This window comes from Arvicola amphibius, chromosome 7 (assembly GCF_903992535.2).
Source record: "Arvicola amphibius chromosome 7, mArvAmp1.2, whole genome shotgun sequence".
NCBI classification, from domain to species: Eukaryota; Metazoa; Chordata; class Mammalia; order Rodentia; family Cricetidae; genus Arvicola; species Arvicola amphibius.
The window spans coordinates 47,867,005-48,426,276 of NC_052053.1; the positions used below are offsets into that span (position 1 = coordinate 47,867,005).

Genomic DNA, 559,272 nt, shown 5'->3' on the forward strand with positions numbered 1-559,272 from the left:
CCAGCAATTAACCTTTTGAACCAGGGGCCCTGGAAAGCTTAGAATTCGCTTGGATTCACTGCTTGTAAGAAGGCAGAGAGGTGTGACTGAGAACATGGTGCTAATCCAAGCTGTCGCTGTGCTGTGCCTGCTTTATTTCTCCCTCTGAAGTTCTCTTATAAAACAAGGTTATTATCTGGAATATCCTCTCCCTCTCCCCACGCCTAATAAAATATGAGGCATGTGCTGAGATTGGCAGGAGGAAGGGAAGCAACAATAGCAGCCATGAAGAACGGCTTTTGGATGGCTCATTTCTAGTTCCAAATGGGAAAAGGTGAGTGGGCGAGTAGAGGCCCGAGGCACTGTTATTCTGGTCATTCTTCTGCTCAGAGAAAGGATCAACAAACACGATTTTACATTCCAAATTCGAAGAGAGCTCTCTATAGGTTTCCGATCTGTTTGGCATTTGGTAGAAGCAGTAGAGCACCTATTTCAGTTGGAGGCCAGGGTGACCCTCAGCCCTGATCCCATCTTTTACCATCGAAGCATAAGGTCTTGGGAATTTGGGGGAATTTACACCAGTATTAGTCATTTTGTACCCAAAGCTGAATATCTGATTTTAAAATTTGCTACTACTAGCTGAAATGGTGGCTTACTATGGATGCCATCAGCTGCCTTCAGAAAAGTGCAGTTCAGAACCTGCTGTGGTGAGACACACCTTTAATCTCAGCATTTAGGAGAAAGAGGCAGGGGGATGTCTGAGTTTGAGGCCAGCCTGGTCTACAGAGTGAGTTCCAGGACAGCCAGAGCTACAAAGGGAAACTCAGTCTGGAAGAAAAAAAAAAGTTCAGGAAGCAGCTCCCCAAACTGTTTTCTCTGTAAAGATTTCAGGAAATGCCTTGTTTCCTCAAGATTTGTAAAGCTGAGGGCTGGAGAGATGGCTCAGTGGTTAAGAGCATTGCCTGCTCTTCCAAAGGTCCTGAGTTCAGTAACCACATGGTGGCTCACAGCCATCTGTAATGAGGTCTAGTGCCCTCTTTTGGCCTGCAGGCATACACACAGACAGAATATTGTATATATAATAAATAAAAATACATTACAGATGGTTGTGAGCCAGCATGTGGTTGCTGGGAATTGAACTCAGGACCTTTGGAAGAGCAGGCAATGCTCTTAACCTCTGAGCCATCTCTCCATCCCATAAATAAATTTAAAAAAAAAAAAAGATTTGTAAAGCTACTTCTGGGGTGTGGCCACTCCTTTTCTGTCTCTCCACTCCAAGGAAGAGGACTAGGAATCTTTCTTCACTATCATGCCTACAGCCAGGGCAGCTTAGATATCACCATGCAGATCCTAGGCTCAGGAGAAGCCAAACTGCAGAGGAACAGGAAGCTCAGGACTGGGCCTCACCCAAGTTCTGGAGCAATGCCCAGTGTCTTTGTAATTATTTAATGAAGAGGGCGGCTTGGTAACCAGGAGGCTTGTGCCTGGGGGAGCTGCAGAACTCCCAGTCGGCCTGACTACACAGGAATGAGCTGGGTGCTACTCCAATGGTTGCCACAGAGCTGCCACCCAAATGGAGGAAGGGAAAGAGCTTTTACAGGAGGGGAGCCTGCCTACAGTTTAGAGCCAGGCCCTGAAAAGGGGCTGTACAAAACAGAAATTACAGAAATCTTGTTTTTTCTCTTCTCAAAAGTCCAGCATCTCCTCCCCCCATCCCCCGTCCTGCACAATTCCTTGTGTTTAAACCTTAGCTGTTCTGATTGCTTCCTGCCTGACCTGGGAAAAGGGCCAGCCTCTATGTCATCAAGGGTGCTCATTTGAAACACGGGGAAGGCAGTATCTACCTTGTGATATTAGTGCAAAGATTAAAAGCCCAAAGAGGTAGCACACACAGTGCTACCATCTACACAGCAAAGTTTGATTGTGGGATAAAGAAACCCTAGTATCTTTTTTTTTAATCAACTAGAACGAATGCACCCTATCCTACTGACAACAGGAAGAAAAACTGCTGACGAATTCTCCAAATCCTGAAATAAAAGCCTTTTGCCACAAACCAGTCTTTTTATTTTTCCTAATCAGGAATTTCTTTTTCCTACCACCTCCTCAAACACGGAGCCCCAAATCATCTGATTTTCTTGGCCCCAGCCCCCAACAAAACAGGCAGACTCGGGTCTCCCAGCGCCAAGCCTCCTCCTGAGAAACTGGAGAGGCAGAGCCAACATTCCGGAGAGATCACCCGAAACGGACAGGGCGTTTTTTCCGGCCAGGGCAGCGGCATCCCTATCCTGACTGCAGCGCTGGGTCCCGCCCCGCCCTTCGCCGCAGTCCCGGAAGGGCTCCCAGGGGCGGAGGGGCGCGGCGCAGATTCTCTGCAGGGCGGACTGGGCGGGGCAGGATTGCAGGACCCACGCCGCGGCGGGCGGAGGCGGCGACTCCTCTGCGCCGCGCCCCGCACCCCTCGCGCGCGCGCCCCCGAGCTCCCCTAGCTCCGCCGCCCTCTGGTTTTTTTATCCCCACCCCCACTACCCCGCACCGCTGCCATGGCTTCTTCCGGATGCGCCCGGCCCTTTCCACTCGGCAGCCGAGCGGAGAGTCCCGCCCCTCGCGTCGCCAACTCTGGAGCCTCCCTCGAGCTCGCGCTCGGCCGCCGCGAGGGCGCGCGCGGTCGCCTATAAAAGCCCCAGCGCGCGCGCGTCACCGCCACTATCCGCTGCGGAGCGAACGGCGTGAGGCAGAGGCCGCGGCGGCGCATCTTTTTCCTCAGCAGCCCTCAGCGCGGCGACCCACGCCCCTCACCCCCTGGAGCCGGTGAGAAAGGGCGGCGGGAGGGAAGGGAAGGGTCGAGGTCAGCCGAGCACCAGAGCGGTGCGGACAGGTGAGCCTTGTGGCCTCACGGGCGGCTCCGTGGGCCGCCGCCTTTGTGGCGCGTGGGTTGCGGGGCGCGGCGGGGCCGGGCGGCGACCTGGAATGTCACGGGCTGGGGCAGGCGCGAGGGCCCCTCCCTGTGCCCGCGGCCCCACCCGTCGCGGCAGGTGGTGGGGGGTGGTCCTCCGCAGCACACACCCGCGAGCGCCCCCCGCGCCACCCTGCGCCCGCACCATCGATGCCCGCACCCCTTGGAGGAGGACGAGCTAGCGTATGCGGTGAAGGGCTCTCTGACCTTAATTTCATCCTGTGCGGCGGTCCCGGGCCCTCCAGCAGCCGGAAGATCTCCTTTTTCTTTCCTGGTAATAAATGTCTTTTCTCTCCAGTGCTGACCTGCTCCTGTACAGTTGTTAGGTGCGGCGCGGCTTGGTAGGAGATCCAAATCCAATAAATAACTTAATAGCTCACAGCTTTTTTATTTTTTTATTGTGAGACTGTATTTTGTTTTGCTTTTAAGTCTAAGTTAATATTTTTTTGTCAGATTTTACCACCGTGCCAGTGTGGAGTGATAATCTTTTGTTTGAAGCTGTCCTTGCAAATTTGATGAAATGCTTCTCAATGAAAAATCTTATTTTAAAAGTCTCTTAGGTGCTGAAATTACATATGTATATAAAACAAGTGGACCTCGGTGTAAGTCAGGTTCGATGTGTTTTAAATAAATAGTCTTTACAGCTGGGGTGACAGAATTTTTAGCTGTTACAGTTTACAGAGCCCTTTTGACTCCCCCTCCAAAAAAAATCTCTCCAAGCTCTTACTATGTAGCCCAGGCTGGCTTGGAATTCCCTGCCTAGCCCAGGCTGGTCTCAAAGTCAGGCTTTTCCTGCCTCAATTTCCCAAATAATCATATTTTTCATATAGACCCCAAATATCTTAATTTGTTTGTTCTTTCCTTTGGTATTTTCGAAAAGCTAATTATCACGGCTGTCAAGAAATACAAAGCATTTTGGTAATATGTTAAGAAATTGCGTTGTCATAGCAATTGGACTTCAGTGAAACAGAATGTATCAAAGATGGCAGGGTGGGGGTGTCTTGCAGCCAGGAAACAGGGTTTAAGAATAGCAGCAGCAGCAGTGAGTTGCATGAGCTATTGAGCCAAGGATCCCACTCATACTAAATGGCTTAGATTTTAAAGGTCAAATTGAAGTCAAAGTTGCCCCCCCCCCCCCCCCATGAAAATGTGCTCCACTAAGGTTCCCTGCAGGAAATTAACAGTAAACCTTTTTTAGTAACTGGGCCATTAATTTCTCAAAGGGACCCTCAAAGTGTGTTGACTGTTATCCAGGGACCTAGATAAAAAGGATGGAATGCAAGGCTTGCCCAATACCAGACAAGTGTGGAACGGTTCTTAGGGTTAACCCAGGGTTTAGGGACTTTTAGATATGCATTCCTACTCCCTACTTTTTGAGGCAAGGCCTTGATATGTAGCTCTTTCTGGAACTGTGTAATTGGTTGTAGCTGGTCTTGAACTTAATATACTTCTGCCAACAAGCTTGGCTGCCACCAACCTTGGCTTTTATGGCCTTCTTAAAGAGGAGGCCTTTGCTCTGTTGTCTCAAACTCCGGGGCTCAGGCTTAAAGCTTCACCCTCAGCTTCCTAAGTAGCAGGGCCTGTGGCAGGCAGCAGCCAGCTATTTTCTGACAGTGCATTTGTATGTTTTGTAATAATCTAATAATCAGAAAAATCTGATGTCAAGTAATCTACTGAACAGGTTTAAGTGGGGAGAGCATTATTAAGTGTAGGTTTTAGTTCCCTGGATTAGAATTTTGTATTATTTTCCTTGTCTCCTTTCACCTCAAAGGGTGGGGCCTCTGCGGATATTGAGAAATGGCTCTTAGGATAGCTCCCCCATCCTCTCTGGAACATGTGAAGGACAGGGTCTGAGGGCAGCCTAACTCTATGCATCTAGGTCTGCTGCAGCTCATCAGCTGTGGCCTCACAGAGGAATGCCATGTCTGATGGCAAAGGCTGACTCCAGGAATGTGGAGATCCGCATGGCTGATCTCAGAGCCAGCTGAGTGGAACAGCTGTGCAGTGAGCCAGCACCTTGCCCATCTCTCTTGCACATGCTGCTTATTCTTGTTTTGAGGAGGAAATAATAGTGTTTTGTAAAGGACCTGCACCAACAAATGACTTAATGCTTTTACTTAATTTTACTATGCAAATTCCTAAAATCTGCAAGATTCCTATTTCATCAGAATGTGGATGGAAAGAGGCCATATTTACAGAAAAAAAAGAGGCCATATTTATTTCTAAAAGAGCACTCAGTATTAAAAATCAGGTGTTTAAAAATTGGGTGCTTGGCAATGGTGGCACACACCTTTATTCCCAGCACTCGGGAGGCAGAGACAGGTGAATCTCTGAGTTCGAAGCCAGCTTGGACTAAATAGTGAGTTCCAGGACAGCCAGAGCTTCACAAGGAAACCTTGTCCTGAAAAACCAAAATATAAAATAAAATTTAAAAAGTCAGGCATACATCAAGGCAGAATGTTGTATACAGAATAAATAAATAAATCTTTTAAAAAAAGTCAATACTTGGGCAGACTGAGGCCTGAAAGAGCGTGTGACTCGGCCAAGGCAGCACATTAGGTCATGGTAATTGTTCAGACGTCGGAGCCTTGATTCTCTTGCTACCTTTCAGACTCCTGGTGGGGTTCGGATACTGGGGAAATGTTTGCTATTAAATGTTGACCTGTTTTCACAGACCTGTTCCCTTTACTTTGAAGTGACTGTGTCCCACTTGCCCTTAGAAGTGTTATCTTGCTCTTCCCCTCCCTCTTTAGACTCCACATTCCTCCGTCATGTTGTCATCGTTTCGTAAACGCAGAGTTCAGGTATTTGTCTAGCATGCAGATAATGTGTTGCCTTTCGGGTTTTTTGCCTGGCTTGCAGTGAAGACATACTGATGTCTAAGGTTGAATGATCCAAAAAGGAGAAGCCCTTGCCCGCATGACCTTTCTGTTAGGCAGAAAGGTTAGTGACAGTCTGGTTGGGATTTCTGGTTTCGTGATTGGAAGTGTCAGTATGTTTACTCTAAAATTTCCAAAGCCTGCTGTTCTCTACCTTTCTGATATCTTTTAAGGCATGAATATATTCGTTTCTTATTGCCATCCTTGTGTTTGCATGTGATGTTTGCTGATCTTAAATGATGGCTGCTTGGTTCCTAAGAACCAAGGGAATAATTTACTTTACATATTTAAAAAATTACCTGAAAACATAAATACTGTTTTTAGTTTGACAAGTGCTGTAACCTGAGTTTGTCTCCTTGTCCATTGACTTAGCTCTGTCATAATCCCTGGAGATAACAATTTTCTTCCTTTAAAACCAACACTCTGGCCAGGTGTGGTGGCGCACACCTTTAATCCCAGCACTTGGGAGGCAGAGGCAGGCATCTGGGTTAGAGGACAGCCAGGGCTTCAGAAAAACCCTGTCTTAAAACCAGAAGACACAAAAACAACACTCTATTATGATTTATGTGTAATGTTTCAGTGTTTGCTAAAATTGAGCCCTTTTCAAAAAAGAAAAAAAACTGCTTAAAATGATCTTGATATCCTAAAATGAGAGTTAAAATTCAGACTTTTCTAGTGATTATAGCTTCTGAATCTAAGGCAGGCCCTTTTATAAATGAAACTGTTAATTAAGGCTTACAGCCTTTTCCTGTCTTGAATCTTAATATATTGCACTTAAACCCTTTTCATCTGAATTTTACAGGTTGAAAGGTAAGTAGCAGCAAGATAGTATGTGGGGAGCATCAGAAGTAAGTTGCCCAGCACTGCTCTGCATTTCTGGGTTTTGATGCAATGCAGTATGAATCTCTTGCTTTCTTGAAGCTAAGACCTGCTCACCTCTGCATAATTGTGCTAACAAGCTGAATTAATCAATTTGAAGGCTGACATGCAGAGCCACAATCTTGACTGGAATGTGGTTGGAACAAACAAATTGCCAAAAATCATGTTTATGTACTATTTACTGCTCTGCTTACCATTCTGTCCGTTACTAAAACCTGTAGCTAAGCTGGTTGTGAGTTGGTTTGTTTGATCTGAGAATCATCTAGTACACAGTTTTTTTGTGGGTGCTAACGAATTCTTTGGTAGTTTGCTCTCAGGCAAGCCATTTCACATCTGTGGATGTATTCCTCTTGCTTTGCAAATCTGAGATTCACTATGTGCTGGCTTCATAAGCCACAGAGAGAAGGTATTGTCAAGTTCTGCACATTTGAGCTCTGACTAAGCAACAAAACCCAAACTGATAAATTGTTCTGTGACCTTTGCCTTTGGTGATGTTTACGAATTTTTCCATAGAGCCAACTGATCGTTTTTTTCTGTGAGTCCCTAAAATTCCTTTCTTGCAAAAGAGAACATCTGGTGTCCGGCCTGAAAATCAACCTTCATTTTATAGCGTTCCAAGTCCTCTGGCCTTCAGGACATTCAGTGTGCAGTGGATTTAAATGCAAGCAAAAGCCAAGATTCCTTTCATACTACTTTTCTTTTTCTTTTCTTTTGAAGTACCATAGAAAGACAAGTAATTGAATTGTTTGACCCTATGAAAATGTGGTTATGGCTATCCTAAACCACTCACTTAAGGTGCCAGGTTTGCGGAATCTAAAACATTTGACCTTTGGTTTGAAAATACTTCCATCCATAGTCTTGTTACTTAACCCACTGTCTCTCCATGCTCCCAGTATAGATATATAGTGGCGTGTAGCTGCTTATAAATTAACTGAAGGCATTTTAAAATTCCCCAAGTACCAAGAAGGGTCTCAAACAGCTGTTTCGTGGCATTTGGCTGTCCTGACAAACAAAATACTTGCGTAAGTTTGTTTAGGAATGCAGTTCAGTATAGAATGTGTACAAGTTTATATTATGCATGAGGAAACATTCTTTGACTTCCTGTATCTTTGGAAATTTCATTTAGAAAATTTTAGTTAGAAATTTCTAGTTAGACTTCATGCCTTTAGATCTGGACCTGGATATAAACCTCAGCAGTTAAGAGCATTGGCTGCTGTTCAGAGCACCCAGACAGCTCACATTTGTCTGTAACTCCAGTTCCAGAGTTTCTGACAGCCTCACACAGACAAACATGCAGGCACACCCAATGAACATAGAATAAAAATAAAATTTGTAAAAGGAAAGAAACAACTAGATCTGGCAGTATTGCAAGAATGCTGACAAGTGCTTTTGTTTATTACAGTAGAGGCCATGGCTGTAATTCTTGTTTGATCCCAAATCAGCTTGCTGAAGGATGCAGCTATTGTTTTGACTGCTGCCCTTATGAAGAGTCCACATCTCCTTCTTCTCTAACATTTGTAAAAATATGAACTTTTACACAGAGAAACTCTGTCTCGAAAAACAAAACAAACTTTTCTTAAAGTTACCTTAAATGTAACAGTTGTTGTTGTTGTTTTAAATTTTGGAATTTAATTCTGGAATTAAAGGTGTCATCATCCCTCGCTAAATATAACACTATCCTTAAACCCACAGAGAATACATTTAACCCTGATTTCCCCTTGTTTATTCTTTGTGTACGAGGACCTGATTAACAAAAATCAGAGTTGATTGGCAGCATGGAGATAAGCTGCCGGTTGTTGACTCTGAGGCAGTCCCCCATTGTGGTTTTAGGCGGTTAGTATGGCAGACAGATAGGCTGGTAGGTTTGGAGATTGTTTTTTAATGGCATATTTCCCAGATTCTTCCTGCCCAGTGATTTAAAGGTGTTAATCTCATTAGGTTAAGTGAAGCCTGGAACATTCTCTGGAGTATGCCTTATCAGGCTGCTGCATATTGCCAGGGCAGGGGTGGGGCTCTTTCAGAATGCACCTTCAGTCATGGATGGAATGTAGTACACACAGGCAGGGTCCCAGAAACTCCAGTAACTTTGGCATAATATTGGGTGAGAGGTTATATATCTTTGAGTAACAGTTTTTGGTTGTATTTATGAAAATTTATTTTCTTCATGTTGTCTGAAAATGTTCCTTTTAGGAATGAAAAGAAAATGGAGTTCTTGCAGCTAAATAACATCTAATAGATTAAGAGAATAATAATCTCCTGTAATTATACAAATCTGCAGTGGGAGCGAGGTGGTGTCCAACTCTGCAGAGAGAGCCGGTTGTGCTTGGCAGAGGTCCCACCTTCTGACGTCAGCTGATGTACTGCAGGAAAGAAAAGACTATTATTGCCTGACCAAAGTACTTGGTATAGAATTGACTCTTTCTACTTCACTGGGTCCACAAAGAGAGCCTTTTAGGTTGGGTAACTTCAGTGGGTCCTGACTGGATGGTCTCACTGCTTTGGTAGGGGCAGTTTGCTAATAGCAGGCTGAGCCCATGCACAGAGACTGAAGTGGAATCTTGAGTATTGTGATGGAAATTGTCCATCAGACAGGGTTGCTTCCTGATGTGCCCCCACTCCACCTCTGTACTAGAGCTTGAATATAGGACCTTGCACATGACAGGCAAGTACTCTACCAGTAAGAGCTGCCTCTTCTAGAAGACCCTCCACCATATTTTTGAGACAGGATTTTTTTTTTTTTTTTTTTTTTTTTGATTTTTCAAGACAGGGTTTCCCTGTAGTTTCTACAACCTGTCCTGGAACTAGCTCTTGTAGACCAGGCTGGCCTCGAACTCAGAGATCCGAACTCAGAGATCCGCCTGCCTCTGCCTCCTGAGTGCTGGGATTAAAGGCGTGCGCCACCACTGCCCAGTGAGACAGGATTTTAACAAGTTGTTTCAGACTAGCCTTGAACTTACTCTGAGATACTTTGGCCTCATCCTCTGGAGTAGCTGGATCTGTATGTAGTTCTGAGCTACAAGGCTCGACTCCTATTGTGGTTGCTTAGAGATTTTCCTGCAGCTAAAGGAGTTTTAAAACATGGTGGGTCCTGTAATAGGAAACAGGACAGGCACCATAAGTATGGTTACCGTTTCAGGTTATAGCTCTACCTTTCTCCCCTGGGGGGAAAATGCATATAAGAAAATTTTGTAAGCAAGCAAATTAAATACAGCATTTCTGATGGTTTTCCTTCTTTTCGTTGTTGTTTTTGATACAGCTGTCTGTCCTGGAACTCAGTCTGTAGACCAAGCTGGCCTTGGACTGCCTGATTCTGCTTCCTGAAGGCAGGGATTAAAGTGTGTACCTTTCCTACCTGGCTTTTTCTTTTTCTTTTTTTCCTTTACAGTTTCCTGTGGATGAGAACAAGGACAATGCATAAATAAATCATCCTTTTGTTTTTGTTTTGTTTATTTGATGGGGGTCTCACTGGGTAGCCCAGGCTGGCCTCCAACTGGAAACATCCTATCTTAGTCTTCCTGGTGTTAGATCACAGACATGTGCCAACAGTTCAGCTAGCTATTAATTTTAAGGTTTTTTTTTTTGTTTGTTTTTTGAGACAGGGTTTCTCTGCAGCTTTAGAGCCTGTCCTTGTAGACCAGGCTGGCTTCAAACTCACAAAAGATTCTCCTGCCTCTGCCTCCTAAGTGCTGGGATTAAAGGCGTGCGCCACCACCGCCCGGCACAATTTTAAGGATTTTTGAAGTTCATCTTAAGAATTGATGTGCCTTGCTGAGTTGTTTCCTGACGTCAGCCTGTGTTGGTGAAGAGAACAGCTGCCTCCTCAGTGAACGTTTGGTGCCGCCCATCTGAGACAGTGATCTGGACCTCCTAGGGTGATACCTGGTTGGATGTCTTTAGTCAGTGTACTATTTGTCATTCTTGTCACCAGTCTAGCATTCACCAGAGGAGACTCCCAGACTCAGAATATAGAGAAAGCTGGGCGGTGGTGGCTCATACCTTTGATCCCAGCACTTAGGAGGCAGAGGCAGGCGGAATGAGTCCTCTGAGTTCAGGCTAGCCTGGTCTACAGAGAAAGTTCTAGGACAGCCAGAACTATTACACAGAAAAACCCTGTCTCGAAACCTCCCCCCCAAAAAAAAAGAATATAGAGAAAGAGAGAGCCATTATCTTACCCTTCCCACTCCTTGCAAATGAATTTGTGTATTTTCTTGGTCATTTAGTCAACAATCATATTTATTTCTATATATATCTATTTGTTTTGAGACCTGGTCTTACTGTGTAGTCATGGCTGGCCTAGAACTTGCTGTATATTGACCATTCTGGCCTTAAGTTTCAAGATCCTTCTGCCGTATTGGGATCAAAGTCATAATCCACCACACCTAGCTTAAAAGTTTTTTCTTTTTAAAAAAAATATTTATTATATATTTATATTCTGCTAAAATATATAATAAATAAAAATATTCATTATATATATATTCTGCTTGCATGTGTGCCTGCATGCCAGAAGAGGGCACCAGATCTCATTACAGATGATTGTGAGCTGCCATGTGTTTGTTGGAATTGAACTCAGGACCTTTGAAAGAACAGTCAGTGTTCTTAACTGCTGAGCCATCTATCAAGCCCCCAAGTTTTATTTTTTAAAATTACCTTTCTTGCTGGGGAATGGTGGCACACACCTTTAATCCCAGCACTAGGGAGGCAGAGGCAGGAGAATCTTTGTGAGTTTGAAGCCAGCCTGGTCTACAAGAGCAAGTTCTAGGACAGGCTCCAAAGCTGCAGAGAAGCCCTGTTTCAAAAAACCAAAAAAAATGCCTTTCTTACCATTTTAAATGTTTTGAAAAGCCCCTTGTTACCATACCAAGAATGTCACTAAACATGTACAGAAGAGCACACTGATTTTACGAAGAACATAAAAAAGGTAAGGATAATGTCCACGGGCATTTGTCCAGCTTCTAAGAGGTGGTGTCAAACTTAGGGAGTTATATGGTAGCTTACCACCCACATTTATAGCTTGCTTCCTCAATTTAGGAATTGAAAAGAAAAGTTAGTCCAGCAAAGGGAAACCATTCCCAACTGACATTTCAGGTTGGATCCCCAAATTGCCCACTGAAGATGAGCTTTTCTTTCCTAGTGGTCTCTGGGTTTCTGTCTGCCGTGAATTGCTATCATTTCTACCCTCTTCTTGCAGAGAGGAGCCTAATCTTTCTTTTAGCAGAGTACAATGTTGGGACCCAGCAAGAATGCTCTATGTATGTAAATATTTCCTGTTACAAGCAGTCAGGCTAAAGGAAATCAGGTAGAACTGTGCTGAAAGAGCAGCCTGTTCCTAAATGCGTCTCACAGCTTGGCCTGCAGCTTATCTACCTAAGGTGTTTTTCTACTTTTGATACAGAGCAGTGTATAGACAAATCATCCAGACCAGGATTCCACACACAAAAACATGAGGAGCCCTCTCAGCATTGACAGTTCTTAGCTGCTGCACTTCACAGACCAGAGGAAAGCAAGACAGGCTGAACAAACGTTCTTAATGCCCTTTACACCAGAGTAAGGCTTTCAGGCATTAGGTGTCTCTGGCTAATCAGGAAGAGGTAGGTAGAAATCTTTTGTGCATCTGCAGGTGTGGCTGCAACAGAGGACAGGGAGCAGGACTTAGAGTTTACTCATTTCAGTGTGTCTTGGGATATGTGTAGGACATACCAGGGAAAGAAAGGATGGAACATTGTAGGCAGAAGAACCATGTACGGGCCAGGCATGTCTAATTCCAGGGAGGAGGATTAAATGTTAAGCATCATTTTCGGCCACATAGGGAGTTCAAAGATAAAAGTGTATAAGGCTTAGCGTTTCATAGAGAATCATGTTTTAGAAAGGGACTTATTTATGATTGAGGAGATAGCTCAGAAGGTAAAAGGTCTTGTAATGAAATCCAGGCATAGCAGTGCGCTTCTATGACTCAGATGGTGAAGAGGGAGGGCCAAATCAGTAAGCTCCAAGTTCAGTGGGGAAGACTCTTGCAGAAAGTAAGTAAGGTAAGAGGGGACTCTCGGAGTGATGTTAAGAACTGTGGTATGGCACTTTACCTCCCTCCCTCCTTCCACCACCATCCCACAATAATAATAATACATATTTAAAAATTATTATTACATGTATATATTTGTGTGCCTAGGGGTGCTCATGTGCTACCATGTATGTGAAGGTCAGCAGACAACTTGTGAAAGTGGGTTTTCTCCTTCCAACATGAATCCTGAGAACCAACCCTGATTATCAGGCTTGACCGCAAGTGCCTTTACCAGCTGAGCCATCTCACATGCTGGATTTCTTAAAAAGGTAGAGGACGGTGTCTGACAGATTTGTGTACCTGCAGGCACATGTAACACACAGAGAGCTGGAGAAGCGACTCCGGTGGGGTGTTTTCTTAGTATTCAAGAAGTCCTGAGTTAGATGTCCAGAACCACTGAAAATAGGGGGGAAAGCTTGGGAAATCAATCAAAATAACTACTTCCATAGACTATAATTTGAAAGACAAGGTGCTCGAGTTAAAATCACCCCAGGTTGCAGGGTAGCAGTAGCATGTGTCTTCAATCACAGCACTTGGGAGGCAGAGGCAGGCCAGTTTCTCAGTTCTAGCCTTGTTGACTGAGGTTTTTGTCATGCCTGGTTTTTAAGTCCCAAAGAAATCACACAGAGGTCTACATTAATTATAAACTGATTGGCCTATTAGCTTAGGCTTTTTATTAACTCTTACAACTTCTATTAACCTATGATTTTTGTTTGTGTTAGCCATGTGGCTTGGTACTTTTTTTTGGTGAGGCAGTCACATCTTGCTTGCTCTGTGTCTGGGTGATTACTGCAGACTGAACCTTTCCTCTTCCCAGAATTCTCCTGTTCTTGCCCTACCATACTTCCTGCCTGGCTACTAGCCAGTCAACATTTTATTAAAATACAATTGACAGGGTACAGACCATTGTCCCACAGCACCCCCCCCTTTTTAAAAAAAAAAAACAAGAACTCTGAGTTGAATCTCCTTTGTTTAGCTTTTCTCCTGATATCCATAACAACTTGTAACCAACATTATAAGCAAAGACAAATATCCATAATACATTTTGGGGGGAATGTGGGCATAGTTTTTTAGGCTACTTCCTGCTGATTGGGGGCACAGATAATCTTATGGGGACCTAAAGAAAAATTTTGAATTATGGTCAAGTCTTGACTGGAATATTCTGTGAGGCTTGATCATCTAAAAATGTTGGCTCTTCTGGGCCATCTGCTCCGATTAGAGATTTTTAAAGGGGGGAGGTCTTCCTTGATCAAACATGATTTTTTTCTTAGCCCAGAATGAATCCATAGCCTCTCATTTCCTGTGGAAACAAAAACAAAATCTCTTCTCCAAAGTAACATACCGTCTGACTTAAATTTTGAAGTTAAGGCATTTTGAAAATATATATGTTGGAATAATTCGTGTCCCACAGTACAGCCTGGTCTACAAAGTGAGTTTCAGGACAGCCAGAGCTGTTACACAGAGAAACCCTGTCTCAAAAAAAAAAAAAAAAACCCAAAATCCAATAACAGCAAAATTACGTTCCCTGGGAAGATACTATTTTAATTAGAATGTTGTCTTTGACGCTGATCAGCTGCATCCAGTGCCTGCTGAACTCTTGTGTGGCTTGTGGGCAGTACCCTCGCAGGTTTTCATCACAGTCCTCAGCCTACTCGACATTCCCTTGTCTACTAGCTGCAGGAGGCAACAAGATAAGGGGCAAAGCTCCCATATATTTTTAGTAGTTTGGGTTTTTTTTAAGGATTTATTTATTTAAGTTATATATATATATATATATGGGTGTTTTGTCTGTGTGTACATTTGCACACCAGAAAAGGGCATTGGATCCCATGGGACTACAAATAAGGAAGGTTTGAGCCTCCATGTGAGTGCTGGGAACTGAACTCAGGTCCTCTGAAAGAGAAGCTAATGCTCTTAACCACTGAGCCATCTCTCCAACCACATAGTTTTTATACCTTCTACATGGTTCATAGAACAGTAACTGGAAGGGACCTTAGTACTCTTTTATCCTGCTTACTAGACTCAGACTCTCCTCTCTACACTGGACTTTGTTTGGTGTTTGTTTTGAAAGTCTTATTCTAGCCTAGGTTTGGGCCTAGTATCTGATAATAGACCAGACTAACGCTGAATTTGTGTCAGTCCTTCTGCAGCTGCCTCTTGAGTACTTGCATTTCAAGCATGAGCCTCTATTCTGGTCACAAACTGTGATTTTATTTTTATTTTTTATTGCATTTGTGAGTGTTGGTGTGTAGAGGTCAGAGGACAACTTTGTGGAATTGATTCTCTTTTTTTTTTTTTTTTTTTTTTTTTTTTTTTTTTGAGACAGGGTTTCCCTGTATAACAGTCCTACCTCTCTTGGAACTAGCTCTTGTAAATCAGGCCAGCCTCGAACTCACAGGAATTCACCTGCCTCTGCCTCCCGAGTGCTGGATTAAAGGCATGCGCCACCACCGCCCGGCCTTGATTCTCTTCTATATCTACATGAATTCTAGTCATCACACTTAGATTGCCAGTGGATACACTGAACCATCTCATGAGTCCTTGTTTTTTATTACACATTTTGTGTACACATTTTAAATATGTGTACCACGTTTGTACCTGATGCCCATGAAGTCAGAGGAAGTTATTGTATATCCTGGAACTGGAGTGACAGGCAATTGTGAGCTGCCATATGGGTGCTAGGAACCGAACTTTTATCCCCTGGAAGAGCAATACTCTTAACCTCTGAGCCGTCTCTGCAAATCAAGAATTTTTGTTTGCATTTTCAAACACCTTTCTGTATAACTCAGGCTGCCCTTGAAGTCTCCATTCTCTTGCCTCAGCCTACTGAGAGAGATTCTGTTGGTGGTGTTAGGAATCAGTTGATTGATGGGTATATGTGCTAAAGACAGTAATTTTAGAGTGGGAAAGGTTGCTTGCCATTCCTTAGCCACTCTAAGCATAGTAGGAAAGGTAGCTTGTAACAGGGTCATGTATTACCTGAATTTAGAATTTTAGAAGCTTTTTGCCATCCATTTACATCTATTTTTCTTTGGTCCTTAAACTGACTAGAGGACAGAATGGTTTCTTCTCTCTGATGCTGGGGAGGAAACTGATGGCCTTGTGCATGCCAGCTGCTGTGCTGTTCTATATTCTACCCTGACTTCTTGATAAGATCTAAGTAGCATAATCTTTGTTTCTCACATAGTAAGTCAAGTTCACTTCTTGATGTAAAATTTGGCAAAACTGCTTATAAAACTACATGTTTACCATTAGGGTTTAATACTACAAGGAAAACCCCACTATCTGTTACATCAACCTTTGTAGTTTATGTAAAACTGCAGAACCTACACAGCCTCCCTACTTTCCAAAGCCACTGATAAAAGTAGGGGCGGTTGAGCCAGGCCTGTTGACCCTGGTTTGTGATTCTCAGCTATGGGTCACTGAGGCAGAAAGATTTCAGGTTCAAGACCAGTCTGGGAAACCTAGTAAGACATGGACCCAGTAAAATGAAAAAGAACTGGAAATATAGCTCTTGGAACATGTATGATGTGCTTGAGTTAAATCCCTGGTGTGCACACTCGTGTATAACCCCCCCGCACTTCTGCACCTGCATAAGCAAATGTTCATACAGCTCCCTCTCCCAATACATCGTGAAATGATTTTCACTCAAATGACAAGACCTGTCCCTGTCTACCCGAAGACTTGCTTAGCTGACATTTCAGAGTAACAGAATTCAGCTACTTTGTCTAGGTAGAGTCATCCTTTTGTTGATCAACATCAGAGTTGGGAAGATAAAGAGGAAAGCTGGTGGGCTGGAGAGATGGCTCAGAGGTTAAGAGCATTGGCTGTTCTTCCAGAGGTCCTGAGTTCAATTCCCAGCAACCACATGGTGGCTCACAACCATCTGTACTGAGATCTGGTGCCCTCCTCTGATGTGCGGGCATACATCGAGGCAGAATGTTGTATACATAATAAATAAATCTTTAAAAAAGGAGGAAAACTGGTTTAAATAAGAGTAAATTGGGGGTGGGAAATGCATCTGACTTGTTTAAGTGCTTGTTTTGCATGCACGAGACTCTGGGTTTGACTCAGCAGCATAAAACCTGGCGTTCGTGGAACATAATTGTAATTCTAGCACCTAGGAGAGAAGGGTTGGTAGCTTAAGGTTATCTGTAACTGTACAACAAGTGGCCAATCTATGATACACGAGACCTTGTTAAAAAAAAAAAATCATTCATACCTCTACATGATACATGCAAAAGCGAGATGAGAGAATTCTTTTAAGGTGAATTTATCAATAATCCTTCAAACACCAGTGTTTGCTTTGAATCTTGAAGCCCCTGTAGAAATACTATAAATGTAATTCTTCCATTTATCACTTTCACTTTTCATTGCCATCAAGACCACCATCCTTGGGCTGGAGAGATGGCTCAGTGGTTAAGAGTACTGGCTGCTCTTCCGGAGGTTCAGAGTTGAGTTCCCACACCCACGTATGGTTCACAGCCGTCCATTATGCTATCTGTTAGCACCTTCTGCTGTGCAGGCGCACGTGTAGATAGAGTGTCATACATCAATAAATAAATAGATCTTGAAAACAACAACGACAAGTGAAGGGGTGTGGTCGATCGGTAGTTAGAATTAACCAGACCAGCTCAATTTAAAAGGTTTAATAATTGGGGAGAAAGGAAACTTAACCAAGGATCCAACGAAAACCAGGGAACAAAAGAGGCCTAGGCGAGCCTACCTGGATCTTTTATCTGTTTTTCTTGGCCTCAGGGGGACACACTCTAAAAAGAATATGATTGGCTGAACTTACCCATCAGACAACAAAAATTGCCATCCTCTGAGGGGCCAGAGTAGGTAGTTGTTGGGAGTAAATAACTTGGTAATTCTCAACCTGTAGATTGCAACCCCTTTGGGGGTTGAATGGTCCTTTCACAGGGGCCACCCAAGACCATCGGGAAACACAGATACTTGCATTACAATTCATAACGGTAACAAAGTTACAGTTGTGAAGTAGCAATGAAAATAACTTTATGGTTGGGGGTTACCACAACATGAAGAACTGTGTTGGGTTGCAGCATTAGGAAGGTTGAGAACCACTGAAATAGCTGTTCATTAAGGCTTCATCCCTAGAAAAGGCTACTCATAATTCATTTGTTGGGATTTTCAGATTCTTTCCGTCAGAGAGCCTAATCCATTTCTTGTCTCGTGGAGCTTATTTCAGGGCATTCTGTCTTTTCAGAAAATGGATCCAAGTGGGGTCAAAGTGCTGGAAACAGCAGAGGACATCCAGGAGAGACGGCAGCAGGTCCTGGATCGGTACCACCGCTTCAAGGAGCTCTCTACCTTGCGGCGGCAGAAGCTGGAGGATTCCTATCGGTTCCAGTTTTTTCAAAGAGATGCTGAGGAACTGGAGAAGTGGATTCAGGAGAAGCTTCAAGTTGCATCTGATGAGAACTACAAAGACCCAACCAACTTGCAGGTATGTCTGAGCTCCTAGAGATTCTTGCATCTCAGAAGTCAGGGGACCAAAAAAAGATAGAGTAGCTGGAAGAATGTAGGTCAGACACAAAGACCAACTCTGCTCTGAGAAGACCCTAGCATATATGGTGGGGGCATAGTTTACAGGCATGATGTTTTCTTTTCTGCATGCGTGAGAACCAGTAGTTCTCAACCTTCCTAATGCTGATACCTTTAATATAGTTCCTCATGTTGTGGTGACTCCCAACCATTAAATTATTTCATTGCTATTTCATAACTATAACTTTGCTGGTATTATGAATTGTAATGTAAACCAGGTGGTGGTGCACTCCTTTAATCCTAGCCCTTGAGAGGCAGAGGCAGGCAGATCTCAATGAATTCAAGGCCAGTCTGGGCTACAAAGTGTGTTCCAAGACAGCCAGGACTGTTATACAGAGATACTCTGTCTTGAAAAACAAAAACACAATAATTTTTAGTGTAAATATCTGTGTTTTCTGATGTTAGGCGACCCCTCTGAAAGGGTTGTTTGAATCCCACAGGTTGAGAACTGCTGCTTTAAGCTTATAGCTCTTAAACTGTCTCAAAGCCGCTGGATTTTTTTTTAAACCAGCCAGATACTGACAACACATTTATTTTATTTTATTAAAGATTTATTTATTTAGTATGTATACAGTGTTCTGCCTGCATGTACGTCTGCAGGCCAGAAGAGGGCACCAGATCTCATTACTAATGTTTGCCAACCACCATGTGGTTCTGGGAATTCAACTCAGAACATTTGGGAGAGCAGTGCTCCAGCCCTGCCACTGGAATTCTTGACATTTCCAAGAAGAGTCTTGGTGGTTATTTTGGATTGTGTTTTGTTTTTGAGACAGGGTCTTTACTCTGTAGTCCTAGGACTAGGCTAGCCTCAACTCACAGAGATCTACCTGACTGGGTCTTGCTCTGCAGCCCTAGCTGACTTAACATGTAGACTAGGCTAGCTTCAGACTCACAGAGATCTGCCTTCCTGCCTCCTGTGTCCTTAAATTAATGCACCACCATGCCTGGCTGGACTGTTCTTAGAAGGCATGCTAACAGTATTGTTGCTACCAAAAATAAGTAGTTATGGGCTAGAGAAATGGCTAAGTGGTTAAGAACATGCACTGCTATTGCGGTGGTTATGGGTTTGGTTCCCAGCATCCACATCAGGTATCTCACAGCCTTCTCTAACTCCAGTTTCAGGGGCTGTCATACCTCTTTTAGCCTCTGAGCACCTGCATATATATGGCATACATCCACACAGACACAAATATATGAATAAATGTTTTTTTGTTTTGTTTTTGGGTTTTTTCCTGTTGTTTGTTTTCTTCTGTTTTTTCAAGACAGGGTTTCTCTGTAGCTTTGGAGCCTGTCCTGGAACTTGATCTGTAGACCAGGCTGGCCTGGAACTTAGAGGTTCGCCTGCCTCTACCTCCCAAACGCTGGGATTAAAGGCGGGAGCCACCACATCCTGGCAATAAATGTTTTTTAAAAAGAAAGAAAAAAATGGAAGGGGTTTTGCAAGATGGTTCAGTGCATAAAGGCACATACTGTTTGTCTGGTGACTTGAGTTCCATCCTAAGACCCATGTGGTAAAAAGAGAGAACATGTGCCATAGCATGTACATGCTTGCACACATACACAGACCTGAAAAATCAATGTAACTTAAAAATTAAAGAGAGCCAGGCGGTGGTGGTGCACACCTTTAATCCAGCACTTGGGAGGCAGAGGCAGGTGGATCTCTGTGAGTTTGAGGCCAGACTGGTCTATAGAGCAAGCTCCAGAACAGTCAGGGCTATACAGAAAAACCCTGTCTTGAGGGAAAGAAGAAAGAAAAAAAGTTAAATAGAATGTAAGCAGGGTTTGGCTGTGGCTTCTAAAACAAGTGGAATGTGCATGATAATGTGTGCATGGTCCTGTTTTTCTAGAAAGGATTACATGTTCTGGATAAAATTTGAAATATAATATTATAATAAAATTTGAAATATTCTGAATTATCTTCTACCTGCAAAGTTGAATGTGCTCACAGGCCAGTATGGTAGAAATGCAGTCTTTGTATTTGAATAGTTGCCTCCCTCACTAGAGGAAATGGGACTGAGGACGGGATCTTTGGGATAGGAACAAGGCGAGTGCCTTGTGGTAATACGTGGGGCTCTCTTGTGTTGTACTACCAGGGAAAGCTTCAAAAGCACCAAGCCTTTGAAGCTGAAGTACAGGCCAACTCAGGAGCCATCGTCAAGCTGGATGAGACAGGAAACCTGATGATCTCAGAAGGACATTTTGCATCTGAAACCATCCGGGTGAGTAGGAACTCTATTTGGTCAGAAAGCCTCACTTGCAGAAGCAGGGTGGAAGGAAGCTCAGCTTGTCCAAGAAATCTCCAAACCAGGTATCGTTATGACTGAGAGCATGACTGAAAGCCAGTGTATGTAGTGAGGAGCAGTATTCTTGGTGTAGAGTGAGTTAGCATTTGTTCACACGTTAAGAAGATTGCTTTCATGTCAACTAACTCTAGTATTTCATAGGATAATTAGTAACTTTGAGACTGGTATCTTCAAACTTTGGGCCCACTTGTTTTGGAGTTGAGAAGATAGTTTTCTATGCTTTGTTAACAGTACTATAGTATTGAGGAAAAATACCCTATTCTTATTGCCCTGTTGATTTTCATAAACAGATACTTTTATCTAGTCTATCTTTGATGTACTTATTTAAATTTTAATTTCTGTGTGTAATCACAAGTGTTTGTGTATGTATGCATACATGAACACTCAGAGGCCAGAAGAAGAGTCTTGGATCCTTGAAGCAGGAGTTAATGGTGGTTGTAAGCTGCCTTATGTGGGCATTGAACTCAGGTCTCTCTAAGAGAGGATGTACACTTAACCACTGAGTCATCTCATCGTTCCTTTGATATACTTCTTGTTTTTCTACATGTTTTGTTAGCTTCTTTTTTATTTCTTTGTGTTAGGCTCTAGGTATATAAAACAAGCTGTACTTGAACTGGATCCTCTTGTCTCAGCCGCCCAAATGTTGTAGTGTGTGTTACCTCATCCAGCCTTTTATTTGGTAGTCTTCAAAGCCACCTTGCATTGAGGGCACAGCCTTTCCTAGGACTTTACTTGTCAAGCATTCTTGAAGATGAAGGCAAAGCAATCAGCCTCAGCCAGGGATACCCCTCCCCACTCCACCTTGCTTCAGTATCTGTTTTGAAGGAGCTAGGAGCCAGGCTGGTGGTTTACAGCATTAAACATTTGTACTGTATTTACTCTGCTGGTGTCTGTCTGCTGTGGGTATTCTAAAATGGACCAGCCTATCTGCCTACTTATTGAATCTAGGCTTTTGTTTGGTGGGTTAGGTTTGGTTTTTGGTTTATTTTTGTTTTTGTTTTTTCCAAGACAAGGTTTCTTTGTGTAGCCCTGACTGTCACTTTATAGGCCATACTGGCCTAGAATTCACAGAGATCTACCTGCCTCTACCTGCCTCCTGAGTGCTGGGGTGAAAGGCATGGGCTGAATCTAGGCTTTTGATTAGGAACTGTTAAAATTGTTATTAGTAGTATTTGTAAGAAAAGTTAGTGCCAGCTGTCCTATAGCCAGCTGTTTAATTTTGAATTCCTTTGACTAATGTAATACATCTCTCAACTAAATACATTGTTTTTAATATAGTCCTGTAGTAAATAAAGTCAGTTGTCTTCTTACTCCCCCATAGAAGTTCCCCTGAAATATATGGAACTATATAGTATAACCCAGCCACAGATAGACCTGAGAGAAACAGACCAAGTGTTTGACTTTGGGGATTCATCTTGGGCGAGGACCCAAAGCTGAGTTCATTTGTGCCCCATTTGGAGAGTTTATCAAAGCAGCTTTATATATACTGCCAACTAGCATTTGGAGTAACCTTCCCAAAGTCCCACAGGTGAGAAGTAGAATTTCACTGTGTATCCCATGCCTGTCTTTTTGTAATGTTTCCTGTATGTGCATCTCTGAAAACTCTCACTGCTGCCTCATGGCCTGAGTCAGAGCCAGACCTCCTTTCCCACCCTGAGTTCTGCAGCTTCCCTATCTACTCTTCTTCCTGGACTGCAGGCAGCCTGAGTAGCTGGACCCTCTCTGACTTTCAGGGCTGGGAAAATTGTGCCAGTACCTGAGTCATGACCTGACTGTGTGAAAAGGAAATTTGTGTGACTGACAGTGGACTTGAGGGTGAGGTCTGGCCAGTCTCTGTAGCCCCATTCTTAAGAAAAGAGTTCTATCATCTTGTATTTGAGCTCACACTTCCCATAGTGACCCTGACCTGCCTTGGCAGTTTAGTTTGACAGGCAGCGTTAGCACAAAGGAAAATGGGTGGAGTAGAAAACTGTGTCTGTGTCCTGTGTAACCTGTCTTGTCACCGGTTTAGACTTTCACACCATACCGGACAGCTTGGCGCCCCATAGTTACGGCCACCCACATTGGGTCTCACATTCGAGTAGGTGGAGTATTGACTTGTTGTGCCTTTCCTTTTAGTCTTGGTGCTATGCAGTGAACTGTGTGAGCTCTCCTTTCCTCAGTTTTCTCTCTGCTGATGAAACCTTCATGCCTGCTTGTAAAAGACTCCACCCATGCTGACTGTTCCCCCTGGGTTTCAAAGTTTTGTTTTGTTTTTTTTCTCTTGATGAGAGTAATAACATCTCAACATGGGTGGATCCCAGATTTCATTTTCATTTGTGTATGAACCTGTGTGGTATACCTTTGCCTGTCATTGTTACCCAGAAGCTCCCAATATCTTGGGGGTGAGCATAATCAAGGCCCTAAGGTAAAGTCAAGTACCAGAGACAGCACAAAGGCTGAAATAGTTTTCTTGACTTCCCTTGTTCTCAGGTCCTTTCTAAGTCTGTGCTATGAACACCCAATGATTCTGGGAAGTGAATACTTCATGCACTATGGCTGCATGAAGTATTTACTTCATGCAGATGTGTAGATGAGGTTTGAACTTGGCTTGAGATGTCATGACATGTTCAACAACTGTCACTGTAAAGCCCTCCAGAGCCTTTTCTCTGAAGTTATTTGAGAGCTGATGGTGTTCTATTACTGTAATCCAAAGATTTCACATTGTAATTCTCTTTAAATGACATTTTATAGTTGTATGAGAGAGTTGCAAGAGAGGAGTGTGTGTACCACAGCACACATGCAGAGGTCTTAGGACAATTTTAGGAATTTATTCTCCTTTAGCTGTGGCTTCTGGGAATTTAGTTAGCTCCTCAGACTTGAGTAGCAAGAGCCTTTACCGACTGAACCATATCATTGGCTTTTTTATTTCTGTTTTTGAGACAGGGTTTCTCTGTGTAGCCCTCGCTGTCCTGGAACTCACTATGGAGAACAGGCTGGCCTCAAACACAGAAATCTGCCTGCCTCTTCCTCCGGGGTACTAGGATTAAAGGCATGTACCACCATTCCTGGCTTAATGTCTGACTTTTAACCTCCAGACACGTTTGATGGAGCTCCACCGCCAGTGGGAGTTGCTTTTGGAAAAGATGCGGGAGAAGGGAATCAAACTGCTGCAGGCACAGAAGCTGGTGCAGTATTTGCGGGAGTGTGAGGATGTAATGGACTGGATCAATGACAAGGTATGCTTTGAGGGCAGGTGTACTAGGCCTCCCCTAAGAGGAAGGAGCCTCCCTGTGATCTGCCTTGAGATGCAGTGTTAATGCAGTTGGAACCCTAGCTTAGATGGAGAGCAGAGTGGGAGACTGTCTCAGTTGCTCTCTCGGAACCTTTGATTTTGTAATGAAGGCTGGGGTCTCTGGGAAGAACATTGTTAGAGGATAGAACTGAAAAACTGCATAGAGAATTGTCCAGTAAAGTGATATGACCTCGTCCCTAATGTATCTTCATGTCAACCTTCGTTAATTGCCTGCTTGCCAGTGTCTCAAGCTGGTTCTCTCCCTGAATAGGAAGCAATTGTGACTTCTGAGGAGCTGGGGCAGGACCTGGAACATGTGGAAGTCCTGCAGAAGAAATTTGAAGAGTTTCAGACTGATCTGGCTGCTCATGAAGAAAGGGTTAATGAAGTAAACCAGTTTGCTGCCAAACTCATCCAGGTGAGAAGCAGATCGATGTGTGCTCCTCACAGTGCATTCAGGAGGATGTCTTTGGCAGACTTAGTTTAATTTTATATGTGAATATTTTGCTTGTATATATTTATGTGCGCTATGCGTGTGCCTGGTGCCTGGAGAGACTAAAAGAGGGTGTCAGATCCCATGGGATTACAGTTAGAGATGTTTGTGAGCTGCCATGTGGGTCTTCTGCAACCTCTGGGCTGGCTGACCCTGCCTGATCCCTAATTACCTAATTATTACTTCTCCTCCTCCTCTTTTTTTGAGATAGATCTCTTTGTTTTTAGTCCTGACTATTCTGGAGCTCTGTGTGTAGACCAGGCTTACCTCCAACTCAGAGATCCTCTTGCCTCCTCCTGAATGCACTACCACACCCAACTGAGATCCCTAATTTCTAATGAGCAGATTTTGTAAGTATCTTAAAAGTTTTGTCTAATGTACATAAAACCTCATTCTGATTGCTTCTAAATGAGAGCATGGTTTTACCTTGTGGCCCTGGGCAGGAAGGATAGAGTTCATTTGATTTTTTTTTTTTTTTTTTTTTTTTTTTTTTTTTTTTTTTACTCCATCCACTTTTGGGCCAGGTTGGATGAACATTTATTGGGCTTCTAAAACTTGTTTCTGGGGTTTCTCAGACTTTGGACCAGAGTGTGGTAGTAAATGCCTACTAATTCTGGCAGTACTGATGGCTCTTCTTTCCTACTTATGTTTTTCTGGGTCGGGGCGGGGGGGCCTGAAGGACTCTCCACTGGTAGCTCTGGAGCTCATTAGAGGGGACAAAGACAGCTATGTGTGGTGACATCTGTTTCTCAGCACTGGAATGCTGAGGCTAGAAGATTGCGGGTTCAAAGCTAGCCACCCTGTCTCAGAACCCAAAAGGGAAAACAAGGTGGGTGGAATGGGCAACACCACCTGTCCTATTGTCTGCATGGGGGCTGTTTTCATCCCCCGTCTTCTACTACACTAGGGTTCAGTATGTTCTGAAGAGATCTAGTGAATGGAAGCAAAACGTTTTGCTTTGGGAGTCTGGAGGGTGTCTTTTGGAGGGGTTCAGATTTTAAATTTCCAGGTATTTAAGGACCAATACATTTTTTTTTCCTTTTTTTTTAAGTCATTGTTTGAGAGGACAGCCAGGACTGCTCAGTAATATCTGTCCTTCTAGAAAGCCAGTGTCATCTTCAAGTCACAAGCCATTTTTCAAAGTTAGGCTGGGTAAGAGCAGTCGAGCCAAGCCCCCGCATACTCGATCTGACCTCTTTTGTTTTGTTTTGTTTTTTTCTCGAGACAGGGTTTCTCTGTGGCTTTGGAGCCTGTCCTGAAACTAGCTCTGTAGACCAGGATGGCCTCAAACTCGTGAAGATCCGCCTGCCTCTGCCTCCTGAGTGCTAGGATTAAAGGCGTGCACCACCACTGCCTGGTGTTCACATTCTTTTTAGCTAAGAGAAAACAATGCATTAGAATGTGATTGGTAGGGAAGAGTCATGCTAACAAGATGTCGCCTGTCTACTTTGAGGAATAAGTTAAATTTTGGCCATTAAGAACCATGTATCTGGGAAACATTACTTAACTGGTTCACAGACACCTGAAATGCTGGGTTTTTAAGTACTGAGGTAGACGGTACATTGCTGAAGTTTCACTAAGTTAGACTCAATGTGTCTTTTTTATTTTATTTTCTAGAATTATTTTGTGTATTTTGCCTGCATGTATGTGTGTTTGCCACATGTATTCCCGATTCCCATGAAGGTTAAAGGAAGGTGTTGGATCCTATGGAATTGGAGTTAAAGATAGTTATGAACCCTACTATGTTGATGCTGATCCTTTGTAAGACTGACAAGGGCTATTAACCACTCAGCAATCTTTACTTCGTCCACAATGTGTTTATCATCTGGTACAGGACAGATATTGTGGCTCACACCTTTAATCTCAACACTTGGGAGGCAGAGGCAGGTGAATCACTGAGTTTATGGCCATCCTGATCTACATAGCAAATTCCAGGCCTGCCAGGGATGTATAATGAGATTCTGTCTCAAGAGAAGACAGCAACAATAAAAAAAAACTTACACCCTCCAAGGGACAGAAAACAGTTTATCCAAAGAAATGGATACTCTCTTGAGCTGTAACTCCCTTCTTTTCACACAGACCCAGGCTTCTTTTACAGTTGTGAAGACTTGCTTGTGTTCTGGATCCAGGCCCAGGATAACTTGCAAGGATCAGAGGTGGAAGGTAAATTAAATCGGTCCATTCTCTTCCTTGTGCAGGAACAGCACCCAGAAGAGGAGCTGATCAAGACCAAGCAGGATGAGGTGAATGCAGCTTGGCAGCGTCTGAAAGGCCTGGCTCTTCAACGGCAGGGCAAGCTGTTTGGTGCTGCTGAGGTTCAGCGCTTTAACAGGTACTAGGGCTGTGAGAGCTGAGCAGAGCTCTTTCTTTGTGATGTTCCCAGTGCACTTGGACAGCTGCATAGCTGGGTTGACTGGTTCCTCTTCTGTAGGGATGTGGATGAGACCATTGGTTGGATTAAGGAAAAGGAGCAGTTAATGGCCTCTGATGACTTTGGCAGAGACCTAGCAAGTGTTCAAGCTCTGCTTCGGAAGCATGAGGGTCTGGAGAGAGATCTTGCTGCTCTAGAGGACAAAGTGAGTTTGTTTGTTTGCTTGCTTGCTTGCTTTTCTGAGACAGAGTTTCTCTGTGAAGTCTTGGGTGTCCTGGAACTCACTATTTAGACCAGGCTGGCCTCAAACTCACAGAGATCCCCCTGCCTCTGTTTCCCAGTGCTGGGATTTAAAGTGTATGCCACCACTGCTCAGCCACAAGGTGAGTTTAAAAGTCAGTTAGCAAGGGCAGGAGAGTAGTGCTGATAAGAGTCTGTTTCTAGGTGAAGGCCCTATGTGCTGAAGCTGACCGTCTGCAACAGTCACACCCTCTGAGTGCCACCCAGATCCAGGTAAAGCGTGAGGAGCTGATTACCAACTGGGAACAGATCCGCACTCTGGCAGCAGAGAGACACGCACGACTCGATGACTCCTACAGGTAGCAGATGATCCTTTGGTATTTAGCACTCAGGAGAGGCAGAGGGTCAATTTTAGATACCAAAAAGGTTTCGGTAGCCTGCCAAAAATCACCAGTAAGAAAATGCAGGGTAGGAGACTGGTAACTTTGTAGAGTGTAGTCTGTATATAGTATTTATAACTTCATAAAATCTTCTGTCAACTCTTACTTCACTTTGCCTGACAGAATGGAAATAACCCATAGTTATCAACATCATTTAGAATAACCCATTAAAACTCAGTAATTGAGCTGGGCAGTGGTGGTGCGCACCTTTAATCCCAACACTCGGGGAGGCAGAGGCAGGTGGATCTCTGTGAGTTCAAGGACATCCTGATCTACAAGAGCTAGTTTCAGGACAGGCTCCAAAACTACAGTGAAACCCTGTCTCAAGAAACAAAAAACAGTAAATGAAGAGCTGGAAAGGTAAAGAACACTTCTTACTCACTTTGAGTTGGCCCTGGGAATAACAAGGAAGTTAACAATGGTGAGTTAGTGGCAGTGACGAACCAGGACTGTATAAGGAGACCCATCTCAAACAGCAAAAAATGTGAGACAAGGTGGGGGCATTACCGTGGATGAGAGAACCTATTTTTCTGCTGTTTTCACTTTAGGTTCAGTGAAGTTTCTTTTCCCAGGACTAGGGTTTGTATGGTTGACTTTTGAGAACAGAATTCAGAGCTTCAGATGGAAAGCCATCTTCTGTCTTGGGACCACGACTGGAAGTGACATACTTTTTATTTTTCCCAAGGCTTCAGCGCTTTCTTGCTGACTTCCGTGACCTCACAAGCTGGGTGACTGAAATGAAAGCCCTCATCAATGCAGATGAACTGGCCAATGATGTGGCTGGTGCTGAAGCTCTGCTGGATAGGCATCAAGAGCACAAGGTATTTCCAGGATCTTCCAGAACTCACAGAGATTCTCCTGCCTCTGCCTCCCAAGTGCTGGGTTCAAAGATGTGCACCTCTACCACCCCATTTCAAGAATATTTTAAAGAACTTGCTAGGTGAGGTGGTGCATTATTTTAATCCCAGCACTGGGGAGGTAGAGGCAGATGGACCTTTGGATTCCAGGCCAGTCGGGGGATACACAGTGAGAACCTGCCTCAAAAAAACATGCACAAGCTGGGCTGTGGTGGTGCACACCTTGAATCCTAGCACTCAGGTGACAGAGACAGGCTGATCTCTAAGTTCAAGCCAGAACGAGTTTCAGTACAGGCTCCAAAGCTACAGAGAAATTTTGTCTGAAAAAACAACAAACAAAACAAAAACCACAAAACTTACTCATAGAAAGACATTGCAAAATAGATTAACCAAGTAAAATGACTTAACCTAATTCGTAGCTGAATGGATGGTCTTTATAAATGTAGACATTCAGTGCAGTGTATGTCAAAACCTCAACAGAACTGTCATTTGCAAGAGTAAGCAAAGTCCACAAAAAAGGTAAGGCAATTTTGAGAAACATGGTAGAGAAGGAAGGGATTCACTTTACCAGGCACTATAAAACTGAAGTAAGCAAGTCCATTTGGCATAAAAAAGAAAAATGGACAGTAAATAGGGCTTTGATTTATGCAGGCATATAGCAGCTTGATTAATGACACATGGCCTTCAGAGCTGGTGGCATGTGCTTCTTAGTTGGCAGATAATTATTTTCAAGTTTGGTTCCTCAAGCTGACACTGGTTAGGAAGCACTTTAATCCTGCCGCTCCGTTTCTTTTCTCAGCTGTGTCACTAATGAGTGTTAGAACACTTGGTGTCACTGCCATCATTCCCGTGCCTCCCCACCCCTGCCACCACCCAAAAGATGCTGTAAATACGCTATCTCTTTTACTCTACAGGGTGAGATCGATGCTCATGAAGATAGCTTTAAGTCTGCAGATGAGTCTGGGCAGGCTCTGCTCGCAGCTGGTCACTATGCCTCAGATGAAGTGAGGGAGAAGGTAAAGTAATGAAAAGGGCCTTTTAAAGAGAAAGCTAGGACCAGAGAATGCTTCTCTGCCCCTATGGCCAGTTTGGGGCCCACCATCAATTGAGAACACATATGAGTCCAAGATTCCTCCACAAAGTGGCAGCTTTTTCCTATAGAGATTTTTTTAAAATGTATGTGATTGGTTGTGGTAGTACTCACCTTTAAATCCCAGTGCTGGGGAGGAAGAGACAGGCAGATTTCTGTGAGTTTGAAGTCAGCATGGTCAATATAGCAAGTCTCAGACCTTGTAGGTCTTGTATAGACCCTGCCTTGGAGGGGGAAAATATGTAAATGGACCAAGAGACTTTTTTTCTTTGAAATTTCAGGTATTTGTGACACATGACTTATTTGAAAAGGAGTTTGTAGAGAGCCAGTTCTGTTTTAGTATTTGGAACGAAAAGGAAACAAATTGTAAAGGGTCTCAGTCATTCATGAACTTACTTATCCGGTTGGGATGCCCATTCAGTTGACAGCTCCCATTTGATAGTCCATCCTCTATTTACATCACTTTCAGAGTTTTTCATCTATCTAATCGCCACCTTGGCATCTTTACCCAGAATGTTTATGATGACAGTAAATTCTAGGTTAGTCAGCATGGGATTCTTGTGGATAGCACACTCATGTGGTATTAGTATATGTCTTATGATACACTTACATACATTAAGTGCTATTACATGAAGAAATATCTAAAGCCTAGCATGAGCTGTCTCCCAGAAGGTGGAAGGTAACTTTGCTTCCTGTTTCCCAAGCTGAGCATCCTCTCAGAGGAGAGAACCACCTTGCTGGAGCTGTGGGAGCTTCGAAGGCAACAGTATGAACAGTGCATGGACTTGCAGCTCTTCTACCGTGACACTGAGCAGGTGGACAACTGGATGAGCAAGCAGGAGGTAATGTTTGTCAGGAGCCCCTATCAGGGAAGGACAGGAGTCATGTCCTACCTCTCCAGCGAGTGCTGATTTGTTTCAGGACGTCAGAGCCATTTCAGTTTTGGATAGCACTAAACTAAGCGGGCTTATTTTGGTCCTGTCTCCCTCTGGTATTGCTGAGACAGGAAGGCACTTAGAAAAGGTTTGTGCAGTACAAAAAGGGTTTCTAAAAATTATAATTTAGCCTATGTGTAATCTGAACATAAGAGAAGCTACACGAAGGGCTGGAGAGATGGCTCAGAGGTTAAGAGCATTGCCTGCTCTTCCAAAGGTCCTGAGTTCAATTCCCAGCAACCACGTGGTGACTCACAACCATCTGTAATGAGATCTGGTGCCCTCTTCTGGCCTGCAGGCATACACACAGATAGAATACTGTATACATAATGAATAAATAAATATTTTTTAAAAAGAGAGAGAAGCTACAAGAGCTGTGTAAGAGCTGGGGTTCATGCCTATTTGTATTCAGACTCAGAAAGCTAAGGCAGGAGGGTCACAAGTTTGAGGACAGCTGAACTACTTAGTTAAAGAGCATCTAGAATGCATAGTGAGACTTTGTCTCAATATCCTCCCTCCCTTAAAAGAAATAATTAGAAAAATGTTTGGGAGAATATATGATAAAGATTGTTTTCTAGTGTTCCTGGTTGATTTTTTTTTTTTAAGAGAATATAAAAAGACTAGACTTTTCTCGTAGTGATCTCAGAAGCTTAATTGCCATAGGATATTTCCTGTCTGTGTTTTGCCAAAATCTGCTTTTGCTTTTGGGCTGTAGATGAATGAGCAGTCCATGATGTTGTAAACTTCCTGTTCTTTCTCCAGGCATTCCTGCTAAATGAAGATTTGGGTGACTCCTTAGACAGTGTGGAAGCTCTTCTGAAGAAGCATGAGGACTTTGAGAAATCCCTCAGTGCCCAGGAAGAAAAAATCACAGTAAGACCCTTCTTGTCATATGGTCCACAGAGTAAACAGTCCTTTCGTGAGAGGGTTGGGATATGTCTGTAGAGTACTCCCAGGAACACGTAAGACCCCATGATGGTATCATTCGAGCTTCTTTTGTATGTAACACAGCTTTATGGAACAGAATCACATGCTTGATGGAAACCTCCCAATTGAAATGTACCTTTGACTGACACTGTATCAGAGTAAGGCAACATGAGCTCTTCCCATAAAGAGAACAGCTTATTAGGATCAGAAGTCTGTTGTCCTGCATCTGACACATATTAGGTGCTCATGCAGCAGTTGCTGTCTGCACACTGGAGGGGAATGAGCAGTCTGGAACTCTATCATAGCATCAGTAGAATCCTTCAGGCTTGTCCACTTGCAAACACTGTCATGTCTGCGTTTGTAGAGCTCACTTTGGAGAACCAGATACTTAACCAAAAATAAGTATCTCATAACATTTTATATTTAGGATTTGTGTTAGACTGAATTTCTAGCTATTCTAGGGTAATGCAGCTTGTGAGCCACAGGTTGGACATGCCTGCAGGTGAGCATAATCATCGCTGGGCCCAGTGGTGGGCACATGTCTCAGTGCAAACCTTGACTGTAAAGATTAGAATGTTTTCTCTATAGCACAGTTAGGGCACAGTGCTCAGTGACAACTCTTGCCTTCCTTTCCAGGCACTGGATGAGTTTGCAACCAAACTAATCCAAAATAACCATTACGCAATGGAAGATGTGGCCACTCGCCGAGATGCTGTGAGTTCCCTGGGCTTAGCGTGCTCCTTTCCTGTAGTGTACACAGTCTCTTTCTGAGATACTTGTCACAGTTCAGATGACCTGGCCACATTTTGGGGAATATGAACTGTAAAATCACGTCATCCCTGCCTTTCAGCTCCTGAGCCGCCGAAATGCCCTCCATGAGCGAGCGATGCACCGCCGGGCACAGCTGGCCGATTCCTTCCATCTGCAGCAGTTCTTCCGTGATTCTGATGAGCTCAAAAGCTGGGTCAACGAGAAGATGAAAACTGCCACCGATGAAGCTTATAAAGTAATGTACAGTCAATTTTGTCACATGATACTCGTAGAAGCTAAAGAACCTTTCCAAAAACTAGTTGTAACTACAAAACAAAACAAAAAGAATTAAACAAAATGGGTCCTACAAATCACACTAGTTAACGTATGCTGACTGTTTTATGGGCATGAAATTACTCTCCATACTCAGGTTCAAGACATGACCCTCTTTTTTTTTTTTTTTTTTAAAAAAATGACAGGATCCATCCAACCTGCAAGGCAAAGTCCAGAAACATCAGGCTTTTGAGGCTGAGCTTTCAGCAAACCAGAGCCGTATTGATGCCCTAGAGAAAGCTGGGCAAAAGCTAATAGATGTCGACCACTATGCCAAGGAAGAAGTAGCAGCTCGTATGAATGAGGTCATCAGTTTGTGGAAGAAACTCCTAGAGGCCACAGAACTGAAAGGTATGAAAAATAGATAGAAAAGCATTTGGTGATAGGAGCGTTTGGGAAACTAAACACTACTGTCTGTCTCAGCATTCTAGAACCAGACACCAGCTAGGAAGGTGGAGTGGTAGTTGGTTGTCAAGGGTTGTTTGCTATATAGGGATTACTTGACCTGAGTTCTCAATAATCTGGTCATTTCGTAAGTGTAATTGATGGTTTGTTGGAGAGACCTAAAATCACAGATTAGCTGTGTGCCAGGAGTTGTATCTCATGTAATTAAAGACGCTTTCCAGACAACCTCTAGTTGAGCCTGTAGAATGTAGAGCAGAGGTCATACTAGAGATTTTTCATTCTCGTACTCGGTAAAGCTGGATAATGAATAAGAATCTCACCATAATACTCCTCCAAGATACCATAACTTGTGATCAGTATTAATGGATCACATTATTAAGAAAACTAAGCCCACTTCCTTGAACAGGAATAAAGCTCCGTGAAGCCAACCAGCAGCAGCAATTTAATCGCAATGTTGAGGACATTGAATTGTGGCTGTATGAAGTCGAAGGTCACTTGGCTTCAGATGACTATGGCAAAGACCTCACCAATGTCCAGAACCTCCAGAAGAAGCATGCCCTGCTAGAGGCAGATGTGGCTGCTCACCAGGTAGGATGGGAATGGGACCTGTGGTGTAGGGCAAGGCAGTGCTGAATGGGAGAATGATAAATGTTGAATGTTTCAAGATGAGACTCTTAGGGGGGAAATAAAGTGTATGACTCTTAGAGAACTCCACATGCTTCTACTCCAAGTGTTTTCCCTCAGTGCTCTCTAGGAGCACTCTAGGGAAGGCCATGGCAGAACAAATATTCTCAGAGTAGAACAAGCACCATGTTAACTTTCCTTGGTGTCTGATGAATCCTCACCCCAAGTACAAGGCTGGAGATGTGCAGAACAGAGTCTCTGGGAATTGTTTCCAGTTTTCATACCTTAGCCTCCTGTTCCCAGGATCGAATTGATGGCATCACAATTCAGGCCCGCCAATTCCAAGATGCTGGCCATTTCGATGCTGAAAACATTAAGAAGAAGCAAGAGGCCCTTGTGGCTCGCTATGAGGCTCTCAAAGAACCCATGGTGGCCCGGAAGCAGAAGCTGGCAGATTCTCTTCGTCTGCAGCAGCTCTTCCGAGATGTGGAGGATGAGGAAACCTGGATTCGAGAAAAGGAGCCTATTGCTGCATCCACTAATAGAGGTTAGTCTTTCTGCCCCAGGCAAAACCATGCCACTGCAGCATCCCATAGCATACAGGAGAAATATCAGAGGGAGTGAGATGAAGTTTAAATCCCTGTACTGCCACACTGGTGGGAGCCCATAGTGTCAGTCAATTCAATGCCAGTTGATGAGAGAATGTGTTTTGCTTTTAGGCAAAGATCTAATTGGAGTCCAGAATCTGCTAAAGAAACATCAAGCCTTACAAGCAGAAATTGCTGGGCATGAGCCCCGCATCAAAGCGGTGACACAGAAGGGAAACGCTATGGTGGAAGAAGGTGAGTGAGTGTACTCAGTGCCTGGACCTGGACCCAGCCAGCAAGGCCAAGGCTGAGTCCCCTTCTCATTCTGTTATGTGAGTTTGCCGTCATGTCAGGTGTACTTCTCACCATCATTCCTCCAGGCCATTTTGCTGCAGAAGATGTGAAGGCCAAACTGAGTGAGCTCAACCAGAAATGGGAGGCACTGAAAGCCAAAGCCTCCCAGCGGAGACAAGATCTAGAGGACTCACTGCAGGCCCAGCAGTACTTTGCCGATGCCAATGAGGCTGAGTCTTGGATGCGGGAGAAGGAGCCTATTGTGGGCAGTACCGACTACGGGAAGGATGAGGACTCTGCTGAGGTAGCTCAAACCTGGGCATCACATGTAATGTGATGGGCCCAGCCTTAGAGTAGAAAGCAAGATAGCGGAAAAGGGAAAGTATCCTGCAGCTGCTTTTTAAGGTGTTTAGGAATGCTTTTTATTTTGGAAGTTCAGAATCTCAAAGAAAAGACTGCCTGTCACCCAGCTTCAACTGTTGCGTCTCATTTATTCTCCATCATGTGCTTGCAGACATGTAGCATGCCAGGACTGGCGCCTATGTGAACTTAGCAGTACATGCATATGAAACACTTAATACATACACCAACACACATTTACTCTTTTTGCCAGTCATCTGTTGTTTTACTGTAACTCTCATGTTTGATCCACGCAGGTCAGACAGTTGTCTCCAGCCCTACCTACCTCTTGACAGTCTTGTCACAAACAGAGTGAGAGCTGGGGCTGGTGCTCAGTGGTGGATACCAGTGTAGCGTGTGCGCAAGTCTAGGTTCCATGTCCAGTACCAAACCTCCCCAGGGAAGCTGAGCCTTCACACAGACAGTGTTTTCCTCAAGAATAGAACCAAAATTGCTGGAAATGGTGTTAGTGGGAAGCGACAAAGTAGCCTTGTAAAGAGGAATTCTCAGATGTGTGAAATAACTGTTTTGTGTCTGTGTATTTCAGATACTTTGTAACTAGGTAAAGGGGGGGAGGAAGAGATTGTAACTCAGCAGTATCTCTTCTCTGAAATTAAGAGGAGAAAGAGATAGACTGGCAAGATGGCTAAGTGGGTAAAGGAATTTGTGCCAAGTGTTGGCCTGTGTTCAGTACTCATCCTCATGTAGTGGAATCAGAGAACTAACTTATGCAAGTCCTCTGACCTCCATGCATGTGCCATGGTGTATGCACACACACAAAGAATAAGTATAAGCCATCGTGAATGGGGAAAACTCCACAAGGTCCTGTCCTACATGCAAAGCTATCAATGGTCAGTGGCTGAGAGGAAAATCAGTTTCCTCCTGAGAGAAGCTCCCAGGTCTGTTGTCCAGTCACAAGTGGTCAGCCCTGGACACAAATACATGTGTGCAACAATGAATGTACTCAGTAGGGTGTAATTGAGAGAGACACACACACAATAGTAATTGTAAAAAAGGAGGTCATGAAATCAGAGGGGAGTCTGGAAGTAGTTGAAGCGGAGAGAGGGAGGAGAGCTATAGATGAACTACTTGTATATGATGTTCTCGAAATTTAAAATTAAAAAGTAAATATACAAAATTTTAAAAAAGTAGGAGTGTAAATAACAACTAGCAGTCATGTTTTCTTACGGCACGGGGCCTTTGGATAAGGTTCCATGTATATGGTTTCAGGCTCTTCTCAAGAAGCATGAAGCTTTGATGTCCGATCTCAGCGCCTATGGCAGCAGCATCCAGGCTTTGCGCGAACAGGCCCAGTCATGCCGGGTAAGTAGTGCTGAGGAACTAGGATGGGGCAAGGGAAGTTGACAGACATTTAAGGCCGTGGTCATTATTCTTTGGTTTGGGTTTGTTTGTTTGTGGCAGGGTCTCACTATGTAGACTGGCTCTAAACTTGAGTAAATCACATGCATCTCCTTCAATTGCTCGCGTGCTGTTTTTTAAGGCCATACCACCATACCTATGGGAAACATTCTTCTCACACAAAGGTTTACAGTTAGGCACATTTAATTGAGGAGAGTTTTTGTTTGATTAATTTGTTTTAATGCTCAGCAGCTTGAACAAATCTTTTGGTTTTTCGAGACAGGGTTTCTCTGTGGCTTTGGAGCCTGTCCTGGAACTAGCTCTTGTAGACCAGGCTGGTCTCGAACTCACAGAGATCCGCCTGCTTCTGCCTCCCGAGTGCTGGGATTAAAGGCGTGCGCCACCACCGCCCGGCTTGAACAAATCTTTTTTGGTAACTTCAGTAAAGAACTATCAAGGGGCTGGGTGTTAAACCATTAATCCCAGCACTGGGGGCAGACAGATCTCCAGTTCAAGAGATCTTGAATGAGTTCAAGGCCAGTCTGGCCTATATAGTTCCAAGTACTAAAAACAGGATTGGCTCTTTACAACGTTCTTTTTAAATTTCAGGTCCACACACAATAAAAAAAAAAAAAGGCAAAAAGAGAACTCTCATAAGTGTGTATTTAGTGTCCCTGTTGAAATTGGACTGCTGTGTGATTGGTGATACGTTATGAGTGGCATTTAATCATTTTGCCTTTCCTTTGGCTTGTTAGCAACAAGTGGCCCCCATGGATGATGAGACTGGGAAGGAGCTGGTCTTGGCTCTCTATGACTATCAGGAGAAGAGCCCTCGTGAGGTCACCATGAAGAAAGGGGACATCCTCACTTTGCTCAACAGCACCAACAAGGCAAGGCACAGGGTGGCTAGGGTTGGGTATATCAGCATCATGGAGTATGTCCTTGGGTAGAATGGAAAGAGAAAAGAGGGTTACTTTATCAAACAGTCACTCTTCATTTATCCAGAGCCATATGACTAGGGAAGTCCTAGATTAGTCCTCTTGAGTCTGTCATGTGCAGATAGTGCAAGAGTCACCTATAGGATGGATCTTCACAATCACAGTCAGGTGTCCCTGGGTGAACACTCTCCCTTCTGAACCGTGGTGTGTTTGCTTCATAACTTGCACTGTTGGTGGTGGTTGTTTATGGTGCTAGCTGTGGAAGCTAGGGCCTCATAGAGGCTGACCAGGCACTGTGTACCACTGAGCCTTTGTCTGTTGGTTACTCATCTAGATTGTATACGGTTATAGCTCAAGATTAGCAAATAGTTGAAGACAGCTGTATGCACTTCATCTTCCTCAAGTTAAATGTTGCTCAGTACATCAGCCTTCCTTCCTTAGCACATGCAGGTATGACACTGTCCGTATAGGGAGGGATGTGTTCACTTGCATAATACTTGACTGGTCATGAGGCATCCTGCCTCCCATCTTAGATACGGTCAAAGAACTGTTCTGCCCCTTACTAGGGAACTGTAACCCCACCCTGAATGAGTAAGGAAACTCATGAGCTTTTTTTGTTTTTGTTTTAATATTTATTTATTATGTATACAATATTCTCTCTGTGTGTATGCCTGAAGGCCAGAAGAGAGCACCAGACCCTATTACAGATGGTTGTGAGCCACCATGTGGTTGCTGGGAATTGAACTCAGGACCTCTGGAAGAACAATTAATGCTCTTAACCTCTCAGCCATCTCTCCAGCCTGAAACTCATGAGTTTTATCTGTTATTGTTACTCTCTTTTTTTAAATGTGTAGCCCAGGCTAGCCTCGAACTTGTGATCCTCCTGCCTCTGCCTCCTTCAGCAAATCCTATCAGCGTGCGCCACCACAACCGGCTGTTACTGTCTTTTGACTGAAATCTAACTCTCTGGTCCACCTAGTTTGTACAAGAGCTGTGTCACCCTACCATGTATTTTAAGGTGAGGTTGAAAATATGTCTGCTGTACCCAGCATACCTTCTAAGCACATATGGCAGATAACTGAATTACAGTTAGTGTAACTGCAGTTCTTGATGAGTTTGGTTCCAACGTGCTAAAGCTAAATAGGTCTGTGTTGCTAGTGGCTGTAGTGTTGGACATAAGGGAAGACTGGCCTCCATAGTTAACGTCATCTTTAACCTGTACCCTTCCATGTGTGGCAGTACAGAGACTTTAATTTGTCACAGGCTTGAAGTAATAAAGCTCCTCTGGATGACTACTACACACGTATGGAAATAGGCCGGTGTATTAGGGGTGGAAATCTGACACGCTCTCCTGGCCTCCTTGAGCATACATGCGAGCACACATAGAGGCATAAAATTAAAAAATGAAAAAGAAGACCAGTGTGAGCTGTCTTTGATGGGAAAAGAATGTGCTTTCAGTCCTCTTTTTTTCTCTTAGGACTGGTGGAAAGTGGAAGTGAATGATCGTCAGGGTTTTGTGCCCGCTGCGTATGTGAAGAAGCTGGACCCCGCCCAGTCAGCCTCGAGGGAGAACCTCCTGGAAGAACAGGGCAGCATTGCGCTGCGGCAGGGGCAGATCGACAACCAGTAAGGGCTTGCACACACAGCACAGGCTAGACAGCACTCAGGGCTTAATCCAATCCTCAAGTCAGTTACAGCCAGTGCTTGGGGTTTCTGGGGCCCTCTGTACTCTTTCTTTTTCCCTCAAGTCTCCTAACCCATGAACTTCCCTGTTAGGCCCAAATTCCTGACTAATACAATCTCACTTATTTTTTCCTGTGCTTCTGAGGTGCTTTTTCTAAACCACATTTTACTACTTTATATAATGTTCGCCTTTGTCTTGTAGTCAAGATTCTTTTTGGGTTGGATTTTCGGATATCTTACCCCCCTTGGCTCTGCCTTGCTTTGGACAGCTGCCTAGAGAGCTGCTCTCTCTTCCATAGCTTTGTGTTCAGAGATTACAATTTATTTTTTAAGCTTGTTTTCTCCTCATCATATAGATGAGCCCCATATTGTATACTACATGTCTGTCCTGTAGTGCATACCTTACTCTACTAATGAAATCAACAGCTTTGGGCACCTGGGAAGTACCCAGGAAGTATATTTCTAAGTCCAGTAGGGCTTAGAGTAAGAGCTTTTCTGACCTTAATGATCTTGAAATGACAAGAACCATTTGTACACTTACAAATTCTTTCACTGTTACTGCACAGACAAGAAGACCCTTGGGCTTGTGTTTTTGTCACGGTCACAGACCTGGGTCAAAAAAGAGCACAAATGTTGGTGGAGATAGTGTTCTGAACTGGCTATTAGAATCAGCACTGTCCTTCAAGTCTGTTTTGTCCCCTGGCCTTGCTCTCTGCAGCTAAGTGTTTGCAGTACAGGGAACGTTGCCTTAAGTGTAGCAGACTTGTGAGGAACATGAAGGTAAACTAACCCTCTCATTTAATTTTTCTACTGTTTCTCCACTGATTTATTCATGGCCTGGGCTGCTTCTAAGTGCTTTTGAATGATTCCTAAGTTTTTCCCACTTCAAGCATCCGCCATCATGGCACCAGTCGGAGCTGCTGCTTTTCATTCCCGTGGATTAATCCCACTAATGTGTGCATGCTTTTGCTGTACCCCCTCTGTGCAGGACACGCATAACTAAGGAGGCCGGCAGTGTATCTCTGCGTATGAAACAGGTGGAAGAACTGTGAGTAGGCTGAGAGCCTCGCTGAGCTCCCCATGTCCACTGCTGCACCTGTCCATTCTCCCTCTGCCGCTTTCCTACAGAGCACTGTCTGTTCAGAAGAAGGTGGTGCAGGGGACCTGCCACATCTGTAGCACGGCTCTGCTGGCTGTTAGAAAGCTGTCAGTGGAATTGCTCTCCTCGGTTGCTTCCGCCTGCTTGTGTTTGGAATGGTGTTGGCTTTAGTTTTGTGATAGAGCAGGAGCCATCTCTGTCCTCTGTGAACCTGCAGCCGGTTTGTCATATTCTTCAGTAGGGAGGAAATGAAGTGCTGCTTAGAGGTTGAGGGCTCTGACTTGTGTTGATATAGTACTTTTATTTATTTGGGAAGCTTAGATTTCATGATGATTTTCAGATTTTTCCTTAACTTTGAATTTCATTTCTTACTCAGATCTGTTGCTTTTATGTCTCTAAAGTTAGTGGCAGCTCAGCTTTTTTGTATCTTAGTTCTCATGGGCTAGAAAATTCTTTGATTCTTCTTAGGTCTTGCAGCTGGTGCTACGCACCTGAAATTCTTTCAGTAACTTGCTCAGAAATACACAGCTCACCATGGAAATGTCCTGTTGACAGAGATGGAGCATCCTGTATTAGACTGTGTTAAAAACTCATTATCTTTCCCCCACTTAGGGGCTGCTCAGAGAATTATAAAAATCAAAAAAATCCCTTTTATACATTATGTAGTTTCATCTTTATATAGCTTCATCTCATCTCTCCGATGTAGTCGATGAACCTTTTATTTCTGTGCTAAGTGCTTGGTTTGGTTTCAGGCTTCTGTGGTCATAATTGGAAAATTGGCCCAGAGATAAGTGTGCCCAGCCAGGTATGACCAGTGCACTGTGCGCTTATCCATGAAGCTGTACTGTGGGGGCTTAGTTAGTATCCTCATCTTTGTGTGCTCTGATCCTCTGTTAAGCCTTTGTTGCTAGGCATCATCATTACAAACTCATGCCTTGGATCACACCTTAGATGACTTGTGGTTGTCCTGTGTTGGCATCTTTGGTTTCTTGCCCATTTTGTCACCCTCTTGACTTCTGTCAGATATCAGTCTCTGCTGGAACTGGGTGAGAAGCGGAAAGGCATGTTGGAGAAGAGTTGTAAGAAGTTCATGTTGTTTCGGGAAGCAAACGAGCTGCAGCAGTGGATCAATGAGAAAGAAGCCGCTCTAGCGAGTGAAGAGGTTGGCGCAGACTTGGAGCAGGTTGAGGTGCTGCAGAAGAAGTTTGATGACTTCCAGAAGGTATGAGAATCTTGCAGCATGGCTGCAAAGTTGTGTAAATACGTAGTTCTTGGGTCTGGAGGCGTGGCTCAACAGTTAAGGGCACCCAGAGGAGCCAAGTTCCATTCCCAGCATCCACCTAGTGGCTCACAACCATCTATACCTCCAGTTTACTTCCTCCACAGGTACCAGGCACAAACTTGGTACATGAACACATGAAGGCAAAACAATATACACGTGAAATTAATAATTTGAAATCTTTTTAAGGAGCTGTAGTAATGACTTAGAGGTTAAGAGCACCGACTACTCTTGCAGAGGGGGGATTTGATTCCCTCACCCACATGTTTGCTTACAACTGTCTATAACTCATACAGTACACAGACATATGTTCACATATAATAAGTGAATCAAGTTTAAAAAACAGCTTAGCATTTAAATTTTTTGTTTTGTTTTGTTTTTTTGAGACAGTGGTCCTCTGTGTGGCTCTTAGCTGTCCTGGAACTCAATTTATAGATTGGGCTGACCTCAAACTCACAGAGATCTGCCTGTTTCTGCCTCCTGAGTGCTCAGATTAAAGGTGTGAGCCACCATTGCCTGGCTTTAAGTATATATATGTATATATTTAATATATTTATTTATTCATTATGTATTTATATATTTAAATACATTTATTCGTTATGTATTTGTGTGTACAGTGCTCTGTTTCCATGCATGCCTGTAGACTAGAAGAGGATATCAGATATCATTATGGATGTTGTGAACTGTCATGTGGTTGCTGGAAATTGAACTCAGGACCTCTGGAAGAACAGTCGATATGCTTAACCTCTAAATACCTCTCCAGCTGTGTGTGTGTGTGTGTGTATGTGTGTGTGTAAAAGTGTTGGTTCTCTCTGGGGCAGTGGTGGTGCACGTCTTTAATCCCATCACGTCTTTAATCCCATCACTGGGAGGCAGAGACAGGTGAATCTCTGTGAGTTCAGGCCATCTTGGTCTAAGAGTGAGTTCCAGGACAGCCAGGGCTCTTACACAGAGAGACCCTATCTCCAAAAACGGGATGGGTTGGGAGGGCAGGTTAGTTCTTAGGATGTGAGAGGGCTCCTTGGGCTAAGGCATTTTCCACCAAGCCTGAGTTTATTCTGTGTTCAATCTCTAGGACCCGCTTGGTGACCGGAGAGAACCAGCTTGCCCAAATTGTCGTCTTAATCTCATGCATATACTGTGGCACACTTACCCTCACTGCACACAGGAAAAAAAATAGAAAAACAAAACAAAAATAGTTTTAAATAGTTGGTTCTCTTGGGTCTGACCACAGATTACTGAAGTGAAGATAACATGGATTGTGCAGTCTGTGTGATTTAGAGTTTGCTCTCTGTACCTTCCGTGTTTGTCCAGTGCTGGGGACTTAAAGTGTCCCCCCCTCCCCTGACTTGCTATTGTGTATTTAATTATTGTGATTTTACCTTAAAGGATCTGAAAGCAAATGAGTCTCGACTGAAGGACATTAACAAGGTAGCTGAAGACCTGGAGTCTGAAGGTCTGATGGCGGAGGAGGTACAAGCTGTGCAGCAGCAGGTGAGTGTTTTAACCTTAGCCTCAGAGGTCACTTTCTTTTTTTTCCCCTTGTTGTTGTTGTTCAGATTAAAGGTGCGTGCTACCACTGCCTGGCAGAGGCCACACCTCGTTATGGAACACAGATTTGAGGCCAGTGTAGTTCACACTTCATCCTATGCTCTCCCAAGCCCAAGAAGAACTGTGGAAGTTAAATGTCTTTGCCATTAACTTCACATTCTTTTTGTTGGCTTTTTTGTTTGTTGGCTAGTGCCCTTAACCACTGAGCTATTGCTCCAGCCCCATTTTTGTTGGTTTTTTGAGACAGGTTTTGTCTGTATAGCCCTAGCTGTCCTGGAACTAGTTTTGTAGACCAGGCTGGCCATGAACTCACAGAGATCGGACTGCCTCTGCCTCCCAAGAGCTAGGATTAAAGGTGTGCACCACCATCGCCCACTTGGCTTGAAGTTCTTAAGTTCCTTAAATAGAGAAGTTTTTTGCATGTAAGCATTTGATTTGGAGTTCTGCTTGCCATTGAGCTAGATTTCTAGTCTGTTTTCTGTGGCTCTTCTTTTCACCTACATTTACTGTATGGCATTCCGACATGTTTCCTCTGTACTAACACTGATTTCCTTCTCACCTTGTAGGAGGTATATGGCATGATGCCCAGGGTAAGTCACAGGGTTCCATGTAGACCTCAAACTGGGTAAGGATTTAGATCTTGGGAAGAAGTAAAGGCAAGAGACCTTTTGTTGTGTAAGAATGAAAAAGAAGGGGGGGGGGGGCTGGAGAGATGGCTCAGTGGTTAAGAGCATTGCCTGCTCTTCCAGAGGGCCTGAGTTCAATTCCCAGCAACCACATGGTGGCTCACAACCATCTGTAATGATGTCTGGTGCCCTCTTCTGGCCTGCAGGCACACACACAGACAGAATATTGTATACACAACAAATAAATAAATATTTTTAAAAAAAAGAATGAAAAAGAAGGCATCTATATTGCCTGCCATTCTCCAAACAAAAGTGGGGGTTTGCTATTAGAGTGTTGCGTGGCCCAAGCTGGCATGGAACTCACTGTACAGCTCAGACTGGCTACAAAATCACAATCCTCCTGCCTCAGCCTCCCTAATGCTGTGGTTACAGGAGCTAACTACCTATCTGGCCAAAACATCTTTGATCTTTATCTTTCTAAAATGTTTTCCCTAATATTATTTACTTAACTGTTTTTTAAACAATTCTATGAGTGTGGCATAAAGAAAAGATGGCCATTATATTGAATTCCTTCCTTCCACTCTTTTACTGGATTTGGGGGGTGGGAGACACAGTAGGGAGCTACAGAGTTGGCCTAGCAGTCACAAGCACTTTTTGCTCTTGCAAAGAATCTGAATTCAATTCCAGCACCGACATCATGGGTGGCTCAAACTGTCCTTAACTTTGATGCCCTCTTCTGAACACCCTGGGCACCTGGCGTGCAGTGGTGCATGTACATACATGCAGATAAAACACTCATACACACAAAATAGATCTTAAAAGGGGAAGGGATTCTTATTTTATTTATGTGTTTGGTGATTCCTTCCAGCAACCTTAGGTTGGTTGCTGAATAGTCAGCTCTGAGTTCCATAGTAGTGAAGATAAACTATTGGGATTCCTCTGGGATCACAGTCGCTGGCTGGGAAGGTTCTGTGCTATGACACGCTGAATAACTTTTTTTTTTCTTTGACTAGGATGAAGCAGATTCCAAGACAGCCTCCCCATGGAAAGTAAGAACTCTTTTGCACTTTACTGGTTCTAAGTTTTTTGCAATATCTTGTGTTCTTTCCTGTGTGCCTTTTTCTTCATTTCCAGCTTGTTGTAAACTTTCACTTGGTTGGTGTGGCCTCCTTCTAACCTTAGTGGCTATATTCTGTTGTTTGTGGAACTGGAAAGACTAATACACAGAAGCAAAATGCCAAGTAAGGTTGTGCAGACTTCATCCTAGAGTACACCTCACCTGGGGACTCACCCATTTTCAGATACAGCCCCACAGGATGGCAGAGGACAGTAGGACTGAGAATGAGAGTGACAGTCCTTCTGTCTGTTATCTGAGTGACCAGATCTGTAGCTCAAGGAAGCCTGTGTCTAGAAGGTCCCACCTCCAAAGCAGGAAGGGGAGGAGCAAGTTACCCCCACAGCTGACGTCACTGACACCAGAACAGCAAAGGTCTGCCAGGGAATGTGGAAGGAGGCTTGATGTGCTGTGCTTCCAGCTAAGATTGCACCACCAGCAATTTCAGTTTTATTGGATCTTCTCTTCTTGTTCAGCTCTCATATCATTTAAGCTACAAACTAGTTACAGGTAGACTTCTTCGTTACAGAAAAGTATGTTCTCGGGGCATAGAAGATAGCTCAGAAATCTAGCAGAAAGGCCTTCCTTCACCAGCCTCCCATGCTCACCCTTGTGCTGTCATCTTGTCTAACCTGTCTCAACCCAGCCTCTGTCCCTCATAGTTCTGTTACTAACTTGGTTTTAAAAACAGATATGAGACTTTTTTTTCTCATTCGATTCAATTCTTCATGTCCTGCTGTTACTTTTTCTAACTGCAAAATTTAATGAACTTCCTATCTGAATGTTCTGCCAAGCTTTTCCTGCAATATATATTCTTCTGAAAATAAATTTAAAAAGGGGTTGGGTCTCATTTTGTAGTTCTGGCTAGCCTAGAATTCACTACATAGACCAGGCAGATCTGGAAGTCACTGTAAACTAGGCTAGTCTTGAACTCATGGAGACCCACCTACCTTTGCCTCCCAAGTGTTGAAATTAAAGGCATACACCACCATGCCTAGCTGACAAGAACAGATTTTAGAATTACAGTTGTTTGTGGTGTGTGTTTGTGTGTAGAAGCACACATCACCACGTGCTTGGGAAGGTTAAAGGACAGCTTGCAGGGGTTGGGTCTCCCTTTTGTATAAGTTGAAAGGTCATTAAGTTGGCAACAACTGCCTTTGCTTGCTGAACCATCTCACTGGCACAGATTAAGAGATCATTGTGAATTGTTTCTTATTTCTAAGAAGGATTGGGAGATGATGGTCCTGCCTTCTGGACCTATATAACACCCACATATCATCTGTGGTTCATGAGAACATTTGATGGCTTCCCACCCCTGCATCAAAGCTGAGCCCTGCCTCCTTTTGTCACACTTGAAAGGTTTTGAGCCAAGAGGAGTTTAGTTTTTGTTTTTAAGCCAGGTGGGATAGGACATTTTGATGCTCCTCAGGTGTTTACAAGTGTCTGCATTGTGAAGAAGAAAGCTAATTCACTGGCTTGCTTCTGTTGTCCCCTTTTCTTCAGCACACTGTTAGAAACCACAGCCTAGTAACCGCATCAGCCATGGAATGAGTGATTTGGGGGCCTCACTAATAATGAAACAGTCACAGCAGCCAGTGTATGTGGAACTGTTTTCTGGAGGGTTCTTTGGTACGGACAGTAAAGGGCACCATTCATGAATCTTGAGCTGCCCTTCCTTCAGCAGCTATCCTCAAGGCTTTCCTCTCCACGTGGGTGTGCTTCATTCTGCAGCCAACTCCGCTTATGTACTTGGTGTTTTCTTTCACCTTTCTAGTAGTTGGAGTTTTTATCAATGCCCCTGCTTCAAATGTTGCCAGTGTAGAGTAACACGGTTTGAGTTTTGGGACCAACTCAGTGGCCCCAGCAGATCTGTCTTTGAAAAGTCTCTTGACTGGTTTCCCTGTGCTCTTCTCACAGTCTGCTCGCATGATGGTCCACACAGTGGCCACCTTCAACTCCATCAAGGTAAGAAGTGATAACCAGGTACCCTGCTTACCCTTGCTTTTTTCTTCACTGTTTTCTTTCTCTTTACTACAGTAGAGGACGTGCCATGACCTGGGCCACTTCCATAGGTCTCAGAAACTGCTTAAGATCCTCATCAAATGTCAAGTCATGAAATAGCTCGATTGGGATTCTTTCCTTGTTGTTGTTTTGGTTTTGGTTTTCAAGACAGGGTTTCTCTGTACAGACTTGGCTGTCCTGGAACTCGCTCTGTAGAGTAGGTTGGCCTCACAGAGATCTGCTGCCTCTGCCTCCTGAGTGCTGCGATTAAAGGCCACAACCATCCAGTTTATTCAGGTTTCTTGACTCAGACTTTAGTATGAGCATCTTGGTTATTGTTCTATTGCTGTGACAAAACACCATGACCAACACAGTTTACAAAAGTCACTGTTTAACTAGGCTTTTGATTTCAGGTTAGTGTCCATGATGGGATGGCAGCAGGAACAACTGAGAATCTCATCTTATTCTACAAACAGGAGACAGAGAGTATAGACTTGGAATGGCTAATCCTTTAAAACCTCAAAGCCTGCCCCAAATCCTAGTGACACACCTCCCCCAACAAAGCAAGACAGTTCCTTCCCAAACGGTTCAGTCAATGGGGACCAAGTAATTCAAACGTTAGTCTATGGAGACCATTCTTATCCAGACCAGCACAGAGCAGTAATGAAAATCTTCACTGGGATTTCCAGTGAAGCAGGAACCTTAAAGACTCAGCTTTTTGCTGTCTGCATTGGCGTTTCTCACATCTGCTCTGGCCCAAGACTTGATTGGTTGAGAAGACTCCTAGGAGTCTCACTTGTAACATAGGTGTCATGTGCCAGTCACCAGTGTATTGGAAAGAAGCACAAAGTGAGTTTTTCCCAGTGTTACAAAGAGTGTTCCTAGATTAGGCATTTGGCGGATTTTCAGGCTATTAGATATGACTGGTTTTGATCTTTGCAAGATTACTGTTGGGGTACACTGCTGGTGTATTTGCAAGGAAGGTTGAAATGGAAAATTACAGGTGTCCTATCACTTCCAATTGAATCATTTTCCTAAGGCCTGGTTGTGGGTGTACCAGAACAGGCTGATGTTATTATTCTTCTGCAGGAGCTGAATGAGCGTTGGCGATCCTTGCAACAGCTGGCTGAGGAACGTAGCCAGCTCTTGGGCAGTGCACATGAAGTACAGAGGTTCCACAGGTGAGGGTTGCTTGGGGTAGGAAGAAATGAGGATTTTGCCCCTCATAGATGGGGCTTGCTGAGTGGAATATCAGCATAAGTAGCTATGTCTTGTTGATGTTTGGGCTCTTAACACAGTGGATGCTCAGTTAGTACTGCTGAGAGTGAATATGTGTACCAGACACACAACTGCCAGCCCAAGAGGTTTTCAAAGGCAGTGGTGCTTGGCACTCACCGTGTGTCTTGCCTACAGAGATGCTGATGAAACCAAAGAATGGATTGAAGAGAAGAATCAGGCCCTGAACACAGACAATTATGGCCATGATCTAGCCAGTGTCCAGGCCCTGCAGCGCAAACATGAAGGCTTTGAGAGGGACCTTGCAGCTCTGGGCGACAAGGTGAGAGATGCTTGGGGAAGCTAAGGCCTAAACTCTGCTGAGCACAGCTGTTTCTCTGGGAGTTCTTACCACTCTTTCCCTGTAGGTGAATTCTCTTGGGGAGACAGCCCAGCGCTTGATCCAATCCCACCCTGAATCTGCAGAGGATTTGAAGGAAAAGTGCACAGAGTTAAACGAGGCCTGGACCAGCCTAGGGAAGCGTGCAGACCAGCGCAAGGCTAAATTGGGTGACTCCCATGACCTGCAGCGCTTCCTTAGTGATTTCCGGTAAGAACCAAGTATCTTAGTTATGTTTCTGTTTCTGTGATTGACGAGAATGATCAAGCCAACTTATATTTAAAAAAAAAAAAGAAAAAGAAAACCTGTTTATTTGGGGCTCACAATTTCAGAGACTGAAGAGTCCATGACCATCATGGTGGGGGGGATCATGACAGCAGGTATGGACATTGAAGCAGTAGCTGAGAGCTCACATCCTCAGAGACCTAACTGGGAATGGAGAGGGCTCGGGGAGCCAGCCCTAGTGTTGGTTACATCTCCAGGAAGCCCACACTCCCTAATTCTTCCCAAACAGTTCACCAACCAGAAAATAAGCATTCTGATGTATGAGCCATTCTCATGCATATGCATACCAAGTGTCATTCGGAGATTTTTGCTTCATAGGTCCTCCTTTTAATAGTAAATTGTAATATAAAAATTACCACTTAATATAAAATATTCAAACTACCAAATACCAAAATTCATTGGTCTCTGCACTTGGGCCTATATCATAAAACATTGCCAACTATGTTTTCTTCTTAATATTTGACTTTATATAGATACAAGTAATCTTTTCCATCAACTGGTTTGATTTAAAATAATGTCACAGAGTAGTGACAAAAGTGACAAAATCGGGGCTGCAGAGATGGCTCAGTGGTTGGGAGCACCACCTGCTCTTCCAGAGGGCCTGAGTTCAGTTCCCAGCAACCACATGGTGGCTCACAACCATCTGTAATGGGGTCTGGTGCCCTCTTCTGGCCTGCAGGCATACACACAGACAGAATGTTGTATACATAATAAATAAATAAATAAATCTTTAAAAAAAAAGAGTGGCAAAATCAACTGTGGTATTGTTACCTGTAGTTACCAGTTAATTTTGTGACCCTCATTAATTACAGGTTCTTTTGTATTCTGAGCAACAATACATTATTGGTTCCAGCATTCTCCTTATCCACACCTATCATGAATTCATTAATACCTAAACCCACTGGGCTGTGGTGATGCAAGCCTTTAATCCCAAGGAAGCAGAGGCAGGTGGATCTCAAGAGTTTGGGGCCAGCCTGTCTAGTTCCAGAACAGCCAGGACTGTTAGACAGTGAAAGCCTGTCTTGAAAAGCTATATATATATCTCATGCCCTCATCTGGCCTGCAGGCACACATGCAGACAGAACACAGTATACATAATAAATAAATATTTTTTTAATAAATATGTTTCATAGCTAGGGTCCCTCAATCTGGAACAGGATCTCCACGCTGTCATTTTTTAGGAGTATAAGCTAGGTGTCTTAGCAGATTTCCCATAATTATGCCTTTGTCTTTTCATGTCTGTGTGGTACTTCACTGAGTTTGTGATGGTTTGTGATGCCTAGCATCTGATGGTCTCAGATACTCCCTCTTCTAGGATGGGAGCCCCAGATGGTACCACTCTACTTTCCAGACTTGGGTCCTCTAGAAAAGCAGGAAGTACACTTAACCATTGAGACATCTCTCCAGTTCACAGCTGTTGGTTTTTCTTCTGAATTCTGGATTTTGTTTGGGATTATTTGTTTGTTTGTTTTTGGCTTTTTATAAAATACTTTGGTTTTGGTGGCATGTGGGCACCGGGGATATATGCTCATGAATGCAAGTACCTGAGGAGGTCAGAAGAGGAAGTGGAACTCTATGAAGCTGAAATTGTAGGTGATTGTGAGCTAGTTACCTGGTATGAATACTAGAAAAGAAACTTGGGTCCGTTACAAGAGCATTATTCGGGGGTTGGGATGGCTCAGCAGTTAAGAGCACCTTAGACCCAGGTCAATTCCCATCACCCCCTTGGTGCCTCACAAACATCTGTAATTCCGGATCCAAAGGATCCCACACTCTCTTCTGGCTTGTGCCTGAACAACTCATACACTCAAAATTAAAATAAGCAAATCTTCTTTATTAAAAAAGAAAGAGCAATAAGCACTCCTTTTTTCCCCCACATATGTATGGGTATTTTACTTGTGTGTATGTCTGTGCCACTTGTGTGCCTGGTGTCTGAGGGCTCAGAAGAGGATATCAAATCCCCTGGAATTGGAGTTAGAGACAGTTGTGAGCCACCATGAGGATGCTGAGAACTGAACCTATATGTCCTCTCTGCCACTAAGTATCCCAGTGTGGTTCTTTGTTTTATGAATTTTTTTTCTTCCTAATTTTTTTTCAAGACAGGGTTTCTCTGTAGCTTTGGAGCCTGTCCTGGAACTAGCTCTGTAGACCAGGCTGGACTTGAACTTACAGAGATCCTCCTGCCTCTCTGCCTCTAGAGTGCTGGGATTAAAGGCGTGCGCCACCACCGCCCGGTCCACAATCTTTTATTATTACACTGTTATTGCAGTGATGTGTGTATGTGCATGCTTGTGTCCCACAGCTAGTGTGAATGCTAGAGGACAGCTTGGAGAAGTCGTTCTCCCCATTGTGTATTCAGAAGGTTACTCGCTGAGCCATCTTACTGCCCCCACTCTCAGACCCCTCTCTTTATCTTTTATATACTAAGTTTTTCTAGTCCTGGTTTTGGAACTTGCTCTGTAGATTAGGTCAGCCTAGAACTCAGAGACCACTTACCGCTGCCTCTGAGTGCTGGGATAGAAGATGTGCACCACCATGCCCAGCTCTCCTTCTTTAATAAAAGAAAAATATTTTTTTTACTTTTTAACATTATAATACAAATTACATCATTTCCACCTTTCTATTTTTATGTCATTTCTGGAACTGGCTTTGTAGGCTAAGCTGCCCTTGAACTCCGAGATTTGCCTTCCTCTGCTTCCTGAGTGCTGGGATTAAAGGCAGGCGCCACCACTGTGCTGCCCGTGGTTCTTTATGTAGTGTTGAAGCCCTGAAAGCTTTTCCCTTTCCACATTAGCATGTCTGTTGGTATGGACTCTTCAGGGTATGTAGGTGGCCACTTTGCTGAGATTTTATTGGTGTAACTTCTGACACTCAACGATCCCTGAGCCTTAGGTGTAGGAGTTGTGTTGTAGATGTATCAGTTGGGACTGGGCTTCAAGACTGCATTTTGATTAGTTGTGGTTTTCTTTAATGATCTCTATCTATTGCAAAGAGAAGTTTGCTCGGTGATTGGAGAGAACTACTCATACCCAGCTAGATCCAGGAGAAGAATCCCCTTCCTTTTTTTTTTTGTAACATAAACAAAAGGCTATAAGATTCAGCCCTGTTTGATATATGACTAGGTTTAACCTAAAATAACCTCCTGAGGGCTGGAGAGATGACTCAGTTGTTAAGTGCACTGGCTGCTCTTCCAGAGGGCCCAGGTGCAATTCCCAGCACCAATGTGGCAGCTCACAACTGTCTGTGACTCTAGTACCAGGGGACCTGACACCCACGCCAAAACACCAATGCTCATAAAATAAAAAAAAAAAATAAAGTAGCTTTGACGGTTTAAAGTAATAATTATAAAATAACTGCTTGAGGCAGAAGTGATGCAGCCATTTCCTGGGCAGGCATGTTTGTTGCTGGGTAGTATGATGGGTGTTCCTCTGTTCATCTGGTTCTAGTGACCTCATGTCTTGGATCAATGGTATACGAGGGTTGGTATCTTCAGATGAGCTAGCCAAGGATGTCACTGGAGCTGAGGCTTTGCTGGAACGACACCAGGTAGGTCGTTAGGGGCCTTAGGGGCCTTACCCCTACACCCTCTTGGGAACCAGTGGTTGATAGCTAGTGTGAGCATCTTCTGCATGTTACCTAATCACTTCTCTCCTCTTGGCAGGAACACCGGACAGAAATTGATGCCAGGGCTGGCACTTTCCAGGCATTTGAGCAGTTTGGGCAGCAGCTGTTAGCTCATGGGCACTATGCCAGCCCAGAGATCAAGGAGAAACTTGATATTCTTGACCAGGAGCGCACAGACCTGGAGAAGGCCTGGGTTCAGCGCAGAATGATGCTGGACCACTGCTTGGAGTTGCAGGTGTGTGTGTGCTTGAGTTTTCATCAGTTATTTCTTGCCAGCAGCCCCTATCTTTCTTCACACCTACCTGTCCACTCTCTAGCTATTCCATCGGGACTGTGAGCAAGCAGAGAACTGGATGGCTGCCCGGGAGGCCTTCCTAAACACAGAAGACAAAGGAGACTCGCTGGACAGTGTGGAAGCTCTAATCAAAAAACATGAAGACTTTGATAAAGCTATCAATGTCCAGGTGGGTCCTGGACATGAGGTCCTTGACTAGGTTTGCCTGAGTCACATCGTAATTTGATGGCAGTTCTATCTTAATGACTAGACTAAAAAGGAAGTTACCGATTAGGTTGTATTAGTTAGAACTATTATTAATGACCTTCATAATATTCTTGTTATTCAAGAGTCAGATGCAGGTGGAGCTTTAAAGTTCAAGAGCTCCCAGCCTGGACTACATAGAACATTCCAGGTTAGCCAGGACTATATAGTGAGACACTGTCTCCAAAATAAAACAAAAAATGCTATTCAGGTGGCAGGGATAGCTATGTGTTAAAGAGTACTGCCTAGTATGCTATATGGTTCAGTCCCCGGTACTTCAAAGAAATATTAATACAGCTACAGTTTTCATACCTACTTCAAAAAATACGCATTCTGTTGGTCTAGATGCATAGCTCCGTGGTTAAGAGCATTTAGGTAGTGCTCTTGGAAAGCACTTGATTTCGGCTCCCAGCACCTTCATAGGTGTTTCCCAAGTGTGTGTAACTTCAGCTCCAGAGATCTAATGCCTCTCTCTCTGAAGACACCCACACTCAGTGTTTACATGTATCTACTCACATAGGCATGAACACATCCCCATAATTAAAAACAAAAGTATAGTCCGTCACATATCCAACAAGTACTTCTTTAGTTGAAAAAATAAGAATTTAAACTGGGCCAGATATGAAAACGTACCTTTATTACTACCAGCACTGAGAAGCAGAAGCAAATAGATGTATAAATTTGTGGCTAACCTGGCTTACATGGCCAGCTTCAGGATAGCCAAGGCTATATAGTGAGACCCTGTCTCAAAATACCAGCAAGAAACCTTGAGATACCAGCTTGGTGGGTACTCCTGTAATCGCAGTGTGTGAGAAACTGAGGCAGAAAGATGAAGTTCAAGGCCAGGCTGGGCTACATAACAAAACTGTCTCCAGCCGGGCAATGGTGCACACCTTTAATTCCAGCACTCTAGAGGCAGAGGCAGGTGGTTCTCTGTGAGTTGGAGGCCAGCCTGGTCTACAGAGTGAGTTCCAGAACTGACTCCATAGCTACTGAGAAGCCCTGTCTTCAAAAACAAAAACAAAAAAAAAAAAAACTGAAGGAAAAAAAACTTACCTCCAAAAAAGAGAGGAAAGGTTGGGGAGGGGGGGGCTCAGTGGTTAAGAGACTGTTCTTCAGAGGACCTGAGTTCAGTTCCCATCACCCACATTGCAGCTCACAACTGTTTGTAATTCCAGTTCCAGGAGATCCAGCACCCTCACACAGACATGTAAGCAGGCAAAACACCAATTTATTTATCTTAAATAAAAAATAGATAAATAATTAAAATTAAAAAGAAAGGAAGGGTTGCTACCCAGGGCTAGAGTACTGCTTAGTGTACAACAAACCCTCAGGGTTTAGCACACAGCCCCAAGACGGTGTTTAAAACCTCAGGTGACTCATGAAGCCCATAGGATCAAGTACATGAGGACCTGGATTTGATCCCTAGAACCCAAAAGCCATGTATAGTGTGTTTATAATCACAGTGCGGGGCTTTCTGGAAGCTGGCCAGTCAGCCTAATCGGTGAGAGACTCTGTCAGAAGAGCAGTGGCACCCAAGCCCAATGTCTGGTGTTTATAAATATGCATACACATACACACTTATTGCACATACATATACATATAGAAAAGTACTCAAATGAGTTCTGTATTATTGTATGATAACAGAACTGTAACTCCCTAGAAGAATGCTTCCTGACATATATGAAACTTTGGTTCAGACCATAGCACTGCAAAAAACAATGATGGTATTGGAAAAAATTAAGTTTTCTAAATTTATAAGTATTTATATGCTTGTCTCCTAAGTATAGCATGAATGTGCAGTGCCCTTAGAAGCCAGGTGTCAGATCCTCTGCAGGTAGAGTATAGCAAGCTTGTTGTTAATAGCCACATGGTTCCTGGGAACAAAACTCAAATCATGTGCAAGAACAGCACATGCTCTTAATGACTAAGCCATCTCTCCAGCCCCCAGATTTGTTCTGTTTTGTATTTTGAGACAGGGTCTTTCTGTTTAGTCCTGGCTACCCTGGAAATGGGTATGTGTGGTACAGGCTGAACTTAAAGATACCAGCCTGCTCTGCTGAGATTAAAGGTGTCTGCTACCATACCCAGCCCCCCCCCCCCAAATTATCTTTTGAAGGGTGAAAATTTATGTTTGATAAGGTAACACATTAAAACAAATAGTAAAACAGATAAACAACTGACTTGAAAACCATTTTGTTGCAAACAGAAGAGTGGTCATTTTATGAGCCTAGTTTGTTGCTGTGGCATCTGCTGGTGTCCCAGCACCTGCACAGCTCAGTATGACCTGAAGTCCTCTTGAACTAAACCCCACTCTAGTAATGTTGATAATCAAGCTGGCTTCTAAAGTATCGGTGTGTTCCGATCCTGCCACCAGTTGGTTCCAAAGTGTAACCATCTCCTCTGAAAGTTAGCAGGCTGACAGGCCTTATCCAGCCCACCCCGACCTCTTTACCTGTTTGTCCTCAGGAGGAAAAGATAGCTGCCCTGCAGGCCTTTGCCGACCAGCTCATTGCTGTTGACCACTATGCCAAAGGAGACATTGCAAATCGTCGCAATGAAGTCCTTGACAGGTAGGTGTCCTGTGGTGATTACTCTACCAGTTGAGATGAAAGCCCACATGTGAGAAGCCACGCCTACTCAAGCTTCTTCTTATCTGGTAAAGAACACTCAACATTTGATCTTCATTCATAGGTGGCGCCGCCTAAAAGCCCAGATGATTGAGAAAAGGTCAAAACTTGGAGAATCTCAAACACTTCAGCAGTTCAGCCGGGATGTGGATGAAATTGAGGCCTGGATCAGTGAGAAGTTACAGACAGCGAGTGATGAGTCCTATAAGGACCCCACCAACATCCAGGTGAGTGGACTCAGTGGTGCTGGCTCTGAAGTGCCCGTGTTAAATGAAACTTAAAGGAGTTTGCCTACAAAACCATTCGCACCACTGTGAAGCTTACTTAGGAAGAGTCCCTGGGCCAGTGGGCAAACACTGCCGCGTTGGTGGAGCCATTTGAAAGCTGCTCCCTTGCTAGTTTCTGTAGAAATTTGTCTGCTATAATGTGTCTAAGGGTCCTACTCCTGTGCTGTTCCCAAGTGCTGAATTTCCTGGGGAAGTATGATGGCAATTAAGTCTTTAATAGCTGAGACAAGTTCACATCAGTGTACTGAACTCTTCTTTCAATCTGTTTTTGTAGCTTTCCAAGCTGCTGGTAAGTTCTCTATGCTTTTAAGAGTTGTAGACTTGTGAGCTCTGGGGTCTGTGTTCTACTCTGTGGAGTACTGTGACTGTGGTCACGTAATGTCCACTGCTGTCTGTTCATCCATCACCATTCTAATCCCCAGTCACCCTCCATCCAAGTGTCCCTGTGAGATGTGGCTTTATCTGTTGTAATTAGCCGGCAGTCCTTACCTCTTCTTCCCCATTCCATCATCCATGCAAGTTCTGTACAGTGTTTGGTTTGGGGGCAGTAGTGACCACTTTTTTTCAAGGGGTGCTTTTGAAAACAAAATATCAGCTTCTATATGTGAGAGACTGAGTTTGTTTTCCTGGGTTTGAGGTGTCTAGTGGCCTGGGCAGGGCAGGGCAGGGCAGGCTAGCTTGGGATGAATCCAATACATACCTCGGCTGGTATCAAGAGGTGCTGGCCTAGAGAACTGGAATAGCAATACATGCTTCCAAATCTAAGTAGACATTGCTCAGGAGGTCACGAAAAGATTATCTGTCATCACATGGCTCCAAGTCCCAGAACTGGGAAGAGGAAATAGAGCTGTAGAAGAGAGTAAATAAGCCGGGCGATGGTGGCGCACGCCTTTAATCAAGCACTCGGGAGGCAGAGGCAGGCGGATCTCTGTGAGTTCGAGACTAGCCTGGTCTACAGAGCTAGTTCCAGGACAGGCTCCAAAGCCACAGAGAAACCCTGTCTCGGAAAACCAAAAAAGAAGAAAAGAAAAGAGTAAATAGGTTTGTATCAGCAGTGATGAGAGCAAAGCACAGAATGACTGTTGTCAAGACCTGTGCGCAAGACCTGTTGGTCTTGGTGCTGCTTTAGCAGCCAGGATCTCCTCCCTGCAATGGTTACTGCCTCTGAAATGAAACATTGAGTGCAGAATTCTTAGCCAAATAAACTATTTTGTTGGCTTTTTTTTGTGGGTGTTTTTCTTATTGATCTTTACGTTTGTCTGTTCTCTCCTAATTTTCTTTCTCAGTAACATTCTCCCCTGAGACTATTTCTCTTGCTCTGTATTTTTCCCAGAACTGTTACAGCTACTGTTATCCTCATAATCATAGATCTTAAGTGTTTCAGCATCTTTAGTTTCTTAACAAATTCTTAGGAACCATACCAGGCCCCCAACTCTCTTATTCCTTGCAAAAATAAAATTCAGCCTGCCTTTAGACTGGGTTTTCAACAGCCTCGTGTTGATTAATGACAGGTAGCAAATATAATCCTACAAAGCCAAATCTTCATCAACAGAACCACTGCAGCCACCAGATGTTCCTGCTCTAGGGGTGGGGATAGCCCATCCACGTTACCAGTCAGAACTTCTGTCCAGGACGCATAAAGACATGGGTTGACAATGGACGTGTGGTTAGATTCAGAACTAAAATTGACCTCAGTCTCCTACAGATTTTGAGGCTTTTTTCCCAGCCTGCTGGTGAGCTGTTCAGAACTGGCATTAACCCCACTGCCCTTGAACTAATGTTGTCTCCTTTCTGGCCTAAACCTACCTCTGCTGAGCTCCCATAGACCCCAAACCATAGCACCACACAACCTGTGGTGGCTTTCTGTCAACACTAATGCTTGCCTTGTTCCTTACCTTCCTAGCACTCACTCCTTCCTGAGCATCTCTTTTGCCTTAATGACAAGGCTGGCAAGAACTGCCTCTTAATGGTGATTTGGTATTTTCAGAGCAAGCACCAGAAGCACCAAGCCTTTGAGGCAGAACTGCACGCCAATGCTGACCGAATCCGTGGCGTCATCGACATGGGAAACTCACTCATCGAGCGTGGAGCCTGTGCTGGCAGTGAGGACGCTGTTAAGGTATGGTCCAAGGACCCATACTGTCTCCAGAAAGAGTGGCAGCATGCTACTGTCCACTCCACTACAGCTGAAATACAGTGTAAGACCCACAGTCTGTAGAATCTGAGAACTCAGTTCCTGTGATTGTTTCCACTTCCTTTCTCTAATTTGAGTCTTAGGGGTGGGTCCTTCAGAGATTTCCCCATCCCAAGTGACCCCCGTCTCTTCCCAAGGCCCGCCTGGCTGCCCTTGCAGACCAGTGGCAGTTCCTGGTGCAGAAATCAGCTGAGAAGAGCCAGAAGCTAAAAGAGGCCAATAAGCAGCAGAACTTCAACACTGGAATCAAAGACTTTGACTTCTGGCTCTCTGAGGTAATGTGAGATGGTTCTTATGCCTGCATTTGGGTAATGAATGGGTCCGTCAGCCAGCCCCAGATTGTAAAAGGGGATCCTCTTGAGAGCACCTTGAGCAGAAGTCCTCGTTGTGTGAGATAGGTTCAGATTGCTATTACAGAGTGAATAGAGGCTTAGAACATAAAAGTGATTTCAGAAGACCCTGGCTGTCAGACCTCTACCCAAGGGAGTGTATAGAGGAGGAGATGGGTGGCTCGTAGTGATTTCTACCAATCTGCACCAAGAGGAAGAGAGTTGGAATCTAGGCACACGTAGGAAACCTGGACAGCAGAGGCTCTAAAGAGGGTGATTTTAGAAACCACCACTGTGAACACTTCAGAGTCCTTTACCAGTCTGTTGTATTTGCGTGAATTGTTGCAGAGGTGTATTTTATCTGAGTTCATGGTGTCATCTTTCCTTGGTATCTGTGGCAGAGTATTATCCCATATCACTAAATTCTCCCTAAACATTTGCATATGGGAGAGTCCAAAGATTCTTACTGTGATTTATGAATTTCCTTTGGGAATGGGCTCCAAAAAGCCAGTTCATGCACTAATAAATACTGGTTTCATGGCCAGTGGCCCCACAAACTGCCCAAGCCACACATTGGGGGGTTGAGGGGAGGGCAGAAGGAGAGTGGGGAGAACATGAGGGATTGGGTAGGTCAAGTTGGGGGAAGGGCAGAGAGGGAGAGCAAGGAAAGATATCTTGATAGAAGGAGCCATTATGGGGTTAGCAAGAAACCTGGCACCAAGGAAATTCCCAGGAATCCACAAGAATGACCCGAGCTAAGAATCTCAGCAATAGTGGAAAGGGTGCCTAAACTGGCCTTCCCCTGTAAGCAGATTGGTAACAACCCTAATTGTCATCATAGAGCCTTCATCCAGTAGAGAGATACCTTGCTCAGCGTGATACAGGAAAGGAGGGCTTTGGTCCTTCCTCAAGTGATATGACAGACTTTGTTGATGTTGACTCCCCATGGGAGATCTCACCCTCTCTGAGGAGTGGATGGGGAATGGGGATGGGGGAGTAGGAGGAGAGGAGGGAGAAAGAACTGGAATTGGTGTGTTTAAAAAAATTGGTGTGTTTTAAAAAAAAATTCTGTCGGGCTGCCATTCAGGGGTCCCTAGAGTGGAGACTGCAGGGATAACACTTATCTCACGGTGATCACACTGCTTCGGTCTCTGTGCTCTTTGCCCTTGTATCCAGAGAAGACTTGGGACTAAGCCTCTATCCCTACTCTGAGCAGGCTCCTTACTCATACTGGACCCAGCCTAGTGGGCAGAATTGTGATTCCTTGGTGCTAGTGGGCAGAATTGTGATTCCTTGGTGCACACACTTAATCCCAGCACTCAGGAGGCAGAGGCAGAAGAAGGATCTATGTAAGTTCAGAGTAAGCCAGGTATACATAGAGAGATCTTGTCTCAAAAACAAACAGAAACAATTACAAGAACAGACAGTAACTCATGATTGAAAAGGACCTGGAGCAGCTCCTGGCCACCCTTGGTTTCCAGAACGCTGTGACGCTGTGCATGTGTTCTATAACAAGCATTCCTTTTTGTGTTGCCAACTGCAGGTAGAAGCTCTCCTGGCATCTGAAGATTATGGCAAAGACCTGGCCTCTGTGAACAACTTGCTGAAAAAGCATCAGCTGCTGGAGGCAGACATATCAGCCCACGAGGTCAGCAGGGTAACAGCTGGGAAGGTGGGGTGATTAGAGAGAACCTCAAGAGTGTCCCAGTGTGTTGAAAGGGGCTGGCCTTGGTCAAGGAATGCCTGATACCCAAGGCAGCAGTTTATGGACTGGTTTGATTTTTCTCAGCCTAGGATATGCAGATCTTATCTGTAAGTACTAATTGTTTTGAAAAATCAGGTGTGTTCTTAGCTGGAAATGGAGCTCAGTGGTCTAGCAGTTGCCTGTCACATCCAAGAGTCTGTCTTCCGTCCATGCTGCTACAAAATTAAAGGGGTTTTGTTTTGTTCGTTTGTTCATTTGTTGGCATATTTTCACCTTTGTTGTTTGCTTTTTTGGTTGTTTTGTTCCATTAATTTTTCTGAGACAGGGTTTCTCTGTGTAGTGCTGGGTGTTACATAGACCAGGCTGGCCTTGAACTCACATAGATCCACCTGCCTCTTAAAACATATGCCGCCAGTGCCCAGCAGTTGCTTGGTTTTTGTTTTGTTTTGTTTTGTTTTTGAGATGAGGTTTTGCTGTGTAGCCTTGGCCAGTCTCAAACAAGATCCGCCTGCTCCACCTTGGAGTGCTAGGATTGAGGTGTGCGAATCACACCTGGCCCTTTATTATTTTTCAATGGGACTTTCAATATTTAGTCCTATCTGGCCTCAAACTTGCAGTAATTTTCCTGTGTCTGCCTCCCAGCATTTGTGGTTACAGCATTTACACCACACCAGAGGCTTTAGATAATTCCAATAGTAGTTGTATACTGTGAGTATGGTGGTACTTTTTATAAAGGGGATAAGTGAAAAGGATAGCATTGGTGACAGTTTTGTGGTTCTCTATTGGTCCATCCCACGGAGGACATCTGGGACTTAAGGTTCCGAGTTGATTGGCTGTGTGTGGTGTGTATGATGGGTGCACAGAATAGAGTGAGGCTGGAGGAAGAGGATTTGATTCAGAGCGTGGAGGATGGTTTTTCTCTGCTTCTGCACTAGCAGATTGGTCACAGTTTTGTAGCTGTTCATTGCAGAGTGGAATTAGTTTTTCAAAATGAATTGTGCCAAAAGTGTTGCTTTTATCCTGTATCCTTGGTCCATCCTGGGCTTAGAATGGATTGTATCCACTTGTGATTCTGTCATATGTCTGGCTCAGTTAGGAAATGCTGGTCCTCTGAGTTACACATGTTAGTTCTAAATAGTTTGACACATTTCCTGTGTAATACCAAAACCTCATGCCTTGTTATGTTAGTCTCATCAGAAAAACCATGGGGTGCCAGATAAGAATTGTCCAAAATTCCAATTTACATCAAAAAGTTTGAATTTGGGGCTAGAGAGAAGGCTCAGTGGTTAAGAGCACTGACTGACTGCTCTTCCAGAGGACCAGGGTTCAATTCCCAGCACCCACATGACAGTTCACAACTGTCTGTAATTACAGTTCTAAGGGACCTGACACCCTTGGCAAAACACCTATACACATTTAAAAATAATAAAATAAAAAAGTTTGAATTTTACCATTAAAAATTGAATTCTGTTCCTGTCAAGTGGTAAACTCACTTATGTCTTTTTGAGGAGCAGGGTAGGTAGAGTTTTCTATTGAATACTCAAGACTGAATGGCCATAGCTTTCCTTTGAGTTCTTCTTTAATATCAAACTTGGACTTTTTTAAAATTACGTTTATTATTTGTTGAAGGGAGGTAAACACAGTCAGAGGATAACTTGTAGGAGTCAGTTCCCTCCTACCATGGATGAACTTAAGTCATCCTCTGAGCCATCTTTTTATTTTGGTTTCTTGACACAGGGTTTCTCTTTCTAACAACTCTGGCTGTCCTAGAACTGGCTCTGTAGACCAGGCTGGCCTCTGCCTCCCAAGTGCTGGGATTAAAGGCGTGTGCCACTACCGCTCAGCCGTCTTGTAGGCCCAAGATGTTTGATTAAATTAAGTTTTCTATGAGTACACACCTTTAATCCTAGCACTCAGGAGATAGAGGCAAATGCGTCTCTTAGTGCCAGGCCTACATGATGAGACCCTATCTGAAACAAAACAAAAATTCACTTTTGCTGTTTTTCAAAAAAAGTAAAACTGGTGATGTAACTTAGTGGTAAAGTGTGCTTATCCCACACAAGAGTCAGTTCAATTTCTAACATCAAAATATTAAAAGATAAAGAAATGAAGGCCACTACTAAGCAAAATAGGTGGCAGTAAAAAGTGGGTTTTCGCTGCAGCTGTGGCACTGTGTTCTGTATCCGTACCTGCTCACCATCAGTGTGCGTGTCCAAGTCTCTGTCAAGAGAGCTGATTTTACAGAACTGCAAGGGCTCACATGGCATTGATTTATGAGGCTGCACAACCTAGTACAGAATTAATGAGTGCTGTTTTCAGGGAAGTTTTTGGGACCAGGTTTCTGAGCCCTCTCTTGTGTCCCTGCCCCAGGATCGTCTGAAGGACCTGAACAGCCAGGCCGACAGTCTGATGACCAGCAGTGCCTTCGACACCTCCCAAGTGAAAGAGAAGCGGGACACCATCAATGGACGCTTCCAGAAGATCAAGAACATGGCAGCCTCCCGAAGAGCAAAACTGAGCGAATCCCACCGCCTGCACCAGTTCTTCCGAGACATGGATGATGAGGAGTCCTGGATCAAGTGTGTGCCCAGCAGTTGTGTGTTCAGTGTCAGGGGCTTCCTAGAGAGCAGAAGTTTCAGGCTTCCTTGGTCTGTTGGGGAGGTAGGGAAGTATGACGTAAGGGCATAGTTTAGGGACCTGCACAGTAGTGAGTGAGACCCGTTACCCTGTGGTGATGGTAACCATGATATCACAGTAGACCCTGCTTTTTGGGTCCTAAGAAAGTTGTGTTTTGGTTGTTTTTTCCTGATCGTTTTTGGTTTTGGTTTGGTTTTGTTTGTTTTTTGTTTTTTGAAACAGGGTCTCTCTGTTTCCTTATATGACACATGAGTAAATGGAGTGAATAGCACACACCAGTGGTGTCCCTCTCCTCAGGACAGCACAGCCCTCTGTGTGCTCGTGACACTTAGAGGAGCCACGTCCATTGACATGTGCATGGTCAGAGACAGTTCTGGGTGCATGGCTTTGGGAAACAGTGACTCCTATTCCTTAAAAACGGAAAGAGATTTTTATGAAGAAAGTGGTTGAGGTTGAGGACGCTCTAGTTAGTGGCTGAACTAACACATCCATGGACTGAGCAGGTGCAGGCTGACCATATTGCCTCTGCTCCTCAGAGAGAAGAAGCTACTGGTGAGCTCTGAAGACTATGGCCGAGACCTCACAGGTGTTCAGAACCTGAGGAAGAAACACAAACGGCTAGAAGCCGAGCTGGCTGCCCACGAACCAGCCATTCAGGTGAGTGGTTGCCCTCTGCTAAGAGCACAGGGCCAAGAGGAGAAGCAGCACCATGTTTGTTTTTTTGAGTCAGGGTTTCTCTGTGTAACCTTGTCTGGTGTGGAACTCTCATGCAGACCAAGCTAACCCCAAACTCAGAGATCACCCACTTCTGCCTCACCTCCCGAGTGCTGGGATTAATAAAGCTGTGCCCAGCACATGTATCCTGAAGAGCTAATTGTGAATGTGATGTTGAGGTGTCCTGAGCTCCGGCCACAGACACCTGGAACTGGGCCCTCGGCATCTGCTGGTGTTGACTCTTGCTCTCGCTTGTCAGGGCGTCCTGGACACTGGGAAGAAGCTGTCTGATGACAACACCATTGGGCAGGAGGAGATCCAGCAGCGTCTTGCACAGTTCGTGGAGCACTGGAAGGAACTGAAGCAGCTAGCAGCTGCACGGTGAGCACATAGCAGGGAGCTCTTAAGACAGAAGGCCCAGCCCTTCCTGCCAGCTCCCAGGACCTGGGTGTCAGGTATTACCTGGCTCCAGAGGCATTCTGAGCTGTTCCTATCCAGTGATTCTCCAGAGTGTCCTGTCTGAGGAGCACTGTCTGCCTTGTGTCCCTCAGGAGACTAAACCATGTTTACACATAGACACATCCCTTCATGAATATTTTATCCAAATTTATTTGTTTATTACTTGTTGGTGCTGGTAACTGAACCCAAGATCGTAGACACAGTAGTCAAGCACCAATACCACCAAGCTACAACTCCAGCCCCTCTTCATGGATATTTTAAGTACATACTAATGATTTCCCCTTCCCCATACTTTAATAAGGGGCCAGCGGCTGGAGGAGTCCTTGGAGTATCAACAGTTTGTAGCCAATGTAGAAGAGGAAGAGGCTTGGATCAACGAGAAAATGACTCTGGTGGCCAGTGAAGATTACGGAGACACTCTTGCTGCCATCCAGGTCAGGAACGCTAAGCACATGCATAAACAGTGAAGTTCCACCAGCTCACAGTCTGGGGGTACTGCAGGCAGGTGGGCCAGGTCCACCACACCTCATAGAGGAGCCCTCACAGCTTCCGGGCCACACTTCATTCCAAGCTTTGTTTCCACATAACATCTCCTTCTGTTCACTCTTTTCTCTGGCATTCTGTTCCATATGCCTGTCTATCCAAATTGACCTCTCTTTTGTAAGGATACAATCTTACGGTAAGAGAGACTGAAAATATCCCTTAATGTCCTTTTTTCCCCGTGTTCATGGCCCCATAGCCACTTCTAGTTGGTTGACAAGCCCCTCGTTCTGGTATAGGCTAGATTAGCTTTATCCACAGTTTGCATTGCCTTGATCTACTCTCCTCACAGTGGGCAGTCCATGTGTAGTTGAGGTCACTAGAAATAGGAAGGGGAGGAAGATTATCCTTCGGTCATTGGGGAACTAGACCTGGGTCCTCATGGGATATGTGTTGTTGCTTTGTTGGGTGCTTACTTCCAGCTTTCTGTCCATTTTTTACAACCTAAACTTGGTGGTTCATCTTCTCCTGCAGCCTGGTCTTACTCCTGACTCCCTGGTCCTCCCCGTGGAGCAGAGAGTAAGAAAACCAGGCTCATAGCTGTGCCACCCTCTATCCCGAGACCTAGCTACTCACATCACAGGCTCAGTGGTGAACCTCACTGCTTCTCTCTAGGGCTTGCTGAAGAAACACGAAGCTTTTGAGACAGACTTCACTGTCCACAAGGATCGGGTGAATGACGTCTGTACTAATGGACAAGACCTCATTAAGAAGGTGAGCCTGGATTCCAGGAAGACCCTTGTTCTCAACTCAAAGTACACCGAGCTCAGTTCTTACAGAGACTCAGCAGGCCTGTGCCATATTTCACACAGCAGGAAAGAGTTGCTTTTGAATTGGCACACTCCTTGGCCAGCTTTTGGCCTTTATATGGGGAAGTTGGTTCTTTTCTGACAGTAGAACTTCTAGAGTCCTATTCTCTCAATTCTTTTTTTATTGTTTTATGTGCATGGTTTTGCCGTCACCACACTTAGGTATTGCTCAAAGATATCAGAAGAGTGTATTGAATATGTTAGAACTGGAGTTATTGATGGCTGGGAGTCACCGTGTAAATGCTGGGAATTGAACCTTGGGCCTGTAGAAAAACAGTCAATGCTCTTAAACCACAGAACCATCTCTCTGCCTTTTTTTTTTTTTTTAAGATTTTTATTTTTATTTTATTTTTATTTTTTTGGTTTTTTGAGACTGGGTTTCCCTGTGTTGCTTTGAAGCCTGTCTTGGAACTAGCTCTTGTAGACCAGGCTGACCTCGAACTCTCAGAGATCTGTCTGCCTCTGCCTCCCGATTGCTGAGATTTTTGGTTTTTCGAGACAGGGTTTCTCTGCGGCTTTTTTTTAGAGCCTGTCCTGGAACTAGCTCTTGTAGACCAGGCTGGCCTCGAACTCACAGAGATCCGCCTGCCTCTGCCTCCCGAGTGCTGGGATTAAAGGCGTGCGCCACCACCGCCCGGCTCCGATTGCTGAGATTTTAAAGGCATGTGCCACCACCACCTGGCAGATTTTTATTTTTTTATGTGTGTGTCTGCACTATATGTGTGTAGTGCCCACAGAGACCACAAGAGGGCATATTAGATTCCCCCTGGAAGTGTTAATACAAGCAGTTGTGAGCTACGGTGGGTTCTGGGAACCCCAGTCCCCTGTTCCTTGTTTCTTAGTGATAAAGGTCGCTATAGCGATATTAGAAAGTATAATAATAAGTAAGTAGGAAGCACATGACACAGCAGTGTGTTTCTACAGGGAATTCCAGCCTAACTTGGGCTACGTGGTAACCCTGTCTCAGAAACATCACTAGAAATCACCCAGAAAGCCATCACTCAAAAATGTCTATTCTAGACTTTATTTTATCTTGAGACAGGGTCTCATGTAGTCCAGGCTGGCTTCCAACTTGTTCTGTAGCCAAAGATGACCTTGAACTCCTGATCCTCTACCTCACAGGCGCTTGAATTGCAGCTATGTACCACCACACCTGGCTCATTGGGATTTTAATGTTTGGCTTTCCAGACTTTCCCTCTGAACTGTGTAGAGCTAAGCATGAAATGTCCACTTCGTAGGATTGTATAACTCCGTGGGTTGTGCGAAACCTATTGCAGTAGGGACAGTTCACATTTACTGGTGACTCTTTTCTGGAGAGAGGAAAACGTCTCAGTACTTTGAAAGCAGTGGAACTCCAGACCCAGGCTGTGCAGCGTCCGTCCCAGGTGGCCGTCAGCCACGCAGGCCCTCGGGACGCAGTACAAGTACGATGAGTGCTTGGAGCTCCTGTCACGGTGCTACTCAGTAACTGCCATGTGGAGAACTGGGATTTGGGACTGGGCTGGTGCCCCAACTGGTAAAGCCTTTGCCTAGCATCTGTGTGGCAAAAATACTTAGGTGTCTAGGTTTGTTCCAGGGAGAGCTTTTCTCCTGGCCGTGATCAGCAGGCAGCATGAGACTGGAGTCCAGACTCCAGAGCTCTTGGGCTAGGAGAGTGAGAAGCCTCACGCCTTGCTGAGTCCGACCCTTAGCATATGCTGTCTGCTCTAAAGAATTTCTTTAGTGCTTTGTTCTGGGCAAACTTTACCTCTTTAACAAAACATTTCTTTTTCTTCTGCGGTCTTGTACATGTTTCCAAATGCAGCTCTGGCTGGCGTTAGAGCTGGTGTTCAGGCTTCACTATCTCTTGTGTCCATGGCATCCAAACACTTCCCAGAATTACTGTCTTCCTTACACAAGGTTGGAGCCATTCTTTGTCTGTGTTCTGTTTAATATTTAAGTGGTGATTCTTCCCTTTTGGAAACTCTGGTACTCACTGCATCACTGCCCGAGTGCACACTGCACTCACACCGTCCTCTCCTTCTCCTGCTCCTGTGGCACTGATTAATGGAATTGCTAGTCACGGGCCTTGTGGTTTTATTTTTGGTTTTTGTTTTTTTGAAACAATTTCTCTGTGTGGCCCTAGCTGTCCTAGAACTCACTCTGTAGACCAGGCAGGCCTTGAACTCACAGAGATCCTCCTGCCTCAGCCTCCCGAGTGCTGGACCCGGCCTAGTCCCAGGTCTTCGTCACTCTTAGACTTTTACTCAGTGCCACCCTTTGGAAGCCTCACTAGCTCTGGTAAGGGAGCAGAGAGCCCATGTGACAGAAGTTGGACAGTTTGGTGCTGGGAACCTGCCACAGATGGGTGACCGCGACTGCTGAGCAAACTGGTGTGTGCTTCTGTCCCGGCCAGAACAATCACCACGAGGAGAACATCTCTTCAAAGATGAAGGGTCTCAATGGGAAGGTGTCTGATCTTGAGAGAGCCGCAGCCCAGAGAAAAGCAAAGCTGGATGAGAACTCAGCCTTCCTACAGTTCAACTGGAAGGCTGATGTGGTGGAGTCCTGGATTGGTGAGTAGGTGCAAGACCCAAAGCAGCCACAGGGTGTGTTGCCGCACAGTGGGATTTCTGCTAGAGAGAAGAAACTTTTAGGACATGGGCTCAGATTCTGCTGCAGGACAGACCTGGTTGCCCAGTAGGAAGCAACATCCCGAAGTCAGAGTTGCCACAGCAGTGCCTACACCAGGCTGGCGTGAGGGTTCACCAGACAGTGGCCTGCAGACCTCAACACAAGCGATACAGAGACCCAGCACTAGTCGGATCACCAAAGGGTCAGGCCATGTCAGAATTGCCCACTAGCTGCCTGGCCAGAGTGCCATCTAGCTAGCCCCTGGATAAAGGGAACTGGTTTCTGGTGTCAGCCCATGTGACACAAAAAGATTTCCACACTCAGTTGAGGCAGGGTGGTGGTCACAGGGAGCAGGCAGCCACTGTGCGCTCAGGAAGAGTGCAGGTGACTTTGGAATTGGAGTGTGAACACCCTCTGTCCTGTGGCTGGCTTTTCTAAGCCCATCTGGATTCTGGGAGGGCTAGGACAGTCCCATGCTTTGTTTTACAGGTGAGAAGGAGAACAGCTTGAAAACTGATGACTATGGCCGAGATCTGTCTTCAGTCCAAACCCTGCTCACCAAGCAGGTCAGTTAGCCACCTGAATGGTGGGCTGGATTTACTCAGTAGCACTTCTAGGAGAAGGCCAGTAGGTGTTCTGCCCTTAGGTCTTGGCCTCCTGGCAAGGACAGTCAATAGTAAACACTTCCAGTCTAGGGCCTCAGAGTTTCCAGAGGGGTAGCACAGATGCAGAACCAGACATAGGTGCAACAGCTTGATGGACTGGCCAGGCTCAGACATAAAGTGCCTGTCCGTCTTCAGCAGGCTAGGGTCTGTGGGACAGGTTTTCCTGGACTCGGTGTTACACAAAGTCAACTGAAAGTAGTCACAAGTGAATGGTCTGCTCTGTGTGAGGAGCCAAGGCCATACATAGCCATGCCCGGAACTTGAATGCTAGAACGGAAGGGTTTATTTATGGCCAGGAACTTAAGAGGAGAACAGTGCCATGATCTGTGGTCTAAGGCAAATAGGGACATAGTCAGGTCTGACTACATGTCAGCAGGAGGAGGAGCTCTAGGCCCACTACCATCTGCTTCTGCCATCTGAGCTGAGGCACATTAGGCTCCTTGCAGTACATACAATTGACTTGTGACTTCTCTTTGCAGGAGACTTTTGATGCTGGCTTGCAGGCCTTCCAGCAGGAGGGCATTGCCAATATCACTGCACTCAAAGACCAGCTGCTAGCTGCCAAACACATTCAGTCTAAGGCCATCGAGGTCCGACATGCCTCCCTCATGAAGAGATGGACCCAGCTGTTGGCCAACTCAGCTACCCGGAAAAAGAAACTGCTGGAGGCCCAGAGTCATTTCCGAAAGGTAAGGGTAGTTATATTCAGTTGGACCAGTGGACGGGACGGTAGAGCCCATTTTTTTTTCTTCCATGCTATGCCATCCTGTGAGGAAGGAGTGCCCTCAGCCCAGAGGAGCTGAACATGAGCCTGGAGGCAGTGGAAACTGAAGCATGTGGAGCTTGTACCAAAGGGCACCAGGCAGGGAAGTGGGGAAGACTCTGAGATGGGGCAGAGAGCCAGAGTCCCAGGAACTGCCTTACCCACATAATACCCACATTGACACCCTGCCCCTCTACTTCTAGGTAGAGGACCTCTTCCTGACTTTTGCCAAAAAGGCATCGGCCTTCAACAGCTGGTTTGAAAATGCAGAAGAGGACCTGACAGATCCAGTGCGCTGCAACTCTCTGGAAGAAATCAAAGCCCTTCGAGAGGCTCATGATGCCTTCCGCTCATCCCTCAGCTCCGCACAGGCCGACTTCAACCAACTAGCTGAGCTGGATCGCCAGATCAAGAGTTTCCGCGTGGCCTCTAACCCCTACACCTGGTTCACCATGGAGGCCCTGGAGGAGACCTGGAGGAACCTGCAGAAGATCATTAAGGTGCACCTGAATGGGCAAGCCACTTAACAGCCCTGTTCCCTGCCCTGGGCTGTTTGTTGTTTGGGTCCGCCTCAGTAGAACTTCTGCCCCTCTCCACTTTTAAGTCCCACTGACATTTCCCCAGGGTAGAACCATGTTTATGGTGAGCCCACAGGTGTGAGGCCAGAGGTCAAGAACTAACTGAAGGTAGTAGCATCTGCTTTCCTTTTGTCTCAGGAGCGGGAACTGGAGCTGCAGAAGGAGCAACGGCGGCAGGAGGAGAATGACAAACTGCGCCAGGAGTTTGCTCAGCATGCCAATGCCTTCCACCAGTGGATCCAGGAGACCAGGTGCCTGCCCTGTGGGGCCAGCCCAAGAACGTGCTGCTCCTGCAGCTCTGGGACACAGGGAGCTTGTGCCTGGGCCTGTGGCAGTAGTTGCACTTAATTAATTAATTGAAGTTGCCTTTAATCCTAATACTCGGGAAGCAGAGGCAGTTCAATCTCTGTGAGTTCAAGGCCAGCCTGGTCTACAGAGTTAAGTTCCAAAACAGCCAGGGCTACACAGAGAAACCTTGTCTCAGGGGAAGAAGAAAAAAAAAAAAAAAAAACCTGGTGCCTAAGCCAAGTACAGTTGGCATCAGTTATCCCAGTGCACAGGAAGATGGCTATGAGCTTGAGTCCAAAAGATGGGGTGGTGGGGAGGACTCATTTCAACAGAGATGATGTTGGCACCTGTCCCCAGTAAGGTAGAACTGCTGTCCCTGGTGACTGAGGGCACTGATGTTCTGCTCATTTTTTTTCTCTCCTCCATCCCGCCCTGATTGCTGCTGTATGTGGACACTACCGTGGCTCCTGGCTGCTTGGATCTCCACAGAACATATCTCCTCGACGGGTTAATATTGCCTTCTTTCTCCGGGCTCATGGTGTGGTGGTGTCTTGTGTGCTTGTCCCTGTGTCCCTTGTTCCCAGTGGCCTGGCTTACAAAGGTTCCAAGGATGGGCCTCCTGCCCATCTTGCCCATGCCCTTTGTCCCTGCTAGAAGAATGCATGGTCTTTTGCGGGAGTCACTTCCCCTCTTTCAAGGCAAGGAATGTCACCGTGAGAGGAAGCCAGAGTCTTAATGCCTAGAACCCCTGTCCATGCCTATTCACCAGGATTGGATTAGCAACTTCCTTTTGGCCTGTTTTTCCATGGTGACCAGAAGGCTGTGCGTTAAGCCTCAGTGGTCAGTGGACATAGAAGCTGGATGGCTGTGCTAGGAGCTTGGGCTGAGTACAGTATCCAGTTGAGGGAAGTTCTACAGCCCCCTTAGGACTGAGGTGGCCCTATCTTCCCCCTGGGGAGGGTAACCAGAATTGTTCACCCTAGCTAAAGGCAGAATGTCCTGTGTTATGATGTGGTGTGTAGATAGGGCTTGGAGGAGTCCCCGGGAGGAGCAGGGCTATCTCCCAGTCCCACCAGGAGCCTGTACCCAGGCCATCCCCCTGGCCATTCTTGCCAGGCCAAGCCAGACTGAGGATTAACTAGTGTCCGGGAGGTTCTGCAGAGGGCAAGTCAGGCATGTAAGGGTGATGACCACAGAAACCTGCCCCAATCAGTCAGGTTGTAAGAGGCTTTGCAAGGCGGGAAGGATTGCAGCAATGGCCTGAGCACCCCAGGCTTCCCCATCCTATGCTGTCTGCTGCTCTTGGTCTTGTTTCTGTGCAGTGCCATGCTTCCTCACCAGTGGCTCCTCCCAAGCTTTGTCCCACCTGGCCCAATGCCCCTTGAGCTACCTACCCATGGTTCCCACCTGATGCCAGGCTGCCAGCTTGTGGCACATGTCTGTCTCGATATGCTCTTGCCTCGCCTTCCTTTGGTATATTCATTTGGTTTCTTTTCTTTGAATAGCATAGCATATCGTCGGGTCATTCGTGTCTATCAGTATGAAGTTGGGGATGATCTGTCTGGAAGGTTCTTCTCCTCTTATTTCTCTTCTTCCCTCACTGTGGTTTTACCAATGCACTCTGGACTCCCAGGCGGCTCTGCTTTCTAACCCACACCCTAGCCACTTGGGAGGAGGTTCCGTCCCCCTCCAATGCACTGGCCCTGCGTCCTGCCCCAGTCCCTGGGCCTCCCTTTTCCCGGGGGATGGGGCGTGCCTGTGAGTCTCAGCTGCTGGGGTAGGAGGAAGCCTGGTGCCTTGCCTTGCTAAAGCATTGTGAGCTTGGGGAGACTGTGGAGTTCTTCCTGGCTCACTCAAGTCACAAGGGTAGATTGGGGTAGACATGGGTACAGAGGAGATGGGGCTGTGTGCACTGTGTGAACTTGTCCCTGCACGTGATCCTGCTTGTTTGATGTCTTTGTTCACTGGGAACCTTCTTTGTACTCACACATCTTGGAGAGAAGCAGGCTTTTCAGAAAATGGTCTTCGAAAGGAGACCTAGCCTGGCTGTGTCTAGATTCTGGAACCCAAATCCAGAGTTCTGTCACAGCTGTCCTCAGCAGGAACCAGTTGGCCAGCACACCCACTTAGCTATCTTACTGGCCATGCTGTCTCTTAGAATGTGGCTTTTCCCCTCAGTAGCCTAAGGGGGATTAGAATTGGGCTAAGGGGACTGTCAGTGTCTTGACTGTCCTTACAGCCCCAAGGACTCCTGTCTGTTGGGTTCTTGGCCTCCTGTCAGTGCAGAAAGGGGACTATCATGCTATCAGGCCTGAAACTGCTCTGTTCCTATGGGGAACAAATTTAATTCCCTAGTGACCTTTCAAGAGCTGAGAGGCCTCTGGCCTATGTGTCTCTGAAAAGGAAATGGTGCCTGCCCTTTCTCAGGCCTGTTAGAAGGGAGGTCAACACCATATAGGTTGTTCTCTGTGAACAGCACTGCAGGCTCTGGCACTTTGTACCAGGAGGAAGAGTTAAATGTGGACACTGATCCACTGCGATGGATCCCTGCTCACTGTGCTTCTGTGTTTAGGTCCTGCATGGTGGAAGAGTCAGGAACTCTAGAGTCTCAACTCGAAGCTACCAAAGTGAGTGCCCAAAGTGCTCTGGCCACCCCAGAGGTCCCCAGCCAGGCAGCCACTCAACCTAGTCTCTGCTAGCTGCTGTAACGGAACCCTATTTGAAGAGGCCAAGAGGTCCTTGTGTGCACATTGAATTCTTATTGGCACCTCTGCCGGTTGCTTTATGAAGACTTTCCCCTCCACATCCTACCCCTCCTACTCTTTCCTGACTCTTTCCAGCCCTGGGAGATCTCAGCTGGGTTCTGGGGCTTGAGGCATCTCACACTGGTTTGTCCCCCGCAGCGCAAGCACCAGGAGATTCGAGCCATGAGAAGTCAGCTGAAGAAAATTGAGGACCTGGGGGCTGCCATGGAGGAAGCCCTCATCCTGGACAACAAGTACACTGAGCACAGCACTGTGGGCCTGGCCCAGCAGTGGGACCAGCTGGACCAGCTGGGCATGCGCATGCAGCACAACCTGGAGCAGCAGATCCAGGCCAGGTACCAGGGTCTGGGCCAGGGTGGGGGACCACCCAGAGTACAGCTGTCAACAAGGGACTGGCACAGGAGGGCAGAAGATGTCACCTCTGCACGGAAGGCCCGCTCCCTACTTCTGTTCTTCTTCTAGGAACACAACAGGCGTGACCGAGGAGGCCCTCAAGGAATTCAGCATGATGTTCAAGTGAGTATGGCCCAGGTACCTTGGCTGAGGGTGGATGGGAGGCAGGGACCATATGCTGAGCCCTGGGCTCTGTACTACAGACACTTTGACAAGGACAAGTCCGGCCGGCTGAACCATCAGGAATTCAAGTCCTGTCTTCGTTCCCTGGGCTACGACCTGCCAATGGTAGAGGAAGGAGAGCCTGACCCCGAGTTTGAAGCAATCCTGGACACTGTTGACCCCAACAGGTAAGCTGAAGGGAAAGGGGACAGTCTTCGCCTCCCTGTGAGCACCCTGCTCACTGTACCTGCCTCCTGTAGGGATGGTCATGTCTCTCTGCAAGAATACATGGCTTTCATGATCAGCCGTGAAACAGAGAATGTCAAGTCCAGTGAAGAGATTGAGAGCGCTTTCCGGGCCCTCAGCTCTGAGGGCAAGCCATACGTGACTAAGGAGGAGCTCTACCAGGTAGGACCTTGGGAAGGGGCCAGAGCTCCTGGGCACCCCACACATACAGTCAGGAAGCCTGTGTCTGCTGGCCGATCTGGCCTGGCCCAGCAACTCCTACCTATGGGCACTTGTCATGGTTGAGCTAAGCATACCACCTCTCCTCCAGAACCTGACCCGGGAACAAGCCGACTACTGCGTCTCCCACATGAAGCCCTATGTGGATGGCAAAGGCCGTGAACTGCCCACTGCCTTCGACTACGTCGAGTTCACCCGCTCACTCTTCGTGAATTGACCCTTGGCTCGTAGGTGAGCCTGACCCACATTGCCTGCCCTGCTGTCACCTTGCTGCATGTCACTTCCTCTGTGCTTTCAAGGAAAATATTCCAGACAATGTTACTTTCCAGTGTAACCGTAGGCCTGCTTAGCTTGGGGTAAGACTTGGTAGAAAATGGTGCTTCAGTAAACCGCTTACAGTCCAATCACAATTGCCATGTTGCTGTGGGACCCAAACCGCTGCACAGCCAGCTGTCTTCATTCCCACTTAAAATCAAAGCAGCTGGTTCATCTTCCTTATTCTCTCTCCTCCCTCCCCAGATTCTGTTTTCATGTAAAAGACAAATAAAGGACTCAGTTCTCCCCCTAGAAACTTTTGTTCCTCTTTATTCAACTTAGCACACCACCTTCCTGAAGGGACACCACATCCCTGCTGCTCCTTGTGGCCCTCAGGTAGCTACTTCCGCTTCCAGTTGATCCAAGTCCTCTGTCTCCCTGGGCCTTTGTTCCGTGAAGGCTGTGCTCAGCCGCCACACCTTCACCGTGCCCTTGGCATCACCAGCAGCTAAGAGCTGAGTCTGCTGGCTGTTAAACTCAAGACAGTAGACAGGACTGCCATCTTGGGTTTGTGTTATGGAAACTGTGGGTTTCTGTGAGCTTTTCTGGAGGTCAAACAGTTGTACATCACCTGCAGGGAGAAAAGTTCAGAAAATAGAAACGACCGCTGGGAGAGGCTATGGCACGTACTTTTCCTGTGTGCTTTGTGGTGGGTGCCAGTGGCCGGGATAAAAACCATCCTCAGCACATGACCCCTCCACTTAAGACAGGCCTTGTGGCTCTTGCGTACCTTCCCCAGAAGCAGCAGCAAAAACCAAAGGGCGCACAGGGGACCAGCGCACGGCAAACAGGTACTTGTGAGAGAGCTGCAATGAGGTCAGGGGCTGGGCCTGCAGCATGGAGTACAGGTGGACATGGCCATCGGTCCCAGCACTCAGGAAGAGATTCCTAGACAGTGCAGAAAAGGGCATCTGCATGGTGCTGCCACCACCACCTCCCGGCCGTCTACCTATGGAAAATTCCCTTGGCCTCCACAGCTATTAAAAATGGGGCAGGTCCTGGAACCAACTACCAAAGTGCAAAGAATCAGAATGCTGGTGTTGAAAAGCCTGCGGCAGGGCCGCTTTCCCTGTGCCTGAGTGGCAAGCACAGGCTGATGCCCCTACCTGTGGAAGGGAGAACAGCTCACAGAGTACACAGGGCCACCATGGGGAGAGAAGGTGAACTGCACCGGGGCCCTGAGAGGCACAGAGCTGGGTATCCGAGTGAGGGCAGCTGTCTCTGCTGCCAGGGAACACTTGAGGGGAAAGCCACCTTCTGTGCCCAGAACAAAAAGGCTGGAGTCGAAGCTGGAGAAGGCCACTGATGTCACCCCCACCTCGGTCTCTCCACGGGGCGGCTGTGGAAAAGTGGCAGTGACAGTAAGTCCTGACAGCCAGCGGGCAAAGGGAGGAACACAGACGGGCTCCCGTGTGCTTACCTTCTTCAGTTTGGTGCTCCGAGGCAGCTGCTGCACAGCCAGAGCAAAGCCCTTTGAGAGCCGCAGCTGGCCAGTGCCACTGCCCCTCCAGAGCAGCACCCGTCCGTCAGTGGCTGCACTCAGCACCTGGAAGCGGTGGCTGTGCCGGGGTTCAGGCAGCCACAGCACCTGAGGTGACGACAGAGCACAGGCAGAATAAAGGGCACATCCCCAGTGTCAGCCTCACCTGCAGCTGTGTCCCTTCCTTCTTCAGACCACCTGTGTGGGAGGCTGAGAAGAGCCTGTGCCCTAAAGGGCACCCAGTGGGGGAGCTGACTCAGATGGCGCTCCAAGAATGCCCAGGCAGCTGTCTAACCGCCAACTCCTTGAAGCAGCTGATGCTAGCACCCCCCACAGGGTGTGGGAGTGGCTCCTGACCTGATAGACAGGGTCTGTGTGGGTGTCATCAGTCAGACCTGTGCGCCAAAGCAGTGGGTCCTCGGGGCGGCCTGCGTCCCACACCAGCACCTCACCGCTGTACAGCCCCCCTATGGGGACAGGATCACATCAGCCACACCCAGCAACCCCTGCACGTTCGTGCCATGCAGTCAGAACAAAGGCCTCTTGAGAGGATTTCCTGAGGGGAAATCCTAGTTCCGGGACCCAAACTCAGTCTCTCCTTGCTGTGGCTCAGGGACCATACCCAGTAACCTACTCCTCCAGCAGGGGCATCCGCTGTCAGCACTGAGGGGAGCCCACCTCTTTATCCCCCTTTTTTCATCCTGCCTCTTGCACAGCCAGACTCAGCCCCTTCCAAATGACTCCTTCATCCAAGCAGGCAGATTATCCCCAGCTACAGACAAGCCAGAGGGGTCCTGCCCTGACCAGAAGCTGAAAGGCCAGCCAAAAGCATCCTGGCTGCCTATAGCTGGGTGGGAAGCAGAATGTTGGGAAGAGAGGAGGCTGGGGAGGGCTCAGCACGTACCTGCAATGTGTGAGGGCTGTGTGGGATGAAAGGCCAGGCACATGACGGCACTGGGCACCTCCACCACTACTGATGGCTGCTGGGGGTTCAGGCCTTGGCGGTCCAGGTTCCAGGTACACACATAGGACTTGAGCGTGCTCCAGTCCCCATCATCTAGCCTGCACGAGGACATGCCTGAGTGTCCTCCAGGCTCCCATCATCACCTCCACCTCTGCTCTGCTAACCCCCATAAAAACGAGCCTGTGTCCCCTTCACGCCCAGACTCTGTACTATGGGTATATTCACAAGTTCCTCTGTGGCACTGAAAAGCGCAGGTGTGAAGTCACTTCAGATCCCTGTCTGTATCCCCGGGTGTTACATGTGTAACATGTAGACAACACTACTCACATGCAGACTGCCCTGGAGCTGGGCAATAGCCCACTGTGAGCAGAGGGCACTTGTAATTCCAGCACTTGGAAAGCTGAGACAAGATAAAGAGACCAATGCCATCCTGAGCTACATAGTGAGACCTACGGTAGGGAGAAGGGTCCTCAGACCCCAAGTGTGTAACTATGCATTAGTGGATGGGAACCACAAAGCATCCAGCAACAGATACCTGAGTAAAGGCTGGTGGCCAACATGAGCCCAGGGCTGGCTGCCAGGTAGGTAGACTTAAGGCATGGGCTCTCAGCCCCTCCCTCTGCTCTCTACCGAACCCTTTATCCTGAAGCTAATGAAACAGAGGCCCAAACAAGTCTTGGTACCTCCATTATTTCCCACCCACCCCAGCTGCTACTCACCGGCCATAGGCACAGGCCAGCACAGAGCCTGTGGCGTTCCAGGAAATGCTGGTCACGTGCAGACCTTGCCCTTGGGCTGGGGGGTAGACCAGGGTATGCAGACAGGACACCTGCAGAGACAGACCATTCCTAGCCCTAGATGCTAAGTCCATCTAGTAAGTGGTTCTCAACCTGTGGGTCACGACCCCCAAAGGGGTCAAATAACCCTTTCACAGGGGTTGCCTAAGACCACAGGAAAACACAGATATTTACATTATGATTCATATCTAGCAAAATTGCAGTTATGAAGTAGCAATAAAACTAATGTATGGTTGGGGTCAGCACAACATGAAGAGCTGTGATGACCAGCCACACAGATCAGGAAGGGTGAGAAGCACTGCTCTAACAGGGAGCCTCCAGGCAGCAGAGGAAAATCACAGCCATGCCCAGGCAGCCCAAGGCCTACAAGCTGCTAACAGACAGAGGAAAATGCAGACTAAATTCTGGGCATGAGGGCATCACTATAATCCCAGCACTTGGGAGGCTGAGGCAGGAGGATAGCATGAGATATAGCCAAGCTTGAGCCATATGGTGCCAACCAGGTTGGATTCTTTTTTTTCTTTCTCATTTTTTTTTTTATTAAAAATTTCCATCTCCTCCCCTACAGTACCCTGTCTCAACACACACACACCCTCCCCCAAAGACAGAACAGACAGCCTTCACCTGCCATCCGTGCAGGTGCTTTCAGAGCCTTGGAAGGCGCCTGAGAAACAGATGATGCAGCCACAAGCCAGAGTCTCAGAGCTCAGCACATGGAGCAAAAGCTGCAAGCAAAAGAATGGTAACTGCTGCACACAGAGAAATGCATTAAACCCCACCAGCCTCTCAGGCAGTCTCAATATATACCCCAGTCTAGCCTCAAACTCACGGCAATCCTGCTTCAGCCTTGTGCTGGGATTGCAGATGTGGGCCAACATGGCTGGCTTCACTCCCTATCTCCCCAATCAAGGCTTTTTTGGAATCTTGATTTGGAGTCTTTCCCAGCAGGTGGGAGCAGCAAAGGAGATGGTCCAGTCCCAATGGATATTGGGGGGAGGCCGGTTGCCTAGCAGCAGGGTATCAAAACTCTGGTGTAAAACTCCACACCTCCTGATCCCACGACTGGACCAAAGCAAAAGCCTAGCCCTGCAAAAAGCCTTCAGGAACACACGCCCACTGCCACTGACATGCAGGGGTGTAGAAATGCTGAAGGCCCCCAAAGGCCACGTAGCAAGAGGTCCCAGTCATACAGAGACCACAGGAGCAGAGACCTACCAGTGTGGTGATGCACGCCTGCTATCCCAATATTCAGGAGGCTGAGCCAGGTGGAGTACCAAGACTCTGAAGTTAGCCTGGGCTACAGAAGTAGGTCAGTCTCTGAATTCAAGGCCAGCCTGGTCTGCATAGTGAGTTCCAGACTAGCCGGAGTTACCAGAGCGATATAGTGAGATCCTATTGTTCTTTTTCTTCTTCTGGAAGAAAAAAGCGGGGGGCACTCTGCCTTGGGGCAGCCTACTCCAATCTGTCTTTGGAACATTTGCTTTGCTAAATAAACTTCTGCTTCAACTGTCAGAAATAAGTAAGTAAACCAAATATATAAAGTGAAGCGACAGCCAGGCAGCCTCCTCAGAGCCAAGGGTGCCTGCAGACCAGGCTCTCCTGTGGCCCGAATGAGCCACCCAAGTCCACTCTCCACCAGAGTGAGCCACCGCATAGATACCCTCAAGAAAATGGTCGGGAGGGCTCAGGATTTAGCTCAGAGGTAGAGTGCTTGCCTAGCAGGTGCAAGGCCCTGGGTTCAATCCTCAGCTGCAGAAAAAAAGAAAGGGTTAGGGACAAGGCCAAGGAAGGAAGCTCCTGAGGAAGGCATGGGTCTGTCACATGCAGCTCCTTGGCCTGGGATGGGCTTCCCCAAACTCCTGAGCTTGTGGAAAACTGAGATCCTACATGCATTGTCACCTGGGCACATCAGTTACAACGTTCACACTAAAGCAAATTGTAACTGGTCATGGTGATACACATTTCAGGGGTCTCTGCAAGTTCGAGACCAACATGGTCCACAAGCTACATGGTGCAACCCTATCTCAAAAAAAAAAAAAAAAAAAAAGAAAAGAAAAAGTAAAGCATGCCCATGGCTAGAGGTTAACTCATGCACTGGCCTTCCACTTGTCCAGAGGTCCTGAGTTCAGTTCCCAGCACCCATATCAGGCAACCTACAACAGTCTGAAACTCCAATTACAAGTAGTGACACCCTTGCTGACCTCCATGGGCACCAAACCTACAAGCACATACCCACAGGCAGAGACACAGACACAGATAGACACACACGTGCACACACATACAATTAAATAATTCTGGGCTGGAGAGATGATTAAGAGCACTGGCTGCTCTTCCAGAGGTCCTGAGTTCAATTCCCAGCAACCACATGGTGGCTCACAACCATCTATAATGAGATCTGGTGCCCTTTTCTGGCATGCAGGCATACATGCCGGCAGAACACTGTATACATAATAAATAATAAATAAATAAATCAAGCTGGAGAGATGGCTCAGCAGTTAAGAGTCCTGAGTTCAATTCCTAGCAACCACATGGAGGCTGACAACCATCCTGCAGTAGGATCTGATGCCCTCTGCTGGCAAGCAGAGCACAAACATAAAAAAAAATATTAATAAACTGGGTGGTGGTAGCTCATGCCTTTAATCCCAGCACTCGGGAGGCAGAGGCAGGTGGATCTCTGTGAGTTTGAGGCCAGCCTGGTCTACAGAGTGAGTTCCAGGACAGGCTCCAAAGCTACAAAGAAACCCTGTCTCGAAAAACCACAATATATATTTAAATAAATTTTAAATAACTAAATCTTTAAAAAAGAAAAAAAAGCCAGAAGATAGTAGTGCACACATGCCTTTAACCCCAGCACTTGGGAGGCAGAGGCAGGCAGATCTCTGATATCAAGGCCAGTCTGGTCTGCAAAGCAAGTTCCAGGACAGCCAGGACTGTTACACAAAGAAACGCTGTCTTGAAAAAACAAAATCACTAAGTTGTCTGACAACACACCTGAGAGAGAGGGAGGAGGTCTGGGGCCCACTATAAAACAAGGAGACCCAACCCCATGGTTTAGTCGCACGTGACACTTCAGCTGTCAATCCAGCTTCACACACAGGTCCACAGGGGACTGCGAGGAACTGCCAAGACATGCTGGCGCCTTTAGAAGGGAGGCCGGGGTTCAGGTTCCAGCTCAGACAGCTCAGTGCTGTGCAGCCCTAGGCAAAGCACTCAACCCACCCAGGCCCATCTCTGAAAAGATAACAGGAACAGAGTTGGCCGAGGAAAGAGACTACAGCAGGTCACTCCCGAGGGTGGTACCAGGCTAAGGGCAGGCTGCCCTTGAAGCCCACACCTCTTCTGCCACTTGCATTCATCATGGTCACAGACTTCCCCTGAAGGGTCACCTCCTCCCAGGGTGAGTCAGTCCCACCCCTCTGTCCCTGGCACACTGGCTGCTGGCACTGCAGGCACTGCAGTAGAACAAAGCAAAGCTCTAAACAGACCATGGGGCCGCAGGGAGGGGCACCAGCCCAGGCCAGCCGTCGGGATCCTACCGTCTGCTGTGGCTCCGTCCAGTTCACCTCGTAGCCATCGAAGGCATGGCTCTGCCAGTTGTTGTTCAGCTCCCGGATGACCACGGCCTCCACCCTCCGGAGAAAGGCAGCAAGTCTGAGGGAGTCCTGCTGCGAAGCGGGCAGCACGGCCACTGGCTCAGGAGCCTCCGTCTGAACCTGGGCGTCCACATGTGTCCGGGCCTGAGCACAGGCCTCTGCTGTGGCAATGCCGGCTGTCTGGCAACTCTTCTGGAAGGAGATTAAAACCAGGGTCATGGACCACTGAAAAGACACGATGGGAAAGGTGCTTGCGGCCCAGTCTACGACTTGGGTTCAATTCCCAGAACAACCCATATGGTAGAAAGAGAGAACAGACACCAGGTAGTGGTGGCGCACACCTTTAATCCCAGCACTCGGGAGGCAGAGGTAAGCGGAGCTCTGAGTTCGAGGCCAGCCTGGGCTACTGTCCTAGCTTATTCTCTGTTGCAATAATGACCAAAACCAACTGGGGTAAAGGGTTTATCTGGCTTACAGATAGATTCCCTCACTGTCTCAGTCGTAGCTTTTATTTTTATTTTTTTATTTATTTATTTTGGTTTTTCTTTTTCTTTTTTTTAAGATTGATTGATTGATTGTTATGTATACAACATTCCTTCCCTGTATGCCTGCAGGCCAGAAGAGGGCACCAGATCTCACTACAGATGGTTGTGAGCCACCATGTGGTTGCTGGGAATTGAACTCAGGACCTCTGGAGGAGCAGTCAGTGCTCTTAACCTCTGAGCCATCTCCCCAGCCCCTGGTTTTGGTTTTTCAAGACAGGGTTTCTCTGTGTGTAGTTCTGGCTGTCCTGGAACTCACTCTGTAGACCAGGCTGTCCTCGAACTCACAGAGATCCACCTGCCTCTCCCAAGTGCTGGGATTAAAGGCGTGCGCCACCACCACTAGGTTTCAGCCAGGGGTTATTGTTATGAAGAGACACCATGACCACGGCACCTCTTATAAAGGAAACATTTTACTGAGGTGGCTTACAGTCTCAGAGGTTCAGTCCATTACCATGGCAGGGAGCACAGTGGTGCACAGACAGCTGTCGTGCAGGAGCCGAGAGTGCTGCATCGTGCAGGCAACAGGAAGTCAACTGATTCACACTGAGGGAAGCTTGAGCAAAAGAGACCTCAAAGCCCACCCCCACAGTGACACACTTTCTGCAACAAGGCCATACCTTCCAATAGTGCCACTCCCTATGAGATTCTGGGAATAAGGCATTATGGGGGCCAATTGCAATCATCAAAGGAAATTGGAGCAGGAAGTAAAGCGGAGGCCACAGAAGAGGCTGCTTCCTGGCTTGCTCAACTATCTTCCACAACCCAGGTCTGCCTGTGACAGTGGCATCACCCACAGGGGCTAGGCCCTCCCAAAACAATGGGAGGTGGTGGCGCACGCCTTTAATCCCAGCACTCTGGAGGCAGAGGTAGGCGGATCTCCAGAAGTTCAAGGCCAGCCTGGTCTACAAACCTAGCTTGTACAGAGAAAACCTAGTTTTACACAGAAAAACCCTGTCTCAAAAAACCCAAAAAAAAAAGAAAAAAGAAAAGCCCTATAGACATGCCTGCAGAGCAGTGTGGCATAGGAACTTCAGCAACTGGCCTTCCCTCTTTGCAGATGACGGCAGTTTATGTCAAGTTAACAAAAGTTAACAATGACAAGAAACTAAGCAGGACAGGTGCCTATCTTTCAGACAGGCTTCCATGACAAGTCAGTGGAGAGAAGGGCAGCCTCCGTCAGCCCGCCCATAGGCAACGCAAGCAATGTTAGCCCTACAACAAGGCAGGGAAGGCAATGACATCAGCACGGGTGCACAAAGCCAAAGCCTCTAGTGGAAACCGTGTGGTCAGCCTGGCATGCTGATGTAAGCCTTTAATTCCAGGACTCGGGAGACAGAAGCAGAGGCAGAGGCTTCTGAGTTCCAGGCCAGCCTGGTCTGCATAGCAAGTTCCAAGCCATCCAGGGTTACCATGTCTAAAAAAGAAAAATAAATAAATAAAAGACAAGGAAAGGCACAATCTAAACTTGAGACAGTGACGGTGATGATCTCAAACAATGGCACCCACGGGGGGGGGGCGGGGGGGAGAGTGGGGGTGCACTATCAGGAGGTGTGGCCTTCTTTGAGGAAGTGGGTCACTGTGGAGGCAGTCCACACCTGTGAGACAGCTCACTTCCTGCTGCCTTTGTATCAGCTGCAGAATTCTGTAGCACCAGGCCTGGCTGCATGACGCCACGCTCCAGCCACCATGCTCCCTACTATGAGGATAATGGACTGAACCTGTCAGCTGCCACCTCATTTAATGTTTTCCCAACAGCTGCCATGGCCATGGTGTCTCCTCACAGCAACAGAGACGTAAGACAGTGACTCACACCTGCAATCCTACCACATGGAATGCGGAGGCAGGGGGATCACAAGTCCATCCTTGTTTACAGTGACAAGTATAAAACCAGCCTGGCCAGGGCGGCAGTGGTGCACATCTTTAACCCCAGTAGTACTCAGGAGTTCGAGGCCAGCCTGGTCTACAGAGAGAGTTCCAGGACAGGCTCTAAAGTTACAGAGAAACCCTGTCTTAAAAAAACAAACAAATAAATAAGCAAAAATAAACCCCCCCTGTGAAGCATGAGACTTTAAAAACTTTTTGTCTGTGAGTTCAAGGCCAGTCTGATCTACAAGAGTTAGTTCCATTGACACTTAGGTCTGTTACACAGAGAAACCTATCTCGAAAAATCAAAAAAGTATTTTTTTTGTTTATGCTCAGTGGTGGTGATGCACATCTTTATTTTTGTATTTTCTTATTTTTTTTTAAAGATTTAGTTATTTATTATGGGTACAGTATTCTAAGTATTGTCTGCGTGTATGCCTACAGGCCAGAAGAGGGCACCAGACCTCATTACAGATGGTTGTGAGCCACCATGTGGTTGCTGGGAATTGAACTCAGGACCCTTGGAAGAGCAGGTAATGTTCTTACCCTCTGAGCCATCTCTCCAGTCCTGGCGCACATCTTTAATCCCAGCACTTGGGAGGCAGAGGCAGAGGGATCTCTGTAAGTTCAAGGCCAGCCTGGTCTAGAGAGCCAGTTCCAGGATAGCAAGGTTACATAGAGAAACTTTGCACAAAAAAACAAAATAAAACAAAATTTGCTTGGCTTTTCTTTCCTGTTTGTTTTGTTCTATTCTTGTTTATTTATTTTTCAATTGCCTGTTTGTGTTCAGAGAAAATGGAAGTGTGTGGATTTGGATGGGCTGAGTGGATCTGGGTTGGGGAGGAGAAAGATGATCAGAATGCACTGTATGGAAACAACTATTTTAACTAAAACAGCAGTAACACACGCGTGTGCCCACTTATTTTTGTGGTCCTGGGATAGGATGGAGCCTAGGGCCACACACCCAGCCCCTTCACCCTCCTTTCTGATCACAGCTACTCACTTGGTCTTGACAGTTGTAAGAAGAGACCACCAAAGAGCCCCTGGGTTTCTCCATGGTCTCAACGCACCCCGCCCATGACTGTTCTCTTCCAAGGCCTGTGGGAACACTTGGGAGACACTCTACATGACAGCAGTAGAGCAAGCACCCTCCTATTTGATCCAGTGAAGAACACACAGAACCTTTAAGGGCACTGAGTAGCTAAACCGGCAGCCAGATCTAGCCTCCCTCCTGTGCATGGAACGCAGTGTGTGTCGAATGTGCGCCTCCCCGCCTTCCAGGGGCTCAAATACCCCAGGATGACTTCAAACTCACCCTGTAACTGAAGATGACCTTGAACTTGTAAGCCTCCTGTTTTTCCTGGGGTTACAGTTATGCTCCCATATCCAGCTTCCTCAGGGTTGGGAATTAAACCCTCAGCTCCAGGCATGCAAGACAAACACTCTACCAGCTGGCCCACACCCAGGCTGAAACTCCCCTGTGAGCGCTTCTGCAGCAAATGGCTACTCAAAAAACTCGACCCAAGAAAGCATCCCTTCTTGACCAGGCTGGGAGCAAATCTCTGTACTGCTGATACTTTTGGTTAGTCTGTGTCTCTTCACACTGCTGTAAAGAGGGCCTAGAAACAAAAGTGTTGTCTCATACCTGTCATCCCAGTAATACCCCCTATTCCCCGCCCCCAGGAGGTGGAGGCAGGAAGATTGTCATGAGTTTGAGACCGGCTTAAACAACGATGTCTCAAAGCAGGGACAGGGCTCTAGCATGCCTGTCATCCCAGCTCTAAGGCAGCGGCAGCAAGATGATGGGCCACAGATTTATTTAAGGGCACAGGCTCCAGCAGAGGGCGCCATGTGCCCTGAAACACAAGCAAAGCCTCAGATGGCCAGTGGAGGAGTTCCCAGAAGCTCTCAGGTGCAGCAGAAGTCCACCCCACAGTCCGTGGGATGGGAAGAAGACAGTCCAAACTTCCTGGGTTTCTGCAGAAGTAGAAAAGCACACAGGGCCCCTCACTCCCCCACAGAGCTGTTCACTGAGGAACCAGTCCTGGAACAGCTAGCCTGCAACTGAATGCCATTCATTTGCACACGATAAGAGAGCAAGGTGGGGCAGGGCGGCAGTGAGCACCTCTGCTACTAGCACTCGAGAGGAGAGGCAGCGGGTGCCAGCAAAATGGCTCAACAGGTAAAGGTGCTGGCCACTGGGCCTACATAATGAAAGTAGAGAACTGACTCCCACATAGTCCATTCACCTCCACATGTGCACTGAGGCATTTACACTAGTCTCTCTCTCTCTCTCTCTCTCTCTCTCTCTCTCTCTCTCTCTCACACACACACACACACACACACACACACACAAACACACAATGTAACAATTAATTTAAAAATAAAAACACAAAATAAAAATCAAAGATCATGCCGGGTGGTGGTGGTGCACACCTTTAAACCCAGCACTAGGGAGGCAGAGGCAGGAGGATCTCTGTGAGTTCAAGGCCAGCCTGGTTTACAAGAGCTAGTTCCAGAACAGGCTCCAAAGCCACAAAGAAACCATGTCTCAAAAAACAAAACAAAAATCAAAGATCATAATAGAGTAGCCAGCTGTGCTGAAGCAGGAGGACCATGGGAACCCAAGACTCTGGGACAGCCTAGGCAGCTATCAAGATCCGGTCTCAAAAACACGCGTTATGGGCTGGAGCTGGAGAGACGGCTCAGAAGTTAGGAGCCTTGGCTGCTCTTTCAGATGTAAGGAATTCAATTCCCAGCAACCACATGGTGGCTCACAACCATCTATAATGAGATCTTGTGCCCTTTTCTGGCCTGCAGGCATACATGCAGACAGAACACTATACACTGTACACATAATAAATAAATAAATCTTTAAAAATGTGTTAAATGTGTTTTGTAAAGATTTATTTATGTGCTGGTGGCACACATCTTTAATCCCAGCACTGGGAAGGCAGAGACAGACATATCTCTGTGAGTATGAGGCCAGCCTGGTCTACACAGCAAGTTCCAGGCTCCAAAGCTACAGAGAAACCCTATCTCAAAAAAACCATTATTTATGTATATGTGTTTTGCTCGCACGTATGGATGCACGTAGCATCCAGAGACAGAGGAACTAGAGTCGAGTCTACTGTGAAGTGCCAGGTGGACGCCGAGTCCTGTCAAGAGCGAAGGTGCTCCTAACCACTGGGCCGCAGTCTCTCCACTCAACTTGTTGTATGTTTGGTTTTCTGTTGTTGTTGCTCTTTGGTTTTGCTTGACTTCATTTGGTTTTTCAAGACAGGGTCTTTCTGTGCAGCCCTGGCTGTCCTGGAATTTACTCTGTAGACCAGACTGGCCTGAACTCAGAGATCCAAGTGTTGGATTAAAAGCGTGTGCCCCACACCTGACTCACAAGTATATATATATTTTTTAAAATATTTATTTATTTATTTATTATGTATACAATATTCTGTCTGTGTGTATGCCTGCGGCCAGAAGAGGGCACCAGACCCCACTACAGATGGTTGTGAGCCACCATGTGGTTGCTGGGAATTGAACTCAGGACCTTTGGAAGAGCAGGCAATGCTCTTAACCTCTGAGCCATCTCTCCAGCCCCCTCACATGTATATTTTACCACTAGTCTTTTTCCACAGTTTTTTGAGATAGGGCTTGTGTAGTCCAGGCTGACCTAAAACTTATTAGGTAGCCAAGGTTGGCCCCGAATCCCTGATTCTACTCCCCCCAATGGACTCAGACACCAGTTATCACACATGGCTACCAACCCACACTCTGATGAACACAGACCTCTGGTGCCCAACAGCAGGCTGAGCTAACAGTCGTTAACTACGAATGGCTCAGCACCGCAGTTCACAAAACAGATTCCCAGGCCACACCACACACCTGCTGTCCAGGTCACACCACACACCTGCTGTCCAGGTCACACCACACACCTGCTGTCCAAGTCACACCACACACCTGCTGTCCAGGTCACACCACACACCTGCTGTCCAGGTCACACCACACACCTGCTGTCCAGGTCACACCACACACCTGCTGTCCAGGTCACACCACACACCTGTGTTCAGGATCACAGCACACACCTGCTGTCCAGGATCACAGCAGGCAACACGCAACGTGTCAAACTCTCCAGGGCATCCCAGTGGCTCCAAGTGCACAGGGACCCCAACTCTAAAGGCCGCCCAGGGGAACAGCCTTGTGCTTTGATATTAGCAATGGCACCTTCTGCAAGACCCACTGGGGAACAATGACAAGGCCCAGCCTTAGGGCTGCACTCCCAAACCCAAACTCAAGCCAATGTCCGGAACTTGTCCTTCCATGACAGGCTAGCTGAGGCTGAGAAAAAAGCCCATCACTGCAGCAGGCATCTTTAGTAGCAGCAGGTGCCTCTCTGTGATGCCAAAGCCAGTCAGGGTTAAAAAGTGAGTTCCAGAGCCAGGCGTCGGTGCAGGCCTTCAATCCTAGCACTAGGGAGGTATAGGCCGGAGGTTCTCTATGAATTCAAGGCCAGTCTGATCTACAAGAGCCAGGACTGTTACATAGAGAAACCCTGTCTTGGGGGGGGAGGGGGAGGGGGAGGAGTGAGTTCCAGGTCAGACAGGGGTATATAGTATATGGGAAACCCTGTCTCAAAAAAAAAGGGGGATTTACAACACTGATTGCTCTTCTAGAGGACCCAGGTTAAATTCTCAGAACTAACTTGAAGGCTTTGCAAATCCAGGCCCCGAGGTACCTGATGCCCTCTTCTGGCCTCCAGGAGTACTACAGTCTCATGTAGTATACAAACAGAATGCTCATATATGTGAAATTAAAAATTAAGCTGGGCGGTGGTGGCGCACACCTTTAATCCCAGCACTGGGGAGTCAGAGGCAGGCGGCTCTCTGAGTTCGAGGCCAGCTTGGTCTACAAGAGCTAGATCCAGGACAGGCTCTAGAAACTACAGGGAAACCCTGTCTTGAAAAACAAAAACAAAAAAAATTAAATTAAACTGACCGGTAGTGGCACACACCTTTAATCCCAGCACTCGGGAGGCAGAAGCAGGTGGATCTCTGTGAATTCAAGGCCAGCCTGATCTACAGTGCCAGGACAGAGAAACCCTGTCTTAAAAAATAAAAACAAACAAAAGATTAAATATTAAAATCATTATTACACTTATTTATATATTATATATTTATATTCAATTTATTTATTATTTAAATAAATTAATTTATTTAATTAAAAATATAAAGAAAAAAATGGAGAAAAGACACTAATGCTTTTTTAGTCCACAGCTAAGATACAGCACATATTAGCATGTGCCAGTGTTCAACTTCTCCAGAGGAACTGCCAGAGATTGAAAAGATACTTACAGTACTGACACGGGCTTCCTGACAGCAGGGAAAGAAACAGCTTTGGGTTTGTTTGAGATGGGGTTTCTTTGTGTAGCCCTGGCTGTCCTAAGACTTACTCTGTAGAGCAGGTTGGCTTCAACTCAGAGATCCACCTGCTAAAGGCTTGTGCCACCATCACCCAGCTGACTAGGTTTAATCAACATCTGAACAGCTGATTACAAAGAAATGCTGAGGCGGAGCTTTGTGAGTTCGAGGCCAGCCTGGTCTACAAGAGCTAGTTCCAGGACACACACACACACACACACACACACACACACACACACACACACACAGTAAATGCTGAAATAAATTAAGTTTTCAAAGGTTCTTTAATCTTGGTACTGCAGAGAGCACTGGAGTTGAATGGTTGGGACAGCCGTGTGGAGGGTGGAAACTGTACCTGGGTCCTCTGCTAGAGCAGCGGATGCTCTTGACTGCTGAGTCATCTTTCCAGCCCACAAAAGTAAGTTTCTAAATTATACACACACGCGCGCACGAGACAGGGCACACGGTGTATCAGTGGACACATGCACACGTATGTTACAGGTTCCCACCGAGTTCAGAAAAGGGTTAGAGCCCCTGGAGATGGAGTCACAGATGCTTGTGAACTACCTGACTACCTGACGTGGGTGGGTCTTCTTGAAGAGCAGGGAGCCCCAGCCAGCTCCAAGCTAGTTTTTCTAGGCTGAGGACAAAGCCAGGGCTGGAGCGCTTGCCCGACCTGACAGGCAATGGTTTGATCCCAAGAACCTCGTCGTTATGCTACAGTGCTTCTGCATGCCGGGCAAATGCTGTACCGGGGAGCGAGGCGAAACACCCCACCACACTCCAATTATTCTTTTGTGGATGTGCAGCTGTTGTTCAAGATTCCATTTGCATTTATGTATCCATCTTGGTGTCTCCAGATGTGTGTTAGTGTCTTCAGAAGATGGTATCTGATCTTCTGGTGAGGTGGAATAATATTTTTAAAATAATTTTTTTTGGTTTTTTTGAGACAGGGTTTCTTTGTAGCTTTGGAGCCTGTCCTGGAACTAGCTCTTGTAGACCAGGCTGGCCTCGAACTCACAGAGATCCACCTGCCTCTGCTTCCAGAGTGCTGGGATTAAAGGCGTGCACTACCACCACCCGGCCTAAAATAATTTATTTAACTTTGTTTTATGTGCATTGATGTGAAGGTGTTGGATCTCCAAGAACTGGAATCACAAACAGTTGTCAGCTGCCTTTTGGGTACTGAAGACTGAACCCTGGTCCTCTGGAAGAATAGCCAGGGCTCTTAAGCACTGAGCCATCGCTCTATCCCCAATGAAATACTACTTTAACCAAGATGTAAACATTGTTTATACTGCATTAGTTTAATGATGTAAAGATACGCTGCTTTGCCCTCCTAAGGCACCTGATTGGTTTAGTAAAAAACTGAGGACTGGAGAGATGGCTCAGCAGTTAGGAGCATTGTCTGCTCTTCCAAAGGTCCTGAGTTCAAGTCCCAGCAACCACATGTTGGCTCACAACCATCTGTAATAAGGTCTGGTACCCTCTTCTGGCCTGCAGGCATACACATAGACAGAATATTGTATACATAATAAATAAATAAATAAATATTTTAAAAAAACTGAACAGCCAGTAGTTAGGCAGTAGAGCAACAGGAGAGGCTAGTGGGCAGAGAAAAGAAGTAGGAGAAGAAAAGAGAGAATGAGAGAGAGTCAGACACCTGGGGCCAGTCACCCTTAACCCCAGCACTCAGGGAGGTAGAAGCGGGCAGATCTCTGAGTCTGAGGCCAGCCTGATCTACAGAGAAAGCTTTAGACAGCCAGAGCTACACAGAAAAACCTATATCAGGGGCTGGAGAGATGGCTCAGAGGTTGAGAGCACTGACTGCTCTTCCAGAGGTCCTGAATTCAATTCCCAGCAACCACATGGTGGCTCACAGCCATCTATAATGAGATCTGGTGCCCTCTTCTGGCATGCAAGCATACATGGAAGGAATGTTGTATACATAATAAATAAAAAAGCTTTGGAAAAAATAAATAAAAATTAAAAAAAAAAACCTGTATCAGTGTCTTGGAGAGGGGGGAGTAGAGGGGAGGAGCTAATGTGCCAAGCATAAGGTTGAGCATTCATCACTAATATTAATTATCCGTATGTTTATTGGGAAGTGTTTTGTGATGTGGTGGTGCGGGAGAATTGTCTGTATTCTGTCAATCATGTTTTAAATAAACGCTGAATGGCCAGGAAGGAAGTATAGGTGGGTCAACCAGACAGGAAGTAGAGGTGGGGCGATGAGAACAGGAGAACGCTAGGATCACTGATCCTGCCCAGATCACTGAAGCAGCAGGATGTAATCTGCCCCACTGAGAAAGGTACTGAGCCACATGGCTAACACAGATAAGAATAATGGGTTAATATACGTGATAAGAGCTAATAAGCAGCCTGAGGTAATGGGCTAATCTGTTTTTTTTTTAATTTTATTTATTATGTATACAATATTCTGTCTACATGTATGCCTGCAGGCCAGAAGAGAGCACCAGACCTCATTACAGATGGTTGTGAGCTACCATGTGGTTGCTGGGAATTGAACTCAGGACCTCTGGAAGAGCGGGCAGTGCTCTTAACCGCTGAGCCATCTCTCCAGCCCCATGGGCCAATCAGTTTTATAACTTATGAACATCTTTGTGTGATTTTCTTTGGGGCTTGTCAGCTGTGGGGTACCAGGCGAGATGGAAACCCCAACAAGCCGGCCCTCATGTTACAATGTGGGATTCCCCTCTGTATGCTATGAATATCTTTTATTACCATAAGTTAATAAAGAACAGCTTTGGCCTATAGCAGGGCAGAATATAGCCAGGCTGGAAGAGATATAGAGAGAGTAGGGAGTCAGAGAGACGCCATGTAGCTGCCAAAGGATCAAGACGCTGGAACACTGAACCCTTACTGGTAGGTTAAGACGATACACAGATTAATAATAAAAATGTGTTAATTTAAGATGTAAGAGCTAACTAGGAATATGCTAGAGTCATTGGCCAAACAGTGTTGTAATTAATATAGTTTCTGTGTGATTATTCAGGTCTGGGCAGCCAGGAAACGAATGAGCAGTCTCCTTCTACAGGTTGATGGCCCCAAAGAAAATCTGCTACACCCTGAAGCTGTATTACAGGCTGTTTTGAGTGGCTCAGCCCAGGTGCTGGAAGCCAAAGTCAGGTCTTCTGGAAGAGAAAAAAATCATTTTTTTTTGTTGTGGCTGTTTATTTTTCTGTATGTGGATGTTTTTTCCTGGCATGTATGTTTGGTTTTTTTTTAATATTATTTATTTATTATGTATAAATATTCTGTCTGCGTGTATGCCTGCAGGCCAGAAGATGGCACCAGAGCTCATTATGGATGGTTGTGAGCCACCATGTGGTTGCTGGGAATTGAACTCAGGATGTTTAATGCTTTTAAGCGCTGAGCCATACATCTCTCCAGCCCTGGCATGTATGTTTGTGCACCACTTGTGTTCCTGGCGCCTCCAGACACCAGAAGATGGAATCAGATCCCTGGAACTGGAGTTAGGTGACTGTGGGCTGGGAAACAAATCCAGGTTTTCTGGAAAAAAAGTGTCTTAACTGCTGGGTCATGTCCCCAGCCTGTTTGTTCTGGCCTCAAGCTTCTGATTCTCCTGCTCCCGCTCTCCAAGCACTAGATTTACAAGTGTGTGCCACGCTGTGCACAGCTTTACCCTTGTCTGCCAGTTCAAATGTCTCTAAATCTGCGACATAAACCACCAATACCTAGGGGAAGAAACTGCCACCTCCTCCTGTCTCCTCCAACACTCTCTCAGTTATTAAGCAGGTAGGGGTGCTTGCAGTCCCGCCTAGACACCTGAGTGTCATCCACGGGAACCTTGTGGCACTGTCTTCTGTCTTTCCACAAGCACACACCCTCAGTCAAAGAATCAGTAAATAAAATACAATAAAAAGTTCAAGTAATCTCCTGAAGGAGTCAGGAGATGTACCCTCCAGGGGGCAGGCTTTTATACTCCATATATCAGGATCGTTTCTTAGAACCCTAAAGATCAGTCGAGGCAGTGGTGGTGCACATATTTAATCCCAGCACTAGGGAGGCAGAGGCAGGCAGATCTCTGTGAGTTCGAGGCCAGCCTGGTCTGCACACTGAGTTCCAGGACAGTCAGGACTGTTACACAGAGAAACCCTGTCTCGAAAAACAAAGAACTAGAAAACTGTTTTAGCCAACCCTCAAGATGCAGTCTGACTTTTCGAAAAACCAATGTCAGTTTGACATTCCTAAAAATGAACATTCACGAAAAATCCTTCCAAATGCGGTGCTGGCTGACGTGAAGGCTCAACTGGTAATGGCATTTTGCCAAGCCTGACAACGTGAACTGGATTTCCAGGACCCACGCGTGGAAGGAAACAACTAACTTGTGTAACCAAGCCCCACCAGTGCCATCATGGCCCATGCATGCTCCCACGCGTTAAATTAAAAATGTCATTTAACAACAACATGAAATCCTAAGAGTTTTGTTCTCCTTGTTTTTGTTTTGCTTTTTTTTCTCTTCAGACACTGGGGAAAGTCTAACGTGAAAGCATCCCCGAGTGAGATTTTCCACTAAACTATGAAAACCCTACGCTGCGCCCCCGCCCTCCCGTCCGCGCAGCCCAGCGCGGGAGCCGCGCCCTCACCGTCTCCCCGCGGATGCCCTGGACGCCCCTCCACTGCGAGGGCACGGACGCCACGCCCAGGGTCTCGTCCTGCAGCGGCGCGGGCCTCCCGGGCAGCTCCGTGCCGCCGGCCCCGCCAGCAGCCAGTGTTGCAGTTCAGGCGCTTCTAGTCTGCTGAGAAGGTCCGGGCTACGCGCGCATTGCCATGGCGACAGCCCCGTCCACTCGCGCCGGCGCCCTGAGACCTGACCGTCTCCGGTTAGCGGAAGTCAGACAAGAGGAAGTGAGGCTAACGGCGCCATTTTTGAACTGGTTACAGCATCTTCCTTAAGGACCCGAAGAAAAATATGAAGACTCTTATCAGTCAATACAGCAAAAATTCAGTGGTTTGGGATTGTCCTATTACCAGAAGCCATGTTTGCGTCGGAAACAGCTTTTCAAGGTATTAAAAAGAAGGGAAGAAGTGAGGCGTGGGCTCCAGGTTCAAAGATGGCGCTGAGCGGCCCGCGTAGAGGAGTGGGGGACTTGCTGCAGCCTACTGGGCCGAGCTGGTATGGACACCAGGCTACACGGGAAGCCTCCGAGTATTCCAAAAGCACACATTGCGCTGCTTGAGTCGGGAGCATTTTCAGTTTCTCCCTTAATGGAAAATATTAATACACAGAACGAAAGTGGGGCCCAATGGGTAGAAGGCCCAAATGAGAAAGTTCAAACAAAAATAAATAAATAAATAAAATTCTTGTTAAACTGAAATTAAAGACACAACCACTGGGGATGAAGTTGAGCTCAATGATTGCCCCGTCAGTCCTCAACACACGCACACGCACACGGGCACAATTACCAGATAATGAGTACCTTCAACGTGTCAAGCAAAGTGCCGAAAGTCATATGAATGTTATTAATTCTTATTAAATCCTCAACCTACAGAAGCAACTGCTTGCTTGCTTGTTGGTTGGTTTATTTTTTGAAGTACTGGGCCTTGAACCCAGGGCTTCCTGTATTCCAACCCCTATTCTCTACCAATGAACTACATCTATAGCTCAATTGTTATTAATGCTTGTGCCTCTTGATTGCACTAACAGATCTGTAACTGTCCCAAACCACCCATCCTAGAGGTGGCTTGCCTATTATCCAAAACCAAGCCCTGAGTCTCTAGGCTGTAATCTGTTGGTTAGTTCACTGGGCCCATTTCCTCTTTTCTCAGGCTGGGAAGCCTGCCCCGGGCTTGTTCTCAGTGCACCACTCTGAGACAGGATCCTCCTCCACAGCCAAGGCCAGGAGGGCCGATTAGATTAGCACAGCAGCACTGAGAAGGGAGGAAAATTCAATAGAGAAGTCTTCCTCAAACGTCCCTTCCTAAGAGCCTCTTTGTGAGGCCAGTTTAACTCTAGAAAAATGTTCAAACATCAAGGATTCCAAAATATCACACTCAAGGCTCACTGGCCGCTTGTTCCTACAGAAAACCCTGGTTCAATTCCCAGCACCTACACAGCAGCTAACAACTGTCTGTAATTCTGGTTCCAAGGAGATCTGACACCATCTCTGACACCATCTGTGTTTGGCCCTCAACTTGCTAACACCCTCTTTTACAAAAAGTCTGGCTTCACCCCGAGCTCCTGGCCCTCTCCTGGGAGTTTCCTTGGTCCAAACTCCACCTCCAAGAAAGTCCACCACACAGTGACCCCTCCGCAGGGAGGGTCAAGAAAGCCCACTACACAGTGACCCCTCCCCAGGGAGGGTCAAGAAAGCCCACTACACAGTGACCCCTCCCCAGGGAGGGTCTAGAAAGCCCACCACACAGTGACCCCTCCCCAGGGAAGGGCGCTACCACTCCCACAGGTTGTTTAAACAGTCCCCTAGAGCTGGGCGGTGGTGGTCCGTGCCTTTAATCCCAGCACTCAGGAGGCAGAGACAGGCAGATCTCTGAGTTCAGGGCCAGACTGCTCTACAAAGTGAGTTCCAGAACAGCCAGGGCTATACAAAGAAACCCTGTCTGGAGGGTAGGGGGAGCCACACTCCAAAGAAACCCTGGGAGAGGTATTTATTTTGGTTTTTTGAAACACCTTGTGCTACAAAGAGATAGGATTCAAGGCATGCACCACTGTATTGGGTCACTAACAAATTCCTGAAAAGGGTTAGAAAGACACCTCCGTGCTTCAGGCACCTGTTGCTCTTTTTGTTGTTGTTGTTGTTTTTTGTGTGTGTGTTTTTTTGTTTTTTGAGACAGGGTTTCTCTGCAGCTTTAGAGCCTGTCCTGGAGCTAGCTCTTGTAGACCAGGCTGGTCTCGAACTCACAGAGATCTGCCTGCCTCTGCCTCCTGCCTCCTGAGTGCTGGGATTAAAGGCGTGCACCAGCACCGCCTGGCGACCTGTTGCTCTTGCAGAGGATCTAGATTTGAGTGCCAATGGGGCTGGAGAGATGGCTCAGAGGTTAAGAGCATTGCCTGCTCTTCCAAAGGTCCTGAGTTCAATTCCCAGCAACCACATGGTGGCTCACAACCATCTGTAATGGGGTCTGGTGCCCTCTTCTGGCCTGTGGCATACACACAGACAGAATACTGTATACATAATAAATAAATAAATAAATAAATAAATAAATAAATATTTAGATTTGAGTGCCAACATGGTGATTCACAAAAGTCTGTAAATCTAGTTCCGGGGAATCCAATGCCCTCTTCTGACCTCCTTGAACTTAGCTATATATGGTCACAGACATACATACATACAGGTAAAACATTCACATATAAAAATAAATAAGTCTAATTATAAAATATAATAAAGTGTTTTTTAAATAAAAAGCATAGCTACAAGATATGTAAGATAGTGGCTAAAACCTGACCCCTTGAGTTGGGTCCCTGGGACATACATGGGAGGGAGAACCAATTCCTCTGAGCTGTCCTCTAAATAACACACCCATGTTGTGCCCACACATGCGCGCGCGCGCGCACACACACACACACACACACACACACACTTTTTTTGAAGGGCACAGAAGCCTAACTATACTGCCACAGTTTACCCTCTACAGCATCTGAGCTTCTGAGCCCTTCTTCCATCACCAACGCCTGCAAACCCCTGAGCGCCTGTCCGTTTTCTGGGACGTGCTCTTGCATCAAGGCTCAGCCCTTTCTGTTTTCCTGTCAAGGCAAGGCTTCCTATCTCCTTCCCTGAGGTCTCTGTCCAAATCTCAGATGGATTCTTTTGTGTGTATTTTGTTCACAGCCTTGAACATGATGCCTACAGCCTGGTTTGAACTGGACATTGGGTACACATCAATTGAGAGTGAACATGCAAATGTTCTGGAGATACATCCTTTTCTGGAATTTCATTTGCCATCACTAGATCTGTTGAAAATCTGCTACATACACAGTTGTGTGGATTAAATTAAGCCTTCTGAACTTCGTCCCCAGAGTCATCTGAGAACCTGCCTGTAAATAAAACAAAAAAGGCTGCCTAGTGGTGACGCACGCCTTTATTTTATTTTATTTATTTGTTTGTTTATTTATTTATTTATTTTTACATTGGAAAACCAAAGAAGACGCATGCTTTAATCCCAGCAATCTGTGAGTTCGAGGCCAGCCTGGTTTAAAAAGTAAGCTCCAGGACAGGACAGGACAGGCCCCAAAGCTACACAGAGAAGCCCTGTCTCGAAAAAAAAAAAGTAGCTGGGCAGTTGTGATGCATGCTTTAATCCCAATACTCTGGAGGCAGAGGCAAGCAGATCTCTGTGAGTTCAAGGCCAGCCTGGTCTACAAGAGCTAGTTCCAGGACAACCGGGGCTACACAGAGAAACCTTGTCTCAAAAAACAAAGCAAAAGTATGCATATGCAGCATAATAGGAAAAGTAAAAATCGTTTGAGAAGAAAAATATCTGCTGGGCATGGTGCACAAATGTAATGCCAGCAAAAACTACAGGGAAGCTTTATCCATGATAACTCAATAGTATGACTGCCTAAACAAAACCTGGAGATATACAACATCAACAAATACGCTAAGATGGAAGGCTTATAGCTCTCGAGGTGCCTCACTCACAAACAGAGAACTGCAGAGGGCAGGAGACATCGCCTTCTCCAGGGACAAATTCCCTAATTGGTTCTCCAACACCAAGTGGTCAGTCCTGAAATCATATACACGCAAGTCCTTTCATATACTTGAAAGGACAGAACAAGTTGCTTTTATTTATTGATTTAGGCTATCCGAGACAGAGTTTCTCTGTGTAGCCCTGACTGTTTTCTGGAACATGATCTGTAGATCTGCCTGTTTCTGCCTCTTGGGTGCTGGCATTAAAGGTGTGCACTACCACTGCCTGGCTGCAAGTTGTACTTGCATATCAAAAGAATTAAAATTGTCAGAGCAAATTCACTATGTGCAAATAAACATTTTCCTGGGCCTCCTCAATTAAAAATCACAAGGAGGCCGGGCAGTGGTGGTGCATGCCCTTACTCTGATGCTCAGGAGGCAGAGGCAGGCAGATCTCTGTGAGTTCGAGGCCAGCCTAGTCTACAAAGGGAGACATCCAGGACATCCAGGGCTGTTACACAGGGAAATCCTGTTTTGAAAAAAAAGAAAAGATGAGAAAAGAAAAGCATTAAATAGCAACCTAGATAAAATATTTTTACAATATATGAGAAAATGTTTATCCACTTAGTATGTAAAATGTATTTATACATTTTTAAAATATTTATTTATTATGTATACAATATTCTGTATATGTGTGTATGCCTGCAGGCCAGAAGAGGGCACCAGACCTAATTACAGATGGTTGTGAGCCACCATGTGGTTGCTGGGAATTGAACTCAGGACCTTTGGAAGAACAGGCAATGCTCTTAACCTCTGAGCCATCTCTCCAGCCCCTATTTATACATTTTGTTTTGTCCTGTTTTGTTTTTCTATTTGAGAAAGGGTTTCTCTGTGTATCCTGGCTGTCTAAGAACTCACTTTGTAGATCACCCTGTATTCAAACTCACAGAGATCCACCTGCCTCTGCCTCTTGAGTGCTGAGATTAAAGGCATGTGCCACTATCATCCAGTTCTGTTCTTTTTTAAGTTGTTTTCTTTTTGTTTTTTTTGTGGATTTTTTTTGGTTTTGTTTGTTTGTTTGGTTTGGTTTGGTTTGGTTTTTTGAGACAAGGTTTCTCTGTAGCTTTTGGAGCCTGTCCTGGAACTAGCTCTTGTTGGCCAGGCTGGCCTTGAACTCACAGAGATCTGCCTGCCTCTGCCTCCCGAGTGCAGAGATTAAAGGCTCGTGCCATCATTACCTGGTGCCCATCTCTGTTCTCTGAGACAAGGCTTCACTGGGCCTAGCACTCACAGGTCCACTTGCCTCCACGACTAAAGGTGTGTTCCAGCACACCCAGCCTATCTTGTTTTGTTTTTGAAGATTGATTTTTAAGGCTGGACGTCTGTCTTTGTGACTTAGAGGCCAGCCTGGTCTACACAGTGAGTTCAGTTCTGGACCGGCAAAATGTATTTCTTAATAAGTACATTAATTTAAAAATAACATTTTTGCTTATATGTTTTGAATTATGTGTTTGTGGAAGGATTATGTACTCATGAGTATAGACAGATGCCCAAGGAGCTCAAAAGCACTAGATCCCCTGGCGCCGCGGTTACAGTTAGCAATTGCATTTGGTTCCCATGGAAGAGCAGTGGATGCTCTTAACCACTGAGCATTGTTTTTGTTTTTGAGACAGATTATCATACAGGCTGTCCTTGAACTTGCAGACTCTTCTGCCTGGCCTCACCCTTGGCTCAGAGAATCCATGCAGGAGCTATTGCAGCAAGCTGAGTTAGGTTTTTCCTCAGGGAATGAGGCCAGGTTCGGTGAGATACACTTAGGTTCTACAAGAGGCAACAGGACAGCTGAACAACATGCTAAACCTTTAGATACCTAGTTGCTTTGTTTTTATTCTTTTTTCCTCCCAGAAAGGGTTTCTCTGTGCAGCCCTGGCTGTTCTGGAACTCACTCTGTAGACCAGGCTGGCCTCTAACTCACAGAGATTCACCTGCCTCTGCCTCCTGAGTGCTGGGATTAAAGCTGTGTGCCACCACCTCCAGGCCCTATTTTCTTTCTTAACTTTTTACTTTTTCTTGCTGTATTATGCTCATGCCCATGTGTGCCAGATGACACAGCTGTGGAAATTGTCCCTCTCCTTCTACCATGTCAGGTCACTGAATTCACCTCACCTGCTTGGAGACCCAAGCGCAGGGACACAGGACAGCTGACCCTCTCAGAGCCATTCCTCTTAGATCTGTTAGGAGAGGCCATTTATTCTGTACCTGACCAACTCCCGCTAACCCGACCGCTTCGGAGTAGAGTCCAGTTGTCTCTGTTGCCTAGTAACAACCTCTGGAAATCCAGGAAGGGAAGATTTGGGTGCTGCAGAGGAAAGAAACGGTAACAACTGAATGCATGAATTTGGCCATTTGTTTTTTCCACTTCATGCATTTCTGGTTCCAGGCTTTAGTATTATCTTTGTTGTTGTTGCTATTATTCTGGGGGGGGGGCATGGGCTCCCCTGTGGAAGACAGAGACAATGTTTGGAGTTAGATCTCACAAAGTTTCAAGGACCTAACTCAGGTTATTGTGCAGCTTCTTCACCAGCTGCACCAACTAGCAAACCTCTCTTTTTAAAATTGCATTTTTAAAAATATCTCCTTATGGTTATTTTAAACATTTGTTTACTCTGTGTGCATGTCTCTGCATGTGTGTGTGCCATGGTATTGTGCGGGAGAATTATCTATATGCTGTCAATCGTGTATGTTACTAAAACACTGATTGGCCAGGCAGGAAGTAGAGGCGGGTCAACCAGACAGGAAGTAGAGGCGGGGCGATAAGAACAGGAGAATGCTGGAAAGGAGGAAGCCCATTCCTCTCACCCCTGCACAGACCACCAAAGAAGCAGGATGTAATCTACCCGACTAAAAAAAGCTACTGAGCCATGTGGCTAACATAGATAAGAACAATGAGTTAATATAAGTTACAAGAGCTAATAAGTAGCCTGAGCTAAATGGCCAATCAGTTTTATAACTTATGGAGATCTCTGTGTGATTTTCTTTGGGACTTGCCGGCTGTGGGGTACCGGGCGGGACAGAAACCCCAACCAGCCGGCCCTCGTGTTACAATGGTATGCATGTAGAGAGCAGAGGACAACTTCTGGGAACCAGTCCTCCCTTACACCGTGTGGGCTCCCATGATCCAGCTCAGGCTTGCTGGCTGCAAGCCCTTGTACCAACTAAGCTTTCTTAACAGTCTCTGTTTTGTTCTTTCTATTTTATTAAATTTTTTTTTTTGACTGAACAAGAGTCTTTATTGGCCACAGCTACTTGAGGGGGATGAAGCGGGAGGAGTGGGTGGCACCGATGCCAGGCCGGCCGTGCTTCACTGGCTTGTAGGTGATGGAGAACTCGCCCACGTAGTGGCCGGCTTGAATTCCACCTGGTTGAAGGTCTTGCCGTTGTACACGCCCACCATGCTGCCCACCATCTCGGGCAGGATGATCATGTCCCGCAGGTGCGTCTTCACCACCTCGGTCTTCTCCATGGGTGGCGCCTCCTTCTTGGCCTTAGGCGCTTGAGTAGCGAGTGCTGCTTCCGCCGCAGGCCGCGGTTGAGGCGTCGCCTCTGGCGGGCGCTGTAGAGCTGCATTAGCTGCTCATAGGACATGTCCAGCAGCTGGTCCAGGTCCACGCCGCGGTAGGTGAACTTGCGGAAGGTCCGCTTCTTCTTCTGCTCCACCTTGGCCATCTTGGCGGCGACTCGGAAAAACAAATTATTTTTTCGAGACAGGGTTTTTTTGTTTTTTTTTTTTTTCTTTTTTCTTTTTTTTGGTTTTTCGAGACAGGGTTTCTCTGTAGCTTTTGGAGTCTGTCCTGGAACTAGCTCTTGTAGACCAGTTTGACCTCGAACTCACAGAGATCTGCCTGTCTCTGCCTCCTGAGTGCTGGGATTAAAGGCGTGCGCCACCACCGCCCTGCTACTTTTGTGTTTTGAGACAGGATCTCGCTATGAAGCCCTCACTGTCCTAGAACTCACTATGTAGACCAGGATGGCCTCAAACTATCCCTTAGAGTGCTGGGATTCAGACAATCGCTGCCTGCCACACCAGGCTATTTATGTATTTTTCATCTGTTTTCCTCGTCTGCTCTTATTTTTCCTTTCTTCTTTCACTAGGCATTCAACCTCAGCTCACCCCCACCTGGGTACTACTGGAGCTGGAACCTGGAGCCTAACTCACCCTAGGGAGGTACCACTGAACCTGGCAACTATTTACCCCTGTGTGCATTGCTGTAGTATGCGCCTATACAAACAAACAAAAGCAAAAGAACTTAAAACATACTGAAAGCCCCATCCTTAGTCAGTCTAAAGGATGCTACGTGTTTTATTTATCTGAAACAAATTTAATATGTGTCTGGAGAGAAGACTGAGTACTTAAAGCACTTATTGCTCTTGAAGAGGGTAGGGTTCAGTTCCCCGCACCCACACGGTCACTCACAAGCATCCATAATGCCACTTGTAAGAGATCCGATGGTTCTTCTGGCCTCTGAGGGCTTCAGCATATATGTGGCACACATACATACACTTAGGTGCACAAATACACATAAGATAAATGCTAGAAAATATTTTCAGGCCGGTCGTCGGTGGCTCATGCCTTTAATCTCAGCACTTTGGAGGTAGAGACAGGTGAATCTCTGTGAGTTCAAGCCAGCCTAGTCTATAGTTGAGTTCCAAGACAGCTAGGGCTGTTACACAGAGAAACACAGAGAAAACCTGTCTCGAAAAATCAATGTATAAACACACACACACACACACACACACATTTATTTTTTCTGCTCTTCCAGAGATCCTGAGTTCAATTCCCAGAAACCACATGGAGGCTCACAGCCATCTGTAATGAGATCTGATGCCCTCTTCTGACCTGCAGGCACACATGCACACAGAGTACACACAGTACTAAAAGTAAATAAATAAATAAATTTATTTATTTTAAAATAATTTCAATTATTTTTATTTTATATGTGTATTGTGCTTTGACTTCATGTATGTTTGTGTGCCAACCATGTGCCTGGTGCCCCTGGAGGCCACAAGAGGACGCCCTGTGCCTGGAGTTTGTGCATCAACATGTGGGTGGTAGAGAGTGAGCCTGGCTATCCTGGAGGAGCAAGCAGTGCTCTTAGCCACAGAGCCACCTCTCCAGTTCTAAAAGTTTTAAATTACATGTACTGTGTTTTGTTTTATACTTATTTATTACGTATATGTGAATGTGCACATGAGCCACATCTTGCATCTTTAATGTGGTTCCCTCCACCACGTAGGTCCTGTGGATCAAATCCGCCTAGCCATCCTGCTGTCCCCCACCCCCTTTTTTGAGACAAGGTCTCACTCTGTAAACCAGTTGTCCTCTATGCAGTATCAATCCTGTTTCAGCCTCCTGGGCAGGTGGATTACAAATGCGGTCCACCAAGTCTAGCCGGATTCTGTATATTATGCAAACGAGACCCCACTGTTGGCTCTTTGTGTCTCTTGTCCTCCATCCAACATTGTTTCTAAGTTTCTTTTTTTTTTTTAATTTTTTTTCTTTTTTTTAAAATTTTTTTATGATTTATTTATCTTTATTTTATGTGCATTGGTGTGAAGGTGTCAGATTCCCTGGAACTGGATTTTCGGACAGTTGTGAGCTGTCATGTGGGTGCTGGGAACTGAACCCAGGTCCTCTGGAAGAGCAGTCAGTGCTCTTAACCGCTGAGCCATTTCTCCAGCCCCTGTTTCTAAGTTTCATTCCTGTCTTTTGGCAAAAGCTTTCCTTACAGGTTGGTTGAGCAATTATGAATCCTAGTGCGTGAGCCTTCCCAAGCATTTGGGCATCTCTGCAGGTACTTCTGTTGGAGGCAAAGCGGGAGTGGTTGCTAGGACTGCGTTCTGTGTTTCATCTCCAGCCTCTGTGACCCAGCACAGTTTCCCAGAGTGGTTCCACCAACCTCCCATTGGCTGAGAACTCCTTGCCTGCCCTTCAGCTGAGAACCTTCAGGATTGCTGCTAGTTTTTTCCTCTCTCTCTCTCTCTCTCTCTCTCTCTCTCTCTCTCTCTCTCTCTGTGTGTGTGTGTGTGTGTGTGTGTGTGTGTGTGTGTAAGAAAGCTTTCTGTAGCCCCGGCTGCTGGCCTCAAATTTGTGACACACGTTTTCAAGGATGACCTTGAACTCATGTTCCTCCTGCCTCAGTCCCAAGTGCTGAGATTACTGGCCTTGGCTACTACTTTTTTTTTTGAAAGTATTTATTTTTATTTTATATGTATGGGTGTCCTGTTTGTATGAATGTCTGAGTACCACTTGTGTGTCTACTGCCCTGGGAGGCCAGAAAAGGCAGTCAGGTTCCCTAAAAGTGGAGTTAAGGACAGTTGTGGGTGCTGGGAAAGAAATCTGCCATCTCTGCAAGAGCAAGGAATGCTTTTAATCTCTGAGCCACCTTCAGCCTCTTCTCTTCCTCCTCTTCTTTTGAGACTGGATCTCACTGTGTTCCCTTGGCTAGCCTGGAACTCAGAAATCCACCTGCCTGTGCCTTTGAGGGCTTGGGTTAAAGGTCTGTGCCATCATGCCTAGCTTGAACTATATTTTAAAGATTTATTTTGAGCCGGGGTTTGGTGGCACAGGAATTTAATCTCAGTACTCCAGAGGCAGCTAGATATTTTGAGTTCGAGGCCAGCCTGGTCTACGGAGTAAGCTCCAGGCCAGGCTATATCGTGAAACACTGTCTCAGAAAAATTAAAATACGAACTGTGTGATTGTGTGTGTGGTGTGTGTGCACAATCGGTGTGTGATGGGGGTAATACGACTACTTGTGGGAACAGAATTCAGTTCCTCAGGCTTGACAGAAAGCACATGGAACCGTTGCCCAACTTTCTTGCTTCTTGTTGTTGTTTTATTGTGCTTTTCAACTGGTAGACACAAACTCTACTGCTGAGCCACACGCTCCTCATTTGTTTGCTTGTTTCTTTTTTTTTTAAATATTTATTTATGTATACAATATTCTGTCGGTATGTATGTCTGCAGGCCAGAAGAGGGCACCAGATCTCATTACAGATGGTTGTGAGCCACCATGTGGTTGCTGGGAATTGAACTCAGGACCTTTGGAAGAGCAGGCAATGCTCTTAACCGCTGAGCCATCTCTCCAGCCCTGCTTGTTTCTTTTTTACTTACTTTTTGCTTTTTTAGGATAGGGTTTCTCTGTAACAGCCCTGGCTGTCCTGGAACTCACTCTGTAGACCCGACTGGCCTTGAACTCAGAAATCTTCCTGCCTCTGCCTCCTGAGTGTTAAAGGCCTGTGCCACCACGGCTGGCCACGTTTGTTTTTTATTACCTGAGTATGTGGCACCCAAGGTAGATGCTCTGGAATCCTTCCTGCAGGAGCAAAGTGTAGCTGAGTGGCCTTGGTTCCATCCCCAGTACCACACACACACACACACACACACACTTTTTGTTTTTTGGGGCAGGGTTTTGCACTCTAGTTCAGGCTGGTCTGAAATCTGTGAACCTCCTCAACTTCTGAGTGCCAATATTACAGCCTAAAAGGCTGTGGTAGTGCACGTCTTTAAATGAGCACTCGGAGGCAAAGGCAAGCGGGTCTCTAGTTTGAGGACAGACTGGTCTAAAAAAAAAAAAATGAGTTCCAGGACAGCCAGGGCTACATAGAGAAACTCTGTCTTGAAAAATCAAAAATCAAAAACAGAAAAAGACGACAGGCTGAGCCAACTCATTTGACTTCTCTGATTCAATCCCTTTTGGGTAGATGGAATGGGTGCGCCAAGTCTTTCCTCCCCTCCCCCGCCGCGATTTTTGTAATTCTCGCCCGGGAATCCCTTTTCTTCCAACACTCATCTGTCCCTCCAAGCGGCGATCTGCAGGCTCGGAAGGAGTCTAGCCAGACGCACGAGTAGGGGGTTGGGAAGCGTGAAGAATGTTCCAGGCCGAGGTGAGGCAACAGAACTCATCTAAGTCTGCCGAAGACCAAACTGGGGTGTGAAGGGAAAGAGGAAGAACTCTCGATGGGGGCCGGGCGCGTAGCACAAGGGCTCTGGGGGGCAGGCAGGGCCACCGGCCGCGGGCTTCCCAGTGCAATCCGGGGTTCAAAGGCGGCGGGGCGCAGCTCTTGCTGAGGCCGCCCCCCCTCCTCCAACGCCGGGAAGCCCCCGCCGAGAGCAACTCAAAGAAGTTCCTGCTGATTGGAGGGAGGGCGAGGAGGCTGGGAGAAGGGGCGTAGGGGTGTGTGTCCCACTGTCATGTAAATATCCCCCGCGGGCAGGGCGGCTGCGAGGCCGACTTAAATCTCCCGCACCTGAAACCGCCTTAGTTCCTGCGAGTTTCTTCCTGCTGTGTACATCTGTCCTCTGGCCTCTGGCTTCTAGCCACTTCCCTCGTGCTATGGCCCCGAAACGGCAATCTGCGCTCCTGCCTCAGTCCAAGAAACCGAAATCGGCTCCTTCCCCGAAACTGGAGGACAAGTCGGCCTCTCCCGCTCTGCCGAAGGGAGGTAAGTTCCTCCATCGCGTTTCCTTGCTGATCGACTCTGTGATTGGCTTTTCTCTCCCCTGATCCTTCTGGAGATGGGACCCCCACACTCTCCCGAAAGGCTCTCAGTTCGGGGCGGCTGGGAATGAGGCCGATGTGAGAGAAGGAGCAGAAAGCGCGGGACTGGGGAACCCGTGCACAGGGGACTTCCTCTGGCCCGCGACACCACGTGGGACCCAGCTTGCCCTTCCCAACCCCCAAACTCTCTCATTTGGAGCTTCTGCGCGGGTCGATGAACCACCAACCATTCTGAGGCTTCCCCATCCCTCCAGCTCCGAGGCTTGGAGGTTCAAGCCCTCTTAGCTTGGTCTCCCTGTTGCTGCAGCCGCCACCCACAACTCTGGCCTGAATAACTGCCACCTCGTGTGGCTCCCAGCTTCCTTCTCCCTTCCTGCCCGAGCAAAGCTCGTCACGTGACTGGCTCCTAGACTTGTGAGACAGCCTCTCGGTTGCCCTCCAGGTACAAACTAAGACTTCCGGTACCGAGGACCCTGCCCACTTGTCCCCACCCACTTCTCCGGGTTCTCCACGTGGTGGTCTTCCTCTAGCACTTAGAATGCTAACCACCTAAACGCTTGGGTGTTGCATTCTCTCATCCCCCGTCCCTTGATACCGACTTGCCCTCTTTCGGGAAACCCGTGTCTCCTCCACCCTGCGGTGGGGGGAGTAGATCGTTCTCCAGCTTCTCCCCCTCAGCCTAAGCTCCTATCAGAAGCTACTGTTGGCCGCGTCCAGTGTCACCCCTCATTTTTCTCATTCAGATTGTCTTTTTTTGTGTTCGTCTTCCTCTGTTGACCGTGAGGGCAGCGTTTCTTAGAAGCGACTCCGAGTCGTGCTGTGGTGAAGTTTTCCCGCGCGGTTTGGGTCTGGTATAGGGCGGGGAAGCAGAGGGAAAGTGTTTGGCTGAAGTTTCGTGCTACGGGTGGAAGGAACACTAGGCACCGAGTGAAGCGGACATCTCAGTACTTCTGTGGTCCTGTTTTGTGGTTCAGTCCCTCGCCTTTCAAATGGTAGACAGAACTGCCCTATGTCCCAGGAGTGATAAAGACGGGAGGGGGGGTGTCTCCGTGTGCAGCCCTCCTTGGTCTGGCACTCAGCCTGTCTTCGCCTCTGTCATGCTGAGATTAAAGGCAGCACCAGACCTGGCGTTTTCCCCTTTTTTTTTTTTTTTTTTTTTTTTTTAAAAAAAAAAAAAAGGAAATCCCAAGTTGGCCTCAAATTTGTGAGGGTGACCTTGAACTTTCTGATCCAGAGGGGTTACTTACAGGCGAGCACCTTAATGCCCAGGTCCTGGTGGGTATGGAGCCCCAAACTTGCTGCATGGTCTTCCATTGAGTTTACTGGCAAGGGATGGGAGGGTGCAGCCCCAGTCCTCCGGAGTGTGCTCAGTGGACACTAGTGGCCTGCCAGGCCCTGTACCCAGCGTCAGATCACAACAGCTCTTGAGTGCTTGGTGACTTCCTGATGGCATCCTTGCCAGGCCTCTCCCATATTTATCTCTCACCGTTCTGTGTTGTTTTCCATTTCCTAGTGAACAAGCATTCATCTTGAAGGCCAGCAGTGCCTGATAAGGCCCCTAGAGCCCCTTCTGTAGATCAGGTACTTCATTGACACCTGCTGTGTAGGGAACGGTATTCCCACCGGCTAGGCTTTGTGGTTAAAAACATTGGTTTTTCAGACCAAAGTTCTTCCTACCAGTGGCTTATTAAGTCTGTGTAATGAGGTATATATAGCTTGTAGTTTAAAAAGGAACGATTGGGCACAGCTTTAATCCCAGCACTCGGGAGGCAGAGGAAGGTAGATCTCAGTGAGTTCGAGGTCTACAAGAGCTAGTTCCAGGACAGGCTCCAAAGCTACAGAGGAACCCTGTCTCAAAAACAAACAAAAAGAACAATTGGAGACGCGGCCCGGTGCTCAGGAGCACTTGCCTGGCTGAAGGACTTGGATTTAGTTTCCTAGCACCCACTGGGCAGCTCGGGAAGAAGCAAGCATTCTCCAATACAAAGGGAAAGAAACTGATCCATCGTTCTTAGTAGGGTTGTATTTTGTGTGTGCGCCAAGTATTGCGGCCACTTGTGTCTCTTAGGCCACGTTTAAAACATTGATGGTTTGGGGTGGGAAGACCTCAAGGGCAAGACCTTGCAGGTCTACATAGCTAGTTCCATTCCCCCCTCAGAAAAATTTTGATCCTGTTTCTTGTAAACTTCAATTAGGAGTGAGGCTTTGTGGATGGGAGGCAGAAGAAAGCTCAGCAGGCACCAGGCCTGGGGTTCCAGTCTCATTCATTACCTTGAGTTTGAGTTTATTTTTGTCTGTAAAATGTACTTCGTATCTTGTATGAGTTCAGTTTGAGGCTGGGGTGTGTTTTGGTGATAGGTGCTGGTCTAGTAGGCACCAGGACCTAGGTTTAACTCCCAGCACTCTATCTATAAAACCTACTTTATATTGAGTGAGGGTTGCATGAAAATATAGCTAACTAATCCCAGCCATGACCCATAAAAATGCCCTAGTGAGGTGACTGTCAACATTTTTCCTTTTTTTTTTTTTAAGATTTATTTATTTATTATGTATACAACATTCTGCCTCCATGTATGCCCACACGCCAGAGGAGGGCGCCAGATCTCAGTACAGATGGTTGTGAGCCACCATGTGGTTGCTGGGAATTGAACTCAGGACCTCCGGAAGAACAGCCAGTGCTCTTAACCTCTGAGCCATCTCTCCAGCCCCCAACATTTTTCCTTTTGAGACGCTGTTGTACACTATCCCAGGCTGACACTAAATCCTGCCAAGGTCTCCTAAGTCTCCCTACTTGCCTGGTTTTGTTTGTGGAATTCCCCCCTCCCCCCAGTCAGGGCTTTTCTGCAACAAACCCTAGCTGTCCTGGAACTTGCTCTGTAGACAAGGCTGGCCTCGAAACTGGCTTGCCTCTGCCTCCCGAGTGCTGAGTGGGATTTAGACGTGTCACCACCACCCGGCTATGTGGAATTTCTTGCAACTATGCCAGGACCTCACAGGACTATCTTGAAATTACCCATGCATGGTAAAAGTGTTACCAGAGTTTTAGCAAATGTCACAGGTCACAAATCTTATCCCTCTGCTTTTTATTTCGTTGTTAGATATTTCCCTCTTTAAGGAACCTGTCCATAGTTGTATGTGCTGGAGGCCCCTGTGCTTGGGAGCTGTGGGAGTCTTTAGTGGAGTTCCTTAGTAGATGTTGACAGGTTTTTGGTTTGGTTTGGTTTTTTCAGACACTGTTTCTCTGTTGCTTTGATGCCTGTCCTGGAACCAGCGCTGTAGACCAGGATGGCCTCAGACTCACAGAGGGCCCCCTGCCTCTGTCTTCCCAGTGCTGGAATTAAAGGCATGCTCCACCATGGCCAAGCTTCCTTAGTGGCTGTTGACAGGTTTAAGTTTACCAGTTGCAATAGATGAATGGAATTCATTGAGCATAAGGTGCGCCAGAAGGCTTAGATGAATCTCCTGGAGTTTGTGAAGACTGTATATGGTGTATTATATTTTTTTACATTTATTGACCACTCACCATGAATGTCTTGACTATTAAAGCAACACTGCCTTATCTTTAAGAGCTGATAATAAGACGGGGATGCTGGAAGGTGTGTGAAAAACCCAAGTTGCAGAGCACCCGGGTAAAAAGAGCGCTTTTCTAAAACCACGTGTTGAAGTACAGGTAGAAAGAAGAGAGCTTGCTGTCTTCAAGTCCTGGAAAATGGTTTAAGCAGAAAAACCTCCCGACTTAGTACTTGAGGGCTTTTAAATCTAAAATTGGTTTTTGCTGTTTTACCCTTTAAGAGCCTATGAACATTTCTCCGTTTGTCGCCTCCAAAACTCATGCCCGCTGAGATGGGCTAAGTTGAGTCGAAGGACCTGTGGCAGAATGCCGCTTCCTACATTCAGAGGACTCAAACTTCATGTGGGAACCTATTTAAGTATGACGGGTGACAGCTTTTAAAATTTGAGAGCCGAGTGCAGAGACGCTTGACTTGGCCCAAGGGTACAGCAGGGCCCTGGGAGTAGACTGGATAGATGAGAGTTTGAGTTAGGTCCGCAGCTTCTCCATCTAAAAAAAAGGATGGAGGTGTCTCTCCCACTAAGAGGAATGTCCGATCGTGCCCGGGGCGCAGGAGTCAGTCGGGTGTGTGTAGTCTGTGAATTCCCAAGGCCTGCACTTCCGAGGGGCTGCGCGCGCCCCCTCTTCGGCGCCCCCAGGCCGCCCCGCGAAGGGAAGCCGCTTAGCCACCACGTGATGCGCGGGTATTGGGGAGAGGAGGCCCCGCCTCTCAAGGCACCGCGCGCCCGCCGCCGCGCGCAAACGTCCCGGGTCGGCTGGCGAAGGGGAAAGCGGGGGAGGGGAGCGCCGCGCGGAGGACGGACCATGAGTCGCGGAGCCGCTTCCTCCCGCCTCTCGTCCAGGCCCCAGTGTCCCCACCACGGCCACCACCACCCGCCACGGCCCCGCCCCCTGGCCCGCGGCCCCAGCCAATAGCTGCGCGGCGCGAGCGTCTCCGGCCGGGGGCGGGACTTGCGCAGGCCTGGCGCGCCTGCGCTTTGCCGACTGCCCCTCGCCGCGAAGAGGAGGAGGAGGAGGTGGAGGAGGAGGAGGCGGCTCGGGGCAATCGAGAAGCGAGCCGGAGCGCGGGGCGCGAGTCGGAGTCCAGCCGAGCCGCCGCCGCCTCCCCGCCTTCAGCGAGAGCCCCGGCCGGGGGCCCGCCACAACGCGCCCGGGCCTGCCTCGGCGTCAGGCCCCGCGGGCAGCGCCAGGCAGCCAGGGGGAGGGCGAGCAAGTGAGCGCCGGGAGGAGGCGGCCGGAGCGAGCGGGCGCCGCGCGTGTGGCGTGAGGGGAAGCCGCTGGCCGCCCCCTTGGCCGTCCCTTCGCTCCCCCTCCCCGCTCCCTGCCCCGACCGCGGAGGGCACCATGTCGGCGCCGACGGCCAAAGCCAGTAAAAAGGAGCTCAACTCCAACCACGACGGGGCCGACGAGACCTCAGGTGAGGACCGGGCGCGGCGGGGGCCCGGCCGCGCCGCCATCTTTCGGCCCGGGCCGCGGGACTGCGGGGGGCCCGCGGAGCCGGCGCCCTTTTTGTGCGCCGCGGGACCGGGGGGCCGGGGTGGCGCCGTGGCGGCGGACGAGGCGGGGGCGCTGCGGCCTGCGCGGCGGGCGGGAGACCCCCCCCTTCCCCCCGCCCGCGCTCTCCTCCCCCTCCCTCCCTCCCGAGAAGCCTCTCTTTATTGTGCTCCGCCATGATGCCTCGCTCCCATCAGCCGCCGCCGCCGCCACATGGTGCGGCCGGACGCAGCCCTGCGGCCCGGCCTCTCCCGCCGTCCTGCTTCCCGCCCGGAGCCGGCGCCGCGGCGGGACCGGGAGCCTGGATCTGGGGCGGGGTAGCGACGCGGAGCCGGCGCGAGGATGCTCCGGGCTGCGCGGCTCGCACGCCCCACGTGGGGCACCCACACTCGGCCGCGCCGGGCGCGCGAGGGATCTGGCCCGGAGGCCGAGGCACGCAGGGCCTTCCACGGGCCCTCAGGGCGCCCAGCCTTCGCCGGGAGGCTCGTTCTTAGCAAAGGGCAGCGGCGGAGCCCGGGGCTGGTTACCGGAAATGGACCGCGCGAGCGGGGCCCCTCACGCCCACTTGGCTTTTGTAAAGGCCCTCGCAGTCCTCACCGGACAAAAGGGCACAAATCTGGAGCACACCCCCTTTCCTCCCGTTGCTTGCTAGTTTGGGGGAAGGCCTTTTCCCAGTGAGTGCGTTCAGAAATCGCGCACGGCCGCGTGTGATGACCAGTCTCCTCGGGATTGGGTTGAAGGAGTTGGAATCGGGTCCCCGAGCTACCACTGCAGAGGCGGCTCTGGTGGACTGGTGGCTGGCTAGTCTTTGTTGGTATATGTTGATAACCGGAATAGGCGGTGGTATTCTGTTTTAAAGCCGTTGTACCAGTTGGTAGTATCCGAATTTGTCATGGATTAGTTTCCACATTCAGTTAGCAGCTGGCACATTCTACTGCAAGTGTATAATGTGATTAGTAATAAACACGAAGAATTTTTGAATGAGGCTTAGCCCTCCCTCACTTTTCATAATGAAGGCCGATGATTGAAGCCTTAAACTCTTAAAAAAAAGTGATCCAGTAATGAAGCATTTTCCTGAGTAGGCTAGCGATACTTTAATTTAGGGTCAAGTAACGAGAAAGTAATTTGTCAACTGCATGCTTGAACACGTGGGGAGCATGCTTTGCAGTAAGCACATTTCTAGCACATATCTGGAAGTGGAGCTTGTAATTTGTATTGAGTCTCGTTCTTTTTTGTTTTGCAGAAAAAGAACAGCAAGAAGCAATTGAACATATTGACGAAGTACAAAATGAAATAGACAGGTAAATTTGTTTGGTTCACTTTATGGAAGTTTTCTTGAGTATCTGATTGGCCTGCAGTCTGTCAAGGAAGGTCTTGGTGAATGTGTCCTGTTTTTTGGTCTAATGCTAATTCCTGGTTAAACATACCTCAACCTCCCAAGATGCAGGGAGACTGTAGGTTGGGTTTGCTTTTGGAGGCTACAAAATTACCTGGCTACCTGGATTTTCGTGGATAGTATGGCACCTTCACTTAATACTTCTGTTACTGGGAAACTCAGTCACAATAGCCTGGAAATGGACCGTGCTGAAATACAATGTTGCCAGGGCTGGAGATGCCCAGTTAGTTGTGTGGATTTGGTTCTCAGAGAGGCCTGGGGCTGTCATGCCACATACTGGGCTCCTAAGGGAGAATAAAGTTCCTAAGATGTGTCAGTTTGGATATTTAGCTTTACTGTCTTTAGGGATAAACTGGGTAGTCTGCTTCTATAAATTTTTTTTTGCAGTTCTGAAGACAGTAAGAAATTTTGTGGTTATAAACAGTTCTATCTGTCAGCCATCACAGTCAATATGCCTTCGTTGTTTCAGACTTAATGAACAAGCAAGTGAGGAAATACTAAAAGTAGAACAAAAATATAACAAACTCCGCCAACCGTTTTTTCAGAAGAGGTCAGAATTGATCGCTAAAATCCCAAATTTTTGGGTAACCACATTTGTCAACCATCCACAAGGTATGTGAGGGGGTAGCAGTAATGAAGGTTATTGGGGGGCATTTGTCCTGGAATTGGGGCATTCTGGGAGCACTTGATCTCACAAGGGCTACAGTTAGGACAAAGTCCTGGAGTCAGTGGGTTTGTCAGAGAGCAAAGCTGTTACTGAACTTGTAAACACTATAAAGTGGTCATTAAGTGAATTGCTTCTCTAGTGTCTGCACTGCTTGGGGAGGAAGACGAAGAGGCTCTGCATTATTTAACCAGAGTTGAAGTAACAGAATTTGAAGACATTAAATCAGGTTACAGAATAGATTTTGTAAGTATCGAACATCCTGTTTGCCACTGAGAATGACTGTATGCTTTGGTTATGAGAGTTGTTTATTGATTGCTAATCTTTTGATTTATTACAGTATTTTGATGAAAATCCCTACTTCGAAAATAAAGTTCTCTCCAAAGAATTTCATCTGAATGAGAGTGGTGACCCATCCTCAAAGTCCACTGAAATCAAATGGAAATCTGGAAAGGTATTTGGTTGTGGCTTAGCTGAATCTGCTAATGCTCAGTGCCTTAGAGCACTGGGTGAAAAGTGCAGAAGTTCTGGTGTGGAGAGGTCAGGTACGATACTAGTTGTACAAAGTTTTCATAGTGCACTGTATCTTCCTCACAGAGATTTGTTTTTCAGTTTTCTTTTGGAGACACAGGTCTGACTTCTAGGTCTGCAGTGGAAGTGATTTTTATGAAATCAGATAGGCACATACTTCTGTGAAAGCACTTGGCACGCACATTTTATAATTGTTGTTAGTAATTGCTCTATAGTGATCTTTAGTGCTTTGGGGGATTTGGGTGTAGTAGAAAGCTAATAAATAGGACATATTGATGTTTTCACTTAGGATTTGACAAAACGCTCGAGTCAAACACAGAATAAGGCCAGCAGGAAGAGACAACACGAAGAGCCAGAGAGCTTCTTTACCTGGTTTACTGACCACTCTGATGCAGGAGCAGATGAGCTAGGAGAGGTCATCAAAGATGACATTTGGCCAAACCCCTTGCAGTACTATTTGGTGAGTTGGTTGATGTTCATTCACTTGAAGGTGTTAATGTGTCCTACAAAATGAGTTCAGTTCATAAAGGAACATCACCTGTTTGTTTGTTTGTTTGTTTTTTTAAGGTTCCTGATATGGATGATGAAGAGGGAGAAGCAGAAGATGATGACGATGATGATGAAGAAGAAGAAGGCTTGGAAGATATTGATGAAGAAGGAGATGAAGGTGAAGAAGATGATGATGAAGATGATGATGAAGGGGAAGAAGGAGAGGTAAGGAAACTTGCTAAACCCCTAGTGACTTTGGAAATTAAAGAATACAATAATGAATAATAAAACTGTAGAATATAATTAGAATGTGGGAGCTCAGGGGAGAAGAAGTATTAACATGTGGGACTTGTTCTCTGTTTAAAGTTTTGCCTACATGTCTTCTGCAAAGATCAAAAGAGGGCATAGGATCCCCCAGTGCTGAAGTTATGGGTGATTGTGAGCTGCTGTGTGGGTGCTGGGGTCCTAAAGTGCTCTTAACCCATACTCTTCCTGCAAGTGTTTGCTTAATGAAGATTCATATTTCACCTAGAAGAACTGGGTTCTCCACAGAGTGTTCTGTGATAAGGTTCATTGTGTGTTCAAAAGTAGTGAAAAGTCTTAGAATTTGCCCCATGGTTGACTGGTCCATTATTCTTTCAGGAGGATGAAGGCGAGGATGACTAGCACAGAAGACTGATGGATTCCGACCCTCTTTTTTATTTTCTTTTTTTTTTTAATTTTCTCCAGTCCCTGGGAGCAAGTTGCAGTCATTTCCCTCCCGTCCCCAATCCCTCTTGTGCTCAGTCGCCCTGTTTTTGAGGTCTCGCTTCTCAACACCATGGTTCTCAATTTATTTTGGGGGAAATGTCTTGAGCAGAATACAATGGGAAAAGAATCTCTACTACTCTGTTCTACATTCATTTTTATCTTGTCTTGAACTGTGGATTCAACACCACCACCACCGTGCTCTGTGGGAAAAAAGAAAAGCCCTCCAGCCCCTTTGGCTCTCTTTGCTGGAGGCTGGGGGGTGCTAGGCCCCTGTGTAGTAGTGCATAGAATTCTAGCTTTTTTCCTTTCTCTGTATATTGGGCTCAGAGATTACACTGTGTCTATGTGAATACAGACAGTTAGCATTTACCAACATGTATCTGTCTACTTTCTCTTGTTTAATAAAAAGAAAAAAAAGAAAAAAAGGGGGGGTATAGAAGGTCAGCAAGGGTGGGTTTGAGGTGTCTGGGGGGGTAAGTGGGCATTGTGACAACATGGCTTCTCCTTTGGCATGTTTAATTGTGATGTTTAACAGACATCCTTGCAGTTTAAGATGACACTTTTAAAATAAAATTCTCTCCTAACGATGACTCGAGCCCTACCACTCAATGGGAGAATCAGCAGAACCTGTAGGGGTTTATTTGGAGTTCACATTCTCTGTTGTAACTTTATTTTTAATTTTTTTATTTTTAGTTTTTTGGTTTTCACTGGAAGGAAAAGATGCTCATTTTAAATGTTGAAGTGTACAAGTTGCTTTGTTACAATAAAACCAATGTGTACACAAAGGACCGGATGCTTTTCTATCAGAACAGATGTTCAACATGACCTTCCCAGTTTGACCTGCATAATGACATCATGTCAAACTTTGTCTCCCGAACTTCATATTTTTTGATACGCACTTTGCAGGATGACCTCAGGGCTATGCAGATTGAGTTAAAGGGATGTGAATCATGTCTTAATGTTTCCGTAACTGGGTGATGTGGGTACAGTTTGCTGCAATGGACTTGTACCCATGATTTTTATCTCAATTTGGCATTTTTTTAACGGGCCTTTAGTTACCTGGATATTATGACAGCACCTGCTCCCACCATGTCACAGAGCTGTTGCTCTAATGCCATCTATACGAAGGACAGCTGCTGGTGGGTCTTCATTGGCAATTTGAACTGACCAAGGAAATGGGCTTTCAGAGTCAGCAGTCTTTGGGGTGGTTGGGAGTGCACTGTCCCAGGTATGTAGTAGCAAAGCCCTCAGACTCTGTGAATCTGGGTGGATAAAGAACTTTTGTCTGCTCAACGCCATTGTGCAGAGAATAATGTTTTGGAAAGCTACCTGATACATAAGCTTTTTAATGCTGTAAAATAGAGCTAAAATTAAATGCCACTTTTTCAGAGATGATTAATGGACAGCCTGGTCAAATTCAAAGCTTTTTGATGTATAAAACTTTATAAATGGAACTACTCCATCAGTAGGCAAAGTGTAACCAAATCTGTCTAGATGGATAGTGTGTAATTTCTGCACAGGACTCTGTTTAGTAAATACATCACTGTATACGTCAGGAATCTTGCTCCAATAAAGGAACATAAAGATTTTTTTTGGACTGGGGTCATTCTCCTTGTTTTGTAGAGATTTAGAAGATGTACTAGTGGTGGGGTACTGGGGCTCTTTATTTGGTGGTGATTATGGACCAGGTACAAGTAAAATGAGGTGTCTACCAGATCCATATACACTATGTTGTGACACTGGGCAGTCTGGTGATTGAGGGAGGGTGGTGGCCTGGAATTGAGTGAATCTGACTTCAGGAATCAAAGTGCTGGGGCATGGTTGGGATTGTAGGGAGGTCCCTTACGTTACCCCTTTTTATTTTGTTTTACTTTTTTCACTTTTCGAGACAGGGTTTCTCTGTAGCATTGGAGCCTGTCCTGGAATTTGCTCTGAACCAGGCTGGCCTCGAACGAACTCTTCCTACTTCTGCTTCCCAGGTGTTGGAACTAAAGATGTGAGCCACCACTGCCCTGCCTATTTTTTTTTTATTATTATTGATATTGAGCTCTACATTTTTCTCTGCTCCCCCCCCCCCCCGCCTCTCCCCCCGCCATCCTTCCCCAAGGTTCCCATGCTCCCAATTTACTCAGGAGATCTTGTCTTTTTCTACTTTCTACTTCCCATGTAGATTAGATCCATGTATGTCTCTCTTAGTGTCCTCATTGTTATCTAAGTTCTCTGGGATTGTGGTTTGTAGGCTGGCTTTCTTTGCTTTATGTTTAAAAACCACCTATGAGTGAGTACATGTGATAATCGTCTTTCTGTGTCTGGGTTACCTCACTCAATGTTTTCTAGCTCCATCCATTTGCCTCCAAAATTCAAACTGTCATTTCTTTTTCTGCTGTGTAGTACTCCATTGTGTAAATGTACCACATTTTCCTTATCCATTCTTTGGTCGAGGGGCATTTAGGTTGTTTTCAGGTTCTGGCTATGACAAAGTTGCTATAAACATAGTTGAGCACATGTCCTTGTGGCACGATTGAGCATCCTTTGGACTGTACTCCCATTTTTTTTATTGGATTATGTGATCTTTTGGTGTCAAATTTCTTGAGTTCTTTGTATATTTTGGAGATCAGACCTCTGTCTGATGTCCCACCTACTTTTTAAAATTCGTTTAGTATATTATATCTTACTTTTGCATTTGTACCATGTGACTTTTTTGTAAAAAGTCACTTTTCAATAGCTAGCTCTGCGTGTTAACTTTTTGCAAAGTATCGCCAAGTTGCCCTGGAACTCTAGTTTAGTCCTAGAATTTTCGCATACTCCAGTCTGAGCTTCCCCAGTGTCTAGGATTATTGGACTTTGTGAGGGGATAGAGAGTCCTATATATAGAGAAGAGTTATGGCAAGATACCACGCCTGTGACTCCAGCATTCAGGAAGACTGGGTGCTAAGTGAGACTTTGTAACACCTTTTGCTTGCTTTTATGTCTGCAGCAGGAGTAGTTCTCTGGAAGACCGGCAGGGGGCGCTGGGGTTCCCTGGACCTCCGGAAAGGCAGCCAGTTTTTTACCTTTCCAGCCCTTTTATTTTGTTGAAGTGTGTTAAACTTGGCCAGTGATTCTGCCTTCTAGGTGGGACTACAGGTATCAGTTACAATGTCTAGTTAGTTCTTTAAACTAACTGGGGGCTGCTCTCAAGTTGGGGATCTTTGAAGATAATCTGACATTGTTATTTTTGTCACTGCACTCTTTGAACATAGGACTCTTGGACTGGGATGAGAAGCCTAACAGCTTCCGGGGCTTGCTAGCTGGGCTTCACATCTAGTTGCTAGAGGGTATCTGGCTGGCCTGATGGGGATGAGGCACAAGTGGGCCATATCATTTTGTTTCACAAGGAGTCACTAATATGACTACTGAGGCCTGGACTGGGCTGGAAAACCATTAGGAACCTCAATAGATCATCCTGCGGTTAGGGTTTTCTTAATTATCTAAAATAAAATACTGGGTGTGGAGACCCATGGCTTTAATTCCAACATTCTGAAGATGGGCTTTTGAATTTGAGGTAGGTTTAGCACACAAAATGAGTTCCAGGAGGGTGTTCCTGTCTCAAAAAAAACATAAGGGGTTGTGGGTCAGTGGTAGGGTGCTTGCTTAGCATGTGTTATGCCCACTGTGCCAGTACAGAGACAGATACCTTCTGTCGGCAGGGTCTAATAGACCTGGCTGACTGTTCCTAGAATTTGGTACATAGACCAGGCTGGTATGGAACTTAGAGATCTGTCTTCTGAGTGCTGGGATTAAAGGCATGTCCCCGACTCCAATTTAAAATTCGTTCTAATGGATTGTTCTTAGTTCAAGTGAGAACTAGTGATTGCAAGATGTTCACCAGCTAGTGGGGAGATGTCCTGTGAGGAAGCTGGGGTACCTCCAGGTTGCCTTAAGGGTTAAGTCCTGAAGTTAACTGTGGAGCTGCAAGTTGGAAGTTGGACATGCAGTGTCTGCCTAAGGATTTGAGCAAAGATTCATCAGTAGGTGCAGCTGGGCTTTCTCCTTCCAGATGCCTTAGTGGATAAGGCAGCTTCGGCTTCTTTCCCTCCATGTGAGGTACTGATTGGCTCATTCAGCTTCCTGGTGCAGGGAGTAGACCAAAGGTTCTGAAGCAGCATTACATGCTGAGGCTGGGGATTTGCGTCATTGGTGGAGGGCTTGCTGAACACATGCAAAATCCAGCTTTTGGCCACAAGGTGGTGGCACATCCCTGTCTTTAATCCCAGCACGGCTCTCTGAGTTTGAGGCCAGCCTGGTCTACAGAGCGAGTCCCAGGACAGGCTCTATAGCTATTGAGAAATCCTGTCTCAAAAACAAAACAAAAAACTAGAAAAAGCAGCATTTGGCTCGAAACACCACAGAAGAAAGCAAAGAGCACCTAGGTACTGAAGCCACCTGTTGCTTGGGTCCAGTCAGTGCCTTGGAGTGGGAATGGGGAGACTGCAGCCACATGTACAAACACTTCGTTGATTATTTTCCAAGACACAGGGTTACCCTCTGGCCTTGGCTACTCTAGACTAGGCTCTAAACATTATCTTAGGGACCCACCTGTTTGTCCCCCAAGTACTGGGATTAAGGGAATGTGCTGCCATGCCTGGCTCTTGAGATGGTGTTTTACAATGCATCTCTGGTTAGCGAAGGACTCCCATTAGATCAGCCAGTGCAGGATGTCCCATCTCCAGACCACACTTTTATTTTTCTTTCTTTTTTTATTTTTCTCAGTTTTGTGATAGAGTCTCCTATCCTTGGCTATCTTGGAACTCTGTGACCAGACTGGCCACAAGCTCAGAGATCCACCTGCCTCTGCCTCCCCAGTACTGGGGCTAAAGGCTTGTGTATTACAATTTTCAAGAATGTGGAAGAAAGCCGGGCAGTGGTAGCACGCACCTGTGAGCCCAGCCCTCAGGAGGCAGAGGCAGGTCTTCACTCTTACATGTAAGAGCTGAAGAGGGGATTTGGACGTTGTACAGTGGTTACAAAAGGATGTGAAGGAAGGGTGTATAAAAGAAAAAATTGGATTTGATTATTACATGTTGTGCATATGTTTTGAGCTATCACAATGAACTACGTTAATATGAAGCCAGCCTGGACTACAGAGCAAGTTCCGGGACAGCCAGCACTATGTAAAAAAGCAAACACAAAGTGAATAAAAAGTTTGTGCAGGCATGAGGGTCAGTGGGCTGCTGTGTGGGTTGGTTCTCCATCTGTCTTCATTACCAGCAGCAGAACTTTACACATGGCGCCACTGGTCCAAAGGAGAGTTCTAGGGGCAGCAGTAGTACTGATTTTTTCTTCCTTTTTTTTAAGATGGGAGCCCAAGAGCTACCTGAATGCTGGAATTACAGGCATGTGCCACCACACCCTCTTAACCGGTGAACTGTAACACTGGGTAACTTGAAGGGAAAAATTTACTAGTCTGATTCATGGTTTTTTTAAATTATTACATATACAGTGTTCTGCCAGTGCTCTTAACCACTGAGCCATCTCTCCAGCCCCATATATATATATTTGTAACCTGAGGTTGAAATGGAAGATGATGTATGGTAATTTTAATCCCAGGGCTGTGTATTAAGACCTTGGCTGAGCCTGGCAATGATGGCGCACACCTTCAATCCCAGCATTTGGGAGGCAGAGGCAGGCGGATCTCAGTGTGTTTGAGGCCAGCCTGGTCTACAAAGTGAGTTCTAGGACAGCCAGGACTGTTACACAGAGAAAACCTGTCTCAAAAAACAAAACAAAACAGACAAACAAAAAAAAACCTTGGCCAAGATGGGATGAACCCTCAAAACACATAGAAGAAACCCCAACTAAACAGTGGTGAGCATCTGTAATCCAGCACAGGATGATGGAGTGGTCAGGGCCTCATCAACCTGAGGCCATCCTGGGCTGCAGGTGATCCTGTCTGAAAAGTAATGAAGTGGGGGTTGCAGAGATGGGTCAGAAGTTTCGAGCACTTGATGCTTCTGAAAAGGACGAAGGGTTTGATTCCCAGCGCCCCGTAATGGTTCATGACTGTAGTTCCAGGAGAGCTAACGCTTTCTGATCTCCAAGTATACCAGGCATGCACATAAAGAAATCCTATGGCGCACGCCTTTAATCCCAGCACTCGGGAGGCAGAGGCAGGCGGATCTCTGTGAGTTCGAGACCAGCCTGGCCTACAAGAGCTAGTTCCGGGACAGGCTCCAAAGCCACAGAGAAACCCTGTCTCGAAAAACCAAAAAAAAAAAAAAAAAAAAAAAAAAGAAATCCTAGCCGGGAGCCAGGCTGGTCTACAGAGCTAGTTCTAGGACAGCCACAGCTGTTACACAGAAAAACCTGTCTTGAAAAACCAGAAAAAAAGAAATCCTAGCCGGGTGGTGTCGCACACCTTTAATCCCAGCACTCAGAAAATAGAGGCAGCCGGGTCTCTTGAGTTTGAGGCCAGCCTGGTCTACATAGTGAGTTCTAGAATAGCAAGGGTTACACAGAGAAACAACGTCTCAAAAATAAACAAAAAACCAAATGACAACAAAATTCTAATAAAAAAAATAAAAGTAGCCCCCTACCTGGGTGTGTTGTGCCACACACTTTTTTGTTAGATTTGTTTTTGTTTTTTCAGGACAGGGTTTCCCTGTGTAGCCCTGGCTGTCCTGGAACTCGTAGACTAGGCTGGCCTCATACTCAGAGATCTGCCTGCCTCTGCCTTCTGAGAGCCGGAATTGAACGCATGGGTATGGTAAGCGCTGACAATGCCAACCAGTTCAGTCTGGCCCTCTCTACCAGGCTTACAAGGTCTTCACAGACCCCCACCTCCTCATTTCTTGGGCAAACACCGAATCGCTATGTTTCGGGCAAAACCCATCCTCCTGAGAGGTCAACGTCTCCTGGCCCCTTTAAAAAAAAAAAAAAAAGGAAAATTATGGGAATTTATTGAATCCTTGAGCTTGCCTTGCAGCATTTTATTGAACTCCTTCCCCAGCCCCTCCGGACTTCCTCATGGTAAAGTCAGAACCTTGGCTCCGGTTGAGTCAGCAAACTCATTTCGTAACGAGCCTGAGTTGGTTCAGACTTTATTTGTATCTGACCATCATTTGGATCAAGATTTATTTACTCCGCACCCGGCCCAGGCCCGCGGCGCACGCCGCGGGCAAAGCTGAAGCAGAAAGGGACCCAGCTTTCCTATCTCCAGGAAGATCAGCTGTGGTTCAGAGGTGGAGCCGCAAAGGCAGGAAAGGAGACCCGGCAGCCGCCTAGTTGAACTCGGAGTCGGTCCGGGGCACTGCTCCGCGCGGCCGGGAGGGGGCGCTGCTCCCCAGCACCTACCAGGTTCGCGGGTCTCGGGAGGGGGCGCCCGATCCCGCGTGTCCCGCGTCGCTTCCCGGGAAGTTTCAAGTTTGAAAGTCCTGCGCAGAGGCCCGGGCTTCCGGAACCGTAGCGAAGGAGAGAACTGGCCGGCGCGGCGCCATGGAGCTGAATGGGGCGGCGCTCCAGGTGAACGGAGCGCGCGCAGCGGCCGCGTTTGCAGCTCAGGGCACCCCACGCTCGGGTCTCCACCCTACTCCGGCCTCTCTGCTGGTGACCCCTGCGCGGGGCGAGACCTGAGCCCTGGGTTAAGACTTCTGGTCCCCGGAGTGACGAAAATCCAGCCAGGCAACATGCCTGAAAACCGTGGAATGTACCTTCAGGCTGGGTCTCGAGTTCCTTAAAAATCAGTCTTCTAGAGACTTTCAGGCGGGTGGGAATTTGCCGGGAGCGCAGAGGTTGGAGGAGTGCCGGCTAAGAGGAGTCTGGGGGTGGAGGGGGGGGGTGCGGAGAGTTGGGAGGGAGGGACTGAGCTCTTGGTGGGCGTTGTCCACACCGCACCACACCACACCCACGGGCAGGAACACTTTGGCCACTAGAGGCACCTGGCCCAGAAATGCGCCGGGAATCCTCCGGCCCACCGAAAGGTCCACGATGTTGAGGGATTCGGGTTAGATGTGTAACTTAAGAGCGGAGAGAGGTAGTCTACCTCAGGGCAGTTAGAGGTGGGGCAGGACATTTATGTAGAAGATAGCATCCAGTGCCAAGTCAAAACACGAGGTGTGGGTGAAGCGCAGTACATATGGGCATCTCAATGGCTCAGGCAGCCTGCAAGGCTGGATCTCACTCCTCCCAGTACCCTTCCTCCAGAGATCCCTCTTGGCCTGTCTAGCAGTGGCTTGTACACATTTTCCGATTTCCTGTGAGCCTCCGCCCTGTGGCAGCAGCGGGGTGACTCAGGACCCTGGTGGCCAGCAGGCCCCCAGCTCTGGGAGAGCTTTGTTTTCTCAGGCCTTTGGCTCTGGCCTTCTTGCCTGGGGCGGTCAAAGGATTTCCTGAACCTCGCCCTCACCCTCACCCTCTGACAGCTAAGGCAGAGCCAGCCAGCCTAGCTGAGGCCTGGAGTTGGGGGGGTTAGGGTCCCCTAAACTGAGTAGCCATTCTTTTATGGGGCTCAGGAGATGGAACACAGAGAGGTAAGAGGGATAAGATAGGGTGGTTGCCACGATCCTTGGGATGGGAGGCGTGTCAGCAGGGGTTCCCCGGGGCTAAGGTCAGCCTCTGAGAGGGAAGTTTCCTCTCCCTGTCTATAAACTGGTAAGCAGTTTGGGGGTCTCCTACTTCCTGCCAGAGCTGAGCTGTCAGAGCTCCTCAGCTCCTTGGTTGCCTCTGCTTCTCACCTGTCTGCCACACTGTGTAAGGCAGAAGAAACAAGTTTTAGTGGCTTGGGCCACTGGCTGCCTCCTGCATGTGACCTTGAGTAAATTCTTTGCTGTTTTACCTCCCAGATTGCACTTGGTTCTCACACCTAGAGAAGGCAGTGTAGCAGTCTGGGAGACAATGGGGTCGCTGTCCCTCAATACATGGTGGTCACTCCTCTGTGTTGCCTCTGTGAGCAAGCCGCCTAACCTCTCTTTGTCTTTGCTCCTATATAAAATGGGAATGAGAAGTAAGCGTGCGGCTCTGTGTTCTAGCTTAGCATGTTCTGGGCCGGGGGTTCTTTCCCCAGTACCGCAAAAAAGCAATTGCATCACAGGTGAAGGGAATTTATTGTGTTGTTAGAACTCAGTACCCAGCAAGCACCATGGGAACCTGATCTGTTACCTCTCTCCCTTCTGGGCAAGGAAGATGCGAGCCAGCAACTGCAGAGTCCCGAGACACCCCAGTTCCCGCCTGTTGTGTCTGTTCCCCGTTGGAGGGGGATGGGCTATGACTTCTCTGTCCTTTGCAGCCTGGGACGGGCCAGAGGCCCCCTGAGGATGAGAAAGAGATGATCCGTCGAGCTATCCAGAAGGAACTGAAGATCAAGGAGGGTGTGGAGAACATGCGGCGCGCAGCCACAGACCGCCGCCACCTGGGCCATGTGCAGCAGCTGCTGAGGGCCTCCAACCGCCGCCTGGAGCAGCTGCATGGCGAGCTTCGGGAGCTGCATGCCCGAGTCCTGCTGCCAACCTCAGCTGGTGAGTGAGGAGTCTGAGGAGACCCCCAGGCAATAAGAGATTCATGGACACCCTGATCCTGGCCTTGGCTCTGACCACTGGGCAAGACCACCTGCCCTTCCTGTATTCACCATGTTGCTGCTATGGCCAGGAAGGAAGGGAAGAGAGAGCCCCTTTACAGAGGCCTGGACTCTGGTGGCAGGCTCATGCATCCCCTGCCTTCTTTCTGCAGAACCAGTGGCCTCAGGACCCATGCCGCGGGCTGAGCAGTCGAGGGTTCGGCACTTGGAGGTTTTACAGAGGCAGCTGCAGGTCGAGCTGAAGGTAAAGCAGGGAGCTGAGAACATGATTCACACGTGTGCCAGTGGGACCCCCAAGGTGAGTGTTCGTGCGGGAGGGACTGGAGGCATAGGCCTGGCGTCTGGTGTGGTGGGAGAGAGCGAGTTCTGCGGTGTCAGGAGTGCAGCGCCAGACCCCGCGCCGAGAGGGGGATGCTACCCAGCCCCAGCCCTTCGTCTAATGATGGAAGTAGAGCCCGGAATTCGAGTTGGGGAGCTCAATTCCCGGTCCTGTGGTCAGCCATAGCCCTGATCTGACGGGGCAAGTGTCACGTCCCTACAGGAGAGGAAGCTCCTAGCGGCTGCCCAGCAGATGTTGAAGGACAGTCAGCTGAAGGTTGCCCTGCTCCGGATGAAGATAAGCAGCCTGGAGGCCAGTGGGTCTCCAGAGCCAGGTGAGTCCTCTCAAGGCAGGGAGGGTGGCACCCCGTGGCCAGGACTAAGGCTCTACCCCCTCCCTGCAGGCCCTGATTTGCTGGCAGAGGAGCTGCAGCACCGACTGCGAATTGAGGCCGCTGTGGCTGCAGGGGCCAAGAATGTGGTGAAGCTGCTTGGTGGCCAGAGAATACAGGACCGCAAGGCGCTGGCCGAGGTCAGGCTGTGTCCGCCGGCCCATGGCTCTTCTTATAGCTCTGCTTGTCTCTGTCCACCCTGCAGTGGTGCCCGGCACTAATGGCTTGCTGCCTGTGTGGGGTGGCAGTGAAGAAGCCTACGGCATAACCTGTGCCTTCCACCCGAACCTCATGGCTGTCCCTGCCTGCATCTCCTCTGTAGGCCCAGGCCCAGCTCCAGGAATCCTCCCAGAAGCTGGACCTCCTCCGCCTAGCCCTGGAATCGCTGCTGGAGAGGCTGCCACCCAGCCATGCCCTGCGCAGCAGGGTGACCCAAGAGCTGCGGATGGCCATGCTCGGGAACCCCCAGCCTTCGGCGACACTTGTGAAACCCATTGCCCTGACAGGTATGTAGAAATGATTCCCTCTTGCTTCAGAGGGCCCCTTACCCTTCCGAGAGTTCCTGAAGAACTCTGGGAAAGTCCTGATCTTGGGTAGCTGACATTCCCATTCTGATTCTCAGTTTATCTATCTGTAACATAGGAATGATAGTAGCTGGTCATGGTGGTCATGGCTTTAACTCCAGAACTCAGGAGGCAGAGGCAGGAGGATCTCTGTGCGTTCTAGGTTAGCCTGATCTACAGAGTGAGTTCCAGGCCAGCCTGATCTACACAGTGAAGCCCTGTCTCGAAGTAAATAAACAAATGAAGGATAGAAACACTAGACTCAGGGATTGCTTTGTAAATCCAATAACTCGTGCTCCACCAGCACTGAGCACAGCCAGGGTTTGGCCAATGTGATGTAGTTTTAACAAGTAACTGGCCGTTCTGCCCTGCCAGCCTTGGAGCCAGCCCTGGGCAGCATGGGCTGCCATGAAGTTTTCTTTCTTTCTTTCTGTTTTTTGTTTGTTTGTTTTCCAGCCAGGGTTTCTCCATGTAGCTTTGGCTCTCCTGTCACTCACTTTGTAGACCAGGTTGGCCTCAAACTCAGAGACCTGCTTGCCTCTGCCTGCCTCCTGAGTGCTGGGATTAAAGTTGTGCACCATCATCACCTGGCCAGAAAAGTCTTTCCTATCCTGAGCTGCAAGCCAGAGCCCACCTGGTGGCTGCTGCAGAGCAGTGGACAGGGCTGGAGCTGCAGAGCAGTGGATGGGGCTGTATAGGGCTCTGCTTCCTGGGAGCCTCCATCTCCTCATATATCATCAGGGTTCTCAGGAAGAGATGGAGTCTGAGCCTAGAGGTCTCTTGAGAGTGCTGAAGATTGAGTCAGCGGGTTGGGGAAGGCAGAGGGAACTTCTTGCTTAAAGGCAAAGAATTTGAGATTAAGGATGTAGCTGTGGAAGGCAGCTGGTAGAGTTCTTGACTAGCATGCACAAAGCCCTGGGTTCGATCCCCAGCACCTTATAAACTGGGTATGGTAACACAGGCCTATAATTCAAGCCCTTGGGAAGTGAGGAAGATCAGGAGTTCAAGGGCATCTTTAGCTATGTGCTGAGTTTGAGGCCAACTTGGGCTAATGTGATCTTATCTAAAACCAAAATCAAAACCACCATATCCTAAAATGAGTACCCTGCTGGATGCCACCCTTGGGATCTCTGTAAGATCTCCACGTATTACCTGCAGACCCAGCCTAGCAAGAAAGTCTTCCAAGGTGCTGGCAAGATGGCTCAGAGGATAAGAGCACTGGCTGCTTTTCCAGAGGTCCTGAGTTCAATTCCCAGCAACCACATGGTGGCTCATAACCATCTGTAATGAGGTCTGGTGCCCTCTTCTGGCCCACAGGGATACACGCAGACAGAATAGTGTATATATAATAAATAAATCTTAAAAAAAAAAAGAAAAGAAAGTCTTCCAAGACTCATATCCTCAGGGGCTCTAGTATCCCTGCTTCCTCTACCCTTTGAGACAAAACACCCAGTGGTCTCAAACAAAGCATGTATTTTTTTCCTATTCAGGACTCACCTTCACTGTTCAGATATGAACAAGAAACAAAATGTGCAGGCAACTGTGGGCTGCTTGCAGCCCAGGTCCCGTGCCTGCTCATGTGCCCTTGAGGCCATGGTGCCCTCCAAGCCTTGTGCTCAGAGCAGCAGCCTACCCTATCCTCTGGTTTCATGCGGCTCCGGGGGAGGTCCTGCTCCACAGCACTGCTGTGTCTGCCACTGCCCAGGCACCCAGGAGGGAGAGCTGGTAGGGCTGCTGAGGATGAAGGGTGGCTTCCAAGGCCTAGCGTGGGCAGGGTCTGGTCAGCTGATCCTAACTCTGACCCTCCTAGAGCAAGTGACATCCCTCAGGGATCCCACGGCCATATGGCAGTGGCTTCTGACTAAGTGCCCTCCCAACTCCCGACCAGGGACTCTGCAGGTTCGCCTCCTAGGCTGTGAACAGCTGCTGATGGCCGTGCCTGGGCGTTCTCCCATGGCTGTCCTGGCAGGTAGCCCCTCTGAGGGCTGGCTGCGAACCAGGTCCAGGCAGCAGCGTGGTGGCGGAGAGCTGGCCAGTGAGTAAGGAGGATCTGTGGGAGGGGGTGGGGTCCCTGCTCTGGACATACTCTGAGTCCCAACCTTGGCACTACAGGTGAGGTGCTAGCTGTACTGAAGGTTGACAACCGTGTTGTGGGCCAGACAGCATGGGGACAGGTGGCTGAGAAATCCTGGGACCAGGCTTTTACCATCTCCTTGGATCGAGTAAGCCCGACCTTTGTATGGTTAGGGTTAGCTGCGGGCTACGGGGGGACGCCACTCGGGTGGAGGCTGATGCCAAACCCCATTGGTCAGCCTGGTTTTCCCCTTACAGGCCCGTGAGCTGGAGATTGGGATTCACTGGCGGGACTGGCGGCAGTTGTGTGGTGTGGCCTTCCTGAAGCTCGAAGACTTCCTGGACAATGCTTGTCACCAGCTTTCTCTCAGCCTGGTGCCGCAAGGAAGGCTCTTTGCCCAGGTTCCCACTGACACTTTGGCTGGGGAGATCAGTGGATAAAGTGTGCTTGCTCTGCACAATCCCTAGCATCCATGTGAAAACTAGGTGTGGAGGTGCTCGTCGTGACTTCACTGCCGGTGTATAGAGACAGTTGGATCCCCGAGACATGCTGGCCATTGTTTCTAGCTGAAACAGAGATCCTGTCCCAAAAACTAAGGTGGAAAGGCGGACACCCCGTGTCAACCTCCGCCTGCAGATATATGTGCATTCGTAAAGACTGGCACCTTACCTAAGTGTGGGAGCTGAGTGCGAGATAGTTCCACAAACGGCCAGAGAGAAGCTCACATCTCTACCTCATCTCATGTCACTTTGAATAAGTGCCTCTTCTCTGGGCCTCAGTTTCCCCACTGGTGCCAGTGAGGATGTATAATCATCTCTGGATTCTTTTAGGGTTTTTTTGTTGTTTGTTTGTTTGTTTGTTTGTTTGTTTTTTGTATTGGATTGGTTTGGTTTGGTTTGGTTTTTTGAATCACAGTTTCTCTGTGTAACTGCCCTGTCCTAGAACTAGCTCTTGTAGACCAGGCTGGCCTTGAACTCACAGAGATCCACCTGCTTCTGCTGGGATTGAAGGCGTACACCACCACCACTGACAACCCGCCTATCTTAATTAACAATCAAGACAACCCCTCAGACATGCCCACAAGCCATGTTTTCTAGGCAGTTCTCAGATGATTCTGGCTGTGTTGTGTTGACCCTCGAAGCTCATCAGGATGCCTGCACTAAGTTGAGATTGAGAGCTGGCACTTGGGGCGTAGCCGGTAGGACGGAAGGTGGCCAGTCCAGGTCTTCAGCCCTGTTCATGTTCCTTCAGGTAACCTTCTGTGACCCTGTCATTGAAAGGAGGCCTCGGCTGCAGAGGCAGAGACGCATTTTCTCTAAGCGTAGAGGTAAGCGGGGAAGGGACTGTGTGAGGAGGGGGCCTGGCTGACCATTGGGATGCTGGAACTGAGCCCCATCTGCCTCCTCTAGGCCAGGACTTCCTGAGGGCTTCCCAGATGAACCTCAGCATGGCAGCCTGGGGACGCCTGGTCATGAGCCTGCTGCCCCCCTGCAGCTCCCCAAGCACAGTCAGTCCTCCTAAAGGGTGCCCCCCAACTGCAGCCTGTGGGACCTCTAGGTCTGCTTCCCCAAGGTGAGCCGCCTGGCCCGGGCTGTACTTCTCTGCTATTTCTGTCTGGTCCAGGCTCTGTGCATGTTTTGTGTTCTTCCCTGGCTCACCTCTGATCCTCCCTGTCCATAGCTGTGCTTCTCCCACCGCCATCTGTGCGGGCTCAGACATAATCTTCTTCTTACAGTAATTTCCTGCCCACGAAGACCCTCTCCGGAGAAGACATGAAGCCTCCACCCAAGCCCCCTCGTCTCTATCTGCCTCAAGAACCAGCCCCGGACACTCCTGTGAGGGATTCGGGGATGGGGGCAGGCGGGAAGGAAGGCTAACATGTTGGCTCTGTCCTGAACCCCTCTGTCCTCACAGTGTACCAAACGCCCCCACATGGACCCTAGAACTGGAGTGGCACCCACCCTGGCGGCCTCACCCACCAGGTACTCACTGACTTGCATTGATTTAGAAACTTTTATTTGTATTTTATAGATTTGTGCCTGTGTGTGCCTGCACGTGCATAGGGACCCAGGCAGAAGGCGGAGCACAACCTTTTGGGAGGCAGCTTTCCCCGTCCACTCCATTCTTTTGTTGTTGTTTGTTTTGGTTTTGGTTTTTTTGTGTAGCCCTGGCTGTCCTGGAGGTCACTCTGTAGACCAGGCTGGCCTCAAACTCACAGAGATCCGCCTGCCCCTGCCTCCTGAGAGCTGGGATTAAAGGCGTGCGCCACCACCGCCCGGCTCCCACTTCCCTCTCGAGGCAGTGTCTCACTGTTTCCGCTACTGTGCTTGCTGCTCATATACTTGAACTTCTCTCCCCCTCCCGGCTCATCTTAGGGGTGCTGGGTGCTGGGGCTGGAGCTTTAGACCTGAGCCAGCCACTGTGTCTGGCATTTTTAAAGTGGGTACTAGACATGGAACTTAACCTGCTTGAGACTTACTCTTTTTTATTTATTTTTTAATTTATTTATTTATTTATTTATTTATTTGGGGGGGGGGGTTTCGAGACAGGGTTTCTCTGTGGCTTTAGAGCCTGTCTTGGAACTAGCTCTTGTAGACCAGGCTGGTCTCAAACTCACAGAGATCCGCCTGCCTCTGCCTCCTGAGTGCTGGGATTAAAGGCGTGTGCCACCATCGCCCGGCACTTACTCTTTTTTAAATAAGGCTTTACTGTATAGCCCAGGCTGGCCTTGAACTTGTGATTCTCCTGCCTCTGGTCTGAGTGCTGGGATTACAAGTGTGTACCGCCACTCCCTCATTGTACATATTGATTGCTACCTCGTTCCCTGGCTCCTTGAGGACACAACTGGCTTGCTCAGTGCCTTCCTTATGTGCTGAATGCAGTTTTTAAATTTCAGCCTTGGGGACTGCCTACGCTGCAACAGAAGGCCGGCCCTTGGTTCTTTTCAGCCCTTTGTGCCCTTTCTGTCTTGCAGGAAATCCCCCCGACTGCAGGATTTCCGATGCTTGGCTGTGCTGGGCAGGGGACACTTCGGGAAGGTAGTGGGTTGAGGATAGTGCAGTGGAGTTAGTGGGTGGGTGAGCCTCGGCACATTAGCTGGGAGATGCTGGGTGGGGAGATGCTGGGATGTGGGAGATGCTGGGATGCGGGAGATGCTGGGATGTGGGAGATGCTGGGATGTGGAAGAGGCTGGGATGTGGGAGATGCTGGGATGCAGGAGATGCTGGGTGGGGAGATGCTGGGATGTGGGAGATGCTGGGATGTGGAAGAGGCTGGGATGTGGGAGATGCTAGGATGTGGGAGATGCTGGGGGGGGAGGTGAAGAAGTCATCCCCATCTGGTCCCCAGGTTCTTCTGGTTCAGTACAAAGGAACAGGAAAATACTATGCTATCAAGGCACTGAAGAAGCAGGAAGTGCTGGGCCGGGACGAGATTGACAGGTATGTATGATTGAGAATTATCTGACCCCAGAGGAACCTCTGGGTGGCTAGCCTGGACTCTAGAAGGCAACTCAAGAGCCCAGAAGCCAGATTCAGGTTCTCTTTTTGGCACTGGGAAAGCTCCCGTCTTTTAGACCCTCAGGTTGCTCTCCTATAAATAGGACCGTGGTAGTTTTGCAGGTTTTGTTGTTAGTTTTGTTTTGTTTTCATGAGACAGGGTTTTCCTGTGTTACAGTTCTAGCTGTCCTGGAACTCGCTCTGTAAACCTGACTGCCCTCAAACTCATAGGGTCCCCCTTGCCTGTCCCTCCCAAATGCTGGGATTAAAGGTGTGCACCACCACCACCCGGCTTTGTTTTGTTTCTTGAAGACAGCTCTGGATGTCTGAAACTAGCTCTGTAGACCAGGTTGGTTTAGAACTCAACTCAAGAGATCCGCCTGCCTCCGCCTCCTCAGTGGTGGGATTAAAGGCGTGCGCCACCACATGTCTAGTTTGCAGGTTTAATCCTTCCCTGCGTGCAAACCACCAGCCTGACTCTTTAGCTCTTTGAGCACCCATCCAGCCAGAGGTGCAGTGTGGGTGGGTGTCAGGGCACAGCCCATGGAGGTTCCATCCCGTCCATCCCATTCTCCCTTGCAGCCTATACTGTGAGAAGCGGATCCTGGAGGCTGTGGGTCGCACAGGGCACCCCTTCTTGCTATCCCTCCTTGCCTGCTTCCAGACCGCTAGCCACGCCTGCTTTGTTACTGAGTTTGTGCCTGGAGGAGACCTCATGATGCAGATCCACGAGGATGTCTTTCCTGAGCCCCAGGCCTGGTGGGTTCCGTGGTTACTCAGCACTTGCTCCCTTCGGGTAGGGGGTACCGGGCAGACAAATAGCACAGGGTTCAGGAGCCTTGGTGGAGCTCTTCCAGCATATGGGGATTCCGTCTGCATAGCTGCGGGTGGGTGGGATTCGCCATCACAGTTTTGTAAGATGTTGCAAGGATGAGAGCCCAGCACAGGGTGGCAGCTGGAGTGTCAAGTCTCAGATCCTCATTTGATTGTGTGTGTGGCTGTGCTTGGCCATGTGCACGTGAGTGCAGGAGCCCTCAGAGGCCAAAAGAGGGCACTAGAGCTCCTGGAGCTGGAGGGACAGGCAGTTGTGAACCTTATTCTAGGAACCAAATTCAGGTCATCTTCAAGAGTAAGGCTCTCTTAAATGCTGGGCCAGCTCTTCATCCTCTCAGGTGCTGATTTGAGTAAAAGTCATGGTGGTTATCCCCACAGGCTGCTGGGGAGATAGCCATACAGAGCACTGACCCCAGGGCTCTACCATAGCTGCATCACCAGCCCTCTGGTTTTTTGTTTGTTTGTTTGTTTTTCGAGACAGGGTTTCTCTGTAGGTTTTTTTTTTGAGCCTGTCCTGGAACTAGGTCTCATAGACCAGGCTGGCCTCAAACTCACAGGGATCTACCTACCTCTGCCTTCTGAGTGCTAGAATTTTTTTTTAATGTTTTCTTTATTTATTATGTGTACGGTGTTCTGCCAGCATGTACACCTGCAGGCCAGAAGAGGGCACCAGATCTCATTACAGATGGTTGTGAGCCACCATGTGGTTGCTGGGAATTGAACTCAAGACCTTTGGAAGAGCAGTCAGTGATCTTAATCTCTGAGCCATCTCTCCAGCCCATCCTGAGTGCTGGAACTGAAGGCATGCACCACCACCGCCCAGCTGGGGTTTTTTTTTTTTGTTGTTGTTGTTGTTTTGTTTGTTTTTTGAAAGAAGGTTCTAGTGGTATAGACCAGGCTGGCCTCAGCCTCCCAAGGGCTTACAGGTCTATACCACTAGACCTCGTGGTCCTACCATAGTTGCACGCAGGAAGGTCATTCACATGACACTGGGATGGCTTCCAGCCCAGCACCGTATTCATTTGTCCGGTATCATCCATGCCTGACTCTGGCCAGGACCTTCTGGCGCCTCCTAGTGCCTGGCCTGACTTCTCCCTGTACCACCCCTCAGCTTCTACCTGGCCTGCGTGGTCCTGGGGCTGCAGTTTCTGCATGAGAAGAGGATCATTTACAGGTAGGCTGCCTGAGAGAAGTGGGGTGTGCCTTAGTAGGCCTTGCCCTCTCCCTATGCTGTTGCTGCACCCTGGGCCTGAGCCCCTTTCAACCCCTTTGACCTGTACCCCTCTGCCATCAGGGATCTGAAGCTGGATAATCTCCTGCTGGATGCCCAGGGTTTCCTGAAGATTGCGGACTTTGGACTATGCAAGGAAGGTAGGGCCCCTCTCTCCTGGTATCACATCCTCTTGCCTTGCCCAGGGCAGTAAGAAATCAACCCACTCATGGGTACCCGGGCTCCCCAACCACTGGCCTTAATTCCTGACCAGGACCCTTGTTTTGGAGGACAGCTGAGAATACTGGCTCTTCCTAAGTTGGTCAGAGGATCTATAGTTAGGACTGCAGAGGACATTTGTTCTGCACGTGAGTTCAGCAGATTTAGCTTTCTTATACAGCCTTGGCCAAGAGTCTACACGACCCTGCAGACCTTGCTAATGGGTACCGTAAAGGCTGGCACAGTTGGGCGATGGTGGCACACGCACTCAAGAGGCAGAGGAACTCTGTGAGTTCCAGGCCAGCCTGGTCCACAAGAGCTAGTTTCAGGACAGGCTCCAAAGCTACAGAGGAACCCTGTCTCGAAAAACCAAAAAATAAAATAAAAAATAAAGGCACAGATTAATAAATGTGAATCCACGTATGTGTGATGTGCATGTATGGACGCATGGATTGCTGGGTTCTGACCCATGGGGCGGTCCATCAGTCTCCATCACTGGCCCAGAGCTCTGACTGGCCTTGAACTCACAAGAGATCTGCCTGCCTCTGCCTCCTGAGCGTCCCAGCCCAGGATTAAAGATGCGTGCCACCACCACCTGGTGATTTTTTAGTTTTTTAAAAAATATTTATTATGTATACAATATTCTGTCTCGTGTGTCTGCCTGCTGGCCAGAAGAGGGCACCAGATCTCATTTCAGATGGCTGTGAGCCACCATGTGGTTGCTGGGAATTGAACTCGGGACCTTTGGAAGAGCAGGCAATGCTCTTAACTACTGAACCATCTCTCCAGCCCCTTAATTTTTTTATATTTAAAATTTTTGTGTGGCCGGGCGGTGGTGGCGCACGCCTTTAATCCCAGCACTTGGGAGGCAGAGGCAGGCAGATCTCTGTGAGTTCGAGACCAGCCTGGTCTACAAGAGCTAGTTCCAGGACAGGCTCCAAAGCCACAGAGAAACCCTGTCTCGAAAAACCAAAAAAAAAAAAAAAAAAAAAAAATTTTTTTGTGTGTTCCTCCCCCTATCTCCACCCCCCGTCCAGAACAGTGCAGGCCTTCCCTGATATCAGCCAGCCAGGGATAGTAGGGGAACTGTGATCATGCTAGAAAAAAAAAAAAAAAATTCAAAAACCATTTGTGACATGGGTATTTTGCATGCATGTGTGCCTGTTCACCAGATGTGTGTCTAGTGCCTACGGAGGCCGTAAGAGGGCTTCAGGTCCCTGGAACTGGACTTGACAGCTGCAAGCCACCAGGGTGCTGGGAATCAAATCTTAGCCACTGAGCCATCTCTCCAGGCCCTTCCCTCACTGATTGTTACAACCACAGAGGCTAAGTGAGTGAGCCATACCCAAGCAGGCATTGGTGTGGATGTTGGTTTGCAGGGATTGGCTTTGGGGACCGGACAAGCACCTTCTGTGGAACCCCAGAGTTCCTGGCCCCTGAAGTTTTAACTCAGGAGGCTTACACTCGGGCTGTGGACTGGTGGGGGCTTGGAGTGCTGCTTTATGAGATGCTAGTGGGTGAGGTAAGTACGAGGGGGCCTCTAGGTTTTCGGGGTGGGGACGGTGGGATGACACACACAGCCGCTGAGCCCCCATCTTCACAGTGCCCATTCCCGGGGGACACAGAAGAGGAGGTGTTTGATTGCATCGTTAATGCAGATGCCCCGTTTCCTCACTTTCTGTCGGCTCAGGGGCTTGAGCTCATTCAGAAGGTGAGTCCAAGGTCCAGGGCTTGGCCGAAGCTGCTTGTGTGCTCCCTGACACCATCTTGTAGGGTACCTGTGGGTCGGCCAGCACCTGGAGTGGCCACCCTGAGTTCCCACCTGCCCTGCTTTCTGCCAGCTCCTCCAGAAGTGTCCAGAGAAGCGTCTGGGGGCAGGAGAGCAGGACGCAGAGGAGATCAAGGTCCAGCCATTTTTCAGGGTAAGGGACCCAGCAGTCTCTCCCCCATTGCCTGTGAGGCGGGAGGGCTGAGTGACCCCTGGGGTCTGTTGTCCCACCTTCTCAGACTCTCCATCCTTGTCCTCAGACCACCAACTGGCAGGCCTTGCTTGCTCGCACCGTCCGGCCTCCCTTTGTGCCCACTCTCTGTGGCCCTGCAGATCTTCGCTACTTTGAGGGGGAGTTCACCAGCCTGCCTCCAACCCTGACCCCACCGGCACCCCAAAGTTCCCTCACTGCTCGCCAACAGGCTGCCTTCCGGGACTTTGACTTTGTGTCTCAGCAGTTCCTGGAGTCCTGAGGGTCTCTTGGCCCCTCTGCCAGACTGTGAGAACTGCTTGTCCATGTGCCCAGGGCCGAGGTATTTAATGAGTGTGTGGGTTCCAGGGAGTGGCCATAGGGCTGCTGCTGGAAGCTTTCCTCAGGGTTACTGGGTGAGCTGTGTCTCTAGCCCTTCTGCTTCCTGGCAGTGCCCAGATTAGGAAAGGCCCCACGGCAGGACGGTTTGTCTTTTTAATACTTGCCTTTATAGAGTATTAAATTAATAAAACTGTACATTTGAGGTAGCCTGGCCAGGGGTCGTGGAGTCTGGGTTCTCTTGGTGTCTAGCACCCTCCCCCCTCACTCATGTCCTCTTCCTTGTGTGGGGGTTATATATGCTGAGGGTGGGAGCCCCGGGACGGAGTAAAGAGCTCAGGCTAACTGGGCTGACCCCCTAGTGGCACAGCCTCTGGTTTTTAGGCACCAATGGCAGCCTTCTCTCCAGCAGCCCTAGACAGCCTGGCTGCTGCCTTCCTCCTCTTCTTCAGCCCAGAGGGTCTCCCAGGGTCCAGAGGGCCACCCACAGAAAAAGTGGGCCAGGTTTCGAGTCAGACCTCGGTCAAAGGGGTTGCTGGTGCGCTGACGGAGGTAGGCGATTCGGTGAGAGGATATGAACTCCCAGGTAGTAGTATTGCTGGCCACCAGGTAGAGGTGTGAGGCCAGCAGCAGGCTGACCACCAATGAGAAGAAAGCAAGCAGCAGGAAGGTGGTAAACAGGAGCCCGGTAGACCGTAGCCACAGTCCCCAGGGCCTGAAGAATCGGAGGCCGGACCTAGAGGGACAGGGATGGAGGAGCTGGGAGGATGCCGGGAGTCCCACAGAGTCCTCTTTGTAAGCGCCTATGCGGTGTGCATGCTGCCCACACCCCCCATGCACCTACCATGCCAGGCACAGGCCCCAGAGGAGAACCACTAGCTGCAGCGCCAGGTAAGCCACAAAGAGGGGGTGGTTGCGTTCACCTACGCAGTTCTCCATCCAGGGACAGTGGTGGTCATAGCGGCGAACACAGCGGCGGCAGTCCCGACAGTGGCGGGCTCGCAGGGGTTGCTGTGGGCACAGAAGGGAGTCCGGGCTCAGTGCAGGTTCCCCCAGTAGGTGGAGAGGGCCGAAGGCCACAGTCCGGTCCCGAATTTGGGAGACCTTCCTGGAGGAGAGGCAAGGAGTCTTAATTTGGTCCCAATTCCTCCTACAAGAGGATGTATGTGTGTGTATATATCACCTACCAGCACTAGGCAGTATCTGCACCGCCGGAGTGGGATAGCCTGAGGAACCATGGCTGTCTGTTCCTCCTTGAGCTCCTCCTGAAAATGAAACAAGGGGTATAAGATGGGGGGGAGGGGTCCTCTTGGGAGGCAGATGACACTGGGGGCATTTCTCTTAGGAGCCACCTGGTTCTGGCTTTGCAGGATTTGGGGCCCCTCCCATGTAGAGGGGAGGTAAGTACATGGTAGAGCACTGGATACTGTGCCTTTGCAAGGCGCTTGTCCTCTCTTGGGTCTTGGTGATTTCCTCAATGTGGGAGCGAAAACATAGGGTAGGAAAGAGGCCTCACCAAGACGCCCCGCAATGTAAGCGGCTCACAGCTTCACATGGACAGTTCTGAGGGCTCATTTCCCTGTTGGCGCAAGGAGGGGTTTGAATCCCAGGGTCCCTGGTTACCTGAGGTTGAGTAGCCACATATCCCGGGTCCATGAGTGATACAGCCAGGTAGAGCAGCAGGGAGCCCAGAACCAGGAGCAGGAAGGTGAGGGGCAGGAACAGCTCCCCTTGCTCTTCCCACTGGCGGAGCTCTGGAGAGGCCAGAGGACAGTGAGGCCCATGGCAAGAGGGTGGGGCGAAGAGGCTAACCGGCTGAACGCTGGCCGGGCGGGGAAAGGCTCCCTATGGAAGGAAGGGTCAGCCCTCAAAGAGGGAGGCCCAGGAGGCCTGGGAGCCCAGGCCAGGAAGGGCCCAGCATATTGAAGCCCACGGTGGTGAAGATCTGGAGAGGTGGGGGAGCTGAGAAGTGAGAGAATGCGGAGACACAGGCCAAGCTGAGTGAAGACAGCTCTAGTACCCTTGGTTGGAAGAGTAGCGAAGGTTTGGAAGAGAGCTGCTGATGGCTGGTGGGGAGCCCTGAAGATAAGGACAGTGGAGGAGGTTGAGGTGGGCCTCGGTGGGGGCTGTGTCTTTGGGCGGGGAAACCTGGGAAGGGGATCACTGAGTTGTCTCAGGATTTGGGGAGCTGAGCAGAAAGCCAGTTTTTCAATCTAGTCAATTTCTTAATCTAATTCAGGGAGTGGTGGGAAGCAATTTCTGGAAGGATGCGGTGGAGCCCAGGATCAGAGGACTTGGGGCCTCTAATCGGTCCTCGGATTTGGATGAATTTCCTGTCGGCGACAGGAAAATCCCGGGATTAATTAGGGACCAACTTGGGTATCAGAGAGAGTGGATGGCTCCAGAACCAGCAGATGAGAAGGACGCTTGAGGAACTGGCGGAGATGGGGGTGAATCTCAATGTAACTGAGGATTAGGGGGACCGGGTGAGACCCACTCGAAGGGAATCATGAGGGATCGGGTGGGTTCGGGGTTGCGCGGTGTCCGGCTCACCGGTGTCGTGCAGGAAGAGCACCAGCGTGATTCCCCAGGTCAGCACGGTGTGCCCAGTCCGAACCAGAACCCCAGGGCTGAGCAGCGCCCAGAGAGCCATGGCCTTGGCCCCTGTTCCAACCCACCCGGAAGAAGCGCGCGGAAGGAGGGGCCGTGGAGCGGAGGGGCTGCGGCAACGCGGGGATTGGTGGCTCCGCATTGAGGGCGGGGCCCAGGCGGCTCAGGGAGGCTGTCTATTGGGTGACAGGCGCGGCCCCTCAGGCCAACAGGTGCGCCAGAGGAGGCCAGGGGCGGGGCCGGCGAGCTCACAGACCATAACTCTCTAACTCCGCCCTCCCCCTCCTACCCCCCCCCCCCACGGCCCCGTGGGCCAGGTAACTTTGCAAAGGCCGGGAGGCGGAAACCTCGGACCCCCCCCCCCGCCCCTCCTTTCCCCCCTTTCCGCATGCGCGCACGCGTGCCTGTTTTTGTTCCCCACCCCACCTCCCACAAAGAGATGTGGTCTGTGATGCCTGGAGGCCACGCAGTGCTTGCTGCCAGGGGGTGATTGGCAGGACTTGCTCGAGGGTGCGCCTTGATGACACACTTGTCTCCTATTCGTTTTCTGATATTGCAAACGAATGATGGGAAAGAGGAGGGCTCTGGTGCGGATTCTGGACGCGCTTGGCACTGCTTGCTTGGCACTGCTTGGAGTCAGAGACATCCCTGAAGGCAAGTCGCTGAACTCTGATCTCCTCTCTGTCTCTCAGTGGGGTTGGCGACAGTACCCGTCTCTAATACAGGTGCCTGTCACTTGGGCTACCACCACTGCCCAGCTAGACTTTCTTTCCGTGTGTCCTAGGACGCTCCCCATTCAGCTGACCTTCCTCTGATTGCCCGCTTCCAGCTCCATGCTGTTGGTGATTTGGTCAACTAGATATTTTCTTTTTCTGTAGAACTGACTTTCCAAGGCCAGCATGGTTTGTATGTGTATGTGTGTGCGCGCGCGCTAATCAGAACCATTTCATGGTATTACTAAATAGGGCCTGGGGATTAGCACGATTGGCAGAGTGCTTGCTGGATTCAGGTCCCAGCATGGTATAATAGAAGTATGGTGGTACATGCCTGCAGTCTCAACATACAGGAGAGGTACAGGCAGGAAAGTCAGAAGTTCAAGGCCATCCTCTGCTATATATATGAGGAGAGGATTCAAAGCCAACTTCTGTGGTATTTAAGTTTGTCTCAAAAACAAAACAAAACACCCAAAACGGTTTGGAAGCCAGGCAGTGGTGGCCCACTCCTTTAATCCCAGCACTCAGGAGGCAGAGGCAGAGGCAGGACTGCCAAGGCTACACAGAGAACCCGTGTCTTAAAAAAATAAAAGAAGATGGTGGTGATGGTGGTTGGGTCGCCCACATCTTTAATCCCAGCACTGGGACAGAGGCACACCTTTAATTCCAGTGTTTGGAACACATAGTCAGGCTGACGGCTAGCCTGGTCTACAGGGCTGCATCTGCATAGTGAAGCTCTGTCTCAGGGGGGAAAAAAGACAAAAACAAACAACATACAAACACCCCATTTGTGAGTCTGTGTGTTCACGCACACACTCGTGTGCACACATGATGTCCATGAAAAAAAGGATAATCCTACCTGTTGGTTCTCTCCTTCTGCCATGTGGGTTACAGGGACTGAAATCAGGTTATCAGGCTTAGAGCCTGCTGACTATTTTTTATGTGTGTGAAATGTTTTGCCTGGATGCATGTCTGTGTACCATGTGTGTGCCTGGTGTCTGCAGAGGTCATAGGAGGATAGCAGGATAGCAGATCCTCTGGAACTGGAGTTACAGATGGCTATAAGCACCATCTGCGTGCTGAAAACCAAACTGTAGCCCTATGCAAGAACCACACTGCAACTGGGCGTGGTGGCCACGCCTTTAGTCCCAGCATTAAGCGGGTGCAACCTAGTCTTCACAATTTCAGGCAGGTCAGAAACTACACAGGGAGAAAAAAGGTAGTTGGGGCTGGAGAGATGGCTTAGAGGTTAAGAGTATTGCCTGTTCTTCCAAAGGTCCTGAGTTCAATTCCCAGCAACCACATGGTGGCTCACAACCATCTGTAATGGGGTCTGGTCTACAGGCATACACACAGAAAGAATATTGTATACATAATAAATAAACAAATATTTAAAAGAAAGAAATAAAAAAGGTAGCCCAGTGGTGGTGGTCACGCCTTTAATCCCAACACTCCTGAGTGAGAGACAGGCAGAGGGAGACCAGCCTGGTCTACAGAGAGAGAGTTCCAGGACAGCCAGGGCTACACAAAGAAACCCTGTCTCGAAAAACAACAACAAAAATTAAGGGCATTTATTTGCTTTTGGGTGGGAGAGGTTGGGGTTGCAGACATCTGATATCATCTTTCACTGTGTGGGTCCTGAGAATGGAACTCTGGTAGTCAGCCAGGGAAGCAAGCTCCCTTTCCCGCTAAGCCACATGTCTGGCTCAGCCAGTAAGTTTTTAGAAAGAGCCCTGGATGGGCAGGCTGGAGAGATGGCTGAGGGGCCAATGCTCACTACTCTTCAAGTTTGGCTCTTAGCACCCATGCCACACAGCTATGAGCTGTTGCCATCTCTGGCCACCATGGGCACCACACACATGGAGTGTACATTCATATGAAGTAACTAAAGTGAATCTAAAAAGAGCCCTGGACGTTGGGTGCTGTGTGTGGAGCCTCGGCACAACCCTGATGTGCTGTTTATACTCCCACAGGAATGGAGCCAGGCACCATGACGGGATGAGCAGGAGGCAGTGTTCCAGACACAGGGAGTAGCAGGCACCCGGGCTAAGAGCATGTAGTGTATTGGAGAGCCTGCGCCCCTCCTTTGCTGTGGTAACTTGGGGTATAAGAAGGCACCTCACCTTTTGAGTCTAGGTGCTGTGGGTTGTTCTAAGGACTGTGAGAACACGGGGTGCACACAGGCAAACCCAACACAGGGTGTGCAGAGATGGAGGCTTCAGCAGACCCTGACAGTCACGCCTAATCCCTCCAGGACTTGGCTGACACACTTGGCTGATCCTCTCCTCTCGGAGTTCAGAGTTCAAGGGCAAACCACCGTGCGTGATGCTCTTTCTGTGGGCTGTGTGATAGAGGGCACTCACCCAGGGAAGAGCCTGGTATGGGCTCCGCTGAAGAGGAAGAGGGGACCTTTGCTCCACTTGGAAGGGTGCAGACAGCAGGCCGGCTCCCAGACTGTTTAATGTGATCCTGGCACTCCTGCCTACACCCTCTGCATGGTCTGGGGAGCATCAACTACTCCGTCACACCAGCACCCAGCTGTCCCGGCAAAGCCACAGGCTGGTCATTTCAGTCGTTTCAGCTGTTTATCTCTGTCATGCTCCTTTATAGGATTGCTCCCCTGGAGCTCCCCCAGTCCGTCATGGCGAGGCCTGTTGTCAGAGCCGCTGGCCCTAGCAGGCTCCAGTTTCCCACTGGTTCAGCTTAGCCTTATGCGGAGGACCCTTTGCTCGGGCAGTCATGTAACGCTGCCTAGCAACCACCAGGCTTTCCGAGCCACTTCCACCATTCCCAGCAGGGGCAGGAGACTCCTTTCCTATCTTTACTGCAGAGTGATGAGGCTATGTTTACCGTGTGTCCCTCCCAGCAGGCTATGCTCCCGGCGGAGTTCCTACCAGTCTAGTGACCAGCCATGACCTCAGTGTCTAGGCACAGATGTGGAGAGAATGTCTACAGCCTGCAGGCACATAAACCTACAGCAAAACCACTTGCCCTCCAGGGTCTTCCTGGGAGACCCCTACCACCCTTCCTGATCGCCCATCCCAGACCAGTATCCCCCAATCTCCTCTGAAAAAAAAGAGACCACTCTTCTGCACTTTGCACAAAAATGTATTTCTGTGACACCCCAAAGTACAGACATTTACCCAGACCCCAGGTGGTAAGCAATGGGCTATGAACTCTGCTCATGGTCTGGCTACTGCCAGAAGAGCTGGGGATGGAAAGGAGGGGCTGGGGTTGCCCAAGTGCTGCGTGGGAGAAACACGTGGTTAAGCCCTCTAGCCTGGCTGGGGAGACAGTCTCCTCAGGAGAGGTCAGTTACCTCTCTCTGAGTTTTGGGAACAACTGGGCCACTTCTGCCTGGAGGCAGACATGCCAGGCTAGAAGAATCAAAGAACAGGCCCAGAGAAGCAAAGAGGGCAGAAAAAGTCACAGCAAAAGCTGCCTCCCGGGTGAGCTTTGCTCCCTGTGAGCACAGGCCTCCTCAGCGGTCCTGTGTCAATGAGAAGCAATGCTGAGATACAGGGGAGGGTGCAGGAGAGAGACATCTAGAGCGCGGCCTGTCACACAACACAGCAGCTTCTCAGGGATAGCCTGAGTGGGCTGGAGGGACAGAGAATGGCCCAGTGCTGGTCTGTAGGTGGCTGTCCGCTGCCACTGTGAAGGGCTGCCTCCTGCCTTCTACCTTCTGGGCAGGGGGTGGGCTCAGCTCTGCTGGTGGGAATACCTGGGCACTGGGGTGCTGTGGGCAGATGAGGGCTACAGAAAAAGAAGCAAGACCCTGGTCCTGGAAAGTGCCAGCTACCAGAGCTGGGCTGGGCTGGGGCATGTTTGGCAGAAGGGGCAGTGGAATTGCCCCTGAGTTGTGAGCATCTTGGGGCTGGGACCTGAGGGAGACATGAGACAGTCTCCATAGCAGCATGGCCACAGGCAGGCCTGGCCAGAGAGCAGGGGGCCAACACAGCCTGCTTCTCCAGAGTTCTCTGGTCAGGAGCTGCTTAGCCTGAGGCCTGGGAACAGCTTCCTCTCTGACCCTGATGGCTCACAGCCTGGAGTACCAAGGCTTCTGTGAGACTCAGCAGAGCTGGTCTTAATCCCCAAACCCCATCCACTTCACCTGGGAGCCCAGACAGGCACTCAGGCAGACACCAGGGATGCTGAGCAGCCTGGTAAGGGCCAGCTCCTCCCACAACAGACAGAAGCCAGGCCAGGGTCTGAGCTCACTGGGAAGGGACTGGACACTCACAGCATTTGAGGCAAGCCTGGCTGGGGCAGGAGTGAACATGGCAGCAATGAAAGCTTGGAGGCGGGCTGAGGGTGGCAAGGAGCTGCGGAGACTTAGGAGAAGTCATACACACAAAACTTCACACTTCCTAACCCAAAAAAAAAAAAATAATATATATAATATATATCTCACTAACATTAAGGAAAAGCGTCAGCTGTGCAAAAGTCCTCACTGTCTCTTCATCCAGTGGGAGGCTCTGCCCACTGGACTCCAGCGCTTCCTCCGGTCCTGTGGTCCAGGCTGTGCGGCCATGGGTAGAGGCCTCTATCTGGACGTGTCCATGTTCTCCTCTCTAAAGTTACTGCAGTGGTCGATCACCTTGCTGGACACAACAGGGGAAAGCATTGGGCAGTGACTAAGAGAGCGGCTCCTCAGTGGCTGGCAGAGCAGCTGGGAAATAGCGCCTGTGGCCATGCACACCGCCACTGTCCTCTAAACAGCCAGGTCTGAACTTCCAAACCTGCTGCTCTCTCTGCCATTTTCCCTGCACCCCAGCCTACTCTCTCGGCACAAGTCCACTAGGGGGTCCCAAACAAGCACCGGACTGGAGATCTGCACAGGCAGCCACGCTGGCTCCAGGCCTTAGTGTCCCAGTCACTGAGAAAACTGCCACCCATTCCTGGTGTTGTTGCCTTTGACCCTGCACTGTTTGCCTGCAGGTTTCGGGGTTCACTGCAGCCTGAATTTGCTAAGAGGGTGCATCAAGGCCTTTTGAGATGGAAATGCCCAAGGCCATTCTTTCCTTGATGCCAGAAGGCCCTGCTGGCTCAGACACATCTCAGGTCCCAGGGTGCCTAGAGGACTGATAAGCCCCACCTAGTGACTGGCAAGTCCTAGATCCTTGTTTAACATGGTCAGCCCCAGGCCCACTGGTAAAAAATCTGCAGGTGAGGCCCATTCCATTCTAACACTTTCCAGGAGACTCCCGAAGACTGAGCTGGAGGACTACTAGTCCACCAGTTAATACTGAAACAGTGCCTTCACCAAAAATAATGAACGGCAGAGCCAGCTGGTGCCCCCGTCCAGAAGGGCATATTCTGAGGGTGGAGGTTGGGGGTTGTCTGATCCTCAGGCTACACTGTGCTCAGAATTACGATAAAGGACTACCCTCCCAACTAAAACGAATCGGGAAGAGGAAGCCAATCCAACTGATACTAATATGTTACGTGTGCATTCTTGTGTCCACATCAGAGCTTACGCTTGACACTCAACAAAGAATCCCACGGCCACAGAAGTTCAGTGAGGACTCTGGCATACCCCAACCCTCTCACTGATAATTTATGTGTGTGTGTGTAGGTACGGATGGATGTGCGTGCATGCGCACACATGTATATGTGCTATGGACGCTAGGCACGTGCTGTACCACTGAGCTTCATTCTAGCCCATCAAAGGGCACTTTTCCCCCTGGAGGCCTTCGCCTTCATACTTGTATTCCGAGAAACTAGCACTGTGCATGCGGGGCCTCTAGAATATGCCTCACCACCCCGAGTCCTTTCCCATTGGAATAACTGTGGTCAAAATAACGCAGAGCTCTTGCTGGTGCTGAGCAGCAAGGAGCTCCCGGTGGGAGTCACATGACGCCAAGGGAGCAGCTAAGAGCCAATGAGCTCTGCTGATGGTCAGGCTCTTGTCCGCTCCACATTCAACCCTGAGTGGCTCCTGGGAACTCTGGCCATTCCCACTGTGCCCCTTGCCATCCAAATCAAGGTACCCAGCCAGGAATACATAATTTGTTTCTTACCGGGCCATCTCCTTGGTTTCCTGTCGGGCAGTGGACATCTTCATCAAGCCCCTCAGCAGGGGCATCCCACCTTCTTTGATCAGCAGGGGGCAGTATTTGTCAGCTACAAAGCAGGAGCAGGTAGCTGAGGATGGGAGGCCTTCTACAGGTCTGTGCCCCAGATACCCCACCCTGCTTCCAGAACTGCTCTACAAAGGACACCGCTGGGCAGGGACAAGCCATGTCTGCCCGGCCTCCTGGGCCCACCTGGATGGGAAAATGGGGCAAGCCCTTGGGAAAGGCACTTCCCTATTGTGGTCCAAAAGTTGTTAGTTTCCCTAGAGTTTGTCCTAACAAATAAATTAAGAAAATACCATCCCAAGCAGAGGCCTCAGAGGGGCATCACAAGGATGATACTCCCTGAGAGGTTTGTAGGTTGACACAGGTTCCCAGGGAGTTCTGGAACGAACCCCCTAGGCAGCAGCTTGCATTTATGATATTGTTAGTAAGATACCCCAGGTACTGTGGTAACAGCCCAGGCTGGAAAGACAGGTGACAAAGACTGGAAAGCTCACTCACAGCTGGGTAGGAAGTGTGAGAAGAGGCACTGGTAAAGGCTGGGACGCTTCTGATGGTACAGTGGGATTAGCATCACGCCAGCACGCCACTAATGCCAAAGTGCCCAGGACTGCTCTGAGATACAAGGCCAACAGTAACTCTATGTCCCCTCCTGCATGCCAGCTCCCTGTGGACATGCTGTGCTCTGCTGAGTGTCTGAACTAAGGGAGGGGAGGCACTCACGGTAGACAGACACAAGATTGTATAGGGCCCAGGTGGCCCAGTGCTGGCTGACTGGAGAGATGCCCTGAGGAAGGAGGCGGAGAATGGGCTCAAAGGACCTGGAGAGAAAGAGAGATTGCTGTTACCCCCCACCCCCAGACCTGGACCGAGACCAAGACCACCAAGACAAGAAGGATGTGAACCGAGACAGGGAGGATGTGAGCCTTTTCTCCTCCCTGAGTTCTTCTCCCTGCAGGGTCCCACATGGGCAAGCCTGTGGGATGCCAGGGGCCCTGCTCGGGCTCCGCCCAGGAGCTAACTCTGGAGAAGGTCAGAGTAGAGGAAAAGGGCATAAAGCTGAGGGTCTCAGCAACCCCCGAGAGGGAGGCAAGGGGAATCACTTACAATGACCCTAGGCCAGGCTGGAGTTCCAGCCCCCAAACCAAAAAAATCAGATCAGCAAAACCTTAGGGGGCCCCGAGACTTACTTACCTGGAGGACCTCTCCACCTTCCAGCAGAGCGATGGCCTGCTGACACCCACTCTTTGTGTGCAGGGAAAAGGGCGCAACGTGGGAGCAGGCCTATGGCCTGGGGTCAACGGGAACTTGGGCGGGGAGGGAGACGACACACAAGGACACGGGACAGGGAGGGCTAGCATCCTGTCTCCCAGGGACTGGGGCATGAGAAAAGCCCCACAGCTTCACACCCTTTCAAAGGGTATTCAATGAATGACCAGCTGCACACACAGCACAGCAGGAAGACGAGGATTGACTGGGGACAGCAATCCACTCAGTACAGTAAGAACTGAGTCAGGCTGATGGGGACAGGATGACAGGTGACTTGTGTTTTGGTGTGGGTTTAGTTCTGTATCAAGCATGCACAGACCACAGGCCTTGGATACACACAGGTGTTAGTAAGTGGGAAATGTGCCCATCACAAACTGGACGCTTTTGGAGGACAGGAGCAGGGCGGAAAGCTCTGATCACAGCATGCTGGGACAAGCAGCTTCTGACTCTTCATGGTGTGTACCTTCCCATCTCAAACCTGTAGTTGATATTCCTCCGGGAGTTGATGTCCCAGCTCTGGATGGCTGCCCACATACGCTCTTCCACCTCGGCCCTCTGGGGCTCACAGACACCCCAGGCCTCAGGCCCATCGAACATGATGTGGGACAGGACACCACAAGCATTGTAAGAAACCTCAATGCCATCAGCCTTGCTTTCCAGCAGGTTGCTACCAGGAGGAAAAAGGAAAATCCATCATGTAAATCAAGGATGATAACCGAGATACCATGACTGCTGGCTGAGCCTCCTGAGCCCTAGGATTGCAGGAGTGTACTACTGGGGCTCAGCTGTAAAGACGAGTCTTCTGATTGTTTCTGAGTCAGGATCTTACGCAGTTCAGGCTGGCCTGGAACTTGCTATGTCTTCAAGATTCCTGCTTCGACACCATGTGCTGGGACTATAAGCTTGTGAAACCACATCTAGCCACTTGGAATTCACAGAGTCCTTCCAAACTGGTTATGACTGATTACTGCTCTGTGGCAGGTTGAAAAAGTAAGAAAGCACATAGGGGCTTGAGAAATGGCTCCGTGGCTCAAAGTACAAACTGTTTTTCCAGAGACTGGAGTTAGGTTCCCAGCACACATGGAGGCTTGTATCTGCCGTACCCTGCAACTCCAGGAAAACCCAAAGCCTCTGGCCTCATGGGCACATACCCATCCCTTCACACACATAATTAAAACAAAATCAATTGGAAACAAAAACCACATACTAGACAGAAAGCAGTACCAACAACAAACCTGGAACACACACTACTGTATTCTGAGTGTCCTGGCGGCTGAGGCAGCACCCACCTGAAGACGCTGATGAACTGAGAGGTCATCAGCTGAGGCCGCAGCTCCTTCACCTCCGCCACATTCCCCAAGAGTCCCAGCATGTTCCGGTGCAGCTCCTGCTTCTCTGGGAACTCCTGGGCAACGAGAGCCAGCAAGGCCTTGCTACTCAATCATTTAATGTCTGCTACTGTTACCCTGAAGGCTTTGTGGGCACCTGTCTGATCGGCCCTTCTAGACACAGGAGAGGTACAGTAGGCTGACCCCAACTTCCTAGTGATCCCAAGACCTGTGGGACAAGTGGGGTTCCATTTTCCACAGCTTGGAAGAGTCCTTTGAGGAGCCCCTTGGATGCTAAAGCAGAAAAGAGAGACCTACTACCCTCTGGGCAGAACTGTATCCAGTGGGAAGGGAATGGTCTGTGGGTAGTCAGAGCAGACTGCTGTGAACAAAGGCTGGATTCCCTGGCAGAAGGGATCTCAGAAGGCCCAGCTTGGTGGCATGGCTGGGGTGGGGGGGGGGGTCCCTGACACTTCTCTTAGAGGCAAACACTGTGTGTATGTGTGGCCCTGAGATTCTCATGCCACGTGTGTCCATGGGAAGCTTGCATGGGATGGAGCTGGTGGAGGGGCAGCCTGTGGGGTGGTGGCAGCCTGGCTCCTACCTTGAGGCAGTCGAGAAAGAGCTTCATGCCATTGAAGCTGAGGAACATCTCGCAGTTGTCGGGTGTCTCGTCTGTGATGTTCCACAGGGCACTCCAGGAGAACTCCATGACCTGGTCACACTGTGGGGGGGGGGGGAGGTTTGCAGCTCAGCTGTGTCCTCCCAAGGACACATGGCCAGCCCTGGCACAGATGCCTCTGGGATGAGGCAAAGTATGTGAAGCTCTCCTTACCGTCTTGTCCAGCAGCTTCTTCTGGATCAGCTTTAACATGGTCTGTGGGCAGAGGAGACAGGCTGCCTGAGGCCAGGGCTCCCACAGCCCAGGAGCTCAGCAGAGGGAGTCACTGGCTGCTCCAGGTGACACAGCCTGACAGTGCCCAATGCTTCAGACTTTTATGGAGGCTGTTTGAAGGTAGTCAAGTATATACCCTTGGGACTTGGCCCAGCCCTCCCCTGCTATGGTCTGCACGTCCCCAGGGATAAGTGAGGGTGGCAATGGATCCATCTAGTTCCTGCCTTTTCCTTTCCTTCCATATTTATCCTGTTCTGTGCTAGGCTAAAAATTTCTTCAGACTAGGCCGGGAAGGCACAGTGATGGAAGGGCCAACCCTGGTCTTTTCCACAGGAATTACTGCATGGAACTAGAAGAAGCAGTTTAAAGACAGAGGCCACACAATCATAAGCAACAGTCACATTAAGAAATTCTTCTGGGGGCTGGAGAGATGATGGCTCAGAGGTTAAGAGCACTGCCTGTTTTTCCAAAGGTCCTGAATTCAATTCCCAGCAACCACATGGTGGCTCACAACCATCTGTAATGAGGTCTGGTGCCCTCTTCTGGCCTGCAGGCATACACACAGACAGAATATTGTATATATAATAAATAAATTAAAAAAAAGAAAAAAGAAATTCTTCTGGGGGGCTGGAGAGATGGTTCAGCAGCTAAAAGCACTATCTGGTCTTCCAGAGGACCCAGGTTCAATTCCCAGTGCCCATATGGCAGCTCACAACTGTCTGCTAACTCCAGTTCCAGGGGATCTGACATCCTCACGTAAACATACACTCAGGCAAAACACCAATGCACATTAAATAAAGTTTAAAAAAACTGTTTAGAATAAACACACACACACACACACAAAGTTCTTCTGATTGCTGGGAATGGTGGTACAGGCCTTTAATCCCAGTCCCAGCATTTGGAAGGCAAAGGCAGGCAGATCTCTGTGAGTTCGAAGCCAGCCTCGTCTACAGAGCAAGTTCTAGGACACAGGGCTACACAGAGATACCCTGTCTTGAAAAATAAAACAAAACAAAATTTGTCTGATGTGGTCATGGTGGTGCATGCCTTTAGTACCAGCACTTAGGGGGAGGTAGGTGGATCTTTCTGAGTTTGAGACCAGCTTGGTCTACAAGTTCCAGGCCAGCCAGGACTACACAGAAAGACCTTGTCTCAAAATAAAACAAACAACTCTTCTGCAGAGATGGCTCTGTGGTCAGGAGAGCACACTATTCTTGTAGAGGCCCCTTGTGAGACTGCTATGTCCACCTACTGCTGTGGGATAATGCTTTTGTACACTATAAAGATCTGTAACTCATACAGTTTAACAAAATGCTATGGGCCAGTAGTCAGGCAGGAAGTATAGGTGGGACAACCAGACTAGGAGAAATCTGGAAAGAGGAAAGGCAGAAATTCAGTTACCAGCCAGATGCAGAGCAAGTAAGATGAGAATGCCTTGCTAAGAAAAGGTACCAAGCTATGTGGCTAAACAGGGACAAGAATTATGGGCTAAGTTGTAAGATCTAATTAATAACAAGCCTGAGCTAATAGGCCAAACAGTTCATAATTAATATAAGCCTCAGTGTGTTTATTTAGGACTGAATGGCTGTGGGACCGGGTGGGACAGAAACAACTCCAGCTCCAGATGGGTCAAACAATTCTGGCCTCTACTAGCACCCACTGACACACATGACTAAAAATAAGCAAAGGGGAAGAAAGTCTTTAAAGGGCTGGGCACCTGCCTAGCACATGCCAGACCCTGCACTCAATCCTTAGCAATCATCTCCTTCACCCCACCCAGGGTCTCCCCTACCCCTCCTACCCCCAGTCCAGGTCTCCTGAGGCTTTGCTCACAGAGGACAGTCTGACAAGGGCAGAAAAGCACACGTACCACGACGAAGCCCATCTTGCCCACGGCTTCCTTATGGTCATTGTCCACCTGACAGACCAGGGCATTACACAGGTGCACAGCAATGCGCTGGATGGACTCGTCCTGCCGGGTGGGGCTGAGGATGCTAAGCAGAAGCTCGTTTACCCGGCGGTACTGGAACTCCAGTTCCTCGGGGATGCTGAAGTTGCAAAGGGTCAGACAGCAGTTCCGCTGCACCTGGCCGGGTTGGGAGACAAGCGGAGTACGTGTTTAGGCACAGATTTAGAATAAGGCTCCAGGCCAAGGCCACCCAGAGTTGGGGAGGCCCTCCAGAGGAACAGGCTACCAGGCTTTCTTGTTTGGAGTTTTTTGAGATGGAGATGGGGGTCTCACATGACTCAGGCTGAATTCAAACTCACTAGCTTCGGCTCCTACCCTCCCTGTCTCAGTCTCCCAAGACCTTAGAATTACAAGTGCGTACCACTAGGCTCAGCTAAGGCTTGTTGTCTTGCTTTTCGTTTTTATTTTTTATTTAGTTATTTACTTATTTATTTATTTAGGTTTTTTTGAGATAGGGTTTCTCTGTGTAACAGCCCTAGCTGTCCTGGAACTCACACTGTAGACTAGGCTGGCCTCGGACTCACATAGATCCACCTGCCTCTCTTCATTTTTATTAAGGTTATTCTAAAAAAGCTTTTAAAAAACATGAGATTTTAGTATAGCATATAATTATAACAAAATAGCCCGGTGGTGGTGGTGCACACCTTTAATCCCAGCACGTGGGAGGCAGAGGCAGGCAGATCTCTGTGAGTTTGAGGCCAGCCTGGGCTACAAGAGCTAGTTCCAGGACAGGCTCCAAAGCTACAGAGAAAACCAGTCTCAAAAAAAAAGAAGAAAAAAAAGTATTAGAAACAACCTCCCCATCAGTGATAGGGACAAGGCAGAGGAGGTGGCCCATCTGGATGGAAGTCAGAGGGCAGAGGGGGCAGAGGTGGGGTGGCCATGGCAGTGGGTTTCTGTTGAGGCTAGCTTCTGGGGCCCTTAGATGCCAGGGACGGGATTCTGGGACAGTGGATATGCCAAGGGAAATGGAAAAGGTCACCTAAGTTCAGGTAAGCCTGGGCGACATGCGTGTCTGGTACCCTGGGAAGCAAGAAGGGTTACTGGGCCAAAACATACAGGCCACAGTAGGCAGGGACTCACCGTCACCTCCTGGTAGGACTCCATGCCATTCAGCACCACCTGGATGACCTGTCGGCGCAGTTTGATACTCTGCTCTGAGCGGTACTCAGAATTGGTCAGGTAGAAGAGGGCAGCACTGCCGGTCACTTGAATGTTCTTGTCGTACTTGTGGCACTTGAGGGCTGTGATGACCAGCTGTGTGAAGACAGGGTGGGGGCTGGGGCTCAAAGTCCTGCCTGAGGCAGGCAGGGACAGCCTGGGTTCTTAGTCACCATGGCTCCTCTGGGGAAAGGCCAATCCTAGCCCTGCACTCCTGGGTAGACGTGGGGACAGCAGGAACTAAGGCAGGGCCTGAACGAGTTGGCAGGGAAGCCAGGCACTGCCAAAGGGGTGGAAGCATGCAAGGCTATCTCCTGGGATCAGGGGTGGGTGCAGAGGGACAGAGGAGGGCAGGGCTGTCTGGGAGCCTGAGGGCTCGGGATCTGAGCTGACCTTCAGGGCCCGCAGAAGCTGGTTGCAGCGCTCAATGCGTGCAATGTCAAAGAGCAGGTTGATGGCCCTGGAAGTGATCTCAGGCCGGTGTTCTGTGTAGGCCTCGATGGCGTTTAGCACTTGTTCTTCATTTTTGTCTCCACTTACCTAAGATGGAACATGTTAAGGACAATCCAGAAGAGGCCAGGTAATGGGATCCCCAGGCTCAGCTGTGCTCCAGTGCCTGGCCACTTCCTTTCTTCCCCATTTCCCCTTCACTCTCCTGCTCCCCTCCCCCACCTCTCCCAACCCCCCACCTCTTACTTTGTAGGCTGGAATGTGTGTGAGGCGGCACAAGGAGGTCTCAAAGAGCCCAAGGAACTGCAGTGGCCTCTTCAGAGCCCGGAAAGGCATGATGCTGCTCTTGGAAGGCTCAGTGCTGGGGAGAGCACGCCAGAGTTAGCAACCTGGGCAGACCTAGCCAGGGCTCCCCCACAGACTAGGTATTTCCTTGATGAAGAAACAAGGGCTTCTAGCCTCATCCTGCCCTACCCAACTCACTAAGCAGCTAAGACTGGCCTTGAACTCCTGATCCTCCTATCCCCACCTCCCAAGTGCTGGGATTACAGGTACATGCTACCATGCCTGTTCTACGTTGTGTTGGGGATGCAGCCCAAGACTTTGTACATGGTTGGCAAGCACTCCAACACTGAGCTACATTCCCAGCCCCCACTTCTTGATGGAGGGGTAGGAATGGGATGGGAGCTGCTACCATTGCCACCATTGAGAGGTATCCTTCTAACAGGGACATGTTTCACATGCCACTAAATATGGCTGAAGGAGGGCATGAGGCCAATTATAGTGGCTGGACTGGAATTAGATCTCACCACAAGCCCAGAGGCACACACTGGCCATGTGCACACCTGAGGAACAGCAGTCCAATGGTCTGGGCTTCCCACCATCCCATCGTGCCTGTGCTGTCTGTTTCCCAGACACACTACCTGTGGCCTCCAAGACTTGTGCATGCTGACCCTATGCTGCAATATGATCTGCTCAACAGACCCAGAATTGCTTAGGGCAGCCCCAAGTGTGCATTTCCCAGGCCAGTGCCCACCAGCTCACAGCGGGCAGGGCCTGACTTGCTTCTTTCTATAATTTATTCAGTGTGTGCGTGTATGTGTGTGCTTGTGCATGCTCACACATGAGCACTCATGTGGAAATCAGCAGGCAGTTTGTAGGACTGGGTCCAGGGACTGAACCTGAACTCAGGTTGTCAGGTTTAGTGTCAAGCACCTTTACCATCTTGCTGGCCTTGACTTTTTTTTTTTTTTTTTAATTAATTTTATGGGTATGGGTGTTTTGCTTGCATATATGTTGTACCCTATGTGTGCCTGATGCATGCAGAGGCCAGAGGAAGATGTTAGGCCCTTAGAAACAGACTTACAAACAGGCTGTGAGCCATCATGCGGATATTGGGACTCACACCCAGGTCCTCTAGAAAAGCAACAAATACTTTAAACTGGTCATCCATCTCTCTAGTCATCCCAGCCCCTTTCTGAAGCTATGTAGCCCAGGCTGGCCTTAAACTCAGAGATGAGCCTGCCCTGTCTCTGTGTGCTGGGACTAAAGGCATACATTAGCATGCCGGCCTCACGAACCTGCTTCTTATTTCCAGCACCAGCATGGTCCTTGGCACAGGGTGCTTAGCTGGGGCTTAGTGAATAACAGCCTGTCAGCAGTCATAGCAAGGCACTCACCTGGTCTGCCCTGCCTCCTCCTCCATCTTGGAGATGCTGCAGTTCTCAAGGATCATGTGGCCAGAGATGTCTAGGGACATCAGGTTCCCCAGCTTCTGCACCAAGAGGCTGAGAACCTTCCGCGTCAGCTTGAACTTGTAGTAGCTGGAGAGGCGGTCTCGGGAGATGTCCAGGTGGCTGGAGGTCAGATAGGGGCCAGAGGTCAGGATCTGACTCTTTCAGGTCACAGCAGGGGAGGACCCATGCCTGCCACAACTTCTCAGGGGAATTCTGGCGAAAAGCCCTGCTGGGACTTAGATCCCTTAAATTGCTCTAATCCAGCAAGAAATGTGGTCTAGGGAGTGGGCTCTCTCTCTCTCTCTCTCTTTGTTCCATGCAAGGGTTCCCTCTCTCTCCCACCCTCTGCCCTCCCCTCCTGCCGAAGGCAGAGCGAGCAGCTCACCGCAGCTTGTGCAGCTGGACGATCACACGGATGTGCTCATCTGAAAGGTCCATGTTGTAGAGCACAAGGGACATCAGACTGTCCTTCCACTGTGTTAGGAAGGTGGCATCGCTTGTCTGGATGCCTGAGAGGTCCAAGGCAGCCAGTGAGTTGAGTGGCCGAAGCAGTGACTCCACGGGGACACCATCAATCATGCGGCCCAGGTTGAGGAAACGCAGGCGGCTGAAGCCTTCAAAGGTGAAGTCCTTGACCAGCACCTGGCAGGTGGGGTTGACGAGACACTCGTCCTCGCAGCCGCCTGGGTTGTCCTCCTCATAGAAGATGTTGGAGCAGCCGAAGAGGCTCAGAGACACCAGACTGTGGCTGAAGCTCCGCAGCGTCTGCAGGCTCTTGGCAGACAGCTTCTCGCAGTTGGTCAGGTACAGCTCCACCAGGTCCTGGAGTAGCACAGCAGCCTCAGCTCCTCTGCCCACCCTGTGCCACCCCAGGCCTGGCTTCTGGGAACGAATGGGTGGGGGCTGCACAGTAGGGAGCGCGGCCTCACCTGCTTGCGAATGGCCTCTAGGTCCTGGTCCTGCACCAGGTCCTCACGGAGGTGGATCCGGGTGAGGCGGGTGCTGCGGGGGTCTGAGAAGAGGCTGAAGAAAGTCTCGTGGGGCTCAAAGGTGCAGGCAGCACTGACCAGCTCCACGTACCTGGGAGAGAAGCGAGCCTAGCTTAGGGAGTGCCTAGGAGCCTGACATGCCTTCTGTGCCCACATCAGGTGCCTGAGGGCTGATATCACCCAACAGCCAGCACCTGCTTAGATTGTGACCACACTGCAAGCTTCAGGAGACAGGAATCAAAAGATGGTCCTCAGGGTGGTAAAAGGAGCCTCCCATCATCAATAGCACGCCTCAAGCACATCCCCTCATCAGCCTAAACACAGCACGGACACCTCTCTTCATGGGCACAGCCCACCTGCAGATCTCCACTACCTCAGCCACAGCACCACCATGGTCCAATCACATCTTTGCTTCCTTCCTTCCTTCCTTCCTTTCTTTTTTTGTTTTTGTTGACAGGGTTTCTCTGTAGCTTTGGAGCCTGTCCTGGAACTAGCTCTTGTAGACCAGGTTGGCCTTGAATTCACAGAGATCCACCTGCCTCTGCCTCCTGATTGCTGGATTAAATGCATGCGCCATCACTGCCCAGCTCAGTCTTGTCTTAGTAGCCTTCTGGCATCTTATCAGCCCCTTCCAGGGCAGGCAAATTAGGTAAAATGGTTTTGAGCTGGGTGCTAGGCAGAGGTTGACCCGTCAGTGTAACCCTACCTAGCTAGGACACCAGTTTGTGCATGAATCCTGGGCTAGGGGTTTGGAGAGACGGCTCAGCTGTTAAGAGCACTTGTTTTTAGGGACTGAGAGGAGTGGAGGGAGGGAAAACTGAGATCAGGATCTAATGTATGAGAGAAGAATAAAAGTACATTTTTTTAAAAAAAAGTACTTGTCCTTGCAGAGGACAGGTATTAAGTTCCCAGCACCTACATGGTGGCCCTTTTAAAAAAGAAAAGAACCAGACATGGTATGGCACGCCTTTATTCCCAGCACTTGGGAGGCAGACGCAGGCGGCTCTCCAAGTTTGAGGCTAGCTCGGTCCACAGAGTGAGTTCCAGGTCAGAAGAGGCTACACAGAGAAACCGTGTTTGGCTCAAGTGCTCGCAGCTGGGAAGCTCACATGTAACTGACTCTCCCTAGATGTCAGTGTCTTCACCTGGGAAATGCACTTAGCTCTGGTGCTGAGCTGACAGTGTTCAGCATCCTGCCTGGCCCACGTCAAATGCTGAGAGCATCATTCTGAGCTCAGTCCTTGGTTCCCATCTGGCTATGAAACTCTCTGATCTAACGGTTTCCCTTTGGGATAACTGGAATATACCTCAGTGTTCAGGGAGTGTAGACACATTGTGCTGTAGGCACCCAAAGCAGTGGTAGAGGGGGGCACCAGAAGGCTGCATAAAGATCATCTGGGTGATTCAGTCTCTGATCAGGTCTGTTGTTCTGGTCTTAGCACACATGTAAACACACATGTCCATGTGTACTTAGTTCAGAAGTGCAGGCACAGGTGTGAGCACATACACGGAGCAGCACACAATGTCCTGACTTAGATGTGGGATTTTATACTAACTCATCCCTAAAAACACATGCTGCTCCACACACGTTCTGTGCTTCATAATCCTGTAATACCTATTCTTTCAAGTGTCCCACCTGTGAACACACACCAGCGCCTACAACCGTAACTCTATGGTAACATACCATCACTCTTGTCCCTCACTGTCACACTCACAGGCGTTTCCCTTTGTGGGGTCTGAACGTAGTCTGGATCGTCAGATCACACTTCATTCCCCCACACTTGACTCCAACCCTGCCCCCGTCCTGGGTCCCTTGCTCACTCATTGACCAGCTGGTCACAGATTTCGCTGGGCAAGAAGATGTCCGGATGCAGCCGCAGGGTCTCCTTGTCCAGCAGGTAGCCCAGGGTGCCATCAAGATTCCGGAGACAGAAGTCAGTACAGAGGGCCATCAGGGACTCAGGCGTGTCGGACGCCATGCTGGGAGAAGGCAGGTGGCTACTCTAGGGTGGACCCACAAGGGCAACTATAAATGCTCAACACTCACAAGATCATTGGCAGAGCCACAGCCTGGGAAGAAGAGAAGGAGAAAAGAGCCAAATGAGCTGCAGAGAAGCGTGTACTCTCTGTGTGGGGAAAGGGAAGCCCCATCCATCGCACTCAAATGACCACCTTAAAAGGTAGCATGAAGCCAGGGGTGGTGGCACACGCCTTTAACCCCAGCACTCAGGAGAGAGGTAGGCAGATCTCTGTGAGTTCAAGGCCAGCCTGGTCTACAGAGTGAGTTCAGTGCAAACCTGTAATCCCAGCACCCGGGAGGGAGGCAGAAGCAAAGGATCCAGACCAGCCTGAACTACAGCGAGTCCGTGACTCACACAGAAGTGGCATGTTATCCAGTCACAGAAGTTCTTATATAACACGGGGCCACACTAACCGAAGAAATCAATTATGAAGGTTACAGCACAGTCTGTGGAAGGTGCAGCCACAAAAGGTGATTCTACACAGACAGATGGGAATGGGAGCAATTGCTTCTGGAGCTGGGGTTTCCTTTGAGGGATGACACACTACAAACCACAGACATGGATACTTAAGGGGTTGGAACACACGGCCTGTGAACTACACTCAAATTGTTACTTTACAAAGGGCTGGAGAGATGGCTTAGCGGTTAGGAACATTTACTTCTCTTGCAAAGGCCGTGGATTCAGTTCCCAGAACCTCCATGGTAGTTCACAGCTAACCAGAATTCCAGCTCCGGGGCATGTAGTGCCCATAGAGCTCAGGAAAGAAATCACATCTTCTAGAACTAGGATTACAGATGGCTGTGAGCTGCCATGTGGGTGCTGGGAACCAAACCCAGGTCCTCTGCAAGAGCAAGTGCTCCTAATCACTGAGCCAGTTCTTTAGCCACTCTCCTAAGATTTCATAACAGGCCTTACAAATGCAAACCATAATGCAGGGTGTGGTGGTGCACACCGTTAACCTGAGCACTCCAGAGGCAGATACAGGAGGATCTCTGTTAGTTCGAGGCCAGCCTGGTCTACAAAGTAAGTTCCAGGATAGCCACGGCTGTAACACAGAGAAATCCTGTCTCGAAAATCCCAAAAAATCCCAAACAAAGCAAAAATGCCAATCATAAGAGAAAAATTTTAAACTGATATGCACTGGAGTGAAGACATTTCTGTCACACATACACAGAAGTTAATTCCACTCCAGGTCTAAAGGAAAGCAAAGGGTGGGGGAACACTAAGGGAGAGGATGACGAAGCTCCATTCAAGTCTAGACAACTAATGGAGATTCAGGGGGGAGGAAGGAGGAGGAAGAGAAGGCGAACACAGACTACAATGCATATCTGATCCTTCCTCTGAGGGGACCCACAGGTGTCTTCACTGTGAACATTCCCATGTATGCTGCAATTCAGTAAAGATTAAAAATGGTGCTGGGTGGTGGTGGCGCACGCCTTTAATCCCAGCACTCGGGAGGCAGAGGTAGGCGGATCTCTGTGAGTTCAAGACCAGCCTGGTCTACAAGAGCTAGTTCCAGGACAGGCTCTAAAGCTACAGAGAAACCCTGTCTCGAAAAACCAAAAAAAAAAAAAAAAAAGATTAAAAATGGTTGGCACCAGTCAGGTATGGTGGTACACGCCTTTAGTTTCAGCACTTAGAAGGCACAGTTAGGAGGATCTCTGTGAGTTCAAGGCCAGCTGGTCTACATAGCAAGTTCCAGGTCAGCAAACAAAAACATGATTGGCAGCTGGGCAGTGGTGGCACACACCTTTAATCCCAGCAACCGCACTCAGGAGGCAGTGGTGGGTAGATCTTTGTGAGTTTGAGGGCAGCCTGGTCGAGGCCAGCCTGGTCTACCAAGTGAGTTCCAGGACCGGCTCCAAAGCTACAGAGAAGCCCTGTCTCGATAAAAACAAAAAAACAAAAACAAACAAGCAAACAAAAATCCACGATTGGCACCAAGGAAAGAGGCCCACACTTGCAGGAAATCTGGATACATCCTGGTGACAAGCCAGTTCACAGAGACTCAACACTGGCTGCAACGACTACAAACTGAACCTTCATATTATACTTAAGTGAACAAGAAACAGTTCCTGGGTTTAGAGCGCTTTTGTAGAGAACCTGCATTTGCTTCACTGTGTAGATGTGTGGGCTCTGTACAAGTACTACTACACTGGGCATACAGACAACCTGAGCATTCATGGATTTTGATACCCAACCCAGGAATCAATCCCCTGTGGATACTGAACTTCAGAAAAGTCTCAGTGTTCTGGAGATGCAGTGCGGTGGTAGAGCCCATGCTTACTATGCATGAGACTTTGGGCTCAATCCCTGACATCTCCCCAAAAGCACAGGTGCTGTGGCCAGACAGATAGATCTCTGCTTTGACTTCATTCTGTAAGTCACTGGGAAATAATGTCACCTCTCCAGACCACAGTGTCTTCATCGGAAAAGATGAGGATGACAATTCTCCTGCAGGGCTGAGGGAGATAGTGCTGGGAAATGCTTCCCAGGGCACACAACAAACAAGGCTGGGGTTATGCCTGACAGACAAGGAAACTCAAGCTCAAGGCTGCCTTGTACAAACTGGTCTCTTTGGCTCTGTCACATATCTGTGAGAGCAGTGGATCTTAACCTATAGGTCACGACCCTTTCACAGGGGTCACCTAAGACCATCTGTAAACACAGATATTTACATTAACAGTAGCAAAATTATAGTTATGAAGTAGAAATGAAAATAATTTTCTGGTTTGGGGGTCACTGTAACATAAGTAGCTATATTAAAGGGCCATCGCATTATGAAGATTGAGAACCACGAGGAAGGTTCCAAATGAGTGTGGGCTCAGCACTGCCCAGTTTTTGGGCATCCTGTGTCCACTCCTAAATCTTCTAAGTTATTCAGGACATGCAGCAAGAGGCAACACTGCCTGCACTAGGGAGGCTGAGGTAGGAGGATCACAGGTTCAGGACCAGCCTGAGCAACTTAGCAAAATCCTGTGTTAATAAAATAAAAACATGGGGTAGCTCAGTGGTGGAGCACTTGCCTAGCATGTATGAGACACTGGGTTTCATCTTTGGGAGGAAAAAAATTTTAAATCAGCTATTCTTTTGCTGATGAAGTTTTTTGTTTTTGTTTTTAAGATTTCAAAGATTTCTTTCTAACTTTGGGGCCTGTCCTGGAACTAGCTCTTGTAGACCAGGCTGGCCTCGAACTCACAGAGATCTGCCTGTCCACCTGCCTCTGCCTCCAGAATGCTGGGATTAAAGGTGTGCACTACCACAACCTGGCTTCGTTTTTATTTTATTTTTAAAAATATTTATTTATTATGTATACAATATTCTGTCTGTGTGTATGCCTGCAGGCCAGAAGAGGGCACCAGACCTTATTACAGATGGTTGTGAGCCACCATGTAGTTGCCGGGAATTGAACTCAGGACCTTTGGAAGAGCAGGCAATGCTCTTAACCACTGAGCCATCTCTCCAGCCCCTCGTTTTATTTTATAGATAGAATCTCACTACATAGACCTGACTGGCCTGGAACTCTCTAGGTAAACCAAGATAGCCTTGAGCTCACAGAGCTCTTCCTGTCTCTGCTGGAATTAAAGGCATGCGCCACTATGCCCACCTCTAATATTAACTTATATAAATGTGTGTGGAGGGAGGGCATGTGCATAAGTCCAGGTACACATGGAGCCAAAAGAGAATGACAGAGTCCCTGTGAGCTGCTTGATACAGGTGCTAGGAATTGAATTCAGGTCTCTAAGAATAGCATGCACGTGCTAGAGAGATGGCTCAGAGGTTAAGAGCACTGGTTGCTCTTCCAAAGGTCCTCAGTTCAATTCCCAGCAACCACATGTGGGTGCTGGGACTCAAACAAAGGCTCCTAACTGCAGAGCCACCTCTGCGGCCTTTCTTTGATTTCAGTTGCCATGATTCTCACCGCTACCTTCTGCCAAGCTGCCCTCACTTCTCTGTCAAGCAGGCTCCCCACAAGGCCCATGTTTCAGCAGTCCTAGTGACAATGGCACAAATGGTGGGGCTGCCTGGACCTCGGCACGACCTTCTTCACTTACAGGCCTGCCAGACTCAGGAAGGAGCTTGGCCTTCTCCCTCCTGGGGACCAGTTTTCTGGTCTCTTAAGTTCTGTCTGACCCCTCTAGCCTAGCTCATCCACTGGATGGCAGGAAGCCGCAGGCCTAGTTACCTGTAGCCCTTCTGTGTCTACTAGAGCTGTCCCATTTCAGACAATGATGTCTTTACCCGAAGAGTGCCCCCGTACTACCCAGCCACATTTGTGTCCTGCCCCCACAAGGCAGCTGCTGGCCATCACTGCACTCTACCATCCCAGCGTCCAGGAGGCATCACTGCCCCGTTAGGATATTCCTGCTGAGGGTCCCCTGGGTTCAATCCAGATTCCAGTTCATCCCTCCTGCTTCCATGGAAGACAGAGGGCAGATGCCAGGCTGGCTTCTTCTTCTTTTTGTTTTTGTTTTTTTTGGTCTTTCAAGACAGGGTTTCTCTGTATAACAGTCCTAGTTGTAATGGAACTAGCTCTTGCAGACCAGGCTGACCTCAAACTCACAGAGATCCACCTGCCTCTGCCTCCCAAGTGCTGGGATTTAAAGGCATGTGCCACCACCACTACCTAGTTCTTCTCTCTCTCTCTCTCTCTCTCTCTCTCTCTCTCTCTCTCTCTCTCTTTTAAAGATTTATTTATTATTTATACAACATTCCTTCCATGTATGCTTGCATGCCAGAAGAGGGCATCAGATCTCATTATAGATGGCTGTGAGCCACCATGTGGTTGCTGAGAATTGAACTCAGGACCTCTGGAAGAGCAGTCAGTGCTCTTAACCTGTGAGCCATTTCTCCAGCCCCATTTTCTCTCTCTTTTTAATTTTTTTTTTCTGAGACAAGAGTTTCTCTGTGTAGCCCTGGCTGTCCTGGAACTTGCAGACCAGACAGGCCTCAAACTCAGAGATCTGCCTGCCTCTGCTGCCTGAGTGCTGGGACTAAAGAGTGTGCCCCCACCACCTACAGGCTGTTTCTGCAGTGCTGCCCTGTAACTATGAACCTAGCCCTGGACTCCTGAGGACATGCCAGACTTGCAACAGAACTCCCAGAACGTACCCAAGTCCTGCCTGTATGAAACATTCTGGAGACAGCCACGTAAGAACACAGATACAGTCACATGGCTGGGACAGTCCTCTGGAGGACAGGGAAGGGCCTGTGCCCACTCTGAGCTGCAGTGTCAGGGCAGGTTCGATATGTAGCTAGGACCCCGAGAGGAGCCCTAGCTAGCCCTGGAGGTGGGAGGAAGGCAAGGATGTAAAGTGGCTGAAAGGATGGAGTGAAGGGCCCAGACCCATGGCTACAAGTAACGAGCCGAGGTGGGTACAGAATACCAAGTGCAGGGCCTGAGGGAAGGGAAGTCTCAACAAATGCCATGGCAGGAGCCACAGAGGACTTGCAGGGTGTGAGTCGCATGAGGCTGAGCGTGCGTTCACTGTCCCCAGAACACTACTGAATCCCTATGGGCCACAGCAGACCCTTGTGGCTGGCTGAGAGAGAGAGCCACCTTTTCTGCAGGGCTGAGCAGACCCCAGAGCTACCCTGTTCTAGCTGGGCTGCATACATGGAAAGGACACCGCAATATCTGTTGCCCAGGTCACCCTGTTTGTCCTCTTTGAGGAGCTGACCCTGCAGTGTGGGGGATGGGATGTCCTGGGTGAACTGGGGAGGGAGGAGCCGCCCTCACCTGGCACAAAGCAGCACAAAGCCTGGAGGGCTCAGAACACCCTACCTCTCCACTTCTTGGAACCTTAAGGATCTCCACTCTCGTGACAGGTTCCAGCCGTCTGGAATTCTGGCAACTGGAGACTCTGATGCTGATAGACTACCAGAGGAGAACCCTGCGTCTCTTCTCTCACAGGCTCTTTAGGAGGTGCAGGGGGAAGGGCGGTGGGAGAAAAACAACAGCAGCCCAGGCAGCCGCCCCCTCCACACCAGCTCCATGTTGGGTGCTTCCAGACAGATACCCAGCTCCTTCCATAATTTATTTCCTACAGTTTCTTATTTAACGAGCCAAACATCACAGCGCAGTACCCTGCACCAACAGAGCTATTCATTTGCATAACAATTTGTCTATGACCCTCCCCACAGCTGCCAGCTCTAGAGGACCGACTGGCGGCTTGCACCCACGCCCACATCCTTGGTGCCTACTAGTGCCTGGCATTTAGGCGGAACAAAGGTTTGCTGTTGCCAGGATTACCTCACGATGGTACTCTGAGGTAGAGACTGCCAATCATTTGCGGATGAAAACACCGAGGTCCACAACTAAGACAAAAGTAGCCTGAGATAGCAACTGACTGGGAAAGGGGGTAAAAGCTAAACTCACCAATCATACTCTTCCATTCATCCAGTCAACCAGCTAGAGAAAGAGTGACCAATGTCCCCAGGAAGGAGCAAGGGACCCCGCAACATCCTGACACCTAGTGGACAGAGAGTCTGGGGAGCAATGCCCATCCTGTGACATGTCAACCCATGAGCTCCCCAAACAAATGCCCTTTCCAGGAAGGGGTGGCTCCTCGGCTGGAGTTTAGGGACAGAAGGCTTCTGTGAAGAGAGTCCAGACATGAGCCGGGAGACTCCAGCGGGCAGAGGTGCAGGTAAGGACTGGGATAGGAGTCTACAGAGACTAAGTCTGCGGGTCATTATCCTGGGAACAGAGGACAAGGGAGGAATGCACATCCCCACTGGGCTGCTGGTATCTCTCTTGATAAAGAAACAATGAACAAATCCTGAGGTGGAGGCAGGGGTGTGGGGGCATTGGAGCAAGCTGAGGACCACACTGCTTGGGTTGTGTTTGTGCAATCAAATCTACTAATGCCCACACTGCTCAGGACTAGATATGCACCAGCTCCCTTCATCCTCACAGGAGGTGGGGATCCTATCTACAGCCTGCAGGTGCGGCAGCTGAGGCTGGGTGCCAAGCCTTCAGCCGCTCTGTAGATAGATAGCTCTCCACTCATTGGGTCAAGACCAAGCGTTTCAAGCTTCCCAGCTATGTTCTCAGTGGTGCCGCCCACGATGTCTTATGCAAGCCTCACCTTCCCTTCTGTGCTATCGCTACCTCCTGACAACTCCATGCATCCTTGCACACTGACCACAGATGATCTGCTTGTGTGAGTGATTGCATGGTCACCATGGACCAGAGCTAGAAGCTTCAAGTAGGGACCCTATATGCATCTCAGGACCTTCATCACAAGTGAACCTCAGGCTAGCTGGACCTCCTGTCTCTGCATCTCTGCAAGTAGGGACTCTATGCATCTCAGGACCTTCATCACAAGTGAACCTCAGGCTAGCTGGACCTCCTGTCTCTGCATCTCTGCAAGTAGGGACTCTATGCATCTCAGGACCTTCATCACAAGTGAACCTCAGGCTAGCTGGACCTCCTGTCTCTACATCTCTGCAAGTAGGGACTCTATGCATCTCAGGACCTTCATCACAAGTGAACCACAGGCTAGCTGGACCTCCTGTCTCTGTCTCTCCATCTCTGGGTTTACAAGTGCATGTTACAATACTGCTTCTTTTTTTCTTTTCCTTTGGTTTTTCAAGACAGGATTTCTGTGTAACAGCCCTGGTTGTCCTGGAACTCGCTCTGAAGACCAGGCTGGCCTCAAACTCTCAGAGATCCACCTGCCTCTGCCTCCTGAATACTGGCGTGCACCACCATCGTTCAGCTACCATATGGTTTCTTATGTGAGTGCTGGGGACAGAACTCAGGTCCTCATGCTTGCAAGGTAAGCATTTTTACTGTTTGAGTCATATCCCCATCCCCAGCTTTTTGTTCACTTCTGAAGCCAGAACACAACTGCAGTGAGTGGTTTGATATTAATCCCGAATAGCTGACTCTACAGGGGTCTCCGAACTCCATTTCTGGGGTCAAGAACAGCAAAAGCAGCTAGGCTAAACAAGAAAACAGTGAAAGCAGAGGCCATCGAGATAGCTCAGTGGTTAAGTGGTGTCAGCTACCAAGGTTGAAAGCCTGAGCTTGAACCCCAGGTTCTTCATGAGGGAAAGAAAGAGCTGGCTCTCCTACGTTGTTCTCTGACCTCCATACGTGTGCTGTGGTACTTCAATAAGTAAATGTTAGAAACAAGCACACACCTGGAGGCGAAGAGCAGCCCTCTGCCTAGTGGGCCCTAGCTGCCCCTGGACTCTGACAGGAAGTGTTCTTCACTGCGAGTCCAGCCTTTGTCTCAGTTTATCCTCCCACTCTCCAGAGTCAGCAGGGCAAGAGGACACCTTTCTCAGAGGAAGATGGGAAAAATCGAGGTCCACGGGGAACAAAGGACTCACAAAAGTATATATAGTGAGCAGCTGGCAGGACAGTGATAGACCCTGGTTTACCAGCTTGCTGGTTTGGGGCTCTGGTCGTAGACACCTTCTGTCATCCAGGCTCTAGTCTTCTGAGTGTTCAAACTTTACACATTTACATTTTATTTTGTAGAGCACAGGATGGACTTGATGGCAGGCAAGGATTCTATCACTGAGTCACACCCCGTCCCTTACCCTTGCATTTTCAAATCCTCGGCCCTGCTCAGCCTATGACCCAGGCCTGATGATGGAGTCAGGCTCGCCTGAAACCTGACCACACACTCGATGCCACAGCAGGCCCAACACACAGTGCCCTTCCCAGACTAGCTGTAGGTCGGCAGACAGCACTCGCACCTTACGTTATGAGACGGATGGGAATCTTACAGCTTGACTTCAAAAGTCCTCACTGGGCCAGGCAGTGATGGCACACACCTTTAATCCCAGCACTCTGGAGGCAGTGGCAAGTAGATCTCTGTGAGTTCAAGACCAGGCTGATCTACATAATGAGTTTGAGGCCAGCCTTGTCTACATGCAACTGCCTCAAAATAAACAAACAAATAGAAAGGTAAGGGGCACCAGCTGGAGTTGGTGGCCCACGTCTGCAGGCCCAGCATTTGGGAGGCTGAGGAGGACTGCTGTGAGTTCAAGGTCAGCCTGGGCTACACAGTGAGTCAGTCTAGCTACAGAATGAGACCTTGTTAAAAAAAAAAAAAAAAAAAGCCAAGCTCTCAGACACCCCGGAGGACACACCATTACTTTTACCAGTGAGGGGTGTCATAAGATTCTATGTAGCCTCCTCCAGTATTCCTACAAATTCTATGAGCTGGGGAGCCAGGCAGAGAGGGTGATACACCAGTTGGTAGTAGAAAGCAGGGCTGTGGGGTGGACGGACCTTACTGTCATATACCCCACCACACTGCCACACTGCCACACACACACACACACACACACGCTACCTTAGAAGTCCTACTCCACAGATGGAAAGACTGAGGCACAAGGCCACTTGCTCACATTCTAACAAGCAGGAAACAGTAGTGTGACATGACTTGCCTGCAGAGCTGTCCTTCGAAAGATTTTGGTCACTGATGGTCAGCACAGATGGCAAAAGAGCACTCAGAACACAAGGCCAAAGTACAACGGCCATTTGTCACCTCAGATAAGTCTGCATTTTCTCCAACATTTTAACGATTACATGTCAACCCTGCATCACAGGCAGCCCCTGACACGCTCCCTGTGTTTTCTGTTCCCAGTTGACTCCCTTGCCGCCCACTCTGCCTCCTCCTCTCTAGTCCATGTAGGTTCTCCTTAGGACCTTTGCACCTGCTCCTGAATGCTGTGCCCTAGATAGCTGTAATGGTTTCCTACCTCCCTCATCTCTGCTCAGACTGCAACCCTATTAAATACCTTCTCTGACCATTCCCAGTCTCTGTTCTCCATGATCCTCCCTGCTTTCCCTTTCTCCATGACAGCTATTACTATTTTACACGTTGCGCGTTCTGCGTTCATTTGCTGAATAAGTCCAAGTGCATCGACAAAGCATCTGACACCCCCTCTGGGTCTAAGCATAGTTTCCTGTGACCCCTTTCAATGCTAGCTCCCATGGTCACTCTAACTCGGAACCTAAAAGAGAAGCATTCTGTTAGAAACATCATCGGGTCAGCTTTCCCCAGGCATTAGGTGCCTCCCACCCCAATATTCTCTCACAAGGCACAAACAAACACGGGAAATCTCTGACTCTGGTTAAAGAGCAGCCAAATCAAGTTCCACCCAGAGCTGGGCTCGCCAGAACAGTCAGCTTCACTTTCACCTCAACCATGGCGCCCGTGGTCTTCAGCTTGCGAGCCCACCCGCCCTTTTTCTCCCCTGTTGAACCCTCTCGCATCTTGCCATCCCATTTTGGGAGCTGGTCCAGAAGCCAAGCCATCCCTAAGCTTTTAAGTAGCACAGCTTGGATTTTGGAAGGAGACCTAAGCTCATCCAACAGGTAGGAGGGGCAGAGGCCGGCCTTGTAAACGCTACACAGATTCCCCCATCTTGCACAAACGAGCGTCGTTCTCCTTGTGGAGAGAGCTCAATTTTCAAGGCAGGTTTCTCAGACCAGGGCGGGAGGCGACGAGAGCCCTCCCAACCCTGGCCGAGGTGGTCCTGCAGGGGGTCGCCGAGGCACTGCTAAGATCCTGAGGCGGGGGAGGAGGAGGATGCAGGTCCGTCTGTTGGCTCGGCAGCTCGGACATACCCTGGGAGGGGGCGGCCCTCAGCGGGGAGACGGGATGCTTCGCAGGCTTACAAGCAGAGGCCGCGGCCCTGGGGAATCCGCTGCCAGAGCGATGCAGGAGGTCGGATCCGGTCCGGGTCCGGTCGGCGGGGCGGGGCAGGGCGGGAATGCTGCGGCCTGAGTCCCGGACGGAGGCCGTTCTCTTGCCCTCGGGCCGCTGAGGGCCGCCGGCTGCTGGCTCCGGGCCCAGCCCCTCCCCCCGGTCCTGCTTCGACCGCTTCGAGAGCCTGTGGCTGCCGGTGTGCTGTCAACAAAGCGTCACTTCCGGGCCGCCCCTTAGCAACAGAGGAGGGGTTCCCCTGTCGTGTCCCGCCGCGAATGTGGGCGGCAGCGGCCTAAGGTTCCGGGCCCTGTGGGCTGCTCCTGCCCGTGCTGAGGCCTGCGTCCCCCAAGTTAGCTCTCAGGGTCCCTTCCAGAGAAGGGCTGTCTCTCAGGAGCGGGGTTCAGGACGGGACTGACTCCACCTTCCCTCGTCAGCGCTGACTCACGCGGCGTCCAATCCGACGCCTTTTGGGCTGTCTCCATGCAGCCACCACACTGCCCCTCAAGTCTGCTCCTCCCTCTCCTTCATGACAAGGGCCACTCACCCAGGAGCTGTCAGACAGCAAGCTAAGCTTGAGGCCTTCCTTGGCCCCTGCATTTCCTTCTAGTCACCAAGAATCTCTTAACAGTTGCTTCTCTTCCTTCAATAGTGCCCAACTTCTGTCCATCATTTTATTTTTCAAAAATGTTTATTATTGGCCGGGCGGTGGCGCACGCCTTTAATCCCAGCACTCGGGAGGCAGAGGCAGGCTGATCTCTGTGAGTTCGAGACCAGCCTGGTCTACAAGAGCTAGTTCTAGGACAGGCTCTAAAGCTGCAGAGAAACCCTGTCTCGAAAAAAAAACAACAAACAAAAATGTTTATTATTTTTAATAATGTGTATATGTGTGAGTGGGGGTGTATGCACGGGACTGCAGGTGCCTGTGGAGATGAAGTTATAGGTGGCCTTACGTTCTCCAGTGTGCTGGGAACCAGACTATCTCTCCTGCTTATCCTTTTCATTCTTTCTAAGATAATGTTTTTTCCATTTATTTACATTTGTGCACACGTGTGTGCATATGTAGGGGGTCAGAGGACTGTTTACTAGAGATGGTTCTCTTTTAAGTCCACCATGTGGGTTCCAGGAATCGAACCCTAGTCGTCTAGCTTGGTGCCAAGCACCCCTATCTGCTGAGTCATCTCACCGGCTCCCATCACCATTTCTCCTAACTTCTGCCATGGCCTCCTACCACAAATCTCCTCATTCCCTCTGCAGTCCCACAATCCAAGAGTGGGTTTCCCAAAACCATAAATCTCATCAGGGCATCCAGACTTTCCTGACCTACCCTCTCTCCTTACCCAGTCTCTCGGTCAGTTTCTTCCTTCATCTCTCCCGTTCAGATAGTGCACAGCTTAAATCAGTTTTTGTTGTTTGTTGTTCTTTACTCTTTGGCTCTTAGGGGGCCCGCCACCCAGCTCCCAACTAAATCATACACGGAGGCCTATTCTTACAAACGCCCGGCCTTAGCTTGGCTTGTTTCTAGCTTTTCTCATCTTACCCTACTTCTGTGCATCTCACTCTCACTCCCTCTGTGGCTAGACGGGTGACTGGGCAGCTGGCCCCTAGCTGCCTCCTCTCTTCCTTTTCTTTCTCCTTCTCTCCTCCCAGAGTTCTCCTCATATTTATTCTCTCTCCCTGCCAGCCCCACCTATCCTTTCTCCTGCCTCGTCATCGGCTGTTTAGCTCTTTATTAGACCATCAGGTATTTTAGACACAGCTTCATGGAGTTATAGAAATGTAACATAGCCAGCCGGGCGGTGGTGGCGCACGCCTTTAATCACAGCACTCGGGAGGCAGAGGCAGGCGGATCTCTGTGAGTTCGAGACCAGCCTGGTCTACAAGAGCTAGTTCCAGGTCAGGCTCCAAAGCTACAGAGAAACCCTGTCTTGAAAAAACAAACAAAATGCATCATAAAAATGCAACACATCTTTGCATCATTAAACGTTCCACAGCATAAACAAATGTAACACATCTTAAAATAATATTCTACAACAAGTGGGCTCAAACAATAAGTTGGTAAAATTAAACTTTTTTTAAAAAAATTGTTTTTTGAGACAGGGTTTCCCTGTGTGTAGTCCTGACTGTCCTGGAACTCTCTCTGTATACCAGGCCGGTCTTGAACTCAGAGATCCATTTGCTTCTTCTATCTTCCGAGTGCTGGGATTAAAAGCATGCGCCACCACCACCTGGCTGAACTCAAACAGTTTTCTCACTGCTATCCATATCTGATGTACAATACTTTTTTCTTGAGGAACTCTGGGGGATGGGCGTGGGGAAGAAGGAGGGAGGTGATGCTAGGTCTCAAATCCAAGTCCCAAGGCATACAAGAATTCTACCACTAAGCTATAAGATTTCTTGTCAAAATACAAAAAGGATGCATATGCCTGGCAGTAGTGGTGCACACCTTTGATCCTAGAACTCAGGAGGCAGAGGCAGGCAGATCTCTGTCAGTTCGAGGCCAGCCTGGTCTACAGACTGAGTTCCAGGACAGCACAGACTACACAAAGAAACCCTGTCTAGATACCTTAAGCAGGACAGTAAACAACTCATGGTTTCAGGAAGCCCCTGAAACTAACCAGCTTCACTAAGCCCCTCCCTGCCAGAGTAAACAATAAAAAGCTGAGAATTCCTCTCTGAACTGCAAAGGTTCTCAGAGAATAAAACAAGACTCAGACCAGACCAGCTGCCTGGAAGAGGTTTGGAGCAACTGAAACACTTGGACACCTGCCTGTTGAGGGCGTGCAAACTATGCAGTGTGTTCCAGGTTCCCAGCTTTGTCAGCTGTCACCCATGCAGGGGTGGGCCTTGGTGATGCAGCTGTCTCTTGAGTCATTTCTGTTCCTGTGAGTAACCCCTCACCCATATTCCTTTAACCCCAATAAAACTCAACACTTCAGGTTGGACCGTGGTGGTGTCTGCACTTTGGTTTGGCACGAATTCCCTATCTCGGGTGGGTAGATGTGTGTGTCGTAGCTCTCCAGAAAAATTTTGTCACACAACACCCTTACCTATGGCAAACCTAACACAACAGCATATTGAAACAATTCTACATCCATGACTGTCTTAGTTATGGTTACGATTGCTGTGCTGAAACACCATGACCAAAAGCAAGCTGGAGAGGAAAGGGTTTACTGGGCTGATACTTCCACATCACTGTCCATCCCTGGAGGAAGTCAGGACAGGAACCCAAACAGGGCAGGAGCCTGGAGGCGGGAGCTGATGCAGAGGCCATGAAGGGTGCACCTCATGGCTTGCTTAGCTTTCTTCTTTTGTTATTTGATTTTTGTATTTTGAGACAGGGTTTTCCTGTGTAGAGTTAGCTGTTCTGGAACTGACTCTGTAGACCAGGCTGGCCTCAAACTCAGAGATCTGCCTGCTTCTGCTGGGATTAAAGGTATCTGGATTTGCTGGGCAGTGATGGCGCACGCCTTTAATCCCAGCACTCGGGAGTCAGAGGCAGGTGGAGCTCTGTGAGTTTGAGGCCAGCCTGGTCTACAAGAGCGAGTTCCAGGACAGCTAGGACTACACAGAGAAAACCTGTCTCAAAAAACAAAAACAAACAAACAAACAAACAAGATTTCTCTGTGTATCTCTGTTTGTCCTGGACCTCACTCTGTAGCCCAGGCTGGTCTTGAACTCACTGAGATCCGCCTGCCTCTGCTTCCTGAGTGCTGGAATTAAAGGTGTGCACCACCACTGCCCGGCTCAACACCCCTCTTTGGTGATGAACCGATTCAGGCTGTAGTGCTCACCCTGTAAATGCCTCTGATTCCAGCGCTTGGCTAAATCAGAGGTTGATCTAGGCGCCCTGAGATCCTGTTCCCACAAACAAACACTGAATTTGATGCCTGCCTGGCCTACCCGGAGAGCTCCAGGCCATGGTTACGTGGTGAGACAGTGTTTCAAAAAACCAAGCTGAGCAAGCAAAAACTTCTCCAGTAAGTTAGGACAGAAGAAAACTTTTCAGTACCAGGAAGGCCAAATGAAAACTCGAGTTGACATCATACTTGTGAAAAACTGAAAGATTTTACTCCAAGACTAGGAAAAAGGCAAAGATGCTCACTTCTTTCTACTCAGCACAGGACCAGACATCTTCACCAGAGATTTAAAAAAAAAAAAAAAAGCGTGGCTGGAGAGATGGCTCCGAGGTTAAGAGCACTGGCTGCTCTTCCAGAGGTCCTGAGTTCAATTCCCAGCACCCACATGGTGAAAGGCCCCCGGAGTGGGGAGACTCTCACTCAAGTCTCGGGATAACACGACCCCCTAGGAACTCAGGAGAGACTGTCCTTGCTGCAATCACACAAGGTTTATTGACAGGTCAGGAACAAGTACGCTGGGGCCGAAACTCATTTCCCACGCCGGGGTAGAGGAGTTTGACCCCAAGTAGCTGGGAGAGGGGGTATTTAGGGGAAGAAACCACAGCCCAAAGGGGGTAGAAAGGGTGTCATTGGAAAATTCCGAAAGTACCAGTGATAATCACAAGGGGGTAACTCCCTGTTTCTCAAGATTATTCTCAAGATTATAATCTTTTTTTTTTGTTGGTTTTTTTTTGTTTTTTTCTTTCAAGATTATAATCTAACTTTATGGTCAGCTAGTTCCTGGAACAGAGTCACTGAACCGGCTAACCTAGATTTTTGATTCTTCTCTCCCTGCTAGATTTTTGGCTCTATTCTTTCTGCTAGAGGGGTCTGGATTTATCCGGGTCTTTCAATGGCAGCTCACAACTGTCTGTAACATATATGCAGGCAGAACACCAATACACATAAAATATAAACTTTTTTAAAAAGTACAATATAAAACACAAAATCTGTTGATTGTTCCATACACTTGAACAACCTGAAAATATTGAAAAGTATGATAGGCTTATTGGTACATGCTTTTCACCCAAGAGGCAGAAGCAGGAGGATCTTTGTGAGTTTGAGACCATCCTGACATACATAACCAGTTCCAGTCCAGCCAGGGCTACATAGTGAGATTCTGTCTAAATAAACAAATACATTTTGTAAAATGAATTGTTGTGGGCCAGGCATAGTGCCACGTGCCTTTAATTCCTGCACTCCTAAAGCAGAAGCAGACAGATCTCTGTAGGTGCAAGGCCAGCCTGGTTTCCATAAGTTCTAGGACGGGAGAGAAAGAGACAGACAGAGAGACAGAGAGAGCGCTAAGTGTCTGCTCAGATGCCAGAGGCTGACGCTGAGTATCTTTATCAATCACTCTACTTTTGGAGACATATCTCTCACTGGAAGTTCATCAGTTTGCCACAACTCCAGACTTTTCCATAGGTGCTAAGGATTTAACTGCAGTCTTCAGTTTGTGCGGCAGGCACTTCTCTCAGTGAGCTACCTCTCTAGCTGACCACACCAAACATGGTCCTGGAAACCTAACCGGGGGCAGCAAACCAGGGGGCAAGGGAATGAAGAAAGGGCAGAAACACATTCAGAAAAGCTAGGATTGTTTGGGATGTACTCAGTCTGATGGAGCAGCAGCTGGGCACAAACCTGGAACCTCAGCTGTTATGTATGTCACACGGGAAGGGGGTAACCTCAGCTCTTCTGTTATGTACAACACACGGGAAGGGGGTAACCTCAGCTCTTCTGTTATGTACGGCACATGAGAAGGGGGAACCTCAGCTCTTCTGTTATGTATGGCACACGGGAAGGGGCTAGCTAGTCTGGTAAGAGGTCTCTGTAGTCCAACAAAGTCAAGTTTCTCTGTGTCCTGGTAGCTACTCCTAAATAACCACTCAGATATTAATTAATTATAAATGCTCAGCTGATTGCTCAGGCTGGTTACTAGCTAACTCTTATATTTTAAATTAACCCATATTTGGGGGCTGGAGAGATGGCTCAGTGGTTAAGAGCACTGACTCTTCTTCCAGAGGTCCTGAGTTCAATTGTGGCTCACAACCATCTGTAATGAGATCTGGTGCCCTCTTCTGGGGTGCAGGTACACATGCAGGCAGAATACTGTATACATAATAAATAAATCTCTTAAAAAATTAACCCATATTTTATTCTTTCTCTCCCTTTTTAAGATAGGATTTCCCTGTGTAGCAGCCCTAGCTGTCCTGGAACTAGCTCTTGTGGACCAGGCTGGCCTCGAACTCAGAGATCCGCCTGCCTCTGCCTCCCCAGTGCTGGGATTAAAGGAGTGCACCACCACCACCAGGCCCCAAATTTCTTACCCTCTCCCACCTGGCCGCACAACACATTTATCTTGCTTTTCTCGGCAGCTGCTGAGACTCCTAAAACTCTGCCCTCCTTCTTCCCAGTATCCTCTCAGTTTTACTCTCCTGCCTAACCTCTACCTGTCCGGCGATTGGCCAGTCAGCTTTTTTATTAACCAATGAGAGTACTATCTATTTCCAGAGTTCAGAGTTTGTTCCACAGCAGTCCAGTTTTTGCACACACTGCCAGCATTCCCCCATGGACAGGAGGAAGAGCAATTCTGAGCCTGACGTGCTGGGAAGGCTTTCCTCCTCCCATGGTCTGAAGCATTGGGTCCTTGATGTGACTCATGTGCATGTCAACAACATGCAGCCACTCAGGGCTTCCGCAGCATTCCACAACAGTCCAGAAAGAAAAAAAAAAAAAAACACAACGTAGTTTTAAATTTTACTTTGTGTGTATGTGAGTGGGTGGGTGCCATAGTTCACTTTGGAGATCAGAGGACAGCTCTCAGGGGTGAATTCTCTCCTCCCACTGTGGGATTCATAGACGGAAGCCAGGTTGTCAGGCTTGGGTGGTAACAGGTTTTACCTACCTAGTCACCTCACCAGTTTCCCAAGGAGAAAAAATTCACGCACACTAGCATTGGAAAGAACGAAACATTTAAGAATAAAGTTAGGATCTGGAGAGATGGTTCAACAATTGAAAGTGCCTGTTGTTCTTACTGTGGGCCAGGGTTAGCTCAGTTCCCAGTGCCCACATGGCAGCTCACAACCATACATAATCCAGTTCCAAGAGATGCAGTGCCCTCCTCTGACTTCCTTGGGCACCAGGCAATGTATGCGATGCAAATACACACACGAAGGCAAAACACTCATACAAATTAAATAAATAAATAAAAACTAGCCAAAGAAGTGAAAAAAATCATATATTGAAAACTATAGCCAGGCGGTGGTGGCACATGCCTTTAATCCCAGTATCTGGGAGGCAGAGACAGGAGGATCTCTGTGAGTTTGAGTTTGAGGCCAGCCTGGTCTACAGAGCAAGTTCCAGGACAGCTAGGACTGTTACACAGAGAAACACTTTCTCTCGGAAAAAAAAAAAAAAAAAAAAAAAAAAACCTCAACCCCCCAAAACTACAAAAGAATGCTCATTAAAGAAAAATAAATAGAAATGTACCCCATGTTCATTGGCAGGAAGTATAGTACCGTTAGGATTGCAGTATTACCCAGATTGATCCACAAAGTAATTATAAACTCTTTCAAACTCCTAATAGCAGTTTTAAAAAATTGCAAAACTCATCAGGCATTGTGAGGTGTGTTTGTAATACCAGAACATGGGAGGCAGAGACACAGTATCCAGAATGCAAGCTATCCTTGGCTGTATAGTGAGTTTGAAGTCTCCTGAGCTACAAGAGATCCTGTCTCAAAATAACCAAGAAAAGAAGGGAGGAAGAGGGAGGGAGCAAAGGAAAGATTCACCTTAAGGTGGTGGCACACGCTTTTAATATCAGCACTCGGGAGGCAGAGGCAGGCAAATCTCTGAGTTCGAGGCCAGCCTGGTCTACAGAGTGAGTTCCAGGACAGCCAGGGCTACACAGAGAAACCAGTTTTGGGGGGGGGGGCATTCATAGAAAAAACAAACAAACAAACAAACTTGAAAAGATGAACCAAGCTGGTGGATACACATGCAAATAAAATCACAATGCAAGCAGGAGAATGAGGAGAGGCAGCTCAGCACTTACATGGCAGCTCCAAGCAGTCTGTGACTTCAGATCCAGCACTGTCCTCTGGTCTTTTTCAGCACTGCACACATGAGGTGCACAAACATAAATGTAGGCAAAACACCCATACACATAAACAAGCTCATAATGAGATACCATTTTCTCCTGTAAGAATGAATATGATTTCTTTTTAACACGAGCCAGCCATTCTACTTCTGGAAGTCGGGACAAATAACTGTATGTTGCTGTCTATTACCAGAGCCAGAAGGCAGAAACGGTTGTCTTTCCTGGTGTGGTTGTCTTTGCTAAACATGCTGGATGTCCCTAATGACTCCTACAGTGTCAGCAGCCAGGATCTAACACCTACATCAGTCCCCCGATGAACAAATAGCAGCCATCCCTCGGCCACAAAATAATGACGTTCTTTTACATGCTCTAACAAGTGTGAGCTCCCAAGTCATTATACTATGCAACATGAGCCAGTAACACATGCAGAAGCTCACAGCTTGATTTCACTTGAACAATGATGTAATAGCACAGCTTCAGGAGGGGGAGAGGTGGCTCAGTGGTTAAGACCATGTATTACTCTTCCAGAACACTCAAGTTCCATTCCCAGAACCCACACTGGTTGGCTCACAGCATTACCTCTAGCTCAAGCTCCAGGGTCCAGTACCTCTGTTCTCTACTGGTCCCTGCAGTCATATGCACACCCCCCACACATAATTAAAATAATAATAAAAACTTAAAAAGAAGATTGAGTTAATTATTACCAGGAAAACATTTTACCCATTTAACTCAGGCTAATAGAATATGAAAATGGCATACATGTTACTAGAGTCTGTGGGAGACAGGGGATGGGACTTTTGTCCAGGGGACTATGAGCCTCAGTCTAAGGTGAGGACGAGGCTGGAAACAGTGCTGGTGGCTGCATGGCATTAGAAAGTCACCAACGCTGCTGAAACAACCAGAAATCATTCAGATGGAAAGTTTAGGTTACACGAATTTGGCTACAGTTTGAATACAATCTACCCTGCAGGGGTCTCTGACACCATGGCCAGCCAAGTAACCATCCAAGGGAGACAAGAAGGCAGTTTGCTTCAACAGGACTCAGTAGCCAGTGCTTGTTCAGACTTCAAGCGTCTGACCTCGAGTAGTTTATCTTAGGCATATTTAGTCACAGCACAATTTGGTAAAATGTTTCCTGGCAATAATTAACTCAATGCCATGTGTACAAGCTTAAGACATGACTACACCCAAACTCTTAGTAAAGTAGAAGGCACATCTTCCATAAAGTTAAGTTCTGTAGATGACAGAGAAAACAAGCTCAGAGTAAGGGGCTGGGGGAGGAGCCTGTGTGGTTTCAGCCACACAGACAGTGCAAAGGTCACCAGACTATTAGAGTACGTCTGCTCCCAGCTTTCTGAGATTTTTGTTTTGTGTTTTAATTAATTTTTTTCTTCAGCTTTTCAAGATAGCGTTTCTCTCTAGCTTTGGAGCCTGTCCTGGAACTAGCTCTTATAGACCAAGCTAGCCTCAAACTCACCGAGTTCTGCCCTGCCTCTACCTCCCCAGTGCTGGGATTAAAGGCCCGTGCTACCACTACCACCCAGCCCCTTCCCAGCTTTCTGAGTGAAAAACAGCTTATACATCCCTCTTCCCTTTGAAGAGACAACCCTGTGTGTTTAATATTCCTGGTTCCTTTACTTATCTATGAGTACAGGACCCCCATGCCTACTACACTACCCAAATAATTTTTAGTACAATTGAAAAATTTATTTTTCTTTTTTTATTTGTGTGTGTGTGTGTGTGTGTGTGTGTATCTATGTGCCCTTGCCCTCCAGTACCAGAACAGGGCACCAGATCCCCTAGTTACAAGCAATTGTGAACTGCCCAATTGGGTGATGGGAGCCATCCAAACTCAGGTCCTCTAGAGGAACAGAAAGTATTCTTAACTCCTGAGCCATCTCTGCAGCCCTAGATTCATACAAATCTTTTTATTTTCTTTTTGATTTTTCGATACAGGATTTCTCTGCAAAGCCCTGGCTGTTCTGAAACTCACTCAAGACCAGGCTGGCCTCGAACTCACAGAGATCTGGCTGCCTCTGCCTCCCGAGTGCTGGGATTAAAGGCATATGCTAACACTGTCCAGCTGGAGTCATACAGTTTAAAGGAGGGAATTCTTTTTTTTCTTTTTTTATGTATATAATATTCTGTCTGTGTGTCTGCCTGCAGGCAAGAAGAGGGCATCAGATACCATTTCAGATGGTTGTGAGCCACCATGTGGTTGCTGGGAATTGAACTCACAACCTTTAGAAGAGCAGGCAATGCTCTTAACCACTGAGCCATCTCTCCAGCCCCCGAGGAGGGAATTCTTATAGTATATGAATTTATATCAATGAAACTCTTTAAATATAGTCAAAGATTGGCAAAATTAATTATCAGTTACATGCCTCTAAGAGTCAACTTTACTAGCCATTCATTCTCAGAACATAAATCTTTATGGGAGTGGGAGTGGGGAGAAGCTCAGAGGATAAAAGCTCTGGTTGCTCTTACAGAGAGAGGATGGGCATTCAGTTCCCAGCACCCACACGACTCAGACCATCTCTAATTCCAGTTCCAGGGATCTGATGTCCTCTTCTGGCCTCTGCAGGTACTGCATGTGGTGCACATACACAGGCAAAACACTCAAATTTATAAAATTTAAAAGCCTTAAGAAAAAGTTTGCATCCTTTAAATATTTGTTTCTGCATGTTACAGAAATGATTTGAAGTGTTCTGTTTGGGGGTTGGAGGGATGGCTCAGTAGTTACGAGCACTGGCTACTCTTAGTGAGAGCTAGGGTCTAGTTCTCAGCTCCTACAGCGGCTTACAACCACCTGTAACTCCAGCTGCAGGGGCCCAGTGTCCGCTTCTGCCTTCTGCAAGCACTAGCTATGTACATGATATACAGATATATATATATATATATGGAGGCTATAATAAAAAATAATAAAATAAACAATAAAGGTGATATGTTTGGGTGTCAAATTAACAAAGAGTGGTCTTGGGTTGATTAACTTTGATGATCTAATTTATTAGCTTAAGCAACTCCAAGGGGGTGTAGAAAGATGGTTCAGTGGTTAAAAGCACTTGCTGTAGCAGAGGTTCCCATTGTGATTCTCAGAACCCCATGTTGGGCAGCTCACAACATCTGAAACTCCAGGTCCAGGGGATCCCACACCATCTTCTGGCCTCTGCATGAACCTGCAAACCTGTGGTACACATTTACACAGGCACACACACACAGACACACACTCCTAAGTAAGCAGCTCATAGGCATTTATAAGGCATATTTCTGAGTGTGTCTGTGAAGATGCTTCCAGAGTTGGCTGAATGACAAGAGGAATACCTACTCTGCCTTTGGGCAGCAGCATCCCATGAACTGTAGTCTCAGAACAAAAGGGGAACAGAGGAAGCTACCTGAGCCCCATCATTCCACCTGCTTCCTGGTTGGCCACGAGCTAACTCCCTGCTCTGAGCTCCTTGCCATGCTGGACCGAACCCTCTGACTCCCTGAGCTGAAATAAACAAAGGTTGTCTGTGTCAGGTATTTTATCTCAGTGACAAAAAGAAATGAATGCAGGTCTGGAGATGTGGCTCAGTCAGGAAGGACGCCTGCTGAATGGGCATGACAACTGGTGTTCAAACACCCAACACCCACCCACAAAGCTATGCATAGCTGCATGGGCCTGCAACTCCAGCACTGCAGAGACAGGTGGACCCTGAGAGCTCGTTGTCTGCCTGAGTGAAACAGCAGAGTTCTTGTTAAGGGAGACACCGCCTCAAAGCAGTGAGACACATAGTGATGGTGGTACTTTAAAAGAGAATATCTCCCAAAGGCTCGTGGATTTGAAAACTTGGTTTCAGTCCATGGTGCTATTTGGGGAGGCTTAGGAGGTGTGGCATTGCTGGTGGAAGCAAGTCACGAGGGGCAGGCTCTGAGAATTTAAAGATTTCAGGCACCTTTAGTTTGTATTCTTTCTAGCCCTTAATTTTCTCTTTCTTTCTTTGTTTTTTGAGGCAGGGTTTCTTTGTGTAGTCCTGGCTGTCCTAGAACTAGCTCTGTCGACCAGGCTGCCTTTATCTCCTGAGTGCAGGGATTAAAGACATGTGTCATCACAACAACCCAGTTCCTTTGTGTTTTTTTGTAGAATTATTCTAGTGTTTTATGTGTATGAATGCCTGTATGTGCACTGTATGCTCTGGTGTCCTTGAATATGGTACCAGAAGAGGATTTCAGATCCCCGGAACTGGAGTTACAGATGGTTGAAGCTGCTGTGTGGGTGCCGAGAACTGAACTCAGGTCCTCTGCAAGAGCAACAAGTACTATGATTATGATTATTGGTTTTTCGAGTCAGGGTTTCTCTGTGTAACAGCTCTGGCCATCCTGGAACTCGCTTTATAGACCAGGCTGACCTGGAACTCACAGAGGTCCTCCTGCCTCTGCCTCCTGAGTGCTAGCAACAAGCACTCTTAACTGCTGAGCCAACTCTCCAGCCCTAATCTCTTTTGCCTGTGGTTCAAGATATGAGCTCCCAGCTTGCTGCTCCTTCTGCCAGTGACTACCTGCTGCTACACCTCCCTGCCATGATGCTGATGGACTATTATCCCTTTGGAACTATGATCCCAAATAGCCCCCCCTTTTTTCTCTATAACTTGTCTTGGTCATGATGTTTTGTCACAGCAAAAGAACAGTAACTAAGACAGAAGTTGGTATAAGGATTGGGGTGTTGCTGTGACAAACCTGACCATATTGTTTTTTGGAGGCATTTGGGAAACTTCGGGACTTTGGACTAGAAAACCGTGAGCCTGCTCTATGGGTCAGTGAAGTCCTAGTGGCCAGGGCCACGTAAATAAGAGGAGCTGACAAGTGATGTTGGGAAAAATTAGGAAGTATAATTATAAATGTAGATTTATGTATGTTTAGGAAAACTTGAGAAGGATTTCTGACATCTTGATTTTTCCTCCCCCTCTTTACTTTTCAATTTCTAAAAATTTATTTGCTTGCTTGCTCTCTCTTTCTTTCTTTCTTTCTTTCTTTCTTTCTTTCTTTCTCTCTGTCTCTGGCTTTTCAAGGCAGGGTTTCTCTGTGTAACAGCCCTGGGGGTCCTGGCTTTGTAGACCAGGCTGGCTTTGAACTCACAGAGATCCACCTGCCTCTGCCTCTGAAGTGCTGGGATTAAAGGTATGTATCACCATCCCTTGCCTTGCCCTCTTTACTAAAAAATATTGTATGTGGACTGGAGAGATAGCTCAGCAGTTAAGAGCACTGGCTGACCTTACAGGGGGTCTAGTTCAGTTCCCAACAGCCACATGATGGTTCACAACTGTCTACAGCTCTGGGTCCTGGGGATCCAGCACCCACTTCAGCCCTCCAGGTAGGTAGAGCTACACAGACATAAATGTAGGCAAAGCACCCATCCACATTCTTAAAAAAAATTGTGTGCATGTTTGTGCAAATATGTGTGGGAGCATGTATGTGTGTGTGCTGGGGAGCCCTGATCTAAAGGTCACTTGTCTTCCTTGATTGTCTATTTTATTCTTAGTGGGCAGTCTAGGGAGCCAGTTGCCTATCGCCATCCCCGCCCTTCCTGTCAACTCTTAGGTGAGTTCTGTGAATCCAAACTCCAGTGCTCACACCTGCGTACATCGCATACAAGCGCGTTATCCCCTGAAATATCAACAGCGATTTCACTTTAGCAGAGGATGACCTTGAACGTCTGATCTTCCTGTCTCTACCTCTCAAAAGCTGGGCCAAAGCATGCATCCCCCGCCCCCATATCCAACTAGAAGTGCTGCTGGATCAGAAACCCAGGCACGCTAGGCAAGCGCTCTACCAACTGAACAACACCCTCAGCTCTTGTTTTTCCTTTTCTATTGCTTTGAAATTGTGAAATTACAGAAATTCTACAGTTTATAAACTCCAAAGGCAAGGAAACACCGAGCTGTACTCCAAGCGGTACTTACTGAGCCACACGGTCATTTCCATAAGGACTCAGTATTGAACAAGACCACACCCGGGGACTGGATCCAGTTCACCAAACATCTGGGCCGCGGTAATGGCGGGGAGCGAGAGAGATTGACAAGAGTATCGGGTAGCTGAGGCCGAGGGACTCGCAGCAATGAGCTCACGGGCTGCCCTGGCGCTCGGCGCAGGGGTTTGCCTGGCCTAAAAGAAGTCCCGCGTCACGTGATCCCGGGGCGGAACCAGCGCGGTCCGGCTCCTACGGAACGTGCACGCTCTTGGTTTTGCTTCCCGCCGGAGGCTTTTGCGGAGCTCCCCGGGTCCCCGGAGGGGGAGGGGTGCCATTGGCGGCAGCTGGGGCTGCAGAAGCAGCCCGGGGGTCCGGAAGTCAACATCATGTCGAGTCTGCACAAGAGCCGGTAAGGAGACCCGAGGGCAGGACTGTGTCTAGACCGCTCCGGCCGGGCCGCGCCTTCTCCCCGACCGAGCTGCTCAGCGCATGTGCGGCCAAGAATAGCCCCCACCCCCGGCGGAGGGTCCTCTGTGCCCACTTCTCAGCATCATTGCCTGTGTGGCGGTGAGGAGAAGCAGAGATGCTTCTCTAACGTTGGTGTCACCTTTTTTTCTCTCTCACTCCGGACCCCATTCCCTAGTGTCTTCCTCATCCAGACCTATATATCCCTCCCCACTTCCTGGCTCCAGGATCCTCTTCCCCCAAATACTCCTGTCCCTGTACTCCTTGCTTATGGGAAACACTAGAGAGAACCCGGGGTCCCTAGTCTGGCCTCTTAATCGTGTCCCCCTCCCCGCCCCCCGCAGGGCTACATCTTGCAGCGTCGGCTAAATTTTGCTCACTCCAGGACTAATTTTTAGTCTTTTGTCCTTGCCTGAGGACAGGCCCAAGAAGTCTGTGCCCTCTCCTCTTTCCCCCTTCCCCCTTCCCCAGCCTAGAGAGCTGTGGGAATGGTGGAGAAACTGTTCAGGGCCCTTATCTGTAGATCAAATTACTCCTGGTTGCGAATCTTGGTTGTGTGAATTCAGGTAGTGGTGTGGTGTGGGCTAGGCTTGGCCACAGCAAGTGACTAGGAAATGCCAGCTCACCAACAGTAGAAAGTGTTTAATGTTAAGGTTTCATACCTTTTGACTAGAACACCTTTTGCTCTTTGTTGACTTTGCAGATGTTAGAGGATTGCCCACCTCCCTAGGCTTGGGGTTGGAGACTGTTGGGGTAAGGGATCTGTGGGCTGGCTGGCTGTTACCTTGGGGTTTCCTTTTCTGCCCTTGAAGGATTGCCGATTTCCAGGATGTCCTGAAGGAGCCTTCCATTGTGCTGGAGAAGCTTCGAGAACTCAGCTTTAGTGGTAAGGCACAATTTTCCTCGGGGTTTCCTTGAAATAGCGTTATGGCCAAGATGAAGGGGAGAGCATCAAGACGATACCCAGGGAGAGCAGACCAATTTCGTAGAGCTGCCTGGATGTCGTAGGAGTGGTAACCACCCTTTGGCCTTAGATAGGACGCATCTGATTCCCCAGATTCCCTGAAGTAGCCTGCAGATTGAAATAGGGGTGACCTTTTGAGCCTAGGCGAAGCGCTTGTCATTTCTCAACTAGTTTCCTGAGTTTCAGAAGTTGCAGGGTGGTTCCTGGTTCCTCTACCTGGCTTTGAAGCAGAGCTGAGAGTGACCTTTGGTTAATGCTAAAACTCAGCCTTAGAACACCAACTCTGAGGAGCTGAACATCAGCCCCGTTTGACTTTGCCCTTCCTCACATGGTCAATGTTCCAGCCCAGAGATAACTGGGTCTTTACCCTGTCTGTAAAAACACCCCAGGGTGTTTGTATAGCTCTTTGTGGCACTGCTCTGCCGATAACTTTGCCAGGAAGGAATTGAAGTTGCCTGAGGTCACGGTGCCAGGGAAACCCTCGTCAGAACTGTTCCTGGGAGACTTGGGGCAGCACTGCAGAAGTTGCCTTTTCTCTTCTGGAGCAGTCTGCGGTGCTTATGCTGAGCTGGGGCCACTCTGTCTACAGATGAGTTTCTCTATCTGTGAGCGAGGCTGCGAGAGCTAATCTTCCTGCTGACTGGAACTAAAATGGGAACTAAGTGAAGTCATGGCTCTCTGGCACAGGGCTCGTAACCTGACAGCTTGGTTTGCATTTCACAAACGTGGATGCCGTTTGAGACCCGTGTCCTGTGCTAGGCATAGGTGTGTCAACAGACAAACGTGCTTCCTGTCTGTCTGTGCCGCTCCATTCGTAGATGCTATACACATTGCATTCATACCCAAGGTTTCGTATGTTTCCAGTTGTGATGGTTGTCATAGAGAGCCGCAGAGACACCAATGCCCAGCATAGTGGTTCACAATTTTAATGCCAGAACAGGAGGCAGAGACAGGCGGATCTCTGAGTTCGAGGCCAGCCTGGTCTACAGAGCGAGTTCCAGGACAAGATCCAAAGCTACAGAGAAACCCTGTCTTGAAAAAAACAAAACAAAAAAAAAACAAAAACAAACAAACAAAAAAAACTCTAGCCTTCTTCATAGTGAGTTCCCACACAGCCAGAGCTATGTGAGACCTGTATGTAGTGAGACCCTGTCTGAGGCTGGGCATATTGTCTGGTTCACAGAGTATCTGCCTAGCATGAACAGAGCCTCGCTTTTGATCCTCAGCACCCATAAACTAGACATGGTGGCCAAACACACCTGTAATTCTGCTCCTCAGAGGATGGAGACAAAGAACAGAAGCTCCTCCATGGCTCCATAGTAAATTGGAGGCCAGCCTGGGCTACATGAAACTCTGCTCCCTCTCCCTGAGTAAGAGCTGGGCTTTGACTAAGAGTTGGTGGTTGATGATGCCTCCTTGAAGAAGAAGAATCAAAGATGAGAAGGTTCAAAGAACATCCAGACAGATGAGGTTCTGGGCTGTGGGACAGAACTGTAGACAGAAATTAGTTAGCATCCTGCTAACTAATTTCTTTGGTGAAGAGTGGTCCCCGAAGTACTTCCTGCTCACTCCACTTCCTGCCAACTGGCTCAAGGTGTAGGGCTGGGGGGGTTCTGGAACTCTGGCTTGGGGTGACCTTTGCCTGCTGTGTCCACAGGCATTCCCTGTGAGGGCGGACTGCGGTGCCTCTGCTGGAAGGTGGGTGTGCCTGGGGTGGGGCTTCTTGGTTCTGGGGTCTCCTGGGTCTTGCATGGTCCTCCCCTGCCCTTCTTCTCTGCTCCTTTCCTTGCTTATCTGAGGAAGGGTTTCTGGAAGTTGAGGGGGGGTTGTGTTCTCTTGGCATCCTTTCCAGAATTCATTTGGGGATGGACCAATTCATAATGCCAGTAAAGATTTCCACTTCCTGGTGCATATGTGCATTGGAAGGGATGCTGATTGGGACAAAACTAGTTTCCCTGAAGCCACTGCCTGAGGTGGTGGCAGCCTCTGTTCCTGGTTACCAGGCCTTCAATGCCACCACTTTCTCTTCTCATTTAGAAGAGTCTATGTGGAAAACAGAGGGAGGGACCAGCTAGGGCTAGGAAGAAGGGGGCCACTCTTCAGACCCCAGCTCCTGGGTCACAGCCACCTCGCCTGTTGAGGGTTTCCTGAAGCCTTTCTTCTGAGGCCTGCATGCCTCCACTGCTGTCCGGGATGGGCGCAGGGATGTCGCCAGAGCTGTGCTGTTCTCTGTGCAGATCCTCCTGAACTACCTCCCTTTGGAGAGAGCCTCATGGACTTCCATCCTGGCCAAGCAGAGGTAAGACCTGTGAGCTCTCACAACCTGTCTGCTTCCTGGGGGTGCTTCTCTGGACTCACTATTCTCCTCTCTGCTCTCCTCTCCGGCAGAGGGCTCTATTCTCAGTTCCTGCGAGAAATGATCATCCAGCCTGGCATAGCCAAGGCCAACATGGGTGTATCCAGGGAGGACGTGACCTTTGAAGATCATGTAAGTAAGGTTGGCATCAGGGGCTGAGGGTGCACAGAGAGAGGGCAGAGGCTTGGGCCCAGGCGAGGACCCCTTGCTGGAGGACAGGTGGTCCTGGCCCGCATTCCTGTCAGGTCTTCCCGCTTCATTGGGTTGCCCACTCCTTGGACACAGTGGTGTCTCCCCACTTATTTTAGGCACACGGTAACCACAGCAGCCCTAGGCCTAGTTGGGAACATAAGTGATGGCCGTTGTCCTGAGGGCGCTGTGGGAGTCACCCTGCTCCAGGAGCTCTTTGGTCATGGTCTCTGGAACCCTCACCCCAGTGCTTTATTATTGTTAATCTGGGCGCTAGTGGCACACATCTTTAATCCCAGCAGAGGCAGGCAAATCTCTTGAGTTTGAGGCCAGCCTGGTCTACAAAGTGAGTTCCAGGACAGCCAGGACTACACAGAGAAACCCTGTCTTGAAAAAAAAGACAGTCTTGTGTATTTCAGGCTGGCCTAGAACTCAATTTATAGCCAAGAGTGACCCTGAACTTAACATTTTTAAAATTCATTCTTAGTATGTCTTATTGGTATGTGTATGGATGCCAGCGAGGGTGATGTCATGGCACAGAGGGAAGAGGATAGTTTATAGAGTCAGTTTCTGCCGTTACCGTGTATTTTGGGGACTGAATTTAGGTCTTCATGCTTGTGCAGCAAGCACCTGTACACACTAAGCCAGTTTGTAGACCCGGAATAGATTTTTTTTGGTGTATTTATTTATTTTTTGAGGCAGGATCTTGCTATATAGCTGAAGCTTGCCTCAGACTTGGACTCCTGCTTCAGCTCTTCCAAAATCTGGGCTTTATCCCTGGCTAAATGTTCATTTGTTTGCCTTCTTATGGGCTTGGAGGTTGAGCAGAGGGTCTCAACTGTGGTAAGCAATCACTCTGCCACTAAACTACATGCCTCTCCTCACCCTGGGTCCTTGAGGAAGGTACCAGGATTGTATAGTTGAGGAAAGCTGGGCAGAAATTAGGTTGAAATAAGTGCCTGTCTGAGACCTGGAGAAAAATCCCATTTTTCTCTTCTATCCTGAGCTTCTTCATGTTTACTGGACAGGGCAGGAAGTGTAGCTAATGAAATGACATTCTTTGTCCGCCCTTTCCACGCGGCGCTCAGTGAGCGGCTGCTGTGCGCACACTCTGTCTGGGGCACTGCCGAGAACACTGCCACACAGGATGTGCTCAGAGCAGACTGTAGGGCTCGCTCCTGGCCATGTGGTGTGGAGTGCCTCTGCAGAGCTGGGGAAGCCGGGGAAGCCTGTGCTTGCTGGGTGGACTGAGCCTGTCTGTAGGCCAGAGCTAGGTCTGTGGGCATTGGATGTGAGGCCGCTGAGCTGCAGCCCTGGCTGGTCCTTGCACATAGCATCTGCTTCTCTCTTCACAGCCCCTCAACCCGAACCCTGATAGCCGGTGGAACACGTATTTTAAGGACAACGAGGTGCTACTGCAGATTGACAAAGATGTCCGGTAAGAGGCCCACAGGGGCTTTTTGCTACCGGGGTCCTCACCAGGGTTTATACCTACAGTTGGGTACCAGAGGGCACTGGAGCCTGGCTGGCTTCAGTGACAGCTTCGCCACTTGGCTGTTTGAGCACGGGCAGGCGACTCAGGCTCTCTGAACACGACTTCTGTGGAAATGGAAGTGAGATGGCTCAGGTTGAGGGCGTGTGCAGCGTGGGTCTTCACATGGAATCCGGATCATTGTGCTGGCTTCAGCCTACTACAGAGGCCTTTGAAATGATCAGTTGCCCTTAGAGAAGGACCCTGGGAGCTGAACCCCCTCACTTGGAGCAGCCTGACTGTGTCCTCTCTGGCACCCACTCCTCATTTAGACAGGAAACTCATGCAGAGCTATTCAGTGGCATTCCCAAGGAATCCTGGGGCCAGTTCTGCCGGCAACAGCACAGGCCAGTTGCACCCATGTGAGGAGGGCTGGAGGTTTCCCTGAGGAGACAGATACAGATGCTCAGCCTGTCAAAATGTATGCGATTGCAGAAGTTATGAGCGCTGTGAGGGAGGAAAAGCTGGTGCTGAGGGAAGAGGGGCCTTAGGGGAGGTGACTCAGCATGAGCTGCCAGGCTAGGAGAGGATGGGAGGCATGGGGCTGTGTGGAAGAGCTTCCTAGCCTCAGAAACCAGTGCAGGAATGCCCTGAGGCTTGGGCCAAAGTCTGTTGGTAGACCCTCTTCCTCCCCAAGTGCTGTGGCTCTGCCCAGATCCCTCTCTAGACATCCTCTGGATGCCTGAATGGGGTGGTACACCAGGCTCTTGGTGCCTTTCTTCTCAGACTGGCATTGGAACAGCACTACCCATGAGATGCTGTCCTGACCAGGTTTAGGTCAAGAGTGTCATCCTGTAGTAGTTTTGGGGAGGGATTAGGGGCTCAGGCTCTCTTTCCCACTGGTGTTGGCAGTAGGGTGTCAGTGTTTGCCGAGGGCCAGTATGCAGTGTGCTGTGTCTAGGCGGTCTGAGATGTATATATGATTGCGATGCCCTGTCCTGCGCCAGATGCCCCTGCTCACCGTTTCTTGCACATCCCTTCATGTCAGCAAAGGGTATTCTTTCCTGTGGTAAATGACCATGGTTAATCCTTGTGCACATCCACGCATCTACAGACAGATGCATGTAAATATATATAATGTTTTGCTGGGGAGTGAACTCAGGACTTGACTCCTTATGAATATCAGACGTACTTATATACATGTATACATATTGCTTACTAGGAAAATATTCTATCACTAAGCTAGATCCTTAGCTCCTAGACAAGTAGACAAGTGCTTTTGTCATGGAAACGTGTTTGTGGTTTATGAGAATTAGTGTTTTTGTTTTTTGGGGTTTTTTGGGGGTTTTTTGTTTGTTTGTTTTTGTTTTTCGAGACAGGTTTTCTCCTGAAACCATTCTGGCTGTCCTGGATTTCACTCTATAGACCAGGCTGGCCTTGAACTTACTCTGTAAGTTCTCTATCCACCTGGCTCTGTCGAGTGTGACCTTAAAGACACTTTAAAAATGCACATGTGAGCTGGGCGGTGGTGGCGCAGCACTTGGGAGGCAGAGGCAGGGGCAGGCAGATCTCTGAGTCTACAAAAGCTAGTTCCAGGACAGGCTCCAAAGCTACAGAGAAACCCTGTCTTGAAAAAACAAAAATAAATAAATAAATAAATGTACACATGTACGTCTTCATAAACACTTATGAAATGAGCATATATTTGTAATTTCTAATGCCTTTATAAAAACTGTATTTTGGGGGTTAAATATTTTAGGTTTTTGATACAAAGTTTTGCACTAGTCAAGGCTGCTCAGGTGCTCACTTTGTAGCTGAAGCTGGCCTTGAACTCCAAGTAGTTGATTACAGGTTGAGCCACCATCCCCAGCTGAAATGTTATGATTACAAACAAGCAAACAATTGAAGAGTAGCTCGGGAGTAGGGCACTTGTCTAGCGTGGACCTAGACAAGTCCCCAGCACTGTAAGATAAATAAAATCAACCACTTATGAGGATACCCGGGGCTGTCACCCTGAGTGACAGTGTTCTTTCCATTCCAACAGGAGGCTGTGCCCAGATATATCCTTCTTCCAGAGAGCCACCGAATACCCCTGCCTCCTCATCCTGGACCCGCAGAATGAGTTCGAGACCCTTAGGAAACGGGTGGAGCAGACAACACTGAAATCTCAGACAGTGGCCAGGAACCGGAGCGGGGTCACAAATGTAAGAGCCAGCCTGGGATCTTTTTCTTTTTAAGATTCATTTTATTTTGAGTGCTTGCCTGCCTGTGTGTATGTGTTCCACGTGTGTGTTTGGTGCCTGTGGATGTCAGAAAAAGGCACTGGATCCCCTGGAACTGGAGTCAGGTATAGTTGTGAGTGCTGGGAATTCCTGTCCTTAACCGCTGTTTGTTTGTTTGTTTGTTTGTTTGTTTGTTTGTTTATATGAGTGCTCTGTTTGCATGTGTGCCTGTATGACAGAAGAGGGCACCAGATCCCATCATAGATGGTTGTGAGCCATTATGTGGTTGCTGGGAATTAAAGTCAGGCCCTCTGGAAGAGTGACCAGTTCTCTTAATCTCTGAGTCATCTTTCGAGCCTCTGGGGTCTTCTTTAAACAGCCTGTCCATGTCTCCTTTGGTCCGCTGGCCACAGTGCACTGGGTACTTTCTGAAGATTAGTGTCAGAGCGCCTTTTTGTTGTTCCTACAGGGTTTATGAGCTGCAGGGTGGGGGAGGTGCTGTCCTCCTGCTCAGGCTCTGATGGGGGAAATGGAGATGTTCTGAGAGAGCAGTCCTGGCAGTGATGAGAGCAGTCCTGGGGTGGCTAGCAGCCCGTCCAGGTCCAGATGTCCAGGTCCGGATGTCAGCCTCAACTGCCCTATAAGGTGGGGGGGAGGGGAGCGGAGAAGGATGGAGGAGAAATAGCATTCCAAGTGTTGTGGGGAACATGTGCCAAAGTCCTCATATGTGAGATAATGCCAGTGTTCAAGAAATGGGGGCCAGGCCAGTATTTCTGCTACATAAGAGAAAAACCTTTCTGAATGAGGCCCCACCCAATGGCCACTGTGTCCCCTCCTCCCACAGGCCATCTAGTGTATGTCCCTGTTATCCACTGCATGGATCATTGAAGCCACTGGCCACTGCCATGTGTGTCAGGATCCTAGCTCATTCTGTAGAGCATGAGACTCTTAATCTCAGGGGTATGGGTTCGTGCCCCATGTTGGGCGCCACTATGTCGAGGTCCAGCCCCGCCCTGACATAAATTATTTCTCAGACCAGTGTGGAGGCGTGGGAATAATCAAGGCGCAATTCACACAGCAGTATCAGAAGGGAATCTCAGGGTTCATTCAAATCCTGAAGATCACTCACATTTATTATCCAAACAGCTCTTATATCAAAAGGTAAACTGAGGGGGAAGTTCATTAGCATTCTGTTTCTGGGGTAGGGGGTCTTAGGTCAACTCCACAACTATGGCTGCTCTGTCACATAGACTGAATTAACACCTCTTCCTCAGGCGATCTCCCAAATTACAAAGAAGGAGCAGAGTGGCATTAGCATATCCTGACCCTGTTTAGGATGAGGCATATCCTGTTTAGGATGGCCTCAGTTTGTCTGGAAAGGCTAGGTGACCACCTTCTGTGTGGCAGGTGCAAATTGTGCCCTGAATTCTGCCCACCATACAATGTAGAAATATGGTCCTAAATAATACGGCCCTACACATATGAGTTGCCATGCCCTTCCTGAATACTAGGGGAAATCACCCAGCTGTTTCCCAGTCCCTGTACTGGTGGTCAGTTTTAGATTTGTGTTGACTGTTAGTACTTATTTACCATATAAATGTAATTTATCTTTTTTAAGAAAAAAGCTTTATTTTTGCACAGGGGTTGAAATGGATGGGGAAGTATAGATGTAGCAGGTAAACACTGCCCTCATTAGCATCTTGTGCCCATTCCAATGGCCTTGAATGTGCCAAGGGTGCTGCCACTCTGCATCATGGTTTTCCCAATGTCACCCATCAGCTCCTGACCCCACATTCCAATCCTGAGACAGGAGAAGGTGCCAAACAACGCCCCAACCACCATGCCCATGTGCATCAAAGCCCATCTTCAGCTGGTCAAAGCAGCTGGCTGGGGCTGCCTGTAAGGTACCCATGGCTACTGACATCTCATCTGCCACCGCACAGTCGCTCAGCTCTAGGCCTCACACTGAAAGCTCGATTTGCCATTTGTATCATGGAGAAAAAAATGAGGGTCCCTATGGCTAGGAGCAGTAAGACTGCAGAGGGGAGGTGCCGGAGGGTCCTGTAAGAGCTGGTGGGGGAGGTCCAACCCGGCCCGTGTGCAGACTGCTAGTGGGCTCTTGGAGGAGTCTGAGCATGCAGCAACTTTTGGTTCAGGTGTCCTTGGGCATAGAAGGGCTATCAAAACAGATGGCTGCATTTGCCAAGGTCAGAATTTGCTGTTTGGTTAGATCTGAAACACACAGAAGAGGGTAAGCTCTAAGGGTTTTCGAGCTCCAGAAAAAATAGCAGACCTCGCCACTGTGGCAGCTGCTATGCCCCCTAAAAGGTGTATGGCCTTATAGCTCCATTTAGGCCCACTGCTTTGGAAATTGTGGTGGTGACTTGTTCCCACTTGTCATGGGCTTTCACCAGCAGGGGAGCCCTCCTTTGCAGCCTCCCAGCAGGGAGTGGAGAATCACACAACTCTTCTCCCTGAGTGGTTGATGAGCAGTCAGGCATATGCAGTCACTCCTGGTCCCATGTACCTGCCACGAGGGTAGGGTCCACCAAAGTTGTGCATAGGCCAGGCGTGGTGAGGGAACCGTAGCTTGGTTTTGTGCACCCCTCTTGGCATGGATGCTGATAGCCTGATGAAGGTCCATGGTGCTAACCCTTTCACTGTAGTATTGCACGTGAGGGTCAAGTCTACCCATTTTACCTTTGGCTCTGGTCCTGACAGCCCAGGATCCAACTGAAGCTTCATCCCCAGGATTCTGGACCTGTGGTAGGGTGGCTCAGTCAAGTCAATTTCTGTCTTCTGTGTGACTCTGGGCAAGGGATACGGAGCTGCTGTTTCTGGGCTTTTCCTCTTCCATATCTGGGCATGATCACTCCTGCCCTGCCTGGCTGTGAAACAGCTGGAAGGAATGAGGTCATGGAAGGCAGGTTCTTGGAAAGCTAGAGGCACTGGGCTATCATGGAAGAAAGCCTGCTGCAGCCACTTGGCACACAGCCTCTGGGCTAGTCAGTCCAGGTTCAAGTCTACGTGAGCCTATTTCCTCATCTTGAACTGTTCAAAGGTGGTGCTGTGGCTCAAAGCCTGTAATATGAGGCAGGAGGATCAACTCAGGGCCATCCTCAGCTATCTGGTGAGGACCAGCTCAGGGCCATCCTCAGCTGTCTGATGAGGACCAGCTCAGGGCCATCCTCAGCTGTCTGATGAGGATCAGCTCAGGGCCATCCTCAGCTGTCTGATGAGGACCAGCTCAGGGCCATCCTCAGCTATCTGATGAGGATCAGCTCAGGGCCATCCTCAGCTATCTGATGAGGACGAGCTCAGGGCCATCCTCAGCTGTCTGATGAGGACCAGCTCAGGGCCATCCTCAGCTGTCTGGCAAGAACAAGCTCAAGACCATCCTCAGCTATCTGATGAGGACCAGCTCAGGGCCATCCTCAGCTATCTGATGAGGACCAGCTCAGGGCCATCCTCAGCTGTCTGATGAGGACCAGCTCAGGGCCATCCTGAGCTGTATGATATGTTTGAAGTTCAGTCTGAATACATGGAGCTCTGTTGAAAAGAAAATGGCTTTGAGAGCAGATTGGAGGAGTATGGTCTGCTCCTGGGGTGCATGTGTTTCTGTCATGCACATGTATGAAAGGTGTGTGGAAATAGCCTGGGCTACCTGGACTCCTAAGTAAAGAAAGTCTTGTGTAGTCCATTGGGGTCTCTTCTACAAGTCCCCCAGCTCTGCAGCCACTGCTGGAGCAGGCTGAGGGCAGGGCCCAGGCACCCAAATCCCCTAAATTTCCTGAGGTTCTGCAGAGCAGCTGATATTGTGGACACCTTTTCTTGTTTTGATCTGGTTTTATGTAGTCCAGGTCGGTCTAGAACTCTATATGTAGCTGAGGCTGGTATTGAACTCCTGATCCTCCCAACTCTACCTCTAAGTGCTGGGATTTACAGGCCTGCATCATTGCCTGCAGCCAAGTCTTTATTTTCAGTTGAAGTACGTGTACTTAGAAATGCACACCTTTTTATGCATGTAGCTAGTTCTGTTCCTCCCGTGAGTACCCCCGGGAGGCTGACTGGCACCATCAGGTCTTCTCACTGTGCAGGAGGCCCTTCCTCCCTTTCCCCTCAGGTCCTTACCACAGAATTTACCTCTGTTTTGTTGTTGGGTTTGATTGGTTTTGATTTGTTTGTTTGTTTTGTTGTTGTTTATTTTTCAAGACAGGGTTTCTCTGTAGCTTTAGAGCCTGAACTGGAACTCGCTCTGTAGATCAGGCTGGTCTTGAACTCACAGAGATCTGCCTGTCTCTGCCTCCCAAGTGCTGGGATTAAAGGCATGTGCCACCACCACCTGGCTTCTTTCTTTCTTTTTTTTTTTTTTTTTTTTTTAAGACAGGGTCTCACTATATAGCTTTGGCTGGCCTCAACCTCACAGAGATCTGCCTGCCTCTGCCTTTCAGGTGCTAGGACTAAAGGAAGTGTGACCTCTTTTTTAACCTGGTTGTCACTCAGTGTCTTCCTACAGCATCCACCTCCTCTTCCTTGTGTGACATGTTCCTCCATATCATGTCTTGGTCATAAACTAGGATGTTAAGGCACGTTGGGCTTCATGGGAACATTTGACCTGCTAACAGGTTCTCCTCTTCTCCCCAGATGAGCTCCCCACACAAGAACAACGCACCGCCAGCCCTGAATGAGTATGAGGTTCTGCCCAATGGCTGTGAAGCCCACTGGGAGGTGGTGGAGCGGATCCTGTTCATCTATGCCAAGCTCAACCCTGGCATCGCTTACGTGCAGGGCATGAATGAGATCGTGGGTCCCCTGTACTACACTTTTGCCACTGACCCGAACAGCGAGTGGAAAGGTAGACAGGCTCTTCGCTGCCTGAGCCTCCCATTGCTGGCTCCCTAGAGAAAGAGAATGGGGCTAGGCAGGCTGATGGGCCACTTGGGGCTCCAGAGCCTCATCTATTTCAGACGTCTGTGGCCATGTCAGAGCAAGTGTTGTCTAGCTCTGCCTCGCAGAATACTGCTGTTCACTGATCTATTGACCCTTGGAACTCTCTGTGGATAGATGCTCATGACCAGCTGAGAGATGAGACCCATTAGCATAGTGCACGAAAGCTGCTGAGTGGGCTGTGTGTCTAGAAGATGGGCTAGAAGTGTCCTTAGGGGTAGGTGGGGCCAAGGTGAGGGACCCATTCCAGCCTCTGCAGGGGTATTGGGTGACACGTTGAAGTGGGGCATATGTCTTGTGGGTGAGGTGGGACTCAAGAACACCTCACTCCCTGCGTCTACCCACACCTCACTGTCTGTCCCAGAGCACGCTGAAGCTGACACCTTTTTCTGCTTCACCAACCTCATGGCTGAGATCCGGGACAACTTCATCAAGAGCCTGGATGACTCCCAGTGCGGCATTACCTACAAGATGGAAAAGGTGTACTCCACCTTGAAGGATAAGGATGCAGAACTCTACCTGAAACTGGTGAGGACAGGCACACAGCTACTGCCCGAGTCTGGGGGCTGAAAGTGGCTGCAGTTGAGCAACTCAGGATGCTGGCCCACCAGCACTTGGGAAGCAAAGGCAGAAGGCTCTCTGAGTTTGAGGCTAGCCTGGCAGCCTGGTCTGTCTCAAAATACAGAGAGAGAGAGACAGAGAATAATGTTGCCAGCAAATGGCAGATGAAAGTGTTTAACACCAAGCCCAGCCACTCTACCCGACCCACATGGTAGAGAAGAGAACTGACTCTCACAAGCTGTTCTTTAACTCTACATACTTCCCTCCAACAGATACATTAAAAATGCAATTTCAGTTTATTGTAAAGCCATCACTGTGTATTTCATAAAATAGTTCAGTTTAAGCTAAACAAGGAAGCGCATCCTAGGAGGATATTCAAGCCAGTCTGGCCTACATAGTGAGTTTGAGGGCAGTTTACATGAAAACCTATTTTAAGAATAAATTAAGGGGCTGGGCGATGGTGGTGCACACCTTTAATCCCAGCACTTGAGAAGCAGAGGCAGGTGGATCTCTGTGAGTTCAAGTCCAGCCTGGTCTACAAAGCTAGTTCCAGCACAGCCAGAGCTGTTACACAGAGAAACCCAGCCTCAAAAATAAGATGATAGATATGATAGATAGATAGATAGATAGATAGATAGATAGATAGATAGATAGATGATAGATAGATAGATAGATAGATAGATAGATAGATAGATAGATAGATAGGATACATTTTTCTGTATAAATTGCGAGTGCTGTGTATGGGGTCGTGGCTCGGTTGACAGAACGCTTGCCTAGCACGTGTGAAGGCCTGGACTCCATCTGGGCTCCATTCTCTGTGTCGTAGCCACTGCAACCTCAGCTCTTAGGAGGTGAAGGCCAGGGTATGAGGGTTTAAAGTTATACTTGGCTTCATGGTGACTTTGACTCCAACCTGGACTATTTAAAAAAAATGAAACTGTGTGATGGTGGCACACGCCTTTATTCCCAGCACTCAGGAGGTAGAGGCAGACAGAGTTCTGTGAGTTTGAAGCTATCCTAATGTAATAGTTCAAGACCAGTCAGGGAGCCGGGTGGTGGTGGCTCACGCCTTTAATCCCAGCACTCGGGAGGCAGAGGTAGGCGGATCTTTGTGAGTTCGAGGCCAGCCTGGTCTACAAGAGCTAGTTCTAGGACAGGCTCCAAAGCTACAGAGAAACCCTGTCTCGAAAAAACAAAAAACAAAAATAACCAAAACAAAACAAAAAAAAGACCAGTCAGGGTTATATGGTGAGACTCTGTCTCAGAAACAAGTTTCTAAAATGTTTTGTGGGGGGGGGGGGAAATATATATATATATATGGACATATATATATATATATATATATATATATATATGTGGACATATATTCTTATGTTTACCGACATGTATATTCTTACTTTATTTTAATTTTTTTTTTTTGTTGGTTTTTTTTTTTTTTTGGTTTGTTTGTTTTAGACCTGTTTTTCCTGGCTGTCCTGGAAGTTACTCTGTAGACCAGGCTGGCCTTGAACTCAAGAGATCTGCCTGCCTCTGCCTTCCCAGTGTGGGATTAAAGGTGTGTGCCATCATTCCTGGCATAAAGCATCCAATTTTAAATGAATACAGTATGCTGTTTTTACTTAGTGATGCATGTTCTTTCTGTTAATACCCTCTGTGACTCCCCAAAGTGTTCATTTCCTGGGGATTCCTGCCCTGTGGGGTTGTTCATGGGTTCCTAAGCTGAGCACAGGTGCCGTGCCGGGGGCTGGTCCTTGTGCACGTCTCCAGACGGGGACGTTCAAGTGCTGAGCCGTCTGAAGGGCTGAAGTAAAATCCAGGGCTTCTAGTGTGTCTTGAAGGAATCAAAAGCAACATTGACTGGGCTGCAGCAGCGGCTGCCCTCTTAGTAGCCCCTTTGGGGCCTGAGCAGGGCTTGCTCCTAGGCTGCATTTTCTGTCTGCTGCTAACACCCAAACCCTGCTGTCTCCCCAGCAAGAGCAGAATATCAAGCCCCAGTTCTTTGCCTTCCGTTGGCTGACACTCCTGCTGTCGCAGGAGTTCCTGCTGCCTGATGTCATCCGGATCTGGGACTCACTCTTTGCCGATGACAACCGCTTTGACTTCCTCCTCCTGGTCTGCTGTGCCATGCTCATGTAAATGGGGCCGTGATTTGCCCTGTCCTTAAGGAAAGCTGGGGTGGGAGGGGGCAGTCCTGGAAGGCAGCCAGAGCAAGCCTCTGGAACTGACCTCCAAGCGGGCCTTGCTGAGGGTGGAGGAATCAGCAGAGAGCCTGTCTGCAGGCCTGCTCTTGGGACATCTAGGGTCCAGCGCTGAAGCTGCTTGTTTCCCTGCAGACTGATCCGGGAGCAGTTGCTGGAGGGGGATTTCACCGTCAACATGCGGCTTCTGCAGGTAATGGGCACTGGGCACTGGAGGGAAGGCCAGTCGGTCTCAGCAACAGGGCAGACACTTCACCCTGCACCAGCCACTGTTGCAGGCTGGCACCAGCCACTGTTGCAGGCTGGCACCAGAAACAGGAGCACATGTTGTGGGTTCAGGGTGCAGACTCCTGGTTTGAATCTGAGTTGAATCCTGGTCTTCACAGACCTTGAGAGGTATACAGCCTTGGCCCTCCAGGACTCCAGGCCACAAGATCAAGGCAGTGAATGTTGCTGATTTTGCCCTGGTGGGGAGTTGTGTGTCAGGTGGGTCTGTCAGCCGGCCTGAGGTTCATGTATGTTCTGTTCTTTTTCTCATGTGACTTGAGCCAAGTGACATTCTCCAGGCCTCAGTGTCTACCAACACCTGGCTTTGGGTTTGTTTTCATTAACCTCACTAGCCAGGTCTGTGAGGTGGATGTAATCACAGCACCCCTTCTTAGGGTTCCTCGGGGGACTGGAAGACTAAGGGCTATACCGGCAGAGCTAGTTCCAGGTTCTTCATGGGTGTGCCTCCAGGTTCCACGGTCGGAGCTGGGAGGGCTGAGGCCTCAGGCACTATGGTCCTAAGACAGGCTGTGAGATCCTTTGGACCTTAGTGACATACAGTGTTTGGGGCCAGATACTTGGAGTGTCTGGCATACCAGGTCCCTGCTGCTGGTGCCATGCCATGGTGATAGATCTGTGTGGAAAGGCAGTGGGGGCTGTTCCAAGAGCACATTGTGGTTTCCTTGGTGTCCAGGATTACCCCAGCACAGACGTCTGCCTGATCCTACAGAAAGCCAAGGAGCTCCAAGACTCGAAGTAACCTGGTGGCAAGAGGCCCAGAGTTTGGAAGAGCAGCCACCTGCACTCTACATCTGGTTTGTGGGACACAGAGGAGTCAGTGCGAAAGCAGTGAGGACAAGCCACAGACCTGTCCAGCCCCAGGCTTCCCAACCTGGCTCCTGCGGTCCAGGCTACTCCTGGAGCACACCGTGCTGTGCTCCTTCCCAGTGCTTGGCCCTGCGCCCTCCCTACACTTCAGTCCTGAGGCCTCCACCCAGGCTGCTGAGCAGTGCTGGAGCTCCTGAACTGGGCTCCTGGGACTGGGGCCATGTGAGGCACAGGAGGCTGGCGAGGGTCCTGCCATGCCTCTGCCCAGTAGCTCCTTACCCTTTGTGCTTTCACCTTCCCCTGGGTCCTGGTCAGGGGAGGTAATTGGCGAATGGGCCAGAAACCATTTCTGAGCATTGGTGCTCAAGCTACTTGGGGAAAGGACCCCAGAAGAGCTGAGAGACTGCCAGTTCTAGGTTCACCTTTTGTCTCCCCTGTCTGCTGTATTTACTCATAGTAGGGGTGTCCCCAAGATGTCTCTGCTCCAGTGTGTGTATGTACATGTGTGTTCACACATGCCCTGGAAGTGGAGTGGGCATGTTGGAATCCCTCTGAGGTCCTGCTTCCTCTCTTCTGTGTCTCTACCTCTGCTGTCTCCCTCTTCCTTTGCCAGAGGTGTGTGTGACTCCTGCCGTTCCTTCCTCTCCATTTCTCTCTACCCTTCGTCTGGATCACCTTACCCCAAACCTCTTCCTCTCTCCTCTCTGTTTCCTGAAGCCTGCAGTCAGCATGAGGAGTGTGGCTTAGTAAGACACCTGCAGGCCAACCTTGGCTTGGGCACCCTGTTCCCATCCCCAACCCAAGGTTCAAGGTCCCCTCATCAGAGAAGGAATCCACAGTGGCTCATCAGAGGGCCTGCTCTGCTTGAGGAAGCCAAGTGCTGCTGACATGGTGGCCTGCGACAGTTGGGGCCTCTTGCCCGTTGTTTGCCCAACTGTGGAGAAAGGAGGGAGGAGGAGCCTTGTAAGGGCCTCCCTGAAGACTCATCATCTCATAGACCAAGGACGTCCCACTGGGCTGTACCTGGGAGCTGGAGTCTGAGCATCTCAGCAGAGCTGGCATCCCTTGGCTTCCATGTTCCTGCCCAGGGTGTGTAAGTCTCATCAAAGGCAAAGGACCAAAGGATGCCTCTCTGTGGCCAGCATTGGCTAAACTTGAAGGCCTGGAGCTTCTCAGTGCCAGGAAGGCTGCATCTGTAGCTGTGTTCCTGTAGGGGCTGCAGAGGTGCTTGGGCTGTCTCTGGCTTTGGGGACACAGTGCCTGAGCTGCACCCTGTTCAGCAAGTAGACTTTTCCTGACCTTGCCCCTCCCTCCTTTTCTGTGGATGCTAGGTGGTTTGAGTCCTGAAGGCAGGTCGACAGCAGGGTAGGGGGTTCCTCACCCTCTCAGACTGGCCAGCAGGAACTAGGCTCCAGCAGCTGCCACCCAAAGCCTTCCTGAGACCAGTGGGCAGGGTTCCCTGCCTTCCCAAGCCGCTGCTTTAGTAAACTTCCTTGGGTGCTGCTGGACTCTGTCTTTTTGCTACCTTCTCCCCCAACATACAATATTTGGGTAATTTTTTTAAACTATTTATTTAGACATGGGCTATTTATTGCAGATTGGCAAGTGAGTTGGGCTGTGGGCGGGTGGTAGTGCCTGGGGTGATAGAATTGGAGGCATGGATTGTCTTAATTTCCCAAGGTTAACCCTGGCATCCTCTCCCGTTCCTGGCTGGGAACTCTACTAGAACTGAGTACAAGGGAGGCCAGAGCTGGTGCATTTGCTGTACTCAGAGATACAGGACATACACTCCCACCATCCTGGCCTCCCCTTAATGTAGGACTTGTCAGCGGGTAGTTCAGCCCCAGCATTGACCTCTTCATTGCCTGGAAGCCAGCAGACACTGCCTGGGACACCTACTGCATTCATTCCCTCTTGCCATCCTCCCTCCCTTGCTCTCTCCCTCCCTCTCTTCCTGGGACCATGCTACTGGAATCACTGCATCCGATTTGTTTCTGTGGGAGACCTGCATCCTGTGCCCACTCCTTGACCCTGGAGATGAAGGCCAAGGGCATGGAGACTATATGCAGTAGAGTGGCTCCCCAGTTGGGTGCTGCCTGAGGAAAGGACTTGCCTGCGGTGATTCTTAAGGGAGAACCAGAGTCTGAATACAGCAGCTTCCACGTGGGGGTGGCCCCAGGAGCTTGACAGGTCACCCCCGGGTACCGCACAGCAGTGGCTTCTGTGTTCTCATCCGTTCTCTGGGTCAGTGCTGTTAATGAGTTGTCTTTAATAAACCGTGTGCTCTTTACTATGTGTGTGTATTGCTGCTTCCATTGCTGGACAAGAGACTTTGGAGCAAGGACAAAGTCAAAGTCCCTCCTCCTGGTCTAAGGAAGACCAAGAACTGCTTGCCAGGAAAGCCTGACTCCTCCAGTTCAGCTGCCACGCCCGGTAGGAGACAGGTGGGCTAACCCAGTACCCACCATTTTGTTACGCTTTAAGTTGTATTTATCTGTGTGCTTCCTGCAGGTTGAAAGGTCTTGCAGGAGAGTCAGTTCTCTCCTATGATGTCAGGTGGCGAGCACCTCCACCCACTGAGCTGCCTCACCTGCAGCTACTTTAGTTAGTACTTAGTTTAGAGGTAAGAGTTTGCTATATAGTCCAGGCTAGCCTCAATCTCTGTTCGTACTCTTAGCCTCTGAGGCAGGAGCTTCTGCCTCCTGAGTGTTGGGATTAAAGATGTGCGAGCACACCTGGCTAAAAGCCAGGTCTTTTTTTTTGTCTTTCTTTCTTCCTCCCTCCCTCCCTCTTTCCCTTCCTTCCTCCCTCCTTCTTTCCTTCCTTCCTTAAGACAGGGTTTCTCTGTCTCAGAGTGAGTCCTGGAACTCACTCTGTAGACCAGGCTGACCTCAAACTCAACACAGATCCCCCTGCCTCTGCTTCCTGAATGCTGGGATTAAAGTGTGCACCACCACGCTCGGCTTCGGGAGTGTTTCTATATGCTAACTGTGAATTCTGAAAATAATAAAATGTTGCTTGCAAAACCTAGGAGAAATTAAAGTACTTAGGAATTTTGTGCTGGTCATTGAGCCCAGGTCATCACACACATCAAGCAACTGAACCCCTGAGCCAGAACCATAGCCCCAAGAACACTGAACATTGTGAAGCCTTGGGAAAGTTGAAGGAGGTGCAAAGAAACAAGGCTCTGCAGTTCCAGGTTGGAAGAATTTACCTCCATTCCCAGTATCTAGAACACACCATAGGTTCTAGTGTGTATAGCTGAGTGGATGAACCTTCTCCAGCTGGTGAGAAAATTAAAATTCCCCTCCGGCTTAAGCAGCTCGCAGCTAAACAAGTCCAGCACCAGGAGTGTAGGAGGAAGGTGGCGTGGTTTCCTCCTCGGGGATTATGGGATGGCGGGAGAAAGGGTTCCAGCTCACTGCAATTTAATAGTAAATGAACTGGGGGTGCATGAATAAATGTAGTCCCTATCAAAATTCCGGGATGGCCAAGTGTGGTGGCACATGCCTGTGATCTCAGCACTCACAAAGAGCATCCTGGCAAATTTGAGACCAGCCTGATCTGTGTAGTGGGTTCCAGTCTCCCTGGGGCTACGTACTGAGGCCCTGCCTGAAACAAAATTGCTTTGACATGGAGATGTATCTGAAAATGTGTTAGGGAACCATAAAAGATCCCAGGTGCCTAACATAACTGAATAAAAAGGACAAAGCTGGAGGCCTCACTTTAAAACACAGCTAGTGGTGATCCCAGCAGCATGGTGCTGGCAGAAATACATCACATCTGCATTTATTCCCAGCTCTCAGGAGAGAGGCAGGCAGATCTCTGTGAGCTCAAGGCCAGCCTGGTCTACAGAGTGAGCTCCAGGACAGCCTGAGCTGCTACACAGAGAAACCCTGTCTTGAAAGAAAAAAAAAAAAAAAAAAAGATCTATATGACATCAACCAATAGAGTCAGACAAAAACCCAGAAACAGGCAGAAATCTTACAGTCAATTGATTTTAAAAAAAAAAAGATTTTTTATGGTTGTCGTTTTTTGAGACAGGAATTCTCAAAAACTTGTGTGTAACCTTGGTTGTTATGGAATTTGCTTTGTAGACCAGGCTGGCCTCAAACTCACAGAGATCACCTTCCTCTGCCTCCAGAGTACTGGAATTAAAGGCCTATGCCACCACCACCTGGCAAAAAAAAACAAAAAATAAAAACAAACATTTTTCTTAACTTATTTTATGTGCATGAGTGCTTGCCTGCTATATGAGTGCCTGGACCCAATGGAGGCCAGAGGAAGGCACCAGATCCCCTGGGACTGGAGTTACTGATGCTTGTGAACCACCTTGTGGATGCCGGGAACTGAACCTAGGTCTTCTGTAGGAGCAGCCAGTGCTCCTAAATGCTGAGCCATCTCTCCAACCCCTGGAATCAATTGCCTGTGACAAAGGAGGCAAGAACACACTGGAGAAAGGACAGTCTTCAGTAAATGGTGCCGAGAGAACTGATTCCACACACAGAAAAGTTAAATGAGACTCTTACACCACACCACATCGAGAAATCAGCTGTCACATGGATTGCAGGCTTAGTCCTGAAGCCTGGAACTGTAGCTATCAGAAGACAGGGGTGCCTTTTAGACCTGGCGCCCAAGGCACTCTCACAGTTACGACAGTCACAGTCACAGGAGCCAAAAAGTCTAATGTCCATTAATGGATGAAGGGACAGAAGACGTGGTATAGACATGGAAGGCGAGGGCTGTGTGTGTGTAAGGCAGTCACAGCAGCTGGCCTCAGGCTCCCTAGTGCCGAGATGACAGTCACTATGCTCAATTATCATCCACTAGCCTTTATTTGATGGTGTGTGTGTGGGGGCGCACACATGCATAAGCTCATGCCATCTCATACACAGGTACATACATGTTGAGGTACGGGCTCATGAGGCAGCTCCCTCCTTCTACTCTGTTTCAAGACAAGGTCTCTTATTTTGTCCACTGTGCAGTGCAGTGCAGGCTCCTGCCTCAGCCTCAAATCTCAGTTTGGGGATGCCAGGATTACAGATGTGAGCTGTTGTCTCTGGCTCGTATATGAGTTCTAAGGATGGAAACCATGTCATCAGGCATTGCTTTTACCACCACCAAAAATGTTCTTCCCTCCTTTTTAACATTGATTTATGGGCTGGAAAGATGGCTCAGCCATTAAAGGCTAGACTCACAACCAAAAATATAACATTGATTTAGCTTTGTGTGCGCCATGGCACCTGTGTGGCGGACAGTGGCAACCATAAACCAAATTGCACAAGAGACTGAACTCAGACCATTTTGCTGTCCCCTCGTTTTTTATTTGTATTTTTTATTTTGGGGCAACTCAAACTCAAACAGGCTGGAACTCACTATGAGGTGCATGACCTTGAACTCCTGACCCTCCATCTCCTACCCCTCCAGAGCTAGGGAGTTACCAACACAGACTACAGACATATTCTGCTTTTCTTCTCTCTCTCTTTCTCTTCCTTCCTTTCTCTCCCCCTCTCTTCCTTGTTCCCTCCCCACCTCTTTCTTTCTGTTTTTTTGAGACAGGGTTTCTGTGTGGCCCTAGCAGTCCTGGAACTTGCTCTGTATACCAGGCTGGCCTTGAACTCACAGAGATCCGCCTGCTCTGCTTCCCTACTACTGGGATTAAAGGTTTGCGCTACCACCCATTGCCCAGCTCATCTTTGCTTTTCAAATGAAGGAGATTCATGCCAGGCACAGTGTTAACAGTGGTATGGTAAACATGTCTCCTATACCTGCAATCTACAGAAAAAACACTGATGTCAGATTCTTTTCTCGAGACAGACTTTCGTGTATCCCAGGTTACCTTTGAACTTCCTATGTAGCTGAGGATGACCTAGCAATGCAAGTCTTCCTCCACAGCCCCAGTGCTGCATGCACCGTCACAACTGGCTTGTGTAATGTTGCAGATCAGATCCAGGGCTCTGCATATACCAGGCACACACTTGGTCAGCTGAGCGGAATTCCTCATCATAAACTTAGCTTTATCATTTTTACCTAATATGTGTGTGTGTGTGTGTGTCTGTGTGTGTGTTTCTGTGTTCTGAAATATTATTTCAAGAGTGTTACATTTGGGGGCTGGAGAGATGGCTCAGTGGTTAAGAGCACTGACTGCTCTTCTAGAGGACCCAGGTTCAATTTCCAGCACGCATATGCCAGCTCATAACTGCCTATAACTCCAGTTTCAGAGGATCTGAGCTTCAACAGACATATATAGCCAAAATCCCACTGTATACCAAATAAATAATCTTTTTTTTAAAAAAAGAGTGTTACATTTGTTTATGCTGTATTTGTTTAATGATGCAAAGATATGTTGCACTTGTTTAACTCTGTGAAGTTGTGTTACTTTGCCTGTCTAAAACACCTGATTGGTCTAATAAAGAGATGAATGACTAATAGCAAGGTAGGAGAAAAGATAGGTGGGGCTTGCAGGCAAAGAGAATAAATAAATAGAAGGAGATAAAGAGAGATCTGGGAGGAAGGAAGGAGAAGACACCAGGGGCCAGCAATCCAGCCACACAGGAAGACATGGAGTAAAAAATAAAGAAAGGTATATAGAATAGAGAAAGGAAAAGCCCAGGTGTTTCTTCTGTTTGTGTGTTGCTTTCATAGGACAATAACTAAACTGCCTTGGCCTAGAGGCAAAAGGTAAATGGGATAATAAGTTAAGAAAGCCTGGCTAGGCGGCTGGAGAGATGGCTCAGAGGTTAAGAGCACTGCCTGCTCTTCCAAAGGTCCTGAGTTCAATTCCCAGCAACCACATGATGGCTCACAACCATCTGTAGTGAGATCTGGTGCTCTCTTCTGGCCAGCAGGCATACACACAGACAGAATATTGTATACATTAAAAAAAAAAGGATGACTAGCTGGGTGGTGGAACACTTGGGAGCCAGAGGCAGGCAGATCTCTGTTAGTTAAGGTCAGCCTGGCCTACAAAGCAAGTGTCAGGACAGACTCCAAAGCTACACAGAGAAACCACCTGGAAAAACAAAACAAACAAAAAAAGAAAATGAAAAGATGGCTAGAAATAAGCCAAACTAAGACCAGGCATTCATAAGTAAGAATAAGATTCCATGTATTTATTTGGGAGCTGGATGGTAAGCCCACCAAAGAGCCAGAATAAAACAACAACAGAAAAAACAAACCAACTACATTTCTGTTTGTGGGAACACCCATGTATGAGTGCAGATGGCTGAACAGTCTAGAAAGTATTGGATCCCCTAGAACTGAAGTTATAGGAGGTTGTGAACTGCCTGTAATTGTAGGAATTGAACCTGGGTCTATTAACAAGAGCAACAAATGCTCTCAACTACTGAGCCAGGCCTCCAGGATGTGTTAATCCTGAACCATGTCTCCAGTCCACAACGTTGTCTTTTTCCTTTTTTATCTTTTTTCCTTTTTTAAATAAAATTTCACATGCCAGTGCAGTAGGCAGGTTGCTGTCTTAAAATTGTCATAGGTTAAATACTGTTCCATGTGCAGGAAATATCCTTATCCACCCCCTAGTTTTGAGGACTTTGTGTATTCCAGCTTCTATGGACAGGAAACACTCTTACACAACATACTTCCCAGGCTCATCCCTTTAAAAGCGGGTTGAAATGAGTGGGCAGTGGTGGTGCAAACCCTTAATCCCAGCACTCAGGAGGCAGAGGCAGGTGGGTATCAGTGAGTTCGAGGCCAGCCTGGTCTACAGAGTGAGTTCCAGTACAGCCAGGGCTACACAGAGAAACCCTGTCTTAAGAAAAAAAAGGGGAAAAAAAGTTGGAACGAATGACCCATGACTCTAGCGTAGGCTTTTCAAACCGCTTTCTACAGCCTTACTAGCAAGCTTCAGCCCCGGGCTGCTGTCAGCAGCTACAGCCTGCACTTGCGTCCTTTTGCCAGTCAATCTAGAGGAATCTTTGGCTCATTTGGTGGCTCAATTATGGGTAGACAAGGATGGGTCAGACAGACCTGGGCTTCTGTCCTGTTCAAGCAACTTGATTTTCCAGGCCTGTGTAAAGGTTAAATATGCGGCCCCTAGGGCGGCGCTACAGGCCTTGCAGGAGGCTCACGAGGCGAGGCGGAGCCAGACTTGGCAGCGACCAATGACAAGCGGGTACTGCGGTGTCACGCCCAGGCCGTGTCTCAAAAGGGCAGAGGAAAGGCTTGGAGGACACTCGCACGGGCTGGTCCGAGGCTCCTGCTCCTATCACCTCGACCGCGCTCGCCCTCCTGGAGGCCATGCGTGCGCTGCGGGTTGGCCTGACCCTGGCGCTAGGCGCGGGACTGGGAGCCGCGGCAGAGCACTGGCGACGTCGGGCTGGGGGAGCGCCGGGGCTGCTGAGCCGGGTTCCAGTGTTGCCCGTGGTCGCGGCCGATCTGCCCGCGCTCCCGGGAGGGCCGGCGGGCGGCACCGGGGAGCTGGCCAAGTACGGGCTGCCCGGCGTGGCGCAGCTCCGGAGCCGCGAGTCCTATGTGTTGAGCTACGACCCGCGCACGCGCGGTGCGCTCTGGGTGTTAGAGCAACTGCGGCCCGAGCGGCTCCGCGGCGACGGCGACCGCAGTGCCTGCGACTTCCGAGAGGACGACTCTGTGCATGCGTACCACCGTGCCACCAACGCGGACTACCGCGGTAGCGGCTTTGACCGCGGGCACTTGGCCGCCGCCGCCAACCATCGCTGGAGCCAGCGGGCGATGAACGACACCTTCTACCTGAGCAACGTGGCCCCGCAGGTAGACGTGGTCCCTGGTCACCTCCCTGACTTCAACGCCTAGTTCTGACTTAATGCGTGCACCCTTGCAGGAGGGAAGAGCCCTATAGTCAGACGGGGTTTGAATTTACACGAAGTACTTACTGGGAGCATCCCTCCAGCCTCCTGTGGGAAACTGTCTGCAGCAATGACAGTAAGATACCCGGTGTACTTCCCGAGGGAACCCAGGAGGTTGCCTACTCTGTACCATCTGGCCTGCAGCAGCTGCCAGGAAAACAGCTGGCACGAAGTTGAGCTGTTGGCACCAGTCACATCACTCTGAACATTGTTAACACTGCACCTGCTCCCAGTAGGATCTTGATATGTGAACTAGGTTCTTGGAACATCCATCCAGGATGAACGGGCATGGGGCACAGCTCCCCCCTTCCCCAGCGCTTGTTCTGGGGCCTGGTGGGCTCAAGGGGCCTAGGGGATCTCTAAAGAATTAATCCCTCCTTCCTTGGTTCTTTAGCCTAGGAAAGGATGGTGTGGCTAGCGGTGGTCAGCTCTATGACACTCAACCTCTGAAGTCACAGAGCCTCGAGGAGCGACCCCTTTGAGCCTTTGTCCCCCACTTGCTTGGCCACCTCCTTAGGACCCTGGGCATTCCTAAAGGAAGAAGGTCCCGGGTATGGTCCTGAGCCTTGCTGCTTCCACCAGGTGCCGCACCTCAACCAGAATGCCTGGAACAACCTGGAGAAGTACAGCCGCAGCTTGACTCGCACCTACCAAAATGTCTACGTCTGCACGGGGCCTCTTTTCCTGCCCAGGTAAGCCTGTGGCTGACAGAGCCTCCCACTTACTCTCTGTCCCAGGCTTTGTTTCATGGTAGCCAGAGACCTTTGGGTGGCCTAGAATGGTCCTTTGCCCACAGTTACTAGGCCCCAAATCTGCCTCTGCCACCGTCTTTTGACACACCGTGGCACCTCTCTAACCCACGTTGCTGTACCAGGCTCTCACCTTTGCCTTTCCTGTACTTGAGGCATTCCTTCCCATGGTCAGTCCTGCCGGATGGCCGAGCTAACCTCCTCCCAACAAGAGAAAACCTTGTGATGGGCACCGGCTGGATGGGCAAGGAAGCTGCTGAGTATCAGGCCCTGTGCTGGGACTATCCCACTGTCATGGCCCTCACACCTCGCTTGGTGTCCTGCCTATGGGGACAGGTAGTAGTCACATGTCCGCATGGGTGAATTCAAGATCTAGAGAGCTCATTCCTCTAGCAGCATTTATTGCCACCCATTCTGTCTGAAGCAACAATGGGCAGAAAAGCGTAGGATTAAGCATTGGTCCCCACCTTACGGAGTTCCTAGACCCAAAGAGACAACCAGGCATGGCACATAAATTTCTTGTTGGAAGTCAGGGAGGGCTTCCTGGAAGGGGTGGCCTTGTGTCCAACCACGCCTCCTAGCCACGTTTGCCTGGGTCTTTCCACAGGACGGAGGCTGATGGGAAGTCCTATGTAAAGTACCAGGTTATCGGGAAGAACCACGTGGCAGTGCCCACACACTTCTTCAAGGTGCTCATCCTGGAGGCCACCAGCGGGCAGATTGAGCTGCGTTCCTATGTGATGCCCAATGCCCCTGTGGACGAGACCATCCCTTTGGAGTGTTTCCTGGTGCCCATCGAGAGCATTGAGCGGGCCTCGGGACTGCTCTTCGTGCCCAATATCCTGGCGCGAGCTGGGAACCTTAAGGCCATCACTGCTGGCAGCAAGTGAGGGAGACTGGGCTGGCTCATATTAAAGGTGGTTATTTTTGTAGACACGTCATGACCGTGTTTGTTCCTGGTGACCCTCTATTTTCTGCTGCTTCTCCATCCTGGATCCGCAAGGCTGTCAGGTGGGAACCTGCCTGCGTGAGACCAGGTTGCAGGGCAGCCAGGGAGATGAGTACGGCCTCCTGGGAGGAAAGAAGTTGGCTGTCCAGCTCCTCCTTGTCTTCACAGCCAGCTGCCCAAGACCCAGGAAGGATAAGAGGATGGGCGGGGCCTCAGGAACAGTCAGAAGCTGCAGTCACCACCCCCGAGACTGGTGGAGAAACGGCCGCTGCCCCCCAACCCCCATAGTAACCCATAGGGACAGCAGTCCATGCTGGCCTCAGGGACGGTTGCACAAATCCCATGGATGCTCTGGTCTTGTGGGACATTTTTCCCCAGCACAGAAATGTTGACATCTAGAGGGACCTAAGATACCACCAAGGAAGCAGAGGCCCTGAATGGGCACAGGCAGGTTACCTGGTTCCCTCAAACTGGGAACATAAGACTACTACAGGCCCAGGACTTGCAACCCTATGGCTCTTATATCTTGTCCCTGCCAATAGTTTGCTGTGTAAGGGCCCCATCTTCAGAAAAGATATTTAGGCTGAGGCTGGGGAGATGGCCTCAGTGGTTACGAGCACTGGCTACTTTTCCAGAGGTCCTGAGTTCAATTCCCAGCAACCACATGGTGGCTCACAACTGTCTATACCTGTAGTCTCATGGGCTCTGATGCCCTCTACTGATGTGCAGAAGTACACACAGACAAAACATCCATATATAAAACACATAAATCAATCTTCAGAAGGGTTACCAGGAGAACTGGGTACCTGTGGCTGTGGCTCACCTCAGTGCGGATGGTACGGCTGCCCTGGCTGGGGCATGTGTTGACATAAAAGTCGAAGAGGACACTGGGTTCAGACACTTCCAGGTTGGGGTCAGCATCCACTCCAGCTTCCAGCCCTTGGAGGCCCCCGAACACCACAAGAGCATGCCTGGTACCAGAGAAAGGGAGTCACTGACTTCAAGACTCCACAGGATATAGTCCCCAGAGCTTCAGGTCTCCACCCCATGTACAGTAGGGCCCAGTCCCTGCCCTAAGCAGCACGCACCTGAAGCTGGGCAGCTGGGCAGAGGCCACGTTAGAGCCACGTTCTGATGTCCCAATGGTCAAATCATACCCATCCTGGAAGGGAGCCTCAGCAAACACAGCACCTGGGGGTGGGGCCTGCTCAGTGGGGTCCTGCTCTTGGCTGTGTGTCTAGCACATCGCAAGGGCAGGTGGAGAGAGCTCAGTAAAGGAGGTCCTCTACTGCTCTTGGGAAGCTGAGGGCAGGGAATGGTGGCGTTGAAGCCTGGCTGAGGAGCACAGGGTGGGCAGGAAGAGCTCCCAAACCCTAGACAGCGGCCTCACACTTGCTTCAGAGGGCTTTCTTGGTCTGGTGTTTGAGACAAGGTCTTGCTGTCTCCTGAGCTGGCCTCAGCTTTACACTGAGATTCCTGTGTAGGCCTCCTGGTGCTGGGAACCAATCACATCCTGCTCTCAAGTGTTCTTAGCATTCCAAACATGTTTGGGGAGACCAGAGATGGCACCACCTAAATATACCATCTAGGACAGAGGGACATTCAGGGAAGGAGCTTCTGTCCTTACTGAGACAGGAGGCCAGGCGGACGGTGTAACCCCAGTAGAGACCGGCTTTGGTGCGGGGGTCCTGTGAAGACACGACTGTTCCCTTATATGTCTTGCATTCTGAGGAACAGAACAGGCTATGAACACCAAGGAGACAGGGAGGCAGGAGGAGGCTCTGAGCCAAGCAACTGTAAAGGCTGAGGAAGCTTCCAGATACCCGGGAGCTGCTTTTGGTTCAGTCGCACGGTCACCCGAAGTCCGGGCTCCAGTTTCTTGTCAATCTTCACCTCCTGTGGAGAAGCTAGAGGAAATGAGTGCCACACCTCAAAGGGGCAACGTTCTCAGAGACCCAGTGGAGGAGTCTGGTGCTAGGCTGACCTGCCACCCTGCTTCTGGCACTGAGTGGGGCCTGCTAAGAGGGACTGTTCTTGCAGAATAATTATCACAGGGCACTGGTCAGAAATAGAAATCTGGGGCTTAGGACATGGAATCAGTGTCTACAAAGAGATGAAGTCACAGGCTTCCTCCACGTGGTGGCTTCGCCACTTATGAGCTGTAAGCATCTGAGGTCAGTTAACTCCTCTGAGCCACAGTTTCCTCATCTGTGGAATAGCAGACTATAAACGAGCTACCAGATCTGCAAGACGGCTCACACTCCATCCCAGGCCTGATGACTGGAGGTTACTCCCCCACAGTTCCTCCTTGGCATGTGCACGCTTACCCACACATTCACACCCACATAAAAAGGAAAAATTTTTAAAAATCACCTAACCCCAAAACCAGCAAAGCTGAGAATGTACTTCAATTATAGAGCACAAAAGTAAATAATAAACAAACCGCCCTGACAACACTGAGTTTGGTCCTGGCTTCTCTCTATCATTTTTATTTCATGGGGTATTTTGCCCTGCAATGTTGTCTGTGTATCATGTTCACGCCATGGAGGCCAGAAGAGGGCATCAGAGCCCCTGGCACAGTTGGTTTGTGAGCCACCATGTGGGTGCTGGGACCTGAACTAGGGTCCTCTGCAGGAGTAGCCTGCTCTGAACTGCTGAGCCAGCTCTCCAGCTTCTCTGGGTTCATCTCTTAAGCCCTGCTTTGGGTACTTCTCTGGTCCAGTTAGCAACAACTGGTGTTTCACAGCAGGCTAGAGCCCAGGTCTCCCTATTCTTATGTCCACGCCTGTCCTCCACGGCTAGCGGGTGTCCTCAAGGTGTATGCAGCCCTCCTCCATTCCTACCTTCTTCATCCCACAGTTGACCAGAGAGCCGTGGCCAGCCTTGGTGGGCCGGTCCACCACGACGCCTTCTCGGAACTCCGATTCCTCGTCCTGCCGCATGTGGTGAGGGCTGTCCAAGGGGTTGAGGATCCCTGAGCAGGGAACGGGAGGGGGGTGATGTCAGGTCCAGGCCCCACTCTCAGGCCCGTTCCCCCACTTTAGTAAGCGGGGCTAAAGAATGTCTCAGTGCCCAGGGATGAGCCAGGCACACCAGCCATACCTGCGAACTGCAGATCCTGGTGTTTGGGGAAGAAGGCCTTTCTCAAGTACCTGGGGAAGAATGCAGTTGTCAGGACCTTCCTGGGGAGCTGCTTCCCCGCTACATCCAAGGGGACACCACCCTCACCTCACACCTGTCAGGACCTCCCTGGGGAGCTGCTTCCCCGCTACAACCCATGGGACACTACCCTCACCTCACACTTACTGTGGACACTCCAGGTACTGCAGGATGCGGGCCAGCTGTACACATGCCTGCCCCTTCTTGCCAACTCCCCTGAATTCCCCTTCCACAGTCCTGGAAAGATAAAGACAGGGCTTAGGATGCAAGTGCAGGGCTGGAGAGGCGGCTTATCCAGATGAGGGCTCTTGCTCCCAGCCCTGAAAACTTAAGTTCCATGTCCAGAACCCCCACGAGGAAAGAACTGACGACCTGACTCCACAAGTTGTTTTCCTTATTTGTTTTTTTGAGATAGGGTTTCTCTTGTAGATCAGCCTGTCCTCCAACTCAGAGATCCACCTCTGCCTCCCCAGTGCTGGGATTAAAGGCGTGCGCCACCACCGCCTGGCCTAAATTGTCATTTGATCTCCACAACCACACTAGTGTGTGTATACAAGCACCATAAATAAATATTAAACAGGCACAAAATGAGGTCTTAAAGCCGAATGGTATGCAGCTTCAATGATAGAACATACGCAAATCCCAAGTTCAATCTCCAGCACCACGGGAGAAGAGATACAACTGCAGCTGACTCTGAGAGCTCCTCCCACCCAGTGTGAGCATCCTTGCCTCTGAGAGTTCCTCCCACCCAGTGTGAGCATCCTTGTCTCTGAGAGCTTCTCCCAACCAGTGTGAGCATCCTTGTCTCTGAGAGCTCCTCCCACCCAGTGTGAGCATCCTTGTCTCTGAGAGCTCCTCCCACCCAGTGTGAGAATCCTTGCCTCTAAGAGCTCCTCCCACCCAGTATGACCATCCTTGCCTCTGAAAGCTCCTCCCACCCAGTGTGAGTGTCCCCGCCTCTACAAAATAAGGATTATAATGTGGGTACTTTGAAAGAGTCAGGCAGCCGGGCGGTGGTGGCGCATGCCTTTAATCCCAGCACTCGGGAGGCAGAGGCAGGCGGATCTCTGAGTTCGAGACCAGCCTGGTCTACAAGAGCTAGATCCAGGACAGGCTCTAGAAACTACAGGGAAACCCTGTCTCGAAAAACCAAAGAGTCAGGCAGGCGACAAGGGACAGGACAAAGTCACAGCCAAGCCTGGCAGCCCTCCCCTTCCCTCCCCATGAAGACTCACTTGGTATCTTGGCCCTCTTCATCGAACACCACAATCTCGTCCACACAGAAGATGGTGCAGGCTCTGGCAATCTGGCCAGCCAGATAGGTGCGAAGCTCAGGTGACTGTGCGTTGTCCAGGATGGAGCCTGGCAGGGCTACACTCAGAGTGTAAGGCCGTCCTAGCAGGGGCAAGGGGTGCACCTGGTCAGCCTGACATGGCTCAGAGTAAGAGAACTGTCTAAATGGGAGGAGCTTCAGTCTCTTCAGGAAGAACCGGACCAAAGTCTCCAAGGCTTCCCAGAGAGCAAGGTCAAGCAGTGGTCAGCAGCACTGGCCTACGTCCAGATCCTGGCTCAGCTCTGAGATACCTTATTTACCAGCTATCAGGTGTAGATGAGACCCATTAAAATCAGGCTGTTCTCACACAGGCCCTAAGATGGATTCCCAACACAACTGTCTGTAACTACAGTCCCATGGGATCCGACGCCCTCTTGTTTCCAGAAGTACATGCAGACAAAACACCTATATACGTAAAATGAATAAATCTTTAAAAGACAGCAAAAATATAAAAAGCATCTGATGTAAGCTCCAGGAAGCATCAAGTCTGTCCTCTGCCTGTAGGTTCCACACCTATGGATTCAATCAACCCAGACTGGAAACAAATATATACACATATTTGTGCACACACATACACAACATGTATAAATCGCTGACTTGTTGTAGGCTAATCTTTTTGTACACTGTGAAGATGTGTCTTTGCCAAGGCGCCTTCTGATTGGTTTTAAAAAGAGCTGACTAGCCAATAGGGGCAGGAGAGGCTAGGTGGGATGGGGGGGCGGGTAAGAGGCCATGAGTCTGGACTCTCAGGAGATGCCTGTGAGCACAGACCAAGTCGGAGATCCAGAATGGAGGGTAGATAAAAATGCCACGTGGAAGAACGTAGATTAATAGAAGCAGGTTAATTTAAGTTATAATAGCTAGTTAGGGACAAGTCTAAGCTAAGGCTGAGCTTTCACAATTAAGAAGTCTCGGGGATGAGAGATGGCTCAGGGGTTAAACTTCACCAACTGAAGGGCAGGAGCATCTACAGAAGACCAGTGGAAAGCTCCTGAAATCACTGCCCTTCGGCTAAGTGTTCTGCCTGCAGGGACTAAGTGGTGGGGAGCTGAGATATGAGCTAAGTCGCCTTGCAGTAGAGGAGCATCCATATTCTGTCCCTCCTGGGTTTCTTTATCTGAACGAGGTGACACATAGACATCATTTCCAGAGTCCTTGAACAGAGGATTTATCACCACCACCGAGGCCAGCTGCTGAGCTCTACATGGGTACAATGTTACCTCTCCCACATACCCACCAGTGAAAGAGGATACTTTTGGTTTTGTTTGTTTTAGACACAGCTGCACTACTTTCCCGGGACTAGCCCTTAACTCTCTATCCTCCTGCCTCAGAGTCCCAGGTATTGAGAATGATTGCTATATGTATCACAACAACCAGAAAAAGATAGTCTGTTGGGAGAATATACTAACCCAGGACGCTCAGGGAAGTAACGTGAGAGGAAGAAAGAAAACCAGGTCCGGAAGCATATAAGCAGGACTCCTGGCTGTTACGCTGTACACTCTGTCCGGCAGCACCACTAGTCATAATGTCAGAACAAGCCACAGCCACAGCCTGCTCAGTTTGTCTTTTTTTTAAAAATTTATTTAACTTATTTTATTTGCATTGCCATCAGATGCCCTGGAACTGGACTTACAGACAGTTGTGAGCTGCCAAGTGGGTGCTGGGAAGAGCAGCCAGTGCTCTTAACCACTGAGTCAGCTCTCCAGCCCCCAGTTTTTCTTTTTCATTGTTTTCTGGACCATTTTCAGCATGTATTAGATACAATGGGAAGATAAATATTTTCATTATGAAATTATATTAAAAATGTAACCAAAGCACTCAGAGAGTGCTCAAGAGGTCTGAGCCAAGGGTGGGCTGCTGAGCGAATGCTTGCCTACTATGAATAAAGGCTCTGGCCTTTATTCATAAAGTCCCTCACTTAAAGGGAAAAAAAAAAAGAGAAAGAGAGGGAGGGAGAAAAATGAAGGGAAAGAGAGAAAGAGAAGGAGAAAGCAAAGGAGAGAGGGACAGAGGATAGAGGAGCAAGAGAGGAGTGTGAGGGTCGGCTGGAGGCCACGACCTGTGTCCTCCCCAGGATCCAGCGCTTACCCTGGCCTCTACTTTGGGCAGCAGCCTCCTCCTCCTCCTGGCGCTTAGCCTGTTCCTCCTGGGCTCGCTGCCGCTCCAGTTTTTTCATCATTTTGAGGTCTTTCCACTTCTTTTTCTCCTCCTTCTCTGGAGAAGAATTGGTGGGGGAAGAGGACCCCATAATGAGATTTCCCTCTCACTGAAGCAGTCTGGGCTCAGCCTGCAGGGCATTAGGTGGCCTGGGGAAAGAGAGGGCTCAGCCCTTACTTACTCTGCTGCTTCCATTTTCGCCATTCAACCCTTTGGCCGTGTTCACCCTGGAAGAGCAGGAGGAAGAATGAGAGCCTAAACGGTCACACATCGGCGGGGAGCATCGTTGCCGGACTCCAGCCATCTGAATTCCCCAAACCAGGCAGGAGCACAGGGATTCGCTGTGCTCAGAGCCTGGGATTAGCCTCGGCACAGTAACCAACCGGGAAGTTCAGGAATAAATTCCCATAGGACAAAAGAAGAAACTGAGGCAAGGGAAGAGCGGTCGGGCCACAGCGTTGCCCTAGGAATCAGAAGAAGTCAGGAAAGGGCTCGGCAGCGTGAGCACCGCCGCCCAGCGGAATGTAGCCCGGGCCAGCTCACATCACAAGCTCAGGCCCCGAGAGAGCGGCGAGGAGGGACCTCCCGGACCGACACCGGCGAGATGCCGCGGCGCCCCGGCCTTGCCCGGAGCCCCACCCGCTGCCACTTACTGGACCACACGGTCGCTTCCTCGGGTGCTCCGCCATGTTTCTGGAACACCACGCGCTTCCCAATCAGCCCCGCCTTTTCCGGCCACACCTCCGCGGAGCTGCCCAATCGAAGTCATTGGGAGGTGGAGCGCGGACACTCCCGGTGCAGGGGCGCGGGCCGCGGTGCTGGTGCCTCTCCAGGACAAATGAGTTTCCAGTAGTGTGGTCACTTCGGGCCCTCCCAATCGGTAACAGGACGACATTCAGCTTCCATGTTGTATGTAAGGAGACCCTACTGGAAATTACTTTAGGAGTAGTTTAATCCAATTCTTCAATTAGTTCATTTGCACTTTCCTTGTGTTTATAACATTCATTCATTTTCCTGGGACTCCAACTGAGGGCCTGACTCCTGCTAAAACAAGTGCTCCACCTGTGACCTACATTCTCAACCTTGCCCAGACTTTATTCTTTATGACTTTTAATTTTTTAGTTTGTGTGTGGGGTCTTCAAACTGGAAAAAAAAATTGAGATAGGGTTTTACTATGTAGCCTGGACTGACTTCAAATTCAAGATCACCTTCCATCAACCTCCTGAGTGCTATGACTGATTAATTTTTGGCAGTCTTGGGGTTTGTTCTTAAAAAAATGTTAGCGGCGCAGCTGTCAACCTAGCAGAGACGATTGTGGGTCCCTGCAAGATCCCCGGGCGGTAGCAGGCGGTGGCTCATCCCGGCAGCGGCAGTGAGCGGGCGGACAAGCGGCAACAGGTTCCCGTTGGCGGGTGGGCACATGTGAACAGGCGGCAGCGGCGGCGGGTTAAAGGCACAGACACAAAAAATAGGCATAAAGCTTTATTAAAGGAGAGAGGGAGAGGGAGGGGGGAAGAGACAGAGAGAGACAAGTGTGCACACGCCAAAGGGGACAGTGAGAAGAGAAAGGGAACCAAGATGGTGACCAGAGGTCAGAGGTAGCAGGAGTGGGTGTGGCTTGCAAAGGGGCAGGGACCAAAAGAATAACATTAGGGATCAAATGCAAGGTGTCCAGCATACACAAGCCCTCTACCACTGTGCAACATCCCCTATCCCCTTTAAAGCAGTATCTTAAGTTTAAGGGGAAAAAATTGAAAGATAGTAATGAAAGCAGTTCCCAAAGAAACTTTTCTGCCTGGTAGTTTTGTATTAACCTTTTGTTTTGTTTTTGTTTTTCAAGACAGGGTTTCTCTGTGTAGCCCCTGTTGTCCTGGAACTCACTCTGTAGACCAGGCTGGCTTTTAATCAGAGATCCATCTGTCTCTGCCTCCCAAGGACTGAGAGAGTAAAATCGTATGTCACCATGCAAAGCTTGTCACATGATCTGGTCACAGTCAGAAGATACTGACACATGATCAACCAAACAACTTTCTTGTTTGACTTTTATTTCCTTTTTGTCTGTTTTGCTTGCTTTGGTTTTGTTTGGTGAGATAGTGTCCATCCTCCTGCCTCATCTTCCCAAGTACTGAAATTGAAGGTGTGCAGCACCATGCACTCTGGGATTTGTCAGGATGTATGTCTGTGCACCACAAGCTTACTTGGTGTCTGAGGAGGCCAGAAGAGATCCCTGCATCCCGTGGGACTGAAGTTACAGGAGGTTGTGTGTAGCTTTGTGTCTACTGGGAACTGAACCCAGGTCCTCTGGAAGGACCTCTTAACCTAACCGCTGAGCCATCTCTCCAGCTCCCAGATCTCTTCTTTGAAGTGGGGAGGGGGGCGACTCAGAGGCTCACTGTGTATCTCACACAGGCCACTTGACTCAAGATCCTCCTGCCTCAGCCTCCCTGGAGTGCTGAGATTAAAAACGTGCACCATCACTGCCCCACTAGATATTTTTTTAAGGTTTATTTATTATGTATACAGTGTTCTGCCTGCATGCCAGAAGAGGGCACCAGATCACATTACAGATGGTTGTGAACCACCATGTGGTTGCTGGGAATTGAACTCAGGACCTCTGGAAGAGCAGCCAGTGCTCTTAACTGCTGAGCCATCTCTTCAGGCCTGGATTTTTGTTTTTGAGACAGTCTCGTGTATCAGAGTTGGCCTTGAACTCACAACGTAGCAGAGTCAGACCTTGAACTCCTGATCCTTCCTATCTCACATCTGGAGTAAAATAATGGGGTATACCATCCTGCCTGGCCTTTGTTGTGGTGTTTGAAATGAAGGATTCTGAGTTTACCCTATGCAAGACTTTATCATCCTGCCAGGTGGTGCAGCAGAGCTGCTTCAAGCCTGAGCCCTTGAGGTTGAATTTGGTTCACAATCCTCCCTCTGCATCAGCAGCAGTATTGTGTGGCTTGAAATGGAAAGAAAGGGAGACACCATATGTTGTCTCACACCAAGTATGTTCCAATGACGACTCTTGGCTGGGATGCAGCTTAGAGTTAATAATGCTTGCCTAGCATGTGTGAAAACCCTGGTGTGAGCCCCAGAATCATGTGTATGCAATGCTCACAGAGCCCAGAAGACAGCTCTGGGTCCGTAGGAGCTGGAATTACACGTGGTTGTGATCTGCTATATGTGGGTGCTGGGAACTGACCCCCATGTCATCTGTTAGAGCAGCAAGTGCTCTTAGCCACTGAGATGTCTCTGGCCCATCAAACTCCTCCCCCCTTATATTTGATTCTAGAACTGCAGATAAAAGCCAATTAAACCTTTTAACTAAATGTGTCTTTTGACAGGTTTATTACCCATGCACATCTGATTCAATCACTGGCTATGGCTGGGGATGTAGCTCAGTGGGATAGCATGGACAAAGCCATGAGTTCAAGTCCTTAGCACTGCCAACAAAATAAAACACAAAATCAAGCCGGGACTGACGGCTTAGGTTTATAATCCTAATACTCAGGAGGCAGAAACAGGAGGATTACCATGAGTTTGAAGCCAATCTTGGCTACAGTGTGACACTGACGTCTCCTGGCAACTTCCAAGAAGAAAAATATCATTGGCCTGTGATTGAACTGAAATTCCAGTCCCACCCCATTCCCTGAGGACAGAAGAGGGGAGGGGGCAACCTCGAAGCTCTTACGTTGACCCTAGGTCCAAAGGAGCGCTTTATGATTAGCCAAAACCACCCTATCTGTCACAATACTTCATGTTTTAGGAATTCTGTTTCAGGAGAAAACATTTTTTGAAGGTCTTAAACCTTATGTCCCCATCATTTCTCTAGGTTCAAGAAAGGCTGTGAGTGAAACTCCTGACCAGGCTCCTAGCATGGCCTTCTGTGGGGCTTTAAGACTACAGCAGCTTTAGTGAGACATCCAGCTGGGGATCAAATCCCACTTCTATGCCAGGTGTGGAATGTGCCATCATCTCAGTACTCTGGAAGCAGAGGCAGGAGGTTGACAAGCTTGAAGCAGCTTGCTCTACAAATTGAGTTTCATGCCTGTCTAAAACCCCTGCCCAAAATCAAACCTCACGTCCACTTTTGGCCAAGCACTCACTGGTCATGATGGCTCCCCCACTCTGCCTTCCCCCCACTCTGCTCCTCAGCAGACTGTTGGAATTGCAGGCAAGCCTGGACCAGTGGGGCTGCTCTCAGATGCCCCACCTACCTCTGTGCACACACCAGACAGTTCTTGAATCCCTGTGAAGATGTCCCCAAGGCCCCATCCCCATCCATACACACAAACACCTTAAGCCAGCCTTCAGCGTGCCCCCTCCGAGAGTGAGGAGCACAGCAGACAGCCTGGGTCTGTGAAATCTGTGTTGCCATGAACAAGCCCTGTGACTTCAGATGAGTTCCTGGTTCCCAAGGTTCACATGCAGACACATTCTCGCCTCTCTGTCTCTCTCTTCATAGGGAAGGTGTGGGGTCTGAGGTTCTCTGGGGTCCCTTCCAAACGTTTTAGCAGGCAGTCCAGAGGAAGAGAGAGGCTGCCTTGAGGGCTCTAATAACAACTTTATTAGGAACAAAAACAATCAAGCCAGAAGCAATATCTTGAGGTCACATGAGAAGAGGTGGGGAGCCCCTGGGCAGGGCTAAGTTAAGACTGGAGCGCCAACCTGATATTCCATCCTTTATTGTCCCAGGAATGGAGGCCAGAAATAACCACGACCCTAAAATAACCTACAGAGGAGTAGAATATGGCCCAATCCAAGACAGTCCAGATACTGTGAGAAAAGATTGCTGAAACCCCCAAGTCAGTGGCCTCTTTCCTGGAAGTATGTTCAGTCACAGAGCTGGGCCCTCCAGGGCATCCCTGTGACTGGACCCAGCTGAGGAACCTCAGGGCTGGAGCTCCCTTTTCCACTTCTGCAGCCTCTCGTCCATGGCCTGGAGTGTGGCCTCATCCTGCAAGACACACACGGAGCCTTCTCTCGCCCTACCCGGTGGCTAGCCGGGCCCACCAAGGGTCTCCCAGCCTTTTCTCACCTTCACAAAACAGAAGCGGACGTAGTGGTCAAAGTCCTTCTGGGGAGGCTGACTAAAGAAGATGGAGACGGGGATTGTCACCAGGCCCTGGGAGGAGGAAGCCATGTCTGCATATAGTCTCGAGACCCAAGACCTCAGCTTGGTGGAGACAAGGAGTAAGGGCTCAGTGTGGCCCCTCCACCTGATGTCATGGCCAGGAGAGAGACCCCAGGGCATTAAACTAGGTTCCTCCCAGGGTGGAGGGTGCGGGGAGAGAGAATAGAGGAGAGACTGTGCAGCGTGCCAAGGCAGAGCTGGGGAAGAACTAAGTTTGAGCCACAGTGGTCTGAGCAGGGTGGAAAGAGCAAAACGGGCTGGATTCTCAGGTATAGGAGAGACAGCCAGGCTCAGAGAGGGCAAGAGTCCTGGAACCAGCACGGCTGCCTTGTGCAGGTGAAAAGGAGGCTGTGCAGTGAGCCCTGGAGCAGGAGTAATGTGAAGGTCGGACACCTGCTGGCCCCATAAGAGCCCCAGCCTACCTTGTTTTTGATCATCCATTTGGCAAAGCGTCTGTCGTAGGGCTCATCCTCAGCACCAGGTAGGTCGGGCATCTTGCTCTCTGGGGCAACAGAAGAGGTCCTGCTGAGTCCCAGCCAACTTTGGTGTCTCCCCGGATCCTGGGTGACATGGCCAGTGCCACTCACTGAAGTCCGAGATGTCTGCAATGAGGAAGTAGCTGCCCTGGGGGATCAAGGGCTTGAGGCCCACGGACTGCAGGCTGCGGATCATGTGGTCTCTGTTTAGCTTCATGGCCTGCGGGAGCTGCAAGAAGTAACTACTGGGTTGTCCGAAGTGTTGCTGCTCCCGTTCAAAGCACTGGGCTACTGCAGCCTGGACAGGGCAGATGAAAGACCAGGTCAGCTGCGATCGGTCCCTGTCGCCTTCCCCACCATGGGTTTTCATACCCTTCTCACCTGGGCCTGGGTGGGACAGTGGAAGATAGAGTTCTGATGCACAGTCCGCAGGTGCTTCAGGATCTGATCTGGACCCATGACCCAGCCCACCTGGACAGGACACAGTCAGTGAGGGCCTCAGCCAGAGGAGCCTTTCTTAATCCTCCACAGCTGCCACCTGTCTAGGGACCACACTTACCTTCCAGCCAGTGGCACTGAAGCTTTTGCCTGCGCTGCCGATGGTCAGGGTCCGTTCCCACATGCCAGGGAGGCTGGCTGCCCGAGGCCAAGAAGAGCAAATGCTGAAATGGGGAAGGTATGGGGGGGGGAGCCCAGGGACAAGCACAGCCTCTTAACTGAGGACTGGCATCCTCTAAGCTGCTGATGCAACCATTCCATTGCCTGCTCCCATTGCCTGCTCCTGAGAGCCTCAGGAAGCAGATGCTACTGCATTCCTCAGACCTCAGGGAGGGGACGGCCCTGCCCATGGTCACACCAGTGCACAGGTCCACAGCCCTGGGTCCTAATCACCAGGCCTAGGCTGCTCCCAGTGGGCTAAAGCCCTGCTCGGGTGTCCAGGGGAAGCTGTGGCAGGCCCGGCTCACCGATGCTGACATGCTGGTGCCCATCATAGACCAGCCACTGGTAGACCTCGTCAGAGATGCACAGGACATCGTGCTGCTGGCACAGGTCAGCCACCAGCTCCAGCTCCTCCTTAGAGAACACCTGTGGGGTCCAAGGTCACAGGTGTGCAACTGGGATGTCCCCAGGTGCAGAGCCTGCCCAGAGGTAGAGTGTGAGACCAGACCAGGTCCTGGGGCTTCTCCGGATCGTCCCTTTGACCAACTCGGCAATACTGGTCCTGTGGGATGGGTTATCTCTGGATCCCACTGGACAGGGAGGTAAAGACACCGTTCCAAAGCCACCAGGAAGTGGTGATGCGCTCAGCCCACGCACCTAGGCCTTCACACCTCTGGGAGGGTTGGGTCCTCAGAGTTCAAGGCATACAGCCCTCCCACTTCACACAAGGAGGGAAACTCAGCTTGTGGAGGTCTCTGGATGGACCCCTGGTACCTTTCCCAGAGGGTTGTTGGGTGTGTTGAGGACCAGGGCCTTGGTTTGAGGTGTGAACTTGCTGGCCAGTTCTGTAGGGTCCAGTTGCCAGTCATTGCTGGATTCCAATTGTCCCTTAGCAGCAGGGCTCTGCAAGAGGAGGGGGAGAGGCAGCAGGAGCTGCTTTCCTGATAGTGGCTCATGTCCTGAGTATCTGCCTCCATCTCTCTCCTTTCTGCTCTGGACTATACCCCCACATCCTCTCAGCTCTGAAGAGTCCCTTTCCTTGTCCCATGTCCCAGGATCTAGCCCATCTCCTATTTTCATCCATAACCACCCAGCATTGCTTACCAGCCTTGACCAACCCATAACCAAGAATCCCTTACCGGCTTCAGGGACACAAACACAGGCCGACCTCCAGCCATGAGAGTCATGGGTTCATAACAATCAAAGGCAGGCTCGATGATGATGACCTGGTTCAACGGTCAGATTAGCTGGGGTCAGCACTGCTCTGGGCTAGCGCTCAGCCCTCCCAGATTAGGTTTCACCTCTCACCTCATCGCCTTCGTCCACCAGGGCCTGGAAGGCTGTGAATAAGGCCCCATAGGCACCTACTGTCACCAGCACGTTCTTGAGTGGGTCCAGCTCCTGTCCCAGCAGCTTGCCAAAGAAACTTGCCAGGATCTTTGTCAGTGGTGGGTAACCCTGCCAGGACAGCACCCAGGCACCCAAGATCAGCCTAGACTCCCAGCTCAGCTGCACCCAGGCCATCTAGAACCTTCTAGCAAAATCCACTTTCTTGGGCTGAATGTCTCATTTCCTTCAACAGCCTTGGCTATGGAGTCCTACCGGAGCTGGGATGTAGGGACAAGAGAACAACAGGGCAGCAGGAACTTCACACTTCCCTGTGTGACTATAAGATACATTTGTGCCTACTTGACCCCTCTAGCAGCCCTGGAGCCACAGATTATTTGGGTGCATTACAAAATAGAATCCCCCAAAAACGAGCTGTCTCTTGCCCAAAGTATTAGAAAATGGTATGCAGAAATAGCCTTTTTCTTTTTCTTAAAAAAATTGCCTGGCAGTGGTGGTGCACACCTTCAATCCCAAGGCTTGGAAAACAGAGGCAGTCTGATCTCTGTGATTTCAAGGTCAGCCTGGTTTACAAAGTGAGTTCCAGGACAGTCAAGGCTGTTAACATGAGAAAGCCTGTCTCAAACAAAACAAAACAAAATTTGCCAGATGGTGGTGGCAGCGGTGGTGCACACCTTTAATCCCAGCACTTGGGAGGCAGAGGCAGGCAGATCTCTGTGATTTTGAGGCCAGCCTGGTCTATACAGTGAGTTCCAGAGCAGCCAGGGCTACACAGAGAGACTCTACCTCAAGCAAAAATTATTTTGTGTGTGTATGTGTGTGTGTGTGTCGCGCATGTGCCCATAGGTACCATAGGAGGTCAGAGGACAACATTTAGTTAGCTCTCTCCTGCCATGTGGGATCCAGGGACCATGTTATTAGGCTTGGTGGCAAGTATCTTTACCACAGACATTTTACAGGTCCCTACTTTGTTGTGGAATATTCCTGTACACTGTGTGAAGATGTGTCATCGTGACTGGTTTAATAAAGAGCTGAACGGCCATTAACTAGGCAGAAAGAGGATAGGTGGGACTTCTAGGGACAGAGACATCTGGGAGAGAGAAAGGAGGAATCTCCAGCCAGATGCGGGAGAAGCAGAATGGACAAAATGGAGATGAGGTAACAAGTGTATGGAAAAATTAGATTTAAAAATATGGGTTAATTTAAGTAATAAGAACTAGTTAGGAACAAGCCTAAGCTAAGGCCAAGCTTTTATAATTAATGATAATCCATGTTGTTATTTGTGAGCTGGTAAAAGTCTATCTACACTACTTCTCCCTCTGAGCTCTGATACAGGCCAACTGACTTGGGGCCTACGGTACACAGTTAGGAATAATCATCCTAATTAGACTTGGAGGTAGAAGCATGGGGCAGGCAGGCAGGCAGTCAGAACAGTTAAGTGGGCACACGGTGTCAGCAGTCAGGTGGGCACACGGTCTGAGCAGTCAGGTGGGCACACGGTGTGAGCAGTCAGGTGGGCACACGGTGTGAGCAGTCAGGTGGGCACACGGTGTGAGCAGTAAGGTGGGCACACAGTGTCAACAGTCAGGTGGGCACACTATGTCAGCAATCAGATGGGCACACGGTGTGAGCAGTCAGGTGGGCACACGGTGTGAGCAGTCAGGTGGGCACACGGTGTGAGCAGTCAGGTGGGCACACGGTGTGAGCAGTAAGGTGGGCACACGGTGTGAGCGGTCAGGTGGGCACACGGTGTGAGCGGTCAGGTGGGCACATGGTGTCACTGTGTCGGCAGGCAGGAACCACTGAGAGAGGGTAAAGACATGCACAAAACATTCAAGGCAAAGCCAAGTGGCTAACAGAGAGACTAGAACTTGAGTCAGTAACTTATGTGCCTCCCAGTGTAAGAATGAACAGGCAGGTAAAGCTGAGCGTGGTGCTGCATATGGAAAGAGCACCGTGTCTGTAAAGAATTAACCAGAACAAAACAGCCTAGAGACACTGGAGTGACATCATGGGAGCACAGTGCTAACACCCGCAGATACATGGGGCTCATGGGTCACAAAACAGCCTGTCGATCAGACCCAGGCCTTGCGCATCACACACAAATGCTTAGCCACCAGTGGAACCATCGTCATCTTCATTGTTAGTGGCTTTCTTTTGGTTTATGCAAAGAACCTTCTGGATTTCTTTGAGAGCCTCTTGGTAGGATGTCAATGAGCAACCCTAACTTCTAGGCAGTTTACCAAGACATGTCAACCATGTTTAACTGTACACGGCCTTCATTAATGTTTTTAGAGAGTCTCACTAGGTGGCTCTGGCTGGCCTGGAATTCCTTATGTAGACCAGAGTGGCCTTAAACTCACAGACTCTGCCTCTGCTTCTTGGATGCTGGGATTAAAGGCATGCGCCACCACGTCTGACTTTCAAGTCATTAATTTTACCTGTAAGTTTATCTTAAGAGGCTGGAGAGATGGCTCAGTGGTTAAGAGGTCCTTGTTCTTTCAGAGGACCTGGGTTCAATTCCCAGCACCCACACAAGGCAGATCACAACCACTTGTAACTCCAGCTCCTGGGCAATCTGCCACCTCTGGCCTTTCGGGTACCGGCACTCACGTGCACATACCCATATACAGGCACACACATAATTAAAAGTAACAAAAATAGATAGAAAGAAAATATCTTAGAGAAATACACGCTTTTAAAGATAAAATGGCAACATTTATAAAAGATGTGGAAAGCAGTCCACTAATGTGGACTAAGTAAAACATGGAACATCTGCGCAATGGAATAGAACTAAATAGCCATTAAAAGATGTGAGGGGGACTGGAGCGATGGCTCAGAGGCTAAGAGCACTGGCTGCTCTTCCAGAGGTCCTGAGTTCAATTCCCAGCAACCACATGGTGGCTCACAACAAACTGTAATGAGATCTGGCGTACATGCAGGCAGAACACTGTATACATAATAAATAAATAGGAGCTGGAGGGATGGCTCAGCGGTTAAGAGCATTGTCTGTTCTTCCAAAGGTCCTGAGTTCAATTCCCAGCAACCACATGGTGGCTCACAACCATCTGTAATGAGGTCTGGTGCCCTCTTCTGGCCTGCAGGCACACACACAGACTGAATATTGTATACATAATAAATAAATAAATATTTTTTTAAAAAATGAAAATAAATAAATAAATAAATAAACCTTTAAAAAATAAGTTAAAAGAGCTAATGGGACAAGCCTAAGCTAAGACCAAGCATTCAAAATTAATAATAAGCTTCTGTCTTTATTTAGGAGCTGGTTTGTGGCTCAAAGAAAGATCCAAATACACCAGCCTGGTCTACAGAGTGAGTTCCACCCAGAACAGCCCCACAGAGAAACCTTGTCTCAAAACCCTAGTCCCCGCCAAAGGCACTCTTCCACTCCAATGTTGGCAACTATATATAATGTGTGGCCCTTACAGAGCAGATGGGATTTAGTCTAATGCAACCAGCAGCCCATCTTTCAGGGGTTGGCTGAAACATCGCCTCCTCCTAGAAGCTTCCCCTCTCTGGACCAGATGCTGTGGTCATGAAGGGTTCCCGATCTGCCTTCCACACTGGGATCTGAGGTACAGTACATAGGAAACTCTCAGGAACTGAAGGATGTGGAACTCAACCCACCGGGTTGTGCCCCATGAGCCTTCACACCTATGTGGTGTTAGTGCCTGTTCTCCAGGACCTTCGGAAGATGCGGGAGACTCACAAATGCCATGGTGTACTGGTTGAGCATGAAGTCCCCACTGGTGGCCTGTTGGAAAGCTTGCAGAGCAAAGTCTGGAGGTGAGAAGTCAGGGAAGCCCTGGCCCAAGTTCACGACATCATATTCTTTGGCCAGTCTGCTAAACTCCACCCTGGCAACAAACAGAGAGTCAGCCCCAGGTCACCTCCCAGGAATACTTCTGCCTGTTTGCAGGGCAGGGTGAACATGCACGGGACAGCTCTAGAAAGACAGACAACACACCCTACCCCCACCTGTGCGAGTCCTGTATTTTAAGGCGGTCAGGCCCTGTACCAATTATATGACTCAGCCCAGGAGACTTCAAACTTTGACCATGACCCACGGTAAGAAACATTTATATGCCAAGCCATGTGAATGACAATAGGAGACTCTAGGGTGTCACATGCTCCAGAGTCTCCTATCTGACTCTAACTCTCTGCCATTCCTTCCCCTCTGTGCTGGAGAGCAAGCCAGGCAAAGCTCCACCCCTGAGCCACACCCTAGCTGCCCTTATACTTTAGAGGCATCTGTTGAATGGGATGTGGTGATGTATGACTCAGAGGCCCCAGAGGGATTTCCTAGCCTGTAATGTACCTGTCCCCAGCACAGTGTGAAACACTTGGCTCACATCACCTCCTGGTGGCCTATATGACTCACTGTGCTCTGGGCCACTCCGAGGACACAGAACTGAGTGATAAAAGCAAGCTTCTGCTCTTTGCCTGTTTGCTCTCGCTCTCATTGGCAAATCCATTTCCTCACTACATTACAGCCTCGTGCACTAAAAATCTACTGGATTCTTGGACTTTCAGTTGGTAGGCGGCCATTGTTGGTTAGCTGGACCAGAGCCTATAAGCCGTTCTAATAAAGAGTGTGTGTGTGTGTGTGTGTGTGTGTGTGTGAGAGAGAGAGAGAGAGAGAGAGAGAGAGAGAGAGAGAGAGAGAGAGTTCACTCTACAGTTCTGTTCCTCTAGAGAGCGCTCTCATCCACTTCTGTAACTTTTCAAGTATACAGCTCTGTCCATGCACCTGGCTTAACGGACACAGGGAGAAGAGAAAAAGCTCTTTTGAATAACTTCCCACTTCACTTACTGTAACAGTAATAACAACACACACACACACACACACACAATCCTTCCATATCTAAGTGGATTAGAACACTAGCATGGAGCCCTGGGTCCCATCCCTAGCACTGCAGTGGAAATATTGGCTTGCATCATCCTTCCTTCTCTTTTCCAATTGTCATGTATATGTGCGTGGTATGCATGTGTGTATATGCACGTCTGCATGTATGGATGTATATATGTGAACTCACATGTGTGTGCAAGTGGAGGAATAAGATTGAAGTTGAGCATCAGACTCTGTTGTTCTTCCTCCTGATTCAATGAGACCGGCTCTCTCAGGGAAACCAGAGCTTGCCAATAGGGCTAGTCTTGCTAGCCAGTTTGCTCTGGGATTCCCTTATCTGTCTTTCAAGGCTGGAATTACAGCCAAGGAGCCCTGTTTACCAGGCATTTACATGGGTTCCAGGGATCTGAACCCTGGTCCTCATGCTTGCATGGCAAACACCTAACCACGGAGCCATCATCTCCCAAGCCTCAAGCCTCTGTATCATATGTTCTTAACTTATCTCATTTCAAAGCACCTATGAAATAAAATGAAGGCTGACCCTTATAAATATTTGTGGAGAAATGGGTTTCAGACCCTCCTCCATCCAGGATATCCAAATTGGCCCAATATCAAGTCTTTCTCTCTGTATCTCTGTATTGTCTTTTGAGACAATGTTTCTCTTTATAGCTTTGGAGCCTGTCCTGGAACTTGCTCTGTAGACCAGGCTGGCCTCTGCCTCCTGAGTGCTGGGATTAAAGGTATGCGCCACCATTGCCCAGCTTCAAGTCTCTCACCATAGCACTTACATATGATCTGAGCCTCCTTCCCACATCCTTTTCTTTTTTCCCCCATGCTGGGCATGAAATCCAGAGCCTTGAACACACTACACAGGCACTGGAGTAGTGAGGTCCGTCCCAGTCCTTCCCGTACACCTCATCTCTAGATGACTAGCTTCCAGTCACCGTACATGCCGTGTAAACAGCTGTTACACCACATTGCTCAGTGACCAAGGGTAAGAGGAACCGTCTTTATATGCTCTGTAGTGCTCTGTAGGGGTGTCTTTCCTTTTCTGTGTATGTGTGTGTGTACAACATGTGTGTATGTGTGTATTTTTGTTGAATGTACTCATGGACATGCATGTGGAGCCCAGAGGAGGTGGGCAAGCGTTTTGATCTAGGACTCTTTCCTATTGCCCCGAGATAAGATCTCTTACTTAATCTGAAGTTAGGACACTCAACAGCAAACCCCAACAATCCTCCTGTCTTTGTTCCCCACAGCACTAGGGTTACAGACAGGCATGACCATGCCCAGCTTTTTAGAAATATGAGTGCTAGGATCTGAATCCAGGTTCTCCAGCATTTATCACAGGCCACTCATACCTGCTGTGAACCATTTCGCCAGTCACAAGATGCATTTTTTAAAAAATGTTTTTGATCTCCAATTGGTTGAATCCCCAGGGTGCGGAAGCCATAGGTATGGAACGGGGAACAGTTACCACCGTGGGAGCCATGGCTTTGTGCCCGATTTGGAGCACTGTTCACAAGACCCTTCAAGGAGGTAAAATCACCTCCATTTTGAACCAGTGTGTCTCTTGTTCAGCACCGCAGTTGCGCAGGGGAAGGCTGAGACTTGAGGCTAGCCTGCTACCTTGGGTCTTGCCTCTCCCATGCTGTGGCTGTCACTACCCATCCTAGATACCCAGAACCCTGTCCCATCCCACCAGCTCACCAGGGGTTGTGATCGATTCCATTCAGCCTTCGAGCCGGCAGTTGTTTGGCCATGATGAGCTGGAGAGAGAGAAGGGAAGTCCACTGTGAGAATCTTGTGTGGGAGCAACCCCAGATAGTGGCTTTAAGGTTCCAGCCCCACCCTCTGCTTTTCTGGACTGGGTGGAGTCCCCCCAGGCTCAGGAAGCCAGGCTGACTGAAACCTGCTCTCCCAGCCTTATTATACTTCCATCCACATACACACACACACACACACACACACACACACACACACACACGGGTGGGGTGGGGGAGGGAGGCTGTGGGGGGGCACACCAGTGCTGACTCTGAGTGTCCTGAGTTGCAGCCATGATGGCCAGGTTACAGGTGACTCCCGAAGGGCTGAGGAAGAGGAAGGGAAGGAGGGGAGAACGGTGGTACCAGGAACAATGGTCCCTAGCATTGGCAAAGGTCACCCTAGGCTTGTACATACACTTAGGACGATTGGGCTGGGTTCCTTAAGCAGATGAGAACTTGCAGTGGGCATAGGGTAGTGTGTTCAAGGTCACACAACAAACTGACTGAGACTTCGAGCTCTGGGGAGGGGGTTGCTCACTCAGACCCCGGAGGGAGTGATGCTAGGTCACTCCCACGCGTGGGGGGCCACCCACTGTGACCAGTAGAAAATCATGACTATGGGTCAGGATCTGCTAAGTTCCCACAGCAGCCGCCAGAGGTGACCTGTTCATCTGTACACAGCACATGACGACAAGAGGCACACAGGGGCTCAGAGGAGACGCTAACGTGGATCCTGTCACAGCGGTTGTGGCAATGGAGAAGCCTCAGGCCATGTGTGATGTGTAAAGTTTCCCAGCAGCCTGAGCCTCATGGGGATGGAAATGAGTTGGGGCCTGGCACACAGCATCCCGGCAGCCCTGTGCCCTGCCCTCCACTGATTGCCGGTGTCACTGGGGGTGGTGCTCACAGTGTCGAGCACCGAGCTGACAAGAGCGTGGTCCTGAGGAGACTACCTCAGCACAATCAAATGTCAGGGCTGACTTTCTTTATGTTGGTTAGCAGACATTTGAATTTTTCTTCCTTATAATTATTACTTTTCTATTTATTTATTTATTTATTTATTTATTTATTTATTTATTTGAGGCAAGTTCTCACTATGTAGCCCAGGCTAGTCTAGAACTCTGTACACAGGGCTAGCCTTGAACTCAGAGGTCCACCTGCCCCTGCCTTTCATATTTTTCAATTTTTTTGTTTGTTTTTCGAGACAGGGTTTCTCTGTGTAGTCCTGCCTCTCCTGGAACTCAATCTGTGGATGGACCAGGCTGGCCTTGAACTCACAGAGATCTGCCTGCTTCTGCTGGGATTGAAGGCATGCACCACCACATTTTTTCATATTTTTTCAAATTTTATAAAACAAATTTTCTTTGATTTTTTTTTTTTTTGAGACAGGATTCTTATTTGATAGTCCAGGCTGACTCAGACTTGAGAGCCTCACTCTCCCAAGTACTGGGATTATAGGTATGGACCATCATGTTTGGCTACATATTTTATTATTCTTGTTGCTATTGTGTTCTGAGACAGGGTCTCACTTTGTAGTTCTGGCTGGCCTGGAATTTGTAAAGAAGTTCATGCTGGCCTTGAACTCATAGCAATCCTCTAGCCTCAGCCTCCCGAGAGCTGGAATTACAGATATGAACCACTATGTCCAGCTAAATATTTTATTTTTACGATTGAAAAATGTAGGAGACATCCATAATTTAGAAGAATATTAGTGATACAATATACCAATATCAAAAACCCGAGAGCAGGGGCTGTAGCTCAGTGGGTGGGTGTTTGCCTCCCACACAGGAAGCCCTGGGTGTGTTCTCCAACACTGCATAACCAATCATGGTGGCTGGGACATGTCATCCCAGTACGTCAGAGGGAAAAGTAGGGGCTTGTTTGAGGCCAGCTCGTGCCACAGGACACCATGTCTTTAAAAATAATAAATAACTAAGAATCCCCTAATATGCATGCATCTGTGAATGCATGTTCAGTTCTGCCATCACACGTGGGTAGGGATAAAGCTGTGGGAGGGAGTCACTGAGGGGCTCACAGAGCCTTTCTCGTGGCTCTGTCCCCAGCTCGCTCTTTTTGCTTTTCTACTTCCCAGTTTATATCTGGTTTTCTATTTCATACAGAGATCATATTATTTGATTGACTGGGGTTTAGCTTTTCGTTGTTGTTGTTGTTGTTGTTCTGTTTTTTGTTTTTCGAGACAAGATTTCTCTATGTAACAGCCCTAGCTGTCCTGGAACTAGCTCTTGTAGACCGGGCTGGCCTTGAACTCATGGAGATCTGCCTGCCTCTGCCTCCTGAGTGCTGAGACTAAAGGCGTGCGCCACCACACCCGACTTAGTCTTTTTAAAAATTATCATTTATTTATTTTGTTGGGGGGGGACACACATGTTACAGCATGTGTGTGGAGGTCAGAGGACAACCTGTGGGGGTCAATTCTTAGTTCCTATGATGTGAGCCCCAGGCATCAAATTCCAGTCATCAGGATTGGTGACAGGTACCTTCAGTTGATGCGCCCTCTCTCAGGCCTTGACTGTCTTATTTCAGGCTCCTTTGTTTGTTTGTTTTTGATTGATCCTAACAAGTGCATCCTTCACATTGCATCTCTTCTCGATTTGAGTCTGTCTATAACTTAGAGTTCTGATTTATTGGCGTTTTTCCAAGCCATATATAGGAGTGGAACCTCTCCCTGTTGACAATGGCATAAAGCCAAAGGCATGGAAAGGTATTGGACTGGGATGTAGCAGAGAGCGAGAGAACATGGGTGATGTGAACGACTGAGGAGGCCTGACAGTGGGTGTTGGGGGACAGAGGCTGGCCTGAGGGAAGTTAGGTTGGGGTGGGGAGGTGTGGAAGATGCAGGGGACAAGGGCACAAACTTACAGATGAGCAGAAATGAGTGGAGTTGAATGGGTTTGAGAAGAATTCCACAAACTTGGGGACTTGAGAGGGTGTCTTTGCAAATGGCCGTCAGTACTGAGATCAGAGAGCAGTGCTGTTCTCAAGCTGTGCACAACACAGTCAGCCAACCAAAATGTACTGTGTGCCTACTGTGTGCTATCAGCTAGGCTGGGTGCTGGGATGATGGGGGGCAGGCAGCAGCTGACAAACCGAGTGTCCATGCAAAGCGGAGCTCCAGTGAGAGAAGCAGGGCCAGGAGAGGTGACTAGGACAGCTCGCCACCAGGGAAGGCGCCTGCGCATGCGCGGCTTTACAGGCAGGACCAAGCCAGTTCCCAGGACCCCAGCCATGAACGTGGTGGAGAGCTATGCAGGGCACTTACAGTCTGGTGCAAACACCGGGCGAGGGTGAGCGAGGCTCCGGCCTTCCTTTCCCAGAGCGGCCACACCAGGGGCGCTGCGATGGCTGCTGCGCTCCTGAGCATGCCTCCCAGGTCCACAGGCACTGCAGACTTCCCCTCCAGGGGTAGAGGAGAAGGGCAGACAGCCTAGGCCCGAAAATGGCTCCAAGCCAGGGACTTGTGTCCCACACACAGGTCTAACAACAACAATAAAGTGTCACTGTGCACCAGGCTGCTGCCAGGTGCTTTACTGCCTGGCTCTTCCCCCTTAGTCACCTCAATCCCACACAGTGACCCTTTAAAATTTCCATCACCTCCAAGGGCAAAATGACCCAGGTAAAGGTCACCAACAGGGGACAACACAGATACCAGCAACCCAGACTCCCATTCATTCCAATTCAAGAAACACACATATGTGCACACACACACACACACACACACACACACACACACAAAGCATTCCTGCTACCACAACAAACCTAGCCTGGAACCTCACCCCCTATTGGGTTGCTACGCATGGGACTGAAGAACCTGGTAAATGACGCCACAGAGTTACAGCTCACAAACCCAACCGACAGGAGCTACACAGCCAGCAACTCCATGTCTTCCACAAATCAAATGTAAAGAAAAAGAAAGGCTAGGGGGTAGCTATGTGGTGGTGCATACTCCCAGCACTTGAGAGGAGAGGCAGGAGGATGACCACCACCAAGTTCTAGGCCCGCTTGAGCCATAGAATAAAATCTGTCATGGGGCAGTGGTGGGCGTTGGTGACGCACGCCTTTAATCCCAGCACATGGGAAGCAGAGGCAGGCGGAACTCTGCGAGTTTGAGGCCAGCCTGGTCTACAGAGTGAGCTCCAGGACAGCCAGAGATACACAGAGAAACCCTGCCTCGAAAAACCAAACCAACCAACCAACCAAACAAATAAATATAAAAAAATAAAATAAAAAACCTAAAGCCAAAAATCCACTGGCAAACACAAAGCCTAACAGACAGCTCTGGGAAGGTTGGATGCATCACTCCATACCATTTCAGCACTCACTACAGAGCGGAGCTGAAGGGACCAAATTCCAAAATAATAAGAATAGTAATAATAAGGCGAGAGGGGACTGCTGAAGAATAGGCATGCAGGGCATTGCGTCAGAACAATTCCCAAATCAACTCTCATGTTTATGGGTGATGGCTCCTAGAGAGGCCAAGACCATTCAATGGGCAAAGACAGTCTTCAACTAGATCAGCTGACGTGAACACTGGCCTGAAATGACACCCAAGCTCACCCTCAGGCAAAAGGTGTTGACGCAGTCTGTTGTTGAACTGCAACAGCAGCAGAGGAGGACCCAGGAGGAGCTGGACTGTGTTCTGAGCACTGGAGAAAAGGGCAGGGTTTTAAAAGACAAAAAAAAAAAAAAAAAAAAAAAAAAAAAAAAGCGCCAGAGGGTGGTGGTGCACGCCTTTAATCCCAGAACTCAGAGGCAGAGGCAGGCAGATATCTGTGAGTTCCAGGACAGCCAGGACTACACAGAGAAACCCTGTCTCAAAACACAAAAACAAAACAAAACTGAACCAGGTGGGCTGGCATTACACATAACTGCAGCACATGGGTAAGAAAAGGCAGAGGGATCACTACCAATTTGAGTCTACCTTGTCTACATAGCAAGTTTCAGGCCAGCCAGTATTATAGCGTAGTAAGATCCTGTCACACACACACGCATACACACACACACAGGCACACACACCGTCACACTACAAAATGTTTTGCATAGTTCTGACTGAAGAACTGAGGCTGTAGCCTCAGATCTGCCATGGACTGTGTGAGGCTGCTGCACGGCGAGGCCTGAGAATCTGTAGTCTCTGTGGTTTGGCCCAGGTGGCGAATATTTAATGAAGACCATGCAGGGCTTTTTTTCCCTCAAAAGCTCCCAGGGTCCATGTGAGGGTGCTGAACCAAAGAATAACCATTTCTGAGATCTCTCTTTAGAATAGCTACACAGAAAAGAATGAATTTGGAGTGGCCGTGGTGCTGCAAGCCTGTAATCCCGCCACCTGCGAGACTAAGATAAGAAGATTGAAAGCCTGACGCCAGCCTCGATTGTCAGCTTGGACTACGAGGTGAGACCCAGCCTCAAAGTTAAAAACAAACAAACAAAACCTTACTTCACATCATATATCAAAATGAACTCAGCAACTCATAGGAGCAAATGTATAAGCGGAAGCAGCAAAAATCTGAACCAGGAAGATTGCAAATGTATTTATGTTTTATGTGTATGAGTATTTTTGTCTGCATATAAGCCTGTGCACCACATGCACACCGTGCCCAAGGAGGCCTGAAGAGGGCGTCAGATCCTCATTGTAAACAAAATAAATAAATAAATCTTCAAAAAAGAGAAAAGAAACCTCAAATATTCATCAATGGCTGAACACAGTGAGATCTACTACTATTGCTCTAATTGTATGAACCTATGCTGTGCTGAGTTATTGTGGATGTTTGTTTACACTGGGAAGATGTCTTTGCCAAGGTTCCTTCTGACTGGTTTAATAAAGAGCTGAATGTCCAATAGCTAGGCAGGACTTCCAGGGACAGAGAGGACTTTGGGAAGAAGAAAGGCAGAGGAAGCAGTATAGTCAGTATGGAAAAAAAAGGTAAAAAGCCATATGGTAAAATGTAGATTTAAAAAAGTACGTTAATTTAATTTATAAGAGCTAGTGGGAAAAAAAAAAAGAGCTAGTGGGATGCCAGGCGGTGGTGGCATACGCCTTTAATTTCAGCACTTGGGAGGCAGGCGGATCTCTGTGAGTTCAAGGCCAGCATGGTCTACAAGAGCTAGTTCAGGACAGGCTCCAAAGCTACAGAGAAACCCTGTCTCAAAAAACAAAAACAGGGCTGGAGAGATGGCTCAGTGGTTAAGAGCATTGCCTGCTCTTCCAAAGGTCCTGAGTTCAATTCCCGGCAACCACATGGGGGCTCACAACCATCTGTAATGAGGTCTGGTGCCCTCTTCTGGCCTTCAGGCATACACACAGACAGAACATCGTATACATAATAAAAAATATTTAAAAAAAAACAAAAACAAACAAACAAACAAGAGCTAGTGGAGCAAGCCTAAGCTAAGGCTGAGTTCCACATCATTATCTGTAAGCTGACAGCCCAGAGACAATTGGATTACACTGAGTGAAAGATATCAGTCACACAAGGCCACACGCTGCTTGATCCCTTTTCTATGATGAATCTAGAACCCAACCAATGTAGAGGTGGCTGCTCACCAGATGTGGACAGGAGGACAGGAAGTCATTACATGGTTCAGTGTACGGCCCTTGACTGGCACGGTGCAGGCCCTTCTCTGGGACCGCTCCATCCTGAGAACAGCTTTCTCTCTGCTGTTAGTCATGTCCATTTGGGAAGCTTCCCTCACTGCAGTCGGGAGTTTTCAATAGAGACAGCTACAGTGCTCCTGTAGGGTCACCTCTTTTTCCTTCCTTCATCCACTTGGTACCATGCAAATGTGACTGCCACACCCTGGTCCCTTGCTTGTCCATACTTGTGTCTCTGCTGGCTAACGCTCTTCCGATAACCCACTGTGTGAGACACTACGTGGGCTAGCTGGTTTCATCACTCGGTGACAGCACGCTTCGCTGGCTGTCCCTGAATGAATACAGTGACTAATCGGCACCTGGCACAGGGGCAGGGGCATGACACGACTGGTTGCCATTTAAATGCAACCTGTTATTCCACAACCTGTCATTCCTTCTGAGATCCATGGGGGAGGAACGAACTACAAGGTTCACGGTACACAACGGCCAGTGACTGGCTCATGGCTACGGACGTCTGAACTGGACGTCTGAACTGTGTGGTTGAGAACAGTGCTGTTTAACTGCGTCTGGACACCAGCAACCCGCTCTAGTCAGAGTGCGGCAGTGAGGGCTGCTTATTATGAAGGAATGGCTGTGCTGAAGAACGTCTCAAGAGACTACTGAGTTATAAACACTGGCTTTGGGACTACCAAATTATAAACACTGGCTTTGGGACTACCGAATTATAAACATTGGCTTTGGGACTATCGAATTATAAACACTGGCTTTGGGACTACTGAATTATAAACACTGGCTTTGGGGACTCGTAGACTGGCATATAGTTTGACCTGTGAGTGTGTGTTCAGTGTGTTAGTTCATGTGGGCCCAGGAGCAGCATGTGGCTGTGTGTGTTGGCCAGAAGATACCTTTGGTGTCATTCCCCAGGAGCCCTCTCCCTTGTCTCTAGGAGACACCACAGGTGCGCCGGATTTATTCTTTCACCAGCACTGGGAATCAAACTCAAGTCCTCATGCTCATGCAGCAAGCGCTATACCAACTGAGCTAACTTCTAAGTCTCCTGATTTTTTTTGAAAAAAAATTAGACCATATTGCTGGAGATAGGGGTTGTTGGTAGAACATTTGTGTGGCATGAGCGGATCTGGGGTCTGTCCACAGTAAGGCTTCCAGACACTTGAAGAAGATGAATGGGGGCCTGAGGTTAGAGGTGGGTGGGATAGTGAGGCATGAATGAGGAATGATGGCCACAGGCCTGAGTGACTTTTGGTCACAACTGGATTGTGGTGACAGTGGCAAAAGTGTGAACATTTCCTCAAAATCATGAAGAATCGGGGCTGGAGAGATGGCTCAGAGGTTAAGAGCATTGCCTGCTCTTCCAAAGGTCCTGAGTTCAATTCCCAGCATCCACATGGTGGCTTACAACCATCTGTAATGGGGTCTGGTGCCCTCTTCTGGCCTGCAGCCATACACACAGACAGAATATTGTATACATAATGAATAAATATAAAAAAAAATCACGAAGAATCTGACGGGATGTAAAATCCACAGGGTAGGCGTGGGGTGGGAAGGGTGGGGTGGAGAGGGGTGCGGAGCCTGGAGAGACAGCTCAGAGGTTAAGAGTGCATGATGCTCTTTCAGAGGACCTAAGTTTGGTTTCCAGCACCCAAGCCAGATGACTCACAGATACTTGTAACTCCAGATCCAGGGGATCTGACACCTTCATCTGACCTCTGACCACACACACAAACACACACAGAGAGAGAGAGAGAGAGAGAGAGAGAGAATTGAGAATTAAAAATTTTAAGTGGCCAGGCGTTGGTGGCTTGTGCCTTTAATACCAGTTTGGGGAACAGAGGCAGGCAGAACTCTGTGAATTCGAGACCAGCCTGATCTACAAAGTGAACCTGTCTGAAAAAAAAAAAAGAACAAAACCCCCAAAATAAATAGGAACTAAAATAAGGGCTGGGACATTAAGAGCATTGGCTGTTCTTGTAGAGGACCTGGGGCTGGCTCCTAGCACCCACATGGTGTCTCACCATCTTCTATAACTCTAGTTCCTGGGCACTGAGTCCTCTTCTGTTGTTTGTGGACACTGCATGCACATGGTGTACAGACATTTCTCTGGCTATTTTTATGTCAACTTGACACAAGCTAGAGTCACTGGAGAAGAGGAAGCCTCAATTGAGAAAATACCTCAATTTGATCAGTCTGCAGGCAGGCCTATAGGGTGCTTTTTTTTCTTTATTTCTAGACAAGTTTTCTCCAGGGCTGTCCTGGAACTCACTTTGTGGACCAGGTTGGCCTCTAACTCACAGAGGTCTGCCGTGGGATGGTCTTTTTGTACACTGTAAATATGCATCACTCTCGCTGGTTAACGAAGAGCTTACTAGTTGATAGCTGGGTAGGATTTTTGGGGCAGGGAGAACTCTTGGAAGAAGGAAGATGGATTGGAAAAGGATGCCAGGAGATGCAGAGAGAAGAAAGATGAACATGCCATGCTAAAAGATAAGAGGCTAGATAAGAAATATGGGTTCGCTGGGCGGTGGTGGCGCACGCCTTTAATCCCAGCACTCGGGAGGCAGAGGCAGGTGGATCTCTGTGAGTTCGAGACCAGCCTGGTCTACAAGAGCTAGCTCCAGGACAGGCTCTAAAAGCTGCAGAGAAACCCTGTCTCGAAAAACCAAAAAAAGTAAAAAAATAAAAAAAAGAAATATGGGTTAATTTAAATTGTAAGAGCTGACTGGAGGCAAGTCTAAGTTACTGGCTAAGCATTTATAATTTTTTTTAGATTTATTTGTTTATTTATTATGTATACAACATTCTGCCTGCATATATGCCCGCATGCCAGAAGAGGGCGCCAGATCTTATTACAGATGGCTGTGAGCCACCATATGGTTGCTGGGAATTGAACTCAGGACCTCTGGAAGAGCAGCCAGTTCTCTTAACCACTGAGCCATCTCTCCAGCCCAAGCATTTATAATTAATAAGTCTGTGTGGTTGTCTGGGAGCAGACTGGCGGGACAGAAAACTCTGCCTACAGAAATCCACCTGGGGCTGGAGAGATGGCTCAGTGGTTAAGAGCATTGCCTGCTCTTCCAAAGGTCCTGAGTTCAATTCCCGGCAACCACATGGTGGCTCACAACCACCTGTAATGAGGTCTGGTGCCCTCTTCTGGTCTGCAGACATACACACAGACAGAATATTGTATACATAATAAATAAATATATTTAAAAAAAAAACAAAAACAGAAATCCACCTGCCTGACTCCTGAGAGGGTGTTTGCTTAATTAGTAACTGATGGGGGAAGGGCCCAGCCCATCGTGGGTAATGCCACCCCTTGGCAGGTTGTTCTGGGTTCTATAAGAAAGTGGCCTGAGCAAGGCGTGAGGAGCAGGTCAGTAAGCAGAACCCCTCAAAGGCCTCTGCAACAGCGCTCCTGCCTCCAGGTTCCTATCCTGACTTCCTTCGATAATGAACAGCAATGTAGAAATGTAATCCCAATAAACCCTTTCCTCTCCAACTTGTTTTTCATGGTGTTTCATCACAGCAATAGAAACCCTAAGATAGATATCTGATGTGAATTCCCCTCTGTATGCTGTGAATATGTTTTATTACCATTGGTTATAACAGTTATATTGACTGTTTCAGCCAATGCCTTAGCAGAGCAAAGCCACGTGGAAAATCCAAACAGAGACACAGAAAATAGGCGGAGTTAGAGAGATGCCATGTAGCTGCTGAAAGAGAAAGCTGCCAGTCCCTAGTCAGAACCTTACAGGCAGGCCACAACCTCATGGTGCTTCACAGATTAATAGAAATGGGTTAATTTAATATGTAAGAGTTACCTAGAAATACATTTAAGCTATTGGCCAAACTGTTTTAATTAATATAGTCTCTGTGTGATTATTTGGGTCTAAGTGGCGGGGGGGGGGGGCGGATAAAGAGCATAGATATCCATGCAGACAAAAACACTTAAACACATAAATTAAAAATATGTAAGTAAGGAAGTAAATAAAATAGAGCCAGGTGTAGGGGTGCACAGCTTTTGTTTGTTTGTTTTGTTTTGTTTTGTTTTGAGACTGAGTTTCTCTGTGTAACAGCCCTAGCTGTCCTGGAACTAGCTCTTGTAGAGTTGAGCCTGACCTCAGACTCACAGAGATTTGCCTGCCTGTGCCTCCCAAACTCTGGGATTAAAGGCATGCACTATCACAGCCCAGCACATGGTACACACCTTTAATCCCAGCATTTGGGACGCTAAGCAAGTGGATCTCTGTGATCTTGAAGTCAACCTGGTCTACACAGCAAGTTCCAGGCTAGTCAGGGCTACACGGAGATACTCTGTCTCAAACAAACAATTCGCAGAGAAGTGTTGTGGGGGGGGGCAGCTCAGGTGTTTGGGTACACTAAGGAAACAATTCCACCAGGGCAGGGATCAGAGGGGCACCATGTAACCTTTACAACACCTTCCTACAAACTGTGCCTCCTAAGCATCTACAATGAGACGTCAGTGTCAGGCCAGGTGCTGGCAGCAGGTGTCTTCCCCCTCCACACCTCCCTGGACAGTTAATGGCCAGCAGCCTCACCAGAAAGTGTATGGATGACCCTTGGACACTGGGCATGCTCCAGAAACTTGGTGCTGATGTCAGCTGTGCCCTGACTGCTGACCCCACGGGACATGCTTGGACAGTAGAGTGTGTTGACACTGGAGTGTTGACACAGGTACAGAGCCACCTCAGCCGGCCTCGGGGTGGCTGAGCCCTGGCTCTGGAGCCTCCATGTTCTCCTTTCGTCAGGACATGCAGATTCTTTGCTTTAGGCATGACCTGACCCACAGGGGTGCCAGCTCTGCCCGATGCCTTTCATGCATCCCATGGCATTCACTCCGCTGGACTCTGCCCAGCTCTGTTTCTACTTAAAGTCGCTGCCCAGGCCTCCCTCTGAACTCACATGGGACTAGCTATGCATTGGCACCGGTGTGCACTTGTGCCCTGGTGTGCATGGAAGCCGACTGTGAAGGGGTCTGGCAATCAGCAAGACGGCCTGGAGCAGCCACCCACCTAACATGTCCATTGTGTAACATGCCAGAAACTGCATGTGGGCAACCAGCACAAAAGCAGCCCAGTGGACTAATGAGATTTGTAGAACTAAAGAGTCCCTTGTGACTAAGTGCTTCTTAGGATCATATATGTGCCTCTGGCACTACCCCTTGCGGTGGGACGTGGTCACCAGTCTGAAAACGCATAGCACTCACCTATATGAGCCAACACTAAGTCTGCTCCCTGGTAACACAGACTTCGGACAAGAGCCCCCTCCCATTCTCTGTGGGGTTTTATCTATTTATTTAATTGGCTATTCTGAGACAGTCTCATTCAGCCTGTAGCCCAGGCTGGTCTGGGACTCACTGAATCCCTCAGTTTCCCAAACGTGATTGTGGGCATGAGTTCCCATGCCCAGCTTATAAGGCTGGCTTTGAAAAAATAAAGTCTCGCCGGGCGATGGTGGCGCACACCTTTAATCCCAGCACTCGGGAGGCAGAGGCAGGTGGATCTCTGTGAGTTCGAGACCAGCCTGGTCTACCAGAGCTAGTTCCAGGACAGGCCCCCAAAGCCACAGTGAAACTCTGTCTCGAAAAACAAAAAACAAAGCCGGGCGGTGGTGGCGCACGCCTTTAATCCCAGCACTCGGGAGGCAGAGGCAGGCGGATCTCTGTGAGTTCGAGACCAGCCTGGTCTACAAGAGCTAGTTCCAGGACAGGCTCCAAAGCTACAGAGAAACCCTGTCTCGAAAAACAAAACAAAACAAAACAAAAAAAAAAAACAAAAAACAAAAAAAATAAATAAATAAAGTCTCTTCAAAAACTGAAACAAACAAAATAAAACTCTGCCTTTTGTTGAGTGGTGGTGGTGCACGCCTTTAATCTCAGCACTTGGGAGGCAGAGGCAGGTGGATATCTGTGAGTTTGAGGCCAACCTGGCCTACAGAGCAATTTTCAGGACAGGCTCCAAAGATTAAATGACCCAGCTCCACCATTAAATTAACTACGGCAAATGGGACCCTAGGGCACAGCCTATGGGCTCAGTTTACCCATCTGGAGCATGGTACAGAATCAGCACAGCAAGGACAAAGGCCTGGACTTGATCCCCAGCACTACAGATAGTCTAAACCATAACATGTCAGCTCCTGGTATGCATGCAGTAACCTGTAGTTAGCTAGCAAGAAACCAATTACCTCTGAAACCTACAAATTTTCCTCAGAAACCTATTTCACAGGACTAGGGAGACGGCTCAGTGGTTAAGAGCCATAATGCTTTTGCAGTGGACCTAAATTTGATCCCAGAACCCATACCAGGCGGCTCACAACTGCCTATAACTACAGCTTCCAGGGAGATCTGATGCCTCTGCCTCCACAAGCATCTATACTCATGTACACACACACACACACACACACACACACACAAACACACAGTGAGACAATCACAAACTATTAAAAATAAAAATAAATCTTTTAAAAAATCTATTTCATAACACAAGATCTCTCCCCACTATACCCCCCCAAGACAGGGCATTTCTGTGTAGCTTTGGCTGTCCTGAAACTCGCTCTGTAGACCAGGCTGACCTAGAACTCACAGAGATTCACCTGACTCCTTCTCCAAGTGCTGGGATTAAAGGTGTGCACCACCAATGAATGCCTGGCCCAGCCTCCCCTCTCCCCGCTCCAGCTTTTAAACAGTAAAAAAGAGCTCCCATAATATAGACATTCCCAAGGGAAATGCTGCCCTAAGAACTAAGCAACATAAGGATGGAGACCCAGGCCCTTTGACCCTGGACTGGGCTGAGGAGAAAGCAATGACTTCTGCAGCTCTGACTAAAGGTTCCCAGCCCACAGGGATCGGTGACAAACCCAGGTGTGAGTAAGGAGGTAGGAAACTTTCAGGGTCCCCCTGGGTCCCCCAGGAGTCCTTCAGGACCAGTGTCTGCTGGGATAGGTCTAACAGACCCCTCTCCTGCTAAACTGAGGTGGCTTGGCCTGCTGGTCACAGAGGCTGGAGCAGGCCTTTTTTTTTTTTTTTTTTTGGAAGCTTAGGCGTCCCCCCTATTCCTTGGCAACTTGAGAACTCAGCCAGTAAAAACAACCAGGAAGCCAAGAGCCCCTCCTCCTGAGATGTGACACCTTTATTTGCAGCAGGGACTGCTGCTTTGGGGACAGACTGCAAACACCCTGCAGGTGGGTGAGGTAAAGAACATGTCATTGCTGTGAAGCCTCCTGTGGTTTTCTGTCACCCCTATCCGGACTGGCAGTCAGGAGCCAGGTCCTGAGGTTAGGGAGGTGAAGTGGAGTGGTAGGTGGGCTTGAGGCTTGGCCATAAAGGAAGGTGTGCATTGAAGGCCAGACTGCAAGTCTCCAACCTGTACTTGCTCTGATGATGGGCACTTTACCAGTCACGTGGGACCCTCAGGGAATGCTGGGCAGTCATTCTATACACTTCTCTGTCACAGATGAAAGGTCACTAGAAGTCCCCTCTGACTCCACCCAGTCTGGTTCTTTGTCCTGTGGGTGGGTGGGAAGGGAGTGAGAGCCTGTATAGATCCGCTTTCCAAACTCGGTGTCTACTGCAGTGGTCATATCTGTTAATGGACGATGGCCCAGGTCTACCGACTTCAGGGTGGAAAATGACTTGGACTTTATCATGGGCTCCGCCACTGTTCTTCTGTTCACCCTCTCCCTTGGCTAGTCAAATGGGTCTTCCTGTGAGACCCCTTTGTCTGTGCAGTATGTGCTGGTGGTATGTGGGTTCTGCACATCTGACCAAAGCAGCCTAAAAGCCCCTGTATTCAAATTCCAGTTTCTTCTTCCCATGCTGACTGTAATACCCTAGCTAAATCCTTTAACTTCCCCTAGCCTGTCGCCTCCTTTATTAGAGGGAAACAGCAAGACCGTTAAGAGGAGCCCCGAACCTAGGCATTGTCTCAGCAGATAATTTCACCTTTCTTTCGAAGAATCAAATCGTGCACACAGTAGTTAAATTCCTCGCCTTGTTAAATTAACAACGTGTGCATATTAGTAGAAAGCTGGTGTGCACGCGAACACTCGAACGGCGGCAGGACTGAAGGCTACACTTTCTGTCCCATGAGTTTCTTTATCTATCTTGGAAGTTGTACCACATTAGTACTTTAACCCAATTGCCACGACTACTGTCAGCCTGGGAATCGTCAGAAGAACCCACCGAGACTGTTACTGACGCCAGCTCTGCCGGGAATTCTCTGTAACCGCAGACTTCATCTTCTTGGCCAGGACTATCTTGGACGAGTGGATGCGGGTGCAGAGAGAGCTAGCCAGACTGGTCCCACGGCAGTGCAGAACTGCCAACCGCGCGCATAAGTGTTTCCCGGGGGACCAAGCCTTCTTTCAGCGAAGCTACACATCACACACAAACAGCAGCACATGCATCAAGGCTCACAGCACTCAGAACCCTCTGGAGAACCTGCCAGCTTCAACACACGATCTTGGAAAAACCTCGCACCGCGACCAGGTACTCACCTGCTTCAGCGAAGAACTGCGCTGCTTCGTCAAATCTCCAGCGACCCCAAATGTAGTCCCAAGGTTGCAAACGTCTCTGTTCCTTTAAAGAGGCGGAGCCCTAAATGCGCTACTTCTGCCCAGAAGCAACATGGCGCCAAGAGCACGGTCAGAAGCTGCGCGAAACTCTACGTTCCTTTTAAAAACATGGCGACCCCATGGCGGCCCCCGATTGCGCCCGGTGACATCACTTCCGGGGCAGATACCTAGGAAGCGGTACAGTGACAGGCAAACAAAACAAGGCGCCAACGATCCACGGCGTGAGCGGCTATGAGAAGAGGTAATCAGGACGTGCGGCCGGGAGCTGCGGGTCCAGGCGAGTGGGTCGGGTGGGAAAGCGACGCGCGCTGTCACCTCACGGAACCCATTCACTTGCGCTCGGCCTCCGCACGCGCCTCTCACCCGAGTTTCCGCCGCGCTTCCCACATCACACTTGCTGCGCTGGTCCCCGCAGACCCGCGCCCCTCCGCGCGCGCATCCGCTTCCCTGTGGGTCCCGCTGGGCGTTCTCTGGACATCAGCAGCCCCATCAGCAGCTCTCCCGGTTCTCAGCCTTGGGCTTCCCGGCGCCAGTCTCTTTTCTTGGACCCCTCCCTCTTCCTGATCTGCGGACAGTTCTCTGCCATGGGGGCAGGATCACCGGCTTTAGGGACCTCGGTCTTTGGCCTGGGCTTCCCCGGACGACCGGTTCTTGATGTGAAACTCCAGCGGTTTTGCCCGTCTTGTGCATCCACCGGCGGGAAGGAGTATCAGATCCGAGAAGGTGTGGGTGAGCCGGAGGTCAGCAAAGATGCTCCCAGGTTGAAGGAACACAATGAAATTGGAAGCTAAATTGTGAAAAACGGGATGTAAGACCTGAAAGTTTTAAACGACCTTCCTCCTTGGAATGGGGGCGATGATTCCTTTAATCCCGGTTGACTGTGTTCTGCTCTCTGGAGCACACAGAGTAGCACACAGCACTGGGGAGGAAGGGAAGCAGAATTTGTGTGTTCATAGGTTTGGGACAGTGAAAATGGTCGGGACACACTGTCAGTGAATGTTAAGTTCTCCTGTGGCAGCCCAGGGGAAGGAAGCAAGGACTGTGGAGAAGATACTGGGGTGATGCTGGCTTGACTCCCTGTCTTCCCGGTCCTATAGCTTGTTGGGTTTGAGGGGTGTTGATACTCAGGACCTTCTTGCCTCCTAGGGTCTGTAGGGCGTAGGATAGGAGATCAAGAAACGTTGTGATGGCCCTCCTCCCAGTGTTCCTTTTGTCTGCTGAGGACACAGGCTAGAAGGCAGTTTGTAGAGAGTGGGGGTTTCGAGGGATTGCCCTGTGAGTCAGGAGTCTGGGCAGGTAGTGGGTTTACTTGCTGCTTGAAGGAGCTTCAAGGGAGGAACCAAAAGTGATTCCAGGTTTTCATGTGGGGACACCGAGGCACAGCCTAATAGGCAAAGAGCCCAGAAGGACCCAGGTGGGATCCACATGGGTACCTGGAGTCTCGCTCACCACCTCTCCATCCCTGGGCTCACTCACCTGCTCTGTCATAACCGTCTGCCTTGGACTGGGATTTATGCTAGGAAATGTGTCCCTGGCCTCCTCAGCACTGCAGTCTGAGGGGAGACAGACATCAGGCCATAGACGCTGAGGATTGAGCACTGTTAGGACAGAAAGAGCCCCATGGTAGTCCAGAGGAGAGGTACCCATGGATGTATGGACAGGGTTGCTGAAGGGACACTTTCAGGAAGAGGGGCACTGTAGGAACATGTGAGTCTGGAGCCTCAGTTCTGGTCCCTCTACCATGAGCAAGTGATTGCACAGCCTCAGTCCCAGTCCTGACTGAGGAGGAGGCAGTGCCAGGTGGCCTGGACAGCTTCTGTATCTTTCTGTCTAGGCGCTTTGCCGCTGGCCACTCAGGTCAACTTCTGGGTGCTTGCACTGCCCCCCAGCCACAAACTGGATTCCCCCAGTTATGGCATGTTCTATAATCCCTCTTAGACCCATCCAGGCCCCAGAATGTGTTACCCCCTTTATGGCTTACTCCTGGAAGTACTTTGGCCTTCCCTGTGGCTGAGCCACACTCCCAACTCAGGCTGTTTCTGCTGTCCTCCCCAGGTCTACAGAAGCATCCATACTATACATCGGAGGTGGCACAGCTCAGAAGGAAAGGGATCCTGGCAGTCGGGGGCCAGGGAATAGCAGAGGTCATAGTAAGTGTAGCAGTTTACAGCCCTACTTTAGGGAAGGTTTCCCCACAGTGACAGCTCTGTTCCTGCAGCAGAGGGCTTCCCAGCGAAGTTGCTACAACTTGGCTCTGGTCCACGGAATGTAGCAACTCTGCTCTGCTAGGGGAAGTTTTCCCCAGCAGAAAACTGTTACAGTCCTGCTCCTTTAGACTGTGCTTCTGACTTCCCTGGCAAAGTTGTAACAACTCGGCCTGCTAGGTGAAGGCTTCTCCAGAGAAAATGTTACAGTCCTGCTGTGCTATGCTCCAGAAAAAGAAGGTCTTCACCCAAACCTTCTTAAGAGATTTATTGGGAGGGAAGAATCCATGAGAGTGGCTGCCTCTACCAAGGTGGAAGAAGAGCAGCCAGAACCTGAACAGGCAGAGGGACTTGTATAGGGCTTCTTAGGGGTGGAGTTTTTCCAGGGAGAAGAGGGATTGGTTAGTTTAGTTTTTCTGGGGCAGAAATGGCTGACTTCAGGGCCAAACTGTGTTTCTTTCACTGGCCTTTTAAGGTTTTTGGCTCTAGTTTTGGGACCAGGGCATATTTCTTTCACAGACTCTGATTCTAGGGACAAAGTATTTTTCTTTGGCACTGGTTTCAGAGACAGGGTGCATTTCTTTGGGTCTGGGTTCGGGGCTAAAGCATTTCTTTCACTGGCGTGGGTCTCAGAACCAGGGTGTGTTTCTTTGGCTGGCCCTTTTACCCTACACACACTGCCACCTTGTCTCTGGGCAAAGTGCAGAACAGAGTGCTCCCTGTGCAGTGATCCTGGAGCACCTAATCATTGTGGAGAGTGTGTCCTTGGGTTTCAGTGGAAGTCCTTGTATGGCCTGCCCCACCACTGTTACTCCTCCCTGTCACTTCCCACCTCCAGGGGCAGCATTCTTTGGATGCTCCTCTGCCTCATGCTGAGATCACTCTTACCATTGTTTGTGCCCCAGGGACACTTACTTTTGGGGCACTTACTCTCCAGAAGCCTCCACTAACTCCACTAAGTCCATTAACTGGTCTCGGTCTAAGGTTGGTTCCTAGATCCCCAGCAGGATCTGGCTTCAAGACTGCAAAAGTTGCCTTCTAGTATGGCAGCATCCATGAAGTCAAGGGAGATGTCAACTCTGCACAGATGGTCAGGACAGCCAGCACGCAGGTAGCAGAGCAGAGTCTCAGCCTTGCTCAGCAGCCTTCCCCAAGAGGAGCAAAGGCCAGAACCATATCCTTTGGGCCCTTAACGCAGGGACAGGATATTCTGCAGTGTGTCAGACAGTTGAGTGGCACCTGCTGGCTGTGCTTTTTCAGTCCAAGGCTTTTATTTGGAAACTGTTTATTTTTATCTCAGGTCTTCTTGGTGCCTGCTGCTGACACACTACTAAGCAGTCTCTGGTCGTGTTGGTCAGAAAATTCTGGTCGAATGGTATCTTTGTTTTGGTGGGGTTTTTTTTTTTGTTTGTTTGTTTTGTTCTTTTCAGTTTTGTGAGACATGGTCTCCCTGTAAAGCCCAGGCAGGCCTGGACCTAGTTTCCCACTCAGACCTTTATGTGCTGGGATTGTACACGTGTGCTACCACAGTGTCTTCTTGTGCTGCAGGCCTTCTCAGAGCTTTGGGTGCGCTGACCTGGGTGTGGTGAGTGTGAGAAGCTGGCAAGGCAGGATGCTTCCCAAGCACTGACCAGGTGCACATGTGTAGGCCGAGGTTCTTCACCTGCACTTGGAAAAGGAGAAAGCAGTCAGTAAGTGCACAATTGAAGATCTGAGTCTCAGCCAGGTGGTGGTGACACTCGGGAGGCAGAGGCAGGCAGATCTCTGTGAGTTTAAGGTCAGCCTGGTCTACAGAGCAAGTTCCAGAAGACCCAGGGCTAAATAGTGAAACTCTGGCTTGAAAAACAAAAACAAAACCAAATAAGCAATAATAATAATAATAATAATAATAATAATAAAACAAATGAATAAAGACTTGAGTCTCTATTCAGATCTGGGCTAGGATCATAGCTGCCACATACTCACTTACCAACAGTGAATTTCTCTGAACTTTAAGTTACTCATTTCTTTTTTTTTTTTTTAAGAATTTTTTAGGTTTTCATTATTTGTTTATTTATTGAGAGGATCCCACCACATAGCCCTGGCTGATCTTGGGCTCACAGAGATCCACTTGCTTTAGGCTCCCAAGTGCCGAGATCAAAGACGTGCACCACCAAGCCAGCATTCCTCACTTTTGAGGTTCAGTTTAGTACCCAGCTCCCTGTAGGATGTTTTGAGAACACATTGGTGTGGGGAAGGCACTTAGGCTGCTTGCCCCAGGCTCCAAACCCCAAACTGGCCTGTTTAGAGACCGTCATGTAATTTGCAAAACAAACCCATGACGTTGATCTCATGTCCTGAATCTTGGCAATGGCCTTTGTCCCCTGTTGACGAAGGCTCAGCGTGAGCAGCATGTTGCAACCAGCACCTCAGGAAAGAAGGTGAGGTTGTGGGCTGGAGAGATGGCTCAGAGGTTAAGAGCACTGGCTGCTCTCCCAGAGGTCCTGAGTTCAATTCTCAGCAACCACATGGTGGCTCACAACTACCTGTAATGAGATTTGGCACTCTCTTCTGGCGTGCGGGCATACATGGAGACAAAATATTGTATACATAAAAAGAAATAAATAAATAAACCTTTTAAAAAAAAAGAAGATGAGGTTGTGAACTTGAACATGCACACTGCAGTCCTGGGGCTGGATCCTTTGCTTTCCCTGAGCCTCCTCCTCCTCAGTTCTCCCCAACAGCAGGCAGGAGACTCCAACCCCAACCTTTGAACAAACTTTTATCATGGGGTTCTTTCTTTCTTTCTTCTTTTTCTTTTTCTTTTTCTTTTTTGAGACTGGTTGTCATAGAACTCACTCTGTAGGCTGGCCTCTAACTCACTGCCAGCTGGTGACTTTTTTTCTTTAATACACAAGGTGATGCATGTTTGCTACTGGTTTCATACTATTTGACTATTTGGATTCTGGATATCAAAGTAAAGACTTCCCTGGCCTACTCGTCACATGTGGAATAGGGGATCAATCCTCTGTTGTGGTATGCTATCCTCCAGGCACGACCTGGGGTGACCATCTTGAAATCAGGGCAGCTGTGTCCCCCACAAGACTTACTCTACATTCCCTGATAGAAGTGAGGGGCGATCAGACCTTCATCTGATAGTCCAGTCACTCACTCCCCTCCATCCACACCATGTAGCCCTGCTGTGGCTGTAGGCTACTTTTCTTTCCTACCCACCAGTTCCCAAATAACTGACATGCAGACTTAATATTAATTATGAAGGGTCACCTGATTGCTCAGGCTTATTATTAACTAGCTCTTACAACATAAATCAATCCATTTATATTAATTTGCATTCTGCCACATGACATTACCTCTCTTTCATCTCATACCTCCTGTTTCCTTTCTGTGTCTTGCTGGTGACTCCTCTGACTCCACCCTTCTTACCAGTGTCCTGAGTCTGGTTCTCCCACCTAAACTTATCCTGTCCAGCTATTGGTCAGTCAGCTTATTTAGTAAACCAATCACAGCAACATATGTTCACACAGTGTAAAGGAATATTCCACATGTGGCAATCTTTGATCTCAAGAGGTGCTGCATTTGAAAGGATGTATAAGAGGACACTCCACAGCTTTCAAGCCAGCAGCTATCCTGCGATGCAAGAGCTCGCTCATGAGACTGTAAGCAGTCTCAGTAAACTCACCAGTTCACCATGCTGGACTCAGTGGAAGTTTCTTTGGTCTGTTGTTGCCCTTTTCTATCTGGCTTGAGTAGACACTTTCCCCAAGTGGGGCTGGAAAGAGTATCAGGCTTTCTTGAACCACCAGTGCCAAATCACAACATGGAGACTTATTAGTTATGCTCAGCTTTATCTTATATCTAATGCTTGTCCCACTAGCTCTTTTTTTTTTTTTTGAGGCAGGCTTGGAGCTTGTCCAGGAATTAGTTCTTGTAGTTGGCCTCAAACTCACAGAGATCCGCCTGCCTCTGCCTCCCGAATGCTGGGATTAAAAAAGGCGTGTACCACTGCTTGGCCTCCTTTTGCTCTTATAACTGATATTAACCTGTTTCTCTTCATCTACGTTTTGCCTTGGGGCTTTTTACCTTTTCTTTCATTCTGTAGTCCTACTTTCCTGCTTTCTCCATGTCTGCCTGAACCCCAGCATATCTCTCTTTCTCCCTCCTTCTCTCTTCTCCCTCAAGCCTAGATTCCTCCTGCTACTTACTCTCTGTCTGCCAGGCCCACCTAGCCCTCTATTGCCCAGCTATTGGCCATTCAGCTTTTTATTAGACCAGTCCGGTGCCTTAGGCAGGCAAGGTGAAACAAAAGTAACATCTTTACAAAGTTAAACAAATGCAGCGTAAACAAATGCAACACATCTTTACATAGTTAAAGTAGGATTCTACAACAGGAAAGATTGCTCTCCTGGTACATGAGTTCAGTTCCCAGCTCCCATGTCATGTGGCCTGTAACTTTAGCCCCAGGGCATCTGTCATCCTCTTTTGTTCTCTACAGGCAACTATACATATCACTTATGCATGCTAACACATACACATACATTGACAAGTATAAATCTTAAAGTCTCCCAACCTGAGCATGAACTCGGAAGTCAGAGATAGGTGTACCCTCAAGTTTTAGGCCAGCCTGGTCTACAGAGCCAGTTCCAGCACAGCCAGGGATATACAGAGAAACCTTGTTTCAGAAAACAAAACAAAACAAAAAAGTCTCCCCAGAAGAGTCCCACATCCCCGTCCCCAGTCCCCATCAGTTCCCTCTCTGCCTGTGTGCCTGCCTCACAAAAGTCAGGTGACCTGGGCGCTGCCAAAGGCAAAACAATAGCATCTGGAGCCCCTTCCCAGGCCAGGGCAGATAGAAGGCACATGCCGGCTGCAGCCCCCACCTTACCCCCAGAGTGGGCCTCACCCACTCAGCTGTGTGGAGGAAGTGGGAAAGGCCTGGCTGTGGCGCTGTCCTGTTCTTGTTTATGAGAACGGGGTCAGCAGTGGCGGCCCGCCTGTGGGAATTTCCTGTTGATCTCGTGGAGCTGTTCCTGGGAAGGGGAAGCCCGAGTCTGCCCTGCTGGTGCCGGTGGAGAGCAAGCAGCTGAAGCCTGTGTGTGACAGGACACAGTATACAGTGCCACCAAGTGCTGTCCTGCGGTGCGGCTTGGTGGTGGCTACAGGGACAGAAACCAGTTGGGTGGCCTGTGGGTCACTGCATGTGCCCAAGTGTGAGCCTCCCTGGACCTTCAGTGACATGTTGCCTGACTCAGTGTACTCTTGGCAGTGCCTGAAGGAAGGTTTGGGCCCTATTTTTGTTTTGTTTCATTTTGATTTTTCCAGACTGGGTTTCTCTGTGTAGTGTTAGCTGTCCTGGAACTTGCTCTGTAGACCAGATTGGCCTCAAACTCACAAGAGTTCGTCCTACCTCTGAGTGCTGGGATTAAAGGTGTGTGCCACCACTGCTCAGCTCGCTCGCTCTCTTTTGTGCATTGGGGTTTTGCCTACGTGTATATCTGTGTGAGGCTGTCAGATCCCCTGAAACTGGAGCTATAGACAGTTGTGAGCTGCCATGTGCGTGCTGGGAATTGAACTCTGGTCCTCTGGAAGAGCTGCCAGTACTCTTAATTTGGTCCTTATTGTTTTGGAATATTTGTGCTTTTAATTTTGAAGCTGAACAGGCTAAAAGGGGGAATGTCCTGTGTCTGTCCCCTCCCCTATCCTCCTCACCCCCGTGGCCTGGGTGCACACTTGATCTTGCAGGCTCTACAATGGCATGGCTGTCAGCTGTCCAGAGAAAGGCTCTCTCCCCTGTACCTGCCTGTCTCTGCAGGTAGGCGGGCTGCTTAGAGCAATGGCCAGACATGCACCCTGCACTCAGGTCCAGAAGCTGCCTTTGACTAGTGGAGATGGGTAGAAGCTTCTCTTGGAGCCTCAAGGTGGGGTATGTGTGTGCGGGTTTTTTTTTGTTGTTGTTGTTGTTTGGTTGGTTGGTTGGTTTTTTTTGTTTTGTTTTGTTTTTATGAATTGGGTACACTGAGTATTGATTAGCATTTAAAAAGAAGAAGGGCTGGAGAGATGGCTCAGTGGTTAAGAGCACTAGCTGATCTTCTAGAGATCATGAATTCAAATCCAGCAACCATACATATGGTGACTCTCAACCATCCCTAATGAGATCTGGTGCCTTTTCTAGCCTGTAGGCATACATGCAGGCAGAACACTGTATATATAATAAATAAATAAATCTTTTTTTTTTTAAAAAAAGCCTAACTTCTGAAATACATTACAGATAGGAAACATTTTATATATATTTCACAGTAGCATAAAACCATCTGGGAGTGGGACAAGGGACTGGCTGTAACCAGGATAGAGAGGGTGCGGCATGGGCAAAGCCAATCTTGGGGCCTGAGCTCTGCCTTCACCTGGAGCGTCTCATCTCTGGCCCAGGTATGGATTCATCCTGCACCAAACACACCAGTTCTCCCATCTGCACCTCTCAGCCCATCCTCCCCTTCATAAAACAGACGCCATTGGGCTGGAGAGATGACTCAGTGGTTAAGAGCATTGCCTGCTCTTCCAAAGGTCCTGAGTTCAATTCCCAGAATGGCTCACAACCATCTGTAATGAGATCTGGTGCCCTCTTCTGGCCTGCAGACATACACACAGACAGAATATTGTATACATAATAAATAGGTAAATATTTGGGGGGAACAAAAAAGACGCTGTTCTTTGGATGGTACAGCTGATGAAGGTGGAGTCTGGAATGACCACTAGGCCTAGGGGAGGCAGAAGTTCATTTCGAAAGTTCATGAGGCCCATAGTTTCAGTTTCCCACAGGGTGCAGGTGCGGTGTGTCAGTGCACCATGTGACCAAATCGCCCCAGGAACAGCGACTAGGAGACAAGTCTGACTCTCGGGATCAGGAGTGGTGATCCGGCAAGTGGGGCAGGCTCTGTCAACTGTGGAGCTGCTGGCTGTGGTGGGGCAGCATGGGGAGGAGGCTGTCCACACTATGGCCAATAAAGAAGCAGTGAGCTGGCTCTATGAATTTAGGTCAGCCAGGTCTACATAGCGAGTTCTAGGACAGCCAGGTCTATGTAGAGAGACCCTGTCTGTTTCATAAAGAAAAGCAAAACAAAGACAGAAAAAGCATCAAGCTAGGCTGGAGAGAGATGGCTCAGCAGTTAAGTGTCTTTGCTACTGTTGCAGAGGACAGAGGTTTGGTTCCCAGCACCCAAGTGGCAGCTCATAACCGTCTGCACCATAGTTCTAGGGGCTCTGATGTCCACCTCTGGTGTCACTGCACACATAGCTACACATACATGCATGCAAGCAAGCAAAACATGCATACACACAAAGAAAAATAGATCTTTGGAGTCAGGTAGAGGTGGAGCGTACCTCTAATCCCAGAACTTGGGAGGCAGAGGCAGGTGGATCTCTGTGTTCAAGGCCAGCCTGGTCTACAGAGTGAGTTCCAGGTCAGCCAGGGCTACACAAAGAAACCCTGTCTCAAAAAAATTAAAACAAACAAACAAATAATAAGTAAATCAATCAATCAGTCTTTGGGCTGGACATGGTGGTACATACCTTTATGCCAGCACTCCTTTTCTGCTCAGACTGTACTGTCTTCAAATACCATTTCACTTCACCTTCCAATTCTTACAAACCTGGCTAACGCTGGAACCATCCCCAGCCTGAAGCTCTGCTGTCTCGAACCTTCCTCTTCCAAACAAATTAGTCTATCCTTTCAGTCAACCCAATTTTCAGAACATGGGCAGAATGGAGACAAGTTCTTTGCCAGAGCATAACCAAGGTGCTTCTCAGTGAAGTGACCAACAGTGTTTCTAGAAGCATCCCTAGACTGCACGCTAGGTGGCACTCATGCCATCCCAGAGTGTAGCTCACAGCTTCAACCTTTCCACACTGCTTGCTCCTTCAGACCAGTTCCAAAGGTCAGTTTATCACAGCACCATTCTACAGACAGTACCAGCCCTCTGAGTTGGTTGTTTGTGTTGTTGGGACTAAAATAACACACAGAACAACGGGGGGGAAGGCGGTTATTGTGGGTCAGGGTTTTATAGCAGAAAAGCACAGTGGAGCAGCAGCAGCCCTGATGCAAAGACATTTCCCACTGTGACAGATGAGAAAGCTGGTGTGTGCATGCGTGCGCGGGGGTGTGGGGGTGTGGGATGTAGATGTGGGTGCATGGGACATATGGCAAAGCTACAGAGAAACCCTGTCTCGAAAGACAAAAAAAAAAGCCTTTCCTGTATAGCCGTGATGTCATACCACTTTAACCCCAGCACTTCGGAGGCAGAGGCAGGAGGATCTCTGTGAGTTCCAGGGAGCCTACATAGTGAGACCCCATCTCACAAAACTAACAAATATCTTCTAGAACCTCCCAAATGACCCCAGGAACTGGGAAACCAGCACGACAAGCATGAGTCTGTGAAGGGCACTTCAGACTCAGTGACAGGCCGCGGGAATGCTGGCTATCGTGCCCGGCCCAGCCAGTGTGCACAGAGACAGATAGGAGGAAATGAGAGGGCAGTCTGTATAGCAAGCCAGGGCAGAGCCAAAGGGAAATAAACCACAGAATCCAGGATCTACATGGGGTGACTTAGAGATAATGGGCCAGCTCTTCACTGAATGGGCAGAAATGTAATAAGTCTTTCTGACCCACCAGACAACTCCCAAATAAGGACATGAGGAGACTTATTATTAATTATGAAAGATTGGCATTAACATAGGCTTTTTAAAGCTAGCCTAACTTTTAAATTAACCCATTTTTATTAATGTACATTCCTGCTTCTTCTGTGTCTCCAGGAGTCTCTGGTAAGCCTAGATTCGTCTCCTAATCCCTCCCTCTCTGCCTTGAAGTCCCGCCTTAACATCAGCTCTTTATGACACCAATCACAGCAATGTATCTTCACACAGTGTACCAATATCCCACAACATAAAAAGGCCAGACCTAGAGAGGCTAGAACTCCTGCCAGCAAACATGAGCCAACCCGGCCTCTGTTAGCAAATTAGAAATGGGCTCCTCCCACTCAAAGCCTGGCTGTCTCAAAAAGGAAACAAAATGCAACAGTAATGCTAAAAGTTGGAGAGATGGCAGTTGAACTGTTAAGATCCCTGGCTGTTTTTCTCAAGGGTAATGGTTCAATTCCCAGCACCCACATGGTGGCTCATAGCCATCTGTAGCTCCAGTTCCAGGGGATCCAACACCCTTTGCTGGTCTCCATACGCAACTGGGTACATAGACATAAATTCAGGCAAAATGTCCATACACAAAAAAATAAAACAGTAAAGCTAAGCTGGGCTGTGGCAGCACATGACTTTAATCCCAGCACTTGGAAGGCTGCGGCGGGAAGATCTCTGTGAGTTGGAGGTCAGCCTGATATACAGGACAGCCAGAGCTGTTACATGGAGAAACCCTGTCTTGAAAAACCACAAAAAACAAACAAACAAAAAATAGTAAAGCTAGTGGGGGTGGTGGGGTGGTGGCGCACGCCTTTAATCCCAGTACTCGGAAGGCAGAGGCAGGCGGATTTCTGAGTTCGAGGCCACCCTGGTCTACAAGAGCTAGTTCCAGGACAGGCTCTAGAAACTACAGGGAAACCCTGTCTCGAAAAAAAAAAAAAAAAAAAAAAAAAAAGTAAAGCTAACTGGAATTTACTATATCTACTATAAATTTATTTATTTGTTTATTTATTTATTTATTTGAGACAAGGTGTCTCTGTGTAGTCCTGGCTGGCCTGGAACTCTGTGCAGACCAGGCCTTGAACCCAAAGAACCCACCTGCCTCTGCCTTTCAAGTGCTAGGGGTAACCTACCATATATTTAAGCGTGTACAGCCATGCACTAGCTTCACTTGTAGGAACTTAATGGCATAGAAACACACATGTGTACAAAGATGGCATCACTTGTGATAGGAGACATGGGAAGTTGTCCAGTAGTTAGGACTTCATCAGTAAACCATGGCACACTTAGAATATAAACAGTCATTACGTCAGGCGGTGGTGGTGCACGCCTTTAATGTCAGCACTCAGGAGGCAGAGGCAGGCAGATCTCTGTGAGTTCGAGGTCAGCCTGGTCTACAGACTGAGTTCCAGAACAGGCTCCAAAGCTACAAAGAAACCCTGTCTCGAATCTCGAAAAATAAAAAAATACACACACACACACACACATTAAAAGCTGTGAGGGGCTGCAGCACATGGATGTGTAGGCAGACTTTTCTGTCTCACCCGCCAGATCCCAAATAACCACAAAGAAACTCAGCCAATAGCTTAGGCTTATTATTAACTAGCTCTTTCAACTTACTAACCCATATGTCTTACTATGCTCTACCATGTGGCAGAGCAGGGTGTGTTCATCTCCTGCTTTCTCCTTCCCAATGTTCTCTCGATCCGCCTCTCTTGCTTAACTTCTTTCTGCCTAGCTGTTGGCCAGTTGCCTCTTTATTAAACCAGTGAGATTAAAACATCTTCACAGTGTACACAAGGATTATTCCACAGCAGGTTGTGCTTGGCATGCCCACGGCACTGGGCTGAATCCTTAGCACTGAAAACAGTATCCAGGATACACTGCTTAGCAAAATAAGTCACACATTATGGACTGCATGAATTTGTTTAGGAAGGATAATAATATATATATGTTGCAATGAATGTTGAAAAATTCCCTCTAGGCCATATTTCTGCTCAGCAAGCTTCTAATCCACGCTGGCAACTCTCTACTGTGTGTTCCTTACCAAACAACTCGGTTCAGCGTCTAATGCAGCCTGCAGCCCTCTTTCAGGGCTTGAGGTGTCATCTTCTCTATGAAGCTTCCCTAGTTTACCCCGTCCGTCCAGGTCTTATTTGGGTCTTTTTTGTTTGTTTGTTTGTTTGTTTGTTTGTCTGTTTTGTTTCCTTCTCAAAGGAAAAAGAGTCAATGTCTGGAAAGGAAGAAAAGGCTGAAAGCTTCACTACGTAGTTTTAAAGTTGATTAAAATATCGATGTGACTAGCTGAAGGGTAAGTGCGTAGATTCAGCGAACAATTGACAGCCCAGAAACTCTTATACTGATGGTCAATTGTCACAGCAAAAGGGGGCGGAGATTATTCAGGGAGCGAAGAATAATCTGTACAGTTTGTGTATCTTATCAGTCAGCTGGTGCACAAATCACTGATACCACGTCCACATCTACAGCTACAAAAACGCCCGGTGTTCATTGCTGTCCTCCCTGACTTTTCTTCTTTCAAGTAAGGATGTACTCGAGAACACGGAACACTTCGCTTTAATGGCTAAACAATTTACCAACGTATGGATCACTACAGTTAGCCTGTGAACTTTAAGGACCCAGGAGGACCCACACAGATGAAGAGCTGGAGCGAATGACCAGGAGACGTAGATCCACCGCAGCTCAGCTCAGAATTCACTGTCAGCTCGGCTTCCACTGCTTTTACGGGACGACAGTCGCAGTCGGGATGAGTGTGGAAAAGGAGTGAGCGCCGGTCGGTTAGCAGCAGCCCTCAAGTTACGTGCGCGGGCACCTGCAACTTTTTGGGCAGCTACGCAGCAAACGAACAGGACTAAAGGGTTGAAGACTATGGCACAATGTTTATCGGAACACGAACAACGATAGTGAGCTGCTACTTTCGTCCTCTCAGGTCATTTCGCCGCTCTCGCAGTAGCAGCACACCCCTCAGGTTGCAGGGATCCCTGTCCCTTTAAGAGGGCTGAACTTCGCTCCGTTACTTCCGCCTGAAGTGGCTTGGCGCAGGCGCGTTGGCGAGAGTAGGGCGAAGCCATGGGACGCTTTCCCCTTTACAGACATGGTAACGCCCTGGCGGTCGCGGGCTCTCCCGGCCGTGACGTCACTTCCGGGGCGGAGGAGGGCGAGTGGTGCAGTGAGGGACAAACAAAAGGAGGGCGCCGGAGGAGCGCGGCGTCCGGCGGCGGGACTGTGTGGCGGAGGGCCGGGGCTGCCTGCCGGGTGGCTGTGAGCGGCGAGCTCAGGTGAGTGGGTCGGGTGGGGGATGAGACACGCGCTGTCACTTCACGGAACCCACCCTGACGTGCGCCCCGCCTCCGCAACTCCTGGGCGGCTCTCGCTGCCCGCGGGCGCCGGCCAGCCAGGCCCTGCGCCGCCGCTGCCCTCCGCTTCGCCCGGCCTCCCGCGGGCGCCGCTCCCGACCCCACCCTCCTGGCCATGCCGCTGCGCGCGAGCCCCCTCCCGGGCACCCTGTGCTCCGCGCGCGCCTCTCACCCGAGTTTCCGCCGCGCTTCCCACATCACACTTGCTGCGCTGGTCCCCTCAGACCCGCGCCCCTCCGCGCGCGTGTCCGCTTCCCTGTGGGTCCCGCTGGGCGTTCTCTGGACAGCACCCCCATCAGCAGCTCTCCCGGTTCTCAGCCTTAGGCTTCCCGGCGCCAGTCTCTTTCCTTGGACCCCTCCCTCTTCCTGATCAGCGGACAGTTCTCTGCCATGGGGGCAGGATCACCGGCTTTAGGGACCTCGGCCTTTGGCCTGGGGTTCCCCGGACCACCGGTTCTTGATGTGAAACTCCAGTTGGTTCTGCCGCTGTCTGTGCATCCACTGGCGGGAAGCAGTATCAGATCCGAGAAGGTGTGGGTGAGCCAGAGGTCAGCAAAGATGCTCCCAGGCTGAAGGAACAGCTCAGAGAGCTGTTTTTTGGGCTTCTTCTTGTTGTTGTTATTGCTTGTATTTTGAAACAGGGTCTCATTATGTAGCCTTGGCTGTCCTTTAACTCTGTGTAGACCAGGCTAGCCTCGAACTCACAGATTAGTCTGCCTCTGCTTCCTGAGTGCTGGGTAAAGACGTGGGCCATCCAGCTCTGCTTGAACCCTGGGTTCTTGAACCTGCTTTGGTGAGGATTCCTCCCTTTCTTTAGGACTGGAGTAAACCAAGCTGGGCTGGTTCCCTTCTGATGCACTCACTGCCTTTTCTGGGAAGGACACGCGGATTGAATGAGGGATGGGTGTTAGCCTTTTCCTGATGGGAACCAGGCTGACATAGTGGTAGTTGTAGGGCAGCCGTACTTACACTGCCTCCTCTTCCCCTGTCCACTAGGATACCTTTAAGAATGGGGTGTGTGAGGACAGGGGACCTTGTGCACTGAGTCTTGGAGACAGAAATGAGTAGCCAGAGGCTCCAAGGTCCTTTTCTACTTTGCAAGTGTGTCAGTGGTACCTTTAACCCTGCCATTTGTGTTCTGCCCTCTGGAGCAGGCTCACCAGCAGACAGATACTGCAGAAAGAATAGGTTGCCTGTTGGGGGTAGGAGAGTGGGAGTGTATTCAGAAGCCCAGGGATGGTGCCAGTGGGCTAGGCCATTCACGCTGTTTCCTTGATGAAGGTCATGCTCTCTGTGGCTGTCTGGAGCAGGCAAGGACAGAGGAGTGGCGCTGGAGGACGCTTCCTGGAGCGTGTGTGATGGGGTCCAATGCTCCACGTTGTTTTGAGGATGGTATACAAGAGCAGAGACCAGAGAAGAATTTGACATCCCCCCATCGACCTCCCACAATTTGTTCTCTGTGCCGAAGGCATACTTGCTATGATGAAGTTTCCTTGCAAATTTGAATGGCCTTTGTGGATGGTGTGGGCTCCTGAGAATCATCCTAATGGAGCAGAACCCCAGCTTGCTGCCTGGAAGACTTGGAACCAGCCAGGTCACTCACCTGAGACTGTAAATGGTTCCAGGTTTTTACATAGAGACACCGAGGCACAGGTTGACCAGCATAACTGATAACTCAGGAGGAATAAGTGCAGACATTGACTATAGACAGTAGTGGTCCTGATACAGCCTAGAGGAAGGAGGAGGGAGCCTGTAGTTAGTGAGCAGGCTGCCCAGTGTACATGTCCTTCAAGAAGGGATTAGAAATGTCAGTGAGTCCAGAGTCCTACTTTAGTCGTGACCGTGAAGTGGGCAAGCTACTGTCTAGCATCAGCCGTGTCCCAGCCCTGTCTGAGACAGAGGGTGGGGCACAGGTGGCCTGGGTGGCCTCTGCTCCTTCCTGGCTCTGGGTGCTTTACTGTATGGTCACATGTAGGTTGCTGGGTGCTTGCCTGTCTTGTCTTCCTATGGCTTGGAAGACTGTGTTTGACCTCATGCCTACAAGTTGACAGGTGCTCCCCAACCCCTTAGACCTATCTAGGTCCTGCTGTCTGCTGTTTCCTTCCTGGATAACTCCTACTAATGATTTAACTCCCTCACAGCTGGGCCACACTCCCGTCCTGGGCTGCTTTTGCTGTCTTCTAAGTCTGGAGTGGCACCCACACTCCTCTCTCACACTGCCAACTTGTCTCTGGTAAGCCGTGCAGAGCACGGTGTCCCGTGGGTAGGTGAGCGCTTGCTCATTGTGGAGAGCTAAGTGGCAATCCTTGTCTTGCCTGGCTCACCCCTTGCCACTCCTCTCTCTCTCTCCACTTCCCACCTCCAGGGCTAGTTGTGACCAAAGACTAGCTTGTAGCATCTTGCCCACCTCTTCTCTCCTGCCAGTGAATACATGCTCTGCCTCCAGCCTGGATCATTCTTCTACTCCTCATACCCAGGGGTCACCAGAAACCTGCTCTTCTAGGATTCTGTACCAACCAACCCCTCAGGGCTGGGTTGGGCTGGGCCTGATCTCCAGCAAGGGCCTTGCCTCGAGATTGAAACTGCTGCCTTGGGGGTTCTTTGGAGACCAGGATCTGTGCAGCAGGTGCTCCTGTTGCCCTGGAGCCCTTTATAGGCCCTGGCAGTATCTCCAGGCTCTCTAAAAAACGGTGGCCTGGTGAAAGTATTTCTGAGACCTACAGATGTACCTATTGACTGTAGCTCTTAACTTCCTAGGGCAGCAGCAGCGTCCATGGAGCAAAAGGAATGCCAGGACCCTGTGCATCCAGACAGGGACCAGCCTCAGCACCAGCAGCCAACACGAAGATAGCAGAGCCACCTCAGGGTAAGGACCTCTTCAGACTTTCTGTACTGCCTCTCTCAGGCAGATAGCATGGCCCATGCCTCCATTTTCATAGTCCTTAGTCCTATAGGATCCAGGGCATCTGAGTGATCCTTGCTTGTTCTGCCTTGGTGTTTTTTTTTTTTTTTTAATATATTTATTTATTTATTATGTATACAATATTCTCTCTGCCCGAAGACCAGAACAGGGCACCAGACCTGATTACAGATGGTTGTGAGCCACCATGTGGTTGCTGGGAATTGAACTCAGGACCTTTGGAAGAGCAGGCAATGCTCTTAACCACTGAGCCATTTCTCCAGCCCCTGCCTTGGTGTTTTTATTTTTGTTTCAGTAGTGGGAATTGAATCCAGGGCCTCATATGGGTTAGACAAGTGCTCTATCTTTAAGTGACTTCCTAGACTCAGCGTGTCCGAGGTTGACCTTGAACTCCTGATCTTCTGCCTGTGTCTCCCAGTACTGGATTAGAGGCACATACCACCAGTCTGGGGTAATGCAGTGGTGGGATAGGACCCCAGCTCTTTGTATACAAGGCAAGCACTGCCAGCCCTCGCCCCCAAGCTTTATCCTTAGTCCTTGTTTCACTTTTGTGTTCAGGCAGGGTCTTGCTAAGCTGCCAGGCCAGACCTTGAACTCCCAGTTGTGCTTCAGCTCCTGTGAGAGGCCCAGCTGGTGTATTCTTTGAACCCAGTGCTATTGCACTGAGCCTCTGATTGTCTTCCTCCCCACAGATCTTATTAGTGTGGATAGCTAGTGACACATTTCCCAAGATGTGTTCCTTTGGACACGACCCTTTTGGTCCCAGGAGTTAGATAATTCTGCAGCTGCTGCAGGACTTTGAGAGCCTTGAGCATGATGGGCTGAGCAGTCCTCGTACTGAAGTGGTCACATACCTATCTGTTGGAGGTGGAGGTCCCTTCTAGGTCTTCTTTGTAGACAGTTTTTCTTTTTTCTTTTCTTTTTTTTTTCTTTTTGAGGCAAGGTGTTTATATAGCTCAGACTTGGTAGGTAGCTGAGGATGGTCTCCTACCTCCTGAGTGCCAGGATTACAGACCTGTTTTGCACAATTAATAAAAACTTAGAGATATAAATTGTTCAACCTAAGCCAAGTGGTGGTGGCACACCTCTTTAATCTCAGCACTCGGGAGGCAGAGGCAGGCGGATCTCTGTGAGTTCGAGGCCAGCCTGGTCTACAAGAGCTAGTTCCAGGACAGGCTCCAAAGCTACAGAGAAAAACCAAAAAAAAAAAAAAAAAAAAAAAGTTCAACCTGAAGGTTGTAAGTTCCAGGACAGCCAGGGCTACATAGAGAGACATGGTCTCAAAAATAACAACAAAAGCAACTGGAAAAAGAAAAAAAGAAAAAAAAAAAAACTGGAAAAAGGGTGCAGGGAGCTCATTGATGTTGTTAGCATAAAGATTAGATTCCTAGCAGTCCTCCCAAACAGGTGGTGATGACAGTAACATGTCCCTCCCTTTAGAACCTTTCGAGAACTTAGCAGAGTGTGTCTCAGAAAGTATTCTGTGCTTAGAGCTGGCCTGTGTTGAGACTGCTGTGCAGCCTGCAGAACACTCTGTGTGCAACAGGATCTCGGGATTCCTTGCCACAGCTCAAGCAGTGTTAACCCACAGAGAAACTGAGGCTCAGAGCCAGGAAGCAACCTGCTGAAACTACTCATGAAGGATGGTGATGTGATTTGAACTCAGATCCTGTAACTCTGGGTCTGGTCCTTTTTGCTTGTCTCAGTCTTCCAACTTCTGTCTATGCCTCAGCTTTTCCTGGAGGAATACAAGAGCCCCTTACCCCAGCCCTAGCCTGGACTTTAAGGAAATAGTCATCTTGGGGGGTGGGGGTTGATGCTGCTTTCAACATCTAGTAGCCCAGGCTGGCCTCAAACTTGTCTGCACCATGAAACCCTTGAAGGTCAGAAGAGGGCTTCAGATTTGCTTGAACTGGAGTTAGAGACAGTTGTAAGTTGCCAGTGTGTGTATCGGGGATAGAACCTGGGTCTTCTGCAAGAGAAACAAGTGTACTGTGGCGTACGGCAGCCAGGGCCAGAAGGTGCAGAAAGTGATGGTGCAGCCCATCAACCTCATCTTCAGATACTTGCAAAACAGGTCTTGGATTCAGGTCTGGCTGTATGAGCAAGTGAATACGCGGATAGAAGGTTGTATTATTGGCTTTGATGAGTACATGAACCTCGTATTACATGATGCAGAAGAGATTTACTCTAAAACAAAGTCAAGGAAACAATTGGGTTGGACCGTGCTGAAAGGAGATAATATTACTCTGCTCCAAAGTGTTTCCAACTAGAGACCGTCAGGCGCTTGAGAAGTTGAAGAGGAAGTGCAGTGTTTTTAAAGGTGTCTTCTGTTGGGAGCATAGTCCAAAACATTTATTCATGTTGTTTAGTGGCCCTTGTGTTATTATCAGGTGACAATACATGCTGTGAGATTGTTTTTATTACAAAAAAAAGAGAGAGGGGGGCTGGAGATATGGCTCAGTGGTTAAGAGTACTGACTGCTCTTCCAGAGGATCTGGGTTCAATTCCCAGCACCCACATGGCAGCTCACAACTGTCTGAAGATCCAGTTGTAGGGGATCTGACATCTTCATACCAATGCACATAAAAATAAAGTTAAATAAAAACAAGAAAGAAAAAAGAGAGAGAGAGAAAAACAAGTGATCCTAACTCCTGAGCCATCTCTTCAGCCCCAACTCAATTCTTTTACCTCGGCCTCTACAAGGGCTGGAATTGTAGATGTGCTCCATCATATTTAGATTTTAATGTCACAGAAGGTTAAGTCCTCACCCCATCTTCAGAGACTGGGATAAACGGGAGAGATCCCCACCACGTCTCCTTTCTGGTGCCTACTTCATCAAAGTCAGGTCACTTTGGAGCTGCCTGCTTTAGCTCTCTTGTTTCATGGAAGAGAAGCCAGCATCTAGAGCCCTTTCACAGGACAGATTCAGACAGGCTGCTGAGCCTGGCAGACAGAAAGCACATTCCTGCTGCAGCACCCCTGGGGCCCTGCTCTTGTCCTGCTGGCTGTGTGGCTTCTTGACTTCAGAGAGGAAGGTGGAAAAGGCCTGGTGTGTGGTGCTGTTGTACTCTTTTGTTTATGGGAACAAGGTCAGCAGTGACTGCCCTGCCCTGTGGGAGCTTCCTGTTGGTTGTTGAGGAACTCTGTCCCGGGAGAGGGGAGGCCGTGCTGGGCAGTGGGAAGTGCCTGTGTGAGATGGGAATTCCTTCTCTGCTTGGAAACAGTGTGCAGACGAGCCGACACATGCTGGCCTGAGGTTTGACCTGCCAGTTTCGGCTTCTGTTGTCTGCCTAGCTGGGGCCCATGTGCAGGTTGGGGAGAAGTGTAACATTTGAGTGGAATTGGTTTGCTGGATGTGCCTGTCTCCCCATACAGACGCTTGAGTTATGAGTTAGCCATGACTCTATCCTTACTATCCTCAAGCCACTTTTGTCCTGGTTGCAGAGCCTTCCTTCCAGACATAAATCCCAAGGGTCGGAAGGGAAGGGGTAAGGGTTCACGGTCTGGGTCTGGAGAGCCTCTGTTGGGCACAATTGACTTCAGAATTTTTTTTTCTTTTTTTGAAATGGGATCTCATGTAGCATAGCCCAGGCTGGCCTTGAACTCCTGTTCTTCCTGCGTCTACCTCCCAAGTGCTACGATTACAGGTGTGCACCTCCATACCCAGCATCAGCAGGGATTTTATAGTGGGGTACAGCAAGCCTGGCAGCTGGAGTATGTGGGGTGTTGTTTGGCAGGTTCTGAGTTCCTTGCCGAGCTCCTGATGCCCACTTGACCTGAGGGTTTTCCTAGGTCCTCCCCAGGCTTGCACTCCGTTTCCTCCTCTGCTCTCCCCTTGCAGTTGCCCTGCTTCTCAGAGAGACGTGAGCTGGGCCCTGAGGAGCTGGTGGCTCAGCTTCCCCCACCTTCCCAACCCCTGATCCTCCATGAACATCCTTAGTGCTCGGAAGTCTACCAGGTCGCTGCATTCGCTCCCACCCCAGCCTGTGTGCTAACCAGACCAGGCTCACAGGGACGTGGTCACGTGCCTGAAGTTGTAAGTGGCAGCACAGCACCAAGACTGAAACTGAAGTCAGCGGCTTCTACTCCACCTTGCTGCTGCTTCTCTGCCTCTTTACTTCGAGCACTCTTTCAGTGTGTGACCCTGACCCCAACCTAGAGTCAGTCCTGAGTGTACACGCGGCAGAAGCTTCCTGTGTGCTCAGACTTGGTGAAGCCTGAAGACTATGCTGGGGATCCTGACCAGAAGGGCACCCATAGCTCCAGTTCAGTCTCTATCTTTGGTAAATGAAGCCAGGGGAGTGGAGTAGAGCTCCCTCCAAAACAAAGGTGGATATTTGTGTTTTAGTGTTTCCGTCTGTCAGTCTGTCGAATCTGTCGTGTGTGTGTGTGCGTGTGTGCGTGCGTGCACGTGCGTGTGACAGAGAGAGAGAGGACTTCACCTTCCTTCTCTTGTGAAAATGTCATGGGATGGATGTTTCTGGAAGGGCTGTGACCCCGCTGCAGATGTCTTGGGCTCTCCTGGTGCGTTTCAGCTGCACCTCTGCTTTGCAGGAAGTTCTCTTTTGTCTCTTGAGGGCTTGAAATCTCAAAATTAAATTGTTTGTTGCATTCTAGCCACACGCGTGGTGTGACATTCCTCCAGTGAAAAAGTGGCTGTAAAACTCCATGGTTTCACATGCTACCCCACTGCAGAGCTGCAGCTGCCAAACCTGCGCCCTCTCTGACGGTCAGCATGACAGTTGTGCTGCCCAGCAGCCCAGGTGGTGTGGCAGAATCCTGGCATTGCACGGCACCTTGCATCAACTAGCTGCCTCCCTGGCTTCTGATTTGGGGCAAGACAGCTTGCCTTTGCTGGGTCCCCTTCACAGCCTGGACAAGGCCAGCCCCTTGTTCCCCTGGATCCACAACAGATTGTCTGCAACTGGGGCTTACACCTCCATTTCTTAAGACAGCGAGTGTTCATGGCAGGTCATGACCGGTCTTTAAGGCTGTTTTGCCTCCAGGTATGCATACCCAAAACTGGGCTCCAGTATTTTCTTAGCACCTGAAATAGTAGAGGCTTCTGAGTATGACCTGCTAGGGATGCTTGCAAAAGGAGTCTTTTTCTAAGAGCTGTCTTGAAAGGCCTGCGGATGCAGTGAGACCCAGGAGACCTGTTGTCTTAGGGCGAGTCACATAGGGTCCATCTTCCCACCAGGTCCTATAACATCGAGTCACATCAGCTCTCTGGACCTCGCTCCACGTTATAAAGGGATTTTTCAGGCCTTCTGTTCTGAGAGCAACAGCAATAGTGACATGTACCTGTACTCCAGGAGGCGTTCATGAGTTCACCAGTTCAAAGGCAGCCTGGGCAACATCCCAAGCAACCCCCATAGTAACTCCAGTAAACATTCTTACTGCATAGGCATGACACAGAAGCTTTTTAGGGACCGCTTTATTCAGTTCTCACTACAACCTTCCATGGAAATAGGCATTATAGTCCATTTTACGGATGAGGTGGAATTCTTTTCCCAAGTCACTCACTGGTGAGGTTGGGAGCCACCGAGTAATTTGCCTGGCTGTTGTTGAAAGCTAAGGTGCAAGAAGTGCTGGGCACAGAGAAGGGCAGGCGGTGGGTCTAATCCTCACCTGCTACACTGTATACTGAATTCTGGTGACCAGTGGGGGTAGTCCAGGAGGTGGCCCTTGCCTGTCACCCTTTATCAGAATGCAGGCCACACCCCTAGAGGTTTGCAGAGGACAGACCTGTTTGGGAAGCCCTGCCTTAAAGTGAGAGCAGTTCAGATATTTCTAACCCTATTGTTCCAGCCTGCTGTCTTTCCTAGGCTGTTTCTTAAGAAGTGGGGGAGTGCCCTCCTGTGCAGGGTAAGTCCCACAGTCTTTGACTCATTCCAGTTGGATGTGGGGTCTGGCCAGGATGGGGGGCTGTGTGGCATAGGAGTGGGAGACCTCTTCTTACCTCCTGGCATGCTACATGAGGAAGCATAACCCTGGGGCAGATTCACAGGCCTGAGTCCATGGGCACAGCCAGCCACTCAGTGTCTGACAGGCCCTCTGAGGATCAGCCCTTCCCCCTCCCTGGGAGCATTTTAGAGGGACAGTGGCCCATCTGTGCTGCAGGGAGGGGTGCCAGCCTCCCTCTGCCTACAGGGAAGTTTTCTCTTAGGCTCTGTTTGTGTTCAACAAAAGGCTCTTTGTGCTCTGCACGCTTGCCAGCTCCTGAAAGCCTGCTGCCCAGGTGTAGAAGCTGTGCTTGAATCTCTGCAAGGTCTGGGCATATTTGGGTGGTCTTTTTCAAAATGGAAGGAAGGGGCAGCATATAGTATCTCTGTGTGTGTGTGTGTGTGTGTGTGTGTGTAAGAAGCATCAACAGGAAATTAGGTGCATCATACTGCACTGTTGTAGTTCAGCCACTCAGGTAGCTGAGGCAGGAGGATCGTTCATATGAGGACTTTGGGGCCAGTCTAGGCAACATAGACTCCTTGAGGAAAAGGAAGAGGTATGAGGATGAGAAGTGAGGAACAGAGGAAGAAGGATGGGAAAGGGGGACTCTGAGTGAAGATGGGGCCCGATGCCTGAGGGCTGGCTCTCTGGGCCTTTCCTGGGTCCTAACACCAACAAGGCCCTCCACTCTCACCTAGACCGAAATAGCAGAACTATGGGAGTTCTGTAGGGATGGCAGGTTGGGTTGTGGGCCCATGCTCTCTTACCTGTGCCAGGTTTTAAACAGGTGCAGCGCACTATCTTGTCTTTAGTTCCCACAGTGGTGCTCTGGACAGCCGTGGTCCTCCTCAGTTCCCACAGTGGTGCTCTGGACAGCCGTGGTCCTCCTCAGTTCCCACAGTGGTGCTCTGGACAGCCATGGTCCTCCTCAGTTCCCACAGTGGTGCTCTGGACAGCCATGGTCCTCCTCAGTTCCCACAGTGGTGCTCTGGACAGCCGTGGTCCTCCTCAGTTCCCACAGTGGTGCTCTGGACAGCCATGGTCCTCCTCAGTTCCCACAGTGGTGCTCTGGACAGCCATGGTCCTCCTCAGTTCCCACAGTGGTGCTCTGAATGTGGGTCCACCTTACAGTTGAGACAGCAGAGGAACATGGCTAATGGCTCTCCCCTCTCCAAGTTCTTCCTGCCCTATGTGTTGCTCCTTAGAGTGAGGGCTGCGGGGGCTGTGGTGTGTCACAGGGTGCTGGGGCACAGGACTGACCTTTCCTCACTTGGTAGTATCCTATCCTTGTTAGTTCAGTATTAGTCCCCAGCAGGCACCCAAGGCTAAAGGCAACTTGTTCCCAAGTGTGTTTCCTACTTACAAATACAACATATTTAAATAGTAAGATGTGAAAGAGACAACCTTCCCCACCCTCTGACTTAAACTCATACATGCCATCATGAAGGTTTTTTGTTTTGTTTTAAACTGATGAACAATTTTCAAATAAGAACAGGTATGTGGTAGGTTGCCACACTCATGCAGGCAGCCCTATGCTCTTGAGTGGTTCTCAATCTTCCTAATGCTGTGACCCTTTAATACAGTTTTTCATGTGGTGACCCAACCATAAAATTATTCCATTGCTACTTCATAACTGTAGTTTTGCTACCGTTATGAACTATAATATATAAATACGATATGCAGGGTATCTGATCTGTGACCCCTGGGAAAGGGTTGTTTGACCACCAAAGGGGCTGTGACAGCCTGAGAACCCCTGAACCCCTGCTTTAGTGGATCTTTTGAGTAAGGGTGCCTCTAAGCCTGACACAGGAACTCATTCCTTGGTTGCTGCATGGTGGAAGGAGAAAGCCGACTCCCTTGAGTTGTTCTCTGATCTCCACTGCACTGGGTATGTGCTCTTGCATATGTGTGGCTGCACACACATTCAATAAATGTAATTAGTTAATTACAACAGGAAAGATTGGGCAACTCATTTTTGAGTCATCTTCTATCTGCAGAGCTTTTTTAAAAAAAAAAAATAAACTCTGCACGCTATCTTCCCCAACTCTCTCCTCCCTCTCTCCCCCCTCTCTCTCTTTAAAACTTTAAGACAGGGTTTCTCTGTGTAGCCCTGACTATCCTGGAACTCACTCTGTAGACCAGGCTGGATTTGAACTCACAGAGATCCACTTGCCTCTGCTTCCTTAATGCTGGGATTAAAGATGTCTTCCACCACCATCCTGCTAAATTCAGTCTTTCTCTCTCTTTTTTTCCAAGACAGGATTTCTTTATGTAGCCTGGGCTGTTCTGAAACTCACTCTGTAGACCAGGATGGCCTTGAATGCAGAGCTCTGCCTGCTTCTGCCTTCTAAAGGTGTGTGCCACCACACTTGCCTCTTGCCTTTCTCAAAATAAATAAATAGCCGGGCGGTGGTGGCGCACGCCTTTAATCCCAGCACTCATGAGGCAGAGGCAGGCGGATCTCTGAGTTCGAGGCCAGCCTGTTCTACAAGAGCTAGATCCAGGACAGGCTCTAGAAACTACAGGGAAACCCTGTCTCGAAAAACAAAAAAATAAAAATAAATAAATAAATAAATAAATTTGCTTGCTTGCTTATTTATTTATTTAGGTTTTCGAGACAGGGTTTCTCTGTGTAACAGCCCTGGCTGTCTTGGAACTCGCTCTGTAGACCAGGCTGGCCTCAAACTCAGAGATCTGCCCCTCTCTGCCCTCCTGAGCACTGAAATTAAAAAATTAAAGGCATGCGCCACCACTGCTTGGCATAAACAAAATTTTTTCAAGGCTTAAGAAAAAGGAGAATGAAGGTGAGAAAGTACAAAAATAGAGAAGAGTGGGCTCATACTTTTTCTTTGTTTTTTTCTGTTTTTTTTTTTTTCAAAACAGGTTTTGTGTGCGTGCGAGCATGTGTGTTTATTTGTGTGGTCCTTGGCTGTCCTGAAACTCAGTCTGTAGGCTAAGCTGGCCTCAAACTTAGAGATCTACCTCCTCTTGCCTCCTGAGTGCTGGGATTAGAGACGTGTGCCAACACCGCGGAACTTTTTTTGTTTTTATTGTATGATGCATATAACATAAAAACATAAAATCCTTGTTTTCACTCATTTAGGTATAGGCTGGGGGCTCAGGTCAGGGTGTCAGACAGGCAGGGTGTGGTGGTGGTGGCTCAGGTCAGGATGTTGGACAGGCAGTGGTGTGGGCTGGTGGCTCACATCAGGGTGTTGGACAGGCGGGGTTGAGGTGGTAATGACTCAGGCCGGGTGTTGGACAGGCAGTGGTGTAGGCTGATGGCTCATGTTGGGTGTTGGACAGGCGGGGTGGGTGGTGGTGGCTGCATTCCTTTCTGTACCGTACTCACCACCTCTATCTCAGAAAAATTCATCTTGCAAACTGGAAACTGTCCCCAGTAGACACCCCCACTCCCTGGGAGACTTGTTTCTCTTTGAATCTGACCTCTTGGTACTATTGTTGGCATCACCCGACAGCAATAACCCTGTCCTGACTGGATGCTTTTGGGGCTCACACCTCTCGGGTCCTTGTCAGCAAGTTCTTTTCTAGGCTGGTATCTCTGGGACATCATGTGGGTCATTGCACAGAGCTTGTGAAGAGGGAACATTCCTGTTTCAGAGTTACAACACGTATGTTTGGGCTAAATTATGTGCATGGGGCCACAAGATTGTTTCGTGGTAGAGATAAATTTGAACTCATTTGTCTCCATCTGCTTGCCACCTAGGAGAGAGCAGTGGCTGTCTGGGTGACTTATTGTAACCCTTCTGCTCCCACGTGTAGCTTGTTTAGAATACATTCTGTGACTCTGGGGATGGGGCAGGATCTGGCATGGATGGGGCTGCCCTGAGTTAAGCTCAGGACAGTGTCCTTGGGCAGAGAGAGTCCAGGCTGGAAGGAGGGGCTGTGTTCGTCTCTGTGGTAACCTGCACAGCAGCTGCTGCAGCCTGCTGAACCTTCACAGTGTGTGAATGGGGAGAGGACCAGCCCCTGGGGAGGCACCTTTTATAGAATAAAATAACTTAAGCACATAGGAAAGTGGCAAAAGTCAGTCTTCTTTGCCTTGTGGGTCCTAGAGACTGACAGGACAGATGAGCAGAGCAGAAGAAAGTGCAGACAGTCAGATCTGGGAGCGTCAGCCATGACAGGGTTACCTCTGTAGCTCAAGGGAAAGAATGAGGCCAGAAATTATGTCAGCTTCAAGTTTCCCATGATTAGAGCCTATTTCTTTGAACCACAACAATAAATTCCAGTGAGTTAAAGACCTGAAGCAAGGGGCTGGAGAGATGGCGCAGAGGTTAAGAGCATAGGCTGCTTACTCTTCCAGAAGACCTGAGTTCAGGCCCCAGTAATCACATGGTGGCTCACAGTCAGCTATAACGGGATCTGATTCTCTCTTCTGGTGTGCATGAAGACAGACCACTCATCTACATAAAATATGTGAATAAGTAAATCTTAAAAAAGAAAGAACGACCAAAGCAAAGCTTGGAAATGCTGAGGGAGGCAGCTCAGCGGCAGGCTGCTCACCTAGCCCATGTGAGCACTGGGTCCAACTCCCAGTACTAGAGACACAGTCTCTGTTTTGTTGTTTAGTTCCCAGGTCGTCTCCTCTTCTGCCTTCTTCCTCCTCCTCCTCTCTCTCTGCCCCCATAATAAGAGTATAAGTATAAGAATAAGAGTAGCCCCCATAGGCCTGGTGGTGATAGTGCCTGCCTTAATCCCAGCACCTGGGAGGCAGAAGCAGGTGGATCTCTGAAGTTCTGAGTTCAGTGCCAGTCTGGTCTACAGTGTGAGTTCCAAGACAGTCAGGGCTACACAGAGAAATCCTGTCTCGAAAACAAAATACAGACAGGTTACAACATGGTGAACCCTGAGGAGTTCCAGTTAAAGAAGCAATAGCATTATGCTAAGCAGGGGTGTTGTGTGACCTCCAGAGAGACTCAACACCAAGAACATCAGCTTCATGGAGATGGATAGCCACAGTAGCTGCCAGTGTCTGGGGGACTGGAGGGGTTAGTGACTCATGATCAGAGTTTCTGTTTTGCAAGATGAAGAGGCTGTGCCAGCAGATGGTGGGGACAGCTGAGCCACTGCTCTACTGCATTGTGCCACTGGCCAGACACAGGATGGGACAGTGGCTACAGTTGTGGTAGTTGTATCTTTTCACCTCCCAAAGCCAGCTGAGAAAAGCCATGGGCACCACAGTGGATTCTGGGCTGGGCTCCATCGCCAGCCTCTGCGTGGAGAGCTGCTTCCAGTGTGGGTGCTTACTCATCTGGCTCCCTGGGCTGCTGGAGGGTACTGCACCTCACCACTCCCTATAGCTCCAGTCCCTCCCTGAGGCAGGAAGTAGGAGGGGCCACCCCTTGCTGGCCCTGCCCAAGCCACATCCACCTGAAACTGCTTGCCTACCACACCCAGTTCCACACCCATCCTGGCCCACTCCCACCCTATCTCTTTTTAAGAGTGTTGTGGTATGGACTGCTGTGCATACAGCTGGCCTGGCCCAGAGGTATAGGGCGGTAGCTGATCATGCCGGCTCAAACTGTAGAAGTAATAGGACTGCCTGTAGGAGGTAACCCTCTACTCAGGTCACCGTCACCAGGCCGAGGCCTCCTCCAGGCTCTAGTTCTGTGATTAGCCTACACTCTAACCTAAGGTGGGGGCACTTTGGATGTGTTCTTACCCCCACAGGGCCTACCCAAGGACTGAATTGGATCCAGGATGTGCTTTGAGATGGGGGCAGGGGCAGGTGGATGAGCATGAATTGGATTGGGGTGTCTCCTTCCCCAGGCAGCTTGCTGGTCTGACCTCTCAGGGCCTAGGCTGCCTCACCTGTATCTGGAGCCTTACTGCTACCTTGCTGGGCAACACAGGTGAGCTTGTCTTTCATAAGAAGCCTGGATATTCCCTATGAACTGACAGGACCGACTTTTTATCAGAAATCAAAGGAAGTATTATGGAATGGAAACCACAGCCAGAAGCTGCTCCTACCCCAAATGGCTGGCTCTCTGTCCCTACCAGTCTCCTGGAGGAGTGGCACAGGGTGCATCACTCCCTCAAGCCCTTGGTCTTTGCCCCTCCCCTTCTCCAATCTTCTGCTGCCCTGGATGAGGTTTTGGAGCCAGGAAAGGTACCCTGTGTGGTTCCCAGCTGGAGGTCAGCTGTGTGATTCAGCTGGCCCTCCCCAGCCTACCCCGTGCCCTTCTCTCCCAAGAGTGTGGGTGGTGTACAAAGCCAGCTGGTCATTAGAGGGCTAGGGCCTTCCTGTCGGATAGGCACTCATCCTGGCCCAAGAGTCTAGGCCTCACCAGGAGAACTGTCTCTGGGTGGCTGCCGGTATTGTCTGCTGGCCCTGAGGTGACCTAAACAATGGGAACCCGGTGGGGGGGGATATGACCAGACACCTTTGAAGGTTTCTTCAACACTATGTGTGTCAGGCACTTTCTGTACGTGGGGCCCTAGGCAAGAGGAGAGCAAGTTCCATAGAGCCATGAAGCCTAAGCTCAGCCAGGAGAAATGGCCTATGTTGTGCTTGGTAAAAAAAAAAAAAAAACAAAAAAAAACTCCACTGGGCTGAAGTTTACCTCCTAGAAACTCTACTTTCCCCATCAGTGGAATGGGCTAAAGAGGACCGGGAGGAGAGATCCACCAGAGCCCATGTGGAAGGAATCTTCTTTGTACTGTACCTATTGCTACCTCTACTAAGGGCCCCAATGCCTTCATCGTCAGGTGCCCTCAAAAGATTGGTGGGGAGCACTTGGCATTTGTGGAGAGGATTCAGCAGATTGAAGGATTTGTTATGGCTGTCATGATCAGCATCAGTATGAAAATACAGTAGCTTGGGGCTGGAGAGATGGCTCAGAGCTTAAGAGCATTGCCTGCTCTTCCAAAGGTCCTGAGTTCAATTCCCAGCAACCACATGGTGGCTCACAACCATCTGTAATGGGGTCTGGTGCCCTCTTCTGGCCTGCAGGCATACACACAGACAGAATATTGTATACATAATAAATTAATAAATAAATAAATATTTTAAAAAAAGAAAAGAAAATACAGTAGCTTGGATTCCTCCCTAGGGTGTCTCACTCCTCTTCTGAGAGAATGAGACCGACCTAACAGTATTTAAAATTGGTGTGAGGTCTAGATTCTAAGATCAAGAAAATATGGTGTTAAGCAAAAACACAATTTTTTAAAATAATTTTTATTAGATTTTTTTAAAAAATATCAATCCAAGTTCCCACTCCTTCCCTCTTCCCATTCCCTCAACACACCCTCCCACCCCACCCCCATCCAATCCTCAGAGAGGGTAAGGCACATTGCTTTGTGGAAGGTCCAAGGCCCTCCCTACTATATCTAGGCTGAGCAAGGTATCCATCCAAAGAGAACAGGTTCCTAAAAAGCCAGTACAAACAGTAGGGATAAATCCTGGTGCCACTACCAGTGGCCCCGCAGTCTGCCCCAGATATGCAACCCACACTCAGAGGGACTAGTTTGGTCCTATGCTTGTTCCTTCCCAGTCCAGCTAGAGTTGGTGAGCTCCCGTTAGCTCAGGTAGACTGTTTCAATGGGTGAACCCATCATGGTCTTGACCTCTTTGCTCATGTTCTCACTCCTCCTACTCTTTTTTTTTTTTTAATATTTATTTATTTATTATGTATACAATATTCTGTCTGTGTGTATTCCTTCAGGCCAGAAGAGGGCACCAGACCCCATTACAGATGGTTGTGAGCCACCATGTGGTTGCTGGGAATTGAACTCAGGACCTTTGGAAGAGCAGGCAGTGCTCTTAACCTCTGAGCCATCTCTCCAGCCCCTCCTCCTACTCTTCAAGTGGACTTTGGGAGCTCAGTCCAGTCTCCGACGTGAGTTTCTGCCTCTGTTTCCATCAATTGCTGGAAGGTTCAATGGTGACATTTAAGATATTCATCAGTCTGACTACAGGGCAAGGCCAGTTAGGGCCCCCTGTCCTCTATTGCTTAGGGTCTTAGCTGGGGTCATCCTTGTGGATTCCTGGGAATTTCTCTAGACCCAGGTTTCTGCTAACCCTATAATGGCTTCCTCAAGATACCTCTTTCCTTGCCCTCATCTCTGTCTTTCCTCCATCTCAACTATCCCATTCCCTCAAGCTCTTCTCCACCCTCTTTTTCTCCCCTCCTCTTTCCTTTCCACCCTCCCTTTCTCCCCCCACCCGTATGCTCCCAATTTTGTCAGGCAATCTTGACTGTTTCCAATTCCCAGGTGGATCTAATACGTTTTTCTTTGGGTTCACCTAATTAGCTTCTCTAGCTAGGATCATGAACTATATATAGGCTCAATGTCCTTTGTTTATATGAGTGAGTACATACCATATTCATCTTTTTGGGTCTGGGTTACCTCACTCAGGATAGTGTTTTCTAATTTTATCCATTTGCATGCAAAATTCAAGATGTCATTGTTTTTTACCCCTGAGTAATACTCTAATGTGTAAATGTGCCACATTTTCTTTATCCATTCTTCAGTTGAGGGGCATCTAGGTTGTTTCTAGGTTCTGGATATTACATATGCTATGAACATAGTTGAACAAATGCTTTTGTAGTATGATTGAGCAGTTTTGGGTATATGCCCAAGAATTGTATTGCTGAATCCTGAGGTAGGTTGATTCCCAATTTTCTGAGAAACTGCCATACTGATTTCCAAAGTGGTTGTACAAGTTTGCATCAAACCAGCAATGGATGAGTGTTCCCCTTACTCCACATCCTCTCCAGCATAAGCTATCATTGGTGTTTTTGATTTTAGCCATTCTGACAGGTGTAAGATGGTATCTCAGAGTTGTTTTGATTTGCATTTCCCTGATGGCTATGAATGTTGAACATTTCCTTAAGTATCTTTTGGTCATTTGAGATTCTTCTGTTGAGAATTCTCTGTTTAGTTCTATACCCCATTTTTTAATTGGGTTGTTTAGAATTTTAATATCTAATTTCTTGAGTTCTTCATATATTTTGGAGATCAGTCCTTTGTCTGATGTGGGTTGGTGAAGATCTTTTCCCATTCCGTAGGCTGCCTTATTGTCTTATTTACTGTGTCCTTTGCTTTGCAGAAGCTTCTCAGTTTCAGGAGGTCCCATTTATTTATTATTGCTCTCAGTGTCTGTGCTACTGGGGTTATATTTAGGAAGTGGTCTCCTGTGCCCATGCATTGCAGGCTACTTCCCACTTTCTCTTCTATCAGGTTCAGTGTGGTCAAATTAATATTGAGGTCTTTAATCCATTTGGACTTGAGTTTTGTGTATGGGAATGGATAAGGATCTATCTGCATTCTTCTACATGTTGACATCCAGTTATGCCAGCACCATTTGTTGAAGATGCTTTCTTTTTTTCCATTGTATAATTTTAGCTTCTTTGTCAAAAATCAGGTGTTCATAGGTGTGTGGATTAATATCCGCATCTTCAATTCAATTCCATTGGTCAACATCTCTGTTTTTATGCCAATACCAAGCTGTTTTTATTACTGTAGCTCTGTACTAGAGCTTGATGTCAGGGATGGTGATGCCTCCGGAAGCTCCTTTATTGTACAGGATTGTTTTGGCTATCCTGGGTTTTTTGTTTTTCCATATGAAGTTGATTATTGTTCTTTTGAGGTCTGTAAAGAATTGTATTGGGATTTTGATGGGGATTCATTGAATCTATATATTGTTTTTGGTAGGATTGCCATTTTTACTATGTTGATCTTACCTATCCAAGAGCATGGGAGATCTTTCCATTTTCTGGTATCTTCTTCAGTTTCTTTCTTCAAAGACTTAAAGTTCTTGTCAAATAGGTCTTTCACTTCTTTGGTGAGTGTTACTCTGAGATATTTTATGTTGTTTGTGGCTATGGTGAAAGGTGATGTTTCTCTGATTTCCCTCTCAGCTTCTTTATCATTTGTGTACAGGAGGGCTGCTGACTGTAAAAGCACAATTTTACTTTTTAAAAATGTGGGTGGTGGTATATGTGGGTTTGGTCCTTTACAACTCATACCCTGGGTGTGGTGGCTTAGGGAGTAGACAGGATCAGAAATTCAAGGTCATCATTGGCTATATCCTGGGTGAGCCTGAGGCCAGCATAAGGCTATATAAGACCATGTCTCATAAATCCAAACCAGAAGTCAAGGGAGTTATCAGTCAGTGTGTGCACTGAGTACAGTCTCGGCAGCCGAGTGAGCAAGGCCTTTTCTTCCCATCTCATGCTTTTTATATTTTTTTCTGATGCCCCCTAGTGAACTTCCAGGGGTAGATACTTCCTTTGCCCCGCTCATTACAGTTTTGTAGACCGGAGAAAGCTCAGCCTCCTTGCCAAGGACTTCCCTTCCAGCCATGTTTGTGGCACAGGCTGGGTCTCCCTAAAGCAGCTTCTGGTCCAGCATTTCCTGACAGACAACTGCTTGAGTCAGAGAAACCATTGTTAGAGTCCCAGGCTGCATGAATCTGACCAGATGGAGTTCTCAGGGAGACCTCCCTTCACCTGCTGTTTACAGCTCCCTTCCCCACACCACAGATTATCCACAGGAAGTTACACACAACCTCCCACGTTTATGCCCCCTCCAGAGTCCCTTACTAGACCTACTGTCTGTCCACACAGTCCTGTCTACACCTGCTGTGTACAAACTTGCAGATGTGTCTTGGTTCTTTTGTTTCAAGACTGTCTCACTGTGTAGCCCTGGCTGGCCTAGGACTCACTATGTAGACCAGGCTGACCTCAAACTCACAGAGATCTTCCTGCTTTGGAATTAAGGATATATACCACCACACCTGACGACATTTGTAGAATTTTAGACTTCAAGGTTTGTTTTACAAGACTGAGTTCTTGTGTGTTGGAGAGATGGATCAGTAGTTAAGAATGCTGGCTGCAGTTGGGGAGGTGGTGGTCGTGGCACATGCCTTAAATCACAGCACTGATCCAAGTGGTCTACAGGACAGCCAAGACATTACACAGAGAAACCCTGTCTCGAAAAATGAGAAAACACCCTCCTCCACCGCCTGCCCCACATACACAATGAATGAGTTCTTCTTAGTAAGCTTCCTCTGCCGTCCTCACTGCAGAAATCCCTCCAGGTCACTGCTGCAGCTTCATGGGGCTGGTTTCCAGACTTAGAGAGTTTGGAGTTTGTTCTGTTTTGACAGGATTTCTCTGTGTAGCCCTGGCTGTTCTAGAACTTGCTTTGTAGACCAGGCTGGCCTTGAACTCACAGAGATCCTCCTGCCTCTGCTTCTCAAATGCTGGGATTAAAGGTGTGTGCACCACCACTGAGTTCCAGTGGTGGACTGTTTGTTTATCGTGACTCTGCCTTGTGCTAACTCCTTATGGGTCCCTTTCAGGTTAAACCATGATCCCGGTAACGGAGCTCCGCTACTTTGCGGACACGCAGCCAGCTTACCGGATCCTGAAGCCATGGTGGGATGTGTTCACTGACTACATCTCCATCGTCATGCTGATGATTGCTGTCTTTGGGGGGACACTGCAAGTCACCCAAGATAAAATGATTTGCCTACCTTGTAAGTGGGTCACCAAAGACTCTTGCAACGACTCCTTTCGAGGCTGGGCGGCCTCCAGCCCGGAGCCCACTTACCCCAACTCCACAGTCGCACCGACTCCCGACACAGGCCCCACAGGGATCAAGTATGACTTAGACCGCCACCAGTACAACTACGTGGATGCTGTGTGCTATGAGAACCGCCTACACTGGTTTGCCAAGTACTTCCCCTACCTCGTGCTCCTGCACACCCTCATCTTCCTGGCCTGTAGCAACTTCTGGTTTAAGTTTCCACGCACCAGTTCAAAGTTGGAGCACTTTGTGTCTATCCTGCTAAAGTGCTTTGATTCGCCGTGGACCACAAGGGCCCTGTCAGAGACGGTGGTGGAGGAGAGTGACCCCAAGCCCGCATTCAGCAAGATGAATGGCTCCATGGACAAGAAGTCATCCACAGTCAGTGAGGATGTGGAGGCCACTGTGCCCATGCTGCAGCGGACCAAGTCACGGATTGAGCAGGGCATCGTGGACCGATCAGAGACAGGAGTGCTGGACAAGAAGGAAGGGGAGCAGGCAAAGGCACTGTTTGAGAAGGTGAAGAAGTTTCGGACCCACGTGGAGGAGGGGGACATCGTGTACCGCCTCTATATGCGGCAGACCATCATCAAGGTGATCAAGTTCATCCTCATCATCTGCTACACTGTCTACTATGTGCACAATATCAAGTTCGATGTGGACTGCACCGTGGACATCGAGAGCCTAACCGGTTACCGCACCTACCGGTGTGCCCACCCTCTGGCCACACTCTTCAAGATCTTGGCATCCTTCTACATCAGCCTGGTCATCTTCTACGGTCTCATCTGCATGTACACACTGTGGTGGATGTTGCGGCGCTCCCTCAAGAAGTACTCGTTTGAGTCCATTCGAGAGGAGAGCAGCTACAGCGACATCCCAGATGTCAAGAACGACTTCGCCTTCATGCTGCACCTCATTGACCAATATGACCCGCTCTACTCAAAGCGCTTTGCTGTCTTCCTGTCTGAAGTGAGTGAGAACAAGCTGCGGCAACTTAACCTCAACAATGAATGGACACTGGAGAAGCTGCGCCAGCGGCTCACCAAAAATGCCCAGGACAAGCTGGAGCTGCACCTGTTCATGCTCAGTGGCATCCCTGACACCGTGTTTGACCTGGTTGAGCTAGAGGTCCTGAAGCTGGAACTGATCCCTGATGTGACCATCCCACCCAGCATTGCCCAGCTCACAGGCCTTAAGGAACTGTGGCTGTACCACACTGCAGCCAAGATTGAGGCTCCTGCTCTGGCCTTCCTGCGTGAGAACCTCCGGGCACTGCACATCAAGTTCACCGACATCAAGGAGATCCCACTGTGGATCTACAGCCTGAAGACACTGGAGGAGCTGCACTTGACGGGCAACCTGAGTGCAGAGAACAACCGCTACATTGTCATTGATGGGCTTCGGGAGCTCAAGCGCCTCAAGGTGCTGCGGCTCAAAAGCAACCTGAGCAAGCTACCACAGGTGGTCACGGATGTGGGCGTGCACCTGCAGAAGCTTTCCATCAACAACGAGGGCACCAAGCTCATCGTCCTCAACAGCCTCAAGAAGATGGTGAACCTGACAGAGCTCGAACTGATCCGCTGTGACCTAGAGCGCATCCCTCATTCCATCTTCAGCCTCCACAACCTGCAGGAGATTGACCTAAAGGACAACAACCTCAAGACCATTGAGGAGATCATTAGCTTCCAGCATCTGCACCGCCTCACCTGCCTTAAGCTGTGGTACAACCACATCGCCTACATCCCCATCCAGATCGGCAACCTCACCAACCTCGAGCGCCTCTACCTGAACCGCAACAAGATCGAGAAGATTCCTACCCAGCTCTTCTACTGCCGCAAGCTGCGCTACCTGGACCTCAGCCACAACAACCTGACGTTCCTTCCTGCTGACATTGGCCTCCTGCAGAACCTCCAGAACCTGGCTGTCACGGCCAATAGGGTGAGTGGCCTGCCACAGGGTGACCGGCTAGGTGCTCAGAGAACAAGTGTCTCACGACAGTCGATGCTTCTGGGGTTGAGGTCCTTACTTGTTTCTAGAAACACGGGTGCTTGTTCAGGAGCCAGACTCCCAGGCCTCATTGCAGATCTGCTAAATCAGAATCTCAGGCTAGGACTCTATCCTTGTCATATAAGCTTAGAGTTCTGCCCCGATGGTGGTGTGGTCAGGTAGGGCCTGTGTTTCAGGGGTGTGTACAACATAGGAATCCCAAGACCACGGTTTTCTTGGAGTGGGATGGTGGGGGATAGGTCTTAACCTGGAGTTTGTGGTATCTGTCTCCCTCAGCTTGACTCCAGCAAGATTTTGTGGCTAGGGGCCAGCCTGGGTTCCCTCCGTGGGTGGCTTTGCTGGCTGAGGTGAAGCCAGTGTCTCTAGCTCCAACATTACTCATGTCCTCCTTTCTGCATTGGGGAGGTGGAGGGAAAAGTTGGGCTTAGGTGGAACAGCTTGTCCCCTACCTGCTTTTCTAGAGAAGAAATTGTGCAAACCACTGGGGCCTAGCATTGTGGGAAGCAATGCTCTTGAAACTGTAGGTGGCCCCTGTGTGCCAACTCTTTGTATGTCTGGAAAGCCCCACCAAAAGGTAATGGGCCAGTTAGATTGGGCAGGGCACTTCTGTAGCTTGTGGTCTGACCTCCTAGGGGAAACCAAGCTGTAGCCACTGGATGTTGGGTGAGAGGTTCCTTGTACTCAGGGCCTTCAGGATGTCTTCCTGTAAAAGATGGGGAGCCTGAGGCTAGGGATCAGGAGACTGAGCACCGATTCAGCCACCACCTCAGTGCCTCCATTACAACAGTGGTCCTTTAAGTGAGTTCTGGCTTCAGCGTGGGGTTGTGACCTTGAGCAGGTGTGACACTGCAGCCTTTTGCTCCCAGGAGCTCTGTCTACCAGACATAGAAGACAGTAGATCTAGTCAGGACTCGCCTCTGCACGGCACAGACTGCTGATAGCTTAGGTCCCTAGGCACCTCTAGTGCAGGTCCTCCTGATCCTCCATGTCAGAGGGATTGGGACGATCTTTATTTCTCTACCCCAGCCATGGCTTATGTATATTGGAGAGTCAAGGATGAGGAGTCCACCTCTGGTTGTTTTCACTATAGTGAGACCCATTGAAAAGAGAAATTAGAGATTCATGAAGGGGGGAAAAACGCAAAAACAAAAACTAAACAGGCCAATCCCTTCTTTAACGATGTGGGGGCGGAATACCAAGTGGCTCCCTGTGGCATAATGTTGGACATTGGTGTGGACTCTGCATCTCTCACTCTGAAGTGTCTCCTGGGGCAGACTCCTACAGGAAGATGTGAGCCAGCTTTCAGCCTTGCCTTTTCTCGACCCCTACCCCCAGATTCTCACGCTAGGCTTGCCTGTTAGTGTCGTGCCTATTAGCTGAGGTCACCCCTTAGGAAAGGAGCTGGCGGAGGCATGTTGTCCTGTACTAGAGGAAGGAGACCCTCTGATACCCTGCTTAGCACATTGCTTAATCACATCCTGTCCTCACCCCCGGGAGTACCCAGAGAGAGGCCTTTTATAGGAAAAAAAATGTGCTTGGACCAATTGCAGGCAGGCAGGGTCCTCCTGGACTTGAGACTACAGTAGGGTAGGCAGTGAGGTGAAAGGCTTGGATTGGACAAGGCTGCTAGGGACAGGAGTAAGAATGAGTCCTCCTTTGGGGCAGGGGTGTGAGGGGGTCTCAGGACCTGAGAGGAACGATTAAGTATGAATCCTGTGTTGGCCCCTGAATGAATTGTCCTGCGACTTTCAGAGTCGTCCTTGCTGTGCCCCTGTGAGGTGAGAAGTAAGGTCAGGTCGGAGCGCATGGCTCAATGTCCATGGAAAAGGACAGACAAGAGTCTGGCTTGTGACTGGGCAGCAGGGCAGAGGCTGGCTTACGTGAGCTCAGAGTAGTGCCTTTCCAGGAGCGTAGTCAGGAGGGTTGAGGAGCCGTGCAGGAGGGAGCAGACCAGAAGCTCCTGAGGGCCATCTTGGCTGAAGACCAAGTGGACCTGAGGCCATTTCTACACTAATCAGGGAGCCACTTAGGTCTCTGAAAAGGCAGGATAGATGGGATTCAGGGTGATTGGAAAAAATTTAAGCCTTCAGTGAACTACGGACAGCTCTGAAGGTTAGGTATGGCTATGGCCAAGCTACCAAAAGTACCTGTACTTTTCTCTGAGGCCTACAGAATGCTTGATGGCAGAGTGGTAGTGGAGGGGTTCTGGGAAGGGAACTTTGAAGAAGGGATCTCTGGAAGCACCGACTAACTCTGAGTGTCACTGGCCAGAACCATTTCTACTGCCCTTGACTGTATCATTAGAGCAGGTCACAGGATGTGTGTGGTGGTGGTGGTGATGGGGGCAGGAAGGCACTGTGGCTATTCTGGGAAGGCTCTGGTCCCTGGGTCCTGCAGGGCCCACTTCCCATCTCCCCTTGACTTTTGTATCCCTGCACTTCAGATCCTTACCCCATCCCTGACCCTGGCCATAGCAGAGAAAGGTTTGGATACCCAGGTCAGACGTCTCCTTGAATAAATCACTGTAACCCCCCGTTACAGTGACTCTGAGGCTCATTTTCCTGCCGAGAAAACTGAGTTGTTTATTAGGAACCAAAACCTCAGAGGTTTAACTCCAAAACTGAGAAACGGTGCTAAGTTAGGAATGCTGGAGGTGAGAAGTATTTCTAGTTCAAGCTTTATGTTCAAAAATGGGGAAACAGGGCCAGGTAGTGGTGGCACACACCTTTAATACCAACGCTACTTACCAGTAGAGGTAGGCAGATAGATCTTTGTGAGTTTGAAGTCAGCTTGGTCTACAGAGTGAGTTCCAGGACAGCTGGGGTACACAGAGAAACTCTTCCTCGAAAAACCAAAAATCAGCCAACCAAACAACAAAAAGAATGGGGAAACTGAGGCTCAAGAGAGCAAGAGGCTTCCCTGCTGCTGTGGCATAACAGAGCATTGTATTTGACAAAATGAGAATGTGGTTTCTGTGTGAGTGGTGGCAAAAAGCAAAGCTTGTATCCTCTCACAAAAGTGGCCATGCATGGGCTGGAGAGATGGCTCAGCGGTTAAGAGCATTGCCTGCTCTTCCAAAGGTCCTGAGTTCAATTCCCAGCAACCACATGGTGGCTCACAAACATCTGTAATGAGTTCTGGTGCCCTCTTCTGACCTGCAGGCATCCACACAGACGGAATATCAAATAAATAAATAAATATTAAAAAAAAAAAAAAGTGGCCATGCAGCCTCTGACAGGGTAGGGTGTGTGTCACCTCTCCTTTGCAGGAAAATAGGAACAGTGGCGAAGTCCCTGAGAGTGGGGAGTCCCTGCTTGGGAGTAAGGCCTAACTCCCCACCTGCCCATTCTTCTGAAGGTGGCAATTTCAGTCAGGTGTGGTAAGGACCCTTGTCTCTAGCTGATTGCCTCAGCAGGGCAAGGGAGAGGCTGGCATTCCTTAGGCTCTTCCTGCATGCCCAGGACACCTGGGATGGCTCTAATGTAGCTCTGTGGTTTGCCCCTTGCTCAGCCATTGCTGTGTATAGTCAACAGCTTTGCTATGTTTTTTAAGACTTATTTAGAGCTGAGAGGTGACTCAGTGGCTAAGAGCACTCCCTGCACGTCCAGAGGTCCCGAGTTTGATTCCCGGCTGCGAAACTGCGGCTTTCAGCCATCTGTCCTGAGTTCCTGTGCCCTCTTGTGGCATAATATCGGGGGAAAAAGACATTTATTTAGGGGGCTGGAGAGATGGCTCAGTGTTTAAGAGCACTGGCTGCTCTTCCAAAGGTCCTGAGTTCAATTCCCAACAACCACATGGTGGCTCACAGCCATTTGCAATGAGATCTGGTGCCCTCTTCTGGCGTGCAGGTATACATGGAGGCAGAATGTTGTATACATAATAAATAAATAAATAAATCTTTATGTATACAGTGTTCTACCTGCATAGCCTGCAGGCCAGAAGAGGGCATCAGATCTCATTACAGATGGTTGTGAGCCACCATGTGGGTGCTGGGAATTGAACTCAGGACCTCTGGAAGAACAGCCTGTGTTCTTTACCTCGGAGCCATCTCTCTAGTCCCAGCTATTGTACCAGGTTCAAATCGTGGCACCACCTCTTACCTGCTGAACTTCAGGACAAGTTCTTATCGCCAATCTTCTGTTGTCTGTCTGTAAAATAGGAACCTTCTCAGAGCATTAGCTGGTGGTTTCCAACACTGAGTGGGAAAGCAATGCCTGTGCTGAGAGCTAGAGATGCTCAGAGGTTAGGAGTGTCTGAGAGAACGTGAGTTCAGTTCCCAGCATCCGTACCAGACAACTCAAACCCTCACCCCCACCCCCATAACTACAGTTCTAGGGAACCCAGCACCCTATTCTGATCTTTTCAGGCATCACCCAGTGTAAATAAATCTTTTTGTTTGTTTTTTTGTTTTCCTCCTTTTAATAAATCTTTTTTTTAAAGGTGGTGTGGTGACTGGAGATATAGCTCAGAGGTTAAGAGCACTGACTGCCCTTCCTGAGGTCCTGAGTTCAGTTCCCAGCACCCACATGGTGGCTCACAACCATCTGTAATGAGATCTGGTGCCCTCTTCTGGCCTGCACAGGCACTAGGCATGCACATGGGTGTACATATATGCATACATGCAGGCAAGGACTCAAACACATAAAAATAAGTATATCTTGGAATAGAAAGATGGCTCTGATGTTAAGAGCACTTGATGCTCTTCAGAGGACGCAGGTTCAATTCTCAGCACCTACATGATGGCTAATAACTGTTTATAACTCCTGTTTGTAACTCCAAATCCAGGGGACCTGATGCCCTCTTCTGGTTCCTGTGGTCACTACACTCATGTGGTATACAGACATACATGCTGGCAAAACAGCCACACACATGAAAACAAATTTTAAAAAAAAAGATAGCTCAGTAAGAACAGCATCTTCTATCAAACCTGACAACCTGAACTTGATCCCACAGATCCACACAGTGGGAAAGAGAACTAACTCCCACAAGTGTCTTCACACACACACACACACGCACACACACACACGCACACACCAAACAAAAAGAAGGTAATCTTTAAAAAAAAAAAAAAAAAAAAAAAACAGTATCTGTGCTGAGTGAGCCCATAAGCTGCAATTAGGAGTGCCAAATGCTCACTACTGGGCCCCTGCACTCCTGTTACCCTGGGACCTGACAGGTAAGAAAGGCATGTCCTGGGAGAAGCAGTGGTCTAGCTGGGACTCTAATGGATGTGAAGGTGAGTGGGGTAGGCAGTAGCTGCCTGCTTGATATGCCTGGCTAGACCTACCCTGCACACTTAGAGCCTGCAGTTCAGGAGATGACAGGCAAAAGGATTAGCATTATGAATGTTGTAGCTTCCTGGAGGAAGTCACTGCAAAGGTAATATTTGTGTATGGGTAGCTGTTGACCAGGATTGTATGTGGAAAGCCCAAAGACACTGTCCAGTTATACACCTCACCCTGGCCCTTTGCTCTCTCCTGCAGATCGAGGCGCTCCCCCCAGAACTCTTCCAGTGCCGGAAGCTGCGTGCTCTGCACCTGGGCAACAATGTACTGCAGTCGCTGCCCTCGAGAGTGGGTGAGCTGACCAACCTGACGCAGATTGAGCTTCGGGGCAACCGGCTGGAGTGCCTACCCGTGGAGCTGGGCGAGTGCCCACTGCTCAAACGCAGTGGCCTGGTGGTGGAGGAGGACTTGTTCAGCACGCTGCCACCAGAGGTGAAGGACCGGCTCTGGAGAGCTGATAAGGAGCAGGCCTGAGCAGTGCCAGGAGGAGCAGCAAGGACCCTCAAGGACCCTCAGCGTGCCCTCAGGCCAAGTGGGCAATTCGGTTCTCCCAGGACTGCTGGACAGCCAGCCGGGTCCAGCCAGGTTCAGCCAGGCAGAACCTGGGCCAGGCATAAGCTGGGCCAGGGCAGAAGACAGGAACTGAGGGGCTGGCCCCTTTTCTCCCTCTGGGACTCATCACCCAGGGCAGGCACTTGCTGGAGACCGGAAACTCTGAGACTAGTCTCCGAGTACAGTATTTGGACAATCAGGGTCTTCACCCTGGAGGCCATCTCTGCCTCAGGGGCTGAGCTGGCTCCAGAGGCCCAGGGACAGTAACTTAGATTTGGGTATTTATTTTTGCCACTTCCCATCTCCTCCCTCCAGATAACTTATACATTCCCAAGAAGGTCTGGCTCTGGGAAGTTTTTAAGAGACCTGGCAGTGTTTGCCTTTCTTTTCAGGTGATGCTGACAGAAACAGTGCCCACCCAGACTTGGGCAGAGCCAACCGCAGGACGGTCACCTTATTGGCACTGGGCTAGGATCTGGCAGCAAAGCTTGTGGGAGACCAGGCCTCCAGGTGGAAGGGTCAGGCCTGGGGCTTGCCCCATCAGTTTTTGAAGCAATTTTAGGGTTTTTTGTTGTTGTTTTTTTTTTTTTTTTTTTTTTAAGCTTTGAAAATGATGGTTTGGGTATTAAAAAAAAAAACTAAAAATAAAAAAAAAGACACTAAAGGCCAGTGAGTTGAAGTCTCAGGATGGGTGGTATTTCCCCTTGAGCAAAGCAGCAAGACATTGAAGGAAACTTCCTGTCCCTGTGGTGTGGGCCAGGATGTTTTCCTGTCTGTCCTGACCTTGGTCCAGCGGAGCTGTTTGTTCTTCTCTTCTCCTGGGCAGGCAGGGCTTTTATTTTTGTTTGCTTTTAGGGTTTTTTTTTTTTTTTTTGTGTGTGTGTGTGTGTGTGTGTGTCTTGTTATTTTTCTTCTCCTCCATGGGTCTTGGCAGACACCCTTTTCATGACTGTCAGCCAAAAGGAAGGCTCTGGAACTGCCAAGAAGGGAGGAGACTTGGGCTGGCTGATCCCCAGGGGACCGGTGCTCCATCCCTTCCTCCCCACCCCCATGATGCCACTCATGCACAGTGTTAAAGAGCCTTGAGCAGCTGCTTCCCCCAGACTCTGTCCCCACATCGTGTGTCGTGGGTTTGCTCAGTGCCACCACTCGCCTCTGCTGCTGCTTACATTGGCTGTCACCATCTGGTCCTGATTGGGTGTGGAGAGGTCACCTCTGGGAGGGCAGCTTCCCCGGTTTTGGGTTCTAGGCCAGTTTCCATACCGGGCACCTGGTTTGCACACAGTACAGTTAGCACCTAGTGGCGGTAAGCCACTCAGCTTTAGATCAATCACTAGGGTCCCCACTTTAGAAGGGTCCTTGCCTTAGATCAATCACATGGACACTAAGGCACGTTTTAGCGTCTCTTGTCTTAACGATTACGTCTGTCTCTGTCCCTTTGTGTTTTCTGCGTCATGACATTGGATGTAACCCTTGGAAATACTGCACACTAGCCTCTGACAACCATGAAGCAATCCGTTACACGTGGGTCTGACTTGTGGACTCGGTTCAAATATCAAATAAATCTATAACAAAATTGCCTTTGCAGGTCTCTGTGCATAGGACGCGATTTGTCCCTTTACTTCTGAGGTGTCTTGGTCCTGGCAGACCAGTCTGCTGAGGGACTGTTTATTGGGCACCTACATACAGTGGTGCTCTCTGCTCACCCCTCTGCTCTGAGAAACTTAAGAGTACCTTTGAGGCAGTTGCTGGATGCTCCAGGCGTGGTTCCTGACCAGAGGTCTTGTGACCAATGCATTTTCTGTTGTCCCGGGCACCTGTTTGGGCCCTCATGAGCTTTGATTGTTTGGGACCGGGAGTCATCTGGAACGGGAGCCAGTAGCCAGAAGTTCTTGTTCCATCCAGCCCAGTTGTTCTGTGTATGAAGCTAAGTCCATCTCCCCACTCCGTGGCCTCCATATCCCCATCTGTGACGAGGACGTGTCCATCTTTCAGAAGATTCTTCGGGTCTGCATGGTTCTGCAGAGTAAGGCTGGCAGTGACCAAGGGAAGGCCTGCCTGGATTCCAGCCTGTTTGGGGTCAAGGACAGAGGCTCTGAGAAGTAGAACTGCCTTCACATCTCAACTCTACTGAGACCCTAGTTCCCTTAATTTTTTTTCTCATTTGTAAAATTGGAGTAATATTGGCACGGACAGGCTTGTTTAAAGGAGCCATGGTTATATAAAGTCCACTTCTATTCTCCATGGCTGTAGTACCTAACAATGGTATATGGATTGGGGGAGGACAGGGGAGGCATTGCTGGGAATGGAACCCAAGGCCTTGAACATGCTGAGCAATTGTTCTTTTCATCCACTGAGCTATATTCCTCTCTCCTGGGTGATCTGTAGAGGAGTGCTTACCTGGGTTCACAGTGGCAGAGACTAGACCAGGATCTGATGGCTGTACCCAGTGAGGGGTGCATGCTGATTCCTAACATTGCAGGAGTTGGAAGCTGCAGGGCTAGCCCGTTCCCAAGAGAGGCATTAACCCATTCATGAGGCTGGACCCAGACACTTCCTCCCTGTGGTTGTTGGATGCAGCCATGACCGCAGCCACAGCTGCAATCTCAGAGGTTTGGAAGCTGAATCAGAAAGATTGCAGAGGACGAAGCCAGTGCAGGCTGTAGAGTGGTCAGTCGGACCTATGGAACAAGCAGAGAGGACCATTTGACGCTTTACCAAAACTAAAAGTAAGTGGAGTTAAGTTTCTAATAGATGAATTTAGGGGTTACAAGCTCAAGCTGTAGCATTGCCTGGTGAGCAGTCTCCTACCTTCTGAACCCAGTGCATGTCGGGAGATGACGCCAGGAGTCTTTAGGTGAGGAGGCCTGCGTTGCTTGGCAGTTCTTCTGGAACTGACTAGAGCCTGTCTCCCTTGCTCCACAGGGGACTGACCCCTCAGACCCGAGCCAGAACCCCCTCTACCTCTACCCATGTGGACTCTTAGCAGGCAGTGGGATCCACTCATTGAAATACCCTCTTTCATACCTTCAGGTAGGGAATTTCCCGTCTCTGGTCTGATCTAATCTGGTCCCTGCCCCACCCTGTTTCCACCCTGGGGTAGGGATGGGGGTTGAGAGACATTCAGGCCAGTGCTCCAGACACAGAGAATTCAGTCTGGAACTGGTTAGTTTCTGGGGAAAAATGATGTGGAAATACCACCCACCCTCCCCTCAAGGCAGGCAGAATGAAAAGAGTGTAGCTTCCTTACCCCCTCTACCCATCTCCCGACCCCCGCCTCCACGCTCTACCTAAAACCACAGTGGTGGCCTAACTCCTACTTACAAAATCAACTTAGAAAACTTGGAGAACTGAGAAATAGTTTGAAAAACAAGATCAGCGCCTCACCCCGACTGCCAGCAGAGGGAGAAACTGTTGGGAGCTACTTCCTAGGTGTTAGCCCCAGGCCAGCCTGGCTCCTTATCAGCTATGATTACTACTTGCTATTCACTGGGTCCTGTTATCACCAACCTCAGAAAGTAAGGGCTGGACCCCCACTGCCTGCCTGGCCAGCCCCTGTCCCCAGCCTTTCGTGAGGCCCCCAGGCCACTGCTGGCTCAGCAGTAGGGGCCCTCTCTGCTCCTGGTTCCTGGAACTGGGTGTCTGTTTTTGCTCAGCGATTGCATCAGAAAGGACTAGTTCTGTGTGCCTTGCCCTGTGACTCCCAGTTCTGTCTCCCAGGGCCTTCCCCAGCCTGAATTCCCATCAGCCCTAGGGTCCACTGGGCACAGCACTCTGGCTTTCTTGAGGTCTGTGCAGCCTAGACAACTGTAGCTCCCAGTGTTATGGTCCAGAAAACACTTGATCTGGAGCCAAAGCTCTCTCAGCTGAGCAGTGTCCCCCCTCCTTGTTCCTGAGACACTCTGTCCCTTGGCTGTTGAAAGCACCATTTCTGGGAAGACCAGTGGACCGCTTTTCAGAGCCCAATGTCTCTGTTAACTGCAGAGCCAGCAGGTGGTTTTGACTACCCTGCCAGCCCCTCTGTAGACTAGTCGTCCCTCATTCTGAGGCCCAGTACCCCCTCATCTGCCTTCCCTCAGCACCACTCTGTGCTTCCAGCATCTAGAGGGCTTCAAATCAAAGCTGGAGCGCCCCCCCCCCCAAGTTATTTTCCTAGGATCTCTTAGGCCTTCACAATGCAAAGTCACTCAATCCCTCAAACCCTGCCTCACAGTAAATTTAGATCCTGTGACTAGGGACTTTCCAGCCTTTGCCTTAGCAGACTAGCAGTGTGGTCTTCTACCTGCCCCACACGAAAGAGCAATTCCTCATGCTACCCAGGAGTGAATTATAGACAGAAACCTGAGGGACCAAGGGAGCGGGCACTGTGAGGGGAAATAGGTGAAGGCCTGTCACAAATTAACTGGAGGCTGGTCTGGGGCAAAGACCAGGCCTACTTCCCTGATCAGAAATGGTGGGGGAGGGGTAAAGGGGCGGGACTGGACCTCGAGTGAAAGGCACAGACTGGACTGTGTTTGGGAGGGCGGAGCTGTGGGATGGACTGTTTTTCCGGTAGGTGAGAATTCAGCCCTTGTGAGCTTCCTCACTGGCTCTCTCCCTGAACTTTTCCCTATCCAGCCCTGGAGTCAGCACCCTGGGCCAGCGGTGTCCTGCAGTAGTCCCCATGGCCTGCCTGAGTCCCTCACAGCTCAAAAAGGTAGGGGCCTGGGGCTGGGAGAGTCAGACAAGGGAGGGGGTGCAGACCCCTAATGACCCTCACACCTCACAAAGGAGAGAAGGTTCCCCGTGTATAAACCCTAACTTCTGTGTACATAGCCTGAAGCAGACAGACCATTGACCCCACTCCCCCAGGTGGGATATGGTGGGAGTTGGGGGTAGAGAAACCAGAATTGAGATTAACCAATCCAGCCAGCCCCAGGGGCCTGTTGATGAAGGCAGAGAAACTAGAAGGGGACAGGCCAGTAGATAGGTCAGACCCACTGTGAAAGCCTACCATATAGGGGTTAGGAGTTGGAGTACACACACTTCAGAATATCTACCCATGCGTTCATATGCCAAGACTGTTACTGTTTTCTGTCAAGTCCCGCCTGGAGCTGTGGTTGGAGCTTAGTAGCTGAGTCTGTGCTGATAGCCCTGATAGATTCCAACACACACACACACACACACACACCCCACTAGTCTCATGACAGCTGCCACTGTTGCCCCAGTTCTCAAACTTCTGTGCCTAAATAAGCACCAGAAGTCAGCTCTTTCCTCCTGTCTCACAGAATATCCAGAGACATAGCCCTCCCCAGAGTTTCTCTGTGTCTCCCTGGCTGCCCTGGAACTAGCTCCCTACCTAGCTAGTTCAGGCTAGCCTCAGTCTGCCCCTACTTCCTGAGTGCTGGAATTGAAGGTGTGACGGGTCATCATGCCAGGCCCTACTTATGACTCTGCTTTCTGTTGTTTTGTTTGGTTGGTTTTGGTTTTTTGGAGATAGGGTTTCTCTGTGTAGCTCTGGCTGTCCTGTAACTCTTCTGTGGACCAGGCTGGCCTTGAACTCAGAGATCGCCTGCCTCTGCTGGAATTAAAGGTGTGTGTTACCACAGCCAGCTCACCTTTGCTTTCCGACCCTGAGTTTTGTCTTCTTTTTCAATGCTGGGGATGGAGGCCAGGGCCTTCCTTGTACATGAAGGGCAAGCAGTCAACTTTGAGCAGCACCCCAGCCCTGCAGATGCTCATCCTCACCTTACCTTTCTCAACAGTCCCCAGACAAAAAGACCTGGGCTACATGGGAATAAGCCCTCATGTTCAGTGCTCACCCCCATCGGCTCCACTGCACTCAGGAGAAAAGCCAGCTCCTTGCCTGCCCCAGCCTTGCCTCCTTCCTGCCTGCTCTCCAACCCACCTCTCACCCTGGGTTCTTCCAGTGCCCAGAGGCTTTGCAATCCTATTTTCTGCCCGCAATGATCTTTTCTATCCCTTTACTTCCCAGTATCCTCTGCTTTCCTTTAAATGCAGTTCAGCAGAGCTGCTCTTTGATCCTTCACCTCTTTAAGCTCTATCTTTAATTCTCACAGCCTGCCCCTCTCCACCTGTACTTAACGTAATGTGGGGTGGGGGGGTTTGCCTGACATTAGTGATGTGTTGTCTCTGTCACTGGACTGTAAACCGTGTGAGGGTGGCTTGTTCGTAACCACATGTCTCTCCTAAACCTGTCTGACACGCACGCATGTTTACTTAAGACTTGAATAGTCGAGACATGGTGCACACCTCTAATGCCAGCTTTCAGGAGGCTGAAGCAGGAGGATCTTGAGTTTGAGGCCTTGCTGGACTGCACAGAAAGACTCTGTTTCAAACAAACAAGCATTAAATAAGCAATCAAAAGAATGGGCCAAGCCGGGCGGTGGTGGCGCACGCCTTTAATCCTAGCACTCGGGAGGCAGAGGCAGGCGGATCTCTGTGAGTTCGAGGCCAGCCTGGTCTACAAGAGCTAGTTCCAGGACAGGCTCCAAAGCCACAGAGAAACCCTGTCTCGAAAAATCAAAAAAAAAAAAAAAAAAAAGAAGGGGTCAGAGAGGTGACTGGGTGGCTAAAACCACGTGTGCAATCGTGGGGACCACTGTTTGACTCTCAGTGGAGACAGGGTTGCTAGGGCTTACAGACTAGCAGTCTCATGAAGAAAACATAAGCCCAGGCTCAAGGAGAGCACCTGCCTCAGGAATAGAGAAAATAGTAGGGGAGGACATCCAATGTCCTCTTCTGGTGTCCCTGTGCATGCACAAGTGTGCACACCTTCAAGTACACACACACACACACACACACACATATTGTACTGACATGTTTACACATAAATAAGCAAAAAAATATGTTCTGTTTCCATACGTCCCTAACCCATTGGAGGCCAAGAGCAGAGACAACATCCCCTTTCCTTTCATCGCTAAGATCCAAGCAGCCAATATTTATTAGGAATAATCCTAAGAGGAGCCGCACAAATAATTCCAATCAGACCAGATACCCACGTTTAATTCATGCAGCACTCTGGGGGGGGGGGGACTGGGACAGCATGGAGGGGAGAGAGGAGGGGGAGAGGAGCCCACACAAACCCAGGAGACAACCACGTTGTTCCCTTTCTAGAGCAGCCTAAATAACTTGTTGGAGTGGTCCTGACCCTCCCTGGGGAGGAGTCAGCGCTTGGTGGGTTTCTCTGGAGGTGGAGTCAAGACCAAGGCAACTCCTAGGGGAGGGGACTTAGGATGGATGTCAGGAGCTGGGGTGATGCTTCCAATCATCCCAGACTTCTTGGATATAGGGGTGTCAGAGGGCTGGGTCTCTGTTTGGTTTCAATCAAACAATATTGACTGTTCCTTCACTGAATACCAGACACCCATGTCCCGGACAGGGGACACCCATGTCCAGGACAGGGGACCGAGCAGCAGCAGGACACTGAGCTTGGTTCAGGTTTGAGGTCAGACAGGGGTCATGAGGCATGGGAGAGGGCAGAGGGAATCGTGCGTCTTGTTTCTGCCTGCAGTTCCAGGAGGATGGGTTTCTGCTCTTGGAAGGATTCTTAACAGAAGATGAGTGTGTGGCCATGCAACAGAGGATCGGTGAGATTGTGGCTGAGATGGACGTCCCTCTGCACTGCCGGACAGAGTTTTCCACCCAGGAAGATGAGCAGCTTCGGAATCAGGTACCTACCTGAGTCCGTGAGGATGGGAATCTGGCTTTTGTTTTTGTTTGTTTGTTTTTGTTTTTTTCAAGACAGAGTTTCTCTGTAGCTTTGGAGCCTGTCCTGGAACTAGCTCTTGTAGACCAGGCTGACCTCAAACTCACAGAAATCCTCCTGCCTCTGCCTCCCGAGTACTGGGTTAAAGGCATGCACAACCAATGCCACCCAGATGAGCATCTGGTGTTTGATGGGAGCTCAGTACCCTTCTGAGGCAGGGGTCTGCATGGGAGGACCCCAGGCCAAGGCTTCTTCTGAAAAGGGATCAGGCGTCAGCTGTCTGCATGCCAGGCACCAGGCTAAGGAGCTATGCTGTATCCCTGTTCACTTAGCAAATGGGAAAAGCAGGGCTTTCCCATGGGCAATACTGGGGCAATACTGTGTTGCTCCAGTCACACGGTTTGTAACTGATAGAGCCAGGACTTGAACCCAGTTCTCTGATAGCAAGTGGTGTAGGGCATTGACCTCCTGTGGTTTCTCAAGTTCCCTGGTCACAAAGACCCTTCTGTGACCAGAGTGAGCCCTGAGATTCTTGATGGCCCACTCTGGGGTGAGTCATCCTGCACTAGGAAGGTCAGTTTCTTCCTCAGACTCAACACTCTTTGACCGGATAGGTGGTTCTTCCAGCCAGTTCCTTTAACCCTTCTTAGTATGGATTTCTGAGTGGTCCAGGCAACAGGGTTCACTGATACTGATGCCAGAGTGAGCTTCTGCCATCTGGTGCTTATAAATAGAATTACAGCAGCCAGAAGCTGCCTTCCCCAGAAGAGGGAAGGGTGGAGTCTTCAGAAAACACATCCCGAGTGTTTTTGTTTTTTCCCAAATAGAAGGGCACACACACTCTAAGGAGTGAGGGGGCTGAATCTTGTCCCCTCTCCCAACTATCTTCTGAGAAGACTCCAACAATCAGTAGAGAGCAGAGGTAGGAAGAATGGAAGAAGAAAGGGTGGGCTGGAGAGACAGCTTGGTGGTTGAGAGCACTGACTGCTCTTCCTGGGTTCAATTCCAGCTCCTACATGGCAACTCACAACAACTGCACCTCCACTTCTAGGGGACCCAATATCCTCTGCAGACACACATGTGGGCAAAACACCAATGCACAGAAAACATTTTTTTTAATCTAAGGAATTTTTTTTTTTAATGTTAGAAGCAGGGAGAGTAGCGGGGGGAGAGAGTGCTGGCCAGGATGGCCTGTAGTTCCAGCAATCAGGAGGCAGAAGTAGGTGGATCTCTGAGTTCAAGGCTAGTTTACTCTACAAAATGAGTTCCAGGACAGTCAGGGCTATGTAGAGAAACCCAGTCTTGAAAAAACAACAAAACAAACAAACAAAAAAGGAAGAAAAAGAAGAGTACTGTGGCTGGGCAGTGGTGGCGCACACCTTTAATCCCAGCACTGGGGAGGCGGAGGCAGGCGGATCTCTATGAGTTTGAGGCCAGCCTGTTCTACAGAGTGAGTTCCAGGACAGCTAGGGCTGTTACACAAAGAACACAGAGAAACCTGGTCTAGAAAAAACAAAACAACAAAAAAGGGGGAGGGTACTGTGATCCCTAGATCCTTTTCTTTCCATGTGTGTGCGTTTTGCTTGCATGCATGCATGTACACCATGTGTGCAGTGTGAGAGGAATCCCCTGAGATTGGAATTGCAGAAAGTGAGCTGTTAAAACTGATCCAGAATTGATCCAGGGCTCTTGGGAAGAGCAGCCAGTGCTCTCCATCACTGAGCCACCTTTCTTTTCCCAAGAAGCCTTACAGTTTCAGCAAAACTGTGCATTTTTTTTTCAAAGACAGGGTTTCTCTGTAGCTTTGGAGCCTGCCTTGGGACTCACTCCAGGCTGGCCTTGAACTCACAGAGATCCACCTGCCTCTGCCTCCCAAGTGCTAGGATTAAAGGCGTGCACCACCACTGCCTGGCTGGCTTTTTCAATGTATAAGATTGTCAGCTTATACAGATTTACCTGCCAAAGCTCCATGGTAAATCAAGGAGCATTTGTAATAAGAGGTGACCAGGAAATCTCAATTTGTAGCTGTATCGCGAATCCTAATTGGTCTTAAAAATAAAACCTGCAGTCAGATATTGGGGTAAATTCTGAACGATCAGAGAGACAAAGGAGCAAGCCACAGCCACCTCTTACATCTATGAAATCCTCAGACTAAAGAGCTTGAGCTCCCATCTCCTCCCGCCTTATAACCCTCTCTCCACCCAGCCATATCCCCTCCTGTCTGCCTGTACAGACCTCCAGACCCCTGTGGTTAACTAGTGGCTGGCTCCATCTTCTGATCTTCAGGCAAGCTTTGTTAGGGTACAAACAAGACATCGCCACATTTCCCCTTTTTGTCTAAAATTTAAAAAGATTATAATTAATATAACAAAACTATATATGATAAGTAAAATAACTATACAGTATATACAATAAATACATCAACAATGTCTGCTCCATTAGAAATTGACAAATTGAGAAAAATACTCTATATATCTCTTATCTTAGTAAGTCTAAAAGGTTGTAACTAATTCACTTTCTATTCTAACTTGCATTATCAAAACTATCTTTTAATGTCTTTCAACCTTATATACTTTATACCTTTTTAGTGAACTTCTTTTCTGAATCTGGTAACAAGGAAAACTATAACTATAAAGTCTTCAACTCCATCAGAGCCCAGAGAAGGAAACAATACTACCTGAGTAAGCAGGAAGAGCAAGCAAGCGACTTCCAAAAAAAAAAAATGACAGAAACAGCTGGCTGCCGGGACAGTGACCTCTGCAGCGTTGGGACATCCATCTTCAGCCTACAGGCCTAGCATATCTGACAGACTTTTCTGTGAAGCAGGACATTCTTTTGTGTCCTGCTTGTATTTGGGCAGCATACTGTCAGCAGTTGAAGCAAGGCAGTTTCTTGCCCAGTGGCTTACTTTTGCCACAAAGAAAGTAAACTCCATGTGGAGTTTTTTTGATGCCAAGAACAGACATGTCTCATTTTCATAAAAAAACTAAATGCTGTATCCTGCAGATCTCTGCAGTGTTTGAAGATGACCTGTCTATCTAAAATATATCTCTGTTTGATCTTGAAAACATACCTAATAGGACTACAAGTTTGACTGTAATAATTAACTACTAACTTGCATTTCTTTATATCTGAATTAGTTGGTAATGATACTTTAAAAGACTAGAGATTTGCATTACATTACTAAATGAGATGTAGAGGTACAATACTTTGAACAAGATTAGAAATTAGAACAAGAGGGCTGGAGAATCTCAGTGGTTAAGAGCACTGCCTGCTCTTCCAAAGGTCCTGAGTTCAATTCCCAGCAACCACATGGTGGCTCACAACCATCTGTATGGGGTCTGGTGCCCTCTTCTGGCCTGCAGGCACACACACAGACAGAATATTGTATACATAATAAATAAATAAATATTTTTAAAAAAAGAAATTAGAACAAGATTAGAAGGATTACAGTATGTTCTAACAAAAATCATCTTAAATTTGTACCAATTTACAAAAATCCATATCAATGTAAAATGTTTAAAACTAGTAGTTGCTTTTTTGATTTAAAAGTAGATTCAACCTTTTTATCCTATTTCTGCATCCCCTTTTTCTTTTCACAGTAGACTCAATAGTCTACCTTTATATCCTATCATATCTATATTGCCCTTTTTTCTTTTCAAAACAAGAACCCTGAATCTAATCTCCTTTGTTTAGCTTTTTCCCTGACCATAACCAATAATAATTTGTTACCAACCCCTCTAAGCAATGACAAATATCCAGAACCCATTGAACAACCAAAACCCTCCCACCCCACCTCTTGGGAATGTGGCCATCGTGTTCTCAAAATTACTCCCTTCTGTCTGGGGATGATGGCATCTTTAGGGGATTCTGAAAAGAAAAATTTGGGTTAATTGTCAAGTCCTGGGAGAGGCTGCCATATCATTTGTTGTCCAGTCTCTGCCTCAAGCTAGAATAGTCTGTGAGGCTGGATCACTCAGCTAGCCACCTCAAAATTGTCTTGAGCAGTCTGTAGTCCAAAGTCAATCTTTTTTTTAAATATTTATTTATTTATTATTATGTATACAGTATTCTGTCTGTGTGTATGCCTGCACGCCAGAAGAGGGCACCAGACCCCATTACAGATGGTTGTGAGCCACCATGTGGTTGCTGGGAATCGAACTCAGGACCTTTGGAAGAGCAGGCAATGCTCCTAACCTCTGAGCCATCTCTCCAGCCCCTCCAAAGTCAATCTTTAGGTGGTGTTTTCCAGCTTAGTGGTGTTATCATAGTCCTGGTGGAATCATCATGGTATGGCCCCATAATCCTATTCAAGACTTCAAAGTTCACTGTTAGGCATGGTCTTGATTCACTGCAGAAAACTTAAACATTTTAAATGTCATGTGCAGAAGATCTCAAAGAGTTTATAGGATCAATATTTGTTATGTATATCCAGAGTACAAAAATTTAATTCCTAGTTACCTGATAGAGACTCAGACCTAAAATCATGTATAGGAACCTAGTAAGCCCTTATTCTAGGATTAGTTAGTATTCTATATGACCATTAATATCATGACAAAAAGTTTTAAAAAATATATTATAAGTTTTGAGATAATATTTATACCTTTAGAAAAGCTTTAAAGAGTCAAAATAAGGGACTGGAAAGATGGCTCAGTGGCTAAGAGCATTGGCTGATCTTCTAGTGGTCCTAAGTTCAATTCCCAGCTACCACATGGTGGCTCACAACCACCTACAGGGGGCTCTGATGCCCTCTTCTGGCATAAAGGTGTACATGCAGATAGAGCACTCATACATAAATAAATAAATCTTTTAAAAAAAGTTGCTGACTGGGAGCTAGAAAGGTGGCTCAACAGTTAAGTGCAGTTGTTGCTCTTGTCGGGGACCCTGGTTCCCAGCACTCACATGGTGGCTTACAACCATCAGTAACTCCAGTTCCAGGGAATCCTGTGCCTTTTTCTGGCGTTTGGAAGCAGCAGGAATGCAGCTGGTGCACACATAGACCTGCAGACAAAACACTCATACACATAAAAACAAAAGAGTCAAGATAAAACCAAGGGATTATGAGATTAGTGGCAATATAATAGCCCTTAAATTTTGGTTTTTCTTCTGTCCCATATCAGGTGGCTCTTCTGACATGAAACAGAGATTTTGGATTTTACTTTAATAAGCATGTTTGGGTTTAGAGAAGGATAGAGCCACACTCCCAACTCCAAAGCCAGCTTTAATTTCAATTAGACTGGGACTACAAAAAGAACATTTGCATTGTATGTCTATAGAGAACAGCAGAAACAAATATTTGGGAAGATTTATAAAATTTTATCCTGTTGGAAATATGATACACTAATAGTCCAATTTACTCTTTTTTCTTGTGAATTTTTTCCCGGATGATTTGCCCTTTTTCTTCAGGTATCTCACTTGTCCAGTGGTCTTCAGATTCTTTAGCTGGATGCCTTAATTCTCCTGAAAAGACAAGAACAAAGCCCTTCTCCAACCTTAATTTTGGGGAGGTTCCCTTCTCACGAGTTGTATCTGATCAAATAAAGAGCATTTGTTAGTTTCATAGGATAGTTTAGTTGGAGAGATGGCTCAGCGGTTAAGAGCACTGCCTGCTCTTTCAAGGGTCCTGAGTTCAATTCCCAGCAACCACATGGTGGCTCACAACTATCTATAATAAGATCTAGTGCCCTCTTGAGGAAGAGACCTGGAAAGTCGTCCTCATCAACTTAGACCATGAAACCCAATATAGACAAGTTCAACAGCCATATAACGGGCTGTCCGTGCATGCTTCGGCATTGCCAAGGTATAAATTTCATTCATTTTTCAGGTCATTTAGATTAAACAGCCATGTTGTTTGATGAACCATCAACTCTTCTAATTAAGAGGTCTCTCTTGTCCAAATCTAATCTTTATCAATTTTGATGGTATCCATTGCTTTTCTTCTCCTGTGGAAACAAAAGCAAAACCCCTTCCCCAGTGTAACTCATGCCCTGGTTTCTGAGGTCAGCACATCTTTATATTGACTGATTTAATTCTGTAGCTTTTTTTCTACTATCCAATATCTCTCCACAGCTGTTGTTCCTTTCTCATTAGCATTCAGAAAAATTCAAAGTTAGTAAAGCATTATTTAATCTGTTCCTGAGGTATTTATCATCCCTTTCTGTTTATTTAATATATCCTTTAGAGTTTGATTTGATCTTTCTATAACTTCCTGTCCTATAGGAAGTTGGTATACCTGTAATATTCTTTATATTATAATAAGCAAAAACCAGTCTCATTTTACTAAAGGCATATGCTAGAGCATTGTCTGTCTTTATTTGTACAGATATACCCATTATGTCTATAACTTCTAGAAATGTGTGATTACGGAATCAGCCTTTAGAGAACCACAGAAGTCACCCATTGAAATCCTGAGTAGGTATCAATGGTGTGGTGTACATATTTTAGCTTCCCAAATTCTACAAAAAGGAACACTTATCTACCATATTTCATTCCTTTAAGTATCCTTTGGGTTACTTCCTGCGGGTAGTGGTGTTTATTTGTATGAAGAACACGTAGGACAGTGCCTTATAATTTCTTTGGCTTGTTGCCAAGTGATGGAAAAATCTTTTTTTAAACCTTTGCTATTGACATGATGTTTTTAACGTAATTCTGAGGCCTCCAGCGCATTTTCTATCAATATCATTTTATATCATATTCATCAATATCATCTTCATTGTCTTGTGTAGAGGGCCTAGCAAATCTGTATGGGATTGGATGTGTGTTATGTATATGGGATGATTCCTATTTCTGATTATTTCTTGTAACTGAATAATAATAAAGCCAATTCTGTATCATCTGGTATAAATTCAGCAGTTTTAATATGCAAAACAGCTCTTTCTGCATATTGCAAATCAGTAAAAATGATGAGAGGTTCCGTAAAATCCATTAATATCATGAGAATAGCATATAATTCTGATTTTTGGATAGAGTCATAAGGGCTTTGAGCCACTCTACTTAAATTTTCTTATTTGTGCCAGGCAGTGGTGGCTCACACCTTTAATCCCAAGCACTTGGGAGGCAGAGGCAGGCGGATCTCCGTGAGTTCCAGGCCAGCCTGGTCTATAAGAGCTAGTTCTAGGATAGGCACCAAAAACTACAGAGAAATCCTGTCTCGAAAATAAAAAAAATATGATTTGTAACCTGCTTTTCCTGATTTATTTGCATCAGTTTAAAATGTAGGGACAATATCCTGAGATATTTGGGTTCCCCATACAATGTGAATAAGGATCCAGTTAGTTCTCTTATAAATTGGCTTCTTTTGCTTTTGAGATATTTGTTGTTAATCTCTTCCAAAAAATTAATGCATGCTCTTTGCCAAGGTTCATTTTCTGCCCACAATTTGTCAATTTCATCATTAGTAAAGGGTACTACAATTTCTGCTGTGTCTATTTCTGCTAATGATAAAGTCTCAATTTTTCTTTTAGAATCAATTCAGAGACCTTTTCCACATAAGTTTTAATTCTTTTACTCTGTTTATGTGGTAAAATGATCCATTCTAAGAGAATATCTTTGCTGTACATTATATTCCTGTAGGAGATTCTTAGAGGGTAAAATGCAATCCAACCTAAATGCAACCACATGGGCATTTTGTAAATTTTTTTCCCACCAAAGCCAATTCTCAGTCAGCTTCAGCTCATAATTCTTTTGAACTATTTAAGTCCTTGTCACCATCTAAGGCTTTGAATAAACTACTCATTTCATCAGTTTTTACCCTAGTAGTAGGCTGTAGGTAGGAAATGTCTCCTAGCAATCTCTGAAAGTCATCAAGAGTCTGGAATCCACTGTCTGTACCTCAGTGGCCGTGTTTGAGAAGTCCCTCCACCCCGGGTGGCATCAGTAGTCCCGTGGGGGTGGGCTGTACCTGAATCCACTCCTCTCTTTGTCATGCCCATCTCTGTCTCCAGCCATTGTCTAGTCCTCCTCATGTCCCCTCTATAGGGGAACATAGAGTCCCCCTCCTGTCCCCTCCACAGGGCAGCACAGGGTCCTCCTCATGTCCTCTCCATAGGGGAGCACAGAGTCCTCCTCCTGTCCCCTCCACAGGGCAGCACAGAGTACTTCTTGAGCAGCGGTGACAAGATTCGATTCTTCTTTGAGAAAGGAGTTTTTGACAAGAAAGGTTTGGAGTGGGCTCTAGACACGTGAGGGCTGGTGGGGCTGGATGAGGAGGGCTACCTCTTGGGTCTGGGAGGAAGTCAAGACCAGCTGCCAGGGAAGCTGGACTCCGGGTCTTCACCTTTGTCTGTTTTTTTGTACGACAGGAAATTTCTTGGTCCCTCCAGAGAAATCTATCAACAAAATTGGCCATGGTGAGCAGGAATCTGGGAGTACAGAACAGAAAATAGGCCATCTGAGGTCTACAGAGTTTGAGCCAAGGGCTGGAGAGATGGCGCAGAGGTCAAGAGCAGCCAATGCACTCCAGAAGTCCTGAGTTCAATTCCCAGCAACCGTATGGTAGCTCACAACCATCTGTAATGAGATCTGATGCCCTCTTCTGGCCTGCAGGCATACATAATAAATAAATCTTTATTTAAAAAAAAAAAAGAGTTTAAGACAAGACCAAAGCCCACTATAGATGGTAGTTGACTATAGGGCAGTGGTGGTGCTCACCGTTAATCAGAACTCGGAAGGGAGGCAGAGACAGAGTTTGAGGCCAACCTGGTCTACACAGGACCTGGTCTATCTGGGACAGCCAAGGCTACAGAGAAAAAAAAAACATGAACTTTGATTGTCAGGCTTGGTAGGAGGTACATTTACCCACAGAGCCCTCTTTTTTGGTTTGTTTTGTTTTTTCTTCCTCCCTCCCTCCCTCCCTCCCTCCTTCCCTCCCTCCCTTCCTCCCTCCCTCCTTCCCTCCCTTTCTTTTTTTCTTTTTTTTTTTGACAAGTTTTCCTTGTATACTCCAGGCTGCCCCGGAACTCCTGAACCTCCCGCCTCAGCCTCCAGCGCTGGGTCACAGGTCCCGCACCACCATTCCTTGTTAGTTGTTACCATGTTAAAGTGAACGTTCAGGGTCATTAAGAATGGGCAGCCCTTGCTGCTGCCTATAAAGAGCGATTGTCTCAGGCTAGGATCCGGGCTGCTGTGTGCACCCCTGGGGGACACAGCTCTTCTTCTCACCCCGTGTTGTAGAGGAGGAGCCTTCTGGGAGCGGCCTGTCATCCGAGCTCATACAGAAGGAGTGGCAGTACTGAGACTGCTACCAAGAGAAGCAAAATAAAACAGAAAGGAATAAGGCCCTGGATGGAGTAGGGTCAAGGTGTCTGCAGCCATTTACTAACAAGCATTTATAAATAAGCATAAAGTTTAAAATAGCTGAGAATTTCAGAGCGAGGCCTGTGTCTGGTGTCCAGGGTGTGGGAGGGATACACAGGGCCTGCCTGAGCCTAGCCCACCTGTCCCTCTCTGACCCATAGCTCTGCATGCCCATGACCCTGTCTTCAGAGGCGTGACACACTCTCCCAAGGTGCAGGTGAGTGGGGGCTGGAGGTGAGGATGGGAGAACATGAGGGACAAATGTGTGTGTAAACAGGCTGGCAGTGTGCATGTGTGTGTAAACAGGTCGGCAGTGTGCATGTGTGTATGTGTAAACAGGCCGGCAGTGTGCGTGTATGAACAAGCTGTGTGTGGAGGGGCGCACACGCATGAACAGGCCATGTGTGTGCATGTATAAACAGGCTGTGTGTGTGAACAGGCCAGCAGTGTGTGTGTGTGTGTGTGTGTGTGTGTGTGTGTGTATGAGTGTAAACGGGCTGGCAGTGTGCGTGTATGAACAGGCTGTGTGTGTGTGTGTGTGCATGAACAAGCCATGTGTGTGCATGTATAAATAGGCTGTAGGTATGTGAACAGGCTAGCAGTGTATACGTGTAAACAGGCTGGCGGTGTATGTGTATGCATGCATGCTCATGTGCGAACAGGCCAGCTGTGTGTATGTGTGAACAGGCCTCGGCAGTGTGTGTGAATAGGCCGTGTGTGTGTGTGAACAGGCCCTGGTGGTGTGTGTGAACAAGCTGTGTGTGTGTGAACAGGCCCCGATGATGAGTGTGAACAGGCTGTGTGCATGTGTGTGAACAGGCCCTGCTGGTGAGTGTGAACAGGCTGTATGTGTGTGAACAGGCTGGCAGCATGGCTTTCATCTTCCAGGCTCTGGTCAGAAGTGTGGGCCTCCAGATGCCAGTGGTGGTACAGAGCATGTATATCTTTAAGGTGAGCTCGCTGTCTCTCCACACCTCAGTGTACCCTCTGTAAGATGACAGACCGCACACTCAGCCTGTTACAGACTGTAACATCCCATCATTGGGTTCTGTTTTGTGGCCTTGCATGCTGGGTGCATGCTGACCCCGAGTAGACCTCAAATCCTCTGGGTGGGGTGGTTTCCCTTTGTAGCCCTCCTAGACTAAGCATAGCAGGTGCTCAGTAGAAGGGGCTAATGCGGGCTGCAGCACCTACAAGACTCAGGTCAAGCCCCTCTTTGCTGTCCTCTGTCCTTACCAGCTCCTTGCCCTCTCTTGCAGCAACCTCACTTTGGTGGCGAAGGTGAGCTGAGAGTGGGCTGCTGTGGGGGCCAGCAAAGGCCTCAGGTTGGAGGGGGACATCAGTGGCCACTGGGTATATGAAGGGAGGAAAAGCTCTTTCTGCAGTGTCTGTGGAATAGGCAAGAATTTGGGCCAGGGCAGCCACCTCCCATCCCTGCCTAGAACAGTAGACTGGAAGGGGTCTCTAGAGCCCTTGAGAAGAGAACCCCTGTTCATTCTCCCTGAGATTTTATTTTATTTTATTTGCCAAAGACTAGCTTTGTCAGGGGTTCAGGTCCCAAAGAGGAGGTGTGGCGTTGACGGTGGGAGAGAAGAAGTAGATCCAGCAGTGTTTATTTTAAGAGTACACCTTTTATACTCCAGTAGAACATAGGATTAAATGGGAGAAAGGGGCTTGTGAGCCAGTCTGTGGTTTGAGATCAGAGTTTGAGGATTCCAGCATCGACCTTGACAATAGGCACCAGTTACTAGTTAACCGAAGATCACCAGTTCCTCTTGCCGGAGACTGCTTTAGGGAGTGGGAACTCTCCTCAAGGCCCCAAGGGAATGGAGGACCTTATCCAAGTGCCTGACCTCGGAAAAGGACTTCTGGAGACCAGAGACTATACTTTAAGAGCAATTCTCGGGGCTGGAGAGATGGCTCAGTGGTTAAGAGCATTGCCTGCTCTTCCAGAGGTCCTGAGTTCAATTTCCAGCAACCACATGGTGGCTCACAACCATCTGTAGTGAGGTCTGGTGCCCTCTTCTGGCCTGCAGGCATACACACAGATAGAATACTGTATACATAATGAATAAATAAATATTTTAAAAAAAGAGCAATTCTCATTCCGCAAGGGGATAAGCACTGGACTGTTTTCTAAATGTCTTAGCCTTACTCTGTGGCCTGTTCCCACATACCATTTCCCAAAGGGAAGGTCCTGACGTTTATTATATGCATATTATATATATATGCATATTATATATATGCTATTATATGCATATTAACTGAACTCTTGCCCTTAATGACCTCAGACTCTGGATCTTCAGAATTGTAGGCATTTCATCTTGGGATCAGGCCTGTCTAGTAAATCTCTAACTTTCCTGTTCTCGTTGTGATTAAGAGGGCACAATGGGATTCCTGGTTCTAAGGTGGCAGGGATTTTTTTCCAAAGAATTATTTTATTTATTTATTTCTTAAATGATTCTTAAAGGTTTATTATATATACAGTGTTCTGCCTGCAGGCCGGAAGAGGGCACCAGATCTCATTACAGACGGTTGTGAGCCACCATGTGGTTGCTGGGAATTGAACTCAGGACCTCTGGAAGAGCAGCCAGTGCTCTTAGCCTCTGAGCCATCTCTCCAGCGCCGAATTATTTTATTTAAAGAAGCTGCTGTTTTATACATTTTCATCCTTTACCAAAGCCTGCACAGAATTTCCCAGAGGGAAAGGCATGACAGTGAGAATCATTAAAAATGAAAGTTAAAAGGTGCTGGAGCGGTGTGGTCTGCAGTGTCAAAATGTCGAACTTTGTCAAGCAGCACTGCTCACCATGCAGTCCATGCCAGTTTTCGTTTGTTTTTGTTCGAGTAGCCCTGGCTGTCCTGGAGCTAACTCTGTAGACTCACAGAGATCCCCCTCGTCTGCCTCTGCAGTGCTGGGATTAAAGACGTGTGCCACCACCGCCCGGCCAACATTGGGGTTTTTAAAGGCCCTCTCAAAGTTGGGTGCTTAGAATGCACAGTGACCCAAGAATGAAGGTGAGTCTGGCACCCCATTACTTGACGCTGGATACTAAGCTCCTCTGTCCAGTGGCTTCTCCAACATGGGGATGCAGATGGGCTGGGGTTGTGTCTCCTGACTAGTAAAACAAGAAACTAGGGCTGGGGCAGAGCCCTGTAATCCCGGCTGCTCCGGAGGACTGGGCCTCAGGAATTTACTGAGATCCTGTCTCAGAAACAAAAAGAAAAAGAGGGCTGGGAGCCAGGCAGTGGTGGTGTATACCTTTAATCCCAGTACTTGGGAGGGAGAGGCAGTGTGAGTTTGAGGCCAGACTGATCTACAGAGCTAATTCTAGAACAGCTAGGGCTGTTACACAGAGAACCCTGTCTCAAAAAGCAAAAACAAAAACAAAGAAACAGGGCTGGGACTACAGGTCATTGGGAGAACACTTGCCTAGTATGCAGGTATGGATGCTATCCGGTACTGGGGACAGGAGGATTGAGAGCACCAGGCTACATAGCTAGGCCCTGTCAAAAAATGAACACAACAAAAAACTGTAGTGGCTTGGTCATGCATAGTCAGTGCCTTGCTCGGCTTATATGTCTAGCTTATGCTACTGGTAGGCCACTTGCTGGTCCGAATCTGCTTTCCCCTGGTCAAGAAGGATGGCTTCAATGATGTGGCTGGGATTAAACAACAGCTACTTCTTAGCATTACAAGGTTGGGCCTTGTGAAGCAATGTTTTAAAAGATTTATATGTTTTATGTATATGGTGCTCAGTCTGCATGTATGTCTTCAGGCCAGATGAGGGTATTGGATCCCATTTTAGATGGCTGTGAGCCACCATGTGGTTGCTGGGAATTGAACTACAGGAGGCCTGGAAGAAGTCAATGCTCTTAACCCCAGAGCCATCTCTTTAGCTGTCTCTCCCGTACTAGGCAATTTGAATAGGTTGTCTTACAGAAGCCTTTAGCAGACCTTTGAGGCAGGCTGTGGTTGGAACCACTCTAGAGTTGAAGAGATAGAAACTTTCAGGGGTGTAATCTTTTCCCCAGAGCTTGTAGGCCAGGCAGTAGTGAGACTCTTCACCGGTGATAGATAGGTTGGCCCTGGGAAGATTATGGAAGGAGAACCTGGCCAAGGTGAGGTGGGCCCTGGCCAGGGGCCTTGTACCTCACCCCCAGGTGGGTCTATTACAGTGTCCCCTCACCAAGATGCCACCTTTCTGTACACGGAGCCCCTGGGCCGCGTGCTGGGTGTGTGGATTGCTATGGAAGATGCCTTGCTGGAGAACGGCTGCCTCTGGTTCATCCCTGGCTCCCATACCAGTGAGGATCTATCCCTGCCCAGCCTACCCCCAGGGAGAGGGACATACGAGCATAGACTAAAGGCTCCATGTTGGTTCACAGGAGGGGTGTCAAGAAGAATGATCAGAGCCCCTACGGGCACCAGCTTCCTTGGGTCAGAGCCAGCCTGGGATAACAACCTCTTTGTGCCTTTGCCAGTACGAAGAGGTAGGTGGGTTGCCGAGCAGAGAGCCAGGTGGCCATGCCTAGAGGTTTGTGTTTGTCCCACCCTTGGCATCCAAAAGACTCCTTGGTGCCTGCCACCTGAGGGCCATGAAATTGCATGGGAGGTGGAGTGCTGGTACCTGGCTTGGATGTCAGCAAGCAGTGTGCTTCCAGCAGGCCTTCGAGGTCAGGCTAAAACCCAGACCATTCAGGGGCCATTTCTTAGGGTAGATGATTAAATCTCTGAGCCTCTGTTCTCCTGGGTGGAAGGCAATGCGTGCAGGATATTTACAGGGAATCTGAGGTACACAAACACTCAGTGTGTGCTTCCAGGGACTGTTTGCTTTTCCTGATGGAAAGGGGACACTGGTTTCAAGTCAGTGTCACCAGGTCCTCGCTGACTGATTCTCCACCCAGGGAAGGGAGGGCCCTTATTATTATTATTGTCTCTTCGAGACAGGCTTTCTCTGTCTGTTTTTGGCTGTCCTGAAAAAGCAAGGCTTTGTAGCCCAGGTTGGCCTCAAATTCATTGAGACCCTCCTGCCTCTGCCTCCTAAGTACTGGGTTTAAAGGTGTCAGCTACCATGCCCGGCCTGGGGAGGCAGGTCACAGTGGAGAAGACTCAATCCCAGGGGAATCTCATCTTGTAGCAGGCGTGAGAGCCTGAGCTTCTGTAGATGTGAACAGAAAGGGTGGGGGCACTTCACCCTTTGATGGAGGAGGGCTGTGCTGTGGGGCTGCTGGTGATTGCTGGTAACTGGATGGTACCCCAAAGGGGGTCTGGTCCTGATCCACGGAGAGGTGGTGCACAAGAGTGAGCAGAACCTCTCCAACCACTCGCGCCAAGCCTACACTTTCCATCTCATGGAGGCCGCGGCCGGCACTGTCTGGAGCCCAGAGAACTGGTAGGTGACAGAGTTGGTAAGTGACTCAGAGACCCTCCCGAGAGGACCCTCAAGGCTAGACACAGTGGTCCAAGGCCACCTCTTGCACTCTCTGCAGGCTCCAGCCCACGACTGAGCTGCCCTTCCCACCACTCTACATCTAAAGGCCCTGGCCGGACCTGGCCCCCCACAGAATGAAGCTGTCAACACCAGGGCCTCTGGGGCTGCAACCCAAGGGTACTTCCTGTGTGGGCTTTCTTTCTGATGGTGTCATGACCCTTGGTCCTGCAGACAGGGAGCCAAGAAGCGGAAACAAAAGGGCAGCAACCCAGGCTGGATGAAGGACTTCCTCCAAAATTTTGTCTCTGTCACCTTTCTGTCCTAATCCAGCCTTCTGAAGTGGCCTCTCAGCAGTGGAATGATTCTGGTTGAGTTTTGTGTTCTTTGGTAAAGCACTGAGTAAAATGACTTCACATATGTTTCGTGTGTATGAGTGTTCTGTGTGTATATACGTCTGTATACCGCTTGCGTGCAGTGCCTGCGAGAGCCAGAAGAGGTGTTGGATCCCCTAGAACTGGAGTTGCTGATGGTTGATGCTGTCATGGTCTGCAAGAGCAGCCATCTTTCCAGCCCTGACAAATGCCTTTTGAACACAGCTTCTCCATCTGTCCTTCTCTGACCAGCAGCCCTGCAGAAAGCTGCCAAAGCACTCCACCCTGCCTGGAGTGGTCACACACAACTCACTGTGTACTGGCTTCTTCTCGAGTCCTTACAAGGAGAGAAAAGTGTTATCTGTGTTTAGGGACCCAGGACTTGACCAGAAAAGGGCAAATGACCTGCCCAAGTCGCACAAATGCTTAGCTCTCCCATCCCCTCCAGGTCTGAGCATTTAACCTCCAACCCTTTGTCCTCTGCTGGAAAGAAGGAACCCTGGAGCTAAGAACCCAGTCTTGATGGTTGTGTGTCTGAGGTCAGCTTGCTCTCTTGTCTCAGGTCAGGTCCCTCCTCTCTCAGGGCCTTTTCATTCCTGTGTAACAGAGGTCAGTGAGGGCCTCCCAGGGCTGCTCTTGTGTGTATGCTTAGCAGCACCTTCTAGAACAACTACTAGATCCCAATCCTGCTTAGCTGAAGACTGGCCAGATACTGGAGATGGAGAGGATGGAGAGGAGTTAGCTGCTGCAACCACTAACCCCTGCCTCCTTTTTTCAAAGCCAAAAACTTCCTTTTGAGCTCAGCTGTAGGATACTTACACAAGGCCCTGGGCTCCGTCCCCAGTGTCACACATACTTTTTTTTTTGGTGTGTGTGTGTGATGGTTTGTGTACCCTTGATTGTCCTGGAACTCACGCTGTAGACCTCAAGCTCAGAGATCTACCGGCCTCTACCTCCTGAGTCTAGATTTAAAGGCATGCAACACCACCATCTGGCTTAAGGACTTCTTTTTTTTTTCTTTTGGATAAGTGTTTTTGCCTGCATGTATGCCTGTGCATCACATGTGTGCTTAGTGTCTAGAAGAGGGTGGCGATCCCCCTGGAACTGGAGTTCCAAGACGTTGTTTGCTGCCAGCTGGGTTCTGGCAACTGTCTTAGCAGCTAAGCCATCTCTCCAGCTCTAACATGGGGCCAGTACTTTTATTCACTGAGCTATCTTAACACCTTTTAAGAGGAGTATTTTGAGCAGGGTGTCATAGTGCATGCCTTTGATCCTAGAGGGGAGGCAGAACAGGCAGGAATTGGAGGCTAGCCTATTAGCAAATTCCAGGCCAGCAAAAGCTATGTAAGACTCTATCTTCTCTATATATTGAGACAGCTTTTCATGTAGCCCAAGACGACCCTGAACTTATTTTTTTTTTTTTGGTTTTTCGAGACAGGGTTTCTCTGCAGCTTTTTTTTTAGAGCCTGTCCTGGAACTAGCTCTTGTAGACCAGGCTGGCCTCGAACTCACAGAGATCCGCCTGCCTCTGCCTCCCGAGTGCTGGGATTAAAGGCGTGCGCCACCACCGCCCGGCTCTGAACTTATTTTTTTTAAAGATTTATTTATTTATTGTGTATATAGTGTTCTGTCTGCATGTATGCCACTAGACCAGAAAAGGGTACCAGATCTGATTATATTTGGTTGTGAGCCACCATGTGGTTGCTGGGAATTGAACTCAGGACCTCTGGAAGAGCAGGCAGCGCTCCTAACCTCTGAGCCCCCTGAACTTATTTTGTAGCTCAAGATAACCTTAAACTTGTGATCCTCCAGCTTCTACTCCTGAACACCAGCATTGTAAACTTGCCTCCCTCCCTCCCTCTCTCTCGCTATTTGAGAGGCTTGGCACAGTTCTATGTTCTCATTCATCGATTCGCCTGCCTGGCCTTGGCAGCCATGTCTGTAGCTGGGTCTAGTCCTCTACCAACTGGAAAGCCCAGAAGAATGCTTGCAAGGCCAGCCAGAGAGTTGGTGAGCAAGCTGGTGCCCTTTTCCAACTTTTGGCCACCTCCTTTGACACAGAGGAGAGAGAATGAAGATAGGGCTAGTATTTCCCAATGGCTTCAGAGGAATGGCCCAGTGCTCTAAGGGAAAGGGCTTGGCTGTGATTACCAGGAAGAGACTTCAGCTTGCTAGAGTCCCATTCCTAGGTTCTGGCCTTGTCTCCCTCCTCTTGCCACACTGGGGGAAGGCCTTGGGAATCCTACTGTTATCTTCTGATGGCAACTGCCCATTTGTTTAGTCAGTGTCAGGCTCTGTCCAAACCTTGGGAAACATGGAGACTCAGGTATGGAACTAGACAGCCCACACCCACACCTACAGAGGAATTGTTAGGAATTCTGCAGAAACATCCTGGCCTCTGTGGATCTGGCCTCTGCACCAGAAGAGATGGATCTAGGTTTGGAAAGGTCTAGAGTGTAAGGATTGTTGGGTTCATCCTTCTAGCTATCAGTTCCTCTCCTCTAGGCAGCACAGGCAGGGTGGGCTGGCTTTTGTCAGCCTTTCTATGCACATAAGCTGGCTATGGCTCTCTTCGGTTCTTCCTAGTCCAAGCAGGAAACACTGCATGTATTCAGCTCTTTGCTCTTGGGTTTTCCTCTGAATGAAGCCAGGAGATGAAAGGTTACTCCTGCTTCCAAGTACAACCTATCTTCCTCCTATCTTGCCTGGTTTTTTTTTCCTGAGGCAAGTTTACTCTTGGGCAATAGTGACACTTCCCTTACTGATTTCTGGTCATAGGCGGGTCACAGGCTGAATACTTTAAAAGTATGTGACATCCGTGGAAGCATGCATGAGCCAGCACACACATGGAAGACAGAGGGCAACTCTGGGGAGGCAGTGCTCCCCTTTCACCTTTATGTGGGTTCTAGGGACTGATCTCAGGTCCTCAGCCTTGTGTTGCAAGTACCTTTACCCACTGAGCCATCTTGCTGGCCCCCAGACAGAATACTTTGGATACTTCATATACCTCCTCTTAGCAGAGACTAGTATCCATTATTCCCATCTTACAAGTAGAAGAATTGAGGTTCAGATTCACCTAGGGCTGAATGGCCAAGGATTCTGACCAGATGTGTTGGACACCTGACACCTATGCATTAGGCTTTCTGTTCTGCTGCCTACAGGGTCTACTCCAACAATGCCCTCCCCAGACTACAAGATAGGGGCTTTGCAGCATATTCAACTTCCCTGAATCGGTGTATGCCTTTAAGTCTTTTTGCATTCTAATTATCAGCAAAATAAAACCAAGAGAGCTTTGCTTGTTTATTTGAAGTCTGAATCAATTGAAAACAAAAAACAAAACAAAACAAAAAAAAAAACAAATCTGCTTTTCACCCCTGGGTTCTTGGCGTCCAAGTGGCTGGCTGCTGTGAGGCTCCGTTTCCACCATCCCAGCTGCTACTACCACTAGGCCATCAGCAATATCAGTAAGTAGAGAGGCAAAAGGAGATTGTCTATCTGAGTAGTGTACGCTTCCAGGAGGGACACAGTACTGATGGATCCCAAAATCCAAGCATAACTGTAGTTCAGGTCTACTCCACCGTCAAAGATTAAGATCAGAGCTACAGAGATGATTTGTGCAAATATAGACGTCATAGTCCCCTCGAATGTTTTCTTAGTTCCAGGCCAGCGGATCTCTCCCATGGTGCTGCCAAATATGGAAGCCACAGTATCACCCACACCCACAGCCAGGACTCCAGCATAGGGGACCAGGGCTCTTGCTCCTCCCAGGCTGTCCTTCTGTGCACAGGGCCTGGGAATTAGCCAAATGGGAAGAGACATGCCCAGAAGCAGATAGATGTGTGTTAGGATAAGGGGTCCACTGTCTCGTTCATCCAGGAAGAGGGATAGAAGGCTCCGCAGAGTGTGACCCAAGGGCTTGATTCGGAAATAGCGCACATACTCCAAGAAGATGAAGACTGCCAGACATATAGTGGCAGCCACATACAGCAGTGGCCGGTCAAAGACGATCCCTGGTATGTAAGTGGCTACCACAATGAAGTGAAAATACTTTCTTGTAATGGTAGGAGCCCTGTGCTTCTTGGACTCAGAAGATGATCGCTTGGCATTCTGGTACAGCACCACCAGGCAGGCCATGGTGGCCAGCAAAGACCAATAAGCTAGGAGGTAGATGCGAGTTTCTGTGTAGAAGAGAAACTGAAGAAGCCAGAGCAGAGGGTTTCTACGAATGAGCCAGTGCAGCCAGGGCAGAACCACACCAAGGCCTAGCACACAGGTCATTAGGTGGAAGAAGATGGAAGAGGCCCAAGTGCCTGAGTCCATGAAGACAAAGAGGGTGCTGAAGAAGACACCCATGAGTACCATCCCTACCACCACCACCAACAGGAAGAAGTCCACTGGGTCCCCTTGGCTTTCAGTCAGAGAGCGCTTGATGAGTTGGTTGAGGACGAAGCTAATGGCACCCAGTACCAGCAGTGCCTCTCCAGGAGTGAAGCACCGCGGCAGCAGGTACAGCAGGATCATGTTAAGATAAACAAATATTAGCAGGACTTCCAGGACCTCGATCACCTCGCCCACACTGAGGGAGTGCTTCAGAATATAAATGATAATGCCTCCAGCCAAACCCGAGATGGCACAAGTATTGGTGGGTACAGGGCGAGTGATGCCCAGGGCCAACACAGAGGAGAAGAGGGCCACTGCCATGCCAGTGGCTGCAACCACAATGCCGAAGCGCTCGAAGTACGGGTTCCCCGCAGTTTGGCAGCGCTCCTTCATAACCAGCCCAAACAAGGGCATGACCATGGAGGCCGGCAGTAAGCCACTGTTCGCGGACATTCGGAACTGGAAAACGGCATTCCCCTGCTGGAGCAGCCGGTCCCACTTGTACTGGACGTAGAAGGCCTGCACTGCGAGGGCCACGGCGCACCACGAGTATCGGTCCCACACCACAGCGTGGATGCTCAGCACCACTGCGAACACCACTGCAGCCTCCGCCAGGACCGACCCGCTCAGCGGAAACCCAGACTCCGGGACTGGGGGAGGGCACTGTCGGGTCATGTCTCTGGGTATGGGGCTCTTGGGGTAAGCTTGGTGACTAGGGACGCCTTGGCCTCTGAGGCCCTCAAGCAGCCAAGCAGAGGACAGCAACTTCACCCAGCCAGCAACCTTCTCCAGCTTCCAAAAGGGTGCTCCACTACGGGCCACTGTGAGGCCTGGGAGCCGGCGCCCAGTCACCCTCCACCGCTTCCAACCTACGGTGTAGCAGACGTTAGCACTCTTCACCTCTCACAGGCTCCACCGCCTCCACCGCGGACACCATTCAGTCCTGGGCAGCGCCATCTTGACAGCCCCATTCTGGGCCCGTCCCGCCGTCACGTGATGGAAAGCACCGCCCCCTAGTCGGACGGTGCGCGATCACGTGGTCCGGCGTATGGGGGCGGGGCTGGGGCGCGCGCGCGAAGATGGCGGCTGCCGCCGGTGGGCCGTGTGTGAGGTGCGGAGTGGGGCGCGGCGGCGGCGGGGGTGGCCTTGCGGTGCCGGGTGGGCGCAGGGCGGGAGTTGGAAACGGGATTCCGCAGCAGTGGAGGAAACGAGCCCAGGCTGGGTGGACGGACACCCGCCGGGGCGGCAGTTAGGTCCAAACCGTCCCCGCTCGCGGGGCTGAATACACTTCTGGAGCGGGCCGATCGCTCTCCCTTCCCTTTCCGCGATCCCTATGCCTCATGTCTCCCCACGCTCCCGCGCTTCCTCCACGCTCCCCGTAGGCACTGCTGGACATCTCGGGGTCGCCTGGAAGACACCCTCATTCCCGGGCCCCGCCGTAGTGTTCCCGCGCCCTGCCCAGCCTCGGGTGTGCCTTGCCCACGCCGCGGGTTCTTCCCGCGGGCATCCTTAGTTCCCGCCTTCTTTTATTTTTGGCTGATGCCGGTATTGATTAAATCAGCAGACATGCCTTTATCTTCCAAGCGATTCCGGGTGCTGTGCGAGCCTTCGGACACAAGATGAATTGTTACCAAACAAACTCACGGTTCTCACTAAGGTGTGCTTGTTTTGTTTTGAGGCTAGGTCTCTTGTATCACGGGCAGGCCTTTAACTCCTATCCTCTTGCCTTTGCCTTCTTCGTGCGGAAATTACGGACATGAATTACGAGCCTTGCTTGCCTTTCTTTAAGAGCGCTTTCTAGCGCCAGATCCTGGGAAAGTGCCTTGCATGCCTTATCTCATTCATTCCTCACAAGTAGGCGAGAGGCGCCTCCTGTTACACACGACACAGAAGTCCGATTCACGCGGTAGTTCCCCTGTCTGCCCCTCGTGATAATCCTCAGGAGGATTCGGATGGAAGGTATCAGACTAAAACCATAACCAGGCCTCTGTGCTCAGTACATCTTCCACGTTGTAGACGAGACAACCCACTCCTAAAACTTTAACAAAGCTCTCACCTGGACCTAACTCTGCTAGCTTTATTTGGTCTTGTTTCCCGAGGAACTCTTAAACACGCAGGCAACCATGTAAACATCTCCCACATTGCCTGTCTTTCTCTCCATCAGCCTCATGGCCTTCCAAAGAGTCCTGTGGACATGTGATCCTTGAGAGGGCCATTTTCCTTTCCTTCCCTCTGCTGTTTCGTCCTAGCCCTTGTAGCCACAGCTATGGGTATACACTTGTATGAAACTTTGAAAAAATGAATTTTTTTCTTAAGGAAAGGAAAATTTTGGCTTGCAGACAGACTTTCATCATGTTGAGGAACATACCAAACCCTTCCTTGAGGACGGACTTTGACTGATCCTAGGGTATTTATTTTTATTTTGGGGTCCTAGGAGGTCACACCCAGGGCCTCAGGAATGCTAGGCAAACACTCAGCTACTGAGCCACAGCCTGGGGGCGCCTAGTGGTAGGGATTCTAGGCACTGCCTTGGTGTGTTAGGAGAGTGACTTTTAGCATTGGATAGCATGCTCCCTAGCTGTTCGTTGGGAATAGTGGTCTCTATCTGAAAACCTGAAATCTGGCTCAGGGAAACGTCCTTTCTGTCCCTTCTGCATATTATTTTGTAGTTGACCTTAGAAGTCACCTTTCCAGTTCAAGCTCCGGCTTTTCCAAATGGGAATCTTTGAGTCTTTTGTGTGTGCAGGTGTGTGCCTGTGGAGGCTGTTGGGTGTCTTTCTTAGATCTGTTTAACCGAGGCAGAGTCTCCTGGATCTGAAGCCTGCTGCTTCAGCTTGTCTAGCAAGCCATCTTAGACTCGGCTTCCCCGGTCTCCTTGTGAGCATTAGGATTACTGTCTGGTTGTCGTGTGGTGCTGGGGATCTGAGTCATATTCACTGGAGGTGCCTTATGGAGCCATCTCAGTGCTGTGCTGTTCTTTTAGAGGCTTACTGAAGTGAGTGCAGCCTGTGTTCTGTGTGTGACCTAGGATTGGTCTGGCACTGTAACCCGCCTGCCTCAGCCTTTCTGCTGCTGCAGCTGCAGGTGTGTGCAGAAGACGTGGCCCTGCGCAACCACTCAGGAGCTTATGACAGTCACTCAGAATTCAGCAGAAAGTTGGTTTGAATATTGGCGTTTTGAGTCTCTTGTGTTTGTGGAAGTCTGAGTGGTGCAAGTGTGTGAAAAAAGTAAAGCCACTGTTTGAAGAGCTATTGCTATTGTAGGCCCAGTGTGGGGAAGCACACATTCAATCCCAGCAAAGGCAGTAAAACTCTCAAAAAAGTTAAAAGCTGGGGCTCGAGAGATGGTGCTCGAGAGAGGTTAAGAGTGCTGACTGCTCTTCCAGAGGTTGAGTTCAATTCCCAGCAACCACATGGTGACTCACAGCCATCTGTAGTGAGATCTGGTGCCCTCTTCTGGCGTAAAGGCATGCATGCAGGCAGAACACTGTAAATACATTTTTTTAAAAAGTTAAAAGCGATTGCTGCTAAGCTCATTCCTAGTATACAAGAGAACTGTGCAGCTCCTCTGGAGTTAGGTAGACAGCAGCTGCATTTATTTCTATGTGCAGTGTAACTTTCTCAAAGGGCCTGTTTTCATTAGAGTAACTTGCCTAGCTCAGTGTTCTCCAGTCGGACTCTGATTATTCTTTGTTTCATCCAAAACTTTTCTTTAAACATTTTTCCTTGGGCATTTTATTTATTGTTTCTGTGAGCATTTTGCCTGCATGTTTGTCTGTGCATCACTCTGTGTAGTGCCCTGGAATTGGAATTTCAAAGAGTTGTGAGTCACTTTATGGTGCTGGGAATTTAACCTGGGTTCTCTAAGAGTAGCCAAGTGCATCCTAAGTTTTTGTGCACCAGGTGTGATAGCCCACAGAGGCTGAAGAAGGCATTGATTCATCTAGAACTGGAGTTCCAGGCAGTTGTTGTTGTGCCAAATGTAACTGGACTGTTTTTGAATTGCCAGCTCCTGAATAGTGATATGAAGGCTTTTTAAAATTTTTTTAAAGATTTATTTATTTATTATGTCTATAGTGTTCTGTCTGCATGTGTGTCTACAGACCAGAAGAGGGCACCAGATCTCATTATAGATGGTAGTGAGCCACCATGTGGTTGCTGGGAATTGAACTCAGGACCTCTGGAAGAATAGTCAGTGCTCTTAACCACTGAGCCAGCTCTCCAGCCCGGCTTTTTTTAATTTTTAAATTTTTTTGTTTTGTTTTTGTTTTTGTTTTTCGAAACAGGGTTTCTTTGTAGCTTTGGAGCCTGTACTGGAACTAGCTCTTGTAGACCAGGCTGGTCTCGAACTCACAGAGATCCGCCTGCCTCTGCCTCCCAAGTGGTGGGATTAAAGGCGTGCACCGGAGGCTTTTTATTAATTATGAAAGCTTGGCCTTATCTTAGGCTTGTTCCCAACTATCTCTTAAAACTTAAATTAACCGATTTATATTAATCTACATTCTGCCATGTGGCTTGTTACCTCTCCTCAGTACAGTATGTTCGTCTTCCTCCACATCTGACTGGCAGTTCACGGGCACCTCCAGTTCTTCCTATTTCTCTCCAGAAGTCCCACCTATCCTCTCCTGCCTAGCTATTTAGCTTTTTATTAAACTGATCATAACGTGCCTTAGGCAGGTGAGGAAGGACAAAGACACATCTTTATACAATGTACAAAAAAATTATCAGATTATCTCAAGTTGTGAGTTGCTTTATGTGGTTGTTGGAAACTAAACCCAGGTCCTCTGCAAGAGCAGTAATTACTCTTAACTGAGCCATTTCTCCTGTTCTTATTTACTATTTTATTATAGTGTGTGTGCTGTGGTGTGTGTGTGCAGGTCAAGGACAACTCTGGAAAGTTGGTTCTCTCCTTCCATCTTAATTTGGATTCCAGGGTTGACAAAGTCAGGTCTCCAGGCTCGTGTGGCAGGTGTTTTTGCCCACTGAGCCACCTGCTGGTCCTCTGCCTCTTAGAAATGAAATTCTGTGTTGTCTCCTCGAACTTTAGATTAATGACCTATATGTCTGCTTATTTTTACATTTATTTATTTATTGTATATATGTGGGTGTCTGTTTGCTAAGGAGTGCATGTGGAGGTCAGGGGACAACTTGTCAGAATCGGTTCCTTCCTTTCACCATGTGGGAGGGGCTTGGGGATTCAATTCGTCGGGTTTAGTGATAGGCACATTTACCTACTGAGCCATCTTGTTGGCCCATCAATGTGTTAAAAAAACAAACTTCTCGTGTGTGTGTGTGTGTGTGTGTGTGTGTGTTGTGTGTAGGTGTAGGAGAGAGCATGAGTGTGGCACCATGGCAGGTGGCCAGAGGACACTTTTGCGAGTTAGTTCTCTTCCACTGTGGGGTCTAGGGATTGAACATAGGTCACAAGACTTTTGCAGCAAGAGCTGTACTTTGCCAGCCCAGTCAGTACATTTTTAAATCCCCTTTGCCCCCAGACAGGGTTTTTCTCTAGCTTTGGATTTGGAGCCTGTCCTGGAACTGGATCTGTAGACCAGGCTGGCCTTGAACTCAGAGATCCTCCTGTCTTTGCATCCCTACTGCTGGGATTAAAGGTGAGCACCACAGCCTGGCTGTTTTTTAAAAATCTTATCTTTGAAGCTAGATACTTGATTTCAGTGACTTAGTTTCTCCCCTGTAGGATATAGGTAGAAGCTGTTCTTTTCCTGATCCCTTAGGTTGGATGTGCCAGTTCCAGCCTCCTCCGGTGTGTCTGCACATTCCATTACTTGCCAGTGGGAGATAGTCTTCCTTCTGGGCCAGTGTCTGTTCCTTCTCTGATTCTGTGTGTGCGTTCTCCTTCAGAGTCTCTCATTGTTAGCTGTCTTCCTATAGTTCTTCCTTCTTGCCGATTGTGTAATGTGATGCTCTGTGACAGACTTCCTGGGAAGAGGCTCCACATCATCTCTACTCACCCTGGGAAGGGACCCACAACAGACCAAAGTGATGACTGCACCAAAGTCCAATTTGGCGAATAAATGAGTTTTTATTGATACTTAGCAGGAGTGTGGGTGAGGGATTACTTACAAGGAATAGGGATAATGCAAAATCATCTGAAAAGCTAGACGGTGGTGGTGCACATCTTTAATCCAAGCACTTGGGAGGCAGAGGAGGCAGATATCTGAGTTCAAGGCCAGCCTGGTCTACAGAGGGAATTCCAGGACAGCCAGGGCTACACAGAGAAACCTTGTATCAAACCAAAAACACACAAAAAAATTAAAGCAGCTGTATCACCAGAAAGTCCATCCATCATGGGTGACAACTGAAAAGCTGCAGCCTAGGAGCTCTCTGCAGCTTTACTAGGCCTTACAGGCATATGACAGTTTTTTTTTTTTTTTTTTTTTTTTTTTTTTCTCGAGACAGGGTTTCCCTGTAGTTTCTAGAGCCTGTCCTGGAACTAGCTCTTGTAGACCAGGCTGGCCTCGAACTCAGATATCCGCCTGCCTCTGCCTCCCAAGTGCTGGGATTAAAGGCATGTGCCACCACCGCCCGGCCCATATGACAGTTCTTAAGTGTGGCTGGTCAGGGTCTCCACCCCAGCAGACAGTTCTTCTTAGGGCAGTGTGGCTGGGTAGGGCTCCTCGCTGACAAGTGCCCCCTGGTGGTGTTTGTTTTCCTCTTGTGCCTTCTGAGCCTCCCCTCCCATCCTGGAAGGTTCGACCTGTAGGGCATGTTGGACCTGGAGGAACTTGCCCTCCAGCAGTGCTTTCTAGGCTTTTCAGCAGCATCACGTTTCAGACTAGTCTACGTCTTCATCATTCACAGACAAGAGCAGTGTGTAGACCATTCAACAAAGATTCTTCTATACCTCAGAAAGTACCATTTTCGCTTCCATTCTGCCTCTTAGCACTTTACCAAATTTTTTTCTGTTTCAAGTAGATTAAAGTCTAGACTGGACTTATACATCACTCTCTTCAGACACTCAGCTCGTGTTGTGGGTGTGTGCATGTACTGCAGCCTGTGTGGAGGTCAGAGGACAGCCTGAGGGAGCTGGTTCTCTCCTTCTACCATGTAGATGCCATGGCTAGAACTCAAGTCTCCAGGTTTAATGACAAGTGCCTCTACCCACTGAGTGGCCATCTCAACGCCCCTTTAACCTGTATTCATTATGGCCTCTTGATGTCTTGTATTAAGATTGTGGTTGGCTTGAAGCTGGAGAGATGTGTTATAGTACTATCTTGTCAGGACTACCAGCACGCAAGTAACGACATGGAGACTTATTAATTATAAAAGCTCATTCTTAGCTTAGGCTTGTTCCTGACTAGTTTTTTTTTCCAAAGATTTATTTATTTGTATACAGTGTTATGTCTGTGTATGCCTGCACTCCAGAAGAAGGTACCAGATCTTATCATAGATGTTTGTGATCCACCATGTGGTTGCTGGGAGTTGAACTCAGGACCTCTGGAAGAGCAGCCAATGCTCTTAACCTTAAACTCTGAGCTATCTTTTCAGCTCCTAACTAGTTCTTATAACTTAAATTAACTCATTCTTTTGTTGTTTTTGTTTTTGCTTTTTTGAGACAGGGTTTTTCTATAGCTTTGGAGCCTATCCTGGAACTAGCTCTGTAGACCAGGCTCTGGCCTCGAACTCAAAGAGATCAACCTCCAAATGCTGGGATTAAAGGCATGCCCCACCACCACCCAGCCAAAAACTTTAATTTTTTTTTTTTTGTTTTTTTTTTTTTTTTTTTTTTGAGACAGGGTTTCCCTGTAGTTTCTAGAGCCTGTCCTGGATCTAGCTCTTGTAGACCAGGCTGGCCTCGAACTCAGAGATCCGCCTGTCTCTGCCTCCCGAGTGCTGTGATTAAAGGCGTGCGCCACCACTGCCCGGCTCAAAGACTTTAAATTTTTAAATGAGCTACATAGGTATAATGCCTTAAACAAGAATAGAAGCATATATACAGTATAACAAAATCTTAAATTTGTATCAATATACAGAAATTCATACCAATGTAAAGTATTTGAGATTAGTGGTTGTTTTTTTAGTTTAAAAGTAAATTTAATAATCTATCCTTTATACTGTCATTTATATAGTTCCCTTTTTCTTTTAGGAGATGCTGTATCTAATTTCCTTTGTTTAGCTTTTTTCTTGACCATTACCAATAACAACTTGTAACTAAGTCCATTAAACAGTGATAAGCATCCACAACCCAACAAATGACCAAAAAACACCCACTCCCCCTCTTGAGAATGCAGGTGTCATGTTCTCTAGACTGCTTCCTGTTGTCTGGGGATGGACAGCATCTTTAGGGGACCTTGAGAAAATTGAAATAATTGTCATGTCCTGGGAGAGCTAGCTGTGTTATTTTTTGTTTAGTCTCTGTGTGATGGGGCAGTGGAGAGCTCACCTGCATGAGCTCTCATGCAGGAGCTACTCATGGCTGGAGTAGTCTGTGAGGCTGGACCGTCCCAGCTAGCAGCTTTGAAGTTGTCCTGGATGCAGAATTTTGAAGAAATTGTAGCAGAGGCATTTTTAGAGGCTGGATCACCTGGGCTACTTGACTTTTAGTGTCTCTGGTTCTTATTTTCTAAAAACACACAAACTTTTAAAGGTGACATATATCTGCATTAACACAAATATGGAGTGTGTGGTGTGCACAGGTCAGCTAAAGATGATGTTCTGTTCTATGTTTGAGCAGGTAAAAGGCATCTGTCAATGCTTTAAGTCTGTTTGTACTGCATCTCCAAGCTGTAATATAATAAGTCATGAGTACTCTGTCCAACAAGATTTATCATGTCTCATCCAGTCTCAGAGCTGTTCCCATGTGGAGGGATCACATGCACATTACCTGTCTTTATTGTCTTCCTCCCTCATGTCTGTAACCACGATACTCAGGAGGTCTCCCCCTGTCAAATGTGATCTTTATTAGTTTGAAGAATCCATAGGTTTTCATTTCCTATGGAAACAAAGGCATAACCTCTCCTAAAGCAACACATTTTTTGACTTCCATTTTAAAGGTAAGACATCCCTAAAGTATATAGGCTGGTTTAATTCAACAATCCCTTCCACAATTCAGTGTCTCTCAGCAGATTTTTTTTTTCATTATCATTTAAAAAATTGAAAATCAATGAAGCACCGTACTGGATCCAGGCACCCTAAGTATTTCCCATCTTTATGTGCCTTTTAAAATTTTTTTATATTAAAGACTTTATTTTTTAATTATTTTTTTATTTTATGCACTTTGGTGTTTTGCCTGTATGTAGTATGTCTGTGTGAGGCTGCCAGATGAAACCTGAGTAACAGACAGCTATGAGCCACAATGTGGGGTGCTGGAGTTTGAACCTGGTCCTCTGGAAGAGCAACCAGTGCTTCCAACTACTGAGCCATCTCCTCAGCCCGAGACTTTATTGTTTTTAAACTATTTTTTTCTATGGCTGTTAATGTTCATTTTCTTTGCTTTTTTTTCAGCACCTAAGCACCTTTTAAAGCATGCCATGTACCTTTTTAGAGGTTTTCTGATCTGGACCAGGCTTTCCTAAGTGCCTGTGTGAGACAAATGTTAAATTGTTGGCGGTAGTTAGGCTCTCCTGTGTGCAGTTCTGGATCTGAGGGTGCCTAGCCTCAGGTTGGTGGGTACTGGCGGGAGCCATGTTTACCATCCAGCTCTGGGAAGTTGCTGAGCCCACTTTTTGAATCTTTGCAAGCAGCAGCCATAGGAGCCATTGGAGAGGCTGCAAGCCCAGGCAGAAAATGTGGCAGCTCCAACTGGCATGACTTCTCAGTCTGTGTGGACATACCATACATTGGATGCCAAATATTGTAGTACTTTCTCATTGGAGCTGCCAACTCTCAAGTAATGACATGGAGACTTATAATTAATTATAAAAGCTTAGTTTTAGCTTAGGCTTGTCCCTAAGTAAGTAGGTTTTTTTTTTTTTTTTTTTTTTTTTTTTTTTTTGATTTTCGAGACAGGGTTTCTCTGTAGCTTTGGAGCCTGTCCTGGAACTAGCTCTTGTAGACCAGGCTGGTCTCGAACTCACAGAGATCCGCCTGCCTCTGCCTCCCGAGTGCTGGGATTAAAGGCGTGCGCCACCACCGCCCAGCCCTAAGTAGTTCTTATAACTTAAATTAACCCATATTTTTTATCTGTATTCTTCCACAAGGCTTGTTACCTTACCTCCATACTGCCTATCCATCCTTCTTCTGCATCTGGTGACCTCACGTTTTTCTTCCCAGAGTTCTCTAGCTGCCTGGAAGTCTCGTCTATACTCTCCTGCCCAGCTATTGGCCAGTCAACTTTTTATTTTATCAATCACAGCAGTACATCTTCACAGAGTGTAAATATCCCACAACAGAGATGGCTCAGTGGTTAAGAGTACTGGCTACTCTTGCAGAGGACCAGGGTTTGATTGCCAGTATCTACACTGATAACTCCGGTTCCATGGGACCCAACACCTGTTTCTGGCCTCCTTGGGTATTACATGCAATGGTGCATAGATATACATGGTGTGTAGATAAACATGCAGACTACACATCTATATATGTCAATAAAAATAAAAATCACACACACACACAAAAGATGATAGAATGCAACATTGTTTCATTTGTTTGAATAAGTAAAGAAGAAAGTTTATTAAACATTCTTATTTTTGAGACCAGCTCTCACTCTCCTAACTCTTCCTCCCAAGTGCTGGAATCACAGGTGTGCATATCCAAAACATCATTTTTGACACCTAACAAAATGATCATAATACAACATGTTTTTATCTATCTATCTATCTATCTATCTATCTATCTATCTTTCAATCATCTATCTATATCTATCTATCTAGGTGTTTTGGAACAGGGTTTCTCTGTGTAGCTTTGGAGCCTGTCCTGAAACTTGCTCTGTAGACCAGATTGGCTTCTGCCTCCTAAGTGATGGGATTAAGGTGTGCACCACCACGCCTGGCTATAATATGGTTTTTATAATTGAGAATGTTTTGTTCTGTTTTTCTTTTCCTGTCTTTTAACGTATTTTTTATTTAACTTTACTTAAGGAATAATTAACAGAAATTATAAATACTTAGAACATAACAATATATTTTTATATCTCTATAGTGTTAAGCAGAACAATATATCTCACTGAGAATTTTTATTTCTGTTCCCTTCCCTCTTCTGTCTCGTCAGTAGAGTTTGTTTGTAGCCTAGGCCAGACTTGAACTTGTCTCAGCTTGCTGAGTGTTGGAATTATACACATTTGCTATTGTGCTTAGCCTGAGAATTTATTTATTTATTTATTTATTTATTCATTCATTCATTTAAAAAAATTCTTAAGTCGGGCAGTGGTGGTACATGTCTTTAATTCCAGGACTTGGGAGGCAGAGGCAAGTAGGTCTCTGAGTTCGAAGTCAGCCTGGTTTACAGAGCAAGTTCCAGGATAACCAGGGATACACAGAGAAATAAATCTTTACTTGAACTGTTCCCACCAAAAAAAAAAATAATAACATATATGTGTGTATGCCTATGTATGTCAGCATGTGATATGGTTATCCATGGAAGCCAGAAGACAGGGTCGAATCTCCTGAATTTAGAGTTACAGGCAGTTGTGGACTGCTTGACGTGGGGGTAAACCATCTCAGGCCCTCTGGAAGAGCCGCAAATACTCTTAACCATCTCACCAGCTCCTCTTTTTATCTATTACAGGGTTATTATACCAGGCTGTCCTTGAACTTGTGTGGCTGAGAAGAATGTCCTAGAACTCCTGATCTCTCTGCCTCCAGTGCTAGGATCACAGGCATGGTGCCCTCTGGTCTGGTTATGTGGTCCTGGGGATGGATAGAGTCAAGGGTTTGTGATTGCTGGACAAGTACTCCGTTCATTGAGCTACAATTCCTGCCACCAAGATTTAGAATTTTCAGAGAAACACTGAACCCACAGCCTTATGTGTAGCATGTCTTTTTCCTGCTAGCCAGCTTCCACAGAAACTTATATTAATTGGGAAAGCTTGGCCTTTAGCTTAGACTTATCTCAACTAGCTCTTATAACTTAACCCATTTATATTAATCCACATTCTATCATATGGACCGCTCTTTTATCTCGTACCTGTTTCCTCTCTGTGGCTCCTGGCTTCTCTTTTATTCTTCCCAGAGTTTTCTCTGCCCATAAGTCCTGCCTATAACTCCTACCTAACTATTGTCCATTCAGGTTTTTATTACACCAATCACATAGAGTACAAATGCCCTACAGCACTCATGCATGCTAGACATACAGCAATTGCCAGTTTTAAAGAAAGCCCTGACTTTTCACATTGCTAATTCAGGCTTGTCAAATAAGTGAGCCAAAGATAACTATGCTGTGACGAAAGGCATGGTAACTTTCAAAACATCACTAAATTTCTTCAGTGACCTTGTCTTTGTGTTATTATTTGAGGCTGGTTTGTTATCAGCATAAAGAGAAACATTTGTTCCAATAACTGGATCTAATCTCCTGATTACTTTTGAATTGTGAATGTTATCCTGTTACCAGAGAAAGATTATAGTGATTGCAGTGTGCTGGTGTGGGAGTTGGCAGCTATGGATTTCTTAGACGCATTAACTGCTAGGAAAGATTTATAATTTTTTGGACGTGTTTAAGCCCCTTTGATGATAGCTTTGGCATACAAGGCTTTAATACCTTGTATTTTGTTTTAGTTTGGGATTTTTTTTTTTTTTGAAACAGGGTTTCCCTAGCTTTGGAGCCTATCTTGGAACTCATTTTGTATGTAGACCAGGCTGGCCTTGAACTCACAGAGATCTGCACGTCTCTGCCTGTGGAGTGCTGGGATTAAAGGCTAAAGGCGTCGTGTGTCAGCACCACTTGGTGTGTTTTAGTCTTAATAAGGAAAATAGTTTTCAGGGTTTTTTTTCCTTGCGTCTGTGGCGTGTATCTGTGCGTAAATGAATGTTCATGTCTGTGTAGACATGTGGGTATGTGTGGAGGTTCTAGACTGATTGCAGCTTCCTTGATTATCTATGTTCCACTTTACTCATTGATGTAGAAGTTGAGTTGAATCCAGACACATCAGTGTGGCATGTTTAGCTAGCCAGCTTGCTCTGGGCATCCTTTTTCTCTGCCGTCTAAGTGGTGGAATTAGAGGTATCCGCTGCATGCACATGGGCACACACACACTCGGCACACACGTAGGTTCTGGAATCTGAACTCCCAATGTTATGCTTGATAGCAGATGTTTTATCCACTGAGCCATCTTCCCAGCCCAAGTTTTCATTTTTATTTTTATTTTTTGCATTTGTGTGTGTGTGTGTGTGTGTGTGTGTGTGTGTGTGTGTGTATGAATGATCTCTCTAGCCCTTAAATTTTGTTTTTGAGCTAAAAATCTCCTGTTTCCCAAGGTGACTAGCTTTAAATTTGCTACTTGTTATTTGGCTTTAACTTCTCTAACTCTCATATGCTGGGATTACCGGTATGGATTACCACATCTGTATATGTAGTACTGGGATCATCACTTACCTTGTACATGCCAGGTAAGCGCTCACCAATTGAGCTACATCTCCATCTCTTTACAAAACTTCTCAAAACCACATTTGTTTGTTTGTTTGTTTGTTTGTTTTGTTCATGTATATGCATATGAAGATCAGAGGACACCTTCTGGGGTTGTCCTCTTCCACTGTATGGATCTCTGCTATTGACAAGGTGTGACAGCAAGCACCGTCACTCACGGAGCATCTTACCAGCCCATTTTTTTGTTTGTTTGTTTGTTTGTTTTTGTTTTGTTTGTTTGTTTCTGACGATAGGCGTCTCTTATAGTTCAGTTGGCCTTGAACTCTAAGGGATTGGACGTCTTTTTGTTTTGGTTTTTTGAGACAGGGTTTCTCTGTGAAGCCCTAGCTATCAAGGAATTCACTCTGTAGACCGTGCTAATTTCAAACTCACAGAGATTCGCCTGCCTCTTCCTCCCAAGTGCTGGGACTAAAGGTGCATGCATCACCACCATCTGGCGTTTTGGTTTGTTTTTAATGTACAGTGGTGTCAGATCTCCTGGAGCTGGAGTTTCAGTGGGGTGTGGGTCTTGGGAATTGAATTCAGGTTCTCTGAAAGAGGAGACAGTGCTCTTAACCACTGAGCCATCTCTCCAACTCCTGGATGTCTGTTTCTTATATACTATCTGTGATTTGAAATTTGAAATATGAGACCTTGTCTCAAAAAGCCTATTAATAATTTCAAATAATATTAATTTTAAAATCCTTTGTTCTTACATTTTAAGTTTACTTTGAATATCAACTTTTTTTTTCCCCCCGAGACAGGATTTCGTTATCTAGCCTTGGCTGTCTTGGAACTCTGCCTCCTGAGTGCTGGGATTAAAGACGTGTGCCACCACTGTTTGACTGAATATCAGATTCCTTTAACTTTTTTTTTTCCTTAAAAGAACAAAATTGTCTCTGCTTTCTCATTTTTCAGGAGCAGTAGAGAACTCTGGACAATTCTACTTGGAAGGTCAGCTCTTAGAGAACTGGTGAGTGATTGTGTTCTTGAGGGATTTTTAGTTTTTTTTTTTTTTTTTTAACAGCATTTATTACAAAAAACAAAAACAGAAAAGCCCAAAATGGAGAGTTGTCTTCTTTTGTAGCTACTGAAATATTCTAAGTCTGCCTCTGTTTGTACCACATCGGTTGCTCTTCTGTAAAGATGTCCATGCTGTCAGTGAGGGTGCCTCCAGAGAGCTTCAGAGAGTCTCTACTGCTCAGGCTGAGGAAGGGCTGTCAGGTCTCCAGTCTCTTGCTTTTTGTTCTCTGTTTGCCATTAGCTTCCAAATCATAGAGACTGTGAATTCTAAAATGTTTTCAAGTATGTGATCAGTGACAGGTAGCCATTCATGGTGGTCCTTCAGCTTCTCACCCTCTGAGGAATATTTTGATCTTAGGATCTTACGTTATGCCTTCATCTGATAATTCTACTTCTAGAATGAATCCTTAGAGAAGGCCATCTTAGAAAATGTTTTCTGCTCCTAGTTCTGGTATAGACAGCATTCTACTACATACCTGGGCATGGTGCATACTCTGCTAACTCCAGCTCACCAGAGGCTGAGGGGATGGTCTCAAATTAGGACCAGCTTAGACTACATAGTAAGACTGTCTAAAAAGAAACCAAAAACCAAATAATTAGAATTGGGCAAATGTTTGAGTGGCTATGTTTTAAAAAAGGATTTACTTTATTTTATGTGCATGTTTTGCTTGCATATATGTATTTATATAACATGCATGTCTAGTGTCCAAGGAGGTCAGAAGATGGTGTTTGATACCTTGGCACTGGTGTTACAGACAGTTGTTGGTTGCCATGTGGGTATCGACATCTGACTTTAGTCTTCTGCAACAGTAGTTAAGTTCTTGTAGCTATCTTTCCTGCCCCTTGAGTGGCTACTTAAATCTAGTTGAATGTGATTTTTATTTGTAAGTTCATTACAAGAAAGTGATTTTACTGATTTATTGTTTGTTCATTTATTTTGATGCATGGTTTCTTTGTGTAACAGTCCTAGCTGCCATGGAACTTGATTTGTAGAATGCTTTATTTCTATGTGCGTTGGTGTTTTGCCTTCATGTATGTTTGCCTTCGTGTATGTCTGTATGAGGGTGTCAGATTCCCTGAAACTGGAGTTACAAACAATTGTGAGCTGCCACGTGGGTGCTGGGAATTGAACCCAGGTTCTCTGGAAGAGCAGCCAATGTTCCTAACTGCTGAGCCATCTCTCCAGTTCCAAGAAGTGATTTTATTAAAGAGGAGGAAAAAAGACTTCTTGAGTGTCTTTTTAAAAGAATGACAAACATGATCTGTTATTTAGTAAAATATGCAGTCGCTAGAAAGCCCCTTTATAAAGATTTCCATAAATGATGCTACAGTATTAGTAAAAAAAAATTACAGGATTCTGTATTTATAATACTTTAAACCAGTGATTCTCAACCTTTCTAATGCTGCTACCCTTTAACATAGTTCTTCATGTTATGGTGACCCCCAATCATAAAATTATTTTTGTTGCTACATTATAACTAATTTTGCTACTGTTGTGAATCGTATTGTAAATAGCTATGTTTTCCAGTGGTCTTAGGCAACCCCTATGAAAGGGTCGTTTGAACCCCAAAGGGCTCGTGACCTGTGGTTTGAGAACTGCTGCTCTAAGCTGTGGTGGAAACATTTCAAAGAGACACAAGGGAAAACGCAATGTGTAGAGTGACCTTAAATCTGATTTAGGTTGCATTTGTGTAATTGCCTTGCTCTTTTGCAGAATCAGATTGAGGCAGAACTGAATAAATATTGGCAGCGGTTATTAGAAGGGCTTTCTTACTACAAACCTCCCAGGTATGGCTATTCTGTGTTTCTGGTGATGCCATCTCCCCAAGGACTGCAGCGTAGATGAAACTGCCCTGTGTGCTTTTTAGATTGCTAGGCTAGTAAATGAGCGAGAATGCTGCTTGGATATGAGTAGATGAGTCAGCACACTTTTTCCTGTTTGTTGAAGGAAAGGGTAATTTCCTTCACAGTAATCATGTCCTTTTCTTTCTTCTTTTTCCTTCAAGACAGCATTTCTCTGTGTAGCCCTGGCTGTCCTGGGACTCACTCTGTATGTAGACCAGGCTGGCCTCGAACTCAAGAGGTTTGCCCGTCTCTGCCTCCTGAGTGCTGGGACTAAAGGCATGCACCACCACTGCTCTCTTCAACGTGACCCTTTTTACTGCTTGTCTTATCCACTGTCCCTTGGAGAAAATGATATATTCACCCATAGAGCTCCATGCCCCAGTATGGGCAAGCTCCCAGTTTCAGGGGATCTAATGCCCTCTTCTGGCCTTAGGTGGCAACAGACACACATGCAGGCAAAACACTCAGACATATAAATAAAGCAAAAATAAAGGAAAAATTTTGAAAGAAGAGACAGAAGTGACTTTATACAATAACATGGGATTTGAAATCTAGTAAAAAAAAATTTTTTTGGATACAGGGTCTCACTATTGTGGCTGTCCTGAACTCACTATATAGATAAGACTGGCCTTGAACTTAAATATATTTGTTTGACTCTGCCTCACAGTGCTGGGATTAAAGGCATAAACCACCACACCCAGCTAAACCTTTTATTTTATTTTTTAAAGTAAACTAAAATTAAAGTCTAGACTTTACTGAAATTTTTTTTTGTCTGTTTGCATTCTGGGATTGAACTGAAGAGCCTTTCCCCATGTACTCTACCAGTGCCCCACATCTTACACCCAGATGTACACTCCTTGTTCTGTGATCCAGTCCAGGGCGATGTGTAGCATTTACTTGTCTCTTTTGGGCTCAGCTGTTACTGTGTCTCAGTTTTTTCTGGGTTTCAGGACTTTGAGCAGTTTTGAGAAGACTAGAAGTATTTTATACAATGTCCTCCACTTGCACTTGTGTGATGTTCTTCTCATTATAGACTTGAGGGTTTTTCAGAGGTGAAATACCATTCTTTGGGTGACTGGAGAGATGGCTCAGTGATTAAGAGCATTGCCTGTTCTTCCAAAGGTCCTGAGTTCAATTCCCAGCAACCACATGGTAGCTCACAACCATCTGAAATGAGGTCTGGTGCTCTCTTCTGGCCTATAGGCATACACACAGAATAGTGTATACATAATAAATAAATAAGTATTAAAAAAAAGAAATACCATTCTTTGTTCTTTTTAGATTTATTTATTATGTATACAGTGTTCTGCATGTATGTCTGCAGAAGACAGCACCAGATCTCATTACAGATGGGTGTGAGCCATCATGTGGGTGATGAGAACTGAACTCAGGACCTCTGGAAGTTCAGCTAATGCTCTTAACCTCTGAGCCATCTCTCTAGCCCGAAATACCATTCTTATTACATCATTTCAGAGTGTCTATGCTAAACCTCTAGAGCACGTGATGTTACTTTGGTCACTTTACTGAAGTTTGAAGAAGCCGAGGATATCTGATATCAACTTCTGTCCCCCACATATTCTGCCTCCAACATGCTTAATTAAAAAAATTAATGTAACTTAATAGAGCTACAAATAACATTGTGGCCAGTTTATAATGGGCATACATGATTTTGTTACATAGGCAAAGCTAGCTCTGTGTTATACAGTCTAGACTTGAATATGTGTGTATATTTTATAGACACTAAAGGAAAAAGAAGGCCACTAAGTGTTTTTATTTTATACCCTTGGGGGTCATTGTGAATGAGGACCTAACTCACTGCTGTTCTCATAGTTCAAGTTCAGCTGAAAGAGTGAAAGCTAATAAAGATGTAGCGTCACCACTGAAGGAACTGGGCCTACGAGTCAGCAAGTTCTTGGTGAGTGTACGTTATTACGGGGTCAGTGTATGCTATGTGTGGGTGCCTGTGGCTTCATTATTAATGATGTTAGTAAACATTCTAAGCTTCAGTAGCCATTGCTGACTTAAGACTTCTGTGCTTTAGGGTCTTGATGAAGAGCAGAGTGTACAGTTACTGCAGTGTTACCTTCAGGAGGACTACAGGGGGACTCGGGACTCACTAAAGGTTTGTGGTTCTGTCTAGCTCTCTCATCCACCTGTCTTGGAGAGTTTGGGCCCTGGCCCTGGCCCTGGCCCTGGCCCTGTCTGTCTGTCTGTCTGTCTGTCTGTCTGTCTGTCTTTTTTTAAGAAAGGGTTTCTCTGTGAAACAGCCCTGGCTGTCCTAGAACTCCCTCTTTATACCAGACTGGCCTGGGACTCACAGAGATCTGCCTGCCTCTGCCTCCTGAGTGCTGGGATTAAAGGTGTGTGCCACCACCACCTAGCCTCGGCAAAACTTTTAATGAATTATGTGTATGGTGTTTTGCCTGCCTTCATATCTGTGAGAGTGTTTGAGCCTCAGGAACTGAACTACAGACAATTGTGAGCTGCCATGTGTATGCTGGGAATTAAACCAGGTCCTCTGGAAGAGCAGCCAGTGCTCTTAACCACTGAGCTGTCTCTCCAGTCCCAAGGCAAGGCTTTTATTGAAGGCTGGAAAAAGAGTCCAATCTGTGTTTAAACCAACACCTATCTTCATTCTTGCAGTGCTTGAAATGGCAAAGAACTGCATATAAACGAGAGATCTAACAGAGCACCCAGGCTGCTAAACTTTAATTTTACGTAAAAAGAGACCGACCAGAGAAGAGGGAAAGGATTTGAGCGTCTGTTAGGTTAGACTTGACTTAAACATAAGGTAGAAATGAAATAGGTGGGTCGTCATGAAGGGTGCGCTGCATCTTTTTCTTTGCCAGTTGAATTCTGCCTGTAAGACAGCCTCTTGACTGTTCTGTTTTCCTTCAGACTGTTCTGCAAGATGAGAGACAGAGCCAGGCCTTAACCCTGAAGGTAAGCATTAATTGCTGTTTCATTCTTTGGTAGATGGTTGTATGACAGATCCTAGACCCGTTCTTTTCTTTCTTTTTTTTTTTTTTTTTTTTCAGATAGGGTCTTAGTCTTACTGTGTATTCCTGGTTTGCCTGGAATTCACTATGTAGACCAGGCTGGCATAGAACTTAATTAGATCCACCTACTTCTGTCTCCTCAGTATTGGATAGTAAAGGCATGTGCCAACACATCCACCTTCTTGGCTGTTTTTAGATCTTAGCTGATGCTTCTTAGCCACAGGACCCAGCTGAGGAGTTTTTACCAGAGTTGCCTCTGCTGCTCACAACTTGTTCATAGTGGCTATTCTCTGAGACTCAGCTAACTCGGTATTTTGGTGGGAGGGATGTACTTGTGATTAACTCAGCTTCAAGGATGCTAGGCAAGTATTCCATCACTGAACCCCATTCTCAGTCCTTTCAGATGAAATTGAGCAAGGTTAGTTTGTATTCCTGTACTCCTTGCCTTTCCTACAGCCTGCTCACTGAGGGTCTGTCCTGTGGATTTGACTTCTGAAGTGGTTTCGTGTTGATACTCAGTGCAACTTAAGTCCTTTAGTTGCATGTGGTTAGAGCATGGAGCCTTGGCACATTTGCTTCTTGTATTTGACCTGCCAGTTTGTAACTTTGATGTTATTTGGGCCTCTGAGAACTCATGATAGAAAATTGTTTTGGAAATAATGTTTAGATTATTAAGTCATAATAATTCCATATATCTTCCATGGCTTATTTCTTGACTTACGACTTATTTTTCCCCCAATAGAGGGGTGTTGTAGAATATTACTTTAACTATGTAATGATGTGTTATATTTGTTTATGTTGCAGAATATTACTTTATGGAAAGCTGTGTTGCATTTTTTATGCTGCATTTGTTTAATTATGTAAAGATGTGCTACTCTTTGCCTTGCCTGCCTAAGGCACCTGATTGGTCTAATATAAAACTGAATAGCCAGTGGCTAAGCAGTAGAAGGATAGGCAGGGCTGCTGGGCAGAGAGAATAATTAGGAAGAATCTAGGCTGTAGAGAAAAAAGAGAATGAGGGAGGAGAGGGAGTTGCCCGGGGCTAGTCAGCCTTGGAAGAAGCAAGAAAGTAGGACATAGAGAATAAAAAGATAGAAAGCTTCAAGGCAAAATGTAGATGAAGAGAAAAAGGTTAAATTAAGTTATAAGAGCTAATGGGACAAGCATAAGATAAGGCTGAGCATTCATAACTAATATGTCTTCGTGTCATGATATGAGGGTCTGGCAGTATGAGAAATCGTGCCATGGAGGGATATTGCTTAGCTCAATTGTTTGCATTTTTGTGATTGCTGATATTTATTAGGTTTTTCTGTTCAGGTTTTAAAATGTTTTTTAGGACCTGAAGGTGGCTCAGTGGTTAAGAACACTTGCTGCTTTTCCAGAGGGCCCAAGATGGGTTCCTTGAATTCATAGGGCAACTCACAAATGTCTGTAGTTCCAGCTCTAGAGCATTCGTCGCCCTCCTCTTTCCTCTGACCTTGGTAGGCACCTGTACATATACGATATATACATATGTGCACACAATACAAATAGAATAAAAATAATTTTAAAGTATTTATTGTGTATGCCTTCATAGCAAGCATGCAGAGGTCAGAGGACCACTTGTGAGACTTGGTTCTCCTCTTCCACCATGTGGGTCTGTCGGTTTGGTGATCAGCACCTTTACCCACTGAGCCATCTTTCTTGCACATTTTTGGAGGATCTGGTTGTCAGGAGTTGTAAACTTGAGTGTCTTTGCAAGAGTGAGATAGTGATTTTGAAACTTGGTGGGTTTTCCCCTAGATTGCAGATTATTATTATGAAGAGAGAACCTGCATTCTTCGTTGTGTCTTACATCTTCTGACCTATTTCCAGGATGAACGGCATCCCTATAGGGTAAGCTTGCTGGGTTTGCTTTGTTCTCTCTACCCTTGTTCTTCAGGCTTAAATAATTTCATATCACTTGTATTCACCTGAATGTTTACCTTTTCTTCTACATGTGTGTTACACATTCTGGGGTTTAAGGCTGAATATGCAGACTGTGTTGACAAACTGGAGAAGGAACTAGTTGTAAAATACAGACAGCAATTTGAGGAGCTGTATCGAATGGAAGCACCGACCTGGGAGACGCATGGCAATCTAATGGTACGTAGTACTTATGCTCATCTCTAGCTCAGGAGAATAACATGCTGTGTTCAGGGAGCCATAGCAGGGTTACAGAGCTGAGTCCAAGTGTGGGTTCGTCAGACCAGAGGGAATGTGTCAGAACAAAACATTGATTAATGCTCCCTAATTCTGAACCTTTTCCTTGGTCCATTTTCCTCTTTTTTTTCCCCCGTTTCTTTTTCTTTCCTCATTCATGTTAGAATTATAGTGTTAAAACCCACCCCACCCCACCCCCTTTGTTTTTTATTCTATTACCTAATATATTCTCTTAGTAGTTAGTAGAATTCTAAACCCAAGATTTGATCTTCACTTTTGTGGTGGTCAGAGAGAGGACAGGATTCAGACAAGGTCTTACTCTGTAGCCCAGTCCAGGCTGATCTAGACCTCATAGTATCTCCCTGCCTAGGCCTCTCAGGTAGATAAAATTTTTTTGTTTTGTTTTGTTTTTTTCAAGACAGGGTTTTTCAGTATTGCCCTGGCTGTCCTGAAACTTGCTCTATAGACCATGCTGACCTCAAACCTCATAGCCTGCCTTTGCCTCCCAAGTGCTGGGATTAAAGGGGTATGCCACCATTGCCTGGCTAGCTTTAATTTCTTTATGATCATTTTCTACTATGTATAATATTAGTCTGATCATTTTATCCTAAATTTCCAGCCAGGGCTTGTCTTGAACTCCTAATCTTTCAGTTTCCACCACCCAAGTGCTGTGATTACAGGCAGCACCCTACCACGCCAAGATACTATTTTTTTAGTTGTTTGGAAAACAATACATTAACATTTAAAACATGTCTTGCTGAGGGTGCTATTCAGTGGTAGAAAACTTTCCAACATGGTTGAGGTCCTAGTTTCAATATCTAGCACAGCAAAACAAAGAAAAACATAAACAAAAACAGATGCTAATTGTTATGATGTGCTGGTCTGTCACCCGGGTACCCATCCCTTTGAGAGACAAGCCCTGTCCACTCCCAACCCCCTTTCCTTCCACCAAGACAAGCTGATCTCCCGCCTCCTCCTTCCAGTACTCTATTATCGTCCTTCTGAAGCGGTGGCTGCTACCTGTCTCTCTCCTCCCCTCTCTGTCTCCTCCCCCCACTTCTCTCTCCTTCCCTCTTTCCCTGTCCCCTCCATAATCCACTAAATAAACTCTATACCCAAACTCCCCCTGCATGGTGTATCGGTCTCTCTCACCCGCCATGGCCCCACTGAGGCCTCGGGTGACCCGCTGCGGCCCCTCGTGACACTGGCCTTCCCCTCCACCCCAGTATCTGCAAAAAGAATAAACTAATTACTTAAAATATCTGATAAAGAAAAGTGCTCAGGCCTGACTTGGTAGTACAGGTCTGAAATACAAGTTGTTTGGAAGGCAGAAGCAGAGTGTTGTTCTTTGAAGGACTGCTCTGGGCTGCAAACTGAGTTACTTAATAACTTGACAAGACCCTGTCTCAGTGGAATAGCACTTGGCTAGCAGGTATATGAGGACCTGATTTGATGCCGAACACTTCCCTAAAAATGATTTAATACAGGTCCATGTCAAGTCGGAGAGTGGCTCTGCAGTCAGCAATACTTGTTGCTCTTCCAGGGGACCTGAGTTCAGTTCCCAGCACCATGTTGTATGGCTCACAACCATCTCTAATTCCAGCTATAAGGAATCCAACATCCTTTTTATCCTCCAAGTGCAAGCGCACTTACACATACGTAGAATATAAACAGGCATATATGCATAAGTAAAAATCTAAAAACAGACCCATTTACAACAAAATTAGAGAATTTTTCTGTGCCCTTAGGAAACTTATTTTAATACGTTTTTGCTCTTTTGGCTTTTGGGAGAGTCTGGCATTACTTTTTCTCTATGGTTTGCTGTGTAGCTGGGTGAGCTGACCCCTGGTATCCTCCTCTCCTTGTTCTCTCATTTACTACTCCTCCTCCTTGTTCCTCCTATTTCTACTCTGCCTGCCAGCCCCACCTGTCTTTGCTCCTGTCTTGCTATTGGCCATACTTTACTAGACCATCAGGTGCTTTAGACAGTCACAGTAACACAGCTTCACAGAGTTAAATGTAGTGTAGGGGCTGGAGAGATGGCTCAGGTGGTTAAGAGTACTGGCTGCTCTTCTAGGGGTCCTGAGTTCAATTACCAGCAACCACATGGTGGCTCACAACCATCTGTAATGAGATCTGGCGCCCTCTTCTGGTGTGCGGGCATACATGAAGGCAGAATGTTGTATATATAATATACACGTATATGTATATTATAATAATATATAATGTATCATATATATGATATAATAAAATGTATCATATATAATATATATTATATATATTATATAAAATGCAGTGTAAACAAAAGTCCCAAACCTGAAAATAATATTCCCCAACAAAACTTGTAGTAAAAAGAACAGAAAATTCCTAAAAAGAAGCTTAAAGAAACCCAAAGTCTTAGTACAGAGAACTTGAATGTACTGCTGGGGACCATATATGAATAGGAATATACACTACATTCTTTTCTATTCTCTAGCTTTTTTTGTGGTGGGGGGCTCACACAGAGTCTCTCGTGTAGCCCTGGCTTTCCTGGAACTGGCTATGGAGACCAGGATGGCCTCAAACGTACAGAGATTCTCTTTCCCCTGCCTCCTTGGTGCTGGGTTTAAGGGAATGTGCCACCACTAACTGGCTCCATATCACGTTCTTGAGTGTAGAGATTCAGCACCATTAAGGGGTGGTTTGATTTGTCTGATATTAACTTGGAAATCTCATGTAGTCTCAGAATAAAATACTTCTGTTTCTGTTTTATTTTTCTATTGTTTTGAAATTAGTGACTCTAAAATAGCATATAAAAGGAAGCCAGAAAAATGGAGAATTAGTCTTATCAGATAATAAAACTATAATTTCTTTTGTGCTACTGGAGAATTGAAATAGGGTAGATAATATGTTTCATTGCAGTGTGCCCCAGTCCCTAACAGTGCAATGATTTAACATTGCAGTGTGCCCCAGTCCCTAACAGTGCAATGATTTAACCGCAGCAAGGAAAGAATAGTAATGTAAAGCTAGAAGTTGGAATGGAATAGACACAAAACCAATGGGAAATTAGTGTGGAACACCTGACATTTGGGGGCTGGAGAGATGGCTCTGTGGCTGTTTTTCCAGAGGACTCTGGGTTCGATTCACAGTACCCACATGGTGTGGCTCACAGTCATCTTTAACTTAAGTTTCTGGGTATCCAAAACTGCTTTTTAAGGTACTGTCCCTCCAGCTGTTCATGGCATGTTCCAGTCACACAGCCTGAGCAGCTAAGGCAATATCTCTAATTATTGTTCTATGGTTTATTGCCCACCATGTGATCTTTATTGCTGAATATACTGTGTTCATGTCCTCTTAACAGTTGTAGTGTGTAGTAATCTATAAATACCAGCTGCTTGAAGTTGTCCAGATTGTTTGTTTCCCGACTGTTCTTGCCAAATTGTTCTGTAGGTTTTATAGCATGATTATGTTAGCAATGATTGGTAAGAAACTAGATGTGGCACACACTCGTAATCTTTGCACTTGGGAAGCAGAGCACAAGAATTGGGGGTTCGGGATCAGCCTCAGCTATATAGTAAGTTCAAGGCTAGCCTGGACAACATGGTATGTCCCTCTCACACCCTGGACAACATGGAACTGTTAAACATATCCCAAGGTATTCTTCAAAGTGGACTCTGAAATTACAACATTTATATGCAGGGAATTCTATGTAACATTAAAAAGAAGTGACTAATTAAATACTATGTAGCAAATCTGCTAAATGCATCTGTGAAAAGGAGTGGAAAGTATACTGTCATAGGAAGTTTTCCTTGAGACATTGTTAAATAAAAAAGGTAAGTTGCCGAGTTATTTGTGTAATGTGTTACTTGGTTTAGAGAGAGAATATAGACTGAATCGGCCATTACATTTGACACACCGCTTAAAGGAGAGTAGAATCTAAGACTGGTTTTTTGTACAGAAGTGTAGATGACTGGGCAATAAAAATCACAGGGACATCCACACACACCCCCTTTTTTTTCCTGAGGATTTTTAACAGTCCTGATTGTCCTGGGACTCTCTGTAGACCAGACTGGCTTTGAACTCACAGAGATTTACCTGCCTCTGCCTCCTACGTACTGAGATTAAAGGTGTGCGCCACCACTGCGCAGCACAGGGACATCATTTTTATACTTTATTCTTTTATTTTAAAATCTTCTATTATGCATATATTATCTAGTAAAAGAATAACATTTTTTAGGCCAGGTGGTGGTGGTGGTGCACACCTTTAATCCTAGCACTCAGGAGGCAGAGGCAGGTGAATCTCTGTGAGTTTGAGGCCAGCCTGGTCTACAAGAGCTAGTTCCAGGACCGTGGCCCAAAGCTACAGAGAAACCTTGTCTCGAAAAAATTAAAAAAAAAAAAAAAAAAAAAAAAAAGCATTTTTAGAGATTGATGTTGTGGTACATTCCTCTTTAATCCCAGCATTTGGAATGTGAGTTGGAGATCAGCCTAGTCTACAAAACCAGTTCCAGGCTAGGCAGGGATACTTAGTCAGACCTTTTCTATATTTAAAAAAAAAAAAAAAAAAATAGAAAAAGGTAATTTGTTTTCTAGTCTTAACTTTGTCTCCCATGTTCTCTATATTGGTGCAGACTGAACGCCAGGTGTCTCGATGGTTTGTTCAGTGCCTCCGGGAGCAATCCATGCTGCTAGAAATTATTTTCCTCTATTACGCATACTTCGAGATGGCACCTAGTGACCTACTGGTACTAACCAAGATGTTCAAGGAGCAAGGATTCGGTAGTAGGCAGACCAATAGACACCTGGTGGATGAAACCATGGATCCTTTTGTAGATCGGATTGGGTGAGTCTGCTTGACTTGTGGTTTATGAAACTTGCGGTATTTAGACCGTTGGTGTTGGAGTGGCTCTGTCGAGATGGAGAGTTAAGGTTGTCCCTCTCATTGAGTGGTAGGGAGGTGGGTGCATGTTCTGACATGTTCCTGTTCATCGTCTGTCATTAAGGGACTTGTTCTCTCAAAACCCTCCTGTTCTTTTTTTATTTTAACATTTAATTTTGCTTTTGTAAAAAGAATGTGTGTCTTGTGGTTGAGTGTTTTATTTTCATGTGTGTATGTGTACTATTTGTGTGGCTGGTGCCTATGGAAGCAACAAGAAGGCATTGAATCCCCTGAAATTGGTGTTCAGTTGGTTGTGAGCCACCATATCTGTGCTGGGAACTGAACAGGATCCTCTGGAAGACCAGCAAGTGCTCTTAGCTGCTGAGCCATCTCATTACCCCAAAAACATCCTTTTTGTTGGTTTTTTTTTCAAGACAGGGTTTCTCAGTATAGCCCATGCTGTTCTTGAACACGCTCTGTAGAACAGAGCTGGCCTTGAACATAGGAATCCACCTGTATCTGCCTCCCAAGTGCTGGGATTAAGTGCACCTCCATGCCCAGCAAAGACATTGTTTTAATCAAGTTTTTTTTTTAAAGATTTTATTTATTATGTATACAGTGTTCTGCCTGCATGTACACCGGCAGGCCAGAAGGGGGCACCAGATCTCATTACAGATGGTTGTGAGCCACCATGTGGTTGCTGGGACTTGGACTCAGGACCTCTGGAAGAGCAGTCAGTGCTCTTAACCTCTGAGCCATCCCTCAAGCCCCCATTCTGCTTTAATCTAAGAGGGTCATTCATCCATTCAATAGGAGTACTTTCTGAGCAGCTCCTGGAGGCACAGTGCAAGTGCCTTGATGACACTGATAAGCAAGATGTGTATTCTTTGTCTTCTGAAGTCACTGTCTGTAGTCTTAGAGTTTATTTTTTCTGTAGTGCCTTGGTTATAGCCATACATTGAGACCTATTTTCTCAGTAAGTGAGAGCTGGGTCAGGTGTAGATTGTAGCTATGGAAACCTTCAGTGCTAGTTCTGAGCTGCCCTGAATAATAGACACAGCCACAGGTCAGTGTCAAGTCCTTGAAATTGAGATATGCTGGAAACAGGAGCATAAGGTACATTCTCCAAAGGTCTGAGATGCAGCTTGAGTCGTGGAGTGCATGCTTGGCACACACCGGCCCTGGGTTTGGTCCTCTGTCTTTAAAGGCTAGTGATAACAAAGAATGTGAAAAGACTCATTAGTAACTATTGATATTAAGTGTCTTACATCTTCAGTTCAGCAGATTCAGAAAACCATGAATGAGACTGTGGTGTGGTTTGTCCTTTCCAGGTACTTCAGTGCCCTTATCCTAGTTGAAGGCATGGATATCGAGTCCTTGCACAAGTACGCCTTGGATGACAGGAGAGAGCTGCACCAGTTTGCTCAAGATGGGCTTATTTGTCAGGTGAACTTGGAATAACATTTTTTTTCGGGTGGTTTATAGTTTTTTGTTTTGTTTTGTTTTTTGGGGGGGTTACAGACAGGGTTTCTCTGTGTAACAGCCCTAGCTGTCCTGGAATTAGCTCTGTAGACCAGGCTGGCATCGAACTTACAGAGATCCACCTGCCTCTGCCTCTGTCTCCCTAGTGCTGGGATTAGAGGCGTGCGTCAACACTGCCCGGAAGTTTATAGTTAATTTTAGCTACTGAACTATCCTGATTTTTAGTTCTGTATTTGTAATCAGGTCTGGGAGAAGTCCGAGTTATTGTGCAGAGAGATAATTGATTCTGCAATAGGGAGTAGAGTCACTAACAGGTAGCCCCGGGACAAAACCATTGGCATTATGGACATTTGTAGGGTTTGTGCAACAGAAAAAGATGAATACTGACTTAGAATGAGTAGAAAGACAGAAAGTGAGAGTCATGGAAAGTTCAAGAAGTATTGGGTTGATAACGTCTCTAATTCTCTATTTGAACATGGATTTTAAAGTTTTAAACTTAGATTATAACAAAATCAGTAGAAAGAATTGTGGGTCGAAGTAGGAGTGATTGGGTGTATCAGCAAGGTGGTTGGGGTGCAGATGTGTGCAGTGTTGGTGCTGGAGAGGCTTGCTGAGATTGACAGCATGCCTGACTGGATCTGGACCTCTCTTTTTCATAGACACACATGTTTTCTACCCTCATTAGGATATGGATCGTGTGATGTTGACCTTGGGAGACATTCCACATCATGCCCCTGTACTTTTGGCCTGGGCTCTCCTCCGTCACACACTGAACCCTGAAGAGACCAGCAGTGTGATCAGGAAGATAGGCGGCACAGCCATCCAGCTGAGCGTGTTTCAGTACTTGACGCGACTGCTTCGGTCCCTGGCCAGTGGGGGAAATGACGTGAGTTGTATATGAGGACGGAAGGCCTGGAGAACAATGGCAACTGTGACTTGGGTTGTTGTGATTTTTATTCTTGAGACAGAATCTCAGTATATTGCCCTGGCTGGCCTTGAACTCACGGCCTCCTGCCGTAGCCTCTCCTGGGCTGGAATTGCAGTCATGCGCCACTGTGCCAGCTTTATAACAAAGTTTTCTCTGGCATTTGTAGGTGGTCGACAGTGTACTCGGCACTCCCCAGTGGCATCTTAGTCTTTATGGCACAGCTCTACTTGGAGTACATCTGACTTACACATTAGAGAACCCAGGAAGGTGTCATGTGCACCAAGCAGTAATACTGAGCAAGTGGTAAACAGTTTGAATTGATGATGAATTTGACTCTTGTTGTAACCTGTGGGTCCTGAACCTTTTAGGGTTCGATGACCCTTTCACAGGGGTCACCATTGATCACCAGAAAGCACAGATATTTACACTATGATTCATTACAGTAGCAAAATTACAGTTATGAAAATAGCAATAAAATAATTTTATGGTTGGAGGTCATCACAACCTCAGGAACTATATTAAAGGACTGCACATTAGGAAGCTGAGAGACCCACTGTTCTAGAATATGACTGGGGACTCTGAGAATGAGTGAGAAACTTCTGAGGCTTGATTGGGGTTCAGATAGAGTTCACCTGGTTTATTGAGTCAGCTCATACAGATGTGCTAAAGTGAGACATGAGGAACAGGCTCAGTGGTCAGGTGCTTACCTAGCATGCATCTGCCTAGAGTTAATCTGCACCGCTCAATGAATGAATGAATGAATGAATGAATGAATGAATGAAAATTTAAGAAAGCAAAATGAAAATGGAGTTTAGGAGGTTGTAATTATTGGCTTTCCCCCTTCTGAGTAGAAGAGTGTTCATGGAAGAGCTTCTTCACAGATGTTTGTAGTGTCGTTGTCACAATTACCTGCATAGTGGCCAGAATATAGAACTGGGGAAATGCCCTTTAGTAGTCCCAAGTAAACTCTGACAGTAGGACAGTGGACAGCTCTTCACTGTTAAGAAGAAGCCATGAGAAAACATGGAATAAGACAGAGAATTCTGATGCATACATATTCCTAAGTAAAAAGAAGTATATTTGAGGAAACCACATAGTGTATGTCTCTAGCATGTGACATGCTGGGAACTGTCAAATAAGCAACTGCTGCCAAGGATGAGTTGGAAGGAAGGAGGTGAATAAGCCAAATGGGATTTTTATGACAACTCTGTTTGATGTCAGCCTATAGTTGCTCTGAAAGGCTACTCTTTGGGGCTGGGGATTAAGCTTAGTAGAGTATGAGCCCAGTCATTATTTCATGAGACCTTAAGTTCAAACCCTGGACCACAAGAATTTTAAAAAAGAAATTTGTGTGCCAGGTGGTGGTGGTACACACCTTTGATCCCAGCACGTGGAAGGCAGGGGCAGGCAAATCTCTGAGTTTGAGGCCAGCTGGTCTATAGAGTGATTTTGAGCCATGGCTACACAGAGAAACCCTGTTTCAAAACAAACAAGACAATAAAAGAAGAAAGAAAGAAAGAAAAGAAAGAAAAGAAAGAAAGAAAGAAAGAAAGAAAGAAGGAAAGAAAGGAAAGAAAGAAAATAGTTATAAAACAGAATCAGCCATTAGGCAGCTCTCAGTACTGCAGGTTGGTAGATAGTGGTGTCTCATTTGGATTAGTTCATAGAGCCTCTAGTAGGTAGCTAGTCTCTTGGCTAGATGTGGTTTTCTTTTAATCCACAAAAACTTTGGTCATTTTGAGTTTGGTTTTATTCCTGTGTCCTAATCTCGTAACTAAATTAGAAAAATTATTCGAGTTTATGATTCCTTTTACATTTGTTTTCAAGGATTCTCTTGCTGTGATGGCTGAGTCTTGGGAAGAGTTGTGTTCCTCAGATTTAGTCACTCACTGCTTTGTCCTTCCAGTGCACCACGAGCACCGCTTGCATGTGTGTCTACGGCCTCCTCTCCTTCGCGCTGACCTCATTGGAGCTCCACACGCTGGGCAATCAGCAGGTCAGTAATTGGCTTTCCTTAGGCTTCCTGACTGCCCCACGTTCGCAGTCCAGTCATGACACTGCCCCTCCAATCTCGTACATCTTGTTTTGTTCCTTACTATTTGTTTTCTTTTATTATTGTATGAATGAAATGTAAATTGTAGCAAGTTTAGAAAGTCATAGAAAAGATATAATCCTATCACACAGGATGAAATTTATATCGTATATATATTTATATATTATGTGTATAATACACACACATACTCTGTTAGCAGTTGGATTTGTCCTTTCCATTTTACACACAGATACTCTAAATTCTAATATAATGCTGTATTGGAATCATGGTGTATATATATGAAATTAACTCTGGTTACTGATTATACCTAGTATGTAAATAGTAGTTATGCTATCGTGTACAGAGAATAACTGTAGAGGAAAGTGTGCGTGTTTGATACACAGACATGATTCTTTGTCCTGTCTCCCTGTATTTTGAGATGTAGTCTCATTTTATAGTCAGATGGGACCGAGGCTGGGTAGCCCAGACTGCTCTCAACTCCCACATGTTGCAGACACTTTCCTTAATGGTTTTGGTTAATGGTTGGCTGAGACTGTGGATGTACAGCCTGACAGTTTAAGAAACCACTGACAGGCGAGCTGACACTGCCTGCTTGTGTATGTATTTTGTTTTCTTTGTTTTGTTTTGGAACTGGTTCTCACTATATCGCTGGATGGTCTGGAACTTGGTTTGTAGACCAGGCTGGCTCTGCACTCTGAGATTTGTTTGCCTCTGCCTCCTGAGTGCTGGGATTCAAAGTAGGCACTACCTCTCCTGTCCACTGTGCCTGACATGGCTCGAGAGGTTCAGAGGTCAGTACTAACTACTGAGAGTATATGTGTGCACACCTTTTCTAGCTTTACTCTTTGAAAATTTTTAAATTTAAAATTATAAAAAATTATTTTAAAATAATTTTATCCTATGTAGATACATGGTATATGTGTGCATGCATGTGCATGAATAATTGTTTCAGTGTGGCGGTCAGAGGGCACCTTTTCAGGCAGTTCTCCCTCCCACCATTACATGGATTCTGGTGATTAACCCTGGGTTGTCAGGCTTGTGTTTCCCTCTCAGCTGCATCCGTGGCTCCCTAAAGCTTTTTTTTTTTTTTTTTTTTTTAAATGTGCATTGGTATTTTGTCTGTGTGAGGCTGTCAGATTCCTTGGAACTGGAGTTGTAGACAGTTGTGAACTTCCATGTGGGTGCTGGGAATTACATCGGAGTCCTCTGTATTCCAGGACTGTCAAGGCTACACAGAGAAACCCTGTCTCAGAAAAAAAAAAAAAAAAGGAAGGTGAATTTGTGAATCTGTTTGCAGATAAGATGTGCACGCCTCAGCCTCTCAAGTAGTGCGTAGCTCATAGGCATGCAGCACCACGCCATAACTGTAAGTCAGCAAAAAAGAAACTGGTTCATGCAACCATTTCCTCCTCTTCACAGGATGTGATTGACACAGCGTGTGAAGTCCTGGCAGACCCTTCTCTTCCGGAGCTGTTCTGGGGAACAGTAAGTATGCTGTGGAGACTCGCGCTGCGAGAGTGGCTAGCACAGCGGTTCTCAGCCCTCTGCTACAGCTCCTCCTGCTGTGCTGACCTACAGTGGACTAGGGCGTTCTTGTCAGAGAGAGAGACTTTTTAAAACTTAAATTCACCCTTTTCTATTATTCTGCATTTGCCACATGGCTCTTTACTGCTCCTCAGTTCTGTACCTCTGACTCCCTCCCTCCCTGTCTCCCTGGTGAAATCACCCCTCTTCCTTCCTGAGTTTCTCTCTGTCTGGGGGGTCCCACCTTTTCTCTCCTGCCTAGCTATTGACTGTTCAGCTTTTTATTAAATCACTCAGGGAGCGATGACTCAGCCATTAGGAGCACTGACTGCTCTTCCAGAGGACCTGGGTTCAATTCCCAGCACCTACCTGCTGGCTCTCAACTGTCTGAAACTACAGTTTCAAGAGAACCGACACCTGTACACAGGCAAACACACAGACAAAACACCAATGCACATAGAAATAAAATTAGCCAGTCAGATGTCTTAGGCAAGGTGAAACAGCAACATATCTTCACACAATAAGATCAAATATCCTGCAATATCCAATCATAAAATTATTTTCATTGTTACTTTATAATTTTGTTACTGCTATAAACTGTAATGTGAAATGTCTGTTTCTGATGGTTTTAAGTGACCCCTGTAAAATGGTCATTTGACCCCCCAAAGGTATTGTGACCCACAGGTTGAGAACTGCTGCTCTAGAGCAAACAGAATAGTCAAAACATTTGTGATAAGTTTTAGAGTTAACATTTAAAAGTTTAGGGTTTTGTAGTGAGGAGCTGCGGGCAGGCCTGCTTTTCGTCCTACCCGGCTCCCAGCGCCTGGCTACCTTATACCCTGAAATAACAACACACAAACTGTATTCATTTAAACACTGCCTGGCCCATTAGTTTCAGCCTCTTACTCACATCTTGACTAACCCATATCTAATAAACTGTGTAACACCACAAGTGGTGTCTTAACGGGAAAGATTCAGCATGTCTGACCTGGTGGCTGGCTCCATCGCATCTGTCTCACTGAGGAGAGGCCTGGCATCTGTCTGAGCCATCTACCTCACTTCCTTCTTCCTGTTCTGTCTACTCCACCCACCTAAGGGCTGGCCTATTAAATGGGCCAAGGCAGTTTCTTTATTAACGAATGAAATCAACACAAACAGAAGACTCCCACATCATTAGGGTCCAGCTGCTAAGTTTCTTTTCATTTGTATCCCAGCTAGGTTGATCTTTTTATATGGCTTATGCCCTCCTTCCAGAGATACTGCTAACTCCTTGAGAGGCTCTTACAAACCATGTTAAATTGGGCATCTGTGTTGCTTGTGTGTGCTGGCTAAGCGTTGACATGGCTTGAGGTAGTTCTAACTTTAATAGAAGCACAGCAGAAGGAATTACATTGTCTGCCTAGAGAAGGGGTGGCCAGGAGGAGGGAACTGAATAGACAAGCAATCTCTTCAGGTCATGAATACTTTCATATCTTTTTTCAGTGGAATATGAAGGTCTCATGTTATTGCTAGATTTTTTTTTTTAAGATGTGAACTTTAATTTTTTTTTTCTTGCCAGGTGGTAGTGGTGCACACCTTTATTCCCAGTACTGGGGAGGCAGAGGCAAGAAGATCTCTGTTTGAGGCCAACCAGTTTTCTCTCTCTCTCTCTCTCTCTCTCTCTCTCTCTCTCTCTCTCTCTCTCTCTCTCTCTCTCTCTCTCTCTCTCTCTCATGTTTACAATAGTCTGTGTGTATGCCTGTAGGCCTGAAGAGGGCACCAGACTGCATTACAGATGGTTGTGAGCCACCATGTGGTTGCTGGGAATTGAATTCAGGACCTTTGGAAGAGCAGGCAATGCTCTTAATCTCTGAGCCATCTCTCCAGCCCCCGAGGCCAACCAGTTCTATAGAGCAAGTTCTAGGAGAGTCAAGGCTACACAGAGAAACTCTTGTCTCAAAAACCAAAAGATAAAGAAAAAAGAATTTTTAAAATTTTTGTTTAATTTGTGTGGATGTTATGTCTATACACATCATGCAGCCTGTAGAGGCCAGAAGAGGATGCTGGGTCCTGGGATGGGAGTTAGAGACCGCTGAGCTGCCATGTAGGAGCTGCGTCTGCTGGAAGAGCAGTCAGTTTCTAACTGCTGAGCCATCCCTGCAACCTTTCCTTCTAGGTTTTGTTAGGATTGCTGGGCACTGTGAAGAGGGATGACTTCTTTCTTTCCACCTCAGGAACCAACCTCTGGTCTTGGCATCATTCTGGACAGTGTGTGTGGGATGTTTCCCCATCTCCTTTCCCCACTTCTACAATTGCTGCGAGCTCTGGTGTCAGGAAAGTCCACCGCCAAAAAGGTGAGTGCTTTAGTCAGATCTCTGAAGGGGAGCCGGAGGAGCTGCCTTAGGGTCTACTGTGACTCCTGGGTGCACTCCACATTGGAGTCGACTGCCAGGAAAAGCCTTGTCTGAAACTGTCACCTCAGCTCCGTGTTTACATAAAAATCTTTTCACTAAGTCCTATTGGAGGTGCCATGAGAATAAGTGTGCAGTTGCCTGATACCTGCTTGGGAGAGGACAGTAGATTCAGGAGATGGGTAATAAATGTGAGGAAGTGCTTTGTGCTTAGTGCCTCCCCATCTTCTGTAAGCCCTGAGTTTGATTCCCAGCATTGGAGTGGGTGGTAGATGAAAGAGAAAGGAGATGCAAGCAGAGAGAGAGACAACCGTGTGTGTGTGTGTGTGTGTGTGTGTGTGTGTGTAGCTAGGTAGTAAGGGGAGCTTGAGTTAGTTAAAGAATGGCAAGGCTTAGCTGAGATGAGCAGGAGGCAGTTCCATGAAGAGCCTGAGTAGAGTCTGGGAGAAGTAGTTTAGGGGACAAACACATATAGTCTGGCTTAAAAAAACTGACATGGAACCCTTTGTCTCATGAATGAGTGTATGACTGCGTTTCTTCCTGGGTGTTGGCAGGTATACAGTTTCCTGGATAAAATGTCCTTCTACAATGAACTTCATAAGCACAAGCCCCACGATGTGCTCTCTCATGAAGATGGAACTCTCTGGCGGAGGCAAACACCTAAACTCCTGTACCCTCTAGGTAAGACAGAGATGCTCTGCAGTAGCCCTGGATCCTTTCATGTGAAGTACCATTCCTTCTTTCCCACTCCTGTCATTTGCTGAGCTTGTTTACATGGTGGATTATGTTGACAGATTTTCCTATGTTGAACCATCCCTGCGTCTGTGGGATGAAACCAACTTGGTCATGGTGGATGATGCTTCTGATGTGTTCTTGGATTCGATTTGCTAGTATTTTATTTAGTATTTTTGCATCAATGTTCATGAGTGAGATTAGTCTGTAATTCTCTTTCTTAGTAATGTCTTTCTGTGGTTTGGGTGTCAGGGTAATTGTGGCCTCATAGAAAGAGTTTGGCAATGTTACCTCTGTTTCTATTGTGTGGAATAATTTGAGGAATATTGGTATTAGTTCTTCTTTGAAAGTCTTGTAGAATTCTGAGCTGAAACCATCTGGTCCTGGCCTTTTTTTGGTTGTGAGACTTTTGATGACTGGTGTTAAGATTTTAAATTAGGCTGATTGTGGTGGAGGTAGAGTGAGTTTGAGACCAGTTTGTGGCATTCTACAGAGCTAGTTATAGGACAGCCAGGACATAGAAAGACCCTGCCTCAACAGAAAAAAGAAAGACTGGATTAGCAAACTGCATGGAAGAGATTGACATCCTAGATGCCTCCAGTTGAGTGGGGAATCTTGGGAGATAGTGTAAGTTCTTCGCTGGCCCAGCAGCATCATATGTATTAAGTCTCATGTGTTAACACTTGTTTTTCTTTACTACTGGACACTGAAGTAATTATTGTTCTGAAGGGATTCCTGCCTCTCCATGTTTCCACAGTTGCTGAAATAGTATAATGTCTGTCCTGTACTTGGACATACCCTACAGCTATAGTAATTACAGTCTCCACTGTCTTTTTCTAAGCCAGTGAGCCTCCCATCTCCCTGCTGTGAGGCCCAGTATACAGGTAGGCTGAGAACAGCTTGTATAACAATGTACAAGGCTAGTACTTGGAAAGACTCAAAACATTAGTTTGGCAATTTAGTTCTTTTTTTTTTTTTAAGATTTAATTTATTTTTTTATGTAGTGTTCTGCCTGCAGAGGTCACCAGATATCTTTATGGATGGTTGTGAGCCATCATGTGCTTGCTGGGAATTGAACTCAGGACCTCTGGAAGAACAGCCAGTGCTCTTAATCACTGAGCCATCTCTCCAGCCCTGGCGTTTAGTTCTTGCTTTTAGAGTATTCCATGGAAGTTAGTCAAAATGGTGGTCTTTAGGTTCGGCCTTAAAATATTTAGAGATCACTTGTTCTATAAACCTTCCTGATACTGGAGAGGTGATTCATTGACTAAACACGTAAGGTGCTCTTTCAGAGGATGTCTCAGTACATGTGTAGAAGGGATGATAAAATGGTTTCTGTGTGACTTGTCTTGGTTGTATGCCCTCTGCTATGATCTTTAAGGACCAGCTGCTGTCTCGGGCATCATCTTTGTCCTTATCTCTGGTTCTGTTCATGGTTTTGCCATTACAAATAATACTGCATTGGACACATGGACACATAGATGTTGGTGTTTGATTTTCAGTAAACAGTAACAGAATCCTCAACATGGGATGGATAGGTGAAAGGATGTATCTAAAATAAAAGTTTTTAAATAGATGCTTGAAAGGTAAACAAGTGCTATATGCATAAGGTGGGATTTTTGTCATAGAGCGTGACTCAGTGTTAGCACATGTACTGACACGTAGTCTGATATAGGCTGCAAAATATGTAAACTCTGAAGGTGGCTTCTTAAGGGAAATAAGTCAGTCACAAAAGCACAAATTGTTGGTGGTTTTATAAATATTTACACATATACTTTTTTGTTTTGAGACTAGGTCTTATTTTGTAGCCCAAACTAGATTCCACCTTGAGGTGCTCTACCTGCCTTGGCCTCCTGAGCGAGTACTGGGATTAAAGTAGCACCTGCCACATCCGTGTTGTGTCATTCTTCTGTTTTGAGGTGCTTCAGGATAGACAAACCAAGACAGAAAATACAGCTCTGATTGCAGAACTGAGAGCTAGAGAGAATAGCGAATTACTGGTGAGTGAGAGCAGAAGGGGAAGCCATAAACCAGTATGAGTGTGCTCACTGCTGCTTTGGTGGACACTTGATGCGTACGATGAGAAATTTGATGGTAAGTGTACTTTACCACAATTTAAAATTTTTTGGCACAGTTGCAGACCCAGCTACTTGAAAAGATTTGGACTAAAGTAAATTGAGTTCAATACCAGCCTGAGCAGGACTGTGAGAGCTTGTCTCAAAAAAAAAAAAAAAAAAAAAATTAAGGCTGGAGAGATGGCTCAGTGGTTAAGAGTACAGGCTGCTCTTCCAAAAGTCCTGAATTCAATTCCCAGCAACCATATGGTGGCTCACAGCCATCTATAATGAGATCTGGTGCCCTCTTCTGGCCTGCAGGCTCACATGGAAGTGATGTTATATACATAATAAATAAGTAAATCTAAAAAAATAATAATTATTTAGTTTGTGTGCATACACATAAGCATGTTTGTAGATGTTGGAGGACAGTTGGGAATTGGTTCTCTCTTTCCACCATGTGGGTTCCCAGATGTCAAATTTGAGTCATTATACTTGGCAGCCAGTATGTTTATCTGTTGCCCTGGTTTTTTAAGATTTGGGAACAAGCCAGGGGTGGGGACACAGAGTTTCCTTTAATCCCAGCACTCAAGAGGCAGAGGTGGGTAGATCTTTGTGAGTTTGAGGCCAGCCTGGTCTATATAGTGACACCCTGTCTCAAAAAAGAAAGAAAAAAATGGGTAAAAATTTGGGAGTGAGCCGTCAGTTCCCAGGATGGTCTTAAAGGTATTTCATTCCTTCTGCTTCAGCCTCAGAAGTCTGAGATTCAGGCGTGTGGCTAGCATTCCCATCTTTATCACTGAATGTAAAAACTGTAGGTGTGCTGTCTGCTAGAGTCTCTGTCTGCCTGTGTCGAGTAGTGTTGTCTAGTTTGTATTTGGAGTACAGTAATTTCTCTTCCATAGGGGGTCAGACCAACCTTCGAATTCCTCAGGGCACCGTGGGCCAAGTTATGCTGGATGATAGGGCTTACCTTGTACGCTGGGAATATTCCTACAGTAGCTGGACTCTCTTCACCTGTGAGATTGAAATGCTACTCCACGTTGTCTCCACGGCAGGTAAGTTCAGCTTTTTTGAGCGAGTGATGGGAAGAGTGTGTTTGCTTGCAAGATTTGAAGAATAATCCCAACTTCACAATAAAATTTAAAGCTATCTGGCCTGGGGTCTGTGGGATTTGTTTATCTGGGTCTTAAACTGCACTCAGTGATCTTTTTAGAGAGTTCTGTGCCAAGAAGTCACAGGCCATCTTTCCCCACAGATGTGATCCAGCATTGCCAGCGGGTGAAACCTATCATTGACTTGGTTCACAAGGTCATTAGCACAGACTTGTCCATAGCGGACTGTCTGCTGCCCATCACATCTCGTATCTACATGCTACTGCAGCGGTGAGTCCCTGTGGTTGGCAGAACTTGCAGCAGTGATTCTCTTGCTTTCTAGGAACCTGGCTGTGAGCTCTTCTGAGAGAGGCCTTTAGGAGTAGCTCTCCAGCTTCGGGCTTTCCTGGTCCTTCAAGAGGCATGTGGAGAGAACTAGAAACTGCTTGTTATTTGTTTTACTGAATGCGGTGCTTTGTTCTCCAACTAGGTTGACAACAGTAATCTCCCCTCCTGTGAATGTCATTGCTTCTTGCGTCAATTGCTTAACTGTCTTGGCTGCTCGGAATCCAGCAAAGGTGCGATGCCAAGTCTTTCTAACAGCTAAGGAGTATCACATTTGGAGTATACGTCTTGAGGCATGTGGACACCTAATTTCTTTTTTTGCCTTCTCAGGTCTGGACTGATCTTCGTCACACAGGCTTTTTGCCATTTGTGGCCCACCCTGTCTCCAACATGACTCAGATGATTAGGTGAGCCAGGTCCTGAGTGAGTAGACTTAATTCCCTACTGTGATTCATTCCTAGGCAGGACTAGCCTGGCTTTATTCATTTTAAAGAAGCTTCTATCTTATGGTCTTGACGGTGAGTGAGCGGAAGGCAAAACAGAGCCTGGGTTACAGAACTGCTCTTCTCACAGGGCACACTGGTGACTCACAGTTTTGTTTGGTTTGTTTCTGAGGTAGGGTTTCACTGTGTACCCTTGACTGACCTGGAACTTGCTGTGTAGACCCGGCTATCCTCGAATTCACAGAGATCTGCGTGCCTCTGCCTCCTGAGTACTGGATGGTTCAGTTTTAATCTTTGAGAAATAGAAGGAGGCTTTCCTCATTCAGCTGCAGCTGCTTTAGCTATATGGGCATCTACTTTTCAGCTGAGACACTCCAGGGGTCTTTGGATCCGCAGACTTGGTGTCCTATTCTCAAGTGCAGTCAGTGTGCTTTTCCTTCAGCCTGAGGGTATGTGAGCAAGGCCGGTCACTGAGACACAGGCACCACTTACTACTGAGCATGCTCACCTCACTTTCTGCCTAGATGACTGGTGTTCTAATGACTCATTTGATTTTTATTCTAAACCTCTTGGAGTTGGACATCAATAAAACGTAATCTTAAATTATTCCCTGGCTATAAAATTGCCTACATTTGATTATTTCCCTTTGAGAGCTTTTATGTTTTATGCTGGAGCCGTCTAGACAATAACAAGAATGCTGTATAATCAGTTTCTTTTTTTATAATTTATTTTATTTTTATAATCAATTTCTTAACCTTGACTATTGCTCATTATTTTATCTGTGTCTGCCTCTGTCTGTTCCTAGTGCGGAGGGAATGAATGCTGGAGGGTATGGCAACCTTCTGATGAATAGTGAACAGCCCCAGGGCGAATATGGAGTCACAGTTGCCTTTCTGCGCTTGGTCACCACTCTTGTCAAGGTACCATCTGACCAGATAATTCTGGAACAGTTCCCCTGTTACCTGCTGCTGCAGCCTTCTTATCTGTATATAGGGTAGCTGTTTTTAAGTTATGGAGCCTCAGCTTCTGTGGGTTGAGAGTCTGTGCCCTGTGTTCCTTGGTACTTGCTTGATGGCTTGGGTTTGTTTAGTAATCAGAAGCTTATAGTGAAAGTTGAGAACTCTGGCCACGGCGGTGCGTGTTAAGCTATTTTAACTGTCATCTGTGTGCACTTATATCTTGTCCTATTATATGCCTGTATACACACTTCACAAATCTAGATTTATGGCAGAACACTGTATACATAATAAATAAATCTTTAAGAAAAAATTATTAATTCCAGTTTCTGGAATTAATCAGCACTGTTAGAAGAGAGAATTGGGGCCTCAGTGCTCCACTCTAGTGTTTCATAATAGTTGAGCTTTGGGTGTGGGCGATAAGTCATTGTTGTTGACTGTTCTGCATCTTTGGGGATTAGAGTACCTCTGTCTTTTCAGACTAAACTCTCTTCCTGCTCCTTCAGGTGCCTTTGGTGATATTGTCACCTTGCCTAAAATAGTTGTTTTCTCTGTTCACGGTATAGGTTCAGTTGAAGGAGTGATGTCTCCTTCTGTTGTTGATCAGTGTGTTCCTAGTTCTCTTTTGGACCTGTCTGTGTTTTTGGCCTAAATCTTGAGTAATAAAGGATCCTTTCTTACATGGCCAAGGCCCTCACAGAATGTTTTCCCATAGGGACAGCTTGGTAGTACCCAGAGCCAAGGCCTGGTGCCATGTGTGATGTTCGTGCTGAAGGAGATGCTTCCCAGCTATCACAAATGGCGCTACAACTCTCATGGTGTGCGGGAACTGATCGGTAAGGACTGGGTGGGTGTTCTGAAGATCTTTCCCTCCCTTTGATGAGGATCATCAACACAAGGCTGCATCATTGCATGTCTTTTTTGGAGTCTAGGTTGCCTAATTCTGGAGCTGATTCATGCAATTCTGAACCTGTGCCAAGAGACAGACCTGCATAGCAGGTAATGGTGATTGTGGACTCAGGGAAAACACTGTGTTGTTTCAAGCCCTCTTATTTCTTCCCAACATCTTACATTAGTTGAATCCTGTCTTAGCTAGAATTTCTGCCGCTGTGATAAAACACCATGTCCAGAAGCACCGTGGAGAGTAAAGGCGCCAAATTCTAGTTCATTACTGAGGAAAGTCAGGGCTAGAACGTGGAGGCAGGAGCTGATGGAAAGCCTGTGAAGGAACACTGCTCACTGGCTTGTTCATCCTCCTTCTTACACACCCAGTACCACCTGCCCAGAGACCCCCATCCATAATGGGCTAGGCCCTCCCACAGTAACCACTAATTAAGAAAATGCCCCATGGGCCAATCTGGTGGGGACATTTTCTCAGCTGAAGTTCCCTCTTCTCAAATGACTAGCCTTCATCAAGTTGACATAAAAATTAACTAACACAAATCCAAAGCTCATTTGTCTTCTCTTATGATTTACTGTCCATTGACTCAGTTGTCAGTTCCTCCCTATGAACAGAAAAGGACAGATGAAGATGCATGTATGTAAACACATAATCATTGGCTATGATCATTATAAAAATGATTCATAAGCTGGACAGTGGTGATACACACCTTTAATCCAGCCCTTGGGAGCAGCCTGGTCAATGAAACGAGTTCCAGGACAGTCAGAGGTGTTACACAGAGAGACCCTGTCTTGAAAAAAGAAAAGGAAGGAAGGAAGGAAGGAAGGAAGGAAGGAAGGAAGGAAGGAAGGAAGGAAGGAAGGAAATGGAAAGTCTTATGTGGACGATGTGCCCCTCCGAAATGCCTATTACTAAGTCTGTACAGATTCCAGGCTTTTCTGCTCTATAATTTGTTTCTGTGCCCTCCCTTGTCTCTCATACTTAATAATTCCTGAATTATTTCAGTAAACACATCCAGTAAACATGGGTGTTCAGTTCATTTTTCAGGTGGTCTTTAGGATCAAGTCTGAGGAAAGTGTTTAGAATATTGACTTTCGCTGATCCGTAATCTGCCTCAGCTGTGTCCAGTTGGCTTGGCGCATCGTGGCAGTGCTGCTTCCTCTGGTTTAGAGCGCCGAAGGTCCTAGTAACTGAGAGCCCTCTGTCTTCCAGCCACACGCCCAGCCTGCCATCCCTCTGCATCTGCAGCCTGGCATATACAGAAGCTGGACAGACAGTCATCAGTATCATGGGGATTGGTGTGGACACCATAGATATGGTGATGGCTGCTCAGCCCCGCAGGTAGGGGCTCCTCTGTGCCTCTCTCGGTCTTCAAGGTACCCTGCGTTTTCTAAGAGCTCCATCTTAGCTTAACTTATAGTTACTGTTTGTTCTCCTCATTTTTCTTTTCAGATTAATGTATAATTACATCATTTCCTCTTTCTCTTTACTCCCTCCAATTCCTTCCATGCCCTCTCCTTGCACTCCTTCAAACTGATGGTCTGTTTTCTTTGTTAGTTTTCTTTGCGCACACACAAAGCATGTGCATAAATGTATAAATACAACTTGCTCAGTATGTTTGGTGTTGCTTATATGATTTCAAGACTGACCAGTTGGTGTTGGATAATCAGTTTAGGGGCTAATCTCTGGGAAAGACCATGTCTCCTGCTCTTAGCATTCCTTACTTACCTGTAGTTCTTTGTTTAAGCCTGGAGCCCTATGAGATTTCCTCCTTCCCTTCCGTCCCCTGTCTATTGGTGTTGTATCCCTTCAGGTCTTGTTTAGGCAGCCATATTGTTGGGATATCAGGAGTGAGGTGTCATTTCATTTCTTGAAGACAGACACACCCTCATAACAGCTTTTCTTAAAAACCGCTGTTTCGTAACAGCAGTTTCTTTTTCACAGTAACTCTGTGGGCTGGAGAGATAGCTTATCATTAAGAACTCTCTGGCTGCTCTTCCAGAGACCCTGAGTTCAATTCCCAGCAACCACATGGTGGCTCATAAACATCTGTAATGAGATCTGGTGCCGCCTTCTGTCCCGCAGGCAGATGTACAGGCAGCATACTGCATACATAATAAATAAATAAAATATTTTTTTAAGATTTATTTATTTATTATGTATACAATATTCTGTCTGTGTGTATGTCTGCAGGCCAGAAGAGGGCACCAGACCCCATTACAGATGGTTGTGAGCCACCGTGTGGTTGCTGGGAATTGAACTCAGGACCCCTAGAAGCACAGTCAGTGTTCTTACAGTGTTCTTAACCTCTGAGCCATCTCTCCAGCCCCCCCCCTTTTTTTTTTTTTAAAAAAAAGAGCACTTTGTATTTCTCAGGCTGTAGCTAGTGGCTGCTGCATAGCCTCTTCTCTTTCTTATTCTGGACTGGGACCCCTAGAAACTGATGTCATGTCTGATTCATGGAAATACACATGCTATGAGTGAAATCATGTCTCAGTTATCTGTGATTTCCATTTGCACCCTAGTGATGGGCCAGAAGGTCAGGGCCAGGGTCAACTGCTGATCAAGACAGTGAAGCTGGCATTCTCTGTCACCAACAATGTTATTCGACTGAAACCTCCTTCTAATGTGGTGTCCCCCCTGGAACAGGCTCTGACACAACATGGTATGTATTTCTCTTCCTCAGCTCCATTGTATACCTTAGTTTTGGACATCAGAAGTTGTTGTCAACTCATTTCCTTAGACTTGGAAACAAGGGAACTGTACCATACTTTATTCTGCCTTCCTGTTGATGACATGGTGATGCTTAAGGGTGAAGAATGGACATTGAAGTCAGATTTCCTTGGTTCAAATTTAGGTTTCAGCCAGCTGTGAAAACCTCAGGCATATGTACGTTCTGCCTCAGACTTCTCATCCATCATGGGAGATGAAGGCAGGAATATAAGGCCAGCTAGGGCTACCTAACGAGTTGAGTTCTGGGCCACCCTGATAACTAGAGTGTGAGACTGTATCCAAAGAAACGATTTCTTAGCTGGCACATCCCTGACAGGAGAGGATGGAGGTGAGTAGATAACTGAAGAGCATCATTGACAGCTTGTGCCTGTGCTCCCAGCACTCCAGAGGCAGAAGAGCCAGAGCCAGCTGCTGGCCAAGGCAGTGAGGCTGGCATTCTCTGTCACCAGTTCCTGACCACCTGGTTTGTACAGCAAGACCTCTCAAAAGAAACAAAAGCCATGAAAAAACAAGCACACACACACACACACACACACACACACACACACACACACACACAAAAACAAACCTTTAGAAAACATTGGCTCATATCACAGTGTGACTTTAAATTGTTTAATCTGTAGATCGGTGTTTTTTTTTTTTATTTATTTTTTTTTTTTTGGTTTTTCGAGACAGGGTTGCCCTGTAGTTTCTAGAGCCTGTCCTGGAACTAGCTCTTGTAGACCAGGCTGGCCTCGAACTCAGAGATCTGCCTGCCTCTGCCTCCCGAGTGCTGGGATTAAAGGCGTGCACCACCACCGCCCGGCTGATCAGTGTTATTTTTAGTAATGTTTTATATCATGGCTGAGACCGTTTATAACTTTAACCTTTTTTTCACTTCCTGTGCTGGGGATCGAACTCAGATCCTTATGCACATTAGCAGGTACTCCACTTGAGTTACTGCTCTGGCCCAGTTTTATTTTATTTTGAGACATAGGTTGGCCTTAAAGTGTCTATGTAGCTAAAGGGGTTCTTGAACTCTTTTGCTTTGTTTTTTTTGTTTTTCTTTTATTATCCTTGTGTGCATTATGTCTGATGTCACTCTTTCTTTCCTGTCCTGTGGGTCCTGGGGTTGAACTCTGGTCACTGGGCTCTGTGCCATCTCGCTGACCCTGACAGCATCCTTCAGTTCTTGGTCCTACTTTGTTCACCTCCCAAGTGCTGAGATCACAAGCTTGTGCTACCAGAGAGGTTTTCTCTGTGTGTGTATGTGCATGCGTGTGCATATGAACACATATTTGTGTGCTACTTGGTTTTCTCCCTCCACCTTATGTGTTTTGGGAATTGAATCAGGTTGACAGGCTTGGCACCCTTTACCCCCTGAGCCATCTTACTGACCTTCCTGCTGGAGGTTTGAGGCTTCAAATTTTTATCTTTTTTCTTTTTCTTTCTTTTTTAAATTTTCAGTATAGTGGCTTTTGTAAATTATCAAAGAGTATTTCTTTAGAAATTTTTCTTTGTCATTAATGCATTCGCCACCTGGACTTCTAATAGGCACCCTGCTGTCTGTTTTCCTTGCTTCAGGTGCCCACGGCAACAACCTCATTGCTGTCCTAGCCAAGTACATCTACCACAGACATGACCCAGCTTTGCCTCGCCTGGCCATCCAGCTGCTGAAACGTCTGGCCACGGTAGGACCCATGGAGCCAGCTGAGTACTGGGACGTGGATACTCCTTGTTGCTCTCTGGCTCTCCACCACTTTTTTTAAAAATCTCCTTATAGTGCTTGATGTGGAACCCAAGACTTTGTACATGTTAGGCAAGCACTCTACCACTTACATGTCTCTATCCTCATGGGGGACAGTTAAGTGCACTGAGGACCATGCAGCACCTGACACCCTCTTTAGGAGAGGGCATGGGATCCCTGGAACTAGAGTTACAGATGAATGTCAGCTACTCTGTGGGTTCTGAGAACTGAACCTGGGTTCTCTGCAAGAAAGGGGGTTCTTATTTGGTGGGTTGGTTTTGGAAATTGAGTCCTAACTATGTAGTCCAGACTGATCTGAAATTCCCAGCGCTCCGCCTTCCTATGTCTCTTGAGTCTGGGATTAGAGGAGTGCAGCACGATGCCCAGCTGAGAGCAAGTGTTTACACCACTGAGCTGTCTCTCCAGCCCCTGCACTCTGTACTCTTTCAGCTTTTTGAGTCAGGGTTTTTCTGTGTGCCTTGGCTGTTCTGGAACTCACAGAAATCCGCCTGTCTCTACCTCCTGAGTGCTGGGATTAAAGGCGTGCTCCACGCTGCCCTGCCCACTTTGTAGTCTAACACCAAATTTTATATCCTTAACACGATAGCATCATCAATTCTTTTATATCAATCTAATAAGTAGACCGATACTTCGTGTTTTACTTAATTCAGCTGTGAAAAATGTTTAGCAGCCATGTGTGCACATGAATGTGTGCATACGCACATAGGTGTGCATGTTTGTATGGGCTAGAGGTCAACATTGGGTGTCTTCCTACATCACTGTCCATCTTACATTTTGAGAGTGTCTCACTGAATCTGGAGCTTGTTTGTCGGTTACACTTGCTCATTAGCAAACCCAGAGGTCCTCTGCTTTCTGCTTCCCAGTACTAGGGGTAGAAGGCTCCTCGGCCTCAATCTTTACATGGAGGCTAAGGATCTGAACTCATGTTTTCATGCTTGTTCAGCAAGCACTTAACTGACCCATCTCCCCAGCCCTTCTTTGTTTCTTCTGTACATTCGTTTCACTCCAGAAATTTAAGTTTGGGTTGTTTGCTTATTTTCAATTTCCTGGAATTTCTCACTGCCTTTCTACAAAACTCCACTGGAGTTTTTTGGGACACAGAGCCCTAAACCTGTGTGTTCTGGTCTCCAGGTGGCCCCAATGTCAGTGTATGCCTGCCTGGGCAGTGATGCAGCTGCCATTCGTGATGCCTTCCTGACCCGCCTTCAGAGCAAGATTGAGGACATGCGCATCAAAGTCATGATTCTGGAGTTCCTTACGGTCGCTGTGGAGACGCAGCCAGGTCTCATCGAGCTCTTTCTGAATCTGGAAGTGAAGGATGGCAGCAATGGCTCTAAGGTGAGCCTGTACCTTGGGTGGAGCTGAGCATACTTCTTGGAAGTGCAGTTAGGGAACTTGAATGCCTGCCTGTTCCTCTTGCAGGAATTCAGCCTTGGTGTGTGGAGCTGTCTCCATGTGGTGCTGGAGTTGATTGATTCCCAGCAACAAGATCGATACTGGTGCCCACCCCTCTTGCATCGAGCAGCCATTGCCTTCCTTCATGCCCTGTGGCAAGATCGTAGGGACAGTGCTATGCTTGTCCTCAGAACCAAGTAAGTCTCCTCTGAGTGGTAGCTGATTCATGAGTGTGCTTCTTCATATCTGTAAAATTGAAGTGGGTTTGTTAGGAGCTCACCAGTTAGCATACAGTTAAATACCCGGGACTCTAACTTTTTTTTCTTGTTTGCTTTTTTGGGACAGGCTCTTATTATTTAGCTCTGACTTGCCAGAAGTTTGCTTTATATACCTGGCTGACCTCAAACTCAGAGCAGTCCTGTAACCCTCTGCTTCCCAAGTGCAGAGATTAAAGGCTTCTAGCACCTCATCTCGCTGGGGTTTTTAGTTTGTTTGTTTGTTTGTTTGTTTGAGTTTGTTTTTGTTTTTTATTTTTTGTTTTTATTTGATGTGCACTGGTTTTGCCTATATATACTCTATGTTAGTGAGGGTGTTCGATTCCCCAGAACTGGAGTTACAGAGTTGTGAGCTGCCATGTGGGCGCTGGGAATTGAACCTGGGTCTGGACTGTTCGAGACAGGGATTCTCTGTTTGTCTTTGGCTGTCTTGGAACTCGCTCTGTAGACCAGGCTGGCCTCGAACTCACAGAGATTCCCCTGCCTCTGCCTCCTGAGTGCTGCTCGGCTTATTAATGGATTTTTTACATTTATATAAGAACAGTTTATTTATGAAAAACATTTTAGGGTTGGGACATTAAAACTTGAAAAAAATATTAGCAAGGGGACTAGAGAGAAGGGGACTATGGGGAAGAAAAAGTCATTTTTAACAAGTGTTTTTGTTCTAGACCCAAGTTTTGGGAGAATTTAACCAGCCCGCTGTTTGGAACTCTTTCTCCTCCCTCAGAGACATCTGAGGTGAGCCATGGTGGAGGGTAGGGCAGTGCCTGGGAGTTCCTTGGGGGAAGGGTTTGTCTGTAGTGTGGAGAAGAAGATTGTGCCTTGAACATACAGAATGTTTCACAGGACACTCCTTCTGCAGAGCAGTGCCTGCTTCCTGTCCTCTGGGAAGCAGAGTGGCATGCCTGCTCGGGTGGAAGGCTCTGATGTCTCCACATTGTGCACACAGTGCCCTGCTCAGTGGCGGGTGCCAGTTTGTATTCCATAAAGGTGTGTTTACTTGTTTTCCAAGTGTGAGGTCTTTGCTCTCAGAAGGGTTGGCATGGAAATGTGTTTTTTCCATGTAATTAGTGTGTTTTGCTCTCTCCCCTCCACAGCCCAGCATTCTGGAGACCTGTGCCCTAATCATGAAGATAATATGTTTGGAGATATACTACGTAGTTAAGTGAGTCCCTTCCCCTGTGGTGTAGTTGTGTTGTTTGTGTAGTGCTAGGCGTCAAACTCGGGCTTCTTGCATGCTAAGCAAGTGTCCTACCAATAAGCAATGTCTCCAGCACTCTCCCATGGACTTTTAGTCAGAGATGCAGTGGGAGATGGCAGAGGCCTATCATTGAGTTAGGTTGCTAAGCAGGTCAGACAAAAGAGATGGTTTGACCCATTTTTATGGAGGGCCAGTGAACTTTCCCTGGCCGGTCCATTGATGGCATTTATGGTTGTCAGAGTTAGTGTTAAGACGATTGTGTGTACCTGGGATTTGATGGGGGAGGAGGCATTCCTGAAAGAACCTCGGCCCTACTCATTACTTTGGAGCTGATTCTAGAGCTGGTTGCTGTATGAGCTGGTTTCTTCTGCCTCAACAAGGGCCTATTTTCATCTCATTCCCATCTACTTTTGAATTCTGACTAGGGTTTGTGTTTTCTTGACACCATAGGGGTTCATTAGACCAGTCTTTAAAAGATACACTCAAGAAGTTTTCCAGCGAGAAACGCTTTGCCTACTGGTCAGGGTATGTCAAGTCTTTGGCAGTGTACATGGCTGAAACAGAGGGCAGCAGCTGCACGTCCTTGCTGGAGTATCAGATGCTGGTCTCTGCCTGGAGGATGCTTCTCATCATTGCCACCAGTCATGTAAGCACCTCTTGGGCATCTGGCTTTTGTTGTAAGGAGGCAGTGATATCCAAGCACATGCAGCTCCTTGGAATAAAAAGAAACCGAGTTTGTCCCTGAGAACTAAAATGCAACAGATTTTATGCCAAGAGATGAGGGTGGGCAGGTGCTTGGGGCTGAGTTTTAATAGGACATCTTGGGTACAGGACAAAGAAGTTTCAGATCCATACGACATCCTGAAGGCTTCTCAGCTGTGTTGGGCCTGGCTGGGTCTGGGGTGCGCCTCTCATGGGATGCATAGTTGCCTCTGGTGCTGTGCCTTCTGGACACGGCATCTGTGACTCTTCGCAGCTTTGTGTTTTCAGTGGTTCTAGGAAAGGATGGAGGCCACTGCCTCTTCACTGTATAGTGAGTTTAAAATTTATTTATCATTAGTGTGTGCACAAATCTGTGGAGTCAGATCCACCTTTATGTGAGTTCTGGGGTCTGAACTCAGGGCCTCAGGCTTGTGCAGCCTTTCCTCACTGACCGTCTCACCACTGCTAGAGAGAGTGCTGGTGTGTGGGAAGGGTTTGCACCATTCTGTAACACGAGGGGCTGCTTGTTGGGGTTTATATCCTGCCCAGTTCCCACAGCCCGTAAGCCCCCAAAGAAAATCACACAGAGATCTCCATAAGTTATAAAACTGATTGGCCCATTAGCTCAGGCTTCATATAGCTCTTACAACTTATATTAACCCATTATTCTTATCTATGTTAGCCACATGGCTCAGTACGTTTTTCAGCGGGGCAGGTCAAATCCTGCTTCTTCGATGGTCTAGGCAGGACTGGGAGGAATGGGCTTCCTCCTTCCCAGCATTCTCTTGTTCTCATTGCCCCGTCTATGCTTCCTGCCTGGCTAACCAGCGTTTATTTAAAACATGATTGACAGAATACAGACAATTCTCCCGCACCACCATTCCTGGCATTTTCATAGTTTGATACTGTCACACTATGTCATAGCACATGGTGTTGAGTTGCTCTTTGCTCCCAAACCTTACACACCTCTCTGCCTTGTTTTCCAGTCCAGGCTACCTGTGTGGCTGGAGTTTTAAGCACAGAATAGGTCTGTGCTTACTCTTGCTATGATGCGATGACCATAGACCCCAAGTCTTCAGGCCTGATGCAGGGCTTGGCTGCCTGCATCTCTGCTTCCGTGTCACTGCCTTTTAAAATCCAGCCAGACAGCAGTCTTAAGTTGTGCCTCTGCTGTCCTCTGCTTTCTGGGAAACGAACCTGGTGGGCCTTGGTCCCTCCTTCCCTTTCTTTCTCTCCCTTTTTTCTCATTCCTTCCTCCCTCCCATCCACACATGCACCCATCTACCCATCCATGGCTGTTAGAATATTTGTTGTACACCTGTAGGCACCAGGGCTACTGCAATGTATAGGCAGGAAAGTCTGCTCTCATGGAGAGTGACCTTAAGAGAGGTAAGTTATAAAATTTATAAAATTCACAGCTGAAAAAAGGTAACTTGAGATTGTTACTTTGCTTAATGGTTGAGGTACTGTGGTACTTAACACATGAGGTAAGCGTGGTTAGAGTGGTCTCTGAGGTGATGCTCCAGCTCCCTTAAGTGTGTGAAGAAGCCTCAGGTGACGAGCCTGTGGAGCAAGACACCTAGGCAGATGGCATCGCAAGTGCCAAGTCCAGAAGTAGAAAGCACTTGCTATGGTCAGGAAGGATGGAAGAGCCAACTGTAGTTGGCACATGCTGGTGGGTAGGCTAAGTCAGCATTATGAGTGAGGAGCAGCCTGCATAACAACATGGTGAAACCAGTCTCAAAAAACTAGAAAGGGAGGGCTGGGCTAGAGTGAGCATTGGTGGGGTTGAAAGTCACGTGGCTGGTGTGGCTTGAATTTCCTGACCCCTGGGAAGCCTTTGAAAACTGATGAGCAGAGAAAGGATGTGGTTCTGAGGAAAAGGCAAATCTGGGCTTGATTCTGACCAGATCCAAGGATGGACCAAAAAACTAGGGATTGAAGCTTCATTTTAATCAGGGACACAATGACTTTTCAATTGGTCATTGCCTCATAGGGCCCTGTGTTTCTTGGCTCCTAAAGTCTGAGGAATGTCTCGGACATAATCCTTTTCCTGTGCACTTGCAGGCCGACATCATGCACTTGACTGATGTGGCAGTGCGGCGCCAGCTTTTTCTTGATGTGCTTGATGGGACCAAGGCATTAGTAAGTATGTCTGGGGGGTCTCCTCTCCCTGGGGTCACACAGGGACCTCATGATCTGGTTGTTGCATAGAGCCTAGGTCAGTGCTCGGGGCCTAGGAGGTGAGGCTGCAGTGGTAAAGAGGTACCCCAGTTCCTTGCACCTGTGAACAGTCAGTGTTAGGTGAGGAGGGCAGGGAAACACTGAGTGGAAGCCAAGAGATGTGCCTGAAGCCAGACTCCTGACTGCTGCTCTTCCTCCTGTCAGCTCCTCGTTGCAACATCAGTGAACTGCCTCCGGCTCGGCTCCATGATGTGTACACTGCTGCTCGTCCTCCTGCGGCAGTGGAAGCGGTGAGTGCTATGACGAGAGAGGTGGCCCGGGCCTCCGTCTGCCTCAACGGGGCCTCCCCACCCTTCCTGCCTGCCCTTCCTTTCTTGGAGCGGAGACGGGCAGACTGCCTGTGGCTCTGGTGCAGTGCTTCCACTTGTGTTCTTTCAGAGAGCTGGGTGCTGTGGATAAAATCCTTGGGCCCTTGACAGAGGTCCTGGAAGGGGTGCTGCAGGCAGACCAGCAGCTCATGGAGAAGACCAAGGCCAAGGTGTTCTCTGCCTTCATCACGGTATTACAGATGAAGGAGATGCGAGGTGAGGAGGCAGCCTAGCTAATAGTTCCTAACATGCTTCCTGTGAGTCTCAAGGTGTCAGTCTTAGAACTCTCCCCCTCGCAGTAGTGTGACACCCTCCCTCTTAGTACTTAACTGCCTTTCCAGCCCCGGCCTAGGAAGACAGCCTTGGTGTGCAGTAAGAGTGGCCTGCCTTGTGACAGCACTCCTTCCCATCTGTTCTGCAGTAAGTGATATCCCGCAGTACTCCCAGCTGGTGCTGAATGTCTGTGAGACTCTCCAAGAAGAGGTGATTGCACTCTTTGATCAGACCCGCCACAGCCTGGCATCAGGCAGTGCTGCAGAGGACAAGGACAGCATGGAAACAGATGACTGCCCTCGGCCTCGGCATAAGGACCAGCGTGATGGGGTGAGGGCAGATTATAGCAGGTGTTCTGTCACAGACAGACCATACTGGCAGCTGTCACTTGCCTAGGGGAAATGGGAAGGTGAAGCCTGAGGAGCCCTAGAGCCCTGTGAAGTCAGGGCTTTGAGAAGCCCATGGAGAAGCTCCACCCTCCCTACGGTTTCAGCCACAACTAGTCACGGGGAGCAGCCAGGAAGATTAGACCACGAGAAGTGTGTGTGACCAGCCTCAGGGCAGCATCTTCTGTCTGTGTCTGCCTGCCTGCCTATCTGTCTATGGATTGGTCGATTGTGTGTACACAATACAACATATACAATGTTTCCTTTCTTGAGGTAGTGTGTTTCAAGACAGGGTCTGTGTAACAGCTCTGACTGTCTTGGAATTGGATTTGTAGACCAGGCTGGCTTTAAACTCACAGAAATCCACCTGCCTCTGCCTCACAAGTGCTGGGACTAAAGGCGTGCGCCACCACCGCCCAGCTAGAACAGTGATTTTTAAACTATAAGCTCACAACCTATTAGGTTATTTGGTTACTACCAGCATTTTTTTTTTTTTTAAGTAGGGTCCTGCAATGCCCAAACCAGCCTCAAACTCAGTGTTTACTCCTTTGAAGCAGGGTTCTCTCCCTGAACCTGGGGCTTATATTTTCTCACCTCAGCTAGAAGCCAGTGAGCCCTGCTGATCCACCTGTCTACAGCACCCACATTCCAGTCCTCGGGACCGTGCAGCAAATGCTCCTCAATACTGAGCCATCTCTCCAGCCCCGTTGTTTTTCTTTTTTCGTTAAAAATTTTAAAAATATTTATTTTATAAACACAAGTGTTTTGTCTGCATGTATGTTTGTGTAGTACCTGCATGCATCCCTGATGTCCCCAGCAGTCAGAAGGGGCTAGTGGATCCCCTGGAACTGGAGGTAGAGATGGTTTTGAACACAACATGGTTGCTGGAAACCAAAGCTGGGTTGTCTGCAAGAGCAACAAGTGCTTTTACCTCTCAACTGTCTCTCCATCCCTGCCCTGCTCCTTTTTAAATAAGATGTTCTGAGTGTAGACCATAGCACTTCTGGATCTCAGAATGTTGATCCCTTTTTAAAGTAAGGAAAGGTATTTCATGGTTATGTGGGTCAAATTGTATACTACAAAAAGACATTCCTTTCGTGTTCTGTAACTTAGTGTTTTGACATGTGTCACAGAAAGGTTCTTTTCTGGTCCTGTCTATTCAGTGTTCAAAGTTCCACCCATAGCTGTGGTACTGTTGGCAGCTGGTGGCTGCTGACATGTATATCTGAACAGCATAATTGGACTCAGTGTGTTTCTTATTGGTGGTTTTCGTTTTGTTTTAGACAGGATCTCACTATGTAGCCCTGGCTGGCCAGAGACTCACTTATATAGACCAGATTGGCCTCAAACAGAGATCTGACTGCCTCTGCCTCCCCAAGGCATGTACCACCATGCCTGGTGATTAAGAAAGAAAGATGGACCGGGCAGTGGTGGTGCATGCCTTTAATCCCAGCACTTGGGAGGCAGAGGCAGGCGGATCTCTGTGAGTTCGAGACCAGCCTGGTCTACAAGAGGTAATTCCAGGACAGGCTCCAAAGCTACAGCAAAACCTTGTCTCAAACAACAACAGGAAAAAAAAAAGAAGAAGAAGAAAGATGGGTGAGGGTGAGTGGTAGAGAGGTATAGGTAGATCTAAGAGAAGTTGAAGGGGTAAATATGATCAGTATACACAATAGGAAATTCTCAAGTAATAACGATATTAAAACTAAGTGTGTAAAACATTGGTGTTTGGATAAAACCTAAGATTGGAGATGAAGGTGAATGCTGTGGTCAGCAAGAGGCTAGATTGCCAGTGGCAGAACTGGCGGACTTGCCCTTCCTAGAGAAGCGAGCACGGGAGACTAGCAGGGCAAAAAGCAAGAGTGACATCAGCCATACTCCTGAGAGGAGCATGGGTAGCGAGGCCCAGGACTGGCGTTCTTCCTCTTCCTCAGCTGCTCTTTTCCACCTTTCCTTCTCTGTCCTTGGCTACCAGCAGGTATGTGTCCTGGGACTGCATCTGGCTAAGGAGCTTTGTGAGGTGGATGAGGATGGGGACTCGTGGCTACAGGTGACCCGAAGGCTCCCCATTCTGCCCACACTCCTCACCACCCTGGAGGTGAGCCTCCGCATGAAGCAGAACCTGCATTTTACTGAGGCTGCGTTGCACCTGCTCCTCACCCTGGCTCGTACCCAGCAGGTAGGAGGCTGCTTAGGATGGAAAAGACTTCCTGCTTGTGCTGAATGATTCCCATGCTCCCTAAAGCCAGAGTTAGGTCTTTTGCCCCATTGGCAAGTCTTTTAAGGTTCTGTCTTAATTATGGGTTTCTCCTTCAGGGAGCCACAGCAGTGGCTGGAGCTGGCATCACCCAAAGCATCTGTTTGCCCCTCTTGAGTGTGTACCAGCTTAGCAGCAATGGCACAGGACAGGTGAGTGCTAGGATCTTGCCTCTTGTAGCTCTCTGGTTACAGGTGCCCCCATCTTGCTGCTCGTTCCGTATATTATCCCAGCTGTCTGGTAGAACAAAGCCTCCTGCCCCTGGCACCATGCCTAATTTCAGGAATGCAGCCACCCGAAGCACCGAAGTGTGTGCTTAGCATGAACCTGGCGCCAGTCTAGTCCCAAACACCAAACAAAAAAAGTGTCACCAGTGCCAGGAGAGTAGGACAGTTGTCATCACTTCAGAAGTCAGTGTGTAACTGCAGCCGTGTATGTGATTGCCCGTGTCATCCATCCATCCCATCCGTGCTCCCCGACACCTTTAGGGACATCAGTTAACTCTGCCTGGCAGCAGTCGTGTCCTGGTCTAGAGTCATCTTCACAGCACTTCTTGTCTGAATTGTTCGGTCTGCTAAATCTTCTTCCTCTAGCCCAGCCTTCCTAAATTTAGAGGGAGCACGTTGAGAGCCAGAGTGAGGCAAGGGACATGGCCACGCTGATATAGCTGATGAGTGGCAGGTACAGGTTAGCAACGCTCTGCTCTTGCTAAATCTGGTAGCGTTACCCCTTATGCTAGTAATAACTGTCACTGTCCACTCCAAGAGATTTTTTTCTTCCCAGTAGCTGGACCACAGAGATTCTGCTGCTCTCAGTGGGTTCCTGTGGCTTCAATCCTGAGCATGTGTGCCATTTGTTACAGACACCCAGCACCTCTCGAAAGTCCCTGGATGCCCCATCCTGGCCAGGGGTCTACCGCCTGTCCATATCCTTGATGGAGCAGTTGCTTAAGACTCTACGCTACAATTTCCTGACTGAGGCTCTGGACTTTGTGGGTGTCCATCAGGAGCGGACATTGCAGGTAAGGGCTGTCTACCTCACAGAAGGGGATACCCAGAGCCACTTGGGACATATGACTGTAGAACTTGGGGTATCAATGCCCTCATCTTTGAGATACTAGAAGAAATCTGACTGAGTCACCTAAGAGGAAGCCTTCATTGTAATGCCAGCGACCTCAGCATATGTGGGCCCAGGACCTGATCTCCATAGGTGGGTGGACATGGTGTGCCGGGTCCCTGAGCATTCTCTGCTGTCCTCCCCTCATAGTGTCTCAATGCAGTGAGGACGGTACAGAGTCTAGCCTGCCTGGAGGAAGCAGATCACACTGTGGGCTTCATCCTACAACTATCCCATTTCAGGAAGGAGTGGCACTTCCACCTGCCTCAGCTTATGCGTGATGTCCAGGTGGGCCTAAAACACTACTTCTTGGAAAGGTCTGAGGAAATGTTGGGCTATTTCTGAGTATGGTTTTCTTGCTTGGGGACACAGAATCGGCACAGTCTGCTTCCATGGGCCAGTTCTTCCCTTCACAGTGAAGTGAGACTGGATAGGTTGAGAACTTGGGCTTTGTGAGGGAGACTGAGGTTCAAAACCCTCAGAAGGCCTGGAAGCTGGAGAAGTCCATAGGCTTCTGTCTATATGACCTTAACTAGGTCACATCACCTCTGTTCTTCTGCAGTATCTCTTTGATGTATTGAGAACCATGTAATGTGCAAGAAATGCAGCTGAAACATGCCAGGCCTGAGCCCTCCTGGTGGCTCCTAAGTTAGAGCGTCAGTCAGTGCGAGGGGAGGCCTGCTGGTGTCCTGGAGAGTAATCTGTTTGGGGTTGCTCCATGAGTTTTTCCCTCCTATGTCTCAGGTGAACCTGGGTTATTTGTGCCAGGCCTGTACCTCCCTCCTACATAGCCGCAAGATGCTACAGCACTACCTACAGGTAACCAAAGCCCCTATCTTGTCACCGCAGGCAGTGCCACTCTTATCTGCCCCATCACTGATGGCAGGACCACCTTTTATCTCCCTTAACTTAGGCTCCATTTCTTGACTCTTCCTCAGAACAAAAATGGGGATGGCCTCCCCTCAGCTGTCACTCCTCGAGTTCAGAGGCCAGCCACTACCACGGCCACCACCACAGTTGCTGCCCCATCTGGCTGCTCCTCTAAGCAGCCTGTGGCTGACACTGAGGCCTCAGAGCAGCAAGCCTTACACACAGTCCAGTATGGCCTTCTCAAGATTCTCAGCAGGACCCTGGCAGCCCTGCGCCACTTCACTCCAGATGTCTGCCAGATTCTGCTGGACCAGGTACTAACTACCACCTCATACATGACACTGGGTTCTCAACAACTAGCCTTGAACCTGGGCTCTGCAGTACACTGCTGTACTCTGGAGAGCCCCCTGCAAATTCCAGAGTGCTGTTTTCTGTCTTTCAGTCCCTGGATCTCGCAGAATACAACTTCCTATTTGCCCTGAGTTTCACCACTCCCACTTTTGACTCTGAAGTGGCCCCCTCCTTTGGAACCCTCTTGGCCACAGTGAACGTGGCCCTCAACATGCTTGGAGAGGTAGGGCTCTTCCCCTTCCCCGCATAACTTTCCAGTTGGTCTATCACTTCTGAGTAATATGGGACATATCCAGCCCCGGGAGCCTAGGCATCTCCTACGGTGGCATGCTAGAAGATCCCATGAATACCCTGGGACGTACCAGGGCAACTGGTATGCAAGACCTTAACTGGCCACTGTTATGGTTAGTTTGATTTTTTTATTGCTTGCTTCTCTTCTTTTAGCTGGACAAGAAAAAAGAATCCCTTACTCAGGCTGTGGGACTCAGCACACAAGCAGAAGGAACCCGAACATTAAAGTGAGACCTGAGTCTTAAGGGCCTGGGACAATTATGGGCTGCTATTCTCTGGGCTGTGGTTCAGCTGTGTTTGTGAGGTATGCTCACACCTGCCTTCCCAGGTCCCTCCTGATGTTCACCATGGAGAACTGCTTCTATCTGCTCATCTCCCAAGCAGTACGCTACCTCAGGGATCCGGCTGTGCACCCGCGGGACAAGCAGCGAATGAAACAGGAGCTGAGCTCAGAGCTGGTATGGTTGTTGGGCTGGTCAGCAGGGAAAGCTGTTTGGAAGCTGCCTGTCCTTTGGGGTCAGGAACAGTGGTCCTGGACCTCATTAAGCTGCTGCTTTTCTTGTAGAGCACGCTGCTTTCCAGCCTCTCAAGATACTTCAGAAGGGGAACCCCCAGCTCCCCTGCTGCTGGAGTCCTGCCCTCGCCACAGGGCAAGGCCACCTCTCTCTCCAAAGCCAGCCCAGAGTCTCAGGAGCCTCTGATCCAGCTTGTGCAAGCCTTTGTCCGGCATGTGCAGAGATAGGGAGTGGAGCGCCATCTGCTTGCTGCTCCTTGCCAACATGCACTGCAGCCTGGGCAGAGGGTGCTGCCACCACAGAGCCGGCCACTGAGCAAGAGGCCCCCTTCCTCCTCTTCCCGCCCACCCGCTGACATTATTTTTGTAATAGATCAAGAGGTCAACAGCATGGGCAGGGAGCCAAGGGTCTGGGTGCTCAGGCTCTTTACAATACCCACAAGATGGCCCTTTTCCTTTGAGCATTCCCATGGCATGTCACCAGCCAGAGAGGCCCTGGGTGCTGGCAGCACAGGAGAGGCCTGTGTGTAGTGAGAATTTTCCATGATCTATTCTTGCAGGGTTTATTTTTTTGTTGTTTTGTTTTTGTTTTTGGTAATACTGTGGTCTATTTATACAAATATTAAAGTACTGTTTATAGACTGGGCCTTCAGAGCCTGAGTCATGCGGCAGCTCTCAAAGGACCCAGACATGAGTGGGTAGCCTGGAGATGGCAAGACTCCTGCCAATGGCTGACTTACTTGTACCTATTGATTTAGTTCTGGGTAGATTGCTAGGGTCTGGGCTTCCTTAGCACTTAGGGACCTCAGTTTATAGCTCTTCCCCATGCGAAGCCCCAGCATGCACACTGGGACCAAGTAAAATAAAATATGGCCACATTGGAAGTTCCCAGAATCAGACTGATGTAGGCTTAAGAGCCTGCCTGCCACTTGCCCACTTGCCAGCTATAGTACCTTGAAGAGGTAGGTGACTACTTATGTCTTGTCCCTCATAGCTCCAGGCCGAGCCCACAGCTATTGGCTACTAAAGCTTTCCTCCTGTCAGGAAAGCCATTGCAGTTTAGTGGGTCCAAATTTAGGCAAGTTTTCCTTAAGCACAAAGTATTGTGCAGCTTCAGATATGCGGCCCTGGGAATTGTTACACAATATGGCCTTTCCTCTGATCTGCACTCTGGGAAGAAGCTTGTGCCACGGCTCCACAGAATCCCTACCCAGAGAAGGGGAGACCAACAAAGTCTAACCATTACGCTTTCAGTACGGTTCATGCACACTGAGACCCTGACAAGAGTCCAGGCAGTTTGCACACAAAGGATTTATTTGCCAGAGAACAAGCAGACAGGCAGAAGTAAGAATGCCAGTTAGAAACTGAGTGAGTGTGATGGCTGCAGCCACTGTACTCAGCCAGAGCTGTGAGTGAAGGAGGGGAGGGCAGCACTCCGCGCTGCTGCTCTGGCTGAGCCTGCTGGTCTCCTGCCAGACTGTCCAATCCCTGACTGTTAGCCCTGCCTGTTTGCTGCTGTCCCCCTCTACCTTGCACAGCTAGAAGGCAGATGTTCTTTTCATGCCAAGAGCATCCCCAGCATATCATGGAGCTGGGAAGCCTTGAGTATGCAGGGATGCAGGTCAGAAGCAGGGCTAGCAGAGGGACCTGGAGCCATTTTGTCACATGGGGTCCTTCCTAGCTCAATGACAGGGCCACAGCCCAAATAGGGTTAGGTCCCCTATCCTAAACAGCTATGTCACCAGCAGACAGGACCTGGAAGGGGGCTGCTTAGCTGAGAAGTTCCAAGTAGGTGACCGGGACCTTGCCCTTCTTGTTGCCTCTCTCACCAATGAGCCAGTCAGGGTCCATGCCAGGCAGGCTGTAGACAGTGATGAGCTGTGGGGAGCAGAGAGGGAACTTGTGTCCTGGAAATATGTGGGATGTCCAAGACTAGGCAGGTGTAAAGCTGCTACATCCCTTGAGGGGTGTCCCTATAACGCTGTACTGAGCCATGGCAGTTAGGGGCTGCTTAAGACCGTAGTCATTGACTCCCACAGCTCCTCCCCAAGGTCCAGAGAGTCCAGGAGAATGGCCAGGGTTGTGCAGACCCAATGTTCCTAGTCTCCAGTCTAGTAGTTCGTGTCCAGCTCTTGCCTGCTCCCTCAGTACCCCAGACCCACCTCATCAGCCAGCAGGGCCAGCTCGCTGCTGTCAGCTGCCTCGTAGTCGTAGAGCACCCGGGCCTTGCGGGTCCCACTGGCTGGGGGAGCCACCTCCTCTAGACAGAGTGCTGCCTCTTCTGGAGGGGCCAAGCCAGTCCCTGTGGGTACCACAGGCATGGTGGCTGCAGTGGTGGTAGGTGAGGTGCTGCTGAGGGGTGGGGAGGCGGGTTCTGTAGTGCCCACAAAGGTGCCTGGAAATCTAGAAGATGAGGTTGTCTCAGCAGGCAGTGCTAGCCTTATAGTTCCACATACTCCACAAGAGACATCAGCCCATCTTATACACAAGGAAGCCCTACCCCCCAGTAACTTACATGGTGCCCTGGGAGCTGGCAGCACAAAGGGAAAAAAAAACACGAAGCTGAGACCATACCACCTGCTTGTTCCCTGCTCACCTCCACAGCCCAAACACTAGAAACTGCTAAGAGCCCCTGTCCCAGGTTACTGATAGTAGCCCCCTGAGGCTCACCATACAAAGTACCCAGGTAGGGTTCTAGGCAGAGCCAACAGTCCAATCTCATGTGTTGTGGGGTTTTCTGAGCTCTAAAGAGAAGGCCCTTGGCCAGAAGTGTTGGGCCACTCACTGGGTCTAGGAGATAGGGGGCCTTAGAGACCTGGGTCTAGCCACACCTGCCTAGTTGTTTCTGCAGATCCAGCATGTGGCGGTAGCATTGTGCATAGTAGGTTGTCTGAGACTTGACGAATTCATGGAGGCAGCGAAGGTGGTTCACCTGGAAGAAAGAGGTCAGGGCTTCCTCTAGCCTCTGGTCCATCCCCATCTCGTCTGCTGCCTGACCATACTCTAGGCATCAGAGTGAGGACGAGACGCCCAGTCTATAGGCTGGCTCTGTGGCCCGTGCTTGTGGGAAGACTCAGGAGGACATGAATGCAGGACTCACGTGGGTGCTGCTGATCCCCTCCAGTAAGAGACGAGTCACTTCTGCCTGCCGGTCAAACTCTGTCTGGGCCACTCGAAGCTCTTGCTCAGCCTAGGTGGGGCAAGCAGTAATGAGAGCAGCCCCCATCCTGCATCCCTTCCATCAGCCTTCCCTGTGCCCTGAGGCCTCCTGAGAACATAGATGGCCTGGCATTGCACCTGGAGCTGACTTCCAAAGAAGCCAGAGCCAACTTGTGATCTGTGGGTAGCTTTAGTGACAGGCCTCTGCCACCAGACAGGAGGATCTGTCCAGGAGATAGGACCCCGTGCTGTAGAGTGGGATTTAGTATCGCCAGCCAGTACCCCAGTGAGTGTAGGACAGTCCTGAGCTTCAGACGCCCTCTCTACAGCAGTAGCTGTGTCTGGACCTCTATCCTTAACTTTCTAGACTCTGCCTCCCAGAGTCCCCCAGGCCCTGCCGGACAGTGCTGCACACACCTTTAATCCCAGCATTCAGGAGGCAGAGGCAAGCGGATCTCTGTGCGTTCAAGTCCAGCCAGGTCTACAAGAGCTACTTCTAGGACAGGCTCCAAAGCTACAGAGAAACCCTGTCTCCAAAAACAAGCTTTAAAACCAAAGTCCCCCAGACCCAACTCACCTTGTCTACTTCATCGTTCCAAAGCTGTGAAGACCACAACAGCACCAGTAGGCAGGGAAGGGAAGGTGGGCATCATGAGTGGAGGGGGAGGGGCAGCCAGATACCAGAGCCTGTGCCTGCCCCAGCTCCCAAGGACCCTGCACAACCCATCCCAATCCAACCAGGAGCTGAGGCTGGAACAAGGTTTGCTCTAAGGGCAGGGAAATGACACCACATCCCATCTAGCATGCTGCATGCAGGGCCAGCCAGCTGGGAAGTCTTGCTTGTACTTTTCCTACAGCCACCCCCAACTCTTAAGTGGGTCTTAGAGACCAAATGTCCCCACCCCACCCTGACTCCTGCTCGGAGGCAGGACAGGACAAGTGACCCTGGGCCAGTCACTAAACCTTTCTGTCCTCCGGCAGAGAAAGGCAGCCTCGGGCCAGAGTCACACTGGGGGCCAGTGGCAAAAGAAAAAAACAGGGCAGCCTCCACCCTCCAGGATGTTTCTCCTTCAACTCGGCCCAGGGAGGGGAGCGGGATGTGTCATCCAGAGTCTAGGGAAGAAAGACACCCCCTCCCCCCATCGTGACTTAGGCACCCCAATTGATGGCCACTTATGGAAATCTGGCCTAGGATAACACCCTGACACATAGATGGACTGTTGAACTGGGCCCGCAGAGTGCGCAGCCCACAGTGGGAGCATCGTCGTCATGTGCCATGTTGGAGGGCCATCTAACAGACCTGAGCATGAACAAGAGTTGACATTTCAAAGACAGTTGCCAGCCATGGAATGGTGAAGAACACAGATCACACATGCTCAGAACACGAGCAGAGGGCCAGACGGCTGGGACAGGACACTTTCACCCAGGGGACAGGAAGAGAGCTTTCTACAGGAGTGGAGGAATGTGGCTGGCCTAGCCCACACAAGTCACTGTATACCAGCTGACTAACCAGGCTACTGTAGCAGCCTCCCTCCCTCCATCTTGCCTCCATCCTGCTCCTCCAGCTGGCCTTCCCCCTGCCTTCCAGCCATCTAGCTTGTGAGCTACAATGGAACTAAGACAAACAGTTGTCTAGTAGTCTGAGACAGACAGTCAGCCCAAGCAGCCTCCTCCCTAACCCCAGTGTCCACCTGGAGCAATGAGGAGGTTGGGGCAGTGTTCCCTTGTAGGAGAGAGCATAGGATGGAAAGTCCCTTGGGTTCCCTAGAGGTGGTGGTATAGTGTGCTGTCCTAAGGACATGGGGTGGTTCCCTGCGGCTGGACAAGACATCTTCCACCTTGCATAAGGAGAAACCAGCTCAGCCTGCCTGCTGGGCCAGAGACCGTGGCAGATGGAGTTGTAACTTCCCTGTTGCGAGTTGCCCTTAGCCTCTCAGGGCAACCTGCTACATGAGCAGGGCCCTTTGCCTCACCTGCTAGCTTCTGGTGGAGCTGTGGGCAGAGGAGGCCAGGGTGGGGCAGGGCATGGTGGGAAGGGTGCTTACCGCGGAGGCGCTGGCCGAGAGAATGTAATTACGAGGTCTAGTCTCCTGAAAGTCAGGCACCGTCTGGCGGGGAACAGAGTTCACGGGGGAGGGGGGGTCACCCTGGGCCAGGACCAGTGTTGAGGCCAGGAGGTAGCCCTGGAGTCTCCTATATAAGGAGACACAAGAAACCCTGGCCCCAGGGACAGACAGGAGGACACAGATAACAATATAGACTGTATGTGTCCACTCCAACCATCTGGAAAGGAGACGGGCTTAGGGGCTCAATGGGTCCAACACGAAGACCCAGTGGACAGATGTGCTGAGGGCCCAAGTGAACCCCAGGCTAGGCTTGCCCTCCTTTTGGGTCTCAGGCTCACAGGGAGGCCCCCCGGATCCACAGCCCTCCCCAGCACAGCTTTCTCCAGCTCGGAATTTCACCACACTGTCTCTGCCTCTTCCCTTGAGGTCAGATCCCTCCCCACAAGAGTAGATGGATGGATGCATGGATGGACAGAGTGACAGGATTTGACATTTGCAAGAAGCTGCCTCATAGGCCTTGATGCCTGCAACCCCACAAAGCAGAGACTGCACGGAGGCCAGCTGATTGCAAAAGCCTAAGGGTATGGCCTGGGCTGGCTACACCCGGGCCCTCGGACAGGATGGGTGGACCGGAAGCAGCACAGCACATGGGACAGGTATACTCACATCTCCCTCACACTGAGCCAAGTTACCCAAAGCAGAACGGAAAGGAACAAAAACAGAGAGTTAGTTAAGTCCACAGCAAGCAAAAGCAGGCATAGCCAGCCCAGCACCAGGTGAGCAGAGAAGGACTGGAAGGCCACTCACAAGCCACCCTCAGGAGTCCTGGGTAGCACATATGTGCCCAAGAGAGCTGCTGAGCTTGAGTCCCTAGGGACACTGCTCCTGCCTCACTTGACTCACAGGCCCAAGGCTCTCTGGGCCCCAAGGGGAGACTCAGTCACTCTGCGGTGGACTAGGAAAAGACAAGTAACAGGAAGTGGGGCTGTTCTGCCCAGGTGATTGACAAAGTAATCCCAATGGCCACAGGCCATTCCCTGCACACTTGGTTGACTTGGGACCTTGCTGTGGCTCTTGCTGGAGGCAGTATAGGCCCCAGTGGTCATACTGTACATCGTGCTGTAGGGAGAACATGATGAAGGAGAATTATGGGAAGTGGAGAGCCACCAGCTGAGCTTTGGAGAAGCACAGAGGAGATTCCTAACATGCCCTGGGCCTAGGAGTTTCTCAGAACCTGAGGTGGCTGTTAACACCCTTACATCCCTGAGCAGCCCGCATGCCGAGCCAGTGCTCAGCCCTCTTGGCCTATCCCTGTTGAATCAGCTCAGCCTGTCCTGTCCTGGCTGAGCAGGCCCTGGTGGGCTGTGGGGTGAAGGAGCTCCATGGACAGTCCCTGCATGGGGCCTGGGGATGGCTGGCTCTAGTGCTGTCCACAGCCTCCAGCCTAGGGCAGCCTATGCATAGGACACGTGCTCACGTTCAAGCAGCAGGTACAGAGAGTTAACAGGGGAGCATGCCCAGACAGGGCCAGGCTGAGCATCCACAGAGGCAGGAGAGGCATGCAAGAATTCCATCCGACACCTAAGAGACTTGCAGGATGCCCTGCCCAGTGAACGGCACTGTGAGCCTGCCTATCTCATAAATGTCTGCCCCGGAGCCACCAGGATTCCTTAGAGTGGGGACAGAAACCATGACCTGACCAATGAGCAGTCTAGCCCCAGCCAGGGAGGAAGAGCATGCCAAACACCAGGTCCCTTGCGTGTCCCATCTCTGGACCCCCAGTAGAGCTTGGGGGCATTGGGAGAGGCAAGGGCACTTACCGTGGCCTTGGCTTCGGCTGCCTTGGCCTTCTTCAGCCGTGCTTTGCAGGCATCCAGGTCTAGGCGCCGGTTCTGCAGGAGGCGCCGCTCCTTCTGCAGGGTGGGTGACAGGAGAGTGAGCAGCCCGGACCTGGCCAAAGATCCCTGGGCAACAGGAGCCACCTCTGGAGAGGCTTGGGTCCCTGCCTGGGATGACAACCTGGGCACAGAGCTCAGAGGAGGGGTCCCAGTCTCCTCACCGAAATCGTTTTCCAGTCCCCTTCCAGGAAGTTGCGCAAGGGTGTGAGGAAACTGAGGGAGGCAGTGTGAATGAAATCCCTTTCTGCTGCTCCCAGGCGCTTTTCAGCTTCTGACACCTTGATTAATGTCTTCCCTAGGAAGACAGAGTTGGAGGGTGAGGGAGGGCAGGCCTCAAGTCCTCCGCCCCCAGAAGGTCTGCCAGGCAAGTACAGGTAGGCACTGTGGCCCTAAAACGATGGGCGGGGCTCCTGGGGCCTAGCAGGCAGGGGATGAGGCCTAGTGTCTCAAGAGCAAACAAGACTGGGGAGTTCCAGAACGAGAAAAAGGAGTTTGACAAATCTCCCCCAGAAGTCAAGGACGTCGACTTCCAAAGTCTGGAAATTGATCAAAGACACAAAAACCAATGGCGAAACACTGGAAAACAGCCACCGGGCCCTAGCACGGACAACGGAGGGTACTATCCTGGAGACCTGCCATCTCCTGGCTGGCGGCTGTCCACCCCGGGGGCATGGCCACCCTCCACTGCAGCTGCTGGTGCGGCTGGTGAGTGAAGAAGAAGGAGGATCCTAGGGGACACTGCCGACCACAGCAGCCACTGGCCAAAGCCAAGAGCAGCCAGCCTGCAGCCGGAGGCCTGGTGGGAAGAGTGGGTACCCTAGAGAAGCCCCAGTACATCCTGAACGGCTCCCAGCAAGCACACCTGTGGCATGTCTGAGACAGGCTGAAGAGCACACCAGCATGTCCCACCCTGGGCTGAACAGGAAGCCGTGGACCTACAAGGCAAAAGCTGACTAGATTTGTAAACTGCTCGACCTTGGGATGAGTTTCCCGACACACTTACCAATAAAGTCTCAGTGGCTGGAGATGTTTAAAAACAACCACTGACCAATATTGGTTGACATGTACTGACCCCACGATAGCTCCTTGGGAGCTAGCTTGAAAGAGTAAGATGGGAACGGTGGGCAGTCTCGTCTGCTGGGACGCTGGGACTGACAGATCCAGAGGCAGAGGCCACTCTGAGCAAATTAGTGAGACAAGGCTTCAAAAAAAATGGGAGATAGGGATCTAGAATGTAGCTCAATGGTAAATTACTTGCTGAGACACACAGGCTCAGGATTATCTTCAGTACTGACCAAATATATTTTATGTAAAATAGAAAATACCTATAATATAAAAGGAGCCGTATTAGACAAGAAAAATTACCCAAGACCTAAGTGAAAAATAATCTAACATCAATAATTACATTAAATGTATATAGACTAAGCACTCTAATGAAAAGGCAATGACTACTGTCTATACTGAATGCCGCTGATTAGGCTCACGCTTGAGATTGTATGATATAAAAACAGTTGAGAAGAAAAGGGCAGAAGCAGCTGCTGTGCAAGTGCTGGTGTCGGCGCTAAGGAGCCGTACAGTCACCAGACAATGGGCTTTCAGGCAAGAAGTCTCACTAGAGACCACGAATAGCGTCTTAATTTTAGCTTCTGGGATGGATTGGTACTCTGCTGGCCAGGCTGATCTCAGGCTTCTGAACTCATATCCTGATGACTGCAGTGGCATTGAGCAGAGACAACAGAGACAGCTCAGGGCTGGGCCGTCACTCAGGGACTGCTGAATAAGCATGGGACCTGAATTCAGATCCCGGCACTCACATAAAAGTCTTGCAGTGGCACTGCGTCTATAACCTTTGTTATAGACGGCAGTGGGGCAGGTGCATTAGCACTGGCTACAACAATAGCAGAATAAATGAGCTACAGGTTCGGCGAGAGGGAAGGGGAGGACAACATCCAAAGCTGACTTCTGACCTACACATGCGCACAGACTCACACACACACTCACACACACACACACCAATCCATCAGAAAGATAAACATATGCACCTAACATGGCTCTAAAATACACACACTGGCAAACCATAGAAGAAACAGACAGTGAAAAAAAACAGCTGGAAAATTCCATGCTCTTTCTCAATAAGCAGGGTGAGACGGGCAGCAAGAACACAGTGCTGGGCTGAGCAACACACGACCTAAGGTCCTGTTCTCCACCTGTGGGCTGCCCCGAATGACCCATTCACAGAGGCCACCTAAGACCACAGGGAAACATAGATTGCGTTCTGATTCACAACACTAGCAAAATTACAGTTATGAAGTAGCGACAAATATAATGTTATGGTTGGGGTCACCACAGCATGAGGAGCTAGGAGGGCTGGGAACCACTGCTCCAGGCCATGAGAAAGCAGGACCTTTAAAATCCAGACAGCTGAAGCTCAAGCTCCCTGCTAGCGGGGTACAAAAAGCCACTTGGGGAAAACACTCTGGCAATTTCTTTCTCTTTGCCACCATACCAGGCTTATGTAGTGCTGGAGATCAAGCCGCAGACCTCATCAACTAACTGAGCTAGATCCCCAGCCCGGCAGTTTCCCACCAGGTTAAATATGGGGCAGGAGCAATGGAAGACAGACCACAAAACACACGTTATTGGTAGTCTGAGCTGGGAACCAGGACTGGCTAAAGGGGAGACTTTCGGATCCCGAGGTGGAGGGATTTTTTTGTTTAAATTGATCTGTGGAGATATTTTTTTCAACTTTAAATTCAATGGAGTATATAATAGAAACCAGGTATATTTTATGGCACATAAGGTATATTTGAATAAAATTTAGAAGTGAAGGAAGAGAGGTGTGCAAAACAATGGCTAAGTACGAGCTGGAGAAATGGTTCAGCAGTTAAGATCACTGGATGCTCTCTGGAGGACCAGTGTGCAGTTCCCAGCACCATGTCAGGAAGTTCACATCGCCTGTAACTCCAGCTCCAGAGATCTGGTGCCCTCTTCTGGCACACAGGCAACACAATGCACGAATGCAAAACACCCATACACATTACAATAAATAAATCTTTTCTTGTTTGTTTGTTTTAGTTTCTCAAGACAGGGTTTCTCTGTACCTTTGAGCCTGTCCTGGAACTAGCTCCTGTAGACCAGGCTGGCCTCGAACTCACAGAGATCCGCCTGCCTCTGCCTCCCAAGTTAGGTTTACTCAGTCAAGTGCACTGTACACAAACATGACCTGAGCTCGGTCCTCAGAACACACGTGAACAGCAGGTGTGGTGATACATGACTGGAATCTCAATGTTCAGGAAGTAGAGACAAGGTGGATTCAGAGGCTTGCCGGCCATCGGCCTAGCCTAACCAGCAAGCAAGCACCAGGTCCTAGTGCACCTTGTCTCATAAAAGATGGCGAAAAATGCCTATGGTTGGACCTTTGGCCCCCACACATATGTGCACTGCACACACAACCTAGGGCCGGGGTGTGGGTCAGGGGAGTGCTTGCCAACCATTCACAGGACCCCAGGCTCCAACTCCAGTACCACAGAAAAAACACACACACACACACACACACCACATACACACTTATACCCATACATACACACTTCACAGATACACCACACACACCCAACCCACACACACCACGAACACACATACATACTCATACCACATACACATATACACACTCTACAGACACACCACACCACACACACTCCACATACTATACATATACCACACACACACACACACACACACCTAAACTGGCTAAGGGAGGGTCTGTTCCTTTACTCTTATCTACATTCCTGGAAGATCTTGAGTTCAGATTGAACTCAGGTTATCTCTATAATTTTTAAACAGGAGGGAGCTGACCTGACAGCCTACACCTTCAATCCCAGCATTCAGGGTACAAAGCCAGGTGGAGCTCTGGGATTTTTTAAGGCCTACCTGAAATAGTGAACTTAGTCCAAAATAAAATTTTTTAAAAAAAGAGGGAGAAGGGAGACAGGGGGAAGAACTTAGGGAGCTAGAGACGATGCTCTTCACTCTGTCTGGCCCCTAGCTCTGTGGTCTCCTTACCATAGGGGGTGCTGGGCCCCAACTCGCTGGCTGCTTCTGCCATGTACTGAGCCAGCAGTTCCCCATTGGTGACCCTCGAGGGCACCTTTCTGTCCAGCTTCTCGTACAGAAACTCTTCCACTCGGGCACCTGTAGGGAGACAACAGCCAGAACCACAGGGCTCTCGGGGCTAAGCCACCGTGAGAGAGCAAACCCTGGCCACCCCCAGCCAGCAACCATACTGAAGGCTTGCAGACACATCTCATACCCACACCCAGCCTGTGAGACCCGAGAGAACAAGGCTCAGAGATGTGACACCACTGTCCCACAGCACTGAGTCAGCACCTCCCATGATGTCTCCTCAACTTAAATAGTGTTTACAGTGTGTGACATGCTTGCACTGTGCCCTGGCCTGGGTCCTGGGCCTCTGTGGACACTTCAGAGACACTGCAGGTTTACAGGTGACATGCAGGCTACCTCCAAGCCAGCCTTCTGCTCCTGCAGTCAGCACACTGTATGACTTTGGTCAGGCCCTTGCCCATGGCTGGCTGCCAGCCCAAGCTGGCATGTGTAGTTTGTGAGTCCCTCCCTACATGTGTTTCAGTTCAGGCTTCAGCTCCCGTGCATTTTGGAGCCCTGCACCCACAGCCCCGCATTGGCCCGGGTGCCCACCTGCCCCGCACCCACTTACTGGGGTTGGGTTGCAGCAGCACCTCAGTCTGCCTCAGGATCCTCTCTGTCCAGTTCTTGGTGCTGTCTGCCCGAGCCAGGAGGTTTTCAAAGTGAGCATCAAGCTCGGTCTTCTCCGCCTGGCCGAATTTCTCCTCTGTGAACTGGGAAGGAAGCGGCAGGGGAGGCCCCGGGGTCAAGCCTTTGGAGGGTGGCCTATTACACCCCACCCTGGGGCTTGGTTGCTTCTCTCTAGGATGAGGGGGTTGGGTGAGTCAGAATCATGGCTCCTAGAAGCCCCATAGTTCCCCAGTCCCTCTCTCCACAGAAGCATGTATGCTCCGAGTGAGTACGAGCCCTGAGGAGGTGGCCACCAGGGCTGAGGGACAGAACTTGGTAGCAACTCTTTAGGGAACAGATGAGGCCCAGAGGAAGACTCTGAGTTACCAGGGACCTCCATGGGACTCCAGCAAGAATTCAGGTTCCGGAGCGAAAGGGACCCTATCCATATCTGTTCTACTCCTGATGAGGTAGCTATGCGACACTGGGGAAGGGACTTTGCCTCTCTGGGCCTCAGAGTCCCCTGGAAACAGATAGTAAGAATGTTTCTCACAGACCACACAGGGTAAAATGGGAAGATGTGGGTTAGACATGAGAGGGCTGGCAACCGAGCCCGTGCCCAGCGTGAAGTGCCCACACTACTGCTGCTGGAGCTGACGGGCAATATGTCTAAGGACCGAGTGTGGGAGGGAGGGAGGCTGGCCAAATGTTTGGCTTCTGGGTGTGGTAAACAGAGAACATTGCCAGCCCATGGGAGCCAGCTGCTGGGTGTACCCAGAACCCGGGAGGTCACATGGGTCCCCAGTCAGGGCTGGCTGGAGTCATGTGGGCTACCTAGGAATACTCAGAAACTGGTCCAAGTCCTCACCAGGTAATCTAGAAAAGCCCAGGAACAGATGTCCCCAAGCACAAGCCTTTTCCAGCCAGGTGACCAGGTTTGCCCAAGGGCATCACCAAGTCTGCTCCAGGTATAAGATAAGGAATAAGGGACAGGGCTGTGCGCCCTGGGGCTCTTAGGCTTCCTGCTGCACGGTCAGAGCCACTGAGGCCAAGCAAAGGGCTGTGCTGCAGTCAGGGTCCAGGGGGCTGGAGCCCTGCAGAGACACTCTGTGGTGAATCATCAGCTGAGCCAAGGAGCCACCAGGTCTCACAGCGGCCATCAATTATGCAGCAGGCCTTGGGCTTCTCCCTTAAAGCCTCCTCCTCAGCTGCCCTGTCCAGCTCAGCATCTCCCCCGGCCTCAGTTTCTCCCTGGAAAATGGCGAAAACCCATCTCACAGAATATCTGGCCAGCATAAAGTAACAGTTTTCTTTTTAGAAACACTGGGTATGGAACCTGGGACCTCAAATACCCTACCAGCCCTAGGGCAGTATTAGCTGGGTTATCACTTGGAAAGTCTCCCCGTGGTGTCACTGGGGGCGTGGGGATGCTGCCAAACATACAGGTTCCCATGCTTATTGGGCTTTCCTGAGCCCCCGGCATCCTCCCTTGGCCACTGCTACCTGCCTGTTTGGACAAGAGCAAAGCCACTATAGGAGCTTGGGCCGTGATTACTGGGAAGAGTCTCAGCGGAGCAGCTGCCCACACCTACCCACAGGCATGTTATCATACTATTCTAAGGTGCTGCACGAGGCAGGCTTCCCTCACCTCACCTCACTGCCCTGATGGGGCCACTCCGCCACCTCCACCTGCTTCAGAGACTCTGGCTGATGTCTGAAGCCCTTGGCGAGGGACACCACCCCAAAAATCACTCTTGTAGAAAAAATCCTGCCCTCAGGTTTCAAGCTGGGGAGGCCTTGGTCCCTTTGGGATAGGGGTGGGGTGAGTCCCTCAAAACTGTCCTTGGGCCACACAGGGCACGTGTGCTTACTCAGCACATCCTGGTGCCTTGCACAGTAACACTAACCCATAGGAGCTGTGTACACACTGGTAATTAAGAATAGCTCCGTCTTTCCTGACGACTCCCATTTGGCAGACGCCTCTCTGCCTCTCTAGGTCACACTGCAGGTGCCTTCCTCCGCTGCTACCCAGTCCCTTTCCAACAGAGGGGAAGGGGATCACGCCTGAACCAGTCCAAGGCAGTTCCCAGCATCAGCAGGAGGGTGGGTGTGTGGAGCACAGAAAGCCTCTATTTATAACACGCTCAGCTCCCTCCTCCACCCCAGCCTGGGCTAGGGCACTGGCTCCAGCCCAAGAGTGAGTGAGTGACCCTGTGGGCCTGCCCCACCAGGCAGAGTGAGGCCAGGAAGCCCAAGCCACCACTACCCCCAGCCCTTTCTGTGTGCCTGGCCAGATCAGGTTCTTCCCAGATGTGTGAGATAGTGCGGTTGCCATGCCAACGCTGGGACGGGATTTTCCCCCTCCTGCAGAGGCTGGGGCTCTGAGGGTCTAGCATCCTCTCCGGTGCTGGGGTTGCCCACCAAGCTTGGAACCGGGAACCGGAATGGCATTCCTCACTGGGACACTAAGTGTCACGGGAACCCTGCGCTTTCTAGTAAACATGGCCACATGGGCCCCTGAGGGGGAGGAGGGGCTGTACCCAGAAGAGTCAACAAGTACCACAAGGGCAGCATACAGAACCTGTTCCTGGTGTACAGAGATTGGCCAGCCCTGGGGCACAGGAGTCCCAGGATACCCACAGCCACCCCTGAAGCAGACAGGGCCTCCAACACGAGCCTTACACCTGCTTTACAGAAAGGCACGGTAAGGCTGAGGTGATCGTGCAAGGTCGAACGCTCCACAGGTGCAGTTTAACCGTGGCAACTGCGGTTACAGCCATCCCATTTCTCAGAGCGAGAAACAGAGGCCCAGTGAGGTGAAGTCCCCGTTCCCAAGGTCACAAGAGAAGGATTTACATCCACATTTGACTCCAGCTCTTCGCTGTGACATCAATTCGCCTAAGTTTCTCTTTTCTAATCCCATATGTTTCGGACTTGTTCCAATATCAGCATTACCGGCCTGAACAGAACCCAAAGAGGGCAACCAGCCAGATCCTAGCCTTCTCACCATCCTTTAGGCCTGGGAAGCAAAAGGAAACAGGCCTCCTGCAGAACAGAAAGGAAATTACCCCTGGCTTCCGGCCTGATTATCCAAGCGTGTCAAAGGGACTGAGTAGCACCAAGCTGCCCATTGTACGGGTATGGAGACTGAGGTCCGCAGAAGGGATTGGGACATTTTTGTGTAGCCCAGGGCCTCCCAGCCAGGAATCGCTGGGCTAGGACAGGGAAGTAGGAACCACCCAGTGGTCATTCATCTCCCGAGCTGTGCAGGAGCCAGCGCAGTGGGCAAACCTGTCAGTGTAAACCGGCACGGCTGGGCGTCCAGGAGCCCAGACCCCAACCCCGGGCCATCAGGGAGCTGCAGCTGACCCCGCTGGGAGCTCCCCTGGGCAGCTCGGGGACAGGGGAGCAGGGGCCCGAGCTGATCCCAGCACGCAGCGCCGCAGCAGCAGGGAAGGGGATCCTGCTGCAGGGTGCCCGGACGCGCTCCACATCCGGGACCTGCGAGCGGCATCGCGCCAGGCCTCACCTGCACCGCCCGGGTGAAGAAGATGCCCGCGTCCGACGCCAGCTTCTTCATGTTGAAGTCCATGGCGCGCCAGTACACAGGGCCGCCGCGCCGGCCCCAGCGCAGCCGGCAGCCCCCCGCCCCGCCTCGCGCACCCTGCCCTCACCCCGCCCACCTGCTGCCAGCTCCCGCCCTCTGCGCGCGCGCGGAAGAGGGCCAGTCGAGCGCGGGGCGGGGCCAGGCAGATCGGGGCGGGGCCAGGGGCGGGGCTTTGCTGGTAGCGCTGCTGCCTCCTGCCGGCCGCTCGCTCTAAGGGACATTTTACTAAGGCAGACGCTCACCATTGGTAATACTTAATGCAAACTTTTGTTTTTGAAATTCTGGAGATTTATTTGTTTGAAACAGAGTCCCTCTAGGCCCCGACCGGCCTACAACTTCTTATGTAGATCAAGCTGCCTCCTGATCACAGAAACTGACAAAGATCCACCTGCCTGCATGGCAGTGGTGGCACGGCCCTCAGGAGGCAGAGGCAGGCAGCTCTCTGTGAATGCGAGGCCAGCCTGGTCTACAGAGCGAGTTCCAGGACATCCAGGGCTACCCGGAGAAAACCTGTCTGGGAAAAACAAAACAAAAGAACAACAAAGATCCACTGATTACAGGCATGCGCCACCACTTCTGCCCAGTTTGCTTTTGTTTCCTGTTTAATTTTTTTCCTCTGTGTGTGGTTGTATGTTTGTATCTGTGTCTGTGTGTACATTTACACATGAGACATGTACATGTCTGGCCCACGGCATGCCAAGGATTCTCTGTTCTCTGCCTCATTTCTCACTGGCCATAGGAGCCCGGGAACTGCGATCCTGGATTTGACGTGGTTTCTTTTACTTGGGTTATCAAGGCTGTGCGGTAAGTTCTTTACCCATGGAGTCATTTCCCTAACCTGTTTTTTGCTTTTAAATTTGTGCACTGTGATGGGGGACACAGGAAAGCTGTAGCACACATGTGGAGGTCAGAGAACAACTTCAGTTTCACAAAGGTTCTGTGTGTGGTCTTCAAGGCCACACTCTGGCAAGTTCCATCACCTGCTGAGCCACCTCTCTGACTCTGGTTATTTTGTTTGTTAATTTAAACAGTTTCTTTATGTGTGTGGTTATTTTGTCTGCAGGTGGCTATGTACCCTGTGTGCAGCGCCCAGAGAGGCCAGAAGAAGGTGATGGATCCCTGGAGAGCCGCCAAGTGGGTGCTGGAGATGAGTGGTCCTGGGAAGTCAGGACCTCTGAAGAGCGGCCAGGGCTCTCAACTGCTGAGCAGTCTCTCCAGTCCTACTCTCCTTCTAAGATTGTTGCTGTTTGTGATGTGGGAACATATGTCACATGTGTATGAGCACCCATGGAGACCAAAAGAGGGTGTCAGATCTCCTAAAGCTGGAATGAGAGGCAGTTGAGCAGCCTTGTATGGAAGCCGGGAACCAAACTCTGGTCCTGTGGAAGAGCAGCGGCTGCTCTTACCCGCTGAGACACTTAACTTCTCCTGTCTGGGTTTTTGTTGTTGTTGTGTGATTGGTTTATGTTTTGCTTTTATTTATTTGTTTTTGGTTTTGTTCGGTTTTTTGATTCAAGATCTCATGCAGCCCAGGCTGGTCTCAGATTTACTATACAGTCGGAGATGGCTGTGGCTCTCAGGGTTGCCACTCCCAGCTGCAGACAGTGTGTGATGTGGGCAGAGAGACAGCAGGATGGGTGTTTACTCAGTGCGGTGATGAAATTGGCCTCACTTGTCACTACCTCCCTCATCGCTGAGTTTCCGCCTACAGTGAGAACATTCCGGATCCACCTCTTTAGGGGACTGATCTATTTATTTACTTTTGTTTTTTTGAAACAGGGATTCCCCTGTGTAGTCCTGGCTATCTTGGAACTTACTCTGTAGACCAGGCTGGCCTCAAATTCACAGAGGCCTGGCAAGAGGTGGGGTCTTTTTTGGGGGGGTGGAGTCTTTAAAAAATGCAAAGTCTGATTAGTTGCAGGGTGGTGGCAGTGCCATCAACACCTTGTTGATTGGTTGTTGTCACCCTGCCACCTTGCCATAGACCCCTATTGATGGATAAGCCGTTGTCCCTGCTGGTTCCCCTTGCTCCACGGCTCCTATTTCATCACTCTCTTTATCTGTATCTGAACTCTGTCTCTAGTTCAGTGAGACCGGTGGCTTGGGAAATGGGGCTTGGTATCTGTTTCTGGCTGTTCTTGGTCCTAATTCAAAGCTTCGTCTTTTTTTAAAAGGGTTTATTTTTACTAGTTCTTATTATTCTTTTATGTTTATAGGTGTTTTGCCTGCATGCATGTCTGTGTATCATGTGTGCAATGCCTGAAGTGGCCAAAATTGGGTGTCTGATTCTCTGGGACTGGAGTCCAGATCATTGTGAGCTGAGCGTTGAAGGTGCTCAGATCCAAACCTGTCCACGTTGTTTGAAGAAGTGCCAAGTGCTTTTTGCTACTGAGCCATATCTCCAAACCCTCCTCTGTCCTTCCTTCTTCTTTTCTTTTTTCTTATTTTTTTTTTGGAGGGTCTTACTATGTATCTCTAACTGGCCTGCAGCTTGCTATGTAGAACAAGTGGGACTTGAATTCACAGAGATTCTCCTGTCTCTGACTTTCCAGTGATGGGATTAAAGTTGTGTGCACCAACTCCAGCAAAGCTGATCTTTCACTCAGAACTGTTCCTCAGCTGGTGCCTTCTGGCTTTGTCCATCTGTCTGTGCAGGGGTGAACCTGAGTCACCTGGGCATTGATTCAGGCATCTGGGTGTTGTTCTAAAAGCAGGTGGGCCCAGGCATGTGGAGTCTGGAGAAAACTCTGGGAGACTGGCAGTTCAGTAACTTGCTCCATATGTGGCACCTTCTGTCCACACACAGCTGTAACCCACAGGCCACAGGTGTCTGTGTTCACTGTCTTGCATAAAAACTTGTTCATCTTGATTATTCACTTACTTACCAGTATCTATCTGTAGCTGGCAACAGTGATCATTTAGACCAAATCCAGCCCCGTAATTTACAATTACATATTCATTCTTTCATTCAGTAACTGTAGGCTGGAGAGACGGCTCAGCTTTTAAGCCCAGTATATTACTCTTGCAGAGAGCTGAGTTCAATCCCCAGAACCTATATAATGCCTCACAAACAACAGTAAGTCCTGTTCCAGTGGATAGGGGAATCGGGAGGATGGGGAGCACCTCTTCCGGCCTCTGCAGACACTGCCTGCACCTTTTACACTCAGTCTTTTCTTTCTTGATATTAAAACAATAAATATTTACTATGGAGAACTTGGATGTAGCTGGGCAAGGATTCACATACTGGTAATCCCGGCACTTTGGGAGACTGGTGTCAGGAGGATTGAGAATTCAAGGACAAGCGGGGCTGTGGTAGCACACGCCTTTAATTTCAGCACTGGGAGGCAGCGGCAGGCAGGGCTCTGTGAATTCAAGGCCAGCCTGGTCTACAGGGCAAGTTCAAGGCCAGCCAGGGCTACACAAAGAAGGCCGTCTCAAAAACAAACAAACAAACAAAAAACAAAAACAAACAAAAATTCAAGGTCATTGCTGGCTACACAGAAGTAGACCGGTCTTCACAAAACTGTCTCAAAACAAAAACAAAAATGAAAACAAGGTCCTAGACTATAGCTCAATTCGGTAGAGTGTTTCCCTTCCATTCTCAAAGCTCAGGGTTCCATTCCTAGCACCTATAAAATTGCTTGGTTTCATACACCCGTAACCCCGAAGAATATAGAAATAAAGGATGTAGGGTAAAGGACCAGCCAAAGAAACCCACCCTGGCTCTGAAACCTGAGCCAGTGAAAGGAACCCATCCAGTGAAACAAATGCTTTAGCCCTGAAACAAGAACCAAAGAAACACACTTTGCCCTAAAATAAGAGCCAGTGAAAGAAATATGCCCTGGCTCCAAAACTAGAGCCAAAAAGCTTTAGGCCAGTGACATAAACACAGCTTGGCCCTGAAACCAGAGCCAAACCTATCCCCGATAAACTAAACAGAAAACAAGCCAATTCCTATGCAGAGAAACCAACCAATCCCTGAGCAGAAAACTAACCAATCCCTGAGCAGAGATCTAGCCAATCTGAGCTCAAGGGACTGAAATTTGACCAATTTTCACCCTGAAAATCTTCCTGGAAAAACTCCACCCCTAAGAAGCCCTATATAATCCCTGTACCTGTTTATCTTGCTGCTGCCCCTTTTCCATCCTGGGAGAGGGCAGAGGCAGCCACTCTCCTGGACTCTTCCCTCCCAATAAATCTCTTGAATGAGGTTTGGGTGAGACCTTCTTTTGCTGGAATGCAGCAGAGGAAAGAAGTAATAACTCTCAGCTAGAGTGGAAGAGATCTGTAACACTTTCAATTGGAAAACCTTCCCCTAGTTGAGTAGAGTTCTTTACAATCCAGGGCACCTGAACCAAACTGTAATAATTTCGCTGGGGAAGTTCTCTTCTGCTGAGGCAGAGCTGTTACATTGGGGAAACCTTTTCCTAGAGCAGGGCTGTAAACTAAGCTTGCTGTAAGCTAAGCTTACTGTAACCTGTCATGTTCCCTGGCCCCAACTTCCAGAGCACTCTTCCTCCCGAGCTGTAACACTCAGTATCCCCTGGCCCCCGACTGCCAGGATCCCTTTCCATCTTAACAGCAATGCTTATAAAGGGCTCAGCCCAGGAATATAGAAATATTAAGTAGTAAACCCAAACACATTTTGGGAGAAAATAAACCTGGCAGCTGTCAATCTTTAACAAACACTTTCTGCCTTAAGAGCAGACATCCTGGCAGCCACTGTGTACAGGAAACTTTTAAGATTTATTTATTATTATATAATGTTCTGCCTGCTTGTATGCCTGTATGCCAGAAGAGGGCACCAAACCTCATTATAGGTACCTGGGAGGTGCCATGTGGTTGCTGGGAATTGAACTCAGGACCTCTGGAAGAATAGCTAGTGCTCTTAACCTCTGAGCCATCTTTGCAGCCCAGGGAACTTTTAACAATTGTCTCCTGCCTCCCATCTTCCCAGCTAGGCAGGTCCTGCAGACAAAGGTTAGCGCCTAACTGTTGCCTCTATGGGACCCTCTGCTTGTATTCCCTTCATTTTTAACTGTCCCCCTATGTGACTCTCCTCTCTGTCTTGCATTCTTTCAGGGACAGTAAAAAGTGGTCGTGTCGGCCACAGGCTTTCGCAAACATCCCGAGTTAACATCCTAACGTCCTATAACCAAACGCTATAAAGCTTAAAATGTAATGTGACTTTATGTCTGACCTCAGGGTTGTAAACGTTCTTTGACCAACACCTAGTGCTTGATTTTAATATAAGAAGAGGCCCAAACCAGCCCGCATTGCCACAGCCACATTTCTGGCTGTGGCCACAGCTATAGCTGATAAGCTTTGTGCATCCCATGGTGATTTTTTTTCTCTCGCTTTTTCTGGAATAAACTTTGCTTCTCTTTTAATAGACTTTGGTGGTCTGTCCCCCATCATTGTGTGATCCTGGATCCAACAACCCTAGTACTTACTTGGGAGACATAGACAGGAGGATCAGGAGATTCAAGGGTGTCCTCAGCTACAAAATGAGTTCAAGGGCGGCCTGAACTGTATGAGATCATGATCTTAAAGCAAATAAATAGGAGCTGTTGGCAATGGCACACACCCTTGATTCCAACACTAAGGAGGCAGAAGAGTCAGATCTCTTGAGTTTTTGAGGTCAATCTGGTCTACAGAGTGAGTTCATGGACAGCCAGGGCTATACACAGAAACCTTGTCTTAAAAAACAAAAATAGAGGTGCTGGAAAGATGGCTCAGTGGTTAAGAGCATTGCCTGCTCTTCCAAAGGTCCTGAGTTCAATGCCGGGCAACCACATGGTGGCTCACAACCATCTGTAATGAGGTCTGGTGCCCTCTTCTGGCCTGCAGGCACACACACAGACAGAATATTGTATGCATAATAAATAAATATTAAAAAAAAAAGAAAAACATGGTCTACAAGAGCTAGCTCCAGGACAGGCTCTAAAAAAGCTGCAGAGAAACCCTGTCTCGAAAAAACCAAAAAAAAAAAAAAAAAAAAAAAAAGAAAAACAAAAATAGAAAAAAAAAAAAAGTGGGGGGAGTGTTATCTGTCAGTCTCCAAAGCATGGATACTTTAGAAACCCTCTCCGGAGAGTTTGGTAAAGAGAGACCATTCCAGAGACAGAACAGGGCAGAGACTGGCAAGGGATGAAGGGGAATGATGAAGGGGAATGTCAGGAAATCTTGAAACGCTGGCATTTGAAAACTCGCTCTCAAGTGCAGAAGGGACTAGTCGCTGAACTTGGCGGCTACACCAGCAGTCTTCCAGAAAACACCCAAGCAGCCACTAGCTTCTGAGTAGCTCCGCCCCATTTTCCTGCGTCCCTCCAATTCTGGTAGCCAAACCCATTCCACACCGCAACCACACTTAGGGGGCGGGGCGGAAAGCGGGGGGGGGGAGGCGGGGTCGACGTGGGCACGTAGCCCGCCCCATTGGCCAAAGGCCACGGCGGCGCGGAGCGATCTGGAGACGTTCGTTGGTCCTAGCTGTGTCGGGCCTCATCGAGGCCACGCCCCCGCTCCCCCACCAGGGCCTGGTTTGGTTGTGTTGCCGCCGGGAAAGGAGACGCTGCCCTTCCGCAGCGATGGGATCCTGGGTGAGTGGCGGCCACTGCGCGGGCGAGCAGCGCAGCAGGGTTCAGGAGTGAGGCTTGCAGAGCATGGAGCCCAGCTCACGCAGGGGTCCGCGGCCCAATTTGTCCTCTTAAGTGTCCAGGGTGGGATGAGTGGGCCACCTGGACCAGGCGCGCGAGAGGATGCCTGGCTCTGGGGGTGGAACGAGAAGGGAGCTGGGTCAGAGAGGAGACTCCTGGGCCTGGAACGCCGTGGGCATCCAAGTAGGGTCTTGCCGGCCTGAAAGGAGCAGGTGTGCCGGCTGTAGGCAGAACCTCAAGGATGTTTTAGGGAGGTCTAGGACAGAGAGAAAGGCTCTGTCCTCCGTGCTCTGGCTCCGCAAGGAGCAGATGCTGAAGCTCGGGATATGGCCGATGTCTACTCTGGGGAAGCCTAGTCTCCTCGGAGACCCCACAGAGACGTCCCGGGATAGAAAAGAAACAGGAAATGAGGCAGAAGGTGGCTTAGGACCGTCTGGTCTGGGACCATAGCTAGGTCAGGTGGAGTGAGAGACAATGTTCAGGCCAGAGTCATTAGTAGGGGTGTCTTGCGCAAGAGAGAAGGGCCTGGGATGGAAACCCGGGATATCAGGCCTAGTGTGCCATGGTGAAGGAGCCAGCCAGCATTAGAAGTGAGAGGCAGGCAGGATATGGTGGTGTTGAGCTTGGACCCTTCTTTTCTGTGAAGTGACCTTTCTCTTGATGGGCACAGCCAACAGTAGCTGACAGGCCTCTCTCCCCACCTCCACCTGCCTCAGCCCTAGCACAGGCTCTCCTCGAATTCCATGTGGCCTTCTCAGAACTTCAAGGCCCTGAAGCCCTTCAGGTTTGCTATGGGCAAACAGCAGACAGGAGCTAGGATGCTCACCTACAGCCTTGGGATCTCATCTCTCAAAGCCTCCGTTTGTGTATCTTTGTGGTAAACGGTGGCTACCTCGAGGGTCCTGAGAGCAACTTCACGCTCAGAGTTGTCACAGAGTGCCGGCCTGTTGAAAAGGCCTGTTGAAAAAGCACAGGCAAGAATATCTCCAGTTATCAGACACCCTTGTCTCCCACCCAAGGCCAAGCCAGGCTGGAGTTTTTGGCTTTTCGAGACAGGGTTTCTCTGCAGCTTTAGAGCCTGTCCTGGAGCTAGCTCTTGTAGACCAGGCTGGTCTCGAACTCACAGAGATCCGCCTGCCTCTGCCTCCCAAGCGCTGGGATTAAGGGCGTGCGCCACCACCGCCCGGCCAGGCTGGAGCTTGGAGGAGGACCTGTGGAGGTTGTAGCTCACCTCACAGCCTCCAGGCAGCACATCTGCCCTTGACCTGTAGTAATTTCTTCAGCCCCACTCTCACCCGCCCTCTGCTCCACTCCACCCCTCAGCCTCAGGGCCAACCTGATCGGGCTGTGTGCCTTCCTCACTCACCAAGGGTAAGCTGTTCCTTGTTCATCTCTTAATGCTGCCCTAGTGACTTTTGGCCACCATCCCAGGAAGACAGGGTCTGCCCTAGCCTGTATGTTCCTTCCTCTGGAGATCCCAGGAGTCATCCTTGAACTTGACCATAGTATTGGGCGACCCCTGTAGGGTCTTGGGGGTCTCGGTTATATGTGATCAAACCACTGATCTGGCCTCGGGATAGGATGGTGAGGAGTCCCTGAGGTGGGTTTTGGGGACCCAGAGGAGGCTGTCTTCGCCCCCTGTGGCTGCACTGCCTGTCCCTGCTGTGTTTAGCGGTATCTAGACCTTGAAGTACCCTCTCTCCGCCACCTAGGAAGCGAGTTGCTTTGGACTCCTGGCTTAGGCTCTAGAAACTCAGTTTCTTCACCAGAAGATGGGGAGAGGCAGGGAGAAACATCTGCCCGTATAGTTAGCTCTTGACAGTAAACTCTGTACTAGTGAGACCAAAGGGAGAGAAGTATTTTGAATTCAAGGCGAGGCTGTGCTGCAGTTTGAGACTGTTTCAAAAATAAATATGAATAAAAGCAACCAAAAACCCATCACCACCTCCAGATCAGCACAGACCTTTAGGCTGCAGGAAGTGAAGCATTCCTAGTTTTGTGAAAAGAATGCCATGCATCTCAGTCGGGAGCCCGAGAGAACTTTATTTAGAAAATGGCCTGTGTGTTTAAAAAGGCTGAGAAAGTGCAGAAGGCCTGACGTTAGAGGGTGACCTATTTATCTCCCAGTCTCTGGGCTCTTTTCTGCAACCAGCCTGCCACACATGCTGCCTTCTGCTCCCAGGCAGGTAGGATTCCCTATATGGTTGTTGCTTGCCTGCAAGGGGCAGCGTGGGGCCTGGGATTCTGGATGCACCCTTGGCCTTCATCCCACTCAATAAAGGCAGTTTTCCCTCCCAACTGCTACATGCTAGACAAGTGCTTTAAAAAAAAATTGAGGCAAGCCGGGCGGTGGTGGCGCACGCCTTTAATCCCAGCACTCGGGAGGCAGAGGCAGGTGGATCTCTGTGAGTTCGAGGCCAGCCTGGTCTACAAGAGCTAGTTCCAGGACAGGCTCCAAAGCCACAGAGAAACCCTATCTCGAAAAATCAAAAAAAAAAAAAAAAATTTGAGGCAGGGTTGGCCTAAATTGCCCAGTCATTCTTGGAACTTTGATCCTCCTGCCTCAGTGTCCTGAGCAGCTGGAATCAGAAGCCTGTAGTGAGGTGCCCAACCCCTGAGAACACACTTGTTTACATCTCTTTATTTTTGCTCATGTGTATATCTTTTTTTTTAAAAAAAATTAAATGTATGTTGGGGGGGTGTTTTGTGCATGCATGTGTGTGTGCACCATACATGTACTTGGTACCTTCAGAGGGCAGAAGAGGCCATCAGATCCCCTCGAGCTGGAGTTAGAGACAGTTGTGAGTCACCATGTGGGTGCTGGGACTCAATTGAACATGAACTTTCTGGAAGAATAGCCAGTGCTTTCAACTGCCGAGCCAACCCTCTAAATCCCAGGGTTTTTTTTGAGAGAGTTACTTTATGTAGTCCTGGCTGTCCTGGAACTTGCTTTGTAGACCAATGCTGGCCTCAAACTCACAGAGATCCTCCTACCTCTGCCTCCAAAGTGCTGTGATTAAAGACGTGGATCACCATGCCCAGTTTAAAACATTTTTTTTATTGGGGCTGGAAAGATGGCTCCGTGGTTAAGCATGCTTGCTTCTTTTCCAGAAGACCTGAGTTCGCTTCTAAGCACTTATCAGGTGGTTCATAGCTGCCTGTAATTCCAGCTCCAGGTATCGGTGCCATCTTCTGGCCTCTGCAAGCATCTGAACCCATGTGGCATCTACACACACATAAACAAAATAAATTGTGTATTTGAGTGTGGAGCACCTGCCGGAGTCACATGTGGAAGCCAGAGACCAGCTACGGGGTCAGGTCTCTCCTTCGTGTCTAGGCTCATTTCTGTTGCTCTCATAAAATACCTTAGCAGAAGCAACTTGGGCAGAAAGGGTTTGTTTGGCTTGTTGTTCCAGGTGACAGTCCATCACTGGGAGGAAGTCACAGTGACAGCATCTCATGACACCTGCTTGCATTACATACGCAGTTAAGAGGCAGAGAGCAAAGAACACAGTCCATGGCTCTAGCCCAGAGACTAGTGCCATGCTGTGGATGGGTCTTTCACTTTAATTAGTTAATCCCTCGTGGATATGCTCAGAAGCATGTCACCCTAGATTTTTATCAAGCTAGCAGCACATTGGACCTGGAGAACTCGGTTGTCAGGCTGGCTCAGCAAGTTCTTTAACCTGCCTGGCTATCTCACTGACCTGAAGCTTTATGGCAGGATTGGGTATTGAACATGGGGAGAGAGCCTCCACCACTCAACCCCAGCCCTGTTTGCCCCTTCCTGTGTCTCATCTGGTCGTCTGTCCCTCAGCTCTGTGGAAGGACCTTCTGTAATGTGTGCCCCGGCCCTGCTGGCGTGTGGGTGGTGCCCAAGACCCAGCCAGAGACCAGTTGAAGATCTTTTCGGAAGCTCTTACCCCGAGTTCCCGCCTCAGGTGCTTGGTCTGCCATGGCGTTCCGTCGTACTGAGGGTATGTCCATGATCCAGGCTTTAGCCATGACTGTGGCTGAGATACCCGTGTTCCTGTACACGACATTTGGTCAGGTAAGATGGGTGTGGTCCTGCCCAGGGGTCCTCAGCACCTGGGAGAGCTGAATCCGTATCATGGCTTTACTGTGTGTCTTTAGTTAATTTCTCATTGCTATGATGAAATACCTTAGCGGAGGAAGAGAACATTTGGGCACACAGTTCCAGTGGGCTATAGTTCATTGTGTGGGAGGCTTGGCAGCAGAAGCAGGAAGCTAACTGATTCCATTGCACTCAGCAAACAGGCTGACAGGTGCATGCTTCCCAGTGCTTAGCCCCCTTTCTCCACTTTCCACAGGGGACCTTGCCCTGCCCATTAGTGGTCCCCTCCACAGTTAGGATGGAGAGTCCCTGGTGCTGGAGAGATGGCTCAGAAGTTAAGAGCACTGGCTGCTCTTCCAGAGGTCCTGAGTTCAGTTCCCAGCAACCACATGGTGGCTCACAGTCATCTATAATGAGATCTGGTGCCCTCTTCTAGCATGTAGGCATACACGCAGACAGATCATTGTATACATAATAAATAAATATTTAAAAAAACAAAGACAGAGTCAGGGCCTTCAGCTCAGCCTTCACCCTAAGGCTAGGTAACCTCTTGACTTCAGTTTGTCTATGGGCATGCTGACTAAATTCCTTGACGCCCCCTAAAGCTTTCTTTTGTGGGACCGTTCCACCTGGGCCAGCAGCAGAGTGGCCAGGATGAGCCTGTTTGAGTGGAGTGGTCTGGAATAGTGTGTGTCATTAGCTCCAGATGTCACTGAGAAATGGAGCTGTCAGGTCTGGGTTTGAGTTGTGTGTTGGTCATTTGGAAGGTGGCAGAGACTCTGACAGATGGCACAGTACCTGGTACTATACCCCTGCAGGCACGGAATGGTGACCAGCAGTGTGCAGGGCACACCGGGTCCCAGCTCCTAAATTCCTCTCCTCAGCAATGTCCTCTGCTGTCTTTATATTTCTGGTTCACAGTTTAGAAAAACTGGCCTGATTTACTTTTTAGTGTCCCTTGTCACTCTGTGATCGGCAGAGGAACACTGTGCCCACACCTCGGTGACATAACCAAGCCACTTGTCTCTTTCCTCCAGTCTGCATTCTCCCAGCTGCGGTTGACACCAGGCCTGAGGAAGGTTCTTTTTGCCACAGCCCTTGGGACTGTGGCCTTGGCCCTGGCTGCCCACCAGCTGAAGAGGCGCCGGCGGAAGAAGAAGCAGGTGGGCCCTGAGCTGGGAGGTGAGCAGCTGGGTACAGTACCCCTGCCCATCCTCATGACCCGCAAGGTCCCTTCAGTGAAGAAAGGTAGGTGTGTGGTAGGGGTGTCCTGACATCATCATGTTGTCACGGTTCAGCGCTCTTCTCTGTGGGGTCTTGGGCTAGTGCCTTCCCGCCTCACAGCCATGCTCCCTGAAGTAAGAGGGATAGAATCATAGAATCATTCCTTCAGACCCTAGGCTCAGTCTTGGTGAGTGGTGTTGGTCTTGGATGTCCTCATCTCCTCAGGGGACACCAGGTCAGGGCCCAGGGGTGCCAGTTTCCTCCTGCTCAGGAATAGGAGGAGCCATGGGCTTCGGGAGCCCAATCGTATTTCTCGTATTCCCCTTTTTAGGTGAAAAGGGATTTGCATGTGGTAATGCACCCTTTTAGTTTATCCTTCTGAGCTGGAGATGGGGCCATCAGAGAAATAAGCCACTATGGGGGAAAAAAAACTTTTTTTAAAATTTATTTTATTTTGGCCAGGCAATGGTGGCGCACACCTTTAATCCCAGCACTTGGGAGGCAGAGGCAGGTGGATCTCAGTGAGTCTGAGGCCTGCCTGGTCTACAGAGTGAGTTCCAGGACAGCCAGGGGTACACAGAGAAACCCTGTCTTGAAAAACAAAACAAAATTTTATTCTGGTGTTTGTATATACACATGTGTAGGTGTGTACTGTGGTGTCCTTGTGGAGTCAGAGGACAGCTGGAAGAGTACATTCTCTCCTCCTTCCACAGTGTGGGTTCTGGGGTCAAGCTGAGGTCATCAGGCTCAGTAGCAAATGCCCTGTCCATTGCACCATCTTGCTGGCCCTAGAAGACTCTTAACAGCCCCTGGGAATTTTGCCACATGTCATTGTCATTTTGTTCTCCTCTCAAGGCAGAGTGTTCCCACAGGTTCTCAGCTTGGGAGAAAGGTAGATTTTAAAGCCAGGTGTGATAGCGTGCCTGTAATCCTAGCTCTGGAGGCCAAAGCCCGAGGGGGGACCGTTCAAGGCTGCCGTGGGCTGCAGACTGAGACTTCATCTTAACAACCAAAGTCCATATGAAAAGTCAAGAAAGATAAGGAAAATGAGGTTTCAAAATTGCTTTATTCATTTATTTCTGTGTTTATTTATTTACTGTGCACATATCATGGAGTACACGAGGCGATCAGAGGATGGCTTGTGGGAGTTGCTTCTCTTCTGCCACCACATGGGTCCCAAGGATCAGTCTCAGGCCCCTTCCTTGCTAAGCCCTCTTCCAATCCTGTTGTTTAAGATCTATGAGTTTATTTTGTGTGTATGAGTGTATGAGTGCTTTGCCTGCCTGTGTGTATGTCCACTGTGTGCTGTGGAGGGCGGAAGAGGGCACTGGGCCACCTGTGACTGGAGTTAGGGATCCAGTGAGGCCTGGGCGTTGCCTTCGCCCTGCACCTTGTCTGAGATGCAGTTCTTGGTTTTCCACAGCTGAGTGCACAGGCTAGCTGCCCTTCAGCTTCTGGAAGTCTCTGGTCTGTGCCTCCCATCTCTCCCTAGGAATGCTGGGATAACAGACGTGGACCACTGCATCTGGCTTTACATGGGGTCTGGGGATTTGAACTGAGTTCCTCATGCTGTGTGGCAAATGCTTTACCCATTGAGCCATTTCCCTGGCTCTCATTCTCTCACCTGCACCTCCTGAGTCGGGGATCACAGTGCCTGTGCCCACCGTGCACAGTTTACATAGGGCTGGAGGTCAAACTCAGGGCTTCCTGCATGCCGAGCACCCGCTCCTCTAGCTGAGCCATAGCCTGGCCCTCTCATGTTTTTATGTTGTCTATTCTTGCGGGATAGGAGGTGGGTGTGTGCCTGTGTGTGTGTGTGTGTGTGTGTGTGTGTGTGGTGTGTGTGTGCGCTTGGGGTGTGTGTATGTGTGTGTGTGTGGTGTGTGTGCAGGTCAGAGGACAACTTCCAGGAGTTGGTTCTTTCCGTCCATCGAGGATTAAACCAGGTTGTTCGGCCTGGCAGCAAGTGTCCTTACCTGCTGAGCCACCTGGAAAAGAGAATTCTTTATCAGTCACTCAATCAAGCACACAGGCAAACCAAGCAAGAGGTAGGGAAGTGACCCTGCCTTGCTCTCAGCTTGTCCCAGCATTTGGTGCTCACCAATGGGCCTGGCCCTGTGTTAAATCAGCAGGCCATAGGAAGGGCCCCATTCCTCTGCCTCTCCCTACAACAGTGCACTCTCAGGGGGATTTGCTGGTGTTTGGCTTAGGAGGTGAGGCTGTCAGAAAGATGAGGATGGGCTGGACGGTCTAGGTGGTGGATGTGTGCAGGGTCCACCTTCTCCCCACAGGCTACTCCAGCCGGAGGGTTCAGAGCCCCAGCAGCAAGAGCAACGACACTCTCAGCGGCATCTCCTCCATCGAGCCCAGCAAACACTCAGGCTCCTCCCACAGCCTGGCCTCGGTGAGGAGCCAGGGCGGGATGTTTGGGGCAGGTACCACCAGGACATTTCTGGACTCCGCCCTGAGCAAGCTTCTGGACTGTTAGAAGAGAGAGAGGCCCCTTCGTTCCTTCACATCCTTGTTCGCAAAGTCGGCCTTCAGAGGCTGGGGGATGGCGGTTGGAGGCCCCAGTCTGAGAAAAGTGTGTAGGTGCCAAAAGGGCCTATCCGGAGGCCTGGGCCGCAGACCCTGAGCAAGTGCCTGGGAGCTGTCCAGGATGGGCCGGGCACTGAGGGTCTAGAGATAGGGATACAAACAAAGGTGAGCACTGTTGCTGGAGTGAGTCCAGTCAGCAAGGACCCGGCTGTAGCTCTAAGCCCGGCTCTGGCTCTGCCCTTGCCCTCAAGTCTCCTGTGGTAAGGTAGAGGCCACTGTTGTGGTTGGGGGGGGGGGGGCTCAGAAACAAGGTGGCAGCTGTCTATCCTCCTTGTCTGACTGGTAGAGCCTGGACTGGGGCCCAGGCTGGTTTCATACATGGCTGTTGGTATCAGCCTGTGTTTCTTTACACTGGCAGTTTCTGTGGGGCATCGTCCAGCTGTTCTGAGGTTGTGGGTGCTGGCCGAGCCCACGGGAGATATCTAGGAGGGCATATGGCTTGAGGTCAGCCAGTGGGTGGGCTTAGAAGGGGCGCACAAAGGGCCTCACTTCTTATCTGTATACTTGGTCCCCAGATGGTAGTGGTCAATTCATCCAGCCCCACAGCTGCATGCTCAGATTCATGGGAAACCAGAGGGATGGAGGAGTCTGTGCCCACCACCGATGGCAGTGCTGAGAGTCTCTATGTACAAGGTTTGATTTGGGGGGAGAGCACAGGGTCTCGGGTAGGGTAACAGCGTGCCTGGGGGGAATGGCCTAAGAATCTGAACAAAGCAAGTCACTTCAGTTACTGCCCCACCCTACATTGGCCTTGGCCTCCCTGCCATGGTGTGCCCCTGTAGGCTGAGACTGGGAGCTGACCCTCTCTCCTCTCACCTGTTCTCAGGCATGGAGCTCTTTGAGGAGGCCCTGCAGAAGTGGGAGCAGGCCCTGAGTGTGGGGCAGAGAGGGGATGGAGGCAGCACCCCCACACCAGGGGACAGCTTCCAGAACCCAGACACCTCGTCAGAGGCACCGTCAGAGGTAGGTGGTCTTCCACAGCCACTGTGCGGGGAAGTTGGCAGGGTGGACAGACTGACTCTGGTGTGACCTCTCTCGCGGGCATTTACTCTCTGTCGAGTCTCCAGTCCATGAAAGCTCCACCTAGAATAGCATGCTAAGTGCTATGTCGGCCTGGTGGTAGCTCGGTGGACAAGTCGCACGTTGATGATGATCAGATGCTTCCCAGCTCTGTTTGGGAGAGGGTGGATATGCTGGTGCAAGGCCATAGGAAATGGGTCTCTTGTTGGCAGCAGGCTGGACTCTGGGCCTTTGGGTTTCTTTTGGGAACACCACTCAAGTTGTTTATTATAATTCTGTAATTTATTTATTTGTAAGACTTTATTTTTATTTTTTTAATGCATGTTTCCCTGCATGTATATCTTTGTACCATGTTGGTGCCTAGGGTCCAGAAGAGGGTGTTGAATTCCCTGGAACTGGAGTTACAGTTGTGAAAGTTCCAGGCACTTGGGCTATAGAGTGAGTTTCAGGTCAAGTTGAGTTTCAGAATGAGACCTGTATCAAACCAAATAAACCAACCCAGGGAAATTTCACAGGGACTTGGCTGCTTGATATCTGGGATATCGGGATATCACCGAGCACAGGCCCCAGGACCACCTTGTGAGTCTGGCCAGTAGGGTTGTGTCTCCTCTCTTCTAGCCTGCGTGTGCACCTCCACAGAATGGGACCAGATCGAGCGGGTGCCTGGTAAACAATGTGCAGTGCAAGTGTGGGTGGCGCCTGCAGTGCTGGGCTGGGTGGTGCCTGGCACAGGCAGTTACAGGTAAAGGTGCACTTCTGTTGCCCACGTGGAAAGCTGATCTCAGAAACCTGTCGCTCAGAAGTCATGGAGACAGTGAGTGGGGTGCAAAGATGAGAACCCCACATGCCATAGACCCTTACTGTTTGTGTGTCGGCAGATGATGGCACCAACAGGTGTTTTGTTAGGGATGAGCATTGAAGGACGTGGCATTGGTTCCCCACTGTATTTACTACACTGGTTATATCTGTGTGTACATAGACAGGGTATTTCTGTGTGGTCCTAGCTGTAAGGTATATCTGTGTGTACATAGACAGGGTATCTCTGTGTGGTCCTAGCTGGGTTAGAACTCTCAATGTAGATCAGCCTGGCCTCAGACTCACAGAGGTATATCTACATCTGCCTCCCAAGTACTAGGATTAAAGATGTGAGCCACCATAACCAGATGTGTGTATGTGTATGTATGTATGTATACTTTTTTATTATTTGTGTGTATGTGTGGGTCGGCACACTGTGATATGCATTGAGAGATCATGTGGGAGTTGCTTCTCCTTCCAACTTGTGGGTCCTGGGAATCAAACTTTGGTCATCGAGGCATGGTGACATATGCCACAGAGCCATCTTGCCAGCTGTCTTAGTTAGGGTTTCTATTGCTGTGAGGAGAAACACTTCCATATTGCTTTTCACCAGTGAAAGAAGTGAGGGCAGGAACCTGGGGGCAGGAGCTGATGCAGAAGCCATGGAGGGGTGCTGCTTACTGGCTTGTGTAGTGAGGAGCTGCGGGCAGGCCTGCTTTTCATCCCAACCAGCTCCCGCATAGCTAGCTTAGCCCCAGAAATAACAACACACAAACTGTATTCATTTAAACACTGCCTGGCTCATTAGTTTCAGCCTCTTACTCACATCTTGACTAACCCATATCTAATAATCTGTGTAACACCATGAGTGGTGTCTTACCGGGAAAGATTCAGCATGTCTGACCTGGTGGTTGGCTCCATCGCATCTGTCCCAGAGAGGAGAGGCAGGGCAATTACCTGAGGCATCTACCTCACTTTCCTTCTTCCCAGCATTCTGTTCTGTCTATTCCACCTACCTATGTTCTAACCTATCAGGCCAAGCAGTTTCTTTATTAATTAACCAATGAAATCATCAGATAGATAGAAGATACACCTACATCAGGCTTGTTCTTCATGGCTTGCTCAGCCTGCTTTCTTATAGAACCCAGGACCAGCAGCCCAGGGATGGCCCCACCCACCATGGGATGGGCCCTCCCCCATTGATCACTAATTGAGAAAATTTTGCTGTAAATCTGGATCTCATGGAGGCCTTTTCCTCAGCTGAGGCTCCTTCCTCTCTGACTCTAGCTTATGACAGGCCGACTAACAGAACCAGCTGGTACACTAGGCTTTGTTTTTCAGATAGTGTCTGACTGTGGAGCCCTCGGTGGCCTGGAACTGGCTGTGAAGAACAGGCTGACCTCGAACTCACAGAGGCCTGCCATTGCCTCCCAAGTGGTGAGGCTGAAGGTGTGCACTACCATACCTGGTTTGCCAGACCTTTGAAGATTTTTTTTTTTTAGTTACATTATTTGTGTGTGTGTGTGAGAGAGAGAGAGAGAGAGAGAGAGAGAGAGAGAGAGAGAGAGAGAGAGAGATATGCATGTCCCACAGTGGACTTGTGGAGGTCAGAGGGTCAGAGGACAACCTATAGGAATCAGTTCTGTTTTTCCCACCTTGTGGAGACCTGAAAGTTGAACTCAGATTGTCAGCCTTGGTAGCAAACACTTTGACCTGCTGATGTATCTCACTTGCTCACCATCCTTTTCATTGTTATTTTAGACTTATTTAGTTTACTTAGTGTGAGTATTTTGCCTATGTATGTGTATGTTCAGCGCATGTGTGCCTGGTGTAAACCAAGGTCAGAAAAGGGGTCAGATCCCCTGGAACAGGTTACAGATGTTGTTGAGCCACCATGTGGTGCTGGGAACAAATAAGAGCAGCCAGAGGTCTTAGCTCCTAAGCCATCATTCCAACCCCGTGTTAAGATTTTTGTTTGTTTTGTTTTTTGAGACTGGGTTTCTAGCTGTCCTGGAACTTGGTGTGTAGACCAGGCTGGCCTTGAGCTCACAGAACGCTGCCTGCCCCTGCCTGCTAGGCTAGGTGAGTGCTGGGATTCACGGTGTGTGCCACCCCCAGCTCCTGTGCTGGCATATTTAACAGTTGTGTTGGACAGTGTTCCTGTGTTTTGGGGGGTTGTGGCTATCAGTCTTGGTCTTCTCATAAATCCCTACATACGTTAACACTCACCCCCACATTTTCTCGCCTCCTCCCACAGCCCTTGCGCTCTGGCCGTGACTGGCATTCCATTGCTGATGCTGCCTGGCTTTTCCCGTGCTGTTTGCCATCTGTGCATATGTGCTAAAACTTTTATTCCTTTTGTGGTTGTTTTGTGGGGAGGCATGGTGCACATGAGGCGGTCAGAAGATAACTTGTAAGGAGTTGATTTTCCACCTATGTCGTGTGGGTCCTGGGGCGTGAGCTCAGGCTCGCTGGCAAGCACCTTTATTTGCTGAGCCATGCTGCTGGCCCCCATCTGTGCGTTCCTTTGGAGAAATGTCTGTTCTGGTCTGGTGTGTGGGATTACGACACACCGGTTGTTTTCAATCTTATGATGCTGCCGTTGAATGTGCGTGTCTCTTTGTGCACATTGGTGTTTTGCCTGCATGCGAGTCTATGTGAAGCTGTTCAACCCTCTGCAACTGGAGTTACACAGTTGTGAGCTGCCACGTGTGTTTTAGGAATCGAACCTGGGTCCTCTGAAAGAGCAACCAGCACTCTTAACTGCTGAGCCACCTCTCCAGGTGTGCGTGTCCCATTGTATATTCTGCAGGCACAGCTGTTGTTTCTAATCTTTTGATGGTGCTATTGAGCGTCCCTTGTGTGTTGTAGGCTCAGTTCTTTTTTCAGACCTGTGACTTACAGGATCTCTGTCCTGGGAGTTTTCACCTTCTTTTTGCTTTGCTTTCTTTGAGACATGTCTTTCCACATATCCCTGACTACTGTCCTGGAGCTCACTCTGTAGACCAAATTCACTTTGGCCTTGAACTCACAGAGATTTACCTGCCTGTGCCTCCCAAGTGCTGGGATTAAAGGTGTGTGCCACCTTGCCCATAGAGTTTTCACATTGTTGATGGCATCCATTGAAACACAACAATTTTAAATTTCCGGGCTAGAGGTGAAGCTTAGCTGGTAGAGTGCTTTCTTACCATGCACCAAGCCTGTTGTGGTTTTTTTTTTTTGTACCCTGTGTGAAGATGTATTTGCTGTAACTGGTGTAATAAAAAGCTGAACAGCCAGTAGCTAGGCAGTAGGTATAGGAGGGATTTCCAGGAAGAGAAAGGAAGAGGAGGAGTCAAGGTGCGCAAGAGATGCCAGGAGACTCGGAGAGGAAAGAGGAGGTGCAAGATGGAAGAGGTAACGCCACGTAATAGCACAGACTAATATAAATGGGTTAAGTTATAAGAGCTAATTAGGAACAAGCCTAAGCTATAGGCCAAGCTTTCATAATTAATAAGAAGTCTTCGTGTTGTTATTTGGGAGCTGGCTGGTGGGACAGAGAAAGACTCGCTACACAAGCCCTGGGTTCCATCCCCAGTACCACGTAGGCCAGGAATAGGCCAGCAATCCCAGCACTTGGGAAGTGGAGTCAGGAGGATCAGAAGTTTAAGGTTATATAGTGAGTTTGAGCTCATCCTGGGCTACCTGAGACATTGTCTCAAAACAGAAGCTTTTTTTTTTTCAATTCTGAAGTTGTCTTCTTTTCTTAAGTCGGTTGAGCTTCTGTGTCGTGTGTGCAGCTTTGACCCACCCACACCCACACCCACAGTTATTGCCAGAGAGCTGACAGACAGGCTCTGCTGGCCATGCTAGGAATACAGCAGAGTGTGGCCCGTGGCCTAGAATCCTGTAGGTCTGGTCCAGTCTCTCCTGCCATATTTTAGTAAACACCCTGGACCACTTAACGACCTTCAGCTTTCTCTCTGTAATATCCCTGCTCCGGAGAGATGCTTTGAGGCTAAGCCCTCACCAGCAGCTGCCTCGCAGCTCTTCTGGCCCTTGCTCAGGCCTGATTGGCCCTCACCTGTCTCCTCCCTAGGCTCTGGTTACTGTAGCAACAGGCTCTACTCTGGTTGCCTCCACCTCCATGGAGAGAGTAGTTAGGCTAACTCTTGCCTCACCTTGGGACCCAAGCCCAGAAGCCCGAGAGTGAGAGGGAACAGCACCCCACTACAGAGGCTCACAGACTCTGTCCCAACACCAGCTCCCACCCTCCGACTTAGGCCCAGGCCCTGCTTGTGCCTCCTTGGAAGCATTCTCCTGCCACCTGCATCCTCCCTGGACAGCCTGGCCTTTGCTGCTCAGCTTGTCACCTGCAGGCCGTAACACTCACGTGTCCCTTGCTTAGTGACACCCCAGGAACAACTACTGCTCTGTGCACCTGTCTCCCGAGTCCTAGGTACCCTCTTCACACACCAGCCCCTTTTCAGTCCCTTCTGTGGGGAAGGTATTGGAGGAGGCCACCTTGAAGGTACATAGGATCTGAACTCTGAATGTGGATGGCGGAGGGAAGGGTGGGGCTTTAATCCAGCAACAGTCTTGGGTCACCTAGTGGTGTGAGGGGCTGCGGGCGGTTTCCCACCGCCCTGCTCTAGGCCACCGGCTAGCTTAAAACCCGAAATAACATCACACAAATTGTATTCTTTTAAAGACTGCCTGGCCCATTATTTTCAGCCTCTTACTCACATCTTGATTAACCCATATCTAATAATCTGTGTAGCACCACGAAGTGGTGCCTTACCGGGAAGTTTCTAGCATACGTCCTTCTTGGGCTGGAGCTTCATTGCATCTGGCTTCTCTCTCAGGAGAGGCACGGCAGTCTGCCTAACTTAGGAGAGGTGTGGCATCTTACTGATCCTTCTACCTCACTTCCTCTTCCTGTTCTGTCTACTCCACCCACCTAAGGGGCGGTCTATCAAATGGGCCAGGCAGTTTCTTTATTAGCCAAAGAAATCAACTCAAACAGAAGACTCTCCCACATCAACCTAGAGACACAGCGTGTTCTAGGAAATATGTACCACCAGCCAACCAACAGGAAAGCAAGAGGGGCTGAGGGTATGGCTCAGCTGACAGAGTGCTTACCTAGCATGTAGGAAGCTTTGAGCTTGTTCCCCAGCACCATGTAAAACCAGGTGTTGGGGAGCAGACTTGGGTCGCCTGCAAGCCCAGTATGCTGTCTAATTGAACCACTGAACCATCTCTCAACCCTGGTTGATAAGATTTTTTTTTTTTTTTTTTTTTTTTTTTTTTTTTCTTTTCTGAGACAGGATCTTGCTGTGTAGTCCTGGCTGCCTGGAACTCACTAATGTCCCACAGTGGTCTCAAACCTGAGATTTTCCTGGTTTTGCCTGTAGGGTTCCAGGATTACAGGTGTACACCACGATGCCCTACCTGCTGAGATCCTTTGCCCGTCTTTCTGGCATCAGAGTGTGTGTTTACACCATGATGGCCGGTGTCTCCTGGAGTGGCAGGCGGCACGATTCCAGAGCTCTTCTGGACCCAGAGCCAGCTCATTTCCTTGGGGCCCTGTCTGAACGGGGAGCTTGGCAGTTGTAGGTTGAAGGTCATTGTTTGTGTCATAGCCAGAGTCACAACGGAGGGAATTTGCCGAGAAGCTGGAGTCCCTGTTGCACCGGGCCTATCACCTGCAGGAAGAATTTGGTTCCACCTTCCCCTCTGACAGCATGCTGCTGGATCTCGGTGAGCAGGACCATGCAGGCTGCTGCAGGCCTGAGGTGCCAGGGACAGAGGTTGGGGTCAGAGCTTGGTCCCCCAGTGCCGCAAACAAATCACAGTTCCCTGGACCTCATTGAACAAATAGGGAAACTGAGGTATCCCTTAAAGATGGTAGATAGACACTGAAGCAGGATGAGGCTCAAGGAGTCCATAGTTGGTATGCCCTGGCCTCTTGGGAGTGCTTTTGGGCTGTGTGTGACCTCTCTGGGCAAGTCTTCAGGCCTTTGCACTCACATGGTAGTTAGCCAAGCAGGCCGAGCTCTCTTGTCATTTGGGGAGGTAAAGGGTGGGAACCACAGGGAGGGAACCAACTTGCTCAGCCCAGTATCCCCTTGTCTGCCCAGACAGCCCTGTGGGAACAACTGGGGTCCAGAAAGGGCTGGCCAGTTCTGCACGCTACATCTTCCCTGGCTTCTTGGTATTGCTCTCAGTGTGGCTTTGCCTACTGGAAAAGTCCTGTTCCCATGGATCTTCCTATATAACTGAAGTTGATAGGGCCTTCAAGGTGACCACCATCAAGTCTGTGACCTCTGTTTGACACACCGTTCCTAAGTGGCCTGGAAAGTCCAGACCTGTACTCCAGAGCAAGCAGACTAGGGAATGCTGGATAATTGCCCTTGGATGCCCTTAAGGCAGTTTCAGCCTTTTAGAAAGGGAAACAATAGATTGGGTGGTGGTGGTACCCAATTTACTAATTCCACAGGGAGGCAGAGACAGGAGGATCTCTGAGTTTGAGACCAGCTTACTACAGAGTGAGTTCTAGGACATCCAGGGATATGCAAGAAAACCCTGTCTTGAAAAAACCAAAACCAGGGACTGGAGAGATGGCTCAGGGGTTAAGAGCACCGCCTGGTCTTCCAAAGGTCCTGAGTTCAATTCCCAGCAACCACATGGTGGCTCACAACCATCTATATTGAGATCTGGTGCCCTCTTCTGGCCTGTAGGCAGAGCACTGAGAATACTGTATACATAATAAATAAATAAATCTTAAAAAAAAAAAAAAAAAAAAAAAAAAAGGAAACGCTCACTACGCAGGGACATAGAGCAACAGAATGGGTGTTGAGATGACCCCTGTTGTTATCACACAGCTCAGGGCAGCTTTGTGACCTCTGCCAGCATCTGCCCCAGAAGGGTCTGAGTCTAGGGATTAGTGCTGTGGGCGGGCCAGGATTCCTGCAGCAATGGGTCTCAGCCCAGTCCTACTCCCTTGCAGAGAGGACCCTCATGCTGCCCCTGACTGAGGGCTCACTGCGTCTGCGGGCCGATGACGATGACAGCCTGACCTCGGAAGACTCCTTTTTCTCAGCAACTGAGGTGATTTCCTGGGGGACCGAGTTGGGTCGGGCCAGGCCTTCTGGGCCAGCACTAGGTTGGTGGAGGTAAGGTTATTTTCTTGGGTGGGAACCAAGCTCTGCCTCCTAGAGACTCTGAAGTGCCAGGTCAAAGCAAGGGTGCCCCCATCCCCAGGACTCTAAACCACACCCAGCTCTAGTGTCTCTAACCCATTCAGTCCTTTGGTTAGCATTAGTCTGCTACTAGACTGGGGCAAGGGGCATGGTGTCTGTGCTTGGGACAGGAAGATGGGAGTGTGTGTCCAGTAGACTGTCCTTTGGGCAGAGAACCTAGACATAGGAGTGCTGAGATCTAGGGCTGGACATAAACTAGGCTTCCTGTCTCCCGGGGCTAGTATATCTTTGGCATCTCCATGATGGGCCATAGGCAGGCAGGCCCCTTGGGAGGTCACTATTGGTGTGGCCCAGAGCTCTGGCGTCTGTGGGGTGCTGCTCACTGGCCTCCTTGGCCCCTCTCCAGCTCTTTGAGTCCCTGCAGGTCGGAGATTACCCGCTCCCTCTCTCCAGGCCTGCTGCTGCCTACGAGGAAGCTCTGCAGCTGGTGAAGGAGGGCAAAGTGCCCTGCCGGACACTCAGGTGAGAGTAAGCAGGAGGGGGCTCCAGCCCCGGGGAAGAGGCACAGAGGCCCATGGTGCCTGGCAAGGACTCAGCTGGGCGAGTGCCTCACACTGTGCATGCCTGGGCCATCCCACTGCAGCAGAGGTCCCGAACAAACCCAGCTCTTGGGAGGCAGAGGCAGGTGGATCTCTGAGTTTGAGGCCAGCCTGGTCTTCAGAGTGAGTTCTAGGATAGCCAGGGCTGTTATAGAGAGAATTCTGTGTTGAAAAACAAAATAAAAATACCCACAAACCAAGAGCCAAGGAAGTATCTCCATGGTAGAATGCTCACCTTCGGCTCACACAGGACCTGAGTTGTGTTCCTGAGACGGAGTTGGAGACTGAGAAAGACAGCCATACTTTTAGAAAGAGCTAGGCCTGTGGAGCCTGCCAAGTCCTAGACAAATTTGCAGGCAACACCAAGCTGGGGCTCAAGGTTGGACAGCTCAAGGTCGGGCGGCCTAACACACCCTCTCCTGAAAACTTTGAAAATAAAACAAGTAGTTTGTGACCTTGACAGAAGTCCTCTTGTCTCTTGCCCTCCTGTCCTGTGCTTACACTGGGTCTCTTAACCCTCTCTTAGGTAGGGCACTTTACAATCTTGTATATCCCTAGCTGGCCTTGAACTGGAACTACTGTGTGACCGAGAATAGCCTTGAACTCCTGATCCTCCTGCTACTTCCCCACTGCTGGGAGGTATCGAGTTTGTTTAGTTTTTTTGAGACAGGGGAGACAGGGTTTCTCTGTGTAGCTCTGGCTGTCCTGGAACTCACTCTGTAGCCCAGGCCGGCCTCAAACTCAGAGATCCACCTGCCTCTGCTTCCCTGAGTGCTGGGATTGAAGGTGTGCACAACCACAACCCAGTAAGAAAATGTTATTAGCATATATTATATATAATAGTTTCATTGTGTCATTTTAATACATGAACGTAATGTGTTTTGATCATATTCAAGCCCTGTCCTCCTCCCTTCCCACTAATCCTTCTTTCCAACTATCTTCACCTTCTGTTTTTATGTCATCGTGTGCGTGCGTGCGTGCATGAGTGTGTGTGTGTGTGTGTGTGTAAGAGAGAGCATGAACAGAGCAAGTGAGCTGGTGCGTTTCCTTAGGGCTGCCTCCAGCAGCACGGAGCGTGGGTGAGGGTTGTTTCAGGAGCATGGACACCTTGTCAGAGGGTGCGCTACTCAAGAGAATGTCTCTCTCCCATCGCAATTAACTACATAGAAGTCGTCGTCTTCAGGGAGAGTGGCACTCTGCCCTCTGAAGTGAACCTGCTGTCCCGTGGACTTGTACTTTGTTTTCCGATCATGGCTTGTCATGGTTTAAAAGTCCACTGCCTGAAAATAGCAGAAAGCTCTGTCGCGGGCTCTAGTGACTTGGAGAGAGATGTCATATGGAACCGGTTGGCCATTTTGGTACTTTTCCAGGGAGCAGCGATGGCTGATTGTGGTCTAAAGGAGTCTAAGGTCAGCCTAGGCACCATAGCCATAACTGCTACCTGTGCCCAGGGCCAGAGGGGCCAGTGAGGCTCCAGAGAACATCCAATCAGCCTGTGCCTTTGACTGGGGTGAGACTGGACATAGAGGAGGTCACACTGCCAGGCTGAGGCGGGCCAGGTTGGACCCTTGCCCTCTCCTCCTCACCCGGAGTACACCCTACCTCCATTGGACCTTGCTAGGCAGGACCAGGTGGCATGACACCGTCTGTCCCTCTTCTCAGGACAGAGCTGCTGGGCTGCTACAGTGACCAGGACTTCCTGGCCAAGTTGCATTGTGTACGGCAGGCCTTTGAGGTGGGTGTGGTGTGGGGGTCACTGGGGAGGGCGCTGGGCCTGCTCCACACAGGGTCACTCTGCCCTTTCTATGGGCTCTGGGAAGCCAACAGCTCACCCCCGTCTTTCTTCAGGGGCTTCTGGAAGAAAGGGACAACCAGGTCTTCTTTGGGGAGGTCGGCCGGCAGATGGTGACAGGCCTGATGACCAGAGCTGAGAAGGTAGCCGGGGTGGTACTGTTGCAAATTTTCTTGCCCATGACCTTTCCCTCCGAGACCTTATTTCTAACTGGTGTTTGCTTCGTTTTGCTGACTGTTGATTGGCTCTTTAAAAACAACAAAGTGGGACCTATGAGATTGCTCAGTGGGTAAAACTATGCCCTATAGGACTGGTGACCTGAGGAAGATCCCCAAAACCCATGATGAAAAGGGAGACCAAGTCCCAAAAGCTGTCCTCTGACCTCCTCATGCAACCTGTGGTATGGGTGTGTCTACACTCATGTCAACACAGTAATAATGAAGGCAGCAGTTCTTGGGGCTGAGCCGATGGCTCAGTTAAGTGCTGGCCGGGCGAAGATGAGGACCTGAATTCAGAGCCCATCCGCCAAATGCCACGTGTGGTACAGTGTGTTGTAATCCTAGTGCTGTGAGCTCCTGCCAGTCAGTCTCAATTGAGCCCCTGTCTGCCCGCACATGCATACAAACACGTTGAAATCAAGTAGAGTCCTGGCATCTTCGTATGGCCATGGAGTGGTGGGAAAGGGTTGCCGGTCCCTCCCAACCTGGAAACCCTCCCTGCTCCAACTAAGAAGGCTAGAGACTTGAACTCTTTCTTACTTGTGATTCAAACAGTACAGCTTTATAAAACTGACCCGTTATAAAATGTAAACCACAAGATGGGGGGTGGGGGGTGGTGCACACCTTTAATCCCAGCACTTGGGAAACAGAGGCAGGCAGCACTTCGTGAGTTCAATGCCAGCCTGGTCCACAAACTAAGTTCCAGGACCGGCTCCAAAGCTACAGGAAAACCCTGCCTCGAAAAACAAAACCAAAAATAATAATAATAATAATAATAATAAAAATAAAAAACCAACCAAAGAAATGCACACTGCAAGGGGCTGGAGAGATGGCTCAGAGGTTAAGCACACTGGCTGTTCTTCCAGAGGTCTTGAGTTCAATTCCCAGCAACTACACGATGGCTCATAACCATCTGTAATGAGGTCTGGTACCCTCTTCTGGCATTGAGGTGTACAGGAGGAACACTGCATACATAATAAATAAATGTTTAAAAAATAAAAAAAAGAAAGAAATGCACACTTCGGAAGGTTCCCACATCTGTCCAGGGTGACTCTTGATAAAGTCCCAGATCTGCTGCATGGATGTTCTGACTGCGGGTGCCATTGCCCACCTCCCCAGCTGTGCCCTGCCAGCAGCTTGCAGTTTTTACATAGTGACATCACAGGGTATCTCTTCCTGTTCCACTCTAACTTGCTGGTGTGGGAATTACTGCCTGCAAAGCCCTCCAGCTTGTAGGCAGGCATCTTGGTGGCATCTGCTGTTTTTCAGGTGTTGATGGCTGCATTTGTCCCCACACAGACTCCATGGGGACCTGTGAGGTCTCTCTCAGGCCCTGGCAGGACTTTCAAAGGCTCTCACTGGTTCCCTTAGGTCCCTGTTGGCAGCAGAAGAGTTTGTGCTCAGTCTTGGCCAGTACTGGGCTTCTGTAACCTTAACCTTTGCCACTCTGTCCACTGCTCCACGGCTCTCCATATTTATCACCCACTTGTGCTTTTGTCGACGGATTGGAGCAAGTCTCTTGAGAGAGAGGGTCTTGTGTAACAGGCTGGCTCTGTGGCTGAGGATGACCTTGAACTCCTGATCCTTCTGCATCTGCCTCCCAAGTGGTAGGATCACAAGCATACACCACCGTGCCCAGCTTCTCTTACATTTCTGTTTTGTGTGCATGAGTCTGGGGGCCTGCGCACTACACCTGCTGCATGTGGAGGACGGCGGGCAGCTTGTGGGAATGGGCTCTCTTCTGTATGGGTTCAGGACTGAACTCCAGTTGTCAGCACGTGGTAGGTGCCTTTGCCACTGCAGCATCATGCTGGCTCTCTTTTACTCATGCCAATGCTCCTGCCTCAGCTTCCTGGGGCTCTGCTGGAGCGAAGCTGTTATATAGGCTGTCCTCTTAGTCCCTGCTCTCCTGATCTAGAACCTGTGACCACACTTGTCTCCCACCGCTTCAGATGCCCTGGTCCAGCTGCCCTTGGTCATGACCTGAGGCTGATGTGTGCTATGCTGGGCATACTTGGCCCTGTGAAGCTTTGGGCACTGGCCTCGTGGGCAGACCAGGCCCTCTGCCTGCTTTGGACCTTCCTCTGTGCATAGCACATCTTCCTTATTTTTTATTTAGACAGTTATGAAGTCCATATAGAAGAGAGTATGTGAAGTGTGTATACTATATAATGGCAAAGAAGATGAACCCGGAGGGTTCTCAACTCTGACCTTCTCACCCTGCATCCTACATAGGATGCCCCTTGTCTTTCCTACCATGCAGTGAAGCCCCCAGGGGCCAGGATTATAAGCTTGGCACGGGTGTGTGTGCAGTTGAACCCCTGACATTGGAGGCCCTGACGGGTGCTGCGTTTGCCTTAGCCAGGCGACTGTCCCCAGTGCCTGCAATCTGCCCCCAAGTGAGCTCCAGGCTGCTCTTTCATCTGTCTCTCCAGCAGCCATCAGCTCTGCTACAGTCTTCGAGAAGCAGATGAGGAAACAGGCTGGAGAGGGAGAGGAGGTGTCCCAGGTCACTGAGCAAGTGAAGTATAGAGCCAAGCTCTGCAGTCACGTATGCTGGGTCCAGCCTATGCCCTTAGTTGGCTCTCCTTGGCCTCACGGGAATAGGAGGGGGAAGAGAAAACAAGTGGCTAGGGCCTGGCCATTCTGAGCAGGCCTCTGCTGCCTCTGCCCCAGCCAATCTTCGGATTTGTTTTCCACTAGAAGAGGATGTTGTTTCCCTGCGCCCCAGCACAGAGCTCTCATAGAGCCCTGTCCCGAGTTGTAGCATCAGGGCCATTTTGTAACCTTGCCGCCTTTGGCCAAGACTTGGGTCTTTCTCTTTCCATTTATAAGTGGATGTGTCCTGTGTCAGCCACCCTCCATGCTAGGCAAGTCTGTGCTACTGAGCCATATGCCCTGGCCCTGCAAGAGTCTGCAACACTGCTTAGGAAGTGCTTCTGTGCTGGGGGGCTGCTGATGGTCTCCAGATGTGTGGGCAGTCCTCCCTCTCCACCCCTGAAAACCACACCCTCTCCCGGGCCCCTCCACGGACAGGTCATGTGATGGAGCTGTGTCTGGCTCCCAGAAAGCCACAGGTGTTTAGTAATGAGCCAGACAGACATGGCTGGGTCCTCTGGTGTGGATTCCGCCCCAGACACACCCTGGTTGTCAGAAGGTTCAGGCAAAAGATGCCTCCTCCTTGGAGTAAGGCCCAGCTCTGCTGGCACATTCTATCCACAGCCCAGCTTGCCTGTGAATCTTACCCTGCTGGGTCTCAGGGCCTCTCCCCCAACCAGAACCGGCTGTGCTTCTCACAGAGTCCTAAAGGCTTCCTGGAGAGCTATGAGGAGATGCTGAGTTACGCCCTGCGGCCTGAAACCTGGGCCACGACCCGGCTGGAGCTGGAGGGCCGAGGGGTGAGTTGGCTCATGTCGAGCTTCTCGGGTCCTACAGAACGGAGATCCTTTTGGTGGGAGCTGTGCCCAGCTCTGCATGTATGCTGAGCAGCAGAGGTGGCTCATCATTACACACGCAGAGCCTGGGTTCCAGCCGTTTCCTCGCGTGTGCTGCACAGCCCCACAGCCGCAGCTGTCTGCGCAGCAGCTCGAGACCCAGCGTCCCCTCTTGCAGGTGGCATGCATGAGCTTCTTTGACATTGTGCTGGACTTCATCCTCATGGATGCTTTCGAGGACTTGGAGAACCCTCCATCTTCGGTGCTTGCTGTCCTGCGGAACCGCTGGCTATCCGACAGCTTCAAGGAAACGGTAGGCCACTGTCCCTTTCCCATATGTGTTCATGGCACATAATTTGGGCACTAGTCTCTTGTCCCTGGAGTTCCTTTATCCTCCGACTCTGGGGCCAGTCCCTGTTCACTGAGATCTGGGGTGACAGACTCAGGGCATGCCAGAGTTTCCTGATGCCCTGGTTCTGGCAGAAGTGCACATTTCCTTTGCATTGTACTTCGTGTGGTTCAGATCCTTACCTTGGGCCGACACTAATTATATGCATTTTAATGCACCACCTTAGCTTAAAATAGAGGTAATCCCCCCAACACCTCTACCCCCCAAACAAACAACCAAAAATCAAACTAACCAGGCCATGGTGGTGCACACCTTTAATCCCAGCACTTGGGAGATGGAGGCAGGCATATCTCTGAGTTTGAGGCCAGCCTGGTTTATAGAGCTATTTCCAGGACAGTCAGGCTATATAGTGAGACCTTGGCTTGAAAAATCAAAACCAAGGGCTGGAGAGATGACTCAGAGGTTAAGAGCACTGATTGTTCTTCCAGAAGTCCTGAGTTCAAGTTACAGCAACCACACAGTGGCTCACAGCCACCTGTAATAGGATCTGATGCCCTCTTCTAGGATGCAGGCACACATGCAGACAGAGCACTCATACATAAAATATAAACAAAGTTTTTAAGAAAAGAAGGAAAAAAAACAAAACCAAAGAGAAAACTCAAGGCTGCCAGTGATAACTCTAGTAACGTTGTGGTGCTGCTGCCCATGACTGATCTCCAAGCAGGCCACTCGTAGGTGCTCATGGTGGCTCCCCACAGCCGCCAGGTGAGGTGGGCAGGTTGCAGATCATGAGCGTTTCACAGAGGAGGAAACAGCCTGGGAAGCCTCAGTACCTAACTGGAGTTCCGAAGCAGCAAGTGTTGGAGCCTAGATTCAAAAATAGGTGTATGGAGCTAAAGAGATAGCTCTGTGTTTGCTGCTCTTGAAAAGGACCCAGGTTTGTTTTGTGATGCTTACATGGCAACTCACAACCACCTGTAACTCCAGTTCTGAGGGATCCAGCATCCCCTGGCCTGGGGACTCTGTAGGCTCCCGGACACACACAGTGCACAAAGTGACGCAGGCACACTCACAAAGTGAAAACTAGGCATGTTGTCAAATTTAAGGTATAAACACACATATATAAACAGATGATAAGTCATCTGTTGTCAAATTTAGGGTAAAGAAAAAGCAAGGTCCAGGCATGGTTGAGTGTGGGGAGCCGTGGGAAGGGCTCATCCTGGCCCAGGATCAGGGCTGTGGGTCAAAGTGCTCTAACTCTAGACTGGGCTCTTACCTGTTCCAGGCCCTGGCCACTGCGTGCTGGTCTGTCCTGAAAGCCAAGAGGAGGCTCCTGATGGTGAGTGATTGGTGAGGCCCCTTGGGAGCGCTACTGAGTCCTAAGCAGCCAGGGCTCCCCGACTCCTCACCAACCACCCATCCTGCCACTGTACCCCACTTGGCCAGTTGTCCCAGAGGGCACGTAGCCCTACCTTGTCTCTTCCCTTGGGAGCAGCCGTCATATCCCAGGACTGAGCAGAGGAGAAGGACACTGGTGGTTGGGGGGTGGGGGGTGCACATGAGTGGCCAGTGCCCACAGGAGTCAGGGAGTAGGCAGATGGCATCTGCACCCTGGATGGAGTAGCTGATTGGTCCCCGTGGCTGCCAGGTTCTACTGCCATGGCTAATGCTTTCTTTGGTAGTCTTTGCCCATTAAGGCCTCCATGGGGCAGCTCTCAGAAATGTCTGCTAGCCCTTTCTGTAGATCTGAAAACCAGGGCTGTACAGGCCCCCCGCTTACCCAGGGTCAGCTAGGCAGGACCCAGGGCCTTTAGATGATCCTTGATCCCCAACCCTGCCACTCACCATAGGTGCCCGATGGCTTCATCTCCCATTTCTACTCCGTATCGGAGCATGTCAGTCCTGTACTGGCATTTGGCTTCCTCGGACCCAAGCCCCAGCTTGCGGAAGTCTGTGCTTTCTTCAAGGTACGTGACAACAACCCCTGCTTCCCTGCTCCTGATACAGGCACCCTCTTGGTGCCAGAAGAGGGGTGGGGCGCTGGGCTGTTCTAGTTGAGGATGTAGGAGCCACAGGAAGGCAGGGCCTGAGACTTGGAGGGTGGGCTGGGGCTTTGTCACTGAGAAAGGACTTTGTAGGACGTAGAAAGTGTCACAGGACCGGGCCCAACACCAGTCTCCTGCCGCAGCACCAGATTGTGCAGTACCTGAGGGATATGTTCGACCTGGACAACGTGCGCTACACATCGGTGCCAGCCCTGGCAGACGACATCCTACAGTTATCCCGGCGCCGCAGCGAGATCCTGTTGGGCTACCTGGGGGCGCCAGTGGCTAGCAGCACTGGGCTGAATGGGCCAATGCCTCGAGAGAATGGACCCCTGGAAGAGCTGCAGTAATGGGGACACAGCTTGAGGGGAGAGGTGGCTGCTTGAGCCTCATTCACAAGGGTGATAGGAGAGAAAAGGCTGCCCTTCCCTTCCTTCGGGTTGGCATCCAAGGGTCAGGGTGGCCGAGGGCCATTGTCCCTGAGCCTGCTATACCTGCTCATCTGGCAGTCCCAACCCTGGAGGACAAATTTCCATGGAGAGGAACCACTGGAGCCTATCCAGACGCCCTCAGGGTACCTGGGCAGCAGGGGCAGGCCAGGGACAGCAAGGTGTAACAAGGGGAAGACCTGAGAGGAAGGTGTAGAGATATGGACCACAGAGCCCCAGTCCCCTCTGGGCTGCAGACAGAGGGCAAGGAGGTATCGGTGAGGGATAAGACATGAGGGCTATATGGTGACAGTCACAGGGTCCTGGAGTAGGAGCCAGCACCAAGGCTTCTGGTCAGTATGGAAAGCCCCATCTGGGCCATCCAGAGGTGAGCTTGCCCCACCCGTGCTCCCTTCAGAAACGCAGGCACCAACCCAGGACCCTGTCCTCACACATTCCCATGCCCTGCCAAAGACTAAGTTTTTACCCCACCTCTGCCACCACCAAAGATGGAGGAGGTGGGACTGGGCACTTCCCACTTCCCTGTGAGCCTGGAACTCCTTGGGCAGTGCTAGGCTCCAGCTGAGGGCTCTAAGCAGAGCTCACAAAGGCTTGTCACTTGTGTTACCATCTGCTGCTCTAGAAGTGAGGGTCTGGGAACCATGGCAGGGAGGTCAGGGTCAGCCCCCCCCAACAAGAAGTGGACTCAGCATTTTGCCTTTAACTCCATGCACACGGACTCTGGGGCTGCCCAGCAGCATAGGGCCCACCTCAGGGCCCTGCAGACAGCTCTGCAAGCATTGTCATGGCAGCTGCAGGGGTCCTGGGAGCCCTCTCCTTTATCCTGAGCTGGGAGGTTTTTATTTATTTGCCTTAACACTTTATTTGGATGTTCTGCTGCTTTCAGGTTGTGAGACCCTACAGGAGATGAGACTCCTGTTCTGGTCTGGAGTTGAGCACGGGCTCCTGGGACCCAGTCCCTCTGGAAGAGGCAAGGGCTTCCCAGGGTCGGGAGGACACAGTGAGGAGAGAGTGGGGGGGGGGGGGTGACTGAGGCCCTGTGCTCAGGAGCAGCCCTCCGCCCTCCGCCCTCAGTCTGACATTCCATTCGTTTGCACTTACTGAGCTGTGAGTGAGCCCTGGCCCAGGCCCACCTTTATTTGCCCCTGAACCTCACAGTGGTGGCATTTTCATCTGTCCTTGTTCATGTGTCCCTCACTGCCCTCTAGCACTTGATCTGTCAACTTTGTGCAATGACTGTGCGTCAGATAAACGACGGAAACGGCCTCTCCTGCGTCTTGCTGGGTGTAGGGCCGGGCTGGGGTGGAGCAGTGACTGATGTGGGCTGTGAACACTCTTGCAGTCGTGTGACAGCATGACAAGGTCTCTGAGTCCCCAAGATGGCAAGGTACAGATGTGAGGTAGGTGACCTGCACCTCTGCATTGCACCCAGCCAGGGTTGAGAAGGTGGCCCAGGTGACCACAGCCCATCAGATCTTCATGTGTCTTCATGGGCATCTGTAGCTGTGAGGAAGCACCATGACGAAAAGCAGTGAGGGCGGGGACCTGGAGGCAGGAGCTGATGCAGAGGCCATTGGTGGATACTCTAGATGCTCCTTACCGGCTTGCTCAGCCTGCCTTTGTATGGAACCAAGAACTACCAGCCCCGGGATGGCCCCACCAACAATGGGCTGGGCCCTTCAAGCCCATCTATCACTAAGAAATGCCCTAACGGCTCACCTACAGCCCCGTCTTATGGAGGCATTTTCTCAGTTGATGATCGCTCATGCTTTTAATCCTAGCACTCAGGCAGACGCAGGAGGGTCTCTGTGGGTTTGAGGCCAGCCTGGTCTACACAGTGAGTTCAGGCCAGCCAGCACTGGGGACTGGGCATGGACTAGATGGCTCAAGCAGGTAAAGTGCTAGCTGTGGGCATTCAGTCCCCAGCACCCGGAAAAGGCAGGCACCGTGGCAGCATAATTGTAACGGGGGTAGAGACGGGAGGATCCTTAGGGCCTTAAAGACCAGCCAGTTTAGCTGAATCACAAATCTGGGTTCAGTGAGCAATCCTGCCTTAAAACAAATCAAGATTGATGATAAAGGAAGACATTAAATATTGACCTTTGGCCTCACATCTCTACAACATGTACACATATACACATAGGGAACTTTTTTTAGAAAGGGTCTCTGTGTAGCCAGAAATTTTTCTTTCTTTTTTTTTTCTTTACTTTTTTATGAGACAGGATCTATGTAGCCCTGAATGTTCTAGTTCTTGCTATGTAGACCAGGTTGATCTTGAACTCGAGGAGATCTGCTTGGCTCTGCATCTTGTGCCACTAAATTCAGCTTAATGGATCTTCTCAAGGACTGAAGGTGTGTGTGTGGCAGAGCACCTGGCCAGCATTCACAGAACCTTGAATTCAATCCCCCAGCACTGCATTCAAAACTAACACCTTTAGTTGGCATTAACATTCGTCCACATTCGCTTTCTGCTTCATCTCCGGGGTATACAGAGCAAGCTTCAGGCATGAACTTTCGTAAGCACTTCAGCCAGCAGATCTTTAAGGCAGTGTTCTGATAGGAGTGTTGGCTTCACAGTTGTCCCTAAAGCCCAGCAATGCTGTTGTGCCCGCACTGGCGCCCTGGCGTGGCATAACTCTAGCCTTATTTGAAAATGATGTGCGTCTGGTCACACAGTTTGCAGTCCTGGGGAAAGGAGAGAGATTTGTCTTGGAGATCAGAAGGGCAAAACCATCTCTGGCTACAGAGTTCAAGCCCAGCCTGAGCTTCAAGAGACCCTGTCTCAAAAAGGGACAGGTGAAGTGTGCACACACTTAGAATCCTAGCACTCAGGTAGAGATGAGGACAATCAGGAGTCCAAGGCCACTCCTGGGCTACAGAATTGTAGGCTTGTCTGGCTCTACATGAGACCCTCTCTCAAAAGGGAGAAGCAGAACAGGGCAGGGGATGTGGCTCAGCTGGTGGAATCGAGCACACAGGAAGCCTGGGTTCAGTCTCGGTAGAGCCACCTAAGCTGGGTATGGTGGCACACGTGTGGGGCTGGCTGTGGAGGTGGGAACAGGAGGGCCATAAGGACAAGGTTATCCTCAGTGCCATAGCAAGTTTAAGGCCAGCTGGGATGCCTGAGAAGTCGTCTCAAATAATGGAAGGATCTGTGCTTGCGCCCCCTCCAGCCCCTCTAGAGTGTAAGCTGTGACATGTCACTCCAGTGCTGGCAAGTAAGAGGGCTTTAAACAAGGCCAATGGTTTAAGCAGTCTTGTTAGGGTGTACTTTGTCCCCCATAAATGAATTTTCTTGAGGGTTTCAGTAAGGGTTACTCCTGTGATATACTTCAGAACATTTCTGTCACTTGTGTGCTCTCTGGACTGCCCCCAGCTCTCTCCTCTCCTTGCTTTTTCTGGACCGTTCCTGAGAATTGGACCTTGTCATAGGTGGTCTTTCAGTTGGTGCTTTCTCTGGTAGAATAATGTTCTTGAGAGTAATTCATTTTGTACTGGGGACCCAGACCTCATGTGTGCTGAGCAGGTACTGTGCCAGTGGAGCTATGCCCACTTCCCTGGTTTGTTGTTTGCTAGATTTATTTTAAAGTGCGTGCGTGCATGCATGCATGCATGCGCACACTTCTAATGCTATGGTGAAGCACCACGACCAAAGCAACTTGGGGAGGAAAAGGTTTATTTGGCTAACACTTCCACATCTTCCATCACTGGAGGAAGTCGGGGCAGGAACCTGGAGGCGGGAGCTGATGCAAAGGCCATGGAGGGTGCCGCTTACTGGCTTGCTCCTCATGGTTTGCTTAACCTGCTTTCTTTTTTTTTTTTTTGGTTTTTTTTTTTTTTTTTTTTTTTTTTTTTTGTTTTTGTTTTTGTTTTTGTTTTTCGAGACAGGGTTTCTCTGTAGCTTTGGAGCCTGTCCTGGAACTAGCTCTTGTAGACCAAGCTGGCCTCGAACTCAGAGATCCGCCTGCCTCTGCCTCCCTAGTGCTGGGATTAAAGGCGTGTGCCACCCCCGCCCGGCTTAACCTGCTTTCTTATAGAACCCAAGTTCACCAGCCTAGGGATGGCACCTGCCACAATGAGCTGGGCCCTCCCACATTGATTATTAATTAAAAAGATGTCCAACAGGTTTGCCTACAACCCTATCTTACGGAGGCCTTTTGGGGGGTTGTGTACTTTTGTTTTTTGAGACAGTTTCTCTTTGTAACCGATCTGGCAGTCCTGGAACTTGCTCTGTAGACCAGGCTGGCCTCAGACTCACAGAGATCCACCTATCTCTGCCTCCCAAGTGCTGGGATTAAAGGTGTGTGCCACCACGGTCCAGCCTGGAAGCATTTTGTTAATCAAAGTTCCCCCTCTCAGATGACTTTAGCTTGTGTCAAGTTGACATAAAACTATCCTGCAAAGTGTGTGTGTATGTGTATGTGTGTGCACGCGCGTGCGTGTGCTGACTCACGCACGAGAGTTCAGGTGCCCACAGAAGAAAGAGGAGTCAGATGCCCCTAGAGCTGGAGTTACAGACTGCTGTGACCTGTTTGATGTGCTAATAAACTCTGAAAGACCAGTACACACCCTTAACCATGGGCCATCTCTCCAGGCCCTGGTTTGGTTTTCTGAGGCAGGGTCTTGCTCTGTGCTGCAAACAGACTTTGAACTCCATCCCCTTGTTCCCTGTGCACCAACCACACCCAGCTGGTGTCTTTAACTTCACAATCTGGCTCCACAGCTTCTGTGGAATTCAGTTCCTTGAGGGCCAGGACAGCACCCAAGCTGACTGCATTCTTTCTTTATCCTGGGGAGTGGCTCCTGTCCTGTCACTGTTAGGGGCTCAAGCATTTCCAAAAATAAATGACCTCCAATCCTGAGGGCAGCTAGCTCTCAGCTGGCTTCGTACATTCTAATTTCAATGTCACCACCCTGCTACTGCCGCCAGAGGATGAGCTAGAGATGACAGCTTCTGTCCTGAGACCTGTGGCTACAGGGATGCCTGGCTCTTGGCCTTGGAAAGGGCTCTGGGGCAGGCAGGCAGCATTTTGGTTCTAAAAAGGCAGGGTGGAACCTGTCAGGCACCAGTCCCCATTGCTCTGTTGCAGGATGTTTGACCACACTGTGAACCCCAAAATTGTGTTGTTTACTGGGAAAACCTGTTTCTAGTTGTGGTGGGGATCAGCCTTAGGACACACTTTTAATCCAAGAGCTCTGTGTTTGAATATTGTAAACAGGATTAAATAAAGTCAACCACCAGTCTAGAGGTGGAGCACGTGGAGGGAGTAGAGGAAGTCAGGAGGACGGCTAGAGACATTCAGTTTGAGGGATTTTGTTTGAGATGGTGTAGGAGAGAGGCCCTTTTTCTGGGATGTCCATGGAGGAGGAAGGTCAGCTGGGTGCTTTCTCTGCCTCTCTGAGTCAGCAGGATTTCACCCTAGCCACTGGCTCCTAAGTTCTTATTGGTAAAATTGAAGGTTTGAGATTTTATATAAAAACAACACTGCTACATAGTGGCCCCGTGCCTGTGGCAGACAGCTGGGGGAATGCACTGAATCCTGCTTCCATCCCTAAACTGGACACGTGAAGATCTGCCTTGCAAGCCAAGCACGGTGGCACGTGCCTGTGATTCCAGCACTGTGGAGGAGGCTCAGTATTTCAAAGCCACCCTGAGTTTAAGTGAGTTCAAGACCAGCCTGGACTACATGAGACCTGGTCAACAAACAAACAGAAACAACTGGAGGGATGGTCCAGTAGTTGAGAGCTGCTTTCCCAGAGGACCTGGATTTGATTCCCAGTATTCATCGGCAACTCACAAGGATCTGTAACTACAGTTCCAGGGAAAATCTGATGCCTTCTTCTGGTCTCCACAGGCATTGCATGCACACAGTATATAGACACACACACAGGCAAAACACCATACATATAAAATAAGAATGAACAAAACAAGCGTTGTCTCTTAGGGTTGCTGTGACTGGCACAAGGGACTAAGGGAGAGCATTTTTTTCTATATTTATCATGTATACAGTGTTCTGAGTGCATGTATGCCTGCAGGCCAGAAGAGGACACCAGATCTCATTATAGATGGTTGTGAGCCCCCATGTGATTGTTCGGAACTGAACTCAGGACCTCTGGAAGAGCAGCCAGTGTTCTTAACCACTGAACCATCTCTCAAGTTCAGGAGAAGCATCTTATGGGATGATCAGAAGGATTTCAGATGCCATTGGTCTAACTCTCTTCTCAGAGGGAGAAGTGGGAGGCAGAGCCCCTCATCTATAGCTGGTCTAACCTTGTCACCTCTGCCATGTCAGGGAACCCGGCAGTGTCTCAGCAACACACTCAGGCACACCAAAGATACCAGTGGGTTTACTGAACTCTCTAGACCCATATGTGAACTTTAGCTCAGCCCACGCTTGAGATGGCTGCCCTGGTCCCACACTTCTTCCAGCAGGTGCAAACCCAAGCATGCCACATGTGTAGCATTAAATGTCACCCAGAGTGACTGCACAGGCCATCCTTCTCTGAGGGAACCTTTTGTTTGTGTGTGTGTGTGTGTGATATAGTTTCTCTGTGTAGCCTTGGTTGTCCTGGAACTTGCTTTGTAGAGCAGGCTAGCCTCGAACTCACAGAGATCCCAGAGATCCACCTACCTCTGCCTGCCAAGTGCTGGGACTAAGGTGTGCACCCCCACTGCCAAGATATCTGGGGGATTCTTACACAATTATGTTAGTTTCTGAAACACAATAACCTATATCCATCTGGTTTCTGAAACTTTCTGTAAGAATGTCATATATGCTCATATATATGGCTGATTTTGCACTCCGACTCCTCCTGCTTTAGCTTCCCAGGTGAAGGGATTATGAGTGTATACCACCAGGCCTAGCATCAAAGTCACATTGACACACAAGTTAGATTTCAGTTTGTATTTTTTTCCTTCTGTTTTTGAGGCAGATTCTCATGTATCCCAAGACCTCACTATGTGGCCTGAGAATGACCTTGAACTCCTCCTGCCTTCTGGGATTACAGGATGCTCCATCTGACCATCCTTTCTTTTTTTGAGACAAAGTCTCACTCTGTAGATCAAGTCTACTTGGACCTTTCTATGCAGCATGGCCTGGAATTCCATCCTCCTTCCTCTGCCTCTCAGGCACTATACTTTTAGGACATGCCAACCAGTTAAATACTTTCATAAAAAATTAGCAAAAGTAGGGGCTGGAGAGATGGCTTAGAGGGTAAGAGCACTGGCTGTTCTTCCAGAGAGATCCTGAGTTCCCAGTAACCACATGGTGGCTCACAAACATCTCTAATGGGATCTGGTGCCCTCTTCTGGTGTGCAGGAATACACTGTATACATAATATATAAATAAATCCTTTAAAAATTAGTAAAAGGGCTGGAGTGATGAAGGAGAGTCATCTGTGTATGTGTTACTTTCATTGGTTAATAAAGAAACTGCCTTGGCCCTTTAATAGGACAGAAAATTAGGTAGGCGGAGTAGACAGAACAGAATTCTGGGAGAGAGAAGGCAGACGCTTCAGGCGTCGCCATAGTCACCATGCTTCTCCTCTCCAAGACAGACGCAGGTTAAGATCTCTCTTGGTAAGCGACCACCTCGTGGTGCTACACAGATTACTACATATGGGTTAAAGCAAGGTGTGAGAATTAGCCAACGAGAGGCTGAAACTAATGGGCCAGGCAGTGTTTAAAAGAATACAAATTCCATGTAATTATTTTGGGTGTAAAGCTAGCTGGGTGGCGGGATGCAGCACCGCTGTTCCATCTACACTGGAGAGATGCTCAGTGGTTAAGAGCACTGACTGTTCTTCCAGAGGTCCTAAGTTCAATTCCCAGCAACCACAAACCACATGGTGGTTCACAGCCATCTATAATGAGACCTGGCGCCCCCTTCTGGCTTGCGGGCACATATGGAAGGACTGTTGCACACATAATAAATAAATAAATAAATAAATAAATAAATAAATTTTAAGATCAGCAAAATTGGGGCTGGAGAGATGGCTCAGTGGTTAAGAGTATTGCCTGCTCTTCCAAAGGTCCTGAGTTCAATGCCCAGCAACCACATGGTGGCTCACAACCATCTGTAATGAGGTCTAGTGCCCTCTTCTGGCCTGCAGACATACACACAGATAGAATATTGTATACGTAATAAATAAAATATTTTAAAAAATTAGCAAAAGCAAGCTGGGTGTGGTGGCACATACCTTTAGCTTCAACACTTGAGAGGCAGAGGCAGGCAGGTCTCCGAGTTCAAGATCAGCCTACATATCATCTACATAATGAGTTTGAGTTCTAGGCCAGCCAAGATTACATAGTAAAGACCCTGCCTTTAAAAAGGAAGGAAGGAAGAAAAAAAAGCAAAGCAACTTACCTAGAGTTCCCTATCTTCAGCACCATGCCAGCCCTCAGCGCCTCAGGGGTCCAGCTTACCTCCCCCAGCATCCTGGTTCTTCTGCACAGCCAGGCTGGGCCACAAGACAATGATATGTGCTCTCTTCTGCCAGAAACTCACCCCATACTTCTTCACACTTCTTCAGTTCCTCACTCGTCACTTCCTCAGGACTGCTCTCCCTGTGTGTCAGCGGCTGCCTCTGTGGGCCTGTGGATGAGGGGCTAGGCAGCCTGATCGCCCACGGCTGCCCTGTCTCAGAGAACTATTCTAGGAAGCCCATGGCCATTCTTCACACCTCTTTCTCTCAGAGGCTAAAAATGGCAGCGCCTGAGAGCGCTAAGGGCAGGTGACAAAGAGGTGAGGCCAGCTGACCCAGACAAGTTCAGGCTGGGCTGTGGAGGTGGAGGGGAAGCTGAAACAGCTGGGGGCAGGGGTTTCCTGATCTCAGGCTGGATTCTGGGTCCCCAACAAGTCCCCAGCCTACTCAGACTAACCTCGGGCCTGGCTTCTGCAGTCTGCCAAACTATAGCACTCTAGCTAATGACCGCTTTGCTTTATTCCCACTCCACCTCCCAAGTACCATCTTATTTATTGAATATTTTTTCTAGGTCATCTATCAGGTACTCGTACTATGACATTTATCAAATACACAACAGGTCTGTCTGGGTTGGGCCAGGTTTTGGATGTACGTTGCCTATTTTTTTTTCAGGTGGAGTTGCAATCACTTGTATCAGAAACCCAAGAACATAGACCATGGAGGCCAAGGCCTCCAACCCAGATCTACTGGGTTGACCAAGGCCCCAGACAGATCCAGGAACCTGCCTTTTTATTGAACGTGCTGAGATGCTCAGGTCAGGGAACCGTTGTCTTCTGGCAGACAGACGAGAAAATAATTACCGTGTCGTGTAATGCAGCCAGAGATGAGGCAGGCAAAGCCGGTTCAACTGTTGGAGAGCACTGGAGACTCCCTCTGGTTTTTTGTTTGTTTGTTTTTTGAGGCAGTCCACAGTAGTCTCAAATTCACAGAGATCTTCTGGCTTCTCTTTACCTTGGGAACCTGTAAGTATGAACTGACAAGCCAGATTGAGCCAGGAAATGGGGCAGGAGTGTGTGTGCCCATCCCAAGTAGAGGAATGGCTTAGGTAAAGGCTTGGAGACAGGATAACTGGCCTAGACTGTGGGTGGGAGGTGTGGCTGCTTCCTCAAGAATGTTTTGGGAAAACAGAGAAGGGTACATGGAACATCTGGACTTACTAAAAATATTCCCAAGTTGCCTTACTTACTACGTAGCGTAATTGATGGAACCAGTAGCATTCCATCTAAGACACCTCGTATGTGCTCCGTCCCAGGAGTTAACAAAAAGGCTCCTTTGCAGAACTGTGCCTCCTGTATGTCTGTAAAAGGCAGAAAAACTTCGCTCTAGGTCTTTGGCCTCAGTTTACGTTTATGGACTGAAATGGTGAGGCAAAACAATGCTAAGATAAGCCTGGGCTTCACAGTGACACACTCATTTTTGTTTTCAAAATGGGTCGATTCAGACCCGGTGGTGCTGAGGCTCCCTTTCCATCAGGATCAGGGTTGCGCAAAGCCTTTACTCTGGGAGCAGGTGCCAGCAGAACCAAAGCTCCCACCAAAGTACAACACGCCCCCCGAGATAGCGCCTGATTGGCTAGTCCTATGCACACTCCGACCCAGGCTTACCTTTTGATTGGCTGTTCTGCACTCTGTCCTGCGATGGACCCCTCCGTTCTCCTGATTGGCTAGAAAACTACCTTCGCTCGCCCAGGATTGGACACTGGCAAAGCTGCGAGGGTACCCACTCTCTGATTCGCCGCGCGGCTCAGCCTCACGGCCTGCACCCTGAATGGCTGCGCCACTACCTGCAATCGGCCTCGGATTGGGTGCGTGGCGCCTCCCCGGCGTGATAGGTCAGGACCACCGCCCCCCTTGCTCCCCATTGGTTGCTTGGCCAAGCCCGGTCTCCGGGTAAGATGGCAGCGGACGGACAGTGCTCGCTCCCCGCTTCATGGCTGCCGGTGACCCTCACCCACGTCGAATACCCTGCAGGTAAGAAGCGGCCCCGGGCCCGAGGACGATCTCCGGGAGCCGGCGCCTCAGACCGGGGCGCTCTAGCCCGCGTGGGCCGGCCTGCGGGCGCAGGAGGACCGCGATGGGAACTGTCAAACAGCGAGCCATGGAGGGGCTCGGCCGGCGCGCGCGCCGCGCAGGCGCAGTGAAGCGGCGATGAGCTGGGCGAAATTGTGAGCGCCTGGCTTGTGCACTCTGCGGCTGCGCGGCCAAGTCGCTCTCCGGGGTCCCGGGGTGCTAGTGGACTGTCCTGGGCCAGAGGTCTGGGTGGGGCGGGCAAGGATCTGGTCCTGGACCTTGTCCCTTGTGCCCCGCCCTCTCCTGAGCCTGAGAGGCCGCACTCCTGCTCGGGCGTGCAGGGAGTTGCCAGTTTCCTTCACTGTGCTGAGGGCTGCTTGCTGGAGAAAGCTCGCTGGTTCAGGGAGCCTACAAAACTAGGCCAGGTTTGGGAGGGTTTTTGGCTCCACGCCCTGAGCAGCGGGGCAGAGGCTAGCCACCCAGGGGCCACAGAGCCTCCGGAGCTTGACTTGTCTGAGCTTCCATCCGACACGCCTCTGGGAGTGCCCGCCTCTCTGGTGGGAAGGTCCATTAGCCACGGTTCTGAAGTTCCGGCTCCGTAGAGAGTGGTACAGAGCTTAGGCCTTGGCTGAGACGTTTCCCTCGGGGGGGTGGGGGGCGGAGGCACCACCACAACGGTCACCTCATCTTCTAAGTGGCTCAAGAACAGTGTCTCCTTTCTGTAATGCCGTGTGACTCAAATGAGAGGTGCTGGCACAGGGCCTAGCCTGTTCGCTGTGGCGAGCACTCAGTAAATTACCTGTAGTTGCTATCTAGCTTGGTAGCACCTTCCCTGGATAGATGTTGGTTGCTGAGCAGCTGGGGGCCCCTTGCCGACCTCCGACTGTTGGGGAAGGGAGAGCACAGGGCCACAGGCAGGGAGAACTTTGTCTCTGGGTGTGCTGGCTATACTTAAGGTGTGGCAGTTCCACCCAGGGTCAGGCCTGTTCACCATCCATCCATCCACTCATTCATTCATTCTGCATCGCCTCGCATCTCCCAAGGGCTAGGCCTTGAGCCAGCTCTGGGTTTGGAATGGCGAAGGCCTTGCACTCCTGCTCTGTGGAAAGTCTCTGCTCTAGAGGAGGGAAACCAGGCCTGGAGAAGGGGAGAGACTTGGCTGAGGCCTCCACACCTTCCTGACTTTCCCTCCCTGGCTTCAGAGTAGCTTCTTGGAGGGCTCATGACCTTACAGGTGAGAAGGCAGCTGCCAATGGGAACACCATGCCATGTGCAGGACTTGTGTGATACCCCTGGTTGAGCCTGGCGCATCTGTTGAAGTCCAGCCCCCGGACACCCCTGGGAACCCCTGCTCTACATACCCATCCCTCTATATACTGAACACGCTCCCTTTACCTGTTTAATGTGGTGTCTGATCCCCGTGGGGTGTCAGACATTGCTCCACTCAGAGGATAGTGGGTGCAGAGATGTGGTCACTACCCTCATGAGACCTAAGTATAAGCGTGCAGAGGGAGGCATCCACCCCACAGCTACCAATCCTAACTAGTGGGCTCATGAGCCCAGTCGCAGGCCTGCCTCAGGCTGAGGGCTTTGTGGGATCTGGGGCTGTGCTGGGTCTTTGCTTGGTTTGTTGAGTTCCCCTAGGCCACAGCCCAGGTGGAGGAGCCCACGTGTGCATGGGTGCAGAAGTAGGACAGCACAGTGTGCTCGGGGACCTGGAGTTCCGTCCCCGCAACTGGAGCAGAGGCTGGGGGGAAATGGGCCAGGACTGTGCAGAGCCCAGTAGACGGGGCCTAAGAAAACGCTTCCCGAGGACAGGGGAGGGGTGTGGATCAGAGAGAGCTGAGGCCAGGGTCCCTAGCAGTGGGTACAGGGGAGCCCGAAGGTCTTGCTTGCTGTAAGGCAACCTGAGGATTTGGTCAGAGGTTCAGGGGCCCTTGCCATGCCCTGTTCTCATGGCCCAGCCATTACCATTTGAGTTGTGAGTGTCTGAACCTCAGGCCTGGGGAGACATGGGCTCAGAGAAGGGTGGGCACTTCCCTAGTATTCCCTAGTGGGACCATGGCAACATGAGCCTTTGAACCTGGATTACTGGCCAACTCTAAGTCAGGTAAGGAATATGTGCATCTATCTCTTAAGGCCTGGAATCTTCTCTCTGTCCTCTGTGGGAACCTGCCTGCTTGTATAAGGCCAGGCTGCTATGGGCCACTTCCCATACTGGGTTCCCCCAGCCTCTGTGAGCCCCACTGTGGAGTGCCCCGTGTGCCAGAGACGATACTAGGCATGTTTACATCGCTGCTTCACAGCTGTGGGGAAGATGCCTCCTCCACACACACACACAGGAGAGACTGTGGTGGTCTAGGGAGGTAAAGTCCTTACCTGAGTTCCTGCAAGCAGCTCAGACTGCTAAAGGAAGTGAACGACGTGAACGACGGTTCCTTAGTCAGCCATTTTGCCTCCACAGTGAGTGGCCTTTGGAGCCTTGCCTGTGAGCAAGGGACCATGACTGTACTCTTAGCATCAGCCTCTGTCTCTCAGAGAGGCCAGCAGTCCTCACCTGGTCCATCCAGTCTTTAGCAGGAGTGGAAAAACCAATACTGCGGCGAGGCTCTGAGAATCTACTGTCTTTGTGGGTGGCCACTTTGAGCTGGCCCCACTGGAGTCTCCTGAGTGGCTCTCTCTGTATCTGGTGTCTGGAAGAGCACAGACTTCTCCAGAAGACCCAGCCCCAGATGCAGCCCAGATATGTGCAGCATGTCGGACCTTGGGGTTCAGACTCCCCCTCTGACAGAGCGATGTGTACGGTCTCTAGACCAGGTCAGAGACTGGGGTGACCCAGGTCCCACCTCTCAGGTTATGCTCCTTGAGCAAGGCACATAGCCATGCTGAGATTTAGTTCCTTCTGTAAAATGGGGGCAAAGAGGCACCTTCTCAAAACTCATGGTGTGTGGGCTCTCCTGGTTGGTGATGCACCCCTTCCATCAACCAGGTGTCCATGGCTGTGGCCCTGCACTCTGGGACCTCCTCTTTTATTTAGGCCCTGCTGACTTTCAGAGAACTGACTCCTCTTCTGATACCCATTCTCTGTCTCATCCGGTCCCTCTGTCTCTACAGGTGATCTCTTTGGCCACATCCTGGCCTACCTGAGCCTCAGCCCTATCTTCATTATTGTTGGTTTTTTGACCCTCATCATATTCAAGCGGGAGCTACACACGGTGAGTTCCGGCCCCACCCTCTTTCAGTCTTGCCCAGAACCCTCTTTTGGTCTGCAAAGGTTATAGGGTCTCCTAGTTGGGTCCAGACTGTTTACTCATGGTTTGGGCTGTCCAGTCAGAGGCCATTATCATGGGGATTGGGTGGCAGCCAGAAGATATGCAGAGGCCCGACTGAGTGCCCATTTTTCCCAGCAGATTTCATTCCTCGGGGGCCTGGGACTCAATGAAGGCGTTAACTGGCTGATCAAACACGTCATCCAGGAGCCTCGGCCCTGTGGAGGTAGGGCTGGGACTTCGAGGACCCAGGGCTTCACGTTGGACATTATGAGGAAGCCCATGTCCTCCCATGATGCCCTGTTCTTTTCTTCTCCTCCAGGCCCACACACAGCAGTGGGCACTAAGTACGGGATGCCCTCCAGCCACTCCCAGTTTATGTGGTTCTTCTCTGTCTATTCCTTCCTGTTCCTGTATTTAAGGTGAGCTTCTTGCCCCCACTCCTACCCCTGCCCAGGGGCTGTTGGGTTGCCCTTGTTCAGGCTGTGGGCTGAGGCTGTCTGATGTACCTCTTTTTCCAGAATGCACCAGACAAATAACGCCAGGTTCTTGGACTTGCTGTGGAGGCACCTGCTCTCCCTGGGGCTCCTCACTGCAGCCTTTCTCGTCTCCTATAGCAGGTATGAAGGGAGGAGCCCCATCTTGCAGCCTGCCCACTGGGGTCCTGCTAGGATTTTGGTCTCTTTTGAACAGTCTCTGTGGCCCTCGGGCCCAGAGGCTTCGGCTGCCCTGACTAACAGCAGGGTAAGCCCACGATCACAACAGCAGCTTCTTGTATTAGCCATTTGTTCCAGCTTCCAGGTAGGGTGGGGGTAGGAGGGGTGCACGCTTGCAGACAGACTCCAGTTTAAGAACTGGCCAGGAAGGAGGCAGGAGGAGCACGGGCTGCTCCTGCGTCCCTGCTGCCCTCTGGAAGTGCCTCTTCCTTTTGAGTCTTCACATCTGCACACCCAGGGGCCGAGGAACTGGCCCTCGGGCAGGGGGATTGTGCAAGCCCATCCCTGATTGGTTCTCATGAATTTCCCTCTGGCCTTGTCATAGGGTCTATCTTCTGTACCACACCTGGAGCCAGGTACTCTATGGGGGTATTGCTGGAAGCCTCATGGCCATCGCTTGGTTCATCTTCACCCAAGAAGTTCTCACCCCACTGTTCCCCAGGATAGCAGCCTGGTAACCAATTCCCCATCCCTTCCCAGCACCTTGTCCCTGCCCCTCCTGCAGGTGTGACCATCTTTGGAGAGCCTGGTGTCCAGGATGGCCCAGTGCCTGGACCTCTGGTGGCATGAGCTGTAGCACCCACTCTCCTGCTGTCGCCTCCCCCAGGGGCTTCTGGGCCTCTCAGGCTCAGCAGCCAGAGTGCCATCATCTGTCCTTGCTTCTGCACTTAGAGACTCAGGAGGCAGCAAGAGTCTCATGGAGCAGTGGAGGAGGCTGGAGGGCTCCAGGAACTGTTGGGATATCTGGCTTGGTGGTAGGCTTATGCCCTCACCATGGCCCTGGCTTTTGGGTATCTGTCTCTCCAGGCCCATCTCCGAGTTTTTACTCATCCGGGACACGAGCCTCATTCCCAATGTGCTCTGGTTTGAGTACACAGTAACCAGGGCAGAAGCCAGGTGAGTTCAGGGGACAGTAGTCACTCCACACTGTCCTCCATTTGGAAGGTTCCTCCAAAGCTAGATACTTGCTTCCATTCTGACCCAGAATTCCTCTATGCTCCATTTTTTCAGATGGAAAAAGTGAGGCCCAGAGAGAAGGGAGTCCCTTGCCTGGGCTCTGTCTGTGAGTGGGTGGGAGAGTTGGCTACGCTCGCCCAATGTGAGCGCTCACCCTCCACAGCACAGATACAGAGCTGGGCCTTGGGGTTTTCAGGGCACACGAGTATGGCCGTCCTAGAATTCTCTAGCTTTCTGTTAGCTGGGTAGGCTGAGGTACACTGGGCCATCTCGAAGCTGAGTACAAGTCAGGGCAAAGCTGGACTTCGGTGTCTCCTGACTCATCCTCTTCTACTTAACTCTTCCCCAGTCTGGGGTGGAGCTCTTCAAGGGTTGGGGAGGCCAGCTGCTCCCTAAACTCTGAGCAGAGCTGAGGCAGGTCAGGCTCCAGAGGATGCCACTGGGCAGTGCGGGCAGTGTGGGTGTCTGGCAGCTAGGAGAAGTGTTAGGACATCAAGGTCCGCATTATCCTAATGAGCTTGAGGGCAAAGCCTGGGATCCATGAGGAAAGGAGATTTGAGGGTTAGGGCAGAGCAATCCCATTAGTGACAGAAAGGCCCCAGATGCCTCAGGCTCAGCTCCCCACCTGGCTCCAGAGTAACCAGCCCTGCCCGGCCCTGCTCAGGCAGCTACTACCTGCCTTCATCCTCCGCTCTCCCTAGCACCTGCTCCGTGTCAGGCTATGTGCAGGGGCTGAGCACAGTGAGACAGCCATGTTCCCACCCTCCTGGTGGTCAAAGTAGCAGGGATCCGTGAGGATGGAAGGACCGGGGCCACATCACACCAGGGCCCTGTGGGCCACAGTTAACTTTCTAGTTGTGCAGGTACCTTACATGAGCACTGTTACTTCTGAGCCTCAGCTAGCCCCTCTAGAGCACAGTGGTGATTCTTCCTGTGTCCCTCCAAGTAGATGCTTCCTCCCAGGCAGCCCCCTTGAGTATACCTTCCTCTGCTTGCATATCCACCTCCAGAAGAGTATGCCACCTTTTTGTAGCTGCTTTGGGGGTAGCAGCAGAACTCCCCACAAGTAGACCCAGACAAATATCACTGGCCTTTCTCGTCTTGACCCAGCCCTATCTTGCCATCCCCTTACTCAATTCCTGAGTTCCAAACCTGGGCCATCGCGCTACAGCCCAACCTAATGCTGGCCCTCTTCAGGTTCCAGCCCATGGCAGGAGCTCTGATTGGCCTGGCCCTGGCCAGGGTGGGTATGGTTGGGCATTGGCCTGTCTCATTGAGACTGAGCAGGGAGAGAGAATAGCTGTGGGGCTTGCCACTCAATACCAGGCATCCCCACATCTAAGCCAGCTCCATTTTGCAGGAACAGACAACGCAAGCTGGGAACAAAATTGCAGTGACTGGTGGGTGTGGCTGGGTCAAGCCTCCGAATCTGGCCTGTACCATGCCTTGCATGACGGACGGACATGATGGACGGAGGGGTGAAGCAGAGACCGCTACAGACCCAAGTCACCAAGTGGAGCCTTTTTCTTTCTTACTTTAATTTTAATGGACATGGTAGACCAAAGGGCTGAGTCAGGCCCTCAGCGAGGACCCTGGGAGGGCCTGCTCTCTGTGGGCCACACGGCCAGAGACCCTGGCTCTGCTGCTGTCCGCTCCTGACTGGGTGGAGAGTGCTCTTGGCATGGGCCTGGGTTGGCTAGAGCACGGGGGCTCGGCCCTCTGGTCTTGAGACAGGAGCTCCAGGTGGCGGAGTGCACACTATTTATTTTTTGGGATTATGGAGTCTGGGCTGAAGAGGCTGCTCTGCAGTGGCTGCCCTGTGTACAAAGGGGCTCAGGTCAGCTCCCAGGCGGTGTCCTGAGCCACAGGTTGGACAGCCTGCCTCCTGTTGGACCTGAGTGGGGCCCTGGGGCCTGGAGCCCATGAGTGAGCATCCTCTGCTCTCCCTGCCACCATTGCCATTCCAGAACCTTGTCAGTGTTTCCTTGTCTGGGGGCAGGGCCCAGAGTGAGCACCCGGCTGTCGGCTGCTGTCATTGTGTTCTTCCCTACATCAACCCAACTTCACAAGGGCTTTCTCTGGTCCTCTGTCCCCAAGACAGTAATCCCTTCCTGACAAGAGAGCCTGCACATATGGGTAAGCACACCCAAGCGTTTACAGCTCCTTCTGTCTGGCCGTCCAGTAGCATCTGTCTTCATTCCCACTTGAACAAAACAGGAACCAGGAGCTAGGATTCTGGCAGTATGGCCGTGCTGACACCCTCCCCCATCAGCTGCCCTGTGTGCTCTGGATTTCTCCCTGTCCTTCTGGCCTGCTCTGGAGGCCAGAAACCTGCGTGGGTTGACCCTGGAGGCTGCCTGGGTGTGGGCTCTCTGATCCCCACCTGCCCAGCTGCAAGGGGTCCCTCTTTGGGCCTCTCTCTGAGTTGCCCTGCCACGGTTGTGGAGATGCTCCCAGAACTGAAGCAGCCCCTGGGGACTGTGTTTAACTCCCCCCTCCCCTTTCCTTTTGGAGGTTCCTAACCTGCTGCTGAAGCACAAGTTTTTGGTGCTTTCCTTTCGTGTTTGTTAAAGGCTGTGTCCGAGCCCGAGATGCCAGGGCCAGGGCTGGTTTCTGGGGAGGGAGGTCAGTCACATTCCCTCTCCTTCCCCTAGGATTTTTATTTTTTACTTTTTGCCTGAGACAAGCCAAGTGTGAGGTGGTTTAAGAAAATAAATGAAATTGTTTACTATTGTTTTAAAATAAAATCTGAAACTCTGGAGACTGAGTACACATTAACTGAGCTCATGGGGGGTGGGGGGGGCTGGGACAGCTGGGGCCCGGGTGGCCCTTTGGGACAGGGATGTGGTAAGGCCCTGAAGCCATAACCATTTCCAGGATACTCAGTTCCCTCTAGCCCCGAAAGTGAGGGTTTGAATGGCCTCAATACCTGCCACAGGGGCTTGCCAGCCTCTGGTGCCTATGCCACTGCAGTCTGTCACCCAGAATAAACATGCCTGTGTTCCCGTCAGACACTCTCCCTGCCTGGTATAGGCTAGCCCTGACCAGGTGTTCTTCCACAGAACAGTCTTAAGGGCTGGGGAGTATCTGCCCTTCACAGCGGTTTCACGGTCAGCATCGCTTGTGCTGTCTGCTTCAGTGTGTACAGGTGGCCAGACGCCTTGCAGTGAGCACAGGCTGCCCTGAAGCAGGTGGTTTCCTTTCCTGGCAGGTTATGCCAAGGTGCACAGCCACACCCTGTGGGTGAGGGGGAATGGGAGGTCACCATGGTCCTCACATGGTGGGGGAGGGTAGGATCTTAACAATTAGGACTTCTGACTAGTAGTGACCCCAGGAGAAAGGATGTATCTTGGACTTGAAATTATTGTCACAGTCTTTAAGTTACAGTGAGCCCTGCCTGGGCTTCAGCTCTTCTCTGGGGCCACACCCAGACAGCTCCTTTCTGCACACCTGCTGCCCTGGGACAGCTCATGGGTGTGGTGTGAGACTGGGCTGAGTAGAGACCTTTAGTTGTGCCATTTAGTAGCACAGTGACATTAGCTCCTCTGAGCAGGTTTCACGGGAAAACTGGTACATGCCACAGGTCAGGTGACACACAGGTCAGTCAGACCATGAAGCACTTTCTTCACAGATGTGACAGCCTCCCAGCCCTGCATTCCAAACACATGTGTACCCAGGGTCTTGGGCAGGATATATGTACCCTCTAGCAGGTATCAGGGTTGGGGACAATACATGGCTCTGATCTGGTGGCGGATTCCCTAGGCTTCCTCCAATAAGCATTTGCCTCCAATGATTGGGACCCTGCTTCACTAGCTCTCCTGATGAGTTCAGAGCAGAGCAGCTGAACTGGCTTTTAGGTCCGTAGCACCCCACTAGCTATGGGCTTGAGAAGCCAAGAGGAGGGTGCTGTAGAAATAGACCCACTAGGGTCTGGCACCATCCCTGGCTTGGCACCAAAGTTGAGCCCAGTGAGGACTTCTCTTGGTTTCCATCGGAGCATACTGGCCCACTGGCTAATTGGACAGCAGCTCTCAGAACCAGAGATAGCTAGGGTGGCAAGGCCAGGTCTTTGGCCTCTACTTCCCCCCAGCTGAAGCTCGTCTTCACCAGCGCTTCTCTTTATTGATCACCTGGAATATTCACATATGCAGCCATGAATGTAGTTCTGGACAAGCTGAATGGAAGCAAGAAGGCTGGGGCAGGAGTCACCAGAAAGAGCACAGCAACTGGGAGATGGCACCTCGAGGTGGGTAATGGAGGCGAGGCCTCAGGGGGCTGAGAGCCCTCAGTGCTAGATAGTTCTCTGAGTCCTTGGGCGTTCATAGGTGACAGATTTCAGCTTGGCTGTGGAGATGGTAGTGACTGGCCAGGGCTGAGGAAAGGGGCTCTTCACAGCCCCAGCTCTGAGAAGAGATGGGCTAGCCTGGTTCCCTTCCCTGGGGCTCATGGTGGTGAGCTGAACTCAGCCATGGCACTTGGACTATGACAGATGCTGAGGACAGGACCTGGAAGGCACTTGGCTTGGACTTTGGGGCCCTGCTAGAGATTTTCCCTGGCTCAGTCAAATTGGAGGGCACAGGAACCAAGGAACTGAGCCATGGCAGGTGTCCATCCCAAAGAAGGCGTGGTTGTAGTACTGGCAGGCCTTGGCCTGGGCTCAGAGTTTGGCCCTGGGGTGGTTCTGTAGTAGGCTACGCATGTCCAGCAGAGCTTTCTCCAAGTAGTGAGCCATGCGGGCAGCGTTCGTCTCAGCACAACTGTTGTAGGCCGATACGGAAAAGTTTATATGGGCCTCCATGGGGTTATAGCAGATGCCATATCCATCTGGGACCACAGGGCCGAAGAACATGACGCAGTCTGTCTTGGCAGGCACCTGGGGACAGCAGGTTCAAGGTTTTCATGGCCAGGCCTGCAGTGGCCCTCCTGCTCCTTGGTTTTACCAGTTTGCCTCTGTATCCACTCCCCCCCTCCACCGGCTCTTTCCTTTCCTCCATGGGCTGAGCTTTCCTTCGCGTTCCTAGAGAGAGCAGCTGTGCTCCTCTGACCCCCAGCACTGCCTCCCCGCCTGTGCTCCACAGATCCGGGGAGTTTCCTGGGACTATGGCTCACCCCCAGCTGTGTCTCAGCACCCAGCACGTGTTAGTTGATATTGATCTGGGAGTCATTTACAAATGGAACTGATTCTCTGAGAGGCCTAAGCCTTCCCATCCTTGTCACAGCAGTGTCCCCACCCTGAGCTCCTGCTTGGGAACTCGGTTGCTTTGGCAATGAGCCTATGGTGAGCTGTGTGGGCCACATTACCCCTAAGGTCCAGCTGCCAGTGGGTTCTAAAGGTTATTCGTGTTTTATATATGTGTATGCCTGAGTTTGGGCATGTGTGCCACATGTATGTGTGTGCCCACAGAGACCAGAAGACATCAGCTAACCCAGAACTGAACCTGGGTCATCTGGAAGAACAGCAAGTGCTCTTAGCCGTCACTCCAGCCCCTGCCAGTGGGTTCTACTAACCCTACCCTGGGGGCACCTAAGGCGGTGGCCTACCTGGCTGGTAGAAAGGTTGAAGTGCATAGCAATGGCATAGGAGGTATCCATGAAGATGTCAGGCATGCTCACGAGGTCCTCAATGGCTTGCAGCTTCAGACCCAGGAGGTGCCGGTCAAAGGCCTCCCCTCGGATTGCCTGTGGGAGGGGGAACTGTAAGAGGCAGGTGCTGCAGGGTCACATCCCTGCTCTCCTCAGGAGTCTGTGGCACTGGTCTCTCAGAAACATGAGGTCAAGGTATCTAGGTAGAAGAGCCCTCACCTCCCAGATGGGGAAACTAGGGCCATAGAGGAATAGACAACTGGCAGGGAGGCAGAACAGTGCAGGACTTAAAACAAGCTTTTAGCAAGTGGTGGCACACGCCTTTAATCCCAGCACTCGGGAGACAGAGGCAGGAGGATCTCTCAATTTGAGGCCAGCCTGGTCTCCAGAGCAAGTTCCAGGTCAGCCAGGGCCACACAGAGAAACCCTGCCTTGAAAACAACAAACCAAACCAAACATGAGCTCTGGTAATGAGCGGTTGGTTTAGTGAGAGCTAGACAGTGTCTGCATGTAAGATGAGCAGTGTCCGTGTATGCCATGGAACAAGGTCAGGTGGGGTCTGCACGTGTGTTTAACAGGGCAGTGTCTCTGCATGTTGAGTAACATGGGGCAGTGTGCCCTTCCTATGACAGGCAGTGTCTATGTGTGCCTTGCTTGTAGCATGGACACACTGTACCCACTAATGCTCAGACCACCACCTGACTAGCTGCAGCCTCAGCTGCTGGAGAGCAGGAGAGATGCCATCTGCTGGGCCATCAGGGAGTGTGCACAACACGAGACTGGAAGGCATGTGCTCAATGCCATCATGGAACTGGAACAGGGCAGTGGCTAGGTTGACCCTGGTTTCACCAACTTTCAAATGGTAATATCAATTACTTTTTAAATTTATTTCGCATGCATTGGTGTTTTATCTGCATGTATATCTGTGTGATGGGTGTTGGATCCCGGTTACTGACAGTTGTGAGCTGCCATGTGTTGGGAATTGGAAGAGCAGTCAGTGCTTTTTTTTTTTTTTTTTTTTTTTAGATTTCTTTATTTATTATGTACAGTATTCTCAGTGCTCTGCCTGCAGGCCAGAAGAGGGCACAAGATCTCATTACAGATGGTTGTGAGCCACCATGTGGTTGCTGGGAATTGAACTCAGGACCTTTGGAAGAACAGGCGGTGCTCTTAACCACTGAACCATCTCTTCAGCCCCAGTCAGTGCTCTTAACCACCAAGACATCTCTCCAGCCCGGCGATATTAATTTAAAATAGTGAGATTCCCAGGGGCTCCAGAGAACAGACAGACAAGCAGGGGTGATAACGGACAGTAAGGAAGGAGAGCAGGGCTCACTCACTCGGTCAGTGTAGGCTCGGTGGGCCTGCACAGCCTTCCGAAGCAGCTCCACCTTCTGCTGCTCCTGCGGGTGGGGTGGAAAAGAGAAAGCTGAAGTGCTATCCCTCCTCTCTCTTGTTAACAGCTTGCTCTGCACCCAACACCACAGCAAGTTCTGAACGACCATGGCCTCATTCTCCAGAGCCCAGCACTCGCTGCTGATGTGAGTGGACAGAGGGCTGGTCGGCTTCTCTTATGAACAGATGGAGAGATGGTTTCACCTTGGGTGCCAGGAAGCTCAGAACTAACTAAATTCATGGCTCCATCTTCTGTTAAGTTCCCTTTGCCCACCGTGGGGCTGGAATACCATCAGGGTGCAATCCATTTGCACAGAAAGGGTGAACAGGAAAGGAAGGATGACCAGCACAGCCTACCCACCCTGCCCCAGACTGCTCACCGGCACATTGGTGTCATCCATGCTTTTGACAAAGGCCAGTGAGTCCGTGGAGGCTGAGCGGATGGTGTCAGTGCGGCCCAGGTGGAACATACGCAGAGAGGCACTTTCATATGTGGCACATGCCTGTCCATAGATCCTGGATGGGAGGTGGATCTCAGTATGCCCCTCTCTACATGGCTGCCTGCAACTCCCCTCCCCGCCTCCTCCGTGGGGCAGGTGATCAGGTGCACCTGTAGTATGCCAGCTGCAGGGCTATCTGGATGAAAGCATCAGGGCTTAGCTTCTCTGACTTGGGGAAGTCCTTCCCAAAGTGATGGAACACCAGTACGGTGATGTCCAGGTCCTGGATCATGCTGCAGGTGCAGGAGGCATGGGTGAGAAGCAGGCACCTGGCAGCCTGTGGCTGCCCTCCCCGACAGGACGCAGCCATGAACTCACATGCTGATGTTCTGCTTGGCTTTCTCGATGTCGTTCTTGATCTCAGGGGTTATGTTGAACCGCAGCTTCTTGGGCATCGGCAGGGGCACCATAGGAGACCGCACAAGCTCAGGCTTTTTTCTGCATGGGACAGTTGGGCTTTAGGCTCATGCTGGTGTCACTGAAGCCCAAGTGTCCCTAAGACTGAGGAGGGGAAGATGAGTTCCTGAAGCGAGGGGTAGGAGGTTCAGAAATTATGGGTTAGCTCTTGTGAAGACTAATTTCACTCCAGCTTTCAAGATGCCTGATGGAAGCCAGGTGTGGTAGCATATGTAGTGTCCTGGCTTCGGAGGCGGAGGTGGGTGGATCTCTGTTTGAGGTTAGCCTGGATCACTTAGCGAGTTCAAGGACAACCAGGCTACAGTGAGACCCTGTTTCTTTCTTCTTCTGTTGTTTGTTTGTTTATTTTTTGAGATAGGTTTTCTCTGTGTAAAGCCCTGGTTGTCCTGGAATTCACTCTGTATACCAGGCTGCCTTAAACTCACAGAGATCCACCTGCCTCTTCCTCCCGAGTGCTGGAATTAAAAGCGTGCATCACCATTGCCTGGCTGATACTCTGTTTCAAAACAAATTAGAGGGCATACACACAGACAGAATATTGTTTACATAATAAAATAAATAAGTAAACAAACAAACAAACAAACAAACAAACAAATTAGAGACCAAGGGTCTGGGGAAGACAAGAACCCTGTCTAAGGCCACAAAGCTGGGATATACAGAGCTAGAGGTAAATTCAAAGCCAGGTGACTAGAAACTACAGCCTCTGCAGCAGCGATTAAAGCTACTACTGGCTGCTCTCCTCTTTACTCTTTTTATTTGTTTGTCTGTTTTGTGAGACAAGGTTTCTCTGTGTAGCTCTGGCTGTCCTGTCCTGGAACTCACTCTGTAGACCAGGATAGCCTAGAATTCAGAGATCCACCTGCAGTTAAGAGCATGCGCCACCATGTCCTGGCTTGCTCTGCTCTTCCAGAGGTCCTGAGTTAAATTCACAGCAGTTACCTGGTGTCTCACAACCATCTATAGTGGGATCCAATGCCCTTTTCTGCTGTGCAGGCATACATGCAGACAAAGCACCCATACACATAGAATATATAAACAAAAATTTTTTAAAATGTTTTTTAAAATGATTTATTTAACCTTATTTTATGTGCATTGGTGTGAAGATGTTAGATCCCCTGGGACTGGACTCTCAGACAGCTGTGAGCTGCCATGTGGGTGCTGGGAATTAAACCCGGGTCCTCTGGAAGAGCAGTCAGTGCTACTAACCACTGAGCCATCTCTCCAGCCCCCTAAACAAAATTTTTCAAAAAATCATCTAAACTAGGTGGTAGTGGTGCATACCTTTAATCCCAGCACTCCAGAGGCAGGAAAATCTCTGTGAGTTTGAGGCTAGCCCGGCCTACAGAGCAAGTTCCAGGACAGGCCCCAAAGCTACAGAGAAACCCTGTCTCGAAAAGCAAACAAAACAAATCTTCTAAAAGAAAGAGAGAGAGAGATTGCCTAACTCTTCGGTGGAACTGAGAGTGAAGTATCTCTACAGGCTAGGTCTGTCACCTGCACACCCCCTGCCACCAGAACTGGGGAGTGACGCTGTCAGCATACTCACGTGTACTCAATGACATGGTCCACAAGAGCGACAATGGGGGGCCCTTCTGCAGCTGCATGCTCATAAACCATCCCACAGGATCCATCTTCTGCCACAATGAACTGTGAATGAGAAAGGGCCCATCCTATCAGCCCTATCAGATCCTCTCGACGGTGGCTCTCTGGGTGGGTCTCACAGGAAGGGTCTCTGAAGCCATCTCCCCTCCCTGTGCTGACTGCTCAGCATGCTTGAAAGCAGGTCCTTAGAAGGACACCACCCCAGCAGCGCTGCTGCACCTGCGCTGGGGAAGGCATCCCCAGAGCGCACCACTCTGACTGACCCCAAACTGTCTCTGACATGCTGAAGGGTTACGCTGGGGGTATAGGTGGCATGCAGGCCAGGTAATAACAGGCTGGTTGCCCGGTAATTACAGCAGCGTCCCCAGCCTCCTTTACAAGCCTCCTGCTTGTAAAGGAGGCTGGGGACACTGGGCCTAAGGAGGGGACGGAAGGAAAGTCGAGAGCCTCAGTGAACCAAGCTTTGGGGTTGTGGCCCCGCCAGGTCCTCACTTGCCTGCAGTGTCTTATCGAACCAGCGGTTGCCACTGTTGAGCTTGCTGCCACCACCATGCAGCATCTGGCCTGCTACGTGGTTGCGGTAGACATCGTCTGAGACTCTGGGCACTGGCTTGTCCAGGCACACAGTGAAGATGCTCTTCTGAATGGAGTTCACCGACTCCCGGTTTACTTTGTCTGCAGGAGGTGGGGTAAGTATAGGGAGCCTCAGAGCCTGCTGTCTCCTGCCCTGAGCAGGATGGAGAGTTCCCCACCTTTGGGGCCACTAGGGCATGCTTGGAGTTTGGGATGTATGCTCAGAGCTCTGCCCTCAACAAAGTCCTACCAGTATCCCTGCATACCCCAAAGGGCAGGGCTCCCAGCATACTACAGACACAGAAGGCCAGGGTCACATGGAGAGCTGGTATGGAAACCTATGCCCATGACCAGTATGGGATTTGATGAGGGTGGTTCTGGGAGTAGAGGGAGCATGGAGAAGGGCACCTCAGCCACAACACTTGTCTAAATCCAACTTGCTACTTCACAGGAAGAAACTGGCCTCACCAACCTGAGCCTTGGTTTTCTCATCTATAAAATGGGCTAGTAACATCAGCTCAAAATTGAGAGGGTCAATGAAACAGTGGCTGCCCCAGCCTCATGTTGGATCTGTTTGGCACGTAAGGAAGCCCCTGCCCTGGAGGCACCTTTGATGAGGGTGTTGTAGGCCTTGGCCCAGGTGTTGCGGTGGTTAGAGGTGAGGATGCCAACAGGCTCTTTGTTGGTTTGCAGTGACGAGTTCCAAATTTTCTCCAGCTGCACAAAGATCTGATCCGAGGTGAGGGGCGTCCCGTCACTGTGGTACACGTCCAGCTCGAAGAACTGCGAGGCCAGACGTGGAAGAGAAGGGGCCTGGGTGACCTCAGGCTGAGAACGCCCACCGGCCTCTCCTGGCCTTGGCTGCAGCGGAGGAGCTAGAGTTGGGCTGGGAGGGGCAGTGGCCCCTCAGAAGGGCAGTGGTGCCCACCTGGTAGTTGTGCACCACGGTTATGTGCATGGGTGGCTTCTTCGTCTTTAAGAAATTCACCACAGAGTCCTGCTTGGGGCCCGGCACACGGCAGGAGGACAGGATCTGATAGTACTGGTTCATGCACAGCGGCTTTCCCCCCAGGAACTCGGTGGGCAGGGTCTCGCTGTGGGAGGACACAGGGAGGGTTGCTGGGCAAGGGGATGGGGAGGAGGCTGGGACAGACAGACACCTGCTAGTACTACTTGGAACTGGGTGAGGGGCCTTCTCTTTAGCATGAGCAGGAGCCAGTAGGGTATAAGGATGTTTTGAGGCCTAAACTTTCTAAGGATTGGGGCCCTGTTTATGAGTCACTCACAAACTCCCCCCCTTCTGAGCTTCAGTTTGCCACAGGCATCTGTGATCAGTTTGACTGGGATGACAAGGTCACCAGAAGTCCCAGGAGCTAGAGCGGAAGACTTAAATGTCCTCCTCACACTGACCACTGTCTTTAACCCTTTCCAAGGCTGGGCAATAGGAAATGAAAATGACATGGGCTGGCTCAGTGCCCGGGCTGACACACTCAAGTCCAGAGCCAGAGCGAGTCAGGGGCGGCTAGGGTATTAGGTGTGGGCAAGGTAGTCAGGGTGGGGTGGGGCTGCTCACTTGTCAATCATGGACTTGAAATCCAGCACACCCTCGATGAGTTTGGCAGCGAACCTAGGGGATGAAGTGGAGTGTGAAACTGTGGCCATCCAGTGGAGAACCTGAGTAGGAGGAGGATCAGCCAAGGGCGGGGCCTACGGAGTCACTCCTCCACCCCCTCAGTGTACTGAGGCCTGCCGAGTTCAAGGTGGACCCACAGCAGAGGGAGGCCCTTCCGAGCCTCTTTTCATCATCTCAGGTGGCAGCGCTGTATCTGCCTGGGAGAGACCTAGAAGGACCTGGGCGCTGATCAACAGTGGCACACACCATGACTAGATATGGCCAGTGGTGACTGACACCCACCAGGGACCTGAACCACGGTCTCAAACATTCATTATGTGGAAATTTGCTACCTTAGTGAGATAAAGAAGGGTCCCTTCCAGGGTCCAAGTATCCTTGATGTTAAGCTCTTTTCTCTTTCTGAGTCTATATTCCCAGGTCACTGCTGTCAACCTCTTCCTCCTTGGATTATCTGGGTTTAGGAAGAGGGCTCTTCTAGCTCATACCAACTATTCCCCAATGCCTGAGGTCATCTCTGGTTCCAGTATGGGCTGGCTGGAGTTCCCGGGCTGAATCCCATCCATAACCAGGAGGCACTGGTCCCTTTATCATTTGTGTGTGTGCACTGCTAGGGATGGAACCTAAGTCTGATGCATGCTAGGCCTTCATGCAGTCACCTAGCCACTAGGCCACACTTCTTTCTTCCTCTCCCTCCTGGCTTCTCTCTATTCTTGCCCTGGTCTCTTTAAGAGAAGCTGGTGGCAGGCTCCTGGAGATCCCTGCTGCTAGTATTTTTATCTCTGGTAGAACTGGAACAAGGGCCTGGGCAGGTGATATGGCTGAATGTGGAAAAGGGGACTGTGTATAAAGGTCACTGTGTGGTCAGCTGAGCAGAGTGGGAGGGACTCAGGGCAAGGTTGGAGGGTAAATGGCTTCAAAGCCTTGCCACTGGAAGTCTGGCCTCTTAACTGAGTTGTGCCCATAGGAGAGGGTCCCCTCATTGTTCTGAGCTTCAGTTTCTATCTGTAAGATGAGACTGTGGGCAGGGTAAAAGCACAGGGCCAAGGCCTTTCCAGTTTCCTAGGGAGAGGACTTGAGGGTTCTAGAAACCCACAGGGCCCTGACCATTGGCACTGCCTAGCCTTGTGCTAGTCTCAGACACTCACCGGAGCTGCCCCTGCAGATCCACGAAGTCCTGCTTGGGCAGCATCACTCCTGGGCTGGAGCAGATGACCACGGGCTGGCGGTACTGGAGATAGGCTGTCTTGAGCCACCAGTCAGACAGCTGGAAAAGGACCAGGGCTGATCAGTAGAGCACAGGTACCCGGCTCCCCTTCCTCCCCAGGTCTAGGGACCTAGCTGGCTCTGCTGTCCTTTGGCCTCTCTGCAGGAAGTCTCCTAGCAAATGCTCAAGTTCACAGTACCCTTCCCTGCTTCCTACCCATCGTCTTCCCCTGAGCCTGAGCAAACAGCACTGGCAAACAGAATGACCTGGGAGAAAAGACTGGAAGCAAACCTGGCAAGGGAATAAATGAGTGAGAAGCTTTTCTCTTGTTTCTTTCTGTGTGTATGTGCGCTGGTGAGTCTTGAACCCAGGACCTCACGTACATGCTAGCAATCACGTTTGGTCACTGAACTATACCCTTCCTTTATCTTACAAATTTCCTGCCAATGACTATAATACACTCGTAAATAAAAATGCATCCCTGGATATGCAGACTAAAACAGAAGGAATGGCATATAATAGTAATAATAATGATGATGATGATGCCCAGCAGGTGGGTTTTCAACCACCTCTAGTTGGGAATTGTCTGAGGAACCAGCACCCAGTGTCAGGGTCACCCAGAGGAACTGGTCCTGCTCAGTGGCCTTAGACTAGGAGCTGGACACTGGCAGTTGTCAGGGTAATTCTAAGTAGTGAACTCACGGAGAGGGTAAGTTACTCGTGTCCTTTTCTGCCCCATGGACAGGGTTTCTCAGGGGATGACCATAGGCATGGCATTAGCGGTGCCTTTTAGCCTTCCACACTGATACAACTTACAGCAGGTGTTTGTCCTTTGTCCCCAGCAACTTCCACCTACTCTCCCTTCATTTTTTAATTTTTTTGAGACAGGGATCTCACATGTACCCTGGCTGGCCTAAGGCTGTGCAGATTAGGCTGATCTGGGCCTGTCTCCCATGTGCTAGGCATGTGCCACCATGCTACAGCTATCTCTTGCAGGTTCCTAAACCTCTTGAGACCTAGGCCTCTCAGTGTGCTCCAAGCCATCCTTAATAGCAGCAGGACCTGTCTACATAGTACACAGCCTATCTTTATGGAGTGGCCAGGCCACTCGCCCTGGGCCCTTGGCAAGAGGGAAGGGAAGGTGACTGTGCATCTCAAGGTCTTCCTGGGAGTGGCTATGAGGACCTGCCTCTGGTCTACCTCTCTAGGTCAAAGTTTCTTTATCTGTAGGAAGGAGGCAGACAAGGGCTACCTTTTGGCCAGGGCCCTGGCTACAGTTTAGAACTTGGGGAGAAGGTGCACTTTAGCAGTAGCAGCAATCTTCAAGGGCGCTGTGAGTGGAGAGTGGGCGGCCTAGCTCTAGTCAGAGTCTTTGGTTGCAAAGATTCAGTGGCTCAACAAACTCAGAAAGCGACTAGACCCCAAATCTCTAAGGTCCTTTCGGGGCCAGCATCCTGACTTCAATAGTCCAAGACCCTGGCCTGTTAAGGTTCATCAAATGCTTGCCCCTGCCAACTTTCACCTACTTCCTACTTTCTACCCGGGGCTTCAGACTCCGCCGAGGTACTTCCCAATTCCTACCCCAGTCAGCCCAGATCTGGGGTTCTCCCTCCATATATTCTGTATCTACAGATCCATCCAGCCTAGGTGGAGAATTTGAAAAACAAAAAAATGCATCTATACTGAACAGAAAGGCCTTTTTTTTGACAATTATTCTTTAAACTATGCGGCAACCTTATCTACCAGCATTTATGGTGTGTTAGATATACACCAGAAGACTTAGGGTCCACGGAGGCAGTTATTTAGTGACACAAAAACACTGAACGACCTGAGGGACTTGGACATCTGTAGATCTTGGTATCTGCAGGGCCATGGAACCAATGCCCCAGGGATACTGAGGTTGACTTTTCCTCCCAGCTCAGGCTGTCCCTCCCCTATAGCCAGCTTCTTCCTTAGGCTTCATATTGGGACCTTCTTCCCCCAGTTGCTTTAAAAGGGAACTTCCCACCCACCAGTCCCACTGCATCAGCAAATGCTGTTGAGTCCTGGGCCTCAGGACTCCCTGCCTCCCTGTGCCAGGCCCAGGCCATCAACATCCCCCTCTAGGGGAAGACATTGGCCTCTTCACTGCCTCTGGCTCCTGCTCTTGCTTTCTTCCTGGAAGCTGGAGCTACCTTTTTAAAAAAACAAACAAAAACAAAAAACAAAAAAACCCCCAAACTTTTGTGTATAATGTGATTATAAAAATATGTACCACATACCAGTATAGCTGTGTTTTGAAAACTGAACTAATCTTGACTGACTAGACATAGAACCAGGAGCTTGTACAGCAACCTCAGGGTGACACAAATTCCTTGCTCAGGCTGTCCCACCAAGCTCAAGTCTACATTCCTTCCCCCTTTCTGTCCATCCTGCTCTGAACACCCTGGCCCAGGCTCTGACCCAAAGCAGGCCATACTGTTGCTACCTATGCCCTCAAATCCAACACCCTTTCCCCTTGTCCTCCCTCGACAGACAGTGATCTCTCTATCTCTAACAGTGATCTCTCTATCTCTAGGTCTTCTCTCTTCAGCCCTGGGACGGAAACCCAGGCTCTCATACATGCTAGGCAAGTGCTATACCACAGAGCCACAACCCTAGCCAGCATGACCTTTAAACTCCATGTGCTGGGCAGTGGTGGCACACGCCTTTAATCCCAGCACTCGGGAGGCAAAGGCAGGCAGATCTCTGAGTTTCAGGCCAGCCTGGTCTACAGAGCAAGTTCTAGGACAGGTTCTAAAGCTACACAGATAAACCCTGTCTTGAACACCACAAATGAACAAACAAAAACCAAAATACAACAAAACCCCATGATGTCACCTAGTGATTTACAATCCTGTCTCTACCCTTCTCTCCCTCCCCCATGACTGAATATCAGCTGAGAGGCTGCAGCCAGGTCCTGCTTGCCCACCCTGCACTTGCTGATGGTAATTACTCTGCCAAACAAACAAATAAGAACGCCAGAACAACTGTTATGGGGGGACTGTGGGCATGCAGCCAGCAACAAACAAGCTGACGGGTGCTCTGGAGGACCCAGGGCCCCTGGGCGACCATCAAGATGCTGCCATCTCACTTACCCAGTTCTCCATTTTCTTGGCCCTGCGCTCCAGTCCCTTCTGCAGGCGTTCCCCTACACCCCCTGAGGTCTGAAATTCGTCCACCAGTTGCTTGGTGTGGGCCCACTCTTCCTCACTCACGATGGGCTGCAGAGCCTTGAGGTAATGGTCCAGAGACTGCTGCAGTGGGGGCACGGGCAGTCTCGGCAGTGCATCCTGGTGGGCCTTGAAGCGACCAGAAACCTTCATCAGGGAGGAGGGCTTGAGGAGGCCCAGGGGCTTCACCTGAGGGAAGCAGAACAGCTTATTCATTCTCTCCAAGTGAAGCACAGCTCTCCCGAAACTACAGTCCTAGGTGCTTATATGCCATCCCTGGGGCAAAGACAGCTTAATGGGTGGGGGTGGTGTCTTCCCTGGATGCCCAGCCCTCCAGGTACAGGAATCCCACCTCTCAGGAGCCTAGGGGTGCAGGGAGGCTAGGAAAGGGCGGGGCGGGGATGAATGACATTGTTGGGGTGGCAGAGGTAAGGGGGCCTCACATCTATCAGGATGCACAAGCCTCATTATCCTTCCTACCCTGGGCAGATAAGTGAGTCAGCAGAGAGGTGGCCGCTGGCTCTCTAAGCAGAGGTCCCCAACTTTCCTCCCTGCCACCCTTTTCAATTTGAGAAATAGGAAGGAATGGGAAATAGGAGACTCAGACAGTGACAGCACTTCTGGGTGAAGCTTTAGGCTCTGGGCTCTTTTTTCTCTTCACTGTGGGGTAATGATAAGGGGTATAGGGTGGTGATGCAGCAAGAGAGCTGAGTAGCCTGGCATGGAGGGTGAGAGGTAGCAGAGAGAGAAGGCAGAGTCCAGGAGCCTCCGGAGGTGGCAGGAAGCGAGGCAGGAAGGTTCCAGGCTGCTGGCACAGTGGCAGGCAAGCGGCAGAAGCTCCATTACCATACCTTCTCTCTCTGCTGCTCGTCCTCCATGGCAGGACTGAGGATGTGAGCCCTGTCTGTCTGCCTTGGCTGGATCTCTAAGCCTAACTGCACTACCAACTGGACGAGCAGAAATTAGCAAGAGGTAGCCATCTGCCCGGGCTGGAAAGAGAAGACAAGATCCACACTTCAGGGTTGAAGAGCAGAGAGGCAGCAGCCAGGGATGTGGTGGCATCTAAGGCTGCAGCCGTGGTGGCTACAGGGTCGCAGCAGCTACTCCTTCTCTTCTCCCTAGCTGGTGAGTGGGCTGGAAGTAGGCACTGGAGTAGGAGGAAACCTGGGACTTTCTCCTTTCTTCTTTGGATGGGCCCAGTGCCAGGGAGGCAAGCCAAAAGTTATTAAAAATCCACCTGTCAAAATCTCCGTAGATCTTTTTGATGTGGGAAAACTTGGCTGGAGGGTGGAAACAGCCTGGCTGCTAACCCGTGGTCCTGAAATCGGTCCTGTTTGGGACTATGCAAGGCAGAAGACGTCAGGAAAGGGCCACTAGTGGACAATGATTGCTACAAACCTGTTTCCCTTCTAGGCCCAGGGGCTTTTGGTGGCCACCCCAAAGGACTCTCCTCTGGATATCGGGCTAGATTGATTAGCAGAGCCGTGGGATGTGATTGTCGTCTTCTTGCTACAGTTTTGCTAGCATTAAAGTGATTGTACCAGTATGGTGGTCCCAGAGGATGATGTAAAAGCAGTCTGTTGGGATGGTGTACAGTGTTTGTTCTCAGGTGCTACTAGGCCTCCTAGAAGAGCCTTGGTCTGAACTGTTATGGGTACCTTTAGCTGCCAATCCAGTGTCTGAGATGGAGACACAGCTTGCAGCCATACAGATAGTTTGAATCGGAGAGAAAAGGAGCTCACACCAGGATAGCTGCATTGGGGAAGGATGGCCAAGGGCTGCCTGCCACCTCCTTGCCGTTCTGTTCGGGGACTTTCAGTACAAGTCTCCACCTTGGTTCTCTTAGTCACATACAGTGGAGGAGGGTGAGCACCTGATGAACTCAAGGAGAGAAAAGGAGCTCACACCAGGATAGCAGCATTGGGGAAGGATGGCCAAGGGCTGCCTGCCACCTCCTTGCCGTTCTGTTCGGGGACTTTCAGTACAAGTCTCCACCTTGGTTCTCTTAGTCACATACAGTGGAGGAGGGTGAGCACCTGGATGAACTCAAGGAGAATGACCAACTGGGTAGGCTTGGAAAAGTGGCTCTGGTGGGGGCAAGGGCAACCGGGCCTGAGGCTGAGTCCTAGCCAGGAGCTCGCGACGGATGTCTGAATCAGAATACCCGAAAGCATGAAGGAGGAGCGGGATGGGGTGTATTTATGCAAAAGATTTGAACCTAGGCTTTTCTTGGGTTGTTGACAATGAGCACCAGAGGTCTCGATTTCCATCTCGCCCCTCACCTGCTCGCTCTACTCTGCCCACCCTATCATCCGGTGTGGGGATTCTGGACTGTCATCTCCCTACAGCCCACGGCCCGCCCGCCTTCCCCGGTCCCGAACCCTCTCGGGCATACTCACCACGGTCCTGGCAGCAAAGGCCAACATCGTCCCAGACTGTGTGCGGACACAAGGTCCGCTCCGCCCCTCGCGCTGGGCAAAGTCTGCGCCTCTATGGGGTCAGTGAGTACCCCTCTCGGGCTCTAGGTTCAAGGTCACCGAGTCACCGCTGCCAGCCTGGAGAGGCGGCCCCGCGCCCACCGGGCCGGGCGGGCGGCCGGTGGAGCAGGACTCACGGGGCGGAGCCTCAGCGGGTCGCGGTCCTGGGCCGCTATCCGCGAGCCGGGGGCGGGGCCAAGCCTGGACGTGGTCGCGGGGGCGGGGCCTGTGGCGCCGGGGTCTCTGGGTCAACCGTTAGCAGCCAGGCCCCGGGCCGCTGTCTCGGGTCCCAACGGTGGCCAGAGTCCAGCTCGCGCTCTCCGCCTCCGAACGCCACCTGGGCTGTCGAGGCGGTTGCGGGCGTCCTGCAAGTCCGCCTGGTGTCCTTGAACGTCACTCCTCGAGTTGCAGGAAAACATAACTGTGTTGACAGGGGACTGTCTCAGGTTCTTTGGGCTAGGCTCAGTGCCATTCACAAAGATGACAGGTGGCCTTGCCCCGCAAAAATATGGCTACCACACCCACCCAGCCCACCCCCGAAACCGGACGCCCCGCACAAATATGGCGGCAGCACCTGCAGTTGGCCTGCGGCCGGCAGCCGTTAGTGCGCATGCGCCCGGCGCCCCGCACTAAAATGGCCGCTGCTGTCTGTCGGCGCGGCGGCCGCGAGACGGCAGTTGCTGGGCATGCTCCCTGAGTGCCCCGCACTGGCATGGCTGCCGCCTTCACGAGAGTGACTCTAATTCTCGGCTTCCGGTCGTAGCCGGCCGGCGCTCATTTCCCTTCTGGAAGCTTAGTGGAGCCGGGGAAAGGTGCGGGGTGAACGCTGAGCGGGAACTGCGAGCATCCGCGCCGGCTCCCAAAGGAGAAGATGGCTGAGGGCGAGCGGCAGCCGCCGCCAGGTAGGGCGGTTGGAGGGCCCCGGCCTGCGGGTAGGAGAGGGGTGTGGCTGGGGGGGGGGTTTCTCAGGAGCGTGAGGAGATGCAAAGGCGTTAGAGGCGAAGCTGCCAGCCTCCGGGGCCGAGGCGGGTGGCGGGGAGGGCGACCGGACTTGGAGAGCCCGGGGCAGTCCGAGGGCTGGGCAGGGTAGAACGTGCTGGGGTGAAAGATGCCTGGGGCCGGGGGCGAGGGGCGTCTAGGAGGCTGCCCTCTTTATGAGACTTTGCTCGAGTGGGCCTGGGCCTCGCTCGCACGCCAGCTTCCTCCATGCCCTGCCCACCCTGCATCACTCTTCCTCCCTCCCCCCTCCCCCTCCATCCCCCCCTTCATCCCCCCTCCCCCGGGGTTTCAGTATCTGCAGAGTCGAGAGAAACTACCCTTGCTGTCTAAACCACTAATTTAAAAAGGCTGTTTGTGCAAGATGAGCGGGTGGGTGTCATCACCGTCTGTGACTTTTATTTACCCTGTGCCTCATTGTAGTTTATCGCAAGGAACTAGGGCAGAGGCACAGGCCGGCGCTTCCTGGGGAAGAAAGCAGTTTGCCGACCCTGTGCAGTTAAGAAGGCCCGGAAAATTCTTACAGAGAATGAATAGTTTGGCTAAACACAACTCATGTGTTGAAAGCGTTTCATGATCCTTCGGCCACGCTTCATATTTTGTGGTCCCAAAGAAAGTCTCAGTCGAGAGAAAGCGATGATCACAGTGGACCTCAAAAGCAGATGTTTATTTTAGATTATGCCCAGACCTCTGTGGATGTGCCCTAATGAGTTGAGGGGATGACAGCAGGAGCTGGGAGCTACAGGCAGGCGGACTCATGTTGGAATGAGGGTCCCTGAAGACAGGGAAGCGCTGTGGGGACCAGAACCTGTGCACTGAAACAAACAAAAGGAAAGCCTTGGGGAGGAGATCTATGACTTCTGGAAAGACACAGTCTCTGGAAAGCAGCCCCTTTTGAAGTCTGAAATAGTATTTATATATTTGAAGGCAGGGTCTCACCATGTATGTGTAGCCTTGGCTGTAGACCAGATTGGCCTCACATTTACATGGATCTGCTGCTTCTGCCTCTGAGTGCTGGGATTAAAGGTGTGTGCCATCATGCCCAGAGGAGTTATTTAATTTTTAAAATCAATTTTATCAGTTTTAACTTATGTTTTAGAAATGAAATAGATTTGAGTACCTGTGAAGGGCAGCCATAAAGCTACGAGAGTAGCACCTGCAGCCCAAGCAGGAGTTTTTACATTATTAACTGGAAAAGTTGTGGAAAGTTTGGAGTTACACAGACTAAAATGGCAAGTCACAACCTTTAGTAGTCTACCTTTAGTAGTCTGAAAATAAGGATATTCTGACCCAGCAAGTAAAGGTGTTTACTGCCAAGCCTGGCTACCTGAATTCGATCCCTGGAACCCACAAGGTAGAAGGATAGAACTATTGCTTGTTCTCCTCTGACATCCACACACGTGCATGCACACACACGCACGCTCACACTCTAGAAATGTAATTTTAAAGGAGGTTATCCAACTTTCCTCATGGAATATGTGGGCAGTCAGATGTGAGCAGCGTGGGGTATGGCGGGTACACAGTGGAGGTAAACATGTCACATCCAAATGGGAGGTGATAGTTTAGGCACACTCTTGGGGGGCATTGCGGGTATTTTTGTTTGTTTTGATACAGGGTATCACTGTGTTTCTCCAAATTTCTCCAGGAAAATTGTGTTCTCTGCAGATGCCACACACATAGAACTTTTCCAGGACTAGAACTCACAGTGTAGACCAGACTGGAACAGAACTCAACCAGCACATGCTTTTGATACAAGGCCACTGGCCCTGGCTGCCCTGGAAGTCATCCTACAGCCAAGAATGACTTTGAGTACCTGATCCTCTTTTCTCCCCCTCCCAAGAGTTGGGGTTAGAGGTGTGGGCCACAGTGTTCAGCTCTTAGGCTTTTGAGGCAGGGTTTTACTATGTGGCCAAGGCTGGCTAGAATTGGGGGTCCTCCTGCCTCCACCCACTGAATGCTGGAACTGCAGTGATGTATTATTATACCTGGGCTACTTTTGGGGTTTTTCAAGGAACATCTGTAAAACTCTTCATGTTTTAATCTTAAACTGTCCATTGTCTCTGAATCCTTTGTCAGAGGCAACCTGCAACAGGAGAAGCTGTGGGTGTGCTCTCTCTTGTACTCTTGTCTCTGAAGCCTTACTAGTTTTTGTTTGCTTTTGCTTTTGTTTGATTTGGAAAAGTGTATTCTGTCGACTGTGTTTCTTCAGGGACTTACTGTTCTCCTTCATATAACGTGGCCTCTGCTCTTGGGATTGTAGCCAGGCCTGGAGGACTTCTCTGTGAAATAGTGTCGGGAGGGCAGTTGTTGCAGGGAACAGACAGGTCTCTTTCAAGAGGCCTGGGTCCCGAAGATGATATGTGCAGGCTGTTTATTAGCAATGGGGAAGACATTCCTCATAAACTGTGGTTGGCTCCTCATCAGATTGGCTTCAAAGCTTTTTATTTGGCATCTTACTTGGAGTAGCAATTTACTATTAGGAAGGGCTGGGGTGGGGCTCTGGGAACAGTATATGTGTGGGGTGGGAGTAGGGGTAGAGGGGAGCATGTGGACTTCCTGCATGACCTTTTCCCTTCCTTCACCTACTTTACTTTTGAGTTCTAAGTCTGGGAAGTTTATCATGCTCTTATCTCACTTTCTAACTTTCCCCTTAGGCCTCCAGGTCCTCTGGTACTTTTAGTTTCCTCACAACATCTCCTGGAAGGCTCTGTCCTTGCCACAGCTACTTTTACTGCCTGCAGGTTTTAGAGGAAGGCAGCAGGGCAGGTTTATGTCATGTGGAGCCTTGTCCACCTTCCTGAGAGCTGTATTATTAATTGCGGCTTACCGGCCCACCATGTCTCTAATTGCAGACTCGGGCTTGAGCTCACACTCTGAAACCCATGGCAGGTGTGTTTAAAGAGGTACACTCCTAACCAAAATTATTTCAGCAGTATATAAATGCTTTCACTAAGCAGGAGACACAAAACCTATGAATGTCTACATATTAGTCTATGAACTTATTTTGGGACCACATAATGATGGCACATGCCATTAATCCCAGCACTGGGAGGCAGAGGCAGGTGGATCTCTGAGTTTGAGACCAACCTGATCTACAGAGTGAGTTCCAAGACAGCCAGGACCTCATAGAGAAAGTCTATCTCAAAAAAACAAACGAACAAATAAGCAAAAAAAGAAAAAAAATTAGGAATTTTTTTAGACTTCTGGGAATTTTGGGAAGCATAAATCTTTTATGACCATCTGGAACTTTGCTGTTTAGCCCAGCAGAGTGTGAGCTGTTTGTACAAGAATGGGATTATACTACAAACTGTGACTGTTCTTCACATGTTCCTATGCCTGTGATACAGGTATCTATTCCTTTTAAAAGCCATGAAGAAGGCAGGCCGTGGGTGGTGGTGGTGCACTTGGGAGACAGAGGCAGGTGGATCTCTATGAGTCGAGGCTAGTTGTAGTTGGTCTACAGAGCAAGTTTCAGGACAGCCACGACCTTTACACAGAGAAACCTTGTCTCCAAAAACAAAAACAAAAGCTGGGCGGTGGTGGCGCACGCCTTTAATTCCAGCACTCGGGAGGCAGAGGCAGGAGGATCTCTGTGAGTTCGAGGCCAGCCTGGTCTACAAAAGCTAGTTCCAGGACATGCTCCAAAACTACAGAGAAACCCTGTCCCTTCCAAAGGTCCTGAGTTCAATTCCCAGCAACCACATGGTAGCTCACAACCATCTGTAATGAGATCTAGTGCCCTCTTCTGGCCTGCAGGAGTACATGCAGACAGAACACTGTATATACAATAAATAAATAAATCTTAAAAAAAAAAGCCAAAAACAAAAAATCCAAACAAAATTCTATCAAGTATAAAGGTCAAGGTCAACTTGATTTCCTTTTCTTTCTTTTCTATTTTTTTTTAAAAGATTTATTTATTTATTACAGATACAGTGTTCTGTTTGCATGTATACTTGCAGGCCAGAAGAGGGCACCAGATCTCATTACAGATGGTTGTGAGCCACCTTGTGGTTGCTGGGAATTGAACTCAGAACCTCTGGAAGAGCAGTCAGTGCTCTTAACCTCTGAGCCATCTCTCCAGCCCCTTTCCTTTTCTTTTCTTTCTTTCTTTCTTTTTTTTTTTTTGACAGACCTAGGCTGCCGAGAATTTACTGTATATGATTATCCTCCTGCTTCAGCCTCCCATATCTTGAGACTATAAACAAGTGCAGTGATTACAGGTGCGTACACCACCACCTGGCTTGCTTTTATTGTTTTAAGTGTCTTGTCCAGTTAGAGGTTGTTTTGGGGTTGTTGTCCTCATGTTTTTTTGAGACAGGGTATCTCACTGAACCAGGAACTATGGATTAAGCTAGGCTCTGGCCAGTGGGTTCCATGGATCCCCCGAATGCCTCCCCCGCATTGGCCTGCTCTGTTTTCACTCCTTGTAAAACGAAAGGCTGGAAGCTGGTGGGTTTGACTTGGCCTCAAAGGCTGGAGTCTTTTTTTAAAAATGAGAGAGAAGTGCACAGTGGTGGCTCACACCTTTATACACAGCAGTCAGGAGGCAGAGACAGGCAGATCTCTGAGTTTGAGACCAGGCTGGTCTACAGAGTGAGTTCCAGGACAGCCAGGGCTACACAGAGAAACCCTGTATCTAAAACAAAACAAACAAACAAACAAAAAAGCAAAACCCAACAAAACAAAAAAGAAAGAAAAAAGGGGGGGGGGGTCCAGGTGTGGTGTCCTACTCCTTGATCCATGCCCTGAAAGACAAGCCAAGACAGGTAGAGCTCTCTGAGTTTATGGCCAGGCTGATCTACAAAGTGAGATCTAGGCTAGCCTGGGCTATACAAAAGAGACCTTGCCTCCAAAAAGAGAGGAGGGATTGGAGGGAGGAGGAACTTTTGATCACTTTGCCCCTTCTATTTTCTTTGTCCAGATTCTTCAGAGGAGACCCCTCCAGCTACTCAGAACTTTATTATTCCAAAAAAGGAGATCCACACCGTTCCAGATATGGGCAAATGGAAGCGGTCTCAGGTATGAGTGACGCCCGCACTTGAGGGTTGGAGCTGGGGGAGAATCTGAGGCTCTTTAATCAGTAGCTTTCCAGACAGCCCAGGGTTATATGCCCCTCGACTTTCCTCCCGAGCTGTCAGTACACAGAGTTGCTTTATCAGGAAGGCCTGGCTGGAGCCCTGGTAAGTCTGGAGCGTCCTACTCTGGTTAAATCATTCATCGCTCCTTTAATGTTATACTGAATGAACATGAATCTCCGAATTCTTTGTTTACAAGAACCTACACACATAGGAGCCAGTGCAAAGGAGGAGAAGAGACTATACCTCGGCCAGGAACATGACTGCCCTAAAAATAGCTGGGAATTGAGATCCAGTTCCCTGGCAGTAGGCTGGCCTTCTCTGCTTCATAGCCCAGGAGATGGGCAGGAGAAAGCTAATTGTGCCTCTTAGTCTTCCAGTCCAGAGCTGAGGAAAAGAAAGACCACTTGGAATTCTTAGAGAGGGCCTTGGGCCCAGCTCCAGTCAGCACTAATGCCAGGTCTGTAGCTGCCATGGAGAGTGTCATTTACATAGACGGCAGGCACAAGGGCCCTTGCTTGTGTGACAGATTGTCCATGCCAAGTCTGCCAGACTTACACTGAGCAGCCGTATGCCTTGCTCCATTGGGTAGGAAAGGTCACAGGAACCTGTCCTTCCCTTCTTTCACAAGCGTGCCCTCTGACAGTTGCAGATGGAGATCACATTCTTTTCTGAGTTTTCACCAGGATAAGCAAGCACCGTAGTCCCTTCGGCTGCTCAGAGGCCATGAGTGGAGCCCATTCATCATCCTAGATGCTCTGTGGCTGAGTTTCTCAGCTCAGCACTGTTGAGTCTTGTGGGGGCAGTCCTTGAATGGCAGACTCTAACGCTGACTCTACCTGCTAAATGTCACCAGATGCTGTTCATACCCTCCCAGTTGAGAGACTGTTCTTGTCTGGAACTAGTTATTTGTCTGAACGTCTGTGATACCACCTTTTGCAGACCATGGCAAACACCGGCTTTGGTTAGAACAAGGGATTGGTCTTGTCCTGTGTGGGGATAGTTTCTATGTGTGATCCCCCTGGTCTGCTGGAAGCCATCTTGCAGGCTTATGGGGGCTCTAGTATAGACTCACCCAATCTAGATGCCAAATGTTTGTTCTTATGTCTTATCATGGGTGTCCCAGAGGAAGAAAGTAAGATAAAGAAGAAACAAGATGGAATGGAGACACTTGCTCAGAAGCTGCTTCCCTAGGGGCCTGCATCTCAGTGTCTTTTCTCCCTGTGCTAGCCTAACTTGGAATAAAGTAGGAAGAAAAGTCCAGCTGATTGTGGGGCTAGTATGCCAGCCAGCATGAAACGGCTGTTGGCAGAGATTCTGCATTGTAGCTGCCACCCTGACCTGGGGAGATGGTTGGAAGAGGACCTGGGGAAGGGAATGTTGGGCGTTCTTTGAATGTCTGCTGGTACAGGGCGGTGGTCAGACATTTAATGATTACTCAGCTGTAGAGTTAGGCTGGCAGGGTCCTAGCTCTGTGTCTAACGAAATCTTGGTTCTGGAAAACCATGGGCGAATTACTTCTTAAAGTAATTTGTTTCTTAGTAAGGTGGTGACAACAGTGTCTTCCTGTGGGACGGTCTAAAGAAACTACCTACAGAGGGCTGGAGAGATGGCTCAATGGTTAAGAGCATTGCCTGCTCTTCCAAAGGTCCTGAGTTCAGTTCCCAGCAACCACATGGTTGCTCACAACCATCTGTAATGATCTGGTGCCCTTTTCTGGCATATATATATTATATATATTTTTTTTTTTTGAAGAAACTACCTACAGCAATTGTGAGCACTCAGTAGACCTTGGCTAGGAATTGGCTGTGGTTGTGATCACTGAATGGCTGGCTTTATTAATGGAGCAGCCTGTGTATTTGGTGCTATCTGTCTACTTCTGGTACTGAGTTGGGAGTGGGAGCTGGGGCAGCTGGGGTAGCTGCAGTGGAGCTACCATCTGACACCATCTTCCTTTCCTCCTCTTTCCATTTGGCAGGCTTATGCTGACTACATCGGCTTTATCCTCACCCTCAATGAAGGTGTGAAAGGGAAGAAGCTGACCTTTGACTACAAAGTCTCTGAGGTAGGCACAGGCAAGGAGTCCTGCTACAACCCACACAGGGTGATATCCATGGCATGCAGACGATGATTTGCCCAGCATAGTGCCAGAAGATTTGTGGCCCATACTCCTAATGTTTTAAATCTATGAATAAAATCATATTTATAACTAAAATCAAGGTAAATACGCAATTTTATAGTCTGTATTTTTTCTAATTGGTGTTTTTTATTAAGCTTGAAATTAAAGATGACAGAGGGGCTGGAGATGTGGCCAAGTGCTTGCCTAGCACACGCACAGCCCTGGATTCCATGCCTAGAGCTGGGAAAAATTAACATAGTAGATGAGTTCTCTGCAGAGATCTCTAGCAGAAGCACGCATGGCATCAATCTCTAGCGGAAGCATGCATGGCATCAATCTCTAGGGGAAGCATGCATGGCATCAGTCTTTAGTGGAAGCATGCATGGCATCAATGGATACGAAAATAGGGTTAGTTCTAGTTCTGTAGTAGATCCAAAACATACTTGACATGCATTAGGCCCTGAGTTCAAACCCCAGCACCACACCTTCCCAGGACAACCCTGGTGATATTGCACAGGCACACCTCCTGTCTGTTGGTATAACTGGTCACCCTGCTGAGATGGTCCCTCATTTGTTTTAACAGTCCTGACTTTGCAGCTGTGTCCCTGGGCACTGTTGCTCTGAGCATTTGACAAGGAGATCTGTGGGTCATTTCCTCACCTTCATTCCTAGCCGAAATGCTGAGCAGAGAGCACAGGCAGGCTCTTGCTTTGTCTAATAGGTACTCTGGTTGTTTTAGAGACAGACTTGATTTCAGGAAAGGCATGGACTGGGAACAGATGGCCAGCCACCTCTACCACTGGAGGGTGTAGTCTTCCTTGTACATGCTGTTGCAATGCCATCTCCCAGAACTAGGTCCCAGGTTTCCAGTGGCTTCTTAGGTTCATGTCCCAGTTGGCCCAGGGCCACCCTGAGCCTCTTATCTCAGACACCAGTGGCTGAGTAGCCTCTTAGCACTTTGGCTCTTTGCCCTCTACTTACAGCTGGGACCTATTGAGTAAGGTCTGGCCTTGTCCTGGCCTGGTTTCTTCATCTGTCCTAGGCTAACATTGCCCTTTTTAGCCCTCGTACCAGGTCACCTGCTGGGTGCTATAGTCTTGCTCTTTCTACTAGTTAGGAGCTAGGACTGCACTGAGGAGAGACAGCCTATAAGTGACTCCCTGGATTGGCTCTTTTTGGGCTGTGACTTCGGGTATAGACTGACAGGGAGGATGAGCTTAGTAGTGCCCAGTATGCTGGAAACATCAAGGGAAGCTAATTAAAGGAGAATTCATAATTACCCCAGCCAGGACTGAGCTACCAATCCCCTTGGGTCCTCAATTGTTCCAGAGTTTCTATGGGAGCAGTTCTCACTGATGAGGTGTTGCCTTGACTGAAGGACTGTTCTTTTGGCAGTATCATATTATGTTTCAGGGTTTGCAGCACACCGCCTCCCAGCTGAGTGGCTTTGCTCCCCCCCACCCCAGCTCTTTTTAGTGCTGGGGATAGAACCTAGCACTCTGCACACGCTAGGCAAGAGCTCTACACTAAATCGTATCTCTATCTCCAATTCACTGGGTAACCTAGGCTGCCTTCAAATGTGATCTTCCTGCCTCTGCCTTCCAAGTACCAGGATTATAGGTTTTCATCACCTATAATCCTTCCTTCTTGTCCTTTCTTGCCCTCTGTAGAGTGGCTGGGCCCTCAGGGTGTAGAACATGAGGTGGGGAGCCACTAGGATCCCATGTGCAGAGGTTATCGTGTGCTGAAAGCCTCTGCTGTTCTTAGCTCCGTGTCAGCAGGTTCACTCAGCTCTAACTTTCTTTTCTTTCTTTTTTTTTGTTTTAAAGATTTATTTATTCACTATGTATACAGTATTCTGTCTGCATGTACGCCTGCAGGCCATATCTCAGTACAGATGGCTGTGAGCCACCATGTGGTTGCTGGGAATTGAATTTAGGACCTCTGGAACAGCAGGCAGTGCTCTTATCCTCTGAGCCATCATCTCTCCAGCTCCCTCAGCTCTAACTTTCCACCAGATGTTCTTGTTTTAGCTGGGGCACTGCCTAAACTGGATCCATCCCTTTGCTTACTTCAGTGGGTGTACAGCCATAGCCAATTAGGTTCCCTGAAGTCTCCAGTGTTGTCAGGAGCAGCAGAAGGTACCAGTCATAGCATGTAGCCATGGCTGTGTATAAGGCTTTCCTTGTCACACTCAGCACAGCAGCCAGAGCTCCTGTGTCCTCTTAAGTACAGCACAGATAGCTCTCAAGAGAAAGTGGAGGGACCTAGGCTAGTGATTTCCATACAACCGGAAGCAGAGGACAAGCCACAGCAAGGTAGAGTTTGTCTAGACCCATGACGACAAGTTGTTCTTTAGATATACCTATGTTAGTACTGGAGAGGGTTTCTATTTTGTTTTGTTTGCTTGTTTTTTTTTTGTTTTTTTTTTTTTGTTTTTTTTTTTTTAAAGAAAGGGTGATGTGATGGGTCCGGAAAGCTTTTGTTTGTTTTTGAGACAGGGTTCCTCTATATAGCCTTACCTGGCCTGGATCTTACTATGTAGACCATACTGAATTTGAACTCACAGAGATCCTCGTACCTTTGCCTCCTGAGTTCTGGAATGAAAGGCATTTGATACCACACCTTATTTTGTTGTTTCTTTTGCCTTTGTGGGTTTCTTTTGGGGGGGGGAGGCAGGGAGTTTTGAGACTGGGAGACAGGGCTTCTCTGTAGCCCTGACTGTCCTGGAGCTCACTTTGTAGACCAGGGTTACTTTGAACTCATAGAGTGCCTCTACCACCAGGGAAGAATGAGAAGTTGGCAAGTATAATCAAGAGACACTGCTATAGGAATGGGGGGGGGCACAAGTTATTTTTGTGCCTTGGGGTGGGGTAGGGTGGTTCCAGCTCAGGATTGCTTCTTTCTCTAGCCCTTCTCTTCCAGCAGGCCAGACAATGGATGCAGAAGGAGGAGCTATGAGTCTTAATTATTTACCAACCCAGCTGAGCTAGCTTCTGGGTCCAGGCTCCTGCTGGCCTTAGGAGCCACGTTCTTTATCTATCCCCTTTAGTGCCTTGTCAGGGCTGCAAGCAGAGATCTCCAGGGAGCTTGGTGCTTCTTGGGGCTAAGGTGCCCCACCCTCCTGCAAGGTCCAGTTGCCCTGTGAAATGAGCTTTGGTTTGTACTCAGCAGCAGTTCCTGTGACCTGCCTCCTCACAGAGCCTGGCTCTGGCAGCACTTGCGCTTACAGTTCAGCAAGACATCTTTACGCCACTCTAGCCACCACCGCAGCGACAGGCCACTTCTTCCTCCATGCCCCAAGCATAGGTGAGGGGGTGGGAAGAGCAGCTTTTGGGGCCAGTGTAACGCTGTACAGTGAGAGTCCTTGCAGCTGGGGTCACTGGAGCCCTAGTCCTCACTGCAGGTGCACAGCCTCAGCCCTACCCAGTTCCAGGATCTGGGGATTTCCCTTTATGCTGAGCATTCCCATTGGCACAGACAGAATCTGCCTCCTGGAAGGGACCCTCTCCCCAAGGCTTCCTGGCCTGAGTTGCCACACAGTCTTACAGCCCTTAATCCTGGCTTGTTTCTCCAAGCTACACCTGTGCCTGAAGGAACTGTGGATGGACGCCTGACCTGATTTCCTCTGTAAACAGCATTTGATGTGCTGGTGCCTCCCACACCTGTAACTCTGCTTCCTGGTGCTGGGGCGGTGGGGGGCGGGGCATGGAGGCTGCCAGCTCTCAAAGCTTTGTACAGGTAATCCCAGATTGGCACCAAGACAGCACTTCAGAATTGTGAACCAGTATTGTGTCTGGTAGTGAAATATGCAGAGAGCCTAGACATTTAACAGTGCGGACCATTAAGCATTCTGTGTATACACTGGTGTAAAATGAGGTTCGGGGAAAAGGAGCAGGCTAAGGCACTTGTCCATTGTCCAGTTTCAGGGTCTGCAGGCATTATGTATATCCCATTGCTTTGTGGCCTTCATGTTTGGAAGAAAAAGACAAGCTCAGGTCTCTAAGTAGCTCAGTGCTGTTTTAGTAGTGTTGGAGGCAGACTATCTATCTGTGGAGTTAGTTCTTGAAGTGTTGCGCAGAGGAGCACTAGAGAAAACAAGCCAGGATGCTCATTTGTAGGTGGTGTTGGTTTTGAGAGGTCAGGGTTACTGGCTGTATTAGTTACTTCTATTGCTGTGATCAGTACCTGACAAGAAGCAGCTTAAGGGAGAGGGTTATTCTGGCTTGCAGTTGAGGTACAGTTCATCATGGCAGGGAAGGGATGTGGGGTGGCTGTTCGCATGGTATCCACAGTCAGGAAACAGAGAGATGAAGGCTGGTGCTCAGCTGGATTTCTCCCTTTATCCTAATTATTCAGTCTGGGATTCCACCTGTGGAGTGATGCTACCCACATTCAGGGTGGATCTTCCTCTTCATTTAAAGCATTTAGAAAATGCCCTAGAGACATACACAGAAGGATGCTTCTACAGGGGTTCTGAATGGGTCATGGTGACAATGAAGATTGTCTTAGTGTTTCTATGGCTGTGATAAAGCACCATAACCAGCAGGGTGTGGTGTTGCACACCTTTAATCACAGCACTCAGGAGGCCGAGGCAGGCAGGTCTCTGAGTTTGAGACTAGCCTGGTCAACAGAGCGAGTTCCAGGATAGCTAGGGTTGTTGCACAAAGAAACCCTTTAAAAAAAAAAAAAAGGGCACCGTAACCAAAAGCAGCTTTGGAGAGGAAAGGTTTTATTTCTGCTTGCAACTCTCGCGTCACAGTGTAGTGCTGAGGGGAGTCAGGACAGGCGCTTGAGCGGAGGCCTGGAGGAGTACCGCTTACTGGTTTGTTCTTGGCTTGCTCAACCAGGCTGGCCTCGAACTCAGAGATCCGACTGCCTTTGTCTCGTCCCGAATGCTAGAATTAAAGGATTGCACCACCACTGCTCGGCTTTAGCCTGTTTCTTATAGAATCCAGGCCACCTGTCCAGGATTAGCACCGCCCACAGTAAGCTGGGCCCTCCTATATCAATCATCAGTCAAGAAAATGCCACACACTTGCCCAATAGGCCAGTCTAGTGGATGACGTACCACACTGCATTTCTCTTCTTTTCTGTCATACATCTGTGCTGTTCAGTGAAAGACTTCAGTCACATCTGCTTTAACAAAGGTCGGGGCTGGGGTTTGTAACTATCTAGCAGCTGCTCCTGGGTAGCCTGGCTGAAGAAACAGTTGGAGCTACCCATGACACTGGTCTGTCAGCCGAGTGTAATTTCCTCTCTGAAGGGAAGGTCACTCCCTGAGCCTCCTTCATATTCAGGACAGTTAAGAATGAGAGTAACAGCTAGGCCAGCCTAGGGGCCACGTCCTACAGCAATTGAGACTTCCTTCTGTGGCTCTAGCAGGGCTGCCAGTCACTGGTGTGGTTCCTCTATCTCACCTTCACAGGCCATTGAGAAGCTGGTGGCTCTTCTCGATACGCTGGATAGGTGGATTGATGAAACCCCACCGGTGGACCAGCCCTCCCGGTTTGGAAACAAGGCCTACAGGACCTGGTATGCCAAACTTGATCAGGTGAGACTTGTCAGAGCACAGGGTGGGCCGGGCCAGTAGGAGGACTATTATGGCTCCAGATGGGGCAAGGTAATTTGTCAGAATGGCAGTTTTATTTACCTAAATTATAAAATCATCCTCTGTCCCAGCCAGTCTTTTAGAAACTGCAGGTGTGGCTATCCTGTCCCCTGTATGAAGCTGCTTATTAAATCATTTTATTAGCATCAGATTGGAAATGACACGTTAACTATAGTACTGTGAAGTAGTATACAACTGTGAAAAGGAATAAGGAAGCCGGGTGGTGGTGGCGCACGCCTTTAATCCCTGCTCCTGGGAGACAGAGGCAGGCAGAAAAAATTCCCCCCAAAAAGAACAAGGAAAAGCTGCGCATGAGCACACACCCTGAATCTCAGTTTTTGGGTGGCAGAAGCTAGTGGATTCCTGTGAGTTTGAGGCCAGCCTGATCTCTATAACAAGTTTCAAGACAGCAGGGCTACATAATGAGACCCTATCTTAAAAAAAAAAAACAAAACAAACAATATGACTTTTAAAAAGTTCCAGTCTTTAAAAAACTCTTTACACCTAAAAGGTCCCAGCTCTCTTTAAAATCTGAGTCTTGGCCGGGCGGTGGTGGCGCACGCCTTTAATCCCAGCACTCGGGAGGCAGAGGCAGGCGGATCTCTGAGTTCGAGGCCAGCCTGGTCTACAAGAGCTAGCTCCAGGACAGGCTCTAGAAACTACAGGGAAACCCTGTCTCGAAAAAAAAAAAAAAAAAAAAAAAAAAATCTGAGTCTTAACTAGGCTCTTATAAAATAGAAAATAAGGGGGGGGGGGGGTGATCAAGGTATAGTTATGATCAAATCAAAGCAGAACCAAAATTCAATGGTATTAAAAAAAAATCCTCAGCTTCTCACATCTAGAATTCACACATGATCTTCTAGGCTCCAAAGGGCTTGGGCCAGCCTGTGTCTCCTGCTGTCATCTGCAGCACACATAGCTTGTCTTGTAGGCTCAGCTCTACTCCACTCTTTCCATGATCCTTGTGCCTTCAGTGTCCTGTGGTTTCTATTGCAATGGAGGCTGCACCATCACTAATGCCCCCACACCCAGCCTCTCTTCAGGGACTCTGACCTTGCCTCTTGCTGTCAAGCCCCAGCTTCTCTCCTCCATGACTCTTCATGCCTTCAAAATCAAACCACGTGGAGACTCTTACATGTTTCCCAGTTTAGCTTCCAGATGGAGATGTAGCCTTGCCCAGAGCAGCTTGTCTATACAGGTTATCTGGTGAAGTATTTTCCAGAAGACTTCTCCTTAATGGTGTTGATCTCGTATTAATCGCAGCCGATTTCTCAGCACCAGCTGACCAGAAACCATCACATGAGCAGCCTCTGTAGAATCTGCTTCTTTGTGAAACTTGACAAGCCAGGCCTCCATTTTCTGCATTTTTCTCAATACTCTGCCAAGCTCCCACAGAACAGCGCATTAATCTCTGAGGACTTGATATCTTTTCCGGCTGAGTGTGCCAAAACACAACCTTCCAACAGAACATGGTCAGATCCACTGATGCAGCATCATACTCCTGGTACCAGTTTTTGTTCTGTTACTTTGTTCGTGGTGTATATTGGCAGTAACAGAGAAGCAAACTGAAATAATCAGAAATTGTTTGAATCCAAAGCCAGAAGTCATTCACTTTTTTTGTTTGTTTTTGTTTTTTGAGACAGGGTTTCGCTGTAGCTTTGGAGCCTGTCCTGGAACTAGCTCTTGTTAGACCAGGCTGGCCTCGAACTCATAGAGATCTGCCTGCCTCTGCCTCCCAAGTGCTGGGGTTAAAGGCATGCGCCACATTGCCCAGCTCACTGTTTTGTTTTTATGAATCTCAGGTTGGCAACTCAAATTCAAGTTTTTAAAATCAAATATTTTCTTTAGCCGGAGAGATAGCTCAGCAGTTAAGAGCAAGTGCTACTTTTTGTTGTTGTTTGAGACAAGGTTTCTCCATGTAGCTTTGGAGCCTGTGCCGGCACTACCTAGTAGACCAGGCTGACCTGGAACTCAAAGAGATCCACCTGCCTCTGCTTCTCAAGTGCTGGTATTAAAGGTGTGCGCCACCACCGCCTGGCAAGCCATTATATTTCTATCAGAGAACACTGTGAAGCAAAAGACCCGCAGTTCCTAACATCTGAGCCTGGGTGTGTCAGTCAGGGCTCCTTGGTATTGTGTGGTATGATAGCATACATGACCGCACTCACAGTGCATAGGTGCATGTTGTATGCTCCGAACCAAGGCTGCAGTGACATGTGTTGCAGCAGAGGAGAGTATTGCTAAAAACACCTTGGACTCACAAATGCTACTGATTTTTAATTGATTTCTGATTATTGTTTATACTGTTGCCACCCTCACATTTAGCTACACCTATCCACAGTTTAAGGAGTTGTGTTCTCAGCTAGTCTGGGCTACAAACTCAGAGAAACAAACAAATAGAACTCGAGTCTAGTGTGCTGATGTGCAGACCTTGTATCCACTGAGTTGGGGGGGAGGTTAGAAATGCATTTTTGCTCTGTTCATATATGCAGAAGAAACACTCATAAGAGTCCAGGAAGGTCATAAGGCACTCCATACTGTGCCACCTGTGCTTTAGAAGACAGTGGAGAATGAGGTGACCTGAGACTCCTGTGCCACCTCTGGACTCTGGCGGTCTTGGTTTCTCAGAAGATACACGCAAAGTTCTAACTTAGAAGAAAGCTGACCAGGTTTACAGCCTGGTGAATCTTTGCTTTTTCTGTTACTGCTTTTTGAGACAGGGTTTCACTGTGTAGCTGTGGCTGTCCTGGAACTCGCTTTGTAGACCAAGCTGTCCTTGAATTCACAGAGATCTGCCTGCCTTTACCTCCCTAGTGCTGGAATTAAAAGCTTGTGCCACCACCGCCTGGCAAATCGTTGTAATGCACTCACCACCCAGTCAAGCTGTAGAAACATTTCAGCTTTCCAGGAAGGCCCTCTCAGACTGGAGAGAGTTGGTGTCCACCGACTCTCTGGACTGCTATCCATACATGGATTGTATTTGCATGTTCTTGAATTTCATGTTTTTGCAGCCTCCTTTCATTGATGATGTTATATGTAGGTCAGATCTGTCATGTTGTCACTTGTGGCTTATCTTTTTCTTTGTTGTGCACTAGTTTGCTGCAGAAGTGTGCACAGTTTTATTCATTCTGCTATTTAGGCACATTCTAGTTGATTTTTTGTTTTCTTTTGTTTTGTTTGTTTTCTGAGACAGGGTTTTTCTGTGTAGCCCTGGCTGTCCTGGAACTGGCTCTGTAGACCAGATTGGCCACGAACTCAGTGATCTACCTGCCTTTGCCTCCTGAGTGCTGGGATTAAAGGTGTGCACTACCACCGCCTGACTGCTAGTGGCATTTTTATGTTTTGGCTACCATAAACAATACTGTTAGGAACATTTCATGGGTCTGTCATGGCAGTCTTACTGTGCTGAGAATGGAACCAACAACTAGGGGCACAAAGACTTGATGTCCCATAATCTCTATGGGCCTTCGGTGAACTACCACATAGGAGACTTGATCTTTTGTCTTGCTCCCAGTGTCACTCCAGGTGTCTCCCTGTTATGTCCCCTCCCCATTTCTCTGGCTGGTCAGAACTGGGAAGCAGGCCAAGCTAACAGATGCTGCCCCTGGGTGCCTGCTCCTCAGATACTGCCTAATCTACTGCCACCACTGTATGTCTCTTATATTATCAGGAAGCAGAGAACTTGGTGGCCTCAGTGGTCCCCACCCACCTGGCGGCTGCTGTACCTGAAGTGGCAGTTTACTTGAAGGAGGCTGTGGGGAACTCCACACGCATTGACTATGGCACAGGTATCTGCTGCTGAGGGCGTTGAGTGACTGGGGGCCTTGCTGCTTTATGTTGCCTGGGCTGCTTTCTTTGTGTTCCGCACTCGTGCACCTCGTGTTCCCATGTCCCCGTGTCTGTCCAGGGGGTGGGGGCGGGCAGGAGGGCGCTGTTCTCAATTTTATTCCACCAGATGGCGCTACTGCCACAGGCATGGCACCTGCTGAGACTTGGTTTTGGTATTTGTGAAGCTGGCTTCTGATTAAGCTCTTCTTCATTCTAGTAGCGGTTTATTGAGCACTTACTCTAGGTAGCTGCCTGTAGAAGTCCACTCTCCCTGGCATCTCTTGTCTCTTGGCCCTTTTCTTTGTGCTGCCAGTTTTTGGTTCTGTTACCCATTTCAGCCGGACTGTTGTGGGTACTTTAGAGAAGTGTTCTCTAGGTCAGGGATGACCCCTACTGTGGTAAAGGCTACCTTTGTTCTTTCCCCTAAAGCCGGCATGTGAGAGCTATGTTGCCTCCCACTTGGGAAGGGAGTACCAGAGGGAGCCTAATTCCAGAGCAGGCCCTGGAGAACATTTCTCCGGAGCCAGAACCTGGGAGAACTATCCTTGGCTCACCCTGTTGCTGGGAATAGTTCTGAGACCCTGGATGTGGACAGTTTTAGTTAAGACCCACATAGGAGGAGGTGGAGATGGAGGCAGGCGGATCTCTGTGAGTTCGAGGCCAGCTTGGTCTACAGAGTGAGTTCCAGGACAGCCAGGGCTACACAGAGAATCCCTGTCTCAACCTCCGCTCCCCCCCCCCCCCCCCGCCAACAAACCCAACTAGGGAAAAAAAAATTCCCTGTTACAGGGTTTCTCTGTATAGTCCTGGCTGTCCTGCACCTCACTCATAGACCAGGCTAGGCTCAAATTCAAAGATCCACCTGACTCTGCCTCCCAAGTACTGGGACTGAAGGCGTGTGCCACCAGTGCTTGGCAAGGAAAAGATTTCTAGGGCAGTGGGTTCATTTGGAAATTTGTAGGTGAAAGTAACTGAGCATATGTGCTTCTAGATTCTGGCAGACTCTATAGAAATAGCCTGAAACAGCTGGCTTCACCTCCTTCCAGATTCTTATCACATAAGGAATAGGGCCAAGATCCAGCCAGTGCCTTTTACAGAACTAATTGTTGCTGGTGGGTGTGACAGGAGGGAAAAGAGGGTACCTTAGCCTTGTAATCTGTCCACATGTTCCCAGTGCTCATGGGACCCTGTCCAAGCTTCTTACCATGGCTATTCTGGTGAGAGGCTTTCCCTGTCCTCTGCTGAGGACACACTGCTTACTTGCCTTGGGCCTTTGCATGTGCTGTTGCTCCTGCCTGTTTCCTACTGTGCTTTTTCCCCAGCTATTTATTACCCATTCCTCTTTTATTTCGAACATTTCTTTAGGGGAAAACCTTGAACTCTGAAATCAGGGTTCCCCTGGGATGTGCCTCAGGTACCCACCTGACTCCCGCATAGCTAGACTCACAATAGTAACTGTATATTTAATGTCTGTGGTTTCTGACAGACCATGAGCTCTTTGAGGCAAGGATTCCTTTGTCACTGGCACCCAGCATGGACAGTGACTGCCCACATAGTAAGTGCTCAATAAGCATGGGTTGCTAAGGTGTCAAACCCATAAAGTAAGATGCAAGTGCCTGTGCAGAATTTTCACCAAGGCCCATCAGGACACGCACCAGTGCTTGTGACTGGTGAAAGGCCCAGGGCTTCGGGACAGGGAGGTGGCCTTCCTCCTCAACTGGGCTGGATGATGGAGACTTCTACTGCAAGATGTCAGCTTGAGCTGTGTTTCTTCTCCAGGGCATGAGGCTGCCTTTGCTGCTTTCCTCTGTTGTCTCTGCAAGATCGGGGTGCTCCGGGTGGACGACCAAGTGGCTATTGTCTTCAAGGTGTTTGATAGGTGAGAGTTGACTTGACAGGAAGAGATAGTGTTCCCCATACCTGGTGCTCACCATGCAGAAGCACTGTTCTGAGGCGGCTCCCTGTGATGTAGCAGCTGCCTCTCTCTCATAGAAGCGGAATCAGACAGGTCTCTGCTGAGGTCACAGTCCACCAAAGGTAGGAGGCAGATTCTTCTGGGCAGCACAAGTGTCCAGTGTAGTTGGAATTTTCTCTAGGTCACCAACCAGCTCCCAAATACAGACACGGAGACTTAGCTTATTATGAGTGCTTGTCCTTAACCTAGGCTTGTCCCACTAGCTCTTTAACTTAATTTAACCTATTTCTAGTCATCTATGTTTTACCTTGGGGCTTTTTGTCTTTCATTCTGTATGTCCTACTTTCCTGCTTCTTCCATGTCTTGCTGGCCTCTGGCATCTCCTTTTCTTTCTTATTGAGCCTAAATTTCTCCTCCCATTTAACTCTCCCTGCCGCAAAGTCCCACCTATATTTCCTTCCTCACTATTGGCCATTCAGCTTTTTATTAGACCAACCAGGTACCTTAGGCAGGCAAGGTAAGACAGCAACACTTCTTTACATTGTTAAATAAATATTGCACAACACAAACAAATGCAACATCTCTTTACATAGTTAAACAAATGCAGTACATCTTTGCATAGCTAAACAAATATTCCACACCAGTGCCGAGGCCTGCTCTGAGCTGCAGCCGTCCCAGGGGCATACTGGTGTGCCGGTGTTGAGGCAAAGTATAGCTGTGCAAGTTACCCAGAAACACAGCTTCTGATATCTGATTTCTTGGATTTCACTGACTTTCCAGTGGTGCCTGAGGCTAGAGAAAAGGATTTCTGCCTCAGGTCTTGCAAGTTTCCAGGGCTGATGACACTAAGCCTGGTTTGTGGGTCTTTTGTCTTTCCCTGACAGAAGTATGAGGGGAAAGAAAAAGCTCTGTTGACTCTTCCCACCTCATCATTGTCCCTACCCTTCCTGTGCTGAAGCGCACCATGTCTTACCTGTCTCTCTTTTCTCCCTGCTCCCCCTCACCCCGGCACAGGTACCTTGAGGTTATGCGGAAGTTGCAGAAGACGTACAGGATGGAACCTGCAGGCAGCCAGGGTGTGTGGGGTCTGGATGACTTCCAGTTCCTGCCCTTCATCTGGGGCAGTTCACAGCTCATAGGTACTAGTGGATGGTCATGTCTCTCTACCTTGAACCCCAAGTCCTTCCTTTTTCCTTCCTCCTGCCCAGTGCACACAATGACAGCTTGTAGAGTAGGACATTAGACCTGCTATTGATGGATGCTGATTGCTGTTGACTTAGTGCTTTTAGCCAGTGTGACCAGCTGGAGGATATGAAGGTGGAGTGCCACCAAAATCATAGATAGTGACATGGACTGAAGCAGGGCATGTGCCTGGTGCATAATGGACTGGTGTGAATGCATGTATCCCCTGCAACAGCTGTGGAGTTTAAGTTGAAAATTAGGGCCACTTTTGATTTGGCAATCATCCATCTCATCCACTGTTGTTATGGAACTCTATGCAATGGGCATATGGGAAGTTGCTGCCAAATGCTGTTTCCTGTGTGCTTCCCAAGTCTGCTCTGCCATGCTCCTCACTTTGAAGTGATTATCCAGGCATGTCAGCATCTTGGGATCCACCATTGGGTAGAGTTAGTGATCATCTTTAGTTTTATGGAGAATGAGTTGCCACTAATCAGTACTCACAAATGCCTAATGCCTGAGAACTTGCCATTTTAGATACCTCTACCACAGTCTTCTCAGGGATGCCAGGAAGATTTAAGGGCAGGCTCCATACCTAGTGTAGTGTCAGCATCTGGCAGGGTAGAGGGGCATGCTATTCTAGTCTTGTTATGTAGATGTGGAGCATAGAAGGCTGGAGTCATCCATCTAAGGTCTCACTGCTATGTGCTGAGTTGAGTTTGGTTTGCTAGGACACATTCCTGCATCACCTGGTATAGCTGCATGGTTTCATTGCATGAGTACTGTAGTGTGTGCTTCTTACACCATGGTGTCTTCTTGACACAGTGAGTGTGTACTGTTAACTCCACTGTGGACACTTTTTTTTTCCTGGCTAGCCAAGAACTCGCCTGTCTCTGAGTGCTGGGACTAAAGGTGTATACTACCATACCCAGCTGAGGTAACTTTTAAGGGAGATGTGCATGCTAATGGTGCTTAAAAAGCAGAGGCCGGTACTGACAAACTAGGAACAGAATTGTCATGGTTAAGTGGGTACACAGCACTCAACTCAGCTGTGTCTATCACCTCTGCTGATTGGTAACACAGCAGGTTTGTGTGCACCAGTGTGACCACAGGTACGTGCATGGTGGCTGGCTGTGTGCAGTGGGCACTTCACTAGGTGGCAGGGATTTCTGAGTGCCACCACTGGGCTCATGTTAAGATCTTTATGTACTAGGCAAGCACTCCACCACAGCTCTGCCCCAGCACACCATCACAGGGGTTGTAGATCTGTGATGGGCACCTAGTGCTCAGGCTCAATCAGAGGCCTCTGCTCTCCTCAGACCACCCCCACCTGGAGCCCAGACATTTTGTGGATGAGAAGGCGGTGAGTGAGAACCACAAGGACTACATGTTCCTCCAGTGCATCCTGTTCATCACCGAGGTGAGAGCCACAGCAGACTCTGTTAGCCTGTCTCGGCTACCAGGGCCTGCTTGCCCAGCTGCCAGCCTTCTCCCAGACCCTGGAGGACTCTTTCATTGTTTGGTTTGAGTTAGAGCTGCACTCTGCTGCCCAAGCTGGTCTTAAAATTCACAACAGTCTTCCTGCCTCGACCTACTGACTGCTGAGGATTACAAAATAAATAGCGCACTCGGTTCCCACAGGGCTCATGAGCTGATGGATTAAAGTTGTAGGTATTAGCTAGATTTGGTGACCTGCAGCAGGCCTGAAAGGATGGCAGGCATCATCCATCAGTCCACCAACGAGTCTGTAGAGCCATGTGCTGTGGACTCCGGCTGGAATCCCTAGAGGAGCTGGAGTGATGGGAGTAGTTAGCTGTATTTGTCTGTGCTTCAGCAGTGTGCTAGGGGTGACAGTCCCTGGGCCACGTAACACCTGGCAGATTCCGTAACTGGAAGGAAGCCCTTGTCTCACTAATGCAGAATTCCCTATGGTGTGATGCTGGAACATTCCCCAAGGTGGCCCTGGGACCTTGAACATTCACAGCCTTGGGTCCATGCCAGCTTTCTTGCTCAGGTTACCCATAGTGTCAGGCCTTGCTTCTTGGAGTTGTTGGAACTTTTCATTCTTCCACCTATATCTGTAAACTCTCATCCTAAATTTACAAAGTCCTGTCTTCCTTCTCTTCCTGTGGCCACCTGCTGTCTGCTCTGTGGAAGTACACACAACAACTCCTGTCCATGGATGCTACTCTTGGCTTCCTGGTCCTAGCCTCTGAGTAGGGAAGAGCCTGATTAGCAGTCTCGACTCTTTAAGTTTCTTCCGGTCAGCATTCGCCTCAGGCTTCTGCCAAGCTCCAGGGGCCAGAGGGGAATGACACATTTTTTCCAAGTCAGCAAATGGAGCCTGGAGTGACGGCTGAATGGCCATTACTTGGTTCTTGGAGATGTGCTGCCTTCAGCAGAGTGGCAGGCTCAAGGTCAGGAGGACTTGGGGGCAGCCTAGCTCACTGCCTTGAAAACCAGCTTTGCAGGACTCCTTAAGAGTGGAGTGTAGGGCTGGGGAGCTCTAGGATGAGGTGAAAGAACTAGATGGGGAAAAACCACACATTCTGCAGAGCTTACTGCTTGTGTCCAAAAGCCTAAGCTGTTCTGCTTCCCTTGGCGGCCTACCAAGCCCCTTGCGTCCTTGTCAATAATTCTAACAAGGAGACTAGCCAGGGTGGGCTTTGGGGACTGGGAATTGATCCCATGCTAAGACTTAGCATGTTTGTTTCTGCTGGTATAAAACCTCAAAAGCTTTCCCAAAGTTTGGAACAGAGGACGCTGTTGAGGACGCTGTAAAAGGTAGCCCAAAGTAACCACGAGGTGGCGCTAAAAGTGCATTGAACTCGGGTGGCTTCAGGAACAGAGGTAGAAAGCGGGAGGGGAAGCTCTTTGGCTGTTGTGCACCTTCTCTGCAAGGCTTGGTTTTCTCTTGGTTCGAGGCTCTCGGGTCAGGCTCTGGTTGGTTGCTAGGCACTGTGGTAGCCAAGGGCCCTTTTGCCTTTGCTAGGTTGTCTGGTTGCTGTTGCAGCACCCTGCTCTTCACAGATATTACCCCGCCTGCCCCGTGCACTTGAGAGGAGTGCACAGCAGTGTGATCAGTGAGGGAGTGAGTGGCTTGGTTAGGACCACCAGACCTTGGGGTACGGCATCCTGGAAGTCTAGGAGGTGTTTAGGGCTCTGTTGCCTCTGTAGATCTGAAATCTCTGGTCAAATAAACGTAAGGAAGTTGGGAAGGAAACCATTTCTCTTTGCTGGGCCTGCTTTGATAGCTCTGGGCATGGCGGCGACGGAAGCCCACCTTGCAGGGCTCATACTGCTTCAGGAAATGAAGCCCTGGCGCCTTTAAGAGTCCAGGGCAGGCAGGAAAAGAATTTCAGTTTCAATCTGGCTTCTAAATTTGGAGTTTTGGGAAGGGAGGGATCAGATTTCAGCTGGAAGGGAAGGAGCTGACAGGAAGGCGCTGTGCTGAGCCTCCCCCACCCCGCCCATCCCCCTCAGTTACTGACAGAGGAACCATTTACAAAAGGCCGATTCTCTGGGGAGTGGAGAGGCAGGAACGCAGCGTCTGTGAGTAATTTCCTGCTCAATATGGCTGCTCTGACTCACACGATTCCCCGGGGGTCACTGCGGGACTGCAGTTGCTTGCTTGTTCTCGCTCTTTCTCTTCTCCCTTTGTGGCTAGAATGAGCTTTTTTTTTTGTCTTCTCACCCCCGACTCCTTTTTTCCCCTCGTCCGTTTTTTTCTTTCTCTTGAGTTGCAGAGCCTCCTTCTGAAGGACTTGTGAGACCTGAGGCACTCACTGAATTCCTGGGGGTGGGGTGCCTCTCTAGAGATGTGCTGGGCCTCACAACTCTTGCAGCCTGGTAGACATCCTTTTCTGAATGTCCCTTGCTAGTGAGCGGGGCTGGTCCCCCAGGCCCAATATCCCTCTGTCTTTCTTGCCCCAGAGCCCTGGCTGAGCAGGCCCTTGAGCACCTGCTGTGAGACTTGGCAGTTGGCACCTGGTCCACAGCTCCCCCAGTCTGATGTCTCTGGCTTGCAGGTGTGCAAGATGAGGGTGGAGGACTGGAGAGACCGAAGGGGGAGTCTTTGCTGGAGAGTTGGGGTAAATCTCAGGAATTGGGGCCTTGTAAACATTGTTCCTGGTCAAGGAGACTCCACAAATGCCTGGCAGAGAGTAGGGCTGGCTGGTGACCTCACCACTGGGGAGGGACCATTGAGACAGGCTCTCACTGGGGACTTTTGCCAGGGGAGGGAGAAATGGAGAAAATGGCAGTGTTTCTAATTTAAATCTAGAAGTTGCTCTTACTGAGGTAGAGACCTGGGGGAGTGGACCAGCACTAAAGTAGCCTGTGATGTCACATTACAAAGAATGTTTGGACTACCCTATACCTCACCCCCCTTCCATGTGGAGCCTCTTCTGGAACCTTCCACTCACTAAAGTCCAGGTCTCTGCTTCTTGCTAAACTTAGTCACTTTGCTTTTAGTCACTTAGAGTCTTTCTCTGTAGCCTGGGGCTGGATGCTGAGCCCTGTTCCCAACAAAAATGCTGCCTGTAAACTGGGCAGTCAGTGAGGAGGGCATGCTGAGCTACATGGTTAATAAATACAAGTGTACTGGCCTTGCACGCTCAGTGGCAGACTCCACTCAGGACACAGGCTTCCCTTTCCTGGTGCTGCGGATCTGATGTCACAGGAACTGCTCTGGACTGGCTGCAGTGCTTCTCTGCCTTCCTGGGGGCAGGTTCTTGAACAAGAAGGACCTCAGTGATGTACTCCCGTGTTCCTGCTGACCTTGTCGCTCTGCTTCTGTCTGCCCTCCTCTTGACCTGTGCTGCTCTGGAGCTGTAGCCTTCTTCCTGTCTACTGTGTAGAGCCTCTCAGCAGGGCCCTCCACAGCCCTTTTCCCACCCTCTGAGGTCTGCCTGGCAGGTACAGATCAGGCACTGTACAGTGTGGGGAAGGGAGCCTGGCTGCTGTCTGAATGGAAACACATCTTACTCTCCCAGGGTGGAGATTTTGTCTTCCTAGGGTTGCTAAACTTGATAGGTATTGGGAATGGAGCCTCAGTTTTACAGTCTGAGGGAAAGAAAGGTAAGTGAAGGATGTGGGCAAGAGAGGTTCCATTTTTTTCAGCAGTTACAGGCCAAGCCTCCTTCCCTTATCAGTGTACCTGCTCCCCCCACCCTATCTCATGTATGTCCTTGCTGCAGGAGAGTAGGGGCAGACCCCCAGGCGGCCTCTGCTTTCTGCTTCTCTAGTCTTGGACTTTCTTTTCCAGATGAAGACCGGCCCCTTTGCAGAGCACTCCAACCAGCTGTGGAACATCAGTGCTGTCCCCTCATGGTCCAAAGTGAACCAGGGCCTCATCCGCATGTATAAGGCAGAGGTGAGTGGGGTCCGGCCAGCATGCCTGCCCCTGCTGTCGCTTAGTCCTGGGATGAGTTCAGGACTGCTAGTTCTCTCTGAAACTTGGGGACCTCCATACCTAATGGGCAGTCACAAGGCACTGAGCAGAGACCTGCCTCAGCCTTGCATAGGATAGGGATTGAAATGGCCCCTGCTGCTAGGGAAGTTGGGGACTCTCTTTCTACCTGTCAAATGGCCCGAAGCCCCTCAAAGCTCTGGTAACCTGAGTATCTCTCCCAAAGTGACTTAGGTTGGGTGTGATCCTAGAGCTACCCAAAGCAAGCTATCCTACTATAGGAGGTAACTGGGAAGAGATAGGGTCGGGTAGTCATTGGTATTCTCTAGTGGGAAGGATTTAGGTGTTTCCCCCTGCTCTCTGCTCACAAATCTGCTGGAACACTTTCCCTGCTGAAAGGTGCCTGCCCTTCCTAGCCTCCCACACTCTCCTCCACAGAAAGGCAGAGAGGACACCTTCTACCTGTCTCCAGTGGCTCCTCCCACAGCTCAAGCATTCTAATCATTGGAAATACTTGTCTTGTGCAACCCCTCTCCCCCTCCCACTCTCTAACAGCCTCAGGTATTGTCCTGCAGCTGCCCATCTCTGATTCTTGACATCATCCCTTCTCTTCTGTAAATTCAGCTAATTGAATTCAGAGCTCACCCCATCCATCAGAGACAGGACAACGGGGAAGGGTCTAGAGGCTGGCCAGATTTGGTAGTGTAAGTGTTTCCCACTGGCCTGACACCCTTGGATTGGTCCTGAAGGGGTTAATAGAACATGGTCTGAGCTGGGCCGTGGTGGCACACACCTTTAGTCCCAGCACTCGGGAGTCAGAGGCAGACGGATCTCTGTGAGTTTGAGGCCAGCCTGTTCTATAGAGCTAGTTCCAGGACAAGTTCCAAAGCTACAGAGAAACCGTGTCTCGAAAAAACAAACAACAATAACAGCAACAACAAAAGAGTGTTAGAACCTGGTTAGAACAAGGTCTGACCAGGTCTGGGCCTAGGCAGCTTTCTTCTGTTCTTCCTTCTTTGACCCTCTTTCTTTAGACGTCACATCCTATGTTTAGGCTTCAGCCCACATGCCTCTCATCTGGGAGATCATTCCTGGAGCTGCCCAGACTTCTTCCTGCTCAGCATGCCAGCTCCAGCACTGGGCACTACCCTTTGTCCTGTCTCCTCAACCTTACTTCTCTGATTCCCAGTAGGAAATACAGAAAAGACAGCTCTGCTGGTCACTCCACTGCTGGGGAAGTGTCAGCGTGGAGGGTGTGTATAGCTTCCCTCATATCAAAGACAGAACTCCAGCTGCCTCCTTGCTTAGAATCCCAAATGCTGGCTTTGTGTATCTTCAGACCTGTCTTAATTCAGCTCCCAAGGGGAGGGCCAGCAACCAGGCAGATCTGCAAGCTCAGGAAGGAGCAGATAGAAACAAGATGAGGGCAGGACAACAGGCTTTGGTGGCCTTGACCCAAGCTTTAAGTCCGAAGGGGCTGCTAGGCGTCTGTAGTTGTTAATGAAAGGTCAGTGGGACTGAAGACTGGATGTTTCACCTGGTATACGTGGCAAGTGGGAGCTGGCTCCTGCCCTGGCTCAGGCCCCTATGCCAAGACTGGATTTGTAGTAATTCACAGCTTGCTGACAGCAATGAAGACCTCAAGGCTTTGTAGGACCCACTTCTTTTTGGTGATTTGGGTTTTTTTTTTTTTTGGGGGGGGGGGGAGCAGGGATCAAGACAGGGTTTCTCTGTGTAGCCCTGGGTGCCCTAGAACACGCTCTTTAGACCAGGCTGTCCTCAAACTCAGACATTCTCCTACTTCTGCCTCCCAGTTCTGGGATTAAAGGTGTGTGCCACAACTGCCCCAGAGTACCCAGTTCTTTTTTGTTTTTGTTTTTTGGTTTTCTGAGACAGGGTTTCTCTGTGTAACAGTTCTGACTGTCCTAGAACTCACTCTGTAGACCAGGCTGACATTGAACTCACTGAGATCCGCCTGCCTCTGCCTCCCCAGTGCTAGGATTAAAGATGTGCACCACCAGTTCTTATTGGTGCTTTTATCTCTGGTCCCTGAGAATGGGGGCTGTAAGCCCCTGCCCAGAGGGCCCAGGAAAGGACCTACTTTTCAGAGGCTTACTAGACTTGAAGTACAAGGCTGTGGCTCCCTGAGCTGCCAACAGAGGCCTGCTCAGACCTGGCATTAGACAGTTAGTTGCCTGAAGTGGTTATTTTCTTTTTTCTTTTAAGAGAGGTATTGGGCTTTCTGGGCCTTGTGTGCTGGTGGTTTTTCTGTCCTGAAGGCTGCCACTGTACCTGGAGAGTCCTACCTCTTCTTGAATCACAGACCACCCAGCTTGGACTCCTGGGGTCAGGAGGTGGCAGACTTCAGCAGCCCAGGCACAGTAGTTGGCAGTGTTGCTGGAAGAAAGGCCTTCTTTAGATGCTTCTCCTGCCCTTGGTTCTTGTACTTCCTCTAGCCTTGCAGCTTCTTTCCAGCTCAGGTTCCGCAGTCCTCTGGACAGAAGGGGACTATTTCTGCCCTTCCCCCACTTGCCTTTCTGGCTTCTCTTCTTTGAGAGCTTGAGGCAGGTTGACCTTTGACCCTTTCTGGAATTCCAGGCCCTGAAGGGGGGGTGACTTCTAAACTCCCACCACTTCCTGATGACTTAAGCACCATGGCAGCTGCCTTGCCTCAGGCCTGGACATGTTGCTCCTCCCCCAGGGACAGGCTGCACTTCCCCTCTCCCCACTGTCTTGGCTCAGGCCTGACTCCATATTGGAGTTCAGTCTCTGTCCTACTTGTCCTATATGTGCCCCTTTCAGTTCTGAAGCTGCTTTCTGGGATAAGGGAAGGTGAGCCAATCAGGTTACTCCTTTGACCACAGACAGAAGCCCTTACCTCCTTTGAGTCTTTAAGTCTTATTCTCCAACAACCTAGAGGTCCTTAGTGCACTGAGGGTTGTTTCTGAGGCCAAAGTGTAGATCTACCAGCCTGGTAGATACAGCTGGGGCTACTGTGACAGCCTGTGGCAGGCTAGGGATGTAGGGGTATAAGCCTGGGGTCAGGCTGCCCGTGGGTCTTCACTTCTTCTTACCACAAGTCTGAACTGGGCTCAGGGATTCCCCATCCTTTTGCCTACCATCAGTGCATTTGCCCTGACCTCCACAGAGGCTGCTGCCAAGGTCTCATTCTAAGAGTGAAGATGTCTTTTCAAGCCAGACACCCAAAGACTACAGAAAACAGGCTCTAACCTCCTCAGCTGTGCTCAGATGACCCCACACCTCTAAGGGCCAGGACTGGGATGGGGGTTGTGGGAGGATCTTTTCTATTTCTTATGGCAAGCTTCCCCTCTGGGCCACTCATATGCCTGTCTTGACTTCTGCTGTGTATATCTTTGGAGGGGAAGAATAAGGACAGGATGAAAAAGTATCATCCTTCTGTGTATAGGCCAGGGGCTGCTCTGACTAGGTGGCTTCTTGAGCATTAATGGATACCCCATAGAAGTGGCTTTAGTTTGAGCCTTCATGTTTGTGTGGGTCCCTGGGGATGCAAGAGACCAGCCAGGCCTCACCTCCTGGTCTCCCCCTCCTTTCTCAGTGCCTGGAGAAGTTCCCTGTGATCCAACACTTCAAGTTCGGGAGCCTGCTGCCCATCCATCCTGTCACATCAGGCTAGGAGAGGCTGAGCCACCAGAGCCACCCTGGCCAGTTCTCCTGTGCCCTCTGACCCGGCACCCCTCCCACCCACCTTCTGTTCATTCTGTTTGATGAGAGGCTGTTTACTGAGATGGGTGCTGAACAGGGCCTGAGTTGGAGGAATTGACCAAAGTGTGGCCAGTCTTTGACTGTTCGTCTGGTGGGCAAGCAAGAGCCCACCCCTGTCCTTCCTGCTTCCTTTCTCTCCGCCCAGTCCAATGTGGAGACAAGGGCATCCTGCTCTTCCCATTGCTTTCCCTTCCCATGACGAGACTCCTCGTTGAGAGAGGGGACACTGTGCCTTCGGGGGCTGGCTGGTCAGCTTCCCGAGCTGTGTTCCACTGGGTATATGCTGTGGGGCTGAAGGGTGAGGCTGTCAGCAGCTGTGGGGAGGCTTGGGACTGGGGAGATGGTGGGTAGAGGGGCTATGAGTGATGAGGATGGCTTTCTCAAGGTAGCCTTCTAGGCCCTGAGGTTACCTATGCCCATCCTCATTCTGGCTTTTGTTCCCTGGGTGTCATGACTATTAGTAACATCCCCCTTCCTGGGGGTAGCTTAGCTATGGAAGCTGCTCCAGGCTCCTGGGAAAGCCTGTTGATTGGGTGAGGCCTCTTTCCAGAACTGTCTCTGTCAGGGAGAGAATGGTAGAGACTCAGGGAGACTAGGGCTGCTGTGTTTGTGAGAATCTGGCCTCCTCCAGTCACTCTTTAGGCCTGATCAGTTTTGCTACCTCCTTCCTGCTTTGAGTGATCTTGAGCTTCACCTGAGGCCCTTGCTTGCTGCTCTGCTTGCTTGGGTAGGTCTGTGGCTGGCGTGAGATGGCAGGGGAGGCAGCAGCCCTCTCTTTCTCCCTCTCCCCTTATGAGAAGAGGCAAGCAGTGCCCTGGATAGGGACTGCAGAAGGGACCTAGTCACAGTCACCAGTTTCTCCCAGCGCTGTGTCTGAACTGGTACCTGTAGGCTTCCCTGCCATACTCACCCTCTTCTGCACTGCCCATCCCGTGTCTGTGTCCATAGACTCCTTGGGGAGTGGACACTGAGGAGCACAACCCAGGGGCTTGGCCAGGCTTAGTGATGATCTGAACAGAGCTGGGGCTCAAGTCATCAGTGTCACAGGCAGTGTCCCAGGAAAGGCCCAGTGCCAGCCTCCCTTCCAGGGCCAGGCCATCGCCTTCCTGGCTCCCTCCCCTAGTCCTGCGCCTCCCTTGCTGTTTGGATTAAAGCCTCTGTTTTACACCTGTCCCCCGTGTGAGACATCTTTTCCTGACATGTCTGAGTGACTGTTCCCTAGCAGGTCTCCTCCCCATCGGCTGACTTTCTGAGAATGGAATGTGTGACAGAGATTCAAGCAGACAGGAGGGTTCAAATCCCAGCTATCCCTCTGCTCGCTCCCAATGACAAGGTTGTAGGTAGGTCTCTGAGCTGCTCTGAACCCCAACCCCTTCATCTAGAAGATGGGTGCAATCACACGTGGCTCTGGTGTGCCCAAGATGTGGCCTGGCACATAACACATGCTGTGCTGTCATTGTAGCAGTGTGTGTGCGCCTCCTGCAGCTGCTCTGGACTCCTGCCAGCCCTACCCGTAGTTCTTAGTTAGCCCTCTTTCTCCTGAGCTCACCTTCCGATCCATTGGTGCTAAGGCCGAGTACCGCCATGCTCTCCCGAGATTGCCTGTCCTGAGAATAAGCCTTTCTGCTGGCCCCGGAGGCTTTGCACAGAGGCAGGAAGAGGAGCCTCAACCCAGTGCCTTTGCTCTTCCTCTGGACACCCTTGGTTGCCCAAAGCCTTGTTGTGGAGTCCAGCACACTGGAGTTCAAACTGGAGGCCAACTGTTTACAATGGAGGAAATCCGTGATGCTTGACTTCGCCTCTCGGAACTTCAGTTTCTTGGTCCAAAAAACAGGTATAATAATGCATCGTGGTCTAGAGCAGTGGTGCTCAACCTTCCTAATGATGTTGCCCTTTAATAGAGTTCATGTTGTGGTGACCCTATCATAAAATTATAACTAATTTTACTGTTATGAATTATAATATAATACCTGTGTTTTCTGATGGTCTTAAGTGACCCCTGTGAAAGGGTTATCCAGCCCCAAAAGTGTTGCGACCCACAGGTTAAGAACCACTGGTCTAATAGCTTATTTGTTTCCCAGGCAATGGCTGTGTATTTGTGACCACAGCATACCAGAAAAGAACAGCATTAGTTAGTGGATTGTAATTAAGAAATTAATGGGGGATGATAATGCTTTTTGTTACACACAAGCATGTCCAGCTGTGCACTGGGTTAGGGTTTCTGTTGTGAAGAGGCACCATGACCAGGACAGCTCTTAGAAAGGAAAACATTTATTGGGGCTGGCTTACAGTTCAGAGGTTTAGTTTATTACTGTGGCGGGAAACATGATGGTGTGCAGGCAGACATGGTGCTGGAGAAGGAGCCGAGAGTTCTACAGCTGGATTGGGAGGCAACAGGAAGAGAAGAGACACTGGGCCTGACTAGCTCCCGAAACCTCAAAGCCCACCCACAGTGACACACTTTCTCCAGGAAGGCCAGAGAGCTCCAACAAGGCTACACCTCCCAATAGTGCCACCTGCCTATGGGCCTATGGGGGCTATTTTCATGCAAACCGCCACATTGTGACATATGTTATCTACCGGAAAGCTGTGCAGTCACATTTAAAAAAACATGTCTTGGGCTGGAGCAATCTCTCTATCTGTGGGCACCTGTACTTAGCCACACGGATGCATACATATACATGTAATTAAAAATAAGGGCTGGGAGCTGGAGAGGTGGATCCATGGTTGAGAACACTGACTGCTCTTTCAGACAGAGGAACCAGGTTCAATTCCCGGCACCCACATGGCAGCTTACAACTGTTTGTAACTGCAGGTGCAGGGGATTCAACACTGTCATACAAACATACATGCAGGCAAAATGTTAATATACATTAAAAAATTAAATATAAGGGCTAGGCCTGGAGAAGGCTCACGTTAAGGACCAGAAGCTCCAGGTTTGGCTCCCAGCACCCACATGGGGCTCACAACTATCTGTAACTTCAAATACAAGGGCTCTGATGCCCTCTTTGGCCTCTATGTGCATTGCATGCACATGGCACACAAACATACATGCAGGTAAAGTACTCATACATATAGAATAAATCTTCAAATAAAAGTAAGGGACCAGAGAGATGGCTCAGTGTTTAAGATCATGCTGATCTTGCAGAGGACCCATATTCAGTTCTTGGCACCCACATGGTGGCTCACAACTTTCTATAGTTTAAGTTCCAGAGGATCCAGTGCCCTCTTCTGGCCTTCATTGGTACTGCACATATGTGCATACATGCAAACAAAGCACTTTTTTTGACACAGGGTTTCTACATAGCCCTGGCTGGTCTCCAACTCACTACATAGACCAAGGTGTCCTCAAATTCACTGAGGTTTACTTGCCTCCTGAGTGCTGGATTAAAGCTGTGCACCATCATGCCAGCTAATAAAAACATCGTAAAATAAAATCTTTTGGTGTTGGGAATTTAGCTCGGTGGTAGAACACTTGCCTAACAAGTGCAAGGCCTTTGGTTTGGTCCTCAGCTCCATCATCATCATCATCATACAAAATCTTTTAGCTGGGTGGTGGTAGTGCACACTTTTAATCCCAGCACTCAGGAGGTAGAAGCAGGCAGATCTCTGAGTTCCAGGACATCCTGATCTACAGTTCTAGAACATCCAAGATTGCACAGAGGAAAAAACTGAACAAAACAAAAGCCTGTATTGAATAACAAAAACAAAAGAAAAAATTAAAAAATAAAATCTTGCATTAGAGAAAAAAAAAAATTTCCCTTTCTTTGAGACATGTCTCATGTATCCCAAGCTGCCTCAGATTTGATGATTGGCTGAAGAAAACTTTGATGACCTATTGATCCTCCTGTGTCTGCCCACTCAGTACTGGCATTAGAGACATGCACCACTGTACCCAGTTTGGGAAGTGCAGCAAATTAAACCTAGGGTTTGTGCATGCTAGGCAAGCTCTCTACAAACTGAGCCACCGCATCGCCAGTCAAAAACCTCATACTTTTATGTTTATAGTTGAATACGCCTTGAAGGAAATGGCTGTGAACCTCCGGGGAAGGTGGTATAACCCTGGAGTTGCTGCAGGCTCCAGGAACTTCAGCAGGGGATACGGGTGGCATTTTAGAAAGGTGAGGAGTTTGGGGTTTGGTTTTAGTTTGTAGCCTGAGAATCCTGGGGTGAGCTAAGTGGGTAGACAGCTTGCTTGGGAGACTGCAGCTATGTTTGGCACAAGGATAGGGACTGGTGAGATGTAGTCCAATCAGGTATGTGAAGATGTCACTCAGAGGAAGGAAGATGGCGGAGAGGGGGGCAAGTGTGCAGAAAGACTCACAGTTCTTGGCTAGTGTAGCTTGGCTGTTGCTGATGGGGAGGCAAAGAGGGGAGTGCTCCAGGGTACTGAAAACCTAAGAGTGGGAGGAGGTACTGTGTCCTAGTCTGGCATTGGCTGAGGTGGTCAGGGAGCAGTTGGCATAGAGATAAGATATAGCCAGCAGACCCTTGCCAAGTATGAAGAGTGCCTGAGGAGAGGAAGGGCAGGAGACTCTGGTGGTAGAGCTCTGGCCTTCACCCTTGCTTAGGACTGCTTTGCTTCCCTGCAGTGAAGGGAAGTACTGGGGGTGGGAGCATGGGGGAATGGAAGCAGAGAGCTGAGTGGAGTGCACAGGAGCTGCCTGGCCCTGGACATTACCTCACAACTCTGTTTACTAGTGTGGTTTGAGGTCTTCCCAAATCAGGTTAGCCTAGCCCCTCCAGTGGGGCAGTGTGTATTCCATGCTACTCTGAACCCCAAACCCTGCCTGCCTGTGAGTGGGTGAGACTGAAGGTCGTGGGAAGGTTTTGGAAGGTGGGCCATGCTGCTTTCTGCAGGCTAGAAAGGGCATAGGAGATGGTGAATAGATGATGATAGAGAACAGACCGGAGCTGGAAGAGTCAGCCAAGTGTAGCCTTCCCTGGGCAGCCAGAGGGTACTTGTCCTGTCCTACATGAGGGCACTTTCCAGTGTATTGTACCAGGTTTATTTGAGCAAGGAATAGTGAGGCAGGAAGATACCCTGGGGCTTAGGGTAGTAGTGGGGTCTGTGGGGCAGTGGGAGCATTGAGGACCTGGGTAGGTGGGAGAGGTACATTCACACCTTAGAGATGGGTGAGAGGCTTTACACTACCAGTCCATGCTTTGTCCATGAAGGATGACCGCTCTGCGGACGTCTGGGTCTAGGGAAACTCGGTGAATGTGCATGTCTGCCCGCTATCCTGAGCCGGGTGGACCTGGAGAACAAGCCGGACCTTGCAGCTTGTATGTGAGGGTCTGTGTGTCAGCTTGCATGGAGGTGAGAGGAAAGAGTCTTTCCTAGGAGAGGGACCCCAGCATAGGTTGTGTGTTTTCTTTCTTTCTTTTTCTTTTTATTTCTTTGTTTGATTGCTTGTTTGTTTGTTTGTTTGTTTGTTTGATACAGGGTTTTTCTGTGTATGTTTGGCTGTCCTGGAACTCACTGTGTAGATCAGGCTGGCCTCAGACTCACAGAGATCCTCCTGCCTCTGCCTCTCGAGTGCTGGTATTAAAGGTGTGACCAATGTATTTTTCTTGAATCCACCTCACATCAAGCACTTTCTTTTTTTAAAAGAAAATATTTATTTCTTTATTATGTATACAACATTCTGCCTCCGTGTATGCCCGCACGCCAGAAGAGGGCACCAGACCTCTTTACAGATGGTTGTGAGCCACCATGTGGTTGCTGGGAATTGAACTCAGGACCTTTGGAAGAGCAGGCAGTGCTCTTAACCTCTGAGCCATCTCTCCAGCCCACATCAAGCACTTTCATAAAGATATTCTGAGTGTGGACGTGAGAATGTTTCCTGTTTTCGGGAAACTTACAAGTGGGGGAAACACATGGTGGGTCAGCCATGGAAGAGGGTGGCTAAGTATCGGGCAGCTGGGCGCCAGGTCTCCCTCAGAAGGCTGAAGAGCTGCCCAGGAGCTGAGTCCTGACAAGGACCACAGACCATGGACATCAGGTGGAGCCTGTGACAGCAAAGGTGGCAGGAGACGAGTGACAGTGGTGGTAGTGGTGGCCTCCTGGAGCTTGAAGTCAGGCTTGGGGACACCCATAACACTGTGTAATACACTTTGACCCAACACAACTACATTTCATTCTCTGCACAATGTGTGTACTTACTGTTTTTGGTAGGCAAGCTGCAGGATGCGGGGCATTGACCAGAGCCTAGCACACAGCAGTCACTGAGTTTACACTCAGTGTAAACCAGTGGTTGATAGCGGAGCTGGGGGACACCTCTGTGAGTGTGTAAGAATGTGTGAGGGACCTGGATAGGGAGTGGGGAAGCTCCCTGGCGTCTGGGAAAGTGCTGGTATAAGTTAGTACCTTGGTCAGGGAGGCCTGGACTGCTGGGAAGAGGTGGGGAGATTAGGAGGTGAAGAAGAGAGAAATTGAGCCTGGGTCTCATCACCTTTGTCTTCGAGGATAAACAACAGGCTGCGCTCAGCCATGGATGCTGAGTTTGAGAAGCTTCTTGGACCTGCTGGAGGGAGGGAGAGCCAGGCCACAGAGCCTCAGGCCCCTTGGCCTCCCTCTTGTCCTCTGAGTTCTAGCTATATTGGCCACTCTGTTCCTCAAACTCCAACCTACTAATTAATTTGACCATTTTACCCCATTGGGGAACCCCTGGTTTTTTAGGGCTCAGCTGAGACCTCACTTGATTGACAGGCCTCATGTGGCCTTGTAAACCAGGCTACCTCTCCAGGCACCAGGCACACTGAGCTGTGGAGGCTGTGCTTAACTGTCCCAGCAGAAGCTCTACCAGCTTTCTGAGCAAGAGGGAGGGGCAGCCATATGCTCGACCTGGACTGGAGGATGCTTGGCACTGCATATGCAGCTTTCCTGAGGCTGATGGATGCCCTTATTCTCAGCACCACTGTTGCTGCTCCTGGGAGCAGAGATGGCGTGCTGGTTTCTCCTGTCTCTAGCAGTACGCCTTATACTGCAGACACTTGGGTTATACTTGGGAATGGCCAGATTAGAGTCAGAACCTTCCTGTGCAGGGGTGGTAGAGATACAGGAAAGGGAGGCTGAGCCAGTGGCAGAGCTGGAGATGGGGGGCCTCGGGCAGCACAGTTTCAAGAGTTCTGAAGTGGAAGTGCTGTGTGCTGGAGAGAAACGAGGACCCCAGTGTGCCTGCAGGCCAGTGACTAACAGGATGTAGGCCAGGCCTGAGCTCCTTCCCTCCCTCAGTGTGGGTGGAGCCTCTGCTCCCAGCTCTTTGCTGAGGCTAGGATGCTGCTGCAGTGAAGCAAGCAGACAAGGCCCGCCCTCTACTCTCATGACTTATCCTCAGAAAAGGCTGGAAATACCCAAGTGTTCAGCAGTTGGGGACTGTTAGGGGCTGATGGAGCAGTACAGTGGCTGTCAGATGATGTGCTTCTGTGTTCCCTGTGGTAAGAGGCTTAGGGCTTGCTAAGTAGCCCAAGCAGTGAAGGAGAGAGGCAGGTCTGTGTCTGTGGTGGACATGGGCATAGGTGGCACTCTACTAGTGAGACTGAGAGTTTGGGGAAATCGATTGCTTTTCCTGCTGTCAAGTCTGGCTATGAAGAGGGGAAACACCACTGACCCAGCAAAGAAAAAAGGGGATTGCAGGCATTTGAATTGGCTTTCCTTTTGTTTTACTTGAGATAAAAATCTCACTGTGTACCCTGGCTGGCCCAGAACTTTGTATGTGGACTAGGTGGCTTCAGATTCACAGTGGTCCCCTGCTTCTGCCTTCTACATGCTGGGATAAAGGTGTGCGCTTCCATATTGAGCTGCCTTACATTTTGTATTTTGAATTTTTAATTGTCTGCATACTACTCTGGTACTGAGACAGATGGAAACTGATTGGAAACCTGAGGAGTGACATGCTTTTGACAAGGATGGAAATATCTCTCCGTTGTGTGTCTGAAGCCTCCCTGGCCCGACATGCCCTCTAGGACTTAGCCTGACTGATAAGTTAGATACAAGCTCAGTCTGAGGGTAAGGGCTCTTTTCCCTGTGAATGGCCTAGGGTGGAGGAAGTGTGGATATAGGCTAAGATATGGTGACTCTTTTTATCCAACACTGATTCTGTGGGGGTGTTGGGGGCCCTAGCAAAGAGGTAGAGCCCCTGGTGGGTCCAGCCTTATCCACATCTCTCTCTGCACCAGAGACACACATCTACTCAGGACAACCCCCAGCAGCTCTTTGGTAAGGAGGGCCTGATGCGTGTGCAGAACTGGGCAACCCACACCTGCTGCAGCGAAGACAAGCTCCATCCTGGTTTCAGTATTGTCTCTTTTGTCTGTGGAAACCTGTCCAGCTGGACCTTTGCTGATCCCACAAAGTTCTCTTGGACTGGGTAGGTGTAGACAAATCCTGTTATTTGCTTGAGACTTAAGTTGTGGTTTTTCAAAAGAGACACCAAAATCCCAACACTTGGGAAGCAGAGGCAGGCATATCTCTGAGTTTGATGCCAACCAGTCTACATAGAGAGTCCAGGCTAGCCAGGGCTACATTGTAAAACGCTGCCCAGCCCCCCAAAAAAGTGTGTGTGGGGGGGGTGGACTGAAATAAAAATCACTCAAGCCGGGCGGTGGTGGCACAAGCCTTTAGTCCTAGCACTTGGGAGGCAGAGGCAGGCGGATCTCTGTGAGTTCAAGGCCAGCCTGGTCTACAAGAGGTAGTGCCAGGACAGGCTCCAAAACCACAGAGAAACCCTGTCTCGAAAAAAAACAACAACAAAAAAAAATCATTCAAACCATGCCCACTGTACTGTGGTGATATGCACCTTTAATCCCAGCACTTGCTGGGGGGGAGGGGGGCAGAGGCAGCCAGATCTCAGTGAGTTCAAGGGCAGCTTGATCTACAAATTGAGTTCCAGGACAGCCAGAGCTACACAGAGAAACCCTGTCTCATAAAACCAAAAACCAAACAAAAATTGCCCAAACCAAAGGGCAGAGTATGTTTGTCTTGCTCTTAGGTGACCCAAGTCTAGACCCAGGTGGGGCCCCAGGCTGTCTCTTCTGACTGGGCTTACAAGATGTGCCAACCCGGGGCTGGAGAGATGGCTTAGCGGTTAAGAGCATTGCCTGCTCTTCCAAAGGTCCTGAGTTCAATCCCCAGCAACCACATGGTGGCTCACAACCATCTGTAATGAGGTCTGGCGCCCTCTTCTGGCCTGCAGGCATACACACAGACAGAATATTGTATACATAATAAATAAAAAAAAAAAAAAAAAAAAGATGTGCCAACCCTTCTAGAGCCTGGAGTTGGTTCTTATATTTCCCAGTGTGTGATCCAGAGCCATCATTAACCCCTCATCTCAGAGCCTTGATTTCCTCATACAGAAGTGGGTAGGTAAGCATGGCCTATCGGTGTCTATATGAACCATTGAAGGTACAGTCTGATTCCATGTCCCCCAGGCCTGAGGTAAACATGTCCTGTGAAGCTCTGGTGGACATGTGAAGATGTTTGAGAGCTGTGGACACATGGGTGGGAGGCCTCTCTGCACAGGCACTCAACGAGGACCCTATGGAAGGGCTCTTGCTAACTGGATTACAGGCCTGCCATCCAGTCTGGGCCAGGCTGGTTGGTGGCCCTCTGTGATGATCAACAAGCTGAACAAGCCCTGTCTGAAGCAGCTCCTGGCCTGTGTTTGCACTGGTCCCAGAAGCTGTCTCATTCTGGTTTTGGGGGGGGGGGGGCTTCTTCTTTTGTTTGCCTTGGCATTTTGAAGACAGGTTTCTGTAGCCCAGCCCTACCTAGAACTAAGGGAAATCTTCTTTCCTCAGTCTTGATAATGATTTTAGTCATGAACCCAGTACCTCTGGGTCCTTCTGCAGGAGCTGGTGTCTCTTGAGGCTGAGTGCTCAAAAGTGTATCATCTCATCTTCTAGCCAGTGTATCTTCTTGTCTCAGAAGAAAACAAAGAAAGCTGGCTCAGGGTGCTGACTGACATGGGCCTTCTGAGTCTTTCACACCAAGACGTGAGACCTCAGGGTGACCCAGCTACTAAATGCTGGCCTTCCCTGGTGGCCAACAGCCCCTCCCTCTCCTCCACTTCAGAAGCAACCATCTTTTCAGGACTGGTCCTGGCTGAGAGCCACCAGGGAAGAGATGAGCCCCTCCAGGAGGAGGGTGCTGAGCTGCACAGACAACAGAGGCAAGACCACGGCCATGTTTGTGACCTATCTGGTTGATAGGTGTGCTTTGTCTCCTCATGGATCCCCACAATGAGCAGAGAAAGTGTCACCACGTCTGTTTTAGGGGTGATGAGGATTTCACTGGCTGCCCAGGGCCTCCAGCTGCTCCTGGCGTGCTGGGGTAAGGCCTGGCTGGCTGGTCTGTTCCTGCTAGTAGGAGAGACTTCTCTGCAGTAGAGGGGCTGTTAGCAAGACTGAATCCAGGTTATCACCCCTCCCATTCCTTCTACCCCAGGAATGCAGCTCCTAAGCAGGTCTGACTAGCTTTCCCTCCAAATTATAAAGCAGATCTGTCTGCCTGTCTCTTAACTGCACCATGGCCAGCCCAGGCACCATGGCCAGCCCAGTCACACTGTCGGCTGTCACTTGTCACTCTCTGTGCACTCTGTCCACTCTGCTAACCCGATCCAGTTCTGTCTTCCTGCCCTGAGCTGCTGGAAGGAAGGTCTCCTAGGCCCCTAAGTCTCCAGCGTAGAGGTTTCCTTTCAGTTTACAACTGAATGTGTGACGGAGTTGAGGGGAGACTGCGTTTATGACTCTAGTCCCTTCTTTCTGAGCACAGAAGCCCCTTTCCTAGAGAACTATTAGAAGGGGTTGAGACGGGCTCATCAGCCTCCTAACCTTAGGCTGGTCATATGCCCAGACCTACCATTCCGGGACCTGGCCTTCCCACCTACTGTGGTTGGTGCAGGTAAGAATGTGACCTGGGTTGTACCACTGAGTGCCATTGGGGATGCCAGGGGCAGGGGGATAATGTATGGAGCCCGTGCAAAGGAAAATGAAAAGCCTGTTGCTCCAGAAGCAGGGAAATGCCACATGATTTCCTTCAAAACTTGTCATGACGCTTTTCTTGTTAAGAAAGCATTTATTGGGGATGAGGAAACACACACATGCAGCAGACACAGGAAAAAAAAAGCCTCTGCAAAGCAGAGGGGTGATTCCGGAAGCCAAAAAATTCTTGTCTTTGGTGTTTCAAATGTTCTCTTCAATGTCACTTTACATAAGGGAAAAAGGAACGTCTCGAGCAAGCACTATGCACTTTACTACCTGTTATGTGCAACACCAGCTTCACCTCTAAAGATTAGGTATCCAGGCCGGGCGGTGGTGGCACACGCCTTTAATCCCAGCACTTGGGAGGCAGAGGCAGGTGGATCTTTGTGAGTTTGAGGCCAGCCTGGTCTACAAGAGCTAGTTCCAGGACAGGCTCCAAAAAGCTACAGAGAAACCCTATCTCAAAAAAAAGAAATAAATAAATAAATAAATAAAAGATTAGGTATCCAGTCCACATGAATGTCCACATAGTCACAGAAATGGTGCAGTTCTTACTTTGTGGCTTTCCCTAAAGGGCACCTTCAGCTGACTAAAAACACCAGCCAGGTTACAGAAAGAAGAGCACCCCTAGGCTGACGTTCCAAGTCCTGGCATCTCCTTATATATATATACTCTTCCAGCTTATCACAGGGAAGTGCTGCCACCAAGGACCTCAGTCTCCAGGATGGAGCGGGAGGGGAGTGGGGAGGCTCATCTCACATCTCGACACAGCCCTGACTGGCTACCAGATGGGCTCTGTGGGTGCCTCAGGGCAGTGACCAGTGCCAAAGATAGCCCCCCTTTTTGTTTTGTTTTTTTTTTCCCCCCGAGTCAGGGTTTCTCTGTGTAGCCTTGGCTGTCCTGGAACTCACTCTGTAGACCAGGCTGACCTCGAACTCACAGAGTTCCACCTGCCTCTGCCTTCTGAGTACTGGGATTAAAGGTGTTCCCACCACCACCAGGCTTGAGATAGGGTTTTTATGTAGCCCAGGCTGACCTGAAAGTCATAATGTAGCCAAGACTTCCTGCCATCACCTCCTGAGTGCTGGGATCACAGGTATGCCCTCCAAACCTCTTTCTGTCCAGGGCTTCATGCGCTTTAGGCCAGTACTATACTGGCTGAGCAACTTCTCCAACCCATCCTAGACTTCATGAGTGAAAAACAAGCTTGAAGATTGCAGACTGCAAGTGTATTGCCTCTGGTGGAAACTAAGAAAAGGCTGGAGAGAGACTGGCATGCTGAGAGAGCCATGAGCTTGGTCACGTGTGCCCAGCTACACTCAGCACAAACACCTGTGGACCTTATTTCCCTGCCATGAGGCTGATTTTTCCTCCCTGGCCAGCACCAGATCAAAATGGGCCACAGAGGCGATACCCAGCCTGGCTCAGCCTCTCAAGCCAGCCAGAAACTCATGATCCTCCTGCCTTGGCCTCCTGAGTGCTGGGGTGTATATACCTGACTCTGGGTTCCTTTCTTGACATAAGGAATCTTAGAGCCGTCCATCACCTCTGCCAGAGGTCACTGAGAGTTCACTTCCCACAGCTCTGCCTGTCCTCAGGTCTCACGCATCATCTATCTTAGGCCAGGTTTATTTCTAGAACAAAGGAAAGCTCATTTCCCTCTCGTTCCCCAGGCTGTCTGAAGTGTCGGTGGAGGGATGTGTGCATGTGTGTGTGTCTGTGTGTGTGACCCTGGAGGGTACTTAGGACTAAAGGACAGGAGCAAGGCAGGGAGTATTCAAGAAACATCAGATAGTGATCCTTGTAGCACAGGGCTGTAATCCTTGCTACGTGAGAGGCAGAGGCAGGAGGAGTGCTGTGAATCCAAGGTCAGCCTGGGATATGAAAACAGCTTCACGAGCTGGAGAGACAGCTCAGTGGCAAGTGTGCCAGCTGCTCTTCCAGAGGACCAGGTTCAATTCCCAGCACTAGCCTGGCAGTTCAAAAATACAGTTCCAGAGGCTCTGACACCCACTTCTGGCTGAAGCCCACACTGCATGCACACATTGCACAGACATATATGTAGCCAAAACACACATTCACATAATAAAAATTTATAGAGTAATAAGAACAGCAAGACTAAGGAGAAGCCCAGAGGTAAGATGTTTACCTGTCATGTTCAGGCTGAGCTCAGCCTCCAGGCCAAGCACCAGGAAATGCAGGCCTGGGGTGGGAAACTAGACAGATGGATAAGGGAGTGGGAGGGCTTGCATAGGATACAGTGGGAGCATCTTTCTGTCTACAGAAAGCAGAGTTCTCTACAGAGCCCTTGGCTGTCCTGGAACTCACTATATAGACCAGGCTAGCCTTGAGCTCACAGAAATCTTCCTTCCTCTGAGTGCTGTGTAGAAGAACTCTGTCTCAAAAAACCAAAACCAAACGAGAGAAGACAGACCAACCGACCAAGAAATACACAAAACTTCTAAAAAGGTCAGTGGCAGTGGTGGCACATGCTTTTAATCCCAGCACCCGGGAGACAGAGGCAGGTGCATCTCTGAATTTGAGGCCAACCTGGTCTACAGAATGAGTTCCAGGATAGCCAGGGCTTTTATACAGAGAAGCCCTGTCTTGAAAAACAAACCGTCTAAAAACCAAAATCTACAAAGTCCATCAGACAAAATAAAAATGCCTAAACGGGGCTGGAGAGATGGCCCAGTGGTTAGGAGCATTGACTGTTCTTCCCGAGGACCCAGGTTCAGTTCCCAGCACCCACATGGCAGCTCACAACTGTCTGAAAAATCCAGTTCCAGGGGATCTGACACCTTCACACCAATGCCCATAAAAATAAAGTTAAATAATTAAAAAAAAATGCCTAAACAAAGCAATTTGAGACAAAAAGTTCTACAAAAATACCACAGTTTGTTTTGTATTGTATGTACACACACATGCCTTACGTGTTTGCGCCTGAGGAAGCCAAAGGCATTGGGGTCCCCTGGATCTGAAGTTAGAGGCCCTTATACTATGCCCTGCACTGGGGCTAGGAACTAAACTTAGGTCTTTTGCGAGAACTATAGATGCTTTAAGCCTCTGAGCCGTCTATCTCCCCAGCTCTCTTAAACTTTTTTACACATGGAATTTTTATTTGGTGTGTGTTTGTGAGCACATGCCTTTCAGGGCCTGCATGGAGGTCAGAAAAAATTCTCAGAATCAGGACTCCTTTCACTCTTTAGGACCTGGGGATTGAACTCAGTTCATCCTGTTGATGTCAAACACTGTTAAGCCTTCACACAAGCCCTGAAATCTAACCTACCTTTCCCTGACAGGCCTGAAATTCACTCTGGAGACCAGGCTGGCTTTTAGACTCACAGAGATCCACCTGCATCTGCCTCCTGAGTGCTGGGATTAAAGGCGTGCGCCACCACCTCTTTCCTTTAAAGACAGAATTAATAACTAAGGAGATGATTCAGTGGTTAAGAGCACTGGCTGCTCTTTCAGAGGACACAGATTCAATTTCCAGCACTCAAATTGGGAGCTCACAACTGCCTGCTGTGGAGGGGGTTGATGCGCCCTCTTCTGGCCTCCGTGGGCACTGCACTTACGTGCAGGATCCCCCCCCCCCCAAAAAAGGAAAGAACTCAGCTTCTCAAGTACCCCCCCCAGACTAGCTAGCTTCAAACTTGCTATGTAGCCGGGTGATGGTGGTGCATGCCTTTAATCCCGGCACTCGGAAGGCAGAGGCAGGTGGAGTTAGAGGTGAACCTGGTCTTCACAGTCAAGGCAGACTCCAAAGTTACACAGAGAAACACTGTCTAGTAAAACAAAACAACCAACAAAAACAAAAAAGCAGCTCAGTTTGCTGTGTAACTGGTGATGGCCTTGAACTTCTAATCTTCTGTGTAGGAGGAGGGAGGCTGCTTTATTCCTGGCTGCTCAGCTCCGAAATAATCACACAGAAGCTGTATTAATTAAATCACTGCTTGGCCCATTAGCTCTAGCTTCTTACTGACTAGTTTATATCTTAACCCATTTCTAGTAGTCTGTATATTGTGACATGGCTGTGGCTTACCTGCAAAGTTCTGGCGTCTGTCTCAGGTGGGGCTACACGGCTTCTCTCTGACTCTGCCTCCTTTCTCCCAGCATTCAGTTTAGTCCCCCCAGCTCTGTTCCCCTGTAACTCTGTTATAGGCCCAAAGCAGTTCCTTTATTAACCAATGATATTCACAGCACACAGAGGGGACTCCCACATCACTTCTGTCTCCAGTTCCCAAATTCTGGGATTACAGGTGTGCATCACCACACCCAGTTTGTGCAGTACTGGGGATCCAAACCTAGGGCCTTGTGCATGCTAGGCAAACACACTAACCACTGAGCTACATCTCTGCTCACTGAGACAATGAATGCTGACTGTTAGCACGGACATGCTCCTAGAACTCCTAGATCCCTTGTTGGGTGTTAGCCTTTTCATCTTTAAATTATAATCTGAAAATGAGTTTATTATTTGTGGTGTTAGAGTCACAGGGTTTTTTTTTTACTTGAATACCCCAACCTTAACCTATTTTAAATATGAGTCCCAGGCCAAGTGTGTTGGTGCATACCACAACCCTCGGACTTGGAGGTGGAGGCAGAAAGATCATGGGTTTGAGACTAGCCTGGGTTATATGGTGACAACTCTCCCAAAACAAACTACAAATAAAAACAAAACAACCAGTCAAACCGTGACAGTGAAAACTGACTGGCAGTCTAGTCTCTCCATGGGGAGAGGGCAGGGTTGGGGCCTGGGGAAAAGATTCCTATTTCTTACTTAGGCTTTTAACAGAGCAACCTCGGGGGAAACTCTTGGCTTTTCAGGAGAGTTACAGCCTGGGAAGAGCCGGCCACCCAAATGGTAGTCTCCCTGACTGGTCACCCAACGGTGTGTAAGACCCTGCTGCAAGGGCTCACTGCACGCGTGCATACAACCCGATTTTGCGGCTGAAGGGCTGGAGTCTGGGAAGGGAAATCACTTATGAGCAGCAGAGCCTAGCGGGTACCCAGTGTGGCTCTGGGTTGACCTGGAACCACCTGCCTGGATTTGGGGCCCACACTTCAGAGGGCGGGGCTGGTGATCCACAGCTGTCTGCCATTGAACATACTTGAGTGTGGCTTTCTGTAGCAGGAACGCAGCGCATAGCCAGAACCTCCCACCTCCCCCCTCTCCCCCCCCGCGCATGCGCGTTAAGGATCCCTGGGATGGGGGTGTCTAGGCTCAGTCCCAACAGGAAAGGCAACAGACAAGATTTCTCTGGAGCCTTAGCCTGCCAGGTACAACCAGGAAAACTGGTTGGGGCAGCTGCCCAGACTGCTGGCTCCTCACCCAACCCCAGCCCCTCCCTTCCACTGGCCTAGGGGAAGGAAAGAGACTCCGGTAACACCAAGAATTGTGGATATTTTTGAGTGCTAGCTAGACGTCAGGCTCTGCTGAGTCCCTCCAGTGAGTGTCAGAGCACTGGATTCCCCCCCCCCCCCCCCCCCCGCCAGCTAGGCTTCCACGGTTTGATAGTTGAAACCTCCAGCTAGACCCATCCCTGACATCCCTGTTCCACCTGCCACTATCTCCTCCCTCTACCTCGGCCAGTGCAGCTCTGAGGGTCATCTTTTCCCTTACTGTCCATCAGTCCTTCTGCCTTGCATGTCCTTCCACTGTCTGCTGGTGTGGTAGATTGCCAGCGCTCACCACAGACTGCCTCTCTCTGACCATTCCTGTCCGGGTGAGGCAGAGACACGAGCCTAATGCTGGCCAGTGGCTGGGAGTGTAGGGGAGGCGGGTCACCGTCCAGCGGTGTCGAGCAGAGGTGTACAAGGTCTTCACAGGACTCCAGCTCTCATTGCCCGTCTCTGTGGCAGCAGCGGGGCTGAGAGAGAACTGCAGCCATGAAGAAACGTGGTCTGATGTAGCTGGACTTTGCAGTCAAGAAATAAACCTTAGTCCTGTTGCAGTGACTCATCGGGTAAAGGCTTCTGTCCCTGCTGATCTCCAGGATGTACGTGGTGGAAGAAGAGAACCTACTCTCTCAGGTTGCCCTCTGACCTCTGCATGTGTGCCACCAATGTGTACACAAACACATAAGTAAATAAAATGATTAAGAAATAACCCTTTTCTGTTCAGCTCTCTCAGGTTGGGGACTCATTTGTTAGGGCAGCATAGCCTGTCCAATTCTGACTAATGTTGGTCTGCTTGTGGGGGGGAGGTTCAAACATCATCTCAGGTCTCAAGTTCTCCCCCACCCTAAAACAGCCAAAAGTTCTGATTTCGCTTTCCTGTAAAGTGTGCTTAATGGTTCCCTTGTTTGCTTGTCTTCAGACTCCCCCCTAGATTGCAGGTTCTCTGAGGCAGAGCCCGCCACTGCCTGCCTCATGCTGGGTTCCTAGTGTCGTGCCTGACAGACTTAGGTGCCCAAGAAACACTTGAATGCATGAATGTTCGTTAAATGTGTGAGTGCGACAGTCAGGTGACCGTGCCCCCACGTGTCACTGTGATTTACTATCGCTGCTTGTGCGTTCCTGACTCCGAGTGGGCACGGATCCTGAGGTCATCAGAAAGTTAGACACCGTGGTTATTTTTCTGACGTCTGGAGTCAAAGCTGGCTGGGACCTTTCTCCTCTCTTCAGAGCTCTACAGATGAGGCAGTGTGGACCTGTTGGGAAAAGGAAGTGACTCCTAGCATCAAGGTTGATAGATGCTAGATAGACCTCGACTTGCCAGACCTGCCCCGAGGTCTCTAGACACCTTGTCCGTTGTTCCTCTTACTCAGCTTGGTGGTTTCCTCTGTAGCTTCTGCCATCTTCCTAAACAGTGCCCCTCCTCAACATCTGACTCATCGCACCAGGTAACAGTATTGGCAGCCGGGACTAGCATAGGGCCAGAGATGGGGCTTGCGGGATGGTTCCATTAGGGAAGTGCCTGCTGTGAGCACCCATGGACCCCCAGCACCTATATATGCTTTGGATGCTCAGCCTGTCACCCAACCACTGGGAGTGAGTGGGATGGCATAGACAGGTGGATTTCTGTAACTCACTAGCAAGTCAGCCTAATCAGTGGGTGAGGCCAGCTCCAGTGAGGGATACTCTGTCTTCAAAAATAAGGGAGAATAATGGATGAGGACAGTTAGTGTCTTTCTCATGGCAAGCTACACGCGCACACACACACACACACACACACACACACACACACACACACACACACACATATACCACCAGAGACACACAAAGATGAGTCTGCAAGATAAGAATGTGGGCTGGCGGGGCTGGAGAGATGGCTCAGAGGTTAAGAGCATGGCCTGCTCTTCCAAAGGTCCTGAGTTCAATTCCCAGCAACCACATGGTGGCTCACAACCATCTGTAATGAGGTTTGGTGCCCTCTTCTGGCCAGTAGGCATTCACACAGACAGAATATTGTATACATAAAAAAAAAAAAAGAATGTGGGCTGGCTTGTTTTGTTTCTTCATTGAGGGGCAGTTGTACAATGCCACCTTCTGACCTCCATGGGCATCAGCCATATGTATGGTACACAGATATACATGCAGGCAAAGTACTTCTATGCACAAAAAATGTTTTATCTTATGGGTTTGTGTATGTGTGTATCTGAGTGTGTGTGTGTGTGTTGTGTGTGTGTGTGTGCCATGAGTGTGCAGTGCCAGTGGAAGCCAGGAGATCAGGTCCTCTGGAACTGGAGATACAGAGGGTTGTGGGTCATCACGTGGGTGCTGGGAACCGAACCCAGGTTCTCTGCAAGAGCCCTAAGTGTTCTTAAGCCATTTCTCCAGCCCCAAGGGAAATATATATATGAGACAGATCTCATGTGTAACCCTGGCTGGTCTGGGAACTTTTTAGGTAGACCATGGTGGCCTCAAATACACAAAGGTCCTGCTGCCAGCTGGGTAGTGGTGGCACATGTCTTTAATCCCAGCACTCAGGAGGCAGTGACAGGAGGATCTCTGTGAGTTCAAGGCCAGCCGGGTCTACAGAACAAGTTCCAGGACAGTCACCAAAGCTACACAGAGAAACCTTGTCTGGAAAAAAACAAATCCTTCTGCCTTTCTGGCCCTGCCCCCCAAGTCCTGGGATTAAAGGTTTCTATGCCTGGCTAGAAATAAATACTTTTTAGAAGTTGTTTTGTTCTTCTTTTTCTTTTCTCCTGGGATAGGGCCTCAGATGAGCTGGCCTGGAGTTTGCTATGTAGACCAAGCTGTCTAAAACCTGCCTTAGTCTCCTGAGTGCTGGAATTAAAGGTTACTTGACCCAACTAAATTTATTTTTATTTTTTTGTATGATTGTGTGACATCATATATGTATGTATGTGCACTGTGTGCATGCCTGGTTCCCACAGTGGGCCTCAGATCTGGAACTGGAGTTAAAGACAGTTGTGAAGCCAGGCGGTGGTGGCGCACACCTTTAATCCCAGCACTCGGGAGGCAGAGGCAGGCAGATCTCTGAGTTCGAGGCCAGCCTGGTCTACAAGAGCTAGATCCAGGACAGGCTCTAGAAACTACAGGGAAACCCTGTCTCGAAAAACCAAAATAATAATAATAATAATAATAATAATAATAATAATAAAGACAGCTGTGAGTCATCATGATGGAGCCCAAACCCAGGTCCCCTGCAAGAGCAGCTAATGCTCAGAGTGCAAACTCTACTTGGCCAGGTGTTTCTGAATGGTGCTTGCCCCAGAGGGGCTGGATGTGCCTGCAGCCTCCTCTCTCCTGGGCAGCTCATTTACATTAATGACAGTGCCTGCTACCCACAGGCTTCATCTTTTTCTTCTTCTAAATATAAAACATGCTTGTTGTAGAAATTCGGGATGCATAGGATCAAGGTCATCTGTGGCTCCCTGCCTACTGTGACCACCTCAACTCCTTAAGGGCCTATTCGGCCTTGCTTATCTGAACAGGTGACTAGATCATGCTGCCTCTACCCCAGATGTCCCCGGGTTCCTCCAGGTGGCCATGTTGACCTCACGTGGTCCCTCTTCCTTTTGGCTTGCTGGCTGACCCTCTTGGCTACCTGTTGAAACCCTTTTCAGTTCTGCCCAAATTCCAGGAGGACCCACACAAGGAGTTCTTGCAAGTTATGTCCTTGTCCTCAGTTCTCAGGGAGTGGTCTGCAGAGCCTATCGGGAGAACCCAGCCTCTGCTTGGGGTGTGCATCTTCCTTGCTCTTGGTCATTCCTGAGTAGCAAATCAGTGAAGTACCAGATGCCACATATGGAGAGCAGACATCTTCTCCAGAGCTGCTCTGAGTATTTCTCATCACCCAGGTCTCCAAGTGGCCCTGCCCAAGCCCATCAGAAAATTTCTCAGCCCAGAGTGCAGCTACTCCCCCATACCTCCCCCTACCACCTCCAAGCCCCCTACTCCCCCCCATCTCTGGAAGCCATCTCTACTGCACTCACCAGGTACTACCCTTTTCTGAAAAAAGACTTCTCAGCTTCTGAGCTTCCAGTGACAGCCAGCATGTTCTCGGGCTTGGCCACAGCTTTGGGAATCCAACAGTCTTTCCCTGGAAATTTCTGAGTTAGCAAAAAAGGTGGGTCTTTTTTGGGTGTGAGCTGGGAGGCCAGAGTTCTGTGCTAAGAAACTGGGGAGCGGGCTGGAGAGATGGCTCAGAGGTTAAGAGCATTGCCTGCTCTTCCAGAGGTCCTGAGTTCAATTCCCAGCAACCACATGGTGGCTCACAGCCATCTGTAATGGGGTCTGGTGCCCTCTTCTGGCCTGCAGGCATACACACAGACAGAATATTGTATACATAATAAATAAATAAATATTTAAAAATAAAAAAGCAGATTTTTTTGAAAAAAAAGAAAGAAACTGGGGAGGTCCAGATACTGGGGGAGCATTTTGGAAATCTCTGACTGTATCCAGCTGTACCTGAAGCCAGTAGCACCCCTGCCTGCTGCTCAGTTTGGTGCTGCGATTCCAGCAGTCTTACCTTTAGCCCAAATCACTCCATTGTCCCTTACCAAAAGTCTTTCTCTTTTTAAAAATATTTGTTTATTATGTGTACAGCATTTTGCCTGCATGATAGACGAGGGCACCAGATCTCATTACAGATGGGTGTGAGCCACCATGTGGTTGTTAGGAACTAAACTCAGGACCTCCAGAATAGCAGTTAGTGTCTTAACCTCTGAGCCATCACTCCAGCCCCCACTGAAAGTCTTAAAGGAATAGGACAGTCCTGGGCAGGTGGAATCCAGACCCTCTTCTGTGTCTCCTCTGCCTTTTGTCTTGGACCCTGAAAAATGACACCCTGAAGGATGAGCCTGTGCCAGCTCAGCCATGACTAGATTCTGTAGCCTAGGGTAGACTCAGTTGTGAATTCTCAACCTGGTCATTTAAGCCACGTCCAGATCAACTGCCAGAGCCAATATCACAAGGCTACAAATTCCTCCCTACCAGACCGTGAGCTCCAACAGGTAGAGAGGCTGGCTACCGAGTGGTGTGACCTTGGATGTACGTTCTCATTTCCAAAAGGCTGGATCCACCTCCGAGGATGGCTGGGAGGTTGAAATTAGTAATCAACAGAGGCACTTGCTGTTCTGGCTATTTATTACTTTGATGGTGGTGAGTGGAGAGAGCTTTCCAGGGGCTAAGTACCTAAGGCACACTTTGCAGTGTGCTCCTGTGGACAGAGTCAATAAGACGCAGCCGTTGGTGTCCATCCTCATTCTCAGTACAGTGGCCCTCGTGGGAGCTTCGAACATCCCCAGCCCCAGTCTTCTCTGGAGGGTAGCTCAAAGCTCTGTGAGGCTCGATAGCTGTTCTGGCATCCAGCTCCAAACACAGAGCCTGGCTCAGCCCTTCTCCAGCATCAGAGGCAGCCTTGGGATGTGTGTTTTATGTTGGGGGAGAGTCAGTTAGCTGCAGAGGACCAGAGGCTGAAGTTCTTTTCTCTGGACGCTGTCTTTTGCCACCACGAGGAGCCCTCAGTCTTCTAGTTCCCCTTCAACCTTGGTCTTGGTGGAGGGAGAGGGTCTATGAACCTGGCAGCTCTCTCCCGCCCCCCGTGGCCACAATGCTCGCTCATGGCTAGATGTCCCACCCCTTCCCCCAGTGTTTCCGTGGTGCATCGGTCTCTCCAGGGGAGTTCTGGGCTGCCATATCGTGGGCTGCGCAGGAGTCTCCAGGGATTTTGAGTGGGGTGAAAAGGATGCTCGGAGATTCACGTGTTGGAGGCAGTTGTAGGGCGGTTGTGGCCCTCAGTGTGGTACTGTGGCTGCTGTTTCTGGGGGAAATGTGTAGAGCAGGGCATTAACCTTTGGTGTCATTGTTCGAGGTACTTGGGCCCTGCAAAGACAAGTGTGGCAGAGGGTCCTCTCTGGCTCCCTGAGTTCTTCCCCCAACCCCCAATTTCACTCTATCCCAATGTATCCAATATTTCCTGAGCTCAGAAAACCTGCGCGGGTGGGGAGGGGAGACCCTTAGTCTGTGGTTTTGCTAACCTCAGGGCTTTTATTTTGCACGCAAACACCCACACGTCTTCACCACACGGGTCCCAAGGACAGATGAAAAGATCCCAAGCTCCTCAGCGGGAGTCTTGCTGTACCCAGCTCCACAATCCCAACAAAGGCGTCCAACCACGTGCCCTCCTCCACGCGGACCTGGAGTGGGGAAGTTCTATATGCTCACGGTCCCTGCTCAGGCCAGGGCTGGGTGGGGATGTGATGCTAGGTCGCGGGTGCGCGTGGAGCCTCTCCTAGAAGCCCGGCTGCCCCCGGCTGCGCCTCGCCCACTCCCATCCGCACACGTTGCAGCGCCCTCCAATTGGCGCTAGGGGGAGCCGTGGCAACTGACTTGAACTGACAAAACTACATCCAACAGCTATTTCTTTCGACTTGCAGGGAGAAATGGGAGGGGGTTAAGATGCACCCCCCCCCCCCTTAGGCAGCTCCAGGCGCTTCCCATGAGAGGCCGATGACACAGGGGTGGGGGTGGAATGAAGGTGTCTTTCCTCTCGGTAACTCAAACCTCCAGAGCATCCCTCTCCCCCAACCCAAATCGCTGACCTTCGCAGCTCCCCCCGCGTTTTAGAGTGTCCCCAAGAACTTCGCCACGCGCGACAGCGGGATCTAGAGCCACGCAGCCCCCTGAGGATGGATAGCATTCACCTCTGGGAGTCTGGGCTGGGGCCCTGGGCGACAGCGCCTCCTGTCGCCCATCGAGGAGTATTGGGTGGGGTGGCTTGAGCTGTCCGGCGGGTGGCTAGGAGCTTTTTTGCTCAGGGAAGGGGAACGCGGGGGAGAGCCAATGAGAACAGGAGATCTTTGGGGAGACAGCCTGAGACAGAGAGAAGCTACCACCCCCAAACAACAAGAGACCGCCGTTTTAGCCCCCCACCCCATGCCACCCGGGTTTGTTCTTTCCTATCCTTTTTGCAAGGCTGGAACCACCCGTGTGCCCTGGGGCCAGAACCCCGGCTCCAGATGTGAATTTGGTTCCAGTGGGGAAGAACGCGAGCTTCCTCCGGGCCTTGGCACATTCTCCCACTCTGAGGTCATTCCGTAGGTGGTCAGAGTAGAGCGCGCGCCTGGAGCCTTCCTGCCTCGCCTCCATCCACTGGAGAGGAAGGAGAGGCGGGCGCGAGGGAGCAGAAAGGGAGAGGGGAGGGGCGCGAGGAGGGAGGGAGACGCCGCCAGCACACCACCAAGTGGCACTGAGCAGTGATAACAAACTCAACTTTAAAAAAAAAAAAGAAAAGAAAAAGAAAAAAGAAAGAAAAAGAAAAGGAAAAAAACTTCCCCAAGTTGCAGCCTGAGACGTGCGGACGTGCGGTCAGAGGCGCAGGGCGGGGAGTGTGGGTGGGTGGCCCAGAAGTCTCCAGGCTGCAGGGAGCTCAGACTAGGAGCCAAGCAGGCCCTTGCAATCCTGGTTGCATAGGGAGATGTGTTGGAGGCTGGCTCAGCTTCCTGCTGGAGATCCCAGGGCAACCGGTTCCCATGGGGCCAGGACCCGCTAGAGAGGGGTGTGCAGTGGCGGGGACGACTGGGAGACGTGTAGCATAGGGCTCCATCCCTAGAACCCACATCACACACACACACACCCGGGACTCCCAACCCTGACCCTGCGACGTGGGCAGATCCCGCCCGCCGCAGCTCTGAAGAGCTGGGGTTTGCGTGTATGTGTGTGTGTGTATGTGTGCGTGTGCATGTGTGTAGGTTCTCCCACCTCTAGGCCCACGTGAAAGCAAAGCACTGCCATACACTCTACAGTCGACTTTTTATTAAGATTATAAATTTAAACAAATAATCTGAACAGTTTTACCCGGTGAGATTCAATTTAGTATGCACAAAAATACAGGAAGAAGGGCCGGGAAGGCAAGGTTGGCAACTTGTTTTGGAGTCCCTGGGATGGTGATGACAGAGATCCAGAGGGGGTCTAGACGAACCTCACCTTCTCACAACAAAAGGCTTTTAAATTAAACAAAATCTATCGAGCTGAGGATGCAGACAGGGTTCTCACAGGCTGGAACAATGCTGGTTTCATGAGATGGAACCGAAGACTGAAGCAGGACAAGGTAACTTAGAAGTGCGCACACAAACACCACAGCTGACCAGGAGCTAAGTGAAGCAAAGCGAAGTCTCCAGCGCAGCAGGCGGTCCGGGCCCCTCCCTCCCCCGGGGCCGCCGGGGATCCAGGTGAAGGAATCGACTTCCTTTTTTGTTTAGAGAGGACCGCAGTGCTGGGCATGATGGGAAATGTAGTTCGCCCTGCTCGCCCCCCACCCCTTCCCCAACTGTGCTGAGTGTCGGGCGCCACCTTCCCCCTGGTCCAGGAGGCGGGTGGAGGAGGGGAGGAGGACGGAGCCAGAGGGGCGGGGAGAGGAGGGGTTCTAGACGCCCGCCCCGGCAAGAAAAAAAAAAAGTTGAAGTGTTTTCATTTCTGCCTTCTCATTTTGAGAACTTTGGAGGCCGCCCCCAGAGAGGAAATGTGACCGAAACGTCCCTTTTGGAGATAGAGTTTGCCTTTGTTTTTTTGCTCAGAATTTCATAAGACCCATTCCTCACCCCAGAGAGGAACTCAGGAGAGCGGAACGTCGGGCTTCCAGGCTCTGACAACTGATTGGAGTCGGCGTCCCGGGCCCCGCGCCCTCCTGCGTAGCGCCCCCGGCGTGCCCAGGCACCCAGCCTCGCCCCCGGCTGCCCGGCACCTCCTCCGGGCAGCAGCCCTGCCTCACGTGGCAGGCTCCTCGCTAAACACCACCGCAATCAGTACAATAAAAAGAAAAAAAGAGTAAGAGAAACACAAAGCATACTTAAATAGGCGCTTTTTCTCTCTGCAAAAATAAAGTCCAAGATTTTTTAGATTTTTTTTATTTTACAATTTATAAAACATCAGCCTCTGCTTGCCCCCAGCTCGCACCGAGTGGCCAGGACCCGCTCGTTCCCTATCGTCCTTTGGCCGAGTCTTTGTCTGGCCCCAGCCCCGCGGGGCCCAGGGTCCCCATGTCCTCGGGGGTCCCTAGAAGGCGACAATGGCTCGAGTCCAGGCGCCGAGGCTGGCGAGCGCCTGCTTGGCGCACAGCTGCCCGTTGAGCGGCGGCGGCTGCTCCGAGGAGTCCGGCTGTCGGCTCACCAACCCCGAGAAGCCCGAGCCAAAGATGGAGATCAAGTTTGAGATGTTGGACGCGTCCGGGGACGAGTCCGGGCAGAAGTCCTCGAAGCGGGCGCGCTTACAGGGGGCGAACGGGGCGCCCCCGGGGGGCTCGGCTCCCAGGTCACCCGCGTCCTCCTCGTCGTCATCCTCTTCCTCCTGGCCAGGGTAATACTTGCGTTTGCAACCAGAGGCGGACGCCAGGCCGGGTCCCGGAGCGCCCTGTCCACAGCAGGGGCAGTGGGCGGAGGCGCAGCAGTCCTGGTGCAAGTAGCCGTTTTCCACCGTGGTCACCACGTGAGTGTCCAGGTCCAGCACGGTGGTCTGGCTGCTGCAGTGCACACCGAAGTCCGAGGGGGCCGGGTACGCGCCCCGGTAGAAGCCAGGGGACGAGGAAGGGGCTGGAGAGGCGGGCGGAGAGGAAGCGGCGACGGTCGGTGGGGCAGCCCCCGGGGGCGCCGAGGGCGCAGAGCAGACGGCCGGGACGCGAGGGTCCCGCGGGCAGAGCGCGGCGGGCGCGGGCGGCGGCAGCGGCGCAGGACCCGGCTGCAGCGGCTCCAAGTGCTGCCCGCGGTGGGGCGCGCCGTGCGGCGGCTGGAGCGCGGCGCACCCGGGCAGCTCTGAGAGCGCCCCCGCGCAGCCCGCGGGCGCCCCGGCCACCGCCACCGCCGCCGCGCAGCTCCTGGGCGCCGGGTGTTGGTGCTGGTGCAGCTGCTGCTGGAGATGCAGCTGGTGGAGCTGGTGGAGCTGGTGCAGCTGGTGCCGGGCGACCGGCTCGCGCGCCTCCGCGTCCCCGCCGCCGCCAAGTTGGAGCGGGCCGAAGTCCGCCGCGTTGGCCGGCATCCCCGGCGCCGCGTACGCGAGGTGCTGGTGCTGGTGGTGGGGCGGCTGCTGTTGCTGCTGCTGCTGCTGCTGCTGTTGGCGCCGGTAGAGCTCGGCGTAACGCTCGCTCAGGTAGAGCTGGCGCGCGTTGCGGAGCACGTAGGACACTAGGAGGTTCTTGTGCAGCTTGATGCCGCCGCGCTGGGTCCGGGAGCTGTGGATCTTGCGCAGGGAGATGCTGATCAGGCTCTGGGCGTCCAGGGCGCACTCCATGCTCCCGCGGAGATGCGGGCGGCGGAGCAGCCGCCTTTGCTGCTGCTAATGCTGCTGTTGAGTGTATCTCCAGCAGGTCGCTGGGGCGCACCGGACACAGGGAACCGAGCCCGGGTCAGCGGGTCGGTAGCGCTCCGAGAGAAGCCGCCACCATGCGCTCCGCGCCACCCGCAGGCTCACGCTCCCCAGACGGCGCCAAAGCAATGAGCCTCGGCCGGCCCCGGCCCCAGCTATTTAGCCGGGTAGCAGCGCCCCGCCCCACTACAGATTACCCAATAGAATCGTGCGGAGCCTCCCGAATGACAGCCGCTTCCCGCCCCGGAGCCACTTGACTGACCAATCAGACCAAGGCGGTTCCTTTGTGCTATTCAAATACCGAACGGACCCCGGGCCTCCAACGCCGCCGCTGCCTCGAATGTTCTCTTGGGACCGCGGCACCGCGTGGGACACGGAGCCTCCTAGGTAGCGGCCCGTAGCGTGGGTCGTCTCTCGGGAGCCACGTTGAAGCCCGCGGCTACCCTGGACCTGGCTCCCACGAGTTGGGGGTCGGCTCACCTGAGAGCTGTGGAGATGGCTCCGCCCCCTTCCGCACAGTTGGGCTTCACCTGCAGCAGGTGCGCGCGGTTCCCCGCTCAGGGCCACGCGGTGCCTCTTCTTTCTCACCTGCCAAGGCCGGGGGTAACCTGGGGGATCTGAGCCTTCTCCCGAGAAAAGCTGGTGTGTGTGTGGGGGGCGCATCTGGGCACTAGGGTATCCTCATGGAAAATAGAGTTTGGGGCTTGATTCCCTGATGTTTTAGCCCAAGGACCTCTGGGAATGGTCGGGGAAGGACCTCCCCTCTGTTTGCAAAATCCAGTGAATTTTGATCTATAGTAGAGAAACTTTGTCGTTGTGAGCCAGCCCGGAGGGGTGGAAGGTTGGAGGTAGGGAGATAGGAACCCGCCCCAGCTTCCTCCTCACCTTTGGGTAACCTCTGCTTTCCTGCCTCACTAATATCAATGACAATAGAAGCACTTACTGTGTGCCTAGCTTGGGGCCCTTAGCAGAAGGTCTGAAACCCTCCCCCTCTAAGGTTCTTTGGGGCAGCCTGTTAAGATTTTGTCAGAGTCTGGAGGTGGAGGTGCTTGCCTTTAATCCCAGCACTCGGGAGGCAGAGGCAGGCGGATCTCTGTGAGTTTGAGGCCATCCTGGTCCAAAGCTTCAGAGAAACCCTGTCTCGATAAACAAAGTTTGGTCAGAACCCTGAGCCCCAGGAGTACCCAAGCCAAGGACTCATCGCCTTTTATGTCCTTAATCTGAGTTATCCACGGACCAGTGGGACAGGCTATAGGATAAGGATTCCTGGGAGGCTGTACTGAGAAATTTACAGAGGAAGAGGGCTGCCGTGGGGAGGGGAAGGATCCAGGGCTGGACCCTTGAAGGACAAGCAGTGGCCACAGAAACGACTGGTGACAGATGGGACCTTGTGGGGCTGGGGACGTGGAGTCTCTTCTCTGCCGCTCCCTGTCTTCAGACCCTTTCAGTACCTCTGTCTCTTGACTGGAGTTCAGACACCCCATCCTGCTGCCCACTTTTTAGGAGAGGACCCAGCAACTCTTTCTTCAAGTTTTTGCAATTTCTTAAGGTCAAGTGTCAAAAGAGCTGGGAACAGTTTGCTCAGATTTCCATGTGAGGAAGTTTAGATACTAGCAATAAAGAGACTTTGTCCAAAACCACAGGGCTCCAGGCACCGTGCTCTGCTCGTTCCCTGAGAACGCGCTAACTGGTTTTCATCCCTGGGTAGTCAGTGCACCTCTCCCCACAGTCTCAAAGCAGCCAGGATTGCACTTGAGGAGGGGGGTTGTTCTCAGAACAAGCACGCTTGACTGGCATCCTATTGGCCATGTGGCAATGGAACACGCTTACAAATGTGCCCTGGTGAATCCTGGGGGGATAGAGCCACACCTATCTCAAAGGCACACAGCTGGGGAGACTGAGCTTGATCAAGGGAGTCTGTGGCTCACAATGTGTGCTATCCATTCCCAGTAGTTACTGAGGAAACTTGAGACATGAGGTCACAGAGTCAGAAAGGGGTGGTGGCAAGATTCGAACCCCATTCTGTAGGTGTCTAGAAATATGCCAGTGGAGCCAAGTCCAGTTCTTTGGGCCCAGCTCCTGATAAATGATAAATTTATAGATATATCTATATCTATAGTTTATATATATATTTTTGCCAAGTGCCTCAGGGCCAGAACTCTTCAGAGCCCCTAGGAAGGCAAAGATCATTCTTGGTTCCATACGCTCAGTCATTCCCAGAGCTGCGACACAAACAATAGCTCCAGGGACCAGTTTGAGAATCATAGTGGAAACAGAAGGGGATGGTGGGCAAGGAAGTCAGGCCCCTCTCTTGGGCTTGGTGTCCCCCCCCCTTTCCCAGCCACGGCTACAGGTAAAGCTCTTTTCAGTGCCTCCTGTGTGGTCCTAGTCTCTAGGAGGTGTGGGGACTTCTTTCTGCCACCCGTCCTCAGTCTTCCTTCTCAAGAGTGGATGAGTGGGCTCAGGGGTCAGCAAGCTGAGCAGTTGCTGACTTCATAAAACCCCCTGATTTTTTTTTGGGGGGGTGTGATCCTGGGCAGGGGAATTGCCGCAGAGGTCATCAGAAAACTCCCACTGAAGGAGGCGAAAGGTCAGCGAACTGTGCTGGGTGGGGGGTAGGGTGTCCTGGGACAGGAGTGACTGTGTCTGGTGGTGTCGTACTGCGGGGACTTTAACTGTGGACAGAGTGGATGAGTTGCATGTCGCATGCAGACCTCGGCTTGGGCATGTAATGGGCACACACAAGTGTGTGAGAGACCATTCAGCACTGTGTGTGCCCGTGCATGCACTCGCAGCTCCCTAAGCAGTCACCTTGTGGAGGGGAACAGTGCACAAGGTAAGGGTTCTAGAGTTCACCTGAGTGAGGTTGGGGCACGAGCTTTTCTTCCCTGAGTTGGGGAGATTACATCTGGTCTGAGTCACCGTTCCCTAAAGGAAGTTAATTAATACCTCAATATTTACCAAGTGTCTGCTGGGATGGAGGCTCTGAGCAGGGCACGGATCACTGGGGACCTGGTGATACCAGCTCCGCATCAGAGCCCTTATGCCTTGTAAGCACACGGGAAGTTGCATACACCAGACTTAGGGGTGTCTAGAGCGGTGCCTGGCCAGCGATGGGACTCACCCTTGGGGGCGCTTAGGGTGGTTGAGGGGAAGAGTGTCCAGGCAAAGGCACCTTAGAGACAGTATGCTAGGAGGCAGGAGGAAGATTCTGACTTCTTCAGTTTGTCCTCTCAGTTTTCAGAACTGTGATCTGGAAGCCATGGCTGTCTATGGAAGAACACGATAGGGGCTGGAGAGATGGCTCAGTGATTAAGAGTACTGACTGCTCTTCCAGAGGATCAGGGTTCAATTCCCAACACCCACATGGCAGCTCACAACTGTCTGAAGATCCAGTTGCAGGGGATCTGACACCTTCACACCAATGCACATAAAATAAAAAAGTTAAATAAACCATAAAAAATATTTAAAAAAAAAAAAAAAAAGAACACGATAGAGCTTTGCCCTGCAGGTAGAGGAAGTAGATGGTGTCTCACGAGCAGACAGGGGAGGCCCAGAAGCTCCCATGCTAACACCAAGACCTTAGACTAAAGAGGTAGAGGGACTTCCCGGTACAGATTAGGAAGGGGATCCAGTGAGGGCCTGCTATACAGTTGGTGCTCGCTAAGTAAATCAATGAATGTGATGTGCAGAAGGTAGGACGACCAAGGCAAAACACCCCTTCTCCCTATTTCCACATGAGTAAACTGAGGTCCAGGGAGCGGGGATGTATGTTCTGGGGATTGGCCCAGATGCCCCTTCAACACCACCCTCTTTCCCTGTGCTCTAGCCTCTGGTAAGGCGGGGAGGTGGAAGGCAGATGTTATTCTCAGCAACCTTCTCTAGTTTGATATGTAGCTTTCTCCATGGGGTCAAAGACCCTGGGGCCTCATGTGGCCACAGGGCAAGACAGTGCAGGAGTTACGGCTGGGGCCTGTCTGAATCCAAGAGGCTTGTGATTCTTAGATGCAGGAGATCAGAGCTGTACTCCAGGAAGGTTACTGTGTAGCCTCAAGTGCTGGGGAGCAAGGCTGGAGTCCTGCAGCCATGGCACAGCCATTCTCAACCCTAAAGGACCGCACCCTGTCAGTAACCCAGGTAGAAGCTCAGAACCCAGCAGTGTCTGCCTGCCTCACATGGTCCTAGCCAGGGGCAAAGCACCTAGCAAGACCCTGGAGCCCAGCTTCAGGAACTTCACGGACCTTCCGGGTAGTAAGAAAGACTGACATTTCTTCAGTTTTGAACAACTTGTGCTGCTCTCATTCGCCAGGTCAAGGCTGAACCAAGCACCGGTCTTTAAGGCCCCTTATAATCCACATCCTATGGAGGAGGCAAGGGGCACAGAGAGCAGGTGCCCTTCTCGAGGTCATATAGCCAGGAGAAGATGTGGTGGGGATCTGGAGGAGATGGGCACCATTCCATGAGCGGGTGAAGGGGATACAGTCCTCCCACTCTCACTCATGGTCCCCCAGGTGACTGTACTCGTGGACAGAATGTTATCTGTTGTATCTTGGGTTTCTGAGTCCTTGGGCGGGCTGGGTGTGCATTTGCTTATCCATTAACTCATTCATTCAGGCTGCAGGCTGGGCTATGGTACAGGCTCGACTAGGCTGTAGGAAGAACACACAGCAGGTCTCACTGCCTGAAGGCCGATTTGAAGTATCCTTTTTATCCTCCCCCTTCCCCCCACCAGCCATCTGATTGATTGGTAATGTCTGCCTGGAGCTCTGGGTGAGAAGGGATTTGGTATATGCCTCACTTGATTAGTGATGTCTGCCAAGGACTCAGCTGGAGCCTTCAAGACCAGTGTGCTAGGCAGTTTGGACACCTGGGTGTTCCAACAGGTTGAGGTGGGGGTTGTGGGTCCAGCATCAAATGGCAGGAAAGTGCTTTGAGAAGCCGGGGGGGGGGGGGGGGGGGGGGGGAGGGGAGGACAGAACTGGGGAAGAATTAGGGGCAGTTTTTCTTCTCTTCTTTCCCAGGGTCCTGCTGTAGGCCAGGGTTAACCCTAGTTTGCCTGGGTGGGTGAGTGACAGCAGCTAAACCTTCCTGCCTGGGAGGTTTTTGTTTTTGTTTTTTTTTTTAGAGCTCAGTACAGACCTTTTCCTGCAAAGCTCTGCTGTGAGTTTCTAAGCTCTTAGAACAGAATCTGGAATTTTATTTGTATTTGGGTGGGGGAGGCTGCCCCCACAGAAGTAATTAAGTAATGACCCCAGATCCTATTGTGCCAGGGGTATGTTTGGCAGGGGCTACTTTTTAGTAATTCTCACGACAATTGAACAAGGTGGGCAGTGCTGCTGCAGGCCCATTTGAGAGCCAAGTGGACTGAGGCCCAAGGAAGCAGAGTTCCAAGCCGGTGGCACATGCCTGCCATCCCAACACTTGAGAGGGAAAGACAAGAGGATCCTGAAGTTCACGATCAATCTGGGCTGCAGGGTGATTTCAAGGCCAGCATCTGTAAACAAAACCAAATCAAACAAAAAGACCCAAGTGGTACTGGGTAGGATGGCTCCTGCCATAAATCCTGGTGCCTTGGGAGGCTGAGAGGAAGGATCCTGAATTTGAGGCCAGCCTGTGCTACATAAGGAGTACCAGATCAGCTGGGGTGACATAGCAGGACCTTAGATCAAAAATCAGGAATGGGCCAGGAGGTGGTGGCATGTGGTGCACACCTTGAATCTCAGCACTCCAGAGGCAGAGGCAGGCGGATCTCTGTGATTTTGAGGCCAGCCTGGTCTACAGAGTGAGTTCTAGAATAGCCAGGGCTACACAGAGAAACCCTGTCTCAAAAAACAAAACAAAACAAAAACAAAAACAAAAACAAAACAAACCAGCAGGAATGGGGCCGGGTAAACAGATGATGGGTGGACATAGATGGGTGGACATCTACCCTGACAGGACTTTTTGAGCAAAGGTACTTGATGAGCCGAGTTCAATCCGGAGCTCATGTACAGGTAGAAGGAGCGAACGGTGCACAAAGTTGTTCTCTGCCCTCCACATGTGCGCTGTGGCACATGTGCCCAGCCGACTTCTGCCTGAGCTGGGGAGAGGTGGCTGTCTCCCATCCCTCACCTGCCGCCCTTCCACCTTGGTCTGGCTTACACCGGTTGGTTCTTTCCTGTACTTTAAATGACTACTGTTTACTGGGCTCTTGCTCAGCTCCCAGAGCCAGAGGATTCCTGCCGTCAGGAACTTTCCTTACATTTCAGATGAAACAAACGAGGAATCCGCGAACAGAGAAATGAACTGGAGGGCGCTGAGTGTGGTGGTCAGTGCCTGTGAACTGAGCTTGGAAGCTGGGGAGGAGAAAGGGAGGCCAGCTTGGCTTACACAGCTACAGCAAGACTGCCTTGAAGAATGCAGGAAGCAAGGGGGGCAGGAGGGAAGGACAGTGCCCATCCTCCCAGGCCACCAGGCAGAGGGTCAGGTCTCCTTCATGGGTGGGTAGTAACCCTACCTCTCACTCTTCAGGGCCTGAAGCTGAGGCTGCTCCTCTCTCCCTCCCTTCTGCTCCCCCAGACTGGTGAATTTTTATGCTGGTTCAATGAAACAAAGAAGAGTTTCTGTTTTGAGAGCATTTCTTAAGAACCCATTTCTCGTGTGTGTGTGTGTGTGCGCGTGCGCGCATGCGTGTGTGTATGTGTGTGCACATGCACATGTGTGCATGCGTGACTGCATGTATGAGGAGGCGCGCGTGTATGTATGTGTTCACGTGCACATGTGTATATGTGTGTGCACGCATGTGTGCACACGCGTGTGTTCACACCTCTGTGTGTATGAGGGAGGTGCGTGTGAGGGAGCACAGTGACACTGTTTCTAGCACCTTTGTCCTCAATTCATCTTCCAAACTCCTTTCTATTCTCAGTGAAAAACCAAAAACAAAACCTGATGGTGCAGGCAGGGGATCCCAGCTACGCCAGAGCTGAGGCAGGAGGATCGTAAGTGCAAGGCCAGCCTGAGCTGCACAGAGCATTTAGGGCAAGTGTGGGCAACTTAGTGAGACCGTTTTAAAGTAAGTTAAAAAAAATAAGGCTGGGGAATACAGCTCTGTAATAACGCTGCCCTAGCGTGTGCCAAGCCCTAAATTCAATCCACACTGCTGAAAAAACAGAACAAAGCAAAACCAGAAAGGAGCTGGGGGTGTGGCTCAGTTGGTAGAATGCTTGCCTGGCACCTCAGAAACCAGGCGCTGTGGCACACACCTGTAATCCTAGCCCTCAGGAGATGCAGACAAGAGGATCTGGAGTTCAAAGCCAGCCTTGGCTGCATAACACTTTTGATTACCAAGCCAGCATGGGCTATCTGATCTTGTCTCAAAACAAATAAAACAGAGAAAATCATAACAAAATGAAGAAACCAAAACTGAGGACCCTCTGTTTTTCGTTCTGGTCCTGGTCTGGGAGAGGGAAGCAAGAACCCCAATCCACGTCCTCACTGAGCTCCCTGGCTCTGTGGGATTCGGTACCGTTGCCATGAAGATGGGGCACAGAGACAGGAATTGGTTTGGGCTGTCCTCCCTCCCTCTAGCCAGTGGTGGAGTAGGTAAGAAGTCAGACTCTGCTGTTGTCTCCTAGTTTCTGTCCCTGGTCCCTCCTCTCAGGTGTGCTTCTCAAAGCTGCAATTCTGCCTCAGAAAGAATGTAAAAGAGGGGACCTTACCTGTGACCTCAGAGGGCCTGAGAAGCAGGGAAGAGAAAGGGAGACACAGATAGATGGGCCTGCAGAATCCAAGGCTTCTTTCCCTAGACCTGACCAGGGTGTAGCCTTGAGCCTGCTGTGGTGACTCTTGTGTCCTCCTCTTAGCTTATTCAGGGAGGGATCCCTGCATGTCACCAAGCTCCACATGTGAGTAGTTCATGGAATCTCTCAGGGACCTGGCTGTGTATTTTTACTGTCACACCCATTTCACAGGTAGGGTGGCCTACGACTCCAGAAGAGACCCTTCTTAATCCTGACCCTAGGGAGGCTCTTGCTGAGTGTAGGTGACCTCTGGGAGCCTGGGAGCTGGGGCTTGAGTGTGGTGTGAGGGTGACCCTCTCCCAGTCCTGTTTCATCTCCTCAGCCTGATTCCATTGCATCCAGTGCCCTGCCTTGTGACTGTCCCTCTAGGGACAGCTGCAATGGTCCAGCCTGGAGCCTCGCTCGGGCCCTCCTGTGCTTCTTTGCAGGGTCTTCCTTCAGTTCCCAGCTTTCCAGCCCGCCTCCTTCATAGGAAGGTGGGGATGACTTTAAAAAGGGCGCTTGTAGCCGGGCGGTGGTGGCGCACGCCTTTAATCCCAGCACTCGGGAGGCAGAGGCAGGCGGATCTCTGTGAGTTCGAGACCAGCCTGGTCTACAAGAGCTAGTTCCAGGACAGGCTCCAAAGCTACAGAGAAACCCTGTCTCGAAAAACCAAAAAAAAAAAAAAAAAAAAAAAAAAAAGGGCGCTTGTGACTCAGGCTGTGCTCTGCAGCAGCAACAATGACCTGGATGGCAGAGACTTCTGAAACACGTGTTTTCATTTCAGCCACGTCTAATGTAGGGCAGACCAGTGTTCTCCAGGCCGTGACGTCCTCGGGCCCAGCAATCCAGCCATCCAAGGTTTAGCTGTAGAGCAGTGTGTGCGTGCATGTGTGTGCGTGTGTGCATGCGTGCGTGCGTGTGTACATGTGTGTGGGTAGATAATGGAGTCAGGATAGTTTTCTGTTAAGATTTATTTTATCATTTATCATGTGTCTGTGTGAGTGGTGCCACATGCCTTCAAGTTCCTGTAGAGGCCAGTAGAGGGCGTTACAGGCAGTTGTGAATGCTGAGAACTGAACGTGGGTGCTAAAAACTGTACTTGGGTCTTCTGCAAGAGGAGTTAGTGCCCTGTCCCTGAGCCATCTCTTCAACTGTTTTTTTTTTGTTGTTGTTTGTTTAAATATACTTTTTGTTAATTCTTTAGGAATTTCATACATGTATACAAAGTATTTTTATCATTTTTTCATATTTTATCATATTCATCCTACCCTAACTTCATGTCTGCTTCTAAAAAAATAATAACTATAACCCACTGAGTCCAATTTGTGCTGTCCATATACTCATGAGTGTAGGACCATCCAGGGGCGTAACTACCCGACGCCATACCCATAAAGAAAACTCTCCTCCCCCAACATCAACCAATAGTTAAAAAATCCTCTGCTGCAGGTGCAGTGGAGAGTGTCCCCCATACTAACTGAGGTGCAGTGGAGAGTGTCCCCCATGCTAGCTGAGGTGCAGAGGAGAGTGTCCCCCATGCTAGCTGAGGTGCAGTGGAGAGTGTCCCCCATGCTAACTGAGGTGCATTGGAGAGTGTCCCCACGCTAACTGCAGGTGCAGTGGAGAGTCCCCCCATGCTAACTGCAGGTGCAGTGGAGAGTGTCCCCATGCTAACTGAGGTGCAGTGGAGAGTGTCCCATGCTAACTGCAGGTGCAGTGGAGAGTGTCCCATGCTAACTGAGGTGCAGTGGAGAGTGTCCCATGCTAACTGCAGGTGCAGTGGAGAGTGTCCCATGCTAACTGAGGTGCAGTGGAGAGTGTCCCATGCTAACTGCAGGTGCAGTGGAGAGTGTCCCATGCTAACTGCAGGTGCAGTGGAGAGTGTCCCATGCTAACTGAGGTGCAGTGGAGAGTGTCCCCATGCTAACTGCAGGTGCAGTGGAGAGTGTCCCATGCTAACTGCAGGTGCAGTGGAAAGTGTCCCCCATGCTAACTGCAGGTGCAGTGGAGAGTATCCCCCATGCTAACTGCAGGTGCAGTGGAGAGTCCCCCCATGCTAACTGCAGGTGCAGTGGAGAGTCCCCCCATGCTAACTGCAGGTGCAGTGGAGAGTGTCCCATGCTAACTGCAGGTGCAGTGGAGAGTGTCCCCATGTTAATGGGCTTGGTTTTTGTGCAGGTCTTGATCAGACAACCAAAGCTATTGGGAGTTTCTGAATGCAGTCGTCCTATCATGTTCAGAAGACCTCCCCACCCTCTGGGTCTTTCATTTGTCCAACCTCTCTTTAGCAATGTTTCCTGAGGTGTGTGTATGTGTGTGTGTGTGTGTGTGTGTGTGTGTGTGACATTTACTATGTGACTGTAGGATTTTGTTTTTGTTTTACTGCTTTTTTTTTCTTTACTAGACTAGACATTCTCTGAAGTCAAGGCCATAAATCTCCGTGCTTGCAGCTTCCTTAGGCCATGACAAAGAACAGATAGCCAATTAGCGCTTGCTCCACCAAGTTGTCTGGGTGACAGGTTTTGGATGAACAACTGTTTTGGCTTTGCATACACGAGATGTGTACAAAAATTTATTTCAGCATTAGTTTAGCATTGAAGTTCCTCTTTAATTAAACTAAATTAATTACCTTAAAAATGTGTATGTGCCCATGTATGTGTGCCCATGTGCTTGTGTGCCCATGTGTGTGCGCCCATGTGTGTGTGTGTGTGTGTGTGTGTGTTGGGTTCAGAGGTCAGAGGACAGTCTCAGATGTCATCCTCAGGACCACTGTCTACTCCCTTTGAGACAGAGTCTCTGGCCTGGAGATCATTAGTTGGGCTAGACTGACTGGTCAGCGAGCCCCTCTGTCTCCCTGGTGCCGGGAGTGTAAGTACAGTCTACCATAATTGCCATTTCAGCATGAGTCCTGGGAGTGAAACCCAGGGCTTTGTGTTTGTAAGGCAAGCACATTATTGACCATCCCCTAGTTCTTTGAGACAGTTCTCTGAGGATGGCTTCCATCTTCCAGCTGCTGGGTATTACAGGCATTGAGTCACTACAGCTGGCTTGTCTGGGGCTGGAACCCAGGTTTTCACGTTAGACCAACATTTTATTTTACTGACTACACACACACACACACACACAAACACCAGCATCTCGCTATGTTGTCTTCTTAGTCTTAACTGGTCTAGACCTCACTGCGTAGAACAGGTTGGCTTCAAGCTCACGGAGATCTGTCTATCTCTATCTCCCAAGTTCTAGGATTATAGCTGTGCCTCCATGTCTAGATAATTTTGATTGTTCAAAGTAGGGTTTCCATGTGTAGCTCAGGCTGGTTTCCAGCATTCAGTAATCCTCTTGCCACAGCCTTCCAAGTGTTGGAATTATAGGCGTGTGCCACCATACCTGGCTGGCTTTCTCTCTCTCTCGGTTTTTGTTTTTTTGAGATAGGGTTTCTCTGTTTACCCTTGGCCATCTTGGAATTCCCTCTGAAGACCAGGCTGGCCTTGAACTCACAGAGATCTGCTTGCCTCTGCCTCCTGAGTGCTGGGATTAAAGGCATGTGTCACTTCCCCTGGCCTAGAACATAATTTTTATCAACAGGCACCACTTTGGTTGATTTATTTTCTGGTTCTTCAGTGAATGGAGGGATGGGTGAGCCCTTGGTCAGGTGTTTGCTGAGCTATCCCCTCTATTCCAGAATCCCCAGGACACGAGAGAAAGAGAAAAGATGGTGTTGCATGACTCAGCCGAGGCTTTTCCAAGGCACCAAAATCCGGGTTGGCAGCTGTGTGTGCCCAGCGTGGTTTCTGCCCTGTGACACCGTGCACAGAGTGCCATTTATTCTAAGACATCAGGTCCCAAACGTCTAGCATCTGAAAACAAAGTGTTTTCCTATCAGTGACACCTTGGATTTGAGAAAGGCTGAAAGGCTGACATGTCCCTCCTGGGACAGTTAGCATTAGCAAGGCAGCCACATCCTATGACATGGCTCTGTCACTGCCCCTTTAGGAACAAGTTCTGTTTCAGGCTCTTAAGGAAGCCCACTCAGAAGGGAAGGGCAGATCTTGCTGAGATCTGATTATTACTGGGTGGGGCACCCATGCTCACTCTCAAACCAAGTACTGATATCATCATCATTCAGACCCATTTTAAAGACGAGGAGAAAAATCTTCAATAAGTCCCTCATGGGAGGCGCTTGCATTCCAAACCAAGGTTACCCTGCTCCATAGTCCATACCCCACAGATCCATGCTGCCTCCCCCGACAGGTGTGGCCATTAGCTCATTTCTCAGACAGGACTGAAATGCACAAAGCATCCCTGTTCCCTTGGACCGACACTGTCAGAAAGTGCCAGGGCTAGGGTTGTCTGGGTGCCTCACAGATGGACTGGCATGGAGGCTCTGTTGCAAGCCCAGCCACCTTGGGTTCTGGTTGAGTACACTCTCCCTGTGAATTCTGGGCCAGATAGGTTCTGATGCTTACAGAGCTAACCCATAAGGTAGCTGATCAAACTCATTGTACCAACCTTGCACACACCAGTGGGTGGGGCTGGGAAGGGGTATAATCCTTGTTGTAAACACTTTGGTGACCGAGTAGATGGATCTTTCAGCGAGGAGATTGCTGCACCAGTATCATGGCCCTGGTACAAGTTCAGAACCCCGGCACCCATGGGAAGGGCAGGCGTAGTCACACGTGTAACCCCAGTGGAGGAAGGGCACAGACACGTGGATCCCTAGGGTTCCCAGCCAGTCAAGCTTAATCGATGAGCTCCAGATTCAAGGAGAGACCATCTTGATATATAAAGTGGACAGTGGTTGTAAGATTCCTTACATTGTCTTCCCCTCCAGCCCTAATGTGCACATGTGTGTTTGTGTACTTCCACACAGTGTGCGTGTGCACGTGCACACACACACACATACACACACACACTTGTATGCATGTTTTCATGGGGCACCTTGTGCGGTTCTTGCTGGGCAACCACAACCGTGAGCTCATGGGGGCGACACCCACGTCCAGAAGAGAGCATATTCCACAACTCTCCTCCCTGCCCTCTGACTCTGATGATAGGGCTATTCTTTCTTCTACAGCGTTCCCTGAGTCTTGGAAGGGATGAAATAGATGTCCCATTTCTTAAGTCTTGGAGAGGGTGATTTAGGCATCCTGTTTAGAACTGAGTACTTGAAATCACTTATGCTCAGCATTTTGACCAGTTCCAAGCCTCTGCGTTAATCACCACCCTCTGCAAACCGATGCTTCTCTATCCAAGGCTGAGGGCAGCAAAGACGCATGGATGTAAACAATGATATTCAGAAGGTGGCTTGAGACTCTGTTCATTTAGCATAACAACAGGTATAGGTTTCCCCCAGGGCCTCTGCGTGCCCCAGTCAGGGGCTTTTTGACCATATTTACAGTACCGGGCGTGGGTTCTCTCCTATGTAGCAGGCCTCAAATCCCTATCAGAAAGCAGTTCGTGGCCACAACGGTTATGCCGGTTTTGAACCAAGGGGCACATCTTGCCTGACAGGTTAGTGCTGTGGTTCTCAGAGTTCAAGGCCAAGCTAAAACTGCTGATGGCATTTTTCTTCCAGAAGCCTCCATTAACACCTTTGGGTATTGACCTTGAACCTCTGCCTCAGCAGGCTGAGTAGTTGGGATTAGAAGAAGCCTATGTTGCCAGGCTGGGCAAGATTTTGGCACCTTCAAGTAAGTAGCAGTAAACACTTTCATTCAAAGTCAAAGTAGCTGCTCCAATCTGGTCCCTGTTACTGTATCACATACTGGGATTGTTTGAATAAAAAACAGCTCCCATAGGCCCCGTGGGGAGCAGCACTATTAGGAGGTGTGGCCTTGTTGGAGGCAGTGTGTTACTGGGGGGAGCTTTGAGGTCTCAGATGCTCAAGCCGGGCCAATGTGTTTCAAACTCTTCCTGCTGCCTGTGGATCCAGATGTGGAATTCTTGGCTCCTTCTCCAGCACCATGTCTGCCTGCACACTGCCATGTCTCCTGCCTTGATGACAATGGACGAAACCTCTGAAACTGTAAGTCAGCCCCAATTAAATGTTTTCCTTTATAAGAATTGCTGTGGCCATGGTGTCTCTTCACAGCAGTAGAAACCCTAAGATACATATAATACAAAGGGCTGAAAATCAGGCTGCATTTGTTTGAAGAGAAAAGTCTAACTCTTCCCGGATCTGTTTCCACCGGTGGCTTTGGACTCTTGTGAAGATCTAGGCCTCAGTTATAATGAACATGAGTAGATTCCGTATACAGGCTCCGAAAGGAAACCCCAGCTGAACCTCTTTGGGGGTGAGTGAATGAGGGCGAGTTTGGAGTTTATTTGTTGTTTGTCCTCTCTTCTTTGTTGAGAAAATGTGCAAATGTACCTTTCTTTCTTTCTTTCTTTCTTTCTTTCTTTCTTTCTTTCTTTCTTTCTTTCTTTCTTTCTTTTATTTTGAGGCAGGGTTTCTCCGTGTAGCCCTGGCTGCCCTGGGACTCGCCTTATAGATGAGACTGGCCTAGAACTCTCTGAGATCTGCCTGTCTCTGCCTCCAAACGCTGGGATTAAAGGAATGTACCACTACCTCCTGGAACATTTATTTCTTATTTTTTTATGTTTATAGGTTCTTTGTTTGCATATCTGTCTGTCTGTGCATCATTTACATGCATGTAGAGACCAGAAAAGGATATCAGATCCCTTGGGGACTAGAGTTCAGATAGTTGTGGGAACTGGGAATAGAACTCAGGTCCTCTGGGTTCTTAGCCACTGAGCCATCTTCTTAGCCTGAAATTTTGCATTTTAGAATTGATCTAGGGAATACTGAGCCTTCTTGGTCAGGAGGAATGGCTCAGGAACAAAGCCATACCCTGGTTCCTGTGCATCCAAACCTTTCCCTGGTCTCTGTGGAGATCAAATCCACTGTCACAGTTCGGTGACTGAAGACTCCTGATTGAATCCCAGCCCTGCCAGCATTGGTGGAATCAACAGTTCACACCTGAACGAACAAGAAGGTCCCCCTTCCCTGTCCATAGCCACGTCTAGGGGTGAAGCTTACACTCCCCCATTTTCTACAAAATGAATCAGATTACAGAGGATTTTTGTTTTTTGTTGTTGGGTTTTTTTGGTGTATGTGTGTGTGTGTGTGTGTGTGAGAGAGAGAGAGAGAGAGAGAGAGGGAGAGGGAGAGAGAGAGAGAGAGAGAGAGAGAGAGAGAGAGAGAGAGGAGAGGGGGCAATTTTGGGAAGGACCCACCATGAGAGACCATACAGGCTAGAGAAAGAGGAAGGGAGAGGGAGAAGCTGTCTGCCTTCAGTTGTCTCTGGCCCTAGCTACCTCCCATTTCTTTCTTTTTCTTTTTCTTTTTTTTTTTATTTTGAAACTCTAGTTTTGGAGTCTGTCTTGGAACTAGCTCTCGTAGACCAGGCTGGCCTGGAACTCACAGAGATCCACCTGCCTCTGCCTCCCGAGTGCTGGGATTAAAGGTGTGCATCACCACCATCCAGCCTGCCACTTCCCATTTCTTAGCCTCTTAGCATCCATGTTATGTCTAGAGTCACAGCTAGTGTGTCCTGGGTACCCCAGCTCCCTCCCTTCTGCATTTGCCAAGCACAGAAGAAGACTTCAGGGGAGTGCTCTGTCTGGTGGGGGAGGCAGTTAAGAACAAGCTGCCCTTGTCACCCCCACCTAGGAGGGCACAGCCTTCCTGTGGGCTACGTGAGTCAGGAAGCCAGTCACCCTGTTCCCACTTCTTCCTAATGTCTCCTACCAGTGCTGCCTCCTCCACGAAGCCTCCCCAATGTCCCCACTAGAACTCTGTCCTGCTGTGCTCCGGTGGCTCCGCACAGCGCCATTCCAAACACTCCCGGGGCTGGCTCCACACTGGCATCTATCCACCCTTCCAGTCATTGTTCCCTCAATGGCCAGTGAAGGGGCAATGTTGTTTTCGGAGTGCCTACTTTGTTGGTAGGAAGACTTGAGTCTTGGCCTGGACCTGCTTTTGTGTTTTCCCTAGGACTTGGTGGGGCAGCAGCTTCACCTCCCGTGGGTCTCTCCATAACTGAAAAGACAGCGAAGCCTGTTCCCGAACCCCAGATCTAGAGTTCTGCATGGGCTCAGCCTATACAAACCCATTTCCTTGTTGAATACATAATGACATGCTATTTCATTTCATAGACAGTTATTGTATGTGCCTTGAATTTGGGTGCACATGCCGTGAAATGAAGGGCCAAGAGCAACGTTCAGAATTTGGCCTTCTCCGGCCACTGAAGGTTCTGGGGACTGAACTCAGATTGTTAGGCTCCTGTTGCAAGCCTTTATCCACTAAACCATCTTGTTGGCCCTTCCCACTGTGCATGTGTGTGTGTGTGTGTTTGTGTGTGTGGTACAGGTATCCATGTTGGAATGTGGGTGGCTGCATACATGTGTGCGTATGTGTTCATGTGCATGTGGAGGCCCAATGTTGACATTAGAAGTCTTCTTTGGTCACTGTCCAGCTTACTCATTTCAGAAGGGTCTCACGTGAACACGTGAACGCATGAACATGTGAACACAGTGCCCAAGGACTGGCTGGTCTAGCAGCCAACTTGCTCCAGGGGTCCTTGTCTCTGTCACGCCCACCTGGCATTTACATAGACAGGAAGGATCTGGATGCCAGGCTTCAGGCTTGTGCAGCAAGTGCTTTGTCCCTAGCCATTTCTTCATCCTCCTGACGAATGGCTCTTGGCACCTGAGCTAAACCGATGCCAGCCCTTCCTAGACCCTCTCCCACAGAACAGCTACTTCCTCACTGAATATGAGGGCAAAAGGAACACCCATTTCCCACCAGACTCCACCAAAGCCACCAAGTCCACACTGTAAGGGAAACTGAAGCCCAGAGAGAGAAAGGAACTTGCTGGGAGCCACACAGTGTGCGCCTGCAGGGACCCCAGGACCCCTAAGTCTCGAAGAAGCATCCGGCACTTCCCTTTCAGGGCCAGTCTGCTGCTCAGGCCCCAGGACTGGCTCATCTAGCTGTGCTCTTCCTCGCTCGCCCAGTGTTTAGGAGACAGCTGTCCTGGCTGATGTGCTGCTGAGCATTCTGAAGGACCCCAAGATGGCCTGGTGATGAGTCAGGATCCGCAGCAAGTTGCAAGCCGCAGAAACCCAAGCATGATGGCTTAAAGAGGAGACACAAAGCCTCGCAGGAGGCAGGCAGAGCTGGGCGGCCTCTCCAGATGCCCTTCTGGATTCTCTAGCAGGTGGCTCTCACTCTGTGGCACAAAGTGGCTACTTCACCACCACCAGACCAAAAAAACTGTGTGTGTGTGTGTGTGTGTGTGTGTGTGTGTGTGTGTGTGTCTCGGGAGGTGGGGGGAGGGATGCAGCTTTCTAGGCAAGTTAGTTTATTTTTTGTTGTTGTTTGGTCGTTTGTTTTGTTTTTGCAGACATAGTTTCACCATGTAGCTCTGGCTGTCCTGGAACTTGCTCTGTAGACTGACCAGGCTGACCTTGATCTCACAGAATTCTACCTGCCTTTGTTTCCCAAATGTAGGAATTAAAGGTGTGTTTGCTACTACCGCCCAGTGAGGCAAGCCTTTTTTTTTTTTTTTTTAATCAGAAAGACATTTGATTGGTCATTCACAACAGTGATTTCATCTCATAGTCAAAATTTCATCTGGAGGTCTGGCTAGCTGCAAAGGAGTCTGGGAGGTGAATATTTTTATCTGGACGCATTATCTGGTGATGGAATGGCAACCCAATGACAGGCTGGGTTTTCTACCTGTGTCATTGGTCTTGGCTGGTTGCCTTGGAGTCTTCTAGCTGGGATGTAATGTGGGAAGTCCCTGGACAGTGCCATGCTGTTTGCCAAGGCTTAGAGTCAGTGTCTGTACACTGTACAGCACCTGGGATACACAGGGGCTCAGTATCTGTGGGGACTTGGGAGGTGTCTCTGAGTCCTAGCATCTCCCAGGTACTTACAAGAAACCATGGGACTTCTGGTGGCTTATCCAGGACTCTCAGCTATAGCTGGGTTTGGGTGACCGTGCCGACTAGTTCCTCCTTCGGGGTTACCAGCCTCTTTCTGTCTCGCAGAGGTTCATAGATGCACACGGCTTCGTCCCTCCATGCATTCCCAGTCCCTTGTTGCCTCTGCAGAGATGCTGATTGCGCCTCGCTGAGGACCTGGCTGCTCTCCAGTGCCCTGTGCATCCTGTCCATGTCCTGGCTGCTCATAGTCTGCCTGGCAGCCCCAGGGACAGTTGGTCCAACCCACAGTCAACAGGCAAACAGTGAGCATCATTTGCCCATGGACCCAGAGATTTCAAGTGGCAGATGTAGGACTTGAACCTTTGCTTGCCCATTTCCATAATAATGATCACTGCACAGGCCAGTGGATACCACTTTTGCTTTACAGGTTAGTGGTCAGTCACTCACTGGGCTAATGGCTGTGTTGAAACCTGGAGAACTCGGAGGCACAGAGGCAGACTGGTTGGGGGGAGGGCAGGAGTTGGTAGTAGGTGTCAGGTGGCACACAACATCGTGTTTTTTTTTTTTTTTTTTTTTTTTTTTTTTTTTGGTTTTTCGAGACAGGGTTTCCCTGTAGTTTCTAGAGCCTGTCCTGGAACTAGCTCTTGTAGACCAGGCTGGCCTCGAACTCAGAGATCTGCCTGCCTCTGCCTCCCGAGTGCTGGGATCAAAGGCATGTCCTACTGCCACAAGTTTATTTAATTTTTAATTTCTATTAGCGTGTATAAATGATGCATGTGTGAACATGTCAGGGAGCATGTACTGTGGCCCGCAGACCATTTTCTGGGACCTGCTCTTACCACCTTACCTGCTGAGCCGTCCTGCTGCCCAGGCTCAGGCCCTGAGACGGGGGCTCTCACTGAACTCAAAGCGCATCCATTCATCTTGGCAGGCTGCCCAGTGAGTCCAGGGATCCTCCTGTCTCCACCCTGCCTGAGCTGGGGCTTACAGACTCTTCCCAGCATGCTCAGCTTGTCTGTGGGGCTGGAGTCCATCTCAGGCCCTCATGTTTGTAGGACATGCGATTTACCAGGTCCAGCCAGCGTCTTCTAGGTTGGGGAAACAGACCAATCCTTACAGGAACTCCTGCCATTCCTTCACTCCTCAGGCATGTCGATGGTCCGGGCACTGTCTGTGGAGCAGGGAATAGGAAGACAGTTCTGCTGTCTCAAAGTCTAACCTGGAGGTGAGTGACAAGAAGCGGAGGAAACCATTGGCCACCCAGCAGTAGGCGTGGCAAGTGAAGGACAGGCTCCTAGAATCAGGAGTGCTGTCCATAGCCGCTCCTGCCTGGGCGTCAGAGTGTGGAATGTGAGGGCCATTCTCCTGAGAGGGGTTTCCACCTCCCCAGCAGAGAGTGACAGCACGGTCCCAAGAGAAATGACATTGATTGGTCCATAATGAACTAATCAGCAGCGTCTACTGAGTACATTCTGGGTGCACTGGGCCAGGGCTACAGAGACGGAATCCAGCTGAGGACTTTTGTCCTTTGTGCTGCCCACATCCTGTGCAATAGGAAAACGAGGGAAGAAGTGCGGGGGGTGGGGGTGGGGGGGTAGGGGGGTGGGGGGAGTGTCAGGGAGTCATCAGGGGAGCAGTGAAAATAAGCCGGATTGTGGGGTGCCAGAGCCCTGAGGGCTCTCTGTACTGTGCACCAGGACTTTCTGCAGTTGAGGGTTTAAGCTGAGGCCTCAAAGAGAAGGATCTACAGACATGCAGAGACCCCGCCCGGGGCAGGAATGATTTCAGAGAGTGGTCCCAGGACAGTAATAGGCTCTGAGTTAGTAGCCACCGCTCAGGAAGGCTGAGGGTCGCTAGCATTGTTCATTGCCACTGTAAAATAAACTACCACAGCACCTTAAACAGATGGAGAGCTTGTCTTAGTCAACAGTGAGCCCGGAGTGGGTGCTCAGAGCTAAGGATGGCTTGTTGGTGTTGTCAGGCGTGTTGGCTCTGTCTTCCCTTCTCAGGGTCTTCAAGTGTGGTGGCCTCACCCCTTCACATTGGCTACCTCTGGGTCTCAATGCAGTTGGTGCTCCTTTGGGTCTGATGTTCATGTCCAGGCAAAAGCAAAAGGTGGAAGGGCAAAGGTTTCACGACTTTTTTCTTTGCCAGATACCATCTCTTTATTCAGAATGGGAACTGCTTCCCAGAGACTGCTGATTTATCTTCCCGGCTGGAAGTGGGTTCCATGGCTACCACAGTCTCCAGAAGATACTGAAGAATCAGTTTCTAGAGCAGAGGAAGAAAGGAAAGGAGGGCTTGGGATGGCTTTCTTAGTCCACAGTGTTGGTCATGGACTTGCAAGACCTCTTGGAGAGAAGGTTTGGTGAAGTCAAGGGTCAGAAAAATAAGGAGTGGAAAGGATTTGGCTATAAAAGTAGGCTTCTGCCTGGCAGTGATGGCACACACAGTTAATCCCAGCACACAGGAGGCAGAGGCAGGCGGATCTCTGTGAGTTCAAGGCCAGCCTGGCCTACAAGAGAGCTATTTCCAGGACAGCTAGTTACACAGAGAAACCCTGTTGAAAAACAAAATAACCAAACAAAACACAAAGTGGGCTTCATCTGGATGGGGACAAGGGACAGAGACAAGGGGCGTGTGGATGACTTTCACAGGGTGTGACAGGGTCAGGTACAGATTTGTGCTGGATCTCTGTCATTTAAAACCAAGAACCTGTGACGTGTCGCTGAGGAGGACCTGCTCCACAGGGCCCTCAGGGACAAACCAGGAGAGTCCTCAGGGTTCTATCAATCTTAACTACCTAGAGAAGGCCTCCCAGTCTCAGGTGACACCCAGCAATGGCCCACAGAGGTCTCCTGGGAGTTCTATGGCACGGCACCAGGACATGAACAGGAAATGACTCTCACTGGTACCTCCTGCCTGCAAAAGTCCATTCACATCTGTTATCTTCAGGATTTTGGTTCAAAATGCCCTGCCAGTAGGTCTGTGAGACTCTCCAGAGTCTTCTGATGGGGAGGCCAGCTAGGGGTAGGGAAGGTGGCCACCTGAGCATAGTTGTATCCCCGGCAGGCCTGACAGCACCCACATTGTACCAGGAAGAGGCCATGTGTCCAGCCCTTGCTGGCCCACACATCTGCCTGTCTGCTTGACTGAGGCCCACATTCCTGGAGGTGAGGTGAGGGTTGTGGAGGTCCTATGTTGTGAACTTTGTTTTTTCCCCCATGATCACAGCCCCCAGTTGTGATCTCACTGACTTAGGACTCTGGGCATGAGCTATGTTTGCCCCCACCCTCTCCTTATTAGGCACTGTGGTCATCAGGTTGGGTGAAGTTTTGGGAAGTCTCTGTCCTTTGGGGAGACTCAGCCTCTGGAGCTGCTTCCTTGGGCCAAATTTCTTTGATGCCTTGTGTGACTTTGGGTAAATCCCCTCTTCTCTCTGTGTCAGGGTTTTTTTGTTTTTTTTTTTTTTTTTTTTTTTTTTTTTTTTTTTTTATGCTAAAGATCCAGTCCAGGGCTTCATGCCTGCTAAGCAGTCACTTACCTCCGAGTTCTCTCTCTCTCTCATTCTTGAGACAAGGTCTTGCTGCGCAGCCCAGACTGGTTTTAATCTGTGGCTCCTCTTGCCTTGGCTTCCTGAGTTCTGGAACTATAGGCCTGTGCTCTGCTATAGTTTTGATGGCGTATGTGTGTGTGCGTGCATGTGTGTGTTTGCGTGTGTGTATCTACTTTTAAGTCTGTAATGTGTTCAGGAGGAGACCATAGGAAGATGTTGTCTTTCCTCAACCACTCTCTACCTTTATTTATTATTTTTAAAATATTTATTATTTTTTATCATCATGGATTCTGCATCAGGCGACTGCAGGAGCTGGTGGAGCTGAGATGAGGGTGTTAGATTCCCCTGGAACTGGAGTTTCAGGCAGCCGTGAACCACCATGTGGGATCCGAACCGACGTACTCTAGAGAGCAGCGAGTGCTCGTAACTGCTGAGCCATCTCTCCAGCCTCCTTCCACCTTTAAGTTTTGAGGCAGAGTCTCTCGCAGGATCCGGAGCTCATCTCTTCAGAGTGGCTGCTGGCTAATGAGCTTCAGATCCTGTCTCCACCTTCCCCTAGCTGGAGTTTACAAACATCAGTGTGATGGCATTTTTATATTTGTTCTTTATGTTTATCAGGAGGACGAGGCCTGTGCATGTCATAGAACATGTGTGGAGGTCAGAGGACACTTACGGGACTCAGTTCACTCCTTCTGTGTGGATCCCAGGGATCAAACCCAGGACTTCAGGCTCGGCGACAGGAGCTTTTGCTTGCTGTACCGTCTTGCTTTGGAATCCAGACAAGGAAGCACCTTTTTACATGGGGTCTGGGGACCCACACTCAGGTCCTCATGGTTACTTGGCAGGTAACTTTACTGGCTTGCAATTGTCTCAGTCCTAGTTGGGATTCTGTGTAGCCAGCCTTCTTGAGCCGACAGCCCCCAAACTATGACACGGAGACATAATTAATCATGAATTCTTGGTCTTCGCTTAGGCTTGTTTCTAGCTATTTTTTTAACTCAAATTAGCACATTTCTATTAATTTATGTGCTGCCCCAGGTTTGTTTATCTCATCATGTACTGTTCATTCTGCTTTCCTTCTTGTCTGTCTGTCTGTCTGTCTGTCTGTCTGTCTGTCGTCTTCTGGCTGGCTGACTGTCTCCTCTTTTCTCTCCGCCTGCCAGCCTTTCCTGTCCATCCTCTGTCTAGCTATTGGCCATTCAGCTTTTTCTTAGACCAGTCAGGTACCTCAGGCAGGCAAGTTGAAACAGCAACACATGTTTATATAATTAAACAAAATGCAGCATAAACAAAAGCACCACATCTTTACAGAGCTAAACTAACTCTGCAACAATCCCGAGTGTCTCTCCGAGCCTCTCATGCCCACAGCTTTGACACTATTGGGAGGTTTTGGGACCTAGAGGAAAGGAGTCAAGGTCCCTAGGGGTGTGCCCTTGAGGGGATTATGGGGGTTCTTCCTCTTCTTTCTCTGTTTCCTGCCTGTTAAAAGGTGGATAGTATGGCTTTCCTCTAGGGGCAAAGAACCTTGGACCAAAACCTGTAAAACTCTGTGGGAAGACCAGCAAAATTGCTTAAGGGCCAGAGCTCCCTCCATCCCTGGAACCCACAGACAGGTGGGAGGAGAGAACCAGAGAACCAAGTCTCTTCCAACGTTCATATGTGATACCATGGCATGTTGGCCCACACATGCAGGGGGTCTTTCTCTGTCCTGCCAGCCAGCTCCCTAATCATGACACAGAAACTTATTAGTAATTATGAAAGCTTGGCCAATAGCTTAGGTTTGTTTCTAACTAACTCTTATAACTTAAATTAAACCATTTTTTCAATTTACCTGATGGCACATGGCTCATGGCTTGTTTCCTCATCTCCTACATGTCATGCTTCCCCCGTGTCTCCTCGTGACTCTGCCTTCTTCTTTCCAGCATCTTCTGTGCCTGCAAACGCTGCCTAGCCATTGGCTGTTCAGCTTTTTGGTTTGTTTGTTTGCTTGTTTGTTTGTTTTGGTACCTGGAGGGACAGCCGTGGGTTCTAGGTTGTAAGCCTAACCTTTAACAGCTGAGCCACTCCTCCAGGCCCTGTTCAGCTTTTTATTAAACCCATCTGAGAGACACATCTTCACAGTGCACAAAAGGATTATTCCACAATATACACATACACTACATATCACACATACACACTATACATTACACCACACTACATACTACCACACATACACACTATACATTACACCACACACCCTACACCACACACACACATACACACACACACACTAGCATGCACACATTAACACACACAACACCACACACACACACAATACAGCTCCACACTATATACCACACACACACTACACCACACATACATCCCCACACTATACACCACATACACACACATACACATTTAGGGCTGGCAAGACGGCCCAGCAGGTAAAGACTGTTGCTTTGCCGTCAAGCCTGACTCCCCACGTTCCATCCCTGGAACCCACATGGTGGAAGAAGAGAACTCCAGAGAGTTGTCTTTTCTCCATGACTTCCAGGGCGTCTGTCTAAGCCAGGTCTATCTTGGCTAGCAGAAAGACTACCTTCACCTTCTGTGTAATCCCGCTAATTCCCATTGCACCTATACAGTAAGGAAATATGGCAGGTAGCTGCCCCCAGCAGTTGTGTATAGCAAAGACAGGGTAGTGACTTTCCTTCTCTTTCCAGAGAACAGCTCCTGGCCTGACACAGCAGGTGCTCCATAAACCTGAGTGCTGCTTCTCACTGTCATTGGGGAGCGATGCTAGGAGAGGCTGCCCAGTGAAACAGCCCAGAGCCCAGGCTGCACCCCCCGGAACTACAGTCCCCAGGAGTCCCTGAGGGTGCAGAGCGCAGGGACCTGGGAGTTGTAGTTCTACGCCTCTAAGAATGGGCGTGGCGGGGGCGCCCTTGGCCGCGGGAGCGTCACTGGGATGCGGGGCGGAGCGGCCAGGTCCTAGTCTTATTGGTCTCCTGGGGATGCTCACCACCACGGACCCTACTAATTGACCCTAGTGACATGTGGATCCTGGACAATACTCGTACACTCCAGATTTGGGGCTGCGGTCCCTTTAAGGGACGAGGCTGGGAGTATCCCACCCTTGACTGCTCCACCTCAAGGCGTGTCCCACGTGGCGTTTTTTTTTTTTTTTTTTTTTTTTTGAAACCCGGGTCTCTCTGAGACCTTTCTTGTCTAGGTTCTACCTCCTTCCCCAACACTGCTTGCCCTCCTGTGCATCTGGCCCATCGGGGCACAGGGCTTGAGATAGGACTGTCAGGAGGGGACCAGAGTTCTAGTTGACCCCAATAGATTAGAGAGGTGGCCAGCCTGACTGAGGCTGAGTGTGTATACCAAAGGACTGGCATCCAGATTGGGCTGGCTGGGTGAGGTCAGGAGCAGGAGGGGGAAGTGTGGAAGGCTCACATGGATGGATGTTCTGGGGCTTTGGGGGAACCAGAAGAATCTTGCCACCTTGGAGATGACTGGGAAGGGCCAGTGAGCTGGAAGCAGACTCAAAACAAGCAAGGCTGTGTTGGAGTCCAGGTGACTGTGATGTACGGGGTCCTCCTTGACAAGGAGTCAGGGGCATCTGAATCTAGCCTGGCATCGTGCTTCACAGCCTGGATTGTCATTGGGGTGGGCACTTCCAGGGGCAAGGTTGCTTGGAGGACTGCCACCTGCCACATGGGGTTTTCTACGGAATCAGGAGGCAAGAAATAGGGGATGAGGAGTGGGCTCAGCATCCCTACCTCTTGCCAGGGAAACTGAGACCCTCATGAATTTCTGCTGAGTGAGTCTCTCAGGGAGCCTCTCCCAGACAGACCCCAGCTGTCAGGAACTTGACATAAAAAGAAAGTGGGGGGAGGGTCGTTCCCCAACCCTCTTTAGCCCCCAGATGTGGCAGAGACAGGCAGTTAGGCTGGAGGCCCAGAGGTGAGAGCTGCGAGGTTGGAACTTGGGCACTGATGGGTTGACTGTGTTGGGTGTTCCTGCTCTGGCCCTGCAGGCTGCAGATCCAGAAGGACACACTGAGAGACAGGCAGCCTGGGCCTCAGGGCTATATAGCCTCGGCAAATCTTCCACATGTCTCCCAACTCTGCCTGGAACCTACGCTCTCTGTCCTCTCATGCCCTGGGGATTCTCATGTTCTGGCTTTTTGATCTTTGGATTTTTCTTCAAGACAGATTTTTTTTTTTTTCTGTGTAGCCCTGGCTGTCCTGAAACTCACTACGTAGACCAGGCTGGCCTTGAACTCACAGAGATCCACCTGCCTCCGCCTCCTGAGTGCTGGAATTAAAGGTGTGTTCCACCATTGCATGACCATTTTTTAAAAAAAGATTTATTAAATAAAATTGTGCGTCTGTGTGTGTGTGAGAGAGACAGAGAGAGAGAGAGAGAGAGAGAGAGAGAGAGAGAGAGAGAGAGAGAGAGAGAGAGAGAGAGAGAGGCAGGTCCCTGCAGAGTACAGAGGTGGGAGTCAGACCTCCATGAGCTACCCAGTGTGGGCTGGGAACCAAACTGGGCTTCTCTGTAAGAGCTACAAATTCTCTTAATCCCCGAGCCATCTCTCTGGCTCCTACTTTCCAGACTCTCACTCTCAGGAAAGCCCAGCAGAAGGAAGTTCTTCCCAGTCCCGTGTTAGCCCTGGTGAGTGGAACACCATATTAGTGTGACATCATTACCTGGGTGGTAGGCCTGGCCCCAATGATGGTTTGTCTTTGATTTAAAAAAAAGCAGTGAACATATTAAATAAGTCAAATGTCCTTTAATTAAAATGCAGGTCACGCTGTAGCAAAGTGGGGTGTCACTTCTGCATGAAGATGATGAATCACACAGAAGTTGGATGCTGGAGATGCCTCTGTCCCATGGGTGACTACGCCACACTTGACAGGGACAGAAGAGAGGGGATAGCGGTCCAGGGAGGGTGGCTGTCATGCTGGTGTTTACTAAATCTCGTCCCTGCTGGGGCCAGCTCCTGAGGGCCCGGCACCACCTCTCCTGTCTCCCGCCACGTTCCTTAGGTTTCAGAGTCTATCTTCTAGAAACCAAATTATTGCCCAGGTGCTGGCTGCTAGTCTTGGGAGCCCCAGGGATTCTGGGAACACTGACTGAAGTTGTTCTGTGTTCAGAGCCAAAGCAGGCTCCTTTCCCAGGTCCCAGCCCAACTCCAAGTGGCAGAGTCCTTTCTCTGAGCCCCAGATCCTCGTTGGTGAAGTAGGGCTGAAGCGGGCCCTGCTGTGGGCTGTGTGTGGTGTGCACAGGGCACACATGTGTTGGGGTATGCATGCACAGGCTGTGCACACATGTGTTGGGGTGTGCACAGGCTATGCACACATGTGTTGGGCAGCTGCTATGACACTGCCCTTCCATCCAGAACTGGAGGTTGCTCAGAGCCGGGGGTCTGTGGTGTGGCTTGGGGTGCAGGGAAGATGGTAGGCTTTCTCCTCAGGAAAGTCAGGGGTGTGTGGCCAGTCTGGGCAAGCAGACCCTTGGTAATCTGCTCAGTCTCTGATTCTCCTGGAGCCCTCGAACCTAGGGCAGCCAGAGGCTGAGCCCTGCAGGCCTGGCTCCATGGGATATGCACCTGCCTGCTTCCTCTCAGGATGGATTCCTAGGAGGTATCTATGTCTAGTTTTCCCCTCTGGCCAAAGCAGTGGGGGTATTTTCCTCTAAACCTGTCAGGCCAGCACCCTCCTGTGCCCCCAGGCTCTGGCTCTTGGGTCCCTTTCTTCCCTTAGAAATGAGCAGGACATCCTGGTCTGGCAACTCTGGTCAAAGAGGCTTAGGAGCCAGTGTCCTGCCCCTAGGCAGGCCAATGACATGGACCCTCTTAGTGCATGGCCTCCTGGACCCAGCCTTGCCTGAGCCAGTCCGGCCTTCTTTGCTCAGGACAGTTTAGATTTGGGTTTCTGTATTTCTGACTAACACAGAGATCGTGCTTCCCCATTTTGTCCGTCTGTCCTCACTGAATATGGCTCTGTGGCAGCTGCCATATACAGACTGGCCCCAGCCTCAAATGTCTCAGAGTAGGGACAGGAGCAGCTGAGGTGAGGACTTTAAGTGGCTGTTTGGGGACAGAGAATACAGGTAGCTTTTGTGGAGGAGGTGACCTTTGTGGGGGTGGGGCCTTGAGGCATAGGTAGGATTTTTGGATTTGAGAATCAGGGAGACGACCCTTGAGAGCAAAAAGAGCAAGGTAGGTGGGACAAGTGGCAACATTTGAGTTTTGGGGCCAGCAGAGCCAGGGCTGGGCTTGGTGGGTTCTTGAGTAAGCAGTAGTCGTAGTCCTTAGTGCGACTGAGCCACACGCACTGTGGAGCCTGCGCTGTTCACTGTGGGCATCAGCTCCCTCTGTAGAAGATGAGAACGGAGGCCCGGAGAGGAGCCGCGTCTGTCTAGGCCTTGCTTGTGTACACTTTTGTTCGTCTGTGTATGGGCAGGCGCAGTGTGTGTGGACGTAAGAGGACAACCTGTGTGAGCCGTTCCCTTTCTCCTGTGTGGATTTTGGGAACTAAGCTCAGGTTGTTAGGCTCGACAGTGAGTGCCTTAACTTGCTGAATCATCTCGCTGGCCACCTGTCCAGAGTTCGCCGATGCTGAGTGGCCCCACACCCGCCTCTCAGCACCACTCTGAGATCTCAGCCTCTTAGGCATGTGTAGGTTCTGGGCAACCCTGTATCTTCACCTTGGAAGGAGGAGGGCACTGCTGAAGGAACTTTGGGTGTGTCTGGCATGCCGAGACCCGGAGTGTGCAAGAAGAGGTTGCAGGCAGGCTCTCTGGATCTGGAGTGGCAGCCCTGAAGGCAACTCCTATTTCTCCACTTCTCCCACTGCCATCTCCTGCCTCCTGCCTTTGCCACGACTACCCGAGCCATGGGACTTTGGAGGATTATGTTGGCCTAGGTGCCTCTGCGGCTGAAGTCTTCAGTGGCACCTTGTTGCTCTTAGGTGAAGTCTGAACACTTCCTGTGGGCCTACACCTTCTGTTCTCTGGATCTCTGGAAGCAGAGCTGGTCTGGTCTCTGAAGAGATTCCCTCACCACTGTAGACACTGCCTCCCTTCCCTGGGAGCTAGTTAGAAAAACAAAGAGGACATCCCAGGAATTTGCCTGTGGCTCCTCTTCTTATCAAGACAGAGATGACTCTCTGGCTTCTGCTGGCCTGTTGGGCTACCTACGGCTGTCAGGGGAGGCTGCAGAATTCAGAGGAGACTGCAGGGAAGGGCAGAGGCTGGCTTCCAGGTGGGGTGGCTGGGCTGGCATTGAGGGATTGCCTGGAAAACTTGGTATTACTGGACCAGTACCTTCACAGACATAATGTCACACCCATGTCCTGCCCCAGGTGGTCTGGGAGATTAGCAGGTGTGATTTCAGATGGTGGGTGAGTAAGCACAGGGATTCCTGGCTCAGGTTCTCACTTGGAAAAAGTGGCCACTACAGCAGCTTCTAGAGACCCAAACCTCCTGGTCCTGGCAGCTTTCTCACCAGTCCCGCAGCCTGTTCATCCACTGGTCATGGCAGTGGAGACATGAAAGGATTTGGGTACCCACTGTCTGTCATGCACAAGCTGTCAGTGTGTCACACCGGAATCAGAAGTGTCCCCAGAAGAAAAGGTGCTCTGTTGGAGGCTTAGTCCCCAATGCAGCAGTGTCCAGAGATGGAGCCCTCCAGTGATGATGGGGTCATGGGGGCTGTGATCTCAATAAAAGGTTAATCCATCCATGGGATCTTTAACTTTGTGGGATACGGGGAATGGATCATTGCGGTTGTGCTGGTTAGTTTATGTTAGCTTGACACACACAAGTCAATGGAGAAAATGCCTTCATAAGACTTGAACATTCCTCCCCAAGTTGCTTTTGGTTATGGTGTTTTGTCATAGCAATAGGAACCTAAGCCAATTGGATTGGCCCATGGGTGTGTGTGTCTGGGATTTTTTTCTTCAGTTTTGTTTTTGTTTTGTTTTTTAGACAGCATCTCTCTACAGAGCCCTGGCTGGCGTTGAACTCACAGAGATCTGCCTGCTTCTACCTCTCAAGTGCTGGGATTAAAGGCGTGCGTCACCACCTCCAGCCTGGATTGTCTTTTTTAAGTAAACTGATGTGGGAAGGACTCAATCCACTGTGGGCGGCACCATTCCCTAGACAGAGGGTCCTGAACTAAAGTAGAGAAACCCAGCTGAACAGAGCAGGCAACATGCACGCATTTCTCTCTGCTCCTGCAACGGGACAGTCGTTTGAAGCTGGCTTTTCATCGGGGCATTTTTATCAGTGACAGAAATGACCCTAGCGTCCCCTACTCTGGGCTTCTCTTTGCAGGGAGGCCAGTGGCTGAGCTGCTCCTCACCTGGATCCACTGATTTGTGAGTGGCTGATAATGGGTGCTGTTGTCTCTCCATTTACTGACCGGAATATTCCAGAAAGGAGTTACCTGCCTGGATATTGGGTGATGCCCGATCGTCTTGCTGCTTTTCCAGCACGGGGAGGAAGCTGAGGTTCCCAGGCAGTGTGTGACTTGAGTGCTGGGTTACAAAGCTAAGGCTCAGATGGGTTCTTGCTGGAAAGAGCTAGAATCATGATGCTTACAGGGTGTTGCCTGCAGTCTGGGGACAGAGGACAGGCAGCCGACTGGAGCTGATGTTGAGTGGCAGATCTGACCTTCCCCTCCCAGTCCTCTCAGAATGCTTTACCCGGGGCACAGTTTGCTTTTGTCTCCATCTTGGCTCAGGTGGGGACTTCATGCAGGACTTGGGCACAGACACATCATCCCATGAAGGGCGTTCTCTCCTCATTCCATGTGTTTCTTTCCCATGCTTTCTCTCAGACGCCAGGGCCTTCCTGTGAGTGGCAGCATCCTTGGTAGACTGGGCACTGCTGTCGAGCCCTGCCCATTTTCTTGATTGTGAACTAGATTGAAGTCCTCTGCTCCTTCAGAAGCACGGTCTTGGGGTAACCATGTGCTCAGTGGGAGGAGGTACTGATGGAAGGAGAGACTCGAGCCTTGCCACTTGTCTGTTCACCTTCAAAGTGCACTGTGGCTGGACAGATTAACTACACCCTGCTTTTTATGTGAGTGCTGGGGATCCCAGCTCAGGCCCTCATGCCTTTGTGACAGTCTGCCAGCCCCAGAGTTACTGGATTGCTTCAACGCCTTGTTTTGTGCCCCCACCCAAAGTTCTCTTCTGGACATGAGTTTCCCTGAGGTCTAGTTGACAGATAGTAGATTTCAAATGTGCGTTTCACGAACTGATTTTTTTTTTTCTTTTTCTTTTTTAAGACGGTTTCTCTGTGTGGCCCTGACTGTCCTGGAACTTGCTCTGTAGACCAGGCTGGCCTCAGACTCACAGAGATCCACCTGTTTCTGCCTCCCAAGTGCTGGGATTAAAGGCGTGTGCTATTGCTGTCTGGTAATGAACTGATTACTTATGGGGCATCAATGATATGTCTGCTGTGTCTGGTGACGGTGGGAGACTGGGTGAGAACCTCAATGGCAGTCACCCTGAGCCAGCTGTGTCCCTGTTCAGGGCCCCAGGTTCTCACCTGTGACCCTATGTGGGTAGTTACTAGCGGGCCCTCCGTCCCCCTACCTCGTATTTAAACAGTATTCTTATGGAGGGGCAGCTGGTTTTGGCTACACACCCCCTCAGCAGCCTCACTTGAGTACTGGAATGACAGGTGTGAGCCAGTATCCTGCTGACAGGCAGACCCGGTCCTTGCCCTAACTGCATTGTGGGTAGGGATCATCACAACTTAGAACACTTCCGGCCAGGATAAAGAATAGGCTTCTGCCACCTGCTCTCAGATAGCTGACCGGCCCAAGGGAGAGGCGCCTGGGGCTGGTCTCCACCTGCTCAAGGGATCTGGAGTTAGTAGAGCCCATCACAGAATACGGCAGTGTCACGCCAGGAAGAACAGACCTCTGGGAGAGTGAGGCGAGGCCCTGGGTTGGTGGGTCTGTTTGTTCCACAGCATTAGCATGGCAGCTTAGCCCTGACTAAGCCACATAGAGGCTAACAGTGCTTCTCACACAAGCTTGTCTGGGTAAATGAGGTCATGAGTTTTAGCCCAGCATGGAGTATGACTCAGCCCTGAGACTTCAAAGCCCCTTCCCGCTGTCCTGGGGTGTCCTCCCATCATGGGGAGCCCTCTGCTGCACATGCTAACTTGTTTCATTCTAGAATCTTCCCCGTGGTGAAGAAGGCTCTCTTTGGCCCAGTGCAGGATGGGCTCCCCAGTGGGGCTAGAGATTCTTTTTAAAATTTCCATTTTAATGTATGTGTGTTATCCATGTATGTGCACGTGTGTGGAGGGGCACGTGTACGTGCACGCACACACACATCTAGAGGCCCAAGGCTGATGTCAGGAGTCCTCTGTGATGGCTTTTGTACTTTATTCTTTGAGGGAGGGGCTCTCAAACCCAGAGCTCTGAAAATCACAGGCAGGCGGCTAGGCCCACCTCGCATCTACATGGGGATTTGGGAATCCGAACTTTGATCTTGCATGGCAGGCGCTTTAAGCACTGAGTCATTTCCCTGGGGCCTAGGATTTCTTAACAACAGGGTACAGACTCTGGAGTCAGATTTGGATCAGAATTCTGGATCCTACACTCACTGCTGTGTGGCCTTGGGCAAGTGTTCTTACCTATCTGAGCCTCAGTATTATCTATACTGAGATGGGGAGATAATTAAAGAACAATATCCCGCACCCAGGATGCTCCAAAGATTAATCTAGAGACATGCAGGGGTTCCTGCAGGGGAGGCACACAGAGGTGCATGCTGGTACCAGGGTAACCCAGGATGGGGAATGTCCTGCCATGTCACACTTCCTGGTGGACTCCCTACTGCTTTTCTCTGGAGAAGGTTGAGCTCCCTGACTCTACATCCATGATGCACCACATGGGGGAGACTGACACTGGGGGTACTTGTGTTTAAATCACGGTGTGGGGGTGGGAGGTGTGGGAGGAGTGTGGCGTCCTGTAGTGCCTCTAGGAAAAGGAAACACCACCCCCACCTCCCCTACCCCCTCACCTCCCATCCCCCACCGGGCTGACTGGCTCCCAGGGCTTTGTGCTGGTCCTCTTAAGGAGTGGCACAGGCAAAGAGATTCAAGTCTAGAGATGCAGCCTGGCTGGCGGGGGTAGCGGGGGAGTGGGGGGCGGGGGCTGGGACGGGGGAGGGGGGTAGGATCAGGAGACTACGCCCCCTTCACCCCTGCTGCTTTTACCTCGAGCTAGAGCAAGGTGGCTCCAGCACTAAACACGTGTGTCCAGAAGCCCTGCCCATCCACCTCGAATTCCCCAGGCTCCAAGGTGGAAGAAGCAGGACTTGAACCTGGGTCTATGCAGCTCCACCAGAAGCTGGCGAAGGCTCTGTTGCCAAGGAACGAGACAGATGCTGTGTTACCATCTGCAAGGGGAGCACACGGATAACTGAGCTGTCACCACTCCCAGAGTCAAGGGGGACAGAAGTGACAGGACCTGAGTCTGTGGAAGCGGGAGTAGCAGCCACGAGGGCGGGCCGGCGAGGGTGTCTGGCACCTGGGGTCCAGGCTGGTCTGTTCTGTAAAGACCGCAGTGCAGCCTGGCCCTGGGGACCCGGCATCTGCATCAATCCTCGGTGCGGGTGAGCTCGCCGGAAGGTGGCCCACGGGGATCCGCCCACGCCTGGTTGGAGTCCCAGCCCTGTCACTCATAAGCTGTGGCCCGGCAGGGTCCAGGGTCGTCTGCCCCCTCAATCCGGGCCTCGGTTTCCCCTCGGCTCAGACCCGTGCCTTCCCGCCTCGCCTTTCCTCCCAGCGAAGCTATTTAAAGTGGCCGTGGTTTGCTTCGTTCTTAAAAAAAAAAAAAAAAATCATTCCCGTACTCAGCCGCGTTCCACAAGGCCAGCTGTCACCACTAAAAATGTCTGTCGTGAGACAGCCACCAGTGAGGAGGTGGGAGGAAGCAGGAGGCCCGGATGGGAACGCAGAACCCTGTGGCTGGAATTTAAAAAAAAATAAACACCCAAACACACACATGCACGCACACATTCACAAACAGGGACACTCAATGACATACACACGCACACGCACGCGCACACACATGCACATACAAAGACACAGACACACAGATACACACGTACACAAAGACAGATACATACACACAGACAACACACACATGCATGCACAAAGACACACACACAGATACATACATATACAAAGACAGACACACACACAGACACACACACACAGACACACACACACAGACACACACACAGACACACACACACACACACACACACACACACACACACGACAAGACTAGGAATGAAAAGAACCCAGAGAAGGCAGGGTCTGTCTTCTTCTATTAACTGGTGGCCTGCTGGGCCCTGCATTGACAAGTGGGCAGACCACTGCCCAGTAAGCCAGCTTACCTCTGCCTCCCGACTCTACCTACACCCCAACTCCCTTTCCTAGGGAACCCCGAGGAAGGGATTTACCTGACCTTAGATCAAGGCTACTCTCCCAGCCAGGGGTGGACACAGGGCCTCCCCAGGGAGGGAGGGATCAATGTGGAGAACCAGCTTGAAAAGGAGGCCTTATCACCCACACCTTACAGAAAGGGAAACTGAGGGCCCAGACAGAAGGCGTGCCAAGCCCGATGCCACACACTCGTTTGCTGGTGGGAGCAGGTGAGTCCAGCCTCCCCCTGCTTGGCTGGGAAATGGTCAGTCACAGAATCAGTCTCGGGAGCCAGCATGACCTAGCCCGGGGCACAGGAAGCAGAGGGCAAGTTAACTCAGAGAATGTGCTAGAATGCCCCGCAGCTAGGGAAATGCTAGGGAAAGACTGTCAGGTTCCTAGCTTCTCAGGGTGGCAGGGAACCGGTTCTGGAGAACTCTGGGGGAAGGGAGAGGAGAGGCCAGCTCTCCCTGCCCCACCCCAGCTAAGCTGTTGACCTCTGGGGGGGCTGTGGGCTTCTCTGACCCTGAACTGTTGGGAACTTTTCAGATATGGAGGGCAGGCAAGAAAACACACACACACACACACACACACACACACACACACACACACACACACACACACGAGTCTTCTGGAATTGAAGAAGGAAGTTACATAATCAATGCCGGAGTCCCAAGGAGGAATTCTGTCTCTAGAATGATGTTCTGCCAGGAGTGGTGACTCATGCCTGCAATCCCAGCATTTAAGAGGCAGAGGCAGGAGGATTGCTACAAATTGGAGGCTGATCTGGTCTACATCGGGAGCTCTAGGCCAGCCAGGCCTACAGCGTGGGAATTTCTTTCAAAACAAAACAAAACAAAAAACAAGAAACTCACATAATGTTCTTCTTTTCTTGTGGACCCCACTTGTCTGCATTCCTAGAAAGAGGCCGGGAAAAGTCACCCACACTTCAGTCATGGCGATCCCCAATCTGCTCTGTGACTTTCACTCAAGAGTCGTCCAAGGTTAAATTTGATCTGAAAATATTAGGTGAAAAGTTCAGGAAACAACCCGTGAAGCTGAGCTCACAAGCCCTCTGAGGGATCTGGTCAGATTTCAAGCTGTCCTCATGGTATTTCCCAGGACTTGAGTCCCCCGGGTGCCTGGTATATCCATGCCCTGTGTTGGTACAGAGCATGCCCGTTTTCTGGCCACTTGGTCTCCCTGAGAGTAGATCCTCTGGTTTGGTAGTCTAGTGTTTGTGTTTAAGTTTCCCTTAGATGACTTCCTGATGCCCCACAGTGCTGTGGGACCATGGTCTTGTACCCTGTAAGGATCTGTCACTTGTATTGGTTTAATAAAATGCTGACTGGCCAGTAGCCAGGCAGGAAGTATAGGCGGGACGATCAGAAGAGGAGAATTCTGGGAAGAGGAAAGGCTCAGTCTGCAGTCCTTACAGAGGAAGTCAGACACAGAGGAAACAGATGAGAACGCCTCATTGATAAAAGGTACCAAGCCATGTGGCTAACATATACAAGAATAATGGGCTAATTTAAGATATAAGAATTAGTTAATAAAAAGCCTGAGCTAATAGGCCAACCAATTTATAATTAATGTAAACCTCTGTGTGTTTCTTTGGGACTGAACGGCTGTGGGACTAGGAAGGACAGAAACCTCTGTCAATGCCACAGTATTTTAGGGCAGTGTTGTTAGCCACCCAGATACACCCATGACAGCTGTAAAGTGGACAGGTGGGCTTCAGCATACATGTGGGCATCTGAAACAGTACTGTGTATGCTGGGGACACGGCTCAGTCTGTAAACTGCTAGGACCTGTGATCTATTCTCAGCACCAGATAGAAGCCGGGCATGGGAGGACTGGAGAGACAGCTCAGGGGTTAAGGGCGCCTGCTGGTCCTGCAGAGGACCCCAGTTCGGCTCCCAGCACCCGCGCGGTGGCTCACAGCTGTCTGTACAATGCTAGTCACAAAGGATCAGATTCCTCTTTCAGCTTCTGAGGGCACCACATCTGTTTGCATGCACACTCAAATACGCATGCAAGAAAAATAAAGAAATCCTTAGAACAAATGCTAGGCATGTAACCCCAGCGCTGGCAAGGTGGGAAGGAGCACCCACGGGCTGCTGGACAGTGAACCCTGAATTCACGAGCTTCAGGGTCAGTGAGAGACCCTGTCTCAAAAAGAACAAGAATGTGCAGAGTGATTGAGGAAGATACCTCTAGTCCCCACATGCCAGCACACACAGGCACACACACCGGCCCATGGTGGCCTTGGGACATTGTCCTCAGTGATGTGACTGCAGGTCTAGCTGCTGCCGCTGAGCATCTCCTGTGTGCAGGCTGCTCCTGGCTGGGGGCTCTGGTCCCCTCAAAGGACCGCATCCATCTGGATGGTCTTAGACACTCACTTCTTTCTTCACCCGACAGAGGCGTACTGAGCCCCTGTGGGGTGCAGGCTCCATCCTGGTACAGTACCAGAGAGGCCAGGTGTGCAGAGTGGTGCTGGGTTTCTCTCTTCCCTCGGGGTTCAGGCTCTCTGACTCAGCGACAGGATTTAGTGCTTGGCAGTGGTGGCATAGTGACATTTTGGCCGGAAGAGCACACGCTGCTCTTCTGCGAGAGCAGTTGGGGCGGGCCTGGGTACAAAAACAAAGCGGAATCACACTACACTTGGCAGGGAGGGCTCTCCTTGGAGGTAGCTTCAATAATGACTCCACCCCTCTCCCTTTCCCTCCCCTCCCTCTCCTTATCGGCTTTCCTTTAGTTTTTTTTTTGTGTGTTCTTGTGTACACACGTATATGTGTGTGTGTATCCGTGTATACACGTGCACGCGGAGGCTAGAGGTGGACCGTGGGTGTCTTCGGTCACTTTCCACCATATTTCTTCAGACACGGTCTCTCACCAAACCGAAACACAATGATTCCACTCGTGGAATTTGTGGGCTGCTCCAGGGACCTTCCTGTCTCTGCCTCAGCAACAGTAGGGTTCCAGGGGAGTGACGTCACACCAGGTATTTCATTTGGTGCTGAAATTTGAACTCAGATCCCCAGGCCTATGCAGCAGGTGGTTTACGGCCTGCGCCATCTCTCCAGTGCCCCTTCCCTTTGTTTTTGGAGGGTAGCCCAGCTCCCCTGCAGCTCGCAATGCTCTCGGGTCAGCTTTCTTAGTGCTGGACTTCCAAATGTGTACTACCATGCCCAGCTATGTTTATTTATCTGTGCATTTTTTTGGTGCATTCACGTGATGCAAAGCACAGGGAAGTTGAGAGGCCATACAGTGCCTCCTTCTGCAGTCTCTTACGCAAGCCCCCAACACTGTCACCGCCGTTCTAGAAGTTTCTGGAACCATTCTTGGTGTGGACACACTGGCTGTAAATATTCCATTTATAAGAAGGCGGCACAGACCGGGTGCCAGCCTGTGCACTGAGGCCTGGCAGGGGAGAGGGAACCACACCAGGCAGTGAGGGTGTGGGTGGGGCCCACCTCTCAGGATGGGCAGCTGAGAGCTAACCAAGTTGGGGGGTCAGGTGGACTGATCAGCTGGGACCAGTCTGTCACAGGATCCCCTTGGTTGCTGAAGTGGGCAGGGGCGGGTGGTCACTGTGTCCTTGTAACATCATTGGGTGGCACCTTGTACGGTGCAGGAACCAGCACATAGAAGGTTAAGTACAGAAGGTCACACAGGCAACAGCTGTAGAGGTGGGAGAGAAAATCGGGTCTGCCTGGGGCTTTAACTGTGGACTTGTGCTGGCTAGGTTAATGTCAGCTTGACACAGGCTAGAGCCATTTGCCGAGAGGGAACCTCAACTGAGAAAATGCCCTCACTAGACTGGTCTGTGGACTAGCCTTCAGTGCATTTTCTTGATTGATGATTGATATGGGAGGGCTCAGCTCACTGTGGGCGATGCCACCCTGGGCTAGTGTCTCAGGAGCTATAAGAAAGAAAGCTAAGCAAACCATAGGAGCAAGTCAGTAAACAGCACTCTCCACGGTCTCTGCATCAGCTCCTGGCTCCAGGTTCCTGCCCTGTTTGAATTCCTGCCTTGACTTCCTGACTGTGATTGGTATCTGTAAGCTGAAATAGACCCTTTCCTCCTAAGGCTGTTTTTGCTCATGGTGTTTATCACAGCAATTAGGACAGCCTCATTGTTTATCTGCCTCACCATGACTGCAGAGCCACCAGGACAAAGAGAGAGGTGTTTCCTGGGCCACACGGCAGGGAAGAAGTGGACCTGCCACTACATCTGCTCACCCCAAGCGGGGGTCACCCACACAGAAGCACCTCTCACACCAGTTGTGGGGTCATTGGAGCAAATGCAGATTCCTGGGCCCAGCCAGAGCCTCTTTAAGAGGAATGTGGGGACCCACATTTAAACCAAGACACCCACATACTAACCCCACTGCCTCTCACCTTGGAACATGAGGTTTCAAGATGACAGGAATGAGAAGCCACCTACTCCCCTTCTAAGCCGTTCTCCCTTGGGTCCCGAGGCCCAGCTCTGCCTTGCTGAGGTCTCGGAAAGCCCTCAAGGTGTGAATTGATTGAATGGGCTTTCTCTTCCCAGCACAGGGTCCTGAGGGTGGGTCAGTGTCCCCTGCAGGAGCCCAGCCTCCTTGGCCTCTGCAGAAGTGTGTGACACACACAGCGTGTCACCAGCAGCTATCTCCCGCCTCTGTCACCCACCTCAGTCCTCTTCCTTTCAAGGAAAGTGTGTGTTTCAGCAGGCGCAGCAGGTACCACAGGGTACCCTGTTACCTCAGCCTAGCTTCTCCACACATGCTGGGGTCTCTGTCCTGTCTCTAGGTCTCTGAATCTCCGCGTGTCCCTAGTCAGGGCCTGCTCTCCTGAACCCTCCTAATCCCCCAGTTTGCAGGAAGTGTCTGACATGGGTTGTCCCCAGACTTGGACCTCCCTGGTAGTCCAGGCCACCCACACCCCACATGTTCCCTCTCTGCCCCTATGTGTCTCCTGTGGAAACGTCAATCAATTGCAGGTATAGGAAATGGAAGGGGGCCCAGGCGGGAGTGGTGCCAGGGAGAGGTGGAGCCTGTCTTTTTAGGGAGCTCCAGTTAACCTGTGACTGCCGAGAGTGTCACTTGTCACTCCTGCATTGTGCTCATGATGACACGCTCCCACCCAAATGTTCCCTGGCCTCCCATGCAGACCCCACACTGAGTGTGAAAACCACACACTCTGAGACAGCCCTGGTCTCCAGGCTCGTTAGGCAAAGCAGTGGCCAGACAGGACAAGGCCACCTCAGGTAGCCCCCACATTCCTTACCTTTCTTTGTAGAGGCAATGACATAGGACTCAAGTCTGGTAGGAAGGACAGGGTGGCCCTGGTGCCTGGTACTAGCTTAGTAAAGGTGCTGGGCCTGGGTCGTGTTTGTCTGGGCTAGTGGAGGAGGTGGGAGGAGGCTCTGGAGGAGCTGAGGCAGGAAATAAACTGAGGTAGGCTCAGGGATGCCTGAACACCTTAGGGAGCCATGGAAGCTGTCTGAGGAGGGAGGGATCAGGTAGGGCTGGGGGCTGATCAGATGGATGGAGAGGCCAGGAGCTGGGGAGTGCCTGTGGCCTACCTGGTGCTGGCTGTGTTTCTGGTAGGGGCAGTGGGATAAAGGGATAGGAAGAGAGCCTTGTGCCTTAGGGCCAAGCACGCCTACATCTGGCTTGTGGGACCCATCTCCCCTCCTCTCCCGGGCCTTGGAACTTGGGTAGACACCCAGGAGACAGACAGGAAGAGGTTGGGGGTGCCTGAGGGCCAAGCAGTCCCCCCTCCTGGTGCTTCCCTAAATCCCCAAGTAAGAGAGGCAGAATCCAAATCAGGTTCCCTTCGTCAGGAGAAAGGGCTCCTTTCCAATCTTTGTAGCTGCTTCAACTGGAATGGAGCAAGATGAGGACTTAGAGGAATAATTGGGCCTTGTCTGAGCAAAGTCGGCTCAGCCCTCTGCTCACCAAGCTGAAGCTATGTCCGCCAGCCTCTCCTTCCTTTGTGCTGGGTTCTCCCTCAACCTGGCCTGGTCACTTCCCCTCCTTATAGCTACCATCTTAATGTCATTCATTAAGTCTACACATATTTGCTGGGAGCTTCATCCTGCCGGAATTCACGAACTTGGCTTGGGGACACAGCAGTGAGAAGGTCCAGTCAGGACTGGACCTATGCATTGGCCTGGCTCTGGATTGTGTGTGTGTGTGGGGGTCGTGTATTCATAGGCAAGCATATGCGTGTGTGTTGGGTGTGTGCACATATCTGCACTTGCAGATCTGTGGAGGCCCAAGGTTGACATCAGGAATCATTCTAGACCACTCTTCCGCCTTAGCCACTAACCAGGCCTGATCCTGTTTAGATATGGCAGCTCAGTCCAATGTGGCCGGACACCTGACAGGCTCTCTCAATCAAATCAGAGCTCACTGATTACAGCTTGTCTGGCTAGCCAGCTTGCTCTGAGAAGACAGGGTGTTCTGTCCCGACCTTCTGAAGCTGGAATTAGAGGTGGCTGTTATGCCCGCCTGGCATTTACAGGGCCTCTGAGTATCTGGAGTCAGAACTCGGTCCTCATGTTAACCACAGAACCATTTCCTCAGCTCATTGGGTACAACTTTTCTTCTTCTTCTTCTTCTTCTTCTTCTTCTTCTTCTTCTTCTTCTTCTTCTTCTTCTTCTTCTTCTTCTTCTTCTTCTTCTTCTTCTTCCTTCTTCTTTCTTCTCCTTCTTTTTCTTCTTTCTTCTCCTCCTCCTCCTCCTCCTCCTCCTCCTCCTCTTCCTCCTCCTCCTTCTTCTCCTCCTCCTCCTTCTCCTCCTCCTCCTTCTTCTTCTTCTTCCTCTTCCTCTTCTTCTTCTTGGTTTTTTTGAGGCAGGGTTTTTCTGTGTAACAGTCCTGGCTGTAGACCAGGTTGGCCTCAAATTCACTGAGATCCATCTGTCTCCACCTCCCAAGTGCTGGGGTTAAAGTCGTGCACCACCACTGCCTGTCTAGGTACACTTTTCTTATTTTATTTTTATATTTTTAGGACTTGGGATCTCACTATGTAGCCCTGACTAGCCTGGAACTTGCTATCTAAACCAGGCTGGCCTTTAACTCACAGAGATCCTCCTGCCTCTGCCTCCTGAGTGGGGGATTAAAGGTGTGCACACCAAACCCTGCTGGGTGTGTTTTTTTTTTTTTAATATTTGCTATTTGCAGAAGATTTTTCTACATTCTTTTTTTCCTTCCTTCCTTTTGCAAGACAAGGTCTCACGTAGCCCAGGTTGGTCTCAAATGCCTCTTCCTTATCCTCTACTTCTCAAGCGTTGAGATTACAGGCATGGACCACCACTCCTGGCCTTTCTACATTAAAAAGAAGGGGGGTGGCCGGGCGGTGGTGGCGCACGCCTTTAATCCTAGCACTCGGGAGGCAGAGGCAGGCGGATCTCTGTGAGTTCGAGACCAGCCTGGTCTACAAGAGCTAGTTCCAGGACAGGCTCCAAAACCACAGAGAAACCCTGTCTCGAAAAATCAAAAAAAAATAAAATAAAATAAATAAAAAAAAATAAAAAGAAGGGGGGTGGTGGATCTCATATAACCTCTTCAGAGGCCTTCCCATTGGGCAGGTGAGGACATCTGGAGAGTTCCATCCCTCCCTGACCCCTTTCTCTCCCCCCCACCCCGCCCACAGCTTGTGGCTTCAGGCTGGGCAGTGTTTGATGAAAGTCAGGCTTGTCCACTCTCCTCAGAGCCTTAGGCCACTGCAGGAAGTCGCAGGCCTCTGGGATGTTCTGGGAGGATGGATGTGGGAATCTGTGAAAGAAGTCTCTAAGGTGCTGGCTCTACCAGTGACAGGCTCTGCTCTGCCAGCCAGTGTGTGTGTGCATGTGTGTGTATGTATGTGTGATGTGGTGTGTGTGTGCATGTGTGTGCATGTTCATGTGTGTATGTGTATGTGTGGGGTATGGTGTATGTGTGCGGTGTGTGTGTACATGTACGCATGGGATATGTGTATGTACATGTGTATGGTGTGGTGTGTGTGCATGCATGTGCACGTTCATGTGTGTGTATGTATGTGTGTGGGGCATGGTGTATGCATGTGTGTTCATGTCTGTGCAGAGCTCTGCTGGCCTTCTCTGGTGAGGAGTTTGTGTGACAGAGGATAGATAAGAGGAAGGATCAGGTTATGGAGCTCTGGCCAGAGTACAAAGTGGGGCAAAGGGGTTGTTAGCCCCCGTCATGAGGTGCTTACAGAAGAACTGGGGAGTCTAGGAGCTGATATCCCTACTGAGGTTTCAGCTTTTGTGCCCCTGTGACCCTGAGATCTCAGCTGAGAATTTTACTTGCTTATCCTCCCTTTTCTGCCCAGAGGGATCACGTTCAACCTCTGCAATAGATCAGGCTCGTGATTGCCCCAGGGCCGTGGCATCTGTAATTGCTGTCTTGGAGTAATCTTCCTTGGCTTGCTGCTTGCAGCCATGGAATCTCAGGTAGGTTGTCACAGTGATCGAGGGACTTGTGTTATTTGACAGGCAGCTAGACCCATCCTAATGGCAGAATGGGAGCTGGGGGTGGATGTCTTGGCCAGAGATAGGGTGTCTGCTTTGGACAGGTCGCAGTACTGTATCATAGCCATGGCAGCCACCCCTGGATTCTGCTGAGCCAGTTCGGGAAGATCTCGTGGTTCTGGCTTACATGTAAGGCCTTGCTGGTTAGGCTGTGATAGAGGCTGACTGGAGCCTCGCCTTAGCTTCAGACTGGCATTTCTCTTGTGCAGACCTGTTGAAAAGCAGATAGAATATCACTCCTACAGTGTGGGCTGATTGGGGGGTGTCATTTCAGTGAGGCATGGGGGTCAGTTTGGGTTTTGTGGGAAGAGTGGCTCTGGGGCATGGACAGATATTGGCAGAAGTTTCTGTCCTGCAAGCTGCTTCCAAGTAGCTACATAGAGGCTTAATATTAATTATAAATGCTTGGCCAATAGCTCTGGCTTATTACTAGCTAACTCTTACATTTCAGTTAATCCATATTTCTTATCTCTGCTTTGCCACATGCCTTGTATCTTTTCTCAGTGCAGTGTGTCCATCTTGTTTCTCTCTGTGTCTGCTCGAGTCTTCTCACTCTTCCCTTCTTCCCAGCATTCTCAGTTTGGCTCTCCTGCCTAACCTTATCCTGTTCAGCTATTGGCCAGTCAGCTTCTTTATTAAACCAATCATAATGGCATGTATTCACACAGTGTAAAGGACTATTCCACATTTCCCTCTTTTTGTCTAATTAAAAAGGAAGGTTTCAACTTTATCATAGTAAAATTATATAGAACAAAACAATCATCAAGTAAGAATTACAGTTATAACATCCAGTCCATTTGCATTTGGCAAATTTAGAGAAAATACTATTTATCGTATCTGTGTGAGTCTAAAGTTTTATAACTAATTTACCTTTTATCATAACTAAGGAAAACTTTAAGTCTAATTATTTAGTTTTCAACTCTATCAAAGACTCCAGAAGCATGAAATGTTACCTAACAACAGGGACACGTGGCTGCCTGGATAGTTCTTCTATAATGTTGGGACAGCCATCTTTGGCCCACAGACCCTAGCGTATTTGACAGACTTTTCTGAGAAGCAGAGAATTTTGAAAGATGGTTCTACCTTGTCTTGGCAAAGTTTGACAGTTACCTGTTTTGTGTCCTGCTGGTTCAGTGAGACACTAACTGTCAGCAACTGAGGCAAGGGCAGTTTTTTTTGTTCAAATGGCTAGCTTTTGCCATAAAGAAAACAGATTCCATACAGAGGCTCTTTGATGCCCACCATCTTTTCTTAAGTAGAATGGTGCTGCCAGGAGCAGATGTGTCCCACTGTCATGAAAGTCTTATGTTATTAAGCATATTAAATGCCATGTTCTGTAAGTCTTTGAAGTGTTTGAAGAGCCTCTATCTATCTAAATATCTATCTAAGTATCTATCTAAATATCTAAATATGACCTGGAAAACATACCTTACATGACTATAAGTTTGACTGTTATAGATAACTACTAATCTGTATTCATTTTTTCTTTTCTTTTTTAAAGATTTACTTATTTATTATGTATACAACGTTTTGTCAGCATGCATGCCTGCAGGCCAGAAGAGGGTATGAGATCTCATTATGGATGGTTGTGAGACTCCATGTGGTTGCTAGGTTGAACTGGAAGAGCAGTCAGTGTACTTAATCTCTGAGCCATCTCTCCAGCCCTAATCTTTCTTTCTTGCTTGCTTGTTTGCTTGCTCTGTAGACCAGGCTGCCCTGAAACTCACAGAGATCTCCCTGTCTCTGCCTCCCAAGTACTGGGATTAAAGGTGTGTGCCACCATGGCCTGACTGTATTTCTTGATTATATATTATATTTTTAAATGATTTGCATAAATGTAATACCCTACATAAGAGTAGAAACATACATACAGTATAGCAAAATTAAGTGTATATCAACAAACCCAAAACAATGTAAAATATTTTGAAATTAATAGTTTTTTTTGGATTAAAGTAGATTCAGTAATCTACCCTTTGATCTCATCATTTCTATATTATATTTCTTTTTCTTTAGAAAGAGATCTTTGAATTTAACTCTTGTTTAGCTTGTTTTGACTAAGACCAATAGCAACTTGTTAACCAACCCCCTTAAACAATGACAAACATCCATAATCCATTGAATAACCAAAACCCACCCTTACCTCATCTTGTGGGAATTTGGGTGTCATTCTCTAGACTACTTCCTGTTTTTTGTGGGCATTGGCATCTTTGGGGGAAAGCTTAAAAAAGCAGGATAGCTGTTAGGTCTTGCCTGGAGTATTCTGTGAGGCTGGAGCATCTTAGTCAGCAGCCTTGGGTTGTGCTGGATGCTGGGTCCCTTGGGCCATCTGTTGTTATTGGTGTCTGGTCCCTTGTTCGAAAACTACACTAACTTTTAGAGGTAACATATCTGTCTGTATTAATACAAGTTTAGACTGTGCATTGTACACAAGTCAGCCAAAGATGATTTTTTGTTTTATGTTTGAGCAGGTAAAATATATGTTCCATGTTCTGTAGTTTTTTTAGGTTTATTTCTTTATATCTGTAGCCAGGATTTCTGGGGGTCTTTCTTGATCAATCCTGATTATCTTTAACCTTGGACAAATCCATAGCCTCTCATTTACTGTGGAAATAAAAGCATAACCTCTTCCCCAAAGTAACATATCTATTGACTTCCATTTTGAAGTCAAGTGTTGAAAGGAGAGGCCACTTGTTTGTCCCTGCTGCCCGGCTACCTTGCACCTAAAATAACCACACAGAAACTGTATTAATTAAAACACTGCTTGGCCATTAGCTCTAACTTCTTATTGACTAACTCTTGCATATTAGTTTAACCCATCTCCATTAATCTGTGTATCACCACGTAGCAGTGGCTTACCAGAGATTCTAACTGGTGTCCATCTCCGGTCAAGGATCCATGGCTTCTCTGACTCTGCTTTCTTCCTCCTAGCATTCAGTTCTGTTTTCTCTGCCTACCTAAGTTCCACCCTATCAACTAGGCCACGGCAGTTTCTCTATTCATTAACCTATGAAAGCAACATACAAACAGAAGGAACTCCTACACCAGTCAAGATATTTTAAAAATATATAGGTTGGTTTAATATAGTGGTTTTCATAATCCAACGTGTCTTAGTAGCTGTTGTTCTTTCATTAGCAATCAGAAAATCTAAAGACAACACAACAACATACAGAATCCAAACTCTCTGTGTATTTTTCATTTTTATGTGGCTTATTGTATTTTATTTTTTATTACTCCATTCCTTTTTAAAGAACTTTATTAATTTAAAACTACATTTTAAATCTAAGACTGTATATATTCTTTCTCCTCTCTCTCAAGCCTATATGTATTTTTTTATATATTTTTAAAAACACTGTAGCACATTTAGAGGTTTTTTTCATATAAATCTGTCTTTATTGCATATCTGCAGCATGAGCCTTTAGACTGTTAAGTGGCATGGCTAGGACCTCCACCTCTGTTTGTCAGCTGGCTCCCTTCCACAGGCAGCTGCCAGGAGATACTTTTCTGTACTGCAGCTGGTGTGAGAGATGGCAGGACTCCGCTGTGTGACTTAACTCATGGTGCACTGGTGGCTCAAGCCCACAGGCAGTGGACAAGAGATGCATCGTTGTATCACACTGGCATGAGAGGCAGGAGACTAGGAAGCTGCTCTTAGCTCCGTCTCTGTGTGTCTAGAACACTTTCCAAGCTGTCTCAGGTTTTATGTGGACGTAGTTGCTAAAAATTTGGGCACCATTTTGTTGGCAGAAGGTTCTGTCCCACAAGCCGTTCCTGAGTAGCTAACTACACAGAGGCTTAATATTAATTATAAATGATTGGCCAATAGCTCAGGCTTATTACTAGCAAACTCTTACAGTTAAATTAACCCACATTTCTTATCTATGCTTTGCCATGTGGCTTGGTACTTTTTCTCAGTACAGTGTGCCCATCTTGCTTCTCGCTGTTTGAGACTCCTGACTTCTGTCTTCTTCCCACCATTCTCAGTTTGGCTCTTCCACCTAACCTTATCCTGTCCAGCTGTTGACCAGTCAGCTTCTTTATTAAACCAACCACAATGACATACATTCATACAGTGTAAATGAATATTCCATAGAGAGTGGCTCTGAGGCACAGACAGACATTGGGAATAGTGTGTGGGGAGTGAGCTGGAGGCCAACCTGGCTGGTTGGTCTCATGGAAGGAACCTCTGGGGACTCTGAGAGTTCATAAGGAAGCGTCTCTTCTTTCCTTAGGACTTCTGGAATTTCTTACCACTTTCCAGCACAGCCAGAGGCCCTGGAGCTGGGAGCAGAGTGCCACAGAGAGAGAGAGAGAGACCATCTGCTTGGGCAGATGAGGAGGCAGAAGTCAGAGGGCAAGGGATGCCCGTGAGGGGACAGTTGGCTGGGACACAGGGTGGACCCGGATGGGTGGACACACCCTGCTGGTCTGTATGATGGTCTCTGCATGGGAGGAGGTGTCAGACTCTGGGTACTTGGCTCATTCAGAGTAGAGCTGGACAGGGATGTGAAGGCATTTCTGTCACCAATCACAATGTCTGTGGCCACCCAAACACCTTGCTGCTGGATAAGGGCCCTTGTGTTGTGGTCTCTGTGTTGTTTCCATAGCCCCACAGCTTCCCCTGGCATTCCCATTCTAGTCGCTTTATTTAATTATGCATATTTTGTGTGTGTGGAGGTATGGGGGTGTGTTCACATGCCACGGTGCCCTCGGGGAGGAGGTCAGAGGACTCCGTGTGAGAGTGTGGGTTCTTTCCCAGCACCACGTGAGTTCCGGGGACTGCACTCGGACTGTCAGGCTTGGCGTCATGCCTGCTGGGGCAGTAATCCCGTTAAAAAATTACTTCCATTATTTGAAGTTAAGTATATGTGCATGCGTGGTGATAGTAGGTGCCTGTGACTGCAGGTGCCCGCCCTGCAGCTAGAGTTACACGCTGTGGTGGGTTGCTGGCCACGGTGGGCTGGGAACTGAGCTTGGGTCCTCTGCTAGAGCAGTACATGCTCTTAGCTGCTGAGTCATTTCTCCAGCCCCATCAACACTCCCACTTTAGACGGTAAGCCGGAGGTGTAGTTCAGTTCAGTGGACCTGCTCACACTTAAAGTTGGTGAGCAGCAAGGCTGGGATTTCAACTCAGGGATCTGGCTCACAGCGTCCGACTCTCACGGAGAAGCAGCTGCTTCCTTCGCCTCTGGTTCCACAGGGCGAGTGTGTTCACGTTGCTGGTTCTCTGGTCTCTCAAGGGAGAGTCTGTCTGTGCTCCACTGTGTTACCTGAGCTAGCGAGCGATTGTGCTGGCACCTGTGAGGTGAGATGGAAAAAAGCCGGAGTCTTGATCACTTCCGCTTTTCTCTACTAAATCAGCTGAGAAAGATGTAGGTGCCAGGTCCCAGCTCCTCCCTGAGCCCCGGGTGAGAGGTTGAGGGGAGAAGAGGGAGTGATAAAGAAGGGTTTTGGGGTTCCCTTTCAGGACTGGTGAGTGTGATTCTGGGAAGACTGTGATGGTCCTGAGGGTGGAAGCCTTCATCCTCCCTCCCATAGCTCCACCACCAACATCCTGGGTGGCCCAACGGGGAGTGGGGTGGGGTGGGGGTGGGGGATGGGAGTGGGGGTGGGGAGAATGCAGTCTTCCAGGCCAGGGCTCTGTGCCTGGGAGCCTTCTGTCTTCTTCCTCCCTCCGTGTGAATGGCCACTCTGTGCCAGGCACAGAGCTGCACTCTGGGCCTTGGGGCCAGGCATGGAGGCCTCACACTGGATTGGCTTTTCCTCAATACTAGACCTCGGTCCATGGGAGAAGGTGACTTGAGTACACAGCTTCTAAGATAATTGCCGTGGACAATGTCACTTGGGGCCCTGGTGAGGGAGGGTGGTCACCTTAGAGTCTAAGCCAGTCAGTCACCAACCACCTCTCTTCAGCATCTTCTCTACACCAGCCTGGCTTCAGATTCAATACGGAGCCAAGGACAATCTTGAGCGGGGCCTCCTACCTCCACATCCTCACTGCTGGATGCCTCCACACCCAGTTTTTGAGGTAGTGGAGCTTGAACCTGGGACTTTGTGCAGGCTGAGCTAGCCCACCACTGACTGAGCCACACTCTTTAAGGCAAGCCTCAAACAAGGGCAAGTGAGTGTGAGCACACAGACAGCAGCGTACCATATCAGCGTGCGGCTGAGCCTGCAGGCAGAGGGCTTTGCCCTTTGTCGTTTGTCCTGAGGTCCAGGATGCTGGGATGCTGGGAGCCAAGGCTGGATCCCAGCAAACTCTTGGGCATGCTCTGTGTTCTACAGCTTGGTGACAGTTCAACTAGAAGCACCCTAAAGACTTAGGGGTACTTTTATCTGAAGTCAAAGGTTTCCCACTCATAAAGAGGAGGAAGGAAGGAGGTAGAGACTCCTGAACAGTGGACAATGGCCAGCAGGAAGGATGGCCCTGGGGAAAAGTGTGA

At 49.1% G+C, this 559,272-nt stretch overlaps 21 protein-coding genes, 2 long non-coding RNA genes and 1 pseudogene across 60 annotated transcripts; 11 read left to right on the plus strand and 13 right to left on the minus strand.

Moving 5' to 3' along the window:
• Window positions 1–2,649: 2,649 nt before the first annotated feature.
• Window positions 2,650–73,911, plus strand: Sptan1 (spectrin alpha, non-erythrocytic 1). Of its 4 annotated transcripts, XM_038337830.1 has the most exons (57): window positions 2,650–2,787; window positions 17,973–18,212; window positions 20,404–20,529; window positions 23,691–23,831; window positions 24,159–24,305; window positions 26,579–26,712; window positions 26,812–26,956; window positions 27,196–27,350; window positions 28,117–28,252; window positions 29,203–29,304; window positions 30,083–30,220; window positions 31,076–31,186; window positions 31,877–31,954; window positions 32,091–32,246; window positions 32,470–32,674; window positions 33,135–33,316; window positions 33,656–33,899; window positions 34,072–34,194; window positions 34,320–34,537; window positions 35,863–35,955; window positions 36,747–36,881; window positions 38,407–38,555; window positions 39,601–39,660; window positions 40,735–40,933; window positions 42,380–42,484; window positions 43,108–43,131; window positions 44,181–44,216; window positions 46,199–46,246; window positions 47,372–47,463; window positions 47,696–47,840; window positions 47,926–48,107; window positions 51,629–51,728; window positions 51,844–52,041; window positions 52,124–52,270; window positions 54,814–54,917; window positions 55,039–55,201; window positions 55,536–55,550; window positions 57,249–57,380; window positions 57,593–57,730; window positions 59,328–59,432; window positions 61,860–62,068; window positions 62,663–62,783; window positions 63,100–63,221; window positions 63,601–63,733; window positions 64,455–64,553; window positions 67,044–67,203; window positions 67,751–67,827; window positions 68,406–68,615; window positions 68,893–69,189; window positions 69,406–69,518; window positions 70,045–70,062; window positions 72,128–72,182; window positions 72,459–72,655; window positions 72,783–72,836; window positions 72,917–73,063; window positions 73,136–73,283; window positions 73,432–73,911. In XM_038337830.1, the coding sequence occupies exons 2-57, from the start codon at window positions 17,976–17,978 to the stop codon at window positions 73,555–73,557; spliced, it is 7,434 nt and encodes a 2,477-aa protein (XP_038193758.1). In that variant the 5' UTR covers window positions 2,650–2,787; window positions 17,973–17,975; the 3' UTR covers window positions 73,558–73,911. The 4 variants fall into 4 exon arrangements, with proteins under 4 accessions (XP_038193758.1, XP_038193759.1, XP_038193760.1 ...); XM_038337831.1 differs by lacking the exon at window positions 55,536–55,550; XM_038337832.1 differs by lacking the exon at window positions 39,601–39,660.
• Window positions 73,910–93,135, minus strand: Dync2i2 (dynein 2 intermediate chain 2). The gene is made up of 9 exons (XM_038337834.1): window positions 92,943–93,135; window positions 80,433–80,681; window positions 76,819–76,928; window positions 76,040–76,197; window positions 75,493–75,602; window positions 75,076–75,243; window positions 74,762–74,994; window positions 74,386–74,543; window positions 73,910–74,226 (listed from the first exon to the last, which is right to left on the minus strand). The coding sequence occupies exons 4-9, from the start codon at window positions 76,080–76,082 to the stop codon at window positions 73,988–73,990; spliced, it is 951 nt and encodes a 316-aa protein (XP_038193762.1). The 5' UTR covers window positions 76,083–76,197; window positions 76,819–76,928; window positions 80,433–80,681; window positions 92,943–93,135; the 3' UTR covers window positions 73,910–73,987.
• A 7,108-nt stretch (window positions 93,136–100,243) lies between these two features.
• LOC119819625 lies at window positions 100,244–100,667 on the minus strand (annotated as a pseudogene).
• A 4,402-nt stretch (window positions 100,668–105,069) lies between these two features.
• On the plus strand, window positions 105,070–115,987 carry Set (SET nuclear proto-oncogene). Of its 4 annotated transcripts, none has more exons than XM_038337874.2 (8): window positions 105,076–105,446; window positions 111,811–111,868; window positions 112,433–112,575; window positions 112,770–112,873; window positions 112,968–113,081; window positions 113,448–113,618; window positions 113,726–113,872; window positions 114,290–115,987. In XM_038337874.2, exons 1-8 carry the CDS (start codon window positions 105,338–105,340, stop codon window positions 114,311–114,313), a joined length of 870 nt encoding a protein of 289 aa, XP_038193802.1. In that variant the 5' UTR covers window positions 105,076–105,337; the 3' UTR covers window positions 114,314–115,987. The 4 variants fall into 4 exon arrangements, with proteins under 4 accessions (XP_038193801.1, XP_038193802.1, XP_038193799.1 ...); XM_038337872.2 differs by lacking the exon at window positions 105,076–105,446 and adding an exon at window positions 110,088–110,490; XM_038337873.1 differs by lacking the exon at window positions 114,290–115,987 and having other exon boundaries at window positions 105,070–105,446; window positions 113,726–113,947.
• A 5,658-nt stretch (window positions 115,988–121,645) lies between these two features.
• Window positions 121,646–135,310, plus strand: Pkn3 (protein kinase N3). Of its 5 annotated transcripts, none has more exons than XM_038336429.1 (22): window positions 121,788–121,897; window positions 123,660–123,888; window positions 124,100–124,245; window positions 124,489–124,600; window positions 124,670–124,797; window positions 124,980–125,163; window positions 127,109–127,255; window positions 127,333–127,442; window positions 127,552–127,695; window positions 128,546–128,621; window positions 128,704–128,866; window positions 129,030–129,129; window positions 129,209–129,276; window positions 130,269–130,332; window positions 130,643–130,734; window positions 131,374–131,550; window positions 132,737–132,799; window positions 132,920–132,996; window positions 134,434–134,576; window positions 134,658–134,765; window positions 134,896–134,976; window positions 135,083–135,310. In XM_038336429.1, exons 1-22 carry the CDS (start codon window positions 121,871–121,873, stop codon window positions 135,293–135,295), a joined length of 2,652 nt encoding a protein of 883 aa, XP_038192357.1. In that variant the 5' UTR covers window positions 121,788–121,870; the 3' UTR covers window positions 135,296–135,310. The 5 variants fall into 5 exon arrangements, with proteins under 5 accessions (XP_038192356.1, XP_038192357.1, XP_038192354.1 ...); XM_038336430.2 differs by lacking the exon at window positions 121,788–121,897 and adding an exon at window positions 122,254–122,904; XM_038336428.1 differs by lacking the exon at window positions 121,788–121,897 and adding an exon at window positions 121,646–121,732 and having other exon boundaries at window positions 124,489–124,797.
• A 182-nt stretch (window positions 135,311–135,492) lies between these two features.
• Window positions 135,493–138,036, minus strand: Zdhhc12 (zinc finger DHHC-type palmitoyltransferase 12). Of its 2 annotated transcripts, none has more exons than XM_038336432.1 (5): window positions 137,905–138,036; window positions 136,975–137,105; window positions 136,539–136,616; window positions 136,196–136,362; window positions 135,493–136,087 (listed from the first exon to the last, which is right to left on the minus strand). In XM_038336432.1, exons 1-5 carry the CDS (start codon window positions 138,002–138,004, stop codon window positions 135,766–135,768), a joined length of 798 nt encoding a protein of 265 aa, XP_038192360.1. In that variant the 5' UTR covers window positions 138,005–138,036; the 3' UTR covers window positions 135,493–135,765. The 2 variants fall into 2 exon arrangements, with proteins under 2 accessions (XP_038192360.1, XP_038192361.1); XM_038336433.1 differs by having other exon boundaries at window positions 135,742–136,087; window positions 136,279–136,362.
• Window positions 138,037–141,761: 3,725 nt separating this feature from the next.
• Zer1 (zyg-11 related cell cycle regulator) lies at window positions 141,762–181,386 on the minus strand. Of its 7 annotated transcripts, none has more exons than XM_038337943.1 (17): window positions 181,186–181,386; window positions 175,202–175,262; window positions 156,373–156,621; window positions 154,492–154,642; window positions 153,948–154,384; window positions 153,506–153,682; window positions 152,073–152,187; window positions 151,770–151,916; window positions 151,299–151,472; window positions 150,117–150,332; window positions 148,187–148,228; window positions 147,956–148,075; window positions 147,313–147,428; window positions 146,487–146,690; window positions 145,478–145,575; window positions 144,698–144,800; window positions 141,762–143,278 (listed from the first exon to the last, which is right to left on the minus strand). In XM_038337943.1, the coding sequence occupies exons 3-17, from the start codon at window positions 156,528–156,530 to the stop codon at window positions 143,221–143,223; spliced, it is 2,316 nt and encodes a 771-aa protein (XP_038193871.1). In that variant the 5' UTR covers window positions 156,531–156,621; window positions 175,202–175,262; window positions 181,186–181,386; the 3' UTR covers window positions 141,762–143,220. The 7 variants fall into 7 exon arrangements, with proteins under 7 accessions (XP_038193871.1, XP_038193872.1, XP_038193874.1 ...); XM_038337944.1 differs by having other exon boundaries at window positions 175,202–175,345; XM_038337946.1 differs by lacking the exon at window positions 175,202–175,262.
• A 46-nt stretch (window positions 181,387–181,432) lies between these two features.
• Window positions 181,433–199,951, plus strand: Tbc1d13 (TBC1 domain family member 13). 2 transcript variants are annotated; one of them, XM_038337951.2, is made up of 12 exons: window positions 181,433–181,602; window positions 182,471–182,544; window positions 184,280–184,320; window positions 184,860–184,921; window positions 185,011–185,110; window positions 186,523–186,605; window positions 188,683–188,842; window positions 193,505–193,715; window positions 194,172–194,335; window positions 196,340–196,500; window positions 196,702–196,759; window positions 197,564–199,951. In XM_038337951.2, exons 1-12 carry the CDS (start codon window positions 181,580–181,582, stop codon window positions 197,591–197,593), a joined length of 1,167 nt encoding a protein of 388 aa, XP_038193879.1. In that variant the 5' UTR covers window positions 181,433–181,579; the 3' UTR covers window positions 197,594–199,951. The 2 variants fall into 2 exon arrangements, with proteins under 2 accessions (XP_038193879.1, XP_038193878.1); XM_038337950.2 differs by having other exon boundaries at window positions 181,435–181,602; window positions 197,528–199,951.
• LOC119819647 (reactive oxygen species modulator 1-like) lies at window positions 190,553–190,784 on the minus strand. Its single transcript, XM_038337952.1, is given in 2 exon segments — window positions 190,553–190,715; window positions 190,717–190,784. Coding segments are annotated over 2 exon segments (231 nt in total).
• A 5,877-nt stretch (window positions 199,952–205,828) lies between the features above and the next one.
• Endog (endonuclease G) lies at window positions 205,829–208,187 on the plus strand. Its single transcript, XM_038337989.2, has 3 exons — window positions 205,829–206,409; window positions 207,087–207,196; window positions 207,861–208,187. Exons 1-3 carry the CDS (start codon window positions 205,918–205,920, stop codon window positions 208,141–208,143), a joined length of 885 nt encoding a protein of 294 aa, XP_038193917.1. The 5' UTR covers window positions 205,829–205,917; the 3' UTR covers window positions 208,144–208,187.
• Spout1 (SPOUT domain containing methyltransferase 1) lies at window positions 207,638–215,567 on the minus strand. Of its 2 annotated transcripts, none has more exons than XM_038337987.2 (12): window positions 215,505–215,567; window positions 215,033–215,078; window positions 214,783–214,908; window positions 212,597–212,756; window positions 211,509–211,598; window positions 211,305–211,354; window positions 211,046–211,176; window positions 210,026–210,098; window positions 209,830–209,928; window positions 209,291–209,393; window positions 209,026–209,173; window positions 207,638–208,324 (listed from the first exon to the last, which is right to left on the minus strand). In XM_038337987.2, the coding sequence occupies exons 1-12, from the start codon at window positions 215,538–215,540 to the stop codon at window positions 208,175–208,177; spliced, it is 1,212 nt and encodes a 403-aa protein (XP_038193915.1). In that variant the 5' UTR covers window positions 215,541–215,567; the 3' UTR covers window positions 207,638–208,174. The 2 variants fall into 2 exon arrangements, with proteins under 2 accessions (XP_038193915.1, XP_038193916.1); XM_038337988.2 differs by having other exon boundaries at window positions 207,638–208,374.
• Window positions 215,568–219,392: 3,825 nt separating this feature from the next.
• On the minus strand, window positions 219,393–244,443 carry Kyat1 (kynurenine aminotransferase 1). Of its 8 annotated transcripts, XM_038336873.1 has the most exons (15): window positions 244,241–244,442; window positions 233,677–233,765; window positions 232,382–232,596; window positions 229,046–229,104; window positions 226,196–226,343; window positions 222,427–222,576; window positions 222,258–222,344; window positions 221,893–222,021; window positions 221,424–221,544; window positions 221,018–221,094; window positions 220,840–220,929; window positions 220,570–220,756; window positions 220,405–220,484; window positions 219,887–219,973; window positions 219,393–219,805 (listed from the first exon to the last, which is right to left on the minus strand). In XM_038336873.1, exons 3-15 carry the CDS (start codon window positions 232,481–232,483, stop codon window positions 219,740–219,742), a joined length of 1,383 nt encoding a protein of 460 aa, XP_038192801.1. In that variant the 5' UTR covers window positions 232,484–232,596; window positions 233,677–233,765; window positions 244,241–244,442; the 3' UTR covers window positions 219,393–219,739. The 8 variants fall into 8 exon arrangements, with proteins under 8 accessions (XP_038192801.1, XP_038192807.1, XP_038192800.1 ...); XM_038336879.1 differs by lacking the exon at window positions 233,677–233,765 and having other exon boundaries at window positions 219,887–219,938; window positions 244,241–244,443; XM_038336872.1 differs by lacking the exon at window positions 233,677–233,765.
• A 37-nt stretch (window positions 244,444–244,480) lies between these two features.
• Window positions 244,481–288,423, plus strand: Lrrc8a (leucine rich repeat containing 8 VRAC subunit A). Of its 2 annotated transcripts, none has more exons than XM_038336870.2 (4): window positions 244,481–244,559; window positions 261,333–261,441; window positions 278,777–280,941; window positions 286,494–288,423. In XM_038336870.2, the coding sequence occupies exons 3-4, from the start codon at window positions 278,785–278,787 to the stop codon at window positions 286,767–286,769; spliced, it is 2,433 nt and encodes an 810-aa protein (XP_038192798.1). In that variant the 5' UTR covers window positions 244,481–244,559; window positions 261,333–261,441; window positions 278,777–278,784; the 3' UTR covers window positions 286,770–288,423. The 2 variants fall into 2 exon arrangements, with proteins under 2 accessions (XP_038192798.1, XP_038192797.1); XM_038336869.2 differs by lacking the exon at window positions 244,481–244,559 and adding an exon at window positions 257,635–258,497.
• On the minus strand, window positions 287,527–290,047 carry LOC119818971. The gene is made up of 3 exons (XR_005286207.1): window positions 289,659–290,047; window positions 289,248–289,528; window positions 287,527–288,917 (listed from the first exon to the last, which is right to left on the minus strand). It is a non-coding gene; the product is annotated as an uncharacterized LOC119818971 (long non-coding RNA).
• A 1,338-nt stretch (window positions 290,048–291,385) lies between these two features.
• On the plus strand, window positions 291,386–309,701 carry Phyhd1 (phytanoyl-CoA dioxygenase domain containing 1). Of its 2 annotated transcripts, none has more exons than XM_038336406.2 (11): window positions 291,386–291,543; window positions 294,361–294,519; window positions 302,638–302,713; window positions 302,856–302,903; window positions 304,011–304,066; window positions 304,738–304,800; window positions 305,109–305,130; window positions 308,029–308,157; window positions 308,239–308,343; window positions 309,116–309,245; window positions 309,343–309,701. In XM_038336406.2, exons 1-11 carry the CDS (start codon window positions 291,511–291,513, stop codon window positions 309,386–309,388), a joined length of 867 nt encoding a protein of 288 aa, XP_038192334.1. In that variant the 5' UTR covers window positions 291,386–291,510; the 3' UTR covers window positions 309,389–309,701. The 2 variants fall into 2 exon arrangements, with proteins under 2 accessions (XP_038192334.1, XP_038192335.1); XM_038336407.2 differs by having other exon boundaries at window positions 309,516–309,701.
• A 3,234-nt stretch (window positions 309,702–312,935) lies between these two features.
• On the minus strand, window positions 312,936–315,007 carry Dolk (dolichol kinase). Its single transcript, XM_038336947.1, has one exon. It carries the CDS (start codon window positions 314,708–314,710, stop codon window positions 313,100–313,102), a length of 1,611 nt encoding a protein of 536 aa, XP_038192875.1. The 5' UTR covers window positions 314,711–315,007; the 3' UTR covers window positions 312,936–313,099.
• An 87-nt stretch (window positions 315,008–315,094) lies between these two features.
• Nup188 (nucleoporin 188) lies at window positions 315,095–372,661 on the plus strand. 3 transcript variants are annotated; one of them, XM_038337772.2, is made up of 44 exons: window positions 315,095–315,146; window positions 328,468–328,522; window positions 330,287–330,360; window positions 332,248–332,332; window positions 332,459–332,539; window positions 333,316–333,360; window positions 335,199–335,291; window positions 335,421–335,540; window positions 340,208–340,419; window positions 341,787–341,901; window positions 342,623–342,823; window positions 344,772–344,861; window positions 346,338–346,403; window positions 348,656–348,775; window positions 349,387–349,513; window positions 352,524–352,676; window positions 352,877–353,003; window positions 353,203–353,290; window positions 353,388–353,464; window positions 354,306–354,420; window positions 355,172–355,292; window positions 355,389–355,455; window positions 356,570–356,698; window positions 357,883–358,022; window positions 359,654–359,760; window positions 360,969–361,175; window positions 361,260–361,429; window positions 362,176–362,245; window positions 362,605–362,672; window positions 363,159–363,354; window positions 365,478–365,555; window positions 365,799–365,884; window positions 366,033–366,178; window positions 366,384–366,565; window positions 368,597–368,800; window positions 368,938–369,030; window positions 369,741–369,899; window positions 370,145–370,282; window positions 370,739–370,813; window positions 370,933–371,178; window positions 371,307–371,438; window positions 371,660–371,733; window positions 371,835–371,964; window positions 372,072–372,661. In XM_038337772.2, the coding sequence occupies exons 1-44, from the start codon at window positions 315,115–315,117 to the stop codon at window positions 372,246–372,248; spliced, it is 5,271 nt and encodes a 1,756-aa protein (XP_038193700.1). In that variant the 5' UTR covers window positions 315,095–315,114; the 3' UTR covers window positions 372,249–372,661. The 3 variants fall into 3 exon arrangements, with proteins under 3 accessions (XP_038193700.1, XP_038193698.1, XP_038193699.1); XM_038337770.2 differs by lacking the exon at window positions 315,095–315,146 and adding an exon at window positions 327,431–327,533; XM_038337771.2 differs by lacking the exon at window positions 315,095–315,146 and adding an exon at window positions 327,431–327,533 and having other exon boundaries at window positions 368,600–368,800.
• Window positions 372,662–373,313: 652 nt separating this feature from the next.
• Sh3glb2 (SH3 domain containing GRB2 like, endophilin B2) lies at window positions 373,314–387,578 on the minus strand. Of its 2 annotated transcripts, none has more exons than XR_005286199.2 (11): window positions 387,440–387,578; window positions 383,873–384,014; window positions 383,203–383,331; window positions 379,305–379,438; window positions 379,066–379,158; window positions 377,225–377,287; window positions 375,757–375,780; window positions 375,121–375,210; window positions 374,856–374,952; window positions 374,183–374,423; window positions 373,314–373,898 (listed from the first exon to the last, which is right to left on the minus strand). XR_005286199.2 is itself a non-coding variant. In XM_038336803.2 (11 exons), exons 1-11 carry the CDS (start codon window positions 387,500–387,502, stop codon window positions 373,791–373,793), a joined length of 1,188 nt encoding a protein of 395 aa, XP_038192731.1. In that variant the 5' UTR covers window positions 387,503–387,578; the 3' UTR covers window positions 373,314–373,790. The 2 variants fall into 2 exon arrangements, 1 of the variants encoding a protein (XP_038192731.1); XM_038336803.2 differs by having other exon boundaries at window positions 374,852–374,952.
• Window positions 387,579–393,984: 6,406 nt separating this feature from the next.
• Miga2 (mitoguardin 2) lies at window positions 393,985–420,981 on the plus strand. Of its 2 annotated transcripts, none has more exons than XM_038336881.1 (16): window positions 393,985–394,116; window positions 397,991–398,224; window positions 399,286–399,496; window positions 401,764–401,876; window positions 402,586–402,703; window positions 402,897–403,033; window positions 409,507–409,624; window positions 410,874–410,974; window positions 411,473–411,588; window positions 413,328–413,400; window positions 413,514–413,600; window positions 416,975–417,073; window positions 417,288–417,422; window positions 418,744–418,797; window positions 419,309–419,425; window positions 419,647–420,981. In XM_038336881.1, exons 2-16 carry the CDS (start codon window positions 398,129–398,131, stop codon window positions 419,851–419,853), a joined length of 1,782 nt encoding a protein of 593 aa, XP_038192809.1. In that variant the 5' UTR covers window positions 393,985–394,116; window positions 397,991–398,128; the 3' UTR covers window positions 419,854–420,981. The 2 variants fall into 2 exon arrangements, with proteins under 2 accessions (XP_038192809.1, XP_038192810.1); XM_038336882.1 differs by having other exon boundaries at window positions 419,597–419,809.
• A 1,206-nt stretch (window positions 420,982–422,187) lies between these two features.
• On the minus strand, window positions 422,188–430,964 carry LOC119818467. Of its 2 annotated transcripts, XR_005286123.1 has the most exons (5): window positions 430,041–430,964; window positions 429,623–429,733; window positions 429,237–429,409; window positions 428,460–428,546; window positions 422,188–422,637 (listed from the first exon to the last, which is right to left on the minus strand). It is a non-coding gene; the product is annotated as an uncharacterized LOC119818467 (long non-coding RNA). The 2 variants fall into 2 exon arrangements; XR_005286122.1 differs by having other exon boundaries at window positions 429,237–429,733.
• On the plus strand, window positions 430,201–438,148 carry Dolpp1 (dolichyldiphosphatase 1). Its single transcript, XM_038335842.1, has 8 exons — window positions 430,201–430,406; window positions 433,560–433,660; window positions 433,856–433,940; window positions 434,037–434,136; window positions 434,236–434,334; window positions 434,756–434,884; window positions 435,238–435,327; window positions 436,748–438,148. The coding sequence occupies exons 1-8, from the start codon at window positions 430,331–430,333 to the stop codon at window positions 436,782–436,784; spliced, it is 717 nt and encodes a 238-aa protein (XP_038191770.1). The 5' UTR covers window positions 430,201–430,330; the 3' UTR covers window positions 436,785–438,148.
• A 1,341-nt stretch (window positions 438,149–439,489) lies between these two features.
• Window positions 439,490–454,131, minus strand: Crat (carnitine O-acetyltransferase). 2 transcript variants are annotated; one of them, XM_038335840.2, is made up of 15 exons: window positions 453,885–454,131; window positions 452,337–452,474; window positions 451,411–451,674; window positions 448,236–448,354; window positions 447,031–447,084; window positions 446,386–446,551; window positions 446,066–446,240; window positions 445,381–445,559; window positions 444,829–444,929; window positions 443,184–443,303; window positions 442,976–443,098; window positions 442,746–442,881; window positions 442,311–442,373; window positions 440,929–441,066; window positions 439,490–440,260 (listed from the first exon to the last, which is right to left on the minus strand). In XM_038335840.2, the coding sequence occupies exons 2-15, from the start codon at window positions 452,361–452,363 to the stop codon at window positions 440,045–440,047; spliced, it is 1,881 nt and encodes a 626-aa protein (XP_038191768.1). In that variant the 5' UTR covers window positions 452,364–452,474; window positions 453,885–454,131; the 3' UTR covers window positions 439,490–440,044. The 2 variants fall into 2 exon arrangements, with proteins under 2 accessions (XP_038191768.1, XP_038191769.1); XM_038335841.2 differs by lacking the exon at window positions 452,337–452,474.
• A 455-nt stretch (window positions 454,132–454,586) lies between these two features.
• Ptpa (protein phosphatase 2 phosphatase activator) lies at window positions 454,587–485,791 on the plus strand. Of its 4 annotated transcripts, none has more exons than XM_038337000.1 (11): window positions 454,587–454,864; window positions 459,880–459,977; window positions 462,012–462,098; window positions 467,581–467,706; window positions 471,434–471,551; window positions 473,371–473,470; window positions 474,521–474,645; window positions 476,005–476,105; window positions 479,952–480,059; window positions 485,065–485,179; window positions 485,384–485,791. In XM_038337000.1, the coding sequence occupies exons 1-11, from the start codon at window positions 454,834–454,836 to the stop codon at window positions 485,407–485,409; spliced, it is 1,035 nt and encodes a 344-aa protein (XP_038192928.1). In that variant the 5' UTR covers window positions 454,587–454,833; the 3' UTR covers window positions 485,410–485,791. The 4 variants fall into 4 exon arrangements, with proteins under 4 accessions (XP_038192928.1, XP_038192929.1, XP_038192927.1 ...); XM_038337001.1 differs by having other exon boundaries at window positions 485,437–485,791; XM_038336999.1 differs by having other exon boundaries at window positions 485,065–485,791.
• Window positions 485,792–509,029: 23,238 nt separating this feature from the next.
• Ier5l (immediate early response 5 like) lies at window positions 509,030–510,706 on the minus strand. The gene has a single exon (XM_038337785.1). The coding sequence runs from the start codon at window positions 510,519–510,521 to the stop codon at window positions 509,295–509,297; it is 1,227 nt and encodes a 408-aa protein (XP_038193713.1). The 5' UTR covers window positions 510,522–510,706; the 3' UTR covers window positions 509,030–509,294.
• Between the last annotated feature and the right edge of the window lie 48,566 nt (window positions 510,707–559,272).

Bases quoted from the DNA above. Each gene is read 5' to 3' on its own strand.
- Nup188 (XM_038337770.2), top strand. From the start codon at position 327,475: ATGGATTACCACATCTGTATATGTAGTACTGGGATCATCACTTACCTT. The intron at 327,534-328,467 runs GTAAGCGCTCAC...CTCATTTTTCAG, and splicing joins ACTTACCTTGTACATGCCAG to GAGCAGTAGAGAACTCTGGA. The intron at 342,824-344,771 runs GTGAGTTGTATA...TTGTCCTTCCAG, and splicing joins TGGCCAGTGGGGGAAATGAC to TGCACCACGAGCACCGCTTG.
- Phyhd1 (XM_038336406.2), top strand. From the start codon at position 291,511: ATGGCCTGCCTGAGTCCCTCACAGCTCAAAAAG. The intron at 308,344-309,115 runs GTAGGTGGGTTG...GGTACCCCAAAG, and splicing joins GCCTTTGCCAGTACGAAGAG to GGGGTCTGGTCCTGATCCAC. The intron at 309,246-309,342 runs GTAGGTGACAGA...CACTCTCTGCAG, and splicing joins GTCTGGAGCCCAGAGAACTG to GCTCCAGCCCACGACTGAGC.
- Sh3glb2 (XM_038336803.2), bottom strand. From the start codon at position 387,502: ATGGACTTCAACATGAAGAAGCTGGCGTCGGACGCGGGCATCTTCTTC. The intron at 379,159-379,304 runs GTGAGGAGACTG...CCCACCCTGCAG, and splicing joins GGGACTGGAAAACGATTTCG to AAGGAGCGGCGCCTCCTGCA. The intron at 375,781-377,224 runs GTAAGCACCCTT...TGGTCTTCACAG, and splicing joins TCTCGGCCAGCGCCTCCGCG to CTTTGGAACGATGAAGTAGA.
- Dolpp1 (XM_038335842.1), top strand. From the start codon at position 430,331: ATGGCAGCGGACGGACAGTGCTCGCTCCCCGCTTCATGGCTGCCGGTG. The intron at 433,661-433,855 runs GTGAGTTCCGGC...TTTTCCCAGCAG, and splicing joins TCAAGCGGGAGCTACACACG to ATTTCATTCCTCGGGGGCCT. The intron at 434,885-435,237 runs GTAACCAATTCC...CTGTCTCTCCAG, and splicing joins TTCCCCAGGATAGCAGCCTG to GCCCATCTCCGAGTTTTTAC.
- Crat (XM_038335841.2), bottom strand. From the start codon at position 453,911: ATGTTGGCCTTTGCTGCCAGGACCGTG. The intron at 446,552-447,030 runs GTGAGCAGCCCC...GTCCTCCCACAG, and splicing joins TTCAAGTCCATGATTGACAA to CGAGACCCTGCCCACCGAGT. The intron at 443,099-443,183 runs GTGAGTTCATGG...CTGCACCTGCAG, and splicing joins GCCAAGCAGAACATCAGCAT to CATGATCCAGGACCTGGACA.
- Dolk (XM_038336947.1), bottom strand. From the start codon at position 314,710: ATGACCCGACAGTGCCCTCCCCCAGTCCCGGAGTCTGGGTTTCCGCTG.
- Set (XM_038337873.1), top strand. From the start codon at position 105,338: ATGGCCCCGAAACGGCAATCTGCGCTCCTGCCTCAGTCCAAGAAACCG. The intron at 105,447-111,810 runs GTAAGTTCCTCC...TTTGTTTTGCAG, and splicing joins TCCCGCTCTGCCGAAGGGAG to AAAAAGAACAGCAAGAAGCA. The intron at 113,082-113,447 runs GTATTTGGTTGT...GTTTTCACTTAG, and splicing joins TCAAATGGAAATCTGGAAAG to GATTTGACAAAACGCTCGAG.
- Ier5l (XM_038337785.1), bottom strand. From the start codon at position 510,521: ATGGAGTGCGCCCTGGACGCCCAGAGCCTGATCAGCATCTCCCTGCGC.
- Zdhhc12 (XM_038336432.1), bottom strand. From the start codon at position 138,004: ATGGCTCTCTGGGCGCTGCTCAGCCCTGGGGTTCTGGTTCGGACTGGG. The intron at 137,106-137,904 runs GTGAGCCGGACA...TGGCCTCTCCAG, and splicing joins GCTCTTCCTGCACGACACCG to AGCTCCGCCAGTGGGAAGAG. The intron at 136,088-136,195 runs GTAGGTGCATGG...CTGTCCCTCTAG, and splicing joins TGGGGCCTGTGCCTGGCATG to GTCCGGCCTCCGATTCTTCA.
- Sptan1 (XM_038337830.1), top strand. From the start codon at position 17,976: ATGGATCCAAGTGGGGTCAAAGTGCTGGAAACAGCAGAGGACATCCAG. The intron at 33,317-33,655 runs GTAGGATGGGAA...TCCTGTTCCCAG, and splicing joins CAGATGTGGCTGCTCACCAG to GATCGAATTGATGGCATCAC. The intron at 38,556-39,600 runs GTAAGGGCTTGC...CCCTCTGTGCAG, and splicing joins CAGGGGCAGATCGACAACCA to GACACGCATAACTAAGGAGG.
- Spout1 (XM_038337987.2), bottom strand. From the start codon at position 215,540: ATGGCGGAGCACCCGAGGAAGCGACCGTGTGGTCCA. The intron at 210,099-211,045 runs GTAGGAATGGAG...GCTTCTCCACAG, and splicing joins TCAACTGTGGGATGAAGAAG to GAGGTGAAGATTGACAAGAA. The intron at 209,929-210,025 runs GTATCTGGAAGC...TCTGTTCCTCAG, and splicing joins GAACCAAAAGCAGCTCCCGG to AATGCAAGACATATAAGGGA.
- Dync2i2 (XM_038337834.1), bottom strand. From the start codon at position 76,082: ATGTGCCTGGCCTTTCATCCCACACAGCCCTCACACATTGCAG. The intron at 74,544-74,761 runs GTAGGGGCATCA...TGCACTGTCTAG, and splicing joins AGCTGTTCTCCCTTCCACAG to GAATCTCTTCCTGAGTGCTG. The intron at 74,227-74,385 runs GTACGCAAGAGC...TTCTCCCTGCAG, and splicing joins TGCTGCTGCTTCTGGGGAAG to GTGATGTACAACTGTTTGAC.
- Zer1 (XM_038337946.1), bottom strand. From the start codon at position 156,530: ATGGCGTCCGACACGCCTGAGTCCCTGATGGCCCTCTGTACTGACTTC. The intron at 151,473-151,769 runs GTCAGCTCAGAT...GTCTTCACACAG, and splicing joins AGCTTCTGCGGGCCCTGAAG to CTGGTCATCACAGCCCTCAA. The intron at 147,429-147,955 runs GTAGGAGCCAGG...CTCGTTGCCCAG, and splicing joins TCTTTCTCGACTGCCTCAAG to GAGTTCCCAGAGAAGCAGGA.
- Ptpa (XM_038336999.1), top strand. From the start codon at position 454,834: ATGGCTGAGGGCGAGCGGCAGCCGCCGCCAG. The intron at 474,646-476,004 runs GTACTAGTGGAT...TGCTCTCCTCAG, and splicing joins GGGCAGTTCACAGCTCATAG to ACCACCCCCACCTGGAGCCC. The intron at 480,060-485,064 runs GTGAGTGGGGTC...GTTCCCTAGCAG, and splicing joins TCCGCATGTATAAGGCAGAG to GTCTCCTCCCCATCGGCTGA.
- Kyat1 (XM_038336872.1), bottom strand. From the start codon at position 232,483: ATGCTCAGGAGCGCAGCAGCCATCGCAGCGCCCCTGGTGTGGCCGCTC. The intron at 221,095-221,423 runs GTGAGCCGGGCC...GGCCTCGGGCAG, and splicing joins GCACCAGCATGTCAGCATCG to CCAGCCTCCCTGGCATGTGG. The intron at 219,974-220,404 runs GTAGGCTGGGGC...TCCTCCTCCCAG, and splicing joins AATGGATGATCAAAAACAAG to GGCCTGGTGACAATCCCCGT.
- Tbc1d13 (XM_038337950.2), top strand. From the start codon at position 181,580: ATGTCGAGTCTGCACAAGAGCCG. The intron at 181,603-182,470 runs GTAAGGAGACCC...CTGCCCTTGAAG, and splicing joins TCGAGTCTGCACAAGAGCCG to GATTGCCGATTTCCAGGATG. The intron at 185,111-186,522 runs GTAAGTAAGGTT...CTCTCTTCACAG, and splicing joins ACGTGACCTTTGAAGATCAT to CCCCTCAACCCGAACCCTGA.
- Pkn3 (XM_038336426.1), top strand. From the start codon at position 121,871: ATGGAGCTGAATGGGGCGGCGCTCCAG. The intron at 134,766-134,895 runs GTGAGTCCAAGG...GCTTTCTGCCAG, and splicing joins GGCTTGAGCTCATTCAGAAG to CTCCTCCAGAAGTGTCCAGA. The intron at 134,977-135,082 runs GTAAGGGACCCA...CCTTGTCCTCAG, and splicing joins AGGTCCAGCCATTTTTCAGG to ACCACCAACTGGCAGGCCTT.
- Endog (XM_038337989.2), top strand. From the start codon at position 205,918: ATGCGTGCGCTGCGGGTTGGCCTGACCCTGGCGCTAGGCGCGGGACTG. The intron at 206,410-207,086 runs GTAGACGTGGTC...TGCTTCCACCAG, and splicing joins TGAGCAACGTGGCCCCGCAG to GTGCCGCACCTCAACCAGAA. The intron at 207,197-207,860 runs GTAAGCCTGTGG...GTCTTTCCACAG, and splicing joins GGGCCTCTTTTCCTGCCCAG to GACGGAGGCTGATGGGAAGT.
- Miga2 (XM_038336881.1), top strand. From the start codon at position 398,129: ATGGCGTTCCGTCGTACTGAGGGTATGTCCATGATCCAGGCTTTAGCC. The intron at 401,877-402,585 runs GTGAGGAGCCAG...CTTGGTCCCCAG, and splicing joins CCTCCCACAGCCTGGCCTCG to ATGGTAGTGGTCAATTCATC. The intron at 418,798-419,308 runs GTGAGTGATTGG...CACTCACCATAG, and splicing joins CCAAGAGGAGGCTCCTGATG to GTGCCCGATGGCTTCATCTC.
- Lrrc8a (XM_038336870.2), top strand. From the start codon at position 278,785: ATGATCCCGGTAACGGAGCTCCGCTACTTTGCGGACACGCAGCCAGCT. The intron at 280,942-286,493 runs GTGAGTGGCCTG...TCTCTCCTGCAG, and splicing joins TGGCTGTCACGGCCAATAGG to ATCGAGGCGCTCCCCCCAGA.